We start from the raw sequence: 576,716 nt of genomic DNA on the forward strand, positions 1-576,716 counted from the left end.
ATGATGTGTTCAAAGCTAAGATAATTTTGAAAACATAACGAATATAGTTTTATGGAGAGCATATATATTTTTGTGACATTCTGAGGAAAATAATAAGTAGAAAGCCCAGGACGTGTAGATTTGTAACCTTTCAACTTGACTTAGTTTTTATTAGCAATGCCTGATCAAGATAATGATAATACACATGTTTATCACAGAACTAGAAACATTAACAGAAATCAAATGGGTTGATGGTACTTGAGTATATTTGATATACAACACATATAACTTGGTAAAGAAATAAGAAGTAATTAAAAATTGGGAATTAGTAGAAAGATGATTACAAATCAGAAGTTATTAAGAATTTCAATTTAAAAACTCTTATAATTTAATATGATAAACTAATGCTGTACAATATTTTTGAAGAATTTAGATCTGTGCTTTTAAACAGCTACAGTTTAAATCCTGAACATAAGTGAAGCATGGCTCGCACATGATGCAAGATTAAAGATAACTGGTTCTGAATTAGAGTTATTAAAAGGTTTGACATATTTCAAATAGTTAAATCAGAAATTAGAGTCAAAATTAAAACGATTTCACTCAGATATGCCAAGGCAATAAATGAGTTTTACTGTAGTAATAAAAAAAATGGAAGAATGAAAATATAACTCTTGCATATTTGGCTGTAAACTAATGCCAGCATATAAATTTAGATCAACAGATAAACAGCAGATAAAACAGGTTTGGGAAAATATAATGCTTTGAAAAGATGATAATGAGTTTGGTGAAGTTTTAGAATTGATTTAAATTATCTCTAAAATAGTAATTAGTAGATGAGAATTAAGGTAAAAAACCAGTAAAATTATTACATATATTCATAAGACAAACAGAAATTTAAGTTATACATGAAAATATAATTTAAAAAAGATACATATAAATATACAGTATTATTTGATTAAAATCTAGGTTCAAACACCTATATTGAATTAAATACAACTTTAAAACACAAAGCAAAGTGATTTTAAAAGGAGGAATCTTTAAAGTAATGAAGTATACAGATTTTGGAAAACATGGAAAATCCAAGCAAGAGAACTAAAGTATAAACATGTTTGAATTCAAATAATTTAAACTACCAAAATAAGTCATTTAAGCTAAGAATTATAATATCATATAGATATAGTATTAGTAAATCTGCGATGGCTTTGCATTATTAGAAAAAAGCAAATGGCTGATGTGCAACTTTTGGTGATAAAATAAGGCTCTTAATGACTGACACCGACTCTCTATGTCTGTGTTAAGAAACAGCTTTTATGCAGATATGAAGAAGAAGAGTGTTTTGACACAAGTAACCACAAAATGATAACATGCTTGGCATCCCACAGACACACAAAACATAAGTACTTTTTAAAATAATAATTAAATGGTATTCTCATACATGTACTAGGATTTAGTGGACTTACAACAGAACAGATGTAGAAAGAAAATAATATACATAATGGTACAACAATTTAAAGTTTAAAACGTACAAAGATTGTGTATTTGACTACACTATAAATCACCAAGAGATGAGTTTACAGTACTTGGATCCTACCATCACAAAATATAGAATATTACATTAAACAAAGTTGCATTGGGTTACCATGACAACAAGAGATAATTAGTGGATAAAACAAAAACACTTCCGTAAGGTAACTCTCAACCATAGGGAGATACCTATATCACCATCACCTTGTAATCAAATTACTACTCTAATCTGATTAAAAGTTTATTTGTTTTATTTTCCTTTACATTTTCACTATTTGATATTTTATGACTATTACTAAAGGTATACCATTTTATTGTGGGTGATGGTGAGTGGAGGTGCAAGATGGTGTGTTGGTGAGTAGGTATGCATGTTTTGAGTGAAGGTGGGTGTTTGTCAGTAGGTGTAGATGTTGGTCAGTACATGATGTGCATGCTGGTCAGTAATACTGCAATTTTCATCAGTAGGTGTGAGTGTTGGTCTATCAGGCTGGGTACTGGTAAATAATGTCCATAATAAATTCCACTTGACCCACGACAGTCCCATGTTAATCCTGTGGACCTGTTTAATATTACCCCTCCCCAAGTGTCCATAGTGCCAGTTTTGTAACCCAAAACAAAACAAACAAATAAATAAATATGTGTGTGTGATTTGGATTTTTAACATACTTTTAACAACTTTTGAGTCATATCACTACAATGTCTGCAGTGTAGCAGTTTATAGTGATGTCTAGCACTGGGACATCATGCTGCAGACATGTAGCATTATGTCCCATACAGTCACATTGTCCTGATACCAAGTTGACCAGTCATAACACTAACCTCTTATTGCTGAGCACCTAGCGAGGCAGCTGTTAGTACCATTTTTGTAAGTCTTCGGTATGACTCAGCTGTGGTTCAAATCTGCGACCTCCAGAATCCCAGGCAGAAATAAATAAATAAAATATGAGCCTGTACTGTCACATCATGTTAAACATATGGACCTTGTTCACATTAGCTTTCCCTTTGTACTTATTAATGTTAATCCTATAGACTAATGTTAAATTCTCATTGTGCCCATAGTCACATTTCAAAATGGCAGCCGTAATGCTAATTTTCTCGTGCCTATCATGTCTGTTTTGTACCTAAATACATATTAGTCAGACTCCTACTATGCTTGGGGAGTTAAAGTATATGATTATGAAAGGATGATAGTCATACACTGCTGTCACATCTTAGTTGAGTGGTATTTTCCAGTTTGTTTAAACACATTTACTTGTTTGGATACTTCTTGACAGGTGGGTATGTGAGAAAGCATGCCAGTAGCTTCCCGTGGGTTGGTGGTTTTTCCCGGGTTCTTCCTCCACCATTAATACTGACCGACATGCATAGCCTATCATGTGCTGAAAAATGGCATTAAACCCCACAACAACAACTACTTCTTGACAGATCTCAGTGATCTGTTGATTAAAGTTTAGCATAAAGTCAAAAGTAACTCTCACGTGTGTTACCCAATCTTCACAAGATGTTTTCCATGGAAAAAAAGTCTCAAGATGTTTTTTGGTTTGTTTCCAAGTGGGATAGCTTGAGACTTATAATGGATTTCTTTCATTTCTTTGTCCGAAAACCACATAAATTGTGGTGAGCAAAAGTAACTCTGTTGTCATCAGCTATTTTATATATATCAGAATAATTTCTGATAAAGATGTGGTTTCATTTTTTTTAAAATAATGTCGATCCAAGAATCGACTCCAGGAGTAGTCCTTTATAGATATTCATGCATAATCTAGGTGTGCTTCCTATTTTGATTGGCTGTCTTATATTTGACAGGTAACCTACCGTGGTTTTAATGCCAAATCTGCAAGTACATTCAATGTCAGTTTCATGAGGATGAGATTGTGTGGTTAATAGTTAGATGCCTTTTGATAAATCCATAGAAATATTGGCAGCATATATTTTTATCTGGGACTAAGTGCAAGTCTCTACTAGTATCATCAGGCTTATTTGTCGACTGAAACATTTTCTGAAGGCAGAAAGGTATGGGTGTAAAAGATTGATAAAGTAGTGAATGGGCCAGAAATAGCTTGTTCAAGGAGTTTGTATATAGCTGTGAGAACACCAACTGGACTGTAATATTATTTATAAATAGCTGCGAGATCACCAACTGGACTGTACTATTATTTGTATATAGCTGTGAGAACACCAATTGGACAGTAGTATTATTTATATATAGTTGTGAGAACACCAACTGGACTGTACTATATTTTGTATATAGCTGTAAGAACACCAACTGGACTGTAGTATTATTTGTATATAGCTGTAAGAACACCAACTGGACTGTAGTATTATTTGTCCAGTGGATCATTTTCTGATATATGGGGACAACCTGGGTGTTCATCAAGTTTGGATTGGAAACTGTTCTCTGTATTTTATTGTGGGACCAGTCAGTGATTTACTGTTTTAATAGTTTGGATGAAACAAGATCTATCCCAGTCACCTTTATTTTATTGCTTATAGTTTATATGCCTTAGATGTAAAGACTTCATTCACATGTTAGAAATAGAAGTTATATATCATAAAAAATGTACCTTTCTTGTCCGGTCTTTACAAGTTTCTTCTGATTGCCTGCATGGGGCAGTAATCATGGCAGGTCGGGAATATTTCTGGGTATCTTTAACTGGCTTCTTTTGTGGAATACCAGTAGTACCTATCTGTTAATGCATGTGTTACGGAAGCTTTGGAAAGAAAAATGTACAAGAAAAACTTGGGCTTAGTTGAACGTGTGTCTTGCACAGCTAATAGATCTGACTAAACTACCCTTTAGAATGGTACAGAGGTCCAGCAAAGATTCTCAGGGAAAAGAAGCCAAATGTATCTCTTAAAAGGAATGTTAGATAGCTGAAGAAATTTTTAAACATTTTGGTCCATATCAAAATTACAATAATTATCTGACCCACGATGACCTTGTTTTTTGACCTTTTGACTCCAAAAGCAACAGGCCTATTCCACATCTTAAAAGCAAGCCCTCCACAAACTTTGATCAAGGCACATGATCTAGAACTAAGGGCAGTATGCAAATACCATTTTATTTTATTTTTATTAAAGTGAATGTGACCTTAGACATTTTGACCCCAAAATCAATAGGCTTTTATCTTACCCAATGTGCCAGTCATTCCAACACTTTGGTGAAAGTGTATGACAGATGGACAGTCATAACATGTTTCACCAAATGGCAATGCACATAAAAGGTAGGGATAAAGTTGGACTACATCATTTTAGAAAGGGTATAATCACAAAATTGATATACTTTTTAGAGTTGAAAACCATCTGTACTTGCTTATTTGCTCGTCCAATATAAAACTTAGGCAGTCATGCCAGAATTACTATGGACAGGAGCTAAACATTTAGAGCGGCCAGATTAAGGTAGGAAATTTTTTTTTTTATTAGTTTGAACAATATTGGGAAAAGTGTTGCAACTGGGAATTATACTATTGGGAGGTAAAGCCCCAGTCACAAGAATTACCCTATAATTCACTACACCGTGGAGAAGCCATAGGAAGGAGCCACTGAGGTGCATACCTATAGAGTCAAGAAGCCATTGGAGGGCATTTATAAACTGAATAATAATTGTGCGCGGAAGTGAACATTAAGTGCTCTAAGAACTTTAAGAACAAACAAATAATTAAGAACGGTTTAACTGCAGCTGTTTTGTTACTATTGTGCAATATATATATTTTTTTCTAATCATCATAATCATAGAATTAAATCAGCTTAATTTTTGTTCATGTTGTCTCTATATTCTCCATACGTAGCATTCCAACCATCTGTTCTGTGACAAATGTCTACAGTACAGACCCTGATGCAATTGTTCAAATACACATGTATACTGTTTTCAGGAGTCCAAGATATAAACCTTCACAGCTCGTTTGTCTTGTGTGTTGTGGCTACAGTGTTTAAACAATTGGGAAGACATCATAACCAAATAAGCTTAGTCAGCAAAAACAACTATTGATCATTCAACAAAGTACAAAGTTTGACCCTATCACTTTTGAATTAAGCTTAGTCAGCAACACTCACCCTTATTGAGTCTCCTACAATGAAACAAATTGTAAATTAAAACTAGTAGCTTTGCAATGCATGTTGTTGTGGTCTTGTTTTTGGGGGTTGGGGTGTGGGGACTGCAGTTTAATAGATAAATAAATCATAGACAATCTGACTTACATTAAGATATTCTATCAGGGGTCAAGCTAGACTTGAGCTTCGGGAGAAATGACTTCTCCTTTTTGGACAGAACTAGGAGAAGAGCTGAACAGGAACAAATGGAAGCAAGATGTGTGCTCATTCATGAGGAAATATGGGTTCATGTGTGCAGGTAAGGTGATGGGTGCCATTTACCCATGGACTTGGGTTCAAATCTCCATAGAATACGAATTAAAAATTCTCTAACCTGTAAGATAGTTTATTTGTATTAAAATATTAATTCTGCCTACTATTATCAAACGTTCGATAGGAATCCAGGGATAGCATTTTCTGTTCTGTCTGGTGTATATTTATGATTCTCTATAATTAACTCTATATACCTTGATTTCTTTCATAGGAATCCAGAATGTCTGTGTAGAAAAATGAGAATTAATTACTAGGTCATCATGCGAGTGTATGCTACACACGAGTGCATATAACACTGACTGAGTAACATCATTTTTTGGTGATGTGTGCTTAGTCATGAGGGAATATGGACTCATCTGTGCAGGCAAGGCAATGCGTGCCATTTACCTGCGGACCTGGGATGGAATCTCCGTAGAGTACGAATTAAAAATTCTCTAGTACATATGTATTTGAATACAATGTTTTCGTTCTCTTATTTGAATTATGTACTCTATTTCTCGTTATGCATATCTGGATTTCACACTAGTTTTAAGCAATATTTTTTTTCAAGCAGAAAATTTTCTGAGTTTATGTACATTATAAACACATTTTCTAAGTTTATAAAAATTTTTATATTCATGTGCAGTATATTTTGCCAATATGATTTTAAAGAGTTCTGTAGAAAACATACACTGTAATTAATTTTAACTGACAGATTACAGTATTGTAATTGCTAGTTATTAAAAATGCTTTCCTAACAGAATAAAAAAGTTTTTTTTTTTTTAGGCAACTTAGTCACCCATTTTGCCTGGTAAGGTGACCCCAATTCTATAGCCATGTCCATTTGTTCAAAGTGCTGGTCAAAACCTTTGATTTACTGGACATGTCTGGCAAAAAATGACTCCATGACCTCTGAATCCAACACAGCTGTATATTAACAATGTAAAAATGCCACAAAATAAAGTATTTAATAAGGTGAAGATGAATACAATAAGTTCTCAAGAGTCCAGAACTAAATAAACTAGATGGTAATAACAGACTTTTATTTAACCAATGACATTTATGACAATACCGTCATATATAAGCAGTGGTGGTGGTGGGGCTGAATTTTATGATGACGGACCACTGTTTCAAGGTCTCATTATAAGCATGCTTACAGTATCAAAATTTGAGTTTCGGATTCAGCCAATGTGGGTATGTGAGAAAGCTTGCCAGTAGCTTCTCATGGGTCGGTGGGTCTTTCTGGGGTTTTCCTCCACCATTAATACTGGCCGCCATGCATAGCCTATCATGTGCTGATAAATGGCGTTAAACCCTACAACAACAGTATCAAAAACACGGCTCAAGATTCTGTCTTTTGACATACTTGTACATACAATCAACTAGATAGCCAATTTTTTATATATAAATTCTGTTCTCCAATAATAATTACCTGATCACATTACACTATGATAACTTTTTGTTTTTTATCTCACAGTCCAACCCTCCATAATGATGGAAAAACATCTTTCTGTCCATATATTATATAGACAAAGGGAAGAAACTCTTACAGTTTACTTCCCCTCCTACCTGCTATGTGACTATTGTTCAACCCTGCTTAACTAGTGCTCACCTGAGCAAAAAGTTAAAGAATGTGCTTAGCTAAGTATTACTGGAGAAACATGATGTACCAAAGAATTTACTGTCAAACGCATTACTGATTTACATTAGGAGAAAAGATGAGGAGGAAATCTTAAGCATCCTGGCTGAAACCATGTCACTCTGTAAGAGCATGAATGCTCTGCTGAAGGATGAACTTCTCCTTATGTTACTTTAGGATATGTAACAATTTGTGTATACATGCACAAGGAAGATCCCTGTGGTATCCATATCCACACTTGATTATTGTCTCACCATCAAAACTTTCCCAGGCAAATCCAGCAAAAATGGCAAATTCATGTCTGGATCTAACGTTGTGATTTTATGACTGGCGAGTGGTCACTGTCTGTGCAGCTTATAGCCCTTTGAGATTCAGTTTTCTCCTTCATGTTGCTATGTCAAGCAAATGGAATTTAGAGAATGCAGACTAAGTGTGATGGTCAGCTGACTGTATGTTCCAAAATGAGACATTATGGTTAAGGTCAGGCTGCAAGTTGCTTGTATTTCATGAGGTGAAATCTTCCCTAGTGTACCTTATCCTGTGAGAGCTAAGAGCACACTGATTTAATAACTTCCCTCAGTACCTTATCCTGTGAGTGCTAAGAGTACACTGATTTAATAACTCTCCTCAGCCATGTAAGTCAAGGAGAAGAAACAAAGTTATTGTTGACAGCAACCTTGGATGTTTTCCAAAAGCTTTATTATAATGTTCCTTGCTTAAAATGTTTAATTGATTAAAGCATTAGATTTGTGCGATCTGCTTAAGGAAGTCAAGTGGTTATAATGTTTTTATCACCCGACATGCTGAAGCCAGATAAATAATGGTGGTCATTTAAATAGGAAAGGTTTAACGGCAAAGGTGCCAGGTAATACGAGTGTGATAATCACAAATCGTTCATAATCAGCACTTTCGAATCCTGGACTGCTCATTAAATACAATTAAGAGTTAGGATATGTTTTGTTTTTGTAATTTTTTCATTAAATAATTTAGAAACATCTTTTAGATCTCATTCTATACCTTATGTTGACTGATTTAGTACAGCTTGAAGTAAATCTCTCTCATACTCATTTGACTGTTGTAAAAATGGCTGAAAATGTGCAAGTCAGAAATAGAATAAATGTTTCTTTAGACACAAGTCCATAATGATATTCACCTTACCATGGTGCATGGTGATGGTGTTTGCCAGTAAGAAACTGATGTTTCTGCTACTGGAAGTGATGAGCACGACACTGAATTTGTACCAGCTTTTCAACCTGGAGCCAGTGAGGTTTTACTATGTATATCAGACAATACCATGAACCTACAAGCTAGTCCTGCATTTGCATGTCATTAAGAAACATGAACAAAAATCTGAGTAATAATAAGAAGAAAAAAGACTAATGACGCTTTTCTTCCCATCTAAAGAAATAAAAGACTAAATTAATAGTCTTTAAGTTATTAAACAGAAATGTTTTCACATAAAATTGACTTTAATGATTCACTGGCTGGTACATATACATAGATGTTAACACTTTCATTGGATGGTAAATCTTATCAGTATAAATTGTTTACTACATGTATGTCCAACATCACTGATAAGAAGTATATAAACATTCTGAAAAATAAATGATGAATTTGTGTACCACTTTTCTCTGCTATAACATTTTAAAAAATCAGTCCCCTGTGAAATGTTATACATACATACCTAACTTGATTTAAACATACTAACTTTAAAAGGATGTTACTGCATAAAATGAAAATATATAAAATCCTACAGAACTCTAAACGAGCATTGTAAAAACAACTTTTTGCGCCATAAAGTATGTCAGACATTTGGACCAGCATAGATAATGTCAACCTTTCAGATTTCAAAAACAGCAACATCTGCTTTGGGTGCTGTAAACAGAATAATGTTAACATATTCGAACAACTGCAGCTCGTGATACATGTAAACATCAAGATTGTCAAAGACACATATCCCTGAAGAAGAAATGTTTTGTGGAAAATCTGCCTGTAGAAATGGGATTATGTTGATCAAGACAACAGGGAAAGAAAAATAGAAGACAGGAAAAAGATAGGATGGAGCTAGATACTTCCAACCTATATGAAAACTGGCTTCAAGTAAGTTGATATGAGAGAATGAGGGATGTCTCAAAATTGCTTAATTCAAAGAACTGTTATGCCATAATTCATTTGCTTTACTCAACATTTTTTTTACTGTGCATTGCATGGACTGCAGATGCATTCAGCAAGGCATCATAATTAATGAGTTTGTTTTTGCTTATATTCAAGAGTTCTAAGAAAGAGGAATGTGATCTTTTGTATGAATAACTGCACGTGAAACAGAGTTGCTGTCCAGTACAATAATATAAAAATTCACCATCATCAGGATAGATGTAATATGTTTAAGCTAGAGCTGTTGTTTGTTACCAAAGAATACTTAGTATTGAAAATGTTAAAAACTCTTGCTGATGTAGTAATGTGAGTTGCATTTAGCTATATCATTATATTCAAATAAAAATGTAAGTAAATTTGTTTTGTTGTTTCCCATTCATGAAATGGTGTTACATAAAGGCTTCAATTGTCAACCAAGAGACTTTTCTCAAAGTTTTGATATTGTTTCATAACTATCATTGAGAATTAAAATGTTTTAAAAAAACAAAATAGCTGGGATTTTTATAGTCATGCATCTTTTAGAAGGGTGGGGAGTATGACCTTCTCCCTGTTAATCATTTAGTAACATAGTCTATCTCCTACAATATTATATACATGGACGTGAAACTCTGGAAAATGATTGGAGGTAGTCTTTACATGTAAACAGTGGTTTCAAATTGATGGTTACTATTTCAACAACATTCTAAATATTTGAAGTATTTGATATGGAAATCTAAAAGTCAGTTTGTGTCATCTTCACTGCCAGGACTATGATGTATGCATTAGGCTTTTGGGTTACATTCTCTGCTCTTGCCCAGGCATGGTCGCTGTGGGTATGCTTTCCCTGGGTCACAACGTGGAAACTGTTGAGATCTCCAGCCTATAACCACATATAGGTATGGAGGCAAAGTGGAAAAGAAAGACATGTCCAGCACAGACCCTAGGGTGTGCGCAGGTGGCCGAGAAATTGATCCTGGCTAATAACATGGAAATTGTTCAGATCTCCATATCTCTCTCTCTCTCACACACACAAAATATAATGTATCGTCTGTCCTGCATGAATTTGCGAAGTAACAAAGTTTTAGTTACTGTAATGTGGGGCCTGGAGTTTAATGCATACAAGGAGAAAAATCTCTCAACCAAGTTTAATCTGCAAATTACTATTGCTTTTTTTACTGTTATTTCAATCTAAGCATGGTGAGCCATAATTGGTTCTATTAAAGTATATTTCATTTACACCATGATAATTCTCTTTACTTTTTGGAAAGGAGTCAAGACTTACCACCCGTTAAAAATAGTTTATTTATATATATCATGCTTATTGTGGTATATGGGATTTACTTTGTCCATTTATCGATCTATCTGCCTTACTGATTCACTGAAAATTCCTCTAAAGCTTGGCTTATTAACATTAAACTTGTAAGTTTGAATTTGGGATGAGTATGTTTGTGTACCATATAAATAAACAGATAAAGGGTTCATCCTTACAGTGTAATCTTTTAATCGGTAACATTCCAAGATGACCACCACAATCCCATTACACAACAAACTACTTGCTTTATATCCTTCTCTAAAACTGCATATTAAAACTGTTACACTTAAAAGAGAGTACATACAATGTATTAAAACTGTTTCATCCCATCGGTAACACCTGTACATAATCTTTTATTATCACATAAAATAATGTGAAAGCATCAATATCCACTCTGACGCTGTAGATAACTATTTTGACTTGTCACATGATCATAATAGTGGTGTAAAGCCCTATTAGATCAAATATTAGCTTAACCTCAACATTTCTTGACATTTCGAATCACAACTGAGAAAATGAAAGCAAAGTTAATTTTTTTCAAATGTATGCAGTAGCGCCCCTTTAAGTGAAATACTGATAAACTAGATAGAGTTCCATGTTGATAACTCAACAGTGCAACAATGAAAAGAAATGGATAACATTTTCATTAAATGACATCAGTTTGATGACTTGAAATCCTATGTTCTCTTTCTTTTTCTTTCGATTACTATGAAACTTTAAAAATCTATTGCATCTGGATGATCTTTATCCTGCCCATCTGTTTAATTATTATTACTCAGTCCATATGTATTCCATTAACTTGTTTAGAAGTTTATTGTCAAATTAGTGTGAAAATCATAATGAAGACAGAGCAAAACAAAACCAGTTTAACCTTATGCTTACAGCACATCTATCTGGATTTGTATTCCTGTGTAGGATGATAAATATGGGTTTCCCCTTTTGTTTGCTTTTTTGACAGTAGGAAAAACCAATAAACAAAGTATTTTAAAAATCTTCCTCATACTTAATATTGTTTTGCTTACATACATGTACCCTGGCTACCCATTTGCTGCAGAATCAAACATAAAATCTCCTCTCTCTGCTACACTTCACAGACTGCCAAAAGTCTGAAATACCTCTCGAATCTCACCCATGTGTACACTCCTTCTAGAAACTTGTGTTCTTCTTCTGACTCACATTCTCATTATTCCCACCAAGTCTTACACACGACACTCATTACATATTAGGGCACAGTTACCTGGAATGAATTGCCTCTTGTACTTTGACACAATAACACAATATCACCATGACCTAATTCAAGAGCACTCTAAAAACACATCTTTCAGCTGCAGGAAAATATTCAACAATGTTTCTTCACCCTTTATTATTTTCTCAATGTGATGTTTGTAATTCAATGGTATTGTATGTTTTTGTACTCTAGTCCACACATTATTTATATATATATATATATATATATATATATATATATATATATATATATATATATATATATATATATATATATATATACATGTCCTTATGTGTAAATTAATAAAAAGCACTAAGAGCTTTTAAAGATTAAGCACTGTACTAAGTGACCATTATTATATGACAGATTCCATAGTTTGTTCAAAGCATTTGATAAGCTTCCATCATAACTTTCAAACAGATAATATGAATTGGGTGATGATCAATTTCTGCTACAAATGTTTCACTGCCTGCCAGGACTGCCACAAATCACACTGCTATTCTGGACTGTTATAAATTACACTGCCTGCCAGGACTGCCATAAGTAACATTGCCTGCAAGGACTAACACAAATCACACTGCTTGCCAGGACTGACATAAATCACACTGCTGCATCCATCTTCATTTCTTTCACCTTCTTCATAATTCTTTGTAATTCATCCCCCCTGGAAAGATATTCAGAACAAACTGATAGAACTGCAGAACTCCATTTAATAATTATCTATTCATATTAAGAATTAGTGACAAAAAAAAAACACACATGCCAAAAGTTCTGTGCTTGAAAAATTTCAGAATTGTGATAAAAAAACAACACAAACGCCAAAAGTTCTGTGCTGAATTAGGAATTATTAAGAATTAGGAATCCATTTAGAATTATGTTTATTAAATATCCATCAATAATTACCAAGTAGTGCTGCAGACTTTCCAGTAAAGTGACCCAGACACCTGTATCAAATGAGCAATTTGATACAATCATGGAGAAAGAGCAAGTCCAATATGATGTAGAGCTACAATGAAGCTGTCAGGTTGAGATGTATTCATACACTACATCAAACAAGTTCCTTCCTCCTATATTATAACAAGCTACATCTTGCAAGAAACGTTCTAAGAACTGAAAGTCCCTTTTGATGATTCCTGAAGCCACAATGCTCAAAAATTAAATATATACACATTGATGGGCATAGGAAAGATGTTCTTGCATAGTGTGTAATCAAAGGCCATTCATGCATAATGTAATCGAAGCCATTCTTGCATAATGTAATTGAAGGCCATTCATTGATAGTGTTACTGAAGGCCATTCATGCATAATGCAACTGAAGGCCATAGTGTAATTGAAGGCCATTCATGCATAATGCAACTGAAACCATTCATGCATAATGTAATCGAAGGCCATTCATTGATAGTGTAATTGAAGGCCATTCATGCATAATGCAATTGAAGGCAATTCATTGATAGTATAATTGAAGGCCATTCATGGAAAATGCAATTGAACACCATTCATGGAAAATGCAATTGAAGGCCATTCATGCATAATGTGATCGAAGGTCATTCATGCATAATGCAATTGAAGCCATTCATGCATAATGTAACTGAAGGCCATTCATGCATAATGCAATTGAAGGCCATTCATTGATGGTGTAATTGAAGGCCATTCATGCATAATGTAATTGAAGGCCATTCATTGATAGTGTAATTGAAGGAAATTCATGCATAATGCAATTGAAGGCCATTTATTGATAATGTAATTGAAGGCCATTCATGCATAATGCAATTGAAGCCATTCATGCATAATGTAATTGAAGGCCGTTCATTGATAGTGTAATTGAAGGCCATTCATGAATAATGTAATTGAAGGCCATTCATGCATAATGTAACTGAAGGCCATTCATGCATAATGCAATTGAAGACCATTCATGCATAATACAATTGAAGGCCATTCATGCATAATGTAATCTAAGGCCATTCATGCATAAAACAATTGAAGACCATTCATGCATAGTGTAATATAAGGCCATTCATGAATAATGTAATTGAAGGCCATTCATGCATAATGTAATCTAAGGCCATTCATGCATAAAACAATTGAAGACCATTCATGCATAGTGTAATATAAGATCATTCATGCATAGTGTAATATAAGGCCATTCATGCATAATGCAATTAAAGGCCATTCATGCATAGAGTAATCGAAGTTCATTCATGCATAGCATGTAACCAAATCTAAAGCTTTCTGACACCATGAATCCTATAAAATATGAAGTTCAAATCAAATAATTACAAGTCATTATAAACAACCATAATGAATCTCAGGAAATAACATAATAGAACAAAATTTTACCCATAAAAAAAAGACTGTCAAAGATTAATGGTGCATGAATACATAAATAGTTCTTTCTGGTGTTGTGAACTAATAATTTCTAGTTTTTTGTGTCACCTGATATGATTTGAACCAACTGAAAGACTTGTTACAAAGTTTTAATAATCATAACACGGTAGATTTACAATGAAGACCCTGTTAATCGTGATCTTACAGTTAATCCCCTGTTAATCATAATCTTACAATTAAGTTCCTGTTAATAGTAATCTTACAATTAAATTCCTGTTAACTGTAATCTTCCAGTCAAGCCACTGTAAATCATAATCTTACAGTTAAGCCCCTGTTAATCACAATTTTATAGTTAAGCCTGTTGACTGTAATCTTATAGTTAAGCCCGTTAATTGTAATCTTACAGTTAACCCACTGTAAATCATAATCTTACAGTTAAGCCCCTGTTAATCATAATCTTACAGTTAAGCCCCTGTTAATCATAATCTTACAGTCAACCCCTGTTAATAATAATCTTAGTTATAAGCCCCTGTGAATCACAATCTTATAGTTAAGCCCGTTCATTGTACCATATTTACCGTATATGTTGGGACACCATAAATTAATTTTAAAAGTAATTTTTTGTGCACTGCATGTTCTGGGACACATCGTTTTTTCGAGTCGTAAGTTGTGGGACACCTTTTAAATCATTCGAAAATTACATGTCGGAAATTGCACTCCAACTGAAATTTTATTTTTAAAATATAAAACTGTGTACTTGAGATAAAACTCTTTAATCCACTGCAGCAGCATCTCATTAACACAACCCTTCTCCTGCACATGTACGATCTATTATTTTGGTACATGAATACTTTTTTAACTTTCTCATACCGTGAAAAATTGTTAGAGGCAATACACCACCTGAAGTGGAAACTGCAAGAACAAAAGGAAGATTTTTTTCAAATCTGCACTAGTCTTGCTAATTCTCACACTTTTGATGCCCATCTTATCGTCAGTCCATCCAGGAATGCAATCAAAGTACTCTAGAGTTTCATCCATGTTAATGATCATATTGTCAGCGAAATGATATGTTTCTCTTCTGGCCTTCACGAATTCATCACGTGATTTTATTTTCTCCAAATCTTCTGGATGATGCTGGGTCATCGATGTTCGCACACAAAGCACTATATTGTGTAACTTTAAAAACTGTTCCATTGTTTCACTTTATTGTCAAACTTTTCGTGAATACTGTTGAAAAGGAACCAAAGTTAGCTTCCATATCTCGGCCGCCTTTGTATATTCAAAGCTATAAAAAAAAAATTGGCACGCTTAAATGAATCCAGTAGTCTGCATCCGAGGTCAGCTTGCTTTGCAATAAAATAACTTTTGTATTGATATCCTTTAAAAAAATTCGGCTTCCGAGTCCAAAGTCGACTTGCTTTGTAATAAAAATAACCTTTGTCTTTGATGTCCTGTCGGTAAATTCAAAGAAGAAGTTTACTGCTGGCTGCCAGCTGTGTTTATTTACCACCAGGGCTTATATGTGCTTGGCATCTGTAGTAATAATTAATACAAAGGTGCACTGATGTCTGCGGGTAAATATTAATGATACTTATGTAACCCGCGCTGGCGAAAAGATTGTCACTTGCACTCAAGTGAATATGTTTTCAATTAATAATTTTTTTGGCATACAGTATACCTGGATATAAATTAATCTTGGCTATTTTGCACCTAACACTGTGCCATGTGTGAACGGCAGTTGTCTTCAATATATTGGTTGATTATTTCCCTCTCGTTTGCGAAATCGTTTGCTTCTCTTTTGGCCTTCACGAATTCATCACATGATTTTATTTTCTCCAAATATTCTGGGTGACACTGGGTCATTGACATCTGTGCACAAAGCACTATATTGTGCCACTTTAAAATTTTTTCCAATGTTTCAATTTATTTTCAAATTTCCTGTGAATACAGTTGAAAAGGAACTCAAGTATGCTTCCATATCTCAGCCGTCTTTGTATATTCAAAAAAAAAAATCGGCTCACTTCACAGAATCCATAGTCAACTTCCGATGTCGGCTTGCTTTGCAATAAAATAACTTTTGCATTGATATCCTTTACACAAAGAAAAAAAATAACCAAAGTTGGCTTCTGAGATCGCCTGCTTTGTAATAAAAATAACCTTTTGTCTTTGATGACCTGTTGGTAGGTTCAAAGAAGGAGTTAACTGCTTGCTGCCAGTCATGTTTATTCACCACCAGGGCTTCTATGTGCTTGGTATAGTAAGGATAATTATGTAACCCTAGCTGGTGAAAAGACTCACTTGTACTCAAGTGAATGTGTTTTCAAATGATGATTTTATTTGCGAGATATTGTCATACAGTAGACCTGGATATAATTCAATCTTGATTATTTTGTTGATTATTTTGTATCCAACACCGTGTCATGCGTGAATGGCGTCTTCATGATATCAGTTGACTATTTCCCTCTTGTATGCGATTTTGTTGGCTCCAGTTTTCAGTCAGATAACATGTTCAAACCTTTGAGCACAACCACACACAATTGTTCTCAGTGTTCATGTCAATGAACAACATGGTGTGTGGTATCGGACATAATTGATACACGCTACAGTATGGAAGCCTATGCTACTTATACGGATTTCGTGGAAATATTTTATTCTTTAATGTTCATGTTGAAAAAAGGAATAAATGATAACAACACAAGGTTAGTTTCTTTCTTTTTATTATCAATTAAGCGTTTTATTTATCTATTTTATTGCGATGTGCAGTGGAGGGGGGGAGCACAAATGCAATACAAATTTATTTCGTTTCTTAAGTCTTGGGACATATGACCAAAGTGAAAAAATGTTTCACCATAAGTTCTGGGACAGGAAAAAAAATAATTATTTTATCATGTCTCAACATATGTGGTAAATACGGTAATCTTACAGTTAAGCCCTTGTTAATCGTAATCTTAGAGTTAAGCCCTTGTTAATCGTAATCTTACAGTTAAGCCCCTGTAAATCGTAATATTACAGTTAAGCCTCTGTAAATCATAATCTTAGTTAAGCCCCTGTAAATCGTAATCTTATTTAAGCCCCTGTTAATCATAATCTTACAGCCAAGCCCCTGTAAATTCTAATCCTTCAGTTAAGCCCATGTAAATCGTAATCTTACAGTTAAACCCCTGTAAATCGTAATCTTACAATTAAGCCCATTAATTGTAATCTTACAGTTAAGCCCATTATTGTATCTTACAGTTAAGCCCCTGTTAAACGTAATCTTAAAGTTAAGCCCCTGTAAATCGTAAACTTACAGTTAAGCCCCTGTAAATCGTAATCTTACAGTTAAGCCCCTGTAAATCATAATCTTACAGTTAAGCCCCTGTTAATCGTAACCTTACAGTTAAGCCCACATTAATAGTAATCTTACAGTTAAGCCCCTGTGAATCTTAATACTTTTGTTTCCAAGTCTTTTTCACAAGATTAACAAGGAAACTAAACAGCAACTTTCTTCAAAGATTCACTTTATTTGTGAAATACCAATTATGGTGGACTTGCTGACTGTTACAGACCAATAATTTGAAGACTCTAAAAACAATGATCAATCTCTGAAGTCAGCGACCCATCAGAAGCATAACCAGAATTTAAGTATCAATTATTTAAAAAATGCTTGTTTTTACAAATCCTGGGCAAAATGACATAGAAAAATAAAGAATCCATATGAAAATCATCAAAAAGGTACTGTATAACCATCTTACTGTTCTCTGAGAGCATCATGAAGATGTCCCATGTGTGATGATTTGATGACAGGACTTTGCTGTGATGTTTGTCTGCTGTGCTGTCTCTGTTGGTATTCCTCTTTTGTTTTCAGCTGTTAACAGAACAAAATTTTCTAATGTAAGGTTTTGCTGAATTTATAATCTTTTACTTTGGCTGGAAAATGATCAACTGCCTTACTGAGGGGAACAAGTTTTAACATAACTGGTGACATTCACAGTCCAATGTAGTCCTTTTCGTCAATGCTAACACGGGGAATCTTCCATCAATGAGCCACTGTTTGGACAAACAATTCTGTCCACGTTATGGAGGTGGTCAATATATCAATATTTGGTTAACAATACAACATCTTCATTGGGATTTAAACATGTCATTAATTTGCATTGGAGGTTTGGATTTTCATGGCACAGCAACACAACTAGGCTAACTGGTACCAAGGCAATTGGAGTAAAGTGCTGCAGGAGGTCATACACAAAGGTGATCAAAGGATGTTTCACCATATAAGCTATGTATACAATGGTCCCTCAGTTTAAAACCTCTTTATATAGCACTGACCCTCGTGTAAGATGGGCATGTATATGGAGCTAAATAAACTGGCCAAATTCTATTTTATTACTAATTCATTTCGATTTAATCTGGTTCTTGGCTCATAAAAAACCCAAATTATAATGCATCAGTCCAGATCTGGTGTTGTGTGCTGATTTTTCTGGGTCTTTGGAGTTTGTTAGGAGTAATCAGTAGTACAAACAACATAAACCCTGATCTGGCAGTGCATTATGAGATGGCAGATAGATCAAGGTCTATGTTGTTTTGCAGGACTAAACTTAGTGAGTACATATGGTATTCTTTTGGGCTTTTTTATGAAATCTCATGACATAGTCTTATTGGTACATCCCTCAGCATCAGACTCGTACTGTGAGTAATTTGTTATGGTTTCATCAATTCAGAAGGAGACAATTTATGGGCCTCATGTTTGAAAACTGAGGCTAAGATTGGTTTTGTTGTTAGGAGGCTTAGAACATGTTAATGGGATTATGGTAGATATGGACTATATTATGACTGGATTAGCCACAAAGGAAATGTGGAGCTCGACTAAATTAAATGTCTCCGACTCCATTATGTCCTAGCTCAGAAGGTGCAATATTATTATAAATCCACAAAGTAAAAATGTCTTTAGACACCTTGACCTCTGGAGAAACCTCCTTCCCATCCCAAACCCCATTTTGCATTTATATTTCTTTCCAAATGAAAAACATGTATGTTTCAAACCTTTTAAAATCATCTATTTTCCTTTGTTCAAACTTATCATAAACTCATACAATTCAAATATGCTTGGATTTGTCATATTCTGTGCTATTTTCATCACCAAACCTTTTTATTTAACTTTGACAAATATAAAAGATTTATAGAGAGAAGAGCTCATGGAAGGCAGTGTCTCACCTACAACCCATGTCACTAAGTATCCTCATGGTACTTTACTTATAAAACATTTATTACAAAACTTAAACAAAGAATCTTAATGTTGCCGCATAGTTGCTTAGTGGCTAAGGTGATGGACCTTTGACCAGAAATGTGTAGGTTGGATATTCCTCAACAAATGAGTCCAGATTGGCTAAACTGATATGTCCTTGGGCAAGGCAAGTAACTTACCCAGGCACTTATAACTAAATAAACTCAGAAGTTTTGTTATGGCATAAAATACAAACAAATCTAAGCATTGAGAACACTGATTACTTGGAGGGTTGACATTTACAAAAGAACACATCTAACAATAAAACTCCAGAGATGTTGCTATTTGTCACTATTGTAAACAGAATGATCTTTATCATATTATTCTAAATTTTCTTTTCTGTACGAGTTCCAAGAGAATTTAAATTAAGATCCAATTAGTTATTTCAGGAATTATTGTAATGATTTCCTTTACAAACAATTTTCAAGTATTACCATCGGCGGAACACTAACCAAGGGAGATAATTCCATAAGTTTTTTTCATTTACATAAATTTGAGTTGCCATCATTGACATAAGAAAATGACTGGAAAACTTGAAAATCTATACATTACTAATTTTAGGAAGACTATTGTTGTTACTATTATTAGTAATGCCAGCTATAATTTGTAAAAGTGAATGGACACTGTACCATACACATGGAGGGATTGATACCCATCACCATGTCTCCGCCATTGCTACTGCCACTGTACAAGTGATACCTTTTGTCATGTAATTACATCGAGGTAATAAGTTCTTGTAAAGATCACTGTTTCATTATAAACAATGGAGCATTACAGCGTAAATCACATTAAGTGCAACTGTGATGAAATTTGCACATATTAGTACATTAAAACATTGAACTACTACTGTGTGAAAACTATCCATTACTATTGGCTATGAAAACTATCCATTACTATTGTCTATGAAAATTATCCATTACTATTGTCTATGAAAATTATTCATTACTATTGTTTATGAAACTTATCCATTACTATTGTCTATGAAACTTATCAATGAACTACACTGTCTATGAAAATTATCCATTACTACTGTCTATGAAAATTATCCATGAACTACTTCTGTCAATGAAAATTATCCATTACTATTGTCTATGAAAATCATCGATGAACTACTACTGTCTATGAAAATTATCAATGAAATACTATCAATGTTGTTGCACTTGTTAAATGGTAATATATTGCCTTTCCATAGCAAAAACCACTTATTTGGAGCTCTAGATAAAAATTAAATTATTCTCCCTGGTTTGGAACCAATTGCATTTTTTAACATTCAGTTTTACACATATCACATAACACAATGCTTAAACTATTAGACTGTCCTAACCATCATGATGCAAATCCTGCCTTCTGAATTCATCAAAGACGAAAATAACCAAGTCAGGGTGTGTTTGATTATATGGCTCTGCTTGAATAAGTGTTCTCAGAGTGATGGAGTAGTATAATTTTAAACATGCACGCAACATCTGGAACTTAATAGACAGCATAGTTTATACTGATTAAATGCACCATCCTACAAAAATGGACTATGCTTACAGCAGAACCTATACAATGACAACTTTGGACTCAATGTTTAAAATTGTTTTGCATAATTTGAACTTACTAAAATAATTATTTCCTGTGTTTTGGACAAAATGTGTGCATAATTTGAACTCATTTAAATATATCTTTTTAGGTAAGATACCCAAATACATTGCTTATCTACAACTCTGCTTAATACTATGGCTTCAACATTCAAATATGTAGACACTTTTTAAGTTGCATGTTTACTGCAGGTAAATGAAAGGCAGTCCAATTACAGCAAGGCTTCAATAGTTAAGACATTACTCGAGTCACTTGCTCAGTTCTTATATAAAGTTTGTTCCCATCTGTGACCTTGAAAAACTCAAAATCACTGAAAAGCTTGAACCAAAAATTGTTGAATGGAGTGCTTTGAGATTTGAGTATCTATTGTACTTCTAAACGTCAGTATTGTTCCGTATTATACATTTTACAGGTTCTGTGTAGAATTTAAGAATTTAAAAATGCAGATCATGGAAGAAATTACATCTCTTAAGTATGTTTTTATACAGTAAGAGATACTCTTTTTGTTCAGCCCACCTTTTATTTATCCAGAAAAATGTTACATTAAAGGAGTGCGTATGTGCTTGTTTTGTCCTATCAACCCATATGCACAGGGTGCAAAGTCAATAAAAGTTCAGGTTCTGGTTTCTGCATGGGTGCACCAAGAGTTTCTGGTTAAATGGTGTATCTTTGTGGTACAACAGTTTGCTCACAACAATAATATTAAATTTAAATTCAATTCTCAAGAACTGTGACATCAAAGCATAATATATACTTAAAACAAATGTAGTCAGACATAATTTGTTTGAAATAGCACATTGTACAGACAATTTTTGAGTTTAACACCCTTTATCAGCACATACTAGGCTATACATGGGGGCCAGTATATTTGGTGGAAGGAGAACCCAGGAAAACTCCAGGAAGAACCACTACAGAAAGCTACTGGCAAGCTTTCTCATACACCCACTTTGGCCAAGCCAAGACTCAGACCCATGCAGAACTACTGAGATGTGTGTGTGTGATCTGTAAAGGAAAGCACTTGAAACCACTTGGCCAGTCAAGGCGCCTACTGTACAGACAATACTGAGATATGTGTGTGTGATCTGTAAAGGAAAGCACCATAAACCACTTGGCCAGTCAAGGCCCCTACTGTACAGACAATGTTGAGATGTGTGTGTTATCTGTAAAGGAAAGCACCTTAAAACACTTGGCCAGTCAAGGCGCCTACTGTACAATGTTGAGATGTGTGTGTGTGATCTGTAAAGGAAAGCACCATAAGCCACTTGACCAGTCAAGGCCCCTACTGTACAATGTTGAGATGTGTGTGTGTGATCTGTAAAGGAAAGCACTTTAAACCACTTGGCCATCTGTAAAGGAAAGCACCTTAAACCACTTGGCCTGTCATGGCCCCTACTGTACAGACAATGTTGAGATGTGTGTGTGTGATCTGTAAAGGAAAGCACCTTAAACTACTTGGCCAGTCAAGGCCCCTACTGTACAGACGATATTGAGATGTGTGTGTGTGATCTGTAAAGGAAACACCTTAAACCACTTGCCCAGTCAAGGCCCCTACTGTACAGACAATATTGAGTTGTGTGTGTGTGATCTGTAAAGGAAAGCACCTTAAACCACCTGGTCATCTGTAAAGGAAAGCACATTAAACCACATGGCTTGCCAATGCCCCTACTGTACAGACAATGTTGAGATGTGTGAGTGATCTGTAAAGGAAAGCACCTTAAACCACTTGGCCTGCCAATGCCCCTACTGTACCCACAATGATACACATTAATTATGGTAAAGCAAATGAGAAATTCATGACTGTAAATACAGTTAAAACAAAACATTGCAGTTAATCTTTGATGTATGGACAAATGGACAAACACAGGTGCCAAAGTGATCACTATGTAAAGTTTCCATCCAGGCTGGCTCAACAAAACTTCTGCTTCACCTTCATGTAAGATATATTTTCGAGTGTATGTGAGAAGATTCTGGTGATCTCCAGCACCAATACCGAACATAGATCCCAAGCTGCCATCCCTTAAAGCTCCTGCAGATCTGTGATTTGTATTGGTGCTAAAGATCACCAAAGCACCAGTGGTAATGAGAATTTTCAGACTGCAATGCATTTTACTAAAACAACTTATTTGCCAACTGAAAATATATGGGGTAGTGCTTTTGGTAGCTGGGTACATATCTAATATCAGCTAATAAGGTACAAGTGTTTGATAACTATTCAAGTAAAATTTTTATCAACCTGATCTAAATTTCTTCTATAACTGTCAAGCCTTTCTTCCATGTTCTCCAGTTCACGTTTCATTGCTCTCTCTGCATCAGACAGAAATGGAATGCGCGACTGTAATTTTCTCATCAGCACTTGTATCCTACAAAGGAAAAGACTTTAGAGTTCACAAAGGAAAATGCTATCTTTTGGAACAATAATGCACAATGAAAGCTAAACCTACAAAAACACATACCATATATACTTGCTTATGAGTCCAACAGCATACTGCACAGACCTAGATCTGACACTGCATAATGTGCCAGCAGATCTGGGTCCAATGCAGGTTGTTAGGAGTAATCAGCACAACAAACAATATAGACCCTGATGTTGAGGCACATTATGCTATGGCAGATCAGGGTCTTTGTTCTTTGCAGTTTGACTTGACTTATAAGCAAGTATAGTACTTGTTAAACAGTACAGTACAATGTCAAGATTATTGAAAAGAATTATCCAGAATAACAGTCGTGAAATAATACCATGATCAAACGTTTCTTCCATTAAATACATAATACAAGGTGGGGCCCTGAGTGGCCAAGTGGTCTAAAGCGCTCACCGTTCCGGATCACTGCCATCTCACCTCTGTCTGCGTATGTTTGAGTCCAAGGCTCGGCTAGCGTGGGTACGTGGGAAAGCCTGCCAGTAGCTTCTCGTGGGTCGGTGGTTCTTACCTGGGTTTTCCAGGGTTCTTCCTCCACCAGTTATACTGGCCGCCATATATGGCCTATCTTGTGCTGAAAAATGGCGTTAAACCCTAGAACAACAACAACAACAACAACATAATACAAGGTACACATCTCTGAATACAAGGTTTATTTTGGTGTGAGATTAGAAACCATTAGTGAGACAAAAAAAATAGTGAACATAAAGACCCAAATCTTCTATTTTATTTACTGTGTAACCCTATAATAAATAATAAATAATCAAAGATGTGTTTTCACCAAAGTTCCAGTTGGCTGTATTTAGATTTCAGCTTCACTGCATCAATGTGTAAGAATCAGAATGTCAAAATGCTTTTACTTCATCACTATCCAATTTAATACACTATGTGCATGTAGTTCATAACATGGAACCAAAAATATGTGAATAAATTGTCAGCCAAATTATCACTAGTGATCACAATTAATATCAAAGAAAAACAGAATAATTAACTTTGTAAACAGAAGTTCCATTGAACAAGATCGCCAAGTTCTAAAATAGTACTGCCTAATAGTAAATTATCTTTGAACATGATCACCAAGTTCTAAAACAGTACTGTCTAATAGTCGGGCATACAACTGTGTATGCAAATGTTGTTTCTGATTGATTTAAACTCACATTAGATTGTGTGTCTGTGGATTGGCTGTTGTTTTTGAAATGTGGTCAAGCTGTGAATGTAAAATTTATGAGGAGACTGATCGCTGGGAATGTGACTTGTATTCACAGGATTTGAAACTTTATAGATGTATCAGTGAGCATAGGCTAGTATATTCAAATAGGTTTCCTGATGCTTTTCAGTAATGGATCTGGTCATAGATTGCAGATTTTATTCCAATCTGCATTATATCTGCTAGAGCAGGGGTGTCCAAACTTTTTGCAAAGAGGGCCAGATTTGATAAAGTGAAGATGTTCCTTCTGATGTTTTTTTTAACCACAAAAGTTACATGCAAATAGACACTGTTATAGAGCAATAAATAAATAAAAAACAAATAATAAATAAATAAAACAATTTTCATCGTCACAATTATCTTTATTTTTCAAATGGCAATGTAACTAAATATAAGCCACTCAGGCAGACATGAACAACTCAAAAAACACAATTCTGCCTTTCATTCATATCTGGAGAGTCAGATAACACTGAACTGTATGTAATACCTTAAATTTCCATGAGTTAGATAAATATCTTTGCCTCATGGTCATTTTAAACAGGAGTTATAACTAATGCAAAGTTTTCTGTTATCATTAAAGTTTAAAACAAGTGAATTTTTCTTTTGTCTTTTAAAAGATCTTTCAGAAAATAATAGTTTGTGCCACATATACAGGTACATAACATCAACAATAATAACCAAATCTTATTCAAGAGTTTAATAAAATAAGTGCCATAAGTCCAAGTGTATAAGTGTGCTTTTGGCTTTTCACTGTTAATAGTGACAGATGTTACCGTTCAAAACACTCAGTTTCAGATTGGTCAAGAAACCGATAACTTGCTGACATTAATGAGAAGGGTGATACTGAGATCTGGATTTCACTAAAGAGGCCAGGTCTGATTTGAGGGCAGTGGTTGAGATGCGTAAAATGTCACGTAAGTGGGGGTCACTTAGTCTTGACCTCAATCGGTTTCTTGTTTAAGTTCATGACAGAGAATGTCTGCTCACACAAATATGTGGAGCCGAATAAGCTCAGCATTTTCTTAGCAAATGTTCGCATTTCTGGAAATCTGCCTTTATCCAGCTGCCCGTAAAAGTCAACATGAGAAAGATGCTGGTGTTTGGCGCACCACTCATCGTCACACTGCAGCTCAATGAGCTCCAGCTTCAGCTGTGGAGGAGCATCATCAGGGTCCACAGAGAAGGGAGAAGAGAAAAGCAACATGTCCTTTTCAATAACTGCAAAATCCTGAAAGGGTTTGCTGAATTCCACAGAAAGAGATGTGAAAGCTGTTGCATAACTCTTCATTTGCACACCGATGTTGTCCTGTGGGAAACTGTCAATTACCTCTTTCAAAGCTGGGAAGTGCGCGATGCAGGGCTCTGTTTGGGACAAGTGTCTTTGGAAAAGTTGCAGCTTCGTTCCAAAGGCCTTGACATGAGTGTATAGCTGGCTCACCACCGCATCTTGTCCTTGAAGATTAACATTCAGCCAATTCAGATGCTTCGTTATGTCAACCAAAAAAGACAAATCTGCCAGCCATACAGGATCAGGCAATTCTTCCATCGGTTGCCCCTTTTCACACAAAAAATGTCTTATTTCGTCTCCGAGAGAGAAAATCGCTGCATTGCGGACCCCATACTTAGCCACCTCACATCGTTGTGATATATTATGTCTGCGTGTTCAGCTGGATGTCAAGCAAGAACTGCTGAAACTGTCGGTGGTGAAGAGCTTTAGATTGAATAGAATTGATTGAATTTACCACTGGTTTCATAACATGATCAAATTTGATATGTTCGGCACAGAGAGCCTGCTGATGAATTATACAGTGTAGTTTAATAGCGTTACCTCCTTCTTCGTTGACTGTATTGCAGATCAGTGTGGACAATCCATTTCGCTCACCAGCCATGGCAGGCGCACTATCGGTAATGATCCCATAAACTTTACTCCACGGTAGTTTCATATCATCAACAGCATCACAAACAGAAATGAATAAATTCGTTCCTCTGGTTTAGTCTTTAAGGCTTTGGAGGTCAAGCAGCTCCTCTGTTACGTTCATGTTGTCATCAACTCCTCTTAAAAAAAATCAAGAGCGGTGCAGTGTCAGAAGCATCTGTGCTTTCATCACAGGCTAATGAGAAATAATCAAAAGTCACTCCCCTGTCCCTCAGTTGTCTCTGAATATCTGATGATATGTCCTCAACTCTCCGTGTCACAGTGTTACGTGCCAGGCAAACATTCATAAATTCTTGCTTCTTCTCGGGGCAAATGTTCTCCACCATTTTCATGACACAGTCTTTGATAAACATACCTTCAGTAAATGATCTGCCATGTTTAGCTATTAACATGGCCACTTCGTAGCTTGCTTTGGTGATATTTTCCTTTGACTCACAGGCCCGCGTGAAGAATCGCTGTTGTGATGACAGAGCAGCTTGGAGTTGCTTCACTTTTTCAGCGCGGTTACTCCCTTTTAGCTTGTCGTATGTGTTAGTATGTTTAGTCTGGTAGTGTCTCTTTACGTTTAAATCCTTAAACAAAGCAATCGTCTCGTTACAAATGAGACAAACACAACTGCCTAGATTTTCAGTGAAAAAGTACTGTAATTCCCATCTCTCCCGAAAGCGGCAGCCCTCAATGTCAACTTTCCTCTTTTTCTTTTCAGTTGCCATGGCAGAAATGAGCGAAGGGTTTGCGTGCTAGCGGGCCATAAATAATACATTATATGACCGAAGCTGCAGGCTGTATGAATCTTACTGTGGGCCGGACTTTGGACACCCCTGTGCTAGAGGCACATTTTCTGATCACAAATTTTGACTGCACTGTTCATGGGCACTGGTTTGTTAATAGGTCCAGAAAGGAGGTCAAAATGTGTACAGCTGAAAATAATGCACAGGTTGCAAGAATGCAAGTAGTTATTTTTTTGTGTGAGTGGTGGGTTACAAACCCAATAAAGATTTGGTTTATTGGATACAATGTCTTACGTGAATGACCATGCTAACTGCAGGATAAAGTAAAGATTATAACATGGGAGAGCGGAAGTCTTAGTCATCATTATTCATCCAAATTAATTTAAATGCAGCAAGCTTCAGTATTAAGTGACATTTTACATGAATCATTGAATACATCAGAACCATAAATTAGCAAACACAGTCCAGAGGTTATCAAAGTTTTTTCCTACAACACCCCCCCCATGGTATACAAGTCTGCGTGTTATGCAATAATTTTTACTTGTATTACCATGTTGTAGTTATATTTAAAACGATTCATTTCTTATTTCAAACAAGGCACCAAGTTCGAAACAGTCAATGAGTCTAATGATGATTAGATAGTTATGTTTAACATGTCAGCAATAAAAAAAATCATGAAGTTTAAAGACAATATAATAACAAGATCTACATAATGAACTCAGCATCTTGAATTTAATAACTCACACGGTGTTGTGATTACTGAAGTCTTAAACTGCCATAGATATAATTGTAGAATATGAACTTCTACAGCACAGTAGGTCGATGTCAATAAAGTAAAAAAAATGAGTGATGCAAATTTTGTTAATTGGAATATGTGAACTTCTACAGCGCCAAATAAAAGTTATTATGTTACTTACTGTAAAGCTACACAATAAATAACAGTTAATATATATGATACTGCAGCTTTATAAAAAGTCCCTCCTACGCATTGTCATAAAATAAATAGTACATGTTGCAGTCGGTTTAAGCAAGTTTATTCTGCATCACTCGAGTCAAAACTCGCAACATCCTTCTCAGTGTCTGAATTTTCAAAATCATTGAAACTTTCATTGTACTCACTGTCTTGACAAACATCCGTGGCCTTGTCAATGTGTGCTTTGATGAGGAGACGAAGTTTGAATTGACCCAGTTTGGTTGAGATGGCCCAAAGTGAGGAAACTAATTTTGAAATGACCCAGTTTGGTTGAGATGACCCAAAGTGAGGAAACTAATTTTGAAATGACCAAGTTTGGTTGAGATGACTCAGAGTGAGGAAACTAATTTTGAAATGACCCAGTTTGGTTGAGATGACCCAAAGTGAGGTAACAAATTATATCCTCTTATAAAGTGCAACATGTGGATTGAACTTAAAACAGTTTAGGGTTTCTTTGGTAAACAGAAAGGATGACTGACCATATCCTACTATTTAATACCATGTTTATAATGAAAAGAAGCCAATATAGATTTTGGTTTTTATTAATCTCTATGAAAATTATGCAGGTTATGTACATATGTGGGTATTCTATAATATTTTCTTTACACACAACACAAAAACTGGGTAATACATGAGTGTGTTATACCTGGATGTGTGCTATATTAGCAAATTTACAGTACACACATCATATATCAAATTTACATGCTTCCAATATGAATAAAATGTCACATTTCTATCCTGGCTCCAATACTTCTATTATTACCTTTAAGTATCAATCACTGGTGATTTAAGGTCCACTTGAATGAAAAGAGCTTTGTTAAACAGCGAAACAGAAAGAAAAACACGTGAACAAGCAAAGGGAAGTAATCAGATCTAATCATCAGCTGTAAGATGGTAAAAGTTACCTCCCTTTATACAGAATTTGTTAACTAGTAGAAGCAAAGACCTCAGAAGTGAGGACAAGACATTTTTTTCCCAGGAAACATTCCTTCAATGATAAAAATGAATAAGACTAAAAATATTCTGAACAAATGGACCTGATTTTACTCACCTAGATTACATAACCTGACAGCTGATTATTTCACTATACAGACTTATGTAGTATTGTAAGAATGCAGCCTGCACTTCAACAAAGCAATACTAGTAACTGTTAACATATTTCATAGAACGTATCAAACTTGCTTCCAAAATATTTATGAATTTCATAGGTGGCAAAGTTTAAACAAATAATTCTCTGCAACTCAATGTATGAACTTAGCTATGGTTTTTACAGGAAATATGTTCTTACTGGAACAAAATCAATTCAAAGAAAAACAGAATTACTTGCAAACCTCACTATAATTGTCCCAAAAATTTAAAAAAAAAATAGTTTATTCTTGCTTGCAACTGTACATTTCCTCTAACAATATTTCTATTTACACCTTTTCTTTAGTTGCAAAATAAAAATGATTAATCTGATTCTCTAAAGATACATACTAATTTGTATCAAATGTTCTACTGAAATTAATCTATTTAGCATTCCGAATTTTATTTTTTTAAATTGGGTTCAACATTTTTACAAGTAATTCTCAATAGTTAATATCATTGGTTGCTTTCCTTGTTTTGCTTCAAATGACAGAGAGATGGAGTGAAAAGGCACCCCCCCCCCCGGGTTTAAATTGCACATGATCAGAGAACTATTTCTAGCTTCAGTGAATTTTACTATATTCAGAAGATCGATCTTACTGGAGATCTTCATCATTTGAATCTGTTTAACGTGTTTCCTTAGAACTTGGTCAAAAATAGTCTCTAGAGTAAGTAGTAACACAGTCAAAAGCAGTGTCACTTTCAAATCTGAACTCATGCGAGATCTTGATCAAATTAGCCTGAACTGCATGTTTTATCAAAATATCATCAAAAATATGACCTAAGAGTGGTAACAAGCTCAGCCAATGATATGCGAGATCACCTCATGAATATGCATGGATCTAACTCAAGATGAGACTCATCCAAGGGCTTGATATATACCTATATTCCTAGTACAATCAAAATCAGATCAGAAATATGACTTCCTCAATGGTAACAAGCTCAGCCAATCAGATGCAAGATCATCTCTTTAATATGCGTATCCTGCTCATCATCAATCTCATCCAAAATCTAGATTATCTTCCAAGTTTGATCATAATCAGATCAGAAATACAGACTTTCTGAGTGGTAACAAACTCAGCCAATTAGATGCAATAGGACCTCATTAATACATCTATATCATACTTATTATCACATCTGTCCGAGCTCTTGATGACATATATATTCCACAACTGATAAAAAGTGGATCAGAAATATGGCTTTCGGAATAGTAACAAGGTCAGCCATTCAGATGCAGGACAATCTTATTAATATTTGTGGATCTAGCTTATTATCAAACCTGTCCAAGATCTTGAGGATATAAGCAATTTTTGAATCAAAATCATACTGGAGATACAACCTCCGAGTCATATACATAGAAAACTCGATATGATGCAAAATTACATCAGTATGCACAGATCTCACTCACATTTTAACTCATCTGAGATATTAATGAGATAAACCTCTATTCCAAATTTGATCAAAACTGAAGAAGAAAAAAATGGCCTGTGGTAACATGCAAATTCTGATGGATGACACAATGCACGAAGATTGACAAGCACATGGTCCCACCCCACTCCCACCCACCCAGACAGGGCTTTATGGCCAAACAAGTAGGTCAAGAAAAATTGTATATATGGTATGTTCCAAAAAATGCTTTACTAGACCACCTTGACAACATCTCCTCCTGTCTTTCTTTGCACTCCTGACATTTGTCACCGAGTTGTTCCGCCATGTTGCTCACCATCATCTTTGAGTACTTCAGCTTTTGTAGGTCCTCCAACTGTTGTTGTTTCTGTTCTGATAATATACCAACCCTGCACAGAGAAAGAAAAGAAAAATTAAAAACAAAAATATCAGAAGTGGATTAAGGTCAAAAAATTATTAGCTACATGGTGTATTCACTTGCCTACACCCTATATACTTGCTTATAAATTAAGTCCAACTGCAAACTACACAGTCCCTGATATGCCACTGCATTACACAATTGCTGATATGTTTTTTGTGCAGTTTATTAGAAGTTGTTGTTGTTGTTGTGGGGTTTAACGCCATTTTGCAGCACATGATAGGCTATACATGGTGGCCAGTATTAATGGTGGAGGAAGAACCAGAGAAAGCCCCGGAAAGAACCACCGACCCACGAGAAGCTACTGGCAAGCTTTCTCACATACCCACATTGGCTGAATCTTAGACTCGAACCGCCGCAGACAGAGGTGAGATGGCAGTGATCCGTAACGAAGAGCGCTTTAGACCACTTGGCCACGCGGGGCCCCTTTATTAGAAGTAATCGGTAGCAAAAACAACACTGACTCTGATCTGCAGGTACATTGTATTAGGGCAGATCACAATCTTTGCTGATTGCAGTTTGATTTCATTTGAAAGTGAGTATATATTTTAAGTCCAATACAACTGTATACTGCAGAGACCCGTATCTGCTACAGCATTATGCACTGGCAGAGTTGGGTTTATTTAGTTTGCTAGGAGTACACCATGGAGCAGACAACACAGATGCTGATCTGCCTGTGGATTATGCAACTGCAAATAAGAGTCTATCTTATTTGTGGTAGGACCCGACTTATAAGTGGGTATACAATGTATCTGTACATTACATGTGCTCCAAAGGCAAACACCACAGACCCAGCTCTACCACTGAATAATGTATCTGTACATTTCAAGTGCCCCATTGCAAACATCACAAGCCAAGTTCTACCAATGCATAATGTATCTGTACATTCCACGTGCCCCAAATGCAAACATCATAGACCAAGCTCTATCATAATTTATCTGTACATTCCATGTGCCCCAAAGATAAACACCACAGACCCAGCTCTACCAGTGAATAATGCATCTGTACATTCCCTGTGCCCCACTGCAAACATCATAGACCAAGCTCTACCACTGCATAATGAATCTGTACATTCCATGTGCCCCAATGAAAACATCATAGACCAAGCTCTACCACCCACTGCATAATGTGTCTGTACATTCCATGTGCCCCAATGCAAACATCATAGACCGAGCTCTAATACTGCATAATGTATATGTACATTCCTTGTGCCCCAAATGAAAACATCATAGACCAAGCTCTACCACTGCATAATGTATATGTACATTCCATGTGCCCCAAATGAAAACATCATAAACCAAGCTCTACCACTGTATAATGTATATATGTATGTACATTCCATGTGCCCCAATACAAACATCATAGACCAAGCCCTACCACTGCATAATGTATATGTACATTCCATGTGCCCCAATGCAAACATCATAGACCAAGCTCTACCACTGTATAATGTATATGTACATTCCATGTGCCCCAATGTAAACATCACAGACCAAGCTCTACCACTGTATAATGTATATGTACATTCCATGTGCCCCAATGCAAACATCATAGACCAAGCTCTACCACTGTATAATGTATATGTACATTCCATGTGCCCCAATACAAACATCATAGACCAAGCCCTACCACTGTATAATGTATATATACATTCCATGTGCCCCAATGCAAACATCATAGACCAAGCCCTACCACTGTATAATGTACATGTACATTCCATGTGCCCCAGTGCAAACATCATAGACCAAGCTCTACCACTGCATAATGTACATGTACATTCCATGTGCCCCAATGAAAACATCATAGACCAAGCTCTACTATCCACTGCATAATATATCTGTACATTCCATGTGCCAAAATGAAGACATCATAAAATAAGCTCTACCATTACATAATGTGCCTGTAGATCCCAGGTTTCTATACATGTCAGTTTACATTCAGCCTCTCCCAGGTTTCTATACATGTCAATTTACATTCAGTCTTTCACAGGTTTCTAAAAATGGCAAAGGACTGGAGAATGCAAATACACCACCTAATTAGGTATTTAGATTGATCAAGATAGAAACTGGTCAAAATTGGTAATAGTCTTTCAAAGGTCATTTTATAAAGCTTGAATTTATATACAATCACATATTTCAAATAATCACACAATTGGAATAACATACAGTCTTTATCAAATTTTAAAAATTTGTAGGAACGTGATTTTAAATTTCAGAAATGGTAAATATTTTCTTTGTCAATCAATGGATTTGAAAGAGTGAGAAGAAAACATGCAGCAAATGAAAAGCATGTTATAAAATCTAACACCAGCAATCTAATTTTAACAGAAATTATTGGAAGATTTAAATACACACAAGCATGAAGCAGACATTTTGACAATGTTGCAATCTTCAACAAAGTGTAAAGCAAATAGATTCCTCGTTGTGATATAACTAAGGCAGAAAAAAATCAAAATCAAAGAATTATTGTCATTTCAAGTTTACATGATGTGACTTGTTTTGGGCTTTTTGTCAAACTGCTAATACACCAAGCAAATATTTTGGACATTAAGTGAAAAATGCTCACAAGGTAAAGATTATTCATATCATGTACAATCACTATTATAAAGTTAAATCAAGATGCTCCTAAAATGGACACAGCCATTTCAACACTAAGGAACAAAATCTGCCCCAAGCACTGATGTAATGTTAACCTGACAAAAGGTGTTATCTCCCCTTACCAGACTAATATATCAATACCTGGTTGACATGCACTGTCTGGTCAGGTGTGAGTACAGGCATCCATAAAACAAACATTGCCAGCCAAAAGTCACTTATTGATATTTACCTCTGACTGCATGTGCAGAATATTATTAACACCAATCTATCACTGACCTCACCCTATTCATCTTAGCTTTCTTTTACTAACTGAACTAACAGGTCAGCTTGTACATGACAGGATGCCATCAAAAATCAATTACAATATTTGGGTGAGCAAACATCTGTTAATATTGAAAATCTTTCCCCAACTGACAAGTTTGACATTGATAGTAATGGAGTATGTGTTTGACATTGATAGCAAGAGTTTATGCTACAAGAGATTAAAAATATTATTAACCTGTACTGTATATACTCACTTATAAGTCGATTAAAACCACAAACAACAAAGATCTCGACCCACTGTAGTATAATGTGCCTGCAGATCTGGGTCAATCTTGTTTATTCTATTGATTACTCCTATCAAACTGCACAGACCATGAACTGGCAGTGCATAATGCACCAGCAGAGCTGGAGATGTGCAGTTTGCAGTTGGACATGACTTATAAGCAAGTATATACTGTGCTGATATTTATCCAATATGTTATCATAAAGACGATGGATTAGACACAATAAAGTCATACTACAGTAACTTTCTACACACACACATGGTTTGCATCAACTGTTGCACAGAACTGGTAACCAACACAACTGTTACTCATTCCTGATTATGTGTAGAACATTTTGACCTGGCCAAAGAAACATTTACTATGCAAAATAAGGTACATTTTATTGCTGCAACTAAAAGAAATACTGCGAAAATCAAGAAAAACTAACAATTGTTGTAAATACTTCTATGAAGCAACTGGTGCAGATGCTTTAAAAGGATTATTCAAGCTGGTTTATTTCTTGCTGTCAAAAAAGTACAGAATAATCTTATAATATTAGAAAAAAAACTTATTAACACTGAGATTATGGCATAGGTAATTTGTGATGGGCTATGAAATTAACAGTATGATCCTGTGAAAAGTAATCAATTAATGATGTACCTACAGTCAATATAATCATCAACAGATCAAGAAAAGGGAAAAAAAAAAAAGCCTAAAGAAAATAAATGATGCCAATTATTGTAGAAGTTTCATCTTGATGTACTTTCTAGCTCTTATATTACATAAGCCACAACGAGAAAATAAACACATCAGATTCCTATTTTTCGGCACATTTGTTGATAATGCATCTTCCAAACTAACCTGTAGTTTTCTTATATTCCTTATTATTCCAATGCATATTTACTACAATTTTCTCCATCATAAATCTAGAAAGCAAAGGTTTAATGAAGACATGTCTGCAATTCAAATTTACATACCCTACAAAAGAGAACGACTTATTGTCATCTTCTTTTTCTCTCTTCACTTGCTCTCGTTTCCTTCTGAATATATTCAATGTTTTGAATGATTTGTGATGATCTGATCGCTTGTGATATGCTTTTGTGTATTCAGAATGCTCTTCCAAATAATCTCCAGTTTGACACTTTTATAATCAGCAGATTTTCTGTCTTAAATATTTATTTCCTTTTTAATTTTTCATCACAATATAAAAACAGTACACTTTGGGTATTTGGTTGGAGTCATCTGAATGAAGAAATGGATTTTCAATCTAATCATACCCCTAATGGGCAACAAAAAGGATGAAAGATTTAATTTTAAGATCTGCTCTATATTTCACTATAAAATCTATATGTATCTCTGATGGTAAATGGGCCACACTATTTTTACAGATAGATCATCCATCAAGACTTTAACACTGTGCTTATCAGCAGCCATTAAAAAAAAAAAAAACATACAAGTCTGAAGGCGGAATCTTTAAGAGAGAAAAGGTTATGAATCAGATTAGCTGCAAGAATAAAGGAATGGGGGGGGGAGGAGACTGACTCAACCCAATATTTCATTTTAAGCCTTGTAACTAATCCATACAAAGGTGAAAACAGACTTTGCCAACATATCTACATACGGTGGATATTTGAAAATGCCTCATGGCTATGCATGCCATGAGCATTGATGACCAAACTGCCCCTGTTAATCAATAAATACATAAGTCCTCTTGAAGACAATGGGCCTCTCTATTGCCCCTGGCATTTTGACAAATGGCCCACACACGCCTGTCTGCTCCTGAGCATCAACAAATGTTTCCAGTAAATTACCTGGTTATTGCTTCTCTGGACAGGTAACCTGTCATTGGCTTGTGCTAAATTATTAGGTATTCATGTCATGATAGAATATTGAAAGCTTGGACTGAAAAATGCAGCAAACACTCCATACTACTTCCATTACCCACATCTATGTAAGAGACAAACTTGACTTGGCAGGTTACCATTTTTGCCAGCAAAAGGTGGTCTCTCAACACAGGTGGGCTCTTGTTAGAAGTCATCACATGGTGAATGTGTTCATGAAAAATATAGTCTTATATGCAGAAAGTCTTTCAAATCAGTGGTCTTTCTAACCAGGTTTACTGTACTAATGCAGTGTTTTCAACAGGTAACACTCATGTGCCTTTTAGTGTGAGTGTGTGTGATTTTGACTTTTAACATAGCTTAATATTTTTTCAGTTGTATTGCTACAATGGCTGCAGAGTGGCAGTTTATAGTGATGTCTAGCACTGGTGCATCATGCTGCATTATGTCCCACTCAGTCACATTATCCTGAGCACCAAGTGAGGCAGCTGATAGTACTGTTTTTAGAAGTCTTTGGTATGAGCTGGCTGAAGTTCAAACACGCGACCTCCAGCATCCAAGGCAGATGCTCTAACCACTTAGGCCACTGGGTCAGTTGTGCCTTTTAGTACAGTAAAATTAAAAAGGTACATGTAACTGAATACAACATGTAAAAGGCACATGAAAAATAATATCTATATTATTTGTGATCTTGTGCTCTGTGAACACTTGCATTTTATAAATTCCATTTAATCGAACAGTTTTGAACATAACACCCAGGTCATATGAAGGTTCTCATTAAGATCACATTGCATTCTGACAGAGACCACTACAGTGGCCTAGTGGTTAGAGCATCCACTTCGGATGCGGGAGGTCATGGGTTCGATCCCTGGCCAAGTCATACCAAATACTTACATAAATGGTACTAACAGCTGCTTCGCTTGGAACTCAGAATTAAGAGGTTAATGTTAGGACTGGTCAGCCTGGTGTCAGGATAATGTGAATGGGTGGGACATCATGCTACATGTCTGCGGCATGATGCCCCAGTTGCTAGACATCACTATAAACTGCCACACTGTAGACATTATAGCGATATGACTGAAACATTGTTAAAGTTACGTTAAAAATCCAAATCACACACACATACTTCCTTGTGGCCCCAGTGATCACAGTTCAATGATCACCCTGATCTGCTGATAAATGAGCCAAAAATCCCCCAATTCTCGAATATTATGATAAGCTCATGACCATTTTTCAAGCTTGATTGCCAGCTGCATTGCCCATGCCATGAGGCAATTAACTTTCAAATTTTAAAATGCCAATTGGAGAATATCTTATAATTTGTTCAGTAGGAAATGTGTTGATCCTATCTGTCCCACTTCACAGATTTTTTTCTTTTCCTTTTTGAGGTGAGAGATTGTTCAGTATATACCATTATGTGCTATAGGGCAACATTTTCTAATACTTAAATTCTCATGGGGTTCCACCATTGGGTAAGATCATCCTCTTTCTGATCTCATTAGATATTTTGAGCTTCAGAGACTGGCTTTGCAATCAATAATGCCTTTATGGAATCTTTCATGCTTCCCATTAACCAGTCAGTGCTTCAAGAACACTTACCCTTCAAACAGTTTTCCTGCTCTACCTTGATACTGCAAGTGGAATTAGAAAATTCAAGTCTTGTTGGTGGAAAGGTATTGTTTATGGTTCAGTGGTAACTATGATTCAGTTTCTCTTCATTGCCAACCTGGCTTGGCAAAGAATCAGCCACCTTCAGTAGTACCTTTCCCGGTTGAGATTCGCAATCTCACTTGTATTTGTGCTGGGAATGATCTGGACAGGCCAGTTAGGATCTTATGCTCTAGGCCACTGGAGTGGTCATAAGGGAGTAATCAGAAGAAACCAAGATGTGGATGTCCTGAATCGGAAAATAACCAAGGGGGATTATTTTGAAAGGTGGGAAGGCATAAGCATACAGATGATCCCACTTTTGACTGATGGTGCTCACAAAACCATGCCCTCTCATCTGGTACTGTAGAGATATAAAAATGCTGTTCAATATTGTTGTTGTAGGGTTCAACGTCATTTTTCAGCAAAAGAGAGGTTATACATGGCGGCCAGTATTAATGGTGGATGAAGAACTCGGGGGAAAACCCTAGAAAGAACCATCAACCCACAAGAAGCTACTGGCAAGCTTTCTCACATATCCATATTGTCCGAATTTAAGACTCGAACCCATGCCAATAGAGGTGATATGGCAGTGATCCATAACAGTGAGCACTTTAGACCACTCAGCCACTTGGGGGCCGCCCTGTTCAATATCGCAGTAAAGAAGTCCACTATTTTTTTCCCCACAGCTGAGAAAGTGTCTCTACGACCAAATGGTGCCAAGACCATTCCATAGTGTCTCTACGACCAAATGGTGCCAAGACCATTCCATAAGGACCTTATGGTCATATCTGTACAGGCTATATGCCAAGATTGTTCTCTTGCAGAGAATATTGCAGAGTCTGAGGGCAATTTCCTCCTAGACTTTTCATTGGTTCCAGACTTCCATGTACTGAAAAGGAGATGTTTATTTACTTGTCAACATGCCACAACCAACATGTTGTCCATTGCAATCATAATGCAGTGCTGAGGCTGACACACCATTTCAAGGCCAGAAACATCACCAACATTTCAAGGTTCTTGACCTGATGGGTTGATTCTTTCTGAAGAACTGGTACCTTTGGCTCCTGGTGAGTGCCCAATCTTGAATCTGATGTATCTATGTACAGAAATGAATGGGATTCTAGGGTGTAATTTGGGACTCTAGTCTGATGTAACAAACACAGGTGGTGAAAAACCTGGAATCCAGAGGTATCTGAGCCTACAGTGAGTCACTGTGTGGTCTCCACTTTGCTAGGAGTAGGGACTAGAGAGAGTACAAATTAAGTCTTTCTAGGAATCTAATTCTGAAAGTGCATTAGGAGTTTCCAGGAAAGAGCGGTAAAAATGAGCTGACAGTGAAATCTTGGTCAAAAGACCCTCTATAATAAGAGAAAGAATCTGAACGATTATGTGTGGATGAATGCAAACCATCTCCTGACTGGTGCATACCTGCCAACCCAAAGAGAGCATAAGACTAATATAAGTGGCAAAAAAGTGTCATCTGAGCCTAAAAAGTGTCATCTATATATGTGATAATTACAATAAAATGTAGGGGCCCCGAATGGTCGAGTGGTCTAAAGCGCTCTCTGTTACGGATCACTGCCATCTCATCTCTGTCTGCGTGGGTTCGAGTCTAGGATTCGGCCAATGTGGGTATGCAAGAAAATTTGCCAGTAGCTTCTCGTGGGGCGGTGGTTCTTCCCAGGGTTTTACCGGGTTCTTCCTCCACCATTAATACTGGCTGCCATGCATAGCCTATCGTGTGCTGAAAAATGGCGTTAAGCCCCACAACAACAACAACAATAAACTGTATGAAAAAAGTATGTGATTTTGCAACTAAACTGGACCTGCAGCTGGTTCAGTTCTTATCACGAATCGGTAAACCACTGTGGATTACTATCAGAATACAAACATCAGGTTTAGTAGCATATTTCTTTCATCTATTTTCAAAGTTTTTTCAAGGTTTTTCAAGGTTCAAAATCATGTTTTTCAAGGTGCAATATTACATCCATTTTAAAGGATTCATAAATTAAACTGTATGTAAACACAAGTTAGTACTTACTATTACTTCATACGAGGAACATTTCTTCCAAATTTAAAAAAAAAAACCAGTATAGTATATCAATACATATGAATCTACAGTATATCAATATACTATATCAACAGTATAATCATTGTTATCTTTCCCATTAATACTAAACATCCTACATCTGGGCATTAGAATAATGTAGTCACTGAACAATGTTCATTTGACTCTATTAACACTACACTATTTACATTTACAAAGTCCACAATATTTTAGAGTGAATTTTTCAGTTCTTGTATCTTGTCATCAAACTGTGTTTCAAGAGCTCCAAGTTCAATGATTTTGTCATTAGCACTTTTCCTCAAACTTCTGATGTCATGACAATTTAAATTTTTCTATGGGTCTCTGCTTTCAATGCAGTTATCAGCAGCAGCTGCCATTGTCTCAGTGTCTTTTTCAGTGCCTGCCTTTCTTCACTAACTCTGCTATTTTGCTATTTTCTCATTCAGTGCTTTCTTTTTTGTCCTCTTCTTTTTTGCTCAAGGTTTTTCGTCTGTTCATCGAAGTACATTACTGTAAGCACTGCCTGCATTTATAAGCATTTTTGGTGTCTTATCAATCTGACAAATTCCACCAGCATTTCTTACACTGTCAATATTCACTCTCCTTGCAACCAGTCCTTTCCTTCTTATTTACATATTCACACTCTTTAATGATAGAAAAACTCCTCTCAGTGGTAGCCTGTCATGGAAAGACTTCATTCAATAATTCCAACTATGAAAATGAGATCCGAAAAACAATATACTTTTGAAGTGAAACCCTGCTGTAAACCCATCTGAAAACCACCTATGAATATTAAATTCATGGGGAAAAAATCTAAATTAATGTGGGCTCCTGTGCTGAGGCCTCATTATTTATACCCCCCCCCATAAAACAAATAAAATTAACAAAAATATGTTTTTTTATTATCACTTATTTAAAAACAGCATATCGATATTTTAAACTATTTCATATTAGATATCTCAATATTTCTCTCAGCTTAGCTGTACTTTTTAGTTTTAGATTTATCTTGCTCATTGCAATTATTGTCGGTCCTATTTCCACTCATTCCAAAAAAATGATCTGGATTGAACAAATTTCATAATTAAGACTACATACAGCCTTTTTAAAACTTGAAACTCCTTGTTTGCAGACATACCTGTTTCATCAAAAACAATTTCAAGCTTAAGGCTTCTTCTTGTTTTGCTGTATTAGACACAATTACATAATTTATGAGAGCTAGGGTTTTTATTCTCCAGCTGTATGTGACCGTGGAACACTCTCTCCCACTGCACGTAAATCAATAGCCATTTGGCATAATTTGCATTCTGCAAAGCTGTCTGCGAAAGATCTCATAATCCAAACTTTATATTTTCCTTGTCTAGCCACTGAAGTTGGAACTGACAGCCAGCCATTTCGAAGCTTACAAATGATTCAAATTTTAAACCGAGGCTACATCCAGAAGTTCAAAACATGTGACTGCGCGTTGTAAAGTTGACATGATGTTTAAACACTTATCAGTTTTAAACAAACAGATGAAGAGATTTTTGGGGCAAAATGGATGCAGAGTATTTGAATTGGTTTGGTTTGGGGTAATGGATACAAAGTATATGAACTGGTTTGGTTTGATGTAATGGATACAGCGTATTTGAATTGGTTTGGTTTGATGTAATGGATACAGAGTATTTGAACTGGTCTGGTTTGATGTAATTGATATGGAGTATTTGAATTGGTTTGGTTTGATGTAATGGATACAGTGTATAAGGCGCTCTGCCCTTAACAGCATCCTCTCCACCAGAACCTACCACAGTGCAGACTGTGACTCCGACCATGCCCTTGTGAGCAGCAGAGTGCGACTACAGCCACACGTGCTACACCGCACAAAACCAAAAGGATGTCCTCGCATAAACACTGCACAGATGTCAGTCCCTGCCAAGGTGGAGGAGTATGTGTCTGCCCTGAACAAGGCTCTCCAGGACCTGCCTGAGTATGACGCTACAGCCAAGTGGAACGCCATGAAGGGTGCCATCTACAGTACAGCTATGTCAACGTTTGGCAAGAAGGAACGACCCAGCCAGGACTGGTTCAATGCACACCTATCAAGGATGGAACCACAAATCGAGGAGAAACGAAAAGCCTTCATAGCTTACAAAAAATGCCCTAATGAACGGACGCTTGCTGCTCTCAGAAGTGCCCGAAGTAACACCCAACGCATTGCTAGACAGTGTGCGAACGAGTACTGGCAACAACTGTGTGAAGGGATCCAGCGCAGTGCCGAGTCCGGACACATCCAAGGCATGTACAGTGGCATCAAGAAGGCTCTAGGCCCTACAGTGAAAGGGGTCGCTCCCCTGAAATCCCTGACGGGAGAGAAGATCACAGACCGTGGGCAACAGATGGCCAGATGGGTGGAGCACTACTCAGAACTATACTCCAGAGAAACGGCAGTCACTGATGCAGCCCTCAGCAGCATAAAGAATCTGCCCACCATGGAAGAGCTCGACAAAGTGCCAACCTTAGAGGAGCTCAGCAAAGCAATCAACTGCCTTCCAAACGACAAAGCACCAGGTAGTGACAGCATCCCGCCCGAAGCTATCAAACGTGGAAAACCAGCATTGATTAAACCGCTGCATGAGCTACTTTGCCGCTGCTGGGAGGAAGGAGTAGTCCCCCAAGACATGCATGATGCCACAATTGTGACCCTTTACAAAAACAAGGGCGACCGCAGTGACTGTAATAATTACAGAGGGATCTCGCTCTTGAGTATTGTTGGTAAAGTGTACGCCCGCATCATACTCAACAGGCTGCAGTTGCTGGCAGACCGTGTGTACCCGGAATCACAGTGCGGCTTCAGAGCAGGCAGGTCGACGACAGACATGATCTTCTCCCTACGACAACTCCAAGAGAAGAGCAGAGAGCAAGGTCAACCACTCTACATGATGTTCATCGACCTCACCAAGGCCTTTGACTTGGTCAGCAGGAAGGGCCTTTTTGAACTTCTGAGTAAGATCGGTTGCCCCCCAAAACTCCTCAGCATGATAATCTCTTTCCATGCAGATATGAAGGGAACAGTCCTGTATGATGGATCATCCTCAACATCCTTCCCAATTAACAGTGGTGTGAAGCAGGGCTGCGTGCTGGCACCAACACTTTTTGGGATCTTCTTCTCCCTGCTCCTGTCCTACGCCTTCGACACGTCCACGGATGGCATATATCTACACACCAGGTCTGATGGGAGCCTGTTCAACCTGGCACGACCGCGCTCAAAGACCAAAGTGAGAGCTGTGCTCATCAGGGAGATGCTTTTTGCAGATGACGCAGCTCTTGTGGCCCACACCGAGGAAGCCCTCCAGAGACTGGGAGACCGTTCTGCTGTTGCCTGCACGCACTTTGGTCTCACAATCAGCTTGGAAAAAACAAATGTCAGTGTGCAAGATACCACCATTGCCCCTTCAATCAAAATCAACGGTGTCACCCTGGAAGCAGTCAACAACTTTACCTACCTAGGGTCAACCATCAGCAACACTCTCTCGATTGATATGGAGCTGGACAGAAGGCTTGGAAAGGCAAACACCATCATGGCTCAATTAACAAAGAGGGTTTGGGAAAACAACGTGCTGACAGAGCACACCAAGGTCCGAGTCTACCAGGCCTGCGTTCTCAGCACCCTTCTATATGGAAGTGAGACGTGGAGTACCTACATGAGGCAAGAACGCCGGCTCAACTCCTTCCATATACGGTGCCTAAAACGCATCCTGAAAATCAGCTGGCAAGACCGTGTTCCACACAGCAAGATCCTGCAGCATGCAAGTACCCCCAGCATGTACTCCCTGCTAATTAAACGCCGCCTTCGATGGCTGGGTCACGTCCGACGCATGGAGGATGGAAGGCTGCCAAAGGACATCTTATATGGACAGCTGGCCACTGGCATGAGAAGAGTCGGACGCCCCTCACTCCGTTTCAAAGATGTGTGCAAGAGGGACATGAAGGCATGCAACATTTCACCCGATGGCTGGGAAGAGCTGGCTGAGGACCGAGGCACCTGGAGACTGGTGGTAAACAATGGCATATCAGTCGCTGATGCGAGGAGAGGCCAGTTGGTGGCAGAGAAACGTAAGAGAAAGAAGAACGCAACAGCAACCACAGTAATGCAGACTTCCCAGTATGTCTGCACCAACTGCAGTAGGGACTGTCACTCACGTATAGGCCTGCACAGCCACAGCAGACGTTGCCAACAGAGACAGGCAACACCCCAAGGGCGCTATTCGCATGGTCTTTCGAGACCGAGTCGCCAATGATGATGATGATGATGATTTGAATTGGTTTGGTTTGATGTAATGGATACAGTGTATTTGAATTGGATTGGTTTGATGTAATGGATACAGCGTATTTGACTTTTTTTGGTCTGATTTGGGGAATTAGCTAAGTTTGTTGCTTTAGGGCTCAGAAACACAAGTAGGTTATTTAGCATCAAAGCAATTAGAGGTCTGTGATGAAGAAGTAAAGTTATTTTGCAGACACCATTTTTCTAAATTTATTTACTGACTTTGACCTTTTGATCCCAAAATGACGGGCTTTCTCCTTACCTGAAGTGTATACCATCAACAATGATCAGTCTATATGTGTGATGTAGAACTAACATTATTACACAGAAACCATTTTTCCTCTTTTATTCAGTGACCTTAACCATTTACATTTTGAAGATCAAATGAATAAACATTTTCCTTACACTAAGTGCAAGCCCTCCACAAAGTTTTATGATATATGGCATAAAATAAAGACTACTGTGCAAAAATGAGAAGATAAACAAAACATATTATTATGTCCTTGGGGATTAAACTATGTAACAAGAAAGAGTAAAACCCAGCAAGCATTCTATGATCCAAAATATAAATTAATTTCCCTAAAAAGATAATGTTCAACAAAGGGAAAGAATTAAAAACAACTTACAGCAAGGTATGAATTCCTAGAATATCGTAAATGTTCTATAAATTTCACATTAATCAGGAAATGCTCCAAAAGTATTCCAAATGAAAGTTCTAATGTGTGGATGTGTTAGCACCACAGAAGAAACACTGTTCTAATAACCAAAAGCTTTTGGAATGAAAGTGGAATGTCACAAATGTCCTTGAACGTTTCATGGCAATTCAACAAAATTAATAAATATCGAAGTCCTTCAATATTTTATGATAATCCTAAAAGGTACTGTTTTGAATAAATGTTTCTGCTCTGCTATTTCAACAAAGAATAAAAAAATAAAAATATAGGTCCTCTTATACTCTCACAAGACTGGAATATAACTGAATATAACACCATGCTTTTATTCCTTTTTATAGTGATCTAATACACATCACATAAACGAATCTGAATTAGTAAAACAGATTCCCAAACATTTAAATTATTTTATATTGCAAAGTACCTTCACTGTCAAGACTTGACTTTTTAAAAATAACTGAACCAATCTGCAGCTAGGACAGTCATGACATATCCACAGCACAAACGTACTCCCTAGATCACATGATGTTTTCCTGACCTCAATTCAGTACTCATGGCCTATTCAGACAAAACAGAATGTTCATGTAGACTTGGCAATTTGACCATGATTTATGAATGAAAATAGTCAGTTTTGCACCTGTTCTCAAACCTGATGTGACCTCATCTTTAAAGTGCATTCCATAATGTCAGAACACCAATCACAAGAATACTGTCATTAACCCAAATAACACAAAAAAAAACTATATTATAAAAATAATATATGTAATATAGATATCCATAAAAGGATGAACAGATGTTGTATGAACTGATGGATGAACATCATAACATTGAATATTCACCTTTTTGACAGGTTTATAAAAACAGACATAACAGAATAAAAAACAAGAACCAAATAAAGCCTTCCAAGCAAAGTACAGATTAATGTTTATTATGTTGGACAAGGCTAAGTTAAATTTTTGACCCACAATAAGGGTCAATGTTACCTCACCGTGTACTTATCTCTTGTCTGGCAAGGTCTTGTTTTTGAATGTACTGCTCACGAAACACTTGCGTTGCTCGACTAAGCAGTTCAAAACACGCCTGCTGAGTTATCTGAGCAGTCTGTTGGGACCTGAATAATATTGATTAGAAATATGATAAATCGATGAATATTTCTCAAGTGTCCCATAAAATATCAGTGACTTTACATTTTTCAGAATAGTATTCATATATGTGAAGAAAACAACAACACTGTCTATATTCACTTAGAAGACAAGACCAACTGCAAATTGCACACTCAGATCTGCTGTTGCATTATGGGTAAGGGGTAACTTGATCTGAAGATGCATTATGCTATGGCAGATCAGGATCTATTGTATTTGCAGTTTGACTCAACTTATAAGTGAGTATATATGGTGATAGTATAGCATAGGGGATGTCCGCTAATTACGTCAATAATTTTTAGGCAATTTTTACCCCCCCCCCCTTGTCAACAACTGTCAAACTTTCAGTGACCCCCCTAATAAAATTTTACCCACCCCCAAACTAACAATATTTTATATGGCTGGTTTTTATGCTAAAAATAGAATTATGGAAATTAAAAGGTCTAAAAATAAATTTTAATACAATTTTTTTTTGTTTAACAGATTTCAAATTGACTATAACACTTTGAATTCATGAAAAAACTGAGAGTTTATATTCTAGCTTCCATCATCTTCTCATGGGGAAGCCAAATGTTCCTCAATTGTAATAATGGGCATAGTGGCTGATTCATTAATTTCTTGTGGAACCGATACACCCGACAAGTCAACATCATCTTCATCTAACTATTCTGCACTTAACATCTCTCCATGAGCAATAATTGCCATCAACTCTCTCTGTCTTTTGGCAGCCACTCGTATTGGCCGAATTCTTTGGGGGGGGGGGAAGGGGGCAATGTTAATTTTCGTATATAGGCTACAGCAATTTTACAGCACATGCAAATGGGGGGTGGGGGGCATTTGCCTGAAATGAACAAGAGTCTGTTATCAAAGTGTACAATATTTGTAAGGCATTAAGGTTACTGCATCTGGTTGAAGAAGTTGTATGCTTGTGTAGGCTACATAATTTATTTTATGTATTATGTTAAAGATGACTGTATAATAGTCAAGCTCTCAAGTTTCCAAGGCTCAGTTATCCATCCTTGGTGGGATAGCTCATGGACTTCGATATATATAGCATCTATATATATAACATAGATGCTATTTAATAGAAGTCCATGGATAGCTATACTATTTAGATGTCTGTGGCTCAGTGCAGTCTTTGAATTTAGTAACAGCTTCCCTTTAAAATCTGTCTACAGTCTACAATCCACACTGAATAAAAACAAAATATGATGATGCAAGATTATGACTTCCTTGGCAAGAGCTCAACAGGTTTAGGATTAAACTGGTGGGTTGTTGACGGGCGAGCGTGTGCCATACCAACGCACCGACTAATTTCCTATTTTTTTATTTATTAAATTTATTGTAAAAAATAACATTGTTGACATCAATTTATCTTGAACTCCCCCCTCCCCCATGTCAACAATTGTCAAACTTCTTTAAACCCCCTCCCCCCCATTTTGTTGACATAATTAATGGACGACCCCATATGCAAAATACTTAAACTAGTAAATAAATAACTTCAACAAACAAGAGGCTCCAGCGGGCCTGATATTGCTAACCTTGCTTAAACAGCTTAACAGTTAACCATTTCAGGCTTATGTAGTATTCAAAGAACAATGTCATTCCTATCTGTCTACACTATACAAACCTGCCAACCCTTACGATTGTCCCATACGTCTCATGAAAATGACAGTTACAATATGGACTAATAGAATAAAAGCAAAAACTATGGAAATATGATTGTTGCGGTAAAAACCCGATAATTGGCTCATATCAGATTTAGTGGAGTTCATCAGGGAACCAGACTATTTTCACTATGGCATTCAAACACTTTAAACTGCATTTTTTTCCCCCTGCAAAACATCTGCATGATCAAACTGTTCATTATAGAATTGTCAAAAATATGGCGACCAGCAAGCAATACATGTTGAAGATGAAAGGGAAAATAAGCCTATTAAATTGTGATAATAATCAATACAGAGGAATCAAAAGGAATATTCATATTCTTGTGAATAAAAGTGGGAATTGCAACAATCATATTTATTGGACATCATGGGTGATCTGAGTATGTCTCATGGTGGGAGATATTACTGTTTTCATTTGAAACTGAATAAAAATTCCATGAATTACGTGAATTTGAGAGACAGCAACAAGCCACTGAGCTGTTTGGAACAAAAGTCAGTACATTTGTACTTGAGGTAAATAAGGCCTACATGTATTGTACAAACTTTTCAGCTGAACGTAATGTTTACTGGCTCTGCATTAGTTTTTCAATTACCAAACATTTTAAATACATGTTTTCCAATTTTACAGTAGCAGTAAATGATATTTTGTTACACATTACAGAAAACTGGCCCAAGTTACGGAAAAAACGGGTTGGCAGGTCTGTACTATAGCCTGATGAAAACTTTGTGCAAAGATAAAAGTATAAATGATATGCAGAACAAAATCAAAATAATAAAGTGCACAAGAAGCTGTGAGTGCTTGCCCAATATTTCATACACAGGTATCACCCTCTCACCATTATGTCAATTTGCTCAACATTTAATTCTGATGTCGTCAAATAATTTAGACCCTTTTTCGCTATAGGTCATCTGTGATCTATTTTTGTGTCATCACTTGAGACCATTCCCAGCCAACTAAGCGAGATGTGCACAGCTCTAATGAGCATCTCTGACGCTGCTGGCTGCATGCAGGAACAGCATCACCCAAGTCTTTGTTCTGCATTTGCAGCATTCAGACTGCATTTCCATGATTGAACACTAATATTATGAACAGTACTGTATTTGCTAAGTCCATAAAATGTCTTAAAAGTATCTTCACACCATTCAACTGCTTTAAAAATATTATAAACTATGTTTTTTAATGTGCTTTCAATTGCAATATACAAAAAACTTAACTGTGTTATTTTTGCCTATGTGCAGGCACCTCTCTACTAATACATTAATTGCTGGGAATGATTGCTTCACTACACATATTTTCGATATATGTCATACTTTTGATGCATGCATCTCCAACATTAAGCGGAGTATACCTGCATACCATAAATGTTACACATCATTGCTTTTGTGATGTAGTTGTTCCAGCCCCCGTGTAACTTAGGTTCAAACTTGATTTAGTAAAAGCAAGATGGCTGAAAAGCTAATTCACCACTCATTAGGGTAGCTGTAAGGCAACAAACACCCCCATATTTAGTCAAAGTTGAAGAAATGACAGTAAGACATCATCATCTTTGTTCCTACATTACCATGTTTACTTGTGAACAAAGCCATTTGATTGATTGATAATTTCATGGCTGGAACACATTCCTTTGACCATAGCGGCAAAACAGACCCAAATACTTGACATTTAACTAGAAACACTCCACACCAGCCAAAGTGGGAACTGGTTACTATTTTGTAATAATCCTACAGTGTACAACATTATCTGTACATCACCCGACTGTGAACAGTTTAGACTTTTACATCCATTTTGTCACAGTCTAACGGTATACTCTTCCATTTTTTTGAATAATGGCAACTGCAAACCTTTATAACATACAAACTTAGTTATTTTGAGCAGGTAAATGACCTTCAGTTTCAGTTCAAAGTATAAATTACAGCAGACAGAAGTAGATACGGAAATTCCTGGATAGTCTGTCCATTTTTTGCAGGTCATCATAGTTAAATATGAACAACATTGACAAATATGTGATTTTTATTTATTACCTGAGTAAAGGATTTGAGGAAGTCCTCTGCAAAATCTTCCTTATTCTGTCTTCAAAAGGTTCTTTTATAAGTTTTCGGATTGGCGATGGATATGGTTTTGGTGGCGAGGATGAAACCAAAGGTGGTGTTGAAGATCTGTACTTAGTTCCACTGAAGAAAATAAAAAGATTCTAAATAAACCTGGATCCGCAATAATGAAAAAGCCAATTTCTGCAATCTCTAAAATTAGAAATGGACTTCTGAAAGAAAATATTATGGGTAGAGCTCAATAAGGCCTTTATCTGGTGTTAGAGTAATTCTAATACCAGCTTAAAACAAGTCATGGAATCTTATAAAACAAACATGTACACATTTGAAATAATATTGTGTGCTGCATGTCCAGCTTCTTTTATCCTTTAAACACACATAACAATTACGTTAGAATTTGAATAGGAAAGAGAAAGTGTATATAACAGAAATAATGTTATGTATATCTATATTTTTTTTTTAACTCCTGGCACATGATTTGTATCCAATTTTCTAAATTTTTTATTCATGCCAGGAAATTGTACACAATATCTTTAGTTAGTTTTGGCCTATGTGACTAGGAGCTGTTAAGAGTGTAAAATTATATAGGATCTATATAATAAAATAAAACAGAGACAAACAGTCATACATATAATTATACTGTTAAAAAGGATATACATCATACATATAATTATACTGTTAAAAAGGATATACAATATATCAATTAAAAAATAATACAATTTGATATAGTGCATTGGCATTAAGGCCATTAGGATACAAAGTATCTAACTTATGAATCCAATAAGTTTCTTTTATGAGTCTATTCATGTCACCATGCACAATATATATTGGCAGGAAAGAAAAATCGAGTACAGAGTGATTACTGGTGTTAAAGTGTGTTAAAGTATTAGAGGAAAACTGATGATCTTTATAATTTTTTTTATATGAAAGCAATGATTATTCATTCTCTTAGAAACTTGTTGAAGTGTTTGTCCAACATATTGCATGCTACATTTTTTACAGGTTATTAAATAAATCACATCAGTTGATATGCAGTTAGTGTTATCATGTAGAGAAAATACCTCTTTTGTATTAGCGCTACTGAAAGAAGTACTTTCTCTTATGTTTGCACATTGAGAGTACCAGTGTCTGTTACATTTATAACGAAAATTGTCTTTTTTTATCTTCTGTCTGTTTAGTTCTAATTAGAAAATCTTGGAAATTCTTGAGTCTTCTATAAGCAAGAATTGGTTTATTTTTGAAAAGTGATTTAACGCTGGTTTTATTTGATAAATTTAGGAGACTATAATATTTATTAGTTATATGACCTATATTAGGTAATGAAGGATTATACTGTATTGTGATCTATATATAGATACATATGTGTTCACAATTACTAATAAGAATCTAATAAGATTTAATGATGACTTTGCGTTAATTTCTCAAAGGCTGATGGGGTCTGGCTGGTTCTAGAAGAATTCAGTAACTTCCCATTGGCTGGGCTAAGTCACAAAAACAGGCTGTTTTGGAATAAACAAGAAGTAAACTCCATCATGTGGGGTATGTTGTGAATAAAGTCATAACTGAGGGTATATAAGGAGAGAACTGAACAATTGAACAATCAGATTCATTCCTATTTGGGAGTCATTTTCATTTCCTGTGTAAGTCTGCAGTCTATTTTATGTTGTACTCAGATATTATTCAAGAGGAATCTGTGACCGCTCAACAGAAAGTGCTCATTATTTGGACTAAAATATTATTCTGGAACTACTGTAAATTATTCAAAGGAGTTCTGGACAATGCCATTTTGATAACATTACGATTCTTGGTGGACGAGTACATTTCCAGTTTTGAATTTTATTCAGAACTTTTTCTTCATTTATACTTTCATAAAACTTTATCAGGAATATTCTGGATTGAAGTCATAACACTAAGTTCCTCTCACATTTTCATTTATAGTTTTAATAACTAAATTCTTTGTTAAGTTTTACAAAACTTGTATTTTGATAGTGTTGTCGACAAATTTACTTTGTGAATGGGTACTCATCATTAATTTTCAATGCCCGTGTTTTTCACTACGGTCTTGTACCCGGTTACCCATTGAAAGCCCTAGTAGTGAGGTTCTTTACCTATGTACCAGAGGCATGGTATATAGCCTAATATAGGTAAATTAAACGATATATTTCACCACATGTATTTATCTGGAATGTTCTACATGATGCACACTGTGATAATGATTTCTGAGTGTTCCACATGATGAACAGTGCAATACTAAATATGAGTGTTGTACACGATCCACATTGCATTCTATATGATCCACACTGCGATTTTGACTTTAAGATATAAAAATTTTGCAGGCTTCAAGCATCACAAACATCTTAGTGATGAGAACTAGTGCAAACTCCAGAGAATACACTTGTGCAAAATCGTCTGACAGCAGGTCATACTCCAAAACAGTGATGTACTCCAAAACAGTGATGCAGACCTGCCAACCGGTCCGTCTCATTAAGCCAGTTGATTTTTTTCCATAAGACTGACAAGTTTTAAGTAAGGTGTAACAAATATCAATAACTGTTATTGTAAAGCTGGAAAACGTAATTAAAAGTTCAACGCAGCGACGATAAACATTATGTTCAACTGAAAAGTTTGTAAAGTATACATAGACTTTATTTACCACTAGTACAGTTGCACAAACTTTAGTTCCAAACCCTATGCAACTCAATGGCTTGTTGCTATCTCTCAACTTGACATAATTGTTGGAAAAATCTTTTTCCATTTCACATGACGACGGCAATTGTATCTCCTGCCATGAGACATACTTAAATTGGCACATGATGACCAATAAACTTAATTGTGTCCTTTCGAGCTTTTATTCACAAGAATCTGAATACTCCTTTTGTTCTTTTGTGTTAATTATTAACACTTTTTAGAAGCTTATTTTCCCTTTTGTATTAAACATGCATCACTTTCTGGATGCCATTTAATTTTTTAAAAAAAATCAACAGTTTGATCATGTAGACACTTTGCATGAACAAACAGGTGCAGTTTAAAGCATCTGGGGTGCTGCTGTCAAGTTAGTCTGGTTCCCTGACTTATTTCACTAATCCTAATATGAAACCCGGATCTATATCAAACATGGATGACCAATTATCCAGATTTTTTGGCAACTATCATTTTTTTGTAGTTTTTACTTGCATGCCACAAGTCTGTATTTTAAACGTAATTTTTGTAAGACTTACACAAAAATTGTGAGTTGGCAAGTCTGAGTGATGTACTCCAAGACATATATGTACTCTTGAACCTTGTTTAAATGCTATTTGGAGATGTTTACTGTTTATAGCTGTTTTGATTATTGACAATTGTCTGATCATGGGAAAAAGGTAGAAAAATGTTAGCTTTTTTAAAACAATATTTTCTCTTTTTTTACATGTACTGCAATGAACAATATTTTATCAGCTGTACTGATACAACATCTAAGTTCTGATGTATTGCACGGTGATGGATCAGCCAGTACATGCATCAGTGGAAAGAAAATTGCTACTGATTTATACTAAAGAAACACTGTGAGGTTAAGATACTACCTGAGGTGAAGTCCTATAAACTCATAATCACTTGTTAGTGTCAACAGGACTGAGCCGAGGGTGTGATCTCTGACCACTCCAAGACCAAGTATTGGCATCTGTGCACTAAAAAAAAAATATGTGTAAATTATCAATTAATAATGATTCAGCAGGAAAATAACGTATTTTGTTCAAGTGTAATGTGCATTGATCTGTGAAAAGCATTAACCTAAATCTGCCAATGCATTCTATGAGATGGATACTGGCATCTAGTCATGGATAGAAGACATTTCATCACATGCATATTGACATCTGGTCATGGATAGAAGACATTTCATCACATGCATATTGACATCTGGTCATGGATAGAAGATATTTTATCACATGCATGTGTCATCACAGATCCAATGCAAGCACTTATATACTAGGTATCTTTTCACAGAATATCTGAATGACCTACCAGTCATCTAGATGCAAACCTTGAATGGCCTACCAGTCATCTAGATGCAAACCTTGAATACCTTACCAGTCATCTCAATGCAAACCTTGAATGCCCAACCAGTCATCTAGATGCAAACCTTGAATGGCCTACCAGTCATCTAGATGCAAACCTTGAATACCTTACCAATCATCTCAACGCAAACTTTGAATGCCCAACCAGTCATCTAGATGCAAACCTTTGAATGCCCTACCAGTCATCTAGATGCAAACCCTGAATGCCCTACCACAGTAATCTCAATGCAAACCTTTGAATACAACCCTACCAGTCATCTAGATGCAAACCTTTGATTACCCTACCATTCGTCAAGAAGCAATCCTTTAAATACCCTACCAATTATCTACATGTAAACATCTGATTGCCCTTCCAGTCATCAGGATGCAAACCATTACATACAACCCTACAAGTCATCTATATGCAAACCCTGAATACCTTACCAGTCATCTCAATGGAAACCATTGAATACAACCCTACATCAACTAGATGCAAACCCTGAATGTCTTACAAGTCATCTAGATGCAAACCTTGAATATCCTACCAGTCATCTAGATGCAAACCTTTAATGCCTTACCAGTCATCTAGATGCAAACCTTTGAATACAACCATACCAGTCATCTAGACATAAACCTTTGAATACTCTACCAATCCTCTGTATGCAAACATCTGATTGCCCTTACAGTCATCTGGATGCAAACCTTTGAATGCAACCTTACCTGTCATCTAGATGCAACCTTTGAATACCTTACCAGTCATCTACATGCAAACCTCTGAATACCTATCAGTCATCTAGATGCAAACCTTGGAAAACCCTACCAGTCATCTAGATGCATACATCTGAATACCCTTCTACAGTCATCTAGATGCAAAACAAACTGATAATGTCACTGTACTTGCCTGATTATAAACCCATGATTGATGATAACTTCTTCTCCCCACCAACTCCTGATGATAAGCCTCCCTCCATCCCACTTTGACCAATATTCAATTCTTGTATCTTTGTCTGATGATAAGCCTCCCTCCATCCCACTTTGACCAATATTCAATTCTTGTATCTTTGTCTGATGATAAGATTCCCCCTTCACTTGTTGACAAATTTATGATGATGGTTCCAGAGAATTATTATTGGAAAAATACAATTAAGCTATATGACTCTTTCACATGTGTGGTGCCTTTCATTGGAATAAGAAATACCATATCCTGTTATCTATGTTCCAAGATTCAGGAGAAATGTTACTACAATAACTATTTGCAAATTGTGAGTTATGGACCTGGTTATCAATTCACTATAAACCTGCAATATAAAGTTCATAAATTCTTTCATACAATTTTCTGACCAGGAAAAAAAGACATTTATGAATTTCTAAAAGGGACTGACGCTCAACTGGGTGAAAAGAATTTCCAGGAATTCATGATAAGACCATTTCTTCCTTTTAATTGTCAAGTGTTGAAATCATCTGATATTCTTTAGCAGTAATAACATTTTCAAATTAGCTGCTGTGGTACACATAGTAGGTGTCAGCTAGGCACCATTTTTATTTAGGACAATGTAAACAGCATTATAATGATGATCATCCATTGGGGGTCAGTGACAACAAGATGGCTGCTGTGATATCCTTATTGGACATCAGATTAGCACCATTTTTTGGGACCAGCAAGACATCATAAAAAGGTTTAAAGTGAAAATCCCATGTTGATATTTCCAACTCTTCAGGAATAGTGGCAATAATAAGATTTTCAAGATGGCTGTCATGGTGGCCATACTGGATATCAGATTGGCAGCAATTCATAAGGGTCAACTCCACATCATAAAAGATCTTTTAGTGAAAAAAACCTATGTTCATATGAAAACCCATTCAGGAGAAGTAGCAATAACAAGATTTTTAAGACGGCTGCCACTGTGGCCATAGGACTGGCACCATTTTCACTTAGAATGAACCAGACATCAGTATGTGTATTTTAGTGAAAAACCCCACACTGACATGACCATCTGTTCAGGATGAGTGGTGGTAAGATTTTCAAGATGGCAGCCAAACTGGATGTCTGAGCAGCACCATATTCATTTTATGACCAACAAGGCCATGGAATAAAAGTGTTTGTACAATTTCAAAGCATGCCTCCAAGTGGTTTCGGAGGAGAGGCAATAACAAACTTGTGCTAATAGACGGATGGCCGATGACATACAATGGACAAAGGACAACAAACCATCAAATAAGCTCTATCAGTCTAGGACCAGTACAACTATAAGAATTACTTTATGCTGTATTGTCACAAGCTATGGCAAAAAGTCAACTATATACACTCAAGTGGAAACAGTGAAGACCCAGCTGGACCTCTGCATAATTTACTAGCAGATAAGGGTCTGTGTTAATTGCTTTAACAACAACCACTAATAGCAGTATGGCAGGACTGCAATCCATAATACTATGAATTCATTTTTAATCATAACGTACTGATCTTTGCAGATTTTTCACTTCCTCTGAACCAAAGATTGACACATCTAAAATACCAACTTATATGTCAAAGAATGTGACCTAAACACAGGTCCTAACCAAGAGAAGCTGATCATAATGCAAAGGTAAGAACAGATCCATGAATCATGAAATATAGGTCACAGTAACTTAGTTTTCACTCATGTATGTAGACTCATTACAATGCAGTTGCTTCACGAGTTATGTAACATGCAATAGTGACTAAGAAAATGAGTTAAAGGCAAAGACAGGTCTGCCAACCCTAACAATACCGACTCTGTTGATTTTTCCCCTGCAAGTTTGACCAGTTTTCCATAAGGTGCAACAAAATATTATTACATTCAGCTGAAAAGTTTGTACAATACATGTAGGCCTTATTTACCTCAAGTACAGATTTCAATTCCAAATCCTATGAAGCTCAATGGCTTGAAATCATCTCTCAACTTGATGTAATTCTTGGAATTTGTGTTCAATTTCAAATAACAACAATCACATCTCCAGCCACAAGATGTATTCAAATCGAAATGTGATGTCCAACAAACATAACTGTTGCCCTTCCAGCTTTTATTCACAAGAATCTTAATATTCGTTTTGATTTCTATGTACTAAATATTTTCACTTTTTAAGAGGCTTATTTTCCCTCTTACCTTCAACATGTATCACTAGCTGTTAACCATTTCTTTAAAAATTCTATAATCAACAGTTTGATCACACAGAAGTTTTGCATGAAAAATATGTACAAAAAATGTGTCTGAGATACCATGGTGAAAATAGGCTGTTTCCCTGATGAAATCCAATAAATCTAATATGAAACCCAGATCAAAATTAAACACAGACAAGCCAATAATCTGGATTTTACCACAACAATCATATTTCTTCTGTAGGTTTTGCTTTCATTCCAAAAGCCCATATTTTAAGGGTCATTTTCGTATTACGGCATAATTGTAATGGTAGGTTAACACACATTAAAGTACACTGAAATATAGTTATGACCTAATTTTCACTGAAAAGTATATTATTCCACATGACACTTCTAAAAAACAATACCTGATAGATGGTTGGACAGACGGACACATCAATCCATATGCACTGTAACTGCTTTGCAATCCAGTTAAAAGACACTACACAGGACTGACCTGCTCAATGCATTACGCAACAGCAGAACTGGATGAGGGATATTTACAGTTGGGTGGGCATTTATACACAAGGAAATATATTATTACCTGCTCTGAAGAGGCTTCGTACAGATGAGATGCTCTACTACTGACTCCTGGTAGGTTGTGGGTGGGGCATCTGTCCTATCTGAGTTTACAAAACCAGAATTGAACTATGTCAAAAACATCTTAACTTGAAAAATACAGTAGAACTCTTGTAATTAAACATTAACAATCTGATTGACTTTAAATTACTTGACTAACTTACACTGAGCTAGTGTAATGTACATGTATTTGACTGTCCTCAACTTAAAAAAAATCTAGAAATAACAAAGAGCCCGAAATTAGAGGATCTTACAATGTGTGTTCACTTCATATGAAGTTTATGGAATAAGTTTAATAATATCATATACCACAAGCTGCTTGAATCATGTGGCATTCAGTATTATTTTAAGAGTTTGATAAATTTCATGTAAAAAAATATGCTAAATTATTTTAGATTTTACATTAAACCTGTGTCCAGAAGACATGGGTGACTAACATATTTCATGTATTTTTTTGTACCCTTTAATTTTTCGTACACAATCCAGTTATCAAAATAATAATTTAAATAAATAAGTTTTTCGTACATATCACTTTGTATTTTTCAAAAAGATCCATTCTATTATCGGAAATAAAATTTCTACTAAGATTTATGATTGCAAAAAAGATTGAAAATACTGTATTGCCATTTTGTTGGTGAGAAGATACAATGATTGATGCATAAGCATGGGTGCCTGCAGCATAGGTAACTTTGCCCCCCCCCCCGCCCCCCCCCGTAAATCATACTGCAAACATAACTATATATATATATATATATATATATATATATATATATATATATATTCCAACAAGTTTAATCATACAGATGAAGCTGAAAATATATCACAAGATTCAGTTCAAAATACTTAGTAAATATCAGCTTTAGTTTCAGATTGCATACTATACTAACTCTCCTGGCCATGAATGACTGACCCCCCACCCCTGCAAAAACATCCTGACCCCACCTGCAAAAAATCCTGCAGGCGCTCATGTGCATAAACTTTCTTATTGCCATTACAATATCTACTGGAGTTTATTAACAAATGAACAAAGGACTTCCCAGACCATACCTTTACGTATTATCATTAATTAGTTCTCCTAATAAAGTCCATCACTGTAACAAAACACCACATGCATTTTAAAACAAGTTTGGAAGCCATCTGATGTTTTCTTATTCAACAAAAATTACTTCTCAGTACATGCTAAAGTGAAGACCACTGACCATTGGTCAACTAGTCTTATTGTTTCATTATAGTCATACAAACATAAAATATAAAAACCATGTCATTTTCCATCGTAAATTTGAAAGTCATGGACTTCATTAAATTGATTCGCATATATACATATACTATCTTTTAAGTGTTTGTTCTGTTTTGACTTGGATATAATTAACATTTTATTGCAAATCTAGTCTATGATATACCCCACTATTATCTTTATTGGCGTGTTTGAATAACAAGTAATGCCCTACTGGCAGCCTCGCTGATTTGACCTCTTTTGACCATTCTTGCCCTCAATCTGATTTCAACTGGATGACCAAAGCACTAAGCATTGTTTGACTACCATGTAAATAACATTTCATAGCCATGTGGTTGTTGTGACAATGTACATCGTAATTAATATAAGAATGAACTGTTGATTTAGAGGTGTTTATTGATAACAGAATATAGTAGGGTGGTAATACATGACCATTATCACAATCGTCAGGTAATTGAAAATAGTCTTTTTTCTCTTTGCAAAAGGTACAAATAAAAACCACCCTGAATAAATACGGTCTTGTACACTGACAAAAAAATTTTCATCTCTATCTCACACACATGTATGCGCGCTCATGGGCATTAACTAAAATGTGATTTCAAGTTCTTAATTTTTTTTATTGCAATTTGATAATAAGATTACTGTTACTGTAAAAATACAAGTTGCACTTAATTTATTGACATTGTGGACTCTCATCATTGTGTACAATTACCAATAAATAATACCCATAACTAATACATATTCAAACCATCTTAATCATTTTGCCAACATTACACACCATAACAGCTACATATGCTCTAAATGCAGACAAGCTTGCATACTGGGACATAATTCTTTCTTTCTCTCTCATTCATTAATAACAACAAAAATCTTTTTGAGTACTTTTATTTTTATTGTAATTAGATTCTTGAGTTGAGAGCAGAATGAGACAGAAAATATAAGTTTACTTTGTACGTTTGTACCATAAGGTTGTTGAGTAGCGCGTGTTCAACAGAACATGTTCAGGTACGATCCCTTTATTTTTCATACACAGTCAGTACCACTGAAATTAATAATTATTTTTTTTGTGTACGAAAAATTACATGAAATACTGTATGTCAATTTGGTAAAATTGAAAGAATCTTTGACTCAAGATAAAATGGTTGAAAGTCAAATGAAGGTCATAGCTCCATCAAGCCCATGCCAGATTTGATTTAAATTTATGTTTTTAATGACTGGTCCCCAAAACGAATGACATATGAAACTAATATTCCAATGTATGCACATATGGACAGATGTTGAAATGGGTGCGCTGACATGGGGAGCATCATATGTCTCCACAGAATATGGTGGGGCATAACCAATTTCTGATAGCTTTACTAGCACAGTGTTTGGATATTTATTCATAATGCAAAATGTTAACTAATTCAAAAGCATGCATTTATTTTCTAAGCATAAAAATAAAAAGAAAAAGAAAAAAGAAAAGAAAACAAGATTCCCTAGAAAAACTGACACTATAGTAAGTGAAAAGAATGTCCAGGAATTCGAGATAAAGACTGTTTATTCCTTTTAACTGTTGAATGTTCAAACCAGCTCTCATATTCTTCAGCAATAACAAGGTTATTAAATTGTTTTGGTATACATACTGGCTGTCAGCTTGGCAACATTTTCATTCAGGATAAAGTAGACATCATTAGATGTCTTTTGGTGTAAACTTCATGTTATCTATTCAGGGTGGGGGTTAGTAAGAACAAGATTTTTAAGACAGACATTATCACAGTCATACTGAATGTATGACTGGCAACATTTTTCATTGAAGACTTTGTGAGAGCGTACTGTTATAATGATCATAAATTATGGGGAAGTAGTGACAAGAAGATTTTTAAGACAGTGGTTGTGGGAGCCATATCAAATGTATGACTGGAACCTTCCTCATTTAGGACTAACTAGGTATCACAAGAAGTCTACTGTTAAAAACCCCCATTTTGATCAGACATCTATTTTGAGGAGAATAAATAACAATATTTTCAAGATACGACTTTCTATTCATGAGTAGTAGCAATAACAAGATTTTCAAGATGGCTGCTGTGGTGGCCATTACTGAGGTCAGACTGGCGCCATTTTCATTTCAGACCAACTGGAATTAATAAGTCTTCTGGTGAAAACCCCATGTCAAGCAGAACTGTGATAACTATTTTTCAGATGGCTATCGTATCTGATATCAAAACAGCACCATTTGTATATTGAACCTGCCAGACATTATAAAAAAAGTCTTTTAGTGAAAACTCCAAGCTGATGTGACCATCCATCAAGATTATTAGCAACAAGGAGATTTTCAAGATGGTGGGGTGGTGGCCATACTGGGCAACAAATTGGCACCATTCTTATTTAGGTTCAGCCGGACATCACAAGTCTTTAACTGAAAACTCTTTGTTCATACAACCATCCATTCTGGAGATGTAGCAATAACAAGATTTTCAAGATGGCTGCTTTGGTGGCCATACTAGACATCAGACTGAGAACACTTTCAAACAGGGCCAACCAGACATCAAAAGAAGTCATTTAGTGAAAACCCCATGCTGATATGATGATCCACTGAGAAGAAGTAGTGATAAGATTTTCAAGCCCAGATTTTCTCTTAAACTGAATTACAATTATAGCCATGTGTATCCATTACACGACGATCTTCCATTAATATTTAAAGAGTTATATGTAATAGTTTCAATCTACACTACCTCCACTATCAGAAAATAAAATTTAGAAAAAAGTTTTTACCTTCTGAGCAAAATGTCTCGTATTCCTGTATCCATGGAAGCACCACTGTGTGGACCCCTGCTGCATGGCAACAGTGGTATCGATCAGGACTAGCCGAGTCTGAAAAAAAAAAATCAGGAAAATTAAATTGTAGAGGTCTTCATCTGAACTGAACATTAACAATGTTTAACCTTATCTGTCTACATCATGCATGCATCCAACCACAAACCACACAGACCTAGGTCTATTCTTGAACTGAAAATTACCGAGGGAGTCCATCCTATTTGAACGAAAAGGCCATTGTCTGTATTGTGGAGATTGTATGAAGCAAACAAGGAACTGCTTGCAAAAATGATGTGTGATTTGCACATATTCTATTTATTTTTCAACATCGGCATGAATCTTGCAACTGCACATATTAGAATAGTGCACAATTTTGACATATTCATATTTGTTGTTCATAATGTTTACATTTTTGCTGAAGCATTTATCTTCCTAAAATTGTCATGCAAATCATAATTTTTACATTTGTCAAACTTTGCACCATAGAGCCACTAATGTGCTACGATGCCTTAAAATGCTATAACATGCATACATACATATCCCAGAACAGACTGTGACAGACCCAGATCTAATGTTGTTCAATTCTCCAAGAGAACAGGAGTTTATTGTTCTTGCCTGAAATGGTAAGTACAACAAAGAAATAGCTCCTGACTTACTGGTGTATCATGTGCCAACAGAATGTTGTCCATGCTGCTTGTTCAGAATTGGGTGCATACACAAAAATAAGAAGTCTTCTCAAAAGAATGGGGAGGTTTTAGGCTGTACAGTGACATTAACATATTAACCCCTAGCGACGACTTAACAGGGCAGGAGGTAGTAGCCTACTGCTGAGCTCTGTAGCGTCATGGTCATGCATGACACACTAAAGTGGGTGGTATTATAGAAAGGTAGACAGATGTAGCTCTACAATGATACCAAATAATCTGGAACATCTATTTGCACTACAAAATCCAGATTAAAAAACCTCATTTTTTGGACCCGACTTTTTTTAAACTCAAATTTCGCCCGTGGTTGGAATCCGATTTTGTGTCTGGATTTTAGACTTTTTGGTCTCACATCTAAGTCAAACCGGTGTCAACTGCAAACAGACATGAGCCTTTGCAAAAAAGTAGGATAAGATGGGCATTTGGAATAAAGAGTGGTCTCCATACAAAAATAATGGCTCCGTTTAGCAAAAAAAAAAAAATTAAAATTTTTTTTACCCTTCTGCTCATGTGCAAGTCAAATAGCCAATGAAAAACGATGTTTCTAACACAACCAGGCAGTATGTTATTGAAAGATGACTGGGCATTTGGTGTTTTCAAGTCTATTCAGAAATAGCTTTCAAAATGTGTTTCCTACTCGATTTTCAGGCGAAAATGACAGAAAGCTTCAGGGGTCAATGTGTTAAGGAGATGGTAAGCCAGTTAAACTACTATGCAAACTGCTAACACATATACTCAGATTGTCCACCAATGAATTTGCCGCTGAATGGTTGTTCTCTGCCAGAGAGTAAACATCCAAAAATAACAACAGGTAGTAGAGATGCAAATCTTTAGGGTTAATAATCAACTAATAATCGATTGAAAAATATTCCATTTAATAATATTTCATTCCTGAATACTCACTTTACTATTGCTCTATTATACATGTATCCAACACTTTTTATCAGTTCACAAATACTCTCAGATCTTGAACTTCTATAAAGCATGAAAAAACAATTCATTTGTTTTATAAATTTCAACTGAAATAACTCTATTCCTCATGTGAAATCATATCAGGCCAATACCCAATAGTGTAAAAGTCAAGATCAAAATTCTACACTAGAATAGATGACTTTAAGTCAGCTGAAGAAATGTCACTTAGATATGGCTACGGATACCACTCCTGTGTCCCAGTGGTTACAGTGTCCACCTCGGATGCAGGAGGTCAAGGGTTCAAACCCCTGCTGAGTCATACCAACAACTTATAAAAATGGTACGATCAGCTACCTTGCTAGGTGCTCAGCATTAAGAGGTTAGTGTTAGGACTGGTCAGCCTGGTGTGCAGGCTATGTGACAAGATTCTATTTCTTTTGGAGTAAATAAAAATTAGGATTTGTTTTTCAAATTAAACCCAGTATTATGTTAATAACCTCCTCTTTAAACATATAATCTTATCAAAATAATATTTTTAACAAATGTGTGTGTGTGTGTGTGTGTATATATATATATATATATATATATATATATATATATATATATATATATATATATATATATATATATATATATAAAACTAGTAAAATTAAAGACTATTCATAGTTAAATAATACTTTTAACAAATGTGTGTGTGTGTGTGTATATATATATATATATATATATATATATATATATATAACTAGTAAAATTAAAGACTATTCATAGTTAAAGCCTGTTTAAAAAGAACATTTTTATACACCTGCCTAGTGCTGAATAGTAGATAACTGGAATTCATGTGCTGAAACTACTTTCTTATTTCAGTCAGTGACCTTGATCTTTGACCCACAAATGAATATTCATCTTTTTATTCCAAGTGGAAGCATATACAAAATTTGGTTCATTTTCATCTTTCGGTGTGTAACAGAACTTAAGAATCTTTAACCTCTGAACTCAAAATGGGTTCTTTCTTACCCCAAGTGCAAGCAAGCCAGCTTGACAATTTGGTAACTGTGGATGGGAGTATATTCAAATTATTGTGCAGAAATCTGTTTTCTTCTTTTAATTATAGTGATCTTGATTTCAAAATGAATAATCCCGAAACTGATAGGGTTCTTCCTTAACCCAAGTAAAAAGCATCCACAAATTCTGGTAAATATAGAATTTGTGTTGTTATGTAGAAACCGTTCTTCTGCTTAAGTCAGTGACCTTGACCTTTCAGCTTCTGACCCAGAAATTGTTAGGATTTTTTCTTGCCGCAAATGCAAGCCATCCACAAGCAAAACAAAACTGGTATCACACAGACAGATGAAGAGATATGATAAAAATATACGTTTATGGTCGGCGTATAAAAATGAGAGTTGGGAAAATCAATGCTTAGACACTGGTATCGGTTTTTGTTAAAGACTGTTGACTAAGATTGGACAGACCAAAGATACAAAGATGGACAGATAAATCAGCTGAAGAACAACAACACAGGTAATGATGGAGGTAAATATATGTATTACATCTTTATTTAATAACCCTATCTGACCCAAAGGTCAAGTTATAAAAACTTGAAAAATGGATTCAGTCTTCCAACTATCAATTGAAATTGACACCTGTCCCATTCAGGGCTAGCTGAAGGTTACAAATGACTCAATTTGTCAGATGTGGCTGACCTAACAGCCCACAGCCAGCATATACCAAGTTAGGTTTTGCATTCAGTGTCATATGCTTCATAATTTATAATAAATATTATGAGAAATATTTGTACCTTTACTCAAGCACAGGATATATTATTCATTAATGAGGCAAACTTAAAAATAACAAAAATCTGAGATGATTCTATGACAGATTGCATGCTTGTACAGTGAAGTGCTAAATCTAGGGATTTTCTGACCATAGTGTCCCAGAGATATGCTATTTATTCCATATAAATTTATCAGTTATTTGGTAAATTCCATGTCTCATTGTGAATCCAAAATATTAAACTTACAGAGAAGAATCTTTGGAGATACAATCAGTGTGCAATGGCACTTTTTAACCACCATTTCAGAGAACATCATTTCTGCCTACAACCCATGGTACAATTTTCAGACAGAAGTAAAATACTGCCATAAAAGCAGACAGACCTGGTACTGTCAATCCATCAAGGATTAAAACAAAAAAAAAAGAAGAGAAAAATGAAGAGAAAAAAAGAAAATCCAGAGAAGGTCATATCAGCAATTAGAGCATGGGCATGCTTAAGTAATTATTCACTTTTATACCAGACACAAATTAGCTCTACCTGTCTTATGGAAAGGACTATTGTGAAACAAAGTTCACTCACAGTCTATATTGCTTCTTAAACTGTTAAGGCCAACAATTTGCAGAGACCCAGACCTGGCAGCTCATTATGCAATGGCAGATCTGGGAATATACAATTTGCAGTTGCACCTGACCTGGCAGTGTTGATTTAAAACCATCAAGGTGGATGAAATGGCAGGCATTGGGAGCAAGTATTTTCAATAGAATATGATAATACAGAAAAAAATGTTATAATAATATGCATCCATAACTTAGATTCTTTAGCTTTATTTTGGTCCATCTATCCCTGAAATGATAAATATTTTTTTTCAAGTTGTTCTCTGATGATTAAGGGGCATGGTACCAATTTCATCCTCAAAATGAACTTTTTTAATAACATTCCCTTTTGCTTGATTAGAACCATATATACTCCCTCACAGGTTCAGACCAACTGCAAACTGAATAGACCCAGATCTGCTGTCACAAAGTGCACTGGAGGATCTGGGTTTATGTGTGTGTGTTTGATTTGGATTTTTAACGTAGATTTAAAAAAATTTCAATCATATCACTATGATGTCTGCAGTGTGGCAGTTTATAGTGATGTCTAGCACTGGGGCATCATGCCAGACATGAAGCATGATGTCCCACCCAGTTACATTATTCTGACACCAGTCTGACCAGTCCTAACACTAACCTCTTAATGCTGAGTGCCAAGCGAGACAGCTGTTTGTACCATTTTTATAAGTCTTTGGTATGACTCAAACGGGGATTGAATTCATGACCTCCCGCATCCTACGTGTACGCTCTAACCACTAGGCCACCGGAGCGGTCTCTGGGTTTATGCAATTTGTTGTGAGTACAAACAACATAAAATGATCTGCCTGCACATTATGTCACAGCAGATCAGGGTCGATGCTGTTTGGAGTTGGAGTCATCTTGTCAGCAAGAACAAATCATAGTCATGAATTTGGCAAAGTTGGCATCAGGCATCAAAATACAATCATTCATACCATCTGAAATTCTCCTGAGAAAAGCCTTGCTTTTATTTTTGAGGACATTGTTCCATTTTTAAAAAATTTAATGAACTGAAATATATTTTTCTTAAAGAATAAAAAGGTTTGCAATTAATTTTAAAACTAAATAGTGATGTCTGCATACTTTTTATTATCTCTACTTACTGTAAAAAACATATTTGTCTCAAGTATTGTACTCAAGATAATAAAAACATCTCAATTTACAGATAAACTTTCAGAAATGTAGTGAAATTGAGGCCTGAACACACCATTTGGGAGAAAATTAGACCAATAGTGACCATGACCTGCCAGTGCAGTATGTGATGCAGAAAATTTGGATGAAATTTCAACATCTCTGCAAGCCATGGGAAAAAATCAACCAGTATTAGGGTTTCACTGTTTTTAATGAATCTGCTTAACCAATCATTGCAAGCTCAAATAAAATTTGTTTGAAAATTTAACCCTATATGATGTTTCATGGTGACTAAATGTACCAATAAAATTTTCTGTTCCAAACAGTCACTTACTGATTGATAAAAGGCACATTTCATCGACGTATACGAGTCTGCTTCATTATGCTATTGATGACTACCATTATTTATGAGAAATGAGGAAATCTTATCACAGGCATCCAGATACTCACTTATGGCTTGTGAAAATGGTATTTTGATGACAATGTTTTCACATGATAATGATTATTTTAGTTCTCCCTCAGTATAAGGCCATTCATTATAATACAGTTCATGTTACAACATGTATGGTAATGAATTCCTTTTTATTATTCAGTAGCAGTATTATATATTGCATATTATGTACTGCAAACTTCATAAGGTAGCTCCAACACACATACACATACAAACACACACATGCAAGCATGCATGTGCAGCAGTATACCTCAATGCAATCATGGTTAGCATTATGAATCAGTACTGTATTATTATTTTTTCCAATTTTTTATTAACATATATTATTAGACCTCACATACTTCTATACAGTGATTCTGCAAATCAAGGTTTACCATATTATTACAGTATTCCCTCATTATAATGCTATCTACTGGAGTATACCTTATAGCGAGATTACTTTATAATGAAGCACATATAATTTTAATACCACTGAATGAAATGTGATTAGTGACCTTACTCAACTTATACCAGATACTGTGTTATAATGAAGAGCCTAATGGTAAGGGAATGACGTATTTGTAACCATAAATAAATATATTTGTGGATAGCTTCTGAACTTTTGAAAGACCTCAAAAGAATAAAAATTGTTTGGAGTAGCTGACATTCAGTTAACATTATCTTCTGTGTAAAGTCACGAAGGTTTGTGGTAGCACTTTATGGAAATGGAAATGTTGGTGTAGGATCAAACCTTTGCATAAGGGTCTTTAAATTGTAATCCATATATCAACCTAGTCATTTGTTTTTTGAATATAAAAAGACAGGCCAATTAATTGTCTGCAAATCTTGATGAAAGTTGATGTTTTTAGAAGACCCCAACATCTTGTCTGGAATTCAAAATGAACAAAATCTACGTGTTCATTCACAGTAATTAATTATTATGCAAATGGAGGGTAATATTTGTCATGTTTAGTTTTGAAATATTTCATAAACTATTTTCCATTAGTACTTTTTTCCTTCCTCTAAAGCTAAGTAAACACCTTTTAACTGATAATTTATTTTCACATTCTATTTTTATAACGTGATCATGCCGTTGACTTGATCCCAGAATATGCTGATAACTTATTATAAATTCCCCCATTACAGCAGAAATATGGCCAGGAATTCCTACAAATTGGTCACATTTTCATCATTGATACTCAATTCATTTCACATACTTTAGTTTTTGGTTGATGAGATTATATAGTAATTTAATATTATTAAGACGAGATTATGCCAGGCATGGACAGGTTCAGTGATTTTTAAAGCCACACAGTATAATGTAAATTTACAGATAAAACCAGGTCATGGGCCATCTCTGGCCCATGAACCATATTTTGCCTACCTCTGGATTATAGTGATTTAACATTATTAACAGGGGATTATAAAATAATTTAACATTAACATATATGTGTGTGTGTGACTAGATTTTAAACATAGCTTTAACAATTTCAGTTATATCACTACAATGTCTGCAGTGTGGCAGTTGATAGTGACATCTAGCATTGGGTATCATGCCACAGATATGTCTCACCTGTCATATTATCCTGACACCAGGCTGACCAGTCCTAACACTAACCTCTTAATGCTAAGCGCCAAGTGAGACAGCTGCTAGTGCCATTTTTATAAGTCTCTGGTATGACTGATGTGGGTTGAACCTTATACATCAGAGGTGGATGCTCTAACCACTTAGGCTACCAGCATTATTAACTTGAGATTATACAGTGATTTAAAATCAGATTATAGTGAATTAACATTTTTTTTATACAGGAAATTAACATGAAAAAATTATAGTGACTGAACATGATTAGCAGGAGATTATACAATGATTTAACATTATTACTAGATTATACAGTGATTAAACAGTATTTACATGAGATTATAGTTATTTAACATTATTAATGAGATTGTACTGAGATTTAACATTATTAACTGGAGATTAACACAGATTATAGTGAGTTAACATTATTAGCTGGAAATTATAGTGATTTAAAATTATTAACTGGAGATTATAGTGTTTAAACATGAATAACAGAATATTATACAGTGATTTAACATTATAAACAAGTCATTATAAAATAATTTAACATTATTAGCAGATTATACAGTGATTTGACATTAGCAGGAGACTGTACAGTGATTTAACATTATTAAAGATTATATAGCGATTAAACATTATTAACAGCAGGTTGTAGTGATTTAACATTATTAAAGATTATAAAGTGATTAAACATTATTAACAGGAGATTGTAGTGATTTAACATTATTTATGAGATCATACAGTGATTTAACATTATTAACAGGAGATTATATGGTGATGTAACATTATGAACAGGAGATAATACTGAGATCTAACGATCATAACAAGAGATTATACAGAGATTTAACATCATTAACTGGAGATTATACAATTATTTAACAATAACAACAAGAGTTTATAGTGGGTTCACATTATTTACTGGGGATTATAGTGATTTAACATATTAGCAATAGATTATACAGTGATTTAACATTATTAACAAGAGAATGTCTTTATACTGAACCTGCCATTTGTTTAGTTAGAAATTTTTTGAACAAAAATCTTCAAAGGGAAAATTCAACCCTCAAACATGTTCTATATATACAGTATTAATTGTTACTAAATTGTTACCCATTGTAAAAATTTCAAAGTTATATTTAACTGGATAATCAAGATCAAGTCTGAAATTTAATTAACATAGGGCCTTGCCATGTTGGCTCTATCTGGGTACTTTCAGACATACTGAATCAATTCCCTGTCTCCTCTGGTGAGTTTACACTGGCACATCTTGTTAGTGATAATGACTGGGACAGTACACCATTTACATGATTGCTTGCATATTTTTATATTTGCTAAATATTTGCATCAAGGATATAACATCATTTTGACATGCTTAATATGTCCATTGTACGTCCTTCAAAACTATTGATCTTTACTTTGTAACGATTGTCCCTGGGACTCCCAAGATATACTGGAATGTGTTTTGTTTAAAAAAAAACATTAAAAACCTGAGTCATGGATATAGGTTTCCTGCATTTTGGGAAACCCTCACCCTTAATCAGGTTAATAAATGGTTTATGATAGCAATCAGTTCTGTAGTACTTCTCAAAGCTATGTTTAGCATGCCATATCACCATAACCTTTAAGCTTTTCTATGCTTATCATGCCATTTCTGTGACTTTTCCATAGCGCTCTGCTATCCTCGTGCTTATTTTTTTAGAACCCCTGTCTCTCCTGCTGTATTTTAGGAAGAAGAACAACGTCAGTACTACTACTACTCTATTAGATCCTCTTCTTGTTAATACACGAAAAACACTAGGCTTCAAAACAACAAAACTATCATTTTCAGATTTTGTGCAACGATATTATCAAATAATACAGACCAGTAATATACAGATCTGAGATGCTCATCCAGCCTCCACCCAAATATATCCATTACCGATTTACTGTAAGACAGAGCACTAATACAGAGTAACATGTTTAGCATAATCAGATGTGACCTCAGCATTAGTACATATATGTTTGTCAGATTAGATAGTGAAGGTCAACAGGCAATAGTCAGTGAAGTGGAAAAAAAGATTTAACTATGGCCCTTGTGGCAGACATAGTTTGAGATTGGCACCTTTTTTCATTTAGAATTAACTAGTCATATGAGTCTTCTGGTGAAAACCCAATGTTAATATGACTTTCCAGCTAAGAGAAGACGTCTGTGTGGCATGATTTTCATTTTAGGACCAACTAGATATCATACAAACTCAAATGGTGAAAAACCCATACTGATATGATTGTATGTTCAGAAAGAGGAGGAGCAATAACATGTTTTATATGGTCAGTGTGATAGCCATATTGAAACAATTTTCATTTAGCATTAACCAGACATCATAAAAAGTCTTTTAATCAAAACCCCATGTTAATATGACTATCCCTTCAGAGGGAGTAGTGATAAGATTTTCAAGATGGCTGCAGCAGTGGCCATATTGGATGAGTAGAGTGCAATCACTACCATTGAGGATCAGCTATATATCATAAGAAGTCTTCTGGTGAAAATCTCATGTCAATGTGATTTTCCATTCAGAAGAAAGGGTACAACATGATTTTTAAGATGGCTGCCACGAGAACACCAGATTGGCAGCATTTACATGTAGTTCCAACTAGACATCATATGAGGTCAGGAGGAGAAGTGATAAGATTTTCAGGGTGGCCACTTCGCACGGATATTGTCAACACTGGAGATATAACTCTACCCTCACTATGAGATCACTACCAAGGATGCACATTTAAAAAGCCCTTCTGGGAGGAATACATCCTAGGAGGAAACATTGATTTAAGTTTGATGCTGGCCCATAAACTAAAAATTTTTAATATACAATGCAGGGGTCAAATCAGATACTGCACCATCAATAAAAACTATAATATACAATGTAATCTGGCTGATAAATTTAGAAACTGTAATATAGCATGCAGACGTCAATCTAGATGCTGGCCAATCCATGAACTAAAAGCTGTCATATACATCGAAGATCTGGTACCATGATCCTACAATGGGGCATGATGGTTAGGCTGCTGCAAGTTGCAACAAAAATAAAAAACTGTACACAGCACTTTAAATAAATGGAGTGTGGAAGAAAATTAAGTTGAAGTTAAACTTTTATTTTCACACTGATTGAAGTGGTGACTAATTTCGATAATGCAATAAAATTTCCCCAAACTAGACAGTCTTCAGTGATAGGACCTATAATTTTGCCTGTTTTCTTGAGGTGTCCAGTAGTGTCATTAGTACTTCTGTTGTTTTAAACAAGAAATATATCTCACCTATGTTTATTTCACACAACAGTAAAACCCTGAGTATGAGAGCTTTCATGAGACAAAGATTGTATCAAGAAAATCAAGCATCTGGATAAATTTCAGTCAAGTGAAGATTCTAATTATTTTATGAAGACCATGGTATGACTCAGTACGAGCAAACATTATGAATACTGGGCATGTAGATAGCCGGCTTTCAATGGTATGGGGTTTGTTTTAATGAACTCCAAACATTTCTATGTGAAGACAACCATTTCAAATGTTTAAAGTTATACCAAAACACCATCTGGTTCTTCAGAAATCTTCATGAAGTTGACACAGTTTTACCTACAGCTTTATACTGTCCCCCATGAACTAACTTGCATATTAAAGTGTTATGTTTTTAGACTGGGCGTGGTCTCAAAATAATGTGAAGTTAATTAACCCTTGTGCTTATTACATTTTTCATTTTCTACATAAATGATAAAAATTCACTGTTCACTTTCCTGTATGTCTGGAAGTTTGCATACTAATTCAAATATGTATTCTGATGTTGCATTCATCATGCTGGTCCATCATGCCCATTTCGATCAGAAGACTGCCTGTATAGAGTAAGTAATGGATGCTAGGTTTGCCAATGTGATAGGTTTAATTAATATACATAGCACTAATTGTTTCTTATTCCATCAGGCATGTCACATTCTGATTTATGATGCACACTTTTTTTTTGCTTCCTGTCACACACAAAACACATGTATCATGTCTCGCATCAGCAACAATCTGAGACAGTTAAATGACATGAAGGCTAAGGCATTTCTTTAACATCTGTCAGATTTTCAATATTTAAATGTACAAAATATCACAGCATACTAGTATGGCCTCACAAAATATTAGCCTGTAGGGTTAGAAGTTCCAGATAAAATTTTGGCTAAACCAATAAAATAAATTCAAAAGATTTATTATTTTATGTGCTTAGTTCCAATAAACTTTAAGAAAGGCTGACAAAGGTTTAAAAATTATTACACAAGTTTTATAAAGTCACTTAAAATCAGCACTACATGTGGATTACCAAAACCAACAAATTTAAGACAAGATTTGGGAAATGTTGGAATTTTTGTCAAAATTGAACATTATTATTACACTTTTGTTACAATACAAATTATGAGGAAAAAAACTGTAAAGTCTTTCTTAGCATACAATTTGGAAATGTTGTGCCACTGAATGTGTGTATCTATAGGGTTTAGTGGCACAGCTGCACAATCCTGACTATTTAGCCCCCACCCCCTTCTCAGTGAAAATAACATCATGGAATGCATCCGAGATCAAAAGACTTCTATAATTAGCTGCTTACATCATGCAGGTGGGCCCATAGGGCCTATTCTACTTCCCTAACTGTAACTCAGTGGGACAAGAGCTTGCCAAACCAAGTAGGTCAGCACTGAAAGAATTTACTGTATAACAGGGCAGGACTAGAGCTTGCCAAACCAAGTAGGTCATAACATGAAAGAATTTACTATATAATATGGCAGAACAAGAGCATGCCAAAGCATGAAGGTCAAACAAAAAGAATTTACTGTATAGCACACCAATACAAGAGGTTGCAAAACCAAGAAGGACAGAACATGAAGAATTTACTGTATAACAAGGCAAGACAAAAGCTTGCCAAACCTAGTAGGTCAAGATAGAAAGAATTTACAGTGTATTTCAGCAACACAAAAGATTACCAAATTAAGTAGGTTAAAACCAAAAGAAACCACAGTATACCTTAGCAGGATAAGAGCTTGCCAAACCATGTAGGTTAAAACAAAGAATTTACTGTATAACAACACATCCAAAATTCAACACTTACAACTGTTACATTTTTCATCCAATTTTCATGTTTAACAGGAAGGGTGACAATTTCAAACTATCGTGGTTGGGAATTGAGCCTGGTTTGACTGTCTCAGATATCATTAGACTGAAAGGTCCAGACCAGCTAGGCTGGTCAGTAAGTGCCCTCAAATACCTATACTGTTACACCTATCCCCCTTTACCATGACAATCGTCCTTGAATGTCATCAAGATTCACCTCTCAGAGTGCTCTAACCCTATTCCAAACCGGGTCATCAGCTACTGAGAGTTGGACAAACGCACAAAAATGTAACATGAAGGTATTCAAATTCTAACTGTTGCAGCCAGGAATTGAATGTGCTTCTTCTGTCTCACAGATGGGCACACATATCAAAGGACAAAAAGGTCTGGACCAGCTAGACTGGTAAGCAAGTGGCATCAGAGGAGTAACTGCATAAACCTTTTAAGTTTGTGGCAGCAAACTTGTACATGGATCAAAATTGTGGAGTGGAAAGGACTATTTGGAGCACTTAGTTGCTGTATTATTTATTAATATGTGCTTCTACCTTAATTATAAAAATAAATTGGATTCATTAGTCAGAATAAGGTTGACCTTTACTCACTTTTTTCTTAAATATACTAAAAGTGAACCAAATTTGCATGCTCCAATTTTATTCCTGCAAGAAGAGAGCTTGTTCCACATTAAGTAGGTATGCAATATGTACCCCATATAAATACTGAAATAATTTCTATGATATTACTTTTTTTTTGGGGGGGGGGCACCAGACAAATGCCCCCCCCCCATTTCCAAAAAAATAAAGTATTTTATGTTTGTGTGTTTCCCCCTCAGATGTGTTGTATGTTTTATTTAAAAACAACATTTTATATCGAAAATTTAGTTTTTAGGATTTTTGATAGGGTATTTATGTTTCCTTAGTGTTATCTAAAGGGTTGTTCATCCGAGCATGGTTTCCTTTACCTTGATCGAATTTCCTTCCCTTGAAATTTTTGTGACCTTTGCTAGAGGTCGCCTAGGTCTCAGTGTTTGCTATATGTAGTGGTGCTATATTGTGCGTATGCTATATCTTCATTATGCTTGAGACAGCAAGTATAGATCATAAATCTTTCCCAGTTGTATTTCTTCCTAATTTGAATTTAAGATCTGTTATGATATGTTATATTTTATCTTTTAATTGGTTTTATGGTTTTCGAATTTTGACGATGGAACGGTGTACTATTTAGATTTTGTTTTTTTCAAAAAAATTCCTATTGTATTATTCGAGTGATAACATGTGTCGTTCCTTGTAATATATTTTAAGGATGCTGATAGGTAAGTTACGCTCGATCCAAGGTCCACACTTCTTTATTTTCTATGTGTTTCTCCTGGGTCGAGTTAGGCCTCCTTTAGTTATTGGGAGAATAGGCCTCCTTTAGTTATTGGGAGAAATAGGAAGCATCTTAATCTGCCCAATGTCTAATACTGTTATCTGTTAATGACACAACGTACAGTCTTTTGACAACAGTCAGATAATCTGGAATCCGTTTGCTGACATTGTTTTTAAATTTCTTTTTTTATGGATGAAACATTTCTAGGGTCAGTGCCTTGTAAATTGGAGAGTCCAGACATTGAATATTTTAGTATTTATTGATTTATATTTTTAATGTAGTTTTAAAAATGTTTTAGTCTTATCACTATGATGTCTGCAGTGTGGTAGTTTCAAATATGTCTGGCATACTAGCCTTGGGGCATCATGCCTCAGACATGCAGCATGATGTCCCCTACCCAGTCACATTCTCCTGACACCAGGCCAACCAGTCCCAACATTAACCTCATAAAGCTGAGCAACTATTGAGGCAGATAAAGTAGCAATTTTATTAGTCTTTGGTATGACTCAACTGGGATTTGAACCTGCTACCTCCTGCATCCAAAGCGGACACTCTAGCCACCAGGCCACCGAAGCGGTGCTATTTCAGTGATGTGATGTGATTTTTATTTTTAACGTAGCTTTAACAATTTTTCAGTCATATTGCTACAATGTCTGCAATGTGGCAGTTTATAGTGATGTCTAGCACTGGGGCATCATGCTGCAGACATGTAGCATGATGTCCCACCCAGTCACATTATTCTGACACCAGGCCGACCAGTCCTAACACTAACCTCATAATGCTGAATGCCAAGCGAGGCAGCTGTTAGTACCATTTTTTAAGTCTCTGGTATGACTCGGCCGGGGATCGAACCCACGACCTCCCGCATCCGAGGCGGATGCTCTAACCACTAGGCCACCGGAGCGGTGCTATTTCAGTATTGATGTTATTGTAAATATATCTTGTGACTTGGCTGAACATTGATACTAATGATTAGAGATGAGTTGAATTGAGAGAGAATGCAATATACTCATGTATTTTCTTAGAATGCATGTAATAAACCTTTTGTTGTACAAATCTGTTTTTCGTTGTGTGTAAACGTTATTGTTGCCTATTTTCCCCCAAGAACTGAAATATTCCTTTTTATACTACTATGCTGTTTCAACTCTTTCACACATTAACCCCTAGCGACGACTTTACGGGGCAGGAGGTAGTAGCCTACTGCCGAGCTCTGTAGCGTCATGGTCATGCATGATACATTAAAGTGGGTGATATTATAGAAAGGTAGACAGATGTAGCTCTACAATGATACCAAATAATCTGGAATATCTAGTTGCACTACAAAATACAGAGAGAAAAACCTCATTTTTTGAACCAACCTTTTTTTAACCCAAAATTCGCCCGTGGTCGGAATCTGATTTTGTGTCTGGATTTGAGACCTTTTGGTCTCAGATCTAATGCAAACCAGTATGAACTGCAAAAACTTTAACTTTTACCCTTCTGCTCATGCGCGAGTCAAATAGCCAATGAAAAATTATGTTTCTAACACAACTAGGCAGTATGTTATTGAAAAATGACCGGGGATTTGGTGTTTTTGAGTCTATTCAGAAATAGCTTTCAAAATGTGTTTCCTACTCAATTTTCAGGTGAAAATGGCAAAAAGCTCCAGGGGTTAATGTGTTAAGATGCAGTGTCAGTTTTGCTAGCTATGTGTTTTTGTTTGTTGGACAACATATCTGGATAATGTCATAAGCAAAACGTTTATCATGTGGGTGTTATGCATGAAGACATGGGCAGATTAAAATGTCTGAAGCATGCTTGAAAAGTTTGTCAGGTTCCTTGAACAACTCAGTTGAAAAGCCAATATCTAGATTTGAATGCAGTGATTATATTTTGTATTTTTTCCCAATTATTCCCTATGTCTATAATTTATTGGACATTTCAGCAAGACTTATGGTCAAATCATAATGAATTGCAAATCTGAAGATGCCAGCAACAGTGGCCATACTTAATGGTGGATTTTTACCATCTATCCAAGTTTGAAAGGCTTCATGCCAGGATGCTTGCAAGTTTGATTTAAATTCTAGTCAGTACTTTTAAAGTTTGGTCAAATCTTGTCACTGGTTTTTAATAAGATACAGAATTTTTTAAAAATATTTTTGAGATAGTGGCAATATTTGATGGTGGAACAGTGCAATTTCAGAACTAGAAGGTCTTTTTGCCAGGATACCTGTGTTAAGTTTGGTCAAATTCTTGTCAACAGATTTGGAGAAGTCATTTAAAGGTTTTGATATCATTTGTAACAGCATTTTTTTCAATTTGTCAGAAATGGTAGCCATATTTGATGGTGAACTGGCACCATTTGTGTAAATAAGAAAGCAGTGTTTCCCTTTAACCAAATTTGTACATCAGAAGCCCCCTAATTTTTAATCTGATCCCCAGTTTTGACACAAGTGTTTGTCTTTTACTCTCTCTGACCCCCTGTTCTGACAGAGTGGAGTTCTGGCTCTCAATCTTGAACCCTTAGGGGCTACACTGTAAAAAGGTCTTCTTGCCATGGTGCTTTCAATTCAATTTGATCAAATTCTGTTCAACAGCTTTTGAGAAATCATTGAAAGTGCTTTACTATTTTTAGTAATGGCACCATATCTGATTGCAGATCTGCCATGATGCTCTGTACCAAAATTGATCCAGTAATTTCTGAGTGGCAGTTTAAAAATGCAACTGTATAAATCTGAAAGATTTTCATGCCATGATGCCCTGTGCCAAAATTGGTCCAGTAATTTCTGAGTGGCAGTTTAAAATAGCAACTGTACAAATCTGAAAGATTTTCATGCCATGATGCCCTGTGCCAAAATTGGTCCAGTAATTTCTGAGTGGCAGTTTAAAATAGCAACTGTACAAATCTGAAAGATTTTCATGCCATGATGCCCTGTGCCAAAATTGGTCCAGTAATTTCTGAGTGGCAGTTTAAAATAGCAACTGTACAAATCTGAAAGATTTTCATGCCATGATGCCCTGTGCCAAAATTGGTCCAGTAATTTCTGAGTGGCAGTTTAAAATAGCAACTGTACAAATCTGAAAGATTTTCATGCCATGATGCCCTGTGCCAAAATTGGTCCAGTAATTTCTGAGTGGTAGTTTAAAATAGCAACTGTACAAATCTGAGAAATTTTCATGTGATGATGCCCTGTGCCAAAATTGGTCCAGTAATTTCTGAGTGGCAGATTAAAATAGCAACTGTACAAATCTGAAAGATTTTCATGCCATGATGCCCTGTGCCAAAATTGGTCCAGTAATTTCTGAGTGGTAGTTTAAAATAGCAACTGTACAAATCTGAAAAAATTTCATGCCATGATGCCCTGTGCCAAAATTGGTCCAGTTATTTCTGAGTGGCAGATTAAAATAGCAACTGTACAAATCTGAAAGATTTTCATGCCATCATGCCCTGTGCCAAAATTGGTCCAGTAATTTCTAAGTGGTAGTTGATAACTAGCAACTGTACAAATCTGAAAGATTTTCATGCCATGATGCCCTGTGCCAAAATTGGTCCAGTAATTTCTGAGTGGTAGTTTAAAATAGCAACTGTACAGATCTGAAAAATTTTCATGCCATGATGCTCTGTGCCAAAATTGGTCCAGTTATTTCTGAGTGGCAGATTAAAATAGCAACTGTACAAATCTGAAAGATTTTCATGCCATGATGCCCTGTGCCAAAATTGGTCCAGTAATTTCTGAGTGGCAGTTTAAAATAGCAACTGTACAAATCTGAAAGATTTTCATGCCATGATGCCCTGTGCCAAAATTGGTCCAGTAATTTCTGAGTGGCAGTTTAAAATAGCAACTGTACAAATCTGAAAGATTTTCATGCCATGATGCCCTGTGCCAAAATTGGTCCAGTAATTTCTGAGTGGCAGTTTAAATTAGCAAATGTTGATGGACACAAGACATGACACACAATGGAAGAAGGGCTATGCCATAAATTCACTACAATCAGAAGAGTTAAAAAAGGAAGGAATATTCTAAACATAGAAAGGATTCAAAGAAGACAATAGTAAGTCTTGAATATACACGACTTCTCTGCACAGCTGGTTCATTTTTTTGGGTGCAAGTTTTGAGAAGTAAGCATGAATCCTGCAGATAAGAATTCTAGAATAGACATGCATACTATGAAGGAAATACACTGTTTAAGTTTTAAACTGTATGTTTCATCTATTTATAAAGGACATTTATCCAGAGAGCACAAGTTTTGGTGATCACATGTCCTCTGTATCCTACACACAACTTTGGACAACATAATCTGTCATGACATAATCAGCAGATTGCAATTACCTAGCATAATTAGGTCAATTAGCTAGCCCAATTAGCCCAGAGAACAAAATAATCATTGATGGGCATGTGAAATTTCATATCCCAATTTTTACACAGAAGAAAGAGAAAAAATTTGAATTTTAAGACCTCTTTCTGCATCTCATCCTTGTTGGGCTTGTATAGCAAAACTGGAATTTGTTTGCCCTGATAAAGTGCTGCTCATTAGTATTTTCACTAACTGCTGAAAATCATAATTAGAATAGATAGTGTAGACCCAAATCGACTGGTGCATTTTGTTGTTGTAGGGTTTAATGCCATTTTTCAGCACACGATAGGCTATACATGGCAGCCAGTATTAATTGTGGAGGAAGAACCCGGGAAAACCCCGGAAAGAACCAGAGACCCAAGAGAAGCTACTGGCAAGCTTTCTCACATACCCACATTGGCTGAATCCGAGACTCGAACCCACGCAGACAGAGGTGAGATGGCAGTGATCTGTAACGGAAAGCGCTTTAGACCACTCGGCCACTCGGGGCCCCTGGTGCATTTTGTAACCACAAACCTGGGTTTATATTATTCAAAGTTTGGTGTGCATTACACACCAATACCCCACCCCAAAACACATTCTCTTAAGCAACTTAAAGTTGTGTATCTATGTAATAGGTCAGTGGTAATTGTGGAAGACAACACATTTCTCCCAATAAGGTGTTTTTTCAAAATGCATCAGAAATATTTAGAAATACCAAAATATGCAAGAAGTTCAAGGTCCCATTTTACAGTAAATATAAACTTTAAAAAAAACCAACATGATTTTAGTGTATCACTTTAATCGCTTTGAAACAAAAACGTTTTTATTCACCTGACTGATTGCAAATTGACATAATTCTGACATGTCCTCAGGGAATGTGTTAACTGGTCCATGAATATGGTAATTCTGCTCAAGGTGACTAAATCCTGCCATATATAACAATCAACCTTTCTTTCCCCACTATCATGCTTAAGATTTAGAAAATTACATTCATGCAAAGTTTTTAAAATGATGATACGCCTTTCTAAATCAGTAATTAAATAACACATCAGGTTGTACTTGTTTGATGAGAGAACTAAAATGCCAAAGACAGGTGCTATACGAAAGAGACTTCAGTTTATGACAGTTAATATAACCCATCCCATATATTATCAAAGCATAAAATCATCATATTGAGTGTTTTATCGAGGAATAATAGGTTGTTCTTGTTGGAGGAAATGAACATTATGGTAGGATGTTACTTTACATTGCTAGATTTGCAAATATTTTCATCCAAAGATCAAAGACATTTTTCATAGACATAACTTCTATCTAGTTACTGTTTTTCATCCATCAAAGATTGAACATACCCTATATACTCGCTTACAAGTCGAACCCAACTGAAAACTACACAGATCCAGATCTGCTGTTGTATAATTTACCAGCATGTCTGGGTCAATGCAGTTGGTTAGGAGTAATCAGTAGAACAAACAACACTGACCATGATGTGCCCACACATTATGCAATGGCAGATCTGGGTGTAGGCTGTTTACAGTGGTACTCGACTTGTAAGCGAGTACATATAGTATTATTGGCATAGGGAAGTCATGTCAAACATGAACAATTTTCCACTGATTTCACATGCTATCATGTAGGGCCAATACTGATCAAGCTGTAGGGTCTGTAAACGTGAAGCATTTCCCCACATCCGCTTCTTTGTATGTATTAGATTTATTGTTTCTGTAATTTGCCTTGTCTTCCGCCTGCACATAAATCGCAGTTACCACTGATCTCCGGACATAGAATCTGTTTCACAATCGTAACCTCGTTCGACCTGCAAAGGCTGAATGCTGGTATGACATCAGTATCAGCCCTTGGGAGGTCAAAGGTCAACAGGATAAAAGGCTTGTGTCTTTTATGATTACTTGCTTAAGCAAGGAGGTTATTTCTAACGCAGAAGACAAATAGATCTGTTTACAAGTATAGGTAGTTATTTATTAACCTGTCTATATCATACAGAACAGGTGTGTGATTTACCTGGCAGGGTTTGTTGCATAGTATTGGCTGACGTTTGGTCTACCATGTAAAGTAGAACTTACATGCCTTAGCCAAGACTGGAGGTACAATTTCAGTGACAATATTAGGTGATACATTGTCGTATACAAAGTCTCAAATACCATTCTATACTGAACCAACACTGTTTTATAAGAACTGATGGGGACTTATTTTCAAGCTTTTATATGTGTATATGTGAAACTTGAATTTACTAAAGTATTTAAACAAAGATGACCCATCTGATGCACACAGATTTTTAAGTCTTAAAGGTTTCATATTTGTATGTTTTAGGGATGCAATATTTATTTCAGTACTTCTAATTTTCACAAATACCTATCAAATCAATTCATAAAATGCCTGCCTAATTAATCCAATCATGCAACCAATTAATCAGTAGATATACTGTATATACTCACTTATAAGTTGAGTCCAACTGCAAACTGCATAAATCCAGGTCTACTGTCAGGTAATATGCTGACAGATCTGGGTCTGTGAATTTTTATTAGGAGTAATCAATAGAACAAATGATACAGATTGTGATCTGCATGTGCATGATGCTATGGCAGCTCTGGGTCTTTGTCATTATCAATTGGGTTGGACTTATAAGCAAGTATATATGGTATCTATCCACACATCAAAGTAGTATGCTAGACATATTTTACAGCTAGGTCAGCAAGTAGTAGGTGGGCTTATTATCAAAGACACCAAAGTAACTACTGGTCAAAATGTTAAAAATACAAATTGGGCTTATCATGTACAGACCTGTTATTACCATATATACTTAAAAGTCAAGTCAAACTGCAAACAACAAAGATACTGCAGTTGCGGTAATAGATCCCATTAAATTAGTCAAACTTTAGAATTACTACCTAATTTCACCATTTCAGTTCCTGGCCAATGAGAACCAATAATTATGTGATTTCGTGTACTATTATTGTAACAGTCTTCTTGCAACAGCTCTTAGCATATGACACCTGCACTTACAATGATAAGCTCCCATGAACAACAATATAAAGGAACACCCTACATGTAAAATTACTCAAAAACCCATCTGGTAAGTTTGGAAATGTCTGATATTCCCATTTTTTGATGACTTATTGTTTATTTCGCACTATACATGTGCTGATGTGTCATTAACCCCCCCGCCCACAGGTACTATCTTTACTTGCCTATAGATTGATACCCAGATCTGTTATTATAAAATGAGCTAGCAAATCTGAGTCCATGCAGATTGTTAGGAGTAAACAGTAGAGCAAATATCACAGACCATGAGCTGACAGCACAAAATGAGATTACAGATCAGGGTGTATGTTATTTGCAGTTCAACTTGACTATTAAGCAAGTATATGTGGTAATCATGATCCAAATTCTGAAAATTTTATCTAGTTTCTTTTCACTGCAAAGAAGTCACCAATTCAACATTCACATGAGTAAGCAACAAACAAAAATACTAGTGTCAGGAAGAAGATTCGTGGGTCGATGGAAAAAAATCTCTGGCACAGATTAAAATTCCTCCACAAATTAGATTGTACACAATATTGTTATGATATTGGTGACAAAGTTCATTATTGGGAATTTGGCAGAGATATTATAATGGATAACCAAAAAATAACTCAATAGTTTTACATCTGTACACCTGTGAATGTTTCTATTCTTAAAGAGCAGAGGAACTGATAAAATGTGAGGAAATGTTCCTCTGAGATAAAACAAGCTTGTTTTCAGAATTCAAGATATTGAGACTGTTAATTTAATCATAGATGCCTGCTCAATGTTAAGTGAAAGATTAAATGTTTCAAATAAAGCAATAAGAAAGATAAAGAAAATTCTTAATTCGAAGAAAGAAAATTTGATATGTTTAGTGAAACCAGCCAGGTGGTATATCCTTACAAAGGCTGAATTAGCTATCTATTAACTTCCTGATTCAGCAAATCGAAGACAAAACAATAGCAATAAAAATATATTTCTGACTATTTAAAGTTGGCCAGAAAATAATAATAATAATAATAATATTTTTAAAGAAGCTCATCTGGTTGACAATAACCAATTTTCATTAACAGCAGTTACAAACATGATTATCGTTAAGAGCAGAAAAGACCAAACATTTGCCATACTAACTTTTATATATGGTCTCCATGGAACTCTGAACAGACACAATCCATTGCATCAATTTTAATTTAAAACACAAATTGGATTGTTTAACTCTGTAAAAATCACAGATTTTGAGAATGAAACATGCTGTCACATGTTTCTTGATGAAAAAAATTAGCAAGAACTGAACCATCCATATTTTGGGGATTTTTGTGTAAAGAATTAACATCCAATCAGTGCCTTCACCTCTCCCCAGTTCCCACCCACCCCTGGTCAAGCTGTTTACATCTTTTTTAAATGGTGTATGAATGTTGCTTATCTATTAATTTATACATCAACTATACTTCATTATAATATTTCTTCATCAAGATACCACAATGCCTCTCACAAGTTATGACACTTTCATTCTCAAAGTAATGATAAATACAATAAAAGACAATACCGATACAGATCTTATGCTCATTTCAGACTCACATGGACATAACACAATTCTTTTCAAGAATATATCTTAAAACTACGGCTCATATACCATTGCTAATTGTATAGTACGTTAGTGAAGTTTGCATTACAATCTCGATCCGTTATTCATGTGATCTACCTGTATCCTATAGTATTTACATGTAAATAAGCAATAAAAAAGTAAGTTATTTTATGAAGTAACAGTTTATATCCATGAATAAACTTTTAAGACAGTTTCATTAGAATGTGCAGGTTAAAATTAAAAAGTGGACACACATGCACACACCACAAAGGATGGATGAGGCAACACTGATTTAATGTATTCATGCAACAACAAAAAATATCGCCAAATTAAATAATCGTGCTGTAAGAAATCCTTAAGAACATCAGTGATTGGTATCCATTCAGCTCCTTTCAAAATGACAGTTTATTTCTTTTCAGTGCACAAATGAAGTTTCAAAGGTGCAAAAATAGCATGATGCAATGAGAACAATAATGAAGAACAATAATACCTTTATTTTCTCTTTTCGTTATCTTTTTTTAAATCCTTTTATATTTTGCAAAGATTAAATACAAACCCTTGAGTGGCAGATCTGGATATTTGCAGTTCGTTAGGAATAATCAGTAGAGCAAACAAAATAAAGAGAGAGAACCACAGCTTTCATATCCTGTCTTATAAATAGTGTGCATTGGTAAAATAGCAAATGCATTTGATGTTAAAAACAGCACTGAATTTGCAAGAAATGAAAATACAACTGCAGTAAGTGTACAAAAAGTGTATTTATCAGCAAATTTTATTTATTATTTTCTTTCATTCAAATACTGAATGTATAGATACAAGCTTCAGTGATGATGTCATCATATCAATAATACTTTTCTGCCTTGAGAAGAACAATGTCACGTCGTTAAAGAGTAAAAATCTGTCAGTAAAAAGTGGATCCTTGATTATCTTGTGAAAAGGCTTTGACAATGGAAATTTGCGGCTTGAAAATAATCCATATTCAAATCCATTCATGAAATACATTTACTTTATTTCTTTTTCATTTATCATTCATTGTTCTGCCATTTGCCTTTGTGCTCTCTGATACTTTAAAAATGCATTCATCATTTTATTTGTGTTCATTCAGCAACCTGCATGCATTCATTCTGCATTCTATTTCCATTTGTTCTTTATCTGATCTGCAAGATCTAAAGAAATATTGTGTTATCTTTATGTCTTCGAGTTTCTGTGCCAGTCCACAATACATATCTAGTAGTTTCTATTACCTGAGACTCTGTGTCAGTCGGACAGTGAATAACTAGTGTCTTACCTGTCTGAGTATCTTTGTCAGTTGGGCACTGTATATCTAGTGTCTTCCCTGTCTGAGTCTCTTTGTCAGTGGGGTAGTGTATATCTAGTGTATTTTACCTGTGTTCATTATTACAGCATTTTCTTTGATACTAAGGTCTGCAATAATTTATTAATACAATGATATGAGATTTGGGATAACTAAAAATAAAAGCTCTTTAGAGTGATGGTGTATGAACAATGAAAATTGTATGGTCTGATAGTGACTGAAAAATGAATCATTTTTCTGCACTGATTTTGACTGAAAAATGAATAATTTTTATGGACTGATGGTGAGAAAAATGAATCATTATTATGGACTAAGTGTGCATGAAAAATGAAACAATAAAATATTGCAGTTATTACATTACACTGCACTGACAAAAAATATCAAATCTGATTCATTCAAATAACTTAAATTCTTTTACAACCATTGGCTGTTTTAAGCAGAAATATTGCAGCAAAATCAACATCAAGATTTCGCCTTAATGAGACCATGCATACATTTTATTATTGTATTTCGACACAGAAAACCAGACAGAAAACTACCTATCTTTCCATACATCATATAACTTCATGGTAATTACTTCTTGTAAAGTGCATCAAAGCCAAGTTATCTTCTGTATAGTAAGAAAAATGTAACCTACTTTTTGTCCCTAAACTACAATGAATGCAAGCACTGGAGCATGCAGTTTTTCCCTATGAACAGTTTACAGGAAAAAATGAAAACTATATAGCACTTAAGTGCAATCAGAAACAATTCAACAGATTGCATTACCTTGAAAATACCATATATACTCACTCATAAGTTGAGTCTGACTCCAAACAGCACAGACCCAGCTCTGCTGTCATATAATGTGCAGCAAATCAAAGTCCATCTTGTTTGGTCTCCTGCTTACTCCTAACAAACTGCACAGACCCAGATCTACTGGTGCATTATTCAATGGTAGATCTAGGTATGTGCAGTCTGCAGCTGGACTTGTCTTACATGCAAGTACATACAACAGTAATTCTAATGACTATGGAACCAAAGGTGTGCAAAAGATAATCACCATGTGCATCACCCCGATGTATAATCAAGATAACATGCAAATCGCATGCATTACACTGGACAACAAATTTTTACAAAAGTCATGTTACTGAAATAAAATTAGTCAATTCTTATCAATTTTTATGTGCTGAACACGAATATGACAGTCAAATCGCAAAATTGGCTCTAGTTTTTTTGTAATCTGCAAGAAATTAATGTTTACATAACGAAATGCATTCCAATAGTAAAAGGTCAACTGTAATAGCCTAGCTATAAAAAATCAAGTCATTGACTACATCTTAGATTTCTTCGCCTGTCTCTTGTACAGCTGTTCGGGAGCATCTCTGAGGAGTGTCCAGCAGTAGTCAGCCAGCATTGTAGTGGACCATTTTCCCTGGTATCTTTGTTCCATTGTTGCGATATCTTGATGAAAACGTTCGCCGTGTTCATCACTAACAATACCACAGTTGCTAGGAAAGAAATCCAAATGGGAATGAAGGAAGTGAATCTTTAGAGACATATTGCAGCCAAGTTTCTTATACTTCATCAACATGTCTTCTACTAGTTCCTTATAGTTTTCTGCCCTAACATTTCCGAGGAAGTTTGTAGAAACTAGGCGAAAAGCATTCCATGCTTGTTTCGCGTCACCTTCCAGCAAGTTGTTGAACCGGTCATCTTTGAAAAGCTCTCGAATCTGAGGACCCACAAAAACTCCCTCTTTAATCTTTGCTTCGCTGAGTCGAGGGAATTTTTCATGCAGGTATCGGAATGCTGGCAAAGTCCGGTCAATGGCTTTCACGAAGTTCTTCATCAAACCTAGTTTGATGTGAAGGGGTGGTAGCAAGATTTTCTGAGCCTCAACCAGAGCTGGCTGTTGGATATTCTTCTCTCCAATGGCTACATTCTGCCTGTGAGTCCATTCCTTCCTCATGTAGTGCATTTCCCTTGCTTGGCTATCCCACTCGCATAAGAAACACATGTATTTTGTATATCCTTGCTGCAGTCCCATTAAAAGGGCAACTACCTTCAAATCACCACAGAGGTGCCAGCTGTACTTGTTATACTCAATGGAATTCAGTAGCTGCCTTAAGTTATCGTATGTCTCTTTCATGTGGACAGCATACGCTACTGGAATAGATGGAAGAATGTTTCCATTGTGCAAAAGCACAGCCTTGAGACTCAGTTTCGAAGAGTCCACAAATAGTCTCCATTCTTGTGGGTCATGAGTGATTTTTAAAGCATTCATGAGGCCCTCAATATCGGAACAGAATATCAGATTACTTTCCTTTCTGAAGAAAGGCTCCAATTGCTGGTGGCGCTTTCGATATGCAGTAATTGTGACATCTTCTTCTAGAAGATTCCATTGTTGGAGTCTTGATCCTAGCAATTCTGCCTTGTTCTTTGATAAGTCCAAATCACGAATCAGGTCATTTAGTTCTTCCTGTGTTATTCTGTGTGGGGTTGATGATGCACCACAGTGAAAATCTGGATCACTGCATGCTGATGGACCAGGAGAAGAACAGGTCGACTCACCTTTGTCTTCGTCAGATGAATCAAGAGAATATTCTGCTGGAGGTTCTGGAATAGGAAGTCCCTCACCATGTGGAACTGGTCTCAATGCAGACGGAATGTTTGGGTAGACTATTCTCGACTTCTTTCGCTTCGTTATTCCGCCGGAAAGAGGAGGAACCAAGCAGAAGTAACAGTCATTTAGGTGGTTGCTTGGCTCTCTCCACACCATTGGGACTGCAAACGGCATTGATGACCTTTTGCAATTCAACCACTGTGAAAGCTGTGTTGTACATGTAGCACAGCATATATGCGGAGCCCAAGGCTTGTCTTGGTCACCAACCTTGCATCCGAAGTAAAGATGATATGCCTTCTTCACTTGAGAATTGATACTTTTCTTCTGGTTGGCAAATGTCACTTCCCCACAAATATAGCAAAAATTGTCCGCGGTATTAACACACTTTCGAGGCATTACTGTTCTTTATTGTACGTAAATGGATAAAATAATAAGTTTTATGTAACAGTAGCTTGAACTGTCTCGCACAACGTCTAAAATATTTTAAATGCTGAACCTATCTGATTGGGCTTTATATAGTACACTGCTTACGTCAGCTTCAGCAGCCGCCTGGCATTAGTATAATAGGCCTACACATGTATAGTACACTGCTGACGTCAACTTACTTCAGCAGCCGCATGGCATTAGTATTGCATTGCATCAGAAAATGATGCAATCAGCTGTGGATGATGTGAACATGATGGTATTATGCAATGTTACATCATTATTCCGGATGTTGCTGCAGTCCTACTGGAGAAATTTACACAGTGAAACATAGAAAATGAGGTATATGAATATCTTCAAAACGAGAGCCAATACAAATTTTTCACGGTTATATTCGTGTTCGGCACACCAAAATACTACAGATTAGGGCCTTTTCAAGTCAGTAATGATTTCACTGTTGACCAGTGTTATTACAGGTAAATGCCCAACCCAGTTATTTTCATGGCTGCACTTCAGACCTGATAATTTCATTCAGCCAGCCACCACAGTTGATATTCATGCATTAACATTTAAATTTGCTATCAAAAGGACATTACTTTTCTGGACTGAATGAGATTTTTTTGTTATCTTCTCGATACCAAATCTATGCATGATTACCAGCAAGTTTATAACTAACTCAGACATATATAAAGGAGTCATGCCTTTCACTGAACTTTGTCAAAATTCTTTAAAATCCAACCACATAATACCCCAACACCTTCAAAATATTCATAGAAATCTTAAATTTGTAAATTTTATGAACAAGCAGAATCATTTCAATCTTAAAATGCAAATAAATAAAAAAGTATTAGGAATTCCTCCACTTAAATAAGATTTAGGAAACAAACTGAATAATTTCAATATTTTCAGAGTCTTGGCAAGCAAAATATTAAATTTATTCAAATAATTTCATAAATGACACTTGAAATGACCACATATATGAGAATATGTTTATCATATAACATCATTTTATTCAATGTAACTGTAATATAACTTGCATTTGGATCAGTCCATCGTTACAGAAGCCATAGTGGCTAATTGGTTCTGTGGTTTGCATGCTGGAACTGCAACAGAGAGGGTGCTTGTTTTTTTTTTAATTCTACCATTGGATCAGCCAAATTGGTGGTGTTTGCTTAGACAAGGCACTTTATTCCTGTGAAAAACTGTCTTTATTAGCACAGGAGAGACATAAATTTGCAATCTTCTTCATTAATACCTGAGAGAGAGAGGGAGGTGGGGTCTTAATGACCAGGTAAAGTGAATTTCGTGATGAACACCGTAACTGACAAATAGAAAGCGACATTCTGTTATTCTGCAAGACAAATATGATGTTAATTATTAATCCATGCATGACACTTTTATATTCCACTGACATGACCATAATCCTGTCAAACACTGTCAAAACAACACTTACTCCTACAAGTTTATGATCAACACGTTATGTTTGGGGATTTATAATTCTGAAACTAATTTCAGTCAGAAAGGTTTACTAATCAACTGCAAGATGTGTTGGCTAATTACACCTTATAGCTTGGACGCATTCTGACATAATTTTCTTTTCAAAGCTTTTTTTAAACTGAAAGCATGTAACAGAAAGCTTGACATAGGACTGTCCAAAATAAAATATTACTTGTCCTATCTATTTTCTTCTTATAAAACTTGTCACTTTGCAAAAGCAAACGCTGTTAATACAGTAAGCTTATTAATGAACATGTCCAAATGAAGTCAGTTTTGGAGCAGAGAATTTCTTTTTAATTATGGTCTCTTTAATGTAATTTCTAAAATTATGGTCTCTTTAATGTAATTTCTAAAATTATGGTCTCTTTAACGTAATTTCTAAAATTCTTCTAGGCCAGACATATAAGACAATCCTAGATATCCCAGAAATCATAAAACTTATCAGCCGGAGTTGGAGCTTGAGATTTTGTACAAGTTCATGACAAAGATCCTTGCTTTGGTAACCATTTTTCTACCTTCAGTTAGTGAATATGACATTTGGTATTTAACTCCAAAAGTCAAAAGGCCTCTTTCTTGTCTTAAGTACAATATCCATACACCAATTTTGTTCCAGGCCTACAGGTCTGTGATATACATGTACAACCAACGTTATAGTGAAAAAATATACTTTTCTTTGCTTTCACTCAAAATGATGTTAACATTTGCCTTTGACCTTTTGACCCCAAAATCTACACGTTTGTTCTCTATCCCAAGTACGAGCCATCCAAAAAGTTTGACCCATGAATGTAATGTATAACTAATGTTACAGTGTGGAAACCATTTGTATTCCTTCAATCACAATGACCTAGACCATCTGACCCTGAAATCGATAAGTATCTTTCCTAATCCTATCCTCAAAAGTTTGGTAAACACCATTTATCTCCTTTCCAACAAAGTGACTTTGTTTTTTTGACATGTAAACCTCCAGATTGAAAACTTCTTTCCTAACTCATAGTGCAAGCCATCCACAAAGCTTGGTATCTCTACATGGTGGAAAGATGGTGTGGCAAAAAAATCTTTCTTCTCCAACTCACAGTGACCTTGACTTTCAATCATTTTTAAAATCAAAAACGATTCTTTCTTAATCCTGGTGCAAGCCATCAACAATATATGGTAACTGTAGATATTGGAGAACCAATTATTGTGCAGAAACATTATTTTTCCCAGTGATCTTGACATTTCACCTTTTGATGTGAAACATGTATATTTAATTTGGATTGTTAGTTTTTGTTAAAAATTTATTATATTCTAAGGATAATTGTATTTTGAACTTGACCTTGTCCAAAATTAAATTCTGATTGTTCCTAGACACTGATGTTTTCATTTTTGTAAACAGATAATACATAGCTAATATTTTCTCTCTGAGTGTGAGTTAAATATTAGGATCATTATCTTGTCTGAGTCAAGGACATTATGTTTACCATGTTCTTTATTATTAATTTAGTAACAGAATCTTCTGGATGTTTCCATTAAGTAATAGAATTTTAAAAGACAATGCTAATTGTGACCTAGGTCAAGTAGGGGATCCTATGATCTTGCTTACTGAATGAGATCTGAAGCAGAAATCAGACTTATTGTTGTATTCATTATTTGATTTGGGCTGGAATTTATTTCAAATATTTGTTCACCGGAAACACAAAGTGGTCATAAATAATATTCTTGGGCAGAGACGTTAACTGGGAATTATAATGAATTCAAAAAAGGACATCATGGATTATATCTTTGTGATACATCAAATGATTATTGTCACATCAACAAGTCACAGGCCACTACAGGCACATCAACATGTCACAGGCCACTACAGGCACATCAACAAATCACAGACCACTACAGGCACATCAACAAGTCACAGGCCACTACAGGCACATCAAAACCTTCATTTTTGGATCTTATTTCAAACACAACTGGAATTTAATTAGAACCTTACTCGTTAGAACTGGTGATAAAACATTTTTGGACTATTTGGGATTTAATTCCTGATACTGTAAATTCTTTTCAAATTTTTACTTTATATTCTAGGAAAATAAATTATTTGTTAAATTTTACAAAACTAGATGGTTTTCACTTTTTTCTATTACTTAGTTTAAGATCATAGAGTCATAATAAACATAATAGTGTTCGTCCTTCCCTGGAGTGCAAGTCACAAAGTTTCGCAAAAGCAGACAGTGAAGAACTAGAGTTATTGTGCAGAACCCATTATCCTTTTTCCAGCTCAATGACCTTAACCTTGAAGCTTTTGACCACAAAATCTATAGGATTTTTCCTTACTGCCAGTGCAAGCCATCTAAAGTATGGTGACTATAGATGGTTTACAAAACAAGCTTACTGTTTAGAAACCAAACAGATAACAGATCGCCAAGTAGACAGATAACAGATCGCCAAGTAGATGGATTACAGATGGGTCTCATAACACCTTACAGCAAACACAAAAAAACTGGGCAAGAAAAATAGGCCTGAGTGACCTGTTTTAATATTTTAGTATACCCATATTAATTTTGATGGTAGCTGGTGAAATAGGATCCAAATGGGACTGAGATTACTCATGTGACTGACAGCTGCCTAGTATGCAACAGCAGTTGGTGAAGATGTATGGGTCCATTACATGTTTTCTGTTGTGCTATTAACTGTATAGGCTATAAAAAGAACAGTTTCTAGGTTTATGCAGTTCTTCTAGGTTCATCTATACCTGAAGCCACATCAGCATCATTTGTCCAATATTGCAAGGCACCCATGCTTTTGTCCAAGGCTGTCAAATTCTACTTAGTGTTTTCAAGAAGCATGGTCAGGTTCTTCTACTTTTAGTAACAGCAGCTATATTTAATGGTGGATTGGCATCTTTTGCATAAGTTTGAATGTCTGCATATCAGGCTGTATTCAGTCAATTTCTGTCCAGCGCTTTTCTAGAAGCATCATTTAAAGGCTTTATATATATATATATATATATATATATATATATATATATATATATATATATATATATATATATATATATATATATATATATAATAGCTGTATTTGAAGGCAATTAGCATTTTTTGAACAATTATGAAAAGTATTCATGCCATCATGTTCTTTGTTAAGTCTGGCTGCACTATATTAAACAGCTCTGGAGAAGTTGTTTAAATGTTTTTTTTTTATATAAAAAAATTCTAACATTAGTCATACCTGAAGGCAATTCGTCATCATTTATATATATGTGAAAGGTATTTATGCCAGAATGCTTTCTGTCAAATACGATCAAATTCTGCTGAGAAGTCGTTTTAAAGTTTATCTAGTTATAAGTAAAGCTGTAGTTGATGGTGCATCTCCATCAGTTCTACAAAGTCCTTTACCCCAGGATGCTTAATGCTGAATTTGGTCACTCTTGTCAAGTGGCTTTTGAGAACTGGTAGTTAAAATTCTTTTTCTATTTTTAGAAATGTTCTCATATTTGTTGGTATATCAGCATAATTTGTATTAACTTAAAAGGTCTTGAGAACTTTAAAATAGCAACTGCTGACAGATGCATGACACATGACATGGAGTCATACCATTAGTTCACTTGGCCTTACGGCCTTACGGTTAGATAAGCTAAAAGGACAGTCAACTGTATAAAACAGCTCAAATTGACCTGCTTTTAGTATAGTTCATTTTGGTTATATTTAATCTGTATTGTTTGTTGGCTTTTCTCACTGATTACATGTTATGTATATCCGTATTTTGTACATGAATGTATATCCGTATTTTGTAAATGACCATAGTCTAAAATCAAGTTAATGGTCTACCTGTCCAGTTACATTTATTTTGTAAACAACATAATACAAAGCTAATATTTCTCTATGATTATAGATTATATATTCAGATCATTATTAATTGTAATCACACTTACTTCAGTTTGAGTAAAAGATAGTCTTGATTCTGACCTTAGAAAGTTCCAGAAATTTATTTTTTGTATGTTGACAAAGTATTTCCAGAAAATGGTAATTGCAACCTAGGTCAAGTGGAGGGGTATATAAACTTGCTTACTTCAGGATTATTCATTCTTGCCTATCTATCTGAAGTGGAATCAGTCTTATGGTTTTGTTCAATTTTTAATTACTGTGGATTTATTTATTCAAATTATTATTCACAGGAATTACAAAGTGTTCAATAATATCCTTGAACTAAATCATTAATTTGGAATTATAGAGAATTCCATCAAGGCCATTTTGGATTACATTATTGTGATACATCAAAAGACTGGTACATTAGCACAATCTTGACTACAGTCACATCAAAACATTCAATATTTGGAATTTATTTGGAAGTCCACTGGAATTCACCTGGAATTCATGCATTTGGCCTTGTGACAGAACTTTTACACTATCTGTGCTTTTATTCACAATACTGCAAGTTTTTAAAAAAAAAAATCACTTTGTTTTCTAGAAAAATAAATTATTTGTTGAAATTTACAAAATTTGTTGGTTTTCACTCTTTGTTAGTTTAAGACGTTAGGTTTCAGTAAGAAAAGTCGCATACATTGTAGAAGTAGTAAGACAGTGTGAACAGGGGTAAAACCTTCCTCAGGCAATACTCTGGTATAATTCTTCCAAAAGCAAAATATGGTTCTGGTCTAACAAGTTAGGCCATTGTTCCTTCATTAAGAAATTTAAAATCTGTAAAATAACATCTCAGTAAAACTAAAGTCAAATGAAGGCATCAGAAAGTGCAAGTTGCCATTTATAGAATAAGGAAAATAAGCAAAACTGAGGTTTTATAATAATAATACATAAATTAAATTCAACAACTACCATGTTCTATTGAAATCCATAATGGTTAATAATTGTTTACTTAGGTCAATCCACTTAATAGTTTTGATGAATATATGTGAAACAGAGTTTAAAAAATGGAGGGTTTTACAACAAAACATTTAAAAATACAAAAGTCAAGAAAATATGCATTGTGATATGGGAAAAGTCCAGCCATGCATCCACATACCAATTTATTTTGATTTTAGTCCAACATATGTGAGTGTGTGAAGGATTTTTAACATAGCTTTAAAAAAAAATCAGTCATATCACTATGATGTCTGCAGTGTGGCAGTTTATAGTGATGTCTCTGCTGCAGATATGTAGCATCATGTCCCACCCACTTAAATTATCCTGACACCATGCTAACCTAGCACTAATCTCTTAATACTGAGCGCCAAGTGAGGCACCTGTTAGTACCATTTTAATAAGTCTTTGCTAAAACTCGGCTAGGGTTTACACCTATGATTTCTTGCATCCGAGACAGAACTCTAACGACTTAGGCAACCACAAGTCCAAAATATGAAGAATATTGTCAAGAAACCTAATCATTTTGGTACAAAACTCACTCAAGCTTGAAAAATATGTCAAAGTGACCTACTTTTGGTGTGGCTGAGTCACTTAAGATGCAGCCACATACCAAGTTTGATGAGTGTAGATGAAAGAAAGCCAATACCTAGAGGGTGTTTCAAATAAAGTTCCTAATATACAAAGTCAATTAAGTGTGAAAAATAAGTTACAGTGACCTTCTTTTCTATGGTAGAGCTACTCTTCTTTAGATGGATCTACATACCATAAGTTATGGAGTCCAAAACATGAAGGGTGTTACTGACTTGTAATGAAAAAAACAAAAAAGCCCTCAAGGTTCAAACACACACATGCACAAAATAACAAGACAATGGAACAAAGAAAAGGCAATATACATCTACTGACTCCATTAGGGGATAAAATGGGCTAGAATTTTCTCTCTATTAACGCTACCACCTCACACACGTAAAAGACTAAGTTTTGTTTGCTGCCCAGAAATTTTTTCAAATTCAGTAACCATGTAAATGAAAATGTACACATGGTTATCAGTGATGTAATGATGTTCCAACAAAATATTTTTTCCACATATTAAAATGACTGTTTAGAAAGATTTTTCTGTTACCTGGTATTTTTCTTTCTTAAATTATAGACGAATCAATCAGAGCTCCACTAGGACAAAGCTGAAGCTGATGAGAACTAGTCATTCTGTACATTATACATCAGGTTGATTAACTCATCTTGTTGAGAGAAAAAATTGTTGAAACTAATCACAGTATCTTTGAATAACATGTTCATTGACTGAAACTTTGATGAGAAATATTTTAAAGAAACATCATTTTAATTCTGAAACAATGCACTTTATTATCAGTATTGTACACTCTAAAACAGCATCATGATATAGGCATTCCAGGGCATCATGATATAGGCATTCCTGGGCATCATATAGGCATTCCAGGGCAGTATGTCTGGATGCATTTTCCATATTTTATCATGTAGATATGCAGTAACACAAAACGTTGTCCTGATAATCCAAAGGATGTTTATGTAAATTGTCAGAATTTTAATTTTTTTTGTATATCTTTATTTGCTTATTCAAAGCAACCTTAGTGCAAAGGGACACATGTACAATAATGTCAAGAGTATTTTACTAATATATAAAATAATACAAATAATCAGAAACGTTTCCATGAAATACAGCTGCCAATCTTGTTAAAATAACTTGGCATATATGTCTTCAAAATGTAAAGCTCAAAATAAAACACAAAATGCCAATTCAAACAAATCATTAAACTCTGCCAATAAACAGTTCTAAATGTAAAGCCTCATACAAAATTTGATATCAAACAAGGGGAATAACTCCATACTATTCTCTTGGATAATGGTGTAAATAAAACTTGGCCCAGGTCTTCGTAATCTGTTTGTGTGTGTGTGTGTGTGATTTGGATTTTTAATGTAGCTGTAACAATGTTTCAGACATATCACTATGCTGTCTGCATTGTCACAGTTTATAGTCATGTCTAGCACTGGGGCATCATGCTGTAGCCATATAGCATGATGTCCCACCCAGTCACATTATCCTGACACCAGGCTGACCAGTCCTAACACTAACCTCTTAATGCTGAGCACCAAGCGAGGCAGCTGCTAGTACCATTTATATAAGACTCTGCCAGAGTTCAAACCTGCGACCTCCCACATCCAAGGCAGATGCTCTAACCACTTGGGCTACCGGAGTGGAGTTTCATACCAAAAATCTGGTTTCAATCCATGAAATCTTTCAAAAGTTATTGAGCAGAAACTACACTTCTCAAACAGGGGCCATAACTCTGTGAAATTTTTCTGTACAACTTTGATGGAAAAGAAATTGTCATATATCTTCTTAATGAAAAGCCTCATATCAATTTGTTTTCTTCAATCTAGTGGTTCCCACCCTGTGGACAGTGGACCCCTGGAGGGCTGTGGTGTAATTCCAAAGGAGCCTAAAAGTACAACTATAAGTATCTTGTGGTCCAAGTGAAATTTTAAGATGGGGTCCTCATATTCAAACCCTTGTGTTATGAGGTGTGGTTTAGAGGTGGATGAGAGAAAATATGGGTCATGTCACATTGATGGTTCAGGACTAGAAGTTTCATCCTCTTCCTCATCTGACTCAAATAAGAATGATTCTGGTGCATCAGGAACCAGCAGTCCTTCTCCATGGAGCACTGGGTGTATAGCTGATGGAATGTTTGGATAATGCACAGTCCACTTTTTCTTCTTTGACACACCTTTCCAAACTGGAGGCACCATGCAGAAGTAACAATTGCTGATACGTTCTCTTGGCTCTCTCCAAATCATTGGCATTGCAAAAGGCACACATTTCCTTTTCCTATTCAACCACTGGCAAAGATTTATTGCATAAGTGTTGCAGCATATGTGTGGGGCCCACATCTTGTCCTGATCTCCAATTTTGCAGACAAAATAACAGTGATAGGCTTTCTTAACCATAGTAGTTATATTGCACTTTTGTGACGCAAAAGCTACTTCCCCACAAGCATAGCATCAGTTATCTTTATTGTCCACACAAGTACGAGACACCTCTGCTCAATTTGGTTAAACAGAAATGTGTCCCTTTGCAAAATCAAACACTGACAAGAGAACATGACACTGAATGATTTCTAGAGCTGATAATGGGCAATTTGTTCAACAGAGTGCTGAAAGCTTAGCTATAATTGCATCATCCATGAATTCTAGGAATAACATGATGCAATTCATATCATGACACAATACCAGCTTCAGATTGAAACAATCATTGTTTTGCTTAAAAAGCAAGTACTGTCCAAACCCAGTCATAGATTTATTCATAGATCCAATCAAAGATGTATTTTAGTCATTTCTATCTTAAACTGAGATCCCAGGCCCTTTTTAAGTCATTTATCCTCCACCATTCCCAAGTCAAGGGTAGTATATAATAACCCAGTATCTTATCTTCAAAACTGGAGCCAATCAACAATTTTAAGCATCATTTTCATTCTCAGTGACCCAGAATTAGTCAAGTTTGACAACATTTATTTGGGAAGCATTTCAGCTGTAGACCAGTAGCATCTGATAATGAACACAATTTATGTTGTGGTCAGGTAGGTTGAAGTGTTTAGACACTGGGGAATCCATTTGTTTACAGATATCAAGAGTTCCGACTCACTTGGAATTCCCTTTTAGTTTCACCTACATATTGTTTGTTACATAGATGCTACTAACTATGTAGATGAAATTTCATGCAGTACAATGTCCTCTTGATTTTAATTTATATTTGTGGTTAATTAATATACTTCTTAATTTTTAGATTTTTCCATTTTCATGCAGAGGTCTTGTATTCCAGAACTTTGTTTGCAATGTTTTATCCATGTGACCTATATGCTTACTTGGAAACTTAGCTGTTATTTTGATTGCTTAATTTAGAAACAACTCGATGTGCATAAAATTGAGATCTGCAAGAGCAAAATATGCACGCAGATCAGGGTTAATGCTGCTTGTTTTACTGATTACTCCTAACAAGCTGCACAGACCCAGATCTGCCCATGCATTATGCGATGGCAGATCTAGGTCTGTGCAGTTTGCAGTTAGACACATCTTATAAGAAAGTATATATGGTAACATTTTCACATGATTAAACGTGAAACGTTTCTGTGGCAAAGGCAACAGTAGAGTATGTAAAATGTCATTACAGAGGGCAAACATAGTGCTTAAGGAATTGTTGGCTATTCGAGTTCGAAGTGGCAGAAGAAAAAAAACTCAGGAGATTCAGTATCATATATTTTCTAGCATCTCTATTGATATCTGCATTGAAGCTACGAGAAATGAAGCTGTCAGAAGATAGAAAGCTTACCTGCACATAGTGACTTCAACATAAAGGTGTACTTTTACTAATGTCAATACTGCAGCTGGCTACAACACCACGAGTACAGCACATGTTCTCATGCACATAGGGTAGCCATACTAAAAACACTACATAAGTGGACTCCTTATAAGGCCATCCCTTCTGCACCTGGAAAGTGGCCTTATAAGAAGACTGGCCCTCCTAGAAAGGAACTATGTTTGTGAGAAGTATACGGTGTGTATACGTGTATGAAGGAAGAAAGATCTTTTAATTAATTATCAAAAGGTTCTTGTCTTAAGAACAGACTTATTGCAAGCGAACGAACATTAACAGTTACACATTCTTAAGCATGATGTTGTTGTTGTTGTTGTTGTAGGGTTTAACGCCATTTTTCAGCACACGATAGGCTATACATGGCGGCCAGTATTAATGGTGGAGGAAGAACCCGGGAAAACCCCCGGAAAGAACCACCAACCCATGAGAAGCTACTGGCAAGCTTTCTCACATACCCACATTGTCTGAATCCGGGACTCAAACCCATGCAGACAGAGGTGAGATGGCAGTGATCCGTAATGGAGAGCACTTTAGACCACTCAGCCACGCGGGGGCCCTCTTAAGCATGAAATATTTATCCAATTTTATTGTGTCATGTTATTCACAATTTTTTATGTTAAAGAATGTCATGTGTTTTCACAAGTTCAACATTATTTGTCTCAAGATTACATTCCCTGTCTGCTAAGATGCTGTTTATTTGAATCTTTCCAAAATCAAATTTTTCGGCATGAACTCTTGAACTCTCACTGTTGCCGAGTTGAATAACATTTACTTTTCCTTTAAAATGTAAGAATTTTCTGTTCACATGTTGACATGTTAAACATTAAGATTTATTCCTTCCATTTAATCATGCAGATAGGACTTTTATAAAGCAGATGAAATACCTAGTCAATAAAGAAAGTTATATATCTACCGTCCTTTCCTAGTACAGTACACTGTTTTGTTCAAGGTTCATTTCTGTGTGTGTGAATCCACACAAGTATATTTAACTAATTTTGACCAATTTATGTTGACAATTAGCAGTGTAAAACCCATAACCCTATCACAACATATTTCAGCTCATTTCAGTGTTTGTAGATAATGGTACAATATAAACTTTTGTGGTACTTGTTATAGTGTACTTTAGCCACCAATTACCTCAGCAACAAAATCCAGACACCAAGAAACAGACTTTGGAAAAAATAATCGTTTAACTTACTTTACTGTAGTACTAAAATATTAGTTTTTAACATGTTTAGATCAAATGTAGCTGCTGGAGAGGGGTAAATTTGACATTCTCTGGCTGCATTACACATCAGAGGAATGGTTGCTCACAAGTGGAACCTTTGTTTTACACAAAAACTTGCCAGTGCCAAGAAAACTGTCATGATTGTAGACATGGCTGCTAGTGAGGATGGCCATAAAAGAAGCTGACCACTATACCAATACATTTATGAATTGTTTCACTCACAATTAAAAGGGCTAAATCACCTTCCTTTGTCAGTAAGTGGCTTTGGACAACCACTTCACATATTCCCTTACTTTGCTATTCAACCAAGAACTCAGATTTATGTCTTGGTGTGATGAATGTAGGTAACTACTATTACACCTACTACCATAGGCCAGTAGCTTCTCGTGGGTCGGTGGTTCTTCCCTGGGTTTTCCAGGGTTCTTCCTCCACCAGTTATACTGGCCGCCATGTATAGCCTATCTTGTGCTGAAAAATGGCATTAAACCCAAGAACAACAACTACCATAGGATAAAAGAGCCCACAAATACAGTACATATGAACTAGGAAAGAGAAAGCAAAATTAGGTACAAGGAAAACATGCGTATCATTGTGATAAATAGAGCCTAACAATTTATTGTGATATTCCCCTTTTTTATATATATCACTGCGATTATATCACAGTGTTTATACTCAGGCAAAATCAAAATAAAAAAGTCTATTAAAACAAAGGAAACAATAAATCAAGATACTCTGGCCCATCTTTGACAAATTTTGCATATTAAATTAAGTAATCAGTTTATAAAATATAAAAAAAAACTACCTCGAGGATTTATTTATTTTTACTTGGACATCCATGCTGTTTAAAAATATTTCTACCCCAAATACTATTTCTGTTTATTATCCAGTGCACTGAAGACTTGTGCTTTACCATATGCTGTTACAGCTCTCATAAGAACTCCCGAAAAATGTGTTTCATATTGCACTGGTTTTAAAATTTATTATAACGATTAGCATATACAATGTACTAAGCACTTTAAGTACTGGGTTAAATGGCTCAATTAGATCCACAAATCAATTTCAGGAATATTTCATCTTTTTTTGGGGTAATTTTTTCAATTATTTTTTTAAAAAATACCCTGGGGGTAAAAAGTGCTAGGGTTTGCAACAAAAAAACAGGGACATTTGGCCGAATGGAAACATATTTTTGAAGCCTAAAATCACAATGGTTTTTTTTGCCATTGACAAATGTCTGCAGAATTTTTCTATTTACATATAATAAAACTGTATCAATGAAATTTATTAATACTGAATACATGAATGATTATGGTAAACATTTGTTCGCTGTGGTGCATGATCTGGAAATGGACAAACATGGGCCAGGATGGGATGGTTGTTTACCTCAATATTACTGGTTCCCAAACTATTTGAGTATGAGGCCCTTCAAAAATATTTTATTTTGGACTCCATTTTAATAGCTGTACCTTTAGACTCCCTTGGAATAACCCTGCGGCCCACAGTTTGGGAACCGCTGTTCTATATATCACCCAACACCATTTTGTCAACACTGCCAATGAGTCAAAATCCAATGATCATACGATGCAACGGCTATATACTATAACAGCACTGGTATAAAAGTATATACCAGAACTGCCATCACATAATGTGCCAGGGTCTATAATGTTTTCTACAGGCATACAGGCCAGGGTCTATACCGTTTTTTCTGTTTATGATTTCAAGAGAACAATACAGATTCTGATCTGCCAGTGTAATAGGACGTATCACTGAATACAGTTGGGCACATATAAAATGCCAATAGATACTGGAATTGACACTTTGACTGCCAGCATAATAAAATTGTTCAATTTCTATGCAGTGAAGCACTTGAAAGGTTAGGTTATTCTAGTTAAAACTGTCTCAGTTTTGAATGGATTTTGGCAAATTCAACTGAAACTGCATTCTTCCCTATTTTATGCCTACTGATGAATCCAAATAAATTCTTCATTATCTTTCTACTCCCCATCATGTCGCAGACATGTAGCATGATGTCCCACTCAGTCACATTATCCTGACATCAGGCCGACCAGTCCTAACACTAACTTATTAATGGTAACTGAGACAGCTGCTATAAACATTTTTTAAAATAAGTCTTTGGTATAATTCAAACAGGCTTAAAAACCCACTATGTCCCACATCTGAGGTGGATGTTCTAACCACTTAGGACACCAGAGCAGTAGACAATTTTGTTCTGCTAGTTTTGAAGTTGCTGTTGGTGATATTTGCTGCTATGCTTTGCACAACAATGATCATTACATCGCTTGTACATTATGGACACTTCATGACACCATTTTTGTTTAAACACTGTCAGACATGTCTTTCACACATTTCCTAGTTTCAGTCACAAATCTATCTTTCATTTAATACCAGAGGTAAATAATTCAAGAAGAGACCTTTAATCCAAAACAAAAGAACTGAAATTTTCAGTGAACTCGGCAACTTGAAGACAATGTGGCTCTCTTTATTATTTGTCTCAATTTCTGACAAACTGGACAAAAATGATAATTTAATGTCACTGCCAACACTTCCTAAATCATCCTCTGAAAACTTTAAAAATATGTCTTTGATAATAAGAACCATCATCTGTTAACTCTTTTTGAGTTGTTAAATGCCTTTTTACAACCCATTATTGAGGAATAAGATCATCTGTAACATACACATACAGAGCAGATATATCCCTAACAAAGGTCTAGGGCACAAGTATGCAGCAGATATACACATACAGAGCAGATCTATCCCTAACAAAGGTCTAGGGCACAAGTATGCAGCAAATATACACATACTGTGCAGATATATCCCTAACAAAGGTCTAGGGCACAAGTATGCAGCAGATATACACCTCAGTCTAAGAGTCAAGTGAAGTGCATTTATTTCCTCAATAACTACTGACTTTACATAAAATGTAGCTCTGTGTGTGTGTGTGTGTGTGTGTGTGTGTGTGTGTGTGTGTGTGTGTGTGTGTGTGTGTGTGTGTGTGTGTGTGTGTGTGCATTTGTTTGGTAAAACAAATTTTAAGGATGTAAACCTACCAGTTGCTATTGCATAGGTTACTCATTTCGGACAGAAAATAACCTCAACTGTACGATGAGAATTATCTTCCCTTCAATTGACACTATAATGTTATTGGGTCCAACTTGTGCTGGCCCTCATTCTTTTCAGGATGTAGCATTTAAACTAGTGGAAAATTAGTGTGGGAAGGGAGGAGGGAATCTGCTAATAGCAACTGGAAAGTAATAGTTACCCCTCCAACTACAACTGAATAATAGTAACACACAACCTGTTGATACTGTTCAACTGAATCTGCCAGTTTGACAGAAGGTTGAGAATCCCACAAATGGGAAAGGAAAAACCACAAGGAATACTCATGCTCACATCAGAAATGTAGACTACTGCTGGATTGTATCCGCATGGGTCACTTCATATGCTATGACTAATGGCTGCAAAGAAAATAAGCCTTCACTTTGGTGAGCCAAAAAGTGAAGGTAAAAAGAGAAGGTCTTGCAAGGTTGTTAAATCTGACTTTCATTATATCCCGATGAAATGAATAAGTTAGGCAGGCTGTGAAGTAGCGCTGGCTCAAACCTCTTCGTGAATATTCGTGAATGAATGGTAAGGGGCGTGTGTGATTTGGATTTTTAACGTAGCTTTAACAAGTTTTCAGTCATATCTTCATGATGTATGCAGCGTGGCAGTTTATAGTGATGACTAGCATTGAAGCATCATGCTGCAGACATGTGGCATGATGTCCCACCCAGTCACATTATCCTGACACCAGGCCGCCAAGTCCTAACACTAACCTCTTAATGCTGAGCTCCTACCAAGGCAGCTGCTAAGTACCATTTTTATAAGTCTTTGGTATGACTTAGCCAGGGTTCATACCGCAGCCTGCAGCATCCAAGGCGGATGCTTTAGCCACTAGGCCACTGGAGTGGTCCAGTAAGGGACTGATAAGCTTTCTGTTACTTACGGTAAACCACCTCAAAATGGTGGAAGCTGATGTATCAGCTGAGCACTAAAGAGGTAAAGATACTTCCAACACTTTCTTCTACCTTTAGAAGCTGCCAAATAAAAAAGTAAACCCTTAGAAGCTGCCAAATAAAAAAGTAAACCCTTAGAAGATGCCAAATAAAAAAATGAACCCTTAAAAGATGCCAAATAAAAAAGTAAACCCTTAGAAGATGCCAAATAAAAAAGTAAACCCTAACTGGACATAAAAGTCTCTCCTGATTAAACCCCGAGATCTGGGATATCAGTTGGAGTGAACAACTATGTGTGAACTTTCTTGCCCCTCCTGGACAGATCTGCCAACATATTCTTTTGCCAGGAATTGGTGAGCCCCTTCAAGAATGCCCAGTGAAGGTGGTTCCAAACCTCCTAACCTCTTTGTCACTCGAGGTATGCTACCATGTTGTTGTCAGTGACCATCATGCAAAGACTTATTTTCTCTATGCACCATTATATGGCTAACAATACTACCCTCATTTCCAAACTGTTGAAACAAATGACAGATTCTGCTCAAGACCTTAAAACCCCCAAAAATTAGTCCTTCCATATCCAGATGAGCATCCCATCTGGAATCTGATGCATCTGTGGGGTTAGGAAGCATGCATTGGGACTCCAGGCAAAAACCAATCCCGACTGGCTCACCAACTTGAAATGACCAAGAGAAATATGAGCATTCAGATGGTCCCTGTTTGTTTTCCAGATTGCCAGAAAGAGAAACTGGAGAGGACATGAATGCAGTCTACCTTGTGGAACCAGGTCCCATGATGAGTTCAAGGTCCCCGGGGAGACAGAAAAAGATGAGCCAATAATGTCATCCTGGCTCCCAGCTCTTCAGACAACATCAAGATTTTGTCTACTCTGTGGGACATGGACTTATCCTCTGTTCATGAGGAAATTTTGTCTCCATGTAGACAAATTTTTCTAGGTTGTGTCAAAGACACCGACCTGGTTACTATGGACCAAGAGCAAGACAGATCTAGTCTGAGGGACCCTAGCCAGCTATTGTGGATCAACCAATCAATGAAACATTGGAGGACAAAGGTCCCTACTGACCACAAATGGGATACAACTACTCACCACAACCCTGGTAAAAGGTCTGGTTGGTTGAGTTGAATGGCAGAGTGCACAATTAGAGGACATCTCCATCAAGCAAATTCTGCGAGAAAAGATAGAGGTGTTTGGGTACATATCCTGAAGATGGATAGAGACCATCCAGTCACTGGGTCATAGCATTCCTGAGTCAGGTTATGATCTTCATCTTATAGGTTCCTACTGCAGAACCAGTTTAAGGAAAGGTCAATAATTCGTCAAAATTTTCCCCTTTTGTTTCATACAAGGAAATTCTTAGGCAGAAGGTTGGAGATTGTTAAGCACCCTTACTACTGTACCATACTGGAGGGCAGAGCATAACTCTTCCTTGAATCACATCAGATTCAACCAGTGGAAGCACATGGGATACCTTACAGGAGGAAGAAGATGAAACCAAAGCTGGTATCATCCTTTCATGACACGGAGTACCCAGATATCACATCAACCTCTGAAAAGAAAAAGATTCAGCCAGGCACCTATGAGAATGAATGGAAAAGAGACACACTGTTGGTTGGAGAGGGACTGAGTCCCAAGGGCTGTCCCCTTTTCTCTTAGGAAAGGGGGGAAGTGCCCATTAAGGAGAATCTCCACTGATAAAGCTAACAACAAGGATAATGCATGCCTGGATGTTTTTGTCAATGCTTCCAACAAGCAATGAAGGGCAGTTGGTGACATATTTTACTTTCAATGGGCTGAAGGCAGCAGCCAAAATGAGGTTAACATGCAAGGCTATGTTTATTACTGACCTAACTTTTTGTTCTAAGGTATCAAGTGTTTTAAGTTGAAGGCAAACCCAGGGACCATAGAAATAATCACTCGTGCCACTCTGGCATCCAAAATAAGAGTCTTAAGGGGCCAGGAAAGGGTGTGAAACCTGCAACTGGCTTCAAAGACCATGGGTCTCAATGTAGAAGGGGGGATAGACCACATCTTTATGGTGTCAAGAAAATTCCTGACCCTTATGGAACCTTAGGGAAAGCTCCTTGATCATAGCCGAGAGAAGGAGCAACTAGAGATCTGGTCAGGAAGTATCCCCAAAATCCCTCTCCAAGCTGGAAAGAATTTTATGTTGTTGAAGCTTGAAGGTTTGGTCACATATCACAGGGTAAAAGACAGTTAACCTCATGAACCACTTTGTCAATAGATCAGATCACCTCCTCTGCCACCTCCAAAGAAGGATGGGAGGTAGCAGACCTGAATGGAGAATGTTCCCCCTCAGCATGTTCTGCATCAAACACATGAGATCAACAAGGACATAAAGACTCAATGTCTTTCTGCTGTGGGGCATCTTAATCTTAACTCATCTTGTGGAATAGAGGCACTGTTTTTAGTGGCATACTCAACAGGTGGTGAGAAGGACTCTCAATACTCCTAGGGTGTTTGGGGTTTGAGATCTTCCCCCTCCCTCCTTTATGGCCCAAGTTTGTAAGAGGAAAATGTCAGTCCATGGATTACAACATGGACTTCTCTAATATGGTGAAAAGGCCCTTAAGTCCATGGCTGCATGCAGGAGAATGACGATCACAGATTTCATAGGGATTTAGTGGGATTAAAGAGGGTAGGGGAGTGTCTACATGATCCCATTCCCTAAATCGGCATCTCTATGCTGATTCCCAATCCCAAGTAGGATTGAATAGTAGTCTGGAGATGGGGTCCTCAACTTAAACCTTATCCACATACCACAAGGGCTCCACTGACCAGTTAAGACCATATGTCATATCTGATATATCATGGATCTCCCCTTACCAGGTGGCTCGATCCTGTCACTAACAACAGGCACCTGGGACTGAAAGGTTGCTTCACTGTCCTTACTGGGGTGTGGAGGTAATGGTAAGCTGCTAGCTAGTAGCAGGTGCTGCTCCTCCATCATTTGGGGGGGGGGGGGGCACAACTCACTATGTACCCTATGGAACTGAACAGGATGCTGTTCCTCCCTTGTGGAAGGAAGTGATTCCATCTTTGTCGTACTGGAAAACAAAAGGCATTTCTCCTTCCATGCAGAACTTTACTAATTCTTCTCTGACACCCAAAGGACTTGGAGAAGGCAAAATTCTTAAGAAGTTAGTTTCTTCTTTCTTTTGAAAGTTCAGAAAGATCCCAGACCTCGTCTGAACACAAGACTACAAATGGGACAACCGTCTGTTCATTTACAGCCAGAACATGCCAGGCAGGTGGTGTGTGTATCCCAAATGATTTCCCTGTGCCGACACCCCTCTGCACAGAGAGCTTAGAAATTGCTGAAAGAAAATGCCAAAAACAAAATTTACAAAAAACGTCCATGCAAGTATTATGCAAAAGTGATGAAGTGTGTATTCTAAATCAGCACTAATTTTAAAACACCAAGGACCCATCCAAAGTAGGTGTCATCCAAGTAAATAATGAAAACAACTACTATGTTTAAATACAAAAGGTTAGCAATACTAAGCTGATTACTGGATTAAAAGAATTAAAACAACCAATAATAAATATGCAAGATTTAATCAAAGATGATGTCAACCATACTTTTTGATTACTTGAGACAAATAATTAGCAGCTAGGTAAAATTGCTATAACAGTAATAAGGAATACTATCCTGTACTGACTTTTAATAATGAATAGGCATTCAATCACCAAAAATGAAGGCAAAGACTAGTTTGTGAGCTCCTTTCATTGAATAAAATAGCAAAGTTTTGATGTTTCATGCTGTTTTACAACAATAAAACAGGATAAAAACATGGCAGCAGACCAATTAAGCAGGAATAGGGATTATCTAAACACCTACCCTGGCTAATAAAAGGGAATAAAGTAATTATCACTGACAAAACTTTTCTTGGAAAGCCTGTGTGCATGTGAGGGTTTAACCCAGACAATAGTTTTGGAAATAAATATAACCAAACAAATGACAATAACACAGTGAATGAGTTATTTCTAAAGAGGGACAATACTTCATAGGTCATTACCAACTACAAAAATGATGCACATAATGAAAACACTAAATTCACAACTTACAACTCAAAACAAAGGGAACTTTCTATGAAGCATGATTTAAATCATGTTGCTGTTGTTGTTGTTGTTATAGGGTTTAACATCATTTTTCAGCACTAGATAGGCTATACATGGCGGCCAGTATAAATGGTGGAGGAAGAACCAGGGAAAACCCCTGAAAGAACCACTGCCCCATGAGAAGCTACTGGCAAGCTTTCTCACTTACCCACATTGGCCGAGCCCGAGAATCGAACCCATGCAGACAGAGGTGAGATGCCAGTGATCCATAATGGTAAGGACTTTAGACAACTCGGGGCTGCATTAATTCACGTTAATATGTTGGCTCAACCACAAAGAATGAGAGCTAGTGCATGGGTTGGTCTCCAGAACATCACAGAATTGTTATAAAAGAGAATGAATTCTCATCATACAGTCTGGAAAGAGTAAGCTGCGCAATAGCAACAGGTTATGTATTACTGATATTAAATGGATGCAAGATTATGTCTCATCTGAAAAGGTGTATATCAACATATACAGTACTTGCCATGGGAAATCAAATCCAGGACATCTCGCATAAAAATCAGAAACTAATATCACCTGACTTAAAAGATATGTCACAGTCTTATCAATGAGAAATTATTTATACCTTAAATATCTATACATAAAATCATAAATATTTCAATTTTGTAACTCGTGAGATGAGGTCATGCTCAAATAAAATCCATCTTATTGAAGATACTGAAAGGTGGCGTGAATTTTAAAAACAAGGTCTGCCTAATATAAGCTCACTGAAACATGCATTTACCTTTTAAAAGCTTAATTGGGCATGTGAAAACATCCATGGAACCAACTGGGGTAGTAAGGGAAAGTTCCAGTTCCACTGATTCGTGAACAAAAAGTGACATTTCTTCTGGCATATTGTACTTGACTGATCGATCTCTCATACTGCTTTTCCAGGAAGATACAGACTGAAATGACATAAATATATTTACATAGTCAGCTGGGTGCTTTTTTGGATGAAAACTTCATCATGTAGAAAACATGGCATAGTAGTAGTGTGCAAGCTTTATACTGCTGAGGTCCCCTGTTCAATCCGAAGTTACAAATTGTTTTCATACAATGGAACTTGCACTCATTGAAATCTATGTATAAAGGAGATTTATTGATCCCTTCTCATACATAATGGTCTCTTACTAACAAGTGGCATGAGGGTAATATGTGTGTGATGTGTAATAGGTCAGGTCACCTGATATGCAAAACATCACATAGAGAAAACAATTAAATTAGCACAATGGTAACCATGTCATACCCGTGTTATATGAGATCATGTTTCAGTCATACTGCAAAATATCACATGGAAAAATTAATAAAATCAGCATAATGGTAACCATGTCATACCTATGTTACATACTAGACTGTATTTTTGCTCATTTCCAGTGAAGGACTGTTGTACTTCAAATAATTGTTAACCTTTTTAAAAGACATCAGTCAATAAAAGAGACATTTTTTGGGGGTGTCTCCTTGATTGTCTTTTATAGGCAAGTTTCACTGTAGTAGACCATCCGAGATAGATTGTCCTGTCCCCGTTCTTTGGCCTCCTCCACTTTCAAGATCACATTATCCCAATATCTGTGAGCCTGACGCGTAAGCTGCCTTTACTTTTTCTGCAACTAATGTTAAATGTGTGCGTGTAATTTGGATTTTTAAAAATTTTTCAGTCATGTCGCTACGATGTCTGTAGTGTGGCCAAGACATCACTGCAGTGTTTTCAACAGGTAACAGTCGTGTGCCTTTTAGCGTGTGTGATTTTGACCTTTAACATAGCTTTAAGAATTTTTCAGTTGTATTGCTACAATGTCTGCAGTGTGGCAGTTTACAGTGATGTCAAGCACTGAGGCATCATGCTGCAGACATGTAGCATGATGTCCCATCCAGTCACAGTATCCTCACACCTGGCAGACCAGTCCTAACACTAACCTCTTAATGCTTGCTGAACATCAGGCAAGGCAGCTGTTAGTATCATTTTTGGAAGTCTTTGGTATGACTCGGACAGGGATCGAACCCACCACCTCCCACATCCAAGGCGGATGCTCTAACCACTAGGCACTAATGTTAAATAATCAAAGGACTACTTTAAGGTGTCATATACTGTACATACTCGCTTATAAGAGTCCAACTGCAAACTGCACAGACTTAGATCTGCCATTGCATAATGCACCAGCAGATCTGCTTGCTGGGGAAAATGCTAAAAAGGGACAAGACCACCTCTGAACTTCATAATCTCATCCTGAACTTGGATGCACTGTGCCCTTTGTTCATATCTTATCTGCTCTTTAAGCCATTTGTATTAACAGTCATCAAAAATTATCACTGAAAGACTGCCACTGTGCCACAGCCATAATACTGAATCTATAAAGTTTGGACCATCCACTTAAGAATGTCACACAAACTACCAATGAAAACTAACCGATGTACCACAATCATTATAGTGAATCTGTGAAGTTTGGATTATCCGCTTAAGAATGTCACAAAAACTACCACTGAAGACTAACCACTGTGCCACAGCCATTATACTGAATCTGTGAAGTTTGGATTATCCGCTTAACAATGTCACAAAAACTACCACTGAAGACTAACCACTGTGCCACAGCCATTATACTGAATCTGTGAAGTTTGGATTATCCGCTTAAGAATATCACAAAAACTACCACTGAAGACTAACCACTGTGCCACAGCTAGTATACTGAATCTGTGAAGTTTGGATTATCCGCTTAAGAATGTCACAAAAACTACCACTGAAGACTAACCACTGTGGCAAAGCCATTATAATGGATCTAAATCATTTTCAGCTATATAATATCACAACTTACCTGTAAAGTCTTACACAAAGTTGTTTTGAGGTATAATTACCATGCTGTAATCAATACACCATGAACATAAATTTGTCGAAAACAAAGTAAAAACAAGTTGGGGTAACTCACATGCATTGATGTATCCTCCACACCTCTGGCTAGAACAATACAGTGATGCAGTTTACCCTCACATGTGGCAATAGTAATGACTGGGGGAGAGGTCTGCAGGTAGAGAATGCTGCAAGCATCATTACCATAATTGTCTTCTGCAGGAGGATGCATAAGTAGTGGGCCCTGAATCCCAAGGTGAATAGGTCTGAAATAGTAATAATAATAATAATAATATAATGAAAATAAATTTTAAATTTTGTCTTTTATGCTCATCTGCCTAAAACAAGTAAATTTTAATTTTCAAATGGCCTTGACATTTTCTGAATGCAAAAGGGAGAATATGAATTCATAAATATTAAAGAGCTGTGCCTAATGATTCTACAGTCTATGTCAGACCGCTTTCTTTCCCTGGCTTTGGGACTTAGAGCATAAAAAAACCCCAAAACTTCAAATGCACCTGAAGTTGTAAATTACCATGGCCTCTCATGACAGTCAGTAGCAGGTAGGAGTGCACTGATAGAAAAGGGCAGAGTTTTCTAAAATTAGTCTAAGTATGACACCTATCACTCAAAGGGTTTGGAACATATGGTCATACTAAAAACATTACCCAAAACCTTAACCACAGTCGATTCTACCACCACTGCTGGAATGAGTGATACCTATGTCGTACCTATAGCTAAGCAGGCAAGACAAAAGATAATGAATAAGACATCAAGCAAGTAGTCTTCAATCTGACCAAACTGGAAAATAAGTTCACAAATGTAAAGAATATTTATATGATGAATTTTAACTTTGGTTTTGGCATGGGAAATGCTGCTTCTAGCAAACTGAGATACATGATAACAATATAAATGGAAAAATCTGACTTGCCTTTTGCTCCTTTCAAGCACTAAATACACATGATAACAATATAAATGGAAAAATCTGCCTTGCCTTTTGCTTCTTTCAAGCATTAAATACACATGATAACAATATAAATGGAAAAAATCTGCCCTGCCTTTTGCTCCTTTCAAGCATTAAATACACATGATAACAATATAAATGGAAAAATCTGCCTTGCCTTTTGCTCCTTTCAAGTAATAAAGACACAAAAAAATGCCTTCAGACAGAAATGATGTTTTTCAATATTTCATTTGAATTTACAAAGAGAGGCGGCTGATGATCATGGACGCCTTTTGCTAGATGGCACATTACACTATGGGAATTCTAGACCGCTCCTCTTTTTTTAAAGAAGGCTTGTCTCCTGACCAAGAAATATTTCAACAAGATACAAGAAGATATGTATAAACACACACACACACACACACACATCTGAAATAATGAAATATGGAATCAGAAGACATTATTACACAAATGCATGTCCACACATGCACAAGTATTCATCACCCTTCCCCCAGACACACTCTATGTGAAGGATAAATATGTTGTTGAATTCCATTACCTGCTCTTTAGCAGGGTCCACCATCAATGCATAAAATTACCTTTTAGATTCGAGGTCAGTATAGACCACAACCACATCACCATTGCCACGAAGACAATACACTGGCCACAATGTCACACTTCCTTGATTTTTAGGGGTTTCTAAATATCCTTGGTTCTTCAGATGAACTTTAACATCTGTACCAAAATCAAATGAAACAGCATTGTCACTGAGTACTGCAAACTGACGGCTGTAGGACATGTTGATTGATCGCTCTTCTTCACCTAAGCTGATCACCTGTACTGGACTGTCTGGTTCTAGGAGACTGTACACACTTTAGAAAGAAAAAAAAGAAAAAGAAAAGGCTTTAAAATAAATAGGATTAAACTTGTAATTTGGGTTAAACATGAATTATCAGCATGTAGCTCAATGGCTTGTTGCTATCTCTCAACTTGACATAATTCTTGGAAATTCTTTTCCATTTCACATGACAATGACACTAATATATCCCGCCATGAGACATAATCAAATTGGCACGTGAAACGTAATTGTGTCCTTTCCAGCTTTTATTCGCAAGAATCTGAATACTCCTTTCTATTCTTCTGTGTTGATTATTAACACTTTTCAAGAAGGTTATTTTCATTTTTCATCTTAAAACATGCATCACAATCCGGATGCAAATTTTAAAAAATGTTATAATCAACAGTTTGATCATGTAGATGCATCATATGAACAAACAGGTGCAGTTTAAAGCACCTGGGGTGCTATTGTAAAGTTAGTCTGGTTCCCTGACTATTTTCACTAATACCAAGATGAAACCCGGATCCAAATAAAACACGGCTGAACCAAGTATCCATATTTTTCAGCAACGATCATTTTTCCGTAGTTTTTGCTAGTATGCTGTAAGTCTGTATTTTGAGTGTAATTTTCATAAGACTTACAGAAAAACGTAACAGTTGGCAGGTCTGCATAAATAGCTAGATGAAAATGTTTAGAACAAGTTCTTTCTTGTAGACGAAAGAGTTACAGCCTTAATCAAACAAAATAAATTGGTCAATGATATATTTTGTTATACCTGCATGGTTTCAAGAAATAAAGACTTCTGCCATGTCTTGATGCACAGGAAAATTTTTTATAAAATAATTTCAAAAGGTGAAACTATCACATGACAAATGATGTCGTCTATGGGCATCACAAATAATCCCAACAGTCTTCACAGGTAAATGAGCAATGAATGATTTTATGTCAGATGCATCCAGTCAAATTGTGGAATGGTAGGCATCTCATCTAGATGCATCCAATCAAATACCATATTAGCAGCATCCAGTAAAATATTGGAATAGTAGATGTCTCAGCATCCAGCCAGAGAGAGAAATGGTACATACTGTCTTGTCTAGCTGCATATGACAGGTTAAGGTGGAATGATGATACATCGCAAGCAAAGACATTTCTCACAATGTTGTAGTAGTGCTACTGGTGGTGGTGTTGGTGAGGTTGTACCTTCTTACGAGGTGTCTGCTTTATTCGGTTCTTGTTATCTAGGCAATGATAGCCCTTGGTGTTATTGCCTGGATCAAGTAAATATTAATATAAAGTGTGAAACTTATAGGTGGAATAGAGAACTGAGCAGATATATAGAACAGAATGACACGAGCCCCTGTACATGAAAAAAAACTGTGATAACACATTACAATAGGAAGATACACTTCTTTTTTAAATAAATCTTTCACCAAATTGCCAACACAAATATATTTATATAATAGCCCATCTGTTTTAAATGACAGAATTGGTTCATCATAGAATCGAGTGAACAACTGAAATCATTGCCTTGTACAACTTCATAACTTGCTTATTCCAGTCCATTTCGACTTCACTGTGGTTGTTCCTCTAGGTCCTTTTGCTTTTCCCCCTCTCCAACCTCCCTACTGTCTCACCTCTTTTTGGCTCTCAAACTTTGTGTGGGTAGGTGGAAACATGGATACGTCAGTAGATACTTCAGTGGATGCATAAGTGGAGCTATTTCCCCATGTGCTTTCAAGCTTTGTTCGCTTTTACCATCCGAATTGTGTCCATCGACTTTGCAGACATCCAGTCCCTTGGATAAATGTTTTACGAGAGAATTTCTTCTAAATTCATTCTCGGAGTCTCTTATATTTTTACTCTTGCAGGAAAAATGCAGACTGACTAGATTTTTCGATGAGGGCATTTTTAAAGCTAGGAAATTTCTTGTGGGAAACATGCCCCTTATTTAGTGTAACCAATCAGGATTAAATGTATCTACCGCCTTTTATTACTAGGCACCAAAATTGCAGTCAACCCGACTTCTAGATTTCCAAATAACTAACTCTGGCCAATTTCAAATCTGACATTTTCGATACAAAGATCGAAGTTAACCTCTTCCTTCCAGTTTGTCTGGATGGTTAAATAAATGAAGGCTTAATTACGAATCACTTCCTCTCCTGACATGGACATTAGAAATTATTGCAATACAGCGATTTAACAAGCACCTGTCCCCAAAAATCTAATTAATTGTTCTCTGGCCCAAGTTAATGTGCTTTTCATAGATCAACAGAAATTTTCATCCTTACAAATGTCATATATATTTAACAGCATATACATGGCCACAGAGGCATCAAACACGTACACACACATCATATATATTTAATAGAATATTTTATGGACATACAGTTTCTTACTGTAAAACTGAGATATTTTTTTAGTTTTCTGAGCCAATGGTTGCCCTGGATGAAGACTTTTACCTCCAAATGTTTGAAAACTTTACACTCAACAAAACATTTATAATGCTTTAAATACCTTTCTAAGAGCTAACTTGCTTACCAAAGTGTATTGTCTGATGTCAGAAACACCAAATGCATGCTATCCTGACTTCCAGGATGCCAGCTGACTTGAAGCAACTTGACACCACAATGACTGGCAAAATGATGTTCTGCAACTGATACTGACCTACAAAAGAATAAATCAAACATAATATTTCAATTTCTATCATAAAAATGCCTCCAGAAAAAAGTTCATTAGTTTATTTCATCTCATACTGTCGCTATTAAACTTGCCCATGTTAAGGTTTCTGACAAGTTAATCCGATCTACTTAATGTACTTGATGTCAGGTTACTTATAAATTGAAACCTAAGTGTTGAACATGAATACAGTGGAAAGGCATATTATACGCCTGCCCTGTGTTTAACAGAAGGCGACATTTACAGTACTCATTCACTATAACACTGTTCATCATAGCCATAAAGTGGATCACATTATATAAATGATGCCCATACCCACCTTAGAAATGGAACTATCTTATACGGAGGTATCTTATAGTGAATGGGTACTTTACCAAGATAGATAATATACGTTTGTCTGTAGTACCATTACTTAAAATGTGTCCGTAATTGCCATTATTCAGTTTGATTGGATGCACAATGTTGCACACTTTAGTCTTTCATTTTAATTTCATAGTTGTATGTGCTGACAGTAGCAAAACTTCACATCTTCCAATGTCAGACCACTTTGTGCGAAATGCATTTCCTCTTCGACAGTTTGTGAAGAGAAAACCAGTTAATTTTCAAGAAGCTTGCATTAGTAATCATGTATTCATAAGCTTTGGGCAAAACCAAACTAAATCAGCTGATTCAGCATATAAAATATAAATGTAGTGTACCAAAATGATAATACAAAATCCTGGGAAAGGAAAGAAAATCTGATTTAGTTCATTGAAATGTCTAGCACACAGAAAAATAAAGTTTTGGGTGCCGACAAGTCTGCCTCAGCTTTACTAGGCCATCAGCATCCACACTGTCATAAGTCACAGGAGACAACCCACGAAGCTCCTTTATCATCCATGGCTGCCTCTGCTAGGATTTCCTCATTTATCATGAAATGTATAAACCTGCTTAACCAGTCATTACTAGTGCATGTAAAATTGTCTTGTCCTCGTGATTCAACATGTCACATTGCTGGAATGAGACAAATAAAATTTCCCTTCTACACACAAGTCACTTATCAATGAATAAAATGGGTACCCTTCTATACACAAGTCACTTATCAATGAATAAAACTGGTACTTTCACTGATGTGTAGGAGAATATACATTGTGAAGTTGATTACCGTATATACTCAATTATAACTTAAGTCAAACTGCAAACAACAAAAATCTTAAACTGCCATAACATAATGACCTGCCGATCATAGTTTGTTTTTTGTTTTACTGATTACTCCAAACAAACTGCACAGACCCAGATCTGCCAGCACATTATACAATGTCAGATCTGGATCTGTACAGTTTGCAGTTGGAATAGTCTAATAAGTGAGTATATATGTTATGAATTATGGGTACTCCAGAAAACAAAGCAATCTCAGCACAGGCAGCTTTGGATGATGATGGAGCATTGTGGATTGTTGTTAATGGCATGCAATGATTCAAGTTCCAATGCTAAATGTAACTGAACTTGGAGTCCACTGAAGTAAACCCCCAAAATTCTGAGAATTACATTTTTCATGAACTCAGACAACCTAGAAATGAACGCAACCTTTCTTTGTGAAATAAAGGTTAAATTTTGAACACCATCCTACATGTTTTTAAAGAGGCATCTTGATTTAATGTAAAAATCACATTAATTACATGTATAATATTGAATTTCTATTAATATACAATTGTATATTCTATAAACAGAATGCTACTAACCATGTTATCCCAAAGTCTGACAACTTTCCATGTGTAATTACAGAATGATTAACATACAACACATTAAAATTGGACACTGGCTCATTGGAGTTTTTGATACAATTGACTTAATGATGGATAAAGCTTTTGCAGTACAGTGGTTCCTCTCTTATGAGGCCACCCTTCTGCACTGAAAAGCTGGTATAATGAGGTGACCACTCTAAGGGTGGGCTAATGGTACAAATATACTAATTTTGTGTCTGGAAAGGTGGTCAGTCTTGAGAGACCCCATGGAAAAGTCAGGTCAAGTTAAATCTTGTTAAAATATCTGGTTTTGTGAAAGGATTGTCATCCTTATCTAGAAAACTGATCACTTGTCTTCAGCAATGGTAATTCAGCTGGTAGAGCATCAGACTCATAATCCAAGGATCACAGGTTAGATACTTGCCAAGGCCAGCCTAGGTCGAACACCTCTGTGTGTCCTTGGAAAAGGCTCTTAGCTTCCACCTCCTTGGCATGATGTAGACAATGTGTTAAAAAAGCTATTGAAAAAACCCATCTAACCATCATTTATTTACAAATGTTATGTATAATGGATTCAATTTATATCTGATTCAATTTAATTGTTTGTAAGTTTGAAATTTTTTAAATTTTCTTAACATGTCAAAATAATGTAGTTTTGTTTACTAGGAACTTGATATTTTTTCATAAAATAGTTTGACCTTGACTCTTCATTTGTAAACACCTAAAGCTGACCTAGTACTCAACCTTGGTTTAGAAATCAGTGAGAGAAGTAAACAACTTTTTATTTTTATCTTATTCTTAGAGTAAAATGATTGGTTTTGTCAAGGTCATACTGGGACTATGTGCTTTAGATGTAAATACTTCTTGAAGATTCTGGAAAGTTGACCCTCATCCGGGAATTTGTTTTGCATTTACTGTATAATCTTTGTTTATAGATATTTTTCAGTCTGGGCTTAAAACACTTGAAATCAAGGTGTTCGTTTTTGACCAGTTTGGGGAATTACATTTTAATGTTTATTTGAATTATTTGGATTTTTAAAAGATAATTCTTTTGCCTGAAAAAATTTGAGTGCTCATACAGAATTATTAGACAAAGACATTTCATTAATTCTAACACTGGATTTATTGTTTGTGAATAACACAGAACTGTATACATTACAATACCATAAAGGATTTTTCATCTGGAATTGAACTTGAATTCATTTGAACATTTCATTACTAGGACTTGTAAAATTTAATTCTTGGATTATTCTTGGATTATTTTTGGATTTGATTCTTAAAACCTTAAGTTCTTATTTTTTCATTTTTACAGTAGTTTTCCAGGCAAATACATTATTTGTTAAACTTTTCAAAGATTGTTGTTTTCACTCTTTCTTTCGTTACTGTTTATCCAAGCCTAAACATGTAATATAGGACAAACTTGTCAAAAATCACACTCAAGGAACCACCAAATTTTGTCATCTTTGGACAGGTATACTTTACATGTAGTAACATTGTCAAATTCAGGAGAATGGGTTCCAAAAAAGTCACCCATAATCAAACACATCTAAGACCTTGATGATATAAACTTGTATACCAAATCTGATCAGAATTTGTTTAGAAGTATGGCCTCTAGTGTTTGCAAACACAGTCAATTAGATCATCTGCCCTAGCTAAGGTTAATCCTATCTATACCTTGGCAGATATTTCAGTGCTTCAGGTCTTAGAACATCATTGGATGGGGTGGCAAGCCACCATATCCATCCAAAATCACCTTGTTTAAATTTGGACACTGTTCCTACACAATTGAGAGAAGGGGAGCATACAAATGGAATGAAATTAGCAATTTTCCACTGCCGGTCCATATTTGTACAAATACATCCTTTCCCTCAAATACACATGTAATGGCTTCTATCCAGTACATAGTCATACTTTAGAAGTTAAACTTACAAAGTATCCCTTTGATGTCCATTGTCTCCACCATTTTCAGCCAATTCACAATGCACCACTGTTACATGCTATTCGTTAGTTGGCATTATATACTAAGGGAGGCAACTATGAAATCCAATATATGTCACTAGGACAACGCACTGCCAAAATGTAGATAAGGTTAACATACTGGCTAGTGAAGATGATGCATGATCACCTCATTAATGTCACTCAAAATCAAACTCATTTGATGATACAAGTTTACACACCAAATCTGATCAAAATTTGTTAAGAAATGAAGCCTCTGGTGTTCACATGCAGATGCTGATGGTCAGATGGATGACAGATAAAAGACATGACTGCAACTGACCTTTTGTTTGGTATATGTGCATGTAGTAAGCTGATTTGCTGACCAATGCAAGAACATGTGCATTATGCTACAATTGGATAACTGGCATAAATTTGTACTGTTGCATAAATAGGAATAATTTCCTTAAAAGAGCTATTTTCTTATGAACTATCATAACAATTTCCAATGAGTGTATCAATAATGAGAGTTCTACTTTCAAAATACCAGACAAATTGTAGTAATTTGTTGATACAACCACTGGAGACTACCTATCAATGGCAGTTCTACTTTCAAAATACCAGACAAATTGTAGTAATTTGTTGATACAACCACTGGAGACTACCTATCAATGGCAGTTCTACTTTCAAAATACCAGACAAATTGTAGCAATTTGTTGATACAACCGCTGGAGACTACCTATCAATGGCAGTTCTACTTTCAAAGTACCAGACAAATTGTGGTAATTTGTTGATACAACCACTGGAGACTACCTATCAATGGCAGTTCTACTTTCAAAATACCGATCTGGTAATGTAATTGTTGTAATTTGTTGATACAATCAATGGAGAACTATATGCAATGAACTTACTTGCAGGTAACCACCTCCTTTCCTCCTTCGTATTCAGCATACCTTCCCCATTTTTGAGGTAACTCCATCACAGTGATCCCTAACTGGCCCCAAAGGGCTAAGTGACTTCCTGTTTGATTCCATAGTAGCCAGCTCACATCAAACTTTGGTACATCATTGCATTGCAAAATCTGTAAACCAAAAAGGACACATTTAATTTCTACCAACATGATGAATTACTTTTAAAATTTTTTTTTTGCAGTTAATCATGTCTTAAGGTGACAAAAAATGCAAATCTCTACTTTTTAAATTCTACACATATTTTATCAGTGTCAAAGGTTGAGGCTATGACTGTCAGACTTGTTCAACATTTTGTCCAAACTTAACAATACAAATATTTCACACAAAAAGGAGTGTCTCGTTGGGACTGATGCTCAAGTGACTGAAAAGAATTTCCCTGAAATCAAGATAAGAGATACCATTTCTTCTTTAACTGATGAGTGTTAAAACATTCTCCAGCACTGTTGAGCAATAACAATATTTTCAATTAGCCACTGTGATGGCTATAGCAGACGCAAGATTCACACCGTTTTCAACTTGGACCAACTAGACATCATTAAAAGACTTTTGGTGAAAACCCTGTGTAAATATTTAGGGAAATTAGCAACAAGACTATCAAGATGGCCACAACTGTGACTGTAATGGATGTCAGATCTGCTACATTTTTATTTACTCCCAACAAGACACCATAATAAGTAGCAACAAGATTTGAAAGATGGCTGCCATGTCCACCATACTGGACATCTGAGTGACACCATTTTCAAATTTTCAATGAAGTTTTCTCCTAAAAGCCCTGTGTCAATTACTTTCTGTTTGGAGGAGGAGTGATAATAAGCTCTTCAAGATAAAAGTCATAGCAGACATACTGGATGTCAGATCAGCACCCTGTAGTCTTTAGGTGAAAACTTTATGTCAGTATGATTTTCCATTCAGTTTGACCAGTAATACAATTTTCAAGAGGCTGCCATGGTAGCTATACTGGATGTCAGATCAGCACCTTGTAGGCTTTAGGTGAAAACTTTATGTCAGTATGATTTTCCATTCAGTTTGACCAGTAATACAATTTTCAAGAGGCTGCCATGGGAGCTACACTGGATGTCAGATCAGCACCTTGTAGTCTTTAGGTGAAAACTTTATGTCAGTATGATTTTCCATTCAGTTTGACCAGTAATACAATTTTCAAGAGGCTGCCAGTATGATTTTCCATTCAGTTTGACCAGTAATACAATTTTCAAGAGGCTGCCATGGGAGCTATCCTGGATGTCAGATCAGCACCTTGTAGTCTTTAGGTGAAAACTTTATGTCAGTATGATTTTCCATTCAGTTTGACCAGTAATACAATTTTCAAGAGGCTGCCATGGTAGCTATATTGGATGTCAGATCAGCACCTTGTAGGCTTTAGGTGAAAACTTTATGTCAGTATGATTTTCCATTCAGTTTGACCAGTAATACAATTTTCAAGAGGCTGCCATGGGAGCTATACTGGATGTCAGATCAGCACCTTGTAGTCTTAAAGTGAAAACTTTATGTCAGTATGATTTTCCATTCAGTTTGACCAGTAATACAATTTTCAAGAGGCTGCCATGGTAGCTACACTGGATGTCAGATCAGCACCTTGTAGGCTTTAGGTGAAAACTTTATGTCAGTATGATTTTCCATTCAGTTTGACCAGTAATACAATTTTCAAGAGGCCGCCATGGTAGCTATACTGGATGTCAGATCGGCACCATTTTAAATTTTAGGACTGACAGCAGAAAAAGTCTTTCAGTGACAAGCTGTGTTCTCACATCAGGGTTTGCCCAGACTCAACTACCTGGGAGCCACATTTCAAGCTGGGCTAACAAATGTGTTGAGAGTCAATGTCCAGCTGGATATCCTGAAGACAATGATTAAAAAAATATTGACATGATGATGTTGTTGTTGTTGTTGTAGGGCTTAACGCCATTTTTCAGCACAAGATAGGCTATACATGGCGGCCAGTATTAATGGTGGACATGATGAAAAAAGAAATAAAAAGTTAATATTTTGGCACTGATTTTCATATAAGCAAAAAGAATTTCAATGCAAGTTTTAATATAAAAGTAATTAAACTGGAATTTTCTTACAAATATTTAGTTGGACAACCAGATGGTTTTTTTGTGCTTGTCAACCAGATTTTTCAGCAGTTATCTGGAAGGTAACCATGCTTTCTGAAAATTGTTCTACCCCATAATGTTCTTTTTATGCACTAGTCCATCCAGCAAATTGCTATATAATATATAAAATGGCATTGCATGACGGGATGCAGATCTTGGTCTGAATGAGGGATTCCATGCTATTTCAGATTGCAGTAAGATCACAAAGAATAAACATTCATGAGACTGTCCTGTATCATGCAATATTCTTGCAGGTATCTTTTGTAGATATACAAGAGCACAAAACTGTATATGTGATAAATATGATTATTATCATACATGTAAAACCCTTTTTCACATGGTGGATAGATGACATTTTGAATTCAGTCAATAGGTGTCTTCCTTGTCCGAAATGCAAGCTATCAACACAATTTTGTCAGATACAGACATTTTTGTGTATGTCTTGGTGACCTTGACCTTTGACATATGCCTCCAAAATCAACAGATGCTCTCCTGGCTCAAAATGCAAGCCATCCATTAGGTTTGTTCATGCTATATGGCACAGGAGTTGAGTTCTTTTGTTCAAACCATTTTCCTTTTCTGAGCTAGAGCAGATGAATGGAGAATCCAGATATCTAGAGTGATAATGGTATTATAAAGAATGGCAATGGCAGATAGTGAAGAACATGAATTACTGTGCAGAAATGAAAAGGAAACAAATGTACAAACAGATAGAAAACATTAGAATATGACATGCTCCACCATATGCAGGTATATAAAAAAATGTAGGCCTATTCCAGAATGCTTTTCAGGATTCATGCCTATTTCTAAAACATTAAGCTGAAAGCTCAAAAAGCAGAATACACCATTTTTGCAAGACTTACTTTGTTTGCTTTGTCAAATCTCCCCTGTATTTTGAAAATAACCTCTTTTTGCAAATCAAGGCAAGAATTTGCACCCCAAAAATTTTAAGCTATAGAATAGACCCTGAAAAAGGTCCCTCCATAGTCAGTGTAAACAATATATTCATTGTGTTATACATAACCAATGTTACAAGGTATCATCCTGCATGTTCAGCTCATAATGAAACCACTGTTGTAAAATGCATGACCTTGACCTAAAGACAAATGGTTGAATGAGCATGTTGTAGAGTGAGTTGATTTAGCTTCATAATAATTCATCCACAGTATTATGAAAATCTATCACTGAGTTCATGAAATGGAATTTTTATTATTATGAATGATACCTTGAACCCTTGGGTAAAAAGGGCAAACAAACATACCACAGAATGAAGAATGGTCTTTGGTTCACTTATGTTAAAGCAAATTATGAAGAAAACCCAACATGAAGTTAAGCAAATGTAAGCAAATTAAAAACCTTAACCAAAACCTTAATTCAAATTTATGACTGTTATTAAGACCCCAAGGTCATCGTGGCTACCAAATGTAATGGAATGGATGGTCTTAGCTTCACAATGATTTATGCCAAGTATAATAAGAATATATCAAGGGCTTTTCAAAATACAGGCAAATGTAATCATTGTCCGTTCAACAGTTTTTTTTATGCCTGTGACCTCAACTCTAAGGTAAATGGGATGAGCATGCATGTCAAAGAATGAAGAAAATCAATGAATTGTTTCAGAAAATATAAGCAAATGAAATTTTTATCACTAAAACCATAACACTTATTTTCTATGACTGTGATTACATATTTTCTATGAAAGTAATCCCATGGTAATAGATGCAAGCAAGCATTTCATGAAATGAACTGCCTTAGTTTCATAATGATTCATGCAGTTTATAATGCAAATCAGGGCATTTAGGAAATATATGCAAATGAGAAACTTTATTCAAACCCAATCCCACGTCAGTGTAGGACAGGTGCTTACTCATAAAATTCCAAATGTGCAGAACTTTCCAAATTCTAGTGTGGACATCCTAAACTGAATCCAATTCTCAAAACCACTTAATCTGAAGAACTCTGTCCAAATCTTCTGAATTTAGGAAGTGAGAATAAATAATCACTACTGTACTGTAGACTTCTTTGTTCACATTTTGTTTTCAATTTTGGGGGAAGGGTTGTGGATTCTCTAGATGAACAATTAAATGTGCTGAATCAGCTTCTACAGCTGTCTCTTGATATAATACTCTTCATTTGATCATGGTTCTGGATAGGAAGTACTGCTTGCTATACACCTTGCTATACATCACATTTAACTGATCTATCAAATCTATGAGGAATGTTGTTGTTGTTGTAGGGTTTAACGCCATTTTTCAGCACACGATAGGCTATACATGGCGGCCAGTATTAATAGTGGAGGAAGAGCCCGGGAAATCCTAGGAAAGAACCACCGACCCTCGAGAAGCTACTAGCAAGCTTTCTCACACATTCACATTGGCGAATCCGAGACTCAAACCCACGCAGACAGAGGTGAGATGGCAGTGATCCGTAACGGAGAGCGCTTTAGACCACTCGGGGCCCCCAATGTAGTAGATGTATGAGGAATGACAACATGGGTTGAAAGAAAACAACATTAAGCTTCTTATCAGGTCTTTATTTCCTTTTAAAACAGTTTGGCTGCCATTTTATTTATCCCCACCCACCCAACACATTATATGATTTCAACAAATTTATGTTCATTCTTGCTATAGCATGGCATGGTAAATAATGTGGCCAGCAGCTATGAATCTCAGCTACTGTGTTATATTGAGGGAGTATTTGCAAAATGTATGAACTGATCATGAACAAAAGTCAATGGAAAAAAAAAAGGAAAATGTAGTTAATTTGGTAATACTGCCTCATAACAGAGATCACAGCCCCCCCCCCAAAAAAAAACTCTAGTTGTAAAGCAAATAACCTGAATAACAGTGTGAAACATATTATACATATAATTTTAATGAGGCATAGGTAATATAAATGTGAAAATTTGATACTTTTGTCATACATGTGATTCTGCAGGCAGTAGGACAAAAATACAATTTTAAAGGTCATCAAACATACACACCACTGCATAGCCGAAATCTACAAGTACTGGAGAAAAGTCAGCAACCTTAAGAAAACAAGCCACAAGAAAGTTTTAATGCTAATTATCCAGGAACTACATTCTCCATTCTTTGCAAAATACAGTGTAATTCTAGGAGAAAACTAGACCAGAAAACTATTGAGAGCCTGTTAAATGTAAAACTTCATAATCACAAGGAATTTCATCAGCAGTCACTTGTGAAGGAAACTAAAAGCACTTGCAGATTTTACTTAATAAATCACTGCAGTGAACTATGAGATACACAACTATTCCTTTTTCATCAAATTGCCAACACACAGGCTAATATTAATAATTACTGTAACATTTTCTATTAGAATCAGATTCCTTTTCAAAATGTTAATTCAGGCTTTAAAATAGTGCTGATGGATGGCGGGTCATTCACTGTCACTGGTCTTTATATAAATCCAATTCAAGTCAAATCAACCTTTAAGTTTACTGTACCTTGGTATAAGATGCTGGACCTTTTGGCTAAATCTTGGGACTTGTAAAAAATTTTTTTTTTTTTTACCTTGATCACATTTGATTCATGGCCAATTTGTTTCCAGTGTTCTTTAAATGTGTGAACATCATAATCTGCAACATTGTTTGACATATTAGTTTCTGCTGGCAGGTCCATTTTCTTCATTTTTGGGTTCCAGCAAATTTTGGATTTGCGATGGATGAGAAACCAAGTTACATAAACTCATGAATTGTACTGATCATCTGTTATATTCATCAAGTTGGAACCAAACGCTGCAGGCTGGTTCTCATTTTAATGTTGTGGTCAGTGACTAATTCATCTGTATGGTAAAGGCCAAGTCATGCAATATGCATGAATGTTGTTTTTTTTTAAGTCAGCCATTTACATCAGACATCTTGAGTCTCATTTAACAATGTGGAACTGTCTCTTTCCAATAATAATGTGATGACATTCTGAAATAGATCATACCCTAGGTTTTTGGACTTTGATACTATTTGGAAGGGTACTCGAATTTAGTGCTAAAACAGTGCAATGGCACACGCAATTTTCTATACACACAGTTCCAGTCTATCGAAACAGCAAAACTGTTAACTAGGCTCTGAGTAACATTGCTTGCATGTTATTTTGTATACATAGTTATTGTCATTTTACACTCTGTTTAAGAAACAATTCAATGACTGTTGAAGAATTCTTTTAATGTCCATTTTTTGGAGAAGCGGGAGGTCCAAAGGACTTCTGACAAGTTTATTTGTTGGGTCAGACTTACAAAATGGAACCACTGTTATTTTCAGGCACTGTAGTTAGCTTGGGGGCATGAGGGGGGGGGGGAGGGCTAATTTTAATGATGTAATACTTACCTGTTGCTATTACATAGCTATTAGTTTTCAAGGAGAAAATTACCCTGACTGAATGACCAAAATTTGTCCTCCCATTAGACTAAACCAGAAGCTTCCAGAATACTGAAACACCCCTGCAGGACAACCCCACACATATTGGCCATGCACGATGGCACTCCTCTGATTTTATTATTTTAAGGGAGCTGCTTAACTTAGGGCGACATCAATGCAGCACAGCATGAGGGAATCTGGCAATAGCAACAGGTATTACATCATTAAAATTTAGCACCTCCCCAAACTACATTTTAATACCATACTTGCTGTTATTATTTTATGGCTCAATTTGTCAGTTAGGTGGGAGGCAAATGATCCTACAAAAGGTGAATAAAAAACGAACACAAGGAATACGCACAGACTCGCAGGATGGAATTTGCACAGGCCACATTGTAAGTGACAACAAATGGGTCCAGTGAGAAAATGCCTTTGCTTTTGGTTGGCTAACAAGTGAAGGTAAAACAATGAGAATGTGCGAGAGTGCCAAAATGCAGTTTTCACATCTTCCAAAGATGAATAAGTTAGATAGGCCCACAAAGCAGCAATGACTCGAACCTTGTGTGCTTTAATTTTCATAAAAAACAGGTCACTATCAGAAAGGGACTGGTAAGCTCTCTTGAGAGTTAAAGCAATCCTCCTAGAAATGGTGGAAGCTGAAATATCATCTGAACCTTTAATGGCAAGGAAAAGATGCTTCCTACCCTTCCTCTTTTTTTTTTAAAGGCTGACAATTAACACTAACAATTAACCCTAATGATGTGACTGAGACTAGGGATCTCAACTGAGAATGGAGCAAGTGAAGGAAGCCGGACTTTTGCTTAAAAAAATACCTCAAGAAACAGACTCATAATTCACAATGAACCTGATACAGCTTTACTCTATGGATAGGGCATGAAGTTAGCTCTTTTGTCTCACAGAAACTCCCTCAGAGAAAGTTTCACCAAAAGGTTCAAAGTATGCATGGCAGGATAGGGTGCAAATACCTAGGACTGTCCCAATCTCCTTGGGAAAGGAAGGTGAGCTAGAGAACTTCATCCTAGTGGCTCTTCTGCAATTTCCATGCTGTGAACACTACTGATGAGGTCTCATTTGTCATTGCACACTGAACTGCAGCTGCATAATTGATGACCCCTGGGTGAGATTCATAATAGTACACTTCCTGGCCAATTGTATTGGGCCATGAATGGTTGGGAAAGTTCTATACCAATGATTATTCAAATCCTGTGAAGCCATGGTAGAGGTTTGAACTTTTATGAGGGACTCAGCTTCCAAAGATTCAGCCCTTAGAAGGTCTTTCATTTTGGTTAAGTAAGACTTTTAGAAGTCAAGTACAACATCACGATGGATATGCAGAAGTTCTGCAGATGTAGCCATTGCAACAGAAACTGAATGCTGGGACTTGGACATAGCCTAGCATGTGTTGTGATGCAGTTGAGTTCAGAGTGGCTTCCTTCAGCAAAGTATCTTAAGTAGCTTTGAAGAGGTCAACACAACAAGCTATGGTCACTAGAAATCTGATTTTTGTGCTTAGCAGTTTTAATTGTTCTAATGGGAAGGTGTGCCTAGCCTTCAGTTGTAACACCCACTTGGGATGTACCTGTGTCCATCTATTGAAGTTTAATGAACCACTTCTGGCAATGAACTGGTAACTCAAGGCAGACCATGTCTTACGAAAACCTCTGTGATATTTCATCAATCAAAGGTGAATATGAAAGAAGCAGGAAATCTGGTTGTGGTTGAGTGCCAGTGATTTTTTTCAAAATCCAAGGACCTAATGTAGAAATAACTGAGAGGGTCATCTTTTATAAAAGTTTTTTCAGCCATATCTGGACTACTGTAATGTAATTTGGGGTAATAGCTCTAATTCAAACATAACAACACTTTTAAGACTCCAAAAGAGGGCTTGCCATTTAATTTTAGATCAATGTATAGACAATTTTCAGGATGCAGTGAATAAAATAAAGGTTTTAACAATACATGAAAGAATATTTCTTAGAATGGCCAAATTGATGTCTAAAGTATCCAGAAAAGAAATTCCTGTCTATCTAAGCAATATCTTTCACCAAAGAGATGCTGATGGTACTTTGCCAAAGAAAGAATTGTTTAAAAAAACGTTTTCAATATACTGGTCCACTGGTATGGAACAACATTCCCAGTGACATAAGGCAGGCTCCTAGCATTTCTTCTTTTCATAATCAATGTCTTAAATAGATGAAATCTTTAGAAAATTGAACAGTTCTAGTACAAAAATACTGCATGCTTTTCTGTAATTTTGCATCATTTTCATAGTTAAATTTTTCAATGTTCCAGTCTTGATAATTTGAATTTTAAAATTACTTACTTATTTAGTGTCAAGCCAGAGTCTTCACATCATGTTGTATATACTGTATATATTGTACATAAAAGATTGAAGGCCTCAAGGTAGATTAGTTCTGTAACTAACTGAGTTACCTTCACTAAATAAAGTCTTTATTATTATTATTAACATTTTACTAACAGAACAATAAAAAACTGACTGTCGATGATGACAGCTGTTTAATGAACTAAATGTTTCGTTTTTTTTTATGACAGGAATCTTGTTTAATTGTGAATATGAATCAGTAACGGGTCTGGTTCCCTGCTTAGTATTGCATTGCATTCCACTACAGTAGAGAGCATGTAGGATGCGAGAATTGTGTATTCATGTGACTAGGGTGAATTCCAGGTAAAATTTCATCAATGCTGTAGTTTTGTTTCATCTGTCAGTGGATGAAGGTATAAAGAATGCTGCACTTGAAATTTCTGAGGAAACAAATCATATACCTATCAATTTCATGCAATTATATCTTGATGAAAGGTCGATCAAGAGTGCTAGACCATCTAGTAAGTGGCTACCCAATGCCACCAAAAAAATGGTGTAGGCAAATTCCAACTTTTCAACTGGCAATGGACTCGTCCAAATATCAAAAATGGGGTGGCAAGGGTCAGAGTGAACTTGAATTAAGTACAATAATGAAAGCTGAAGTTGTTCAGTTGATGTATTCTTATCAATAACCACATGTATATCTCAGTGTCTTTCTGCCTCTGAATTCAATCACTGTAAATATCAGAACATTTTCCACCAATCAACAGCCAGTCAAAATCTTAAAACTTTCTGCCCAGCTAATGTGTCATACACATTCAGCTAGAGCCATCGTAAATATCAGCAAAGCTAAAATGACTGATTGACCAACACATTTTCCTATTCAGCAGGTGACTGAAGCAGGACTCCCGTATGATTTTCTACATCCCAGATTAAAAAATGTACCCAAATAAGCACGATCAAGTGTTTCCGAGACCCCTCTCTCTCTCTCTCTCTATATATAAAACAAACTGCTAATCCTGTATATGCTGCTGTAAAAACTCTCAAACTGGTGTCAAAAAGGATTGCAAAGCAGCATGGGTATGCAGGGACAGAGAATTACTGTGGTCCAAGGTCATATGTAAGCAGCAGAAGCCCTTTGGACATTTAATATTATTTATAAATTGAAGAAAATGTGCTTTTTAATACTTGAAACAACCAAAAAAAGTCATAAAAGATGCAAGAAGTTGCTTGACAGTGGGAGACTGGAGGTTTAAAATACTGCTGAAAATCCGCCAATTTATCATGCAATACTCTGATAACCATTTTAAGCTTGATCTTCATCAGTCAAATGTCAAATATGTGTCTATTCTCAACCATAGCTAAAACTAAGCATCAATAGTATTAGCTTACTGTATGTTCAAGATGCTATAAGTTTGTTTCAGTATAGATTTACCAGCAGAAAGCAAGCATGAACCACAGGGAATTCATCTGCTACAAGGAGGGGGGCTTTAAACATCCCAGGCCCAAGAAGAATGTAAATTGCGATACAAATAAATGCAATTCTGGCTTTCCAAGATCAAACTAAAAAGGCTTGGCCTTTGTTGAGTATGTGGAAAAGAGGTAATTTGTGCATTTCTTTAGCAAGTACAGCATGCCCAGAGTCAGCCATTCATTCAAGTGCCTTCTTTAAAGGCACATCCGATTTTATAGATGACCCATTGATAGCACATGAAACAAGCAAAGAACGGGGCCCCCGAGTGCTCTAAAGATAGGCTATGCATGGCAGCCAGTATTAATGGTGGAGGAAGAACCTGGGAAAACCCCGGGAAGAACCACCGACCCACAAGAAGCTATTGGCAAGCTGTCTCACATACCCACATACGACGAATCGTAGACTCGAACCCATGCAGACAGTGGTGAGATGGCAGTGATCCGTAACAGAGAGTGCTTTAGACCACTTGGGGCCCCTATAGTAGAAAGTATTAAGGCCAGACAGCAGCATAAGTGCATTATGATATGACAATGCCGTGTTAGGGTGCTTTGGCAATATGAACAAGGGATTTGATTATGTAACAATAAATTCCAATGCAATTTTATATCTAAGTTTGCAGCTTACTGTCATGGTGCTTTTGAATTTCTCAACTCCAAACCCAAGACTACAATTTTTAACAGTAAAAAATGTTGTCACCAAAATGATCACCATATGGTATATTTTGTTGCCAATAAGGAAAAAAATTTGCAATTTGTGACACTGGTGAAGCCCAGCACTATAACTGCATATGCTGAATGCTTAAAAAATATTCTTGCATCAATTATAGTACAAGTCATACAGGTAATACAGGCACTCAGTACTGTTTCAATAATGGGTGAAAATTTTCAGAATTTTACTACCCTTAAATAGCAAGTATTCACTTTATTTGGATCCTCATACATCTATATTCCTTGGATGGTCATTATTTTCATGCTCCAAGAAATCCATAAGGTAAATGATCAATGTTCAAGTGTGTCGACAATTTTTGGACAAAGTCAACCTAAAAACTGGATTCTATGGCATGTTATATGATGTTAAAATGAAAGCTGTATGTATTGAGAAAAAAAAAGTACCATGTTATTTGTTATGATAGACCTGACCTCCTCTCTTCTTTACCTGTTTTAGTATCTGGCCACCTAGCTACAAAGCCAAAGCTTTAACATGGTTGAGGCTATGATTTGGTCAGATGACTTACAATGGAGCAAATAAAACTATTGACATGGATAAAAAGACAGTAGTTAAAATCTACAACATAAACAGAGTTATATTTTTTTAGGAAGTTTGGCTAATGATTAAGTTTTGAAGCATATATCAGTTAAATTATATTGGTATGCCTATGCAAACAGTACTTTGTGCACCATAAGAGATGACACGAGATTCTCATGCTAATTTATCTTCTAAACAAAGGCTTGTTATGCCATATTAGGATACTCTACGATGTGTTATTCAGTGCAAACCATATTTACTATATGTTTACTTTCCACATAAGGCAGTAGTGTCCTTTATGGCACACAAAATTTTAGGCAGAAAACAGGAATAGTTATCAGTTGAATATGGCAGACAATCCAAAAGAAATTAACAGATAAAGAAGGTAAACAATATTTTATATGTCTTTTACAATTATATATAACAATACTGGTAATTAATGTGTGTTTGATTTGGATTTTTAATGCAGGTTTAACAATTTTTCAGTCATATCGCTATGTTGTCTGCAGTGTGACAGCTTAAAGTGATGTCTAGCAATGGGGCATCATGCCTCAGACACGTAGCATGATGTTCACCCAGTTAAATTACCCTGACACCAGGCTGACCATTCCTACCGCTAACCTCTTAACGCTTATAATCTAGAAATGTAACTGTTATTACCATTTTTATATGGCTTTGGTAGATTCGGCTGGGGTTTTAACCCACAAGCTCCCACATCCAGGGCAGATGCTCTAACCACTAGGTCATCATAGCGGTCGGTATTAAATAAGAAGACTGTTTATTTTCTTTCAGTACATGTAATGAACATGTTTAAAAAGTTTGCTGCCCAAAAAAGCACTGGATATTATTCACACTCAGCAGCTGTTGATACATATATGCTTGTATTAAAAACCCAACCACTAGCAGAGATCTCGTAAACGCTTAATTACGCATATTTGGATGCAATTTTTTATCTGGAACGCAGAAAATCACTGAGGCGGGAGTCCTCCATATGCATGTAATAGGTGTGTGGCAAAATTCAAAGACTTGCCAGTCCTGCTTCAGCCACCTGCTTTGTGGGAAAATGTGTTATCAATTAGCTGTGCTGATATTTACAATGACAGAATTCAGTGACTGAAAGACCCCTTGATGTATATACATGTTGCCATTATAAGAGTACATAAAAAAGAACACGATGCAATAGCTGGCGGCAACTTCAAAGGCTTTGACTGGCGGCCGGATGTGAAAATGTACTGATATTTACAGTGATTGAATTCAGAGTCAGAAAGACCCATAGATGTACATGTGGTCATTTATAAAGGTACATCAAATAAACAACTTTAGCTTTCGTTATTGTGTTCATTTTCTAATTTATCGGAATAAGTAGTGCACGAGAATCAAGACATGTTGAGACGTTGACAAAATACCATTTGTAAATTTGGATAAGTATTTTGGGGTTAACGGCACACTTATGAAGATTGTAACGAGATTAAGAAGAATGCTAAAGCTGCTAGAATTAATAGTTTGGATAGAACAGTAGCTAAGTGGAAGAAAGTTTGTGATGCCTAGCTTAGTGTTTGCAACAAGTCCTTACTTGGACTGACAAATATTAAGTATCACACTGATGGACGAACAAGAGCTATTTAAGAGGTACAATGATTGACCATACTTTTTTTTAAAAATGCCCCTCGCCTTAGCCCGGTTAGTTCTAGTGTTGTAGCGAAATGTATTCATCAAGGCATCAGTAGCTAGGCCTAGTTTTGATATCAATTATGTTGACAAACAAACTCTTGCCCATTCACAAGCATATGTTTTGATAGCTGCTTGACCATTAATCCTTTTCCAAGTAAGGTAGCAACTATCAATTTCCTGCATGATATCCTCTGATGATAAAACATACAAACATGTGTTTTAAGATCAGAATCGGTGATCTGAATATATATTAACTGCCTTTTGTACACTATTTCATCATGCAATTAGTTTGAAACTTAAGTGAACCAATAGGCCTAACGGGAAATAATGGCGCACTTTGCTAAGTCTGGGATGTACCAGTTTATTAGATTGTCTTTTTTCGTAAATCATCGGGCAAATATTTTCAGAAACATATACAGATCATTGAAAGCAATGCCAAGGTATTATTTTATTAAAGATTTAACTTTAAAATGCAACTTATGTAGGTCAAAAATGTATGGGACAATGCTATGTTGTGGAATGCACGAGATGCGCTTTACAGTCTGAGATTTTTTTCTGACCTGACACGTATTTGCGAAAATATGGGGGGAAAAAACAGCAAATCAGATACTATTTAACCATTGCCTATAAATTACTACAAGGATGCAGACAAATAAATAAACCATAAATCTGCAATCCTGTTGTTGTTGTAGGGTTTAACGCCATTTTTCAGCACACGATAGGCTATACATGGCAGCCAGTATTAATGGTGGAGGAAGAACCCGGGAAATCCCCGGAAAGAACCACCGACCCTCGAGAAGCTACTGGCAAGCTTTCTCACATATCCACATTGGCCGAATCCGAGACTCGAACCCATGCAGACAGAGGTGAGATAGCAGTGATCCGTAACGGAGAGCGCTTTAGATCACTCAGCTACTCTGCAATCCTGTCAATGGACTGTTGTAATGAGGCTATATTAAAGTGAGTGATTATATTAGGAAAACCTCTCCATCTAAAAATCGATGCACTCACGTCTGTGTTGATTCTGTAGGAAAGAAGGGATTGTAACTTTTGATGGTGGGACTCCTATTTTTACCAAAATGGGAGTCCTGGACTCCTAGTTTTAAAATCCTATCTAGATCTCTGCACTGGGTATGGATTCAAAATGAAAAGCATCAAGGAAATAAAAAATGCACCAAAGTTAGTCGCTTCATTCACTGATTTGTAAATGTAACCTGACTGCTGATAAGGGGTCCCTAATGCTGTTGACTTCTTTGTGTTTGAAAGCAAATGGAAGGTCATGAGGCAAAGAAACACAATGATTACTCACTGTCTGGTTTCAAGAATAGTCCATTTCAGCAAAAATTGCATTATCAGCATCCAACATTTGCAATATCTAGTTTTAATATTTCTAAAACAAACTAACAAAGAAAACCGAGGAACTCCTGTGTGTATGTTTTCAAATACGGTAAGGGGCCCCGAGTGGCTGAGTGGTCTAAAGCGCTCACCGTCCCGGATCACTGCCAACTCACCTCTGTCTGCGTGGGTTTGAGTCCAAGGCTCAGCTAGTGTGGGTACGTGGGAAAGCCTGCCAGTAGCTTCTCGTGGGTCGGTGGTTCTTCCCTGGGTTTTCCAGGGTTCTTCCTCCACCAGTTATACTGGTCGCCATGTATAGTCTATCTTGTGCTGAAAAATGGCGTTAAACCCTAGAACAACAACAACAACAACAAATATGGTAAAGTTTATAGCATTTGTTACTTGAAATTATAGACCGCCCAGTCAAATATGGCGACCATGTTTACACAGAAACTCCAGTTTGATTAGAAAGGCCTATAAGTTGACAGTATTTGGGACCCTCTAATGACAATCAGAATAGAACTGTAAATCAGTTAATGAAATAACATAGTTCTGTGCATTTTATTTTTCCTTGAAGCCTTTTGTTTTTAAAATTGGTGGGGAGGGGTACAAAAGAAACTGGATGGCATGAGCACAGGGGCTCGTAACGTAGCTTACAATTGACCTGTCATACATATACTATATAATAACTACAAGTCTAACATAATATCATACCGTTAAGGAATGCCAAATTATTTTCCCCACGGTACTGCTCGACATGGCCCTGATCGCACCCATTTAATATGCAAGAACAAAGCGCTGAATGGAATACTGTCCTCTCATCAGTTAAAAGACAATGACATGCCATATTTATTTATAATTTCTTTTCAGTTGGTCAATGAGAAGTTAGCACAGTGGGAAATGATTTGGCATTCCTTAAAGGTATGATATTAAGTCAAACTTTTGATAGGGATACTCAGTCGAATGCCTGAGCTAACTATTGGTACCAAATTTATTAAGCTACGCAAAGCGTAGCTTGAAATATCAGCATGTATTCTTAAATAGGTCACGCTAGCAAAGACACAAGTGTCCTCCCTTGTAGTTATTACATAGTACGTGTATGACTGGACAATTTGAAGCAGTAATCACAAGCCCTTGTGGGCGTGAGAATACTATAGTATTAGTACTAACGGACACAAGTGTAAAAGTTCAGTGATCAATAAATTTCGTCTGGAAGTATTTTGATGAGCTTTAAGGTACAGAGAATTCAACAGTTAGGACTGAATTGACTTTGGTTTATCTATATTAGTAGTTTTAATTTTAGAACGACAATAAATATTAGAGTAAATGACTGAGCCTATATGTTGCCATTTTACTGGACCTGCTTCTCTTGCCCTCTGTCACTATCTTTTTATTTTTTAAAGTTTCTTTCTAAACCAAGTAGTAATTAAATACAATGGAGTTTATTCTTTTTGGAAAGCTAGTACTGTTTAATTCTACTTTCGTTTTCCATTTAATATGGATACCTGGTATCTTTCCTCCGGCTCTGGCAAAATGTTCTTCAAATTATAATGTAGTAAGTGGGAACAAAAGCTGTCCCAAACATATAACTCATTATCTTGTATTGCAATTAAGCCTTTTGCTTCTCCATGTAATTTCTTTCTCGAGTCTTTAGCGTTGTTTTCACGCAATTTCTTGCAAAAACTGCACTCGTTTAGGAAAGCGTGCCAATTGTTGACAACCGCCATTTTCATATCCTAACTCCTGCGCAATTGAAAAAGTAGAAATGTGTATTTGTATGATACGTTGTGGGTTGCCATACACAACTAAAATATTCGTCTTATAAAATTAATATATGTAACAAAATACGTTTGCTTTATGGCTTATATAGCACATATTTGAAAAAGAAGCCTTTTTGCAGGAAACAGTTGACACGATTGGGGTTTGAGAGTAGATTCGATGCCAAGTCAGTCATGTGATCAATCGATTAAGCTATAGTTCTCAACAAGATGGCTGCAGGCTTGCAGTCGATGTGCGAGTATTGGAAAAAATTCGATTTACAAGAACTGCAGGTAATTACTATTTTATATACTCGTATTTATATGCACTACATTATGCTTTCATTGTTTTGTTATTCAACTTACCGTATGTTATGCTCACTTTAAGTTGTCAACACGCATTGAACTACAGAAACTATCGATAGAGTATCTATCGGAGAATAATCAATATGGCGAACATGATTGAGTTATCATGCAGCGCGTTGGCCTCATCAGCAACCGTTATGTTGTAATATTAAAAATCATTTGTCGCAGACGCATTAGAAGGGAAAAATAAAACTTTTTGAAACTTTGTTTTTTAAAAGTTTTTAATCTATGTGAATGCGACGGACAGTTCAAAAGACCTCGGGGAACTGGTAGCGACATGGGCAGACAGTTTGGGACGCTGTACAGGACTTTTAATTGAAAATTGGGATAATAGTTGCATACAAGATGGGGCGCAGTCACTAGTGTGATTGAGAGGCAGTATTGCTGTTGGGTTTAAATGTTTAGTTTGGCTGTATCTTTTGTTTGCCTGTCAAGTTTAAGGCACTGTTCTAATTGGGAGTAAATGTGTATACAGTATACGAGTAGGACTGTGTATTGTGTTATCAGCCTATTAGCTATGATGCCGTAGCCGTCGACGAAGGAAGGTAGGAGTACTAATATTAGTACTATCTGCCTTTGTCAATAGAGTGCTGGAGGCTTATGACCTTAACTGACCTGTGCTGGTCACTACCTCTGTCATAGTCCAAGAAGAAAATTTTAAACTTTTTAATTGCCTACATTTTTGGAGTGTCATTTGACATTTATAGCAAACAAATAAAAAATAACATTTGTTTTATAAACTGTGCATACTGTACAATATAAATTGTTATTTTATTCGTGATAAAATCAAAATCAGTTGCAGAATGAAAATATTTATATCACAAGAATGATGTAGAGGAATTTGTCACTGGGCCATTGGATCCAAAACTGAGCAGTGAACACATGCCTCTTAATTTAAAAATTAAAAACAAATCTCCTGCAATTTTACTTTAATTTTTTTTCCAGTGAGTTTGTTGCTTATGCTTAATTCTGAATTTAAAAAAATATACTGTTGAAACTTTTCAGCTTGTGATAGGAGATTTGATTTTCTTCACTGTATTTATCCTTCATTCTTAAAATCAATATTCACATGACAATTATCAGATTTTGAAACTTTTTATACTCTATTTTGAAAGTTAGAAAAATGTTTTCTTTGATAATTATAAAAATAATATCACACTATCAACAGTTAAATTGTTTTATAGCTCCACTGGATCTTGTTGCTAGTTGTATATAAATGTCACCTGTTTATAAGTGTCAGTTTCTGCAGGCCAAGGGCAGATATTTGTAACTAGTTTTATTGGTGCAAAGATTGAAAAGCATTCTTAAAGAAAGAAATTGATGAACTATGGTGTGTTATATGAGTGTGAACTGGCCTTTATGCCACCAATAGGCAATCTGCAGTTACCGCCAACCACTAACACCACTTAAATTGTACCACATCCTGTGGTAATGGCAGTGGGTCTGCTGCATAGTAGTGATGAGCAGTCTTTTTTTAAAATCCAACTGAATCAGCTTAGTACTGATTTTCTCCAGAAGTGTTCCCTAGAAGTCTAATGATATAATAAACACCCTCAATATGTTGTTGTTGTGGGGTTTAACACCATTTTTTAGCACATGATAGGCTATGCATGGCTGCCAGTATTAATGGTGGAGGAAGAAACCCGGGAAGAACCACCGACCCACGAGAATCTACTGGCAAACTTTCTCACATACCCCCATTGGCCGAATCCTAGACTTGAACCCACGCAGAAAGATGTGAGATGGCAGTGATCTGTAACGGACAGCGCTTTAGACCACTTGGCCACTCTGGCCCCCCCCCCCCCCCATGTAAAGACCCTTTAAAATCACTACCCAGTTTGTAGATATACCTGAAGAATAAATTGATTGATGCAAGTTCAGTAACTTTTTTTCTTTAAAGAAATATTAAAAACCTATCTAATCAGCTTGGCTTTTATGTATATCTGTATATTGTCTTAGACAATAAACTTAAGTGATCATCTGTTGATGATTTCAGGTTCAAGGCTAAACATAATGACTGAATTTTGTACTGAAGTTACATGTATCTTTTAAAGATGTGAACTTGAACCTTTAAATAAAACTTTTGTTACTAAATTTGGTATGATGCATTTCTCAGGAATATCGGAGATTGTTTCAATACTTGGTAGTGAAAAAGAAGAAAATGACAGAAGAAACTGATTTAACATTGGATTCCTAATAATTTTGTGCACATCAGTTCTTTAAGGGACTTGTCCATTTTACTGTCTACCCCCTCCTAATGACCCTAGGTGCGATCTTCCATTCAATTTTAGTTGATAGTTGGGTAGTTTTAACATCTTTGTACCTTCCTTCTGAAAACACAGACATGTGGTTGTTAGATAGCATTAAATTGTTTGAATATGAATAGGTCAGCCAATCAAACTGCTCCAGTGACCTAGTTGTTTGAGCATCCGCCTCTGATGCAGGAGGTCGTGGGTTTGATCATGGGCTTGTCATACAAAATACTTATAAAAATGGTACTGACAGCTGCCTTGCTTGGCGCAAAGCATTAAGAGGTTAGTGTTACCACTGGTCAGTCTGGTATCAGGATAACGTGACTGGGTGGAACATCATGCTACATGTTTGCGGCATGATGCCCCAGCGCTAGACATCACTATAAACTGCCACACTGCAGACATGGTAGCGATATGACTGAAAAATTGTTAAAGCTATATTAAAAATCCAAATCACACACACTCAGCCAATCAAACTGAGCCAAATAAAATCTGACTGGTTTTCCTATGTTTGCACTATACATTTTACGATTTCAGCATCTTCAATCCTGCAACACGTCAGTCATAGCTACAATGATCCAGAACTTGTTGGACTAAATGTGCATGAGGAGTAAAAAGTTAATCTTCAAGACTGATAAAGTGACTAATATTGATTGCACTAGTTTGGGCATATGACTTTGAAATACAAGCCAGAAAAACTTAAGTGTCACCAGTAGTTTGCATTCATAGTGTATATAGGATGGTCATCATCTTAAATTTAATTATCTCTAGCAAAGCTACATAGAAATTCATACAATATTGAACAATTGATTGTGCACATAAACATGAGAATATTTGTGGCTGTCACTCTTAAACTTGCAGCCAGTCACTTCAGTTTGTAGCAGTTGCATTTGAAAATGATTTTTTTTTTTTAGCAAAGCAGCATTTATGTGCCAATTTTATCAGTTTTCACTACCCCGCCCCCCCAGCAATACATGAGTGTTATTTTGTATCCAAGTTTTGGAACCCAGGAGAAGGATCCAAATTTTCTGGTCTGCAGACCAGCCATGATCATAGTCAAATGTTTGCAGTCTCTATCTCAGGCATAATATGCATAGTTTTGACTGGTTTTCCTATGTTTGCACTATACATTTTACGATTTCAGCATCTTCAATCCTGCAACACATCAGTCATAGCTACAATGATCCAGAACTTGTTGGACTAAATGTGCATGAGGAGTAAAAAGTTAATCTTCAAGACTGATAAAGTGACTAATATTGATTGCACTAGTTTGGGCATATGACTTTGAAATACAAGCCAGAAAAACTTAAGTGTCACCAGTAGTTTGCATTCATAGTGTATATAGGATGGTCATCATCTTAAATTTAATTATCTCTAGCAAAGCTACATAGAAATTCATACAATATTGAACAATTGATTGTGCACATAAACATGAGAATATTTGTGGCTGTCACTCTTAAACTTGCAGCCAGTCACTTCAGTTTGTAGCAGTTGCATTTGAAAATGATTTTTTTTTTTTAGCAAAGCAGCATTTATGTGCCAATTTTATCAGTTTTCACTACCCCCCCCAGCAATACATGAGTGTTATTTTGTATCCAAGTTTTGGAACCCAGGAGAAGGATCCAAATTTTCTGGTCTGCAGACCAGCCATGATCATAGTCAAATGTTTGCAGTCTCTATCTCAGGCATAATATGCATAGTTTTGCAACATGCATCATTGCAGACAGTGTTTATGTATGATTTGGAATTCTAACATAGCTTTAACAATTTTTCAGTCATATCGCTACAATGTCTGCATTGTGCAGTTTATAGCAATGTCTAGCATTTGGTCATCATGCTGTAGACATGTAACATGATGTCGCACCATGTCACATCTTAGCTGCCAACCCTCATGATTTTGGTGTGAATTTAACGACTTTTAAGTGATTCACAATTAATGTTGCATGCAGAAAAATAACGAATTCCCCAATTTTCAATTATTTTAAATCTTTAATAAAATAACCAATTGTCTGTTGAATGCTAGTCGTGATATCAGCAGTTGCAGAAACGGTCCAGTACTGTTGATTGTGATATTAGTGGAACTATAACTGATTGGTACAGTTGACCTGGTAGCAATCATTTAACATATTTTAATCTATATGTATAAGAGTAATGTTACACATGCTTTTGAAGCTGGGACCTAACCAAAATTTTGCTCTGTGCATCCGCTGCAAACACTGATTTGAATTACCAGTCAGCATCGCATCTTGAAAATGTCTTCACCAGCAAGGAAAAAGAAATGTATTGCACAAAAGCGAAGTTTAGTTTGGAATATACCAAAAATTGGCAATGCACTCAGCCATCAAACACTCATATACATCATGCTTTTTGCATGCAGTACATGTATGCCACAAATGTTAGCATTGGGCATGGTGGAAGAGACGATGTGAGGGAAGCACACTGGTAGCAAAAAGCACTTAGAGGCTGGGAAAATTAAGAACTCGCAACAGATCTCAGCTCTGGAATATTTTAAGCCATCGATGGAAGACCTACAAGCTACCAACGCTGAAGTATTGTTTGTGAGTTTTCTTGTTGAACACAATCTACCTTTACCAGCTGGAGACAATGCTTAACATTTGTTCTGACAAATATTCCCGGACTCAAAGATCGCTTCACGAATTCATGTCAAAATTCACTAATTTTTATCCCTATTTTCACTGATTGCGAGCCTGGAGGGTTGGCAGCTATGCATTATCTTGATGCCAGCCCAACCAGTCCTAACACTAACCTCTTAATGCTGAACACGTAGCGAGGCAGCTGTTAGCCGCATCTGAGGCAGATGCTCTAACTACTAGGCTAAATAAGCTGTCCACTGGAGACAGTATAATAGTAATCACCTTTTTTTTAAAAGTTTGGGCAAAATCATGATTGCTAACTATTGAGCTATATACCTACCAGTAATTACATTGTTTAGATGAATTTTGATTACACTTTATTGTTCTTCTTTGAAGCCTGGCATGTTTATATATTTTAATAGAAAAATTAGTGATCAATTACAGATGATTGTGAACTATAGATTACACAGCAAAACTATACACTGCAATTTTGTATATCCTTTAAATTATTTGAGGTAGTTTATAAAGTATCACGTTGTAACAGCAGCTGAAACAATTTGTTTTTTCATGGTTTGTTATTGGAATTAACTGTTGTAAAGCACTGGACATGTGATTTTTTTCCTCCTCCTGGTTGCCATCTACATGTTTCAGCTGAATTAATGGAACTTGAGAAAGGTGAGGTTTTCATGAAATCTAATAAGAAAATTATAACATTTCCTTTATGTTTTACAAAGAAGTTTGAGCTAGTGGAAGTGGATTTTACTTGTCCAGCAAAATTGTATACTTATATCAGACTGTCAGACTATTGATTTTTTCTCCCACCAGATCTAAAGCAAGAGTACTTGTAAGAAAACCCATCATTTACTTCATCTTATTAAAATATCTTGTTGTTCATGTATTCAATAGAAGAAAAAAAACACTTCCTGTTTTGATACAAGAAGAAATACTATTCATCACATCATTTTCAGCTTCAGGTGATTTCATTGTTGGTCTCATTTGCTTGAAAGGTACTTTTTGTTTGGTTTTGTAAAAGCATAGTAGTACATATATTTACAAATCTTCACCAACTCATCCATAGCTGAATGGTGCAGCTGGGCAGTGAAATAAATAACTATTGTGATTGAAGTCTAACCTGGATCAGATTTCAGCTCATTCAGGGGTAATCTAAGCGGGGTTGAAAACATATACATTTTTTTTTACATAGGATCACTTATCTTTAGTTAAAATGGCAACATTTTAATAGCTTTGCAAGAATCTTGGAGAAAGAAAAGATTTTACAGTAAAACCTTTTCTTGTGGACACATCTGAAATATGACCAATCCTTAATCATAACCATGTTTAATGATTCCTATTAACATTGTGAAAAGCAATAAATGTATCTTAAATCAATGCAATTTTCTTCATTCCAATTGGTTCTGTAATTAATCTATCAATTATGCTCTGTTTACTTATTTATATACTGTGTTCACTTTAAAAAAAAAAGTTCTTAAAGATTTCATTGCAGATACTTATATATAGTCAAACATGTCTTAATGGTCACCTTTACTCCATTGTTTTAACTGTTCACAATGGCCATTCAGATTTTTTCCTGGCAAACTTACTGCATAAATGTATATAACAGTTACCTGCCTTCTGCAGTCAGCAACAAGGTGTTTCCTAACCAGGCTGTGGTTTCTTCCTGCCATAAGTGGTCAATGTAACTTGTCTACTGCGACTGCTGATTTAATGCAAACTTGGGGTTTTGCTTCATGAGGAAGGAATTGCTTTGATAAAGGAATATTTTTTTAATTGAATTCGATGTGCAAATATTTCTCATTTGTGCTCAATTACATTGACAGTGTAACTCAAAGATATCAGTATGTCACATTGACGGTGTAACTCAAAGAAGTCATGTCCGATTTGACGCAGTTTTTATCATTAGGGTCAAAGCAATTTGTATGCTGGATGGTGTAGTTGTGCTGTTGAAACAAAAGTATGACATGTTTCGTTCAGTATCTTATCTATTTGCTTGTGAATTGAAACTATCTCTGAAGATAAAGTTTGTATTGGAAAAGAGATATGAGTTACATCACATTTCAGTAAGGTTAGTGGTCATTTAATAACTCATAAAACTCAAGCAATGTTTCGTTGTATGGGTCAAATATGTTGCCAAATGCACTTCTTTAGATTTCCTATTCATCATAGTTTTCTCACGTAAGTTGGCTGTCTTTGATCTTGGCAAGTTGATGAACTGGCTTATCCAGATATTTGTAAAGTGTGAATAGTTGTTTCTAAGTGTAACCTGTACATGTTTGTCATCGAAAGAGTCGATTCTTTGTTTTTGTTCAAAAATATATTTTTAAAGTTGAACCTGTATACAGTCACCTTTCTACAATGGCCAGTTTTGCCATTTCCCATGGGTGGCAACTGTTGACAGATTTGACTGTACCTGCTTGAAGAACACTGATGAGTAGCTGTTGAACATTTTGTGAGATATTTTTGAGAAAAAAGTTGTTTGTAAGTGTTAAGTAGATAAAAATGTCCAGGCATCAGAGCACAGCAAGGACTCACACAAGTTTCGTCAATGTAATTGCTTAAACTGTCAATGGCTTACAGTCCAATTGGTATGTGATCCAAAAGGATTAGGCAGTAACTGCACTGGTTTTAAAAAAACCTAAGTAACCATTTTTATTCTTTCAGTTTTTGAATTTTTCTCCCTCTTTGCCAGAATTTTGTGCGATTTAATTCAATGAAAATCACAACTTGCCAGTCATGTTAAGATTAAGACTGTTTTACCTTCAGAATTTCTAGATGCAGTTTAATGTCAGACATTGCTCTCTACAAATTGAAATATTACAATGCCTATTTTTGTCAGTGATTGGAATATTTGGTACCTTGCGTTTTGTGCAAGTTTACTCTGAGTTTGGTACTGTATATCAACTATTATCAGAAGAAATTGCAGCATTAGCTTTTCATTTTTCATTAAAATTAAGTTTAACTGTCATTGAAAAATCATCAGAATGTTTCCAAAATGGCAGATTAAGCAGAAAATATGACATAACATGTATATGACAAGGGAGTCAATTTTTTCTGAACTAATTTTTACAGTGGTGCTTAGAGCAGTTTCCTGTTGTAGTATTTTGTATCTTTTTTGTGATGAATATGGAAGGACGGTTAATGGTGGTGTATTGTGTTAAGCTGACAGTTATGCTTCAAATCCATTGCATTATATCTGATAGAATCATTATCAGGCATATAATAAAAAATTGTTTATCGCTACAATGTATGTATTGATTTATTTTTACTTGGGAGTTTGAACTGTTTGTTGGTTTTCATTAATCGAGATTGGTTAAGATGGGTTCATAAATTGAGTTACATGTATTGATCTACCGAGAAATTGATCATGTTGGGAGTTCGCCATCCATTAGTGAAAGGAAATCTATCACTGTAATTTGGTGAAGCACATTGAAATCAATATATCCTAAACCAATGGAGAATTCCATCGATTTCTAGAACAGTATGGGCAGTTATATATATCAAACTAAACGGTTTTAGTTGGCTTGGATTCTATAGCCTATTGCCTCAAATCAATGCTCCAGGGTTTACAGTATATTGATTTTAATAAAATTTAGTCCCCACATTATGCAATCAATTATTTATACATTAGATCACTATTTGAATTTCCATTGCTCACATATTCATTTTTTATCATTTCTATTAAGTTTTTTTGTTATAAAAAATATAATTTCAGTTATGTTTAATTATTTGGTGAGATACTTGTGTTAATGGTAGGCAAAAGTATTTTTTTTAACCTTCAACTAATTTTTATGCAAGCAGATTGTAGATATATATCATGATATGGTTTTCTCTATAAAACATTGAAGAAAATTGTTTGATTTGTATGATTGTTGGCTTTAAACAGAATTAGAAGATGCTACCCACAAAATACTGATAAATATGGTACATTTTGCATTACCTTTTGTGAGAAAGTTTTCTTAGCTGCTTCCCTATGTTTTTGGTTTTGAAAATGAGATGAAGTATTTTAGATTTGTAGGCAATAACATTCCACGTTTATCTGATGATACACCATCCCACCACTTTAAAAATGTCCAAAATTCACTTAGGATAACAATGTCTGACTGATTATAGGTCCACCTCCTAATTATTGACAAATTTATGTGACTTACCACAACTGGGACATGAATGGCCCACACATTGTTACTTTTTGCTGGTTTGGTATGTATATCAGTGTAAAAGGTGGAGATTCAATACAAAATAATAACATACCTATTAATAGTGAATTTTAATTTTCATTGGCCACAAATATGTAATATTAGTTTTTTTCCTTATTATGTAAACTTGTATCAATATGTATTGTATCTGTATTGTGTATTATGAAACATCAATACAGTGTGTGTGTATAGTACCCGATGTACTTGCTTAAAAGTCAGATCCAACTGCAAACAACATAGACACTGGTGTGCCATCACATAGTGTGCTGGAAGGTCAGGGTTTTGTTGTTTGTTCTTTTGATGATGCCTAACAAACTGCAAAGGCCCAGATCTGTCAGTGCATTATGCATCATAGATCTGGGTCTGTGCTGTTTGTAATTATACTCATAGGCAAGCATATACAATACTTAAATATTGCCAGCCAAAAATATTTTCATGATTTGCCATCACACAAAGTGCTGGAAGGTGAGGGTCTTTGTTTTTGTTGCTTGCTCTATTGATTAACCTAACAAACTGCATAGACTGAGCTCTGCTGATGGATTATGTGCTATCTGATATGGGTCTGTACAGTTTGCTGTTGGATGTGATTCATGAGTACATACAGTACCCCAACTGATCCTTTTATGGTGGAAGTAGTGCAATTGCATTGAAACACAATATTTAGAAGTAATCTGAAATCAGTTTCAAATAACATCAAATCATATTTATCTGAAGGCAGTTAAATACTCTTTATTGCTTGTATTAAGATGAAGATGCTTCCATTATTGAACATTACAGATGTGACTGTTGCTGTGATGCTGATCTCCTGTGCATCTTCTACAGCTGTGTTTCTCTGGGTGTATAACTGATCTATTCTTTTCAATTTATTGATTTCTGTTGAAATACAAGATATACTGTGCCTGGGGTTGGGTTAGAAACTGATTATCCTGGTCCCAGCTGATTTGATGCCTATTGGAAAATCAAGAAAATCAATATTTTCCTCATATTCACTGCAGAGGGGCTTGAATAGAAGACAAATTGATTTATTGACAACTGAGCTATTGGCTTCAGCTGGCTCCAGACTAGCTCTATACAGAACAAAGTGCTGTATTTAATGGTGTCAGTATTTAGTATTTCTAGGAAGAATTGGTTGGATGATGTTAACACATTAACCCCTAGTGACGACTTAACGGGGCAGGAGGTATTAGCCTACTGCCGAGCTCTGTAGCGTCATGGTCATGCATGATACATTAAAGTGGGTGGTATTATAGAAAGGTAGACAGATGTAGCTCTACATTGATACCAGATATTCTGGAATATCTAGTTGCACTACAAAATACAGATTTTAAAAAAACTCATTTTTTGGACCCGACTTTTTTTACCCAAAAATGCGCTCGTGGTCGGAATCCGCTTTTGTGTCCTGATTTGATACTTTTTTTGGTCTCAGATCTAAGGCAAACCTGTATGAACTGCAAACAGACAGATGAGACTTTGCAAAAAGTAGGATAAGATGGGCCTTTAGAATAAAGAGCGGTCTCCATACAAAAATAATGGCTCCATTTAGCCAAACAAATAAAAAAGAACTCCAACTTTTACCCTTCTGCTTAATGGTACGAGTCAAATAGCCAATGATAAACAATGTTTCTAACACAACTAGGCCGTATGTTATTGAAAGATGACCAGGGATTTGGTGTTTTCGAGTCTATTCAGAAACAGCTTTCAAAATGTGTTTCCTGCTCAATTTTCAGGCAAAAATGACAAAAAGCTCCAGGTTTTAATGGGTCCTAGGCAGGTAAAGGATACATGTTGCCCAGAATCTTATGTTTTGGCTCTTGATGTTCCTTCTATGAGCTCCTTGTGGGATTGATTGATTGGCAGGTTGAAAACCTTAAACTTGCAGCTGTTTTGTTTATTTTTTTTAACTTTTATTTTTGCTTTCATACAAAAGTAGAATCTAGTTGTAACAGATGAGCAACTCCAGAAAGTTTTATTATTTCCTTGCCAATAAAGTTGGTAGGGAATGTTGTATTTTTGCCTAATTGTGTACTTTATTGGTTTATTCATTACACTATTCAGTATATCAGACCCTATTTCTACACTTATGGCCTTGGTATCTGAATGCATTTCAGCATATGTAACTCGGCCATAACAGAACTAGGTCAGTGTCACCCGATTTGAGTGCTTATGTGACTTATGTTTTCAGCTATCTATATATCACACATTAACTTTCTTGGACCTATTTCAGCTACATTCATGAAAACTTAAACAGGGTCAATTTGACCCAGTTTTATGCTTGAATGTATTTTAAGCTGTTAATTCATTGAACTGACCCTATTTCATGTTCTCTGCAAGATTGGTATGTGATACATCATGAAAAAGGTAACTCAGCCACACCAAATCAATGTGAGCGCTTGAGTGACTTCTGTGTTTTCGGATATCCTTTCATTACACCCTCTAGATTTTGGACTCTATTTATAACCTATACTCTTTAAAAGTTGGTAATTAAATGCAATTCAGTGAGAGTAACTCAACCTGACCAGCATTAGATTGTGACCCAATTTTCATGCTTATGTGATACATTTTCTTTTCATCTGTCTGTTGTCAAGCCCTTAGTATCTTTGACCTTTTTATCCTCCTTTATGAAACTTGGTACATGTGTGGATCCATCTTTAGAAATGTCCAGCCATACTAAACTAGGCTAGTGTAGCAGAAATTTCTTGTCTGAATGACATGTAGTTTAGATATCTATTCATTATGTTTATTTTGAAATCACTTGCAAAATCTGGAATATGTAAATATCTCAGGAAAGAAACTCATTTATCTCCAGGCTAGGTCACTATGACCTAAATTTGATGCTGTTATTGCTTTTGTACTTTAAGCCATTGATTTGTTATACCCTCAGTAGTTTAGATCCTGTTTCACCTACACAACTGAAGATTGGTATGAGGATAGATGAGCACAGCAGTAGTTCAGCCATACCAGCATTGGTTCGCTGTAACCAGTTGTGACATTTGTATTTTTTGCAATCCATTCTTTATACCCTTAGAGTCTTGGACCATTTTTCACCTATACTTATGAAACTTGGCTATGTGAGTGCCTTTTAATGAATGTAACTGAACCATGCCCCCACACATGATCATGTGAACCATTTTTCATGTTCGAGCAAGTTTTAATTTCATCTGTCTTCTGGGGCACTGGGTGGCCGAGTGGTCTTGGGCTCTGCCAGCATGGGTATGTGAGAAAGCTTACTATAGCTTCCTGTGAGAGTGGTGTTTGTTGGGATTTTTCCAAGTTCTTCCTTCATCAGATATATTGACTGCCATGTATAGCCTATCACATAGTGAAAAATGGCATTAAACCCCTCACCAGCTGTCTGATTTGCCCTCAGTCTCCTTGACTCTGTTTCACAATTGTCTTATGACTGGATCCATCTTAAGAAAAGTTACTCCTCCAAGCCCTAAACTAGGTTATTGTGGAAAGTTTTCATGATTGAGTGAATATGGTTTGTCAGCTCTCTGTTAACATCATCATTATCGTTAACCTTATTTCATCTAGAATGCTAAAACTTGGTACAATAGAACCTGTCTTGAAAGACTATCCCTTCTGACAAAAAATAATGGTCTCTCCAGACATGTGGTCTCTAATAACAGGTAATAATGTTATATAACCAGTAAATCTGTGCAAAGAGAATCTGGTCTCTCAAGACAGATGGTCTTTCATAGCAGTGGGCTCCCAAGAGAGGTTTTACTGTATGCAGATAGACTGTACAGCTCAGGCAGAGTAATTCTGCCACATCATTGCTAGGTCAACTTGACCCATTTGTGACACTGGAATGACTAGTATTGTCAGCTGTCTGTGACGTCTTTCAACACAGTGGAGCTTGATTCACCTATTCATGAAAATTACATTGTGAATGCATATGCTACCATATCAGAATTATTTTTTATCAGTATCTGAAATTTTTGTGTTGATCCAGGACCCTGGACTTTTTAATCCAGTTTAAGTTGTGCCTGATCCTGGGACACGTGCATTCCAGTACCTAACTGAAGACACACCGAGCCTATAAAACACAAATTATGACCATACTTGGTAAATCCATTTCAATGCTATATCTCACTTTTTTGTTGCTCATTTCCATCTACATCTTAATGGTTCATTATCGATGTACTTGGACGAAGACCATGTTTGCCAAATGTTTCATTTGGGATAAGGAGCTTGGTCCCAGGTTAAGAGTTTTGGGCCCTGGACCATACACTTAAGGAATTTGTAAACCCTGGCTATTCATTCATTTCCTTTGTTTTGATGGTTCTTCCCAGGTTCATCTTTCACCTCATATACTGCCCACATGTATAACATATTCTGTGCTGATAAATGACATTAAACCCAACAAAATCAAACCAGACATTGAAGATATATCACCAAGATTAATAAAACTGCTGATATATCAGTATGTATGTAACTCAGCTGTATCAAAAGTAGGTCATTGTGTCTTAATTTTCATTCTTGAGTGTCTCATTTATTTATGCCATTCTGTATATAACTCCAAATTTGCTGTTGTTGTCAAGAGGGTTCACATTTATGGTTAAACATCTACTTGTGTTTACTAGTTGACTCACACAGTGCATTTTAGTTGGTTATACAATTTGTATTCAACCGTTACACTTTTATAATCAGAAAAATATCAAAAGTTGCTCATGGACATGACAGAATTGATATTTAGGATTTATTATGTTTACTTTTTCATTGCCATTGTCAGAACACAAGATTAAACTCTTTATTTGTAAACAGTAAGTTTCATACATCACAAGGATTTGTTTTCATTAGTGCCAAATTCATTAGGTAATCAGGGTATATGGAGAGAGAGAGAGAGAGAGAGAATATTCATTCTTTATACATTGATCATAAGTGCTGTTTCATCACACTGGGTACAGAATATTCACTAACATAGCTTGGGCTGTAGCTAAAGATTGAGCAGTGTTGTTTGTGATCATCATTGGCAATATCTGGGTTACTTTGGTGAGTGGGAAATTTGATACCCCAAGCCAATACATCTGTCTGGGCCACACTAATGATTTTGCAACAGAGGGAGAGAAAAAAGTTTAAAGAGGGTGACATTATCAGGAAGATGGAGTTTGGCTGGCAATATTAATTAACAATTAGCTGATTTTGGCTGATACAGAGCAAACATAAATTGAGTCATATTATCTTGAGGGTGTATACCAAGAAAACTGTTCTATTCAATCAGCTTCCCGGGCATTGTAATACTTTTATCTTGACTCACTAAAGACAAGCTAATCAGGCACAAACAGTTTCGAGCAGTATTGGTTGCAGAGTCTGGAGACATGGGGGATTGTTGGGGGTGAATTAAGCTGATATGGTCCCCCTCAATGTTATGGCATTTGAACTTCAGGCATTGGTATTTTATTCTTTTTAATGAGAAGCAAGTTTTCAGAATTGTTTATGGGAGGGGTGGTGGATAGAATTTCAACTTGGGTATTCACATGATTTAAATGGTTGAATGGTTACCTCCCTGTTAGTAATCACTAGTATTTTACTAAAGTACAATTCATATCATATCTGGAATGGGGAAAAAATGTAGAATTGATTTTAGTTTAAACCACTAAATTTTGTTGTCCAGATGTATCAGTGGAACAAATGGAAATTGTAGTTTGCCCCTCCTCCAGAAAAAAAAGGCTGAACCCATGAAACAACGATTTCAGGAAATATGTGTGGGCCCATTTCCACTTTTTTTTCCAGAGTAATTCTGAACATCACAATACATTCATCATCAGAGGTTAGAGGTCATGGTTAAGCTGAGACATGCTTTACCCTCCTAAACAGATGGGTACCATATATACTTGCTTATAAGTCTAGTCTAACTTCAAAGACCCAGGTCTGCCGGTGCATAATGGACAGGAGTAGTAAGTAGAATGAACATGGACAGTGATCAGCAGGTGCATTATGCTACAGCTGATCAGGATCTTTGTTGTTAGCAGTTTGATTTATAAGTCAGTATGTACAGTTACCATCAGTATAATAATTTGCCTGGACCATAAAAAAAAATAATCGTCTTTTCCTGGGATAGATGTTCTTTAAATAATTCGAGCATAAAGATGACTGAAGAATGTTTTTTAGTTTTCTTTGCGAACTGCCAAAGAAAGGGTGCATTTGGGCACAAAATATTCAGAATCACAGGAAAAGGTGAGCATGTGTCCTTTTGTTTTTTTGTTTTTTAATGGAATTTATTATGGACAGTGTGTTCAACTGGAAACTCTTGGATGTGTTAGAAATATTCATTGTAATATGTCTAAAATGCAAATGTGACCGGATAAAACCAGGTAGTGAGCTTCATGCAGCCTACAGGCAAAAGGATGCACATGCCTGATGATGATGCATTTCCAACAAATGAAGTACACCCATACCTGCCATAATTTGTTTAGTATCTATGTTTCTTTGCAACAGAGTACAGTCTGTCTATACATTGATAATTGTATGATTGATTTTGTTAGCATAAATTAGGTTGCAAAACAAAGTATTTGAAACTAAAATTTGGATGCAGCTTTTCTGATTAAATGCTAAATTGCTGTTTTATCCAATAGAAAAAAAAGAATCTATAGGAACTTGATAAATATGGATTTGTATTTCTTGTAAAGGATCCTTCTTTCCTTGAATTGAACGTCAGTCACAGATGTGCTCCTAAATATCCTTCATTGTCAAGTGGTACCTCTTTTTGTAACACACACATGCGTGCACTTTATTCCTTGGAAGAAAATGTTTCCCAATGAAATTCACCATAAAGCTGTATGAACAATTGGTTAAGTTTTGGTAATATATCTGGACAGATTTGTGTGGGATTTTCACCAGCTGCAAGAATGCATGATTAATGATGAGTTCGTTCCATGCTGCTTACAAAGTGCTTTAGCTGTAGATAGAAACATAATTGTGCTCCCACCTCTCTTTTCCCTACCCAACTCCTCATGCCCAGTTTCTATTTCCAACCATATGATTAAAATCTCATTAAAACTTTCTTTTTTATTTATTCCATTTAATTTTGTTAAAACATTAGGATTTGCGTGGGATACATCAGTGTTCATTCCAGAAGTGGAAAAAGTGGGGCTCATAACAGCCTCTACAAAAATATTAAATAAATACCATTATCATGGACACTTGTTTTGTGGATTTATTAATATTGCAAAAAATATTCACTGCGCCAGCATACATGTGTAATATGCTTTCACTCAGTTGTTAAGCCTGGCTACAGCATGGTTTTCTCAAATTTCTTTCCTAGCAAAATAATCATGTCCACAGCTCAGGTCATGGTTATTTTAGTGGACACGAAATACAGCAGAAAACTGTTATGGTCTGATTCAAAATACAGTGTATATAAGTCTGGAAAAGTTTTAAATTTATTATGAAATTATTAAATCGGTGACCAGAGCACCACCCCTGCCATGAGCTTTCCACACCAAGATTTTAATTCATCATGCTCAAATAACCATTCCCCTCTAGATCTTCTTGTTTTGGACATTTGAGTCTACATTTTTTCTTTGCTGTGCATTACTTTGGAAATAATGTAGTAGTGGTTTCGCTGGTGATTTTGTTTTTACATTCTCTTTCAATGAACATTGGCCACATGCAGTCCATTGGTACCCAGGATAATAAAAATCGGTAAGAAATTTCTGTCAAGCCAATGAAATTGTTTCAAACTTTTTTTGGCATTGAGCTTACTCGTTTCATATAGCTTGGGGATGTATGATTGTCAAAAAACAGGAATGACAGTATTTTATTTTGTTGTCTTTGCCTTTTTCCTGCACCCTGTGCGTTCCATACTGGCAACTTTCTTTCATCAAAGATGAAAAATGAGTGTCACTGGTGCAAGTGTGCAGCCTAAAATGAACCCTGCTATATGTGTAAGTGTGTTGTATATGTTTTCAGCTTTTTATTTCCAAAAGTACATCCAGAATTACATCATCAGCAATAAGTTCTTTGGCTGCCAACAAATATCCCATTGTTTGAACAGAACTTTTAGCTGGAGCACTATTTCTGTTTATTAGATTCTAAAATGAAAGATAAGACATAGTACAGGTTTTTTGTCAGGTTGTTACAAATTTAAGTCCAGGATTCCATTCCTTCAAAACAGAGCTTAGGGCCAGTGTATATACATGGATAAATAAAATAAAGTTAACATGTTTATGACAAATTTTATTTAAAGTCTGCATAATTGAAATATGCATGTTGCAGAACAGTACTGCTAATGTTAATAAAATTATTATACATTTTGTAAATCTAATTTACATGTTTCTGATGCATTGCCTTGGACACTTTTAAAAGTGTATGCGAATGACAGTCCGTGCTATGTGGTGGATTTATATCGGTTTAGAGCCAGCAAGCACCCCTACTAAAATTTGAACAGGTATAGGTTGTGGTCTTCCATTAGGGGTTTGAACCAACTAGGGTCTGTAGAGACACTATTCACCTCACATCCCAGCCAATTACTCCCTCCATCACCTCCTGGATGGACCACTGGTATCTTTGGATATTGGATAGGTAAGTAATGATTACCTTGGTATTAAAACATTAAGGAGTTCAAATAACACTATCATTTGCTTCATAAAACTGGAAAGTACCAGTTTGATATTTGCCAAAAATGGGTGAAGATGATACTCACAATGCCTCCTTTCCTATTCTTTACTTTGAAACTTAATCCCCTTTAAAATTTTATGCATAAAATATGCTGAGAAAATAGATAGCATCTGACAGATTCTACAGTCCATTGGGTCTCAGACAGTTTACTGCTCAGGTTCCTGTAATAAAGGAATGTAGCAACAATTGTGAAGGGCGTTCAGGGTCGAGCTATCAGCGTCAAAAGGGATCCTTTATTTTGATAGGGTATTGGCTGAATGCCTATATCATCAATCAGCATGAAATCACAATTCTCAATCTTTGTTAGGAGGACAATATTAGCATTTTTGCGTGCCTATCTGATCCGCATCCCATTAAATTTTCAAGCAAGTGAAGATGGAAAGCCTGATCAGAATTTTTGATGGGCTCCAATAAATACATTGTATATCACAGATATCGAAAATGAAGATTAATAGAGTGTCAGTCAGGTGATCAGTTTATTGCTTCTACACCTGAGTATCTAATTTGCATTGAAATAAACATCGATAAGTGATCAGTCATCTGTTTTTATGGTTGTCTATTTCAAAAGAGATTGATATACAGGTAAATGTCTGCTGAGGAGTTTAAATCAGGTTACATGTATCATTGACTAAAGCAAGCCATGTTTTATTCTGTCACCTGTAAGTCTGTATGGAAATTTGGTGACTAAATGATTTATATGGAAAAAAACCACACATTATACTTGAGATTTGCTGCACGTTGAAATAGTTAAAATCAGCAAGAGAAAATGTGTTGATTAGCATTTCAGATCTGTTTTAAACCTAGCATTTATTTCTCTTGTAATTTTCACATTCATGTACAATGTATTTTGTTTTTTTGAGTACAGCTCCTTTACAGTCGACAATCTTCTTTTGTAATCACTAAATCTGCAACTTAAAATATTCCAGAAGCCATTTATATACCTATGTATTTCTAAATGGCCAGAATTGTTCATTCAAATATGTTTGCATTTTAAAAACTAGCTCCGATTTTGGGGATTTATTGTGCTTGGACTCATTATGACTGCAGGGGGAGGGAGGGTAATTTTTTGTAGAGTTATAAAGTTGATACCTAAAATGAAACAACACAATGCCAGTTTTATTTAATGAATTCAGTAAAACTTCATAACCATGGAAACTTTTGTGCTTATGAAGTAAAATTTTTGTTTAATATTTATTTTACAAGTAAGTTAATGGAGTTATTTATGAAGCTATACAATATTTGAGATGTACGTAACAAATTTCAGTGTCCTTTTATTCAAAAGGATACATACAGTTATCAGATTGGAAGATTACACATTTAGTGAAACAGAGAGCAAGTTGACTGAAAAACTGATTTGCCCTTGAGAAATTGAGCTTGCCACAAACATAATATTCCAGTATGAGTAAAAGTATAAGATGAAATATGGGGTATTTTAAGGAAATTGCATTATATTCATTATAACTTTTGTTTTCTTGTTTTCTTCTTTGGCATCTTAAAACCATATGCTGATAATTCAGGTTATTAACAAAGATGCATGTGAACAATGCATGTAGATGAGAAAGGGTTAAAATGCAGATATAGTTTGAGGATCAAATACAGTTTAATTTTCCAGTCAGCTTGCCTTGAGAAAGCAGACTTCTGTATAAAAAAAAATTTTTAATTCCTGCATTAGATGTAGAAACTTGTGAAGTTTCTTTGTTTTGTTGCCTAGATAGCAGTCTGATCTCATCAACTACATCAGCAATATTGGAAGCTAGATGGTTTGTAATGATTTATTTGTCATCACAACTCAAGTATTTGTGCACACTTATTTTATCCATTTACTTAACAATTATAATCTAGTCACCTTGATATTAATGACATACAACAAAATATTTAACAAGTCAACTTTTGAGATGATAAGTCTAATTTTTGTCATTTTTGAGTGCTACATATTTAGTACACTGAACATGTTTTGGATGAGATTCTCCTGGTGGTTAATTGCTAGAGGTGAGTGCATTTTATTTCCAAACACACGTGTCAAGGAAATCATGTGAGTTACATTATCAACAATTAACACCCACAGTGCTCACCTTAAAATCAGTGACATACATCAAAACATTCCTTGACAGTTGAATGCTTGAGCCAGCAAGCTCACAATCTGCCCAAGACTATATTAGTACCTCCAAGTCTGCAAATCCCAGATACATGCAAATATTACGATGAAAATGTAACAGGTTAGTTAAAATATAAATATTTATTCCTTATCTGTCAAAACATGCTTTAAATAGTAAATACATCATCACATCTGCACGAGAAAATGCGGGACTGACCTTGACGTTGGTTACAAGATAGAAATGTGATGTGATAGATGCAAGAAACTGTGTCGGGCATTGTAATAAAACAATATGGTATTTTATTAACACTTGATGACCACTCTGATGGCCTAGTGGTTTGAGCATCCACTTCAGATGCAGAAGGTTGTGGGTTCGAACCCTGGCCAAGTCATACCAAAGATGTATAAATGGTACTAGCAAGCTGCCTTGTTTGATGCTCAGTATTAGGTGGTTAGTGTAAGGACTGATTGGCCTGGTGTCAGGATAATATGACTGGATGGGACATGGTGCTACATGTCTGCAGTATTAATCCCCAGTGCTAGACATCACTATAAACTGTCATACTACAGAGATCATAGCGATGTGACTGAAATTTATTTAAAGCTATGTTAAAAATCAAAATCACACACACATTAACACTAAATGAAGGTGCTGATATATGAACTGATGTGAGATTGCAGGGTATAAACTTATGGAACATAAATCATTACAAACGGAACTTGACCTCTTTCACCCACCCAGCCCATTTCAATTGTTTGAACTTGCCTGAGCTGAATTTGAACTTGTTCCTGGAGTCAGGCAAGTTGAATTGTGAATCCCTGTTTAAGATCTGTGGAGTGTCCAGTGAAACAGTATGTAGTTACTGATTGTACAAGGAACCTCTGTTAAACATAGCTGAGTGTCACCAGTCCTGTTGAAGCACTATATGTCTTTGATACGATCTATATATAGATAGCATGAGGTGCACAGAGACCCAAAAAAGAAGGGGAGACTACACTGGACATTGAGACACAATTTGGGATGGTGGAAATGGTGCTGTTTAATGGCTGTATACTCATTTAATACTCATGTTGGGAATTTCAAGTAAAGTGGTTGTTGTCGGTAGTTTTTTGTTTTCATTAACAGAAACAAGTGCAGCACTTATTCTGCAGCAGCAGAAAGTCCAGTGTGAGATATCTGGTTCTATGTCATCTCTGTTTCAGCACCCAACCTGTTCTAGACAAGATTTTCCTATCACAGTGACACTGCAATTTCTTCTGTTTTTAAGATAACATTGTAATGCCTTCATTGTCAAAAACAGTTACACAACTTAATGTAAAAGGTACATTATTTTTACTAGCTTGGACACAAACATTAAGGAATAATAGTGGCCCTTCGGTATTTAAGAAATTATGTTGATGTGCCATGAAATATGGATGAATATATTTGTTTAAAAAAACCCAAAGAAACCTTACAAGAAATGCATTCAAAACCAGTGCAATCAACAGCATTGAAGGGGATTTCAAAAGAAAGCATCCTGCTGACCCAGATTTCATGGCCAACTGCTCCTGCATGTGGCTGTTAGGCAGATCTAAACAAGGAATGATATCAGGCTTACTTGAGTATCTTGTTTTCATTTCTTTCAACCTTTCTTTTATATACCTACTGTAGGTTGGCTCAAGAATTGTCCAAAAAGTAGTTGCCAAATTTTAGAGTAAAAAAAATTACTATCTGGTTCATTTAATGCATTGTCCTAGGAAGGGCTGCATGGAATTTTCCATTTCTGATCTTATTCCTGCTGAACCTTGTGGTCACTACCCATTATTGACTTGTATTTGTCTTCATACTTTTTTATGCATTTTCACCTTTTTTAAGCTTATTGTGCAGTTTTTCTTATTTTTTTATTATTTATTTATCTGGAAAGGTTTCCATTCCTAAAATTTTTGCGCAGTTCTTCAATTTTATCTTTTAAAACTTATAGATGGCAGCTCATGTCCATTATTGTACTGAAGTGCCATTTAACAATAATACATACAGATGACCCTAACATTACTTTGCACATTCTTGAAAATATGTTTATTAGTGATTTTAGTGATTTTAAATGCAAAACTATGCAGGCAACAGCATGTGCCTCTAAATTTTCTATTGCCACATATGTTGTTTGATTAAAATAACTCACCATCTGTGAATTTTGATAACAACTGGCAATTTCAGTGATTGCTAATTCTAACATAATATCATCAGATACAGTAAAATTATGTTTATTAACATTTATTATTCACTTTTAAAGTAGTTACAATTAATGTTAACTCTTTGGTAAGCATAAAAACAAATAATGAATAAACTGTTTACTGGAACAAATCAAAACAGGCATGTAGTTTTTTTTTTAAAATTTCAAACCTCTACAAAAATAATAATTGTACATATATAGTTACCTTGTGATTGAATAAATTTTTTTGTAAAATGGAATTTAAAGATTGTATATAGCCGTTATTTTTGTAAATATGATACGTATTATGAGTGACAGTTTATGTTATAATGTTTTGCATCTGTTAAAAGCTTTATTTCTGCACAATAATTCCATCGTCTACAATTACCTATATTGGTTGATGGCTTACACATCGGGTAAGGAAGAATACTAATAATTAAGGGGTCAGGAGTGCAAAGGTCAACATCACTGACAGAAGAAAAATGGCATTTGCACAAAAGTTATCCATCATCTACAGTTACAGAACTTTGTGGATATTTTGCATTTAGAATAAGAAAGAAGCCCATCGAATTTGAGTTCCGAGGTCAATGTCACTGACTATGATTAAAAATTGTTTCCATGCAATAACCTTGAGCCATGCGTTGTTTCCCTTTACCCTCATTTGCACTTCAGAGACCCCCAAATTTTGATTTTGACCCCCAGTTTTGTTACCAAAGTTTGGTTTTTGCTCGGTCTGACCCGCAGTTTTGACATAAGAGATTTTTTGCTCTCAGTCTTGCATGCCTAGGTGATACACGGGCTGTGTTTTTACTTGACTTTTTGTTTTTTTGCACTTAGATTAAGGAAGAATACTCAAATTTGGATCAAAAGATCAACTTCACTGTGAGTGGGAGGATAAAATTGGTTTATACACAGTAACATTAGTTATACATACATGCTTGATCCTGACCTTGTGGATGGGTTACACTTGGGATAAAGATGAAGTCTGTTGAAGATGCAAAAGATCAATTATCAAAATCAAGTCTAGCAATGCATCAAAATGTCATATATCAAGGTCACTGTGACTGGATTTTGCAGACAAATTTGAGTTACCTATTTTCGGGACTATTATACACAGAGCTGGCATATACTTGATTGAAGATGCTCTTTTTTATATGTGTTTTAAGCAGCTTTGTTGTTTACTGCATTTATTGCAATTATAAGAAAGCTGACAAGAAAATGTTCCCTTTGATATAGTTATATCAATAGCTTCATGTTTGATTTTACTGTTGCCTGTATATTTCAGGTCTGCATTGTGATATAATATTGCCAGAAAAAAATATTTGTCAGTACATCAGTAACACAGAACTATCTGTTGCCGAACATATACTGATGGCCCCAGTTATCCATGCTTAGTGAACTGTGTATAAAGAACCATTTAAGGAACTGTTTGTTGTGCATCTGTTTATACCCCATCTTCTATACAGCCTCTGGATAACAGCTGAAGTTTATAGGAATCCTTGTTTCTACCTGCAACCTAGTCCTGCGGTTTGTAATGGATTACCATAAAAAAAATTATGATCAACACCTGAAAAAATGCAGATCATTTGACTAATTTTTTCCTGCAGTTGTTTGCTTGTGCGGCAATAAGGCCATGTATGCTTAAGGTACATGCATGGTCTTGTGTAAGGCTGCAACCTGTACCAAAAGCTGTGTAGACATTTACAGTAACCGAAATGATGCCATTTAATCAAAATGATTATAAACTTGACCTATCCCCAGATTTGATTGCTACACATTTTTATATGTGAGTCATTGATAGCGATTGTCTAAATATTGTACAGCTTTTGCCTCTTACTACGGTGTGATTCAGTTCTTATGACATGTCTGCATGGAATATATCTGATAATTTGGGCAGAAGATCCTTTGGATAGTTGTTTTATTTTTTATGTTGCTTGATGACAAAATTGATAATGCCAATGGATTTAATGCTTAAGCAAGCATATAGGACACTCTTGTAGGATCTATAATGACTGTGAACTTGCATTACCTTACAAACCTTTAAATGTTGTTTCTGTAAATTAAATTCTTGTTCATTGAAGGATTCTATTAATGAAAACTTTGTTCAAAGGTAAAACTATATAGCTTTAAAGAAGTTTTTGACATCAAGATGAGAAAGTCATTAGTATGTAATTTGTGGTGTAACCAATTCTTGTCAGCTTGTGCTTTCTGTTTGTGATGTCACATTGAAATGTGAAAATCATCCATACTTTAAGAAAACAAAAATCATATTAAGCAGTTGTATATACAGAGATATGGGAAATAGGTAACTTAATCAGAATTGGTAGTTCCTGCATCTCTTAAAGCCAGGTGCATGTTCGTTTACATATATCTGATTTTGTAAATGTTTACAGCCTAAGTCACCATTGTTGATTCCGTAGTCACCAGAATTGATTGTCAGCGCTGTAGAGCTTCTCTCTCAAGGGAGATAAATCAGTTTTCAAAAAGGTCTGTACATTGTGGCCAGTATATTTGGCGGAGAAAGAACTACTGCCAAGCTTTCTCACATACCCACCTTAGCCAAGCCAAGACTCAAACTTGTGTGGGCAGAGGTAAGAAGTCAGTGATCTCTAAAGATGAGCCCCCATAGATCACACGGCCACCTGGGGGCCCTCATTAGAGTTAGAGTGAAATTCACACAGGTTAATGAAGAGATTTTGCATATAATTTGCTGAGTATTTTGATCTTGATATTTCTCAGTAGATTTTGATTATATGTAGAATATAGGTATATCATCAAGATATTAGACAAATTCATTAGTGAACAAGATTCATGCTTTTTAATGAAGGGATCATGCATCTGATTACCTGAGCTTGTTACCACACTGGAAGCTATATTTCTGGTCATAATTTAATTTATGTGCTACAATTATTGTAAGCACAACAGATAGCCTGTACTGCCAATATATTGCAGGTTGTCAATCACTCAAAATTTCCAAAGGTCTCGTACTTTTTGTTGACTTTCTTTCACAGGACAGTGGGTGTGATTATTCAAATTGTATAACAAAAGTTTCTTTTATTTTTTATTTAGAAGTCACAGCCTTATAATTTTATGTCCAGTTGCAGCCCAAGTTCATGACTGTGCAGTAAAAATTGGTTTTGCACCAGCAGAGTACTTTAAAACACTTGCTGTATATTTGTATGCATCTACTTGATCGTCTAGAAGACTACAGAAAATTTTTAAGAAGAATAATTCCATTGGATCTTGAAAGCACAAGGAATTTTTAACTACTTTGCAGTTTAAATAGGTTTTCTTTATGTTGGAAAAAGTGATCACAGTCATTCATTTTCTGACAGCTGATGCTTTTTCAGCGCATCTCATCCTAATTGCTCCAGAATAGACTTTGAACATGATGTTGAAAGCTATACATGTGCGCTACAGTTATAATTTAAAAAATGATATGATATCATCTACTCTTGAAAGAATTAGGTTGACAAAAGTATGTTCTTGTGTGTATTTAAAAAAAAAATTGTTTGATTGATATAAATAGGAGTTTTTAGTCAGGATATGGGCTCTTAAAGCCTCTTGTCAAGATACAATTACTATGATATACAGCAGACAGATACACATTGTATTCCTTAGGAAGTTACCCTGATAGACTTTGAATCATAAACAGTAAATACTTAAGATCTTAGCGTTTTTGTATATTCATTGAGAACTTCCTTAAATTCATTGAGAACATACTTAAATTTAAAATTGTCAAAGCTACCAATTGTTCATTTTCTTTTGTTAATGAAATGCAACCTCTTGCAGTAGATCATACAGTGTTACACCTAGAATCCAAAAGGCAGGGGCCACTTTGTCCCCCATCCTCTGTAATTGGGGGGACATGAAACAAGGATCGTGTTAAATCTGGGATACAAAGGGATGGGGACACTATTCCTCACCCTCCATATTAGGGGGACATACAACATTTTAAGAAGATAAAGAAAAACTAGTACATAATGTACCAGTAGCGCTAAAAACACAAGACAGTTTTACTTGCATTGACAGTTTGAACGTCATAACTTAGTCATCTGCTCTGTCCTCTCATATTTTTAAAAGCCTTAAAGTTACTTTATTGCATAAAATGTTTTATCCTGTACTCATGAAAACATTTACATGTTTGAATATCTTGTTAGCTACAAAGGAGCTGTACCATGGATTTTTTTTTGCGGAATCTTGCTGACTTATAATTTTACTGTTCATAATTTCCAACATAAATTATAAGATATACACAATTTTCTTTTCAAGTTAAAAGTCATTGAATAATTGACAAATTGTGTATTTGCATAAATTTAGTCTCTTTCGTCATTAATTCAGCTTCAAAATATGCTAAATCTTCCTTGCTCTTTTCAACTTGAATATAGCCAACACCTGCAGTTGTACAAGACTTCATATTGCAACTCTGCTGACTACCAATAAGCCTTGAACATTTTCTTTTCCCCATACAAGAAAATTATGGACAATGAAAGCTCATATAAAAAATAGCAAAGCTGAATGCCCAATTTATCACATTAATTAAGGTAAGACAGGGCTGCAGTATTCAGCCAAATTTTAGAGTAGATGAGCAGGGGAGGTAGATGATAGATGGGTATGTACTGTATTAAAGTGAATCACAATCATTAGACTCTGAATCTTAAGTTTGGCTTGATTGCCCATCATATTGAGAACAATAAGTGGACAGACATGTGATCCTGGGGGCTGATGACATTGAGTGCCATGGATCCTTCATAACGATATTTGGGGTAATTTTTCTCCTAAAGAATTTACAAAACAATGAAGACTTTTAATGGATGTTTTGTGATTGTTTTAGCAGTTATAATATGGCTTTGTGATTTTGTGAAATGAAATGAGTGGAAAGCAAAGGATTAGTAATAAATTGAATAATGCATAATATTTGAAAATAGCACATTGTATTATTAATACACTGCTGCTACATTAAAACATTTCTTGATAAAAAGCATTATTTTTGGAAGACCAACTGTCTTGCAAGATCACATTGGATCAGTGTTATACGATGTTGTGATAATAATAATAATAATAATGTCTTTAAGAGAGAAACTCAGTTAAATACAAATATCTCCCTTGAGACCCTCAATAACAAAACATTTTTACATCTTCATGCAAATGTTTTTTTGTTTTAATTTAGTGCATTTACAAATACATTATGAAAGTAAGTGATTTAACTGCATATGTAAATTTTTGTTTTCATCTCTCCAATAACTATGTTTTAAAAATGACTTTAGCAACATCTTCACGTATACATGTCAGTTAATGATCGCTTATGCTTAGATATATGTTTAGGTTATTCAGCAAAAAAATGTGGCATGCAGTCAAGTTTTCATCAGTACTATACTTTTTCATAAAACAACATTAGGTACAAAAGTAGAAAGGTGTTCATATACTGGATTTTTATACACAAGGTATTTTTACATACTTTTATAAATACACTAATATAAAACAAGCAAGCGATAAATTTGAAGAGAAGTACTATAATAAATTCATAATGCGAATTTATATTTTCTAGTTTGTTCATTAATGTGTAGGCTTGAAATATTGCATTTACATTTTTTATGGGATTGAACTGAATCAGCAGATCGAATATGAGCAGGAAGTGAGTTCATAATTTCCCCCCAAATACTGCAGGTTTCTTTTTGACCGCTTCAGTGGCCAAGTGGTTAGAGCATCCGCCTCGGATATAGGAGGTCGTGGGTTCGATCCCCAGCTGAGTCATACCAAAGACATACAAAAATGGCACTAACAGCTGCCTCGCTTGGCACTCAGCATTAAGAGGTTAGTGTTAGGACTGGTCAGCCTGGTGTCAAGATAATGTGACTGGGTGGAACATCATGCTAGATGTCTGTGGCATGATGCCCCAGTGCTAGACATCACTATAAACTGTCACACTGCAGACATAGCAATATAACTGAAAAATTGTTAAAGCTACGTTAAAAATCCAAATCACACACATACACACACGCAGGTTTCCATTGAATTATTCAATGCATGGTTTTGGTGCTTCTAAATTGTTGTTAAAATTCATTCTTAGATTAGAGTGAGAAGATCATTCTTAACTTTTGTTAGGCAGCAACAACACTGTATCACATCTACATCAGATCTGACTGATCTAATCATGGATATTGCTTCTGAACTAGGAATATAGGTATACCAAATTTGTTTTGAAAAGTATTGAATCTTTTTTTGGACTTGGACTGTGGAATCTTAACCAAGGAGGAAATAAATATAATAGGAGGGAGCTGTGAAATTGACCAGAGATGATGCACACAAATCTTTGATATATTTGAAGATAGTTCTGGTAGAGCATTAGGGCCTAGGTAAGTTCAGTATACCTAAAACGTTTCTTTGTGTACTTTTCGTGTGGAATACACATCAGAAAACTATCAGATGCTCTTTGGTTTTAAAAAAATGAGATGTGTATCTCCAGTTTTGAGTGAATATGTTTTTTTAATACAATAATACTTTATTGATTGAATTTCTTGTGTTTATCTAAGATTACATAAAACTTTTTTTTATTGTATTAACTTCTTATGTCAGTCTCGGCTTCCTGGACCATCAGTTTCAAGTCCTGACTTCATAGTTTTAAAACCGGGTCTTCAGTTTTTGATATTTACAGTCATTGTTTCAACGCGGTCAGCCTAGTAACACTACTGATTTATGATCCAATTTTTCGGGGGAACTTTGCTCAGGATCTGTATACCATTAGAGATTAGAAATGTCCACTAGGGCATAACCGACTTTTGATCCGGAAATCGGATTCCACCGGATAGTATGAACTTCCGATTAATCGGAGTCGGACAAGGCAGGAACGACCGATTTGGATAATAAAAATAATAAAGTTGAATTTCTATAGCACCGTGTCTAACACCGCGTGTCATTCGATAGTGCGTTAATAAAGTTAAATAAGAAGTCAGAAAAGTCCAATATGGTCAACACAACGGGGTGAAACGATAATACTTGAGTTAGACCGAAAGATTTAAATTTATTAAAATATATAATAGTCCTACCCGTTTATGTCAACATCCTCAATAATGAAGGCATAATATTGAATACATTGACACATGCTAATGAGGTATTAAAAGAAAATGATTCTTACAATCGTAAATATAAATAAAGTTAATAAGGAAACTTTCACAGCACAATAAACTTGTTTCAATCACCGATCACTTTGGAAAATGCAAGAATCGATCAGATTTCATTGCTTTTATTTAAGTCGCCGCAAGAGGCCAACTTTATAGGACCAAACAAAAGCCTGTTTTATTTTTATTTGACCGCGACATTAAAACATGGCGGCAAGATCAACTAATTGTTGAATAAAGTACAGGATGGAACTCGCCGCTTGCCGACATAAATGATTAAGGTGGGAAAATTAAAACCTGGCGGCAAGATCAACTAATTGTTGAACAAAGAATAGGTCGGAACTGGCAGCTGGTCGACAAAAATAAAAAATTTCATGGATTCTTTGTGGCTTTGAACTTCGTTGCATTTTGCTATAGTCCTGCCATATCCTTCCCCTTGTGACATTGGTGTGATATGCAAAACGTGTGTGACACGGTTTAAAAAGTTAATTTGAAAAACCTTTTAATTTAGCATTTCCGATTAATTGAATCGTATCCGGAATCAGAAAAATTTCATGCCCAAAATCCGGAATCGGAAATCAGTAGAAAAATGCTAATCGGTTATGCCCTAATGTCCACTGTACTTCTTTTGATCATAATCAACATACCCAGGCACTACAGAGATGTAGTTAAAACTAGAAACAATATATATTGTTTAAAATACCTAGATATGTGTATGTATTCATGTGTGGATAAATAATGAAGTATGTGCAGTTGAGTGTGAAAGAACTATTGTATTTGTATTCCTGAATGCCCTTGGACATCAGTAAAGATGCTACCCATGAATGGAGGACAGCCCATATGAGTGAGATTTGTTCTAATTGTCATTCTGCAACTTCTGGTTTCAAACAGAGGATGTATTGCACCTTTTCAAGCCAGTGGACATTCATACCAAACTACCAGTATCCCCATCAGTACTTCCCTAGGGGAAGAGGGAGTCTAGGGGTGCAAGATTGAGTCAGATTATCCCCATGGTGTCAGTACTGGTGATCAGACAGAGTGAAAAGCAAATCTTGGTGTCAAAACACGAGTCAGATTAAAAATATGGGGGTCTTTGACACACAAATAAATGCCCTTATCACGTTAATTATTATTCTAGACATTGAGGGCATCAGCCTAGACTAGATTCCCAATTAATTGTTCATTGCTTTGTTTAACTTAAGAAATTTCTTGTTTATCTTCCTAAACATTTACGAAGTTCTTTTTTTAAAATTTGACTTTTTGTTGCCACTACGTCGACACCTTTTGTGCTTAAGTGCTACAAAACACTACTACATACATATTTGTAGCTGTACAGGTCCTACACCAGAAGATCATGTGGTGTGCTTAGGTGTCCATTGATTATCATCTGTTGTTTGTCCATCTGTTAGCACAAGTTTTTTTTACTGCTGTTCATGCTCTTAAACTACTTGGAGGATTGCCTTGAAATTTTATACACACATTCATCCCTTAAGTCTTGTTGGTCCTGAATGAAAATGTTACTGCTTGGATAGACAGTATTGCTACTTCATAAGCTCTCCTGAAAATCCTTGTGCTACTCCTCCTGAATGGATGGTCATATCAACATGGGACTGATAAGATGACTGTCCTTCCATTACTCTAATAAATTATTACTTCTGGTATGTATAACACTGCAGCTAATTTGAAAATCTTGTTAATAATACAGAATATAAAGAGATGGTTTCAACACTTGACATTGAAAAGAAAGAAATGTTCTTGTCCTGGAAATTCTTTGAGCCCAGTAGAGCATCAGTCCCATCAAGAGATTCTTCTTCTTCTTCTTCTTAATAATAATAATAATAATAATAATATTAATAATAATTAGTATTATTATTGCTACTATTATCATTATTATTATTATAATTGTTATTATTGGTATTATTATTAACAACTCGCTTTTAAGGAATTGTAGCTGAAACTTTAATTTTCTTAATTCTACAGAAAGCACTGCCACTACAGCCACTGCTTCACTTGTATATTAGAGGCAGATTCCCATTGTCATTCTACATCTTCTGTTGTCAAATAGAGAAAAGATAATTGTTGCAGTGTTGCTTGTATATTAGAGGCAGATTCCCATTGTCATTCTACATCTTCTGTTGTCAGATAGAGAAAAGATAATTGTTGCAGTGTTGCTTGTATATTAGAGGCAGATTCCCATTGTCATTCTACATCTTCTGTTGTCAAATAGAGAAAAGATAATTGTTGCAGTGTTGCACCTTGAACAAGCCCAGAGGACAGTCATCCACCCCAAAACTGTCAGTGTCTCCCTAATGGGTACTCACACACCTCTTTAGACAGTTTAATCAAGGTGCAACACTGTTATTATGTGGAGAGAAAATTTAAGGAGGAAAAGAAAGTTTTGAAGTTATTGAAATATATATATAAAGTTTTCATAGTGATGACTTCTCAAACAGAAGACAGTATTCATGTATGTGTCCTTGTATAATCCTTCACACCCACCCCACAAAACATGTTGAACAAAGTTTTGAAGGTTGATCTTCTTACATGTCACTTTCCTTTGAAAGGTTGGCAGGGATCACATGTCTAATTTGTGCTCAAATAGTTTGGATTTTCCTCTGTCTTCATCCTGTTGTCAGCATAGATCTTCTGCAATTTGATCCATTTTCATTTCTTTCTCTCTAGGTATCTGTTTCTGAGGTAGACTTGGCTCGATCAATCCTGGCTTCTTTACAAAGTGAAAGTAGATCAGGACTGACATTTAGGTGTGTTAAATTCCAATCTGATGTTTGAACACTGAATTACTCTGATCCATTTGTTTACCTAAATACAGGAATTAATCAAGATGGCAATTTAAAGGATCCCTGATCTCAAAGCATGCTGCTGCGCATCTATTGATCTACACTAAGTACATTCCTGATACCTGCCTCATAGGTATAGTTTAATATACATGTTATAGATAGCTGTGTTATCTATCCTCACACAGATCAATAGAGATGGAGACTGAAATATACATTCTGCAGTTTGTGAGCTTGGATTCTTAAACATTTCCATGACTTCTCTACAAGATATATTGAAATGCTTATCTGGAGCTGAAATTAATGTAACTGCATTTCTTTTATGCAGATTGTTTCTAAGTAACACTGGATTAAGTTTGTTTTATGGGCATTTCTTGCTCTTTTGCTTTCATTTGATTTCAGCTTCTGTGGCTTTTTATCTACATTGATTTTTACATTTGTGTCCAAGTTGACATACCGCTATATGATGGCATTTTCTTTATTTTGATGTTGAATGAACTTACACTTTGGACCTGAAATACTCTAGTGATGGAACCTTTTCCTTTTGGAAAGAGAGAAATTTCCTGTACTACATTGCTACTGTATGTACCCATCTGCAGTGTTCACAAAGCTGTGAGCAGCATGGCTCAAATCTTCCATCACATAATTCATAAGCATCATGTGTACTAGCTTAAAAGTAGAGTCCAACTTCACCCTAGACCCAGATTTTCCATTGTATTCTGAGCTGGTATATTTGGGTCTATGCAGTTTGTTTTGAATAATCAGAAGAGTAAACAGCATAGACCCTTATATGCTGACAGATGAGGGGCTATGTTTTTTTCCTCATGTGGTCAGGGGTTACATACAAGTTTATTTGGTATATTGGTGTTTTTTAGCAGTGACTTACAGTTTATCTCTTTTGAATGTTTAAGTATTTAACTTCCTGAAAGGAACTTTATATTCACACAAAAAATATAAAGATTGGTAGCACTTTCCACAAATTTAAAAGTGTTTGTAAGTGTAAATACACATGTCCAAAGTATAGAATTAGTCTCTATTACAAAAACGCAGCAAGAGTCTGGAATGTTTAATCAGCAGATGTACCAATCTATAGAATTTTATTCCAAAGCAGAAAGAACACAGTTCATAAGTAAAGCCGAGTTCTTTAGGGACCTTATTGTTCACTTCCTTTGATCTCAAGGGAACAGGGTTCCATGACTTTGTGCACAAATCTAAATCGAGTGCCTTCTGAGCAGAGCAAATGGCAAGTTTGATCATGATCTTGGCAAATGGCTATTAATAGTTGAATGATGATGACATACTTGCACATATGTAGCTATTTGACTTGCGTCCTTTGGTTGGCTCTTCTCTGTTTTGTTCTTGACACTGATAAAGGTCTAATGCAATTAATATTCTTTAGTCCTATTTGCTATTAACATTTTACCTCATGCAAGCGTCTTTGGATGCCTCTACACTATTCGCATGGAAGCGCCTTTTGACGTCTGCTGTAAACATCAGCCATTTTAAGCCAGTTTTCATAGCGCCACCTTTGGGGAAAGACCCCTATTAGATACTACATTCATTTCTGTGAATGACAATTATGTCATATCACGTAGTCACTGTTTATGCACTGGTCGATATCTGCTACTTAAAGTAACTGGGTCGTAATCTCCACTCTCCAAAATGGCGGTCGCGGATTTCATTCAGTAATTACAAAGTTTTCATGATTAGAATCACAACTATGAAAGATTCAATAACCTAGGTAAAGGCTCTGATATTGATGTAGGCAGCAATTAGTTTTTATAAATTATCAAATTCAGATGACTAAGTGATGTAGACGCAGACGAAAAACTTGTAAATTTTGAGTATGAGAAATGGCAGCTATGGTTGGTCACACGGCCTCACTGACATGATGGTGAACGAGTTCTCTCAAGACTTGAAAGCACATAAAAAATTCTTCCGTGATAAATAATTACACAGCTATAACAATCGGACTTTACTCTTAAATTTTTCCACATATAATAGGTGTGTACCAAAAATATAAAATGGTTAAAATTGCTGTTAAACGTAACATACACTACATTACTTAACAGTTCACAGGCAGCCGTATGCGTATGGAGTCGAATAGGTAAAAGGTGTTCTGTTTATAGGGTGCTGCACTTTGTAACTATGCTCTATGAGGTAAAGGGTTAAATGGTGAGTGAACCGTGATGAATCCCCCAATTACCTTATCCCTTGTTGGCAGAGTTGGACAATTATTCCATGTTCAGATTTTAAACAAGGTCTAATAATAAAATTTTTATAATTGTTTTTCAATCTTGGAACAAAGTACAATGGGGCCCTGAGTGGTCAAGTGGTCTAAAGCACTGTCCGTTACGGATCACTGCCATCTCACCTGTCTGTGTGGGTTCGAGTCTCAGGCTCAGCCAATGTGGATATGTGAGAAAGCTTGCCGGTAGCTTCTTGTGGGTTGGTGGTTCTTTCCGGGGTTTTCCCGGGTTCTTCCTCCACTATTAATACTGGCCACCATGTATAGCCTATTGTGTGCTGAAAAATGGCATTAAACCCTATAGCAACAACAATAAAGTACAGTAATATGATTTGCTTGCATGTTTATACCATAAAGGTATTGGGACAGTTATCCCATGTTGTAAAGTTGTCCAAGATGCTTTCATTCCACCAGCACATTCATGTTGATTTTTACATGAACATTTTTGTGAAAATGTGTATGGGGCAGTTGGAAAGTATATGGGCATTGTCTTGAAACAATATCAAGACAGGTTCATGAGGTGGCTAAATGTCTTTAATTTACTCTAAATGTAATTTTTTTTTTAAACTCGCGTGTTCTTTTGTACAAAAAAAATGTGATAATGCAACCAGGCAGTGCTGGATTAAGGCCTTCCAGGACCCTAAGCACAGAAAATATTATGGTCTACCCCTTCCTTCTACAGAATGTGAAAATAAAAAAAGGTGTATTAAAAGCTAAAAATGTGTTGCCATCATTCCAGATCAAAATGCTCGTACATGCAGATCGAAATGGTCATATATAATTTCAATAAAATGTATGATCAGCAATTAATTTGTGCTGAAAAATGGCGTTAAACCGTAGAACAACAACAACAATTCATTTGAATGTTTTCTGTTGCCCCTGTTGGACTGGTGTCCTAAGAGTGTACTTAGTGTGCCTGATGGGTAATCTGGCACTGCGCCCAGGTAATGATGAATATTTGTAGATGAAAATGTGTTTAAACACATACTGTAGTTAAGGCACAAGCAGAATTCAAGAAAATGTCTGTCAGTTTTGATCAAGAATTGCATCACAGTATCATCATATACATTATTGAGATGTACAATGGGTGAAAAGGAACACCAAATAAAAGTACGGACTACAGGGTGAATTAATTTTATTCATATAAACAAAATTTATACTTGTGATGCTTTAACTGATGAAGCTGTTGATAGAACTTTGATTTAAAAATATAAAATCTTATGGTTTATATTTAGAAAATGTCATAAGTAGTAAATTGTATGAGTATTCTACATCACTTTTGTTCTAAACTTATGCTGCACAGTTATAGTGGCACAAAAGGGGTGCAGTGACATCATTTGTTAGCAAGCACGATTACAGTGAAAGTTTATATATCTGTTCAGTCTATGTTGTTTTTAGTCCATCAAGGATTGCACATGAGTGATGTATTTTGAATTTTTTTAAAAGCATGTATTGTGATCAAAAGGCTGTACACATTAATGTGGACTCACAGTATCAGCAGAGCTGTACAAGTTGGACATGTTATTTTTATTCAAATCATATGTTGTGTTTTTGTATAATAAAAATGCATGTAGTAGATTTATTTTTGTTTAACTTATGCAGATGAAGATGTCACTTATATTGGTCGATTTAATATTAAAATTTTTTAAATAAAATATATTTTGTTGGTCTTGGATTGTGTAACAAGAGTCATTTCCATGGATGTGTTTTATGCTAATTTGTTAAATTGAAAAAATTAAATATATGGAATAGGAAACCAGTTATATTAATAACATTTGACAGATAATTTGATTTTTTAAAATTATCATCTACTCATGGCATCAAACCCACAACACCTACATGAAACATCGGTCCCATTATAGGTTGAAACTCTTTTCTAAGTACACAAAATATGTAAATGTAATAGACATTTTCTGTTAGGTAATGTCAAAATTATGGCTAGCTTCAGTTAATAATTTTTGAGTCACATGTATCAAAGCTCAGACAAAGCTTCTGTGTAGTCTACATTTTACAGTAAAGGCTGTATTGAGTGTGTGTGTGATACAGGATTTTTAATGTAGCTTTAACAATTTTTCAGTCATATCGCTATGATGTCTGCAGTGTGGCAGTTTATAGTGATGTCTAGCACTGGGGCAGACATCTAGCATGATATTCCATCCTGACACCAGGCTGGACAGTCCTAACATTAACCTCTTAATGCTGAGCACCTAGCGAGGCAGCAGTAGTACCATTTTTGTAAGTCTTTGTTATAACTCGGCTGTTTTTTTGAACCCATGACTTCCCGTTTACGAGGCGGACGCTCTAACCACTAGGCCACCGGAGCGGTGTAAAACCTGTATTGAAAGATCAGTTATGATAGACCATATTCTCAATGCATAAGTTTCATGATTATATAGTGGTATTAGAGACCACCTGTCTTCAGAGACCTTAATTTTATGGCAGAAGGGGTTGTCTTTCAAGACAGATTCTACTGTACTTTTATCATGTATACTTGGTTATAAGACTCGTCCAACTGCAAGCTGCACAGGCCCAGGTCTGCCATCACATAATACTCCAGCAGATTTGAGTCTGTGCAATTTGTTTAGGGAATAAACAATATTGACTCCGATCTGCATGTTCATTATGCTACAGCTGATCAAGATCTTGGTTGTTTGCAGTTTGATTTGACTTAAAAACAAGTATAATATGTTACTTTGTCTTACCTTGCTCGGTTTTGCTTTGGTATGATTAGCCACACAAAAAAAGTGTTTCCGGTTGGTAGACTGTCCCTGTGTGACATTGCCAACCCTGACACTTCCTAACCCCCCCCCCCACCATCCTGAAATTGATTTGTGCATTAGATTGAACTTTGTTAGCCCAGTACTGGAAATGTTTAGTACATTATATATACTAATTATTAATATATATATATATATATATATATATATATATATATATATATATATATATATATATATATATATATATATATAATTTTTTTTTTAAACTACCCTCATTTTAAACCAGTGCAATAGAAAATACATTGGGTGGGGGTGCTTTCCCTGTTAGGTAATCCCATGTAGTCTTCATGCTAGACAGCAGCTGGTCACCCTTGTATTGGTAAAAGGTAAAGTGAGGAGATGTTTAGTAAAGTTGATTGACACCTTGATCAATTCATTTTAATTATAATTAAAAATAATAATTGCCACTCCCACCCATCACATATCTTTATCTGGATGTACAATGTTTGTTCTTTGGGTAACTTTGTGCAAAAATTAATGCTGTAAATAGAATTGTGACTTGATATTAGTCATTTCAGTTCTTGGATGTTCGATTGTACGATTCTTGCTCATTTAATAAACAATGGACTGAAAATTGCACATCGTATTTTCAAACTCTGTTTCAAAGTTTATTTTAGGCTGTGCCATTGTGCTATTGACCCTTATTTTTCATCTTTGGTATAAGCATGTTGCCTGCTAGGCACACATAGGATAGAGAGAAAGGACCCCAGAAAATACAGATGAGTGATTGTTACAGTGGATCTGGACACACCTGACTAAAATGAAGTCAGGAGGGGAATTGTTACTGAAACTGGAGATCCTGATATAGAAGCTAGTCCAATATCAAGATGTGTTTTGATTTTTCTTGAATAAACAAGAAATGGGTAAGGATATTTATGATATGGGTTGATTTTTTTAGTTTTTACTCCTCTTTTGAACCTGGTAGTGGCCGTTAGACTCTGCTTTTACCATTTCTGTAATGAACACTCACCTTTATTTCTCCATTGCTTCCCTCGTGTATTTAGAAAACTTATCCTTTTTAATTTGAAATTAAGGGGGGGTATGTCCCTTAAATTTTCATTTTTACAAAGATAACAATCAGTGTTAGACAACAAAAAAACAAGAATAAAAAAGTAGTCTCAGCTCATCAATCTGTTCACATTAAAAACAATTTGGCTTTTATTTTCAGTGGGAAAATTTACAGATCTTTTTGTTGCCAAATTAACCAGCTGGCAAAATTTGCAAATGTTATTCACATAAATAATCAACAGTTGTATATGATATACATCTTGCCAGTGAGAAAATTGAATTAATTTTGTCTGAAAATATAGAAATTAAAACTTTAAAAAACATGTTTCATGACACAAATATACATGTATATTCTATGAGTTGGGGGATAATTTAAAACTTTCAGTGAAATACGGTTTTGTCCCATCCAGCTATTGTGTACATGTGGATGGTATTGTAGACTAACTGAATCATGATTCAATGAAATAAGGCTTGCATGTGCATCATTCTGGTACTTCTTGTACATACTGGGTTTAATGATATTTTTCTTGAAGTTGAAAGCTTGGAATTTTGTAATATTTCTCAAAAGAACCCTAATGCAGATTTTTCTTAAACGTCCTTTAACAACAAATGTAGAATATCCGTTCCTGTCCATTTACACGCATGTGCTGTATGGAAGGCGTCTTCATGTTCATTTTTATCCTGTTTATACTTGGGGAAAAAATAGGCTTAACAAGACATGAAAATCATGGATTATGTTCTTTTAGGAGGATATAACTTTAGGGAGCATTTTTTTTTAATGTCACCATGGAAAAAGCAAATGGACCAATTTTGTCAGGAAATTGCATAAATATTATTAAAATCTAATGTCTTGGGTGTTATTTGCCATTGTTATATATTTATTCTTTTACAAAGTACCAATATATTTTTGAGGTAAAAGTTCATTTGACAAGTGATTCTTAAAACATAATGACTTTCTTTAAATTTCAATTAGAAGTAATCTTTAAATACGAGTACTTTATAAGGCAAAATCATGACAAATCATGTCTTGAAAACTCCCCTCCACCACTTGTGTTTACGAATGCTGGCAGAGCAAGGACTAATCACTTTTTTAAGATGCTTATCCAGTTAGAATAGTGGTATTTTAAGGCAAATTCAGTATAGTGTACAGTGTATGATGAGTAAAATTATGCTTGACAAGTTCAAGTTTCAAGTCACCCACCCTGATAGACAAGTGGCCAGGTGACAATTTTTATTTTAGCCCTGAAAATCAGTACCTTCAGACACCTGAAATAGAAGCACCCTGGTTATAAACGATGTATGTCAGTATTTCATATGTTGGCTTGATATGTGTTAAATGTAGGAATGTTTAAGCTTATAACCAGCTCCAACTGTTTGAAATTTGATAGATTATTTCAATTTCTTTGGATGGTTTGGTGTTCCTAAATTGATTTTTATTGCAATTTGTACCTTTACATTTTTTATCTTGACTTGTGGTCGGCTCCATTGAGCCTGGACTGTGCTCACTCACACATGCACACACCACACATGCACACACACAGACACACACATGAAGAGTTCAGACTTGTATCATGATATTACTGGGTTTATCTCTGGTAATACCATAACCAGAGCAATATTCAATATGAGATCACGTTATAGTAAGTTAAACCAGCATTTTTTTTCTTTTTTGCAGACACATTACCCCATGCTAACAGCAGACTGATCTCCTGTTGTTTTGTGTATATCCATGGCCTTAATAGTTAAATATTTGTATACCAGCCTGATCTTTGCAGGCTGCAAACATAATTTATGTTCTATTGAATCTTAATGTGTAACCCAAACCTTGTCTGTTTCTGGATATCTGTGTATCATCAACAAATTCAGGTCTAATCAGCTTTGTTATCTATTCAGGTTTTACACTTATAATTAAGGAAGATTTTTATGCTAGACTGTCTTGATATCTGTCATGGAGGTTTTGCCTGATAAATTCTGAGTACTTTCTGACTTCATTTGGATATGTTTGGCTAATTTGACAATTAATGAGTTTTATGAAGAAGTTGCTGAGCCTGACAGGGAGAAATAAGGAATTATGGATCATACTGTACTACATTATCTTGCATTTCAATAATTTGGCTCAAATAATTTTTAATTTACCTGGATCTTGCCTGCAAACGTGTTCTCTCTGGCCCTCTGGACAAATTAATACAACACAGAGATCTGGCCTGTGAACAGTAATTAAAGAAATTAGAAATCCATTGGGCTACTAAAAATAAGATGAAATAAAACCTTCATGTCAAGCAGTAGCTTATTACAACATTTGTTAATGTTAATTTTGTTTACCAAGTCACTGTTGTATAGAACATGTAGCATCGTGTTTGCAGCCCTCGAGTGGTCTTGGAAAATGGAATCTGGACTTGGCTGAAAAGGGTTGTATACCCCTGCATTAAGGGGAGATAAAGATCTTTCTGTAAACATCTTTGTTTCTGGAGTTTAACTCAAAATGTTTCAATCTATTTCAACAGCACTGGAGCAACAGTGTCACCAAGGTTGGTAAATGTCAGAAAATTACACCTTGTTTGTGACAAATACTGACTTTGATTTCACTGGTAAATATCATAGTAGGATGTTTACCATGGGCTCTGGAAGTGGTGCTGCCAGTAAAAGGAATAATTTATGCCATTTACCATCATTGTAACATCTACTGTTGACACTGCACCTGTAAATTTCACAAAATTGTGATAATTACTTCAACCTCACATGTAAATGTCATCCTGTTTGAGACAAAAAATTACCATTTTGGCAGTGTGTGTCATTATATGAATTCATTTGCAGAGATGCAGTATTGTGGTCCATAGGTTTAATCGTAAAAATTTCTTAAACCAAATCTTTTCAAGAAATACTGATGCGGCTGCTGTAGAAGTATCCATCATGATCAATAACAAAGCCCCATGCACAACCAGATTAATCTCGATGTTGCATTAGAAGCTGTAGTCACTCGTGGCCTACACAATTCCTGTGCCAGTGCAGGTAAAGTGGAGAAGAAACTTTAAACAAATACTGTCTAGATATTATTTGTAACTCCAAGCAGGGACCATTGGTCTTGAGGTAGAGGGAGGAACAGATGACCCTCTCCATTGCAGTGTGATGTCTTGGCCTGTCAAAAACCACATATTTCCTCAGTCATGGAGGAATGAGGAAGAAGCAGATCTGGTTGTGGTTGAGACCAGCAGATCTTTTCCAGGTTAGAGTGGTTCTTCTTAAGCTGTGTGCCACATGGTTTCGGGCCAAAAACCTTAGATAAGATGTGGTAAATGAAGTTTACCTTTTTACCAATGGAACAGATCTCCTCATGCAACTGAGAGGAACTGATGGGCCTGATAGGAGGTGTCAAAGGAGCTGTTCTACCTCAGATTTATTGGAATTTAAGAATACAGATAGCTCATCAGGCATCATCTACTACTTGCGGAACCGGAGAGTGGCTGGGCATCACTGTGTCCTTTGGTGGAAGTCCATTGGAAGTACCAGGAGAAAGAGAGAACACTTGTTTTTAATAATGATGCTATGCCACTAGCCTTCCTAGTGGATGCCACCTGATGAGGTAATGGCAGGACACAAATCAGGGTATCACCTCTAGCTCTATGTTCAGGGTCCAGTATCCCAAGGGGGAGGTGGAGGTGGAGGGCCCCACATTGATTAAGGATTCATTGAAATTATAGATAAGGGTGGAATATCAATCCAATCTCCATCCCCATACCATGAGTCCTCAGAGTAATGACTGGTGAAAAGTCGGCAACTGGTTCTACAGGATAATTGGTGACTGGTATAATCTGATTAACTAGACACTGGCAAACTGGCTGGAGATTTGTGACATGTAACCAAACATTGACTGCAGTGACCGGTCAGATGACAGATAATCAGAGCCTAGTTAGTTTTCATCACTCATCATGTTGTGGTACTGCTCCTTCCCCATTCAGAAGGGCATGGCATGCTACCCTGAAAGTTTTGATTACTATAAAAGGATAAAGTCAGGCTAAGGTTGTATTTAGCAAAAACACTGTTATGTATAACTATTTTTTTTTGTAACTCATAGTGCATGATTTTATCAAATTTTTTAATTTTTACTCATGGCTGTAAACTACAAAATATCTTTAGTTTTGCCTGCATGACCTGAATCTGTTAAAAGCATAGTATTGCATAGGATTTATAAATAGATGCTTATGTATGTGTTGACAAGTATTAATAATAATCTTAATAATAAACTTAAATGATGCTTTTGGCATCATTTCTTGTTGGCTGATGGGGTTTCAATGTTTCTAGAAGGATTCAGTAACTTCCCATTGGTTGGGCTAGGTCACATGAATAAGTAAGTTTGATGCAAAGTGAGTTGTGCATTCTGTCATATGGGATCTATTGCATAATACAGTTGCAATAAACATCATATATAAAGAGAGAACTGAGCAATTGGTTTCATTCTGATTTTGGAGTCATTCACATGTGTTCATGTTAAAAGTCTGCAGACATGCTTATTTTGTACTTTGATATTATTAGAGAGGAAAAAACATTTGTTTGGACTCTTCATTGGAAAGAGAAAGTGCTCATAATTTGGACTATAATATTATTCTGGAACTTACATAAATTATTCCAAGGAATTCTGGACAACTCCATCATTACGGTTCTTGGAGCACCAGTACATTTCCGGTTTTTACATTTATAAAGAACTTTTCATTCATTTATGAATTTCAAAGACCTTTATAAGGATTAGTTGCAATCACTTCATACTACTTAAGTTCCATTCACACTTTCATTTTTAACTTTAATATTTAAATTGTTAAGTTTTACAAAACTTGTTGGTTTTGCTTTTTTCTGTTACTAAGTTTGTGACCATAGAGTCAAAACTGCCGGAAACAGTTTCATGAATGAGATGTTGATAATGTAATTAACGATGAATGAATCTGGCACGAAAGTTAAGCACATAAAACCTAACAATGGATTTAACGGAATAATGCTTCCTGAGTTCAACAATCTATACACAAAATAACATTTCTAAATGGAACTAATTAGAACTTGTAATTTCATTGTAATCAAATGAGAATCAACATGTGAAACTTTTAAACAAATACGATTGATACATGAATCTATCCCTATGAATAATCAATATATAGAATTTATATACAGATATAAACAATGTATTATTCTATTACCAATGATGATCAAAGCCTAGGATTTGTACACAAACCTAAACAGTGTGTGATTCTGTTGCCAAGGGTGATCAGTGTATAGAATTTGTACAAAATTTGAATAATGTATGTTTCCTCCACAAGCAAGATGCATGTATCGATTTTCATTCATATAGTATTATTGAATTATTGATTTCACTTGTATAGTGACATTGAATAATACTGATTAAAAAATGAAACATTTGTATCTTGTGGCATCCAGTTGGAGATTATGGTGCATTCATGGATCCACCACATGGATGCCCCTCCCAGTCTGACGAAGGATCCCTAGAGTACCTCCTTTTTCCCTGCAGACCCATTGGTCCTGAAACTTTGGTCCAACACTGCAAGTAAATATATACCTTCCTTCAAACCAGTGTTACAGTTGTCTGAGGCATTCAGGTCCCATGAAACCCAATGGTGTTCTTTGACTTCTCATGAAAAACAGCTAATGGTATAATGATTGAGCCATGTAGTATGTGAGACTGGGTTCAGTTCGCATACAGTAATATATATTACCCATGTGTGCATATGAATTGGCTTCATTTGAAATTAAATGGTTTGATCAGAACTAATGTACAAAATTATTAATATAATAACATCTCACACATAAATATGTATCTGAAAAGAATAAACTCATTTAATTATACAAACTTGAAAATTAATCATCTTTTAATGCATGCAACATGTAATTGAATTCAATCTCTGTTTATTTTTAAAAATGGCTAACATGAAACTATAGTGTATTTCAGGGGTGCACAGCCTTTTTCGGCCAAGGGTCAGATTGCATTTTCTAAGACCACTTGAGGACCACAAACACTAATTTCTTTAATATAATTACTGTTCACAGGCCAGATTTCTGTGTTGTTTTAATTTGCCCTGAGGGCCAGACAGAACATGTTTGTGGGGCCGGGGGTTGTGCACCCCTGGTGTATTTGATACCTCTACAGTTGAAGATTTTTCCTGTAAAGTGGACAACTTCATGACAAAACACATTATATTGTGATAATATGGTGGATGATGTGTGAGGTCTTCCCACTTCTGAAGATTTTTTGTTATTGTTATCTAGGAGATGATAAACCATGTTGTTATTGCTTGTATCGAGTGCTTAATTACATCAAATAAGAAATTAATGGCTGGAATAACAGAGGACTGAGCAAAGATGTAGATTAGCATAACTTGAGCCCCTCTATGTAAAATACAACAATTTAATCAATTACATCAACAAAAAAATTACATGTGAATGATTTGTTTCTCTCAGATATAGTTACAAAATTATGCAAAATTCATTTAACCATACTGTTACTGATAGAACAATTTTGACAGATCGAACTCATATTGCCAGCATGACAGCATCACCTGGTGCTTCTGGTCTTAAATCACTGCTGGTGATCGGTTGACATTTCCGCATCTCTCTCTCTGATTTTAGTTGCGGACTGCACTGTCTATCCAGCTATGTAGTCAGGTTTGTGTAAATTCAATTTAAATACAAAAGATAATGTGATAACTAAATATGTCAGATTTTTCTTTTTCCTGTGATCAACAAATATGCCCACTCTTTTTCATCAGATATCATCTGTTGAATTCAACAGAACTAGCAATGGTAATTTGTACTAAATACACAAACAGCCTATTATCTTAAATCAATGTCTTGTTAGTGGCTACAACATTCTTAACATAGTACCATGACATAATTAGACCTCTTTTGATAAACCATCACACTCTGCTGTGGCTATAAATTTACCAGTTGAACTGTGCCACATGTTAGCTCAATTCTCAGTTGAAGAGAATTCACAACTTAATTACACACAAATTAATGGTCTTAACTCCTTTGTTAGTCAGCGATTCATTGACAGATTCTCAGACATAGAAAAATCAATCCTTAACATAAATAATACAAATCATTTAAGACACATAGTTTACATATTCACAAAAGTTTGCATCAGAAGAAATAAATGAAATCTTGCTACATGATTCCTGTTATACACAAGCCTCTAAACCTGAACTCTTTCATATACATATAATAATATATTAAATGCCATTCTTACAACATGAATCATAAACATGTACTTCTTATTTCTGACCTGAAGGAAAATTGAAGTATGAATTTAAAATGTATAAATTCAACAATAATTAGACTTACATAAAGGATTATACATTGCATGCAATTGAGACTAGCTTTGTGCTTTATTTGAGATTCACTCCTACTACACAGCTGAATCTCTTGCTTTTCATGTCCCACACTTTCTAACATGCATCCTTAGACAATCTAGTGAGAAATACATCCTTTTCCATGGAGACAAACTTCCCCTTTTGCAGAAAACTTGGACTGATTAGTTCCATAATGGGAACTATTTTCAAAGCCCCTGAATTCCAACTGGGAACACAACCCCTCATTAAGCTTAGCCAATCAGTATTACTTCTTTACAAATCTTCACTGTCAATGAAGTCAGAATAAATCCCTGTAGTCCACCTTTATTAATAAGTAATGACTGTTCTGGAAAATATTTTATGACATCCATTTCAAACGGACTGCAACTTCCTAAAATTCTTCTCTGGTTTATATCAATTCTGTCACCTACCACTACGTGACCTTACATTAACATTGCCCCCATGTATGTTCCTAACTGATGATGAGTGAATCCTAATTAAAATTAAGTTCATGCCCCAAGCAGAACAGATTCTATCCCCCCAGTCAACAATTTATTGCGGGACTATAGTGAAAAATCGATAGCTTCAGAGATTGTAGATAATCATTTTTTTTTACAGTCTGCACTTTATGTGTACAGCAATCAGTTAATCGAACTCGGTGTTTTGAAATGGCTTAGGCTTAAAAAAAACACCCTCGGGTAACTTGATTATTTTCGGTCAGATATAATACATAAACTTTCTACTGCACATGATTCTGTGACATGTGTGGTGCAACTCCAAGTTCACAGGAGAGTGTGACACTACCTACGGAGTGAGATGAATGTTGTACTTCCATCTTGGCAGAAGGCAGCAATACACTAGTTTGAACTTTGTGGAGTGTTTGACTTCTCTCTTTTGAGGGTAGGCCATCTATGCCTTGAATGTTCACCCATTTGTACAGGAGGGGGCCTTACCTGTTACCTTCCTCCATAGAGACTGGTCCCATAAGCTCCTGGGATTCTGGAGAGTTCTTTTGAGCTGAAGAACTGATTATGTTACATTGGGCACCCTGGGGCACTCCAGGAGAAAAACTTGATAGTTCTGATGATGAGAGGGCTTGATGTTTTCTCCACCATGTATAAGTGTATCTGGAATGGGCCAGGTTCCAGATTACATTAGTCTTCTTAGAGTCACAATTTAGAAAACACACAATGATATTTTATGCGCATTTTGAACAAGTGAGTCAGTCTGGGTTAGTGGCCTTTTTGTGGACACACTTTGCCACTGACTGTCCTAATATAATTCACAGAAATAAAAATTTCCAGAAACAAAACAATGAATAATGACAATATGTTATACATGTCAGATGTGAACTCACCTCTTGTATATATGCCATGTGCTACATATATCCCAGTGCATGAACTCAACTATGCACAAGGTAAACAAGGAGAATTTAGGTGTTTCTCTAATATGAAAGAAACTCACATGATTGCAAAACACACACTACAATGAAAAGGTGATGTGCATTACGAGAACAGTCCTAATGTATCTCAATGATAAAATCCAGAATGCCTTTTGAATGAATTCACAAAAATCCAAAATAGTGTTTTAGTCCAAAAAATCCATGAATATTTTGCAATTCCATTGAATAATTTTGAAATAAATTATTTGTCTCAAATTATATCTGAATACAGCTGAAAATTATTCCACAGACAGATCTTAAGATAGGAATTAATAATTTTGTTTATCATGACCTTATATAAAAATGCAAGACACAATAAAATGACCAGGATTTGGGTCACAAGTTTTCTTCCAGATTATTCTTAGTTTGTAAATAATGTTGGACACTGGAATTAAATTTCAGTAACTTTAAACAAAAAAGATGAAATTCAGGTAGGCTATAACTACTCTACCTTCATTCAGATGAAGTCAAGCGCACACATTAAATATACATTACAACAAAACACATGCAAAATCTTTGGAATCACAAGCCTCTGTAAATTTCTTCATTGTGAGAAGGAAAAAAATCCTGTTAAATGACAGCAGAAACTGTAAGCTTTAACATGGCTGAGAGTAAATTGAAAACAAATAATACAGCAGCCAGTTGTGTATGTACATTTAACACCACCACCTCCACTAGCTGACCCATATACCTCTTCTAGCATCATACAAGGTGTAGGTGGCTTTGTTGGAAAAAATGTTTAGAAAATCAAAATTGTGTGGACAGTGCAAAAAGTTTAACCCATAAGTCCACTGAATACAACAACAAGCTTTTCAAGCTTACATTTCCTGATAGCAACATTGCTTGCCGATTTTCATGTGTTAGGAGAAAGACATTTTTGTATTTTGCAGTCAAAAATATACAGAAACACATTTAAAAGGTATGATTACTTGGTTTAATGGAGACTTAAAAATGGGTGACATTGACCTAAAAAACCTTTAAAGTCCTGACATTTCTGTTTGAAATTAATATATGAACCATATTACTGCCATCGTAGGAGTGTCCATTTTAAACATACCAGTATATAACAAACTACTCACAGGTAAATTAATGTTGCGGGGACAATTGATTTGATTTAACTCTATCCAGTATATCTAGTATTTGACATGATCACATTAATTAGAATCCATATTTTGAAAAAACATTGCCACTTCTACAGTCTAAAACATATGACCAGAATCTTTACAGCACATTGACCCCAAACCATCCTATGGACATAAATCCTTTGTTTCTCAGGTTGAGCTCTGCACTGTGTAGTAGGGAAATGTGTTTATATAAATTCATTAAATGGCTATTTACAGTACTTAGCATACACTTTAGATGTTGAAAATGTTAAAGATATTAGTGACAAGATAGTAGATTCAGTGGCTCCAAGTTAGCAACAGTAACCTGTATATGTATATAGTTTTAACAGAAATATAGATTTTATACTTTAAGTTGTATACATATACTGTATCTTGCCAGACCTTGGACACTTAAGGCGCATTTATTTGGCACATTTATTTCACATTTATATTTTGTTGCTGAGGTTGAAAGTGGGTGCGAGTGTGTTCATAGTTGTTGTAATCATTTGCATGTTAACAAATCATCTTTTACACAAATCATTATTAAGAAATTTAACATAGGAAGCACAGTTTTCTATATCAGAAGTGATCAAGACAGAAATATGATATCAGGATGTCTTCTGTGAAGTCTGCTGGCTTGATATATTATAGGGCAGTAATGATTATCAATGTGGAAATTGTGAATTTGAATTTTTTTTTCTGTTCAGATTAGCAATTAAATATATTGCCTAAAAGTTAGTTTGTATGCTCTGCTGGTTAATTCCTCAAGTAGCCTAAACCAGCATCGCTATTAATCTCAGCACTACATTACAAGTTATATAGCTGTTCGTTTATCCACCATACACAGAACTCTTGACTTGGCTTAATCCATTTCCCTCCAAGCACAAATCCAGTCAATCAATCTGATCTTAATCATCTTATTGAACAGTTACCAGCACTTATGCGGCCACTTACATATTGGGGATATATATATATATATATCAGTTAGAGAGTGAAGAAAATGAAAGGCTATGTTTCAAAACACAGCCTTTGCTTTTCTTTAATGATAGCTTTGTATGCTTGCATCCTGCAGCAGGATTCTGCATGTCCTCAGATGTGACTATCTGTGATCTCTTCAACTTTACATTCTTGGCAAGTTGGTGAGAACATTTTTCTAATATACTGGATGTACTTGCTTATAAGATGAGTCCAACTGCAAACTGCACAGACCCAGATCTGCCAACAGATAATGCACCATCAGATCTGGGTCTGTGCAGTTTGTTCGGAGTAATCAGTAGGAAAAAAAAGATTGCAGGTGCATTATGCTATGACAGCTCAGGTTTTTTTTTGTTGTTTTCAGTTTGACTCGACTTATAAGCAGGTACTTATGGTACTTAAGAAGTAATACTCCCAGACCTCAAAGATTATGGAAGAGATGGAAATTGAACAAGGCAGATTGGGAATAAAATGTTCTGTCCCACTCTTTAACCTTGACAGTTAATTATTTTGAAAACATAATGGGCCAAATGCTCATATTTACAGAATACTCCAGGATGTTGCTGGCGATACAATGACAGAAATGTTGGAATTCTTAAAGGTGTCAACAAACTGGTTTGATGGTGTTTGCAAAAATGCAATTAGGGATGGAGAAAGATCCTAAAATAATTAAATCACCACTCCAACAAGCTTAAATTCTTAATTCATACTGGATATACTGAGCTAAAGTCCATTGTAACATACAGAGATAAAGAAACAAAATATGGAAATCCTGTGTCTTTATATTTAAAATCTCATACCTCTCTGTGGTACAGTACAGAAAATTATTGGCAATAGTATACACAGCTGTATCAAGCACTTAAAGAATCCTCAGGAATTGACCATGTACTTAAATGAAATTTACAATATATTGACCAAAACATTCTCCAGAACTTACTTTCAGAAGAACTATTCTCAACATTTCACTGCATAAGAAACATCATAGAATAGGTTAAAATGCTCACTACTAAATATTTTCATGAAAATTTGGGAATCAGGTTGCTTCCTGCCAATGGTGAGAAGCAACTACTAGTAATGCCAGGACCCAAACCTTAAAAGAATCCATCTTTAAACTACCATCTCACTCCACCAACAATTTATTTCTACAAACATGGAAATAATCATAAATGGGAGATGCCTTGGGAATCTGGGTCCAGTATACTCCTTTCAAACTTTTACTGTGAATTGAGATGATAGAGAAGGACCATTGGCCATCTTGTCAGACTTGAAGCATTTATTACAGAAGTATTTATAAAGAAAGAACATAAAGTTGCCATCGTGTTTTACTTGTGTTACAATAAGGAAGTTTGTAATGCATAACATATTCAGTTTGGGTTTAAAGGACTATCTTCCTGTTTTATATCCAGTATTTGAAAGATAGAATACTTCATTGTTGAGGTACAGTGTACATTGGTAACATCTTTTCTGAAAAGTATCCCTGGGCACAGATGTACCTCAGGACCAGCATTGTTGACAGTCATCCTTTTTCAACATCAGAATTAACAACATAGTGAAATCCCTTAACCCAGGAACTGTCTACTCGTTAGATCACTATGACTTAAACATCAGAGGGTATGCATACTGTTGAGCATCAGCTAAGATATGCCCAAATAATGTTCAGAAATGGAAAGAAGAAAACAGTCAAATTGTACAATTCCAGAACTGTTTGTGTGCACCTTTGTGAATTATATGTGATTGAATCAGGATCCCTAATTCTGAATTGATGGTTCTCTTACCCCTGTTGTAGAGGACACCACACTTTTTAGTAATTTCTTTTGAATGCAAACTGGCTTTAATTCTGCATATTAGATACTTTGGGAACAGTTGTCAAAAGTGTTTGATTTTAATACAAGACATGGCGGAACAGGTTGGGGAACAAACTGGAAGGTCTTACTCAGACTAGACAGGATTTTTGTAAGATCTAAACTTGTCTATGGCACAGTTGTGTATTAGCTTTCAGACCAGCAGGTACTTGATCTGATATACAGACATGAACTTCAACTTTGTTTATGTTGAGGCAGATAAAACATTACTTTGTTTCAAATGAATGAAAATAATATTTTATATATGTGAATTAAAAAATTCCTCAACAGATCTTTCCAAAGTCCTTTTAGCTAAACTGGTAAAAAATAAAGATTTTATGGCATGGCCTGTTGTCCATCTTCCTTTGTCTGTCTATTAGCACTAGTTTGTTATTGATACTCCAACTAAATTACTCAGAAAATTTCCATTAAACTTGATACATATTCATCCCATGGTTTAGTTGGATCCAGATTAACAGTGTACAATCTTACATCCAATATGGCCACCTTGGCAGTCATTTTGAAAATTTTGTTATTACTACTCCTACATGGATGGTCATATCATCACATAAGTTTTCAATAAATGTTCTTTTATGATGTCTAGTTTGTCCTGGCAGCCATCTTGAAAATCTTTTTATTGCAACTCATGAACAGAAAGTTGTATGAAGTGAGGTTTTCACCAACAGACTTGTGATGTCCAGTCGATCTTAATAAAAATGGCACCTGTCAGATGTCAAAAATGACATTGATCATCTTTAAAATCTATTAATTCTCCTTCTGAATGGATGGTTGTATCAATACTACATTTTAATTAGAAGACTTATGATGATGTCTAATTGGTCCTAACTGAAAATGATGCCAATCTTAAATTCAATGTGTCTGCCACATCATCCATCTTAAATCTTATTATTGCTACTTGTCCTGAATGAATGATTGTATTAACATGCGGTTTTCACTATAAAACTACTTATGCTGTCTGGTTTGTCCTAAATGAGAAAGGTGTTAGTCTGGTATCCAATGTGGCCACCACAGCAGCCATCTTGAACATCTGGCTGCCATTTCTCATGAATGGAAATCATATTGACCTGGCATTTTCCCAAAAGACTTTCTATGATGTCTATTTGTTCTTTAATGAAAGTGGTGCTGATACGAGGTTCAGGACGGCTGCCATATTATCCATCCTTCTAATTAGGGCAATACAACTTAAAACGCCTGCTATGAGCCACAACACAGACATTCATGACAACCACTATATATATAGTCCATGATGGAAACTGCATGGATTAGTTTCCACTGTGGGAACATGGATTTTCCATCATCCACAATGTATGTACTGTATAATCAAGTGCACCTTGAACTAGTCTTGATCATAAAGACATTGGATGAATAAGATTCAGTCTGGGAGTATAAGTTTGTGTTTTCCATTGTTCACAAAATAAATGTAAATAAGAAGATACTTAATTCCAATTCAGGAAGTAAATTACTCTTAACATTGGTACATCTGCCATAATGTGAAGCGTAATATGTTATGTTGGTGTCTGTCTGTCTATCTATACAGATTTTTTTTGTGTGTACTTTGTGCTTGGGGTAAGGAAGAATGCATCTATTTCAGGGTCACATGTTCAAAGTTCAAGGTTACTTAGAAGGAAGAAATAGTGTCCTGACAAGAACAAACTATTTACATTTACCCAAGCAATGTAGATTGCACTTGGGATAAAGGAAAAGACTTTCAACTTTAGGATCAAATGTCAAGGGCACTGACTGAAAGAAGAGTAATGGTTTCTACACAGATGTTGCAATAACTACATAGAACTATTAAACATGGAGCAGGCTTAACAAGTACCATACAGGGTACTCTTGTTAAATGCTTTATCTACAGCTCTTATTAGGCAAATATAATCTTGATCATGGTTTTAAATTTAACACCAAAATTTCATTTCTTTATTGAAATGTGTCAGGGAAGGAAATTTTAAACCATATGATTTTTTTTACCTTTTTAATGAAAGTAGTCATTTTTCAGAAATCTGATATTATAGCAGATTGAGATATCCTGAAACAAACTTTTAACCTGTATTGACCACTCAGTCATTTTTATTTGTAAATCACGTTTATCAAGAGCCTTTTCATTTTCATTACATTCTGCCTCTGCTTTTTTCATCGTAAGTCTTGTGGTTGGACTTGTGTCATGTACTGCAAAAATATTACAAAATGCAAAAGTTGTGCTGGTGTAGAGTGAGTTTATTATTTAGTGTAGTTCAGTGACATGATCTGTATTATTTCCAACTGGGGCTTCACTGCACTCAGTGGATGTGGGCACAGTTAAATTAAAATCAGCACCACACACAGATTCAAGGCAATGCATCTGGCCAGTTTACACCAGTCTTTATGTTGTTTTGCTGCAGGATGACGGTCATTTTGTTGAATCACATTAAAGATGGGGCTGGGGGGATAAAATGACCTTTTTTAAACTCAGATCTCATATTTTCTTTCAGACTTTGGAGGCGAAGAAACCTCTTAATAGTTAATAGGGTAGCACAAATATTGATGAGGCATTCCTTAATAGTTACTTGGTTGTTCACTTCTGTGCTTGATTGTTTTGATGGCCAGATCTTTTCTCCTGTACAGGTACAACAACCCAGTTTGAGAATCCTCAGTTGTAACACCTGGGTCACATGCCATAGTGTAGTAAGGTTGTTGTTGTTGTAGGGTTTAATGCCATTTTTCAGCACACGATAGGCTATACATGGAGGAAGAACCTGGGAAAACCCCAGAAAGAACCACCGACCCACGAGAAGCTACTGGCAAGCTTTCTCACATACCTACATTAGCTGAATCCGAGACTCGAACCTACACAGACAGAGGTAAGATGGCATTGATCCGTAACGGAGAGCACTTTAGACCACTCGGACACTCGGGGCCCCCAGTGTAGTAAGGTGTAAATAGTGGCAATATCAGAGACCTAAAGTACAATGTTCAGTACTCTATTGAGGTAGAAGACTATTTAAAAATTCATGGTTGTTACTGGGGAATCAACTTTGAAAATCTGTTTGCCCATGAGTAATTTTTAATTTTTCTGGATGCCCAGTAAATTGTAGGAGTGGCCTTAACATCCAAGCCAAAGGATGCTGTTATCAAAATCACTCAATAAATGATCTTTTTTCATTATTATATTTGTATTGTATGAGTGTGTATATGTGTGTGTGTATGATTACTTGAGCCAGAAGAGAAAACACAAAAGTTGAAATCTCCACAGAAACGGCTACATTTTATGTGTTCAGTGCATTATGATTTGTTGGTGTTACTGTTACAGATTAAATGCAATGTTTAGCACAAGGTAGACCATATATGGTGGCCAGTATATTTGAAGGAGGAGGTACCCAGGAAAAACCCTGGAAGAACCAGTAACCCATGGGAAGCTACAAGCAAGCTTTCTCGCATACGTACATTGGCTGAGCCCGAAACTTGCACCTTTGTAGAGAGAATTAAGATGTACAGACAAGTGCCTTACACCACTCGGCCACCTAGGGCCCACATTATGATTTGTAATTGGATTGCCAGCATAAGCTATGTGTGAGCTGTACACTTGAACAGAAAGGGTGCAAAAATCAGACAAGGAGCTAAAATCAAACAAATCCTTTCTTTTTTTTCTTCGTATGAAAATCTTTTAATTTGGTTGTAACATACATCAATTTCTTACCAGCTTTATTATTAGCAATTTTTTTTAAAGGAGTGGGGACAAATGCTGTTTCTCACAGGGTGCTATATTGCCTCATGCAGGCCATGAATTGGAATAAAAGAAGTATTGCATCTATATACTGGTCTCTGTTCCCAGCATTTGAAAGTTATTTATGCATATGAGTATTAAAATGATTATCAATCCTGCTGATGGAAAAATGCTGTATGCAGCTATTTGAGATCTTACTTATAAAGATAATCAATAAGACTAAGACAAGTTAATTCTGATTACATGATCTTGTATCTCATCATCAAACCTGCACATAATAATATTAGGAAACAAAAAATAATTAAATGATTTCCTTATTTTTGAAAGTGTTATGGGAGTTACATTCAATTATTGTTGATCCAATACTGCATTTAAACTGTTTGTTAACAGTAAACTTTTAACACTGGATTTTTGTTTATCCAGTTGCCATTACCCCAATAGCCAACAGTATGCAACAACAACTGTAATTGGCTTGATTCTTTAAACATGCTATGTTCTTTTAGCCAAACTCTGTGAACAGAAACAAGAGTTACATGCTCTGCAGCAAAACACTCATTCAGCAGACCATTGAGAAAGCATAATACTAGATTATACATATTCATTGTCAAGCCAAAGATGAAGGAAAGGTCTATGAACTGTTGGTGTGCTGACAAAAGATAAACATTTGCAAGTCTTGTTGTCTTTAAGGATTCACCCTGAGGGGTTGGTTTTATTGACTCTGACTACTTAATCACATCAAGAGTAGCCAACACCTGTGGCGTTATACCAATAGCACTCAAGACTCAATTATGGATTATATGGACATAATATAATTTGGTCACCATGCTGCAGGTACCCTGAGGGCCACTTTAACTATCAAATGTTTGTTGCAACAGATATGTAACATTTTGCAGTTTTAAACATTGTAATGTTTTAATTTTATTTTGGGGCATGGCTGGAATGGGCTTTCAACGGAAATAGTGCCAATCTCAACTTCACTGATTTTCAATCTATAATGTCAGGTTCAAGGTCAAAGACCACCACAAAGAATTTTGTACTGCACTTTACCTGTATCTCATGAACATGTGGTCTTGTACCAGTAAGAAATTACTTGTGTTACAAAGCTTGGTATGTTGGAGTTTTCTCAAGAATATTTCAAATATGATTTCAGTACTCTGCAGTTGAAAAAAATAAAAGGACACCAATTTTTTTATTATCTTGAATTCTTGGGATTTCTTTTTCAGCTATTTGAGCACCAGTCCCTTCCATATGCACTTGTTGATATCATGTAGAGAATAGTCCACTTTAAATTATGATTGATTGTAAGGGTTGATTCTGATCTGTTTCAGTAGTAGATAAACAGTAACCACTGATCAGAATTGTGTGTGTGTGTGTGTCTGTGTTTTGGATTTTTAATGTAGCTTTGACAGTTTTTCAGCCATAACGTTACAGTGTCTGCAGTGTGACAGCTTATAGTGATGTCTAGCACTAGGGCATCATGCTGCAGACATGTTGCATGATGTTCCACTCACTTAAATTATCCTTACACCAGGCCAGCCAGTCCTTACATTAACCTCCTAATGCATAGCGCCCAGTGAGGAAGCTGTGAATACCATCTTTATAATTCTTTAGTATGATTTGGCGTGGGTTCAAACCCGCAACCTTCCACATCCGAGGCAGATGCTCTAACCATTAGGACACCAGAGCAGTCCAATCAGAATTGAACGTACATGTATGTGTAATATTCACTGTATGACAGTGTATAGGTGTACCCTCAAAACTGAATCCAAGAAGATGGAACATGATGCAGCAACGAAACTTAGCATAAAAGTAGCCACTAAATGATCAGTAAAGTATATAAATTGTTTGGGGGGGGGGATAAGGTATGGAATATCTCCTTTAATTTTATATAGTTTAGTAATGATGGAACATACATACAGTATATGAAAATAAACACAGAAATGTTACTTTGAAACAAATATTCAAGTATCAATTTTCATTCAGAATATTCACATAAAGTATTTTAATTTGAATATTCATTTACACATTTTTGCTCTGATCTGCACGCCTTATAAAGAAGGACAAGGTACATGTGTGGACAGGATGTGCAAGATGCTTTATTGTAAAATGTTGTCAAGTTTAGTATTGGCCAAACAACACTAATGCACAGTCTTAAATTAATTAATGGATGCAAGTCAGATCCAATTGCACACTGCACACTCCCAAGCCTACAGTTGTATTGTGTACTGGCAGCTCTGGGTCTATGCAGTTTGTTGGGACTAATCTGTAGTACAGACTGTATCGACCTTGCTCTGCCAGTACATTATGGAAAGCAGATTAGGATCTATTGTTTGCATTTGTACATGCCCAAATTGTTAAGAAAGTAAAATCAGGATTGGTCAAAGGCTCTTTGAAAATGCCATATATCATGTGTAAAGGCATGTTTTAAGACAGCGGTGTTTAAGAAACGCGCAAAAAGCAGGTCAATGGGATGATGCATGTTATCCTTGAATACTTACTTACAGTAGTTATTTTGTATTTCTGCATCAATATTGAGAAATCTGATAACTTTATTCTAGAAGGTGAATTTCGAAAGTTTGAGGACACTTGTTTTACCTGTTCACTTTAACATTAATATGAACATGTATATTTTAAATATTGTTCCTGGTGTTCATATTCAAATGAAATTTATGACTTTGTTTTCCCTTTTTTTTTTGGACATATTTTGGCAGCTTGTCCAAGTAAACCACCGCCAGTAAATGATTTCCTATGACCACTAAAAATCTCTTCATCTCAAATTATGTAAAAAAAAATTTACATTTTTATTATCTTTAAACTGTGTGTTCATTTTACTTACTGCTCTGGAAACATCTTGTACTTACTGGTTGACCTAAACTTTGTAGAAAAATATATGAACAATATTGAATATCAACAGAAAACACTAAAGAAGCCTGGGGAGCATCCAAAATATCTGGATTATACATCTTAAGAGATCTTGTATCAATTTAGGTTATTGCTATTTTTCAAGTGTGTTAAGGCTACTGACTACTGTACTGCCATAATCTTTTCCCTCCCTGTCGATGAATCATCAACTGGGGTTGATCATCATTGTGCTGTTTGGTTCTTTTTGATAGATCATTCAGGATTTTGCTCCCACGCCAAATAAGTTAATCTATAGTAGGTATACTGTTTTGTTTATTGAAAACACACCAGTAATTGTTAATCAGACTGAATCAGCCTCAGCAACCACAAAAAAAAAGATCTTGGTGGAAATTATTGCTCAGAGCTGTGCGGCAATCACATGTCTTGGAATATCAGGTTACAATTTCAATACAATGGTCTTGAAAGTACAGTGATGCTGGGTTGTATTTATCCCACCATAGATCAGCACCAGAGTAATGAAAACTTTCTTGAATGTTTTTCCCCCTCCAATATGTAGAAGGGGCATATAGTGTTTCTTTATATCCATCCATTTTTCTATCTTTCCATTCATCTGGTAAGTTTTGCATTAGGTGATTGTTGACAGACCTTTCTGTTTAATGAACATATTTAAGTTCAGTGCTTAGCTGCTGTTGAATAAAGTTACCATTAACAACAGATCTTAAATAATGCACACAAGTGACTTTAAGATTATCTTGGATATATTTTGCTGCAGTTCCATTCTGGCACTTGTATACATAGTGTCAAGGCCATTAAATTTTTTATTTAATATTGTCACTATGACATCCCCTGCTTGAAACTTGGTGTAGTTCAAAGAATCATTCAATATATTCCAATGCAATATGGTATGAATATTGTTTCATAAACCTGGATGTACCATTTATGGGTTTTATGTCATCAGCTCCTCTTGTGTATGGACTTTGTCCCCTGAAAATTAACTTTCTAGCTTCATATGGAATGTTTCTTGTAACTAGCATAGCTCAAGAACCATTCATCATTTTTTTATACAATTTCATGTAAACATTGGCTGATAGACTTTGTATGCCTTTTCTGGCTTTTGTTTCATCTGTTGCATTTTTGACAGTTATTCACCTTGTCAAGTAAATCCTGTTCTTTACTTGGTAATCTGAAATATATACAACATGATCACAAATATTGCTTTGCAAAATTTGAATGCATTAAAATTTCCTCTTGTGTTTTTTAGTCTCATTGCATAAAATATGCAAATAAACTGATTATCTAGAGCTTGGAGACACCGATGTGGTTAGATTCTTTGGTTCAGTAGGCAACCTAAGTTCTATTCAGTCCTCCCCACCCCCATCTCTACTATCTTACTCTGATCTGTTGAATAATCTTTGATTTATTTTTTGTTATCTATGGAAGAAAAATGACCTCTTTCAGATACAAAATATAGTGATTTCAGGACAGGTGGATGCTAATATTTAAGGAAAGAGAAGTTTCTGGAACTTGAAAGAAATGCTGTTGTCAGGAGTTTTCCGAACAGATGTGCCCACCCAAAATTTATATGACTGTAGGGTCTTGATAGTGCAGAAGTAATGCATATGCTTTTGCATCTCTTTGGTCCTACATATTATTTCCAGTTTGTACACACGTCAGCTATCTCTTATGTCTATGTAGATGATATTTTCTAGGTTCTTCGTTTATTCCATGTTAAAGAACCTCACATTGATCAGCATCTTTGTAATTTAGTTATGTTGTGTTACTATAGAAGTTGTATAGCTTCAACCTTCTGAGGACAGAGAGCCTGCTGTGAGGTTAGAAATCCAGAATAGGCATTATGCATTCTAACAGAAAACTAAAAGAGGCAGGAGCTGTGGTGTATAAATGGTTATCATGCCAGACTTGTGACTGAAAGGATGTGGGTTCAATTCCTACCATTGGATCAACCCAGGTCAGCTACCATGGTGTGTCCTTGAGCTAAGCTTTCCACACAAACTGTCTGAGCACTATATAACCTACTTGTGTTTCTGTGCCATAAAATATCCGACCAATCCAAAGGACACTTAAGTAAATCAATTCCAGAGTTGTGGAGCTACAATGGTTAAATGGTTTGGTGCCAGACTCACCAAATGGGTGTTGGTTAGAATCTTGCCCAGACTACTCCAGATTGACTGCCAAGATGTGCCCGAGCATGATGCTTTACTCCCTTTTCCTCAACAAAGAATAGTCTCTCAGTTAAACACAATCAATCAATCAAGAGATCAATAGTCTTAGTCATCAGATTTAATATAATTATAGATCTTATACCAGGTCATACACACTAGTTTGAGTGATCCCACGTGTTTGAGATGACATTGGTTGAGGCAAGAAGATTGCACTAAATCAAAGTTGTCCCAACTTGTCGTGCAATCAGTATGAAAAAGATAAACTTTACACTGAATCTGCTAAGATGAAGAATTCAGTGACTCATGCAAATATTTCATAGATCTTTAAATTAGCAACAGGGACTGAAAGACCTTATGTAGAATGTATATGGTCATCAGAGCTCCCAATTCAACATGTGTTCTATTTTGATAAGATTGCTGATTAAGTGTTGCATATACAAACACAACACAGGAGGTTTCCTCATTTATGTCAATTCCACTGATTACTTATTCTTATGAATTGATAATACATACCTGTGCTACAACATGTTTAGTTAACATGAAGAGGCAGGTCTTTTTTTATAATAAAATGTTCAATGCCCCAGAGATGGGAGTATTTGTCAGATCATTGTACGGTGTTTCCTCAGTGAAATTTATAAGAGTGCATTTAAAATGTCTACATTGCTAAAAGATACACAAAATAAAAATACTTTATAGTTTCCACATGGGTATCTTTGTCTCAGCTTTTAAATAAAGTCCATGCACATAAGTTAAAGAGAAACTTTATTTCTTTGTGAGTACTTTACTTTGAAAAGCTCTTTAATATAACAAGCGTATTTCATGGCTATAGTCATGTTTACATCATCTGCCATGGGCACATCTCCCTAGGGCATAATTTCACACTTCTAGCTTTTATCAAAAATTTGCACCCCCTCCCCACTTCTGCCCTCCCCCGCCCCACCAGGTCCATGTACTGAGTCACAGGAAAATTTAATTTCTTTGGGAGTACTTTACCTGGATCATCTATTTAATTTAGCTCAGCTTATTTCATGGCACTAGAATCGTGTTAACACCATCGCTATATACTTGTACTTCATGTGTAGCAAAATGTTACCGGGGGGGGGGGGGGGGGCATTAATTTCTGTGAACAAATTTATAGTATATGTAATTCAGTACACCTTTTGACTTTACAGATTCACTTCACATTTAGACTCCTAAAAGAGTGTCTGAATATGTTATGAAGGTTTTTTCCTCAGCACCGTTGCCATTACCAGAAAAGATGTTTTAGTAAAATATGTGATTATCCAAACTCACCTATGGATAATTTAGGTTTAACTATCTCTTACCGGTAAAGCAATTAAATTAAGCACACTTGCTTTGTAACTAGTTAAATACACGTTTTTCCGCATAGTTAATGAGAATGGCCTTTTTATTTGCCCCACCATAAAGTCTTTCATGTTTAAATTGATTGCAAGATGCAAGGTATGATTTTACACTTATAAATAATTAACATTAGAAAATGAATCTACTGTCACATTTCCATGTGTCATATGTTTAGTACATGTACCACTTCAGATTTTTTCACTGCTTGTGGGATCTACAAAAAGAAGTCCTTCCTGGAATGTTACATAAGCTGTTTGCTTTGTAGTGATTTACCATTTGGAAAGTCTCCCCTTTTAAATTCACTGTTTACAGCAGTCTAATTTCAGATTCAATGAGTTCTCCCTAATTTAAATGCCTGTAACAGATGTATTTGTCTCGGATTTCTACTGAATAAAGATGGGATCTCACATCAGGTTGACATATCGAAATCGTAACAATAGAAGATTTGATCCTGGCCTTTGATTTGATTTTGAAAACTTTGTCACCAGAGATTGTCAAATTTCTGAATCAGGGCTGCTTTGAAAAGCATCTAAGTTGTTGGACCAGTAGATCGTTTTTCCCAAATCAGTAGGTAAAATAAGAATAGATTGTTCAGGTGCGCCAAGGTATAGAGACCATCACCAATTAGTGTGAAGGCATTGATTCTGAAGAAGCGATTGCTTGTCTGGTCGTCTACATTCCTTTTAAATCTATTGGGGGGAAAGGTAAGACATAGATGCATGGTGTGCTTGTTAAGGGAACAAAACACTAGATCTGGAGTGCTATTGTATATGACATGTTTGTATTTTTCATGGCAGAATGTTTTGATTTGACTCCTCAGTTCTTAGTGCAGTTTTTCAAGACATGTACATGAAAGCATCCTGTGTGTCTGACACAGATACTGCAGTCATTGAAATGTTATATTTGGTTTAAATGGGAAAATATATATATATTGAAAGTTTTTTTAAATATGGTACTGAAGACGTACACTAATGACAATGTTCACACAACTTTAAAACACTTCAAATTTTAGGGGTTACTTTGAAAACTTGTTGAATTTTTTAAAGAGTTGATGTTGTCTTTGAGAAGTACTTAAATTTTGTTCAGAACTTCTTGAATTTATTAGAGGGAATACAATAAGTTTATAATTTAATAAAATGTATCACATTTTAAGTTAGAATTCTTGTTATTTATGTATTTCCCCAAATAATGAATACAGAAATGACATTTTTGTTGTGTTTTATTGTACTTTTAACATATTGACTACTTCATGCTGAGGAAGTGGTAGCTTAAGTGCCTTTCCAAATTTAAAAAAAAAATTGAAGCAGCTGACCCAAGATGACCTGTGTGGGTATCTAACATGCAACCTATGTATTACAAGTCATATGCTTTTCCAACTGAGCTAGTGTGGCTTCCTGAATAGAGAAATTCAGTGGGAAAGAATTGTGCAGATCAGATGATACATGGCACCAGTAATAACCAGATGGTTCTTTTTGTTGTTTCGGGTTGAACACCATTTTTAAGCGCATAATAGGCTATACATGGCAGTCAGTAGAACTGGTCAAGGAAGAATCCTGGTAAGAACCACCAGCCCACAGGAAGCTAATAGCAAGTCTTTTTTTTTACATACCCTTATTGGGTTTTTACTTACCCACATTGGTAGAACTTAGACTCAAACCCACAGTGGCAGTGATCCATAAAGGCCAGCACTTTAGACCACTTGGCCACCCAGGGACCATTACCAGATAGGCTTGAGTCTCTTAGCTTTAGTAGCTTACATTTGCAGATGCCATTTACAAGGTCCTTGTATGTTTCAGCTGAGACAAATGTACTCCATGAAAATGTTTGGAAGTGCTTAAAACCCTCTTGAAAAGTCCTTGAAAAAATTCTCCAGGGCAGTACAGATATAATAGAAACAAATCTTAACATAATTATTCTGACTGCAATGCTTGTCTAGTGCTATTCTTGATGACAATTCCATCCTATGTTTCACACAATTTTGGCAAATCTTTATAAAGTGGGACATTCCCAAAATGTCAATAGCCAGGCAATTTACTCCATTAAATCAGCAAGAGCTACCAACTACTTTGCTGCCTCCTGTACCCCCATTGGGATGAACCCCAAACCAACCATTACTTTAAAATCTGTACCTGCTAATTGCAGTTTTATGGAATGGCCTGTCAGGGACATCTTTGTCTGATAATAAACCCACCTTAATTTCAGACAAATTTGATAGGCTGCCTGTCCCCCCACCCCTTGTGCCAGGTCATGTTGTATGAAAATATTGTATCTCATATGAATGTCTTTTAACTGCATAATAAAGAAAATTATATAATGTAGACTCTTACAACTGTGCAGTTGAAGAGATGTACATACATGGGTCGGACTTTTGAAATTCATTGGGCAGATTTTTTATTTTTTTTAAATTCTGGCTCAGATATCTTGGAAAAAAATCTTTTTCTGATTTATAGAAGTAAAAAAAGAAAACGAACAATATTATATCCATTATATTAGTTTTAAAATTATCTAGAGTTAAAAACTATATGTATCCTGGCTCATCCAAAGAAAATCCCAGCCCCTCTCTCCTCTTTTTAGATGGTTGGCCCCTTAAGGAATAAAAAAACCTGTTCAGCATAAAAGTGTCAAGCCAGAGCTCACTATAGGATTTTGAAAATAAATGTACAGGACCAGGCTTTTATAAATACTTTAAGACCATTTGCTACATGTGTATAGAACATGAGATCAGATTTTAAAACTGCCCACAATAAGAATGGGAGGTTATAGGCTGTCACTGTTGAAGGACTCTGCAGGCTATCATGAGCTTCCATCTTTTAATACTGAGCATTCTTCAGGTTTGGATAGAAGCCACATGACCTGATGTGAACTGGTCAGGTGACAAAGTCTTGAGTGGATTGTGGGAATCCACAAAACCAGAGGAGTCATTGGGAATTGGAAGTGGGGGGGGGGGAGACAGCTGCTGTTCTCAGAATAGAGGCTGGATGTATGTTACTTGAAATCATCATTTGACTTCGAGGCACATCTAATAAGCCTTCATGATGGAAATCAAAAGTTTATGAAAGTTGAAGAGTTTTATCTTGAAAAGTATCTTTTATATGAAGAGAAATGACGAGGCGTTCATTGTCTGTAAGTCAGCACCATTGGCTGCAAGTACAATGCTCAGAAGAGAACAGAAAGATGATAAAAATTTTAATAAAAATGATGAATAAACTTGTACACATGGATCAGGTAAATAAATTTGTTAGGCTATAGTTATTATTATTTAGACAGTTGAAATCATGGTTAATAATGACTCCTGACTGATGTCAGTACAGGGACATGTAATAGAATACCTGTTGCTGGAGACACTTGACAATCTGGCCACATTATGTTCCTAGAGCTTTGTCATATGATCATATGCTGTTGGGTAAAAAGTTTGTTTTATATATTTGTGTACTATATATACTCACTTATAAGTTGAGTCCAGTTAGAAACTGTATAGACCCAGTTATGCCATCATTTCTAGCTGAACCTAGCTTTTTATTGAAGAAGTGCTTTGTTACCTTTGGAAATCTGTCTTGTCATATGAGGGTGAGATTCTTTAGCAAAATTTTCTTTGGCATACAATGCTACATCTTTATAACTCCCTTCATAATAACATGATTCTTGTTAGAAGAAGGATATAGTATTTTTGGTGGTCCTTCGATAAGACTACTCTTGCTCTCATGGACAGCATTATAACGAGGGAATACAGTATTTGTTTCTTTGTTTAAGACTAACGAAAGTTCTCTTAAAGTTAAGTGTCAGTTATTTTAACACAAGAAACCTTGGTGAATGACACTCAGAAATGCTGGTTCGAAAGATATTAGACAGTTTTTTTTGTTGTTTTTTATTCTTCATTTTTTTCTTCGAATATTTAGCTCCAAAAGATGCCCTGTTTCGAGTTCAATTTTTCCAAAAGCAAACATTGGTCTGAAAAATATCTCACCAACAGACATGCTTATCCTGTATTGATGGTATTATATTGGGAAAGTCCACCATTATACAAGCCTTGATTTTAGCCATTTAATAGTGTAGGACCTCAGTTTTCCTGTTACAATGCCAGGTAACCAGCCCCACCCCTATCTAAATGGTCAAGGTACCCATTGATGTTAACTTGTGTCTAATTCTTCCAGTGAAAATAGTAAAACAGTGTGCCATCAGAATTTCTTGCAATTTTTTTTTTGTAGTTCTCCAAGTTCTGTCTGTAAAGGTACACGTCTGCTAATTCATAATGTGCTGGCATACCTGGGTCAATGCAGTTGGTAAGGACTAATGAGTAGAATAGATAACATCGACCCTGATCTGCTGGCACAGTATGCAGTGGCAAATCAGGAACTATGTGTTTTAAGTTGATTTGACTTAAAAGTGAGGGTATTCAATACTATAGATGAAATCACACCCTTCAATGTCGAACCATGGAAATAAGTGATTCCAAACAATTTAAACACAATACAGTGCATTTAGATGACATTCTTTTTGGTTTGACAGGTAGTCCAGGATGCACTGACTTTAAACATTTCTTGCATCATTATGTGAAATATTTATTGCCTTTCATTTTTAGTACATGAGTATGTAAATTTGAAAAGAATCAGTTTAATGTTTGTGTTAATACAATTTCTATTAAATCACTACCATGCAACAAAGATAAATCTTGATGATATCAATTGAATGAAGGTTTTAGCTTTCTTGTCACCGAATATCAACTAAAAATTTCTTTGATACTGTGTGCCATTTTATTGTTAAAAATTTGTTTATATCAAAAGGTCCAACAAACTAGAACACACTGATTGTTATACGATATGAATGATATAGGCATAGAATTATGCAGCCATACAGGTGTATTTGAAATATATGCTAGTTCAGGCTGCTCAGGAATAAAAACCTGGAGAATCTGGTTGATAAATTTGTTTTATACACCTTCTGATTTATCTATTCAGTGTATTAAGTTACACATTTGACTACCAAAATATCTGGCCATAGACTTTTTTCCACCAGTAGTTAATTCACCCTAAAGTCAGAGGGCCGAAAGTTCACTACCAATTAAATCTCCTTCATCCACAAATAATGTTGATTTATTCTGTCAAATGATCAAATATCTGTTTCACTTGAAACAGACATTCCCAAATTTTAAGAAAAACCTGAATTCCAGAGAAGTATCATTTAAGTTTGATTGCATTTCATAGTGGGTCGAGATGGTGCACTAACAATGGATTTATGGCAATGCATTGATCAGATTTCACTACCAGGGTATATAACTATTTCTTTATGTCATGATTGATTGGTCCACATCTGGGATAGAATGTGTGCAAGTGATGTTGCAGTGTATGTAGTCAGCAGTTTCAGCAAAGTATCTGGTGGCAAAACTTTTGTACTGATTGAGGGGAACAATAGGTATAGATGCGCTACTTGAATAAAGTGTATCTGATTTATGGAAAAAGAAATAAACAGGTGGATCATCATCTATTCTGATGGATCTACAGCAGGTTTTTTTTAATTAATAGTTTGTAAATGCAACATGCAATCAGTAAACTTAGAGGCGTAATAATAACACCAAGTTGTGCAGTGTATATAGAAAGGCTTCAGGTAGGAGAGATGTAAGACTGTTTATAATTCTATCTCTCTATACATCTTTCCACTTGTCCAGTTTTCTGGCCATTAGTTGTCTGTCTTTCTCTCTGTGTCATGTGTAATATCTTTTGCTCTATTCTCATCAGTTACGATCCTAGCATGAAATAAATTTTTATAACTTTACTTATAATAGGCAAAATATAGCCATTATTTTGTTGACATGCAATTAAATCCTAAAACCAAAAATCTGATTAATCTGCTTTTGTAAATATACATTAACAGTGCAAATACCTGGCATGAACACATATTTATCCCCATGCTTTTTAAAATGCACTGCGATAGGGGCCTGAAAGTTACGATAGTCTGAGGCTTGGGACTAATATGGCCACAGACATGCTGTATGTTACCAGCACTGGACAACCAGAGCTTTAATAATTGTTCTTTTAAACTGAATGCAGTATATTGCTTAATCCTTAAAATGGCTGGAAATAGTCATACTAATGAAAGTTGACTGTTTAAGAGTCATGTTCTGCCATTATTGGTAATCGACAGGTTTAGGAACGAATATATTTGTAGAACACCATTCGAAGTTTGATCTTTGTCAATTAGACATTTAATTTCCTTAACCTTAGCTAAATCAAGCATCTGCTTCATGGAATTGCCCAGTGTTCGTGATGATGTGTGAAATATTTATTTATTAGTTTGTCAAAATCAAGCATCAACTAGTGTGGTACCTGTTGCACTGCATGACAGTTAATTCCAGGTCCAAAAATGGTGCTAGTTATCATACAAATAATGTTAAGGCTGTGTCTGTTTCTTCCTATCCAGAGAGGTGGAAATGGTGCCAGATATTTGCTGTACAGGTTCAGATTTTCATTGTAAATTATGAAATATATGAACAGAACAATAAGCAGATTTTTGAAGTAATAAAAAATTTAATAAGCCGAAATATATAAAACCATTAAATAAATAATATATAATTCAGTAAGAAATACATTTTGAAGATGTACGAATTTTTTGGTTTGTACTTTTTGTAAATTTTTCATGTGTTTTGTTTATTTTTTGTGCACTGAAGTAAATATTTGCACATCGGACTTTGTTGTTGGACCAGTGCTTTTTGTATGTGGATCTGAGCAATGAAGGATCTTGCCGGTCTCAGATCAGAAATTACATTTTTTTTTCAGGCCTTTTGTATATTATGATACCCTTTCTCACCATCTGTCTGTCTGTCAGCTTCCACTTTTCCAAAACTGCTGGGAGGAAATTCAGTAACTTGGTATATAGGTTGCATGTATGAGAAATACTAATTTTGAATTTGGATCACTGTATCAATGGTCAGATGTACAAAAATTAATCTTTTGTATATTTGTGTTACCAAACTTTGTACAAGTATTGGTAGAAGGAGGTTAAATGGACTTGGAGTTGCGACCTCAAGATTTTAAAAGTGGTCAGTTGATGTGTTGGGTCTAGGTCAGCAATAGTGGCTGGGGCAAACATGATAAAAAGTTCTGAAATTTGATCTGGCAAACCAGTGAAGTAGCTTTGTTTACATTTGCATGAACTGACTGATTGAGTAATAGCCCTTGGTATTTAGTATGTACATAAAGTACATTAACTCTTTTGTGCAAAACAAAATGTATGCAGCATCCCTGATGGTAGATGCTGAGAAAAATAATCAATCTATATGATTATAGTGAAAGGTTGACTTAACTCCACATCCTGTCTAACTGATCATCAGTGCCTGTCATGCACAGATTATGGTGTTCTGCTCCCTTATCTGCCTTCATTATCATCTATGAGGTTGTAGGCATAAAGCTGATATAACAAGACACCTGTCCTGCATTTATCTCACTAGGACCCAACACAACCACAGACATTAAATGGGCTCATTAGGCATTATACAGAAATTGTGAGTCTAAGATACTAATTGCATGTTTTATTTTTTTAAATAAAATTGAACAGGACAAACTGAGAGGGAGGTGAAATTTATAAATCTGAGACTGGAAGTTTTATGAAGATTTAAATAGACTGCATACATACTACTTGTTACACTGTGTTGCCAGATAGTGCCTGACTAATCTTGTGCCTGGAGCCCCTTCTGAGGGACTACTGGAATGATGTGTCCTGACTTTAAAGTATATTTCCAATAGCCCAGAGGACAACATCAAGATTCCATGACTTATGTCTTGTATTTCTTTTCAACACACAGCTTTATACGTATTTCACAAGAAAAGTATCAAAAGTGAGCAACTGAGTTGTGAACAAGAACTTGGCTAGCTATAACCTTTCACTTCAACATCGCTGAAAGTTACTATCCTGAGCCTGATTTCATGATATGTGTTATAATTTCCATCAAGTATTATTTCTGTTGCTTTCTATGGGTTTAATCTGGCTTGGTAGTTAATATGGCATAGCAACACAAGTAGGTTATTTGGTGCTGAGGCAGTTGGAACAATCAGGGCTGATCCAGTAATAGGATTCGAACTTACACCCTTTTGGTCACAAGTTTGGCATGCTGACCACTGACCCACCACAGCACTTCCTTTTTTGAATATTGCCTATCAAAATGCTGCTTGATGCCACAGAAACAGGGGTATCTTTAAAACTTCTGCTTACTTATAACTCTTGTTGAAATGTTTTTAATATTTTCTACACCTCGCCATATCAGTCTGTCCATCTCTCTGATTAAGCTTTGCTTTTAGAGTGTTTTTCAGTCACTATAGTGGGCATCCATGTTCCATAAACATTTGTTTTCAGTATTTTCATCTTTTAATTTACATAAGAATTTTTGTTGTAGTTTAAGTCCTTTGAATTAAGACACAAACGGGTATGTATTATCATTATACACAGAAATGAGTTGAATATTGCAATTATTACAGATCTTATAATTCCAAATTGGGCTAAAAAATTATATTTTTTAAATTGTGTTTTTACAGAAAGAACTTGACACAACTGCCACAGAACTCGCCAACAGACAAGATGAAAGTGATATCTCAAGAAAAAGACTGGTTGAACAGAGCCGAAATTTCAAGAAAAACACACCAGAAGTAAGGGCTTTTTTCTTTAGCTTTTAGAAATTTCAAATGTTTCATTCTATAGAGTGTACAGTTGCTGTGGAACTTTTGTGATATGATCTACAAGGTCATTTAAAGTTTTCATCTACAAATCAGGTCATAAATCTCCATGTAAATATAGAGGATTATGAGAGTTAAAACTTGTCATCACACTGTTTTGCCATGATATAGATTGAACATATTTCTGCAGTTTGATCAATATTTTGAGGATTTTGTTTAAAGAATCAACTTCTGAAGCCTCATAAGTCAATTCATTTATGCCTTTCTTCAAGTGCATATGTTTTAAGGATTTTATATGTGGTTCCTTTATCTTTTATTTCGTGTACATTTTACAGAATTTTATCAACTTTATATATTTTTTTATATATTTTGGTATTTCATGTTTACATTTATTTGGAAGGGTTTATCTTCCACAGTTCTGGTGCAATCTATTTATTTGTGTTTTTTTAAACTTTTCCTTTAGTTGGCATAATATAGCCACTATTTTTTGAAAATTTGTGCACAAGTCTAGCATGTCTCAAAAATATTTTTTCATATACTGTTTTAACACATTAACCCCTGGTGACGAGTTGAAGTGGCAGGAGGTAGTAGCCTATTGCTGAGCTCTGTCACGTCAAGGTCATGTATGATACACTAAAGTGGGTGGTATTATAGAAAGGTAGACAGATGTAGCTCTACAATTATACCAAAAAATCTGGAAGTTCTAGTTGCACTACAAAATGCTGAGGGAAAAACCTCATTTTTTGGACCCGATTATTTTCTATCCACAATTTGCCCATGGTCGGGATCTGATTTTGTGTCCAGATTTTATACTTTTTGGTCTCAAATCTAAGGCAGACCGGTATGAACTGCAAATGGACAGATGAACCTTTGCAAAAAGTAGGATAAGATGGGCATTTGGAATAAAGAGTGGTCTTGATACAAAAATAATGGATCCATTAAGCAAAAAAAATAAAAAAAGAAAAGAACTCCAACTTCCAACTTTACCCTTCTGCTCATGCGCGAGCCAAATAGCCAATGAAAAACAATGTTTCTAACACAACTATGCAGTATGTTATTGGAAGATCACCTGGAAGTTGGTGTTTTAGGATGTATTCAGAAATAGCTTTCAAAATGTGTTTCCTACTCGAATTTCAGATGAAAACAGCAAAAACCTCCAGGGGTAAATGTGTTAACATTTACTCTGACTGATTAAATATATGATTGCATAAAACTCCTCACAGTGTTATAACATGTATTTATCATTTCTGTAGTGAACTTTGAATATTATCAAGGTATATGGGTTCCCCAGCACATTGCATGAACACTGGTCTAAATGTGAAACATAACTGATGATTTAGTTTCATATTGTCTCACCCAGGTAAGAGCATGTTGACACATACTTGTAGGTGTTAGTTTTTCTGGGTGATGTTGATGTCAACATTAATGCTTTTTATTGAAAGTTTTATAAGCAAGATAACAAGGTTGGATGTGGAGGAGGGGGTAGTGTTTCTGTGAGCAAGTTTTATAAAATGAATCCTTTTTTTCCCCATCTTTATAATCATAATTGCATTTATCTGTCATCCACTCCTTTCTTTTTGAGAGACAGCAGATTATAATTCTGCATACCAAAGAGCGACACTGAAGAATATTCTGAGCATTCAGTCACTGCATTGCCTCAGACAGTCAAAGTACCTTGTGTAGTTCAGTGGCACATGTGTGCTGCATGTAATTTATGTCCATGTTGACTATCAGTTATAAGGTAGCTGAGATGTGAAACTTGCAGACTTCAGATAATTCACATCAGTATCGAGGACAAGACAGTTTAATTCTCTGTCAGTGTCTGTTACACGAGCTGCCATTTATATGTTGTAATTAATCATTCACTCTCCTCCAGGCAAAACACAAAATCGGCCTCAAAAATATCTCTGTTTATATTGAATATACAAAATATTAATAATACTCATAACTCAGTACTCATATTTTTTATTTATTAAAAGTGAGCATAACTTTTGGGGGCAGCTACCTTTGGCTCTCGGAGGTGGCAAATAAAGTGGTGCCTCAGAATAAAAATTTAACAATAACCATACCTTTAAAGTTGAACATCACACATACACACATACACAATTAGTTTTTTTAATAAAATTCTATCTGTCCTTTACATATTCCAGCCAAAAGACATAGGCAAGCCATCCATCCATCGGTCTGCTACAGTTTTATTTCTGCAGAATAACTTCTACTATCTATCATTGACAAACTTTGTACAGAGGTTCTGTTTGGGGTAAGGATAAACCCTATTGGTTTTGGGTTCAAAAGGTCCTGGTCATTACAGCTGGTAGAAGAAAAGTGGCTTCTGCTCAATACATTTTTCTTCATCACAGACTTGGACCAAACTTTGTGGATGGACACTTACAAAGCAATAAAATTTGTGCTGAAAAATTTAAAGGTCATGGTCACTGTGACAGAAAAGAAAAATGATTTCATTACCATATCTTTACCTCTGCGTCACAGACCTGGACAAAACTTTGTGGATGGCTTGCCCTTAGATGACGGTAAAGCATTTTGATTTGGAGATCAAAAAGTCAAGATCATAGTGGCTGACAAATTGCAAAATGGTTTCTGCATGTAAAGTTCAGTTTTCAACCATGTATATGTATCTTTACTAAAAATTTGTGGATGACTTACACCTTGGGTAAGACAGACTATTAATTTTTATGACAGCGGTCAAGGTCACTATGGCAATAAGAAGAGAAATGTTTTGTTTGCATAATATATTTTGTTATATATATACAAATAACACACACACACACACACACACATACATACATACATACATACATGCACCACTTGAGGAAAGAAAGAGTGTGTTTCAGACAACCTTGAGAAAATCCTTGAATTTGAAGGGATGCCTTGAAAATCCTTGAATTTATACAGTTTTATTTTATACTGGAAAAGTCCTTTTAGTATATTAAAGGAAAATAAACTGATTTTTGCTAAAAACTAATTGAATTTATTATTGGGACTCCAAAACAATGAAATGAATAAAATATATCACTTCATAAGTTAATAATTTTTGTTTTTTTATGTACTGTCCACACTAAACATAGGATAAAATCATATGACACATAAACACCAGTAGTTAAGAAACTAATGCTGGAAAAGGTTTATTTTCCAGATGACATAATACTCCAAGAAAACCTTTGAAAGTCCTTAAAAACTTGTTAAAAATTCTTTGAAAACAAGACTCTCCAGGCTGTATACCAACCATCAAGACACTATTGATTTGGGGGTCAAAGGTTAAGGCTATTATTTTAAAGAAAATGGAGCTTTTTTGCCATATCTTTTGTTCTAGAGGTAGTTTTGTGGAGGTTAAGGTCATAGTCATGTGACAAGAAAGTAATGGTTTCTGTAGAGAAAGTTTATTTGAAGGCAACAAACTTCAGAGCAGTCATTGAGATCCATTGGTCAATAATCTCCAGAGTCTGCCATGCCCTCCTAGTGTATACTTGTGGACTTTTAAGCTCGGTGACTGAGTGGGCTTATAATATACCATTGATGGTATTCGTGCTTGTTAATAATAAATTATGGCTTTCTTATTTCCTTCCTCCAGTGTTCCAATCATTTGCTGGTAATATCAGTACCTAAATGAGATTCATCCAATATTCTTTTTGCGTATTTAGTCTGGGAAAATAACCTCAAAAGACTTTGTGATAGAAACTTATTTACAAAAGAATTTTTAATTATGGTTTTTTTATGTTTTTATTTTGAAGTGGTACACATCGCAAATGCTATCTGCCAGATGAATCAGTTTTAAGAAAAACATTTTCCTAGATTATTATGATTTATTTGCATGTTCCTTCTTTCTGGTTCTCCCATGTCGCCAAATGACTGAAAATACATGCATAAACTCCTCTTGATCTAATAACTATTAATGCTTTCAGTTAGCTTCAGAAAATATTGATAATTCCAAGACTGTTAATATGGCAGTCTTTTAATGGGTGCTAATGAAAGACAGGTGGATGTAAAAAGGTCCATTTTAAAGTCAGATTATAGATTGTACACCTTGAAAAGGGATTTGAACCAGTGGGAATTTTGAAAAACAAATTCTGCCCCTCCCCCATTGCATTATGCTCCACCGACTTAGTTTATTGTGTTTTGAATACTTATGATTTGAAATGTACAGGGTAGGCACCAATTTGGCAGCACATGTGAAGGTAGGTCTGGCCCCAAGTAACAGCAGATCAGGCAGACTGCAATGCATGCACTGGCAAATCTGGGTATACGGTTTGATGAGTATTATTCACAAGTAAATGCATTACAGTACTCCCTCATTATACTAAGTTAAATTTCTGTGATTGACTGGCATGTTTAACAATAAAGCAAGTGATATATCAGGGTTTTATTTGCCATTTTTCATCATGATTTTATTCACTTTTTGCATGTATTGTTTGGTATTTTCTAGCAGAAAACATTATATCCACACCTATCTCCACATTATAAGCGTGCTTGCAATTTGTCTGGGTATACTGAAAGGTCAGAGTGGTGTATAATGATGGGCTTTATAGTGGGGTAGTGCTCTGCTGCTTACGTCAAGTATGAACAAAGACACAACTCATGTGTTTTAGAACCGCTGATGTGGCCTAAGTGGTTAGAGCATATGCCTTGGATTTGGGCGGTCATGGGTTCAAACCCTTACAAAGTCATGCCAAAGACTTATAAAAATGGTACTAACATCTGCCTTGCTAGGCACTCAGCATTAAGAGGTTAACGTTAGGACCGGTTGTCGTGGTGTCAGGATAATGTGACTGGGTGGGACATGATGCTACATATCTGTGGAATGATGCCCCAGTGCAAGACATCACTGTAAACAACCACACTGCAGATATTGTAGCGATGACTGAAAAATTGTTAAAGCTACGTAAAAAATCCAAATCACACACACACACGTTTAAGATACCTTTCTCAGAAGCAGTGCATGGAAATAAGTGTTAAGACTGACATTTGTTTATTATCAGAAAGTGTGACTAAGTGCAAGTACTGTAAATTCACTATTTTTTGCTTGATACCAATTATAGTGGATTTTATAGTTCTTCACATTTGGGGTTTATTTTGTGTGTGGGTTTTAATGGCACTTTTCACACATTATTGACCATACCTTGCCAAAGAAATGATAGCAAAGTTCCTTTCTCAACAATACACCAAAGCAGCTGACCTGGTGGGGATTGGGTAGGTACTGAACCCATGACCCTTGGATTACGAGTTCAACACTGTACCAACTGAATTACTGTTCAAGTCCAGTGCTTAACCAACCGAGCTCATTGTTCTAACAGACTCTGAATTTAAGAACAAAGGGTTTTGTTGAATCAACCAAAAAGATTGGTTTGAAAATGTTTCCTGGAGCTTGTGTATGATGGAAATAATTAAAAATTGGGTTTCATCAAAATAATCTCTTTCAGGGAAATGCACATAGAGATGGCATCTCAGCTGAGATGCATAATTGTTCAAAATATAAAATATAACACCTTGGTTGACAGAAGTTAAAATTAATCAATTGTTTCCAAAAATAATATACATACTTTATTTACCTGATGAAGAAAGTTCTTTTGATTGAATAAAACATGAGAGACACTCCCCATATTTGTTATTGAATCCATGCCGATGGATCAATCCATTCTCTGAGAGGAGGGCCTGCCATTCTTTTTGTACAAAAAATAAGTCTGTCTTAGATAGCTTGAAAAATATTCTTACTCAGATTCATAGCAACAGAAAAAAGCCTATTATGCCTAAAAGAAAAAAAAAGAAAGAAATATCCTGACATGAAAGAACCTCTCCCAGAAATTAAATTAGTCCAACCTTAATATGCTTGTTAGCTGAAAATTTAACTATTATCCAGTGCAAGAAAAATGAAAGGAGTAAATTTAACCAAGAGAAGTTAAAAATATTTCTCACATACATCAAAGATAATCAGTATTTTCCAACAGAAACATAACAGGTTAAAGAACTAAATGACACTTGATTATTTTTTGATTATTTTATATGATTATCAATGATACTGATTGTTGTTACTGTCCTAAATGTATTGATTGAATTATATTACAGATTGCCTATTAGATTGGCATGCTTATGCCCTCCACAGCATGTGTTATGCACTAATCCTTGTTGTCTCAGTCAACATTTCTCTTTATCTTTAATTATTACCAAAGTCATTCTGCAGTCTCGTTATTGATCAGATTTTTTTGTCTCATGATTTTACTGAACTGTACTGAATATATTTGACATCATAAGTCAGACCCATATATATATATATATATATATATATATATATATATATATATTTCTTTCTTTGATAAAGCTTGATATTTTTATATATTTCTTTGATAAAGCTTGATATTTTTATATTTTTCAACAGTATCTTTGTACAAGAACAAAAATTAAATCAGTGTGTGGAAGTATGCACATTAAAATGTACTCTCCATTTTAAGGTATGGAAAAAAAACCTAACCAATGATCCTCTTATGAATCAATTTTTTTTCTCCACTGAATTCACAAATTTTAATATTGATGAACATATTATTATTCATAAATCCGTATAAATTGATATCCACAAAAAAGAACGAATCCACTGTACTGCATATCTCGGGTCATAAATCTAAATGGAGTACACACTGAGGGGACACATTTCTTATATTTTTCCACTTATTAATTCATGTACAAGTTAAAATCAAATGTTAGATGAAGATTGCTAATTATTTTCTACATGAGAACATATGCCTAACCTTTATTAGGTCAAGAATAGCACATTTTTCAACATATTTCGATGAGTACAAGTTCAGGTTAGGTTTTTAAAAGCAAGAAGTACTGGCTTGTATAACGAGAAACATGGTTGTTATGCACCATTATATTTGTTGTTAAAATATTGCATACCAGAGAATTATGAATGCCATTAAAATTGATGCCATACCAGTTTTAGTTAATATAAAGAAAAAGAATTTTGAAGTCGTTTAGAAAAATATTTGTGCAATACAGACTTGAAAGCTGTGTATGTAAATTCCTTTGTTTTATTTAATGTATAATATATGCATTGCAAGTGTGAGGTTGATATTCCTTTCAAGGAATAATGCTGTGATTCTGGTGGAGTATATATTAATGTGGATTTTTTTAATACAATTTTACATGGAACAGAGTTAAATTATTATTATTACCTTTTTGCTGAACATTCTTGGAGTCATTTAGGTTAAAGAAAACTTAAGAATTTTGTTAAACTGTTTCATACAAGGCAACAAAAATGAATTTACAGCATGTTCAGTTGAAGTCAAGTTCAGAATATAATTAAATTATTTCCCTACTGCTGTTTTAGAAAAGCAACTTTAGTGTGATTTATAAATGGAGAGCCCCCCTTGAATAAATAAACTGGTTTGACACTCAGGACTGGAAGGGGGAAAGTCTGTTTTGTTTTGCAAGCCTAACAAAGTTTAAGTATCACACTGATTTCTCCAGTAATTGAAACTGTGGTGCCAATAAGAAAACACATAACTGCCAATAAACTGGAGCACTCACTGACTGCCTGAGAGGTTCAATTCCCATAACTTGGCTTATTTTTTCAAGAAAATCATCTATAAAACAAAGTACTCAGCAAAGATGTGTATTTAAGCGGAGCCATTAATACAAAATCCTGCTGTGTCAATTTCCTGAGATCTACATTGGCCTGAATCGGCACCACTTAGGTCTGATCAGCAGGTTCCATTGGAAAGAATTATTAACTGAAATTCTGTTTCCATATACCAAAACACTGCTAAGCAAAATTCCAAAGTACCTAATGATTATGAGTGTTCAGGCTGCAAGTTTAAAAAAAGCTACATTAACCAAACTGTGAAACAGGCTTCATTAATCATGTTAGAGTGGAGTGCCTTTCAAATGGAATATTAGGCAGATACTCAGACATAAAGTTTTTACTACTTTTCTACCAATTTTCTGTAGAATTACCAACTCCTGGAACTAATCAGTGTGGTAGAATTGTCTCAGGATACATAAAGTATTATGTGACGAGAAATATGTTGATTCTTTGAATAGGCACTGTGGGATAATTGACTTGTAAGTGCTGATCTAGCAGCTTCAGACAGCAAAAATAATGATCTACAAAACTGATGATCAACACAAAACTCATTCCTGAATGATATGCTCAATTATCACTTTGAGCTGCTAATGTTGTTCTAGTCTAAACCATCCAAGCTTAGACTGGTTTTATGGCAGTTGCAAATGCACAGAATCTTTATAATGACAGAAAAATCAGGACACCAAAAATATTTTTCCTTGGATTAGAGATGGATGATACATAGATTGAGTTGCTGAAGTTGGTTGTGGTACCCAAGACTACAAAAAAAAAAATTGATAGCACAGTAGTAGTATTACAGAGTTTAGCAGCTCTGCTGTAATGGATTTGATGAGGTTGATAGGTACCAGTCACCTCAAAACTCTTATGTTGTTGAGAATGCCTGTATTTACTATATACCATGACCTGCATGACAGCTCACTGAAACAACATCAGTGCTCTAGGTGGACAGCCAAAATATTGGTCTGGTTTGGTTAATATCAATACAAGTTGGTTATTGAGTATGTATGTATGTATAATGTCACCTCTGCACAAAAATGGCTATATGTTTCCAAATAAAAATTAAGTTTAAAGAAGAATTTCACAAAATTTTTTAGAAGGTAAACTGTTACAAGTAAATGTAAACATGAAGTAGAGGAAGATAAAATCTAAATATTTAAGATAGTAAAACTGTGTAAAAGGTATATGAAATAAAAGATATGTAACACATGTAAAATTGCAAAATTTTAATGATCAAATTTGTTATATAAACTTCACTCCTCAAAAACCGCTCTGGTGGCTTTTACAGCAAAGATTTCATCATAGGCTCAATATGCAGGGACCGCTCTGTTGGCCTAGTGGTTAGAGTATCCGCCTCGGATGCGGGAGGTCGTAGGTTTGATCCCCGGCCTAGTCATACCAAAGGCTTACAAAAAATGGTACTAATAGCTGCCTCGCTTGGCGCTCAGCATTAAGAGGTTAGTGTTAGGACTGGTCAGCCTGGTGTCAGGATAATGTGACTGGGTGGGACATCATGCTACATGTCTGCAGCATGATGCCCCAGTGCTAGACATCACTATAAACTGCCACATTACAGACATCATAGCCATATGACTGATTTTTTTAAAAAGTTACGTTAAAAATCCAAATCACATCACATCACACATCATTCCTCAAAAAGTCCAAGAGTTTCTCGGTTGGTACATCATCATAGTTTCTTTGAGTTCACTTAAGAATACTTTCATCTCGCAGGTTGAAGTCAGTATACTTAGCAAGAATGTGTGCCACTCACAGTGGACACTGGTAGGGTAAGCATGCTGGTCTATGAGAACCCATCAGTTATGTGTCAGATACACAAGTGGCACTGAACCATCTCATCTCTCTGAATTGTTGCATACAAGAAATGCACTCTGTAGCAATGGGTTTAATAGTCTGAAGCTTGGTTTTGGATATTTCATTCCACATACTTTTGCCAAGGATGAGGCACATGCTGATCGAGTTAATATTTAGGGTCAGAATATGGAACCTTCTATTTCAAAATGGGTGACTACTGGGCAGCATTCACTGCTTTATCTGACCATTCATTACCCTTAATGCCCTTGGTACTAGGCAACCAACAATGCAGTGCCACGATAAAAAAATAGAGTTGAGTGCCATGCCCAAGGTTATGCCATGGTAGCAGCAGACCTGTGCTGATCCAGTGGTAGGATTTGAAATTGAGCCCCCATGATTCACAAGTCTGGCATGCTAACCATTGTGCCACCACAGCTCCCATCCACATTTGTTGCCTCTTATGACATTGTGCATATTCTACGTCCATAAGCCCACAGGGAATACAGTACAATACAGCTTATGACAGAAATTTAAAGTTGTATTCTCTACTTTTTGTTGTTTGATATGATGGCACTGCCAGCTCGCTCGGGTTAATGTCATCATATCTGCAGGAATTAGAAAAAAGATACATGGTAGGCTCCTTAGATTGTCATAACTTCTTGTGCACTTGACTGTGATCACAAGGACTATTCTAATATCAGACATGATTTTTCTCCGTTTTAAAGCAGATTCCGCTTTTCTCCTGACTTGAATCAGATTTTTCTTGATACACCAGTAGTCCATTTTTGATCTCATCTCCAATCTGGTTTTTAAAAAACAACAGTCTGTCTGGTCCCATTCCACAATGACCCTTGTAAAGTATTCGTTCCATATATTAGTTAACACAAGAGTCTAGTAAAGACTGTTCTGATTAGTTAAAAGTTTAAATTCATCCAATGAATCTTTGTGTAATGGAAACTGATGGCAATGGAAAGAAGAAGCATGCTTGCAAAACATGGCATCCTGAGTTGTTGAGAGAAACCATGACACAAAAAGTGACCCCCATGCCTCACTTAAACTTTTTTCAGCTTTTTTTTGTATGGAAGACCAAAACCATGTCTGTAAAGTTATGGAATTTCACAAATTTCACAAGATCAGTGCTGAAAAATCAACCACATGGTCTTTTTTCAAACCCTACTTTTATTTTGTCTTTAAATCCCTCTCATATGCCAAAAATTACCCCCATTTTTCAGTGGATGGAAATTTGCCCCCTAAATTTATCAGTTCTAGAATAGACTCAGCAAATAAATGTCCTGTCAATTTGATATTATATTATATATTATTAACTTTAATAAAGACTCTAAAAGCAACAAGGCTGACTGTGACCACAACTGTCGATATGCTTTATGCTTTTTAAAGTCTTGGCTTAGATATTCAACCAAGTACCAGATAGAAGAGATTATTCAGTATTATTCATCTGGATGCATGTGCATGCATGCATACATTTGTTATGTTACATAACTCTTTGGGACTTGAAACCTTGAAATATATTTGGCGCTCGGTCGGTAGATGTGAATATCAAGTTTGAGTTTGCAGGGTATAAAGACTGTTTCTCTGTAATTGTATATAAATTTTGTAGCAGTTTCTTTGACATGCAATTCCTCTTACACCATGCCAGACTTGAAACCTGGGTATCTGATTTTGAAGGTGGTTGTCTGAGGCACAACGGTTCTAAAATTTAGAGCCATCTTCAGAGGGTGAAGGTAGGAGGTGTGGATGTGGCTGCGAGTCATAACTTTTACTGTTGAAATTACCACACACACACAAAGCTCAACGAGATAATTTGGATGTGTGAGTAACATTGGTCTTCAAGAACATGTAGGGTGTAGAACAAAACAGGGAAGCATAGAGTTGTGTGTTTTTATAACAAAAACATAACTAATGATTTTTTTGTACAAATATAACCTCTGTTTTCTACTCAAAAGAATTGTTCCATTATAAGTGTTATTTATTGCTAAACAGAAAATAAAACATGGATGTCAGAGTACAATGACACCAAATCCTGTTTGTTAAGTAGTGTAAAATTGCCTGGATTCATTGAGGCTTCTGTGTTCATAGCAGCAAAGAAGATGCATATTCACTTACTCTATGTCCTTGGATGCTTAAGCTAGTTTTCAGTCACAGTCTGTGTTTCATGTGAATAGATCTGATATTAATTTGAACAGTTTTGGGCTTCTAGCTGCTTTCTAACTTTGTGCCTTTTGACTTTAAACTTTTATTCATTTTAAATTTTGTTTGCTGTTGGTCAGATTTGTTCTTGAAATGGACATGGGTAGCTCTACTGGTCATAAACCAAATGAGCTTATGGGACAGTCTGTTGTTTGTTGTTTGTTAGTATATTATTGTTACTCCTCCTAAACAACTTGACTCCTCCTAAACAACTTGGAGGATTGCCATGAAACTCACACACATAGACGTCACATTGTTTAGTTGGACCTAAATGGAAATTGTGCCACTTGGACATAGAATGTGGATGTCACAGTGAATATCTTGAAAATCTCATAATGGTTACTCCTCTTGAGTGGATGCACATATGAACATGGTGTCTTCACTACAAGAATACTTGTAATGTCATTTTTGTATGGTGTTGGGTTTGTCCTAAATGAGGATAGTGCTACTCAGATATCCAATATGAATACCACATTGGCCATCTAAAAAATTCACATTATTTCTACTCCGCCTGATTGGGAAGTTATATCCACATTTTGTTTTTACTAAACGACTTCTTATGAAGTCTAGTTGAACCTAAATGAAAACTGTGCTGGTCTGACATTTAATATTGTCTCAACAGCAGCCATTAAAATAAAATCTTTTTTGCTACATCTTCTGAACAAAAAAGTAGTATTGCCACAAGATTTCCACCAGAAGACTTATTATGATGTCTTTTTGTGTCCTAAACAAAAATGGTGCTGATCTGCTGTTATTGTTATTGCTACTCCTGAATGAGTGGTCTTATCAACATGGAATGTTTACTGAATTACTTTTTATGATGTCTGATTGGTTCTTTATGATTGTGGTGTACACCGACATCCAATATGGATACCACAGTGGGCATCATGAAAATGTTGTTTTCACTGCTCCTGAATGAATGGACATAAGCAGCATGTTATGTTGAAAACTTAAGGACTTTTTATGATATCTAGCTGGTTATAAATGCAGTGGTGCTGATTTCACCATGACATGATATGGCATTTTCATTTAGATGACAGGTCATGTAGATAGTTTTCTGTCACAAATAGATTTCTTATGATGTCTAGATGATGCCAAATGAAAATGGTGCCAGTCTGATATCCAATATTATGACCATGGTAGCCATCTTCAAAATTTTGTTCTTTCTCATAAAAAATAGAAAGTAATGTCAACATGGGGTTTACACCAAAAAAAACTCTCATCATGTCCTATTAGTCCTAAATGATGTATTGTTAGTCCTGAATGAAAATGGTGCAAATCTGATACCTAGTTTGTCCACCACAACAGCTAAATTGAAAATCTCATTATTGTTGAAGATGAGATATGGTTTCAGCACTTAGCAGTTAAAAGGAAGAAATAGTCTTACCTTGAATTCCTGGAAATTCTTTGTGGCCTGTGGAGTGTCAGTCCTTCAAATGATATTTGTTAAATTTCTTAGAAAAATAAATCTGGAGACAAGAAACTGCAACAAAAATTGTAGGAGTAATGAAGAAAAGGAGATTTAGGGACATGATTTTCAACACCCATACATGTTTAAAATTTCCCCAAATACTCATTTTGCATTACAGATTCCCAATTCTATGGCAGGCCGGTCTGAACTATACACAGACAGATGAACCTTTTCAAAAAGTAGGATAAGATGGGCATTTGGAATAAAGAGTGGTTAAGTTAAGCAAAAAAAAAAAAGAACTCCAACTTTTACCCTTCTGCTCATGCACGAGTGAAATAGCCAATGAAAAGTTATGTTTCTAATACAACTAGGCATTAGGTTAATGGGAAATTACTTGGAAGTTGATGTATTAGGATGTATTCAGAAATAGCCCACAAAATGTGTTTACTACTTGCATTTCATGCGCAAACGTCAAAAACCTCCAGCAGTTAATGAGTTAGACCTTCAAGATGGTTTAAGTTATTATATTTTCCTTATATTTCCTAAACCCCATGATAGATTCTAATCATTCCTGTCATGAAACTTTGTATGGCTTAGACAATTTCTGTGACATGCTTGCATGCCCCTTTGACCTTGGCATCTATATCACAATTTTGTTAAGGTATTGGTTTTTAAAAGATCATTTGTGTATGTTTCTGAATCCCTTCCTAGATTTTCTTTGTACATGGGATGAGTGTTTATGAAGCTGATGAAATTCATTCTGCAACACGCTTGGTCATCCATACCACTAGGGTCAAGGTCACAATTAAATTTTTCATTTGTTAAACCATTATATTTTCTGCAGCCAGTAATACATTTTTATTCATACTCCGGATGAATAATTATGAAGCGACATACATGCACAATCTTTTGACTTTGGGATCAAGATCACAATTTTACAGCAATGATTTCATCATAGGCTCAATATGCAGGGACCGCTCCGGTGGCCTAGTGGTTAGAGCATCTGCCTCGGATGCGGGAGGTCATGGGTTCAATCCCTGGCCTAGTCATACCAAAGACTTACAAAAATGGTACTAACAGCTGCCTTGCTTGGTGCTTAGCATTAAGAGGTTAGTGTTAGGACTGGTCAGCCTGGTGTCAGGATAATGTGACTGGGTAGGACATCATGCTACATGTCTGCAGCATGATGCCCCAGTGCTTGACATCACTATAAACTGTTACACTGCAGACATCGTAGCGATATGACTGAATTATTTTAAAAGCTTTATTAAAAATCCAAATCACATACACACTCAACATGCAGGCTGTGACCTATTCTCATTATTATATAATACAGATTTTAAGGTACAAAATATACTGCATCAGTGGTTTTATGGCTTGGCAGGTACTTTTCAAGAGTCACTTCTCTATGAGACAGGTACTTTAAAACAGAAATTGAACTGCTAAAATTGGCTTAACTTATAAAAGCAGTATAGACTAGTTTCATAACAAAATCTTAAAATATTCTACATGTCTTCAAAGAACTTTATAAATAGATGTTGATGTTTTGGCACTTTCTAAACTTATAATTGGCCAGTAAATTTGTTTAACAAACTACATTCATTTACAAGTTCTTTCATTATAATAAAGAAAATAAATTGCACGAAACATTTTGTTTTAAAATTGTTATGTTAATAGTTCTGATAAAGTGACATTTGATAAATGCATCCTTTTGGTGTAAATACTGAAGATAACCCAGATTTCTGATTTGATTCTAAACTAATTCTTTATTTATCCAGGTTTCCCTAGTTTGACCTAAAGCTTGGAATATGACTAGCTGTTCATGAGCTTAATGGCATGTACACACAATATTGGCTTCACAATGCCAATGAAGAGCAAAACAGTTCTTCGAATGCATTGTCTTTTCATGCCAGCAAGTATGTTCATGATTATAATGGGTGATCTTAGTAGTTTCCAAAGTATGACCTAGGGGTTCCAGACTTAAACATATTGATATGTGGGTCATCAATCACATGTGCCAATTCACAGACATATGTGTCATACACCTCTGGAGTTAACTAAAAATGAGGTAAAATCATCCCTACACTCTCCCTCACTCCAAGGAGTATGGTGAAAGTGGCAAAAGTGTTTGTTACAATCAAGACTCTATCATAGACTCAAATTTCATGCCTAGCTTTAATGGGGTGGGAGAAATCCAAGCACATGTATGATTATATATTCAGATGGATGGACTATATCATAATACTCTAGCACTTTGAAAGCATTGAGATAATAACCATACATGTATTTGGTTTAATGGCACATCAGCACAATCCTGGCTATAGTGCAATTTTAAAATGTTAAAATCTTTAGAACAGTTAACCCTTTTTAAAATAAAAGTACTTACACCCTTTTCAAAATAAAAGTACTCATACAGGATCAAAAATGAAAGGTAACAATGTTAACAATTAAGGTATATATAATGAAATGTCAAAGTAAACATGAAAGTTAAAACCCTTCAAAAATAGGATCAGATGTTTTCTGTACATTACATTATTTTAGGAAGTCGAACAATTTTTCTGGTAGTGAATCATGAGAAAGCTTCGTTATTTTTTGTGTGTGCCTCATACAGCTGAAATTGATACAATCAACAGTCTATATTTGTTAACATTGGCCATTAACATGGACAGTTGTTTCACTGTAGATAAACATAAGAACTCATTTAGAATGCTTTTTATTCTAGTATTCCAAAGCATCCTAATAATTGCATGTAGATATGTACTGTTCCACAAAATCACTCAAGATCATACATTCTGGCAGTAGAGGTTGGTTTTTTGACTAAATTAATATAGATGGGAATCTGTCAACGGATCCAAAGAAATAGATCAAACTCATCTGTTGATTGGCACCATTCAGCATTCCTGCCAGATGAGAAACATTCCTAGCTGTCCTGAAAATAACCAGCTTCCTAATCATTGTCAGTGTCATTCTTGGCTGATGTCAGGAAAGTAAAGGGGCTAGGAAACTCTGTGTACCATTTTGCCACAACAGGTCAGTTGGATTGAAGTGGTCACTCAATATAAAAAGAGGATGTAATGCATGGTAAAAATTTTTATAATGTAAGATAAGTAACAGTGGATTACTGTATACAAATTATACAAAAAGGACAGGGCTTAGTTTTTTTTTTAAAAATCTCTGTCTAGTTGTACATGATAAATATACAATTTTGAAATGTACCATTAAAAAGCCCATCAGAAACTTTCTTTTTTCCATTGCAAATAGAATATGTGCCTGATTGAAACTTGGTTTTAAAAATGTTGCTGTGAAGTTCTTAACATCGGTTGCCGAGTGGTTAGAGCGTCCACCTTGAATGCAGGAGGTCGTGGGTTTGATCCCTGGTCGAGTCATACCAAAGACTTAAAAAAATGGTACTGACAGCTGCCTTGCTTGGCGCTCAGCATTAAGAGGTTAGTATTAGGACTGGTTGGCCTGGTGTCAGGATAATGTGACTGGGTGGGACATCGTACTACATGTCTGCAGCATGATACCTCAGTGCTAGACATCACTATGAACTGTCACACTGCAGACATCATAGCGATATGACTGAAAAATTGTTAAAGCTATGTTAAAAATCCAAATCCCACACACACATACTCTTCAAGATTTAAAATTTTTATAACACTGGAAAATCTGTAGTACTTTATATGGCCATTGTACTAGAAAAATACAGCTGTGCAAAAAAGGACAATATGGCAATACTTACACCTGAACAGTATTATGGCTGAAAAAGCTTGGGAGGTCATGGGTCTACCTTGATACATGTGTATACCCATTTTAATGTAAAGGGGGTACACGTATTTAAAATCTGTTGATACTGTTTTCAACAATTTCACCACAGTACTCTTTACCTTCCATATGAGTTGTTACATTTTATTTACTCTGTACTAATTTGGTCCCAAAATAGTCCCTAGTATTAGGTATGTCTTGGACCCTTTTTACTGCAGTGTTTGGAACACTGGGCAATCAGAGGCAATGCCCTTGCTGAAGATTCCATCAGGTCAGAGATCTTTGGCTTTATACTTGGATTGTCTGTACTGTTTATTGTTTTCACTATCTCTTGGTAATTTTGTTCCTGATAAAACTTATAGAACATTGCTTTGTCACACAGAAGGAATCCAAAATTCTATTCAGAGCTTATGTCAAGATTTATATCAAGGAATTAAGTCTGTTAACAAATACTAGGTAGCCCATTTATACCAATGTGAACTTATGCATTTTGACACAAGAAGATTGTTTAGGAATCCCAGCATCTTGGTTGTTATTTTTTGCCTTGTTTCCTGTAATCATCCAACAGCTATTGGCAGTTACACCTCTATAGATCAGAAACTCTTGGCAATTAGGTGAACATGCACGATTTTACAGCATTTCTTATCGGTGATAATTTGTATTATATATGACAGATTTCTCAAATTTGGCGTACAGTCCTGTAAATGAACGATGCCTTCCTGCCTTTATTATGAAGAATATATGATTCACATCAGAACTATCGCCTTCCATCTCCCTGGAGATAACCTTGATTGAGACACTAATAGTGGTGACTACTTCCTGGTACTTTCCCTCATTATCATCAACTACTTAATAATGCACTTAGTCTTTAAGTGAAATTTTTCTAGGAATACTTAACATGTTTCATTAAAAGTTAATTGATATATCCTCATGTGACCTTTGATCTGTACAGTATCATCAACGAAAATTGATATACATTTCCTTGGAACTATCAAGCACACAACCTAGAAAGAATTTGTATTTGACCTGATGAAGTACTTGATGTCATTGTGCACCATAACTGATTCATTATGGATCACTATACTAATTAAGTTCTTTATATACTTCCTTCATTTGTCTATATTTTGAAGAAATCAAGTGCATGATTTATAAGTTCACATGCACCAAAATATATTTATGTTTGGCCCAAAATTAGAACAGCATAAAAAATCAATATAGGTTATGTTGCATTTAAAAGAAATTGTGTGTCTGAATAAGATGACTGAAATTTTGTGGATTATGTAACCTTTTACAGAACCAGCCAAATCACACCTGTTTGCTTTTTCATTCTATGCATGAGCCAAGAGACTAAACTCAATAAACATTTTATTTTTTGTTTAGGCCTTAATGCTGCTTTATGTTGACAGTAATAACATTCTTCAGTTCATCACTGGTTATCAAATCTGCAGGAAAAATGAGAGAAAAAAATATATTATGATAGAATGCAATAAAAGCTCCGTATTGGCTCCATTAGTGTGGTGATACTTTATGTGCATTACTAAGAAATAAACTAGGATAAAGAAAACCTGACTCCAAAGCTGAAATACATGTAAATACCATCCTGGTAAATTACCTCTAAACAGGGTCAATTCTTAAACTCAAAATGTTGTAGGAAATACCTCACTCAATTTGAAAATGGGAATTTTGTAAATAAAGGTGAAATTTGACAGTTGAATTTGAAAAATTATTAAATATTCTTGCACCATCAGTTGATTTTTCAGTGCATTTATTTAGAAATTAGCAGGAATCCTGCATCCTAGGATCGACCTTGCTTTACAAAACACAATGACAAAAAGGACTAAATTGCATTACAATAAAAAATATTCCTTAAATCAACATTTAACTGTACATTTCTTTCAGGACTTGAGGAAAGTTGCTGCACCCTTATTGAAAAGTTTTCAGGCAGAGGTAGATGCCCTGTCCAAACGAAGCAAAGCAGCTGAGGCAGCCTTCTTGTCCGTCTACAAAAAACTTATTGATCTCCCAGGTAAAACTTTACATATTTCTCCAATAATAAGCTCATGTTGGATGTAAAGCCTGTCACCTTTTTAAAAAATGTAGAGAAATAACAATGTTAGAAAATTTTAAAAGAGATGTTATATAAGATATAGTGTAAGAGAATATGTTTACCCTTTTTTAATCAGATTGTTAGTTTCAAAGTGCAACAGAACTCATGATATACCTTTATAGACTGCTTCTGTCCTTTGACTAGCCATAAAATAACATTTTCTCCAAATTTTGAATATCAAGATGGTTGGTAAGTTACATGGTGAAAAGTAGCAGTGCATGCATCAGAAGCCATAGCAACTGTTACTGTGCCATAGATGCTTACTCACTCCACAATTGGGTACACATGCCTTATGATAAATGATTTTCCCTCTGATTTATTAGAAAATCCCATGAAGGGTATCAAAATAATGCCTAAATCCAGACAACAAAGGTACAAATATTTTAGATAAAGCTATTTTTAAAATATGAAACTAAATGAAACCCACTGTACCAGCACAGTTGGAAATGTATTTGAAAAACAATGAAACAGATACAAGAATCAAAAGGATAAACAAAGAACAAAATTTCAGAGTACCACTGTACAGTTGAAAATGTATTTGAAATGCAATGAAACGGATACAAGAAACTGAAATGATAAACAAAGGAATAAACTTGAGAGTATAGATTACTCGTATACCAATGGACAAAGTTGGTGCAGCATTTCATCAATGAGCATCCACTTTCTCACTATCCCTTTTATATTTATTTTCAGCTTAGATATAGAGGGGTCGGTTTTTGGAAGAAGAAATATAACAGTATGACATGATGTCCTAACCATGTGGACTTGCAGACACACATCAAAATTGGGGATATTTATTGCCAGAAAATAAAATTTATTTTTAAAAAATGCTTAAACTTTTAATTGAATTTATCGGACTTGGACTGTATTTAAAGAGAATATTGAGTGTTATCTTTTTATTTTTTATCAAAATTCAATTTTCTTACATTATTTAAAAATTTATTTTAAATATATGAATAACAACATTTAATATCGAGATCATGTTGTTCCTGTAACATAATACATAATTGATTTATTTTTCTCTAAAATTTATGATAAACCTGCCTATTAATATTACCTGACTGTTCATTGCTATATCCCGACCATCTTTTCAGACTTCACTATGGATATTTGCTTTTCTTTTTTTTTGCTGTTGTTGTGGCAGGTGATTTTGTTTTATAAAGTTTTCTCATACATTAAAATTAATTATACAACTCTTTGAAATTTTTATATCGTAGTCCTCAGTGAAATTTCTGCTAAGACGAAGGCCCACTGCAACTGGCTTTTAAAATCACATTACCTGACTCCTCATTTACTTTAAATTAAAAAAGCAGTATAAATCTGACATCCAATATGGCCACAACAGCCATCTTGAAAATCTTGTTACTGCTACTCCTCCTGAATTACTCTCCCCGAATGGACAAAATTCATGGGTTTTTACAAAATTTTACACAAAGTCCTAAATGAAAATGGTGCCAGTCATACATCCAATATGGCTATCTTAAAAATTCTTTTGCCACTATCCCTGACCCCCCACCCACATGGGCAGATTCATATTATGAACTTCTGAGAAAGTGGTGGGTGTAATGTGAAGTTGTTTACATTTGCAACATGCACAATGGAGAGAATGTTGATATACCTCTTACTTTCATGTACTGTGGCTGAAATTTCATTGAATATTGTACATGTGGAAATTGTAAATGATCTAAGCACACAGTTAACTGAAATGACTGCTCCCTTGTGCTAAAAAAAAATCAGCCTGAATTAGTCAAAAGTACACTATCTTTATTAAAATAGGGAAAATGAATTTTGCATGACAAGACAATAACAGCTTGTGATAGTGCAATGAATGAATTACCAAATATATAAAATGTAAAAAAAGTTACTGGCTCTTTTGTTTACAATTTACCTCTGAAGTCCAGGAAGTGAAAATGACCAAGCGAAGCTTGCAGTTTTTTGAGAGATGCACATTTGAAGTACGGTCAAGCTGTATACTCTATAACCCATATTACACCCATCAATCATATACCAAAATAAAGAGAATTAAAGGTTCTTTGAGTTATACCTAAGATATACAAGGTCCTTTTTAAATAGCCAGTATAGCCAGTGAGGACACCCAGGGAAATTCTTTTTCTTAATAATTCTAACCCTATGCAAAAAATCATTACCACATGTGATAATAATATTAAGACTTGAGATACATGTCTCTCACTTTCTAATATGCCTGCCATAAGGTTGAGTGTATTGTGTATGTCCATCCTTCTGTCTGTTACCAATTTGAATAACTCAAGTTTTCCTTGCTGTAACCTTGAGGCTGGTGTGCACCTGGGAAAGTAGAACCCTAGTGATTTGGGGCTCTAAAGCTCAAAGGTCAAGAACAGTCAGATTAAAAGAATGAAAATGGTTTCTGCATAATGGCTAGAGTTGTCCTCCATCTATAGTTACTAAACTTTGAGGAAGTCTTGCACATGAAGTTAATGAAAAGCCTTATTGATTTCAAGGTCCAGAAGTGAAGGTCACTGTGTTTAAAAAAAAAATCTCCTCAACACAATTATTAGTTCTCAATCATTTATGGTTACCAGACCTGGTGAACTTTTAAGAAAGAACCCTGTGCGTCTGGGGATCAAAGTGAAAACAGAAAAAACTTGGTTTTATGCACAAAAACAATAGATCAGCATCACATACCTGGTCTAATCTGAGTGGATGCTTGTACATGGGGTAAGGAAGAAGCCTATCCATTTTAGGATCAAAAGGTAAGAAGTCAAGGCTACCATGACTACATAAGATAACTAAACCAAACTTTAGGGATCCTTTGGGGTCCTGAAGAAGCCCATCTGTTTGGAGTAAACTGGACAAAGGTCCAAAGTTATGAAAGAAAAAATGTTTTTTGCAAGCGATACAGTGGTTGGAGTTTGTTAAAGGTTTACACTTTAGGCATGGGAAAGGTCTGTTGGAGATCAGAGGTCAAGGTCATTGTGGCCAAAATGGATTTCCAATGTCTTTTGTATCTGAGAAAGTTCCTTGTTCAAACTTTGGATAGCTTGCATATATAGCAGGGTTAGAAGCAGACCTCAGAAACCTTAAAAAACCTAAAAATTTAAGTTTGACCTTTGAAACCTAAAAAAGCCTTTAAAAAAACTTAGGGTAACATAAATGTAAAATAGAACACTCAAAATTTTAAAAATGATGAACAGCTCTACCTCATCCCCACAAGAATGCTTTTGTGCACACGGTTTTTCATTAAGGCTGGTCTAGCAGTTGCAAAAGCATGTGAATTATGCAAATTAAAGATATATGGTCATTTTGTTTGGGTTTTTTATTTATTTAATAACTTTTCACTTTATTTTATTTTGATTTTATTTAGAAATAAACTCAAAGCATACTTAATAAAAAATTTTTAGTAACTATTATGCTCACCTTGGAGAGAATCTTGTAACTGCTTTGTGACTTGAACACCCCCCCCCAAAAATTAAATCTTTGAACCCCCCCCAAAAAAAAAACCCCTCAGATTTTAATTTTTTTTTAATTTCCCTTCTAACCCTATATAGGGTAATAAAGAGACTTACAGATGCAGGAGCTGAAAATGTCACGGGTTATGGTCATGTTACATCTAACTAGACACCAATGATTTCTGTACATCAAATTTAGTGTGTCAAGCTCCTACTTAGGGACCGTTAAGCACGGCAGGCATATAATGTTCTGATTATGTTACTCATGTTAACAAAATCTATGTAAATATTGATTCAGAAGACCTAAGGTCAAAGTCAGAAATATTTTATTTTTATGCCATGGAAGACTTGATAACATTTTATGATAATAAATATATATAAATTTATTGTAATTAGCAGATATATTTTCATTTTTGGGGGTTTGCCATTTTTTTTCCAGATCCTGTACCAGTATTAGAATATGCCCTACAAATCCAAAAGAAAGCCCAGCGAGTCCAAGACCTCGAGATTGAAAACAAGCAGCTGCGTGAAACGCTTGATGAGTACAATCATGAGTTTGCAGAAGTGAAAAATCAAGGTAAGAAATTAGTTTTTTTCAAGTTGTTTATTGGTATGAACACTTATTATTATGGCTAAAGTGAACCATTTCTGGACCTTGTTATAAACTGTAAATAATAGTCGTAGAATAATCAATTATTTTCAAATGTCATGAACAACAAATTGCCATTATTGCACATATTTTCTGCACAATATAGGATAATTTACAGTTTTAAACATTAGATCTTTAAGCAAATGAAACCATTTAGTATACTCTTTTTGCATTTCACAGCTTGTAATCTTTTTAAGATTTGATTTTGCTTAACCCTTTTTCAGTTCATTTCTTTTAAAATCTTCATTTCAATAGTTTTTAATAAATAAAATTGCAAATACAAATGAGTTATTTTGTACCCTCAGTAATTGATAGAATAAGGGTATCTTGAATTTTTTTCTAAATCATGGAACATGAGTGTATTTTACTGTTATCAAGGTATCTTCCTTTACATTTGTGTCTGTGTGAGAGAGTGAAGGAGAGGGAGAGAGAAGAATTATGTTAACGGTGCCATAGCTATATTCTTCCAGTGGTCAAAAGTTTTCCAATTTAATCTGGTATTTTCAAGTCAATAAGAGAATGCTTAATTTTGACAATAGATATAATCTATTCTAAAACATGTCATTTCATTAATACATTTCCTGTAATTTACTTGTGGATGGTATTTGATGAAGCTAGTCATAGCAGCCGATATTCACAAAAATCAATGGAAATTGTTCCCTTGGAAATGTCATGCCAATTTTAAAGGCTGTTTGAGAAGAAGTGTGGACATAAACCAACATCATAACAAAGTGATAGTCTATGACCTATGGTTTTTCAGCGGCCCTGGTAAATTGTCTGAATAAAAGGTAATCAATTTCACATCAATTTCTGGCTCATGCTTGTCACACATCCACTCTGAAAGTGACCACTTTTTCCATACCCATATCTTTATATCAACCTTTCAGCATCACCAAAAAATGTGCATTTTTTTCTTATCAATATCAGCTGTAATATATGGTAGGAAACCAATATTTTGTATTGAAAATGATTATACTTAGAAAAGATCAGATGACAAAAATATTACTTGATTTTCTGGTCAGTAGCTGTATTGGTTATAGACAATATGAGCTTATGGGATGGTCTGTTGTCCATCGGTTACCACAACTTTGTTACCTCTTCTCCTAAACTACATAAAGGATTGCTTGTAAACTTCGCATACACATTCATCTCTTGGTGTAATTGATCCTAGATGAAAATGGTGCTGCTTGCAATCCAATATGGCTGCCACAACAGCAATTTCGAAAATCTTGTTATGGCTACTCCTTCTGAATGAATGGTCATAGCAACATGGGGTTTTCACTTCTTATGATGTCTAGCTTGTCCTTAATAAACTGGTGCCAATCTGAGATTCAATTTGTCTGCAGTGGCAGCAATCTTGAAAATCAAGTAATCACAATGCATAAAAGTGGATGGTCATGTCAACATGGGGTTTTCACTAAAAGACGTCTTGGTTGGACATAAATAAAAATGGTGCCAATCTGATGGCCACCACTGCTGCCATTTTGAAATCACTACTGCAGCTGAATGGATGGTTATATCAGCATGGAGTTTTCACTAAAAGACTTCATATGATGAATAGTTAGACCTAAATGTTAAAGGCACCGATATTTTACCCGGTATAGCCACCACAGTGTCCCTCTTGGAAATCTTATCGCAACGCCTATGTATATGTACATAAAAACATGGGATTTTCACTAAAAGAATTCGTGTGATGCTTAGTTGGTCTAAATAAAAACTCGTGCTGATCTGAAGTCCAATGTGGCCCATATTGCAGCCATCATGCAAATCTTGTCACAAATCCTCCTGGACATAGTTATATTGACTTTGGGTTTTCACAGTAAGACTTCAGCTGGTCTTAAATGAATATGGTGCCAATGTGACATACGGCCACTACAGAGTGGACATCTGGTTAATGAAGATTTTCCTGAATGGATGGTTGTTGTTGTTGTTCTAGGGTTTAACGCGATTTTTCAGCCCAAGATAGGCTATACATGGCGGCCAGTATAACTGGTGGAGGAAGAACCCTGGAAAACCCAGGGAAACACCACTGATCCATGAGAAGCTACTGGCAGGCTTTCCCACCCTGAATGGATGGTCATATTAGCATGAGGTTTTCACTGTATGACTTCTTATGATGTCTAATTTCTCGATTGAACATGTTTTCACTATATGACTTTTTATGATATCTAGTTGGTCTTGAATGAAAATGGTGCTGAACTGATGACCATGATGGCCTCCATAGCAGCCATCTTGTAAATCAAGTTATTGCTGCACCTCCTGAATGGAAAGTCATATCTTGAAAATATTTTTATCTCTACTCCAAATGTATGACTATCTCAACATGGGGTTTTCGCCAGTATGCTACTTTTGATGCCCAGTTAGTCCTAAATGAAATTGTTGCCAGTCATACATCCAATAAGGCTGCCATGATGATAGTCTTGCAGATTTTGTTGTCACTATTCCCCACCCCCAATGATTGATCATTGTGTTGTGGGGTTTTCACAAAGGACTTTTAATGATGTCTATTTTGTCTCAAATTAAAATTATGCCAAGCTGACATCCATTACATGTACCACAGCAGCTAATTTGAAAATTGTTATCACTGAAGAATACATGTACCAGGGATGATTTGAACACTCGACAATCAAAAACAATCTTTGTACATGTATCTTGAATTCTTGTAAATTCTTTTCACCCTGTTGCACATCAGTCCCATCAGTGGGCTCCTTTTTATTTTTAGCTCTACTGGTTATACCCCAGAAGAAGTTATGGGATGGCTGTTTGTCCTTTGTCCATTAGCACACATTATCACTGCTCCTGTTAAATTACTTGAAGGATTGCCATTAAACATTTACACACACATTCGTCCCAAAGGCTATTTGGCCCTATTTGAAAATGGTATAAACTGACATCTAGTTTGGCAGCCATGTCAGCAATCATGAAGTCCTTGTTACTACTTTCCTTAAATGAAAGTCTTGTGAACATAAGGTTTTCACTACAGGACTTCTTGTCATGTTTTGTTGGTCTGAAATGAAAATAGTGCTGATCCGACATCCAGTGTGGCCTAAATGGGAACCATATTATAAATCTTGTTTTTGCTGCTTCTTAGAAAAAGAAAGTCATAGGCATGGGTTTTTCATGAGAAGACTAATGAAATTGGTGCCTAATTTACATCCAGTATGGTCACCGCAATCAATGTCTTGAAATTTTGTTATTGCTACATCTTCTGAATGGATAGTCATATCAACATGGGGGTTCACCAGATGACTTCTAAAGATTTTGTTGGTCATAAATAAAAATGTTGACAAGCTTTGCATCCAATATGGCTGCCATCTTTAAAATCTTGTTATTTCATAGGAATGTCAGAGATGGTTTCAAGATTTGGCGGTTAGAAAAGAAAGTCATTTTTGGATTCCTTGAAATTCATTTGGCCAATAGAATGTTAGTACCTTCAGATGACTTCTCTCCATTTATGTGATTATTTTTTCTATTAAACAAGTTCAGGATCAGATTATGAAGTTCAAAGGTGGACTTGTCCCTATTTAGCATTTTTCCCAGCAAGCAGATCTGCTGGTGCATTATGCAATGGCAGATCTAAGTCTGTGCAGTTTGCAGTTGGACTCTTCTTATAAGCGAGTATGTACAGTATATGACACCTTAAAGTAGTACTTTAATTATTTAACATTAGTGCCTAGTGGTTAGAGCGACCGCCTCGGATGTCGGAGGTGGTGGGTTCGATCCCCGGCCGAGTCATACCAAAGACTTACAAAAATGGTACTAACAGCTGCCTCGCTTGGCACTCAGCTTTAAAAGATTAGTGTTAGGACTGGTCGGCGGTCTGGTGTCAGGATAAAATGGCTGGGTGGGACATCATGCTACATGTCTGCAGCATGATGCCTAAGTGCTAGACATCACTATAAACTGCCACACTGTAGAAATTGTAGCAATATGACTGAAACATTGTTAAAGCTACGTTAAAAATCCAAATCACACACACGCATTAAGCTGTAATGAAATGGTGGAAGTTACTTGATATCTAATTTTCTTTGGAAGTCGTTCATTGAACCATATCCTCAAAGTCTTGTGTGCATTTCCTGTTCAGTTCTATATGGAAGTGGAGGGAGCCATGGTAGCTCAGTTTGCTGAGCAACTAACTCATAATGCGAGGGTTATGGGTTTGATACCAGACCAGGCCAGCCTGGGATGGCTGCTTCATTGTGTCCTTGAGAAAGACATTTAGCCCCCATTTCCACAGCATGATATTGCTAATAATAATGCTATAAGACCAAATAAGAATAAGAAACATATGCAAGTGGTGTACATCTGTATTCTTTATTGGTAAATATGGATGATGTTCTAGATCAAGGAACTTCTTCATTAAAGGTTGTTTTATATCAATGATGACATTTATATCTAAACATGATTTTGCTACCTAAGGACTAATTAAAATAAATATTTATTAAACGTATTCACGTGTAAGACAATTCCAACTGCAAACAACATAGACCCTGATCTGTCATGATGTAATGCACCAGTAGATCAGGTCCAGTGTTGTTTGTTGCTCCTTAAAAACTGCATAGACACAGATCTGGGTCTGTTCACTTCGTGGTTGGACTCAAATTTTAAGCAAGTATAATATAGCACTTTTGTTTCAAAAGCTGCTATCTTTGGAAATTATATATGTAAAATACTTTCTGTTATTGTACTTTTTATTCATTGTGAATAAGTCAGATCTTAAAAAGTAAATAAAGAAATAAAAAACATAACTTTCAGAACAAAAGAACTGCTTCTTTGCATCATTTGAGTTCTGTATTGTCATGCTAAATGTGTATCACTGAATCAATGCACATTTAGAGAATCAAAGATTAAAGGCGCTGATCCATCGATTAATATGTCTTAGAAAGATGTTACCACTCTTATTGAATGACTCAGAAAAGGACCAATCAATGAACTGGTGAAATCAATACTTTATTATAGGATTACTCTGCAAGCTAATCAATTTTATGCTTTTATCCAACACACCAGGAACCTATTTTATTGATCCAATGTTCAATATTTACTTCATATTTATTTACAGACATTGTCATCCCTGGTCATTGAATGTTTAAAATCATGTGGCTAATCAGTTTCTGTTATCTTTGTCCACATTAAATTCATTTTAATTGTCTTAGACAAATATTTTTATTTATTATCTGAGTTTAATAGTTTATTTCTTTCACACATTCCTGTACACTCTCACCCCACCCACCCCCGAAAATAAATGTTATTTGATGTATCTAGTTCAAATAGTGATATTAAGTATGGTCTTACAATTTTATATGTACTTTAGTCAAGGTAATTATTTATGCCCCAACTGCTTCTAGCAGGGGTATAATATTGTTGTCCAGTCCAGCAGTACATTTGTACATCTATCCTAAAAAGTCCACTAGCAAGTTAGTGCAGATACAACTCTACAAAGAAAGGTGAAAATTTGCAGCATATATATATATATATATATATATATATATATATATATATATATATATATATATATATATATACATACATACATATGTAGATGACATAATTAGATTTTCAGGACGCTATGTACCAGCAGAGAGCAGAATTGATGGTTGGCTTGTACATAGGGTAATAAAGAAACCTGCAGATTACGAGATTCTATTGGTTGAAGGAAACATTCATGGTAAATCAGATAAGAAAACATTTGTTTCTGCAAAGTGAGTTTAGTTTTGGACTACATACTTTGACCAGAGGTCAAGAACATAGATACCCATTGGTCAGTAAACTCGAGTCAACCATGTTCTTCTGGTGCCTACATTGAGGACTGTTAAAAACATGGCTGGTGTCTAATGTGCTGCTGACAATCCTCTTGTTGTACATTTTGGAACTTTTGATGAAACCCCTTTTAGCATGATTAGGCAAAAACTTTCATATAGACAAATGAAATTGTTAGGATTGCTTGTATTCATATGTATATGATCTTAAATTTTCATGCCATTAGAGTAATTTTTCAAAGGTTTTGAACTTTTTGGATTCAGATGGGGCATGTGTGTTTTATAAACATATAATTAGTTTTATTACCAAACATTGCCATAGCTAGGGTTGAAAGGATGCACCTCTACCTAATAATGATATTATTAATATCACACAAGCCTACGATGTGATACATCGTCAATACACGTATTTTCATGGTCTTTCATCTTCAGAAGGTCTCAGTATTAAGATGATGCTGTTTTATATATGTTGACATACTCGTTGTATTTTTAGTAGGCAGAATACAGACAGAAATACACTTGTCATCTGTTCATATGCCATTCACATTCTTGATAAGATTTTAAAAAAATAACTTTCAAGCAGACTACCAATTAGATGTCAGTGACTTTTATTCAACCTTGTAGGCCATATCAGGTTACTCCATTTTATCATGTGTCGGGTCTCTTGATAAAAGTTAATATATATTCAAGGAGGAATGCATTACCTCATTTATATGTACAAGTTTCATCTGGATTTGATTACTGGTAAAAAAATTGAACCTTATCCTATCTTGTCCATTGACTTCACATGAACTGCTCAACAGATTTCATAGAAATCATATTGGCCATATACAGGGTTCTCACACTATTGGGAAATCGGAGAAAAATTTGGGAGAATTGATAGTTTTTCCCAACTGTGAAAAGTCCTTGAATTTTGCAAATATTGATGAAAGTCTGGAAAACTCTGGAATTTTCTGCCACCACTTGAAGCTCGAAACAATTACATAATTGAGTCATAATTGAACTGATTGCGAGTTAAATTTATCAAGATCTGACCAGAATATTTGTAGGTAGCAGTATGAATCATTTGGGTGCTTGCCATAAACATATTTCTTGTGTCAGTCCAAACGCTCAGTGGATTAGATTCCTCTAGTAGACTTTTTTTCACAGACAGCTCAATATCCATATTTTTTCTTACATGGAATGTATGAAAACCAGTCAAGCGTCACAGGAGGCCAACATGGTGGCAGCAAAGGGTAACCACTTACCAGATGACCTAGCAAACTTAAACGTTAAATCATGTCATACCCACATGAAATCGATATGAAAATTATTTATTTTCTCAGAAATTGCTTCTGTTAAAATCGTTATGTCTGCTGAAAGACAAGATAAAACTACATCGTTGATGAAAATTGACCAGGTACTCGCAATTTGCATTGCTAGTCACACAAGTACATGTATCTCGCAACCCACATGTTCATGATATAAATCCAACATTCATGTGTTATCAATAATAACCCATTTCAAATGTTGTAGAAAACAATAAATAATATTATTTGAAAGGCGTATACTAGTTGTAATAAAAGTACAGAAAAAACAACGAAAGACCATAATGTTTTCTATATTTATTCCAAGAACAACTACCAGGGTTTTGTTGTATCACACGACTACATCGCTGACATGTGCTCTCTGCTTGATGAATCGGACTGGCCAGATTGCTGAGACAGCAACAGGTTTCTTGTCATTGTTCTCAAAATATATATGTTGACAATTATATGTTCCTTCAGGTTTTTACAAATGGTGTCTGATTTTCATTTAATATAACTGAATTTTTGTACAACATTAAAAAGAAGTTTGTTGTTGATATCTCTTGACTATTGGACTTCTGATGCCATTGTTTGAGCTTTATGAAGTCATGTGACTAGTTATGCAAATGGCAAGTACTGGGTCAGGTTTCATCTATGCTTTAGTTTTGTCTTGTATGTCCACTTATTAAATACATAACGATTATAATACTTGCCATTTCTGAGGAAATAAACCATTTTTCTATCGATTTCATGCAGGTATGAGTTGATATAACCACTTAAATTTGCTAGGCTCACTGGTAAGTGACTACCATATGCCGCTACCACACGGTGGCAGCAAATTCCAAATTTCAACATGCAATAGCTGACCCCACAGCTATCCTAAATGTCCAGATGTGAAATATGGGATGGGAATATTCGTATGAAACCTGAGCTGAACTTTGGTGCGAAACTATTACACAGTAATATGTAACTTGAAGCATTGGTTTCATATCTTAAATAAGATGCAGGAGATATGGGAAATTGTCATCCCTTGTATTATATATTAATCAATGATACGAGTCCCTGTATCAATACAGGTTTGAGGACTGGTTTATCGAATTACAAGAAGACATGATTTTAAAGAAAATTCAGTCCTTGTTTATACAGCAGTATATAATTTTGAAGGTCTTTTGTCAAAATTTAAATCATTGATGGGTTTTTAACTAAGTCCTCTTTAGAAGTTTAGGTTGTTGGAAAAATCTTGTTTGTGTTTTATTGGTACATATTAATTGAGGGTTACACTTTTTTCATTACAAGATAAGATTCTAATACTTTGCGTTTATTGTTTTTTCATACTGTAATATGAAAAGTTTACTTTGTAAAACATACATATATACTGCCCTAGAATTCTTTAGAAATACAGGTTTGAAAGGAAACAAAACTAATTTATGTTTATTATGTTGTTTCCACATAACAACATAATGCAGGTCAGCAAAGTAAAAATTTGTATTGTGTACATTGAAATGACTTTGCATGCCAATTTATAGGAATGTAGTCAAACTTGTTTTGTATGATACATTTTATGGTTTTGTACATTATCATCTTTTCTGACTTAGATGTTCTGGAGTGTCTTGAAATAGAAGCATCATTAGATTTAGAAAATGCATGTTTTATAATCTTAAATGTTCTTTAATACCATTTAGTAACGGTCATGTCTGAACCTTGAAAAAATTAATTTCATCTTGGGGAAAAGCCTGGAAATGACCTGGAAATTTATCTTTTGAAAAGTGTGGGAACCATGCATATAAGGCACAAATGAAGCCAATCACCCTCTGATATGGCTGCCATTACTAAATATAGAAAAATCTTTCAGTGTTAGAAGGCATCATACTAACCCAGTTTTTTTTGGCAATGTGCCCTCAGATTTGGCCTTGAGTTAGATATTAGCCAGGTGGGTCATCTTTGGACATCTTTTTTGAAAGATGTAACTACAATGCTGCATGTAAATTAAGATGAGCAAAGTTCTTCAGTATGTATTCAATGTTTGATTTATTACAGTTCTTATTTGGTCTACCAAAGTTGCACAAAGCTTTTCTTAGCTCTTCCATAAAGTTCTGCAGGAGTTATAATTTGATAGACTTAAAATACAAGTGTTTATTTTTGGTCCGCAAATGTTTAAAAAAGGTCTTCGTGGGGTCCACCAATGATCTCTAAGGGTCTTTTTTGTCCACCAAACTTTTCAAAAGTTTTTCACTGGGTCCATGGGTCCACCAAAGTTCTTCATGGTTTTCACTCTGTCCACCAAAGTTCCACACAAGTTTTCAGTGGGTTGACCAAGTTCTACATAGGTTTCATTGTATCCACCAAAATTAAACAATGATTTTGACTGGATCCAACAAAATTATACAAGGGGCCTTAGTGGTTCCATCATAACACCATCTTATTGACTAATATATATCAGCTTTATACCATGGATTTCTTCCAAATGTTGCACAATTCAGGTGATCCATTTCTCAAGGAACATTATACCTCGATAATTATTATTCTTTTACTACATGGAGTTCCTGACGTGAGTAGTGATTTTGAGTCAAAATGACTAATTATGATCAAGTTCTGATAATTTGACATTTTAAGTTTTGTTACTGATCTGTGTTTTCAACATTTTCAGAGGTGACTATCAAGCAGCTAAGAGATCGCATCAAAGAGTGTGAAGAAAAAGCCGAGGAAGTTGCAGAAGTAAGTGAATTGAAAATGAAGAATAGTTTCAATATTCCTTCTAAAATAGTGGTCTCATCCCACCCTATTCCCTATAAAAATAGAAACTCCAAATAAAATAGTGGCATGATCCCACAGAAGTTTCCAACTAAAATAGTGACATGATCCCACAGAAGATTCCAAATACAGTGTAGTGGCATGATCCGACAGAAGTTTCCAAATAACATGGTAGTATGATCCCACAGAAGTCTCCAGTTAATATAATGGCATGATCCGACTGACATTTCTTATTAAAACGGTGGCATGATTGCACAGACACACTAGAGTGTATGCACATTCACATGCAATTTGTAACTTTTATTAAAAGTACATATTAAAAGTATATTTTGTTAAATTTTCATCTAACACAAAAACATATCTCAGTACATTGTAAATAACACTATACAACAGAATTATCAGTCAATTAAAATTAAAGTAAAGCCTACCTGTTGAAGTACTTTAATATATATAAATTCCAATTAAATGATTCTTGTCAGATGGAATTTGTGTTTCAGTTTTATCAATTAATTTGGTTTCCGTATGATCATCTTAAATATAAAATACTGTCTAGTATTTAACCATTCAAAAGGTCAATCAGCTATCAATGCTATGACCACAAGTGTTTCCTTGAGAACCTAATTAAGTACCTACTTTGTTTTGTTCTTCGACTTTGAGATGTGTTGGTCACATTATTATAGTCAATTAAAGGTTGACGTGTATTGTATTATCACATTAATTATTTGTTTGCATGAAATCAAGTAAAGGGGTAGAATTCTTAAAAAGGTTGAAAATGTAGCTGCTTAAGAGTTGGCTGTCAAGGTAGACAATTCATTTCAGTTGATTAATCAGACATTGAGAACACTGCAAGCACACATAACATAATTAAAGTATATATTAGGAATCATTGGTTTATTCTACTCAAATAGGTGCTTCAAAACTTATTTTATGGATAGGCTTCATTATAAAGAAGCAATATTCCAATGTTTATAGTGAACATAAATTTCTCAAATTGGCATTCCAAGGTTTGCTGAATGATAAGCAGAAATTTTGCTATATCTTAACGAAATCAATGCATCAGTATTTTAGAAATTTAAAAATGGTTTCCACATTGATTTCTCTAAATAGTCTCTACATAAATTTGATTTTCTTAAGGTCTTGTTCTATTGTTAATCTACAGTAATACTAAAATATATGCACATTCACATGCAAAAAGCATTGACATAATACACTGTTTTCACAGGTACACACATGTGTGTTGCAATCACTTGGAGTAATGTTTTAAATGATCTTTCAGAGACAGAATATATTAAAAATAACGGTAATTTGTGGAAGAAAAAGAGAAACATTCTTAGAAAAATCTAGATGTTGACAGTTATTTTCAGTTTTAATATTAAACAAAATTCAGCCACTTAACCCACCCCATGCTTATGCTACAGTCGATGTTTTTGGACCTTGTTGATAACAAGTTAATGAGAGGATGAAGTGTGTATCACTCTTATTGTAAAACACATTTATAAGTTGCAAAAAAGACATCTTCTAAATGTGCTTGATATGAGACCATTACCACTGCTTGAATTCAAATATATTTCAGTTCAACATCGAATATTGAAATCAGTAAATGAAGACAAAAATGTGGTATTTTACCTGGCTTCATTGTAATCACAGCAGTAGATGAACAGGTTTACCAGTCGTTTCTATTTTTTTGTTGGGTCACAGAAGAAAAGAAACGTGCAAGAGTGTGAAGAACTTGTTTCTTAATACAAGCAATTAAAAAACAGGAATTTAATAAGCATTATTTGTTGTTTAAATAATTCTAATAAACAATGTAGTTACGGTGCAACAAATTAAATATTTCACAAGAAGTGAAAGTGACATGTAGACAGCTTTAGTGGTAACATATTTTCATTAGATTCACCAGTTGCAGCAGGGTTCTGCTATAAAACATGCACATGCTCATGAAAGTAATAAAAATAGTTGCAAAAAGTATGCATTATACTTATCAAAATGTAGTATCACCATTTTTTAATTTTTAAATTTTAAAACTAGCTTATAATGATGATTTGTTTTGCACATGATTTTAATTTTTTACTATAATAAGTATGGTTTTTATGTATCTGTCATAAGGCAGAGTGTATTATGTTTTGATTTTGTCCATTCATACATTTGCACATCCATCTGTCTGTTACCAGTGTACTTTCTGAACAATAACTTGTCTGCCATCTGCAGTGTCTGTTATCAAACTTTGGGAATGACATACACTATCAGGTAAGGAAGATCCTATTGATTTTGGAATTGGTTGTTATCAAGGTCAAAGAAACTGGAGGGGGAAAAATGGTTCTGCATAAAACTTAACGTTCTTCATGTTTAATCACCAAACGTTCTGCATGGCTTGAACATGCGGTAAGGAAAATATTGATTTTGAGGCAAAAAGATCAGAGATCAAGGTCATTGTAATTGGAAGAACGATGGTATTTGCACAATAATGAGAGTCCTCCATTATCTAAAGTTTTCTGTGTATTGCTTGCACTAGAAGTAAGAAAGAAGCCTGTTGATGTTTAGGTCAAAGGTAAAAGTCAGTATGACTGAAAAAAGAAAAATAGTTTCTGCACAATTACATTAGTTCTACATTGCAGACCTAAACCAACATTTATGTATGACTTGCAGTTATGGTGAGGCAAACTATGCACTATATTCCTTGTCTTTTGCTCAGTATTTGATACATTTGAACAATACTTGACTGAAATATCTAATTTGATGATTTGGTCACTTTATTCTTGCTTCACTATTGGCTTTGAGATCAGAAGGTCAAAGGTCAAGGTCATTGACTGAAAGAAGACTGGTTTCTGCACAAAAATATAAACAATCTACATAGGTGACTGTTATACACAACACAGGTTTATAATATACTGTTCATGGTACCCTTGTTATATAACTTGTTTATCCTATATCATGTATGTTGAAGGAACATGATACAATTTAAAATGAGAAATAAGCAAAATAAGATTAATAGCTCAGCTATTAAAAAAACAACAGCAGCATCAATGGTTATTACTACCACACAACTAAAACATACAAATTCAATAACTAGAGCATAAGAAGAAGAACAGTAACAGCAGAAGTAGTGAAAATGCAACCAACTGCCATTATCATCATTGCCATAATTGTGCTAGAATCATTATAATTTATTTTATATTCAGTCACAGTTGCCAGTCATAGCTGAAAATCTGCTTTTTGCTCTGTTTATGGCTACAGGTGATAAGATTTCCTCATTTGTCATGAATATTCATAAACAGCATCATCCATCAGCCAGTGAAAGTAGGTCTTATATACAATGCAACCTTGTATCCACCAGTAAGTGACTAGAAGAGAAAACCTTTGACTCACTCACCATAAAAGGTCTTGGGTGAACATTCTGAGAAAATTTTACTTGGGTTTGCACTGATTGGTTTTAGTAGGCTTATACATATGATAAGTGAGGAAATCTTATTGAAGGCAGCCATGGATGAATTAGAGACTTTTTGTGCATTTTTCCATGGTTTGTGTGATGATTTTCTATGATATGCAACATTTTGCTTCTGCTTCCATCACATTGGAATTTAAATATTTTTCAGATAGAAATTGCATAACTGCACTTGTATTGAAACCCAGTTGTACACAGCAGTGATAAATTACCTCATTTGGCAAATCATTGGTAATAAAAGATGCTTTGAAAAATAAAGAATGTATGATTAGATGGTTCATTGGTTGGTCAGTTTAATAGCATTTTGAGGACATTATTGCTATATCATGCTGAGGAAAAGGGAGATCAGTGCTTTTCCCAAAGATACACAGAGGCAGATGACCTGGGCTGGCTTGGATGAGTACTGAACCAACATCCATGAATTAAAAGAGTTAATATTAGATGTAAAATAAAAAGATAAGTATGCAGTGTTCTGTACATTTTGAGTTAACATTGTACTTGTCTATGTTGTGCTGACAAACTACAACATGGACTTCAAAAATAAAGGTATGTAATGTACATATCACTGTATAATAATCCCGTCATATGGTAATGTGTGTAGTTTAAGACAAACCTTTTGTGTTCTTTAAAAATTTGTTTCTTTGTTTTTGCAATGGAACAATCAGTGACTTTCTGTTTTCTTGTATTGCTTGTGAAAGTCATTTTTGTCACTTCAAATGAATATGTCCAACATTGTCCTTTTCATTTTATTCACTCGCAAGAACTGTTCTGTTAGTGGACTCTTAAAGGAATGAACATGCTTGTTTTTATCATACTCTGTGTAATTAAACGATTTACATTTGTGGGATTTGGACAAATGTATCTCTCTCAAGTCAGTGGCATTATATCTAACATCAGTTACTAATAATAGCTTAATAATTGCTACTTTTCTATATTTAGCTCTATTTGTCTTTTGACCCTTAAGCTATATAAAGGAACATAATTCAGATTTTAATCCTAAGAGGAAATAATTATACTGGTTACCTCCATTAATATTTGCTGGCATCTGTGTAAAATAATTAAATTTAAACAGAAAATGTGCATAAAAGATAATTGCATAAATATTTGTTCCAAATTTTTTAAGAATTTTTTTAATCAGTTCTCTGTTTAGAGATAAGGAGAAGAAAAGACTTAAAAAATTAAAAAATTTAGACATGTTTTAGAGGGATATTAGTATTTGTCTATGATTATAAAAAGGAACATGATTATCAATGTTAATCCCATCAAATGTACCATAGTTCTCCAATGATCCAGACAATTGATATTTTCAGTAGTTTGAGTTTATATTTTGTCATCTGTCCAGCAGTTGGGCCATCTCTGATCACAAACTATGCTGTGATTGTCAGAATTTACACCATTGTGGCTCGTGTTATCATTAGTCCTCTACTATTAATCCAGTGTCTAAACTGTTAGGAAATTAAAAACTTTCCACATATAATTTTTGTTTATTCAGCAGCAGCATCCTACAGACCAATATCATGCAGCTAAAATTGTGATTACACATAGTTTGATTCATTAACCTTGCCATGTTCCTATGGAAAGAGTCAACTAATAGAAAGATCAGTCACATGCTCTATAGTGGAAGACACGAGTTGTCAACATGCCAATGAGGAGGCATAATCCTAGATTATGGGGATTCATTATGTCAAGCTAAGGATGAATGAAATGTAGATGTGTTGACAAAAGATAAGTAAGTCTTGTTTCTTTAAGGTTTTACCCCATGGGGTTGGTAAACCAATATTTTACTGTGATTACTTAATAAGGTGATTGGCTCCACTTAAGATAAATGTGGATGTAGCTTTCTTATTGAAGGTGGTTTATTTGATTCTATCATACACAAACAAAGATGGCAAAGGCCTGTCCTTGTATTTAGTATCATTTAATAATTTGATGATATAACACATGAATGAAAAAACATTTTAGGAGAATTTTATTGATAGTATTATAATTGTATGAAATTAAACTCCTGTCATGTGTAAAAGAATTGTGTAGGGTAACGTAGAATGGTATGGTGCTCTATGCAGGCCCATCAACACATTTGCTTTTATACTCTGAACTCTTTTTATCAGTATTCAGACAAAAAAAATCAATAAAAAATTGATTATGTATCAATATAACAAGACAAATAATGCCAGTTTTGCATTCTACTAGCCAGCCTTAATGGAGAATATTGATTAGAGAGAGTGCTTCTTAGGGTATATTGTTTAAGCAGTATTTGGGTCTAGATTAAGTGTCAACTGAATTTTAATGCAGTTTAAGTACAAAAAAGAAACTTGATGTAATTTTGTTTGGATTGTCCATATAGTTCATGCCATGACATAAACCAGTGAAGCTTAAACTAAAAGCATGGGTGTTGGCACTTGTAGAAAAATGCACTACTGAAAGAATTGTGTTGTCATTTCCACTAACCTCTGCCATATTGGGAATTGAACCCAGTATAATAAAGATACATGGCAAATGCTTAACTGTTGAACTGTCTTGGCCTCTAGCTGTAGATTTACAGTTGGTGCTTGTTAATCCATTAAATCATTCTGACTCATGGCATACTCTAAACGCTGCATTCCAAAAATTGATTAACACGGGTGACTGTTGAGCAGACACTGAGAGTTTCATGGTAGGGTATTAACTTATTTCAAATTACTTTGTTTATCCATGAACTGTAAAGATCCAGACCTGCCTTTGCATCAAGCTTCAGCTGATATGATCAAAACTGTTCTACTTGTTATTTCCATGGAACACTGCTGATTCTGATCTGCAGATCCAATATGTGATGGCTGAACTGTGTCTGTGTTTTTTTGTGGTTGTTTGCACATATAGATTAGCAAGTACATTAATGTAATTTCACCATTTTTTAAAAAAAAATTGGTGTACAGTTGTTAGCATTTTTGTATTTTAAAAAGTGTTGAATAACTAAGAAAAACTATTTTTATTTTAATATTATAATTAAAAAGATTTGGGGCCTAGTCATAAGATTACTTTTGGGAACATCTTATAATGTTGTATGACTAATTATAATTCCAAAACTTAACAAGTACATACATGTGATTCTTCTAGCAGCAGGCCAAAAATAACATTTAAATTCCATCTTCAGTACATACCATTTTATGGCTAAAGCTACCACTTAAGAAAATTAAAAAGAACAAAGCCAGCCAGAACCAGCCTGCTGGGTCTGGAAATGTTCCACCAGTACAAAGTACAATGACCAGTGTGATGCACAGCAGACTAATAGGGCTAGAGAATTGTTAAACAACAGCTAGCATATGTACAAAGCAAGCTATTAATTGATGAACTTATTGTTGTAATTTGGGAATATTAATCCAAATGCGGGATGTTTCTTGAGATGTTACGAGTAATAAAGTAATCGAGGATGGGTCCATGATGTCTTCTGGACTTGACGAAAATCAGCTGACCTTTGGCAGTTGGGAAACAAACAGAGGGTGGCCATAAGAAACAATTCTGGCAGACACACTAGAGTAAGTATTTTGATATTTGTTACCATATTGTCCAGGATGTTTTAAGAGGAATATTTACTGACGGGTATTACTGTTTTTCCTTGGCTCATGTCAAAATGCTGAAATGTGTGCCAAGAGACTACCAGCTAAGAAATAGCTTGGATATCAGAGTTTAAGTGAGTGCAGGCGAGTTACAAAGGTCCTGAGTTTCTTTTGTATGTTTCAGACGTATACATATTTAGTATTTCATTATTTATTTGAAGTTTTATTCAACATAAGTTAATTTGAAGCCCTAAATAAATTATGTTAAAAATATATTACAAGATAATTAATTTTCTAGTTAGAATAAATTATTTATGAAAGCATTTTTACATCATGTACTTCATTGTTTATTTCAGGTCTAAATTAATCTTTTATATTTATTTTAATTTACAGTGATGAAACTTGCCAGCAGATTTTGGGATCTGAGTCATGAAAAGAAAGAAGGTTTTGAGGATGAGGCTCCAGAGTGCATCTTAAATCTAAGTCTGGAACTTCCTCCTCGTGTCTATGTGGGGTGGGGTGGGGGGGACATGCTTTGGAGGAGTATTGGAGAGCAATCAGCAACCTTAGAAACCCAGCAACAGAAAAATTGAAGTTAGAACTTCTTTGCAGAGTGCGTGTTGTGTTCCTGCCATTGCTATACTCTAGTGCTGCTACAGAGAGGACATTCTTCATTCTTCACAAAATACACAGTGATTCAGGGAGAAAGCTGGACCAGAGAGCTGTTGAGAGCCTGTTAAGTGTGAAGCTTAATAATCACAGTGAATGACATCAGAATCTTGTGAAGGAAACAAACGTTATTGGATTTATTTAAAAGGAATCTTTACAGTGAACTATAAGATTCTTAATTTTTCATTAATTGACAATATACTGAATCCTGTTAAGGAATTATTATTGTAGCACTTTCTGTCAGAATCAGAATCTGATTCATGTTAAAACTTGCTGTTTCATTTTAGTATACTGAGAATACATATTATGGCAAAATATGCACTTGTTTTGTTTTCAATCCCATAAAAGAAGTAAAACATTTGCTGACAGAAAAATCTAACAGTTTAGAGGCCAATCTACTGATTAAAATGTGTAAATCTACTGGTTTTAAATCCTGTTTCTGTCACATGTATTCCAGTCATCAAGTTTACAGTGATATGTGCTGTGCTATTTTCATGCTATGCTATGCTATTTTCATGCAGAATAGTAAATAACATTCTTCTCACACTTGAGTGCATATATTTATGCGGTTTCCTTGTTAAAATAATATTATTGTGTAGTTTACTTCCATTTTGAAAGATTGTCTTCGAGGTTAGTGAAAAAATATTGTGGGGAAAAGTGAAAGGTACATATGATGGGTTGACAGAATGAGTACATGTATCCTTCCAAGTTTGTAATTTGACATTATGATGTAATTTATGTAGGATAGGTACAATGACAAATAACTAATTAAAGTAATTAGTATAGTAATAAAGTCTGAAGAAGGAAACAAATATTTTAACCTTGCTCCTATATGTCTTGGTATGGTAATATTTTTGGCCACTCTGCAATTTCTCTTCTGCGTATGCTGGTGTCCCTGTCAGAATTTTTTGTGTGTGATTCAAACATCCAGTTAATGATGGGTCTCACACCCATTAACAACCCTGTGACAGAATTATGAAAAGTCATGACAATAGGAAAACCTTTCCTTTGTCTCCCTCAAACCTGAGAAGTTATAAGAAATAAAACTGATGTTAAGTAAGAATTATGTGCTTTTTTAAATTGATTCATTAAAATAATTAAGGTATCCTTGCAAAAGCAGAGAGAATAATTCCATTTTATGGTACAGTGTACGGATACATAGGCAGGCATCAGTTTGAGATCTCATTGTATGGATATTAAGAACATACATAGGCAGGCATCAGTTTGAGATCTCATTCTATGGATATTAAGAACATTTAAGATCATTTTTGCATAAAGGTTTAAGCTGTATGCTTACACATTATTAATTGGGTAATCTTATTTGGTTAAAGATAATCCTAATAAACACAGACGAATGATGTTATAAATAGTGTCCTTATAATGTGTAGATACATGCATGAATGTTTAGCTCCTTCTGACATTGTTGAAGTCTCTCACTCTAGTACACACATACATAGAGTGTGGTCTTGACCATTAAAACATGTGAGATCCATTTTGAACACTGCTTGAATGCAAAAAAAACGGTCAAGTGGTATTGAGACTAGAGGAATGCATGGGGTTAGAGTCCAAGAAAAATATGATATTCTAAGCAGATTTTAGCAGCTGCCACAAGGCATGATAGGATCGAGATGTGCCCTTCAAAGAGGATTACATTTATGCAAGTTTTGACCAAATGATTGGTGTGTGCTTATTAGGGTATTTGTAGTATGATGACTACAGTATTTACAGTATTTAGTTGTGTATGAGACAAGTCTAACTGCAAGTTATATATACCCCTGCATTGGCAGATCAAGGTCTATGTTGTTTGTTCTACTGATTTTTATTAGCAATCAGCATAGACCCAGATCTTCAGGTGCATTATGTGATAGCAGATTTGTGCAGTTTGCATTTGGACTATACTTGTGAGTATGCACAGTTTGTATTCACAGAATTAGTACATGTTATACTTTCCAACAAATTTTGAAATATGTTGTTTACTATATTTCACAGAATGTAAGAGATGAAATCTACTACGTCATATGTTGTGTGCAAGAGTCGTGTGACATTTTGCAGAAATGAAGTATTTATCTTGCAGAAATTAAGTATTTATCATCTTTGAATGGCGTCATAGGTATCACTTTTTATTGTCATCAACAATGCTAGGGTGAAATGTTGACATTCTTGAAAGTGACATGTCATATTCATCAGTGGCTGTATTCAGCTGCAGTTTTGTTAGAATTTGCTGTTGGTTTAAAGTTTGTACAGTACCTAGATTTGTAAACAGAATCCTAAGACCATTCACAGATAAAAAGCAGGTTCCACAGAACACATTAGCTCAGCTGGCCTTAAGAGTAAGTGAGCTTAATGGTATTGCTGCATCTGTAGTGCATCTGTCAACAATTGCTGGCAACCACACTGGAGACCTTGTTTCTGTCAATAATTGCTAGCAACCACACTGGAGACCAGTATCTGTCAATAATTGCTAGCAGCCACACTGGAGACCTTGTTTCTGTTAATAATTGCTAGCAACCAACCTGGAGGCTTGTATATGTCAATAATTGCTAGCAACCACAATGGAGACCTCATATCTGTCAATAATTGCAAGCAACCAACCTGGAGACTCATCTCTGTCAGTAATAGCTAACAACCACACTGGAGACCTTGTTTCTGTCAGTAATTGCTAGCAACCAACCTGGAGACCTGTATCTGTCAATAATTGCTAACAACCATACTGGAGACCTTACATCTGTCAATAATTGCAAGCAACCAACCTGGAGACTTGTATCTGTCAATAATTGCTAGCAGCCACAATGGAGACCTAGTTTCTGTCAATCATTGCTAGCAACTAACCTTTTGACTTGTATCTGTCAATAATTGCTAGCAACCAACCTGGAGACCTTGTATCTGCTATGATTTTGATCAGAGATGGAATAGGGTTTATATCCTCAAGATCTTGGATGATTTCAATAGTGGGTAACATCCATGTACATTCAGTAGATCTTCCGTCAGATTGCTAAAGCTGGTTTCCACTCAAAGTCACATTTCAGGTCTGAAATGGATCAGTCTCGAAAATAAAATAAAACCATCAAGATCTCAGACTAGTTTCAAAATGAATGAGATTCACTCATCCTAATGGTGTTTTTTTTCTTCATCTGATTGGCCAAGTTTGTGAACACTAGCAATTTAAATAGTTTTATATCTTCAGGATGCTAAATAAGTTGATGAACCAGATTAACACATTTTATGAGGTAATATTATATCTGATTAGCGATGCTTGTTGCTACACTAGAGGCAAAAATTTAGATTGGATTTGCTCAAACTTCGTACAGAAGCTTATATCATCATGGTCTTCAACAGTTCTAATTAACTGCAAGCACTCCCTAGTAGTGTAGTGATCTTGCATTTGATCAGCTGAGCTTGTTACTTTGCAAGACTATATTTCATTGCAATCCAGGTGAGCAGTATCAGGTACAGTACACATGGGCCTTTTGCTTTTAAAGGTATTCCTGCATAGTATGCATAGCCATTAAAATATTTTTTTGAAGTAAAGATATTAATTATTTTATTCAATTTTAAAAATAGTTGTTGGTACAAGATTAATTATAAATTTTTTTAAATACCTGATGTTTATATTTTGAGGAAGAAAAAGTTTATTTTGTTAAAAGAAATTAGAAGAAAAAAATTATAGTTTTATGGCATGATTTTATATAAAATATTACGATATAAAAAGTTAAGTACAAAATAAATGGTTTTTGAAAGGCATGTAAGTAATTCCACTAAATCTTGAGGTGTCTAAGGAAGCTTTGCATTCTTTCTTCCTATGATAACTCTTAAAGGTTAAAATAACCCTGTACTAGCTGATGAATGATAATAGAATAGAGGTTTGATTTAAATATTCCATCCTGCATAAAATATTTTTAAGCTCCACAGTAAAAGTCATGGGGACATATAGTGTTACTCTTGCTTATATTTCCTTTCACCTGTCTGTATGTCTATCACACCTTGATCAGGTTTTGTGTTTACATAATTTAAAGCACTATAGTTAGCCATCCATTTTGCATGAGCACATAACTAGTTGAAATTAGTGAGGATTCTGTGCTGTTATTATTGATACGTGCCTAGCAATTGTACTGTGTATGATACAGTTACAAATGAAGTTTTGATAATTTAATGAAACATTTTCAGCCATGTATGTTACTTTATTAAGAAAAATAACAAAGTATGCATATAGGAAAAGTCAGAATGAGTATAAGATAAATAGATATGTTATATAGTTGTGAGAATTTGATTGGGAAAAGAACAGTTCTAAGAAGAATAAGTTGTTATGCCCTTTATGTTTTCAATGACATACATATATACATTTATTTTTCCAGCAAAAAAACGAAGTGTCATTTTGTTCTGTATACACTTACTTCGCATAGAGTTACGAAGATCGTATAGTTTTTGTAATATGGTTCATACATTATGTAATAAGAAAAAATGTGACTGGCATGTTGGCTGACACATATTACTTGCTTTTTCAGTAACCCAAATTTTCTGTTTAGGGATTTTGTTGAGGCCTGGGAGGATAAGAAATGCCACATATGATGTTTCTTATGATTTAATTTGTATGTTACCCCAAAATATAATCAGACTCAACTCAAGCATTGAATATAAGCTGACCATTACTTTACACAAATTTTTAGAATGAAAAAAAATAAAAGAATAAATTCTGCTCATCCATTTTTGTAATTTTCTACTGTCAGCTACAAACAACTGTTAAGTAACATATAGATGTGGTTTTATATATCCCTGCTGTATTGTTAGATTGGAGGGATTTTAGTCCCTCTAAGCTTATGGTATAGTGTCCATTCTCTTTTACTGAGTATAGTTTTTATTACGTCTGTAATAATAATAGAGAAAGCCATCGTGGATTGGTAGTTTTGTGCCAGACTTGAAACTGAAAGGATACAGATTCAGATCCTACCATCAGGCAAGTCCACATCAGCATCTGTGCACTAAATAACCCACTTGTGTTGCTGTGCCATAAAAGAGTAGACACTAATAGTAGTAATAACAAGTTGTGTGTTGTTACTAAAATTAGTGGGGGCCCCGAGTGGCCAAGTGATCTAAAGCGCTCTCCATTACGGATCACTGCCATCTCACCTCTGTCTGCACTGGTTCGAGTCTTGGATTCAGTCAATGTGGGTATGTGAGAAAGCTTACCAGTAGCTTCTCATGGGTTGGTGGTTCTTTCTGGGGGGTTTCCCCTGGTTCTTCCTCCACCATTAATACTGGCCGCCATGTATAGCCTATCGTGTGCTGAAAGATGGCATTAAACCCCACAACAACAACAACAACAACTACTAAAATTAGGAACAAAGTATCGAACCAGTGACCTTTTAGGGCAGTTTATATCATGGAGACACTGGAAAAATAGGTATATTATTATTCCTGTTAGTAGTTTTATCTAATGAATATTCCTCAGGAGTTAATACTTGAAACAGTGGTAGAATATGCTTTATAAAGAAAATCACCACAGAAATTCCTCAGATGTTTCAGATATTTAATGTAAATTCTTTAGTGACATAAGGAAATGAAAATTTAGAGAACGACCAGTATAATAAAAATTATTTAGAGCTTGTATACAATACCTATCTCCTCATTTGTTTTCTTCAGTCTTAGTCTTACCATCCCTCATGTTTTCAGTGTTGTCAAGAACTGATTACTATATGTACTTTCTTAAGTTAAGTTGAGTCTGCAAACATAAATCTTGATCTGCCATAGCATAATGCACCAGCAGACCAGAGTATATATTGTTTGTTTTACTGATTACCCTTAACAAATTGCACATATCAAGATCTGCCGGTGCTATATGCAGTGGCAGATGTGGGTCTGTGCATTGTGCAGTTGGACTGGACTTATAAGCAAATATATGTGGTATTACCTGAGTGCTGTTTATAGGTAATTAAGCAGGAATTTTAATATGCCACTTGCAGCCTTTTAGGACAATAGCAGCAGTAACAGGAATATCTTATTTTATCTTGATATGCTGCAATAATGGACAGTCAGGACAAACCAATATTCTTTTGTCTTTGTTAGGCCAAATGTCCCATAGGTGAACAACTTTAATTGTCATGATTTTGATCTATTAAATGTTTCTGCAGAGATGGTTAAGACATCAGAACCATACAAAATACACTCGGTTATAAGTTGAGTCCAACTGCAGAGACCCAGATCTACCATTGCATAATACGATGGCAGATCTGTGACTGTGCAGTTTGTTTAGAGTAATCAGTAGAAAAAACAATGTAGACCCTGTTGTTTGCAGTTTGACTTAAAAGCAAGTATATATGATAACTAGCAAAGATGTTACACGATGGACATTTATTAGATATTTTTCAATCAGGATTCCATCAAGTGCCCTTTATGTTCAAGATGTCTCTTCATTTACAGTGTGTTTCATGCAGGCTTTAAATGTGGTGCTTTCATTGTTAATATATCACTTGCAGCCATGAACTGCTGAAGTTGAATTCACAAGGCCATCAAGTTAGCCTAATTTGCTTCTTCCTCGTCATCTTCAATTCTCAGAATTTGATCAGATTCTCAGAGGCATGAATGTTGACTGATAATTCTTCTTTTTATTTATTAAATCCAGTCAATAAAAGGACTGTCTTTAAGAAAGAATAAGATAAGGGACTTACATTGCATACACTGCACCACCACCAACCCAACCCAAATACATGCACTACACTTTCCCTTCTCCATAATACCAGACTTCATTATTTGTGCTTGGTAAACGTAGGACAGATCAACTGTGGGATATGTGCAAAGGGAGATAACTCCAGATTCACATATTTATACGGTTGAATAGTGAGGGCAAGGTATTCATTCCTGTCTCTCTTTCCATGTTTCCCAGTTTGTGCGAGATTATGGTTTTATAATACTCTTTGATATCTTGACTTTTATTAGTTGAAGTAAAGATTATTAACATTGATTGAAAAGATTGTGAATAAATATTGCACTTGCTGAAATAGACAATCATTATGTACAAGTTAGGGAAGTTTTGACTTGTTGCACTAGCTTAAAATTTTAAAATATTGGTCCATTGAAGGAACAGTGCCAACTATTTGAGATGTGTCAGTTTTTTAAAAAGTTTATATGAACAATTTGTATTTATTTTACAGATTAAAAATGCCAATTTAAAAAACTAAGTTGTTGGTATTTTTTTATTTAATTTTAATTTAATTTTTAAAATTTAGCTTACAACCATCCTTTGTATACATTTTAAAATCAAAGTCTTTGCTGACAATAAAGTTGCTAGTCTTTTAAGGGAAAATAAAGCCTTGACAGATGTTATCATTATATTATTCTTCATTAAATTGTAAGGAATTACGCAGATTTTCAGCAGTTTTGTTAATTCAATAATGAAGATACAGGTCAATATTTAATTATCAAAAGAATGGTTGACATCTTAATCCCCCCCCCCCATAAAATGCTAGACATGTAAGTACATTCTGGCCTATTATCTTGTTCTGAAAGTAGATCTGGGTACATTTCAGTGAGATTCTTTTTAGGTCATTAAAATTCTGAAGGAGGTATATGTTCTTTCTTTTGGGTAAATTGTCATGACAAAAATAGCTCCTATGCAAATAGGAAATATTAGACAATTTTTACCTTTCTATGCTATGTATACATATCTGATATATTAGTCTTTGTACAGTGGTACTAATAAACATCAGGTAAGGGTAAACAAAACTTTAAGATTTTGATCACTCTCTTTATTCTCACCTTTTGGCTTATTAGCTGACCATCATAATTCTTGGCTTTTATTTTTCCTCCAAATCAACAATAGGTGTGACAAATTATCTTTGATTTGGGTGGGATCACCAAATTTCACTATCTCTGAGGTCACTTTATTAATTCTCCTTCCACTGATCACCTCTGCGGCAGTAGGTAATTAATAGATTGTCTGCTTTGCCTTAAGTACAAATAGAAATATCAAACTTGTCGCTGCCTTTGATATATATGTGTAGTCAGTCATGCTTGGCTGATTAATATCTCTTGTTCCCAGCAAATCAGCGGACCAATAAAACAAGACTAGGTGGGGTAAGAGATCAATCTGGACTCAAGCACTGGACTTGACAAGTAAACCTGATTGTTGCATATATTAATTTTCACATTCTCTGTTTGAGAGTTGGCATGAAGACATGGAAAACGAGTGATAGACTGTATGTCTAATAAGATACACAATTTTCAGTAGACATTTTTCTTAAAGAGGCCACAAAACTTATTTAATCAGATGGTGTCATCATGTAATTGAGAGATTTTGCACTTTCTGTGTTGTATTATTTTTTGCATTGGAGTGTGGAATTTACTGAGGGACACTGATTTACACTATATCCCGAGTGATTATTCTGTTTTATATGAGGAAATGGACTTTTATTTTCAGGAGTCACAATAAGTTTGCCTGTGGATGTAAATGATATTCATTGGATCTCCTATTAGCAATAATGATGCAGTTTTGCAAATCTCATTTAGACAGATTTGTTTGGAACTAATCAATTCATTAAATCACATTACAGGAATTGTTCTCAACAGGACAAATAAATTTATAGAGTCAAGAGCAAAAAATTCCAGAGTTTGTTTAATTGACTTTCAATTTTGAAGGATCAAGTAAAAAGATTTTGGATGTTTTTCAGGCACGAACCAAGGAAAAAGAACGAGAACTACAGCGGATATTTGCAGAAAAGGAACGACACCTACAAGAAACTCAGTTATCAATAGTCAAGAAGCTTGGGGAAGCAGAGGCCAAAGTTTCTTCTTTACAAAGCAGTAAGTTTTAATAATTTTTTCCATTTTCTTGATAAATTATATTTGTAAAAAAAAATTGAAAATATGTATTATATGAAGATTTTTATTAAATGCTAACCAGATTCTCCCTATTTTGTGCAATGCTACCATTTTGCATTTTGAAGTTAATACACTTGTGGTAGATTAAATTCATTTTGCAAGGTACAGTTTTCCATTTGTATAAGGCTAATGAAAAGCTGGCTTCTTATAGAAGGTCACATCCATCTCTTGAGGGAGAATAATAGTAAAATGGTTACTGTTTTGATATTAGACATGGTGGCTTTGGAATAAAGATAAATTTGTATTACTGTAATGTCAGGGTAAGTCACATGCATGTTTTAGGACCCTCAGTGTCTAAGTGGTTTGCATGCTAGAGTTAAGACCAAAGGAGTGAAGGTTCAAAACCTAGCATTGGATTAGTCACGGTTAGCTGCTTTGATGTGTTATTGAGCAAGGCATTTTACTCTAGTTGCCTTGGCACTGAACATTTATTTGTGTTAATATGCCACAAAACACCAAACCAAACCAAACCAATGTCATTTAATTAATTAGAATCAGGAAGTGTTTTATTATGGTTTAAAAAAAGTATTTGCCAAGCTGTTTGGACATTTATTTAAATCATCCCTTTTAACTGCTTCCTTCAGTCGAGTAAAAAATGAGACAAATAAAATAATAAGTAGGATATAATATAAATCAATGATTACACTCATCTTTTATATGACATAAGTTTGCTTATTATTAACAAAACTCATAATTATATTTTTATGATGGTGGGAAGAACTAAATTGCCATGGATTCTAAAAATGATCTTTTAAGTTGAGTTTTTTTAATGGAATATTGGTATGAAAATCTTGATACAGTTAAATTCAACTTTTTCTCTATTTTTTTGTTGTTTATTATTAATTTGATAAATTAACCTTTAATTATAATGTCTGTTTCCACCGTTATTTGATCTATCATGACCCGTCCACCAGAGTTGCTGAGTTTCTCAAAATGTTTGTATTTTATTGAATTTGTTGTGTTGTTTTTTTTTTTGTGTGTGTGGTGGGTTTATTGCCATTTTTCAGCACATGATAGACCATACATTGTGTCCATTATATTCGGTGTAAGAAGAACCTAGGAAAACCCCAGGAAGAAAGAGTGACACACAGGAAGCCACTGCTGGGCTATCTCATATATCCATGTTGGTTGAGTTGAGACTCAAACTCACACAGGTGAGATGTGTAAGTGATCTGTAAAGGTGTGCGCCTTAGATCACTCTGCCACCCAATGCCCCTATTTATTTTGTTATGACTTCATGATTTCTAGAGAATAGAGTAATAACATGTAAAAGGTTTTTGATTGGTTAGGGATGTTGATATCACAAATCAGTTCTCACTGTTGGTCAGATTTTTTTTGTCTTACTGAAATCTTCAGATTACTTTTTCATTATTCATTATTTTGTAGATATGAAGAAAGGAGTTTTCCATTAATGAAAGATGGATTGAATGTTGATACAGTTGCTCATATTTTTAAGTGTTCATAGTATAACTGCGATCTTACAAAATAGTTAACATTCTAATTTATACAGTGTTAAAACATGTATGTAAATTTTTCTGCATTTTGGAATCATTTTGTCAGTCAGCATTCCAGATGTGGCTGTAACAGTTTATGCTAATGCAGCAATACAGTGGTATAATATATTTTTATAGTGTCTTAGTCTATGTACATGTATACCATAGTAACATATTTTAATATTAATATAAATTGCAGACAGCAGAAACTTCAGAATCAAACAGGATATCGTATTTTAGATCTTCTAGTGTTTTATAAGATATTATTCAAGTTAGCTCAACTTCCATACAGCTCAGGTCCGTCGGACGTCTGTCAAAGTCTTCTTGGTCTCTACTTTTGGGCTATGCCTTAATTTTGACAATATTAGTCATTTTGAACCACACGAGATGCAGTAAAAGCATTGGGAAAAAAATTCTACTTGTACCTATATAGTCTTATATTTTGGGCCACACATGAGTAATACGTGCAAGCTGACAGTATTTTCAGGGTCTCTTATTTGTGAAACAAAGTCCTATATACAAAGGGTGGCAGATGTCTTTATGGAGATGTCTCCTTCTGTCTCTCTTCCCATCACCTTCTACAAAATTGATGCATATGTTGCCTTGTAAGAACCAGGTTTTCCCTGTAAAAACCCTCTTTTTAACAGTCAAGACTTGTGACAGAAGCGATTGCCGGTAGATCCCTCTTTATGGAGTTAAAACTATTTAGTGCTCTTCTGTAAGTCATTTTGTCAAATGACTACTTTGTTGTTTGGAATCATAAACTTATATTATTTTACTCCATGTAATAACACATCGTGATGTTACAAATGACAACATGACATCACATATAGGACAAATGTATAAGGTATATTGCATCTGGATGCACTTCAGAGTAATTTCACTAAACAAGACCAATTTTAGTAAGTAAAATCATTGGGGAGGTTTATATGATAAATGAAAATTTTAATTTGTACTCATTTCAAATGAAATTGATGAAGCTTGTTGAATAATTTCAAACTTTGGCTTGCAAAAGAAAGAAAATTATTCAACTTGTTCCAAATATTACATTTGAAATTAGCATCGATTGTGGTATTTATCATGATAATTCTATCCATGAGCTGGTGCTGGTACTTCTTGTTGATACATGTGCTCATTTGGTTTTTGCAGTACCATGTACACTCGCTTATAAGTCGACTGAAACTGCAAACAGCACAGATCCTGATCTGCCTTAGCATAATGAGCTTACAAATCCAGCTCAGTCTTTTTTGTTCTACTGATTACTCCAATCAAACTGCATAGACTCAGATCTGCTAGCACATTATTCGAAGTCTGGGTTGGTATAGTTTGCTGTTGGACTTGACTTTTAAGCGAGTATATATGGTATTTCTCATGATAAGACATTGGAGCCAGTCCAGAACATTCAAAAAGTAAGAGGTATGCTTATTATCAAGATAACTTTGGTAAACATTTTTCCACAATTTTGCAAAAAGGGGAAGTGGTGAGTGTTTATTGGCTTGGTGGCTTGATGATAGTACATGTACCATATATAGGGATATCATCTGAAGTTTTGATATTTTTCATTTTTGTATTTGTGTCATTTTTTTAGAATATTTAGGGAGAACCCTGAAACACACTACTGTGGTAAGATATAACTGAAATGTGTTTTAAAAGTAAAATTAGGTGACAGATTACACCGTATTCAAAACTATCAATTTGATATTTTTGCAAACTTTTGCACATTTTTTTTGGCCTTAGGAAATTTGTTTTCTTGACAGTCATACTGTCACTTCCATCCATAAAAAGTTGGCAAGGTACAGAAAATTTACTCCTTGGGGTTTATATATTTGCTCATTCCATGGTCAGCCTGACATAAAACACCTTTTGAGATGTGTTGACTTGTCATAACATTTTAACACCTGTATTTTATTGCTATCTTGCCTACTTTTTTGAGATAGTCTCTAATTACTTGTTTTAAAAAGTTTTTACTGCATTGATAGTGTCACCTCATTTCCTGCTTAAGCAAAACAGTAGTATCTAGTCTGTTGACTGTCAATGTTACACCTTTTTTCAGTGACCTTTAGTCATGCAAATACCAAGTTGGTTTTGCTCCCAGAAAAACTTGATTCAGCCAACTATTATAGAAATGTAAAAGTTGGCAATATAACATTGAACAGTTGTCTTCCAAAGTTATTCTGTGATCCTTCCAGCTCTAGTTCTAAGCAATTACAAATTAAAACCAGTTTGCTCCTCATTAAGTTGTTAGTACTGAAGAATGAGAGTGTAACACTTGCATGAATTTGATCAACATAAATAGAAACAAACTATCAGTAAAAAGCATGGAATTTCATTTACCAAAGTTGGCAGTATTCTTGGAAATATATCGTTCCATTAAAGAGGAACACAGTGGTCAGCCCTGAAACAACACTTGCATTTGGGAAAGCGGTTAGAAAATGTACTAGTGCCCTTCAATTTTCACTTGCCATTTCAAGATGGGTGAGTGGATTTTTAACCCCTGATAGTCAGTCTGAAGAAATCAGAATTTTCCTTTGGCCTTCAGTTTTTAATACAGAGATATTTTCTTTAATTTTGATCTTAAAATGGGAATTACTGAGAAAAAGTAATATATATTTTAACCTCTAATATTCATGCAATTTAAAATAAGTGTTTATGAGTTTATAATAAATATCATATTTGCATATTTTATGCACATAATTTGACCAAGAAAGGCATAAGAAAAATTAAATGCAATAAAAAAAGGTACAGAAAACAATTTAATTTTAATGATATGGACCAATATTATCAGCTTATTCATCTTTTCATAAGCATAGAAGATATTTTAGCAGTGAGTGACTGGAGGTCAAGAGACACCTCATTTTGGGAGGTTCAGATGTATGGAATGGATTTTAACTTATTTTTTAAATTATAATTTATCATCAATTTAAGCCTGTTGATTTTTAAAATTTCTTTATAGATTCCAAAATAACCTCATAATACTGCTGAATAATAAAAAGGTTCAACATGTATTAAATAAAATTTGGCATAATTGTTTGCCTACTAATTGTTACTTTTTTCAGTTAATTTGTTTCTTGTGAATTCTTTCCTGAGACTTTCTTTCTATGACATATTTTTCTGTGTTTTACTTTCCTAAGTCCAGTTCATTTTCTGTGAATTTTTTGCACATTTATAAGCTTTTTTTGATTTTCTCTTGCAAAACCTTGCAAGCATGTTGATGCAAACATTTCTTGAGGTATACCTATAACATTTTAATTGCATATTTGTATTAATATGCATATGACCTGATTAGAATGTCATGACATTATGAAAGAAATCCATTTTTATTGCAGTTTTTTAATACTTTTTTTACTCGGACATATTTGGTAAAAATATTGTAAGGAGGATTAAGCAAAACTTGCTTGAGCGCTAGAAAAATTAAATATTTTAGTTACATGTATATTTGTTTAAACATTTTCTATTGTCGCTTTATGATACATTGGGATCGGGTACAAGTTGTAACAACTTAAAGTAGCCCTTTCCTGATATAATACCTATATTACAACATATTCATCATGACAACAGTGACTAATAATGAAAAATGATTGGAGAGAGAGGGGGAGGGAAGGCACAATGACAGTAGTCATTATTTCATTATTATTCTGTATCAGTGATATATCTGCATGCATGTTGTAGAATTCTGTGTATTATATGCATCACCCTTTCCCAAAAGCATTAAATCTAAATTAAGAGTTGCATGTGGCACAAAGAAAATGTTCTCATCAACTCAGTTCATTGTCTACTGTTACTTGAGACAGAACTTGAAGAAATTTTGGTGGTTTCAATCGCTCCACTGGAACAAGAAGCAGCTGTTACAGCTGTGTATTTTTTTAAAATAAGAACACTTTTAAATTTCCGGGACTTCCGCCTTGTTGACAAACACCTGTTTGACATAAGAAATATAGTACCACTTAAGGTTGACAAATGAAGTTTGCTAAACAACAAGATTTTTAATTTTAAGCAAACTAAGGAAGTTTTATGAAATATTGTTTGAGCAAGAAGTTCTGTTTCATATGCTATACTTAGATTCATGGGACCTGACCCAGTTTTACTAAAATGAGGGATTTTTGTACTGAGGTCTGTACTGTGTTGTAGATACAAATATGTGAAGGCATTATAAAAGTGTTATACTGAGGTATGCTCTCTGTTGTAATGATAGATTCAGATATGTTAAAGCATTATCAGTGAGAGAGTGTTATACTGAGGTATGTTCTGTGTTGTACTAGATGTTGCAGATATGTTAAAGCATTATTAGTGAGAGTGTTATACTGAGGTATGTTTTATGTTGTACTAGATGTTGCAGATACGTTAAAGCATTATTATTGAGAGAGTGTTATACTGAGGTATGTTCTGTGTTGTACTAGATGTTGCAGATATGTTAAAGCATTATTAGTGAGAGTGTTGTGAAAATGGTTTATAAAACCCGTGCAAATACTGGGCATTAAATGATGTGAAATTGATTGGTTCTCATTTGCCAAAAATGACATTTCTTCCACAAGACCTTCGAGGATTTGTTTGTGTTTGTTTTTATTTATTTTGTCATCTGGTCATTAACACTATTCAGGTGTGACGCCAGCTACCAAAACAGTCTGGTTACCAATACTGATCAAGAGAATATGCCCCTGCTCTGTTAATAAACCTTTCATATCCACCTAGGTCTTTCAAGTGTTGAGAGATACAACAGTTGTGGAGCAGGAATATGCACATGTAAACAAGCTACATCAGTGTTTGATTTGTATGATATTAGATTAAATACAACAGAAACCTGTCATAACGCATGCCATGTTACATTCTTTATAATTATGTTATGCACTTCAAACTTTTAAAACATAGTTCTGTTTTAGTGATTACTAGGTATTGATGCAAATTAGTTGACATAATACAGATCTGTTGTGATGGCCAGATTTATTTCATTGTTCTGATTGACTCCATCATATTTATGCTCCCATTCAGTATTATGACATTGAATTTGCCTCGCATCAAAATCAGTTATGTTGAATTTGCCTTGCATCAAAATCTGCTGTTTTGAATAAGATATAGTACATGTCATTACTGATTGACAGTTTTGACCACATCCTTGTCTCTTTCGTGTCTGTATCACAAACAACACCTGGTCTTGGATATTGTTTTATTATTAATGGGAGGATGTACTGAATGCACTTCTTTATATGTATTTATTCATATACTCTCCAAGAGACAACTGTTACATGTTATCTTTTCTGTAAAGAGCTGACAGTCAAAACTTTTTCAATCATAACACCACAAACAAGATGAATTTTTAAAATCTAATTCAAAAATTCTTGTCTTGCATTTTCTTTTCCTCGGAAAATCCAAGCCCCATTTCACAAGACTTTTCAAATTTCTCTCCTCAAATTTTTTTTAATATGTGGTTTTCAAATGGTGCCGCTTGAGAATCTTAGTGCAAGAAGTTCAAGAATTCAGATTTTTCTTGGAGATGAAGTTAGTCTGTTTCAGGAGAATTCAAAAGGTGCTTTAATCCTTGACGCCTAAAGAATGTTTGCTGAAAAAATGTATTGTTGCATTCCAAAGAATAAGAATAATCTTGAGAAATTTCAATTTCATGAGGATAATTTGAGATGTTTATAAATGACTGTGATAAATCACCAAGTATTAATTTAAATATTGCAAATGGAAGATGGTATAATTTTATTTTAAAGTACAAATAAGTCCAGTATTATTACAGGAATTATTGAAGATGTACGAGTCCAGTACTCCTCACCAATCCATGGTCACTACTCTATCTTGAAAACTTATTTCATTTTTTGTTTATAATCAATATGTTCCCTGTTTACCTGTAAGGTTAAGTTGGCCCGTTTTTGTTATTGCACATTTATATGTTGTGAAACTTTAGGCAGATTGCTAAATTGCCATACACTGGTGCTTCACTTGTAAAGCATCAGATGAAATGTTTACATTCACAGTAATATCTTGGAAATTGCACAGAAAATGCAAGATACTATTGTACTAGTAAATCGGTCCTTGTTAAGAAAATAAGATGGAAAGGGATCTATTTTTCATTTATAAGTCCCAAAATATATTGATGTACTATATATACTCATTAGTAAGGTCCAACTGGATACAATGTAAACCCAGATCTGCCAATGCATGATATGATGTCAGATCTGGGTCTGTGCAGTTTGCTGTTGGACTTGACTCTTGTAAGTGTGTATATACATTAAATAAGTGGCATATCTGACATGGGTGACCAGTTTTTGTTAGTTACTGTTCTGCATTCCTGCATGATATTTTGTTTATTTGATTTCTGAATTAACTAATACTTTACAAAATAATTTTCTGAGAAATCCATTCTAAAGCAATTATTTAAGATTTGAAGCACATTTAATATATTTTTTCATAACTATCTGATAAATTTTCTCAATTGTGATTGCAGGTGAAAATTCATATTCAACCCTGAATTCATTGTTTCCATGTGTATTGGAAACACAAACAGCTCGAAACATCATGTTTACCATTAATTTCAGTTTGAAAAGAAAATATCTCTTGTGTGTGTGTGTGTGTGTGTCAGTAGAATGAACAAGTTTTATGCAAATACAGCACTCTGACTATAAGGACTTTCATTATAACACAGTTCCTTTTATAAGGTGGGTATAATCATGGATTCCATTTCATTAAATGACCAATCCGGTGGCCTGGTGGTTAGAGTGTCTGCCTAAGATGCGGGAGGTCATGGGTTCGATCCCCGGCCGAGTCATACCAAAGACTTACAAAAATGGTACTAACAGCTGGTGCTCAGCATTAAGAGGTTAGTGTTAGGACTGGTCGGCCTGGTGTCAGGAAAATGTGACTGGGTGAGACATCATGCTTCATGACTGTGGCATGATGCCTCAGTGCTAGACATCACTATAAACTGCCACACTGCAGCCATTGTAGCGATATGACTGAAAAATTGTTAAAGCTACATTAAAAATCCAAATCACACACACACACACATTAAATGGTAGCAAAATTATTTGTACTTTGTATTGTCTTAACCAAGCTTTCTCATTACATGGTGGTATACTCTTTGGATCCATTGGACAGTGTTATAATGAGGGAATACTGTATCAAGTTCTTTATTAATATAGGATGGTCTCATCACAAAGTGGTATATGCTTTGCATTCCATAGACAGTGTTATAGTGAGGTTTTGTTGTATTGGAATTTTACATTTTATTAGATAAGGGTGTGGCATGAGATGATTCTCATATTTTTTCACAACAAAATCATTTACAAAACTCTTCAATCGTGATAGCTTCATGCTTCAGTTGCTTTGTCTTCAATAAATTACATAATGTGGGTTGCTTTTTTTATAATGTTTGACCCAAGTTTAAGCTTCCTGTTAACAATGCAACTGATTGGTATTCAGTAAGGGGGACAATAATCAATAATTGTTGACATGTTCTGAAAATTTATCACCAAACACCACAATTATAGTGCTATCATCCTGATATCAATCACTTATTACCTGTCACAAGATTCAGAAACTTTATAGTTCTATCATTTATATTCAATATTGTGTATCCCCAATTAGAAGTAGACCCCTTGAAAATCAGCACGAGTTTTCTCATTTTTGATGTGACTAGGCATTATCATTGTAACATAAGCTTGTCACACTTAAGAATCAAATATTGTAAAAGTCTTAAACTCTCAGTTTAGTTTTTGTAAACTAATGTAATTTTGAAGGACCAAATCTTTAAGTCATTGATAGACTTGTAAGTGCACAGGTTGGATGTCAAATTAAAATGATGATAAATGGATTGGAACATAATGACAGATGATACCTTCAAAACAGAATATTGTTTCTTTTGTTTATCAAAAGTTTTTAACACGTTTAAAGATACAGATTGTTTATGCTTGTCAAAGGTGAATAAAATATCGACTTGTATATGTCAAACATGTTTGCATTATCAGGGTGAGTAAGAGGCATACTATATGAAAACTTCACATTTAAGAAGTTTGGGGTGAATTGTACTTGTTATCAACTTGAAATCTATGAAACTTCAGACAAGTTGTGACTTTTCTGTTATTTTCAGTATTTGTTCTAAATCGACTGTACCATGTGTACTTGCTTATAAGTCCAACTTCAAAGTGCACAGACCTAGATCTGCCATCGCTTAATGCATCTGCAGATCTGAGTCTGTGCCATTTATAAGGAGTAATCAGTGGAAAAAAACAACATAGATCCTGGTCTGCTGGCACATTATACTATAGCTGATCAGGATATTTGTTGTATGCAGTTTGATTACATTAATATCAAGTTCATAATCACATAGGTAGTTACGTGTTCAGCCTAATAGGAGCAGGCTCTGTTGATGTCTGGATGGAATCTAATAATAGATTCATTTTAGATCAAACCTGACATATCTGTGCCCATATATCGTCTCAGCGTGAAACATATTCAAAAACAGGATTTAATACTTACAGAGCATAATACATGTATGGTGAAAATTTAAACCAATGCTTGATGTCATATCAGTTACGAACTGTACCCAGTTAACAGTAAATGCTTAATGCATCCATGTTACCTGGAGGGAATGATAATGCACATGCAGACATTTGATTAAATCATATGCGAGCTGAGAACTGGATTTTGCATCAAGCGCTTAAGGATTTTATGTTACATGTTTGGGTAATTCTGACCAAAAAATGGAGAATTTTTTTTTTTGAGAACTGAACATCCAGCTTTATACTGCAGTATTACAGGGCTGGACTCTACAATAATATTTGGGCAATAATGACTTCTCCCTTGAGCCAAATCAGGGTGAAATTAGAGATAAGTGGGTATAGAAAGTTGAAGATTTATAATAAATTTTCTATTACAGGATGAAATATTGAATCAAATGGTTAGTTTTTTTTAATAAGTGGTACAGATATGTCATTGGGGTCATAATTTGCATCTGATTGGACTTAGACAATTTTTTAATAATGTTTTTCAAGAATTGTTTGAATTTTCAGTATTAAATTCTGCTATTTTTGATGATCAAATTAGCATGACATTTGACCACAGATCATGAGACTTACTTTTCCAACTTTGCACCTTCCTCTTTGAAGAGATGACACAAAAGTTCATGCTGTTACCTTTAAGATTGAAGCATTGCATTGAAATAAAAAGGGGTTTAGGAATGGAATTAATATCAGGTGTACTTCGGCAAAATGAGTCTCAAGGGGGGGGGGGGCGCGACTACCATATGTACTTGCTTATAAGACGATATGGGTCTGTGCAGTTTGTTAGGAGTAGAACTGTGGGCACCTTATGCCATGGCAGTAGTTAGAGTGATCTTTGCTTCTATCTGTTGATCCATTTTTTCCATCTGTGCATTTGTCACTCAAGTTCCAAAACAAGTGTACAGTCCACTTTGAAGCAAAAACTGAAGGGATTAGACAGATACATAGAGCCTAATTTCAACATCATATTTTGTCTGGAAGTGTGAAAATCAAAATAGTTATGCCTATATGACATAATTAAGCATGCAAAATTTTATCTTGAGCATCCAGTTGTTTTTGATTAATAGTGGTAACATGGCTTTGGGGAGAACTGGCATGCAATTGAATAAACAGGTCAGACCCTGCATTGTTTAAAAATTTGTTGGAACAACACTGAAATTGTAGACTTCCATAATACAACAAACACATAGATCCTTTCAGATATGATACTGGAAGTATGTACCAGTCACTGAAATTCAGCCAGCTAGAACAGAAATCAAGAGTTAACAAAATTCTGAAAGTTCTAAAATTCAAGCTTTAGTCTGAGCAAAGTTATAATAAAGTATGTTATATGTTTTGCTTGTGAGGAGGAAATGAAGTTTTGTGCACAAAAAAAGAGTTTAAAGAATATGCAACCAGATCTCAAGCTCTTGGTAGTCCTTGCTTGCTGGACTTTCAGATTCTGATCCTGGCCCCGTATTCATGATACAACTGGAGCACATGAATTTCAAACCCAAATATCTTAACAACTGGAATTTGGCATGTACATAGAGATACAATGTACAAGTAATTTGGCATGTACATAGAGATACAGTGTACAAGTAATTTGGCATGTACATATAGATACAATGTACAAGTAATTTGACATGTACATAGAGATACAATGTACAAGTAATTTGGCATGTATATTTAGATACAGTGTACAAGTAATTTGGTATGTAAATTGAGATACAGTGTACAAATAATTTTGCATGTACATTGAGATACAGTGTAAAGTAATTGGTATGTACATTGAAATACGGTGTACAATCAGTTTGTCATGTACATAGAGATACAGTTTTCAAGTAATTTGGCATGTATCTTGAGATACAGTGTACAAGTATTTTAGCATGTACATAGAGACACAGTGTACACACAATTTGGCAGTACATTGAGATACTGTGTACCAGTAGTTTGGCATGTTCATAAAGATAGTGCACAGGCAGTTTGGCATGTTCATTGAAATGTACAAGCAATTTGGCGTGTACACAGATAATGTACACACAATTTGGCAGCTCATTTGGATACTGTGTACAAGCAGTTTGGCATATACATAGAGATACAGTGCACAGGCAGTTTGGCATTACATAAAGTTTGTAAGTAATTTGGCAGTACATGTACACTGAGATACAGTGTGCAAGCAGTTTGGCATATGCATAGAGATACAGTGCACAGGCAGTTTGGCATTACATAAAGTTTGTAAGTAATTTGGCAGTATATGTACACTGAGATATGGTGTGCAAGCAGTCTGGCATATGCATAGAGATACAGTGCACAGGCAGATTGGCATTACATAAAGTTTGTAAGTAATTTGGCAGTACATGTACACTGAGATACAGTGTGCAAGCAGTTTGGCATGAGCATAGCAATACAGTGTACAAGTAATTTGGCAGTAGAGAGATAGTGTACAACTAAGTTGGCAGTACAGAGAGAAGTTTACAAACAATTAGTTAATGCAGAAATTGTATTGATCCTTACCTCTCGTGGGGTAAATTTATAGAAGATTAAAAAAATTACAAGTTTTTAGTAGAGTTGAAGTGTTTAACACAGTTTTTGACTTTGAGGCCAGATCTGTTAGTCAAGATAGTGAGCTCAAAACTGAATTATCTAAATTTCAGAATCATTGCTTTTCCACAAGTTCTCACTGATTGGGGATAGAGTTATGAAAGAGATATTAAGATATTCTCATATGATTTTTTAAATTGGGCACTTAGAATCCATGTTCATATTGTATGCATCATTTGTTTCATCATTGTGGGGCCATGCCTTCCAATTTTCTGAGTTTGGTTTTTCATTTCTACATTTGCAAGATTCAGGATTTTTCTTTTTCAAAAAAATTTAACAAAGAGCTTTTAGAGAGTGCCAGCTATCTTTTTATCCAGGTGAAGCATGAAAAGTGTTGTGTCACTATAATATCCATGTATAGACTGACAATTATTCTTTGATGAATGACTGCAATAATTGAACTTAGCTCTTCAGCAGATTTGACATCTCACCCATCAAGCAGAAATCATCAAATTTGCATAGATCTATCAATTGCAATGTTAAACAGCTTTTATCTGGAAATGGAGGTATTATAAAAATTGTAACGAATAATTATGCAAATTTCTTGGGGGGGGTGTATATCATTGTCATTTTAAAGTTAAGCAACTGTAAATAAAAAATTTATATCCATTGTTTGCCTCTGTATATTTTTTCTCTCATCATTGATATCACATCTTGTATAAAATCAGGTTAATGACCCAGTCATATAACCTTGAAAGCAGTTGTGTGAAGAAAAAAAATTAAAACCATATTGTAAAACCCATAAAGTTTAACAATTATTGGAATATAGAACATTAATAAACTACAACATTCCCTCACTGTAAGGCCCCTGATTATAACACAGTTCCTGTTATAAGGCAAGTATGATCATGCATTCCATTTCATTAAATGGTATAAAATTATAATGAGGGAGTACTGTATTTTCAATTTTGCTATTATATGTAAAATCACTGAAAATTTGATACATAAATACTGAAGACTTTGCTTACTTTTTGGCAGATTTTACACAAATGTTTATTCTCTGTTTTTATTTCTCATAATTGTTTACACTATCAGAAACGAAACGTCCTTTTTTATTTACTCTTAGAGTTGAAGATCTAAAATCTGATTAAAAAGTATCAGAAATGCTTAGGGACTGACCATGTAATGGTGGGTGAATAGGATGAGGCTTTTCTTTCCAACCATATTTTTTATTGTCACAAGACTTTCTGACAACTTATATGGTTGGCTTCTTCTTTAAAAATCAGTTAATATGTATAGTACTTTAAATTGTCACTCCTTATGCAAGAAAGCTATATAAATACTGAACAAGCTTCATCTCAATATATATGAAATGAACATTTTTTAAATTCTGTGTAATAAACTGATATAATTAACCTTGTGGCAACCGGAAATGGATCATTGGGACTATAGTAATTTAGAGTGCTTTCAAGTGTCATGCTTGTTGACAAATACATACCTATGACAAGTTTAATGTCTTCACATTGCCTATGTTTTTACAGCTTGGCACACTTTAGTTTTAAAAGTACAAAGGATGTCAAAAACATGAATACTGTAATAGAACACTACAGATGATCAAACTTGTAATAAACAACACTATGATATTAGGGCTTGAAATATCAACTTGTCCACTTGTACTTGTCCAGATTAGTAGAGTAGTGACAGGTATCTTTTAGTAAAGTAAGTAATTGTCCATTCTACTTAAGGTTAGAAAGCAATTTTAAAAAAATTTCCAGACCTGAAAATGTGACAAAGGTGTTATTTCATGTTTTGTTGTTGTTTATAATGGTTACAGAAAGTAAAGAATAGTGGTAAAATGGTGTATAGGTTGATTATTGGGGCTCTAATTATGACTTGCACTTGAACACAGCATATAACTGTAGGTTAATATAGGTCATGCAAAAATATAGCTGAAGAATGGTGCATTTAAACCAGTAGTTAGGTAGAGACATATTTAAAATGAATTAAATTGTACAGGCATAATGTAATATGGTTGTTTATGTAATTAAGAATGGCAAGGTAAGATCAGGGAAAGCCTGCCTATGAATCTAGTGAAATATTTATTGCTGGTGTTCTTGTCACAAAGGATGTCACCAATCGTGACAACTTGACATCAAGACTAAAATCTTTATGCTTCTAAGTAAATTTTCTGCTGTAATTATTAATAAACTGTCAGAGAGGTTTCATAGACTGTAGACAATTACTTCATTCTCAGTTACACAATAAATGTCAAAGAAGACTAATTTATTCAAAGAGTGTAGCTGCTAATTAATTTTTGTTCATTCCTTGGGTCAGAAGTTTGATATTTGACATAAAGAAACATGTCTTCCCCCCAAGAGATCTGTACATATATATATATATATGACCATACCTAACTTCACAGACAGCTACAAGGTGCTGCTGGTGATAAAGTAGGAAGGGAGTTGTATGGGGGGAGGGGAGTTACATAGGTAAAAGGACTTAAGTGTTAGTTTGGTGTTTTATGGCACAGCAGTTCAGGTATGTTATTCAGTGCCAAGGTAATTCGAGTAAAGTGCCTTGCACCCTGATGGCTGGGAGGGTCTGATCTGATAGTAGGATTTGAACCTGCACCCTGTCAGTTGCAAGTCTGGTATACTCACCACTGAGCCATCATGACTTAAAAGACAGAATAGTTACAGGATATATGTTTTATATGATCACACCATACATAATGTATCCTTCATGTCAAGCAGGCAAAATTAAGATTGTAGTTAGACATTCCATAGCTGTAAAACATCCTTTGTGGACCCTTTTGCTTAAAAATATTAGCAGCCATATTGGCAGATAACTGAAGATTTTGCTTTTGATTATTTAGGGTCTGCTAGTGTTTACTCCAAAATATTCAATTTCTTGAATTCCCCCTTATTTTTAGAGATGAGCAAGGATGCAAAAATCAAACAGTCCATTTGCCATAAAGAGGTTTATACAATAGCATAGTTTTCAGTGGTAATTTCTCAGCATGTACAATTTTCAGTGATAATTCCATGGCTTTTAGATACAGTTCATATGATACATTGTCATCGTCATTAATATATTTGATGGCACTTTGTCATGATTTATTTATTACACACACATTTATTAAAACATATTTCAAGATCCTCTTCTCACATAAAAACTACCCACACTCCTTGAATTTTTTTGTGGAAAAATACCCTACAGACATTACACTGGAGAGAGAAACTTTCCCTTCTGTAAAATCCTCAAGAAATAACTGGTATGCAAAACCTGAAATAAAAGTCTTGAAATGCAAGTAAATTTTTAAAACTTAACATGAGCACTGGTAGTGGAAAAAAAAGCTTCTGTGTCTATGCTGTTTTAATCTTTGCATACCATGTTGAAAATAGCAAAGTTTGGTAGACTTGTATGGGACCTACTTCAGATGTCATCAATGCTAATTTCTAACCACAGAAAATGTGAAGCTGCAGTTAATACATACCACATTGAAGGACCTTCACATTTACCACACACCACATTGGAGGACCTTCAGAGATCATCTAGGGGCCCCGAGTGGCCGAGTGGTCTAAAGCGCTCTTCGTTACGGATCACTGCCATCTCACCTCTGTCTGCGGCGGTTCGAGTCTAAGATTCAGCCAATGTGGGCATGTGAGAAAGCCTGCCAGTAGCTTCTCGTGGGTCGGTGGTTCTTTCCGGGGTTTTCCGGGTTCTTCCTCCACCATTAATACTGGCCGCCATGTATAGCCTATCGTGCTGAAAAATGGCGTTAAACCCCACAACAACATCAATGCTAATTTCTAACCACAGAAAATGTGAAGCTGCAGTTAATACATACCACATTGAAGGACTTTCACATTTACCACACACCACATTGGAGGACCTTCAGAGATACCACACACCACATTGGGGGACCTTCAGAGTTACCACACACCACATTGAAGGACCTTCACATTTACCACACACCACATTGAAGGACCTTCACATTTACCACACACCACATTGGAGGACCTTCAGAGTTACCACACACCACATTGGAGGACCTTCACATTTACCACACACCACATTGGAAGATCTTTATAATTTTGTTTTCAAAGAATTTTATAATAAAATGGTAGTAATGCTGAAGAAGGAGTCATCCATTTGATCATAAAAATTACTTTTTCACCAAAATATGATGCATGTTTCTAACTCCAGCAATAATTATGTTTGTCTGCCCAACTTGCTACAATAAACATCGTGTTAAGAGTAGGTCATGGTAAGAGTGCATGTATCCTAATTAATAGGATAACGTTATTTTGCTCCATTTCCAGCCTGTCCACATTTCACTAAAGACATAACGATAGTTGACTCAGATATGCAGAATAGACACAAAACACTCTTGTGCATGTTGAAAGAGTGACTAATTGAAGCAGGAGTCACCATATTTATTTGGTTTCCTTACTGCACTTGCAACCAGAAGGGTGCAGGTTCAAATCCTACCATCAGATTAGCTCGTCTCAGCTACCATGGTGTGTTCATGGGCAAATCATCGAATTCAGGTAGCCTTTTGAAGCAATAACCTACTTGTGTTGCAGTGCCAAAAAAACACTAAACTAAACTGATAGTTGGGTCTGAATTTGTTTAAAATAAAATGCATTACACATGATAGTATTTCAACCAGTCACATGAAGTCCATTATCAGGATGAATTCTCATCAGACCATATATTTTTAGTTCCTTTTTCATTGCTTACATTTTTTAGCACTTGTTTTAAATTGTTATTCATTCAAGAGATTGTTCATTTGACCAGTTAAAAAAAGTCAATATATACTTGCATCAGTATGATCTAATTGGCTTGCCTATCTTAGCAAATAGAGCAGACATGTGTGGCTTCCTCCAGGGTGTGCACTGGATAGTAGTTTTCAAATATACCTGTGAGCCATACTGTATGTCAGATAAACCCAGGTTGCAGGCCAGATGTGCCCCATGGGTTGTAGGTTTGCACATGCCTGAAAATGAGAAATACAGTGTTCTCACTTACAGCAGCAATGGCAGTGACAAATTTTGCACCAGCAGTTTGAAAAATATGTGCCCAGGTAGGCAATTATGCATAGGTTTAATGACACATCAGCACAGCCCTGGCTGTATTGTACCAAGCAAAAGCTAGATAACAAAACCTATAAAGGCACAAATTTGTTATAAAATCCAGAGGAAGACGAACCCCTCTAATGAAAATTAATATGCACCATGAAAGACAAGATAAAAATGTTGCAAACACTCCCCAAAAAGCATGCAAAGCAAAGACAAAGGGAAAAAAAGAGTCTTTCAAATACAATGATATATGTTTTCTGTCTAAACCACACTTGTTTAAAAATCAGTGACCTCTGTTGAAACATCATGAGATGCATCTCACAGAAAACAGGTTGCCTCCCTTTGTCTACTTTTACAACATCACGACTTATTTTGACAGATCCTTATGATCCCAAATCTCTCTCTGTCTCTCTTTCTCTCTCTCTCTCTCTCTCTCGTATCTTTGTTAAGTAATTTTAAAGTATTTATTAGAATAAACACGCCGTCTCACAAAATTTCCAAAAATTTATAAAAGCAACATTATTTTTCTTATACCCAAATGCAGGAATGGGAAACTTCCTCCAGGGTGCAGATAAGTGATTTTTCAAGCCACACTATATGATGTAAATTACACCCCCTGATATATAATAGAGCTCTAGCCAGTCCTAAGTAGGGTATATGTTGTTGTAGGGTTTAACGCCATTTTTCAGCACATGATAGGCTATACATGGCGGCCAGTATTAATGGTGGAGGAAGAAACCGTGAAATCCCCGGAAAGAACCACCGACCCTCGAGAAGCTACTGGCAAGCTTTCTCACATACCCACATTGGCCGAATCCGAGACTCGAACCCATGCAGACAGAGGTGAGATGGTAGTGATCCGTAACGAGGAGCGCTTTAGACCACTCGGCCACTCGGGACCCCAAGTAGGGTATATAAACTACTGTTCAGGTAAATATGGTAAGTGGCCTTAATTTAAAGATGATTCCCTATATGAGAACCATTCATAGAATGTTGTTTGAAATTTAGTTTGCTTATTCAATGGCCAGGTAAATCCAATATTTTCAATGGCAGTGGCTTGTTTCCCCCACAATTACATTGCCACTGTGTGGATTCAAACCTGTATCTTCATGTTTCATACTTTAAATCTCGGCACTTCCACATGTAAAAAAAATTGGGGTTTGTGCATTTTATTAGAAATAATCGGAACAAACAGCACAGACCCTGATCTGCAGGTGCATTATGTTACGGAGGATCAGGATCTTTGTTGTTTGCAGTTTGTTTCAACTTATAAGTGAGTACCATATATACGGTAAATAGTTTGGACATGTACTGATAATAAATTTCAGACTGTTTTCAGAATAGTGTGATTGTGATTTTAATTTGTAATGGCAGGTCCTTTAATTTTTATTTTCAGATCTTGAGAATGTCCAGTCAGAACTGTTTGAAGTCAAGACCAAATATGACGAGGCTGTATCTGCAAAGTAAGCACGAAGCCAGATTTTATATTTTCATTAAACATTAAACCTATTGCCTTAGCAGAGATTGCTTCATCCATAAATAATTATTCCTTGCTGACTCAATGGTTAGTGTGCCAGACTTGCGACCGGAATGGTTGGAGTTTGAATCATGTCCACACCTGGCTGGGTCTTGACTGCCATGTGGTGTCTTATGGCAGGGCTTTTTTTTCTCCATTGCATTGGCCATAATAAAAACCCTCAAATTGAAGTCCTGTTAAAATACTAACCAATAAAAACATTCCATTCTTGTTGAAACAGGATTACAGTGGTTCTCAACCCCAACATATAAAGCAGAAAAATAGTTTTTGTCTTTATTTGTAGGCCTGTTATAGTATTGGATGTCATGTTTAAGGATGGTTGTTTGAAATGTGGCCATAACATTTGCTTCCACTGCTCCGGTGGCCTAGTGGTTAGAGCATCTGCCTCGGATGTGGAGGGTCGCGAGTTCGAACCCCAGCCAAGTCATACCAATGACTTTTAAAATCAGTACCAACAGCTGCCTCACTGTGTGCTTAGCATTAAGAGGTTAGTGTTTGAACTGGTCAGCCTGATGTCAGTATAATGTGACAGGGTGAGATGATACTACAAGTTCACAGCATGATGCTCCAGTCAGGGCTTCCGTTAAATTGATATGATGACACCCACAGTTGAATTTTACTGGGTCCTTACAAGATTTTAAAGGGTCCCACATTAAGTTGTATGTCTATTTGTGCATATGTGAGAGAGAGAGAGAGAGAGAGGTCTCAGTAGAATTTTGGTGAAAATAGGAGTTCCACCAGCAAAAGTTGCATTCCCCTCACAGAAGCATGTTGGGCATTCATGAAGTGGATAAATGTCCATTATAATGATGTTTTGAAATTTGCAAAGATCCATCTGCTCTAACATTTTCCGTCATATAACATCCACAAGTCACACTGTAAAGTGTCTTGCTTATAATCTGAGTGGAACTAAAGAAATGATACTAAAAATGATAAACGTGTCTTTTTACTGATTTCTATTTATTTTATTTAATTTACCAACACAGTGTAATGCATAAATTGGAGAACATAAAAAGTAATTTGTTGAAAAAAGGTGTAATGATTATGACAAAAGCATAATGGTTATCATGTATGCATTTATCCCGCAAAATACTTATCCAGATTTGCAAATGGCATTTTGTCCAAGTCTCAATGTAAAAGCAACAAATGTTAGTAATATTTGTTAACATAGGGTTTATCTTCTAATTTAATTTGAATCCTAAGCACATCCTTTCGAGATCATGTGCACTATACTTATTCATGCTACACTTGGATAAAATAACACAATGCTTAATTGATTATCATGACTCAAGAGACAGCGTAGAAAATCCTTGAAACCTCTGTTTTGTGAAACCTCACCCTTTTCTGTAAGCTGGTAATTGATTTGGTCAGCAATTTGTATTGCATCTGACAGGACTCTTAGGCCGGGGTTTTAATGTGTTATTTGTAATTTTATTGCATCACAGATGCACATTTGTGCGTTATCAGAAGCACTGCCCAGTGCTAGACATTACTATAAACTGCCACACTGCAGACATCATAGCAATATGACTAAAAAATTGTTAAAGCTACATTAAAAATCAAGATCAAACTCACAGACACACACACACACACATTTGCTTCCTATTTCTACTGGAAAGAGCAGTTATGGTGTTACATTGTTGAAATGTATGTTACACTTACAGTATTACCTAACCAATTTTACAAGTGGGAAATATTAGAATCTGTCCAAGGGCTAGAACTACCAAGGATTAAAGGTCTTTGTAATGTCCTAGGAATCAAGGTTAAGATAAGGTCATTGGGTCAGTATGTCAGGGTCATATAATCCCTTTTATTTTAGGTGCCAAGTTTGAATTTGACAGTAACTTGACATTAAATAATATTGTTGATGGGAAATACTAGTTTCTAATTTAAATAAAGTGTCATGGTTAGAGACAAATGTTTTCTTTGTTTTGCATCTCATTTTTCTGTGAGTATGCATGTATTGCATGTGGAGGTGGGGTTTACAGCATGTCAGCAGAATCCTGACAATATAATGCAGGTATACAAGTTGGTTTGGGGCCCCGGATAGCTGAGTGATCTGAAGTGCTCGCCTTTTTCAACTCGCCTCTGTCTTCTTGGGTTCAGATATTGGTTCTGCCACTGTGACTGTGCGAGAAGGCTGCCAGTAATGTCCAGTGGGTTAGTGATTCTTACTGGGGTTACCATGGGTTCTTCGTCCACCAGTTATACTGGCTGCCATGTATAGCCTATCTTACACTGAGAAGTAACGTTAAACACGAACACAACAACACTTTGGTTTTTAAAATATAACTGGGAAAATGTTTGAAATACCTGAAGCATAACCTCTTGACTTTGGCTTTTGTTCTTGTTGGTGTTAGATATAATGGCAGTTTGTGCTTCATCATTATCCATCAAATTGGTTCACTGGCTTAAATAGCTGCCTTATTTGTTTTATATCTTATTTTCAAAGAAAAACAACACTTGAACTCATCACTGATCAAACCTTTCTTTAAATTGATGTATTGGTTGCGTTGTATCACTTAATCAAATTGTTTAACTTTAAAATGCAAGCACATGATGACAAAGTTAAAATCAAACTTGTTTATGAACTATCAACAGAGACACTATGTACAAGTCCAATCCAGCTGCAAACTAAACACACAGATCTACCTTTGCATAATGTGCCAGTGGATCTGGATATGTGCAGTTTGATGGAAGTAATCGGTAGGACAAGCAACATAGAACCTGATATGCCACTGCACTATGTGATTGCAGATCAGGGTGTGTGTCGTTTACAGTTTGGCTTGAATTGTTATAAGATATATATGGTAATTTAAAATGAATGATTAGATATATGCCCATTTTTAGTCCCACCGATTGACATATTAGCACATTGACTTGCAGATTTCTGAGAAGTTAATTATGACTCATTTATTTGGTAGAGCATTGGATTTGTAATCCAAGGATCACATGTTTGATACCATCCCAGAATATCTGCATCTTTGTCTTTTTGGGAAAACAGTTAGCTTTCATTTCTTTGGCATGACCAGTCTAAAAATGTCTTTAAAGTGGTGCTAAAACCAACCAAAACACATTTTATAAATCTTTACTATATTTTATTGTTGTTATATGCATGTTAAAAAGATTTCTTTGTCTGACAAGGCTAGAGGTGGGGTATAGAGGAAAGGACAGCAAGCTGAAATGTGTTTGCCCTACCATGTGGTAGGTGCATCATACAGGGTTACCTTTGTGTGTCTGGTTTTGTATGTAGGTACATTCATCTGGCAATCCATCCAGTTAAGTTTTGGTCAGTTTTAAAAAATTTGGGTGGGGCAATTTGTTTTCAAGGGATAACATTTACAGAGCTAGAAGTACCAATATAGATTCTAAACAGTTGGATTTTCAACATTGTTACCTGTCTACAGGAAACACCCTTTTAAGTCCTAATTACAGAGCAACTGTGGTTTGGACCATATAATATGAGACAGTATTTAGTAATCCCTTTTTACTTTATATCCTTTATATTTTTAATCTATCTATCAAGGAAACTTGACCAAAACGGAAACTATTTTGTGGCCTCAATTGTTGGTTTTAGAGTTTTGATTGTGCATCATTCAGAGAAATCCATCAATCCCCTTAATTGACAATGGACATGATGTATTTTTTACATCCCTAATTTAATCCTTGAGCTAATCTTTAAAAAAATACATAATTGAGAGCAACTATGCTACAGTGTTCATACTTAAATTTATTACCAACTTTGCAACTTACTGGTAAGTCTACCGCTCCAGTGACCTAGTGGTCAGAGCTACCACCTCAGATGCAGGAAGTTGGTGGTTTGAACCCTGGTCAAGTCATACCAAAGACTTATAAAAATGGAACTAACAGCTGCTTGGCGCTCAGCATGAAGAGGTTAGTGTTAGGACTGGTGGGCCTGGTGTCAGGATAATGTGACTGGGTGGGACATCACGCTACATGTCTGCAGCATGATGCCTCAGTGCTAGACATCACTATAAACTGCGACACTGCAGACATTGTAGCAATACAGCTGAATTTTTTTTAAAGCGACATTAAAATACCAAATCAAACACACATACTGGTACGTCTTGCAATTTCAGTTATATGGTAAAACTTTGCAAAGCAAAAATCTATTGTGATAGACATTTCAGTGTAATCTTCATAATTTGGAAGCTTTCTTTTTGATAATCAGGGTTCCATATAGAAAGAAAAAAATTGTTTAGTGCAATATACTGAATTCATAAATTATTATGGATTCAGAATTTCATAGTTTTTCAAAAGTAATAGTTTTTGTTGGCCTTAAGTTGTTTGGGAAAGCAGTTCTGTTGGACCATGAAAAGATAATTGTTATGTTACCATACCTCCTGGTGCCTCAGATAGCCATGTGGGCCAAGGCACTCACTTAGTGATCACTGCCATCTCACCTCTATCCGCATGGGTTCAAGTCTCTAGCTCAGACAGTGTCGGTATATAAACAGACAGATAATCACAGGACAAAAGTCATGGACAAAAAGTCGCAAAAATATATTGGACAACAAGTCACAGCACAGAAGTCACAATTCTGATTTGTATTGTTATGTTGAATATATAGGACAAAAAGTGACAAGTCCTATTTTTATTGTTATTATGAACATGTACGGTGGCATAAAAAGTCACAGGACAAAATGACACTCTTGAAAACTTTTAATGCTATTAACATAAATAATGATGAAAAAAATATTACCCAAGCAGTTGTGGGAAGGTTTTGACAAGAATTTAGCAATTGATAGTTTGGTTTGATTCTTTGAGCAGGTGTTGTACAGAAGTGGTGATGTTGAAAAGAATGTAGCAATTGGTGGCATAGTTTATATCTTTAATTACTGAGTGAACATGGTTCCAGGATATGCATGCAAGAATCAAATGTCTGGTCTCTCTTTATCAAACTATATTGTATACAGGATGGGGTGGTTTTCACAAGAATTTTCCAAGAAAAATTATTTGAAAGTGTAAACAAAAAAAGAAAGATTTAATAGGACAGTGTTAATATACTGCAAAAGAAACACCGTCAAAATGTTTCATTTATTGCATCAGTAAATGTAAATTTATAATTTTAGCCAAAAAACTTGTATATTACAGATTGTTGAATAAAGGAAATAGAAAAGGGAGTGTGAAAATCATGGTCGTAATTCGAAGAAGACTTAAGAATTACATGTCATATTTTGACTTGCTGACGTGTCTTTTTCATAACTCCATTAAAAATAATAGTGACATTCTATTATGTGACTTGTTATGCTACACATCTTTCATGACTGAAAATCAGAATTATTACATTTTATGCTGTTGACTTTCTGTCCTACAATCATGTGAGAAAGTCTGTCATTGGCTTCCCATGCGTTAATGGTTCTTACCAGATTTTCCTGGTTTCTTCTGCCTCTATTTATAGCGGCCACTATGTATAGCATATCTTGTGCTAAAAATTGACATTAAACACAAGACAGTAGCAGGAACCATACACATTAAAATAAATATTTTTGTACCCTACAGAAGTATAGAACTCAAGTAATTCATACATGGAAGGAATGGTAGCATTGAGCCTTAAATAAATTGAGCAAATTTGTTTGTGTATTAAAAAGTACGTTATTTTAAAAGTATAACATTTCACATAAAATTATTATTTCATAAGTAAAATATTATGCATTCATCCCATTTATCTTTTAATAGTTATAAATACCTTGTTTTTTAATTTTGGTTGAACCAAACATGTATGTGAAAACCTAGTTCTTTTCATCATGGGACAGTTAGATCAGAATCCTGAGAAAAAAATTTAATGCTTGGTTTATGATAGATTTAAAACAAATGCCTCCTTACAGTATGTGTCAGAGGAGTGTTTCAGAAGTAAGGGACCACACTATTTATTCTTAGTGGTGTGAGAATTTTGTTTTCAAAAACAATATTCTAGCCTTGCTTGGAAACAATTTCTTTGCCCCCCCCCCCCCCCATAAGGTGGTCTGGTATTGTTTTAGTTCATAGATTGCTTTAACTTAGGCTTAATTGAAATATTGACAATATAATACATTTCCTGTACATTTTGTAGCCACTTAGCAAATAAATATAGGTAGTGTTGTTCATTGTATCTCTTCCAAGTCAATAACCAATACTTCCAGTAATAAAAAATCCCTCAACAGATGGGTCAGGTGCCAAATGAAAAGCCATATATTACCTCCTAACTGAGTGGTGTCCTTGCAGTAAAAAGCTCTTTTGTTGTGACTGATTGATGGGAAAAGACATTTATGGGTATTGATATAGCTTCAATAAGACCACAAGAGCCGTCAATAGCTAGGCATTTGTCACAAACACTGATCCTCATTGTCTGGGCTGATATAAACAAACTGAAAAAAAAGCATGAAGCTAACAGCTTTTATACCCAAAGCATTGCCAATAAAATCATTTGCCAGTTGACTGTCTCCTTGGGTTAGCATCAAAAGGACTATGATAATGTGAAACTGACAACTCTTGGGAAGAAAACGAAGTTCTATATTTATCTAAGGTCATCAAAGAGGCAATGCTTTCTTCCTGGAAAATTCGAACTAATTCAGACTTATTATTTAATCATAAATGATACACCTATCTCCTCCGAAGGACCTCTGATGCAGTCTGAGTGGACACCCTCAATGGAAGTTTTATTTGTTTACCAATCTTAATATTTTACAAATACTTTTGACACTGCTTAAGTACAACATACTGTTGCTGTGTATTGCTGTTGATGTCGTTATGCAAAACGTATGATGTATTATTGGGCCAGCAGGTATCTTTTAGAATGTTTAACTGGTACTAATTGTATATGGACAAGCTAAAATAAGCTTGATTTTTATTATCTTTAGTTATTTCAGTCTTGGCTCTTGCTATTTTTAACCTTTTTGATAGTTGAACGATTTCATTGTCAGAACTTCAGCCATAATGTGTCAAAATTTAGAAATTAAATTAGTATGCAAATCCAATGTCATCCACTTAAAAGTTTCAATAGTTTTACTAGACTACATTTTACAGTAATAATGTATATTGTCCAGACACATATGGAGGCATGGATGGGGCCTTTATTTTATTGCCCTTCAGTGTAACATAATTCTGTATATTACACACTTCTGTTTTGGAAACCATTTTACATGTATTTGAATTGTTGATTCAGTTTATGAAAATATGAGTTCAAAGAAAATATCATTCTTCATTTTTAAAACATTATATGAGACAATTCAGTGCACAAATGATGTAGCCCAGTAAATGGAACACAACGAACCGTTATATATAACAACGGAGAGCAGTAATTGGTTCAGATAACTGATAGATTTATTCAAAATAAATTGTATATCCAGAGTATTGAACTTTTGATTACAAAGTTTGAACATTTCACTGTATTATTGTATAATTTGTGTAATGCACTGCATTATGAGGGTGTGGGAGTAGATTTTGTCACCATAAATAAATCGATATTCCTAGTTGATTGATCTCAAAATTGCACCAAAAAAACTTCTTTTCTCTGTTATTAACATTTCAAAAGCTTTTTGCATAGAGCTATATTGTTTAAAATAAATAAATACATTTCTAAATTTAAAAAAACTCAAGACTGTAGTTTCTAAATTATTTGAGTTCAGAGTTTCCATGTATCTCCAATAGTTTAAGGGAAGCAATTCCTACATTGCAACCAATATTACATAAGTAATTATTTGTATGGGGCCTCAGCTTGTAGCCATTTTATTGATTTTAGATCACAAGATAAGAAGGTGCTAAGTGGGCTTTAATTTGGTTGGATGCTTTATGGCACAGCAACACAAACAAGTTGTTTAGTGCCAAGGCAATCGGAGTAAAGTTCCTTGTTCAAGGTAGACCATGGTAGCTAACTCATTTTTAGCCAATGTTAGTATACTGGATGTCAGGTGGGGTTAAAGACTTGTAGGTGTGTTTAGCAGTATTGTTACACCACTGTGTACAAGTAACATGGATATTTATAGGAGGGTTCATAGCCATATGTGCCATATCTAGCTACATGCATAGATGAATACATGTAATGTGGATAATAAAAATATTGTGCTTAAATTTCTTGGATGGAAACTTGATAGATACCACTCACTCACCCTGACTGCCAATAGTTTGTACAGATCATCACAAATAATGTGCTTTGCTTAATCCCTGAAGTCAGTCATCTTGGGGAACAAACTAAATCACTGGTGACTAAAAATTTTGTGTTTTATAATGTCAAAGGAACAAAGTTTTGGCAGAACTGTGAGTGAGTGAGAGAGAGTGTTTGTGTGTGTATGTGTTGCACAGATGTTAGAGTAATTCATATTCAGAGTAATGTATATACTCGCATATAATTCTGATCAAATTATATAGCCGGATCGACCTATGCATTTTTTGTGACTCATTACGAGAACAAAAAACATATCCTGTTCTCTGCAAGCACATATTTTAAAAACAGATCAGGGTCTTTGTTGTTTGCAGTTAGACCTGACTTGTTTCCAAGTATAAGGAATATATCTTTTAGGGATGTATGCGTATATTTATAGTGCAATGACATAATTGCGAGTAATATGCAAATGAAAATAAAAAAATTGGCATTACTGAATTTATACAAAAAGCTTGGATATTATTTGTCGATGCAATTCAGATTTAGTCTTTATGCCACAAAGTTATATTATTAATAAGTCAGTTCCAATATAAAAAGGAAACAAAAATTTGACCAAACTGGAATCTTTTTCATAAAAGAAGAAAATGTGAAATTAAGACATTTGAGGCAAATGGAATATTTTCTTGGTCTTCATGTATGTTTTTTAGATATGTTTGCATTGCATCTATACATTTTTACTTGAATCTCATTCTCTGATGATTTAATTTATCTATCTTGTCATTTTCTTCCTGACTTCATTGCAGATCACTTCTTACTAAAGCCTTTTCCTCTATGGTTTAAATACAATAAGGATATTCAGTGTTTCATACATGAATGAAACTAATAAACAGATCAAACATTTACCGACTGTTGGATATTACATGACAACACTTTCACCTGTATGATTACCGTAGATCAGGACCTTTCAGTGATGCTACAATCAGAACATGCTCAGTGAATGAACCAGGGTGTTGTAAATGTTTTATCTATCATGTAATGCATTTCCTGTTGTGGGCTGTTCAAAACTAATTACATGGTGTTTTAGCCACCATGTTATTGTTTGACATCATTTATCTCGACTCATCTCTTTTGGCACAAGATTCATGGCTCCAGGAGATGTGAAGAAGCTTTCCTTTATAATTGTCCACATGTCCAGTAATCTGTACAAACATTCTATCACTTGTTCCTGTTGTTATAGCTTGAGGGGACAGGGGTAAAGGGGGGGGGGGAATTTAGTCATGTAAATCAATAAGCCATTTTGGCTAACAGATTAACACAGACACACATGACTGCTTTAGGCATGGGTCAGGGTAATTGTGATATATTTGCTTAGAATGGGGTTTATTACTGAACTCTGACAGGTAATTGAATAGGAGAGGTGCCTGAAATAAATTTAAGTCACGTGGAACTTACCTCATTGTCATAAATATCCACATATTTTTTGAATGCTTTCTCCCACTATCTCATACAGTGCCATAAGTTTTGATCAAATGATAAATTAAGCTTTTTGCTTTTGTTTAAAGTGAACACCATTTAATTCTATTCAGTACCTTTGAGCAGAATGATAGATTTGTTCATGAAAAGTATTTTATGGTTCTTCTTGTTATTGCCTGAATATTGAATAAAGAGTGTTATGGTGTGCCAGAAGAGTCAAAACTACTGGTACCCTTGCTGCACTGTCTGAATATCATTGCATCATTATCCAGTTAACATTACAACACTAAATTTTGTTGATGCATTGGTAATTTTTTCCATTGCATGTTAAAATTTAGTTGCATTGTTTAACACTGATGTCACTGGAGCAGTTTAGTGTTTGTTGTTACGCTATTCATAGACTGATGTAGTAATATTCAGATAGTGACACTTAAGTAGTTTGTCTTGTTGTCAACAGTATGTTATCATAGCAACAGTAATGAAACAGTAATTTAACCCTTATGAAAGTGTTTTTTATTATTGCAACATTACAGTTGTATTTTACCACTCCAGAGGTAATGTTACCATAGTAATGATAACATTTATTGTAGCATGCTACAATTAATATTTTCATGATCAAATATATAGTTGCAGTGACAAAAACTACCAGCCCACTAGTATTTGTATACTGTTACAATGGTACATGAATATCGTCAGTACCAATGCAATTTCAAAATGTAATTAGTATTATTATTATTATTATGCAACTCAGCAACAAGTAATCTCCCCATAAGCCCCCTATCTTGCTAAATATAACTCACATAACACGTGCAAATCACATGACTGAGGTATGTGCAAACAACTGGTTAACATATACAATGGTACATGAATATTGTCAGTACCAATGCAATTTCAAATGTTATTATTATTATTATTATTATTATTATTATTATTATTATTATTACTATTATTATTATTATTATTATTATGCAACTCAGCAACAAGTAATCTCCCCATAAGCCTCTTACCTTGCTAAATATAATTCAAATACCACATGCAAATCACATGACTGATGTATGTGCAAACAACTGGTTGACATATACAAATTAATAAAATTCTGTTTTATTAATCTGTAAGGCTTTAACATGCATGAGAAACAAGAATTAAAAAATATATGACACTTATGAAAGGAACTATGTGACGGTATGTTTAAGTTCACCATTTAAAAGAAAAGGCCAACATTTTACATGTACATTATTAAGTCTGAGTGCAACTTGAAGCTTGTATTGCATACAAGTTATTTTAGTCATCATACAGCTGCATAAACAATTATCATTTGTAATACAGTGATTGTCTCAGACTTTATGGTATGAATAGGGTATACATTTTAACTTCAGGAATCCTTAGTGGAAATACACTGATCAAATTTAAACCAATCCCTTTGTACAATGAATATAATATTTTCATGTGTATTAAAACTATTTAAAAAAAACCAATGAGAGTACACAAAAGTTTTCAACAGACATGGCTGCTGTATGGAAACAAATTGCAAATCATAGCTTGAGATACTTGGCTAGATTTAAATTGTTCAGTATCTGGTTTTGGGATTTTTAAATTTGCATCTTTTGTTAACTGTCAAGAGTATAATTTATGGTTTACTTAAAATATATTAGGTATGTATATAGGTATACCCCACTACCACCCACTGACCCCATCTGTAGATTTTATAGAGGGGTAGAGTCCTGTGGAAATCAATTTCATTTTGATTTTTCTGTCATTTAAATTCTCAAAGTAGAGTTGTTGATAGGTATTTCAGGTGTGGAATGAAGTAAAACGCATGCAGCACTTTTTGCATTTTATCAGTCTTATCTAGCAGTACTGTAGAACAGTTTCCAAATATGGTTGAACAATAATCAGTTATTTTTATATAGGCGTTACAAAAAAAAATTCTTGCATCTTGAGGAAGATACTCTCTTGGGATATGCCAATAAACATAACATTTCGTTTTATTTGTACTGTTTACCATCTTGCTCAGCTTGGACCATCTCTGCACATTTTAGTCTGGTTTCTTTTCTAGACTGCATATCTCAAGGTCATCATCGTCAGACATATTAATGCTAGTAAATTTAGTACAGAAAGGAAATCATTTGTGAAAATTAAGAAGAGTAGAGGATCTAGTATTTAGCTGTGTGGAACACCAAATATGGTTGTTATTGAATTAGAATTTGCATTTCCTGTACAGAATGTTAGGGATCTATTTTCTAAATAGACTTGAACCAATTTAATTCTGATTCGTCATAGTTGTAGCACTTCATCTTAGCAGGATTAATTAAATGCCAGGATATGGAAGTTATATAAATGAGCTGATGTCTTTCAGTTTTGATTAGTTTTTGTTTTAAACTTTAATTGATTCTGATTTGGCAGCTTTTAATGGTAGAATTGGCAAACTTGTTTTACAACATTGGTTATTCAATATTCATACAATGTATCCATCATATCAGGGGCATTGATTGATGTATGAATATTAATTTTTTCGTTATGTGGTATATAATGCAAGTATATAACTCAAATAAAAAATAGTTTGGCTTTAATTATGAAAAATGTTGCATTAAAGATGTTATGAACACTGTAGTTGAGCTTTCTATGACACTATCCATTTTGTCCTCTGGACTTACTTCCTCAGCTAATTGAGCTGTCTTGATATTTGTCATATGCAAATTCCTGTGAATGTCTCATTGATAAATCAAGACCCAAGACACATGAGATGAAGGGATGCATTTTTTTTGGTCCACGATTGACTCCTTCCTTAATTCATTGGTGGACCAAGTTGATGACAGAATATATCAATTAGAGGTACTTTTTTGCTCGACTGATGTTGAATGTTTATTGTCTTTCCCAGTACTTTGATCATGGCTAGAGTTGCACCTACCATATTTCATTTAGTGTTACATACAAACAAGTCTAACAACATAGAACTTGGTCCACTAGTGGATTGTGGGATAGCAAATCAGGATCTACACTGTCCATTTTAATTCTTATTTCAGGGAAATAGCATAGACTCATATATGTTGGTGCATTATTGATGGTAGATCAGAGCCTACACTGTCCATTTTAATTCCGATTTCATTGAAATACCATTGACCCTAACTGCATTGCATTATAGGATTTAAAATCAGGTTCTACACAGTCCATATAAATTCTGATTTCAAGGCAATAGTATTGATCAAGTCTACAGTGCATTATGGGATAGCAAACCATGGTCTACACTACATTTTAAGTCTTGATTTCAAGAAAATAGTATTGACACTACCTGCTTTTACATTATGGGATGGTACATAAGGGTCTACAAAGTCCATAATTCTGATTTAAGGAACTAGCACTGACCCAATCTGTGGTACATTATGGGATGGCAAGTCATGGTCTGCACTGTCCATTTTAATTCTGATTTCATGGAAACCACATTGACTTGTACCTGCTGGTGCATTGTGGAATGGTGAGTCTGGGTTTAAACTGTCCATTTTAATTCAGATTTAAAGTTAACAGCCTTGACCCAGATCAGGGTGACAGTGATCATTTGACATCTGATTTTAAATGTGATTTCAGATTAATAGCCTAGACCTATATCTGATGTTGCATTATGGGATCACAAATACCAGTCTATTCTATTTTTGGATGTGTGTGGGACAACATTGATATCATAATGGAATGTGAAGAACATTACAAAACTGGTGGGTTCTTTATTTCCAGTTGACTGCTCCAATGGCCCATTGGTTAGAATGTCCACCTTGGATGTGGAAGGTCGCTAGTTTGAACCCCAGCCGAGTCATACCAAAGACTTTTAAAAATGGTATTTGCAGCTGCTTCACTTGGCGCTCAGCATAAAAAGGTTAGTGTTATGGCTGGTCAGCCTGGTGTCAGGATAAATTGACTGGGTGGGACATGATGCTTCATGTCTGCATTATGATGCTCCAGTGCTAGACATCACTATAAACTGCCACACTGCAGACATTGTGGCAATATGACTGAAAAATTGTTAAAGCTACATTAAATATCCAGAACACACACTCATTAATTTCCAGTCCTTTTTCACTACCAAAATAAAATAACTGAGCTTTCAAGGATGTCATAAGCCAAAATCATGAAGTGGTCACTTTTTGCACCTAATAGGAAAATGGGAGTAAAGGCACATGCAGTCAACATTTTATCATCAGGACATTGTCAAGATCTGTCTTGAGCAGCAGGCAGTGGCAGTTCACCCCGTTGTTGCATACTTTTGGAATAACACCAGAAATTTAACTGGATAAAAATGTGATCCTTTCACTGGTGGTTATGCAGCTTGAGTGAACATTGATAAATTAACGAATGTTTGCAGAGCAATTAGTCATGAAATGTGGGCGAAAATTTATCTTCTTTGTGATTTGAGATGAATTTGAAACTGGTTAAGCTGGCAAAAAGTGCTTCATTGTGGTTGCAAAAAAGTTGTAGATACTAGATAATTGTCTTAAGGAAAGTATAGTGTAAGGTACACACCACCCAAAATATGTATGGTTTATTTTTTGTAGATTTTTTACAATTATTTTCCACAGCAAAAGATTTTAAAAAATACAGCATAAAATCTGAGATATGTATAATTGAAACTGATGCTAAAACTTTACCTAAGAGTGCACTGAGTATAGACAATCATAGTGTTCGTTTCCAGTTAAATTTATGCAACACGTCAGATAAATTTATCATTTGCAAAAGTTTGAAATTATTTGACAAGAGTTTGTTTTTGCAAAGATTATTGATTTTATTTGACAATACCAGAGAATATTGAAATTACTTTGAAGTACATATGGAATCCTCCCGGTAGTCGAGTGGTTTAAAGTGCTGGCCTTTACAGATCCCTGACATATCTCTCTGTCCTAATGTTTTGAGTCTCACACATCGCCAACGTATGTGAGAAAGCTTGTCATTAGCTTCCCATGGGTTGGTGGTTCTTCAATAACCATTATAGCACCAGATCAGGATCTGTGCTAACTGCTCGATATTTTGAAAACATTTAAATTGTCACTGATTGCCATATATATTAGCTTATAAGTTGAGTCCAGCTGCAAAGAGCACAGACCCAGATCTACCACTGTATAATGTACTTGAAGATCTGGATCTGTGCATTTTGTTAGGAGTAATCAGTAGGAAAAAAATGGCATAGACCCAGACAGGTGAGATACGACATGCAATACATACTACGACATATTGTCCAAAATGGTTATATATATGTAGCTCTTATTTTATTTACAGATCAGATGAAATGGACATGGTGATGTCAGACTTGGAAAGAGCCAATGAGGTGAGAACTGAATTTTGTAATAAAAAGTACCTTGCAAAAAAAGGTAGTTTGTATATTATTAACATTTATTTCATGAAAATCAAAAAAGCAAAACAAATTTACTCTTTCATAATAGATGAAAACATGTTTGCAGACTGAAACAAATGAAGTTTGGCAAAATACTGTATATATTCACTTGCTAGTCCAGTCCACCTGCCAACTGCACAGACAGAGATCTACAGTGCCAGCTGATTTTGTTTTTGCAGTCTGTAAGGAGTCATCAGTAAAAAATAAAAAAAACAGACCCTGATCTACTGGCATGTTATGTGACAGCAGACCAAGGTCTATGTTGTTTGCAGTTTGACTTAATTAGGAATATATATATGGTAGATGTTACAGTTTGTCCATAATTACGAGTCATTATGACTAAATTAACATTTGCAAATTAATTTTTTATGAAAAACATCCCTCTAGTATTGAATGCAAACAAAAAGTAATAAAAGTGGATGGCACATTTATTTTTGCACTCTTACAATTGACACGTTATACTTGCCAATCCATTTTATTCTCATTTGGTGAGGTTGTGCATTTTGTTTTGCCAGTTTTTTTTTCAGACATGGGTGGGACATTTAATTCCATGAACACATTACTTGTTTCTCTTGGAATCAGTTCACACATCAGCATCATATAAATGTAAAAAGATTAAATTGTCTCATTAAATGTTTTATTTTAAATCTGTAGCGAGCATCATCAGCAGAACGTGAGGTGGAAAAATTAAAGCAGCAGTTAGTGACAATCACAAATAATCTGACACAGTCACAGCAAACTCAGAAAGGACCTGATATGGAGCATGCCATCGACATTCTACAGCGCTCTAGCCTGGAAGTGGAACTTGCAGCCAAGGAAAAAGAGGTATAGAATGAGCATTTGATTAGAGCTTTCATTGGAATATCCATAGCAGCCAAGCCCACTTCAAAGATAGGAATTACATAATGCATGCATGCTAGGGCTGCAAAGTGTACCATAATTTTGAACTCTTGTGCAGTACTTGGCAGACTCCGCATGGCCTCTAGTACTCCAAATTGCAGTCACCAATGGCACAGTCTCCAGTTGGGTCAGAAAACATACCTACCTCATCTCCCCTCTTCCTGACATTTTGAAAATTTTAATAAAAAATATATAATTTTCATTATGATTTTTGATTGGTAAGAAATGCCAAATTTTCACATATATTTAGTAAACACAAACTTGGATGTACATATCAGTTATGAATATAACCATAACAAAATTGCAGTTGTGCATCATTTCCAGTTTACCAATCAGAGTGCAGTATTTCATTTTGTGCATTGCATGATCATGACTAGTTGGTGCAACCATGATGGGTTGTTTGTAGGAAAATGGGCTGGTCTTTATTCCATTGTTTAAAGGTAAGCTCTGTAGGCATGAAGAGTCAAATATTTGAGCTCAACATCTATGCTGCTTTTATGAATCAATCAGGCAGCATAGTATAGCTTCAGAAATTAGTTCAACCTGGAAGTTAGCTATGGTAGTTACATTGGTATTTTGTATGTTTAACAACAAGCAGTGTGTGCATCTGTGTTTCACATATAAAGGGAAAATTCACCTATGGTCAGGGAGAAGTACGGAAATTTATATTTAAGTAACCTATGGAAAGAGGCAAAGTCACAAAATTAGTTCCAACCAAAATGTCATCATTTTCATGAAGAAAAAAAAAAATCAATATAAAAAAGAAAAATAGATGTACACCTCTCCCTTGATAACTCGCACACAATGGGATCCACAAATGTAGACCACACTATAAGCAAGGCACGAGTTACAGAGGCACCTCCAATTTTTTTTTAAAAATCGCTTTGACATCGAGAAAACTGTTGGGGGGAGTGGCATTTTGGAACTGCGCTGTTGATTGACTGAATCCTCATTTTACAATCACATCAATGATAATTTTAATAACGCACTTTTTCTAATGAATTTGTTCGTTATTCTGTTTAAATAACATTTATTTTCAAAATGTCCAACATATGAAAGATCATTCCAACTGTTTTCAACAACCATCACGTGTATGCGAAAAAATGTGTATTCTTCCACTGCTTTTTGTTTTCTTGATGAGTCTGGTTCCCGTAGTGGTGTTTAATATTATCCTGCTGAATCGTGAGTCCACAATGCAGGGAACTAGACTGTTGATACACCACCAAACAAGATTCCTTTTCTTAAAAGTCATGCGACATTTATTTCCTGAGACAATTGTTTACGTTGAAACAAAATTTTTTTATTGCTCAATTAGTACAATATTGATGTCGTGAATTAATTAATTGGAATTAATAATGAAACTTCTTACCATCCCTGAGGATATCTCTAAGTTCCAGTTCAAGAATTCTCTGAGACTCGCTTGCCCACAATGGTCCATATCTGTGAAATCAAGCTCTTTATTTTATGAATTATTCATTTCGCTTGGCTGCCTGGTTTTCTTTGATCACAGTTATGAAACAGTCGGTTAATTTAAGGTAGTTTATGTTACATACACAATAACATTTATATGCATTCGATTGATCAAATGAAGTGAGTTCACCCGACATATGACCGGGGCCGCTAGATTTTAAGTTTGTAGGATTTTTGTGCCTTTTAACTTTTCTTTTATTTCACCTCCTTTGTTTGATTCAAAAGATATAATTAACGTGATAATATAAAGGAGGCCATCTTTTGATTCATTGCAAGAATACAACAAATACTTCTGGAAGTCAGTTATCAGAACACGGTCAGCACTTAATTAGGTTCTCAGAGAAATGCTCGTGGACATAGCTGGTACGGTAGATTGACAAATTTTATGTTTAATTACAAGAGAACACATTGCATATATGATGATTACACTTAAAAGGAACTAAAAGATAGAAATAGAACATAAATTTCAATTGATAGATAAAAAAATTTTGTTTAATTTGTATTTATTTATTAAAGTACTGCCTCCACGTAACGTGAATGACATTTTCATTGATCAAAATTTCCTTACATATCATTAATTGCTGTGTACTTAGGAATGTTGTTTAGAAAGAAAATGTAAAAAATTGTATGACCTATTTTTAAATTTGATATTTCATAGTGTTGATTAAAATTTCCAGGTTCTATATACCATTTTCAACAATAAAACGAGCGATGCATCAAAATTTCTGTTACCAATTTTGATATTATTTTCTTCAAGTTCAACAAGTATGGATCAGTTTTTAGGGTATTTTGTGGATGAAAAAATGGGATCCACACCTGACTCCACATTATAAGCGGATTTGCTAGTTATCAGGGCATGAGTTATCAAGGGAGTGGTGTACTTAGTTTTATTTTAGTGGATGAAATTGACCTGAGCAATTCTTAAACCTCTGAAACCAAGTGAAGTAAAATTGTATAGAAGTTTTCATTCATATGTCAGAATAATTTTATTTTTATTTATTAACATTGGGAATATTTATGTCATTGCTAAATATTCAAATATTTGTAATTACACTGAATGTGTATATTTATTTTATAAATACAGTGAACATATTCATGCGATGATATTCTACATTTCAGATCTCTCAGCTTGTAGAGGATGTGCGCAGACTCCAGGCTTCACTCTCAAAGCTGAAAGAAACTACAGAAGTTCAGGTTAGTTCACTGAAGTTGATTTTCCTGAACCTTACCAATTTTGGGGAGTTTTAGGGTCCAAGTATTTGTCTTTAAAGTCATTTTATTGGCAAAAAAATGGCACAGTCATTTCATACATTAATGCACAAACATGCCTTACATTAATACACCAAATATAGGAAAACTATAGCAACCATTTTTCAGTAAGACAAGTGTAAGCAGTAGTTGTAACACAAAAGACAGTAAAGGAAAGGATCAAAACGAAAAGGAAAACAATGGCTAATACTGTGTCACTGGGTTTATCTTGTTAGTGACAGTGACACATCCAGGATATACATTGAAATTTAATATGCATGTTTATATTCATTAATAGATGACCTGACAATAATTTCGTATCATTATAGAAATTTCAAATTTGTCAAGTTTTGAATTGTTGGGGACTTGCGGGTTTGTGGTCTAAATTGAGGCATATGTACTTGTTTTGCCAACAAAAACCTACTTTAGAACTTTCAAGTACATAATTTCAGGATGCATTTTTTTAAACATTCTATAAATCTATTTTAGATTGGTCCTTTATACCTTTATACATTTCATTTAGCCCTATTAATAATTTCATTTATCAGGTTATCATTCATATATATATACACACACACAGATTTTAATTCCATATTATTCTCAAATCTGGTCCTTTACAAAAGTTAAAAGAGAATCCCAGAATTCAGTGCTAACAAGACAGTTGAGAAAGATACGTTGATATTTTTTTTTACCATATTGTGTCCCAAAAGCGCAAAGAAAGTTGACCAAAAATGAAGTGGTAGGTAATATCTTAAAATTTCTGATAAACTAATGACCATTTATTTATAATTTCTGATAAACTAATGACCATTCTATTTTGGCAAAAAGAGATCTTGATAGTTTGGTCCATTATGGCATAGTGTCCATTCTTTTTAATAAATATAGTTTGTATTACTGATGACTAAATTTAATGTTTTATGATATTGCTAAAATTAGTAACAAAGTATAGCTTCACCATATGTTACAGAAATTTTTGTGTTAAGGGAGGCAACTCGGGTCTGGGAAGATTGTTAGACCTGATAGTTATCTCCCTTGGATATTGTTCAACTGATAGTAACACTGGTGACAGTAGGAAAAATAAATGCTCTTAAAATGAAATCACAACAGTAATTCTTCCAGTAAAGTTTTAAATGTTAATATAAATTCTGTAGTGACATGGGGGGGGGGTGTAAAAATATTTTGATCATTTACAGTAAAACCTGATTTGATTGACTTCTACTATACGTGACCACCTGTCATTTATAATCACAGTTGTTATGGACAAATAGATTTCATTATATAAATGCACTGGCTTCAGCAACCATGATTTTCTGGCTAAAAATGCATTTCAACACTGCTATGAATGACCATTTTGCAAAACCAAATGAATACCACTGATGCTTAATCAGTAGTAAACATGACCTCATAAGAGTGTCTGCAATGTGCAGACTCTTCTAAAACATTTTTATGCATGAGAGATAAATAGCACTGACCTTTATTTAATCCCTTATTTGGGATAAATTTTCATTTATTTATAAGCACAGTATAAAAATGAACAGCAACATGTTGCCCATTTATGGAGTGTTTCTGCTATAAATTAAAAAAAAATTATAAAAAAATAAATTGCAAAAATAGTCTAGTCTGGTTCCTGGGTGATGAAGCTAAGCTAGTCATTATATGCTACAGACTGTTCCAGACTAAAGTACATGTATTCAGAACTACTATTGTAGTGGTGAAGTCCTGTTGTTAAGATTAACCATTGGTTTTTTTTATGGAAGCTGTAACAGATTTGCATGGGGCCCCAAGTGGCCGAGTGGTCTAAAGTGCTCACCATTACGGATCATTGCCATCTCACCTGTCTGCGTGGGTTCGAGTCTTGGGTTCGGCCAATGTGGATATGTGAGAAAGCTTGCCGGTAGCTCCTCGTGAGTTGGTGGTTCTTTCTGGGGTTTTCCCGGTTTGTTCCTCAACTATTAATACTGGCCACCATGTATAGCCTGTCTTGTGCTGAAAAATGGTGTTAAACCCTACAACAACAACAACAACAACATATTTGCTTAGTTCCAAAGTTTGTATTGTTTATCTTTTGTGAAAAACCACAAAATCCTAATAATGCCCTAATGAGAACTCTTGAAAGGGCTTGACTGTTGCAGTCAAATATGTCCTTTGTCTTTGGTCCATTTAACATGCACACAGGTGTTAAGAGCATAGGTGTAGATCTAGTCAGTGTAGGTTGTAGGTTCTTTCCGGGTTCTTCCTCCACTGAATATACTATCTACCATGTATCTTGTGCTGAAAAATGGCATTAAATCCACAAAACCAAACCTATCCCAAGTAAGGGCCATTACATGAACAGTTATGGGAAAAAGTACCCTGTCACTGATTATTTATAAGGTATTAGCTGATATATCAGTTACAAACAAAATGTTAAATTTGCAATGTGATTTTTTCTTAAAGGTAGCCAAACTGGAGGAGGAGCTGGCATATAAAAACAAGGCCTTGATGATACTAGAGGAGAAACTGCAAAGACAGGAGGACTATGAGGAGATCAAAAGAGAACTCAAGTGTGTATGCCATACTTAACATGTGTAACACACCCACCTGATCCTCTTTGTAACACAACACAGTTTAACATTTCCACATGTACCATCATGTAACACAACAGTTTAACATTCTTAACAGCATCTTTATATAACTCATTACATTGTAACATCCCCACCATCATTTGTAACAAACCAGTGTAACATCATAACCCACACTTTTGTGTAACACAACAGTTTAACATTCTTAACAACATCTTTATTAACTCATTACATTATAATATCCCCACCAGCATCTGTATGTAACACACCAGTGTAACATCATAACCCACACTTTTGTGTAACACACACACACACACACAACAGTAACAAATGTTTGTCACCCATGCAACAGAACTGGTAAACATTGGCCTGTAGATAGAACTGGCAGAAAAACTTTAAGATTTTATATTGAATGATCCAAACTGAATGATTATTCTATTTGATAAATGATAGGAATTTTCATATGTGTGACTTGATATCAGTTTTTGACAAATATTGAAAGTCTTAAGGTTATAGCTGTGTCAGGATTTGAAATTTCACAAGTAGTGGATTGTAAGTTAAACTTCATTCATCCATGATGTAACACTCCTATCTCTGTATATATGTGTTTAATGAGATTGATACTAGAGATTATGCAAAAGGACAAGTTTTTTGTAATTCTTTCTGAAGTTGTGAGTATAATTCACAATCAAGATTGATGAGAAGTTGATAAAAGTTGTCAGCTAAATGTTGCTTCATTCTCTTTGATGGATTTGTTTTTCAGGGTATTGTTTTCCCTTCTTGAAATTGCAGTTTTCACTCTTCATTTCAGAGTGCTCAAATCCATTGAGTTCCCCTCCAGCAGTACCAGGGAGGAAAGAGAAGGTGGTAAGGCCAAATCCCTGGAGATTTTGTTATTGGAGAAAAACAAAACCCTGCAATCCGAAAACACCCAGCTCAAGGTCAGCTCAGGTGACCTCTCAGGTAGGCAGACTTGTTTGCTGTTGAGGTTCATGGTCTTTGTAACTCTTCACTTCAGGAGGGAAAAAAATAATATTGTCCCGTCCTTTTATATTTCAGTATGCACAAAGAGGATATTAAATTGAGAATTCTCAAAATGTGGGTCCAATTACCGTCAATGAAAACAGAAGATTTTAATTAGATTTCAGCTATTTGAGTGTTTTGATATTAATTATGAATTTGAATATTGATAATCCCAGTATTTTTAGCCTTGTTAAAGCATGATGATATAACATTTATTTCAAGTTGAGTACTTTATATGCAAACTGAAATAAGAACCACTTCTGCCCAGCTGTTGTCATAACCTGTGTGAAATAGATGGTGTTAGCTAAGAATATAATCCCCACTATTACACAATACATCTTATCAAACCTCCCTTTGATGTTCATGGGTATAATATCGTTTTACAAATCATTTAAAAATTGCAAAAATTGTCCTATGATGGAATTCAGATCACAAGCTATTTATCTGAAATTCAGTGCAAAGAGAAAATACAGCCAGTGTTAATTTTTGAAAGCAGTGGTGTCTGTAAATTTCCTCCCACTTTGGTATTCCAAAAACTGTACAGACTTCATGTTTCAGTGACTTTGTTTTATTGTCTTGCTTGCTAGGTATCACTTTTTTCTGACAGCTTTCTTGTTGTTGTTGACACTGGCATTAATGTTAAATATTTGCATTTAGCACATTTTCTCTAACACTGTGGATTGTCATGAAACTTGATGGGTGTGCTCATCCTGAAGGATACTGCTAATCAGAGTCAAAAGGAGCTCACAGTGACCTGTTTTTACACTATTGATTGTCTTTTGCATTTAACTCAATACGTCTGGGTTTTCATGTGGATTCATGACATTTGAAGGGTGCATTTGTCTTGAGGTAGTTTGATCAGTGGGCAAAAGTCTATCACATTGACCTACCTTTTTGTTGCTTTTAAGACTTTGGAAAGTTTGTGGTTTATGCCATGGCAGAGCAGGCGAGACAACGTTTCTTAAAGTTCTTGTGTGATGGTGTTTTCAAGAAGAAATGTTTTCATCATTGTGAATGGATAAGTATCAATTGATCTCCTATGTCAAATTTAATAAAAATAAGATTATCAAATGTATTTCAGCATTTAGATGGTTTTGACATCAGTATATGTTTCCTTGTCAGACAGTAGTTACAGTTTGCACAAAATGCAGAATTTACACTGAATTAGCACTTTTCACATATTGAAAAGAAAGGAAATACAGTTGTGCAGTAGCACCATTTCAGATGTAGTGGTGTATATTCAGTTTGTTTTGTGATAAGATATGCTTATAGTATAGACCGAAACCAGTAAGGATCCATATCTGATTATCCTTAATTACTCAAAATGATCAATATGCTTGATGTTTCAACCCATCATATGCAGAGAAATATGTTGGATCTAAACACTCTTGAAGGACCAAATATACGCAATCATAGTTCAAGAGGTCATTAGTATTCGAACACAACACAAATGAGTAAGGGGCATATAGTGCTTCTCTTCAGTCTTGTATTGTTATTAGATCATATTTTTGTATGAGCACATTTCTTGCTATCATTAAATTCATCATAATGACTGAAATATTTATTAAGATATAAGACAAATTGCAAGTAGCCAATCATTTGATTTAATAAGGCTTATTATATCCTGTAAATTGGGAGATTTATACATATTACAGATACTAATACTGTATATACTAACTTATAAGTCAAGTCCAACTGCAAACTTCACAGACCCAAATCTGCCATCACATAAAGTGTTGGATGATTTGGATCTGTGCAGATTGTTAGGATTAATCAGTTGAATAAATAAGACAGACCCTGATCTGCTTGTGTATTATGCATTGGTAGATCAGGGTCTATGTTGTTTGCAGTTGGATTTGATTAATAAGCAAGAGTATGCCATAATTAATACGATGCTAGCTGTAGATAAGATCATATATGAATCAGGAATTTTCATTTCATTTTACAAATTTGAGTTGTTTGTGCCTAACCATACACTACAAATCCTTTTTATTTGCTAGGAAAAATACTTTTCTCTCTTCAAAATTCCTTTTTATCTGCTATTATTTCAGTTGTTTTTCTTTCATTTGACCCTCTTGTCAAGACTTTCCATGTGTTTCCTCAGTCAAGAAAGGTGTCAGCTGCCCATGATTTGACAATTAACAGTACTGTGTAGATTAATAATTTAAATTGGTGTTTTAGGAGTCTATTTTTTTAAAATCGGTAATAGTTGATTTTTTAGAAAACATTTGTGTGTTTATTTTATCAGCCAGTGTGGAACAAAGCATGATCTGAAATGTTCCATATTTGGTATTTGGTGAATTCTGCAAGTTTCTTTAAGATTCTCTTATTTTTTTAAACTTCAAATCGAAGCATTTGTCGATCTGATTAAATGCTAGATGATTATATTTACTGTTTGGGCTCTTGTTCAGCCCCATTCCAGATATTTGTTTCTGGTATAAATACTAAATGTTAAGAAATGTAAGTTAAATATTTGCCATTTTGATTCAGTAGTTGGCCTTTGACAATTTTAAGTTGGAACAAATTTTTAAAATATATACAGGTCCAGCTATACAAACAGTTAATGTTTGAAGTTTCATTTTGTGGGAATATTTTATCAAAAATGCATCTGCATGCAGCCATAGTGTTTGCTTTTTAAACTAGTGGTGTCCTTTATGTGTCCAGTTCCTGTTCTGAGACTGCAGAAGTTGTTAAAGCATGTGCATTCTACACCTTTCTTGCAGGGAACACTTCACCCACTCTATCCTCAAATGCTGAGGCTTTCGCGACAATGTTGGGGAAAGAAATCGCAGAAACTTACCAACTTCCCGGAAAAGACAGTTCAAGAGAATCGTCACCGGTTAATTCACCAAATGAGAGTATAGATGCTCCATCTCCAAAAGATGAGTGTCCAGCAAGCCATCAAGACTCTAATCCATTTTTTCAGGGGCATTTAAAACCCCCCAAGACTCCATCAACCCCAACAACCCCCTTAAATAGTATAGATATGCATCGATTTCCCCCACCTTCACCTGTTCAACAGTTTTATTCACCATTTGGAAACAATCATCTCATGAATTTCATGAATATGGGTGCAGTCAAACCCGATATGAACGGTACCCAAGGACTTGATACAGGAATGGTAGCTAAAACAGTCCGTGAGCTGCTCAGTATTCACAATATAGGGCAGAGACTCTTTGCAAAACACATTCTCGGCCTTTCACAAGGAACTGTTAGTGAGCTGCTATCAAAACCAAAGTCGTGGGACAAGTTGACAGAAAAAGGACGAGAGTCATATCGAAAGATGCATGCATGGGCAGTGGATGAAAGAAATATCTTGGCACTGAAAGCCATCTCACCAAAGAAAGGCAAGTTGATGTTTTTTCATCTTGTTTTTTTAAAAATCATAATATTTTAAATCCACTCTTTCTATAAAGTTGTCTTTATTTCCATGTATCTGGCCCATGTTTATAAATATATTCTCATGTTTAAGCTTGGATCCTACTAAAAATTCTTACGTTTGATTGATCAGTTATTGTGACATAAGCCAATCAGATGTCTGAATGTTTAGACAAGTGAGTATAAGAATATTTATATAATCATGGAGCTAGATTTTCTACTTGCGTTTCCTGTGATTTAAAAGAAGGTAACATTAACATTCTCGCAATAAAAAATTTAAAGAGAAAAGGAATACTTCAGTCATAATTTTGTAAAGTATATTCTTGTGCAAAATATTGTGGAATCAATATATATAGGATCTTAAACAATGGTTCCCTTGTGATTTTAAACTGATAGCAAGAAAAAAAATTAATGAAGCTTTATCCCTAAATGATAAAGCTACCCATCATTATAACATGGCATATTTGGTTCATAAGTGTTAAACACCAACTGTGGTATGGCGTTAATGATGAAATATTTTGATCAGTGCATATTTACATGTACAGGTGGAGGAGAATAAACAAAATGACAGTGTAAACTTCCTACCACGTTTGATACCAAACTGCTGTAGCTTGACTAATAAAGAACCATCAAACAAGTTTATGTTTTCCATTTGTGTAAATTAAATATATTTTTTTTCACTTCATGGTATTTGCATATTTAATTTTGTCAAATACAGTTTTAAACAGGGACTCTGGGTGGCCAGGTAGACTAAGGCACTTGCCTCAGACTTCGTGAGTTCGAGTTTTAGCACTACCAACAAGGGTATATAAGAAAGCCTGCCAGTGGCTTCATTTGGGTCTCTGGTTCTTTCCAGGGTCTTCCTGGTTTCTTCCTTCACCAGATATAATAGCTGCCATATATAGCCTGTCATGTGCTGAAAAATGGCATTAAACCCACAATTTATCCTACCTGTAACTCAGTACCCTTTCCAGTCAGAATCATTAAATGTAACTAAAAGTATCTAATTTGTTTCACAAGAAGTATTTTAATGTATTATGTACTTTTAACTACATATAATGATGCTGACCCAAAAATTTATTGAGTTACAGATAGGAAAATATTTGCAATCTGTATGGAATTAAATTGTAATAGCGTCCGGTTTCATAAATATTAAAAATATCACTGTATGCTATTTCATATTACCATCAATAGGGAAATTGCATTATTAATACTAAAATGCATGTTCCATAGGGGGGAAGAGAGAGATACAGAGAGAAGGATGCATATGTATTCCATCACATTTTTCTTTTTGCACCTCGTGATAAAAAAAAATTATGGTCCAATATTTGAGAGAGAGAGAGAAAGTTCAGCTCTTTGTGGGGTTTTTTGTTCGTTTTTTTAAAACTTATTGCCCCGTCTTGATGAAGCTTTTGTCAAAGAAAGAAACCATTGATAAATGAAACAGTAAATGTAAACTTTGAAAATACATACCATACTCCTTCAGGGTTTTATTCACAATTGTTATATCCATATAGTCTCCATTAGGTTAAATCCCAAGAATGATCATTTTGCATGCTGTCTGATTTTCTTTGCAAGTATAACGACCTCTTCATTCCCAACAGTTAAGATTTTGTTTAAATTGCATGTACACTTCCTGTACTTAGATGACAATTGTTTTTGATCTTTGCTCATGCTAGATGTAGTTTAAATTGGTGCTGGTTCGGTCTGCAAGTTCAAAAACATCACTGGCTGTGAAATTTTTAATAGTAACCACCTGGCATTTCCTTTAACTATATGGTACAGTATTCATAATATCATCATTTACCTATTGGTAGCCTTGCTAATCTAATCTGGTCTGCAGAATCTTGACCTCATACTGGTGTTATCTTGGAATGACTGAATACAACCTATTTTTTTTCTGTATCCTGTGTCTTATTGCAGTTGAAATGAGCTAGTGATTTTGTTTAATGACTTCTTACAGGATCTCAACCCTTACTACCCACCATACAGCGGGAGGATTCAGCCACTGAGGAAAGAATATCACAAATTTTAAATGAAGCACAGCATGCCATGCAGATGAAAAAAGTGATGGAGCAGGTATGGAAAGAGGTTAGCATCATAACTGCAGGGTCAGCATTTTAGATGAAAGAAAGCAGTTGTTGAACACAAGTTCCAAATTAGAAAAACGCTTTATTATGTTCCATGAATGTGGAAAACACAATTATATTACCTTGTCAGCCCCTTTGGTCCATCTGTCGCACCTTTGTTAAGTGTTTGGCTTTGGTCATTTTTCTCCAGCATTGTTTGCTTCAGAGTCATGCAACGTTTTATGTAGAGGTGTCTGACTAAGAACTACATCATCCTACCACAAATTAGGCCACTGTGACATGTACTTAATGTTTCACTAAATTTAGTTACTTTTTGCATTTAGGTCAGTTTCTCAGGTATTACTGATTGCAGAGTCATGCAACTTTGTGTATGCATACATATTTGTGAGTGTAACCCAAGACCATCCAAAGTATGTGCCAGTGATTTAAATTTGGTATATCAGTGCTGTTTAGTTTTGCATTAAAATCAGTTTCTTGTTCATTATTGGCTGCAGACATGTACAGCTGGAGGTGTTGAACACTACCAATAGTAAGTTACTGTTGCAGGGGCAAATTCATAATCATTATCAGGTACTGTGACAGATTACATGTTGGCAACAGCTGGTCTTTGAGGTAAAAGAAATTGAGGAAATCTCCCACCTGGATGTGCTACAATTGCATATTGGAACAAGGGATTTAATGCAGAACTACACATATGCAAAGCAAATGTGCTACCACTGCACAACCCAAACTACACAAATCAAATGTAGAGTTTGCTTGAACATGATTTATTGTTTACATGTTATATTTTGGATCTGGTCATTTTAAGATAGTAATACATCTTAATAATGTAACTTACCAGTTTTGTATTTTAAATGTTACCTGTATAAAGCAGTAGTAATATTTTTTTTAAAAATTTACAGTCAAAAAAGTTTTTCCTTTCTTCCTTTTCCATGTTACTTGAAGTGAAATGACTTTGTTTGTTTGTGCAAATGTGTTTATCAACATTAATTCACTTTATCCTCTGATAATATGTAATCTTATTAATCTTATTAAGAACAAAAGATTATGTATAGAAGAAATTAATGTTAAGAGTTTCTGAAATTGTACCATCGTATTTATGAAAATATTATGTGATCTATTTCAGCAACATGTGGCAAATGCCATGGCAACTAGTATTTACCATGAAATGGCAAGATACAATTCATTTCAAAATAGCCATCCCATTTCAACAACCAACCCAACACCTTCAGTGAATACCATTAGTAATGGTATCAGTGAACACAGGGGGCGTAAACACTCCGAAAATGAAAGGAGTTACAAACGGGAGCCAAGTTATGAGGGAGATGTTTCTTCCAAAGAAATGGTGGAAAGAATTTATCGTCAGGAATTGATGAAGCTTGCTCAAGCTGCTGAGAATGCAGGAAATATTGCAGCTGTTACACTGTATCGACAGGAGTTGTCAAGACTTGCTCATAATTCGCAAGTCCGACATCAAGATGAACGTGAACCAGGAGAGCTCAGGAGAGCTCGTGATGAACCAGATGGGATTTCCGTCAAAACGGAACCACCAGACAGCACATCAGATGACCTAGTGTCAAATGGTCCTATTGATCTCAGCAAGCACAGTAATTCCAAGCCAACTACACCTACTTCATCAGGGTCAGAGAAATCGCTCAATAGTAATTCTGCTCATCCCACAGCAAGTGCCTTCTTTCTCGTACGCCCAAACACAAATGGTCATGACAAATTCGACAATCATCCACCACCAACTCAACCTAATGTAGGACCTTTTTCTCCAACAGAGTGTGTCTCTCCGCTCCAACGAATGCAAAATATTGCAAATTCACTCATGACAAGGTCGCAAGTTGGCCCACCAATTACCAAATCTATGAAAGCTGTGTTGCCTCCCATTACCCAAGAAGAATTTGACAAATATTCAAATATGAACACTGATGATCTTGTCAAAAAAGTCAAAGAAACCCTCAGCCAGTATTCAATAAGCCAAAGACTCTTTGGGGAAAGTGTTCTTGGCCTTTCACAGGGTAGTGTTAGTGATTTGCTGGCACGACCAAAGCCATGGCACATGCTCACACAGAAAGGGAGAGAACCCTTTATTCGGATGCAGCTGTTTCTGGAAGATGCAGAAGCAATTCCCAAACTTGTTGCATCCCAGTATCATATTCCACCTGACAAGTTGATGAGAAGTCAGTCTGTCAACAAGGAGCAGAGTAAGTGTAAAAAATTTCCAGTTTGATACTTTCTTAGAGAATGCTATTATGATGTTTTTTCATGCGTTAGTGCCATTATATGGAGATAAGATAAGCATTTTTTTCTTTTTGACTTCATTATTGAAGCTCTATAGTTGAAAGCTAAATATACAACCCTCTGTGTTGGTATGAATTCAGTTTAAAAGTTGAGTTTCAAATAAACTTGTTTCACACTATCATTTTCAAATGGAAAAATGTATACGATAGCTAATATATTAAACTTCATGACAGTATATTTCTGTGTGAAAGTTTGAGAAGCCACTTTATTAATAGACATTTTAATGTTTTGAATGTGATATTGATAAGACTGGTATAGTATTTTTTGTAATGGTTTGATACACATTTATTTAGTCTCAAAGTGCAGTGTTTTTTGTATGACTCGGATTAATTTGGCATAGCTTTAAAATGAGATCAGCAGATAATTCATTAATTTTCATGTTCAAAATTTTTTTCTTTTGCAGTCTGTATCTTTAATATTGACCTCTTGCATATCAGTCAATTATCATATAAAAGAAATGCACCGACAAAATGACCAAACTAATCACCAAGTCATGTGTTAAAGTTCACTATGTCACATTTTTATCTCCACATGCTGATTGGATTAAGTGGCCAGTCAGGACTCCAGTAGGTCATCTGCACAACTTTCTGGATGTAAACGATATAGTTTCACATGTTTATAACTTAAACATCTGTCAGAAAAGTTCTCTTTTAACCTTATTTATTCAAGGAACAAAAACTTGATTTTAAAGAAATAACTAGCAGGCAAAGATTGTCTGTTTTATTTGAGAGATCATTTTAGATGGAAGTAGACTTAGGTAAAAGTCATTTTAATTACCTTAATGGAGATCAGACATTTATGGTAGAATGTGCCATTCTTTTTTAAAAAGTTGTCATTTTTAATTACAAGTTTTGTAATGTTTGCTGATCAAGTTTGAAACTGTAATGATCTACAGTCGGAATAATATCACCATTTTGTGTTTGTGTCCAGGGACAGTTTAGCTTACTTGAGACTGATTTGTTCAGTTTTGGGCAAAGAAATAACTTCATGCATGCATATTGTCTGTGTACATGGAAATTATTATTTGATGTTTTGTTGCTAAAAAGAAATCTCTGAAATAACCAAGATGCATGGCTGCAACTTGCTCATGTGTATCCAAGGCTTAAGTAAAAGCTCCATGCATGCTGCTTGCTCTGTAGAAACAAAATTGAGCAAATCAGTGATTTATATCAGTTTACATGTTTTATTATTATTTTTAAATTGTATCATCATGAAACTAAATGATAATTTTTTTGTAAGTTATATTTCAGTAATTATTTTTCTTGTTAGAAATAATCTGGGATTTTTATGACGGAGAAAAGATTATTTTCTCCAAGAAGTTTGTACACATTGGATTATGTTGACATCCAGATTTAGAATTCAAACAGAACGACATTATCAGAACTAGATAAACAGTTTGGAATTTTAATGTATTTTAAAACTTGTTTTCTCCTTCCAAAAAAATCCCAGAACTTACTGTGTATGCTCTTATGTCGAGTCCAACTGCAGACTGCATGGACCCAGATCTGCCATTGCATGATGTGCTGGCATATCTTGATGTGTGCAGTTTGTTAGGAGTAATCAATAGAGCAAACATTATAGACCCAGATCTGCTGACACAATGCCAAATTAGGGTCTAGGTTGTGTAGTTGGATTTGACTTAAAAGCAAGAATATACTGCAATTTGTAAATTATGTTATAAACAGCATTTGTATTCTGCCATTTTCCTTAATGTATAATATTTTCAGTGCTTACTAAGGCATGGACATGTATAAAAGCTCTTGGCACTAGTCAACATCATCAAATTAGTTTGAAAAGTTTTTTAATTAAAACATTTAGAAATTTTCATAACTTTTACATTTGCTGAGTGATGTTAGCTCAAAATTGAGTATACTGCATAAAGTGGCTATACTCTCATTGATATAGAAATTTTCAAAACAGTAATATATTCACATTTTTATTGGAACAGTTGATAAAAATATTGGGAACACATGGTAATATTTAAATTCTTTTTAACCGTTTGATAATTTATACTTGAAAATTATTTTATTTTTTTCTGTTGTGGATATTTGGCCATTTGCAGTAAAAACGTGAGCAAGATTTAGGCATTTTTTGAAGAAATTTTTTTTTAGAAAAAGAAATGTTGACTAGTGCATTGCCTAACTGATTGATACGACTTTCACAAAATGGAGGATGGATGCATGAAGAAATTCAACACATATCATTCTGTCAATAACAAGATTAACCAAAGCCAATTAGGTCTCCCCTGCTTGAGTTGTGTCTTGTGTCCCTTGGGTCCATTCTCCCCAGTTACAAGCATTTATAAGATCAGATTTTTTAAAATATCTTTTACTTTATATAAAATCTACCATTTAAGATATTAGTTGTACAATTTTGACTACTAGTGACCTTTTTTGATTGTCAAAATTTATATTTGTTGCAATAAGTCTAAATGTTTCAAACTGTATGCTCTGGTAGAATGTAAATGCTTCATGTGACCAAATGGTTGTGTACAGCTACTATTATCGTTAGAGGGGCTTCAATATTTTGATAGATCTGATTTTTTTTAAGTTTTGAAGATTAAGTAAACCATTAAAGGAAAGTTAGAAATTTGTTCTAAAAGCATAATCAGCCATGAAAATCATATATTTTAATATAATGTAAGATACATTTGGTAAAGATTTTTTTAAAATCAAGTTTCTTATATTGATTAAGGTTATCCTTATTCTGAAATAAATAAGTGATGATTTTTTTCTTCCACATTTGGCCAAAATTTGAAGGGGAGATTTTGTCACATTCATAAATGTTAATTTCAAGCTATAGTGCACTTGACCTGGATCATGTCTTCGGTTCCACTATAAGGAGCATCTCTAACATCAGGTCTGTCCAGAATATACTAACAATGACCATTACCAAGACTGCTTTTGTCACAGTATCTCCTATATCAATATATGGTACATATATTTAATCCAGACCCAGCCTGCTTTGCTGATGTAGTATGATGCCTTTCATTGTATTCTTGGCCACAAAATATCTTTTGCAATTAATCTGGCTGACCCAGTTATGCACCATGTACTTATTTATCTGACTAGATATTTAACCCCAGGCTAATACTGCAATGAATCAACATAAACATATATGTATGAGTCGATAATGCTGTCATTCTAAGCCAACAATATTTTTACAAAATGTTGAACTTTCATACAGAACATTTCATTAGGTTCAAAAGTTTATGTAACACACAACATTGTCTTGATAGCAGACAAAACCTAACAATTATGCATGTTCAGATATACATTTTACACAGTGCACATAGATCTGGAATGTGCAATTAAATGCAATTCAGAGTGTGACAATAACACCAGGCTGGAAATCATAAAACTTGTGGGCTTGAGATTTTTTCAGCCAATCACAAACTACTTAACTTTTTGTAACATTGTTTACTGGCTCAGAGTAAAAATTCTATCTCAAGCTTGTGGTTCGAGTTTTGTGATCTTCAGGCCTCATTCACAGAAATGTATTTGTTGCATTAATGCATTCATTGAAATTTCATAACAAGATAAACCACAACATTTCAGTTTTAAAATATATGGCATGGTAATCTGTTTTGCACCGAGTTTCCAAATATGAATTTGAGTACATGTGTGTACTCAGGTTGACTTGTTTCATGAATAAATGACTCAAGCCAGATGTCGAAGTTGTCCCTGCAAAATGTTACAGTCATTACACTGTAGGTGTCTCAAGCCACATGTCCAAATTGCCATTGCAAAATGTTACAATGAATGGGTGACCCAGACCAGATGTCGAAGTTGTCTTTGAAAAATCTTGCACATGTATGGGTTTTTCTTTTCCTTCTCAAAACTAGACCTGCTTCTCAGAAACTCATAAAGGAAACTATAAAACTGCATTTTGGTTTTACAGCTGCAGATTCAGACTTTCAGATTTGTAGAGATATCAAGAAAAATGTCAGACAATCAAGGAACATACACACCAGGTTTTTCTAGATATTACATACCTGTACACAAGAAAATAGGAACATCAGAGCTCGATTGAAGGATAGTGTCAGCCATTAGGGTTTGTACATTATGAATAATTGTAGATATTAGCATTAATTCTGGACATTCATAATCATAACTTTAGGGAATAAGTAGACTTGAAATGCATACTATGCAGGTGATTCCTAGAAAACAGAATAAATATCAGGCACATAAATTTGTACTTGCTTTACCTCATCTGCCATTGTAGCCATACATACTTTGTTATACTAGACATCAAAGGTCCAAATGGCCAGAGAATTATACAAAGTTTATGGAATAAGTATTATTTTACATTGATTATGTAACAAGAGCTCAAACATTGTCTTACATACTGTGTCTCTGATGTTGACAAAAGATTGTATTTGAAAAGGTGATAAAACACTCTTATTAGTCCTGAATACAGCAAACAGCTATTTACTGCAAACAAGTTGCATATCATGCAGTCAGAATGTGTGCAGTCCTAAATCAGATATAGTCTATTTCAAACAAGTACTGTATGTAATGGCCAGTCTTAAAAATGAATGTTTTATTTTGAATGATTAAATTGATTACGATAAGATTTGTTTGTAGTTTTTATCATGTGTTTGTATGACCATGATCAAAATATATGGAAAACAAAACTTTTGGTACAAAGTATGGACTTTCACTGAACAAAGTTGGCATTATTCACAACAGAACAACCAGGAGAAACACTGGTCAGCCATGAATCAGCATTTGCCCAATTAGGCAAGTTGGAAAGTTCACTTAATCACCAGAATTTTTCACTTGCCATTTCAACTTGGGCAAGTAAATCTTCAACTACTGATGACTAATGGTTAATCATTGCACAGGTAGCTCAAGTCAGGTTTTACTATATTATGAATCCCTTGGGCATTTTGTTTGTTTGCAGTAAATTGCTGTTGGCAGTAATGCTAAGTAATCAGTGTTATTACAAATGACAACTTTGACATGCATTTATCCAAATGCAAGACATAACCACAGTCACCAGACAAAAGTTTAGTACATATAGAACACTAATAGAGTGTTGCCTGACAGTCAATACACACAAGTTTAGTAAATACAGAACACTAATAGAATGTTGCCAGACAGTCAACAGATAAGAGTTTAGTACACACAGAACACTAATAGAATGTTGCAAAACAGTCAACAGATTAAACGATAGTACATACAGAACACTAATAGAATGTTGCCAGACAAACAGCAGATAAGAGTTTAGTAAATACAGAACACTAATAGAATGTTGCCATACAGTCATCAGACAAGAATTTAGTACATAACACTAATAGAATATTGCCAGACAGTCAACAGATAAGAGTTTAGTAAATACAGAAAACTAACAGAATTTTACCAGACAGTCAACAGACAAGAATTTAGTACATACAGAACACTAATAGAATGTTGCCAGTCAACAGACATGAGTTTATTACATATAGAACACTAATAGAATGTTGTCAAACAGTCAACAGACAAGAATTTAGTACATAACACTAATAGAATGTTGCCAGACAGTCGACAGATAAGAGTTCAGTAGATACAGAACTCTAATAGAATGTTGCCAAACAGTCAACAGATAAAAGGTTAGTAAATACAGAACACTAAAAGAATATTGCCAAATAGTCAACAGATAAAAGGTTAGTACAAACAGAACACTAATAGAATGTTGCCAGACAGTCAACAGATAAAAGGTTAGTACATACAGAACACTACAAGAATATTGCCAAACACTCAACAGATAAAAGGTTAGTACAAACAACACTAAAAGACTTGCCAAACAGTCAACAGATCAAAGGTTAGGACAGACAGAACACTAAAAGAATATTGCCAAACAGTCAACAGATAAAAGGTTAGTATAAACAGAACACCAATATAATGTTGCCAGACAGTCAACAGACAAAAGTTTCTTAAATACAGAACACTAATAGAATGTTGCCAGACAGTCAACAGACAAGAGTTTGTTATATACAGAACACTAATAGAATATTGCCAAATAGTCAACAGATAAAAGGTTAGTACATACAGAACACTAAAAGAATATTGCAAAACATTCAACAGATTAAAGGTTAGTACAAACAGAACACTGAAAGAATATTGCCAAACAGTAACCAGATTAAAGGTAAAGTACATGCAGAACACTAAAAGAATATTTCCAAACACTCAACAGATGAAAGGTTAGTACAAACAGAACACTAAAAGAATATTGACAAACAGTCAACAGATAAAAGGTTAGTACAAACAGAACACTAAAAGAATATTGCCAACCAGTTGACAGATAAAAGGTTAGTACATACAGAGCGCTAATGAAATCCTGCTAGATAGTAAAGCTACACATAGTCAAACAAAATAAACTTGAGAACTAAACAAAATGGCAAAGCAGTCCAGATGTTATCTCCAAATATTAGCTCATTGACAGCAGAATAATTCTTATTCGTCAGCACTGTATAGCCAGGATTGTGCTGATGTGTTAAAACCCAATACATAAATTGATTGAATGGCTGCATGAAAATTTCTTGCCTTTGACACTATATTCCAGAACTATGCTGATTTAGTAATAAACTCCAGACATAACACACTTTGTCTTCATCAATCGCTGCTAACTTGACTCATACAGAAGTTGTTTATGGTGCCAGAAATATTGCAGATAATGGAATGGCTAAATCTTTTGTTACAGTGTAATATATACATACTGAAAACATGCATTCAGTTTATTATGTGTTCTTCATCATCCAAAACAGATAGAGTGCTGGTGTTTAGCAATTGCTATTATAGATAATGCAATATGTGTTTGCCAAAAATTATAAAATCCATTTATATTTTACATAGAGTATTGCAATCAGTGTCAGTAATGCTAATATGGTAGTATGAATAGCTTCAGGTCTGAGTTTTCAAGAAGAAATTAGCAAGTAATTTATCCATCTAGACCTGTATATTGTGTTGTCATTTTTAAAGGAAAGGCATTTTTGTAGTATTGAAAGAACATTACATTAACAGACATTTGGGTTTGTATACTGAGATCTTGAACTCATGGCTATTCTAATGTTAAGTACCAAATGTTAACATTAGTTGAATATAGGGTGATGTAAATATTGCAGGTTCTAAAACTGTTCTTTTATCTATTACAATGATAGGCTTCAAAAAAGTGTATTTTTTGGAAAGATTTCTCAATCAACAGGAATAATGAGAAATTGGCTCAAAATGTTTTTAAAATGCTTCAGTATTATTTGTGGATTCTGATTTGAATATATCTTTTCATCTATTAATGCACAAAATAGTTTTCAAAATAATCTAGAACTGTAAGATATGGTGAACTTCACATTAAATCAGTTTTGTTCTAATAATGGTAAAAGTTGATTTAAATAAAATACAGCACTCCCTCATTGTAACTCTGTCCCTGGGAGCCAGAGAGTATACCACCTTAAAGTGAGACTCTTATAATGTGGTACAGTATTCCCTTATTATAGCACACTGTCATATAACGAGACTGCCTTGTTGATACATATACTTACTACCATATATACTCACTTAAGCCCACTTGCAAACTGCATAGGCATTGCATAATGTGCTGGCAGATCTGGGTCTGCAGTTTGTAAGTAGTAATCAGTAGAACAAACAACATAGACCATGATCTGCAGGTGCTTTATGCTATGGCAGATTAGGAATTATATTGTTTGCAGTTTGACTTGACTTATAAGTGAGTATATACAGTATATAATGAAATTAGATAAATGACCATACCTGCTTTGTAACAAATGGTTTTATTGGATAGACCCTTATAATGAGGAAGTGCTGTACTGTGTAAATTTAATGTAGATGTTCAGTTAAAAGTGAGTTTAAGGTTGCAGTTAGGAGATTTGTTGACGCTAAGTTGAATAAATTAAATTTAATTTGTCAGTTAACAAGATCAGCAACAACTGATAGTTGAATATATCCATTGCAAAAAGATAATTTGGTCAGGATTAAAATACAAAATTTTGTTTTGGAAAAAATATTTATTATATAAGAGTAATTGGGACATAAATGGATTTTATCATGTGTAGTTGCCAGGTTATAAAAGAAAGTAAACCTAAAACAGTGCATGAATGAAGAACACATAATGCTTATGCTACTGCATGATGTATTGGCCGAACATAATCAGATTGGTTAATCATTCAAAACTTAGAAAGATTAAACAACATCTGTGCCCCTTTTCTTCCCCTTAGAGCTTCCCAGTGACAAGTTGTGTAAAAATCCGCCTGCCCCCATAGTGTTCCCCAGTTTGCCAGTACCGCCTCCGATCAACTCACACCACCTTCTGAGTCATCATCAACACCACCATCACAACTGGGCCACCTTCTCCTATCCATCCTCCATGCTAGAGGTCGTCGCCATGACATCAGAAATTGACACGCTAGAGCTCACTAGCAGGATCAAGGACATTTTACAGTTCAATAATCTGGGACAGAAACTTTTTGGTGAAGCTGTCCTTGGATTGTCTCAGGGTTCAGTTAGCGAGCTCTTGTCTAAGCCAAAACCATGGCACATGCTTAGTATCAAAGGGAGAGAACCCTTCATCAAAATGCATCTTTGGCTGAGTGACCCACATAATGTGGAGAGACTCAAGCACTACCAAAATGAGATGAAAGGTGGGTTTTTGGAGTGGATCCAAGCTATATAGTGCTCATCTAGATATGCTGTTTTAGAATTAATTATATGCTTGAACTGTCATTTTTAGTGCTATTTTATATCTTTTACATCATGTTAGACTGGCAGAAGAGATACTTTCTGGAATTTTTTTCTCAGAGCATTCTGTGGCATATTTCTCAGGAAAGTTAAATTATTATTACATTATTACAGTAGTGTTCTTGGTCACTTTGCCTTTTAAATACCTTGAAAGCTGAATTTTGTTGGTAAAAGTTATTAAGGTTCTCATTTGCATTGTATCAAGAGTTATTCCCCTTTCTGGAAGACCATATCTGCCACTTTTGCCTTTAAGTTATGTAAGTAAAACTAAAATATTTAACAGGTTCAGTTTCAACCAACATTGGCAGATTTTGAAGACAGTGTACATTATACCATTTAAATAACATTCAAATGCACATGAGAAATTTATTTTTGAAATTTTTTTGTTCAGTCATAAAATATTTTTTTTTGTTCTTATTGCATTATCATTTGCAATGAGAGGTAACTCTTGTGTAAATTTCCATCCATCTGGTTATTGGCCAATGGTCTATTGTGGACCCATTCATCTGACTGTCCAAAACCATACGGTAGTGCCATAGGGTAATTGCTTTGCATGGGTGCTTGCAAAATAGAACAACCTTGTATCAAACCCTCCCTGCCTGAAATTGAAACTTTTATTAATTATCTTCTCGGGTATAAAAAGTACAATATAATTTGTAACCTTAAAAAACCATTGTATGAGCTGATTACACATTACAGTCCAACTGGTCCTAATGGTCACATTTACTTACCAGTCACCTGTTCACAATGACCATTAAAATTTCCTATATAAATGACCTGTATGTAGTAGTCCGCTGCTTACCACATTCAGCAGCCAGATGTTTCCTAACCAAGCAATGGTTTCTTCCTTCCTTAATGGGTCACTGGCATATCTTTTCAGTGATTTTGAAGTTTTGCTAAGAAGAATATTATGTCACTTGTTTTTCAAATATTTCTTATATCACTTGTGCTCACCATAGTATAAACTAAAGGTGTTAACATAACAGATTCAGAAGTGGGACAGTTTTTGTCATTATGGTAGAGGGTTGATGCAGTTCATTTGGTGGATGGTGGAATAAGTACCGATAGTCATGTTATCACAGCAGATATCAAAATTGTCTTTTGTACCAGTAGGACAGGTATAGTTAAGTGTCTTCATCTTTTGCCTGTTAATTCAAGCTATATCTGATGATAAAGGTTCATATTTGAGGGTCAGGGGTCATTCACTATTTAAAACTTGTATGTACATGTAGGCAGTTTTTGTTCATGGGTCACAAAGAACAGTCATACATTGCTTTTGATTTCCTTATCATCACAGTCTTTTATAATCTGACTCATTTGATATTAGTGAAGTGAGCAACTGGCTGTGTGACTCATTTGGTCTTAGTGGAGTAATCACATGGCTATTACAGTCTGGTTTTTACAAGTTAGCAGACCAGACAGTAAGTCCTTTGTTTTACAGTTTTATATAAGCTGTCAGTAGTGAAATTATTACTTTGCTGCACAAAACAAACTTAGATATTATTTATGATTTGTTAAGTAGTGCACATAAAACAATCTTAATAATGATAATAATGATATTTTGTTAACAGTATTTGTTCAAAAACCAACTTTAAAGGTGAAACTATGTTCAGAGGTCACCTGTGTGCAGTGACTGGTGTTGCCTTTTCCCATGGGTGGCTGCTATCGACAGGTTTCACTATATTGACAAAAAGAGTGTTCTGTGCAATGCAGTACTGCTTAGTCAAATGATATCCAGATCCCATCGCTATGTATATGAAGGCATTTATCATCAGCCTTTTCCATATACATGTTGTTATATGTGATCTTTTGATCTTTTGATCTGTGATGGCAAGCAAAATGTTGGCCACAAGATTTCGGTGTGTGTAACAATAAACTTGAAAAATGGCCAAACTACAGGGTCCAGTTCATCAAGACTGTCAGCTTTATAAAGAGAACATACACATTGTCATTGTTTTGAATGAGAAGCTAAAGTTTATACATATTAATTTTGGGCTGGTAAGGTTTGATTCAAGGTGACTTAATTATGTTATCCCACTGTAAAGCAACTATCTATTCTGCTACAATGTTGTTTTGGTGAATTCCATGTTTTAGATGCGGCATTTGCTCTTACCTACCCATCACAACTGTCCAAATATCAAACATTGGGTGGGTAAGGTCAGAAGAAACTTTGATTAACTGTATACCTTGTGGCTTTTATTTATATTTTGGGATTGCTACCAATGTATTTACTTGTTCATGGCATTACTCCAGAAAACACATTCTATTTATGCCACCACTGTGATAGAATGTATATCTTTCGTTTTGCTGTTGTCCATCTGTATGTCTGTAGGTTTGTATGTATGTCTGTCCCAAATCTGTTTTAGCTATTTAGCAAAGAACTGTTGAAGGGTAAGTTCAGTATATATACAACCTATATTACCATATGAGCTCCTTGGACTGTAAATATTGTATTTTTTCATCATAAGGTATGATTTATCAAACAATACAACCAATAAAATGTCTTTTGACAAAGTACTTTGCCATCTGCTGGATCAGTAGTTTTTATTAATTCTGGGACTCCAAAGTTTGGTGATGTCATTGATATCAAAATGCAGTCTTTTAATGTGATCGTTTGTTTCAGTAATGGAGGTCAGCATGGACCAGTTTGTTGCTCTGAATTCTTTCTGTTGACAAATAACCTTTTTAAACTGCAACTTTGTGATCATAATGATATTTTCAATGGTTTTTTAATGGTTTTATAGTCAATTTTTTCATAGTTTAAGTGTCAGCTCATGTCAGTGATTTAAACAACAGTCGAGAAAAATCTTCCATTCATCTGATGCAACATATGACTCATGATAAAGAAACATTATAAGGACTGATGTTTTGGGGAAAGCCACTAATATTTTACATGGAACATGCATGGTAGAAAGGTTGGATGGGAAGTAGCTAATATTGTACATGGAACATGCATGGTAGAAAGGTCTGATGGGAAGTCGCTAATATTGTACATGGAACATGTTTGATAGAAAATTTGGATGGGAAGTCACTAATATTGTACGTTGAACATGCTTGATAGAAAATTTGGATTGCAAGTCACTAATTTTGTAAGTTGAACATGCTTGATAGAAAAGTTGTTAATGTTGTACCTTGAACATGCTGTCAGAAAAGTTGTATGTGAGGTCACTAAAATTTTATGGGGAACATGTTTGGTAATTAAGTCAGAATTTACACTACAGTAAAGTGACCATAAACTTTGCCAGAATATTTGATCTTTATAGATAATAATAAATATTATAGTAATCCCTTTAAATAAAATATGTCAAGCCATTTTGTAAATTTCTGCAAGTTCTTGACTAAGTGGTAACTTCTCAGAAATGTTTCATTACTTGCAAGAAGTCTTTAGTTGAGGGCCCCAGATGACTGAGTGGTTTAAAGCCCTTACATTTACTAATTAATGCTATCTCACCTCTATCCATGAGGATTCATGTCTCAGACTTGGTCACTCTGGGTATGTGAGAAAGCTTGCCAGTAACTTCCCATGGGTGGATGGTTTTTACCGGGGTTTTCATAGGTTTTTCCTCCACCAGTTATACTGGTCGCCATGTATAGCCTGTCATGCACTGAGAAATGTCATTAAACCCAAAAACATCTTTAGTTGTGCAAGGCTGTTCTCATTTCAAGAAAAAGAAATAACAAACATTGAAAACAAACTTGTATTTTGTTTTGTTGCAGGGGGTTGGGGGGCTCAGTGTCAAATAAAATACTAAGGAGGTAGGCAGTTATGCAAATTATTTTTAAAAGTCAATTTGTGATTCATTAATTCACTGGGCATATTTTTCCATGAAAGGGTTGTTACTTTGGGAAAAGAAGTTCAATTTTAGGCTCAAAAGGTCAGTGGTCAAAGCCACTGATTGGAAGAAGGAAAATTGTTTCAACACAATAACGTTAGTTCTTATTTACATACTTTGTGGATGGCTTGCACTTTGAGTTAGGAAGAAGCCTATTTATTGGGGGTTAAAAGTCAAACGTCAAAGCCACTGGTACTGAAAGAAGAATATTTGTTTCTGCACAGAAGTCTCAGTTATCAACTATGTAGCATCACAGAAGTTAGCTGTTGACTCTGTAAAAGAACACTTTTGATTGGATATCAAAGGTCAAGGTCATTTGTGACTGAAACAAGACAAGTGATCTTTGCATACTGTCTTTATAGTTCTAGATCACATATCTTGACCAAAGTATATGGAGGACTTGCACTTTGGCACAGAAGAGGCTTTTTGATTGTGGGATTGACAGGTCAGTGGTGTTGTGGTGACAAGAAAAGGGAATAACATTTGTTCTACAGTAAGTTCCTAGACTAAACTTTGTGCATGGCTTGCACTTCAGATAATAAAGAATCCTATAGAGTCTGGGGTGTAATGGCCACCACCATATTAAGTCTAATAAAAAATATATAATTGTTTTCTGCAAAATACATTTAGTTTAAAACAGCATAACCTGACCAGAGGTCCAGCTTGCATTGAGACCCATTGGCCAGTAATCTCCAGAGTCATCCATGCCCATACTAATTATGCCTACAAAGAAAACTGTTCAACACTGGACAGGTATATAATAATGTGCTACTCAGTGTACTTTTCTTACAACATTTGGACTTGAACATTTTTAAACCTTAATACACTGGAGCTAAATCCACTCAGTGTAGATCTGGTTGGAGTCTCAGGCTGTTGCAGCAATTTTCAATTTATTTTGCTTTGTTACTGGTGCAGGTTGATCAAACCCATGCCCACCTGGTCATGAGTACAACACCTTAACTGCTGAGTTACAATTACTTCTGCATAACTGAGCATTTATATTGATATATAGGTGACCTGGTTAGATTTTTGAGACTATTACAGCAATTTTTCAGTTTGTTTTAATACTTTTCAGTCTCGAGATTTATTTAGTCTGCAGTATGGAGTATACTGTTTTATATATTCTGTAGTATGGGGCATACAATTTCACATGGTCTGCAGTATGGGGCATACAATTTCATATGGTCTGCAGTATGGGGCATACAGTTTTATTTATTCTGCAGTAGGTGCATGATGGTTTTCAAGGTCTACAGTGGTGGCATACATGTTTTACGTGGTCTGCATTAGGGGTGTACCATTTTATATGGACTGTAGTATGGGGCATACAGCTTTACAAGATCTGCAGTAGGGGCATACTGTTTTATATGGTTTGTATAGTATGCGACATACAGTTTTACATGGTCTGCAGTAGATGTGTACTGTTTTATATGGTCTGTAGTATGGGACATACAGTTTTCCATGGCCTGCATTAGTGATATACTATTGTACATGGTCTGCAGTAGGGGCATAATGTTTTATATGGTATGTATTATGGGACATACAGTTTTACAAGGCCTGCATTAGTGATATACTATTGTATATGGTCTGCAATAGGGGCATACTGTTTTATGTGGTCTGCAGTGGTGACATACATGTTTTTCAAATGCAAATCTAGTTTAGTTTTTACTTTATAATTTGTAATAAATATTTAGTAGGATCTTTTGTTAGCTGTTCCAGTTTGATTTTAGAACATAATGCAGACTTTACATTGTTTTGGGCATATTGAATAAATTCTTGTATTTTATCTGTTAACAGCCAACAGACGACGGAGAAGTAGCTTAGAAGATCGTTACGATTCACCAGTATCTTTGCCAAAGCGACCGCGAGTGTTCTTCACAGAGGAGCAGAAAGATATCTTGCGTACAGCATATTCCCATGATCCCTATCCAAACCAAAACACAATTGAAGGCTTGGCCAATGAACTCAATGTAGGAGTGAAAACAGTCATTAATTGGTTCCATAATCATAGAATGAGAGCCAAACAGCAACAGCACAATTCAAATGGCCCAATTAATAATCTTAACGATTCCTTTGGGTCTAGCAAATCAGACCAACTAGATGAGAATTCCAACCAAAGTGACATTTCTAGCTTGTCAGGTGACAATGGAAATTTCACTTCTGGATTTCGAAATCATGACTCTAGTCAATGGATGTTTCCACAGTTTGAACTCATGGCAACTATTGGTAACCGAAGTAACAGTGGTGAAAGTGATGAAGAAAAAGAAGAAGAGGAGGAGGAGGAGGAGGAAGCTGGAAGCCCTTCATCCACAAAAGAAAATCCACTGGAAATAACCAAAGATAAAGAGAAATCAAAGAAATCAACTAACAGTTCTGATGAAAGTTCTGACACACAGCCTTTAGAAGAAAAAGTAGCTAATGAGTCGGATAATATGACCGTAAATCAATCCCAGAGTGCACCACCAAGCAGTGGTTCAAACAAGCGGAAACGGTCCAACCCTCAGTACGTTTCAGCTGGAAGGAATTTAGACAGGACTATGCCAGACTATGATGAGGCAGTATCAAACAGTATCAAAATAACAAGCAGTCATGAGGAGGATATTGATACAGAGAAAGAAAATGAGGCTTCAGGTTTGCACGATGCACCTTTACATATTAAAGATAGGGTTTGTAAGATAAACAAACTCCAGAAAGCCATAGAAATGAATGATGAGATTTGGGATGAAGATTTTGACCGCAGTGCCAGTATTGAAAAAATACAAAAAAATATTACTGAAGATCAAAGTGAAGAATGGGAGTTTTGATCATAGGTTGATACTACTTCAAACTGAAATTGGATGGAAATACTTGCTGCTCCTTAAGATTTTGTTTACAGCCAGCATTAAAAATGGCTTAGCAGAAAACTATGATAAGTGCGCAAAAATGTGTTCATGTATATTTTGACTACATTAAAATAATGTACTAGTGCTACCCATGATATTCAGTGTAAATGATGCATATATTATCCTGTGACTTGTTCTTCTTATTATTTCTACAATTATTACAGTTGTGCTATGTGCAAAACTGCAAGTTACAAGAAACCAAAGGCTTATGGAAACTTTGCATTTTGTGACTTGAATTTCTGCTTCATGGGTTGTTCATTGTATAATGGAAGGGTAACATTTGAATTATTTTTATACACTTATTTTTACATTTTATAATCTCCTGTTGATTCTTGAATTCATCTGCCAAAGTCATTTGATGCTTGAGGAATTATGCTCTTTTTTCTTTGGTCAATATTTGGATATGATACAGTTCCTTAACTTGTTACTGTTATTGTGCAAATACCTCAACGTTCTTTGCTCAGATCTACAAAAGACTGATAAATTACATCATCATCATTTTGACCATTGTTAAGTTCTAGAAGCATTTTTTTCATGTTCTTTGGCCTTTGACACAATGATCTGATTCAATCAGATGCTCATTATCGACATCTTTCATCCTGGCCAATATTCCAAGACAGCCAGATCTGAGTCAATTAGATGCTCATCTGTTACCAGGGACAAGAAGCATTTGCTGGATAAAGTTTTTCCAGGTCAAATTTTGGTAAAGGCTTTAAACAACAGTTTTTTATTCATTATAAAGATGTGCAACATGTATTTAAGTGTTTTTCACATTCTCAAGTTTATATCATTTTGTACCATATTGTACTATATATCTATTCATCTACACATAAGAGACACAATCATTTACAGATATTTACAGTTTTAATCAGACACAAATTGTAGATGATTACAGTAAGCAGTTATCTTTATTTTCATCTAGTGCTTTATATATTTGTTTTGCATACCTGTTATTGTATGTCAATTTTACAAGAAACTACAAAGTGTTCATTTAACTAGGTTGCAGTGTCATTGTGTTTTGTATAGTTGCATTTTTTTTAAGTCTATGATTTTGTATGACATTGATTGTGCTTTTGGTCACTTTGTGTATGTATACAACATTTTGTATTAATTTTTTAGCAAAGAAAATACATAGAATTTTACCCAGTAATTGCTGCTGAAATTTCATACATTGGCTATATTCTTTAGAACTAAGGTATTAAAGCAAAGATTATTTCCTAAATATTAACAGGATATTTACACTAAAAGAAATTTTGTATAACAAAAAATATAAACTTTAAAGTTATCCAGATTTCAATAATTTCTGTATTCAGAATATTAGATCTGATGTTTTGAAGTCAGTCTTTAGGCAGGTTTTCAAACTCAAACCACCCTGAGGGCCACATGAAGGCATTTTCAATGGTCCAAGCGCCACACTGCCTTTTTTTTATCTCTCATGACACCTTGTGACGCCAATTATTTTGTGGGTCACAGGATATATCTTGGCAGGCTGCAGGCAGCCCACGGGCCTTGTGTTTGAGACCCCTGCTTTGAGTAACTTTGTCTGAGCTTAACATTTTTCACTTTTCTGCAGTATCAACATTTTGTTTCCTCAGGTTTGGATTTTGTTTCCTTCTTAACATCCTTTCAGTGCTGATTAGAAATTTGGTTCTGACATGGGTATCTTTTAGATAATATACAAGTGCACAAGTATATTCATTCCTTTTTATCGTCACCCATACTGCCCACTGCATTTTTATATAATATGAATTCACCATTATTTAATTATTTTTTTTAATACCAGATTTTATGGATTTAATGGTTGCTACAAACCACATATTTAAAGACTTGATCAGCAATGATCTTTCTTTGGAAAAAAATAGTCTCACTTTTATATCATCGATTATAAGTACATGTAGTAGTGGAAATGTCATTTTTCACATAAACATGAAAACTTTTACCTTGAAAATAAATTGATGGTGTAATACTGTAAACAACTTCAAATTCAGTTTAAAATCTTTGAATTATAAATTTGTTAATTATTTCTCTTCTTTCTAAAATTGTTCATTTTAATATTATACGTGTCATATTCATCATATTTTTTAAACTACCCATGATGAGGTAGAAAATTCACTTCAGACGCCAATCTTTGCAACAGGCCATTTTTTGTAGTGTTAAGTCATAGGGCTCCAAATTCAAATGATACTATGCTCAGTGTTGCTCCGTGTTATACAGGAACAGGATTTTAAGTCCTCAACAGTAACAAAAGTAAAAGAAATATTTAGTTAATGAATTAATAAATATATAGCCTTGTATCATACACACAAAGAACACAACTACAATGTCAAAGTGGTTTTCATATCAGACTAAATCTGTAGAAAATGCATTTGCCCTGAAGAGGTTCCTAGGATGCCTAATTTTTTTTTATACCAAAGAGCACAATCTTTGCTTGTATGGATGCTGATTACAAATTGTTTTTTAATTTGTTTTTAGTAAGTTTCTCAAAATGAGAGTTGCTTGAGTTACTGCCACTGCTTTTCAGACTGAGAAATCCAGGTTTTTACTTCAAAATATTAACTGTTAAAAAAAACCAAGAAACTCTTAACACAGAGTTGGAGCTATGATATATACATGGTTTTTAAAGTACTCATTGTATGTCACTTGTCACATTTGAATGAAGTGAACAGACTCTTGTCTAGTAGTTGTGAACTTTGAGTGCAAAATAATGCTCATAAAGTTTTGAGTAACCTTGATGATAGGTCAGCATTCTCCTTTGAATTGGGCTTTTTTTACAGACTTGACAAAAAAATTGAAATTGTGAAAGTCGATACCATATATACTAACCAGCCGTGAACTGCACAGATTTTAATCTGCCAATGCATTATGTGACAGCAGATCAGGGTCTTTGCAGTTGGACTCAACTTGTAATTGAGTATGTACAGTAGTTCTTTACTTTCATCTGCAGGTGTACAAATGTCTTGTCAGAATTTGATGATAAGCTTTCCGTACACTGAGGTACATCAGTAAGATGGATTAGAACATATTCAGATTTTATATTTAGACTTGAACAGTTTAACCAAAAACTATATAAGTTTGCTATTTAGAGAGTATAACCTGTGATAAATTGGTGGCAGAAGTTGATCAACACTTTTTATTTCCTTTCTAAGTTTCCTCTATGTTTATCATGAAAGAACTCTTAAGTTGACGACATTAAATAAGTTACAGCATTATGCCTTATTTGTTAACCAAAGAACCCAGGAATGAATAGATACTTCTTTTTTCAAGTATCTTGTACTGATTTGTATATAGAAAGGAATTTTATTGTTACATCTTCAGTATAAATTGATTTTATCTGCTGTTAAGTACTAGGTTAAGTACTTGGAAACAAATTTTTGACTTGGACTTTTTATGCAAGATGTTACAAATCAAAGCAAGGCAAATCATGTTATAGAGATTATTTTGGCCACATGTTAATTTTTTGTTTTAGTATTTGATTGAAATTCATTATGGATTTAAATTACTGATGTTGCAGTCCACATATATGGCAGAAAAATATCTAGGATTTTTTTCTAAATTGTGTTACTTCAGCCTGCAGACCAAGTATTTTCAAATGTTCCTTTTGACAATATTAATATTATATATGTATTTAGACAGGTTTGGTTGTAAAATTTCACATTAACTGGAAATCACCACTCATTCATACATTATGACAGCATTCAGTCACACCCCCACAGATCCATAAAACTGTGGCTAATTTCATTCATTTCACTTTCCGTGTTGTTTTCATGGATTTTCCCCAAAAAGCATTTTCTCTCAACAGAGGTCATTTATTTGGCTACATCAAATGTCATTTTGTCAGTATTTTGAAAATTTGTGACTTATGCAACTTTTAACTCTAAATTTATTGTTTATAAATATCATTTTATTACTTAGAAACATCAAAGATGTTTCAGCACAAATCATCTACTATTTTTGCATTTGTACATAGTTCATGCTATAGCAGATTCATTTAGTACACACAGTAACCATACATCTATTTTATCCAAGCTTCAGATTAATTTGGAAAGATTAATTCTGCCATATATATTGCATGTATCGTTTTGCTGATTAATTGTGCAATAATGTAGTCCTAGGTTGTAGGTAATTGTAGGTGTCCTTTTTTTTCTTTGTTGTTTTTCTGTTTTAACCAAAGATAGATAAACCATGTGTTCAGTTTTTATTATGGTAAAAATAATGAGGTTGATTCAAGGGAATGTGCAAAACTGAATTTCTTTTCCCAGTTACAGATTAGATTTTTTGTATTATTTTCTTTATTGATTCAAAGGGAATGTGCAAAACTTCTTTTGTTCAAGTGTTCTTCTTTTCCAACTCATTTTCCCACTTATAAATTAGATTTTTTTTTTCTGTCTTGATTGCAATGAAAGTTCCATGGAGGAAATAAGGGGTTGAAAATTCACTCGTTCTGTCTTCACTCGGCCAATTGGGTTAGTTCTGATCCAGGCCTGTACATCTGCCAGAAGTTTGTTTTCCATTCATCAACAATAATAAATGCTTACCAGAGGGAGTTCCAAATGGACTCATTTTGTTATTACTTACAGCTGGTGTTAGAGGAGTCAAAAAATGTTCCAGACCAAAAACACTTAAGCACTATCAATTTTAGTTCATTAACATCATTAGCTGTAATATTTCTATGATTGCTTTTTGGGGAAGACTTTATTTTGGGCAAGTGAACTTTTTTAATGTATGCCTAACGGGGCAAGTGAAATTTTAGTGCTTTTTCAACAACTGGATACTTTTCACAAAATTTTAGTTAGCAGCTACATTTTAAAATTGGGTTACCTCTACCACGTCATACACATGAAAAAGTTCATATTTGTCCTTGTTTAATGCACAGCCAACTGCAAAGCAACATAGATTTGTATCTACCATCACATAACATACCAACATATAAAAGTCTGCTGTTCACTTATGGTGAAAGCAAAGCAAGCAGTGTGAACCCTGATTTGCCAGCACATAAAGTGACAGTGGGATCAGGCCTCTCCGTCATAATACTTTACTCAACAATTCAAATTAATAGATGTTCAGATTTGGAAAGCTTCCTCAAAATATACAGATGCTACCCTCTGATTGGTCTGACAATTTTAGAGTGGGATTTTGGTGTCAAGTAAAATTTTATGAGTGAGTGGCCTGGATCTGTACTGTGTTGTAGATACAAAAAAAGTAAAGATAGAGTAAAGATACCTTGATAGTCTTTTTAATTTGTTGGGATAGATGGCAATGTTTGATGAAAGTAAGGCTATGGGGTTTCATGTTCAAAGAAAGATTCAATTTTTCATTCAGTTAAAAAAATTCTTAAACAGTAGGATTGCAAGATTTTCTTAGAAATTTATTTTGTCAGTTTACGTGATGTATTTTATTTTAAAGAGAAAATGTTCCAGAGCTTTTACCTTTTAGAGAACACACTGATTTCCAAGTCCCACTATGACAGCGATAAAGGCATATACTTTAAGTGAATATATGGTAGCATTACCCAATTGCCATCCATCTATCAGTACATTAGTACATTAAACTATTTAGTTTAATTTTTCATTGTTTAAGGTACTGTGGTGGAGCATCCTTGAACACTTCTCTTGTTTTCAATCTATCTTTTTATAAACATTTTTTAAAGATTAAAATCTTTCTTAATGCATAACCCCTCAGTTTAGGTTCACTGTTCAGAGTGCAATATTTAGAATTTTTTTTACATCACATTTTTACCTTTAAAAGGCACTATTGAAGACGAATAGCAGTTTTAAAAAATTTAGACTTCTCAGGTTTGCAAATTTTCATTTCAGTTACTTCATTGGATGGTTAATCAAAATTATATTTTTTTGTTGTTCATATTTTATAAGGGAACTAATGTTTGGCTTAATTATTGCAAAAGGAAGTACAATACCCAGATTTGTTGTTTTCCAGTACAGCAATGTGCATTCCTAAGTTAAATTACTTTAAAAAGGTTTCCTGCAACAAAACTAACATAAGTTTCTTTTTAAAATTAAATTTTCTTTAAGATGTCTTCAAGATAATTAATTTATGTGTTTTTTAAGCATCTTCTGATTAACTATATTAGTTAGCAGTGTGCTAAAATAGTGAAGTATGAATGCAAACAATTTTCCCCAGATAATATGGGAGATTGATGTCTTCTCGGAAGTCTGAAATTTTTTAAAAATATAATTTAGCTAGATAAAATCTAATTTAAGCATTACTACTCAACTGGTATCCTTACTGCAAACAACACAGAATTTGTACTGCCTGAACTCCCAGTACAATATGGAAGGACAAATATGGGTCTCTGCTCATTGTAGTTATCATTATTATGTCATTATGAACAAGAAGACAAAATTTTCTGACATTTTTTGTGAATATTAAAGAATATCTGTTTCTAGTAAATGAAATATATTTCTTGACCAGAATTTGTTTATTTTCCATGCTTATTCAGACCTTCAAGATCTACATGAAAAAATGATTATTTGTAACATGTACAGGATATGATTCCTTGTGTGCAGTTTTAACTAATATTTTTCAGTATGCAATGCACACCTTTTGGAAAAAGTGAATGTAGGATGCTCAGTACGAGCCAACATGGAGCCATGCAGTCTCTCTTTATTGTTTTGATTTTAGACCATGAAAACAATGTTTTCCTAACAAGCCTAGCTTTTCTTAGTCATCACTTTGCTAGCAGATTCAATAACCAGTGTTATTCAGCTTTGTTGTGATTATTACAAAAATGTAGCCGATATACTTAATTATCAGAGAAAAACACTGGTATCAGATTATTTGCAAACAACTACAGATGTAATGACTCCAAGGCACAAAAACAATATACATGTACACGTATAAAGTTGCATTCTGATCTTATCGTTTTCTCAGAGTAACATATCCTTAAGTCTGCAAGGATGTTATGAAAAGGTTTATAATAAGCCTTTTACATTTTCTGGAGAGTTTTAAAGGGTAGATGCCTTGGAAAATCATTTTTAAGGGAGATAATGGAAGCATTCATGATAAATGTGAACCAAATTGGGATTCTTTTTATAAAGTAAATTCCAAGTTATCACTGCATTGCAAGGTGAATAGTCATCAGAGAAGTTACCATTTTCAAACTTTTTCTCATTAGTAATGTTTAATTTCTAATTTTATGACCACAGTAACAAAAGATAATACTATAAAATTTTATCCTATTTTTCGGTGTATAACTTACTCACCTGTGTACAAATGTAGACCCATATCTTCCATCATGTAATGTGTCAGTGGAGCAAGATCTGTTTAGTCAGTTTTAGTCATAAGTTGAATGAATAGCATAGATTATGCGAAACCATTTTTAATTGATCATGGCAATGTTTATTCACCATTTTGGGGAAAAGAGAGAGATCCTTACATAAATCTGTTTAAGAGCTAAATTGCTAACTCTAGTCAGTTTTCCAAACTGGGATTTAAGTTGATCATTTTTATTTGTTATCTGTATTTGGGATTTTAATTTTTTTAAAGTATTTCCCATTAGAAAGGAACTAAAGTGGACATTGATTTATGAAACATTAAAAATCTTCAACTTTGCACTTATAATACATGGTTAAGAAGGTTATATTTGTTCTTTTCAAATAAAAAGACTGCATACCATATGTACTCACATATGAGTCCAACTGCAAACAGCATTGACTCTTCATTTGACATTAAACAATGTACCAGCAGATCAAGGTCTATATTGTTTGTTCCACTGACATCTTTGCTAGCCAAAGTTCCGATATGTTAACCCTATCTACATCTTGGTGAATCGATCAGATATTTGAGTGCTTTGTCATAGCAACATCTGTTAGATATCATTATTTGTCTCTTTTAGTGTTGACTGCTCCAGTGGCCTAGTGGTTAGTGGTCAGAGCATCTGCCTAGGATGCATGAGGTCATGGGTTCAATCCCTGACAGAGTCATACTAAAGATTTACAAAAATGGTACTAACAGCTGCCTCGCTTGGCACTCAGCATTAAGAGGTTAGTGTTAGGACTGGTCAGCCTGGTGTCAGGATAATGTGACTGGGTGGGACATCATGCTGCAGACATGTAGCATGATGCCCTAGTGCTAGACATCGCTATAAACTGCCACACTGAAGACATTCATAGTGATATGACTGAAATTTTTTAAAGCTACATTAAAAAATCAAAATCACACACACACACACACACATACACACTCTTATAGTATTAATGCCAACTTACCAGTAGGGTGTAACGGTGGTGCAATGTTACTTTCTACATTGGCCAAAAATGGAAGATACAATTAACTTTAAAGGTATAGTTTGTAAGTTTAACATTGAAAGTATGACTATGTACCAGAGAGAAACCATTACAGGTGTATTTGAGGGAAAGGATATATTTGTACCAACATGGACAAGTGGAGGAGACTTGCTCATGTATCATTCCATTTCAGTTGTGTGCTCCCCTTGTATCAATAATGTAGGAACAGTGGTCAGATTTGAGCAACTTGACTTTGTTTGGATGTGGCTGGTTATGGCTTGCTACCACATCCAGTGAAATTCACAGACCCAAAGCAATGAATTATCTTTTCAATCTGCCAATGTGTAGATAGGGTTAACACTTCAGAACTTTGGCTAGCAAAGATGTTATACTGATTGCTCTTAGCAAACTACATGAACCCAGATCTGCAGGCACAATATGAGTATACATGGTATCTAAGGGTAAAGCAATTGTTGGGTTGCTGGGCTAAATGCTGTTACAAATCTTTAAATGTTCTCCTTGTTAGAACAGTACCAAAACATATGATGTAAAGAGTTTTGAGAGTTTGGACCAAATAAACAAAGTAGACCCTGATTTATTTACTGGGCATTATGCAGCATCATATTTCGGTCTCTGTTGCCTGTATTTGGATACTCATCAACATGTCAGAGTTTTTCTTACATACTTTTTCAAAGGGTTGATGTCCATCTGGGATCATATTTCATCTCTAGTTACTGAATAATTGCCCCTTAAGCTGTGGACAACATCTGTCGATGAACTAACTCATAACCAAGGGTCAGATGGACCACTAACCAATTACATTGACAGGTGTGAATCAATAAGACCAAACAAAAACTTGCCCTAACCATGTACATGTACCATTTGCTCACTTATAAGTCTAGTCCAACTGCAAACTGCACAGACCCAGATCTGTCATTGCATAATGTGCAGGCAGATCATGGTCTGTGATATTTATGAGTAGTCTGTAGAAAGAATAACATACACTTTGATTTGCCAGCACATTATGTGATGGTGGATCTGGGTCTGTGTTTGCAGTTGATTTAACTTGTAAGCAAGTGTATACTGTGGGGCAAGTAAGAGAATTAGCTATATAACATTATACAGAGTCCGTTCTTAAATAGCTGGATATTTTTCATCCATTTTGCATGAAATTTTTATAGTATACTTATAAATCTTGTTTTAGTCGCTGGGAAGTTTTCAAAAGAAAAAATGACATTTGTAAAGAATTGGTTATGCAAATGAGTAGATGGAGCATTCCCCATTTTTCGAATGGGTTAATTATGTTGGTGTTTTAGAACTAATCAGTTTTTTTGTTTGTTTTTGTTTTATGTTCTTGATTGTCACATTACACTTTCTGTTTATTGTGCTGTACACTGTTCATGTATTTATATTCTAGACAAAACAGCCCAAGCTGATTATGTAGCAAAAACACTTGGCATATTATATGAAACCCTGCTTCATTATTCTCACTAATTCACTTTCTCCCTCATTTGAACAACATTAACATTGAAAATGGATGTCTGATTTTGTTTTCAACCTATTTATGTTTTAGTACTAGGAAAAAGTTTTAATTCTGTGTTGGGGGGTTGTTTTTTCTTGAAAACTTAACATTTAGTATTGGTAATAAAAAAAATTAAATCTTGTCAAATTTGGTTTAATTCAGATTTGGATCTTTGTACATTATTGATGGTATTAAGAGATACATTTTGACAGTTTATGTAGTTGATTGTTGTTTAAGTTTTAATTTATCATTTTAACTCATGCAAATCTGTTTTTGTTACATAGTGAGCAAATGGTTGACAATTTTTGCATTTACCAAAGACTGTTTTGAAGGCTTCAAGCATGTGTTGTAGACATTTGGTGCTTTGAGTTGATGTACCTTTATTATTTTAGGTCATATTAATCAGTTGTATAGACATGTAAACCAATACATTTGCTTTTATGTAGTAGTATAATGTTTAAAGATTTGAATGACAGAAAAATTTTATTGTATAGAGTATTTCATATATGCTTTAACATTTCTTTGTATTTTCTCCTAACCTCAGGCGTTATGATTTTTTTCTTCATATAAGCCAATCTTAACACAGAAATCTTTGAAGTTGTATTTGCACCTGCCAGTGATAATAATTTGCCTGGATTTTTCCCTGGAGGTCGTATAATCTGTCGTAAGTTTTACAGGTTTAATTTCTCTTGTATATGGACTTGACTGTTTGCTGCATCAGCCCGTTGAAAGTATATTTCATTAATGGAACTCAGATAATACTAGCGTTGAGCGAACAAATGCACATGGTGTATACATTAGTTGAGCATATTAAATGGCAAAGAAAAAAGAAATAAAAAGAAAACATTTATGGCAGGTTCCATAGAAAGCCACAGTGGCCAAAATGGTTAGCTTGCAGGACTCTCAGCACAAAAAAGGATGTGGGTTTGAATCCTACCGTTGGGTCAGCTACTGTAGTCTCTCTTCGGACAAGGCACTGTACTCAAATTGCCTCAGTACTGAATAATCTGCTGTGCTGATAAATAAAATCAAACCAAAAAGATTCTGCAGCCAATGGAATTGTTTGTTATCTCCTTCAACCAAAGATTCTTGAGTATAGCGTGTATCTTACTATGAAACCAAAAGACTAAGATCTGCTGTTGCAGTATGCAGACCTCTGAGACATCTATGTTATATGTAATTTCCCTTTAAAATCCCTATACCTTTTAAGCCCTTTATTTAAATTCTGTATAAATTTTCAAAAATCTAATATCCCAATCTTTTTGTGGAAGAAACAGTTGCTAAGTATAAAATTATACAAAGGATATGGATTTATTCAAAATTATAGACATACTTAATAAAATAATTAAAAGAAGTCCCATAGTACTCCCTTGTAAATCCAGCTGCAAACAACATAGACTCTGATCCACTGACACATATCGTACTAGCAGATCAGGTCTTTGTTTTTCTACTGATTACTAAATAAAAACTACATAGACACAGTTTGGACTTGTGAGTACATACAGTAGCAGTATAGAATTATATCATGAAGACTGGCTACTTTTTGAGTTGTAGTACTGAAAAAATTATTCAATTAATAATAAACACATTATTTCAAAACTTTTTATGACTTCTCTGTAAAATCCATATTTTTGAGATATGCACCTTATTGAATCCCAATAATTTTAAAAAGTTCAGCTGGGAGGCATGATTATGCAGTGGTAGATCTTGGTCTTCAGAGTTATACACATTGAAGGGAATAAAAACTTTTCTGTCTAAATTATGTGACTGATTTTCATTTGTAACCTATTTGGATAATAATAAATACATATAAGATGTACTAATCAGCTGATTACACTCAGTTTCTCATGGACATGTAGTACTTATGTTCACTTCTACATTTTCAGGTTATAGTTTGAAAAGTTTTGGGGTGGTTTTTTTAAAAATCTTATGTACAATAAGCCACTGTTCTTTAGGTAGTTTGAACTTCTTTCCAATGAAAATAAGTGACTTGCTATATTTTGTTGTGTGAGAAAACATAATGTAAGTACATGTCAACAAAACATTAAAGTAACTAAACCTGTGTCTTTGAAATTCTATATTAGCACTGTTCCATTTAAACACATGGTACACAGGGAAGGCAGTTTCTAAAAAATATACCACAGGGTAATACGATCACTTGAAGAATTCAGAAGAAAATAATACACAGTACTAAATTTCATTCATGGGTGACTTCTCAGTTGAGAGTGTCTTCCCAGAATCTCGAGTATATTTTATTTTAACAGCCCTTAGATATCCTTATAGTCAGAACAGTGAACAAAACTTTTGTTTTTAAATGTTAAAAATTTTTGGTATTAAAAGTTTATTTCAGCAGCATTTATCACTCAGAGAGTGTGCTTCCTTCTCATTGTATTATAACTGAATTGGTTTTAAATTGGAAATCAAGGAATTTATAATTTAGCAGTTAATATTTGATGGCCTGTTGATTTTTGCATTTCCATTGTCATTCATTTTCAAAGCCTTTTGTTCTTCAAACATTTTGTCAATTGCTGTACCCAGTTTGAGTTCTCTCCTATTGTTATAGAAGTAGTGGCATGCGATTAATGTTAAGAACTCTGTCTAGTCTTGATGTATGTTTAAGTGCATTTAATATTTTGACATCTACAAATCAAGATTTAATTCTTCATTGTACAACTTTACAGGTGCTTCAAACTTACAAATAAATTTATTACCATAATTATACAATTGGTGTTATTGTTTTGTTTTAACATATCTGAGGTCACCTTTTAAGAAGCCTAGCTAAGTTGGCTAAAACCAACCCCAGTTTGGAGACCCAAGTTCAAATCTCAGTAGCAGCAGTGCTTACTCCATTCCATTTTATTTTTATTCCCATGCTTTAGTTGGAGATATTGTGATAACATCCATCTGTCCATCTTCCATTACAGCATCCCCTAATCTGCTAGGTGAACTCGTGGTATCCTTTGGGTAACTATCTGCATGGGTGGTCCTATCTTTGGCTTCCATGCCCGGGATCCCTGTGAGGTGGTCAGAAGTCAGATGCAAAGTGTGTGTATGTTATCACAGTGGGAAGCTGAATGTCACAGATTTTGCAGTATGACCTCAGGTGATGGGAGTGGGGGCAGTTGGAATATGCAGTAAAAAGTGGATTTGCAATGACAAGCCATTGCAGTTGCTGTTTTTTTTTTAGTTGGTAATATGTACAATCACAAGACAAGACAAATAATATGTTTGCTTTGAAAACAAAAAAGGACATACTTTGATTCCATTTATTTTCATAGGAATAATTTTTATGGTTTGTATGTGCCTGCAGTGATATTCATTTGTCTGTCCATCTGTCAAAAGTTTTGTTTCTGCACAGTAACTAAATTCATGAACCATCAACAGTTATCAAACTTTAAGGATTTCTGCACTTAGGGTAAGGAAGAACCCTAATGAACCTGGCGTAAAATAGTCAAAGGTCAATGTCACTGGAAGAAAAATGACTTCTGCACAATAACTTGAGTTCTCTACTGTCTACAGTTACCAAATTTTTTTGGATGTCTTGCACTTGGGGTAAGGAAGAACACAATCAATTTTGGGGTTAAAAGATCAATGGTCAAGGTCACTGATTAAAAGAAGAAAAATGGTTTCTTCAGAGTAACCTGAGTTTCTACTATTTACAGTTATGAAACTGTGGATTGCTTACATTTAGGATAAGGAAGAACGAGATCGATTTTGGTGTCTAAAGGTCAGTCATAAAGCTCACTGTGTTTGAAGAAGAAACATATTTTCCAAACAGCAACTTTATTTTACAATTCATACTTGGACTTAGTCTTGTGGATCACTTGCAATTGGGATAAGGAAGAAAACTTGATTTTTGGGGTCCAAAGGTTAAGGTCACTCTGACAAAGAAGAATCTGTGCAATAACATTAGTATCATAACAGACCTATACCAAACTTTGTGGATGGCTTGCAAGGAGAAGTCTCTTGATGTGGGGATGAAAATGTCACTGACTGAAAGGAAATGGCTGTTGCATACTTATTTTAGTTCCAGACCAAATACCTTAACCAAATTTTATGAAAGGTTTGTACTTCGGTATGAAAGATGTCTTTTGATTTTAGAGTCGAAAGGCTAAAGGTGAGGGCCATTGTGGTCCAAAGAAAATGGGTTTTGCAGATTAGTTCTTGCTCTAGTGTGAGTTCTTGACCAAACTTTGGTTTTACATCAAATACTTGGACCAAACTTTTTGTATTGCTTGTGCTTAGGATAAAAAAGAAACCTATCGATTCAGGGGTAAAAAGGTCAGAGGTCACATTCCTGGTAAGTCTAATAAGAAAATAGTGGTTTCTATTGCTCATGTTGGGTACAAGATCATATACCTTGACCCATTTGGTCAATGATTCCACATCTCCAGAGACATAATACCCCTCTAGTGCCTACATAAAGGACTATTAAACATGGGGTGGGTGTATAATGGTCCATTCACATTACAGTAATACCTCGGGCATTCACGTTTCTGGATTCGCAAATTCACGGATTTGCGAAATTTTCATTGGTACCCTCTACGTACATGTTTTCTCTATTTTATTGAATTGTACCTTCGTTATATGACTTCTGTGACATATGAAGTTTACCTAGTTTACCTTCCTGACAATGACAAAGAAAACGTCAGTCATTAAGTTTACAGTCCCATTCGTTACTTGATTTTACCTTACTATGAGTGCAAAAGAAAATGGCAGCCAATGAATTAGTATAGGGGTAATATTAGTATACATGTACCGTACTGTAAATGCGCTAGTGTGGCAAATACCCATTAGGCGATACTGTACTCTATTTTTATGTCAACCATTTTTTTCTCTTTTTAATGGTAATATATTAAGCTAACTTTTGAATGAAATTAAAGTGCTTTGGGAGCATGATTTGGGTCATATTTAGGGTTTAAACCCTAGAAATAAGCATTTATTAGCATTTTTAGTGACTCGTATCAAACATTCACGATTCCTCCTGATCCGCGACTGGTTCTGGAACCTAACCTCGTGAATGTTCAAGGTATTACTACTGTACTCGTGTTTTAAACAAAATGACTATTGTAAATTTGTGGAAGGATCATAGTTAACAGGGTCTTTAAATTTGTGTTTTATAGCCTATGTGAACTGCATGGATAATAGTAAATTCACAGTAGTAAGAGTATGGCTGTCAGATGAATGTATATATAGGGTTAGTGCCACATCAGCAAATTCCTGGCTAAATTAAAGGTACATGAAGCAAAAATGGTATAATTTTTATTTATTGAATAACCAGTCTTTAGTTAGATGAACCATTCTGAATTAAACATTGCTTCCTCTACTCTCCACACATTTATATCTCTTAATTGAGCTTAGATAAATGGTATTTTAATTGTCGATGGCATCCAAACAATTTAAAATTTATATATGGAGACCTGTTTATCAGAGAGAAATACACTGAGTCATACTGGATATTTTAAACAAATTAGAATTTTTTAACTGTGACACCATCTTCACGTTATTGATAGACTTAAGTAATGATGTTTCCATTAGTAATCTGAGAAGTCAGCATTTGATAAATTTCTCAATAGTTCTACAACTCTCAGACCCAATCAGTTATGTCAGACTTAATTCCAAGGATGACAGCTGATGGTACAAGTTCTAATTAATACCGTGATACATGACTGATGGCCAGCAAACAAAGTGTATCAGTGATATCTTGAAAAAAATAACACGGCACCGTCTGTGTTTAATAATATTGTTGACATTTTCCTATCAGTTTCAAACTTTCAGCATAAAAAACGTAGAATGTATATTCAGTGTCAGGTGAGCAAGTTTCAAGGGAGTTGAAAGATTTTCATTGTCTTGGCTACATCCCTTTACAATATGGGGTTGAAATATCAAAACCATACTACATTGGATATATAGAACTTCTTATATTGTCTTATATTTATACCCCAATCTATGTGTTCTTGGGGGCCCCAGATTGCCAAGCGGTCTAAAGTGCTTGCCTTTCCCAATTGCTGCCATCTACATTGGTTCCAAACTAAGGCTTGGCCAATGTAGGCATGTGAGGAGCTTTCCAGTATCTTCCCATGAATTGATAGTTCTTACCAGGGCTTTCCTGGGTTTTCTTCCATCATTTATACTGGGTCCCATATGTAGCCTATCATGCACTGAAAAAATAGCATTAAACCCAAAATAACTGCATGTTCTCCAAGGCAACCTAAAAGTTTCATTTCTTTGCAGTTGGTTGATTGGTTGGTTTTATAACGACACTTTCAGCACTTTATTGGTTATATCATGCTAAGGAAATAGGAGCTAACTGCCTTTCCTAAGGACACATTAAGTTAGCCAACCACCAGGCTGGACTGTGCTGCTATCAAATAAACATTCCACAGCACTACCATTTTGATAGGTCATTTTGGAAAACAATGCATTGCTGTCAATAAGATGTTCATTCAAATGTGTCAGAAAAGTTAAAAGTATAATGTTTGTATTTTTTTATGTAAAAGTCTGCTTATCTTCACTGAAATTTACCCTTCTAAACATGGTTGGTCTTTCCCATAATGACCTCCGATATATTATAAAGGGACATAACTCTTATATCTCCTTATGGAAAGGGTAGATTGGCTTCTGACTGTAAACAGAATCTAAATCATGCATGGGTAATGGATTGTGTGCTTGAGAGTGGCCACTTTCAGACCATATTTTTGTATGGATTTGTAAACCTAAACAATAGGCAAAACAAGTGACCCCATTGTTATTCACAGAATAGCAGGTGCTGTAGAATTTTTTGTTTTGTGTTTGTTTCTTTGGTGTTTACTGCCATAGGAACACTTTACAGGTCATTTTGTGCTGAAGCAGTCCAAGTTAAGTGCCTTACCCAGGTACACACCAAAGTGGTTGACATGGCCTGGCATGGGCAATAGAGGGAGACATAATCCGTACCTAAACCAGGTTCTGATTTTTAACCTCCCATGCCATTATGAGAGACTGCCATCATGATAGAAATTGGTAAGGCATACTAGGATTTGTGCTTTGCTTACACAATGCTCTTGCTGGCAGTATATATTCGGACCAGGCATAATATAATACCACTCTTACCAGGGCTGTATTTATGGAACTGGCATACTATAATACTATTATTACCAGTGCTATAATACCAACTTTACCCTGGCTGTATTTATGGACCTGGCATGCTATAATACCAATTTTACCCTGGCTGTATTTATGGACCTGGCATGCTATAATACCAGTTTTACCCTGGCTGTATTTATGGACCTGGCATGCTATAATACCAGTTTTACCCTGGCTGTATTTATGGACCTGGCATACTATAATATCATCACTTACCACAGTTCTAAAGCTGTGTGATCTTATTGCTTAGTATATTAATCATTTAAAGTTAACTGCTTTCTTCCAGGTTTAGGACTCAACAGGGCTTGTCTTTAAATATGTCAGGTCAATATGTGTAGTCATGGGTATAGGCAACTGGTCAACACCAAACTGGTATGGTGTTACTTGTACAGCATTCCCTCATGATAAGACCCTTCATTATAACACTTCCTGCTTTAACGTAAGTATGGTTGTGAATCCCATTAAGTTGTAGTAAATGATACATATCATGTACAAGATGGCCTCACTGTTAAGTAATATACCTGATAGCTCCCAAGCACTATATTATAATGAGGAAGGTCTGTATTTAAAATGTATAATTTTCAAATTGGATGGCAGAGATTTTTAGTTTTTTTCAAAGACCGAGTTGATTCCCAACATGTCCACAAGGTATTCATTATTGTGTCATTGCTTAATGTAGACTCAATCACATGTTGAAGAAAAAGACAAAACAAAACAAATGACTATGTAAATTGACGTGGAAATTGCAGCTTAAATGGACTGAATTTTCATTTCCAATTTAGAACGGTACAAACAGCTTCAGGTGGAATATCAGGAAGTAGTCAGCACAGTACAGGAACAGAAACAGCTGATTCATCAACTTGAGGAAGATCTGCGCAGCATGAATGCTTTGTCCTCCATGTTCCGGGGAGATGCTGAGGGCACTGAAACTATATCCTCCACACCTAGTGCTGAGCTCATGGCTGAAGTCATCAAAGATGCTAAACTCGAAGGTGAGACTGATCACATTTTTTAAATAGTTCAGATAATGATTACATTTGTTTGTTTATTTGTTTGATGCTAATGGCATGCCAGCACATCAAAAACTATGATGCCATGACAATGAGAGTAAAGTGCCTTACCCTGAGACACACCACAGTAGCTGACACATCTTGATTTGGGCAGGATTCGAACCCACGATCTTTGGGTTGTGAGTCCAACATGGAACACATGTTGAAAGAAAAGTTAAACATCATACCCAAAAACTTTAATCATGCCTAGAAGATACGGTCTGTTGCCCTTTTGTGATGACTGTTCTCGCTAAGCTGAAACAGATTCGTCATTAAAAAAATACATGACATAAAGATAATAAATGGCATGTAATTGTTTACTTGTTTGATGTGCACTTCTTGTATGTGTAATATAAAAAAGTGAGAGCTTTGTATTCAAAACAGAACTTGTTCTTTGCTGATGATTATGAAAATATATTCCCAAGTTCACCATACAAATGTAAATACATTTTTTAGTTGTTAAAAGCTAGGAGCCACTGGCACCATGGTTAGCATGCCAGACATGCAATTGAAGGGTCTAGGTTTGAATCCTACCATCAGATCATCCTGGTTCATGTGCTGTGGTGTTTCCAGTGGCAGACACATTACTCCAATTCCCTGGGCACTAAATAACCTACATGTATTTGTTTTACTGCCCCATAAAACAGCAAACAAAACCACACACCAACCAAATTCATTTAAAAACATTTTATATCACAAGCAAAATGGCTGGCTAAAGATCTCTTACTAAACAATCTTTGCTGTAATAAAGAATTTAATTTCACAAAACCATAGTGTACTACATGCTTTAAAAATAAAACTATCTAGAACCATGTCCAATCACCGTAACTTGACAGATGTGTATTCACTAGTAAAAAAAAATTGTTTGCTCACAGTTTATTCTTTCCTTAGATTATACGATATAGTGGTGTTGAAAATAAGGGTGACTTACTTTATAATCTTAAATCTGCTGAATGAAAAAAAAATGGAATTTAATACATGGTGTTTGATTTATGACTGTTTAATATAGAAAATATATTGATTTTTTTTTTACCGATACATGTACAGATTAAAATTTATTTCATTTGAATGATTGAATTTAAAAGAAAATATTTTATAGCACAAACCAGGTTGACCATAGTTCACTTATTGCAAGGCATTGATGCATCAACTCTTATATTAACAATATGTGATGATGACAGTATATAACTGTGTAGAGTGCCTCAGGCAGCACCCATTGTAGAAAAAGTTTCTTTTTTCTGAGGTTTGGCATATATTTTAAAATTTCATACAAATTGTTTTGTTAAAATGGGACATGTTGGTAATGTATATTGATGAGATTCTTGTTAAAGCATTGTTGAAGGACAATAAAAACAGATTTCTTGACATGGCCAGCCCATATATCTTATACATATCATATGTATTGGTTTACATTTTGATCATGTGTATTGGTATACAGTTTAATGATATGTAGTTTTAGTCCTGAGAGTCTAGAATTGCTAAATAAATGACATTTCAATTTTCAAACATGTTTCTTCACTAGGCTCTTTCTCAATCTATGATACACCATCATCCAAGTCCGCAGCGAATTCCCTTCTACCAATAGTGCAAAGTCAGCGTGAGAGATATAGGATCCGTGCATTGGAACTGGAAGCTGTAAGTAATGGGCGTTCTGCTTAACAGCATAGCCAAGGATAATATGGGGTTTACTTTGTCATTTACAGCAGTAGCAGATGCTTATGTCAAAATTGGAGCATTTTTTAAAATTTTCCTTTCTACCACATTTGCTTGTGTATATAATGCAACTGTTTACAAATAGTACAGACCTAGATCTACAGCTGTACCTATCAGGGTTGTATAACGGACACTTTTTCTAGGAACTAGCTGACTCAAAATCCTGTAGTGCAAACTCTCCATATTGATTGGGATTACAGTAATGTTGGCTCCCACAAGAATAAATAATATAAAATAATAATAATTTAAAATAATAAATAATTTAAAAAACCTTAATGTGGGAGACCTGATTACGGTATGATTACTTTGTGTAAGTTAAAAGAATACCTTGATTATATATAAAAAAATTAAAAATTTATGAATAAACAAACAGTTTTATTAATATTTTTATTATGTAAAATGCACATTAAAAAACTAATATATATATATATATATATATATATATATATATATATATATATATATATATATATATATTATTGACAAATGTTCCATATTTCACCAGAACTCAATTTATGTAATAAATTAATTTTGGTGTGCATAATACTTATAATCAAGTATTTTATAAATAATTAATCATAATATATTGAGAATTAATGTTAAAATGCCCTTTCATTTTTATTAGTAAACTTATTTTTATGATATTAGTTTATACTTTCACTAGTTAAGTTATTCTGTACATTAGAATATTATAAAAATATTCTTAACTAATTGTAAATGGGGACATGATTCCCCAAAGAAATTTTATTAATGAATGTCGTACATTGTTTTGGAATTTAGACCTTTTGGATATAACGTATTAAGATGGTGAATCCAATAGGTTTTCTTTAGCAGATGTTCCATCTTAGAATCAGCTATAACATTAGGTTGAAAGGAGAAATCTTGCAAAGTATGGGAAAATGTGTGGCAACATGAGATGAAAATGATTGATTGATATAATGTTTTATGTCTGATCTATGTTGGTTCATATGTTTAGATATTTGTTGACTTGTTTGTCCAATATATTGGATGCCACATTTTTTGCATGTGATCAAATAAATAACATTTGATGTTGCACAATTAGTATCACAATGCATATTAAAAGTTTCTTTCGTATTATTACTATTGAAAGAGGTATTTTCTTTAATGAAAGAACAGTGAAACCATCTAGGTCTATTACATTTAGTTGATGATCCCATTTTATATGATGTTTTTTCTAGTTTAGAATTAATCAGGAAATCTGTAAGATTTTTAATTCTTTTATAAGCAAGTGTGGGTTTGCTTTTTTGTAGTGATTTAACACTTGTTTTACATAATAGTTTTAATACATTACAATATTTATTGATAATCTTAACTACATTAGGCAAACTTGGATTATATTCAGTAACAAAAGGAATGATATCTTCATTTCTATTTTTGATTTCACATTGTAAAGATTCAAGTTGTGTAAGAGAAGATACTTTTTGGAAAAGCAGTATTAATGATATTAGTAGGGTAATTTCTATTTAAAAAATGCTGACCTAACTCTGTCAAAGATGATTTAAAAACAGTGTCTTCCGAAATAATTCTTCTTTATCTTTTTGCTTGACTATATGGTATCCTGTTTTTACATGATTTAGGATTACATGAAGAATATTCAACATACTGATGAATATTCATGTTTTTAACATGAACCATGGTAGTGTTGTAATTATTTTCATTTGTCACCACCTCTACATCCAGATTTTTTTAAAATTGTGTGTATATATATATATATATATATATATATATATATATATATATATATATATATATATATATATTTCTTTCTCTAAATTTCAGCAAGTCCTGAGTCAGCAGCAACAGGTGGCCATGTTTCAAAATGAAATGGACAAACTGAGGTCTGATAACGTAAAGCTGTACGAGAAGATCCGCTACTTGCAATCAGCTGGATATCCTCACAGAGTATGGATTTACAAAAAAATTGCTAATACCATATTTGGTCATTCATATATATATAATTATGCTTTGGGGGGAAGAAAAGTATGTAGATATATATATATATATATATATATATATATATATATATATATATATATATATATATATATATATATATATATATATATATTTATCCATTAATCCATTTATGAGAAGAGCATGGACAGAGATATTTCCTTAATTCACTGACAAATCCCAGTCAGAGCCATCCATTCAACATGTGATTCAAACAAACTGCACATTCGAGAACAAACAGATCTGGATCTATGCTCTTTGCCATTTGACTCATATTAGACACAAAAATATCCCATTGTGTAGTGGAAAACTTGTAAATTATTTTTCTTCCCCCCAAGGCATAATTATTGGAAAATAAGAAGTAAGAGGTACCTTCTCTAGCGTAACATCTTATGAACCATTTATGGTCCATAAAGAGACAGTAACTTGTTCCATTTATGTGTGTGCATGAGAGTGTTTTCAGATGTAGAATAATGATAAGAAATATCTCTGTCATCTCATGATTGCTGTCTTTAATCATATGACTGTCTACTGTGATCATAGTGCACACAAATGAGCAAAACTCCCTCATTTCCATCATCACTTTTTGCAGTAATTAAAATACAAATTATACATTTACATCTAAAATATACATTGGATCAGGTAAGTGTCCCAAAAAAGGATGTTTTATACTGATCAACATTGCTACAAGTACTGATTCTGTTCTCCAGTTTCAAGTCAAATAAGCCATTGTTGCAATTGTTATTTCTTATTCAAATACATTACCAGAAGATAATATATTAGAAGTACATCTACTACCTCAAAAATCTAGCCCTCAAGCTAGAAAAAGACATTATATTCATCTTGTTTTGATTTGGCAACAGTATTGATGAAGGATCATCTGCTTATTATAAGAGGAAGTTAGACAAGAGTAGTCTTCCCTTGGCTATTGGGATTGGCACCAAAAAAACATTATAGTCATCAGTTACTACTTCCATTTGTACCTTGAGTGCATATATTTTATGAAGGCATCATAAATTTTGCATTTGTTACCTTTTTACCATTGGAGTATTCTCACTTCATGGAAGTATACTCCATCAGTTGTTCCTACCTTTCTTTTGCACCATTTCATTTCTAATTGGTTGATGGTTCTTACCAGGGTTTGCCCAGATTCTTCATCGACCAGTTATACTGGCTGCCATGTATAACTTATCATGTGATGTAAAATGGCATTAAACCCTTGACAACAACAACAACAAGAATAATTTCTGATGAATATTTATCATGCCATTTGTTTACTTCATAGTGTAATGATTCAGTCAGCACCATCTTAATTGCTTGCATAGTGGTCATTAGTACTTAGCCAATTCAGAACCTCGCTAGTTTTTATTAGTCATGTCTCAGTTCATTCTTTGTATCTCAAAAGGGTGAAAAATATTGCATACAGACTAGTATACAGTTAGTATCACCACCATCACCCTCTCTATAAGGCAGCTTTTCTTTGCAGTCTTGGAAGGCAGAATTTCTCAGATCAAGACAATTATAATCTGGCACGATTATCTTGAGCCTCTCACACAGCTCCAGCACTGTTATTGTTGACTTTGAAACTAGACTCACAGCACAACCCCCAGGGCAAGACATGATATGGAAACCCAGCTTGACCAGGCATGAATCTTTTTGGTACCGGCAATGGCGCTGTTTCACAGGATAGCCAGTGCCAGACCTCATGCCAGGTTGTGTCCCAGTCGTGTACTACCCAAATTATAGTTGTCACCTGCAATAGCAATACTGGCTGCAATGATTTTACCTAGATAGCAAATGCCAGCTATCAACTTTGGATCCCAACCTATATGAATAACACCCTGGCATCCACTGATGGTGACACCAACACTGGATGTTCCCTAGATACATAGTCTCCTCTGCAATCATTCTCATGTCCACTGGGACTGGATACATGATGCCTTCACTGAACAACATCAGATGGGTCTATAACCAGACCTGGCTCTTTAATGACCTGGCACCAGCTACAGCAACACCCTATGCATGGACACCCAATACTATTCTGGGACCATTAGTGATGCACACAGTAAACCTGGAGATAACTCATTCCATAAACAGATAAACTCACAAGCTTTGTTTGCCATCCCACACAACCTGTTTTTCCTGCTGAGTCATTGTACCCATCACTGAAGGCTCTCCTATTGCCCGGCATATGTTTCCAAAGATTTGTGCCCACAAATGCCACCTTCCTTTTTCAGTTATGTCCAGAAAATATTCAACATTCTGCACATTGATCAGCATAGTTTTCCAGCTTCTGCTTCTAGAATTATGTCCACCTCTGCCATCTAAGCCACCTACAAACTCTCACCTTCCTGCATCTATTGACCTCAAAGTCAAGAAGGATCTGCAGTCATTAAAGCAAAGACCAAAGTCTAGTCAAGTTATGTAAATGATTTGTTTTGCTAAAAAAAAACCTTCAAAGTTCAAGTGTAAACAGGCCTTTCATGCTGCATCGATTTCTTCCATCTATGTTTAATAAAGCATTTAGCATGACACACTTGGCAACTTTTCTCCAGTTCTAGCTGTGAGTAAAAATATTGTGGGCCTGAGGTGATCAAACTTTCCTCTCTTTATATGAAGCAGAAGCCCTTCCATGACATTCAACAACTGCTTATAAGTCATTCCATCAATAACTCCCATGCAAGTCTTGCTTTGGGGTGGGTGGGTCAGTCTCTCTTATGGCACATGTTCTATCAGAGCAGCTTGCCATTCACTTCCAGTCTTATAATCCGTTAATCTAGAAAATGCTCTTCCCTCCTTGCTAACTATCTTGAAAAACCATCACAAAACCACTTTAGTTTGCAGTGGGCCACCAAAGAGGTAAATGTGTCAGAGACCCATTGACTTATAGACCTTCCTCTCCTTATCTTGACAAATATTCTTTCAATGACAAGATATGGAAACAAGGATCACTTTTGTTCTAGTTTCTCTTCTGGTCAACCTTCAGCAGGAATGATGCATGCTTCTGCCACCTTTCCTGACCTTCCACAAAATGAAAGGGACACTGCCTAGCCACCCTGTGTGTATTAGAAGTTGTTTTGGAAGGTTACCCAATCATATTCAGAGCTACTCCCCCTTTTTCAACAGCTCCTCTCACATCAGACATTCCCAGAGACCCATTTGAACAAACATTTGGTATCAAGAATCAACACTCTCCTTTGAGATGTGTAGTTGTGATTGTTGACATTGTAAACTCACCAAGAATTTACTCCGGCCCTTTCCACTGCTCCAAAACCTTTTTTGCAACCTTCATTGGCTCATTTGTCTAACTCCCTCATCTGCTTCACCTGGACACCATGTTTAGAATGGAGATACTACAATGAGTTCTCAGTGCTATTCTGGAGAACAATTAGGCAGTCAGTCGAGACCTACAAGATGCATACCTTTAACAGTCTGAAGATTATTTTTGGGGGCTTCACAGGAATCATGGACTGAGTCATGTTGCACTTCTAAACTTCTTTCACATACCGGTATGTGGTCAACGTTCTACAAAAGTACCATGTCAGTCAGTGTGGAACAAGGACATGAAATCTCTTGAATCACTGCTGCTTGGCCTTGGATTCTATAACAGGGAGGTCAAATCCAACCTCCTTCCATTCCTACTTTTCATTAATTTGGGTAGGAAGTTCTGAACCCTCTAAAACAATGTCAGCAAATTTCAGCTGTGGTATTCTTCTTAATGCAAGAACGTCTCCCCTCATCGGGGGGTCATGTGTTCACAAGACCACCACACATGATCCTTTTATTGCAGTGGTAGACAAAATTTGCTGGAATCTGGGCTGACTGTAGAATAAAACATAGCTGCCAACCCTCACAAATTTGGGTAAAGTGATGTAGCTTCTCCTCATACCTGTTCCCTTAATGTACTATGATCAGGTAACATATTTGAAGAAGAAACCAATGTTTTAAGGTAAAATATATTTCTTTGATAATACTTACCTATCAAAATACAGACATATCTTCCAGAACCCTCTCTAGAGTTACATCCTCATGAGTATGCATGTCCATTCCAGTAGAAATTGATTTTAGTTTTTTTTGGCACCAATCCCTGTATCCAAGGGGAGATTAATCTTTTCTGACTGCTTTGTACTGCAAGCAGATGACAGTTTAGCACAAAACCACTGGAGGGTGGAGAAACTGGGCTGTTTAATGGCTGAATACTCATTTTATAATAGCTTTGAGAATAATTGTCAATAACATAATTTTTCTGATGTATTTGATCATTATTCTGTATAAATTACATTTATTTTCAAGATATCCAACATCTGACAGATCGTTAACATTATTCCAACTGGTTTCAATAGCCTTCTTGTGTATGTGAAAACATTAATGTACTATGTTACTTAATATTGTTGCTTGTTATATTATAGTGCAGTTTGAAGCAGGGAGTCTACAAAAGCAGTGAAGCAGATACTTGTTGATACGCTATAAAACAATATTTCTTTTTTTTCTTCAAACACTAGCAACATTTATTTCATGTAACAATCAACATTAAGACTAAATTTTTGTACTTTTCAATTAGTAAAATACTGATGCCATGATTTCATTGCATGTAATAGTGAAACTTTTTCTCATCCTTGAGGATATTTCTCAGTTCAGGATTTTTCTGAAACTCGCTTCTCCACAATGATCTGTATCTGGAACAAAGTTCATTATTTCACAAAGTAGTCATTTCACTTGGTTGCCTTGCTATCTTTGGTCACATTTATGATTGAGTAGCTTAATTTAAGGTAGTCTAATTATATTAAGTACACAATAGCATTTATAACAGTGTTTGATTAATCGATTGAAATGAGTTCACCCAACATATGACTGATGCTGCTAGATCTTACACATGTAGGATTTGTATGCCTTTTAACTTTTCTTTATTCCACGCCTTTTAATTTGATATAAATGATGCAGTTAGCATAATAATACAAAGGAGGTCAGCTTTTTTATTCAGTGCAACAGTACAACAAATACTTCTGCAATAGAGATATCAAAACATGTTTGGCACTTAATTAGCTTCTCAGAGAAACACTTACAGGCATAGTTGTTCTGGTAGATTGACATATTTTCCTTTTTAATACAAGAGGGCACATTGCATTTATGATCATAACACTTAAACCAAACTAAAAGATAGAAATTAAATGCAAATTTCACTTGATAAAAAACTTGTTTATTTGGTTTTTACTTATTAAAGTACTGCCTCCAATAGGCATGACATTTTCTTTGATTGAATTTTGTTGAATGTCATTATTTATGGTATTCTAAGATGTAGTTTGGATGGAAAATGTAAACAAATTTATTATTTCTTATCAAAATGTGACAATTTTATAATGTTGATTAAAATAACCCCACATTATAAATGGGTTTGTGACTTATCAGGGCACGTGTTATCAAGGAAATGGTGTATTTATTTGAATATCATTTAAAGTTAACACTGAACTGTACAGTATAGCCTAATTATATATATCTTAGTGAGGACATTTTAAGGAGGTGTTTTGATGTTTTAAAGTTACACCAATATTCACAATACACCATTTTGACTATGACCCCCGTTTTTCATTTAGGAATGAGAGAAAAATAATCCTCCATTATGCATAGGTGTTGGATAGGAAAAATCCACTCTCAAAATCAGAATTTTGCCTCAGATGCTAGGCAAAGCAAAAGTTTAACCCTTGTGTAAGTGTCCTGTATAACACTTGTGCATAATGAAAAATTATAAGCAAAGTGTCTGATGCAGATTCTGATCCTGAGGACGGAATTTTCATTTCAAACACAGAATTGCAATTAAGAATTATTTTTCTCATATACTGTACTTGAATGAAAAATGGTGTTCAAAAGAGTGGAGCAAATTATTCTAGGAGTTCTACTGAGTAGGGCAAATAATTAATGGTGTTCTGTTGAGAGGGGAAATTATTCTAGGAGTTCTATAAAGTAGGGCAAATAATTAATGGTGTTCTGTTGAGAAGGGAAATTATTCTAGGAATTCTATAGAGTAGGGCAAATTATTAATGGTGTTCTATAGAGTATGGCAAATAATTCAGGGTGTTCTATAGAGTAGGGCAAATCATTTATGGTGTTCTACAGAGTAGGGCAAATCATTCATGGTGTTTTATAGAGTATGGCAAATCATTCAGGGTGTTCAATAGAATAGGGCAAATCATGGTGTTCTATGGAGTGGAACAAATCATAGTGTTCTGTAGAGTAGGGCAGATCGTGGTGGCATACAGAGTAGGGCAAATCATTCATTGTGTTTATAGAGTATGGCAAATAATTCAGGGTGTTCTATAGAGTAGGGCAAATCATTCATGGTGTTTTATAGAGTAGGGCAAATCATTCATGATGTTCTATAGAACAGGGCAAATCATGGTGTTCTATAGAGTAGTGCAAATCATAGTGTTCTGTAGAGTAGGGCAGATCGTGGTGGCATACAGAGTAGGGCAAATCATTCATTGTGTTCTATAGAGTAGGGCAAATCATTCATGGTGTTCTGTAGAGTAGGGCAAATCATTCATGGTGTTCTACAGAATAATGCAGATCATGTAGTTCTATAGAGTAGGGCAAATTCTGTAGTTTTACAGAGTAGAGCAAATCATTCATGGTGTTCTGTAGAGTATGTAGGGCAAATCATTTCCGATGTTTTATAGAGTAGGACAAATTATTCATTGTGTTCTACAGAGTATGGAAAATCATAGTGTTCTATAGACTACATCAAATCATTCTTGGAGTTCCTATATTTCTTTTTTTTAATAAAGATATCATTTAACTTGTATTTAATTTAGTTTCTGTGATAAAGTGGAATTGCTGGTTGTACTGATTGATATATGTTCATAAAGTACTAAAATTCATGATACCATGTTCTTGATTTCATGAAGGCACCTTGACCTCAGAGCCATATGACAGAATGTAAATTATAAAATTGCCTGGCATCATGCTTGCAGTACTTAAGAGGACAAGAAATGATTATTAAAATGTAAAAGATAAATAAAAATATAAAATGGTACCATATTATTCTCACTTCTTTCTGAGGTATAATTAGAAATACATAAAAATCATTCTTATTCAACTACATTTGAGCATGTTTATAACATTTTCACCACAGGAGAAGATAACAGGAGATGATGGCACCCTTAATCGGTACTCCACACAATATGAAGAGAAACTGGACCCATTTTCTTCATTCAGCAGAAAGGTGTGTACTCTTTTACACCAATAATACTGAAGATCTTACATGAGTGCTCATTTTAAGTGAAATTAATCAATTTAGTCAAATAATTTCTATATTTTGACAAGCCTTTGTAAACAAAAGATTTAAGTTATATGAAGAGTTTAATAAATTTATTTGAAATGAGCACTAAAGAAAGATTTCATTTATCAATGACAAAAAAAGACAATATCTGTTTAAGAAAACTGCAGAATAGTTTAACATATTTTGGTATGCGTAGCATGCACTTGTTATACCTATTTTTCCTGTTTTCAGGAGGGTGTGCATGTTTTATGGTAGAACAAAAAAATGTTTCTTATTTAGGTCAGTCTCATGAGAGGATCATGGCACTTAAGCTGCCAACACATGTTACAACCTTGTGAAATATTGAATCTGTTACATTGTAACTACATGTTACTATACTTATAAAGAAATAACTGATGCTTGCAAATGTTTCATGGCTTATATTAATAAACTAATTCCATTTCACTTTGCTGCATAATTTTTGTTCTGTGATGCAACCAGAAATACATAAGAAAAACTGGTAACTTGCTAGTATCAACTATCTCATTAACTTGTGTCTTTTTTAGAATTTGATTACACATTCTTTTAAATGGCAGTGGCAATTGTTCACTTTATTTGGATCTACCGACATCATATCGCTTTGAAAGGTCATTATTTACATGCTTCAGTAAACACAGATGGTAAAACTCAGTGTAAAAACAGGTCAAAGTAAAAGTGTGATCCAGATAAAACTGGATTGAATGTTGCATGCTGTGATGTCACAATGAAAGCTACACATTTTGAAAATCAAATTAGACTCGACATGCTCTTTTCTTTAACAATTTTAGTACTGTACCTGGCCACCAATGTAAAGGTTCATAGCATTAAAAACATTTTCATTTGAAAGTTTCTTAAAGAAAGTTAAGGTGCAAAGCATTCAGTAATCAGGATTGAATAGACTTTGTTTAAACTATATTAGTATTGATTTTAGAACAATAATTAATATTTAATTTAAGGTGAGTACTGTTGCCAGATTTTGGTTTCTTAGGCTGTATTTGCAGTTTTTGAAAGTGACCAGATTCCTCAAGTAATTAGGTGTTTTCTTGTGAAGTATCTTGTATACTTCAGTTGCCATACATCTTAATCTAAAACTGTGAAGAGTAGGAAGGTTTGCTTTTCTTAGCAGAGAATTATAGGAGCTAGTAAAAACACCAGATACAAGTTTTAGTGCCTATAGTACAATGTTACTCATTCTTGTAAAGCTTTAGATTTTGCACTTCGATAACATTGATATCTATTGTGAAATTAAAGAACAAGTTATTGTGACATATTTGCAATATATTTACTTTTCTTTGAAAATAAACATGGTTATTTTTTATTTCTCAGTTTAAGTCACAGAGTTTGAATCTTGTTTGTTGTCATAGAGATATCAAATGCTTCATTGACTTGGCATGGTCAAAGGTAATCTGAATGGGCTAAAACTTTTGATGTGCTGAACATAGCCATGATGCATTGTCTGGGTTGAATTTAGCTGAGATACTCAAATATAATTCAGGCTTGTTTAAAAAAGCATTAATACCTGACCTGAACTTTCACATAGCATTTTGAATACCTGCCATTTCCAAGAAAGTGTTGGTGGTTTATTTACATTCAAAAAACCTGTTTTGAGGTTGTCCAACTGGGGATGAGCTATCATTTCATATAAGCCAATTGAAAATGACTGTGAATTGAAATCTGAATAAAAGGAAGTAACTTATGTAAATACATACATAATCACAGTCACACTGACATTAAATAAAAAATACACCAGTTTTTTGTTTTTAAAATCCATTTGATGGTAGAATATAGTCTTAATTAGATGCAGTCTTTGCTGCTGTCAATAGTTCACTGGGGGTGGCATTTGAAGATATTGCAAGTGTTATTTGCATTGATCTTCACCCTTTTTAAAAACTGGATGGTAATGCTGTAGAGACTTCCCTGTTGGATTCTCTAAATGAATCATGGCCAGAACTAAGTTCCTGTTGCTGCCCATAATGTTGGCATTGTCAGAATTATATCTGATGCCCACAAGGTATAAGAAAAAGGGAAAATGTACATCACATTAGGGACCAACAATTTCTGTGAGGGACGGGGTAGGAGACATAACAAAATTTTATATAAAGTTTTATGGGGTCCTTACATTAAGATGCCTTTGGCTTTAAACCTTGTATTACCATTCCATATCAGAGTTAACAGAATGATTGAAAAATTATCATACATCATTTGTCATTATTTTTTTATTTTTCACAGGAGAAGACAAGGAAATACATGAATCTCAAGCCCTATGACAAAATTACCCTCAGCATGGTAAGTATACCATTGAATACAGTATTTATCCCATGATAACATCAAGGGCTGACGTTATAAAAAGCAGGGGTGGGTGGGCTAGTAATCAAGTATGTGTATGTGGTTAGTATTTATTTGCCAACATTAAAAGGGGTGGGGTGGGTTTATAATCAGACTTGTCTTATGATTGGATAAATATGGTAAAAATACATTTTGCACAGTTTTAAGTAAACTTTAAATTATGTTTGTTCAATGGGTGACATTATTTTTTTGATAATCTGTTTAGATGGGAATGGTATAAAGAATAAAGTAAACTTGTTTGATGGATTATTCCAATGACTAAATGCAGGAATTTTCTCCAGTCTACGTATGTGGGAAGTGAGATATAGCTGTCACTTTTTGCTGCTGACAACAGTGCTTTCATCAGAGTTTGTTAAGATTTTTGTTCCAAGTTTTTCATTCACATATATCTTCTAAAGCTCCCTCCTGTTGTTTTCATCATAGTTGAAACAAATAATTATGAAGTTAACACAACAAATTCTGTGACATGCTTGCACGTCCCTTTGAAATTTGGGTTTAGATCACATGTTTTACACCATTGCTTCTGTCAAAGGCTTGACATGCAAGCCCTGGTTGCCTTGTTGATTTGATAGCATCCATGTCAGGCACAGGCTTGACATGCAAGCCCTGGTTGCCTTGTTGATTTGATAGCATCCATGTCAGGCACAGGCTTGACATGCAAGACCTGGTTGCCTTGTTGATTTGATAGCATCCATGTCAGGCACAGGCTTGACATGCAAGCCCTGGTTGCCTTGATGATTCGATAGCATCGATGTCAGGTGAAGGCTTGACATGCAAGCCCTGGTTGCCTTGTTGATTTGATAGCATCCATGTCAGGCGCAGGCTTGACATGCAAGCCCTGGTTGCCTTGTTGATTTGATAGCATCCATGTCAGGCGCAGGCTTGACATGCAAGACCTGGTTGCCTTGTTGATTTGATAGCATCCATGTCAGGCATAGGCTTGACATGCAAGCCCTGGTTGCCTTGTTGATTCGATAGCATCCATGTCAGCCACAGGCTTGACATGCAAGCCCTGGTTGCCTTGTTGATTCGATAGCATCAATGCCAGGTGAAGGCTTGACATGCAAGACCTGGTTGCCTTGGGGGGCGCTCACCAATTAATATGTACTTTAGAGAGAGTGACGTATGTAAGGTGAAGTAGTTCACATTTAAAACATGCACAGTGGAGAGAATGTTGGCATACCTATATGCTACAGTAATGTAATGTGGATGATATTTCTTTGGATATTGTACTTTTGGAAATTTTACATGATTTAAGCACACTGCTAACTAAAATGACTGCTCCCTTGTGTTAAAAAATCAGCCTGAATTAGTCTAAAGTACACTGTACATAGCAGCTATTAAAATAGAGAAAATGAATTTTGCTACACTAGACAATACCAGCTTCTGAAAGTGCAATGAATGAATTACCAAATATATAAAATGTAAAAAGTTATCAGCTCTTTTTTATACAATTTACCTCTTAAGTTCAGGAAGTGAAAATGACCAAGTAGAGCTAGCACTTTTTTGAAAGGTGCACATTTGAAGTAAGGCCAAGCTGTATACTCTATAACCCATAGTACACCCATCAATCATACACCAAAATAAAGGGAATTAAAGGTTCTTTTAATTATACCTAAGTTATACAAGGTCTTTTTTAAATAGCCAATATAACCAGTGAGGAAAGCTGGGGAAATTCTTTTTCTTTAAAATCCTAACCCTATGGAAAATACGAAACTGTAGAGTGCCACCTTAAAGCAAATATAAAAATGTTTGCAATTATTTTTTTTTATTTTCATATAATTATGTATGATGTTCTGAATAAAATGGTACATTTATATTGATGTTAAGCATGAAAATAAGCTAATTATGCTCATTTTGCTCATGCTTACATAATTTGCCATGAGGCATGTTTGTGTGAGTAGTGACCTTAATTATGGGGAAATTAGAAGTCTTAGAATATAGGAATAGAGTCAACTTAAATTTAAAACTGTTCCAATAAGTTAAAGAAATATATGGTGAAAATGTTTCTTTTCATTTATTTGCAATGAAATGAAAAAATAAATGATGAGAAAGTGAATTTGCTTCTTCCATATTAAACAATAGGCAAATATTTTACACTTTGACCTTTGACCTTTGACCTTTATGAACCTGATGAGTTACCTCCCTTTTCAAATTGTAAAATTCATTGTTGATATCTCAGAAATAATTCTGGCTAGTTTCATGTTCCTGTCATTCAGCATAACATTGCTATGTTTACAAAATGTAGTGTGCATTCTTAAAATAGCTCACTTTTTATCATGGTGGGGGGCGGGGCTGGACTTGTTAGAGACTCTGACACTCATAAATACTGTTCTGTCGGGTGAAAGGCAGGAGAATTATTCAAATGGATTGTTTTGATGCTTGCGACTTAAATGTTTCAGCCATATAAACATAATTAAATCATACAATAATAATACCTATATTCTCTTTATGGGGGCGCTCACCAATTAATATGTACTTTAGAGAGAGTGACATATGTAAGGTGAAGTAGTTCGCATTTAAAACATGCACAATGGAGAGAATGTTGGCATACCTATGTGCTACAGTAATGTAATGTGGATGAGATTTCTTTGGATATTGTACTTTTGGATATTTTACATGATTTAAGCACACTGCTAACTAAAATGACTGCTTCCTTGTGTTAAAAAATCTGCCTGAATTAGTCTAAAGTACACTATACATAGCAGCTATTAAAATAGAGAAAATGAATTTTGCAAGACTAGACAATACCAGCTTCTGAAAGTGCAATGAATGAATTACCAAATATATAAAATGTAAAAAAAGTTATCAGCTCTTTTTTATACAATTTACCTCTTAAGTTCAGGAAGTGAAAATGACCAGTTAGAGCTAGCACTTTTTTGAAAGGTACACATTTGAAGTAAGGCCAAGCTGTATACTCTATAACCCATAGTACACCCATCAATCATACACCAAAATAAAGGGAATTAAAGGTTCTTTTAAGTATAACTAAGATATACAAGGTCTTTTTTAAATAGCCAGTATAACCAGTGAGGAAAGCCGGGGAAATTCTTTTTCTTTAAAATCCTAACCCTATGGAAAATACGAAACTGTAGAGTGCCACCTTGTTGATTCAATAGAATCCATGTCAGGCACAGGCTTGACATGCAAAGCCTGGTGGCCTTGTTGATTCAATAGCATCCATGTCAGGCACAGGCTTGTCATGCAAGCCCTGGTTGCCTTGTTGATTCAATAGCATCCATGTCAGGCACAGACTTGAAATGCAAGCCCTGGTTGCCTTGTTAATTTGATAGCATCCATGTCAGGCACAGGCTTGAAATGCAAGCCCTGGTTGCCTTGCTAATTCGATAGCATCCATGTCAGGCATAGTATGGTGCTTAAATTCTGGTCAGGCACAGTATGGTGCTTAAATTCTGGTATGTAGATTCAATACAGGTTCAAAGAGCTTAATTTCAAAATATATTGAGGTTTTTCATCTAGCATTTCATACAAAACAAGAACAAACCCTTGAGTATGTCAACTTATAGTATATACCATATGTACTTGCATGTAAATTAGGCCTGTTGTAAACAGCATTAACCATGATCTGTAATTACATAATGCATAGGCAGATCAGGATGTGTTCTTTGTTCCACAGGTTATGCCTAACAAACTGCATAAACCCATACCTGCTGGCACATCATGGCAGCCAATCAGGGTCTATGCAGTTGGATCTGATGTGTACATGACTATACAGTAACTTTACATTATTCATGGTGAAGAAATTATAAAAGGCTCATGAAGCACTTTCATTTTTTTTTTCATGATGACAATGAAAGATAGGTTTTCATTATTTGATACAGTCTTCTTTCTTTTTTTTTCAGGGCAAATTCATCATGGGAAACAAGCTGGCTCGAACCATCACTTTTTTCTACACACTTCTACTGCATTGTCTTGTTTTCTTGGTGAGTTAATCTAGTTTGCAGGTTTTCGTTTGGAATATTTACAAAAGACAAGACAAGCTTTCATTCACTAACGATGTCTCTTAATTACTAGCGATATGTAGTAAAATGGGTATTGGTGTAGCTAGTAAAATGGGGATTTGTATAGCTGGTAATATGGGTATTGATGTAGCTGGTAAAATGGGTATTGCATAGCTGGTAAAATGGATATTTGTTTAGATGGTAGTATGGGTATGTGTCGCTGGTAAAATGGGTATTTGTGTAGCTGGTAACAAGGGTTTTTGTGTATCTGGTAAAATGGATATTTGTGTAGCTGGTAATATGGGTGTTTGTGTAGCTGGTAAAATGGTTATTTGTGTAACTGGTAAAATGGGTCTTTGTGTAACTGGCAAAATGGGTATTTGGATAGCTGGTAATATGGGGATTAGTGTAGCCAGTAAAATGGGGATTTTTGTAGCTGGTAAAAAGGGTATTTGCAACATTGAAGCCATGATGACTTGTAATATCCTCAAACACAAAATTGTTAATTCCATTATAACACACTGGAAATTTTTGCTGAAAAAAAAACCTGTAATTCCATGTGCTGCTGCATCTCCATGAGAGTCATGATGTCATCATAGCATGTAACACCTTGTGACACTACATTGTGGGGAGAGTAATGATATCATAACACATAATATCCATAGTACTAAGTCAAGGGAGGATAACAATATCATAATATTGTGTGATTCCTTGTGGCACTACATCCAGGGGACAGTCATGATGTCATGATAGCATCTAATTCCCTGTGGCACTTCATCTGGGGAGAGTCATGATGTCATAATGCATCTAATTCCCAGTGACACTTCATCTAGGGGAGAGTCATTATGTCATAATGCATCTAATTCCTTGTGACACTTCATCTAGGGGAGAGTCATGATGTCATAATGCATCTAATTCCTTGTGGCACTTCATCTAGGGGAGAGTCATTATGTCATGATAGCATCTAATTCCCTGTGGCACTTCATCTAGGGGAGAGTCATTATGTCATGATAGCATTTAATTCCCTGTGGTACTTCATCTAAGGGAGAGTCATGTTGTCACAAGGCATCTAATTCCTTGTGGCACTTCATCTAGAGGAGAGTCATTATGTCATAATGCATCTAATTCCCTGTGGCACTTCATCTAGGGGAGAGTTATGATGTCATAATGCATCTAATTCCCTGTGGAACTTCATCTAGAGGAGAGTCATTATGTCATAATGCATCTAATTCCCTGTGACACTTCATCTAGGGGAGAGTCATTATGCCATAATGCATCTAATTCCCTGTGGCACTTCATCTAGGGTAGAGTCATGATGTCATAATGCATCTAATTCCCTGTGGCACTTCATCTAGGGGAGTGTCATGATATCATAATGTATCTAATTCCTTGTGACACTTCATCTAGAGAGAGTCATGATGTCATAATGCATAATTCCCTGTGGCACTTCATCTAGGGGAGAGTCATGATGTCATAATGCATCTAATTCTCAGTGACACTTCATCTAGAGGAGAGTCATTATGTCATAATGCATCTAATTCCTTGTGACACTTCATCTAGGGGAGAGTCATGATGTCATAATGCATCTAATTCCCTATGGCACTTCATCTAGGGGAGAGTCATTATGTCATTATGCATCTAATTCCTTGTGGCACTTATCTAGGGGAGAGTCATTATGTCATGATAGCATCTAATTCCCTGTGGCACTTCATCTAGGGGAGAGTTATGATGTCATAATGCATCTAATTCCCTGTGGAACTTTATCTGGGGAGAGTCATGATGTCATAATGCATCTAATTCCCTGTGGAACTTCATCTAGAGGAGAGTCATTATGTCATAATGCATCTAATTCCCTGTGACACTTCATCTAGGGGAGAGTCATGATGTCATAATGCATCTAATTCCCTGTGGCACTTCATCTAGGGTAGAGTCATGATGTCATAATGCATCTAATTCCCTGTGGCACTTCATCTAGGGGAGAGTCATGATGTCATAATGCATCTACCTCCCTGTGGCACTTCATCTAGGGGAGAGTCATTATGTCATAATGCGTCTAATTCCTTGTGGCACTTCATCCAGGGAAGAGTCATTATGTCATGATAGCATCTAATTCCCTGTGGTACTTCATCTAAGGGAGAGTCATTATGTCATGATAGCATCTAATTCCCTGTGGTACTTCATCTAAGGGAGAGTCATGTTGTCACAAGGCATCTAATTCCCTGTGACACTTCATCTAGGGGAGAGTTATGATGTCATAATGCATCTAATTCCCTGTGACACTTCATCTAGAGGAGAGTCATTATGTCATAATGCATCTAATTCCCTGTGACACTTCATCTAGGGGAGAGTCATGATGTCATAATGCATCTAATTCCCTGTGGCACTTCATCTAGAGGAGAGTCATTATGTCATAATGCATCTAATTCCCTGTGACACTTCATCTAGAGGAGAGTTATGATGTCATAATGCATCTAATTCCCTGTGACACTTCATCTAGGGGAGAGTCATGATGTCATAATGCATCTAATTCCCTGTGGAACTTCATCTAGGGGAGAGTTATGATGTCATAATGCATCTAATTCCCTGTGACACTTCATCTAGGGGAGAGTCATGATGTCATAATGCATCTAATTCCCTGTGGCACTTCATCTAGAGGAGAGTCATTATGTCATAATGCATCTAATTCCCTGTGACACTTCATCTAGGGGAGAGTTATGATGTCATAATGCATCTAATTCCCTGTGACACTTCATCTAGGGGAGATTCATGATGTCATAATGCATCTAATTCCCTGTGGCACTTCATCTAGGGGAGATTCATGATGTCATAATGCATCTAATTCCCTGTGGCACTTCATCTAGGGGAGAGTCATGATGTCATCACTTCCCATCTGTTCTAATTGTGCATGTTGTACACAATGTCATGTGTTAGAGTTCTTCATTTCTATGTTGATATTAAAAGGTTGTAATGTAGACTACATCGGCCACATACCTTTGATGTAGCCAACATTAGATTCATCTATGTTAATTTCCTTGCATCTTATTTATTCCTAATTTAAGCTGTTTGTCTGCATTCTAAAAGTTATGTCTTTTTCTTCAGGTCCTCTATAAATTGGCTCACACAGAAAGCTGCAAGCGAGATCTGGCTGCAGAGTGTCAACAGCAGTAAGTTACAGAGTGGTTGTCAGTTATTTGTCCTAAGTTATTACATGTTTTTCTATTCACAAATTCTGCCTTTGAGATTTCTGAATTTCAAAATTTAAATGGCAATTAATTGTAAATATTTCATGGCAAAAGTATTTTTTATTATATATCAATAAAAGTAGTTTTAGAGTCATTGATATGAAAGTAGATAGAAGCACAATTTAAAATGTAGAATAATGAGTATTTCAATGAAGTTTGGATCAGAATTGGAAACATTTTATCCACTTAATTTGTGTTTAAAGAGTTAAGTTTATGCTTAACACTAACTATTTTGAATTGTTCACATACATCATATTTTAATTATTCAGAAGAAAAACATTTTACCAGATTATATGGAATGCATTGTCTCTTCTACTTCCAAGACATGGGCTTTCACAAAAACTCGAACAGTGGCACAACCACCACTTAATTCGTACTGACATGATTCTCACTGCATTTTACATTCTTCTCCAAGGAAAGGTGAGACAATAAAATATGACCTTTTAAAGTGCATGGTTAGGAGTAATGGGATATTTGTCAAACAATGTGAGCAATCTGTACATTTCTGTGCATAGAATAGTATGTAATGGTGTACAGTATGTACTTCCATTATTGTACCATATATACCTGCTTACAACTGCAAAGAGCATATACCCAGACCTGCCATAAAGTAATGTACTGGCAGATCTAGGTCAGTGCAGTTTTCTTTAAGGTAGTCAGTAGAATATACAGCCTGGACCTGGTCTGCTGGTGCATTATGTGATGACAGATCAGGGTCTACATTATTTGCAGTTAGACTCTAAATTATAAAAGATTATATTGTAACACCCCATGTGTTATATATCGAAAAGACCAGAGTTCAAGACTTAAAAATGCTTTTTATGAATAATAAAGATGAGATAGAACATGCCTTTCAATATTGCATAGAGACTTTACATAACACAGAGTTGGGGCCCTGAGTGGCCGACTGGTCAAAGCGCTGTCCATTACGGATCACTGCCATCTCACCTCTGTCTGCGTGGGTTCGAGTCTAGAATTCAGCCAATGTGGGTATGTGAGAAAGCTTGCCAGTAGCTTCTCGTGGGTTGGTGGTTCTTCCCGGTGTTTTCCAGGGTTCTTCCTCCCCCATTTATACTGGCCGCCATGCATAGCCTATCATGTGCTGAAAAATGGCATTAAACCCCACAACAACAACAACAATCAACACAGAGTTTGTCACAACAATATCAACTTCTGATAATATAGAGCAGTCTTGTATGTCTAAATGCCAAAAGACAATGTTGTAATACACCATATTATGGTGAAATTAATTATATTATTATAATTCATGCATATATTAACAGCTAAATTTATTAGATTGACTGTAACACATTCTGACATAGTAGCATGATCTCATTGAAGAAAAAAATAATTTTAGTACTAGTGTACTTGAGCAGTGTGGTGGGAGATAGCAGCGGCTTTGCAAAGAATTATATAATAATTATAAAGCATTTAAATTCAGTAGCAATCATGTAACAAATCTTTTTAAAATTTCTCATAACAATTTTAATCAGTTTTGGGATTTTAAAGTGCCAAAGTTAGTCTCGGTTATGTAAAAATATATAATTGATGGTTTTAGAATACATGGCCGAAATTCTTTTCTACTTAGATGTTCATACTTTGATGCTCTGACAGCTATCTGACAGTGCACTGTCTGCACTCATAATGATAGACTCCTATTCATATCACATGGCCTTAGTTAGCCAATCAGTGTTTGTCCTTCTCAGGGTTAACCATGGCATTAACCAAATCAACTGTTCAAACTGCTTGGAACAATCCCTCTGAACACAAAATTTAGACAGAATTAAGTTGTCCTCTTAATGTCCATGGTGTGCATTTTTACTTTTAATCTTATTTATATATTCATACCTATGACTAAGTAGAAAAGAATGAAATGGACAAGTGAATTTCAGTGCGAATCAAGCGAGTGTACAACATGCTGATGATGCAGTGAGTCGTAATATGGTTTGAAATAGACCCAATCAAATGCATACTATTTTGTACATTAAGGTAAAATAACAAGTTCACATAACCAAGGACTTACAATAATGAAGAGTAACATTAGTTTTAACTTGCTATTCAACAAAAGTCTCACAAGTGAAATTTGATTCTTTGGCTGGGCACATTGATTTCTTCACTATCCTGCATCTCTGCTGTTTTGGTAACAAAACTCCACCGGCTGGTTGAAGTCACTAATTTATGGACTAGCATCATATTTTGGCTTCGATATTCCAAACTCATGGAAGGTAAGATTAATAAATTTTCTAAACTATTCATGTGAAATTCGAGCATGACACACGCATGGTCCAACATGGAAATAAATACATGTATGACACAATAACTGCTAACATGAGAACTTCTTTCCACTTAATGTTGATGTCCCAGGGCTTGTAGAACTGTTGATGTCTTTAGATGAATTCCTTGACGAATTCATTAATACTCATGAAAACAGCATGACATTACATGGACCAGAGCAAGATTTTATACTCACATTTAGTATAAAACACAGAGTACACATTTATAAGAGATGCAGACGGCAATCTAAACAATGGTGGGTGGGTGGCATACATTCAGGAATGGAAGACGTAATTCACACATTATAGATGTTTTCAGTGACAGATAAAAATGACATGAACAAATATGCCAAAGACTTGTAGGTCAAACATCATCTCACATCTCAATGTTTAACATCAAATATTCTTCACACATTAATTGGACAATGTTTGTTCATACAAAACTCCATTCACAAACCATTAAGGTATTACAACATAGTGAACTGCCTCATGTTTTTCTGACTTTGTTTCCTGTTTTACTGCATTATCATTATTAGTATTATTATTGGAAAAGGAATGTAGTTCTAAATAGTGCCGAGTATTTTGGTTTGTTGAGTTAGGTATTACAGTATAGAGTACCCAGCAAGATAGGTCACTTAAAATAATGAAGCATTTTTGTTATAATGATCCTGGAATTTTTTGTATTTTTCAGATTTGCTGAACACATGTTGAAATCACATGGAGATGATAATTTGCTGCCTAAACTTTGAGGAGAAATATAAACATGGCATAAAAAAGATCATGTGTTTGCTACAGAATCATAAAGTGACTACTTCTTTGCATCACAAGAACTACTAATACATTCTTATCTTACATTTTTTTTTATCTCTTAATTTTTTAATCTATAGCATACTCCACTTATATGCTGCACATGTTAATCAGAATTGGTTATTACAGCTATCACAGTATAATTCTATCTTATCTCTCATGTAACTTTAACTTTTTGGACCATGAACTCATTGTTTTTGTGTGTATGAATTTTATTATCTTACAAACAGTAACATTTGCAGCCATGTTTAAATCTAGGCATAGATGATGATGGATGGTGTTGTCTTCATAAATGGATCATTGATTGCCAGGCCTTGAAATTCAGGAAATCCATGCACAATAATACCTGACAAATTGAAGTCAATTGACATTATATATAACAATATTTGGATTAAATGAAACAACAAAATGTATCCATCATGTACAATTGAATTGGCCTTACATTCTAATAATATTTTGTGTTGTATGAAATAATAGTTTGGCACTCTTATGAATAACCCTGTATCCAAAGCTTTGTGTTTAGCTTGAAAAAGTATGATTGTATTTTAATATTTCTTCAACATTTTGAAAATTATTTTTAGAAAGATAAAAAGAAAGCAGAAAGAATTTAATTGCTTAAGTGTGATGAGATGAAAAAGATGTCAGTCGTCAGAATGGGTCTTTTACAACATATTCGCAGATAATAACTTTTTAATAGTCTTTATATATGAGGGAAACAAGAATGATGGAAAAATCACGGGGGATATTTTTTGTTCATTCAAAAATACTTACATTTTTGCAATAATGTATTTTTTAAATGTAAAATATACATGTTGGGAAAGTGGTGTTGGTTTGACTATTAATAAATTTTCTTTATCAATATTCAGTTTTGTCTTTTCATTGTTTTCAAAGAGTATGTAGGATTTACCTTTTATTATAATTCTGTAAAATTATAATCTATTGCAAACATTTGAGAAGTCTTTCTAAAAGCTACCATTACACACATTCAACCATAACACTGTGTACATAGGATAGTGAAGATCTGATTTTAATCATATTGCCATCTCTGCTAGACACTGAGTAAACTGGGGTGGGTGGGTGGGCTAACGGGGCTGTTTGATGCTGAATATATTTTTATAATCACACTTGGAATAATTATCAATAATGATCTTTTTCTAGTGAAGTTGTTCTCTTTTAGAAATTATCTTTATTTTCAAGATACCTAGCCTCTGAAAGATCATTTACATTGTTCCAACTAAGCTTCAACAACTATCATGTTAGTTTGATAAATCAACCCCCCAAATCTGTGTTGATATTGGTTGACAATTTGTGGTGTGATATCACCTGTTTATAAATATGTGCAATTTTGATGCATGCAGATCTTTCCAAAACACAACTGTGTACAGTGTAAACACTTATTGGTATTTGGCAACAGCAGTGTCTAGCATGAAATTCAAAATGGACACAGGACAGAGGGTTGTGCTATTCCACCTGGATTTTCAAGTCACTAAACATAGGACTTGATCCAGAAATATTATGTACATATCGCCAAAAGAACCCTTCAGCTGATGCTAGCTAAAAAAAACAGCTGCAAGAAATACTATCAAGTGTATAAAATGTACACCCATGCGTGCAGACTAAATTGTCTGCAGACTTGTGCTGGTTTTAATGAATAGGTGATATCAGCCCAATAAACACCAGCCAATATCATTACAGGTGTGGGGCTGATTTATTAGCCTACCGTCATATGTACAAGAACACATTATGTATTATATCGCTTCTTTTTGTTGTCAATTCATTACTAAATAAGATTCCTTTTTACAAAGATCAGGGTAATTTATCTGGTGAGCATCCATCAAATGTCCAAACTCAATTTTGTTTGGTTTGTTCTATAACCCCTTCTTAGTTAGAGCCAGGTTTACCACCTTTGTAAAAGTTGTCTGCCATCAACCTGAATCTTTACATTATATAAAGGAATGGAATTTGTCACAAGCTGGTATTATGAAATAGGATTATAAATGATTTATTCTGCATATATTATTGGTTATTTACAAAATTATTCTTTTGCTTCAGTACACACAGACATCTTGAAATCTTTCAATTTCTAATGGAATAATGTTTCCAATGCATTTGCTAAGGAAGATGACCTAAAAGATGTCTGACAGATATTTAAAGGGAAGTGATTATAAAAGACTATGACAGCATGTACAAAGTATCTATTATAGCACTCTTTTATAATTTCTAACTTAACTGTCACCCGAGGGTCCTTAACACTATCAAAATTTATTCATATTTCAAACTAAATGGAAGCTCTCAATGTAAACATGCAGACAGACTGCTCACTGTCCTTTTCTAGAATGGGCCATTTCAGTAACAACTGTCGTTCATATCCCATATTTGCAAAGTATATTTCTAAAACAAACTGACCGAATAATAAGGACCTCTTATATACATGGGTTCAAAGATATGTAACTCCCAAATGTATGGAATTGTTGAGATTATCCAAGACAGATGAACTACATCACATATTTTGCTTGAAACGTAGACTCACTTATGCAAATATATCAACCTTATTATTAAAGAAACTCCAGTTTCATTCAAAATGCCAACAAGTTGACAGTGTTTTGGACACCCTGCTTGCTATAAGGTGGATAAAGGCATTCTGCACACCACTTCAAAGCTCATTCACAATATAATGGTCACATCTTCATTGTTGGACTTGGCGTCTCTGGTGTTTTTCAGTCTTGCAGACAAAGCAGGCAATGACTAGAATATCTATGATAACTAGAAGGGTGGCCCACGATGCAATGGCGAATGCTTTGATGGCTTCTGCTATCCTTGATCTTGTAAATAGGACTCGTGTTACACTTAACTTCACTCAAGCCACATCACGCCCTTGCCCTGCGAACATCTCCCTTCACACTGCCTCTACTGTTCAGTGGCAATATAGAGGCAGTGCAGAAACGGACAGTCCAAGACCTGCTTGTCCATCTTTCTGTGCTGCAACCATCACCATACACATAATCTCCAACTCACTCTCACAGATATGATGACCAGAAACAAGAGGATATTAGATTGTTTGCTGCACAACCCAGAACACCAGCCTCAATCCTATACTTGTAGACAATCTGCAGTTCAGTCCTGGAGCCAGTCATATTGAGGGGATAGGAAACAAAGTTTCTCTAACTCAACGCCTCTGATCTTCCACCATTGACTCATGTCCCTGACTGCCCACAGAACAATATCCAGTAGGCACCAAACAGCATTAGCTGAATCTCTATCAGGCACGTGGGTGATCCAAACTGTCTAAGAATGACTTTGGTTCAAGTTTTCCCAACAGGCTTGGGAGCTGATTTATTAGACTATTCATGACTGTCCAGACAGCTCTCAAAATAAGTTCCACTTAAGAAAGAAACAGTAAATCCACATCTCTGTCCTACATGACCTTAGTCCTATTACATTTGGTTGTTGTTGTTGTATGGTTTAACGCCATTTTTCAGCACACAATAGGCTCTACATGGCGGCCAGTATTAATGGTGGAGGAAGAACCTGGAAAAGCCCAGAAAGAACCACCGACCCACAAGAAGCTACTGGCATATCGTTAGTCCCATCCAAGCAATAAATTTTCATATTGGTTATTTATTGATGATGGTGTTTTATTTTTGAAGTCTTTTTAAATACAAAATCATTCCACGTCTTTAGTGCTGATAGTTCTACACAGCAAATTTTAAAAGTAATTTAATATTTATGAATTTGACACTAATGTTTCATATCTAATTCAGTGACCTGTATATCACGCATCATTCAGTACTTTGTGAATAAGAGCACCATTTTTCATTTACAGTCAGCTGGATACCACATGGAGTTTTGTTTTTTTTATGCTTGGGACTAACTAGGTTCATATGGAGTCTTTAAGTGAAAACTTCATGTCAGATTGGCACAATTTGTCCTTTAGGATCAACTAGGCATCATAGAAGTCTTAATGAATTGTCCATACAACTATCTGTTCAAGAGGACCAGTGATAGCAAGATTACCAAATTAGTAGAAGCCATACTGGTTGTCATATTGAAACCATTGTCATTCAAGACCAACTAAATATTTATCATAAGAAGTCTTTTATCTCCACATTAATATGAGCAGCAAGAACGATATTTTTTTTACATCAGATTAGCACCAATTAGGATGAACTAGACATCGTAGAAGTATATTGGTGAAAATACCAATTTCATGTACAATGAACTAGACATCATAGAAGTATTTTGGTGAAAATACCAATTTCATGTACGATGAACTAGACATCGTAGAAGTATTTTGGTGAAAATACCAATTTCATGTACGATAAACTAGACATCGTAGAAGTATTTTGGTGAAAATACCAATTTCATGTACGATGAACTAGACATCGTAGAAGTATTTTGGTGAAAATACCAATTTCATGTACGATGAACTAGACATCATAGAAGTATTTTGGTGAAAATACCAATTTCATGTACGATGAACTAGACATCGTAGAAGTATTTTGGTGAAAATACCAATTTCATGTACGATGAACTAGACATAGAAGTATTTTGGTGAAAATACCAATTTCATGTACAATGAACTAGACATCGTAGAAGTATTTTGGTGAAAATACCAATTTCATGTACGATGAACTAGACATCGTAGAAGTATTTTGGTGAAAATACCAATTTCATGTACGATGAACTAGACATCGTATAAGTATTTTGGTGAAAATACCAATTTCATGTACGATGAACTAGACATCGTAGAAGTATTTTGGTGAAAATACCAATTTCATGTACGATGAACTAGACATAGAAGTATTTTGGTGAAAATACCAATTTCATGTACAATGAACTAGACATCGTAGAAGTATTTTGGTGAAAATACCAATTTCATGTACGATGAACTAGACATCGTAGAAGTCAGGTGGAATAGTGATAACAAGAGCAGCATTTTCATTTATGATCAACTAATCTCTGAGATGAATGTGTCTGTCAAGTTTTAGACAATCCTGCAAGTAATTAAGGAAAAGAGATAATAACAAATTTGTGCTAATGGATGGATGATGGCCATACATATCTCTTTTGGTCTATGACCGGTAGAACTAAATCCTTTAAGATACCTGCCTTGTTATCATATGCATGTATAAATTCATTAGGCATATGAAATGATGATTCCGATAAATGAATTGTGCTCATGCATTGCTTCTAAGTCTTAGAAAAGCTGTGGAACAAAATGGGGGAGCATTAAAATGTGATTTACACTCTATAACATGGGTCTCAAACATGCAGCCCGCCAAGCCACGTCCTGTGGCCCGCAAAATGATTGGCAACAGATGTCATGAGAAATAACAAAGGTAGTGTTGCCCTTGGGCCATCAAAAATGCCCTCATGCAGCCCTCAGGTGGTTTGAGTTTGAGACCCCTGCTCTAGAGTGTCTATTTTTAACATTATAAAATGATTTCCAGATAAAAATCCTGGCCATTTTCCAGAACCTCGTTAGAAAAGCTGAGGTCTAACAATTTTGTTAACTGTTGCTGACATACATTACTCCTTTCTCCCCTTCCTATCTCCCATAATTTTACCTCAAAAAGTTGACCAGAAAATAAGTAGCAATACAATAATAAATATAACGATCAAATAACACTGACACAGTATGTTATGCAAGCATAATAATCAGTAGTTGATTGACTGATTGGGATATTGTTGCACACAGCACTGCAAAAGCTATAGAGCATGACAACAAAAAAAGGTTATGTGATAAATGATATATGTGTGACAAGTGGTTCAAAATCGGTAAGCAAAAACAATAAGATGGTGAGGACAATATATGAAAGTAACCAATCAACAGGTAAATGATAAGTATAAAGTTTAATTAGATAATTTAAGATATTTAGGGCGCTCAAGGTTGGCCTTAGAATAGCTGTCAGTAACTGGTGCCCAAAATGAACCATGCAACTGGTGCCCCTATCCCCATAATTTCTCCTCAAATTTGGCGCCCTTTTTAACGTGGCACCCACCTAGTTCATCTATATGGACAGGCCAACCCTAAAGGTGCTTGACATTTCACGTTGGTTAAAATACTCAATGGAAATGGGTTGCATATATGCTATATTTTAGAACAAATGTCAACTTCCTTCAAGAAATTTAAAATATAAGATTCATTTACAGTATCTAAAAGCCGCTTCATCTGCTGAATATTGTTGTACAATGATGTATAGATTTGATATGGAAAAGATCCATCAGAAAGTGCTTTGCGGCAAAGGATTTGTTGCAAGAAACGTACTCAGGTGGATCTTCCCTCTTTCATATGTCACAGTGGATTATGCAAGTATGACCAACTCAAATTCATGCAATGACTACCTTGTCCTTATGTATGAATCTGTATGAGAATGCCTGCCACTTACTAAATAAGGATATTTTTTATGCCAGGTTTAAAATTAGTAAATGATATTTTAAAATTAGATGCTTGCAGAGATGGGATTTTATTGGCAATATGGTCTGCTCTTTTATTTCCTTTAATACTGACATGACTGGGCAAACAACAGTATACTATAGTGTGAGGGGTACACAGTTCATTGTTGAATGAGAATGTTGGTCATTAATGGGTTTTCCAACTTCCTATTGTTGAGTGACTGAAATACTGAAAATGAATAAGAGATGATAGAGTTTAAAATATTGTTGGTTTTTCAGAGCAAGGTCTACTGCCCTGATTTCAACTGAAAATATTGAGGCAAACAAAGTTTTAAAATGTAATTTCCACTAACATAACTGCAGCAGCCATTTCACCAGTATAAATTTTGTGTAGTTCTTAAATTAGGGGTGAAGTTCCTTATGAGAGTTATGAAAAATAGGATATTTCTTGGATTTTTTTTCCTTCATACAGAGTAAAAAGTACTTTGGGTTGTTTTAGAAGACAAGGTGGTTTTACAGAAACAAACATAAAATTTTGTATTGTCAAGGCTTGAAGATATCGTAATGCCAAAGGTATGAATAACATTTTTGGTTTATTTTCCGATAATTTAAAATCTGATTTCATAAATAGAAATACCAATAAAACAAATTAAATCTAGTAAAATATCACTCTGTTCTCTTGATTTGCTTTTAGAAGGTACAACTTAACAGTCAGTTTGAAATGGTCTACATCTACAATGAGTGTGATAAAATTCGGCAATGGTTTCAGTCATTTATAGCACTGTATACAAAAGTTGTCAAGGCTATCCTACTAAAATATGGTGCAAGATAATTAAATTTATTGCACCAAGATGCAAAACAATGACAATCACTAATTTGTTACAAATCTTTGGCTTAGAAAAGATGGACATTATACATTAAAAATTTGTATAAGCATGATTTAGCCATAACCTTTTTGACTCTATCACTCATTTTTAGCATTGATCTGGGTTCAAGATTACCAATTTAGTTTTATTCTGAGCTATTTGGAGTTTGTTTCTAGGATTTTTCACCAATTCTGGCATACCATGAAGAATAGGAGTAATTACACATATTAGAGCAGAACCAAATGTTTTTCTAGCTTTCAGAGATAAACATTCAATATTAAACTAGCATTTACCCTTTTAATAAGATTGCAGGATTCTATTTTTCCCATGCTTTTTTTTTTACATGTGTGAAAAGACAATAGCATATTCTGTTTACCATATCATTCATATAACATAAAACTCAAGTCCCTTGAAGGGACTTTTGCTCTACTGGGTGCAAAGAATTTACAACCAACTAGACAAGATTCTCTCGGTGAAAATCCAATTTTGATATAACCAACCATTGAGGAGACATAGTAATAACAAGATACTAAATGAACTGATGATGAACTGGTTTGATAGTTTATGGCAAATCAACTAAGCAGATTATTTAGTGCCCATGCAATTGGTTGTTGTTGTTGTAGGGTTTAATGCCATTTTCAGCACACGATAGGCTATACATGGTGGCCAGTATTAATGGTGGAGGAAGAATCCGGGAAAACCCCAGAAAGAACCACCAACCCACGAGAAGCTACTGGCAAGCTCGAACCCACGCAGACAGAGGTGAGATGGCAGTGATCTGTAATGGAGAGCGCTTTAGACCACTTGGGGCCCCCGCCCATGCAACTGGAGAAAGTACCTTGCTCATGGACATGCCTTGGTAACCAAACCAGGCTTATCCTATGGTAGGACTCAAACCCAAACCCTTCTTGTAGCAAATCCAGCATTCTAACCATTGAGCCATGATGACTCTCATGATGGACCTATGGACATACCATAATATTTTCTTGGCCATCAGGCAAGAAATCTAGAATTGTGAATACTTTCCAGAAAGGAGAAAATCAAGAAAATATGTACAATTTAGATACTGATATATTTTATTTATCAAGTGGCATATATGTCAAGAAAGTGAAAACATATCATACCATATTTGTTTGTCTCAAGAAAATACTTCACTCTATCGCATTAAGTTGATGGTGAGTTAAAAGAAGCAGCCATTTCTTACAAGTGATATGCCTTTATGTGCTGTATAACAGGCTCTTAAAATGAATGTATTCTCAATTAACTTTTGCAACTTTAACTGACTTGTTCTCAATCGACTTTCAAAGTCCCCTGAAAAGATTCTCAATTTCTTTCTTTCAAGGACATTGAAAGTGCTCAATACAGCATTATCAAGGCACTTTTTTTTAAAACAGAGCTCTAATATTTCTTGAAATGTGAAATCACAAAAACACAGATATTAAAATGATAACCACTACGTCATATATCCTGGCTACATATACCTCTATTTGGGTTTTACAATGTGGTTCTTTCATACTCTTAAAAATCTGTGAGAACAACCCAAACCTTTTTTAAAAAAATGGCTGCTTAACCAAAGACTGAATGTGTTTGTACACACAAAAACCTAAATCTTCCTTATCATACCATTTGGACACTGTATAGTTCTTAATACTTTCAAAATGTTCACAGTTGTTTTCTATCAACCAACTACTTTTTAACACAATTCTTGGTTTCTTTATTACAATATATCATCTTATACATGTATAGAGAACTTTTTATACACCTTTACTATTCAGTAAATGATAAACAGTTTTTGGAAGAAACTGAATAAACATATACTGATACAAAGTATCAAATTTAGCATGGAGAATATGTTTATATAATTGTGTATTACATGTTATTGCAACTAACTAACTTGGTACAGAATACATAACAAAATACCATTAATCGTTATAATTATTTTTTTCATTATATTTGAAATGTTATGGAGTTATTGATCACATTATGTATATGATGCTTATCACATAAAACATGATGGGTAACAATGGAGTAGAGTCATTTTCCCAGCAATTTTATATCTACTGCCCAGGTGCAGATAAACTTTTGTCCATAAATTTCCTCTTGGCAAAGCAGAGCCACCACTGTAAATATAAATAATGAGTAAATAAATAATGATGAAAAATGATATACAATGCATGGAAATTCTTTGATGTTCAACAAGCCAGACCATGAAATGAAAGTACATGTATTGTGAATTCTCTTTTGGCATATTCCAATGTCTTTGGATCTCTTGAGTGTTACAGTAATGTGTTGTACAAACTGAACACCATAAGTCACATATTTAAACATCAAATACAATCCATCAATGAAGATAATGAAACAAACCACTAAGACATGTTCATAAATTTAAATGCCAACACAAAACTTAATTTTTGAAGGAATCACAAAATAACAAGTTTGAGACTTGTGCTCTGGAATGAAAGTGTGGATAATGGATGGATGGATCAAAAACATAAACAAGAGTCTCTTGTGGGGACTGATGCGCTACTAAATTCAAGGTAAGTACATTCCTCTTTTCAACTGCAGAGTGTTAAAACCATCTCTGATATTCCTGAGTTAATCATTATTTATAGTATTAATAACATTTTCAAGATGGCTGCTTTGGTGACCAATTTGGGTGTCAGATTGGTACCATTTTCATTCAGTAGCAACTAGGCATCATAATTCTAGTGAAAAACCAATGCTGACAGGACTTCCATCTAGAGGGTTTGGTGATGATTTTCAAGATATCTTCTGTGATGGCTATTGAATGTCTAAACAGCACCATTTTCATTTAGGACCAACTAGACCTTGGGATGAATACATGTGTAAAGATTCGTGGCAATCCCCCAAGTAATTTATGAGAAGAACCAACGGCAAACTTGTGTTGATGGATGGACGGATGTCAGACGACTGACAATGGATGACTGGTGATGCAATAAGCTCTCTGCTATTACCAATACAGAAAAAATTCTTGAAACTTTAAAACTGTAAATCACTAAAGTAAAACAGAACACCATGACCTTTTGACCTCAAAATCAACAGGCTTCTTCCTGACTCCAGTTGCAGGCAACAAAGTTTGGTAAATGGCATAGAATGATTTGTTGTGCTAAAACCATTTGTGACCTTGACCTTCAAAATGAAATTGACAGGGTTCTTCCTTATCCCAAGTGCATGCTATTCACAAAATTTGGTAAATGTAGATGGTGGAGAGGTCAAGTTATTGTGCAGAAACCAACCTGGTTAACACAGATTGACAGTGGGACAGATATATCATAATATGCTCTGAAATGTTATAGACAAATTTTATTATTCTATTTTACAAATGGCCATATTCTGCTTAATTTAATTCTGCATGTATTGTGGTACCGTAGCACATGTCCTGTATATATTCACTTATAAGCCGATTCTAACTGCAAAATCAAGGTCTGTGATGTTTTTTTTTCTACTGATTACTCATAAGAAGAAACTGCTAAGACCCAGTTCTGCCAGCACATGATCATGATGCAACAAGAGATTTGGATAAGTGCAATCTGCAGTTGTATGGAACTTGTAGACAAGTAAATTTGGTAACTGCAAATGAAATGTTAACCACAAGTTACAGTCAAGATATGTACACATAACAATATGAAGCTGTAGTTACAGTTCAATTATACAATACTACTTACTGATACAAAAGTGGAATTAAAAGAATATTTGCTATCAACAACTCTGTGCTGTTACATGTCAAATAAAGGATATATAGTGTCTATGAATAACTCTTTGCTGTTACATGCAACATAAAGGATACATCAATATCTCTCTGCTGTTGCATGTCACATAATGGACATTTAGAATATATCAATAACTCTTTGGTGTTACATGTCACATCACAGACATTTAGAATCTATCAATAAAGCTTTGCTGTTACATGTCACGAAAACAACAGTCCTAAGAATGAATAATGTTACAAGTAGTAACTGTTCTATGGGTAATGACTGCATGAATCTGTATTTGTTTTTCCTCAAAATGTATATTACCATTAGTTCTGGTATACATGCAGATCTTATTTCACTCTTAAAAAGCACAATACACAGAAATATAAGTGAATTTAAAAAAGAAGGTAACAAAAAGTAAAAGAAAAATAATTGATTACATTCCAAGGAATAATATATTGTAATTAATTACTCTTCCTCCAAGTGAGTAATTGTAAATGTAATAAAAATTTTCAAAGTAACTGTAATTAAATCATTTAATTTTGAAAGTAATTGATCCCAGGTATGCACACTTACCCGTACAGCAATCTGAGCTAAAAAGGGATGTGATTTTTTCAAGAATCTTTGCATTTTTCCTGACAAGATTCATTTGTTCAAAATAATTAAAATTGTCCGCAATAATATAATATGGAACCAGACTATTGATCAGGACTTATTGAAGGTCGTTATTAAAACCTATCCACCAGTCTTAAGTTGATGTGTGAATAGGTACACAATTTTCCTATAACAAACACTAAGGGGAAAGCCTGTATTTCACCAGCAGAACTTATGACTAGACTTAAAATTAAGTCTAAAATCAAGCAATCTGCATGGATAATCAAGTCTCACTTAAAATTGACTAACCAAATATTTAAAGTTTAAAGCCAACATGATGATGAAACAAGAGACAGTTTGCAATGTGACTATGTTGCATAGGTGGTGGTGGTGGTATCAGCTAAGACACTATTAAGTTAATGGATGGACTTATTATCAGATATGGGAATGCTCATGTGAAAATCAAAATGTATATTAACTTCACATATCTGGATTTGATCTGAGCCACAAAAGAATAGTACAGAATCAAAGAATATCTTACAAAGAATATATTTTGACTACTATATAATCAACAACAAAAAAGAGAAAATACCACAAGCTTAATAAATGTCAATTGTGTAAATGATGCATTCTTCCCATTAAATCTTTAAACACAACAAATTAATTTAAATTTTCTTTCATGAGTTTGGATGTTGTCAAGGATGATGCAAAAAACAAATTAAGAAGTGTTAGTCTTTCAAACACAAAAAGAAGTCTTTAACCGCTGATCTCCAGGTAAAAATATATTTTAAGAGAGCATACCATACCTTCAGGAACAAAAGATTACATGATTTCTTCCCAAGCTTGTAACTATTTAAATATAAATCAGCACAAAGACAAATTATCACAACTATATATATATATATATATATTTACAGTCTTACCTTGCTAGGTTTGTCTGTCTGTGGGTCAAACACTTTTTCACACATTCTCAGTCCAGTTTCTTGACGGATCTGTTGCAAATAGGCACGCATATTGTCTGCACATACACAAAAAATGTCAGGTTATATTGACTATAAAAATGTGAGACTGTACAAAGTTAATGCTTGGTAACACAGTTTGTACAGCCATGTAGAGTGTTTTCATGGACTTTTCAAGTTTTCTAAGACTTCCAGAAGTTTACAAGGAGTATTTTTCATATGTCACTTGCGTGTCATCTAATACCCTAAATCTTATCCCATTTAAGTTATTTATTTATTATTTTGCTCACTAAATAACGAAAATACCTAATTTAAAAGTGATAGTTTTTATTGTTTTAATGTTTTGTATTCCCTCAGATAAATTCATGAAGTTTGGGAACTGAATTCAAGAGGCTTTTTAACAAACTTCAAGGACTTTTTCAAGGCAACCCTTCAAATTCAAGGATTTTATTAAGGCTGTATGAACCACACACATAATATAAAGTTTGTCCAAGTTCTCAGATCAAATTTAAAAGCCCTAAACTTGAAATGTACATGAGATATAATGAATCGACGACACTCTCAAACTTATTATATCGTTATTCATGGACAACTGCATCACACTTCCAATGCTCAAAATAATCATAGATGACTATCACCCGCCATCGTTATTTATGTACATACTTTTCCACATGATGTACAGAGCTGATGTGAAGCTACCAACCAATCACTGCAGTTCAAAGGAAATTTCCAACTAAATGTTATGGTAATAACATCAATGAATAACCAATACAGAAGAACTTATCTATAAACAACAATCAAAATTACTACAAAATTATGTCCTCAACAAACAGGTGCCCTTTATATAGAAGTGAAACATGCAATCAGAATCAATAAATGGGTTGATAATTATGCTTCTCATGAGCTAAGTGTCCTTTAAGTGAAGGCATTTGCTAAGGCAGGTTTTAATGCATATCCCTCTTTCCCTTCCCATAACACAAGGTAGCTTTTCTAAAACCATGAATGTACATGATGAAGTGAATTTTTCAATACATTTCCATTCTAAATTGCATCAAAAACAGTGTGATGCTTACATCTAAATGACAATCCGAAGAGGAACTACTGAATCTCTTATGTTAGTACATTATGCCCTGATTGATAAAGTTCTGGTGTTTTCATTATAAATTCATCAAAAATCCATATCCTGTATACAAGTTCTGCAAGTAAATACTGAATATTGCAATGACAAGGTAATACGTTTCTAAAGAAGAACACAGATTGTTGAACATTTTATGGCTTTTAGCATTTTCCTTTCCATCTAAAATACTATAAATTGCAGTCCATATGAACTCATTTATAAGTCAGGTTCCACTACAAACTGCACAGACCAAGACCAGTTTTCACATAGTTTGCCAACAGAGCTGGGTCTCCGCAGTTTGTTAGGAGTAATACGAGAAACAAACAACATACACCCTGATCTTTCAGAGCATTATGTGACAGCAGATGAGGGTTTATATTGGTTGTAACTGAACTCAACTTTTAAGCAAGTATATATGGTATGTCTCCATCTTTCAATCCTGACAAATGCATGAATTTAAAAATGCTAAACACAATTTTTACAAATTATCAGTCAGTAGCATGTAAATTGTCTTTAATGCTGCAGCATACACTTAAAGTAAAACTGTCACCATTTTCATTTCCTAATCAAGTTAATCAAAATTTAATGAATCACAACACAGGTGCTTCATAATAAGGTACTCCAGTACAATAGTTTCTGATACAACAGAACAATGGTCATCCTACCACTTGATATGTACATTTAATTTGCATTCTTTATTGGCTTTTCTGCATGATTAAATATTATGTAAATCTGTATTTTGTAACTGACCTTAGTCCAAAATCAGGTTAATGGTCTACCTGACCAGTGGCATTTATTTTGTAACAACTTAATACATAGCTAATATTTCTCTATCATTATTAAATACATATTCAGATCATTATTATTGGAATTAAACAACTTATTTGAATCTGAGTCCAGGATAACAGTTGTCCACTTGTAAATTCCTAAACCTGTTGACAACTTTAAATGCTTCAGAAAGGAAACTGACCTACTTCCTGGCTCTATTACTGTGTCTTAATTTTTCAGATCAATGTTGCTTGTTTGAAAACTTACTCATTCCTCACTAACATCAAAAGTGGAATAAGTCTTATTGGTGTATTCAGTTTTTAATTTGGGTGGATATATTTATTTAAATTATTCACTGGGATTACAAAGTACTCATTAATACTTATTGGACTAAATAATTAATTTGAATTATAGTGAATTCAGTCAAGGACATTTTGAATTATATTATCATGACACAGCAAACGACTGCTAACACATCAACACATTCCAAGCTACTGGCATATTAGCACATTTTAGACTATATGCACATCAACAATTTCAATATTGGAATTTATTTGGAACACCAATAGAATTTAATTGGAACTTCATAAATCTGGACTTGTGATACAACTTTTAGGACTATTTGGGTTTAATTCAAAATCATGTAAAGTTTTTTTTTAAATTTTCACTTTGTATTCTAGGAAATAAATTATTTGCTGAATTTTATAAAACTTGTTGGTTTTTGCTCTTTTCTGTTACTTAGTTTAAGACCTTAGATTCACTAATTGTTTCAATAAATTACACTCTTCATATAATTCATGGTAATATATTTTTGTATATAATTTACATCAGTATAAGAAAAGCTCACTGTACAGTTAAATATTTCCCTTGATGAGTGTTATACTGAGAGACCACTGGATCCTACATTTCTTTTATCTAAGTATAGAATTAAATTGTCAACATTCAATAAAAGCATTAGGCTATCATACAAACCTTCCTCATTTTTATTTGCAGGTTTAGCAAACATGGCATTTAATGGGAAACCTGGCTCTCCTGGGATTGGAAAGTTAGAAATTCCTAGTGTGTACATCTCCTTCTGTCCCGCATTCTTGTTTGCACACTGGTAATAAGAATAGTATTACTATAAAGCATGTTATCTTAGCCTCATTTAACTGTTTCTAAAAAAAAGTTAATTTCAGCACACACACATCTGTGATATACATCTTTGGAAAATCTGCTTATAATGGTGTATATTTTATGAGGAGGTGACTATAAACTTGAATAAAGTCTATAAAAAATAAAAATTTCCTGTGCAGTGCACCCTGGATTTCTTGCCCACTTTTGTACCAGTAGGAAAATGGTGGGATACTGAGAGTGCCATGAGATCAAGGTTTGCATGAAACTCATCATTTATGTGCAATGTAAACATCAAAGAATGACATTTACATTTTTGTTTTCTTATCTGTACTGATTTTGCCTGCACATAATTTAATAATTTCAAGTGTAAAAAATGGATGCAAATATACACCAAAATGACTGATGTATCAATCACATTGAATCCTTATTAATTATCCTTTTATTTTTAAAAAAAGTCCAAAATATAACACTGCTTGTGCATGTCAGTTTGTCTTTCTGTGTTTTGGGGCCATGAGTAGCCAAGTGGCCTAAAGCGCTCACCATCACGGATCATTGCCATCTCACCTCTGTCTGCATAGGTTCGAGTCTCGGGTTTGGCCAATGTGGGTATGTAAGAAAGCTTGCCAGTAGCTTCTCGTGGGTCAGTAGTTCTTTCCAGGGTTTTCCCGGGTTCTTCCTCCACCATTTATACTGGCCGCCATGTATAGCCAATCTTGATCTGAAAAAGGGTGTTAAACACTACAACAACTACAACTTTCTGTGTTTCAAGTACAAATCAAAGCGATGCTCCTTGGCAAGGTCACATGATTTGAAATAACTTTTGTTTCTGCTGTGGTGGGAATTAGCAAGGATATATAATTTATCTCAGTGTTGTCTTCACTATCCATAGCATCTCCATCTTGCACTGTTTCCAAGATTGCAGAGTCCCACCGAGTCACATTATCCTGAGACCTGGCTAACGAGTCCAAAGACTCACTTCTTATTGCTGAGTGCCAAGCAAGGCAGCTGCGAGTACCATTTTCACAAGTTTTGGTGAGACTTGGCCAGTGTTCAAACCTGCAGCCTCTCTAACCACTTCTGACAATTAAGCGATCCCAAATTGAAGTAGAAAATAACATCTCTATGAGGATGCTGAGTTCAGTATCCTGATTAGCTGGCCTTAACACCTCACTGGAATTGAGTTCGACTGGGATAACGCCAGTATGTATCTAACATTCTGACATTATTGTAAAATGAACAACAGCACTAATTTGTATTGCAGAAATCTCTTTACTATTAATGCAGTCAACCAAGCATTTCATATGAAACTGACTAAGGTGTGATCTGAATATTTGTATAATCAAGAAGCTGCTAATGGTTTTTGTTATTGTCAGTTGTAGGAAATGAATCTTTATATTTGTCAGCCAAATAATTTTACAATTAACCCGACAGGCGATAGAGGTGAAATACTACTGCTATAACGATGTTTCCATATGGCATATGCTCAGTGGATGGCATCTGAAACACAGGAATTATAAAAGAAAAAAAACCTGATGGGACATGACTTAAGGCTAAAAGCAAAGGTGACAAGATATGGGGTGGGGGAAGAAATCATGAGAGCACTGCATTTGTAAATAATAACTCATTATACCACTTGAATTTAAATACACTGCAAGTTTTCACCCACAATGCTTTGAAAATCTATATTCATGGCATAATTCAGCAGTAAATCAGACTCGGCTTTCACTACAATTCCCAGAATTTTTCCTCAAATTCAAAATTTTACATCATCTTATGATGCTCAAGACAAAATAAAATAATTTTTGTCAGAGATTGTGGAACGGATGCAAAATCAATTTTAAGTTTTAAAACTGAACACATGGATACCTGTCTTACTGAAACAGCATTGAATAAGTCCTCAAATTTGGGAAAATCTGAGGATAATTTAATGATACCAAGTGAAAACTGGTGCCTGGATCTAGGTTTTTCATTCTACTGTAATAATTTCAAATGAACAGCATCCACTTTGATCAGTATATCTTATTCACAAGAAATAATGAGTTAACAAACTTGTACATCCTAAAACAAGGTTATTCTACAATTGAAAACCTGGTGGGTGGGGTGGAAATTCCTAACCCTATTTGAAAACAAGAGATATTTTATGAATGTAGAAGAGATTTAATGAAGAAACAATGGTAGGGATTGAAAATATGATGCATACGTTTTGCCTACTTGATTAATTTTTGAGAACTCAGCATGAATTACACAACCATGCATCACTGAGGGGTTCAGGGTGGCCAAGTGAACTAACGTGCTTGCCTTTACTGATCCACTGCCATCTTACAGCTGTCCGCATGAATTCGAGTTCCGGGCTCAGCCAATGTGGGTATGTGGGAAAGGAGTTATAAGCTTCCTGCGGGTTGGTTGTTCTTACCGGAGTTTTCCCTGGCTCTTCCTCCCACCAGTTACACTGGCCGCCATGCATAGCCTACCTTGTGCTTAGAAATGGTGTTAAACCCCCAAACACAAATAAAAAAGAACTATGCATCACAGAACAGACATGCTTACCTTTTGAAGTTTCTTAAGGCATTCAGTCATATACAAGGTTATGTATATCAATGTTCTGTCTGCCTCACTCTGAAAGACAAAAGTACTTAATAAGTAACCTATATAATTCATGTGACAATAACAAATAATCCATTCAGTATTCTCAAATAAAGGCACTTGTTTATCAATCTACTAGCTGTTTCAAGATTCAGTCTAGGATGCATTTTTGTGCCAATGGTACACAAAATTATTGACGGTCAACTCAAATATGAAAGGGATGTCCTTACATTGTGGTATGAACATACTCAGGCATATTTTGCTGGTCTCCAATCCCATAATGTTCCTAATTATTAATTGAGTGCTTTACAATATGCAGATGAATGTCGACAAACTGATTGTTGAGCAGGACTGGTTATAATGATTTATGCCTGCAAGTTCCTAATTTAAAAAATGATAAAAGATAACCAGTCTTGTCACATGCAAATAAAAGTCTTCACGAGATATCATTTATGACATATTGCATGACTTTGTCATGGAAAACAATCACCCAAGACAAAGTAACACTATCAACTGAATTTGTCTAAACAGGTTTCACTCTCACAACCTTCCCACAATAGGAAACAAATAAAATGAACTGTTGGGAAGATAACAGACTGATAATATCAGCAATATAATGATTACAATAAAAGTATGTTGTATCATCAATGACAATATTTGTATCCAACTCTCTCAGGATAAAGACAATGTAATGAGGCAGCGGTAATTGTTGAATTATAACACCATTAGTAGATGCACATATCACAATTCACATATCTGATGCTGTTTTGTAAAATGGATTGATGCTTCTATCAAGAACACTTTAAACATAACATTAACAGTGAGTAATGACCACAATATATATTACCTGGTGCAAGAGTAAAAGCATCATAATTAAATTTTGGTTAAATATAAAACACTTATGTACATCAGTCCTGACAAGTTTTCACAAAGAATCAATCATAATTATCTAATTATGCAATTAATCAAATGGTGGTTTCAGTAAAATATAGGAAGAGTGCTGATCACATCTCAGATGACGAGTCAAATGAAGAATGTTCAAGTACACTTAATATTATGCAATCTTACAAGTGAAATTACAAAATAAAATGAAAAGCATACAAATGATTTGTTAAAATAGAAGTCATATAAAATATTGACCATTAAGAATCTAGCCTGGCCACATTAGAACACATCAAAGTGTCAATGGTCCCATATCCCTCAATCTCGGACTGCACACAAGCATAAGACATATGATAATTCTTTTATGATTTATAAAACAAGAGTTACAAGATGAGTAAGAAATAATTAGAAGTTAATTTCAATTTCAAGATGTTACAGTGAAGTAGGTTTCAGTGGAAGTTTAAATTCTTAAACCACATGGACTGTGCTTATGGCTGGATCACTGACAATATTGGACAAAATACTTCAAATTAAATTGCTCTGCGCCATCTGAATGCATTTCAAGTTTTCTTTAACATTTTGGTTTTGTCTGCATAAAATATGTAAATATGTTGCTTAAACACAAGTCTGACATGTGTCCTTCACATGCCAAGGATAAGGCAACATTTAGGGCAAAATAAAAATATACATTTTGGCAATGTGTTTCATTAGTTGTCCTATCACCTATAATAGATAAAAATGGAGAAAGATGTATGAAAGTAAAGTAGAAAATAAGTCAAACAGAAAGAATCTATTAACAAACATTAAAATTACAGGTGAATAGATGAATAGTTGAGATTTTAAGTACTTCAGTATCTTAATTTTTTTTAAACTGTGAAAACAACAACAGACTGTCAACTGGGTTACTCTAAAACTAAGAGGGTAATTGACTACTTGGCACGAATAGTCGATCAACTATAGCAAAACAAAATCTCTAACTGCCAAATGACCAATCCAATTTCCCAGCTGGGTTTGAATAGTTATCTCATCATATCATATCACCACAATGGCAGTCTTGGCTCCCCTATTTCAAAGCAAGAAAAAACCTGAATCATTTGCAATTCCAATACTTAAGTGGAATTGCTTGTCTTTGTCTTTGTATCAACTGGATCTGCATTTACTAGAGTCTGTTTTTTTGTATCTTTGTTGGGGATGGTGGCACATGACATCACCATAAGTCATCATCAATTCTGTGTAGGGTAAAGGTTTAAAATTTCCTGCTCTTATGATTCTTAGCTCATTTGTTTCTCAATGCCATTTAGTATCCTTTTTCAAAAGTTGAATTATATGTCTTCTGTCCATGTGTGGGGACGTCCACTTTTGTACATGCTTAACATCTTGTGTTTATCTTCCACAATCTTGAATTGTTTGCACATTTTGCATGTGCCTGTCTTCTCACAAATGAAAGAGAAAACCAAACAGGTGCATGCAAGAAATATGTAAAAGCTGAACTCCACCACTGGAAATTGCATGTTACTAATCAATATAACACGGACAATAATGAAAAACTACAAAAATACAAATAAATTCAAATAAATGTAATATGCACAATATATAACATTTTTTAAACTTACTATACCACTGAAAAAAAAAAGTGTAAGGTTGAAATTAAATATAAATTTTGATCATTTCCAGAAGATCACTGATGAAAGTAGCAAGTTCAAGTTAAAACTGGTTACTTTCTGGAAACTTGACCTAAGTGGACATGAAGGGGAGTTAACCTGTAAAAGTTACTCCCCTTCATCTATATGATGGCTGCAAAGACTTTCAAGACTGGCTGGATTCATATTTAACATAGGAAACCAATTGTTTTTGTGATCAAGTAATGTATTTGATGGATAAATCTTTTACTGCTCATAACTTTAAAACTATGTGACAGATTTTATCAAATTTTCACTGCTGATAAGATCCATTTTAACATCTACATTTATTTCTAAACGTCAGCATCCCTTAACCAACACTATACCTCCATAGCCTTATCTAAAAGGTTTTTTTAATGCTTTATGTTCAGATTAAACTTCCAGATATTTAAAGAATTCTCTGCATACACAAGTCCACTTCATATTACTAGATAAAAGTGCTTTGTCGCAACTAATATACAGTTAATGAGCTATGATCAGATGTAAAAAACACAATTTTATACAGGATCTGTCAATTAACTTACAAAAATTCTATCCAGAGACAAGACCCATGCCTTTGTAAAATCAAAGGCAGATTATTTCATTCATACATCATTAATGTCTCAAGACAAGAAGCCTTCAATTTCAGTAATGCCTTAAGAACAATATCAGGGCAGCATTAATTTACCGATAATTCTGAGCAAAATATGACATCCCAAAGTGACTTTGTTTTGCTCTTGTTCCACTAGGAGTGTTCCTGGTGAAGCATTATACAATTTTCTGAGATTAGAACACCTAAATGGTAATTAAATAGTTACATTAAAATATGTACATCCTAATAACACTGGACTTGCTTGATGCAATAACATATATACATACATATTGAAATATACATACATATTGAAACTGAGTACCTCAATCCCCATCACTGATAAGAAATAACTAAAAACAACTATCAACATAAGGACTTGTGTTTTGAGAAGGACTGCTCTTGCACACTGTCATGCTCCTTAAATTGCTTCCAGAAAAGCGATCCATTGCTCTCTCAATTGTTCTGTTCAAAACAAAGATTCCCAGATGTTTTCTGAGCAAGCTTATTTCCAGCCCTGAAACTTGTATTAAAAATGAAACATTATATATACAATATTTCCTCATCTTATACAAGTCTGACTGTGTTATGTTCTGCATATTTGTAACTCAAATTGATTCAAACACTCATAAAACTCACCTTAATTTCATAGCTCCTAAAAAATATATTGGCTTTGAAAAAATAAATGGCTTCATCTATGATGTCACACTCTGAAGCTACAAAGAGAAAACAAACAATTATTTCTTTTCACAATAAAAAGAATTGCCATTTCAATTTTATTAACAATATATATATATATATATATATATATATATATATATATATATATATATATATATATATATATATATATATATATATATATAAGATACTGTAATGAAAATCTAAACAAAATACATAACAGACAAACACATATTTCTTATTACCCTGCTAATGCTTTTGTAACATACTGTGGAAGACTTATCAATACAATACAAATATAAAGAATTTTTAAAAGATTTAAATCAAAGTTATCATCAATGTGGCTTTTTTTTTAGAAGAACATAAACTTATGACTCTGGTAGGAACAATAAAGATATGAATCTGGTGGAAATCATACAACCATTCTACAATCAACTGCCACTTGAATAATAATTTAACTTTTAAACATGATAGCAGTCATTAGACATAGTGATAATAAGCAAAAAAGATGTCTGATTAGATTTTAGATTTCAAATTTCTCCAAGATTTTCTAACTGCTTCAACCAAGAAAATAAAGGTACACAGTAGGAATTTTTCTCATTCTGAGCATCTGGTAACTATGTACTGACAATTGTTGAATCAAAGATAGCAAAGCAAAATAGAACCACTGTGATGAAATGCAATAATGGCAGACATTGGAGAAGTGGCAGGTCTGAAAGATGATGCGGTAGTAATACTGGTAATCATACTAACAGTGGAAATGCTGATCGTAGTACAGTGGTTGCCTCTGATATGGTCACTCCTTCTGTACCGGAAAAGTGGCCTTATAAGATGGGTGGCCTTTCCAAAGGGGGACTAAACTTTTCGTGAAAAGTATATGTAACGTAGTAAGAAAGCTACATACTTCAAAGTACTTTACATCTTCATTTAATATTTTTGTTTATAAGTAACATTAATTATTAAAAGGTTCTTCTTGTTATAATAATAGACTTATTTCAACTGAATATACATTAATAGTTCTTAGTCTTGGCATAAGTGTGACATGCAAACAGCTGTTGTTGTCATGCAAAATGCAAAACCATTCCAAAATGTCATTTATAACTTGGTACATACATAATTCTCTTTCCATTTGCTCCATTTTCCCACTGCTGCTGAATAACCTCCTTACTGGTTATGATGTTTATGTTTATTCTAGTCTTTTCTATATTAAGCTGTTTGGTAAGTCCCCCCCACCTTTATTGGTGCAGTCCCTCTCAGAATCATCATAAAGAGGATCTCCTATTGCAGAAAGATTAAATGTTGTTATACCTGTGTGTTGTTCCATTAACTGTGATTATACATGTGTGAAAACAGAGTTTTGGTAAAAAAATTTTTATAGAATTTTGATTAGGGTTTATGCACCACCCTAAACTAATGTTTTCTATAGACTCAAGTTTCTGGTAAACCTAGGCTGGTTCATTGAGTCTTCTTTAATAAGTGATCTTTGCCAAAGCTCATGGTGTCCAGTGTTTGTTATATGTGTATTGCTACCCACCTCACACTATGTCGTTGAGTAGAATAACAGACTGTCTTCTAAAATAATACATCTCCCTTTATGTGATGACATGTTAATGTTTGGTAATGATTTATTTGGATGCTGCTATCTGTATGTGATTTAATTAAGCAGACAAAACTTCTGGCGAGTGGACGAAATGCCTTCTTCGTAAAGGAAGCAATAAGGTGTTGTCGTGTGACTTTTTGGTCTTTGTCTGGTACCCTGTTTTGTTCAAGGTCCAGGTTAATTTCTCTGTGTGTGTGTGTGTTAATGCACAAAATCTATTTTTAGCCTATGCTGACCCACTTATAATCTTGACAATTACGTCCGATTGTAATCAAAGAGAAGAACTCGACAGATGTGTGAAGCCCAAAACTCTATCATAACAATTTTAACCCATTTCCTGTAAATGTTGGCTTTTACAAACAATGATATAATATTAATCTTACTGTTACATTTATCAACAATAGAAATAATCTGATTACTTACGTCACGATATGAATTAATTATTGGTTCTGGATACATTTGAGAAAAAAAGTTGCTGCTCATGAGGGAATCATTTTACTGTTGTTTTGGCTTGATTCGGTGCTTTACACCACAGTAAAACATGTAGGTAATTTAGTGCCTAAACAATTGTAGAAAAGTGTATTGCCCAAGAACACACAGAGACTGATCTGATGGTAGGATTCAAACTTTCGGTCACAAGCAGAGCATGCTAACCACTGAGCCACAGCAATGTTATGCTGATCCATTGGTAAGAGCAGTGGTACTTGTGGTGATGAGTAACAATGACTAGCAGTTGTCATGGTTTTGGTGTTTTTTTATGATGGTTTAGTCAAGCAAAAAACAAAAATACAATTACACCACTCCCTCAATAACTCGCAAACCCGCTTATAACGCGGTGTCAGGTGTGGATCCCATTTTTTAAACCCGAAAATACCCAAAAAATTTATCTCTATTTGTTGAACTTGAAGAAAATCGCGATCAAGATTGGTAACGGAAACTTTGATGTATGCTCATTTTATCGTTGAAAACGGTAGATAGGACGTGGAAATTTTAATCAACACTATGAAATATCAAATTTAAAAATAACTCATACAATTTTTTTTACATTTTCTTTCCATACGATATTCCTAGTACACTGCAATTAACGATATGTAAGGAAATTTTGATCAATGAAAATGTCACTTACGCCGAGTGGAGGAAGTACTTTAATAAATAAATACAAATTAAATAATTTTTTTATCAATTGAAATTTGTGTTCTAATTCCATCTTTTAGTTCCTTTTAAGTGTAATCGTCATAAGTGCAATGTGTCCTCTTGTAATTAAACGTAAAATGCATCAATCTACCGTAACAGCTATGTCCGCGAGCGTTTCTCTGAGAACCTAATTAAGTGCCAATTGTGTTTTGATAACTGACTTGGGGAAGTAATTGTTGTATTGTTGCACTGAATTAAAAGCTGGCCTCATTTATGTTATCACGTTAATTCTGTCTTTTGAATATAAAAAAAGGAGGTGGAATATAAGAAAAGTTAAAAGGCACAAAAATTGGACTAACTTAAAATCTAGAGGCCTCGGTCGCATGTCGGGTGAACTCACTTCATTTGATCAATTGAACACTGATAAATGTTATTGTGTATGTAACAGAAACTACCTTAAATTAACCAACTCTTTCATAACTGTGATCAAAGATAACAAGGCAGCAAAGCGAAATGAATACTTCGCAAAAAAAAGAGCTTGATTTCACAGATACGGACCATTGTGGGCAAGCGAGTTTCAGAGAATTTTTGGACTGGCATTTAGAGATATCCTCAGGGATGAAAAGAAATTTCATTATTACTTCCAATGAAATCATGACATTAACATTGTACTAATTGAACAATAAATGAGTTTCGATGCAGACGTGTCACGAAATAAATGTCGCGTGTTTTTGGGAAAAAAAAGGAATCTTGTTTGATGGTGTATCAACAGGTAGTCTAGTTCCCAAATTGTGGACTACCGATTTGGCAAGATACTATTAAATAACACTTCGGGAACCAGACTCATCAAGAAAACAAAAAGTAGTGACATAATGCACAATTTTTCGTGTACACGTGATGGTTGTTCAAACCAGTTGGAACGATCTTTCATATGTTGGATATTTTGAGAGAGAAAAAAACATTATTTAAACAGACTAACAAACAACTTCATTAGAAAAAGCGCATTATTAAAAATTATTATTGACGTGATTGTAAAATGAGGATTCAGTCATTAAACAGCTCAGTTCCATAACGCCCCCCCCCCCCACGGTTTTCTTAATGTCCAAGCGATTTTTTTCAATTTTTTGGAGGTCCCTCAGTAACTCACGCCTTGCTTATAATGCAGTCTATGTTTGTGGACCCCGTTGTGCGCGAGTTATCGAGGGAGAGGTGTATCATGGTATCAGCATCTTCATCATTATATTTTTCTTCCTTATGATAACATCTACTACTATCACCAAAATGAACTAAGATCTATATGCAAAGGACTCCAAGTACTTACTCTCTCTGGGGGCTGGGCCTTTATACTGTGAACGCAATGGTAAAAGTGCCATATTCCCCACCAGTTTTGGGGGACTGGTAAATTGGGAGTGGTAAGCCTGTAAAAATGTAAAGTAAATAATGAAAATACAACTGCTTCAGTTGGATTCTGAAAAATAAAGTTTAAAAAATAACAAAGAACTAGAAATTCTTCATAGAATATAGATACTACACCACTGTCTGAAACCTAACCAAATCATGGTGTGATGGACAAACAAAATGAATCACATGGGGTAAAACTATACTCACCCACCACTGTAATGGTGTGGCATAAAAAAAATGGGTTTGGGGAGACTAAGATTTAGATAATAGACAATGTTCTGGAAACTGGACTCTTATGATTGTATAAGGCATCTATTAGGTGATGACTTTGATTCAAATTAATTAATTAAATTAGACCTTTTCATTTAAATATGCAAAATCAGTTATAAATCAACAGTAATTTAAGTGAGCTAACATACATTTTTGCACACCAATTTAAGTAAGCTTGCACAATTTTAAGATAACAACTAAAGTGAGTTAGCATATATTTTTCTCATACGTTCTGTAAAAACTGATAAAAATATTAATAAACCATAAAAAGGACACCGTATATAATACAATTTCAAAGCAAATATATGAAAAGGCAGAGTTTTTATGTAAAAAAGAAAATTAAACAAGATAACCTTACAAACTTTGTGCTCTAATATCTGACACCTAGTCGTTATTACATAAATGTTTCATGCTTCATAATAAAATGTTGCTTTTTGTGCAGTACCAACTCTCGTGTACCCTCATTTCAATCAAATTTAAATCCAAAAGTAAATTATTTAAATTTCTTTTGTTTTAAATTCAAACTGATTGTATAGTTTGATCAATCCAACGTGCATTTCGGGTCTATGCAATTCGCGTCGAGTACTCAAATATCTTCGTTCTATCTTACTTAAAATTTCGTTCGGAATATAATCGCAATCTGTGAATCAACTAAGACAAGGAAACAATACTATAGCAATCTGTGAATCAACTAAGACAAGGAAACAATACTATAACAATCTGTGAATCATCTCAATACTAAGACAAGGAAACAATACTATAGCAAAACTAAAGCCATCTTTCGTTTCAATTTAAGTCGGTTAGAATAAACTTCCACCGTACAACTAGTACCATACAGTAAACTTGCACATGCTAAGAATTCCATTCTTACAAAAACACAAAAATAAATTAAACTACATGTTATTTAGAGAATAAAATAGATGATGTTTTTCTTTACTGAAAATGCACAATTCTTTTCATAAAAATAAAATACATATTGCTGCATAAATCAATAGAATAAAATTTACAGGCATTTCCTTCTCCTATGTTGCTCCTCCCGTCCGAATTGCAAAACTTCCGGGGTGGAAGTCACGTGACCCTTCTGTTGGTTCAACTAAGATAAAGACTAAGACAAACGATTACGGAAAGCGCGAAAACCGTTAATAAACAAGGAATAGAATGGAGAAAGAAAAAAAAAATGTCATCTTGTATGCTGTGGTATATATACAACATTACCAAACTGGGCACTACATTATAGATAAAATAGCGACCTTACGAAACTGGAAGCGATACCAAATATCTGGAGTCGAATTAGGCTTCAATTCAGTAATTTATCTTGAAGTGTATTCTGGTCATCTTCGTTGTAAATATTATTAAAAGAAATTGTACAGCCTCTATACCTTTTATCTTACACGAATATTCATTTATTGTATTGTAATGTATATTTCATTTCTATATGGTGTTGGCTTCTCTCCACGATGATATGTTTTGTACATCTATATTGTGTGATTGACTTTGGTCAGTATTTGAAATTAGGGCCTACATGACTAATCATAAGTTTTTTTATAAACAGCATATCACATAGCTAATATTTCTCTGTGATTTTAGAATATATATATTAAAATCGTTATTAATTTAAGGCATGCATATTTTCAGATGTTGAGTTCAAGGTCTAGTATTATTTAGCAATTAAGATTGTTGTAGAAGTAAATTGTTTACAAATTGTATAGGCTTATTGACCATCATCCTGTTTCTGTTACTGCGATTTAGATTTTTATACATAATTTTATTAACCACAGAATTATTATTTCCTACCTTAATATTCAAAGTGGAATCATTCTTATTGTTGCGTTCAGCTTTTATTTGAGAGGATTTATTTATTTAAATTATTGACTTGAATTATACAGTACTCGTTAATACTTCTTGGACTATATCACTATATTGGGATTACTGTAAATTAATTCGATCATATTTTGGATTATATCATTGTGATGCATTAAGACTGTTAGCACATAACCCACATTCCAGGCTATTGCTACATCATTACATTCAACAAATTTTCGGAACACCACTGGAATTCATTCGGAATGCTCTATACTTTCGGTCTTGTTATATAACTTCTAGGCCTATTTGGGATTTCAATAACAAGACTGTAAGTTGTTTTAATTTTTCACTTTGTAATCTAGGGAAATGAATAAACTATTTATTGAATTTTACAAAACTTGTCGGTTTTCGTTTATTTTCTGTTATTTAGTTAAAAACCGTTGAGTCGTAGCAGAAAAAGGGGGGGGGGGGCTCGTCCGAAATATGAATTTCTCTAAGATGCTTCAGAAATTGGTTTTTGAAATTTACATTAACTTTGTTTCGGAATTTCCTTAGTGCGAGGCATTTTAATATAACATGTTTGAGAAGTCTATAGCAAAACCAACACGCTTTCACACTATCGTCTAATGTGGAGAGTTATATTTTAATCATTCCCAGGAAGGATTAGAGTCCTTGTTAAAATGACAAATTGCTTGCCAGACAAATCGCTTTCTGAAGTTAAGGTATTTTAACGAAGCACGAATTTAAAGAAAGTATATATTTTAGTTCAATATGGAAAATAATTTTTCTGATAAAAGATCTTTGAGTTTCCGGTCTCTATCTGGTTCTGATTTGAAAGTAACAGATTGAAAATAAAAATAGAGTTAAGAAAGCTTCGTTGTCAGGAGGTGAAAAGAGAAAGAGAAATGCAAACGAAAATGCAAATTTAGAAAGAGGAAAGTGTGTGTGTGTGTGTGTGTGTGTGTGTGTGTTGGATTTTTAGCATAGTTTTAACAATATTTCAGTCATATCATTACGATGTCTGCATTACGTCAGTCTATTGTGAGGTCTAGCACTGAGGCATCATAACGCAGACATGTAACATCATGCCACCCCCACCCCTGTCACATTATCTTGACACCAGCCCGACCAGAACTAACACTAACCTCTTACTGCTGAGCGCCAGTCTTTGGTTTGACTCGGCCGGGGTTCGAACACGCGAACTCCCGCATCCAAGCCGGACACTATAGCCACCTAGGCCACTAGAGCGGTATGAAAGAGGAAAAGAAAAAGACAAAAGCAATGAAAATGCAAATTCAGAAAGAGGAAAGGGAGAGAAAGAGGTAAAGAAAGAGAAGTACAAATGCAATGAGAAAGAGAAGAAAGAGAAATGCAATTCAAGTTAAAACGAATACATTTGGCAGGCGGAAAGCACTCTTCTCTTCGGCACGAGTTCAGGTTTTGATGTTACCAGAAATATTAGATTGGTATCCCCTTTTAAAAAGAACGACGTGGGTCAATGTTTACCTCATTCTGAGCAAAACTGCTGCAAATTTGAAATGCTCAAGAGAATATGGAACATTATTATTGTAAAGAAAACTGGCAAAGCTAATCAAGTCTATTCTTTATTGTCAATACAACAAAGTGCTAATTATGACGTGGTTAAAAAATATATCTTGAAGGGTTATGAGATGGTACCTGAGGCGTAATGACAAAAGGTTTGATAACTCTAGAAGGAAAATGGATAGACCTATGTCGAATTTGCAAGGGAAAAGTAGTAAATATTTGATAAGTGGTGATAAGCCAAGATGGCTGATTAAGATTATAATAACCTCAGACGGCTCATCTTGGTTGAAGAATTAAAACGTCAATAGCCACCATTGCTGAACAAAAGGTAGAAACTTTAGAAAATAATGCTCGTACAACATCCTTGACTCGCTAAGTTTCATTTATCAATAAATCTTCCTCTTAGTAGATGTTTTGGTTTTAAAAAATGTTATCTCAGTTACATAAGAGTACTTCCAAGTCTCAATCTGGCACAATGTTTAGGACTCAAACATCCGATAAGGCTGATCAGAAATCCTTATCTATTCCTACGTGCACATATTGCATGAAGAAAATGCACGTTATTTCTGATTGTTACGTATTGAAAAATAAGCAACAGAATAAAGGCAGACCTATTCCAAATACTCTTATTTGAGTCAAACAAAACTCCAGTCTGATTTTAATATGGGGAATTATAAACCATTCCTGTCGAAAAGGTTCTATATCACCATATGGTGATTCTGCCAAACAAATACTATTTAAATATTAAGGGACATGGGAGTTTCTCAGAGTCTTTTATTATCGGGCACTTTGCCTTATCGTCTTCTTCTAATGAAATTGTTCTAATTCAGGGAGTAGAGTGAGGCTTTGTTAATGTTCCTCTCCATTGTGTAAATTTGTCTTCAGACTTATTCTTAGGACTAGTGATAGGCAGCAAAAGTTACGTCCTTACCCATCGAGGGTACTTTCTTATTATTGATCTACCTGGAGGTAAAGTTGTGGTTAATTCACTTGTGACTGTCAGGCCTCGTTTGAATACAAATATTGATCCTGTTGAGAATTAAATCTCTGCTCTAAGCCCTGCTTTTGCAGTTACTAAAGCTAAGGCAAAAAGAGCTCTTGAAAATGACGTTGATCAGGAAATTGTACCTTTAGCTGACACATTTATTGGCCAGTCCTTTGATTAGGTCACTTTCGCTCCTGGTATGGATCAATCAAGAGTTATTGACCACCATGATCCTCTTATTACTACTCATTCTCTCAATTATAATCATGGTTGACAAAAGACAATCACTCGTTGTCGAACAAGATCTAGATCTTGAGATTTCCTGGTTGTTTCAGACGGCTGTAATCGAAACTGAAGTCCACAAGAACGTGTTTGTTATTTTGTGAAAATGAAGTCCTTATAAGAAAATTGAGACCACCTAATGTACCCTATGGTGACGAATGTTCAGTGAACTATCAATTTGTTGTTCCTAAGTCTTATCGACAGGGAATTCATAACCTAGCCTATGAAACTCCCTTGGATGGTCATTTATGAGTCAGTAAGACCTATCAAAAGAATTTAAAAATTGTATTGTCCAAAAATTAAAAGTCGTTTTTGTAAATATTATAGAAATTGTCACACTTGTCAAATGGTTAGAAAATCCAATCAGAAGAAACTTATATCTCATCTACAACCTATCCCGCCATTTGACGAACCATTTTGCGGAATAATGGTAGAATGTGACGGTCACTTACTTTAAAGCAAGCAGGCAACCATACTCGTTGACCATAACGTGTGCGTTGAGGAACATTGCAATGAAAAACATATTAGAAACTTTGACAAAGATTTTTTAAACACTTTTTTTTTTGCCTTCGAAATCTGTCAGATTTGATACAGGGTCACATCTTATGTATGGAATTTTCCAGCAAGTTATGTATGAATTATGCAGTCAACAGTTATTGCTTCTGATTATCACACTGAAAGTCAAAGAACTTTATAAAGATTTCATCAAACTTTTAAGAATATGATTCGGCCATATTGATTTGATTCAATGAAAGACTGGGACAATGGTGTTCATTTGTTGTTGTTTTCTGTTTTGAGAATCAGTTAAAGAATCTTTAGGTTTAAGTCTTTTTTCACTAGTTTTTGGACATACTGTCCAGTGGACCATTGAAGTTATTAAAAGAGAAACATATTTCAACCAGCGATTCAGAAATTAATCGTTTGACTGATTTCTAATACATATTCTCAACGGCTTGTGAAATATCGCGAACTAATTTTTTAGCTACACAGTCAAAAATAAAATTAAGGTATGACAAAAATACAAAGGAAAGGAGTTTTCATCATGGTCATAATGTTCTATCTCTCTTATCCATACTTCAAAATTCTCTTCCGGCTAAGTATTATGGTCCTTATACAATTGAAAAGAAAGTAAGTGCCTTAAACTGAATTAATTACACTCGTGGAAGGCGCAAACAGAAACAACCTTGCCATATAATATTCGAGGGGTATGTTGACAGAAATAACACTGTTAATCATTCGATCAATTTAGTTGTGCTTATCCTAAACCACGAGTATTTACATGATGGAACGTAATCTGTCAGTTGTGACTTTGGTGTAACCAAGTCTTCGGAATTCAGAAATACTGAACAATCTGGACCAGAAACTTTCGCATCTGCTGCCACAAGAAAAGAGTGAACTAAAACAGACATTATTTTAACAAGAACACTTGTTTCCCTTTGTTCCAACGCGAACGAATAAAATCTACCATGAAGATGATTCTACACCTGCGAAGCAATATTCTTATATGATGTATCTATCTTCTCAAACAGGAATGCTTGAGAGAAAAAAAAAAGAAATTTAATATTTCCTAGAGAATACTTACGCATGTGTACGGACTATAGAGAATGAATAGTGTCGCCAAAACAGATTCATTTCCAGTCCCAAGAATCAATGACTGCACTGACAACATTAGAAGTGCAAAATATGTCTCTAATTTTGAAATTTTGAAAGGGTTCTGGCTAATTCCACTCACGGAAGGAGAAAAGGACACTTCCATTTGCAACAACAGATGGACTCAATCAATATAAAGTGGTGCCAGTAGTTATATGTGTCACGTGAGGGCAGCCATAGGAATAACATTAATCCTTTTATTTTATGTAGTATTTGCCACTTGGGGGCAAAACGGGAAATCCTATGTTATATTTCTTAATAGGGTTAACAATGGAATGGATTGATGGGGAAGAAAGTTTAATGAGGCAAATGGTAACAGTGTTGCAAGTGATTGAACTCATTTTCGGGTGAAATAGCAACAGTGTAGCAGTTAATCTCAATAGCCACCACGGTACCAGCAATACATTATTGTTTGTTAAAAATTCATAAGATCACCAAGCCATTCTTGTCCCATGATAGTGTGCGATTCGTTACGTAATTACGACTTTTGTACTATGTTGGTCTAAGCGGACATGCCATTGTAAGAGATCGCACGTGTTATGACGTTATGACGTAGTTTTAAATGGAGTGTAGGCAATCATGTCCATACAAGTTTTTGTACCTATTATAGAGTTTTAATGGAGTGTCAGTAATCATGCTCTAGTACGAGATGGTATCAATTATAAATTCTTTTTAAATGGAGTGTCGGTAATTATGTCCTTGGATGCGTTGTAAAGTCGTTCTAAACTGAGTGTCGGAAATTATGCCTTTGTAAGAGATCGTATCTGTTATAAAGTCATTCTAAATGGAGTGTCAGTAATTATGCCATTGTAAGATTGTACCTGTTATAAAGTTGTTTTAAAATGAGTGTTGGTAATTATGCCCTTGTAAGAGATCGAACCAGTTATAAAAGTCGTTTTAAATGGAGTGTCGGTAAATGTGTCAATGTAAGAGATCGTACCTGTTATGAAGTCGTTTTACAAGGAGTGTCACTAATCGTGCTATGTTTTCGTCTAACTTAAGATTATTGTCCATATTCAAAATATGAACCGTAAAAGAGCTGAAGTTAAAATTAGGATGACTAATGCAGTGAAAGATAGTAAATTCCCCATTTTAGATGTTGTTCGTCTTTTAAGTTCGATGATGACCTTAACAACACTAACTGGTTTGGTTTCTGAGTACGTGAGTGACTCATCAAGCTAATATATGCATCGAACTGTTTGACAGGAGTTGCCGTTTGGGTTTGCTTGAACAACGGGGACGTCCTGCAGTTCTGAGATTTCCGCTTCCCACTCTTTTGTACTGCCTCTGCAATTCTTCTCCTTTCATAGCTCCAGTAGGGACGAAATTCCAAGAGAAGCGATCCTGTGTGAGATATTGCCAAGACCCAGGGTCAGTGTTGAAGTGTTTCAGGGATACCTTGAGGGACTCTTTGAAGCATTTCTTCTGACAACCCTGAGATTGCTGTCCCTCATTCAGTTCTCCACAGATCTTTGTTAGTCGCTCTTCTGACATGATGGTGACGTCGCCTGCTCATCGCAACCGTGATTTCATTAGCATGACGTGGATGCTTGGAATGCCTACCTGTGTGAAAACCTCAACGTCTGGGTCCCTGTCCTGCCATCTTATCATTTTCTCGGCAGCACGTGCAAAAATGAAGACACTCGCCGATTCTCTACACATTCACTGATCGTGAGGCTTTGCCATATATTTCTCTTATCTCCTTATCAAATTTAGAAAGGAAATCTATCTGAACTCCAAGCAGCTAGAAAGTGTAATCACGTTCAATTTCAGTGTTCCCAGTGATAAATATTAACAATCATACTGATTTTTTTCCCCAGATGCAACTGGCCTGGAGTCCTACGGTGGTTTGGGAACACACGTGTTAAGTACTGGTCCACTGGAGGCTTTGGACAGGGTTTAAAACCCCGTTATTGACAGACCCTTTTGAAAGTGAATATCCGTCGGAATAAGACCAGACACCTGAAAATGTTGGTTAGAAATAATTAGGATTTTTACCATAGGTGTCATATCTCATTTTACTGCATTTACTGGATTTAAGACTTTGTGTTCCTGGTAAGAATGTTGGCCAAATTAGTTGTACTCTGTGCTACACACTGAAAAAGACACCCCCATCCAGATTTTGTTTCGAAAATATACGACCCCCTTTAACGCATAGCTAAATGTTAAAACATCCCACCGCCATCTATTCAGTTTGCCACTGAGCCACGTCTATTAAACCTTATCATAATTCCATTCAAATATAATTTTACTTTCTCACTATGAATGCACCTATTATCATCAATGGTAAATGGGTTTTAACACTGCAAGTAAGCGTAGAGTATATTATATTCATGTAAACTGACCTCACTGCATTTATTATTTAAAGAGAGGTTATAAATTGCTGGGTACGTGAATATCTTAAATGTTCATTGGCCAGCCATTACGCGTGTTGTGTATTTTAACACTGCATGTAATTGGAGAGAGAGAGAGAGAGAGAGAGAGAGAGAGAGAGTCTCTTAAGGTAAAATACTTTTTCTGAATTGATTCATTAAATATAATTTATAAATGGAGATGGGTACGCAGTTTTAGCTCAGAAGCAATATTTTACAACGAGACTAGAAAAGAAACAACATAAAAAACCGAAGAAAAACAACATCATGATTGTAAGCACCATATGCCTGATTGTTGAATGAAACTGCTACATCACTGTTTTACAGTTGGTAAAAAAAGCTCCAACGAGCTAATAATTCTTATTATGTAATGCAACACCGGCTTTAAATACAAAATTGTCCTCAGCACTTTCATTTAACAATATTTTCTTCATTCACCTATATGGACCATTTTCCACAGATTGTCCGAACATCCCCACCACCATCCCATCTCTGGCATTTTAATCCCGTCTCAGGATCTTATGATTTGTATATTAAAGAAAATTTAAGGTTCCCAACTTGTGAAAATTATTCGGGCCTATACGTGCAGCAACAACAGACCCAGTTATGTAGGATAGATAGATTGTTCAGTGTCAGAAAGAGATTGAATATTAAAATTAATGAATTGAACACTAATTTTCAACCTGAGCTTTTTTATAACTCACAGAATAGTAAATACAACTAGATTTTAATAAAGTGAAATATTTTCTATGTGGTAGTATCTTTCTTACAAGTAGGTTTCCTCTGAGTGACTAATGCGGATTTTAATTTAGTTTCCGCGTCTGACTTTCGCATTATGATTCGTGCTGCTACTCTTCATTTTAAAGTTACAATATTGTATTCAACCTCATGTGAGGAGTTTGTTATTGTGAAAAATGCCTCGATACGGTCAGCTAGTGATGGGGCCTGCTGGTAGTGGAAAGGTAAAATTCTTATTACTTTAAGAATAAAATATAAATGTTGAATATAATCTTTAATGATTGCTTTACTACTTGATCAACCAATTATATTGAAGGGTTATCTTTTTTCGAGGGCTCCACTCGTTACTTGTTTTTGATAGCAAGGTTTCTACTAGAAATAGAAATACGCTAAAAATCGAAACACTTTATTTACTTAGTGCATAAATGTGCGCCATTTCAGAGTAGGAACCATCCCCAATAGCTTCATTCACGAGCTCTCAATAGTCACTTACAACAATGCGATGCGATTATCAAACTGATAACTGGTCTTTTCAACGTAGTGCAGGCCTTAGTCCTACAATGTAAGAAATAGCACATGTTGGTTTTGTTTTAGTGGTATGTCTTACTATCAAAATAACGGCTTTATATAGCGTGTTCCGATGTCAACGACATCGGAACAAGTAGTCAAAGTTTCAGGAATATCTCCCACATTGAGCAGCATATATTGACACTCTTCCACTAATTTATGTGTAATTAATATACTTAATGTGCTGTCTTTATCCTGGCGGAATGAAAATATGACACTACCGAATGGACATATTTTCATGTTCCATTGACATACATTTGAATTTGTTGCAATGGGATGGTGGTTGAGGTATGCCGAAATATGTTTAAGTAGGTTCATGTGACGGATATGTTTCTTGAATGAAACGAAACATTGCTTTACAGTTCCAATAGGCATAATATAGTTTTATTTGTTTCGTTAAAGAATAATATTTCAACTTAACCCGATTTTGTCACTTCCAGCTTTCATTGCTTTCCAGTCAACTGAAACATAGGCCAATGAAACTTGAAAACAGGTCCATTTGTTTTGTGAGAATTTGAATTTATTAGAGAAAAGACATCAGAGTAAGTAAAGTCTGACTAAAACATGATGACTTTACTCTGTAGAAAAGCACCATTATTTTAGTTGCCAGTTGTGTGAGATATTCCTGAAAATTTTACTTTTGTTATGATGTTAGTCGACATCAAAACACACTACACAGCTCTGTTAGTTAGGCATTAAGACCCTGACGCCCAAAACATAAATATCAGCATCAAGGTCTTACATGTAAGACTATGCAGGGCTATAAAATCTCTGGATAAAATCCGGATTCTCCAGGATTTTAGCTCCCTTCTCATCATCTTCGGATTTGTAAAAAAGATATCTGCTGATTTCAGGTTCCCGATTTGTGAAAAATTATTAGGGTGTATGTCACAAAGTCAAGCGACATTATTTCATTTTCTGCACAATATTGACACGTTCTTCTAATAAACAAACAGGCCTACCAGATCTCTGGATAAATCGTGATACTAAATAAAAACCTCAAGATTTCTGACCAAAAGACTGGACAGGCCTGGTGTAAATAGATTCAGTATCAGTGTTGTTACAGTTCCTAGCTATAGATGATCAGCATTTTACTTTCATACTTTGCAGCATTGGTCAGGGCATTTTTACCCCTTCAAATGGAAAGCTGTCTGCAGTCATGGAAATATGTTTTACAATGTTCAATAAATTGCAACCAACACCATGCAACATGAATAGAAATACATATTTATTTGAAGGAAAATAATGAAAACAATGTCACTTACCTAGGTCTCAATTGATAGAACATAGATTTGTTTGGTCTTCACAAAAATTATCTTTGCAAGCCAAGGTTCCGATGTGTTAACTCTATCTACACCTTGGCGGATCATACAGATATTTCAGAACATTGTTCTAGTGACATCATTGGATTTCATGAGTTGTCTCCCTTAGTATATAATGCCAACTAACCAATAGCATGTAACAGCAATGTGTTGTACATTGGCTGAAAATGGTGGAGGCAATTTACTTCAAAAGGATACTTTGTAAATTTAACATCGAAAGTATGACCATATACCAGAGAGAAGCCATTACTTGTGTATTTGAAGGAAAGGATATAGTTGTACAAAGATGGACCAGCAGTGGAAAGCTGCTTATTTATTAGTGTATTGCAGTTGTGTGCTCTGCTTGTCTTGATCTTTTGGAACAGTGGTCAAATTTGAACAACTTGTCACAGCAATTGAAATTCACAGACCCGAAGCACCGAAATATCTGAATGATCTGCCAAGGTATAGATAGGGTTAACACATCAGAACCTTGGCTAGCGACAATGAAAATCTATTCAACCTAACACTTTCTCATAGTGCATGTAAATTATTTACATGATCAGTCAAATTCCAATAGGAAAAAGTAATATAGGACAAGTGAAAAAAGAATAAAACAAGTATATGATATATGCACAGAAAACATGTAAATTCTGGCTTTTTAACATTTTACTAGTAATCTCACTCTTGCATGTACTGTATTATAACTTTGGAATGAGTGAAAAATTTTCACACCCAGAGGTCTTGCTAGGATATTAAAACTAGGAGTCCAGGACTCCTATTTTGATAAAAATAGGAGTCGCACCAGCAAAGATTGCAGTCGTATCCCAGAAGCTTATTGGGCATACCTGAAGTGGATAAGTGTTCAGTGGTTGCCATTGAGTTTAAGTTTCCAAATTCTTTACACCACTGACATATAGCTCTTGTCTATCCATCATAATAAGACTAAATTGTCTCAGTTGAAGGAAAAGTCTTATTCCAAGCAACATGCCAGGCATAACGCACTTTCTTACACTTGGTTGCTATTTCCATCCAAACTATCAGTTCTGTAGCAACTTAGCACTTTTCTGAATCTCATTACAATCTTTGTCAATTTGCCTTTTAACCTCAAAATACTTAACCATCTTTGCAAACGGCATTTTGTCTAAGTCTCGACATGTCTTGATTTTGAGATCACACGCACTACTTGTTCTGCTACTCAAATGAACACAATAGTTGTTTTTCTGATGTACTACAGGAACATCTCTGGGCTTTTCTGCCTCTGAATTCAGTCATTGTGAATATCTGCACATTTTCACACCTTTCAGCAGCTAGTCAAGTCTTTGAACTTGCCACCCAGCCAATGCATCATGTTCTTTTGATGTACTGTTATAATGACAATATGCACATCTGGGGATCTTTCAGCCACTGAATTCTCTCATTGTAAATATCAGCACAGCTAAAATGATCAAGTGATCAACACATTTTCCCACCTAGCAGGTGGTTGAAGCAAAACTGGCAAACTTTAGAATTTGCAGCACAGCCATTGCTTGCATATGGTGGAATCCTGCATAAGTGATTTTATGCATCCTGGATACAAAATTGGCATCCAGATATGTGTGATTAAGTGTTTCTGAGACCTCTGATACTGGTTCAATCAAATATAATCACATACAACCCTGTGTCGTAATTATATGAATTGTGATAGCAATAGGTAATAAGTTAATAATTTGCATCAGAATTTCTTAATTAAAAGATTCGTTTGATTATGATTCAAACAATTACAAATCATTATTTTTGCATTTAAATTGATATATACATGAAAAACTTATATTTTTTTTACTTCTGTGTGGTTTTTGGTGTACATGTATTTTGGTTTTTGAGCATATTTTAGAGTCTCTGTCTGAGTTTACTCAGATTAGATATTTGCAGTTGAGGTGGTGGGGGTCAGATCACATTCCTGTTTAAAATGGCTTTATCCAAGGGCTTCCATATGTTACATATATTTAATTTATATTTTGTGCTCTTTCTTGTCCATGGTTGTAAGTTGTAAACAACATGTTTACATAGCAAGAGTTCAAGGTCAGTCTTGTTTACATTTGGTCTAGTTTTTTTGGTTGGAAATCCGCACATTTGTTTATGTTACATGTCAAGCAAAAATGTGTATAATTAGGGATTTGATAAACAAATGATTCATTCCTGTTCCATATTAGTCTACGGGAATCCATAATCAGAGTTTGCAGTTGTGTTGTGATGCTATCATTGAAGAGGAATTATTTATTTAATTTATTCACTGAAGTTACTAAAGTGCTCGTTGACTATTGGACTAACACACTATATTGGATTTTTGTGAACTCGTTCAAAGACATTCTGGATTGTATCATTGTGGTACATCATAATATTCAAGGTTATTTGAATTCACTCAGAACATTCTATATTTTTGGACCTGTGATATAGGACATTGAGGTTTAACTTGCAATAATGTATGTTTCTTATCAATTTTCACTTTGTATTGTAGAAAAATGAAAAACTTGTTTATTTACTTAAATTGTTGGTTTAACTTCCATACCTGTCAACTTTACAAAGGCCAAGTAGAGAGATTGAATGAAAAAAATAGGGAGATTGGGACCTAAAATCAGGAGGTTTATCATAGCATTTTTTAAGCCTCGTTTTCACTAAATATCGAGCGATCTTCCAGATCCAGTATGCGTGAAATTCTCAAAGGATGCAAGGTTTCTACCTGTGATGCACCTTATTTTCTCCCAGGATGTACCCTCTTTCATATGCTGGTCAGCTATTGCCAAACTGCACAATAGCTAAATGTTAGTCTCGAGTAAACTGGCAAGAAAGCCTGTGTGATTAATTAACATTTAATCCTTATTGTTGCAGTTATCTTGTGCAAAGGACTGGCCCTCTGACATAATTCAAAGAGATCATGTTCTACAGTGTGTGTTATATAAGCACCAGCAATTGCAATTGATGCCCTATTTTGTTGTAACTAGTGGTACCTAAATACACAGTCCCAAGCTACATGTACCATACATGTGTCAACTTATTTTCCCACATTATATATTCCTTTTGTATTCTCAACTCGAAAGGCATTTAACATTTTTTGCTAAATTATGTTTATTTTGATGGCACATAAGCTGCATGGTATCACGGTGCCAATTGTTTTTCCTTATACCAAAATGCTAATGTTTTGTGAAATAAATATACTTTCTATCCTACCTCAGCATGCATGTCACACACTGTCATAGAGAACAATGCTAGATTGTCAATTTGACAAGGACAAAACCAGGTACTCCATTGCATTTAAGAGAGATAACTCTGCTGGAACTAGAGAGGGGTAAGAATTATCAGACGCAGTTTCAGCCATGTGTACCACATTTTAAAAAAAATCATAAAAAATACAAAATATGATCTAGATATGAATTAACATAATCTCACATGTTGCCAAGCCCACAACTTTTTTTAAAGCCTAACAGAAAGAATAACTCTTACATAATGCACCAGTCACTGCTAGTGTTGTTGTTTGTTTCTGAATACAATGTTCTTTACACCTTAAGTTCCACCCACCTGGGGTTGTTTAATTGGTTATACCAGATAGGAGTATATGCCCTGGTTGACCTCAGGGCACAGTACAGTACATGTACTGCAATGTGTACTCTGCCTTGAAATGTTTCCAAGTGGAGAAATTCATGTTGTTATGGATTGAGTGCCATTTTTCAACACATGATAGGCTGTTTATGGGAGCCAGTTTATTTGGTGGAGGAAGAATCAGGGAAAACCCCAGGAAGAACCACCAACCCATAGGAAGCTATTGGCAAGCTCTCATATACTCACATTGGCTGAGCCTGAGTCTCAAAACCCACTGAGGCGAGATGGCAGTGATCCGTAGAGGCAAGCAGCATAGACCAAATGGCCATCCATGGCCCACAGCCATAATGGTACCTGGTATCTGGGTCTATACAAATTAAAGTTTTATGTATTATGTAACTTATTAATTTCTTTGAATATTTAAAGTAAAATATTGAAATAGCAAACATTGGCTTTCTCCCTTATGTTTAATTTTATTTTTAGAAAATACTTAATGTTTGTACAAGCAATTATATGGAGTAAATCATGAAAAAGAGGAAAAAGATAACATAAACTGGTAGTTGTTTGTCAGGGCCACTATGCAGAACATCAGAACATGCTTATAACCAAGAACTTGCTTCATGAGTGGAACTGTATTCATTTGAATTTTAAATAAGGCAGCACCCTTCCATCTGTTCAGTAACTAAACCCCGTTTTTATGAAATAAAGAATTCATAGAATTCATTTTGTTTAATGTAACATTTGCGAAATTAAAAAACTCAGTAAGCAAAACCTTTTTTAAAGTTTAATAACTAGTGCCATTTTGCACCTAAATTTTCACTCACATCTTAAATAGTGCATTTGTTGAAACCAGTTTGATTTTTTGTCGAGCCTGTATTAGTGGATATCAAGGGGTCAAGCTAGTCTTGAATTTAAGGGACAACTCACTTCTCGTTTTTGACAGTATAAGGAAGAAGTGAGGGCAAAGCAAAGAAATGTAGTGTGAATGTGTTTGCTTTCATTCCCTTATTTGAATTCTGTCCTCTCTTTCTCAGTATGCTTATTTGCATTTAAAATTGGTTTTAAGCACTAATTTATTTTCAGATAGAAAATTCTGTTTTATGCATTTTTTATAAACACATTTTGAACAAATATAAAAATATCATATTCATAGTCAGTGTACTTGTGCTTGAAACTGTTTATGTTGAACATGACTTGAGAAGAGCACAGTAGACTTTTTAATTAATTTTAACTGATAGGAGTAATTAGATTGTGTGAGGATATTTGCTTGACATGATTTAATAATAGATATATTTCACTGAGTGGGGGAAAAACAGTATTTTCATGAATGGCCAAGTCATGAGTGAAAACATTTACATTTTCACTCACTCAGTGAAATATATGTTACTCGCTCTGAGCAGGCAAATTTTATTTTTGTGTTTAAACTTATTGGCTGGCAAGGTATGCTGTATAACTGATTAAAGTAGCAGATTTCTTACTAGATTCTGTGTGATGCCCACAGTTAACCGTTTATGAACTGCTGTGTATTGTGATTATTCACACAGAAAATATAAACAGTTACACAATTCTCTTTCCTAATTCAAAGTAAAATAGCACATTAAGAAGATTTTTTGTGTGGCCTTGTTTGATTTGAACTTGAGTTGCCTTTGACCTTAGGCAGCTGTCTTTACCACTCAGCCAGGTAAGCATCTAAGAATAACTTCAAATTTCAGGGTTATCTTACTGTCAATGCAGCAGTGAAATTATTTATTGTAATTCATGACCTTGATAAAACAAAGTATAGTAATTGCACTTAAACAAGATTTTTTTTCTTCTTTTGTCTTTACTTTCTGAAAGTTCACTATAAAATGGCTGTTGTAAAGACATTTAAACTAATTGATCACAACCCCTTTAACACCAGCTATTTGATGCATGGAATACATTTCACATTGGACTACAATACTACAATGGAGCTACCTTAAAAGGATGAAGGAGCATCTCAAAAGTAAATTACTGTCACCCAATATTCATATAAAAAACATCACTGGGTGAAGTCATTTTTGCTGTCCTAACAGAAGTAGGTGAAGTTTACATTTTTAGGTGGCAAAGTTTACATTGTTTACGCTATTTAGTCACCACTTTGCCTGGTAACATGATCCCTGATATATAGACATAACAGTAGTTGTTCCACTGGCATCATTGTCAAGAGCTGGTTAGAGTTTTGGTTAATGTTCTTCAGCAATGGTTTGATAGCGATCTTAACATCCAGGCTCCATCTCCTTTCTTGTTTTGAATTTTAAAAAATTTAAACAAGACTTTTTATGGATTATTTTTCAGTCCACCTACTGCAGTAACATGGTAAGGCATTGCGAATGCCTTCGACGGACGGTCCATGTTGTAAATCTTGACCCGGCAGCAGAACATTTTGATTACCCTGTCCTTGTAGGTAAGAACCATTTGAAGAAAAATAAACACAATGCAAATTAAAAGAAACAGGTTAATATGGAAATTAGTTATAAATTGTGCATGGTTGGTTTTAAGTTGTCCCTGTGTGAGGTATGTTTACTTTCCTGTGAGTAGATATTTCATGTAGGTAGTATATGATGGATTGGTAGATTGACTGACACAGGCACAACTCTAGCAATATGTATACACACACACACTCATCCCCACCCCAATGGTTGTTAGTATATGCATACCAGTTGGTTTTGATGCTTGAAAATGTGACCCATTGATGTCATACTTAGGTTTGCATAATTGAATTGAGATTAGATTCTTTTGTGATTATCATTGAAATTTATGATAGATGAAGAAAGAACGAGTTATGACTTAATTAGATTAACTTCTGATTTGTCCATCACGGATGCAGGAGGTCATGGGTTTGTCATACCAAAGACTTGTAAAAATGGTACTAGCAACTGCCTCACTGGCACACAGCAGTAAGAGGTTAGTGTTAGGACCGGTCAGCCTGGTGTCAGTATAATGTGACTGAGTGGGACATGATGCTTCATGACTGTGGCTTGATGCCCCAGTGCTAGACATCACTATAAACTGCCACATTGCAGACATCATAGCAAATTGCTAAAACTATATTAAAAATAAAAATCACATACTCAAATAGATGGAGAAAAATATTATGCAGAATTTACATTTCTAGAATGGACCACGCAGCTGCTTGATCCTTAGATGCGTAAAATTAGTTGTTTTTGTTGATTATAGCTCTCATTGCCATAGATGGATATTATCTCTTTATTTATTTCATTTCTTGATGGTCACTGATAAACCCATATGGTTAACGAATTTCATGTTGACTGAGATCTGTACTCATTCATAGCATGTGTATATTTGTTCACATTATGGTCAGTACATAAGAATGTGAAGCACATACAAAATCACTATTCTACAACAAATTTTATTTAGTTGAATTTTATAGAGTTGAGGACAAATGCTAACCTGCTTCCTGGATTTGATTCTTGCCTCAGTGAACTCAAAGTTTGAACTACAACATCAATTGGTCAGACCTCACTGCAAACGAAAAACTGAAACATACTTAAACACCTGCATTCTTATTAAATAGAGATTCCATATTGTGTTTCAGTCTGTAATGATAATGGCTGTAGCAATCAAGTGCAAATGAAACAAATTAAAGGATTATACACAGATATAGTAAAAACTTTGTCTAACTCTGGTAAATATTTAGGTAGTAAATCCAAACTTGGTCAGCACGTTATACCAGGCTGGAATGACTGTCATTGAAGTGCATGACTTTGCGTGAAATGCCTACCGTATGTGGTGTGCTAATGGTAAATCTTGTCATGGACCTGTCCCTAACCAAATGCACCAATCTAGAGCTCTGTTTATATATGCCCTCAGTTTCTGTAAGAAGGAAGAATTAAAACAGAGCAAACAAGCTTGCAAATAAATCTGAAAATTTGATACCAATGTGAATTCTGGTAGCAAGTAAAACAAAACACTGCGACAACTTCCAGTAGTCTACCAATCTGCATGGATGGCCAAAACAACATGCATCATGTGAAAAATCATTTATTCAGTAGTATTAAAAATGATTCGAATAAAGAGAATGTTCTTTCAGCATTCAATGTTCCTTCCAGTCGTATTGAACTTGTCACATTATCTGAGATCCAACATGCCATAGCTAAACAAAATGAAGGTAAATGTCCAGATCAGTATTTATTATATGTGGAATATTTAAGATTTTCAGATAGTAGACCTTATGTCCTTTTGATAATTTTATTTGTGTGTTTGTACCTAACTTTGTTCCAGTGATTTCACGTAGCTACATTTATCCCGCTACTGAAAGTAAAATTGGTAACCTGACAAAAAAAAAATGATATACCTATAGCTGTTAAACAGTTATTATACTACGATGGTGTGAGGTCATAATCTCTGACAATCAGTTTGGTTTTAAAAAGCAACATTAAACAGGCCTATGCCACTATACCTTTAAGGAAACTCAACTATTAAATAGAACAGAACCTGGCAGCCCCGTGTTTAACACATTTTGTAGATGGTATTAAGGTATTTGATAAGGTCAGTAATTGGATGCTTTTTAAAAAGTTGCTTGATATTCAAATATCTGTCTACATGGTTCATATTTTAGTTAACTGGTGTGTGCATTAGGGAAGTGTAGTATCCAGTTCCTTCCATGTAACCAATTGAGTGAGGCATTTAATATATACATGTACTTAGATGCAGGGTTTGAAACTAATGGATGTCAGTTAGTCCACGACTAATAGTTTTCCATACAGATTAATAAATATGTTTCAATACAAGTCTGCCTAATAAAAAATGAATGCTTGTAATTATTGTAAAGTTTGCCTTTCTCATATCTTTTGATGAATTCCATGACAGAAATGCAGAGAAATAACTTGCTATTTTTAGTTACTGAACTTATTGTAACTCCCTATGTAAATCCAGGTCACCTAGGTAGTTTATATCAAGCATTACATAAATGGTGTGCAAAGCATTGTCGCACTTGTGGCTATTTGTACAAGGTGTGGAAAATCTGTCTCAGTCTCGGAAATGACCTGCATGTGATGAATTTTCTCACCCTCAGACATCAAAGAAACAAAAGATAGCTCTGAGGAGAAGGAGAAGCAGAGTCAAGCTCCGAAATCTGTTAGAAAATTTAAGGACGAGTGGAAAAGTGAACTGACAATTCTGTGATGTACATCCTTGATATTTGAATAATATATAACCTTATTTGTATGGGTATATTTTTGCATATAAAATGATTTGAGGAGTTGATAACAGAATATGTTGAGAAGTTGAAAATATAACAAAGTATAAACTAATCCTCTGTCTGTGTCACATACATAATATGCACACAGTAATACTTAGAAATAGAAACACTTTTACAAAAATCAGATTGTATATTTCCTTCAAAACACTGTACAAGTGTTTCTCATTATTTAGCATGAGACAAGAAGTCTTAAACATCATTTGTTTCCACCAATAATGAGGAATCACAGCTGTGGGCTCATGACTGTACAAAAGGATGGACTCTGGAGAGTTCAGTTTTGACTTCAGATTTTCAGTTTGACTCTTGAGATTATGGGGTCAAGGGCCAACTGACTCTTCAGTTTTGAAATCTACAGAGAACCACGTAGATGGAAGAAATTACTCTTTAAATGTCTTACAAGATTTCATTCTTAACAACACTGGACACAGTTTTAATGTTTTGTACATAAGATACCTGTGATCTTTTATGTTTGAAATACCTTTATTTTATATTTAGGTAATTTAAAACTTTACACATACTGTTTGTGAAGTTTACTGTATATATGATTTATGTGAAGTTTACTGTACATATGATATTTGTGAAATTTTATGTATATATGATTTATGTGAACTTTACTATATATATGATTTATGTGAAATTTGCTTTATGTTGTACATTTTGATTTATGTGAAGTTTACTGTATATGAATGTGTTGTACATACTGATTTATGTGAAGTTTTTTGTACTACTCCCTCGTTATAAATGCAGTGTTGTAATTAAACGTAAAATGCGTCAATCTACTGTAACAGCTATGTCCACGAGTGTTTCACTGAGAACCTAATTAAGATTAAGTGCCTACCATGTTTTGATAACTGACTTTCAGAAGTATTTGTTGTATTGTTGCACTGAATTAAAGATGGCCTCCTTTGTATTATCATGTTAATTATGTCTTTTGAGTCAAATAAAGGAGGTGGAATAAAAGACAATTTATAAGGCATGAAAATCCTACAAACTTAAAATATAGCGGCACCAGTCGTATGTGGGTGAACTTGCTTCATTTGATCAATCGAACACTTATAAATGTTATTGTGTATGTAATGTAAACTACCTTAAATTAACCGACTCTTTTATAACTGTGATCAAAGATAACAAGGCAGCCAAACGAAATGAATACTTCGTAAAATAAAGAGTCTGATTTCACAGATACGGACCATTGTGGGCAAGCTAGTTCCAGAGAATTCTTGAACTGGCACTTAGAGATATCCTCGGGGATGATAAGAAGTTTCATTATTAATTCCAATTAATTAATTCATGACATCAGTGTTATAGTAATTGAGCAATGCAAAAATTGAGCTTCAACGTAGACGATTGTCTCACGAAATAAATGTCGCATGTTTTTTAACAAAAAAAGGAATCTTGTTTGGTGGTGTATCAACATTTAGTCTAGTTCTTGGCTCTATGGACTCCTGATTTGGCAGGATAATATTAAACACCATTACGGGAACCAGACTCATCAAGAAAACAAAAAGCAATGATGTAATACAGATTTTTTTATGCATAATACACGTGATGGTGTTGAAATCAGTTGGAATGATCTTTCATGTTATACATTTTGAAAATAAATGTTATTTAAACAGAATAACGAACAACTTAATTAGAAAAAGCGTGTTATTAAAAATTATTATCGACATGATTGTAAAATGAGGATTCAGTCAATAAACAGCCCAGTTCCCTAATGCCCCCCTCATGGTTTTCTTGACGTTAAAGCGATTTTTTTCTCCAATTTTTGGAGGTCCCTCAGTAACTCGTGCCTCATTTATAGTGCGATCTGTGTTTGTGGACTCCATTGTGCGCGAGTTCTTGAGGGAGAAGTGTAGATGCATGTGTTGTGCATACTGATTTATGTAAAGTTTATTGTATTTGTGTGTGTTGTACATACTGATTTATTTGAAGCTTATTTGTATACACTGATTTATATGAAGTTTATTATATTTGTATGTTGTACATACTGACTTACGTGAAGTTTGCTATCTATGCATATGTTGTATGTACTGATTTATGTCATTCGTTTTATGAAAGTAACAAAGCAGTAATCCCTGTATTAAAATGGTATAATCCATCCATTGATATCTTTATGAGTCTAGACATGGCTACATTTTCCCAAAATATTTTATTTTCAGATATCAGAGAGCTGATTGAAGTAGATGACGCTATGGATGATCAGGACCTGAGATTTGGTCCCAATGGTGGTCTGGTATTTTGTATGGAGTTAGTATTTTGTGCCTCATTCAAAAATTATTTTATCCTCCGATGTTAATTTTAAGATAATTACTTCTTCAGGTAAGGTCAAGGCATCCTACTGGATAATTCCATGCAATGCATAGGTATAGTAAGTCATGTGACAGTTATAAATAAATAAAATAATAATAATAATAATACACCACTCCTTCGATAACTTGCACCATGATAACTCCTGAACCTGATTATAACGTGGGGTCAGTCGTGGATCCCATTTTTTTTGCTAGAAAGTACCAATAATTTGACTCCTGTTTCTTGAACATGAAGAACATCGTGATCAAAATTGGTAAATGAAACCTTGATATATTGCTCATTAAATCAACATTATGAAATTATCAACTTTTAATAAGAAATCGTGTATTTTGTTAAAATTACTTTCCAAACTACATTCTTGGTACACCGTAAATAACAATATATACCAAAATTTTTATCATTAAAATTGGCAGTAACGCCTACATGAGGCAGCAGTATAATAATAAATACCAGTTAAATAAGTTTTTTTATCAAGTGAAATTAGTTATATCTTTTTAGTTAGGTTTAAGTGTAATGATCGTAAATGCGATGTACAGTGTTGTATTCAAACGTGAAATATGTCAATCTACCGTAACAGCTATGACCGCGAGTGTTTCTGTGATAACCCAAGTGCCGATGATGTGTTGATACATAATTTGCTCAAGTATTTGTAGCAGTCATATTGGTATTTGTTGTATTGTTGCACTGAATTTAAAGCTTACCACATTAATTAGTCTTTTGTATCAAATAAAGGGGGTGGAATAAATGAAAAGATAAAAAGGATACAAAGCCAACCTGCATAAGAGCTAGTGATCCCAGTCAAGTGAGAGGTTATCAAACACTGTTATAGTTTTTTTGTGTGTGAATGTAATACAGTAAAAACAGTTAGAGCGACCTCTGCTAAGACCGACCACCTGTCATTTTCTACCACAATCATAATGCACGGATCAATTTTATTATATAAACACTCTGTTATGAGGGACTACCTGCTGAATGCAACCAACAACCATGATGTCTTGTCAAAATATGCATTTCGACACTGTCATGAATGACAGCATTGCATAAAGACATTGACACCACTGACCTTGACCTAATTCTTTGTAAACACGAGAGCTCAGGATACATGTAGTATGTAAAGTGTACATTAAATTACACTACAGTTGAACAACCATATAGCGAGATAAACACCACTAACGATCATTTAATCCTTTGTAACAATGACCACATAAATAGTAAAAATTGTTCTAATAAGGTATGTTTTTAAAAATTGGCTAGCTACCAGTTTTGTGAAATTCTAGCGTATAGTTTCATTTGTAAACTGCAGTAAACCAGACTAAAGTAAATGTCACTAACCACCATTGTATTACCGAAGTCATGTGAATAGCCAGTAAGATTAACCATTTTTGCATCAAAAGGAGCAATGATGGTCATACGCAGTCAATTTAGAGGTTTGTATTTTTTCTTTATCTTTGTGAAAACCCACACAATGCCGATAGTCCTAATGTCCCAGTGAGAAATCTTTTGAAAGGGCTTCAGTGTAGGTTGAGTACATCGTCTTTCCAGTTAATCCATAATGCCTGGGGGGTGAATGAGCCCTTTGTCTTTAATACAAAGCCACCATTTGTTCACCCAGGTGCAGATGGTCGCATCTTTTGTTTATCAAGCTATAACGCTGGTGATTTAAACTTCATCTCAAAATAAATGTATTGTTTCTTGAGTTAATTATGTCGTTTGGTTTCATTCATTGGTACATAATATATATTTATTCCACATTTCCCCAAAACCTGATCAAAACTGAAATACATCTAGTCGTTATTACTTCAACACTAATAACAATGGCAGAACCTCCAATGAAAGAAAGAAAAATTCTAACACTGGAAGAAAAATTAATGTAATTGAAAGAAGTGAACAATGGGAGACTGCTCGCAAAATAGCAGCCAGGTAAATCAGGTACTTCTCCAACTGTGGACAGTGATGGTAACAATGAGTCATCTGTTGGTGCAATTCTGCCTCGTTATTTCACATTCTACAGTCATAGAACGTTTAAATGAGATTAAAGAGTATGTTTTACAACATGGCAATCCCAAAATTTTGCTTCTTTGCTCAGAAATGGAGATATATGTTCAGACCAAACAGCTGAGTAAAAAATGTCAACAAAGAAGTATAATGGATTTCTTAAAGAAAAGTGATTAAGTGCATAGAATAAGATATATACATCATAGCTAACTGTGCAGTTTTTGTTACATTTGAAACGACTCTAAAATGTAAAGTTATTTTATGAATAGTATAAATATTACCTTTGTTTTCACAAAACATGTACATGTACTAATATATATACATATTCATGCGATGTTCAAATATAAATTTGATTTACATTGCTTGAAAATGTATATCTTTATTATATAAAGTTATTTTGAGAGGAATGCATGCAATATTTAACAAGATTTATGAATAAAGGATATGATACATGTACAGTGAGTATGGGTATTTTTTCTTGTTCAACAGTGCTAACTATTGGCCCTAGAAACCAGTCCATTTTCACACGCCTCTTATGAGAGACCACCTGTCTTAACACATTAACCCCTGGAGCTTTTTGTCATTTTTGCCTGAAAATCAAGTAGGAAACACATTTTGAAAGCTATTTCTGAATAGACTCAAAAACACCAAATCCCCAGTCATCTTTCAATAAGATACTGCCTAGTTGTGCAAGAAACATCATTTTTCATTGGCTATTTGACTCGCGCATGAGCAGAAGGATAAAAGTTGGAATTCATATTTTTTTAATTTATTTTTTTGCTGAAGGAGCCATTATTTTTGTATGGAGACCACTCTTTATTCCAAATGCCCATCTTATCCTACTTTTTGCAAAGGCTCATCTGTCTGTTTGCAGTTCATACCAGTTTGCCTTAGATCTGAGACCAAACAGTCTAAAATCCGGACACAAAATCGGATTCCAACCACAGGCGAATTTTGGGGTTTAAAAAAGTCGGGTCCAAAATATGAGGCTTTTTAATCTGTATTTTGTAGTGCAACTAGATATTCCAGATTATTTTGGTATCATTGTAGAGCTACATCTGTCTACCTTTCTATAATACCACCCACTTTAGTGTATCTTGCATGACCATGACACTACAGAGCTCGGCAGTAGGCTACTACCTCCAGCCCCATAAAGTCATCGCTATGGGTTAATGTGTTAACAGACTGCTTTTGGTTGGCAGAAGGGGCAGTCTCTCATAACAGGTTTTACTGTATAATTAAACTACCTTCAATCAGCATACTCATTCACAACTGTGATCAAAGATAGCAAACGAAATGAGTATTTGATGACATAACATTATGTTTCACAGATACATTTTATTAATGAGAAGCTAGTTTCAGAGTTTATAGTTAATTTGTAATTATTGAATTGGCAGTCAGAGATTTCCTCACGGATGAGAAATTTCACTATTACTAATAGAACAATCAAAAAATTCCTTTCGATGATGATGGCTGTTTTGCGAACTAAGTATTCTGTTTGTTGTTTTTTGTGTTCTTTTTTTTATATAATGAAAGGAATCTTGTTTGATTGTGAATTTGAATCAGTAAGTAGTCTGGTACCCTGATTAGTATGCTCTTGCATTGCATTCCACTCTCGTAGAGAGCAAAGCAGCGAGCATACTGATTAGGGAACCAGACTACTCAACAACAACATAAAACAGTGATGTAATACACAATGTTTTCGCGTACACATGATGGCTGTTGAAACCATTTGGAATATTGTTAATGATCTTGTAGTGGTTGGGCATCAGGAAAATAAAGTCATATTTTATACATAAAAACAAATAACTTTGTTAGAAAATGTGCTTTATTGAAAATTATTACCAACGCAACAAGTAATCAGCCATTAAACACCATTTTGCCCCCCCCCCCCCCCTTAACGGTTTTAACTATGTCCAGCGAGGATGGCATCATTTCATATTGTTATTGAGGTCCGGCAATAACTCGCTCTCTCACTTGTAGTGTAGTCGATGTTTTTGGACCCCGTTGTGCGCAAGTTATTGAGGGAGAGGTGTAATAATAATAATACAGGGTACTCTTGGCAAAGGCAGTCTGTTGATCATCCCATTTAATACATAAGTATAGGAAGCCATGACAGTTATATAATAATATTTATAAGGATACTCATGGCCAAGGCTTGATTGCTAGATCATCCCACACAATGCATTGGCATAGGAAGTCACACAGCAGATATATAATAAAGGATACTTGTGACCAAGGCAGCATATATGTTTTAACATGTGAAACCAGATTGATTCTTGAAAAATTGTCCTGCATTTCAGCTTCTTTGGAGATGTGGATTAACTCCAGTCAGTTGGTAATCAGCTTATAGGATGACAATAATCTTGCTTGCATAACGATTATAAGCTATATTTAACAGATGTTTTTGATGCAAATAACGAGAGAGTGCCAGATGAAGAGGTGGTTTCCAGATCTTGGAGCCAAATGAACAGTTATCATTGTTGACACATAGTAGCATATATACTCATGTACAAGTCTGATCAAACTACCAACTTCATAGACTAAAATTTGCAGTAACAATGATCTCTATATGTACAGTTTGTAGTATTCCATAGAACAAGCAAGATAGACCCGGTTCTGCTGGAGCAGTATTTTTGCACTTCTAATTCATTGTAAAAGAAAAAGAAAATAGTTTTGCAGGTTGTTTCCACTTTGAGCAACTTAAATAGAATATGAATTAACCATAAGGTCATAAAATGGTAGGTGAAACATCCAAATATGCAGAATGATAGAACGTACTGATAAGTTTGAACATTGACACAGTCTGCTGTTCAAGTGCATAATTGATCACCATCTGCATTTGAAGTTATCCCAGTTGAACAGGCCTAGCTATGACAGTTTTCATATCACTGATAATTCACAGTTACCTGTACATGTTTTTTTGTTGTTGTATTGATCAGTAAAATTGACTTTAGAAGTATAATGAAATAAAATTATGTCATCAGTTTGGTAGTCAAGGATTCTTATTTTTCAGGTACCTAACACAGAACTTTGACTGGCTTCAGGAACAGTTGGATGAGGTAGAGGATGATTATATTTTATTTGATTGTCCAGGTAAGAGTACACGTTCATTTTCGTCTTGAAGAAAAAACACTCTCACATTGTCAAAAATGTCGTAAAAAAGATCTGTCATAATTGATGCAGAGTTTAATTTTTCTCCAATATTTACCAAAGTCAAATCTCTGTAGTGGGACCATTTATTCAGTAATTGTCCAGTTTAATTCATTTGACAGATTTTGTGAACCAATGTTCTCTACTGAAGTTGTTCAAACAATTCCGAAGATTCAATCATATGCCATCAATGCAGTGTCTGTTTACATAGAACAGAGTCAAAAAAATGTTTTCCATGGACTGCAACAGAGCTGTTATAAAGGAAGTTATTAAGATTTTAGTACTGCATTTTCTATCATGTATGAAATACACATAAACCTGATGACATATGTTGAAAAAGAAAATACTGACAAACACTGAAGCAGAACTAGTGATATTTTATTATATGTAAATGAAGCTAGTAGGATATAAAAAAAACAGTTGAGCGTAAACTAGACCTGATTAAATAGGGTACAGGAAAAGTATTTGAATGCACCAATTTGTAGCTTCTTTTGAAACATAGCTGCAATAAAAGAGGAATATTGAAACAGAAATATTAATAAAAAAATTGCCAGATTGGTGTCATTTTCATCTTTTTTCTCCTTCATACCATTCAGGTCAGGTGGAACTGTACACCCACATCCCAGTGATGCGACAGCTGGTGGACACTCTTCAGAACTGGAATTTTCGGCTATGTGGGGTGTTCCTGGTGGACTCTCAGTTTCTGATTGAGTCATCAAAGTTTGTGTCGGGGGTGCTGACTGCCTTATCCACAATGGTCAATTTGGAAATTCCCCATGTTAATGTCATGACCAAGCTAGATCTCCTTAGCAACAAAGCCAAGAAGTCGTTAGATAGGTATGTAGGTCACTTATTGTAATCCATTTGCTTCAGAGATAATCCCCCGATGAAATACCTAAATTATTCAGTTTGATAGTTTGATAATCCCCCGATGAAATACCTAAATTATTCAGTTTGATAGTTTGATAATCCCCCGATGAAATACCTAAATTATTCAGTTTGATAGTTTGATAATCCCCCGATGAAATACCTAAATTATTCAGTTTGATAGTTTGATAATCCCCCGATGAAATACCTAAATTATTCAGTTTGATAGTTTGATAATCCCCCAGTGAAATACCTAAATTATTCAGTTTGATAGTTTGATAATCCCCCGATTAAATACCTAAATTATTCAGTTTGATAGTTTGATAATCCGCCGATGAAATACCTAAATAATTCAGTTTGATAGTTTGATAATCCCCCGATGAAATACCTAAATTATTCAGTTTGATAGTTTATGCAGTATATGAAAACTTGGATTACATGAGATATTTAAATGTATAAATCATGAATATTCCTTCCAGGTAATGTACAATTTCAGCAGCTTCCATGCCTCAAGGCCATGTGATGTCACTGGGTCAACTCCACATTGCAAATCACCATGATTTTAGTGGTGTTGAGTGTGAAGTTTTTCTGGATTGTTTTGCATGCATTAGTCATTATGGGAAGTATGTGTGTCATTGGCAGATGTAACAGTGCAAGTATGTCCTTGTTGTCTCAACATCATGGAAAACAATACCATTAATTGGCACTGTCAATATCAGTTAAATGTCAGATCAAAATGAGTTATTATATTATATCATCAAATTCTTTTGCAAGAGAGAGAGAGAGAGAGAGAGAGAGAGAGATAGGCATTGTAAGCCTGCATTCATGACTGCTGAAGAAATCAGTACTCATATTTACACAATCCATTCCAATTTTTCCACCCAAAACTAGGTAAACAAATTTTTTATTGGATGAGGACGTTTCATGTAAACTGCTATTTCCCACAAAAAATGCTTGATTAAATTCTCATAGTAAAACATGGTTCTGTTTACAGGCCTGTCTGTATGAAGTAGATCCATTGATGTTAAAAGTGCCATTGTTGGTGAAAAACATTCTTTGCTACATGTATATTATTATATTTACATGGATATTTTTTTAAAGTAAAAACCATAGGTTCATTTCACAGCATGGAGAGAGAGTACTTGTAAGTGCTCATTGAAAAATGCAATGAAGAATTTCAAGTTACAGCTAAAAGTGAATTTCGTTATTCTAAATTAATCGTGATCGTGAAAAGACGTCAGTTTATACACAAGTATAACATTTCCTTATTTTTTTTAAGGTATTTAGAACCAGATCTACATGTATTGCTGAATGAAGAGTTTGAGAATAGTAAATCGAGTCCAAAGTTTAAAAAGTTGAATGCAGCTATAGCAAATATGGTAAGCAAGTGTACTTGAGGACATTTATGGAGAATATAAATAATTAATTTTCTCATGGTATCAGTGATGGTGATGTGTTCTACATTATACTGCAAGATCTCTTCCCCCGAGTACGTGTTTATGCATCTGCATGTGTCCGAGTGTGTGTTTCACACCAAACATGTATGATTGATAAATGAAAAGACAGGTTACTTACTCAGCATGTAAAACTTTTGCCACAAGGTGCCCATAAGTATTCAGTGCAATTATTCAGAAATTATGTTCTGTTTACCTATTTAAATGCCATAAACACATGCATGCATGCACCCATTAAGCATGCATGCATGTGCATACACACATGCACATACACTATCAAAACCATAATATGCCAGCAGATATGGGTGTGCAGTTTATTAAGACTAACAGATTTGGGATATAAAATAAAGGTCAATAGAGTTTTGCATTTGTTGCTTACCCACCCAAAAACCAATTTGTTTCAACTTGAATTTGCCTGTAATTGTTGCATCACTTGTTACTACCCTAGTTGCTAAGTTTTATTAATAGATTTTAATGAAACTTTGTAAACATGTTTATGCCATCTGGAGTTTGATTGGTTGTTTTAAGTATGTCTATGTCATCTAGAGTTTGATTGGTTGTTTTTTAATGCACTTTAAGCACATTTTTGGCTAATTCATGCAGGGAAATGGGAGCTAATTGCATTTTCCAAGGATACTCAGTGGCAGCCAACCTGAGCTGGCCTGTAGGTATTGAACCTGTGATTCTTAGATTAGGAGTCCAGTGCTGTACCAACTGAGCTACCATACCTCTTTAAGTTCATGAGTGATGTAAGCAAATATCAATAAACATGGTAACTTAAGTTTTTGTCATCAAGTGCGTGCTTGGTTTGTGGATTATTTACTTGGTTTTTAATGGCATTTTGATCACATTATTTTGCTTTATGACACGTAATACATACAGTATTAAACAAGTGGTTTGTGCAAGTAACATAATGCATATGGTTTTAAACAAGTGGTTTGTGACGTAATGCATACAGTGTTAAACAAGTGGTTTGTGCAAGTAACATAATCCATACAGTAATAAATGAGAGGTTTGTGTAAGTAACAATGCATACAGTATTAATCATGTGGCTTATGATGCTTATTTGCTGAATTTGTCACCACTCTTGAGACTGTGTCTGTCTTAAGAGCTTTGATGAAACTTTATGCATATATCAACAAGCTAGTACAGTTTCAGTTTTGAATAAATTTATTGTAGATGAGCTTATTTCCTGGTTTTAAAGAAAAATTGGTAAAGGTAATATAAAGTAAATTATTGTCATGTTTGCTTTTTGTGTTTAATTCCATTGGACTTGAAATTATAGGAGTTTTTATCACATTAAGTATATTGGCTAATAATTGGTATATTGGCTTCTAGGATATGCAGTTGCAAGACTCACATCAATTTCTGATACATTGTACTACAAAAACAACTAAATGAGTAACAAAATTCAACATTACATTTTCAAGCCCTACACAAATTCATTGGTGCCATGGGTTTCTGGCTGTATAAAATGAATAGCCACTGATCAGGGAGGCATAGAAATGGAGAGCTACTGTACAGGATATAAAGAAAGATTTAGTTTGGATATTATTGTGTGTGTATGCATATGTATATATATGTATGTATGTGTGTATGTATATATCTGGAGAGAGAGTCTGCTGAGGCAGATTTCACTTTATATTATTATTTGTTTCTCCATTTCAGATTGATGACTACAGCTTGGTGAAATTTTTGCCTCTTGATCAGACAGATGAAGACAGCATCAATGATATTCTGATACAGATAGACACAGCCATACAGTATGGGGAAGATCTGGAACCACGAGAAGTGAGGGTAAGAACAAAAGACCACAGTTAAACATGTCAATTAAGGATATTGAATGAACTGCAGAGTTGTTTCCTTTGTGGACAAGTGGCCTGTATATAAAAATTGCATTTGAAACATGCACAGTGGAGAGAATGTTGTCATACTTCTATGTCACTTTGATGTAATGTGGCTGACCTTTCTTTGGAAATTGTACATGATCTAAATACACAGCTAAATAAAATGACTGCTCCCTTTTGCTAAAAAAAACTGCCTGAATTAGTCTAAAGTATACTATGTATATCAGCTATTAAAATAGGGAAAATGAATTTGCCAAACTAGACAATACCTGCTTCTGAAAGTGCAATGAATGAATTAACAAATACTTAAAATGTATTAAAAAAAAGCTATTGGCTCATTTTTTTTTCTTCACAATTTACCTCTGAATTTCAGGAAGTGAAAATGACCAAGTGGAGCTAGCACTTTTATGAAACGTGCACATCTGGAATAAGACCAAGCTGTATTCTCTATAACCCATATTACACCCATCAATCATACACCAAAATAAAGGGAATTAAAGGTTCTTAGAACAGTACATGAGATATACAAGGTCTTTTTTAAATAGCCAGTATAATCAGTGAGGAAACCCAGGGAAATTTTGTTTCTTCAGAATTCTAACTCTATGCAAAATATGAAACTGTAGAGCGCCACCTTGATCATTTGTTTCAAATCCATGTTTGCAATCATATAATCATATTTTTTGATCATTTTAAAACCATCTTCATTTCCACTGTCATTTTACAGGTGTTGGTCTCTATATTTAAGTGCTGGTTTGTACTTCACTTATATTCTAGGCAATGCATCAGTTGATTTCATCAGAAACTGTTCTGACTTCTGCTTAGGTAAAATGAAAACACATTGCAGCAGCAACCAGTTTCACCAACTGCTGTGACTTGCTATAATAAAATTTAAAGAAACATGTATGGAATTGTGTAATCTATAATTTTAGACTCCAGTATATGTCATTGAATCATCAGATGGGAAGTTTTAAACAGTATGTTTCTTCATCAGTTACTGCACTACTTGTTTCAAGAATTAAGAGTAATTATGGCAAGATAAAACAAATTTTTCTGTTTTATCTCTCAAATGTAATGTATCCTTGTGCACAGTCACATTGCTGCTTAGTTCTGAAAATATCCCTAGCTTTAAAGAAAAATGTAACTGTTTTGGATTTGAACAATTTAGACGAATAACACTATGAAGCAAAAACCAATCAAGGTTGCCTTATTAAATTTCATATTCAAGTTTGATTACATATGTCAATGACCTGATTAGATTTTCATGACATTATAGTAAATTTTCTAAATTGGAGGGGGGAGGGGCAAGGACCATTTGGGGTCTGGGTGAGGGCATATGTATTTTATAAACATAAATTGTTATTGTTTGACTGGTTAATTATTTTTAAACCATTGAAACTTTTCAGTAGATTAACAGGATACTAAGTGCGCTGAAAATTACTTGTAAGAAAAAGGCAACAAAAAACATGAGATATGAGATTTCCATAGTATTTCCATCATCTTTTGTGCATTTTGACTGCTCCAGTGGCCTAAGTGGTTTGAGCATCCACCTCGGATGCAGAAGGTCTTGGGTTCGAATCACAGTTGAGTCATACCAAAACTTATAAAAATGGTACTTACAGCTGCCTCACTTGGTGCTCAGCATTAAGAGGTTAGTGTTTGGACTGGTAGGAATGATGTCAGGACAGTGTTGATGGGACATCATGCTACATGTCTGCAGCATGATGCCCTGGTGCTAGATATCACTATAAACTACCACACTGCAGACATCATACATCTTTGTTAAAAATTAAAATCACACACATGGTTGTACATTTTCTAATTGCATGAGATTTCCATGGTATTGTCATCACCTGCTGTACATTTTCTAACAAGTTGTATGAGATTTCCATAGTATTTCCCTCATCTGCTGTACATTTTCTAAAAATTTGCATGAAATTTCCATAGTATTTCCCACATCTACTGTACATTTTCTAAAAATTTGCATGAAATTTCCATATTTTCATCATCTGCTGTACATTTTCTAACAAGTTGCATGAAATTTCCATAGTATTTTCTAACAAAAGCTTTCTAAAATAGTTTAATACCCTCAGTGATAAGCATAAGGTCACAAAAATGAGACGATGCTTTTGCAAAAAACAAAACTATATGGAGTTTTTCATACAGAAGACCAGGGGGCCAGCCTGATAAATTTATTTTAAAAAAGTGAAGCATGTGTGTTTATTATCAAAGATATCATTGGTAAATAGTTGGCAAAATTTTGTAAAAAAAATTGTGGGTTTATCATCGAGCATGAACTAATCATACAAAAACAACACAACACAAACACAAAAAAAGAGGCACAGATGGGTGTGGTATCACTCACATGGCCTACATAACTTTACAGTTAACTATGTCACTAGAATGCTTATGTAGTGCTTTAAGAATGTAATATATGTCAACTGTCTTATAATATTGATATCATGTCATTATTTGTACCTAAAGTATATTTACCATAAGTCATTTTAACCTCTAAACTGCTCCAGTTGCCTAGTGGTTACATCGTCAGCCTCAGAAGCAGGCGGTCGTGGGTTCAATCCCCGGCCGAGTCATACCAAAAACTTACAAAAATGGTACTAACAGCTGCCTCGCTAGGCACTCAGCATTAAGAAGTTGGTGTTAGGACTGGTTGGACTGGTGTCAAGATAATGTGACTGGGTGGGACATCATGCTACATGTCTGCGGCATGATGCCCCAGTGCTAGACATCACTATCAACTGTCACATTGCAGACATCGTAGCGATATGACAGAAAAATTGTTAAAGCTACATTAAAAGTCATAATCACACACACACATTTTAACCTAAGAATTTGCCTCTAGTTGTATGATGAATAATTAGACCAAGTATGCAAAGCATAGAAATTGATTTTAAAATTTCAATTTCAATTAGACCAAGTATATAAAATATAGAAATTGTTGTTAACTGTTTAAAATTGATCAACCTATTGATTTTAAAATTTTAACCAATTCTGAGCACTGGTTGCCACTGAATAACACCATCACAATCCTTATAATATCCAAAATATTACCAGTGTTTATATTTACATGATGTACTATGTAGTATATAATTCTGCATTATAATGGCAAATTACAATGCACACGATACACCAGGGATGCAGAAATTGATTGTCTGTATTGTATGCATTGGAAATTTGTTCTAGGGATGATCAACTTTTGCATGGTTACTTGTGGCCTGTAACTTGAAAGGTCATTGGTTCCCATTTTGTCTGAGCGATGTTTATATGAGCACCATTCATACTTTCTGGTGACTTCATATGGGTGCATTGTATATTTACACTGTGTATACTGAAATTTATTAATTAGTACTGAAACCAGTCACAGCTTCAATGGATGCAACCAGTGAAAGCATACAGTATTGGTTTAGGCAATATCTTTTGATGGTTACATATCAATGAATTTCACTGGCTGGAATATAGGGATTCTGCAAATCATACATTGTTTTCCACCAATTGCTGGATTCCTTGAAACCAATTATAATAATAATAATAATATTGATAATAATAATGAGGACTTTGTATAGTGCCTAATCTTTAGAAGCTCTAAGCACTTTACAACATTAGACAACACCTAAAAAACAACAATATATAATGATATAATAACAAAAAACAAGCACCATGAAATTAGAAAACATAAAACATGCTGAAAATATCTAAGGTAAGGAAACATTATTAAGTCTTTAAGTCTGTTCTTGCAGTTGAAATAGTTGAGTTTTAAGAGCGCTCTTGAATGAGATCGCTATGTCTTTGTGTCTAAGTTTAGAGGGCAATTCATTCCATTATCAGTATTAAACCATTATGCATGACTTTGTCCTGCAAATGCATCTGGTTGGGTCATTTCCTTATGAAGCTAGGGTTGAATGGTGAAAAGTTAAATGAAAAGCCAAAATAACGGACTAAAACTAAACTTGATTATGACAGGGAATATGATAAAAAAAGAAAATAGTAGTTCAAAGATTATTGGCCACAGGAGTTTCTGTGGCTCAAGGCCAACAAAGATTGAACTGTATTTTAATATATGTAAGAGATAACCTACAACTGCAGACAAAACCAGTGGATTGTTGGTAGGACCAGTTATCACAAGGAAAGACATACTGTTAACACACCAAAAAAGTGCAAAGCACGCTACATGCCGGTTAAAATTTGATAATGAAAGACCATAGCTGACAATAAGGTTGTGGGTGATATAGACAGTGATTAGTAAATATAATGTGAGCCAAATCAAGTGTTACAAGACATGGTTGAATGCAGCATATGCCACTGAGAAACTGATAAAATCTTTTTCAGACTTTGAATTTCTTTGTGTGGTTCAAATTAAAAATGGGGTTGAAGATGGAACTGATCACACCAACAGAACTACATGTATAGATATCATTAATAATATATCTGGTGTCAAAGATAAAATATCTAGAGCTAAAATTTTGTAAAAACTCATATAGTTGTACTGATTCAGCAGTCATAAACCAAGAACACATTCTTGTTAGAGTTGTAGACCCTGATCATGAAAGTCCAAAAATAAGACACGTTGAAATATCCAACATGCATTTAAATGGCACAGCTTAATAGAAGTAAAAATTTTTAAAGTCCTGTCTTTCACTATTCTTTTTGGCTAAGAAAATACAGACAAGTGCATCTTTTATACAGACAAGTAAACTATTTAGTTTACTTGTCCATGGAAAATTGATTTCACAAAAATTTTGGTACCCCATGCACACTATGTAGTATATAGTTGTTGTTGTTGTAGGGTTTAATGCCATTTTTCAGCACACGATAGGCTATACATGGCGGCCAGTATCAATGGTGGAAGAACCACTGACCCACGAGAAGCTACTGGCAAGCTTTCTCACATACCCACATTGGCCGAATCCGAGACTCGAACCCATGTAGTATATAGTTCTGCACTGAAATGGCAAATGAAAGTTATGGCATGTACAAAAATGGGCATTAAGTTTAAAATAACTTTCCTATAGGATACTTGTAAATGAAGGAAGCTGTATGGCAAATTATACTTCAGAGTTTTCAGTTAATCATTATGCATAATTTTAAGACAAATTTTTACATATAACACATACATCAGCTGTGCACAAGTCAAAGTAATTGGTGCCAGTGATGCTGCAAAAAACAATCACAGTGGTGCAAATTGAATGTTATTTCTTCATTATAAATGGTGTTAAAATATGAGTATGTAATTTAAATTGGTATATTGTTGGTATCACCTGTAGTTCTGCATTATAATGGCAAATTAAAATGCACATGATAATCACAGGTAGGGCAATAATTTCTAGGTTGAGACTAGCATTAAGAGAAGTTGGTATTCTTGGCAAATGATTCCTCTTCCACAGCCTTGAATCACAGTTAAAAAAAAGAAGAATCAGTATTTTTTTCTTCAGACTCCACTATGAATACATTAGTGGTATGTAGTGTTAGTCTTTTCCACCTGTCCCCAACCAGGTTTTTTTTGCATTGGGTCAGTTTTCAGTCAATGAGCTAGGGAGTTTTGTTCTGTGAACATGAATTCCATTTTCTTTTCTGAGTGAGTACTTGATTTGATGATTATCCTTGTTAAATATAAGAGATAATATTATTATTATTTTTATTATTATTATTATTATTATTATTCCAGGAAAGAGAAGAGGATGAAGAAGACAATAATGTTGATAGTGGTTTTGATGGATGAGCAACTTACTGTTACCAATATGCAGGACCAGAAACATTCTAGTTTTGTTGTGACTGAGTTTAAAAAAAGTCCAGGCAGCATACAGTGATACAGTGAGGTCTCTTTCCCACTTTTAATGTTCTACAGTTGACAATAAAACCTTCACAGACTTTTTAAAAATTAGGTTCTATTTTTATCTGAAAAAAAAGGCTTTGTTCCTTTAAAAATCCACCCTCCACTTTTGATGACATTTACAATTTGTGTCTCCTGGACTTGTATTTCAATGTCTTTCATGATGGAGTTCGCAAGGATGATTACTGGACTTAAGCTGTTCGCAGGAAATGGTTGAACACTACAACTGTAACTATACTATATCATCATGTTGTTTATTACATTCTGGAAGCTATGACATGTCTGAGATTGTGATACAGAAGGGAAGTATTGTTCATTTCTGACAAGTTGTTATGTGTACAGTTATTGGTTGTAATAGAAATCGATGATGTGATGTAAAATATAAGAACAGATAAATCTTGTTTAACATACGGACTTGTTTTATTTCTTCTTCTTCATAATTATATTTGTTACAAGATGCATTTTTTTAAAACCAGTCTGCTCGGTAAACCATTTAGGGGAAAAAATGAACCAGATCTTATTATATGACAAAATGCGTGAGTTAAAAAGCAGTATTTCTATGGTTTCACCAGTTATTTTACTCCACAATTCAAAATTACTAATAGAGTCTGGGTCATGTATGTAACATTGTATAAAGGGCAAACATAATTTGGAAACAACTAATTACTGTTGCTGGCTGTCACAGGTATCTCGGTCATCTGCGTATGGTCATCCATACCAACAGACAGCATATTCCCAGGTTAGTTATCTTAGTCATCTGTATATGGTAATCCATACAGAGTATCCCCAGGACAGTTATCTCAGTCATCTGCATATCGTAATCCATACCAACAGACAGCGTATTCCCAGGGCAGTTATCTCAGTCATATACATATAGTAATCCACACAGAGTATCCCCAGGACAGTTATCTCAGTCATATACATATAGTAATCCATACAGAGTATCCCCAGGACAGTTATCTCAGTCATCTGCATATGGTAATCCATACAGAGTATCCCCAAAACACAGTTATCACAGTCATCTGCATATGGTAATCCATACAGAGTATCCCCAGGTTAGTTATCTTAGTCATCTGTATATGGTAATCCATACAGAGTATTCCCACAACACAGTTATCTCAATCATCTGCATATTTTAATCCATGCAGAGTATCCTAAGGACACAGTTATCTGTTATCTGCATATGGTAATCCATACAGACATACAGAGTATCCTCAGGACACAGTTATCTTGGTCATCTGTTTATGGTAATCCATACAGACTGAGTAACCTCAGGACACAGTTATTTCAGTCATTTGCATATGGTAATCCATACAGACAATCCATACAGACATACTGAGTATCCTTAGGACACAGTTATTTCAGTCATCTGCTTATGGTAATCCATACAGGCATATAGAGTATCCTCAGGACACAGTTATTTCAATCATCTGCATATGGTAATCCATACAGACATATTGAGTATCCTCAGGACACAGTTATTTCAGTCGTCTGCATATGGTAATCCATACGGACATACAGAGTATCCTCAGGACAGTTATCTCGGTCATCTGCATATGGTACTTCATACATACAGACAGACAGAGTATCTCCAGTAGACAGTCATCCAAACAACTGATTACACACACAAAATCTGTTTCCCATTGGCTGTCGATACCCAGTGTTCAATGCTGTCAATAGCAGTATGCTTCCTCCCACTCATTTTAAACACTTCTCATACATTATTAGCCATGGACTGAAAAGATTAAGGTTCAGGTTCAGAAAGTCATCTTTACAGGGAAAAGTTTACAAACATCACACATCGCTGGCCATGGAGAGATTATGGTTCAGGGTCAGAAAATCATCTTTACAGGGACAAGTTTGAAAACTTCACACATGTTGGCCATGGGGGGCCCCAAGTGGCCAAGTGGTCTAAAGCGCTCTCCGTTACGGATAACTGCCATCTCACCTCTGTCTGCGTGGGTTTGAGTCTCGGATTCGGCCAATGTGGCTATGTGAGAAAGCTTGTCAGTAGCTTCTCAAGGGTCAGTGGTTCTTTCCGGGGATTTCCTGGGTTCTTCCTCCACCATTAATACTGGCCACCATGTATCATGAGCTGAAAAATGGTGTTAAACCCTACAACAACAACAACAACAACATGCTGGCCATGGACTGAAAAGACAGTTCATGGTCAAAAATCATCTTCACCGGGATAAGTTTAAAAATTCTTTATGCGGTCCCTTGCCATGGACTGTAAAGATTTTGGTTCAGGGTCAGAAAGTCATCTTTACAGGGACAAGTTTACAAATTCTAAACTCGATGCTGGCCTTGGACTGAAAAGATTATGGTTCAAGGTCAGAAATCATCTTCATAGGGAAAAGTTTAAAAACTTCATACATGCTGGCCATGGACAGAAAAGATGGTTCAAGGCCAGAAATTATCTACACAGGAACAAGTTTAAAACTTCACACAGTGCTGTCCATGGACAGAAAAGATAGTTCAGGGCCATAAATCATCTTTACAGGGACAAGTTTAAAAATTCTTAACACAGTGCTGGCCATGGACTGAAAAGATTGTTCAAGGCCAGAAATCATCTTGACAGGGATAAACCAAATAAGCTTAATACTGACAAAATGATTACTCTTGTAGTAGCAGTTTTTATTGATTTGGTGGTTGTTATCATGTGGTACCAATTTTCACTGATTTGGTGGTTGTTATCATTAGTACCAATTTTCATTGATTTGGTGGTTGTTATCATGTAGTACCAATTTTCATTGATTTGGTGGTTGTTATCATTAGTACCAATTTTCATTGATTTGGTGGTTGTTATCATTAGTACCAATTTTCATTGATTTGGTGGTTGTTATCATGTAGTACCAATTTTCATTGATTTGGTGGTTGTTATCATGTAGTACCAATTTTCATTGATTTGGTGGTTATCATTAGTACCAATTTTCATTGATTTGGTGGTTGTTATCATGTAGTACCAGTTTTCATTGATTTGGTGGTTGTTAGCATGTAGTACCAGTTTTCACTGATTTGGTGGTTGTTATCATGTAGTACCAATCTTCATTGATTTGGTGGTTGTTATGTAGTACCAATTTTCATTGATTTGGTGGTTGTTATCATGTAGTACCAGTTTTCATTGATTTGGTGGTTGTTATCATTAGTACCAATTTTGACTGATTTGGTGGCTGTTATCATGTAGTACCAGTTTTCATTGATTTGGTGGTTGTTATCATTAGTACCAATTTTCATTGATTTGGTGGTTCTTACAATGAACTAAAAAAAAACAACAACACTGATCTCTCTGCACAGAAAATATGACCCCCATCTCCACTGAAGCACAAAATAAAAATGTAATGTTATACAAACTTTGAAAAGTTATTTCCAGTTAAAATACATAAATTCATAGTAATATTGGTAATAATAAATTAATTTGTATTAATACTTGCTTTAAATAATTTGTGGTTGTTTTTGGTGGATTTATTGGTACGTTTAGCACATTGGCTATACCATTCCAAGGAAATGGGAGCTAAGTGTTTTTACAAAGGATACACCGACTTTTTTTCAGCCTGGGTGGATATCGAACCTGTACTCCTTGGATTATGAGACCAATGCTTTACCAACTCCGCTTGAATGGTTATAGTGCCCATAAATAATAGATGAATTCATAGTTATTATCCATCTCTGTTTGGTTTTTGGCAACAAGACGACTGAATTTATTTCTGAGAGTACAAATTATTGTGGTCTTGCAACAACAAAAATTAATTTGTGTTTTAGGATTATTTCTAGTGGTATGTTGGAGTATTTACCCATTTTAAAAACTTTTCTTTATTTAGCTAATTGTTCAATGATCCAAAATTGCTTCAGTATTTATAGATCTCTGTCCATTCTTTACATTATCCTTCTTTAAATATTTACCGCCAGGTAAGGGTAATTCCATGCAATTTTGTTTTTAATGAGTACCCTATCGCCAAGTGTCTCATTTTCTTCTTATCAAATACACAGAGAAAATGGTATCTTTATTAAAATTGTATTAAAATTTACCTTTTATATTAATTGACAAGAGACACAATTTACAATCCTGTCATTTTATTTCTGATGTCAGAGTTCACAGTACTACAAAGCTCCACCTAGCTAAAAAGTGGCCCGTTATTGATACTGTCATAATTTAATGATTACACCATTTCTAGCAAGCATTTATTTTTCAAAAGCAAACTACTTTAATGTCATGAAATAGCTCCAGATAAGCATTTCAAAAGCACACTACCTTAATGTCATGAAATAGCTCTAAATAACTTTTCAAAAGCACACTACTTTAATGTCATGAAATAGTTCCTGATAAGCTTTTAAAACACAAACTACTTTAATGTCATGAAATGGCTCCAGATAAGCATTTCAAAAGCACACTACCTTATGTCATGAAATAGCTCTGAATAACTTTTCAAAAGCACACTACTTTAATGTCATGAAATAGTTCCAGATAAGTTTTTCAAAACCGCACTACCTTACTGTCATGAAATAGCTCCAGATAAGCATTTCAAAAGCACACTACCTTAATGTCATAAAATAGCTCTAAGCTTTTCAAAATCACACTACCCTAATGTTGCTTTTTACTGATAGACACAGGGAATTCAGAGATAGCCTTGGCCTTAGCGTCGACAGGTTTAACTTGCCAGTGTCCCATGATATGTCCTAGAAATGTAACACAAGTATAACAAAACTCACTTTTGGATAAATTAATTGTCAAATTTGCATTAGTGGGTCTGCTCAAGAAATTTTGAATTGTCTCAATGATTTTTTCAGGTGTCATTGTAGATCAAGACATTATCGATGTAAGCATCACAATTATCTAGACCAGATGTAATCATGTTCATTAAATGCTGAAAAGTACAAGTCGAACCTTTCATCCCAAATGGCATTATTTTATATTGATAAAGTCCATCTGGAGTCATGAATGCTAAAATTTCCTTTTCCCTTTCCATAGATGGAATTTGCCAGAATCCTATCAAAAGGTCAAATTTGGTGTTATATTTTGCATTTCCAATTTTGTCATCGATTCTTGACAATGGAAATGAATCTGTTTTAGTCACACTGTTCACCATTTTATAGTCTGTGCACATGCGGAAAGTATTATCTGTTTTCAGTACAAGTATACATGGTAAACTCCAGTCACTTTTAATCAGTTCTGTGAAATCATTCTCCAGCAAATACTGTATTTCTTTTTTCAAACATTCCTGTTTGAGAGGGTTAATAGTGTATGTATGCTGTTTCACTGTGCGAAATCTACAGCTTCAGCTTCATGGTAGATTTTATTTGTTCATGTAGGAGCATCTAGAAAAAGTGCTCATATTCAAGTAACAGCTGTTTTAGCTCATACTTTTCTTGTTGCTACAGATGTCAAAGTTTCTGGTCCAGATTATTCATAATTTCTGGATTCCAAAGGTTGGTTACACCAAAGTCATTATAGTCCGATTACATTCCATTGCTGTGTTGGACAAGTGTAACTATACTGATTACATGATTAACCTGGCTATCTCTATCAACATACTCCTTTAACATATTTATATGACGAAGTTGTTTTTGTTTAGGCCTCCAAGGAGTACTGATGATATAATTGAAATTTACTTAATTTTCAACTGTGTAAGGACCATAATAACTAATCGGAAGAAAGTTTTGAAGAATGAGCAAGAGAGACAGAACCCTATCACTGCACTGAAAAGTTCTCTCCATTGTAGTTTATGTCATTAATTTTACTTTCGACTTGAATTGCTCGATGCCTAATTCACGGATAATGTGACTAAAATTTACAGACCTCAAATTTTACCCTTGATCAGGTATGACAGATTTGGGCACGCCAAATTAAGTATATAAAAAAAGCTTTTACTATCGTTTTAATTCTAATATTCCTCAAAGGAATTGCCTCTGTGAATCTTGTACACGCAAACATTATGGTCAACAAGTATTGGTTGCCTGACTTGGTCTTAGATAAGGGACATACATAGTCTACCATTATTTTGCTAAATGGTTAGTCAAATGCAGGAATATGTTACATATGAGTCTTAGGTATCTTCTGATTAGGTTTTCCTACCATGTGACAAGATCTGCAGTATTTACAAACATCACTTTTAATAACTGGCTAATAAAAGTGATTCAATATCTTGTGATAAGTCTTAGTGATGCCTAAATAGCCAGCCAGAGGAGTTTCATGGACCAAACTAAAAATTTCCTGCCTGTACGATTTTGAAACTACAGTTTGATAGTTCACTAACCTACTTGTCACCAGCAGTACTTCAAAAGGACCCCAATTTAACAAAATGACAAACATATTTATGTGGCTTCAGTTTCACTAATGTCCCTCTGAAATAAATAGATCTGAGGATCTTTTTCCTGTTCGATGATAAGCGATTGTCGTTTGTCACCCTGAATAGAATAAAGTGAATGAGTAGTTAAAAAAGGATCACTGATCAATATCCTTTGATTGATCCAAACGAGGAGTAAAAGTGACCTTATCAAAAGCCTGAAATTTTCCAAACATGGGAATACTTTCTTGATCAACATCATCTCAAACGCTTTCTTAGTCATAGATCTAGCAACTGCACAAGCTGTGTATAAATCAGGGATTTCTTTTCCAATAAGATCGACTTTCTGATCCAAACGAGGCTGTCAGTTACACGTGGATTAACCACAACCTTATCTTCAGCTAGGTCACTGCATAGTAGAGAATGAATACCCTCGAAGGGTAAAGACAACACTATTTTGACTGACACGGGTCCTGAGACTAAGTCTGATGACAGATTTACACCATAGAGAGGAACATTAACAAAGCCGCACTCAACACCCACATTAGATGAAGACTTCTCAAGAAAATGCTAAATATCTGATAATAAAATATTCTGAGAAGCTCCCGTGTCCCTTAAAATTTTAATAAGGTTAGGATTGGCCTAATCAGAATGAGTGATATAGAACCCATCGACATGATTGGTTCTTAGTTCGCCATAATAATATCAGACTTGCGTTTGTTCAAGCAAATGTATTGCTTTCAATATATGACTGTGACACTGAAGATTAGAAATAAGATCAATTGGAATATGTCTGATTTGATTATATTGCTTATTTTTCTGTTTGTAGCAATCAGAAATAATGTGCACACTCTTCTTGCAATAGGTACACGTAGGAGTGTGTGTGTGTGTGTGATTTGGATTTTTAACGTTGCTTTAACAATTTTTCAGTCATATCGCTACGATTTATGTAGTGTGGCAGTTTATAGTGATGTCTAGCACTGGGGCATCATGCCGCATGATGTCCCTCCAGTCACATTACCCTGGCACTAAGCCGACCAGTCCTAACACTAACCCCTTAATGATGAGCGCCAAGTCAGGCAGCTGTTAGTACCATTTTTATAAATCTTTGGTATGACTCGGTTGGGGTTCAAACCCGCCACCTCCATATTCGGGGCGGACGCTCTAACCACTAGGCTACCGGAGCAATGGTACACGTACGAAGAGGTAAGGACTTCTGATAAGTCTTATCAGAAATTGATTTCTAAACATTGTGTCAGTTTGAAATCTGCAAGTGCCCTTGTTAGGCTGAAATAATATAAAAAAAATTACCAGAAGATTGCTGAGTTAAAGATTTACTGATAAAAGAAGCTTTATGAGCTAAGGAATACTCGTCAGCTGTACGAGCAGCATTTTCCAAAGTTTCGACCTCGTGCTCATCAAAGTAAGTCTTAATGTCACTGGACGCAATTCGATAACTCTTCAACTAATATGAGTTGTCTGAGATTTTGGTAATCTTTACCAACTTTCTTAGCTAAGCACCACCTATCAAATAACTGCTCTTTTTCGCTTGCAAATTCAACATGGATTTGTCCAGTTTTATTTTTAAAATTCCTAAACTTTTGTCGATAAGCTTCAGGTACCATCTCATAACCCTTCAAGATGCATTCCATAACCAGATCATAGTCATCACTTTGCTGTACTGATGGGGAAGCGTAGAAGTCATGAGCTTTGCCAGAAAGTGCAATTTGTTATAACGGAGTCCAGTGTACTCTTGGTCATTTCAAATTTTCAGCAATATTTTCAAAATGATAAAAATATTTAACTACTTCTTTTTCTTTAAAAACGGGTTTTAACCTAATATTCTTAGTATCATCAAAACTTTAATTTGTATGTAAAGTGGGTATGTTTTTTTTGTTGCCAGATCTAATTCTTTTAATCTAAATTAAAATTCTCTCTCTCTCTCTCTCCGCTTTCTGCAGCTGCATTTGTTTTTCTTCTTTTCGTAACTCACTAACTGCATCTGTCTCTCTAACTCTCTCTCTCTTATTTATCTAATTCCATTTATCTTTCCTGAAGCTCAACTGCTCCGGTGACCTAAGTGTTTAGAGCATCCACCTCGGATACAGGAGGTCGTGGGTTCAAGCCCCGGCCGAGTCATACCAGTAACTTACACAAATGATACAAGCAGCTGCCTCACATGGCGGTCAGCATTAAGAGGTTAGTGTTAGGACTGGTCGGCATGGTGTCAGGACAGTGTGACTTGGTGGGACATCATGCTATGTGCCCACGGAATGATGCCCCAGTGTTAGGCATCCTAATTAACTGCCACACTGCAGACATCGTAGCGATATGACTGAAAAATTGTTAAAATTACGTTAAAAATACTAATCACACACACTTTGTTGAAGATCAAGCTTTCTGGACTCTATTTCATTGTTGTATTTTAATTTCAGTTAAATAAATTCTAAGTAAAAGTCAGATGGAAATTTACTGATCAAATCCAACGCACTTTTATCCCAAAAATATATTCCACCAAGTATTGGATCAAAAATATTGTATTATTTATTGTTTCGAAAAAGAAGCCTTTGCCTCAAAAACTCAGGCTACTAATATATATTTATCCAATAATGTGTGAAACATTAATTCTTTTAACTGAAATTATAAAAAAAAAGCATTATGGGACATCACATTCATTTCATTTTGAGTGCAGTAAGGAGAATGTGATTTCATTTGGAAATGTAGTCGAAATTACAGTCACACAGCATTATGAAGTTTTGGAACCAATGGTCATGTCATTCGGATTTGCAGAACTAAGTAAGTACATTTTGAGGAAATTCAAGATGCATAAATGTAAGTATATTTATTGCCAATGTTATTACCATATATAAAATAAAGACATGTTTATGCCCTGTCACTTGCATGCTCGCTGTTGGAGAGATCTTAGTTATGACCTGTACGGCTTCTATCGTTTAGCATTGTATCAGAATAGTTAAACGGGGAAAATTGCAAGGCATTTGTTGTGTGACAGTCCATTTAACCAGCTGAAATAATATTATTTTTGTCGTCTTGGCTTATTAGCTCTGATGCTCTTGGTTTCCTACCAAAACCTGCATCTGCATTTTTTTTCTCTCTCGAATTTATTGTTTTTACCGACTTGTAAAATGGTACGTCTGATAGATATGCGATAGTCCTTGGCCTCAGATATGCTTTTCTATGCTATATTTATAGATCCTACAGAGCACCGTTCATAGTTTTACCCATTTTGTTTGCAAAAAGTTACAAATATTTATCCTAAAAAAATGTATAAATGATCAGAAAGGTATGTTCAATGACTGTGCCTCTCACGTTTGTTGTTGACATTGCGAATACCATATTCATTCATTTGCTTGCTAGAATGTTTCGTTTGCAAGACAGTGAACTCGTCCACATTGTTCACTTTATCTTCTCTACTTTCAAGTGAACGAAATAAGTTGCATAGTTCATTCAAAAATCTGATTAACCAAATGCTAAATCATCTGTGACATAAGTGTAAGTGGATTGTTTACATAGTTCCTAGTGCACCATACTGTTTTAAGAACTTAATGATCAGTGAACCTTTATCACTGATAGCTGGTATACCATCTCCTTGGGATAAAATCCTGGTATCATTAGATGTAGCATCACTAAATACCAAGATTCCGTACGCAGATGGTATTGAAGCATGTAAATATTTTCTTGAAACGATCCTATTAATAGCACACTATCTAGAGAAGATATTTGCAAAATAATAAAACTTACTTGGGAAAATAATTTTTTCCAATGTAATAATACAAATTAGATCCAAATAATGGGTATGGCAATGGGTAGTCCTGTGGCTCCTACATGCGCTTCCCTTTTCATGAGTATATTAGAAAAAGATTTTCTTCAAAATGAAAAGTTTAATCCATCTGTTTGGTTTAGAATTTTAGATGATATCTTTATGATCTGGAACCATTCAGAAGAATAACTGAAAAAATAATTGATCGCCTAAATCATTTTCACCAGACGATTACCTTTATTTATACTGCATCTAGAACGCATGTTTCAGTTTTAGATGTAACTGTAATAAAAATATCGATAATACTATCTCTACAGATGTTCATGTCAAAGAAACTAATATCCACCAATTTGTGGAATATTCTTCATGCTATCCCATGTCATGTAAAACGGTATACCATATAAACCAGGCCAAAAGATACAGACACATTAGTTGGATGATTGTCATTTACAAAATTCATTGAATGAATTAAAAACATATTTCCAAAATAGAAATTATCCAAAACATATAATTGATTCTGCGCTGAACAAAGCCCATAATCTTACTCAACATGAGGCTTTAAACACAGCAAAATGTACAATAGAGAAAAACATAATTCCTTTCACAATACAATATAATCCTTCATTATCTAATACAGGCCTTATAATTAGTAAATATTAGAGTATCCTAAATTTATCAAATGAAAACAGCATAAAAAACACTTGACAAAAATAAATCAATTCTTGCTTATAGAAGACCCAAGAATTTTCTATATTTTTTAATTAGAACAAAACAGACAGAAAATAAAAAAGACATTTTTTGTCATCTAAATGTAACATACATCGGTGCTTTCAATGTACAAAAATGTAAGAGAAAGTACTTATTTTAGTAGCGCCAGTACAAAAGAAGTATTTTCTCGTCGGTATAACACTAACTGCGTATCATCTGATGTGATTTATTTGATAACCTGAGCAGCAGAGAGGGTGAACAGACCATAGAATTCCGACAAAATAAATAAAACAAACAAATAAATCATCTCGTAGAAAGGTCCAGATTTTACAAATGAACTTTCCTTGAGATGTTTATTTTTGCAATAACCGATTGTGTTAATAAAACCTCAGTTCGAAATAGTATCTGAAAAAATAAAGTACTCTACGTGTTTATTTATTTCTTGTTTATTTTTTTGACGACCAACGTTGGTAGGTACCCTCTCTGCTGCTCCTCTTCTGCTGATATTAATTAAATTATTATGTTATAATAAAATGGTATATCCAGAATCTCATACTGCAAGAACAGCACGAGAACGATTAGAAACAATTAAAAAATTTCTTCCTGTCAGAGACTCATTTAGAAAAAACTTGCAAGCGCAGCAAGAAGCACAAGTTGAGTATGAAGAGGACACTAAAAAACTGTTTAAACCCGTCACTACAGCTACTGAGAAAGCTGCGGCGGCTGCTGAAAAAACTATATGGGGAGATATTGCGGAGGAAGATGAGAGGAGGAAAAAGGGTATTTTTCCGGTATTAGAAAAAACAGCAAGAAGAACCAAACAAACAAAGAAGATTTTACGAGACCTTCCACCTGGCATAGCCAGGGAAATAGCTGCAGCTCAACCTCCACCTGTTGGTGAGGAAATACTTGAAGGTATTGGAGAACTTCGTGCTGAAGTCGCCGATGTGAGAAAAAAACTTGCATCTGAACCCAAAACAGCAGAAGAGAGCTTAAGATTAATTGCAAGATTTAACGAAGGAGTTGTTGAGGAAATTAGAAATATTGAAAGAGAGAGATTACCTGAGATGATATCAAAAAATATATCTAATAAATCTAGTATTTTAAAACCCGGTCATGAAAAAACAAATGATGATAATTTCATTAAATGGATATATCGCGTATATTACAATAAAAAACAAGCTAGAGGTCAAGAATTTAAAAGACTTAAAGAAGAAGTAAAAAGACTTTATAGAGAGAGATGGGAACAACCAAAACAAGGAGAGTCCTTCCAGTATCAGCTTCCTCCACCTCTGCAACAAATAGAACAACAACAACAATCTTCTTCGTCACAGCAAAGGTTGATGTCGGAAATTAAAAAGGCTAAAGAGTCACTTAAATCGCCCTCCTCGAAGAAAATTCCTTCACCTTTACATAAAATTTCTGCACCGAAAATGACATTTACACCGACAGGTTCACCACATGGATTTCGAGAAGGTTTACCCCCGGCCACCACTGAAGTACTTACTCCGGTAATGCAACCACCAGTATTTAAAACACCTCAAGATGAACCTAAAACAGGATCTGGTTTATGTCCTGATAATATCATCAATGATGTGTCACGGTTAGAAGTTCTCATAGGAGGAAAACGTGCCGGAAATAATTCACCAGAAATAACCAATGAAGCAGCTGATATTTGTCGGCGACTATTTCAAGGTGGTATCATGGATATTGGCGTTTACCGAGAACTTATTGATGAGCTCGTTGATGACTAGTTGTTAGATAAATGGTAAATAAAATAAGATGATTGTGCATGATAATCATCGTAAACCCACACAGGTTAGAGCGGTAAACTCACGATTACCAATCTATGAAGCAATTTACGGAAATGGACTTGGTGATGTTATTCGAGGATTATTCACGAGGATAGCTCCAAAAGTAGCACCTGTTGCAAAACAATTATCGATGAAGGCTATTGATATTGTTCGTGATAAAGCTCCTGGAGCAATTGTCAATGTTGCTGGTAAGGCGTTCTCGGCGATTAAAGAAAGATTATCACGATTATTGCGACGAAAACAACAACCACCGGTGAAACTGGCAAGTACTGAGGTGATGCCTGCAGACGTAAGTAAAATAATAAATCAGGCTGCAAATCAAAAACTAGCGGCGATATCTGAAGAAGCAGAAAAAAATATAACAGCAAATTTAATAGCAGGAAGTGGTCTTCGTCGACGATGATCATCATTTGGAAAAATGGTAACTATAATAAAAATGTTCAGGCGCGAATCAGACCCAGCATTTGATATGGAGGCACCTGTCCTTAAGTATGAATCTATACGTGATTATCAATTTTATTCCTATGACGCAAGACTACCAAATCAGCGGGGGAGAATCGAATTACAGGTTCATGATACAAGTAGATATTTCTTGCCCGCTGAGGCGTTTATTGAAGTAGAAGGTAGACTTGTAACGAATGTTGTAGCTAATACGGCATATGCTGCTAATTTGCGTGTTGGTTTTGTCAACAACGGGATCATGGCGTTGTTTGATAGCGCCACATACATGATTGATGGAAAAAATATTGAATCAGTTCAGAAGGATGTCGACGTTGCTACAACAATAATTGGTCTGGCGAGATATTCTGACGACTTTACAAGATCAGCTGGTCCAACAATGATGTTTGCTAAGGATATTACCAACAACGCTGATCATGTTCAGTATACCAAAGTACGAACACCACGAAACACTGCATCTGATCCACAACCAGTTGATTTTGAACACGCAGACAGACCAGCTGATGTTTTTGATATTATAGGAAGCGTTAATGCGACTTACAACCTAGGATTTGCAACACGCCGAGCAACGTTGTCAGGAAATGATAGAAATTTTTCATGTGCAATTCCATTATCTCACATCTTTGGATTTTGCAGAAATGTTAGAAAAGTCATCTTTGGAGCTAAACACACAATTGTGCTCGTAAGAAAAGGTGATGATAATGATGCAATCTGGCGAGGTGCTGGTGTTGCCGAGGGTAAAGTAAATATATCAAAACTTTCATTGTGGATGCCAGTAATGACTCCATCTATTACTGAAGAACAAAAATTACTATCTTTTATGGATCAAGGCGGTAAATCATTGTTATCATGGTTAACAGTAACCACAGATGCTGCTCAAAGCAATATTAATGGTTTATTTACATGGCATATAGCATCACAACAAGGTGTTTCTGCACCACGACATATTTTTATTGCACTACAAGATAATGCTCGGACGAATAATCAAGAACGTTCACATATGATATTTGACAACCTTGGAGTTAGTGAAGTTTCTTTACGGATAAATGGACATCAAGAACCATCTGAGGATATACAACTAAATTATGCACAAAATCATGTAGCGCGCGCATATCATCGTTTAATGTCATTCATGGGACGTGATCAAAATATAGATACCGGGTTGCAAATATCACAACTAGATTTTACAGGTCTATATCCGATTTATTATTTTTCATTAGAACATCTTGATTTATCCAAACAATCTGTTGTTGATATACACTTTCGAGCTCGTGTTACTAACCCTCCTCCTGATATACCCGGTCCACCAGTTGTTCCCGGCTTCTACAGAGCGATCGCGGTCATACTTAGCGACAAGGCCATGTTACTTGAAGGTGGCAGTGGTCGAATGAGGGTCGTTGATGCACCGGTGGAAAATCTTTAATCGTGCTATTTAGAAAAATATATTTTATATAAAAATGTCGTATAGTCATGTTAATGTTACTCTGACCCCGGGTCAGGTAAAAAAGCTTCAATCAAAAACCGCCAACAAATGCGGAACTAAAATATCACTAAAACGAGATCATATTAGTGGTGGTCCAAACAAATTATCGTTGACAAATAATCAGATTAAACATTTCAATAAAGCCCTAGAATCAAAAACTGGAGTTCAATTCCATCTCTCTCCGAGCGCCATCAAAGACATGGTTAAAACGGGTGGTATATTCCCACTATTTGCGGCCATTCCGGCATTAATAGCTGCGGCTGCTCCAGCCATAGCAAAAGCGGCCGCGTTAGGTGCTGTTGGAACAGCCGCTGGAATGGCACTAAAGAAAGCAACAGGGCAGGGATACAAAAAAAAGGGACGCGGTCTAAGATTACCGGGATCTCGTTGGGGGAGAGGCCTAAGGCTTCCAGGGTCATTTCGTTAAACGTTCCATCATCAAATTTTGATTTACTTGATGCTGCTAAAAAATTAAAAATATCCGCCTTTAGAGGTGTTTTTATGCGAGATCAATTACCGAAACAACCAAACAAACTAGAAACAGGTATTATTAATCTTGACAAACGTTCCGGACCTGGTACTCATTGGGTATCATACGCGGTTGATCCGCGTGGAATTGTTTATTTTGATTCGTACGGGTTAGCTCCACCTGTTGAATTTATCAAGTATGTCGCACCACTCCATGCAACAACCAAAGTTTGGTATTCAACGCTACCAACACAAACAATGACAGATCCGCCAATATGCGGCCGTGAAGTAATTAATGTACTCGACGCTATATCAAAATCATCCAGGCCGCCACATAAAGTCGTGCACGATTATACAAGCAACCGATTTGTTGCGCGTAAGGCGTTTTAAACAACGGATCTTATTATAATGGTTGACATTTACGGAAGATCTTCTACTAGTAAGAAAATAAAATCCGACGTTGATCTGTCAAAGTATGCGACTAAAGATGACCTCGCTGATATTATGAACCTTGCTGGAGTTGACCCAGATGAAGTTGTTATTTTTCAAGATCGATATGGTAAACTAAAAACCAGCAATATCAAATGGAATGATATAGTCCGGCGAGTACTCGGTGCAGTTGCAGATAATATTCCCGTGTTTACTGAGAGTGGCAAAATCAGAGATTCAAGTATGTCACTTAAAACCATCAGAGATGAAATTGCAAAAAATGTTGCTAATCGCGTGAGAAACACCGGTGACACGATGACAGGTGAACTCAACATGAGCGGGAACAAAATAGTAGCTGTAACAGCTCCAAAATCTGACAACGACGTCGCAAACAAACTATATGTCGATGACGTGGATGGAAAACTATCCACGCTACGGGCCGAATATGATGTTCACGTAAACATGTTCACAAATCTTCGCAGAAATTTTAGAAAAATTAGTGAAACCGCAGAAGATTTTTTTGGTAATCCGTTGATCGCTGACATGAAACTCGCTGATATCAAAACTGACCTAGACACGATCAAACAAACACAGCAAGACATCGTAGCGGGAATTCCTGAGATTGTCAGTAAAACAAATTTGATTAAAATTTCAGCTGCAATAACTCCCGGGCATATTACAAACATCGTATGCACGGTATCATCGGGATTTGCAACATGGTCGCAGCAAAATAATACTATCAAATATACCGCAACAGTCACTGGCGTGTACAGGCTATCTGTGTTTAGTGCTGCAAAATTTAAAATATTTACAATGTTTCCATGGCGTCATTCCACCGACAGGTTTTCCGGGATTGTATCTGTTGTATTAAATAGCGGAACCGAAGAAATATTTATCCTGGATGCAGATGATAAGACATTAACCGCAACATCTTACTGGTGGTGTTTGGAATTTGTAGCTGAAACACCTCAATTGGTTACTGCATAAAAATATATATGGACGGTGCACAATACAGATACAATCAAGCGCGTGAATGGCAGGCTGCGCTAAAAGATCAAGTTGATCAATATACAGTAAAAGTAAAAAAATATCGACGACGATTGGTTATCGTTGATGTGATTGTTTATTCAGTATCCGCTGTTGTTGCTGGAACCGGTGTAATATTATCAGCGTTGACAACGATGGCACCAGTAGTTGTAACTATCTGTATTTCGGCAGCAACAACTATTGCAGGTGTGCTTGGCATCATCACAAAAAAAATATGTACTTGTACGAACGAAAAGTTATCCGATTACAAAATAAAATTACATACAGTGACGGTAGCATACTCGAAATTATCCTCGTTGTTATCAGCGAGTCTCAGTGATGGAATTATATCTGATTTCGAATTTTCAATGATGACCAAAATATACGATGAAGGTATTAAAGATACAAGTATCAATAATGACAGAATTACTCCAGCAGATCGTGACCAACACAACTCCGCCAAAGATAACGATGATCTCGGTAAGTTCAACTAATCCTGAATTTAGTGTTAATTTTCCTACTGCAATTCCAGTAAAAGAAATAGCACTTGCACAATTACGAGTATATTACAGCTGGCCAAATATCAGATCAAAATCATTTAATGGTACACCAGCAAATAATTCGCTTGTATTTACTAACAAGAACAAATCCGATGGAACACCTGACTGGGTTGTTGTTGGAATACCAACCGGCAGTTACCAGATTGAAGAGATCGGTGAGGAATTTGCGCGTAGAATAAAATCAATAACGGGAAAGGAATCAAAAATATCAATAAACGTTCATGAGCCGACGTTGTCCTCGACGGTTGAAATAAACTCGCCTGATTATGCCGTTGATATTTATCAATCTTCAATCAGATCCGTGCTAGGATGGCCTGAAATTCCCCCGGTGCATAAAGGACCACCAGAACCAACTCGGGATGATTTTACGTCAAAGACCAGTCTTCGTCATGATATTAAAATGAATTCAGAATGGCTAGATTACATAGAAGTAAAACCAGGATGGAGGGGGGGAGCACCTGTATATGATCCTAGAGCTCTTTTGTATAATCTTAATGAACGTGTTATTGCTTTGAATATTGATTCTATATTTGCTTCAATAAACTTAGACCATGAAATACAAGTAAATAATTTACGTGATAGTTTTCAAGAGTATTTATTTGATTCAACATCTGCGCGCGATAATATTATTAGGTACATAGAAGTTTTAAATTATATAGTTAATTCTTCTGAAGTTATCTATAACAGAATTAGAGATATGGTTCTTAAGTCATCAAGCGATTATAAAAAATCCTTCACAGCCAAGTACAAAATACCCGAAGCTGACATTGTAACGTTTAAGTTTCCTGATTATAATCCGGATAAATTAAGAAAATCTGTCAATGATGTCATTGATGAGTTTTTTCCTAAAATACTCGATGCGTGGAAAAAACTAGCACCACCTCCAACTGTTCTCAGATATGATAATGATCCACACGGCGGCGGAAGACACGTATCCCCGCGGATCGTTAATATAACACCGACGGTCGCGGTCAATCTGGTTTGTGACGTAATCGATGGCAGCTATCAAATAGATCTCGGAAGATCAAATCAAGCTCAACAAGGATACATCCTGTACACGTTCACACCACAAGTTCCCCCTGGAAATTTAATCGTGCAAGAACCAACTAATCCCGTGTATTTGCGGTGTCACAATAATATGTTAACACGAATCAATTTTAAACTCACAGACCACCTTAATCGCTTGATTGACATACGTGAAGAAGAGCTTATAATAAATCTGTATGTAAAGTCGTAAAGACTTTTGTCGTAGATCTTCATGTGGAGGAGGGTTTTTACACGCGAGAATTTCTTAACAGTTAGAAGAACATTTGTAACGGAGATCAGAATCAAATTCAATCAACTTAAAAAAATATTTTATTATTACTGGCACAAATTTGTGTTTGGTACAAATTAATCGGCCTAGGCCTTAGTTGCCTAGGCAACTAAAAAAGCTAGTCGATGAAAGTAAAATTAAAATTTCTATCACAAAAAAAATAATATTTATTAATTTTCCTGATTTTACAAATTACTTGATTTTGACTACCAACTACCCCCTCAGAAACATAAAAATGCACAAACTACTTGATTTTGACTACCAACTACCCCGTCAGAAACATAAAAATGCACGAACTACTTGATTTTGACTACCAACTACCCCGTCAAAATCAAGAAAGTTCTAACCTTGTCAAATTGTTCCTAACAAATTTTATTTATTATAAATTAATTTTATTTATTTATTTACTGAGATTTTTATTTTTTTTTTACTAAAATACAACGAAATTGCTCAATTTTCCTGATTTTGACTACCAACTACCCCGTCAGAAATCAAGTAATTTGTGCATTTTTCTTTGATTTTGACTACCAACTACCCCGTCAGAATCAAGTAATTTGTGCATTTTTCTTGATTTTAGTAAAAAAAAAAATAAATCCTCAGTAAAAATAAAATTTATAATAAATAAAATTTATAATAAATAAAATTTATAATAAATAAAATTTATAATAAATAAAATTTATTAGGAACAAATTTGACAAGGTTAGAACTTTCTTGATTTTGACTACCAATACATGTGGTCAGCGTTGACATGGACCCCAGTTACCAAAACTTTCATTTTCATTATCATCAGTAACGAGGTTACCTTGGATCGTTTCACCAGTAACGAGGTTACTCTGGATCGTTTCACCAGTAACGAGGTTACTCTGGATCGTTTCACCAGTAACGAGGTTACTCTGGATCGTTTCACCAGTAACGAGGTTACTCTGGATCGTTTCACCAGTAACGAAGTTACTCGCTGACATTATTTTTCTTAATAGTCTTATACGGGTACTAATCGTTTTCTTTGCCTCATACTCGTGGGATAATAACGACTTAATTCTTTCTACGGCGGTAGAAAGAGGAACGAACTCCTTCACATGATCATCTTCTACGGTAGCTAGCGACTGAAACATTGCCGATTGAATCCGTTTCATGAGCCTGTATTCAGATGATAGTGTGTGTGTCCCCATGGTTTTACGTTCTTGTAAAATCTCAAAGTCAGAAACTATTTTTTCAGGATTAAGTTCATCAGATATATTAATTCCATCTTTTTTTAATTTTTTAATAGCGACAATTACATCATTGATATTTTCATGGTTCATTATATAATATATATAAATCTTTAAAATAAAAAAAAAATATCCCAGACCCTCTTCGAGTTCGTCGGGATGTTTCTGGGACAGCACAAACATATAACTTAATTAAGGTACGCTCAGCAAAATCACACCCATAATAATTAATCCAGTGGGTGATACGAAAAATAGGTATCAACAACCAGTCAATATTGTGGTTGTGAATTTGCTGAGCGGAGGGGTTCTTGCGGTTCCCCCCACTATTATAAAAATCGCAATTATGCGCACCACCGACAAATTGTCAGCCATGGGGGTTTGATCCTGGACCGCGAGCGCCACAGTCCAATACCATACTGATCGAGCTATCAAACCTTGTTACGAACATATGTTTCGGAAGTTAATATATAGCTAAGGAACCAATATTTACACTAAACAGCGGTTTCTGAATCATAACAGTTTCTGTATTTAACAGTTTCTGTATTTGTAGCGGTTTCTGTATTTATAACAGTTTCTGCATTTATAACAGTTTCTGAATAATAGTTTCTGAATAATACTTTCTGTATTTGTAGCGGTTTCTGGATAATAACAGTTTCTGCATTTATAACTGTTTCTGTATTTAACAGTTTCTGTATTTGTAGCGGTTTCTGTATTTGTAGCGGTTTCTGGATAATAACAGTTTCTGTATTTGCAGCGGTTTCTGGATAATAACAGTTTCTGTATTTGTAACAGTTTCTGTATTTAACAGTTTCTGTATTTGCAGCGGTTTCTGGATAATAACAGTTTCTGTATTTGTAGCAGACCGAAAATCAATAATATAGTGGCATTAATGCACCAGTCAAGGAATTTTCCAGAATTGTAAGTTAGTGAACACACAACTGCAGGTCAATTACAATGAGTAACGGTTTCTGTTTACACACAGCTTCCTACGGATCAATAATATTATCATGTGTTGTATGATGGGGAAATATTTAAAAACCATAAATAATACTTATGAGTCTGTTCGTTCGGCACTATACGATGTAATTAGTAAACTGACTAATTACGATCATAAAAAACCAACCATCTACGAAGAAAACTATATATTACAAAGTAATCTCCCCTTAAATCAAAAATTCAGTAGTGTATGGAGGACCTCTGTGACATAAATTAAAAAAATTAATTCAATGTGGTGATGATAGTTAATAATGTGGTGATGATAGTTAATAATGTGGTGATGATAGTTATTGATACTGAAATGTGATTTTCTGTTTATATTTTTTCGAGAGAGCTGTTTTATATATATTTTCTGCCACTCTTTGTACTGATTGCGGGTGAATATCAAAATATTTCGCAGCAGAAGATATTGAACGAAACATAATTATTTTACCGGTTTCTATGTTTGTAGAAATTACCGCCCTCTTTCCGATTGTCTTACATCTTCCTGTATTACCGCGTGTATTATTCTCGCTGTGAGAGATAGCTTGTAAATTGGATAAATTATTGTTTTGAGTGTCCCCGTCAATATGATCAATAACAAGACCATCATTGATCAAACCCTTGTGACACTCGTATGTAAATCTATGACACAGATAATGTTTCTTTTCCCCCCCGCATGTGAACATTAGATAACCAGTATTAATGACAAAACCAACTTGTCTCTTCCACTTGCGGTGTCTGATGATACCATTAATATTTGATTCATAGTTTGTTATGACAGGATGTGGGACAAATATATTTTGCTCCATTATAATAATATTATATGTTTAAATCATTGTTTGTCTGAAATCTTGATATATAATCCTCCACGGATTTTATAGCGTTTTCACCGCTATTATTTTTTTTGTCATAATATCTTTTAAGTTCTCTGAACCGTTTCCCGCCACATTTTCCACATAATTTTGTCTTTCCTCGCACTCCAATACCACACCGTAGACATGGTATTGGTCCTAGACTTCCTCGTCGTATGTTTTGTGAGTGCATCCAACAATATTCCTTTCTACAGGATTTGTTGCATCGATTTACTGAGCCGATCATCAACCATCTACATTGGGACATTGTATATATATGTATAATTTTCTTTATTTAAATATTTGTTTTAGTTATATGAACGAGTTTGAAAGATTATCCCAAACTAGGCCTGTTAAGTATAAATTCAACCTTGACAGATTATCTCAATTGCCAGTACGAGATCTGGTTGATCCGAAAAATAAAAGTTTGATCTCGAAAATTCATGAAGCTAAGAAAGAATTTTACACGGATGGTGCATCTCATACATGGTCAACGTTCAAGATTATACGCAACACTGACTTTGTCAGTGTCGACTCCGTCAAGGACACTGACTTTGTCACGGACGCTACAATGAATGACAAGCGAGCGGCAACTATCATTAACTACATCGCTGAATACGAGGGCAATCAAAAATATTTATTCAGAGTAAAATTTATTGTATTAACAGAAACAGATAGTTGGATTATCCGTGACAAATATGATCCTGTCCTTGGCAATAATAAAACTATCATATTAAGTAAAAATTCCAGACCGGGTCTATTGACTGGTATTGATAAACCGTATTATGAACGAGCATATCCTGTAACAGCGGTTATTTATGGAATTTATGAGATAAATAAAAAACCCAACGTTGATAAACTAGCGCCGATGAAATTATCATCCTTGACCTTGTCAAGGTTAAATTGTGTAGCTGAACGAGTAATAGAACACTTTACAAACGCGATGCGTGGAAATGGATTAACTGATTTAAGGCGTGAAAAAATAAACTCGTGGGCTGATTCAGTTAAGGATAACGGTGCTACAATAAAAGATGTTGCTGAGTTAGGAAAAATATTAAAATTTCCAATAACCGTAGCAACAATAACGGGAGAAGTACTGTACCAGTCGAAATATAAATCGAAAGGAGCTCCAATAAATATTATCGATCATAACGCGCACGCATGGACTAACGCAGTAACAATATTTCCACGTGATCGAACTGTTAGATTTTACCCCACAGAATTATCTGCCACAGATAATTCTGTGGCAGGTATGTTTGATTTTATCAGCGAAATAAGTAAAACCGATCCTGTATCGGTATGGTTATTCAAAAGTAATGAGGAGGGTGAATTTGATCAGTTTGTCAAACCGAGTGGTGAAATATATCGCACAGAATCCCTCCATGACGAGATGAAAAATCTTGCGACGTTTTTACAGTGCAAGCACGTGGAAAATACTGACAAATTACTAACTAATTGTTTTACCGTTCCATCTGTTGCGGCTCATTTCGCCAGGGAACGAAATTCATGGAAACCAACACGATTTGATTTACTCGAGGACGTACGTGCAAGTTGCGTCGAATATGGACATGGCGGATTATGGAATACCAAATATAATTACAATGATGTTATTTCGGTTGATATGGTTGCATGTTATCCAGGAAGTTTTCTGGGATACGGAGATTGTTCTACGTACTTTGAAAGATTTGGTCACCCTACAAACGAGATGACGCGAGTGGCAATTAATGGACCATTACCTGATTTTGATCTGACTGGATTCGCCTGTATTGAATCATTCGAGTTTAACGAAAATCTTCACAAGATTTGTTATGTTTGGTTTGGCAGACATTTTTGTGAAAAACGTTGGGCACCTATAGTTTTGTTGCGATATATGCTAGATTGTGCGATACTGACATCGTTGGTGGTCAGTGAGGCAATTATATCATATCATGCACAGACCAAAATTTGGTTGCCCATGTCAGATTCTGAAGTTATTAGCGAGTTTAAGGATGATATTCCTAATAAACTCAAAACCGCAAAAGATCTTGGTAGAAAAATTATAGGTAAATTTACTCAAGGTGGTGCATATGATTATAAAAGACATCACGCACGATTAATTTTAGATGATGCCGAGTACGATTTTATAATCGCTGATACAACGGCGAAAAATACATTTGTAAATCGAGAGAGTGTTTATTTATCCGACGGAACAAAATTAGGTACGATCGTTAGTTACATAAATGACGTATCCCCGCAATATACTCATCTAAGATCTTCCATGTTGGCTTATGTTTCTATAAATTTATTATCGATGATTAATAGATTTCCTGAGGCCGCAGTCAGAGTCGCAACGGACTCATTTTATATTTCAAGTAAATATTTAGAACCTGTTATGAAATTTACAAGTAATGATGAACGATGGGGTTCGTGGAGAATAAAAAAGGAACTATTACACAATTATGTAGAATCAGCAGATGTTCCAGTGAGAGATGTTTATCGTGAGGGTAATAAAATATCAGAAATGTCGAAGGCACCATCGTTGAGTGATCCAATAACCAGATATAAGACAGTATATCTCAATGGACCTGGTGGATGCGGCAAAACAACTCGAACAATTAATGTTTTTAGAAATTCAGATATAATCGTGCTGACACCCACACATAGACTTGCACGTGAGATGAAACAGCGGCAAGTACAATCGTGTACGTATCATAGTTTCTTTCGGTGGCGCGGGGATACATGGACTCCTGAACGGATGGGAGAAAAATATATACCTAAAATAATTATTTGGGATGAGATATGCACGGTGTCATTAGATACATTAAAAATGTTTCTTGATTGGTTGTTGACGAAAAATACCGCTATAATAATGTGTGGCGATCATGGTCAACCTCCGCCTTTTGTTGGACCATCTCCACATGATTGGTTAAAAAATTTCGTTAATTATTACGAAGAAATAGATGATGATCATAGAGCTCTTGATGCAAATTTGAAAGAATTTAAAAAATTAATCAGATTACAATCAAACAAAATTCAGTGTGAAATATTACGTGGAGTGATCTCAGAGACATCAATGAGTGATTTTTTGAACTCATGGAGACCCACCGATTTGATCGTAGCAAGTAGAAAAATAATCAGAGACGCTTTACAACAACAGTTATTTCAACTACATAAAGAACAATATTCAGAACTACCCGTACCGTTGTGTTATAGACCATCAGATACACGAAAACAGAATATTAATGTTGATATTCCAGGACAGACAGAGTCAAGGAAACAGATTCTCGTATTAAATGATATTGTCGCCGTTGATATCAGTGTGGTCGAAGATGCATTACGCGCTGACAAATCTCCATGGGTATTGGGATACGCCATGACAATCCACTCGTCTCAGGGATTAACTATTTCTGATACACGAGTCTGGATTGTAGACGATCGCATCGAGTGGTCAAATTTAGTTTATTTGGCGGTATCGAGGGTCAGAAATATATCTCAATTACGTAGAATTATAATTCCTGAAATCGTTGATAAATTTAACATCATTGATGATGATATAATAAGAAAAAAATTAATCGGATATAAACAATCTGACAAAAAAAATAAACGTGACTTTGATCTTGATGTTGAATTTATTATTGAGTTAAAACAGCAGCAGAACAATCATTGCATCAGTTGTAATTGTATAATGTTATGGCGATATTCGAGTAATGATTCAAGACAATTTACCGTAGATAGAAAAGATAATAGTCGCGGTCATACACGAGAAAATACCATGTTAACCTGTCTTGAGTGTAATCGACGTCGGGGTGCAGGCACCCTGGCGCTAGTTAAGTGATCGAAATTACCGAAGTGATCGCGGCGGTAGTTGTGTATCCGCGGGAATTATTTGTAGTTGTTCACGTGTAAATCCACGTTGAGGAGCAGCAGAATCTAATCTGTAGATTGCAGGTCTGGAAACGCCTGCATTTCTTCCAGTGGATCTTGTCACGGTAGATATTTTGTGTGTGGTAACACTCCAAATAGGATCAGTTGCTCTCGCGCTACCACCTTCAAGTTCACCAGGTTCATATAAATATCTGACTGTGACATCACCTAATATTTTTTGTTTTCCAGCATCTTTCCGTTGTGTTCGTATACTTTTTTTTGTGACCGCGCTAATGGGTTTCATGTTGGTTGTTCGTGTGATCTCATTATTTAATGCAGCTATCACGATTGGTAATCTTGCAACCCATTCGCGAGATCTTTTATCCTGAATAAATTCCCTCGCGTATTGATATCCAAATAACCGTTCAGCAAGTGTTCGATTAAATCGCTCAACAATTGCTTGATCACGGTGAATTGCAGTATGACCTCGTCGTATTTTGGTATTATGTTGTTTCATCAACGATGATACTGGACCAAGAAATTCCTTACCAGGATCAACCTGTAGCAGCTGTGGCCATCGTAGACCACCTTGTGGTCCAAGTCCTCGTTGATAAATTCGTTCAAACGCATCGGCTACTTCAGATGATGTTTTCGCCGATAGCGGCTCTGCTTCTTTATATCTACTTGCAACATCAACTACGGTTAGCGCGTACTTGTACGTTTTTCCACGCACAGTATCATGCGGTAAAAACAGAATATCAGCTTGATGAACTTCATTAGGAACACTGACATCGAAATACGAGTACTGAATTTGTTTAGGACGTGGTAGATAAATTTGCCATATTGCTTGTTTAGATAACCACGTTTTAGCAGTAGAATGTTTAACCGCTGCTGCATCAGCAAGTTTACCAATTGCTGCTTTGCCTCTCCAGTATCCTCTCGGTGAATAATAAATTGATTCCATTATTAATTACCAGCCCCAATCGCTAATTTACCTTTCATCGAGGATCTTACTAACCAATTAGCTAATGATTCTCTAATATTTTTATTTTTTATAGAATTTAATGAATGAATTAATTTTACATCTGCAATATGCCTATCTTGTAGATTTTTACTTTTATAAGCTACATCATGAACATGACAAGCTCGATCAATAGCGTTTATTGGTTCCTCGCCTGGTTTTGGTTGATCTTGATTATCGAGCCTGATATCGAGTCGAGTACCAGGACCGCAATAATTATATCCTGGTAGATGTTTTTCTCCGCTGTATTTAGCCCATGGAGCACCTGGAAACTTTGACATCAAATTAGCAATATCACCACCGCGCTTATTAGGTAAAAATGAAAATTTCTTTCTACAGCACATAGAACATTTTCCACCGTACGCTATTTTTTTATTTTTTGTTGTAACTGTAGCTAAATCAATAGTTGGAGTTTTAACTCTACAGCGTAAACAATATAAATTCATGTTATAATATATATGGATATAATTGATTTCTCAGCAACTCGGCAACGAGAGCCAGTTAAGCATCATCCTGCGCTACCGAACTCCATCAGAATGATTATCATAGGACCATCTGGATCGGGTAAGACGCAATTATTACTTAATCTGATAATGAGATGGTTGAAATGGGATAAGTTGTATTTAGTAGCACCATCCGTTGATGATCAACGATGTTATGATGTACTTAAAGATTTCAATGAAAACGCGCGATTACTGGATGAAGATACTGATGTTATAGAGTTTATAACCGATATTGATGAAGCACCATCCGTAGATTCCATAGATGGATTTATTAATAATTTAGTTGTGTACGACGATGTGATGCTAGATAAACAATCAAATCCAGCCAGAATATTTTCCCGAGGAAGACATAAAAATACAGACGTGATCTATGTTACTCAACGATATACACAAATACCAAAAGTGATCAGAGACAACTGCAACATTTTAGTTGTGTTTAATGGCGTAGACACACACACGTTGCGAAATATTCATCAAACATGGTGTGGTGGTGACATGGATATAATTAAATTCAAAAATTTCTTCTCACGAGCGCAAGCTACCAGTAGTGAAGGGGGGCACCCTACGGACAATGGGAATTAGCATTACAGGGACCCCTGGGTCACTCTACGGACAAGGGAAATTTAACATGGAGAAAAATCGTGGGTCACTCTACGGACAAGGGGAATTAACATGGAGAAAATCGTGGGTCACTCTACGGACAAGGGGAATTGAACATGGCAATAAATCGTGGGTCACTCTACGGACAAGGGGAATTGAACATGGGATTTTTTTTTTTAAAATTTTTTTAAATTTAAATTTAAATTTAGGCAATTCAAAGACTATCTCTTTTCGAGAAATATGGCTGGCCCTGAAAAGGGCCTTTGGGTTTTATGTTAATGTATTCATTAACATAAATGGCACCGCATTGGTCTTCTTCTTGTTCTTAGGCTACGTCTCACTGTTGGTCCGTACATCAGCACTCTTTTCAGGCATCCTTGTCTTTCGACGTAGATCCTACGTATCCACAGGCTGGTGTTGGTCCTGTGGACAACGGTCCACTTCGATCGGACATACATAAGCAAGTCTGTCCGAAACATCATGGAAGACACAAGGGTGGATGACTCAACTGTAGTCCACATCTTGAAGCGACGAGAATAGGTGAATCAATGCAGTGAACGGCGCTTATTTATAGGGACAGGAGGGATTGAAACGGATTGAGTTCATTCACCAATCCGAACACGCGTTACAGAATTCAGTCAGCCCGCATCCAATCCGAAGAGAGCAGTCTGTGACGTCACGTAGTCAATATAGATTCGCTAACGCTTGTGTGCAGTCAATCTATGCGACAGTGATTCAACATGACGGAAACTCAGAAAACGATCCATTGGGGTGCACCAGCAGGGGAGACTGCCCAAGGGAACTCGGACTTACTTTCAGAAGAGGTGAATTGGGATTTTGTGGATTTTCTCTCCTCGCAAGAATTTGTTCCGGAACCTTCGTTACCTTCTTCATTACCGCAAGTGGAGAATTTTAGACAGAGACAGAAAGAAGAATTGGAGAAATTTATACAACGACAAAAGGAAGCGGAACAGGCTTTTCTCCTACAGCAACAGCAACAAGAAGAAGAGGTAAGAAAAAAACAACAGCAGCAACAGCAAGAAGAAGAAGTAGCAGCAAAGAAACAAGAGGGTGAAAATCAAACGGTTACGGTACTGTTGGACATTTTAGCGGAGTTAAGAAGTCTGAAACAAATGTATCAGACTTCTTTATCACGACCGAAGAGAATACGACCTTCCCGAGCTAAACACGTCAACCCTGTGACTAAGCCTACCGTACCACCCTTAGTGATTTCAACCCAATCATTATCATCATCATCAACATTACGCAGTCCAGAAGTAGGCCTTGGCCGTGGCAAAGGCTTAAGGCAGTTAAAATTGATTGCTTAAACTCACCCCTACACCATGAAAAAAAAGGCCCTTTTCAGGGCCACCCACATTTCTCGAAAAGAAATACAATTTCAATTTGCCAATAACTCAAAAAAAAAACTCACCCATGTTACCCTTTTAGTACGTGTCTGTGTATGAGTGCGTGAGTGTAGCTTCTTATTTTAAAATCACAACTCAAAGACACTTACCTTATATCATTCATTTATTCTTTTCTCCATTTTTTACAATCCAATTCACAATTTATAACACAACACTTTAATGAAAAGTTCATTAATTTCTTCTTTTCTCCTTGTTTAGTCTCTCTGTTTTTTGAATTTCTTCACCGTCACACTCTTTTCCTCTTCTTCTTCCTCCTCGCTTTCTTCCCTTCTTCTTTTTTTCTCCTGTTTCTTTTTCTTCACCTGTCTTCTTTCTTCCTCAGAAGAATCCCTCTCTTCCTCTGAAGAATCCCTCTCTTCTTCTGAAGAATTCCTCTTTTCTTCTGACTCCTCTTGTTTCTTTTTTGGGCAATCTGGAGACCAATGTCCTTTTTCTTTACAATAATAACAGGTATCTTGACTTTTGTCTTTTTTATCCCCTGTTTTTTTTCTTTTTTGACGGTCTGGACACTCTGAAGACCAATGCCCTTTCTTCTGACAGATATAGCAAGTATCTTGACTTTTATCTCTAAAGGAAGGAGAGTAGTCCGTAGGCTGGTCTGAAGAGAATTTTCTAATGACCCCTCGCAAAGCTCTGACGAAACGTTCCATCTGGTCAGTCTCTTCCATCGTTGTGCTTGGTTTGAGAGTGAAATGAATAGTGAAAGGACAAGACACACACCCTTTTATATACGCTGGTTTGCTATGACTATAAAGTAGTTTATGGTGTTTGAACTTGAGTCATTTGACTTTTTGCTTTCAAGATGAAACGATCCCATTCATTCGAGAAGAAAGAAGAAGAAAGTAAGAGGCAGAAACGTGATCTATCGCCTCGTACCAGGGCTGAAATCTTGGCACAAATTCATGCCAGTGATTTTGAAGAGGACATGAGTGAACCAGAATCAGAACCCTCTAAACCAAGTTCACCACCCTTAGTCAACCCTGAAAAGTACTATTCCATTCGAGAGACGGAAAAGCGCTCCTCTAGAAAATTTAGAACCACGGCTTACAAATACACGGTGAAGTTTAAAGATTTCAAGGCTGAAGTGCCGTTAGAGAAAGCAGAAGGGTTCATCACCGAGGTGTGGGATTCTTTGCTCACTTCACTCAAGCAGCAATGTCAACCCAAAGAAGACGATCGCTTGAGACTTTCCATACAACACGACGGTTTGAAATCCCCTGTTTGGATCGAGTTTAGCACCCCTGCAGAATTGACTGCTTCCAAAGTCATGGACAAGATTCAACACGTACAACAATCTAACGATCAGTTTGACATCACCGATGGTAAAGCCACACTGGACATGACCCACGTCTCTCCTCCTCAAGGGACAGGACGCAAAAAGATGTTATTGGTGGACGACCTTCGCAACACCAAAACGAGTCTCGTCCGAATTAACAACCCTCATGACCAGATGTGTTTAGCCCGTGCCATCGTGGTGGGACGAACCTATGCCAACAAGAACGACACGGTAGAATGGAAAAGAACCTGGGACACTATTCAACGTTCCGACCGAGCCAAACAACGAAACGAAGCAGAACTCCTGTTACAACAAGCCGGACTGCCCAAAGACACACCCTGTGGCATTCCTGAGATGCAAAAATTGCAAGATGCCCTAGCTCCACGCTACACCTTGAAAGTGCACCCTCAAGAAGTGCGCGGACCTCTGTTGTTTCGAGGCCAAGACTTTAAGGACGGAAAATACATTCACCTTTATCATCACGATGACCATTTCGATACCATTACCAGTATCACTGGATTCCTGAGATATGTTTATTATTGTGAGAAATGTGACCATGGTTATAATAATCGAGAGCAACACAAACATTGTGGATGGAAATGCTCAGGATGTTTGGCCTCTCCACCCTGTCTGAGCGAAGAACCAGTGCCTTGTTCCACTTGTCTGCGCACGTTTGTCAGCCCTAAATGTTACCAACAACATTTGAAGACGCAAGGTTCACAGCAGAAATGTGCTTGTCAACTGCTGAGATTGTGCTCTACGTGTGAACAAGTCATACGTACCAATAATACCAAGGCACACGTATGTTCAGGAAAGAAAAAATGTCACATTTGTCACCACATCGTGGACTTGGAACACCAATGTTACGTGCAAAAATACCAACCCCCACCAGAGAAAGAGGACGGTCACAAGAAGAAAGGCAATTTCATCTTTTTCGATTTCGAATGCATGCAAGAGACTGGCATTCACATTCCTAATTTCTGCGTGGCTCATCGAGCGTGCGAGAAGTGTATTCAAGAACCTATCTTCAGTCATTGCCCTCACTGCAGCAAGATTCCTGGAGGGCGTGAAAAAATCTTTCGGGGACCAAACACGTTAGCCGATTTTGCCCAATGGGTCTTAGACCCCGTCGACAAGACGTGGAGCCAAGAGGACATCGAACGTTACGGAGATTGTCATCGTCATGCCACGGTGATGGCTCACAATTTCTCCGGATACGATGGACAGTTTCTTTTGAGGTACTATACGGAACAAGGCACCGAACGTCCTAAAGTGACTTTGAACGGGGCCAAAATCATTTTCATGCAAGTGGGACAAGTACAGTTTAAAGATTCGATGAGCTATTTGGCCATGCCTTTGAGTCGAATGCCTAAAACGTTTGGAATGACAGAAATGGCTAAAGGGTACTTTCCACACTTTTTCAATACGGAAGCCAATCAACATGCCGTTCTACCCCATTTACCTGAGGCTCACTATTACGACCCCGACAACATGCGTACCGAACAACGAGAAGCTTTCTACGCTTGGTACCAGGCTCACGCCTCGGACCCCTTCGACTTTCAGGAAGAAATGTTAAAGTATTGTCGTTCCGACGTGGACATTTTACGACGTTGCTGTGGAAAATTTCGAGAACTGTTCATGGAACACGGAGGGGTCGATCCTTTGAAAGAAGCTTGCACCATTGCCAAAGCGTGTTCCTTAGTGTATCGACAACGATTCATGCCTGAAAAGACCGTGGCTGTCATCAGTCCTCAAACGACCCACTTTGTCAAACGTCAATACTCGGTCAAAGCCCTACGTTGGTTACATTACTTGTGCGACAAGGAAGACAAGTGGATTCAGCATGCCCGCAACGGAGGGGGTGAAAAGACCATCGGAACGTATTCGGTCGATGGCTGGGACTTAGAAAACCCCAAGATCGTGTACGAGTTTAACGGTTGCTTATTTCACGGATGTCCCGTCTGTTACCCTGACCGTGGCACTAAAAATCAGTTTTTGCAACGAACCATGGAAGACTTGTACCAGGACACTTGTTAGCGACGCCTAAAGTTAGAACAGCAAGGATACCAAGTGGTGGAAATGTGGGAACACGAGTACGATCACCGTATGAAAACCGATCCCAAGTTTAAACGTGCCGTGGAAAGTTACCAGTTCGTGGACCCGCTGAATCCGAGGGATAGTTTGTACGGAGGAAGGACCAATGCCACCTGTTTGCTGTACCAAGCCGACGAAGAGAAAGGAGAAGAAATCAAATACTTGGACGTGTGTTCGCTGTATCCCTACGTGTGCAAATATTGTCGCTTTCCCGTAGGGCACCCGCAATTGCTGACGGAACACATCGACCTGAAAAACATTCGACAATACGAAGGCTTGATCAAGTGCAAAGTTTTGCCTCCCACGAACCTATACCATCCCGTCTTACCTCACCATTGTCAAGGCAAACTGATGTTTCCCTTGTGCCGTACTTGTGCCGAAACGTGCAACCAAGACCAGCCTTGTCAGCACAGCCAGGAAGAACGGGCCTTGACGGGAACCTGGGTCAGCGTGGAATTGTTCAAAGCTCTGGACATGGGATACCAACTGTTAGAAGTGTACGAAATTTGCCACTTTCCCAAGACACAACAGTATCGCAAGGGTGACCCCACGCAGAAAGGCATTTTCGCTGACTACGTGGATGCCTTTTTGAAACTGAAGCAAGAAGCTAGCGGCTATCCTTCCTGGTGTCACACTCCCGAAGACCAAATAAAATTCAAAGAGAAATATTACGAACAAGAAGGTATCACTTTAGACCACATCGAGAAAAACGAAGGCAGGCGATCGTTTGCCAAAGTGATGTTAAATTGCTTGTGGGGTAAAATGGCACAACGACCGTGTTTACCCAAGACGGAATATTTGACAGAACCTTCCCGCTACTTCCAGATGATTCACGACAAAACCAAATACATGAAACACGTGGACGTCGTTCGAGAGAATTTGATCTTGGTCAATTACGAAGAAGATCTGGACTTTGTACAAGACGACCCTTTTGGAAATGTCATCATTGCGGCTTACGTGACAGCCCATGCTCGCTTAAAATTGTACGAAGCTTTAGAACTGTTAGAAGAACGCGTCCTGTACTTTGACACGGACAGTTGCATCTACATCCATCACCCGATTCAACATCACCCTAGCATCGAAGGAGACCGTTTAGGAGCCTGGACAGACGAGCATCCCGACGACAAGATTCTAAGTTTTGTCAGTGGCGGTCCCAAAAATTACGGCTACCAATACCGGGACAAACAAGGAGAAGTGCACACGACGTGCAAAGTGAAAGGACTGACTCTGAATTATCGTACCAGTCGAGTGGTCAACTTTGGGGTAATGAAAGAAGCCTTGCAATCGGGAGAGGATGGAAACTTTAAAGTGACCACCTATCAACCTAACAAGATTGTACGTTTACCCACTCACCACATCGTCAGTCGACCCTTGGAAAAAGTCTATCAAATTGTATACCAGAAGCGAGTTCGACTTCCCAATCATTTCACCTTACCGTATGGACACGTTGGTATAAAACATTGGTTGTAAGAGGATAGCCACCCACCAGAAAGATGACTTCGCCACAGCAAGAATCGAGTGAGAAACCCGATGAGAACTCCAAGTTCAAACCCTACCATTTTCCAGTCTTCTTACCTGACTATTGTGATTGTGCCCGTCGATTGGACACGTTTCAGAAATGGCCTACGGATAGGGAAGGATTACCTTCTTCGCATGTTTTAGCTAGAACAGGATTTGTCTACTTGGGACCTGAGTCAGGATTGGGATACGAGGTACAGTGTTTCGCTTGCGGACTGAAGTTACGAATGGATCTATGTATCTATAAAGATTCAGCTATTCTGGAGCATACTCGATGGTCTCCGAATTGCCCTTACCTTTCTATGGCCTTTCCATCCATCACACTACGGTACAATGTTGACGGTACCTTAGAGACGGTACCTTCCAGAACAGGACATAAAAAACGTAAAAAAGGAAAGATGTACAAGTTGGAGACTGCATTGAGACTAGTATAAAAAAGGGCTATGGTCAAGATCGATAGTTCATTGTGACTACCAAGACCGAGCGAACAAGATGAATACTTTGAAAAAGACATCGTTCCAGTTTGGGGATTGTAAAAAAGTTGTATCTTCCTCTAGTGTGACTAATACTGGATGGATAAGACCCATGCATTGCGACGGAAAATGTCCGGAAGGAAACTGCGATTGTCCATGTGGTTACCATTGTAATTGCGTAACGGAGTTTGCAGACGAGTGCGATTGTGAGCCTTGCGATGGGACCGATGCTGCACGTTGTGACCTGAGTGATGCCGTAAAGCATCATGGGAACTTTGTTTTCACTGCCCCTGTCATGGAAAGTGATGCTGTGCGTGTCAAACCTGAGGGATGCGAAAGCGATGCCGCTCGTCCTCTTAGACATTTTACCGGGTTTAAAGGGGAATGTTCACCTTCACGTCTACCCCCCTACGGATGTCATCCAGCCCTGAGCAAACTCCTGTTCATGTCACCCAACCCTTATCGAAACGAACCTGTGAAAGACGAATATTCGTTTCCTGTGCGTTTGTCGGAATACTGCGACTTTGAAAATCGTCTTCAATCGTTCAAAGGAAAATGGCCAAAGTATCTGGGAGGACCGACCCCCGAAGAATTAGCCAGAGCCGGATTTTTCTACTTGGGCGAAGGAGATAAAGTCAAGTGCTTCAGTTGCGGTGTGTCACTTCACCACTGGGAACCGCAAGATTCGGCCTACGTTGAACATGCTCGATGGTCACCGAATTGTCATTACTTACCCTTAGTGGGACCGAGACATTGAAGAAACTTTTTACCATAATCATCTGTTCATGGATACTTTACAAGAGAACATTCGTGCTTTGCCTGTGGAGTTGAGAGAACGCATTTATCGAGAACTGGTCAAAATACAAGTGAAACGTAAAGAACAATTGCATCCGATACGTCACCGGTGTTTGAACCACTGGTACCTTCAGGCTATACAAGGACTGATTCAATTGAAAGTGTTCCATTGGACAGACATTGATCAACGACCTCCTGGTTATAAAAAGGAATGGTTTGGTATTGACGATTCTATCTACTACATTGTAAACGTACTGCATCGAATTCCAGAGGAAGAGTTAACGAATTACCAACATCTTTCACACAATGTCAACTTGGTGAAAGAGGAAACTTCTGAACGAATTGTCATGTGTAGATTAGTGACTCAACGATTTAAATTCGACACTGAAGTGAAACCATGTTTGTGCAAAGAGTACATTTCTTGTGTCAGACCAAAGAGGATTTAGTATGACCTATTCATGGATACTTTACAAGAGAACATTCGTGCTTTGCCTGTGGAGTTGAGAGAACGCATTTACCGAGAGCTGGTCAAAATACAAGTGAAACGTAAAGAACAATTGCATCCGATACGTCACCAGATCTTTAACCACTGGTACTTGAATGGTATAAGAGAACTGATTCGTCAGAAATTCTTTCAATGGTCAGAACTTGTTCAAAACTTTGAGGTCGCTAATGATCGACATGTTCATGATTATGGTTACTTCGAGATTCACCTAGTGCAACGCATTGAGGAAGACGAGTTAAAGGATTACCAACATTTGTTACATGGAATCTGCTTAGCGGAAGAGGAAACACCTAAACGAACTCTGACGTTTCGGTTACAGTATGCAAGATTTAGATTCCCTACTGGAGAACGAAGATCTCTGGCTAGAAAGTACGTGTATTGCATCCGAAAAAAAGAGAATATAAAAAGAGGCTGTCATGCCACGGTTTATGTCACATGTCATCCAACAGATTCCGTGGAAGGAACTCAATGACCATATTCAAACCGTGGATCATTACCATCAATTATTACAAGAACTATATCCATTCAATTTTGGACGACAAGTGGTGTGTGTCTTAGTGACTTGTTTTTTGGGATTTCGTTTACCAGCCGATTCTTTGTGGACTCTTTACGATCAGTACTTACCACCTCCATGGCCTTAAATGGTCACGAAAAACTCCTTTTGTTCAAAGCCTTGCGTTTTCATCTGGATACTTCTCGACCTCAACAGGAAAAAAAGATTCGTCAACTTTTAGCGACCCAAGACGTGTATGACGATGTGTGTGTAGCTTGTGACTTACACCCTCATTGGACAGATGTTCGTGATTGGAAAAAGGGGGGTTTTGAGGTTTGGACCCAAGAAGTGGCTCAGTATGCACAAGAGTTGTTCAAGGAAAAAAGTTACTTTTCAACCCGTGTTAGTGACGGTGCCAGAAGAACCCGTCACCGAGAACAACCACTCGCTTCAGGACAGAACTGTCATGGACATGCCTGAAAGGTCATTCCGGGAGGACACTTGTGTGACAATACCTCATGTAGAGACTGTAAGAACATTACACACTGTCCCTAGGACATCTTGGTTAACCAAAACATGTTGTACAGACACTTGTTTATATTTCACTTTGATCGCTTTGCTGTGTTTTATATTCCTGTACATCACTATTTGGGTTGTATGTATTTTTGTCTTTCGTGTTCATATTTGAAACATTCAATAAACGTGTTCTGAAAAAGTATATAAACTCTTGTCTTGTTTGTTTTTCGTGTCACAAGTGACATTTCTCATACCATGGCTACCTCTGCTGTCTCTGCTCCCTCTTCCTCTACTGTCAAAGTCATCGACGAACACTTAGATCGTGCCAGTTGGGAGGCTTTGTATCTTCGCCATCCCTTTAACATGCTCATTGCTGGACCTAGCGGTTCAGGCAAAACCGAATTCGTCAAACGTTTGATCGAACATAAACATCATTTGATCGATCGACCCCCTCAACGGATCGTGTGGTGTTACAAAGAGTGGCAATCGGCGTACAGCCTCTTGCGAGAAAGTCAAGGCGATTCCATCGTGTTTGTGGAAGGCATTCCTAAAGAAGACGATGGCATCGTCTCTGACTCCCGTCTAACCCATTTGGTCATTTTCGACGACATGTTAGGAGAAGACGAAGAAGAAATTAAATTGTGGTTCACGCGCAAAGGGCATCACCGTAATGCCAGTCTCGTTTACATCACCCAAAATTTGTTTCAACAAAGTAAAGCCCATCGCACCATCAGCCTCAATGCACATTACGTGGTCTTGTTTAAAAGCCCTCGAGATAAATCGCAAGTGCAAGTCTTAGCCAAACAGTTAGGAACGCCTTGGCTGACTCAGGCGTACGACGATGCCACTCAAACGCCACACGCCTATTTACTCGTCGATTTGAAACCTACGACCCCCGAGGATTTGCGATTTCGTACCCACTTGTTTCACCACTGGTGCCAAGACGGAGGGCCTGTCCTGTACACGTCTCCGTCCTCGACTTCATTTCACTCCTCCCATGAAAAAAATCTATAAAAACCTCAGACCCTTTTTCGTCTGTCTCACACAGTGTGAACATGACGTCCCTTCAGTCGCATCTTCCCGTCAAATTGATTCGTGCCTTGTATGGCATCAGCCGAGAAAAAGATCCACAAACACGAGCTCGTGTCTTAGAAGCTAGTCTCAAAGAAGTCTTACGATGGTTCACGGTGACGGCACGTCAATTACTCCAAGGAATCATTCAGATTCCTCATCAAACCCAACGCTTTTTCGATAGAAACAAAGTCGCTTTGGTCCAACTGGCCGATCCCCGCATCGACACTCAAACCAAAAAACAAATCATTTTGAAACCTGGAGGGAGCGGTACTCTAGGAGGGGTCATCATTCGCTCACTCTTAAGATGGGATCCTAATGCCCCCAAAGTTATCCCTAAGACAAAAGTTCAACGAAGCCCCAAGAAGAAAAAGAAAAAGACCAAGTCCCCAAGAAGAACTTCTCCAGTGGCAGGACCCTCCTCTTACCAGACACCACCACCATCACCCCGGAAAAAGAAAAGAAGCCCCCAGAAAAAGAAACAGAGAAAAAGTCCCCAGAAAAAGAAAAGTCCACAGAAGAAGAAGAAAACTAGTCGCAAGAGAGGCACTTCGGCCAGGACGCAACCTTACACTCGCAAGCCACGACCTGCCACAGCGTCTCCGGCAGCCTCACGTTTGTCCACTTCTCCGTTGATGTCACCAGGAACTGAAGAGTACTTGGAGACGTTGATTACACCAAGAACTTCTCCGTTGATGACTCCCAAAAGAACTTCCCCAGTGGCAGGACCTTCCAATTTAGCGGCAGTGGCTGCTGCTCACAAAGTACCTTCTCCCAAAATCAAAGTCCAAGAAAGATCGGGCATGTTACAAAGTTTACTGGATTTGTCCAAGCAAGAACTGGCTCGATTTAGTCCGTTGCGTACCCCTGCACGACGTGTCATGCCCGTCCTCAAACTGATAAAACGTAAAGACAATCAGTGGCGACGCGTTCCAGTATAAAAAGACCTGTGACCAAGTCGGGGTATCAGTGAACTTGTAAAAAAGATGTCACCTCCAAGAAGCCACAAAAGAAAGAGACAAAGGCAGACGCGTCATCCGACAAAGCGCTTAGCCAAGCATCGACATTACCCTAAGAAAAGACACAGTCGTTCCAAGAAAAAGAGGCGTCAACAAAGGGGAGGATTCCTTGGTGATTTTGGGAAAAACATTGTCACCTTTATGACAAAGCGATAGTCCCAAAAAAAAGATAAAAGGGTGTGCGTTAAGTCATCGACGTTAGTGTCTGTTCGGTGAATGTCCCGGAACCCACAAGCAAAAAATGTCACCCTCCAGAAAACCCCAAGGAAAGAAAAGGAAAGGACTGCCACCACGTTTAGCTAAACATGGGGACCTGTTATCTGTCCTGTCCAAAGCTTCTTCACCCCTACGAAAAAAACTCATTCAAACGGCCTCCAAAGAGGTCATCGATACCGTGTGCGAATGTTGTTTGAACGTTTTGAAAGGCACGATCCCTTTGTCCAAACACCAGAAACAATGCTTAGGCAAACATCGTCACGTTCTTCGCCAAATGGTTCAAAAGAAAATTCCCATTCGTCAAAAAAAGAAGATGTTGGTCCAACGTGGAGGTATTTTACCTCTCTTGTTAGGCCCCATACTGAAAGGAGTCTTGGGAACCATGTTGGGAGGACTGATGGGAGCAAGATAAAAAGGCCTCGGAAGTTCCAAGATCTCAGAATCCACCCCTGACAACCCCATGGAAGGACGAAAACTAGCTTTAGTGCCTTACAAACGATGGATGGAATACCATCGGTGGCAAGAACAACGCACCCCGCATTTACCTCCCAATCCCAATTTGAGCGAGATGTCCCAGTTACAACACGAATTGCAATCCTTGATGGATCGCCAAGATTTGTCCGAAACAGAAAAATCGCAAAAGTACGGTCAACTCTTGCAACGACTGCAACTCTTTCACCAGAAAGCTTTAGACGAAACAGCTTTACCCACTCTAAAAGATTTTAAGACCTTGATGAAAAGTCCAGCACCATCACCAGTACCAGTACCAGTACCAGTGGTCAAGACAGAAAAAGGAGAAGAAGAAGAGGAAGGGTTTCTAACTCCACCAGAAAAAGTACGCAAGTTAACAACACCACCTACCTCCAGAATTGGATGGATTAAAAAGATGATGGCCACCCCTTCTTCATCACAAGAGAAAAAGAAAGTGAAGACAGAAGTGAAACAAGAACAGATATCCCCTGCACAGACATCCTCCTCCTCTTCGACACCTATTGCTGGTCGCACACGCAAAGCCTTGCAATCCAAGAAAATACCCCAAGAGAAAAAGAGTAGCCTCTTCCAAGAGTGGGTGCCTTATTAACACATCAACCAACACAAAAAATGGAAAAAGTCTTAGCCAGCATTTACTACGATCCCTCCCATCCTGCAGGTTACGCAGGAGTTCAAAAATTGTATCGTGCTGCCAAAACTCGACTGAAAAGTCTCCGTTTACCTCAAGTGCAACGATGGTTACAAGAACAAGCTACCTACACTTTACACAAACCCATTCGACGCAAGTTTGCCAGAAGTCGCACCCGAGTGGAAGGCATCGATCATCAATGGCAAGCCGATTTAGCCGATGTCTCTCATTTGGCCAGCTACAATCGCGGCTACAAATATTTGTTTTGTGTCATCGACGTCTTTTCCAAATTTGCCTGGGTCGTGCCCTTGACTTCCAAATCCAGCAGCGAGTTAGTGCGAGCCCTGCAACGGGTGTTGAAACAAAGCGGTCGTCGCCCTCTTCGATGGCAAACGGACAAAGGCACCGAATTTCTGAACCAAGCTTTCCAAAAAGAATTAAAGAAACGTGACATTCATTTTTTTACCACCGAGAATCCCGAAACCAAAGCCAGTATCGTGGAACGTTTTCAACGTACTTTGAAAGAACGCATGTGGAAATATTTTACGCATCACCACACTCTGAAGTACATCGACATCTTACCGCACCTGGTGCAAGCGTACAACCAATCTTACCATCGAAGCATCGGACGTGCCCCGCAAGACGTGACTCCCGACAACGAAGTGCTGGTGTTCGAGCGCCTGTTCGGTACGTCCCCGACGAGGGCTGTCCCCAAGAAAAGTGGAGAGTTGACCGTAGGAGATTGGGTGCGCATTGGCAAAACCAAACGCACTTTCGACAAAGGTTACTTACCTAACTGGACGACCGAACTGTTTCGCGTCACTGGACGAGTGCATGGCCGTCATCCTGCCGTCTATAAATTGGAAGACATGAACGGAGAAGTACTCAAAGGAACGTTTTATTTGCCCGAGTTACAACGTGTCACCAAAAAAGAAGACGACGTGTACGACATCGAAAGCATTCTCGAACGCAGAACCCGTAAAGTGGGCAAACGACGTGTCAAAGAAGTCAAAGTACGTTGGAAAGGATATCCACCCAGTTTCGATTCTTGGATCGACGCTTCGCAAGTCATCGACTATAAAAAGAAGAAGTGACCATCATGCCCTTTCACACAGCAACAGACGCAGCTACGTCGACCAGTCCTTCTTCCCCTAGTTCTTCTGTGCAAGATTTACAAAAACAACCCTTGTGGGTGTGGTGTGGAGAACGTGTGCCTAAAACGCAAATCGTCTTTTTCTGCCAAATCTTCGTGGTGTATTGTGTCATCGGGGCAGCCATCGCCAATTTGAGTTTGCAACAAGGAGACAAACAATTGTGGACCATTTTATTGAGCAGTTGCATCGGTTACCTGCTTCCCAATCCCTCCCTGAAATTCTCCTCGAACGGGAACGTTGTGTCCAGTGCCAGTGCCAGTCACCACTCCAACATCCACAACCAGAACCCCATTTTGGGCGGAGACACGCCTCTGACATCCACTAACCCCTCGGACAGCCACAGAACTCTAGAATTATGAGTCACCAAAACCAATTTTACTTAACTTTACCCAGTGACAGTTCCATGGAGGTGTTTCCCAACAACACGTTGTGCTGTTACACGGCCAAATTACCTCAAGCCATCCCCTTAGATCACGAAGCCCATTGGGAAGTGGCTTTAGTAGAAATGATTCACCCGACCCAAGTCCTCAATGTCCTTGCCAATCAAAATACTTTTAAGGTGGAAGTTCATGACCAACAATTGCAAGTAGAGTTGGATAAGACTAGTAGCACATCTACCAGTAGAACCTATGATGAAAAACTTAAAACGTGGACCTACAACTTTGTGATTCCCCCAGGCTATTATTTCAGTGGTCATCATTTGGTCAGCGCCATAGCCTCCAAGTTTAATGGTGTGTTTGGGGAAGTTTTTAAGATTGTCAAGAACAAAAGTGTTACCCTGGAGTACCACAAAGTAGCTCGTCGCTTCTTGATGAAATTTGAACGGCCTAAAATCGTCTCCATTATATTTTGTCCCGAATTGTTTGACATGTTGGGCGGTGACACGGAGCTGAGGAAGATAGGAGAACAAAAAACATCACCCGAATTACCAGTCATTTACGACAACGTGACTTTTGGCCAGTATTTTCGTTTCCCGGTAGAACTGAACCAAGGACTGAATTTGATCTTTGTGTACTCCGATGCGGTGGAATACAACGTGGTGGGACACACCTCCGTACCGTTACTGCGTGTCATTCCTTTCAAAGTGGATTCTGCCACGAACGCTGACGAGGAAGGTGGAAACACTTATCACGTCCACCGCGAATTTGTACATCCTCACTATTTGCCTGTCAGCAAGTCGTATTTGGACACGGTCAACATTACTATAAAAGGAGATTTGGGACAAGATATTCCATTCACCAAAGGAAAAGTCACGGTGAAACTCCATTTTCGAAAACGGTTCTCTCACGACTCGTAAGTAAGTCATGTATCCAGTGTACCAAGGGGTGGCTCGACAGCGAGGACACGGTTTAGGAGACATGTTAAAATCGGCCTTTCGTTCGGTGGCCCCGGTGTTGAAACCGATGGTGACACGCGGATTGCACGCCTTGAAAGATGCGGCACTGACGCAAGGCAAAGAATTTCTCCAAAATGTCATCATCGACAAACAAAACCCTAAAGAAGCCTTCATGAGGGCAGGTAAAAATGTCTTGCTGCAAACGGGCAAAGACATTTTGGGCCGACGAGAGACACCTATAAATGCCCTGCACGCTACCGAGTCAAGCATTCAGCAAGGACAAGGCAGAAAGAGACGACGAAGGAGAAAACACCCTTTCACCAGACTTCAAGCGAGAAAGGCCAAGAAAAGAAGAACCGTTCGAGACTTAGACGTTTTCGATTATTGAAACACAAAACAAAAAATGATGCACCGAGAGTCTTGCGCTTGTTCCAAGACGGAACTGGATCTGTTTGCCATGCCCCCCACCATGATGACCATGCAAGAATCCCAATGGGTGGAATTTAATCCCATCTCCTCATTGACCGATTCCGCTCCCATCGAGTTTGAAATCAAAGGACAGCCCGAAGATTACATAGATTTGAATAGCAGTTACTTGTACTTGAAAGTCCAAGTTCTAGATAAGAATGGTGATGGAGTAAAAGACGATGACGAAATAGGTCCCGTCAACAATTTCATGCATTCCTTGTTCAGCTCAGTGGATTTGTACTTGAATAACAAACTAGTCAGCAGCAGCATGGATACATACCCTTACCGTGCCTACTTGGAAAATCTCTTGACGTACGGAATAGATGCCAAGGATAGTCATCTCAATGCCTGTGTGCTGTGGGTAGCTGACGAAGCGGGCAAGTTAGAAAAAACAGATACATCCAATTCCGGCTTGGAGGCAAGAGCAGACAAAATCTTAGGCAAGAGGAGTTTAGAACTGATGGATCGTTTGCATTTGGACATGTGGTTGCAAGAGAAATATTTGCTGAACGGGGTGAATGTCCGCTTGAGACTGAATCGCAGCAGTGCCGCTTTCCATTTGATGGCTAATAAAACTGCTGGCAATCCTAAAAGCATAATCCAAGAAGCCAAACTCTACGTACGACGCGTAGAAGTGTTACCCAAAGTGGCAAACGACATCAGTCAGACGTTGAGCAGAACGACAGCCAAGTATCCCATCCGACGTGTGGAAGTGAAAACGTTCACCATTCCCGCTAACCTTCAATCCATAACCGAAGATCATCTGTTCCAAGGACAGTTACCCAAACGTTTAATCCTTGGTATGGTCTGGAATTCAGCCTTCAACGGAACCTTCGATCAAAATCCTTTCAACTTTCAACACTTCGGCGTGTCCAAGATCGAAGTCAGTCGCGATGGCAAGACCTTGTGTACCCGACCCTTTGAACCTAAATTTGATCCCGAGAAGAATTACTTGAGATCGTACTTGTCCCTGTACGAAGCCACCGGTCAGTTAGGAACCAACACCAGTCACGGCATTGAGTACGACGATTATGCAGGAGGCTATGCTTTGTGGGCTTTCGATTTCACTCCAGACCAAGGCAGCGACGAGGGACATTTCCACCCTATAAAATCTGGCCAGATTCGTGTGGAACTTCAGTTTGCAAAGCAACTGGACCATACAGTGAACGTCATCCTGTATGCAGAATTCGATAATACCATAGAAATCAACAGTTTGAGAGAAGTCATTCTAGATTATTAGAAAGCCATGGAAGACTGTTATCCCTCTTTACCTAGTGGAGAAACTTTGGAGATGGAATGTAAGGAGACCGTGGAAGGAGAAGAATCTCAAGACAAAGACGAAGAAGATATCATAATGAAGTCGAGATGGCCAGAACAAGAAGCCCATTTAGTCTCCTGTTTTGCCAAACACTTGGTCGACAAAATGACGGAATTGATCAAGAAAAATTGCTATGGATGTCAAAACGATCATCCCAGTCAAATTCAACACGATAAATGCCTGATGTTAAGTCAAGAAGAAAAATTGGACGAGTATCTGGACGAAGCTTGGAGTCTCATCTCGAACAAAGACGTGTTGCACCAGTGGTATAAAGACTTGCGTGAACATTCTTGTCCACCATTAACCACTCAAGAGATCCATCGTATCGAAGCTCTCCTGAATCAGAGTGAGGAAACAGAACGAATAACCGTTTATTCCTCAGACATTTTCAAGCAAAAAGTCAGGATCGAATTGACGACTTATTATTACCTGTGAAGAAGAAAACAAACAACACAAAACAATGGATACCTGGGAACTTCATTACCTTTTGAACCACAGTTCGTATACGTCTTCTTGGAATCCCGTCGTCTGTGCTAAAGATGAACTCCCTCATCGCAAACCTAAAGACCATCAAGCTTACGTGATCAACACGGACGAGAGTCATCTCCCAGGAACCCACTGGGTAGCCGTCTACTTTCCTCAAGAAGGATGTGTGGAATATTTCGATTCGTACGGATTGCCCCCTTTGGAAGACGATATCATCGACTTTATGAGAAGAAATGCTCAAACCACCCGATTCAATAACGTGAAATTACAAGGCACAGATTCCTTGGTGTGTGGACAGTACTGTGTGTATTTTCTGCATCATCGCAGCCTGGGCTATTCCTTAGAACATTTAGTGACTCATTTCGATCCTCGTTCTTCTGCTAGAAACGATGTGAAAGTAGATCGATGGTTTTGTGACCATTATGCTTATCTTTTGTCTCAAGCTAGGAAACGTAGTGTCCATCAATGGCCTAATGATTTCCAACAGTGGAAATCACAATTTCATTCACAACGTTGTCAGCCTTGTTTGAAGTAGATTGTAATTGAAGAAAAAAATGTTTGTGATTTGAAAAAAATTGTTTGATGTTATAGTGATGGATTATTGTTAAAAATGTTGTTGTTTAGTGTTAAGTGATTTTTGAATAAAAAAATGTTGTGTTTTGAAAAAATGCCTTTGTCTTTTGTTTAGCTATAAGAATGTTAAATTGATGCTCTTTCATTTCTTACTATCCCTCTCATGACAATCACTGAACGTTGCGAATCTAAAACCGTGTGGGGGATGTTTTCCTTCACGTCCGCGCTTTCACTTTAAGAACCGGGGTTGTTTCCAGTCTAACCATCCATTGTCGACTCATCCTCCTACGAAGATGTGCTCCAAACTAGCTAAGCTCAACGAAGCCTACGTGAATCTGCATAGGGTCAGACACAGTCTGATACCGAAACCAGAAGAAATAGAGAATGTGAGAATGTTAAAAATCACTGAAGACCTGATAGAAGAGCTCTTCAGAGAAGAAATGAACAGGGAGAAAGAAGAATGGACAGAGAAGTACAGACTTCAGAGACAGCAGCAACAGCAGCAACAACAGCAACAGCAGCAGCAACCTGAAGCTGACAGAGGCTTTGTCGATTGTCGTATCGACACCAAAGAATTCTTCTTCTCTTTCAGAAGAAGCAGACCTATCGCCAGAAAGTCTATCCTCAGAGGACATCGCATTCTTAGAAACTAAAAAGAATGCCATAACAAAACAAAAACAGCCCTTTTCAGGGCTACCCAATACTCTAGAAAAGAAATAACGATAGATTTGCCAATGTGTGAAGGTAGAGTAGTGTGAAAATAAACACTAACTCTTTCTAAACATTTTGAGGGTATGTGTTAGTGTGATTGTGTTTATAAGTGATAAAGTAGGTTGGTGTGGATAGTAGATTAAAATGATGTTTGTTTTTTGGGCTGTTTGAGGTGTATATTTGGGGTTAGATTGGATTGTTTTGTGTATGTGGATAGTCTATTGAAGTGATTTATAAAAAAATTTATAATAGTGATGGGTAGCATAAAAAAGTGAGCGAGTGTTTCTTTTAGGTCCGCGCGTTGTTGTTGTTTTTTAGGTCATGATCTAGGTAAGATAAATTTTATGTTTTTAGGGGGATGTTTTCCTTCACGTACGCGCTTTCAGTATAAATTGAAACTCGTTGGGCAGTCCAGCTACCCTTGTTGATTGATCAACACAGCCAGAAGAATGACTAGCAGAATAGTGAAACTGTTAGAACTCCAGATGCACCTGGAATATGCCAGGCGGATAGTAAACGAACTATCAGCGGAGGCTATAGTAGAAGAAGCAAGAATAAAGAAGGAAGAAGAGGAGAGAAGACAGAGGGAAGAAGAGGAAAAGAAAAGAGAAGAGAGGATGTCATTTAATATTCCTGAAACAGAGGATTGGGGTGCTGAAGCGAACCATCCTCCCTCTGCGCTCCCCAGAAGAAAGGTGAAAGAAGACTGGGGAAGAAGATGCGTGTGCGGCGCAAGGCCAGGAAGGTGCAACCATTAGATAGGTGCATCTGGAGTTTAAAAAAAACAGCCCTTTTCAGGGCTACCCAATACTCTAGAAAAGAAATAACTATTAATTTGCCAATGTGCGTAGGTAGAGTAGTGTGAAAATAAACACTAACTCTTTATTAATAGTATAAGTGTATGTGTTTGTGTGTTAGTAAGAGCTCAGGTAAGTTTGTGTGAATAGTAGATTATGGGTTTCTTAGCAAATGTGGAGAGTATAGTTAGGGTTATATTATATGAAATGAGAAAGTAGGGGGATGTTTTCATTCACGTCCGCGCGTTGTTGGGTCATGATCTAGGTAAGATCCATTTTATGTTTTTAGGGGGGATGTTTTCCTTCACGTTCGCGCTTTTCGTATAAGAACCCACAGTATTAGTTGTTCAAACCATTCTGCAAAGAATAAAAAGAAGATGGCATCAAACCACCTTAACAAAATGGAAAAATTGCAAAACGTGATGGACAATTTAGGAATGTTTGAGCAAATGTTGGTTAACCTAAACGAGGATCACTACTCATATAGTCCCCATAGAGTGAAGATGGAGATAAACAATTTACGAAAAATGAAGGTAATCATTAGTGATCTGTTGAAAGAAATAAAGGAGGAAAAGGAGGATGAAGAGGAAAGGATAAGGATGAGAGAATGGAATGAAAAAATTGAAAAAGAAGAGGAAAATGAGAAGAGGAAGAAAGAAGAGGAGGAAGAGAAGAAAGAAGAGAAGGAGAAAAAAAAGAAGAGAAAGAGTGTTGGAGATAAAATAAGAAGTTGGTGGAGAAAAAGAAGAAATTAGAAGAAGAAGAAGAAAAACCAAAGGCCCTTTTCAGGGCCAGCCATATTTCTCGAAAAGAGATAGTCTTTGAATTGCCTACCCCTTTTTTTAAAAAAATTTTTAAAAAAAAATCCCATGTTCAATTCCCCTTGTCCGTAGAGTGACCCACGATTTATTGCCATGTTCAATTCCCCTTGTCCGTAGAGTGACCCACGATTTTCTCCATGTTAATTCCCCTTGTCCGTAGAGTGACCCACGATTTTTCTCCATGTTAAATTTCCCTTGTCCGTAGAGTGACCCAGGGGTCCCTGTAATGCTAATTCCCATTGTCCGTAGGGTGCCCCCCTTCACTACTGCTACCCCACATGGATTTATAACAATAAATTTACATGATCCAAGAACAAGATATCGTGTGGGTATTGATAAAATATTTGGGTAACAGGGGGAGCAGCAGAGAGGGTACCTACCAACGTTGGTCGTCAAAAAAATAAACAAGAAATAAATAAACACGTAGAGTACTTTATTTTTTCAGATACTATTTCGAACTGAGGTTTTATTAACACAATCGGTTATTGCAAAAATAAACATCTCAAGGAAAGTTCATTTGTAAAATCTGGACCTTTCTACGAGATGATTTATTTGTTTGTTTTATTTATTTTGTCGGAATTCTATGGTCTGTTCACCCTCTCTGCTGCTACCTGTAAAAAAATAATTAACATACAGTATGTTGGACAAACACTTCAACATGCTTCTAAGAGAATAAAAAAAATCATCGCTTTCATATAAAAAAAATTTAATAGAGTTCTTTAGTTCTCTAATATTTCAATACATTCTGATAAAAATAATCACTCTACTCGATTTTCTTTGATGCCAATATATATTGTGCATGGAGACATGAATAGACTCATAAAAGAAAGTTATTGAATTCACAAGTTAAGTACTTTGTATCCTAATGGCCTTAATACCAAAGCACTCTATAAAATTGTATAAAAATGTTCATTAAAAAAAATGATGTGCAGTACACTCCTTTATAAAAATATAGTTGTATGGATGACTGTTTTCTCTATTTGATCACTTACCCACTCCAAAACACGTACAAAAACATTTATTTTTCCCTATTCTAACAATATAGTTACACTTAAACTATTTTATATATATATTTACCTCATAATAATGAGGTTGCAAATAATTGGTTTTCTCCGGGAAACTCTTAGTTTCCTCCACCGATATGAATACGTACCAACGGTGGAATTAAGGAGAAATGTACTGGCTATAATAAACTTTAGTATATTCTAATATTAGTACCAAATAATGTTATTATATATATATCTATCAAACAATCATTAGTTTTTATACTTTAAAATTAAATATACATTACTCATAAAAATTATTTTATTGAATCAAGTATAACAAATGTGTCATATGCAACATAAAGTCAAGTTTTGCACACAAACTGAAACCGTACTTGTCAAACAACGTATTTAAAGGGGAACAATGTGCATACAATAGCCATATGATTACCACTGCAAGTTTTCAATATACAAAACTATGTTGACCGGTGGATATTATTTTACACGTGACACTAGCCGAGAAGACAAATACACAGTTTAAAACAAACAAATATTCACCCTACGCATTTAATGCATGAATATGGAAGCCAAAGCTACCTCCCTTAGATTGAGACAGGAAGTGAATCGTCCTAGTTTTTGTAAGCCGGAATGACGGAAATAACAAGAGACTGGATAAGTGAATGGTATCGTCGCAAAGTCATCGAACAGATGTAAGATTTTAGAGACGAAGGAATCGAAATTTATTTAAGGCGGCTGATACATTTTTCACATCTGTTGTTGCAGACTACTGTAATATGGTGTTTGCAATCGCAGGGGCTCGTATCGTTGCTTATAATTTACCTGTCATACATGTACATAGCTACGATGTCGTAGCCTCAACTTTATTTGTTGTGGTGGAGGTAGGAGTAAGGGTACTAATATTAGTACTAAAATGTACAATGTAATAGCTGCAAGGGATGACACTTCTCTCCTGTAGAACTGTAGCTTGAAATATTAGCGTTTATTCTTAAATAGGTCGCACGAGAAAGGATGTTAATCAGATTTGATGAAAAGCTAACAAATGCAGTGGATATGGGTTGTGTGTGTGTGTGTGTGTTCTTTGTTGCTTTAAATGAAAGCAATATTTTTTAATAAAAAAGAACTATTTGAATGCCGGACACTAATTTGTTTAAACCCCAAACATCCCTGAAATTTAAATGGTTGGTCCTTAAATAATAATAATAATAATTTTAAGTAATTTATGAGATTAACTCAGTTACATAGTAGACCAAATATATATTGGCGCAAAACGCATGCCAAATTCAACAGTGATGAAAATAAAATACTGCAATACATTCCATTTGAAAAGCGTCATTTTTCACCAGAACGCTCTGTTCAAAATAATACATATTTTGGACACACAGGATACTACCCTTGTGTTTTCATGACTCGAGAAATCTCTGCCTGTTCTGTGCATGGCTGAAAAGATGTAATGTTAACGCATTGGGCTGTGGAACTGAAAAATTACTTTTGACTCTTTCTGTCAGTATTTCTGCAGAGGAACTAGGTCAAGTTTGTAGCTGATTTTAAATGGCAAAGGATATTAAGCAAACTAAACCAATCCAGTAAAAAAAATTAGTAAAAGTTAAAACATTTTAAAAATAAGATATTATGTTGAAGAGAAACAACAATGAATAGGACATAATGTGTTTACAACATCTCGTTTATGGAAACAAAATTACTAAAGAAATTTAGAAACAAGCTATTAACCTGGGAATTTCTTGAGAAGTGGCAAGTTGACAATGTCAGTAGCAGACAGTAAAGTAGGTGTCGGACAACTTGCAAAATTAGAAACTTGGATTAAGATGCAGTTGTGTTCTAAGGTAAAGAGTTCTGTCTTTTAAATAATGTATTTATTTGCATGATTCTAAAAGAGAAATATTAAATAGTTTTTTTCTGGGTTACAAGTTCAATAAGGTCATGGAGTGGGTCTTCATGTTGACATTTAAAATCACATTTTCATATGCATTTAGAATAGAACTGTGGGATATTTTTTTACACTTTATGAATATCACTTTCCTTAATTAAAGGACGATCATTCTTTCAATACAAATTGGATTTTCGACCAAAAACAACATGTGATCCAGTGTTTACAGAAATGATGTAGCGTTGCACAGAATTACCCAACACCTAGAATAGGCCAACACAGTTATATATATATATATATATATATATATATATATATATATATATATATATATATATATATATATATATATATCAGACTATATACATGTATATATATAGATGAAACTGCCTTTAATATCCAGAAGTCAGAGTTTGACTTGTACATAAATACACCTATTTATATACAACAAAGTAGCTGGAGAAGATAGACTGACCTTGTGGTATTAATTAAGCCTTTAATTTCATCCTTTTAACACATCTATGGTAAAATGCTGATATGCTAGAAGATTCTTTGATTTCTTTTGGGATATTTTTCCATATAATGATTCTAGAGTATTGAAAACTGTTTTGAAATAATTCTTTCTTTGGGTTTAGAACAATGAAATTTCAGAATATCATTCATCTAAGTTTGAGATGTCGCTAATTTTGCTGCATTGAAAAGTATCAAGTAAACTGGGGCAAACTTAACAGAAACTTTACACTTCATTTAGGGCTTTTGAAGGTGAAATTCTTGAAAAGGTTGGATTTTGGAAGGGTATCCATTATCTCTCTGTTTCCAGTTTACCAGTCATATCATTTTTACAATCTTATTTTTGCAACCAAAATATTTTCTTAATATTAACATCAGACATATTACCCTAAACTTTGTTACAGTAGAAAAAATGAGGCTGACTCTGGTATTTGTAAAAAGTGTTTTGATACTGTTTTGGAATGAAATACTTTTTTGTCTTAATAGCCAAAGATAGAAGTTTATTTTCTTTGAATAGAGGTTATATGATAAGGCAAGGAAGTCAAGAATAAGTCAAGTCATCTGTCATTAGTTTTGGGTCTGCTGAGCTTTTGCTAATGAAACCTTTGTTTTTTTCCCCGTACCACATTTGAAGCTTGTTTGATGCCATTTGAAGATTGTTTTCTTATTTAGTGTGTTCATCAGTGACACTAGTATCAACAGCACTTAAGTCAGTAGATGATACAATATTTGCAATCTGTAGGGGAAGATTGTTTATCAAAATAACTAACAAAGTGGTGAGAGAGAGATCCTTGTGCATGTCAGTTAATTTAAAGACACTTGTTGAAACCTGTCTTTCAGGTATGAAGCATACCATCTGTGAACTGTGTCTCTACATGAGTACATTTTTAGATTTTCTAGAATTTCAGACAAGATGCTTTTAAAAAAACATAATACACCCAACTATCTTCCCTTCATCTTAAATCCAGTCCTGTAAACTTAGTACCATTAGTGTCATGTATCAAGTCGTATCAAATCCTGTAAATTTAGTACCATCAGTGTCATGTATCAAGTCATATCAAGTCCTGTAGATTTAGTACCATCAGTGACATGTATCAAGCCATATCAAGTCCTGTAGATTTAGTACCATCAGTGTCATGTATCAAGCTGTATCAAGTCCTGTAGATTTAGTGATGTCAGTGTCATGTATCAAGCTGTATCAAGTCCTGTAGATTAATATAGTACCATCAGTGTCATGTATCAAGCCATATTAAGTCCTGTAGATTTAGTGATGTCAGTGTCAAGCTGTATCAAGTCCTGTAGATTTAGTACCATCGGTGTCATGTATCAAGCCATATCAAGTCCTGTAGATTTAGTGATGTCAGTGTCATGTATCAAGTCATATCAAGTCCTGTAGATTTAGTACCATCTGTGTCATGTATCAAGCCATATCAAGTCCTGTAGATTTAGTACCATCTGTGTCATGTATCAAGTCCTGTAGATTTAGTACCATCAGTGTCATGTATCAAGCCATATCAAGTCCTGTTGATTTAGTACCATCAGTGTCATGTATCAAGCCATATTAAGTCCTGTAGATCTAGTACCATCGGTGTCATGTATCAAGCTGTATCAAGTCCTGTAGATTTAGTACCATCAGTGTCATGTATCAAGCCATATTAAGTCCTGTAGATGTAGTACCATCGGTGTCATGTATCAAGCTGTATCAAGTCCTGTAGATTTAGTACCATCAGTGTCATGTATCAAGCCGTATCAAGTCCTGTAGATTTAGTGATGTCATTGTCATGTATTAAGTCATATCAAGTCCTGTAGATATAGTACCATCTGTGTCATGTATCAAGTCCTGTAGATTTAGTACCATCAGTGTCATGTATCAAGCCATATCAAAGCGTAATACCATCAGTGTCATGTATCAATGCATATAAAGTCCTGTAGATTTAGTGATGTCATTGTCATGTATCAAGCTGTATCAAGTCCTGTAGATTTAGTACCGTCAGTGTCATGTATCAAGTCAGATCAAGTCTTTGTGTGTACATGTATCACTACTATATAAAAAAAATCACATCCAGTAGAGAGTAGTGCATTATACAGGAATCATTGTCAGAATATGTTTTCTATTTATATGCTCTACTTTTTTTTATTTAAACCAACTTTCATGTTTAAATCATAAGTGGGTTTTATATTTTTAATCATGAAATAGAATCTCAAAAAGAATGGAAAAAGAAAAGAAGAAAATTTTCAATTTCCAAAGAGGATTATGTATATCTAGAATAGATGGAGCTGTACATATTGTAGTGGACACAGGGGACTCCCTTCATCAATACAGTTTCCTGTGGTCAATTTCAACTCATTTGGAAATGCAAGTATATGTATTTGTATGTTATATATAAATAAAATATACATATAGTATGTATTCTATATCTTTGAAATAATATTGTTTTAATACACTTTTCATTTAAAGGAAACTTGTCAATTCTTGTTTCCTTTTAATGAAAAATTTATAGATCTCACGTTATATCAATGGTACAGCCACAAAACCAAATGTCAGTATGCCAAATTCCTCAAGACCAAATTTTTCCTTCTTTAATATCATTTTTGACAGTAAACAAAACCCTTCAACTCAAAATACCCAGCAAATTTCAATTTTATACTGAAAATCCACCCTAAATTGAAGCTCTTCAAACTTGCAAATGTATGTCCGTTTCTAAATTCTTGGCAAGTGCTGAAATAGATTAATTATGGTTAGCAAGTACTGTAGCCGGCTTATGTGTGAGACAAAAAAGACAAAGGCTCAGCTGATAGTTACATCCTTTTGTGTCCACCATCAAGAGGTCTGTGTTAGGACTGGTCGGCCTGGTGTTAGGATAATATGACTGGGTGGGACATTATGCCAAATGTCTGCGGCATGATGCCTCAGTGCTAGACATCATTATAAACTGCCACATTGCAGACATCATAGCAATATGACTGATTTTTTTAATAAAGCTATGTTAAAAATCCAAATCACACATACACACATCCGTTTTAAGGTGAGAAAAAAAATTTGTCTTGGATAATTTTATAAGTCACTTATTCTCTAGCTCCGCTTAATTGTCAGCAATCACAGTGAGACAGAGGCGTAGCTATAATATTTTGCGCCCAGGGACGAACTATAAAATTGGCGCCCCAGCCCCCTCCCCGTTTAATCACATTTTTGAATATTACCCTTGTTTATTTATTATAATGTAACGTTGTAAGCCTCATTTTGGCGCCCCTGTACCTTGGCGCCCGGGGACATATGTACCCCCCTGCCCCCCCCCCCCGAGCTACGCCTCTGCAATGAGAGCAGCCACTGTATATATTTAAACAGTGGCATATTGCTCTGTAAGCAAGGGCTAGCTCATTATTATTCATGAAGGACATGTCAACACTAATCATAGTAACCAATCATATATGGAGAACTGAGAACTGTTGTTCCTCTTTCATAGGTCATGTGCTTAATTTTGTACACAATGTTTGTGGCTTTTGATACAAGCAAGCAGACAATTTGGATAATAAGATTAATCATTTTTCATGTGTCTTTTAAGAATTTCAAATAAAAATGTCACTTTATCTTTACTTTTAACAGTTTTGCCTGCCAAATTAGATAACACATTATTTTAACAAGCCTGATGGGCAACTTGCCTTGAATACATTTGGAGCCTGATCTAGATCTGGAGGGGCCTGTTTGTTGTTGGGTTGTCTGGCTTATTGAGCACTGATATGATTTTGTCCTGTGTTGATGACTGTTTAACACTAATCAATCAATCAATCAGTTAACCAGTCAGTCAGCCATTTGTTGTAGTTTTAAATTCATACAGTGATAAGGTCATACACAGTGTGATTTTCATGCTTAAAGCATCACCTAGGCTTGAGTGAAATGTTTTGACTCTGTCATTTGGAATGAAATATCTTGTTATTCTGATGATGGCAGTGGGTCAAAATGATTTTTATATGTGAAGGAGACAATCTATAATGGAAACATGTGTATTTGTGATGGCAATCCATCAGTAATGTGCTAGTTATATTTGTGGCATTTTGATCTATAAGCTTGTGAGTTCAGTTTCTGTAATAAATTTGAACAAATTTGATGCTGTTGAAAATTGTGAGTTACAGTATAGCCGTAATTCAGTATTCGTATTGTTGCATACAATAATTATTTTTGGATAATTTTGCAAAACAATTCCAGCTCATGGAATTATCATTGACAGTATGAAAGTCAATCTGTCCATCTGACTCTCTGGTATCACAAATGGATGAAGCTTTGTGATTAATTAGCTTATTATCTGGGGCCCCGAGTGGCCGAGTGGTCTAAAGCGCTCTTCGTTACGGATCACTGCCATCTCACCTCTGTCTGCGGCGGTTCGAGTCTAAGATTCAGCCAATGTGGGCATGTGAGAAAGCTTGCCAGTAGCTTCTCGTGGGTCGGTGGTTCTTTCCGGGGTTTTCCGGGTTCTTCCTCCACCATTAATACTGGCCGCCATGTATAGCCTATCGTGCTGAAAAATGGCGTTAAACCCCACAACAACAACAAGAAGCTTATTATCTTGGATACTATGGCTTGTAGAGTCTCACAGGACTTTGTGTATGTTTCATGGGTGGTACTGCATACATCATTGCAAACCAGGTCACTGTGAGCTAGATTTCATGGCTTTCAATCTGGCCATGCAGCTATTGGCAGTATTCTTGTTAACAGTTGAATTCATGTCTCCATCCTTTGTTGTATATTTGTAGAGATGCAGCCTTAAGAGTTGCTGACATACAACTGCCCCATTCCAGCCATGAGATAGAGGCCTGTGTGTTTCGGAAGTCAGCAAATAGAGTGAGTTATCTATTAATGTGTTTTAAATTACTAATGGTAATGAATTGGGTATTTTTCTCCCTGGTGCGTATCTATGGCTAATGATATGAATATAATGATTTGGGTAATTTATTCCCTGACAAATATTTAATACTAATGAGAAGAATATAATTAATTGGATATTTTACTCTCTGGTCAGTTTCCAGTAATAATGATAAGAATGCAGTAACATTGGTATTTCAGAGCTAATTTATTTAACTCACAGATGAATTTCCTATTTGAATCATAAGAATGTAATGAATTGGGTCTTTTACTCACAGATAGTATCCAGTGTGAATGATAAGAATGTAATGAATTGGGTCTTTTACTCACAGATAGTATCCAGTGTGAATGATAAGAATGTAATGAATTGGGTCTTTTACTCACAGATAGTATCCAGTGTGAATGATAAGAACGTAATGAAATGGGTACAGTGAAACCTTGTTAATTTGAAGATCTTTGTACCCAGTGAATACTTCCAGATTAATAAGTTTTCCAGGTAATTTAATCAGTTTTATTTTACAATGTCATCATACATTATACATGTACTTTACATGTATTTGCTAGCTGTCCATTTACTGTCTATTCAGTAATGGTTGAAATAATAAATACATATATTGACTTGTGTTTATTTCATTTTATTTTAACAATGCACTTGTACATACACATAAATATGGAGTAAGTTTAAAAAATTAATACATCATACATATCACATCATGTATGTAGAGATTCTGCCAATTTCCAGAAGAAATATGTGACCTTTACATGGATTTCTTTGGTTGATTGATCTGCAGCGATTCTTGATATTGTCCATAGGTTATAAAGGGATTCACTGTTGTGATTTGTGTCATTGCTGTTGAATATTGCTGATGTCTGCTGAAAGTATGAAATAAGTATTGCTATGCTTCCCTTTACTTGGTTGATATAGTAATTACATTGCCCTTTACTTGTTTGATAGTAATGACATTTCCCTTTACTTGGTTGATAGTAATGACATTTCCCTTTACTTGGTTGATAGTAATGACATTTCCCTTTACTTGGTTGATAGTAATGACATTTCCCTTTACTTGGTTGATAGTAATGACATTTCCCTCAGGTTCAGTAGCTGTATCATTGCCTTCTTCATTATTATTGTCAGGAACCTCATCTCTGTATACCAGGGTCAAAATGTTGTCATTGTTGAGTTGTTGCCCTGTCTCTTTAAAGTAATTTATCCCTATGTAGTCCTTGGCAGACATCTCAGCATGGGTTAGAAGGCATTTTATTAGATACCTGAGCTCACTTACTGACATGTCATCTCCATCATCAATTTCTTTAACAATAGTGGTTGGTGTTGATATGATCTGTATATGTCTAATGCGGTTTGAGGTTGTAGTTGGTGTCACTGATCCCCATGGTGGCATTACCATGTGTAGTGCCTGCCTAAAGTCCACAGTTTGAATCTTGCCTTGCTCAACACAGTCATCGTAATGTCTAACCAGTTGTTTCATTGGTAATCTTCTTTGTGCAGGCAAATCTTTTTTCACGTTGGCAGGTATCTCTACACATTAACACTTGCTTGATGGTGCCGTTGTAATATTGTAAAAATTAACAATACAAGCTGATATTGCATACTAAAATGGTTATAGGAAATTAAAAAAAATGCAATTATTTTTGTAAGTCATATTTTTCAGTTGTTACAGCTGCTAATGAACCAATAATTGATGTCACTTTTTATTATGAAATTAAGCCCTATACAGTCAAAAGCTAAATTAATCACATGTGTTTTGTACATAAAGTTTTTCCACATACATAATCATGTGATCAGTTTATAACTTTAACATACCACTAGGACTGGACCAGTCAGAGAGATAAATTGACATGCCTCCAAATTCTGCATTGATGAATCTGTGTTATCAGACTGACTGTATATTTATATATGATTCTTTGACTTTTCATATCTTCGGACAGCATATTTTTTATTATCGAGGCAAGTTAGTAATTTTATATTTTGGTCTCCAATTTTGATTTCTGAACCTGAAACACGATTTCTCGATTAACAGAGAAAATTAACATTAAGAATTCTGTTCCCATTGACCTATGACTGCATAGTAAAGTTTCTGGATAAACAGAGTCCAGATTAATGAGGTTCCTCTATATTTCAGTGCCAATGATAAGAGTATAATGTATTGGATATTTTACTCCCAGATGAGCATGCTTTGGTAATGATAAGACTGTAATGTATTGAATATTGTACTCCCAGATGAGTATCCTAAGCTAATAATAAGAATGTAATGTATTGGATATTGTACGCCCAGATGAGTATCTAAAGCTAATGATAAGACTAATGTATTGAATATTGTACTCAAGATGAGTATCCAAAGCTGATAAGAATAATGTATTGGATATTGTACTCCCAGATGAGTATCCAAAGCTAATAATAAGAATGTAATGTATTGGATAGTGTACTCCCAGATGAGTATCCAAAGCTAATGATAAGACTAATGTATTGAATATTGTACTCCAAGATGAGTATCCAAAGCTGATAAGAATGTAATGTATTGGATATTGTACTCCCAGATGAGTATCCAAAGCTGATATTATAATGTATTGGATATTGTACTCCCAGATGAGTATCCAAAGCTGATAATATAATGTATTGGATATTGTACTCCCAGATGAGTATCCTAAGCTGATAATATAATGTATTGGATATTGTACTCCCAGATGAGCATGCTTTGGTAATGATAAGACTGTAATGTATTGAATATTGTACTCCCAGATGAGTATCCTAAGCTAATAATAAGAATGTAATGTATTGGATAGTGTACTCCCAGATGAGTATCCAAAGCTAATGATAAGACTAATGTATTGAATATTGTACTCCAAGATGAGTATCCAAAGCTGATAAGAATGTAATGTATTGGATAGTGTACTCCCAGATGAGTATCCAAAGCTGATATTATAATGTATTGGATATTGTACTCCCAGATGAGTATCCAAAGCTGATAATATAATGTATTGGATATTGTACTCCCAGATGGGTATCCAAAGCTGATAAAACTGTAATGTATTGGATATTGTATTCCAAGTTTAGTATCCAGTGCTAATGATCAGAATGTAATGTATTGAATATTGTACTCCCAGATGAGTATCCAAAGCCAATAATAAGATTGTAATGTGCTGAATATTGTACTCCCTAATGAGTATCCAAAGCTAATAATAAGAATCTTATGCATTGGGTATTTCACTCTGTGAAGATTATCCTATGTTAATGATAAGCATGTAGTGAATTGGTTATTTCAAAGCTGATGATAAAAAGCAATGAATTGGCTATTTTTCTCCCTGTTGAATATCTAGTAATGATTAGAATGTAATAAATTGGGTACTTCAGTGCTAAAGCTAATAATGTTATAAATTGGAATGTAATAGATTTGGTATTTCACTCTGTGATGAGTATCCCATGTGAATGAAAAATGTGTAATGAATTGCGTATTTTACTCCCTGATGAATATTCAATGCTATAGATAAGAGTGTAATGAATTGGGTGTTTCAGTCCCTGATAAGTATCCCATGCAAAAGATAAGAGTGTAATGAATTGGGTATTTTACTCCCTGATGAGTATCCAATGCTATATATAAGAGTGTAATGAATTGGGTATTTTACTCCCTGATGCGTATCCCATGCGAATGATAAGAGCGTAATGAATTAGGTATTTTATTCCCTGCTTTGTATCCTATGCAAATGATAAGAGTGTAATAAATTGGGTATTTTACTCCCTGATGAGTATCCCATGTGAATGATAAGAGTGTATTGAATTGGGTATTTTACTCTCTGATGAGTATCCCATTCTATTGATAAGAGTGTAATAAATTGGGTATTTTACTCATTGATGAGTATCCAATGCTATAGATAAGAGTGTAATGAATTGGATGTTTTATTCCCTGATGAGTATCCAATGCTATATATGAGTGTAATCAATTGGGTGTTTCACTCCCTGATGAGTATCCCATACAAATGATAAGAGTGTAATGAATTTTGGGTATTTTACTCCTTGATGAGTATTCAGTGCTATAGATAAGAGTGTGATGAATTAGATATTTGACTCACTGATGAGTAGCTAATGCTATAGTTTAGAGTGTAATGAATTGGGTATTTTACTCCCTGATAAGTATCCAATGCTATATATAAGAGTGTAATTAATTGTGTAATTTACTCCCTTATGAGTATCCAGGGCTATATATAAGAGTGAAATGAATTGGGTATTTTACTCCCTGATGAGTATCCAATGCTACAGATGAGAGTGTAATGAATTGGGTATTTTACTCCCTGATGAGTATCCAGTGTTATATATAATAGTGTAATGAATTGGGTATTTTACTCCCTGATGAGTATCCCATGTGAATGGTAAGCGTGTAATGAATTGGGAATTTTACTCCCTGATGAGTATCCAGTGCTATAGATAAGAGTGTAATGAATTGGGTATTTTACTCCCTGATGAGTACCCAGTGCTATAGATAAGAGTGTAATGAATTGGGTATTTTACTCACTGATGAGTATCAAATGCTATAGATAAGAGTGTAATGAATTGGGTATTTTACTCCAAATGAGTATCTAATGTGAATGATAAACGTGTAATGAATTGGGTATTTTACTCCCTGATGAGTATTCAGTGGAGTAGTTAAGAGTGTAATGAATTGGGTATTTTACTCTCTGATAAGTATCCAGTGCTATAGTTAAGAGTAATGAATTGGGTATTTTAGTCACTGATGAGTATCAAATGCTATAGATAAGAGTGTAATGAATTGGGTATTTTACTCCCTGATGAGTATCCCATATGCATAATAAGAGTGTAATGAATTGGGTATTTTACTCCCAGATGAGTATCCCATGTGAATAATAAGCGTGTAATGAATTGGGTATTTTACTCCCTGATGAATATCCAATGCTATAGTTAACAGTGTAATGCATTGGGTATTTTACTAACTGATGAGTATCCCATGTGAATTAAAAGTGTGTAATGAATTGGGTATTTTACACTTTAATGTATATCCAGTGTTATAGTAAACAGTGTAATGAATTGGGTAATTTACTCCCTGATGAGTATCCAGTGCTATAGATAAGAGTGTAATGAATTGGGTATTTAACTCACTGATGAGTATCCAATGCTATAGATAAGAGTGTAATGAATTGGGTATTTTACTCACTGATGAGTATCCAATGCAAATGATAAGAGTATAATGAATTGGGTATTTCAGTGATGAGTATGTATTAAATTGAGTATTTCACTCCCATTTTTGGAACTAACTGCAGAAATTGATGGATTATTTTTGGCAGGTGCAGTAAATAAATTTATGATACCAGACTGGGTCCTAATTCATCAAAATATTAAGTCATACCTTTTTGAATGCATAGGGCAGCATGTTCAGACTAATTTAAGGTACATTCGATTATATGGTTTTATTTGAGTGAGTGTTCTTAAAGTCATTAAGTACCATCATTTCAAACATGCATTAAACAGAACTTGACCTGGATACATAATTTGTATTGATTGATTGTGCCATATTAAAACATGGACTATGGCAGGAGCAATATGTTGCCAGCTTTGCACGGACAGCAAAAAATTAAATTACTTTGTTTACTTTGAAAGCATGTTTTTTAACAATCATGTTTTTGTCAGTTTGTTTGCTTAAAATGAACATTTGTGCTACTTATCTAGAGATTTGGTATCAATTTTCATGGTTTTGTGAAAAATTCCATTTTTATTGGTACATGTACTTATATTTGTGCACTGGGGATTTAAAATGTTCCATTAATTCCACAGATGGTTTATTTGTTCCTCCAGTCCATTCATTTGTGGCTTGTAGCAGCCATAAAATCTACAAATATTGGTACCTCATAAGTCAATTCACAATGGTTTCAGTAATAAAGAAAATGCTTCGATTTTGGACACAATAGTTTAGAAGAGTAATCTATTAGTGTAAGCTTTCAGGAGGAATCTTTACATTAGAATTATGTCATACTTTAAACCATAGTTAAACCTCTACCATGAAAACCCACTGTTTTATAAAACCACTGACTAGAAAGGTTGCTATTTTGGAAGGACACCTTTTTACAAAAATACACACTTTTGGAAGAGCACCTGTAATGAAAAACCACTTTTTGAAGGTTGCCTGTTATTAAAGACCATTGTATGGGAGCACCAAATATCATGGAAAACCACTGTTTTGGAAGGCCACTTGTTATGAAAGACCAACGTTTTGCAAGACCACCTGTCATGGAAATGCCACTGTTTTGGATCTTAACTTCAATGAAAAACTACTGTGTTGGAGTACCACCTGTCATTGAGACCCATTTTTTGTCAAAAGTTGAGTCAGTCATGAAATTTTAGTACTTACATAGAAGATGATTAAATATGGGGCAGGCATATAATGTACTGTTCACTGTACACTCATTCATTTTTAAAATTCATTTTATGTATTTATTTCTTGTGGATGATTGTTGTAGATTTCATGATGAATTGTCATAAACAGTTTAAGCAAATTAACTGATTTTCAGCTATAATCAATCATTGGTGCACTAGTAATTCCTTGACCATTCAACATCAGTAATATGGACTACATTTGTCATTTTGAACCAAATCAGAGAGTCTCTCACATTCTGGCTCCTCCTCATCATATCAATACAATCAGTATAGTTTGTGCTTAATTGTCTAAAAATAACTGCATTTGAGTGAAATTATGGGGGAATGTTTGCTGCATGTGATCTCACCAGAACTTGTCAAATTACAATTGTTTACTATCTCATCCATGCAGTATCAGTGAAACTAAACCCAGTAAACATTTTATTTTCTGTTTAGACTTGACTGCTGCTTTTTATTGAATGCAGTTAACATTCTTTGCTGGGTAGCAAATCTCCAGAACAATCAGACAAAAATATTAATGCTTTTCTTAGTTACTACATTAGGGTATAGTAACAGCTGATTCACTAATTTTAAGTGATACCATGAAGAGATGATGCAAGTTTCGTCTATTAAATACAGTTGGTTTTCCGCATAAATGCAAAGTTTGGTTGCATTTGCTCCAGTGAGGATTGTTCCAGGGTACAATTTATCTTACTAGACTGGTTTACAAAAGTTTGTTGTATGATGACATAGGTGACAAATATAAAGTCCAACAAGGACTTGCTTGTCTTACCCATCAAAGAATGAAGCTTCCTTTATATGTTTGAGCTAGTTAGAAAAAAACATTTATGAATCATTATTATATATCTGCCTCTGTAGAGGCATAACCGTATATGAATTCTCATGTCCCTGTATCTTTTCGTCCAGCACTCACTCTTGCATCATTTGTGAAGACCAATATATTGCTCAGAAGTAACCAGGCCAGGAATCCAAATATATACCTGATCTTTGCTCTCAAACACTTTTCCATAGAAAATGAGAAAATAAAATGTCTGTTTTTATCATTTATTTTAAGAGAATAACTTCATTTATGATGCCAGTTCTTGAAAAAATTAGCATGGTGCTATCAAATTTGAAGAAAAGATTAAAATCATAACTAGAGACAGTTGTTGTTGTTGTTGCTGTAGGGTTTAATGCCATTTTTGAGCACAAAATAGGCTATACATGGTGGCCAGTATTAATGGTGGAGGAAGAACCTGGGAAACCCTGGAAAGAACCACTGACCCATGAGAAGCTACTGGTAAGCTTTCACATGTACCCACATTGACCGAGTGTGAGACTCAAACTCACGTAGACAAAAGTGGGACAGCAGTTTTAGACCACTCATCTACTTGGGGCCCCGCCAAGAGACTGAACTCAGTGACAAAGTTTAATTTTTGTTTAGACTTTAAAGCATGCAATGTTCTTTACTGGTTAGCAGTAATGATTTTCTTAAAGACTGCTGTGTGATGCAATTTTTGGTAACAGTTGATTGGCTTAATTAATTTAGTGTTACATGACAGGCGGCTGCTTAACAGAGTTGAGAATAATTGAATATAGGGAAACTGTTCCTTGATAGAGGCAGACTTTAAGGCTGGATTGATTATATGTTGAGGATTGCATACTTTATACATTTCAGGAAGAGTATCTTGTTCTCATAGCCAGAGTAATTCTTTATATCAGGGATACAGGTAAGTAAAGTATATGGATTTTACATATATGGGATTTCTATGTATGTGATTTTAATTTTTTATATATACAAAAATAAATTAAAATATAAACATTCATATATTGTCTGTCTCAGTGTCAATGATTTTCAGCATATAATCTTCAGCTATATTTATGACCTTTCCAGATCAATGATGCATGATATTGTTGTCATATCTTAAAATGCCTGACAGGTGCTTGTCACCATGCCTTGATTTTGCTACCATACCTACATTTTTTGCCATCATGTTAAACTTGCCAAATTAATATCAGAAGTGTGGCAGCTTTGAAGATAATATGAGCTGTATTATTATTTTCTTCACATATTAACAAAGGTTTTATTTTATACTGCCAGACAAATTTATCCCATATGATTAAATAGGTAGATACGAGAAATTCTTTTGCTTTAAATGAAAGGAACTCCGTGTAATCCCATCTCTCAACATGTTATATTTTATTTCTGCAGAAATTTATAATATGTTTCTTAAAATATTGAAATTTTGCAAGCCACTTAACCACAGTTGTTGTAAATATGCTGATGCAAGGTCACATGACATGAGTGGTCAACAGATTATGAAGATGCAAGGAAAGGTCAGGTAGGCTTGAGGAGGCAAACATGCTGAAACTATCTAGTCATTTGTATACATCATGATTAAGCAAAGATGCTGGAAAGGTCAGATGATTTACATACATCATGATAAAGCATAGATGTGGAAAAAGTCAAATGATTTGCATACATCATGATGAAGCAAAGATGTTGAAAAGGTCAAATGATTTGTATACATCATGATAAAGCATAGATGTGGAAAAGGTCAAATGATTTGCATACATCATGATGAAGCAAAGATGTTGAAAAGGTCAAATGATTTGCATACATCATGATGAAGCAAAGATGTTGAAAAGGTCAGATGATTTGCATACAACATAATGAAGCAAAGATGTTGAAAAGGTCAGATGATTTGCATACATCATGATAAAGCATAGTTGTTGAAAAGGTCAGATGATTTGCATACAACATAATGAAGCAAAGATGTTGAAAAGGTCAAATGATTTGCATACATCATGATAAAGCATAGATGTTGAAAAGGTCAAATGATTTGCATACATCATGATGAAGTAAAGATGTTGAAAAGGTCAAATGATTTACATAAATCATCATGATAAAGCAAAGATGTTGAAAAGGTCAAATGATTTGCATACATCATGATGAAGCAAAGATGTTGAAAAGGTCAAATGATTTACATACGTCATGATGAAGCAAAGATGTTGAAAAGGTCAAATGATTTACATACATCATAATGAAGCAAAGATGTTGAAAAGGTCAAATGATTTGCATACATCATAATGAAGTAAAGATGCTGAAAAGGTCAAATGATTTACATAAATCATCATGATAAAGCAAAGATGTTGAAAAGGTCAAATGATTTGCATACATCATGATGAAGCAAAGATGCTGAAAAGGTCAAATGATTTGCATACGTCATGATGAAGCAAAGATGTTGAAAAGGTCAAATGATTTGCATGCATCATGATGAAGCAAAGATGTTGAAAAGGTCAAATGATTTGCATACATCATGATGAAGCAAAGATGTTGAAAAGGTCAGATGATTTGCATACATCATGATGAAGTAAAGATGTTGAAAAGGTCAAATGATTTACATAAATCATCATGATAAAGCAAAGATGTTGAAAAGGTCAAATGATTTGCATACATCATGACGAAGCAAAGATGTTGAAAAGGTCAAATGATTTGCATACATCATAATGAAGTAAAGATGCTGAAAAGGTCAAATGATTTGCATACATCATGATGAAGCAAAGATGTTCAAAAGGTCAAATGATTTGCATACATCATGATGAAGCAAAGATGTTGAAAAGAATTTTAGTATCTGCAAAATTGTTTAGATTTCGTCTCACTGGTAGATCCCAATTTGATCTGTCCATGTATTTCAGACCTTCAGAACTTTGTAGATTCCCTTCCAGTGGTAGATCAGATTTATCTGTCCCTGTAGTTCAGACTTTCAAAACTTTCTCGATTCCCTCCCAGTCATAAAACCAGATAGATCTGTACTTGTACTTTAGGTATCCAAATTTTAAAATAATACATACTTGTTGGAGGTTTGGTGGTGTGTTAAAACAAATAGGGAAGTGATAGATAATATAAGAAAAACAATACCACATGGTTAGGTACATTTGCCATGACATTAAAAGTAATTCATCATATTCCAGGCAAGGTTTGAATTTCAAAACACTAGTAAACTAGGAGAACTAAAACCTACAAGACACGGCATTCCATGCAACCATTGTTTTAATTGCTTATGTTATTATTATATAACTTATTGTTCAGAACTAAAACAAGACAAGACATGGCATTCCATGCAACCATTGTTTTAATTGCTTATGTTATTAATATAGAACTTACTGTTCTAAACATAAGCAATTAAAACAATGGTTGCATGGAATGCTGAGTCTTGTCTTGTTGTAGTTCTGAACAATAAGTTATATAATAATAACATAAGCAATTAAAACAATGGTTGCATGGAATGCTGAGTCTTGTCTTGTTGTAGTTCTGAACAATAAGTTATATAATAATAACATAAGCAATTAAAACAATGGTTGCATGGAATGCTGAGTCTTGTCTTGTTGTAGTTCTGCTCATCATAAACTAAAAGAACTTACATGATGGCCTTTCATCTGTTGTCTGACATCCGTTAACAAATGTTTGCTATCACAACTCCTCCTTAACTACTTGGAGGATTACCACGAATTTTTTTAAAAACATTTGTCCCAAGGTGTAATTGGTCCTAAATGAAAATGGTGCAACTCAGACGTCCAATATGGTTTCCATGGTGACCATCTTGAAAATCGTGTTAATGCTACTCTGTTTGAATGGATAGTGACTGAAAGACTTATGATGTCATGCTGGTCCTAAATGAAAATCGTGTCAATCTAACAGGTATCTTGTGAAAATGTTAACTCAGACATAAGAAGATAGGTTTGTTACCAAATTTATTTTCTTGTAGTTTCTGAAAAATGTCATATATGGTTTCAGTACCCATGGATATTTCTGGGATTTCTGGAAATTCTTTTTGGCATTAGAGCATCAGTCCCTTCAAGGGACTCTTGTTTTAAAGATCTTTCCCTACATTGAAACTTACAACATTGTGCTGATGTTGATGCTGCCAATATTAGTATTTCAGTGTCTCACAGTTTTCCCTGCAAAAAAGGTGAGGTGAAGATAAATTCATAGTGAATTGATTTATAGTTTTGGTTTCAGCTTTCTTTGTTGGTGTTTTAATAAATGGATAAACTTAGCAGAGGGTATTCTGTTTTATTTCTGGATAGATACAATTCTGTATTGAGCCTTTAAATACATGGGTTATGGCAAGCATAAAATCCCCAGAAGTAGTTACCCTATGAATGTGTGGTATAACATGTACAAATCCTCCAGAAATGGAACCCCATAAATGTGTGGTAAAACCTGTAAAAATCTTCCAAAAGTGGTACCTCATGAATTTGTAGCAAAACCTGTAAAAATCTGAGCATTTAGTAATTGTTTTAATTGTTCAAGTTTTTTTTTTCTGAATAATTTTGATATTTCACAATTTTAATTTACCAGAAATTATCACCATGATTGCCAAAATTCTTGAAAATCCCTGCATAGTAAATAGAAAAGTATGTCTGCCCCTGGTAATACCAGAATAAGTGAATAAATAAATACATGTAAGTAAATAAATAAGTAATTTGTATGGCATAAGTAATTTGTATGGCATAAGTAATGAGTTACTGTCACAGACATTAATTTATCCATTGGGTCATCATGCTGGATAACCCGTTTCCAGAACTGTCTCTAGAAATAGGTTATCGAAGCTTTATGTTTGAAAGCTAATTCAGATCATTTTATTCTCGACTAAAGTGTCAGTTGTATCATTACATTTCATGAGGATGTTTACTTTCCATATACAAACTGCTTTTCTAAGTCTGTTTAAGAGAAATCATTCAAAGATTGGGGGTGGGGGTGTATTTGCACTTTTTGACATATTATTTGCTATATCATGCCAAAGAATGGAAGCTTAATGCCCTTCCCAAGGACATGTCAGATAATGGGAGCTATATGCCCTTCACAAGGTCATACTGAAGAATTATAGCTGTATGTGCTTCACAAGGTCATACCAAAGAAAGGAAGCTATATGCACTTCACAAGGTCATGCTAAAAAATGGGAACTGTATATACTTCACAAGGACATGCAAAAGTTAGGGAGCTGTATGCACTTCACAAGGACAGGCCAAACAAAGGAAGCTATTTGTCCTTCACAAGGTCATGCTAATGAATGTGAGCTATGTGCACTTCACAATGACATGTCAAAGAATGGGAGCTGTATGCCCTTCACAAGGTCATACCAAACAGTGGAAGCTGTATGCCTTTCACAAGGACATGCAGATTAAAATGTATAAAACTGTAAAAAATAAATATAAAAAACTACTTACCTGTCTTGAAATTTAGAATGTCTAACCAAAATTACCTTTTGAAACTGGTTGATGTGATAAAATTTCACTTGATAATGAAAACTGGTTCCTAATGACAAAATAATTATTTGGGTGATGAATTCTGTTACCTCACTGAATGAAGTTCTTTTAGGATGCTAAGCTAAATTTGATTTTAAAACATTTAATTACAAATACAAATAAAACAGAAGCAAAAAGTTTCACAATATTTGTTATCAAAATTGTGCAGGGCCTTTATTGGCTAAGTGATTTAAGGTGCTCAGTTTTATAGATCATTGACATCTTACTTCTGTCCATGTGGGTTTGAGTCCCAGGCTTGGCCAGCATGGGTATATGACAGAGATTGCCACTAGCTTACTTGTGTGGGTGGTTCCTCCTGGGATTTTCCCAGGTTCTTCCTCCACTGGATATACTGGCTGCCTTGTATAGCCTATCTTGTGCTGAAAACATTTTGTTATAATGAATACAATCAACTTATCAAAATTATGAGTGAATTAGAAACTGGATATATGTCTTGATAGGTACATCTGCATATTTTAACAAATCATGACCCTTTTTTATATTAATTGAAATAGATCAAAATAGTTTTCATTGATACTATTGATATTTTATACAGAAAAACATAGAGCATTTGAAAGGTGAACTTTGCTTTTCCTTTAAAATTCCTCCGACTTGAAGTGTTCAGATACTCCAAGTTCTTTCACTCTCTGTTTCTGATGTCCTGTCACCAATTGCTCTTTCCTTTGTTTATAGTACACCTAGATGACACCTTTGTTTATAGTACACCTTGATGACACCTTTGTTTATAGTACACCTTGATGACACCTTTGTTTATAGTACACCTTGATGACTTATTATATATGAAATTTTGATGGTTCTTGACTTGTATGTATGACCCAAGCTAGATCTTTCTCAATAAAGCTTTGTTCAGTTCAGATAGCACTTTTGTAAAATTAAATGATGATTAATACAGGAAACCAAAGGTAGGTAATGCCATATGGTACTGAGCATGATATCATTTTGATCACTTAAATGTTCATATTTCAATAAATTTAGATTAAGGGATGAAAGTCCTCTCAAGTGGGTTGTGGGTGCAAAACATTTTAGAATGGATTATGATGTGAGATAAATATGGAATTGGTTGCAAGATTTCATAAATTTCAGGGTGACATAAATCACTTTCTCCATATTTAAGAGCCAAATTGTTACACCCCTAAGCAACTTTTTAAAACCCTAATCACTAAGATGTTCCCAATCTTCATCGCGCTATCAAGTTCAGTGTCTCCAGATGCTTTCAACAAAATAATATCTTCTTTGTTCCCTTATTCTATTACCCTTTTAAAATATTTTGTGACTCTTGTTTCAGATTACAGGTTGCAGCAGGAACAGGGGCAAGTGCAGCATGCACGGAGAATCGCACAGGCACAAAGACCAGATGTGACTGTAGGTATTGTAAACTTTTACTAACAAACTAACCATTTAATGGAGTGAGGGATGGGCTTTTTAAAAAAATTTTTTTAACAAAAATGATATTCTGGATATAACTAGTTCTTTTATTCTGCAAATGAGAGCAATAATATTTCATGCTATGTGGGTCTTAAAGGTTTTGTTTGTCAAAAAATCCCTGCCACCCTCACTCCCTGAATCTATATTAAAATCCCGTTGTCAGGTCTTACCGACATACATGAGAATATATTCATGTTACATGGATCAGAAACAACAAATACAATTTAGGTTAAAGTCACAATATCAAGAGAGAGAGAGAGAAATGGAATAGGTTGTGAGCATTGACCGAAAAACCAAATATATCTAACATGAGTTTCATTAATTTAACTTAACCATGGTTCAAAAAAGATATCAAATTAAAACAGGAATAACAGAGGGAGGGAGGGAACAGAAGCAAAAGAGAAGTATTGAAGTAGGAGGCTAATCAAGATGGTGTGCTCTGGTGGCTTAGTGGTAAGAGTGTCTGTCTCGGAAGCGGGAGGTCATGGGGTTCGAACCCCAGCTGAGCCACACCAAAGACTTGTAACAATGGTACTAGCAGCTACCTTGATTGGTGCTCAGCATTAAGAGGTTTGTGTTAGGACTGGTCAGACTGGCAGCAGGATAATGTGACTGGGTGTTGCTACATGTCTGTGGCATGATGCCCAGTGCTAGATTCGAACCCGCGACCACCTGCATCCTAGGTGGATGCACTAAACATTTAGGCAACCTGTGTGGCCTTACATTTTTGTTTGCGAGAGAGACTGTATGCAGAATCACCTAAAGCATATTACAACAGCAACATAATAAAATTTGAGACAGCGTTGGACATGTAGTTTAGACACCCCAACCACCTATCTGGGAATTGCTGACAACTTCAAATTTTGGTGGTCTCTTAGATACAGGACTGAAAAAAAGAGAGAGAGAGAGAGAGCTTAGTCCTGGAATCTTTATAAGTTCCCACATTATGACTTTCAGCCAAATCTTTATTCAATTTTAATAGACAATTATCAATCAATTATCAAAGTTCCATGGTTAATTGCTTGGCTATGATTGGGACTGGTAAATACAATGCTTCATATCACATGGCTTCTTGTAATATAAATGAAACCTAAGGACACATATTGAATATAAAAGACTCTTTTTAAATGATTTATTTTGTAATTGTCCATTTATATAACTGACATAAAGCTGATTGATTGTTTATTTGATATCCAGGTATTAGTATTGTACAAAAGGTTTGAATGTCTTTTTTGTGAAGAACTTGATTAAAATGACATAATTGGTGTATGTTATGGCAATTCTGGCAGCATTTTGATATGCAAATCAAGCACTAAACATGAGCAAAACATTTTAGTCAAAATGAAAATATGTCTGTGTGTGATTTGGATTTTTATCATAGCTTTAACAATTTTTCAGTCATATCACTATGATATCTGCAGTGTGGCAGTTTATAATGATGTCTAGCACTGGGGCATCATGCCGCATGATGTCATACCCAGTCACATTATCCTGACATCAGGTCGACCAGACCTAACACTAACCTCTTAATGCTGAGCACTAAGTGTTAGTACCATTTTTAGAAGTCATTGGTATGACTCTGCGGGGGTTTGAACCCATGACCTCCCGCATCTAAGGTGGACGCTCTAACCACTAAGCCACCGAATGGTCAAAATAAGTCAGTATTTCGTGGAAATATTTATATCATTTAAACAATGTTGCAAAACAAAAAAGCAAGTTATATTGATAATATCACTGACTATTTATGCAGATTGTGTACAGTTCGCCCACTCATGTCACAAGCTTGCTGTGTGTGTTTAGACTGTTAACAAGAAGTCACTTTACTATTTCTGTAGAGGTATCACTTTGGTGGTAAATAATCATATCCATCCATCCATCCATTTCATTCTTAAAAATGTAGCCCAACAAAGGTCTGCTTATTACAAATGTTACCAACATCAGTCTCATTATTAAAAATATCGCCCAACAAGTCTCATTAAAAATGTAACCAAACAATAGTCTTATTATTAAAAATGTAGCCAGGGATCGTCCTGGGCTTCGCCAATGTCGCAAATTGCGATTTTTTTTCCTTATTGGCGACAAAAATATCCCATCTGGCGATTTTTTTGGTGACATACTTTTTGGTTATTTAATTTGTACATACAATCATGGATTTGGACTGAATAAATTTAAAGCCAGAATGAAAGGAAGCCATAAACTTGACTAAGCAATGCATTGGAATCAATCTGTTACACAAACGATCCTTTGTTCTTATTGACAACCCTATCTTTACAGTGCATTGCTACATCATAATCTGCTTATGCTGACATCTGGGCTGAGTACTGTATGCTGCGATACAGTCAATCATGCTACCGCACTATACCTACAACTGACCCACTTCTGAAGACGCGAATAGAACAGATACAATTAATTGTATGGCTAATCCTTCTGTTTTTTTTTAAATACATATACCAATACAATAGTTTTGCTGAACCTTCATAGAAAACTGGTAACCTTTGAAGTACCGACTACTGTGTATAAATACAAAGCAAATGGAAAAAATCTCAATCACAATTACATCTGTCGCCAGTGCAGCATTTTACTCATTGATCTTTTCCTTTTGCCATCAGTCCCTTGTTACGGCTGCAGAGACTTAAACTCCGCAACAAGAAATAGCAAACAAAAAACAAAAAAACAGTTTTGCATAATTAATAATAATTATTTATTTCTCAAAATACAGGAGTGAAAGAATCCCTAAATTGGGTGTGAATTTAAGCTTATATATACGGTCCAATATTGCCAGGTGTTGACTCGTGTAAGTTTCGTTCATGGGAATGGAGATCCTATTTTTCTTGTCGAGAAAATTTATACAGCATTCAGTGATCATTCTTGGGATTTAGGAAGCAATTCGCTACAAGCTTTGTGAAGCTAGCCATAAAAGGGGTGGGGGGCTGCTGAGAGACTACTGGTGTCACCTGTCAGCACTGAGGACTGTGAACGTGGATTCAGTAAGATGAACCTCATAAAAACTGACATCAGAAATAAGCTCTGCATCTCATCTCTCGAGAATTTAATGAGAATCAGCATGTACAGATGTGAAAAATTAGACTTTGAAACTGCATTCAACAAGTGGGCAGCCCTAAAATCGCGACGGATCTTCATGTAACACTTTGTAACATTTTGTTAATGCTTGTTTTAATTAAAGCATTAACCAATCCATCTTTTGTAATTTTCATTGCCTGTTACATTAATAGACTAAATTAACACTTGGAAAAATGTACACTACTTTTTTTGGCGACACTTTTTGAAAATTGGCGACAAAATATTGAGGTTGGCGATTATTTTGGCGACAGCTTTTTAAAAGCCAGGACCATCCCTGTGTAGCCCAACAAGTCTCCTTAAAAATGTAACCAAACAACCATCTCATTATTAAAAATGTAACCCAACAAGTCTCATTAAAAATGTAACCAAACAGCAGTCTTATTATTAAAAATGTAACCCAACAAGTCTCATTAAAAATGTAACCAAACAGCAGTCTCATTATTAAAAATGTAACCCAGCAAGTCTCATTAAAAATGTAACCAAACAGCAGTGTCATTATTAAAAATGTAACCCAACAAATCTCATTAAAAATGTAACCAAACAACCATGTCATTATTAAAAATGTAACCCAACAAGTCTCATTAAAAATGTAACCAAACAGCAGTCTTATTATTAAAAATGTAACCCAACAAGTCTCATTAAAAATGTAACCAAACAGCAGTCTCATTATTAAAAATGTAACCCAACAAGTCTTATTAAAAATATAACCAAACAGCAGTGTCATTATCAAAAATGTAGCCCAACAAATCTCATTAAAAATGTAACCAAACAACCATGTCATTATTAAAAATGTAACCCAACAAATCTCATTAAAAATGTAACCAAACAGCAGTCTCATTATTAAAAATTTAACCCAAGTCTCATTAAAAATGTAACCAAACAACCATCTCATTATTAAAAATGTAACCCAACAAGTCTCATTAAAAATGTAACCAAACAATAGTCTTATTATTAAAAATGTAGTCCAACAAGTCTCCTTAAAAATGTAACCAAACAACCATCTCATTATTAAAAATGTAACCCAACAAGTCTCATTAAAAATGTAACCAAACAGCAGTCTCATTATTAAAAATGTAGCCCAACAACTCTCATTAAAATTGTAACCAAACAATAGTCTTATTATTAAAAATGTAGCCCAACAAGTCTCCTTAAAAATGTAACCAAACAACCGTCTTATTATTAAAAATGTAGCCCAACAAATCTCATTAAAAATGTAACCAAACAGCAGTCTCATTATTAAAAATGTATCCCAACAACTCTCATTAAAAATGTAACCAAACAATAGTCTTATTATTAAAAATGTAGCCCAACAAGTCTCCTTAGAAATGTAACCAAACAACCATCTCATTATTAAAAATGTAACCCAACAAGTCTCATTAAAAATGTAACCAAACAGCAGTCTTATTAGTAAAAATGTAACCCAACAAATCTCATTAAAAATGTAACCAAACAGCAGTCTCATTATTAAAAATGTAGCTCAACAAATCTCATTAAAAATGTAACCAAACAACCATCTCATTATTAAAAATGTAACCCAACAAGTCTCATTAAAAATGTAACCAAACCGCAGTCTCATTATTAAAAATGTAACTCAACAAGTCTCATTCAAAATGTAACCAAACCACAGTCTCATTATTTAAAATGTAGCCCAACAAATCCCATTAAAAATGTAACCAAACAACAGTCTCATTATTAAAAATGTAGCCCAACAACTCTCATTAAAAATTTAACCCAACAGCAGTCTCGTTATTAAAAATGTAGCCCAACAAATCTCATTAAAAATGTAACCCAACAGCAATCTCGTTATTAAAAATGTAGCCCAACAAGTCTTATTAAAAATGTAACCCAACAGCAGTCTCATTATTAAAAATGTAGCCCAACAAGTCTCATTAAAAATGTAACCAAACAGCGGTCTCATTTTAAAAAATGTAGCCCAACAAGTCTCATTAAAAATGTAACCCAACAGCAGTCTCGTTATTAAAAATGTAGCCCAGCAATTCTCATTAAAAATGTAACCATACAGCAGTCTCATTATTAAAAATGTAGCCCAACAAGTCGCATTAAAAATGTAACCCAACAGCAGTCTCGTTATTAAAAATGTAGCCCAACAAATCTCATTAAAAATATAACCAAACAACCGTCTCATTATTAAAAATGTAACCCAACAAATCTCATTAAAAATATAACCAAATAACAGTCTCCATATTATAAATGTAGCCAAATAAGTCTCATTCCTAAAAAAGTAGCCCAACAAGTCCCATTATTAAAAATGTAACCAAGCAAGTCTCATTATTAAAAATGTAGCCGAATACAGGGTTCGTAGGGAACCTTGAAAACCTTGAAAAATGAATTATTCCCTCAAGGCCTTGAAAACATCTTGAAAATTCAAAATATCATCTAGGTACCTTGAAAAGCCTTGATTTTCATGAAATCAAAAGGAATTAATAAATAGTTTTCATTTTACAGTATTAAATAAAAAGAAAAGAAGACACACCCCCCAACCCCAATCTCTCACTAAGTGTGTGCCGGAATGGAAATTTTTCCACAACTGGCCACTGCGCAGTCGTACATTTTGAACTTCTGATTGCATGAAGCTCGGATGTAGCAGTGGTTTAAATTTGAATCATTTGCTTCGACATGGCTGGCTGCTGATTCCAACTTCGGTGGCGAGAGGAGGAAAAATATAAAGTTTGGATTATGAGAGCTTTACAAAATGAAAATTATGCCAGAATGGGAGAGAGTCATCCTCAGTCACATGCAGCTGAACCCCACCCCCAAGCTCATGTAATGGCGCTTAATAAAACAAGAAGCCTTCAGCATAAAATCAATTTTGATGAAAGAGGTATGTCTGTGAACACAGAGATTCAAGTTTTAAAATAAAAACTGTTTATAGTCTTAATTTTGGATTGAGTGTAAATAGGACAGACGATAATTGCAATGAACGTGATGAATCTAAATACAGTTAAGCTGAGAGAAATATAAATATGAAATAGTTTAAAATATCCATGCACTGTTTTTAAATAAGCGATAACATAAAAGACAAAGATCTTTATGGTTTTTTGTTCATCGGGATGAGTGAAGAAGAAAGGAAGGTACTGAAAAGACATTGAGACAACGACAGCTGCTGCTGATGACTATGCATTAAAAGCAAAGATCCATAGGAAAATTTCCTTTATGATGACATCAAAATAATTTGAGGAAAAGTGAGAAGGCCAAAGTCGTTAAACTTAGAGCTCTTGAAAAACAGCTTGATGACAAGCTACAAGAAGTGAAAAATTAACTCTAAAGTATTTTGGACTTTGTAAATAGTGTAGTGCAGACAGAGAAAAATGAAATTTGTTCAGTGACTATATTATTCTAATGCCCAGGTGTAGGATGTTTAATATTAATGGGAAAGATATCAGTGACCATACTATTGACTTCATGTTTTATTTTTGTTTTTTATTAAAAATAAATTTGCAAGAAATGTTCCTTTTATGAAGTAATAGTAAGTATTGTTTTACATACAGTTTCATTTATGTATTCTTTAAAATTAATGCAATAATGCACCTTGAAAAACATGATTTTGAACCTTGAAAAACCTTGAAAATGTTAAAAGAAATATGCTACTAACCATGCAAAAATGTAGTCCAACAAGTCTCATTTTTAAAAATGTAGCACAACGTGTCTCATTGTTAAAAATGTTGCAAAACATTTCTCATTGTTAAAAATGTAGCACAACATGTCTCATTGTTAAAAATGTAGCAAGAGAGGTCTCATTGTTAAAAATGTAGCACAACATGTCTCATTGTTAAACATTTAGCAAAACAGTCCTATTATTAAAAATGTAACCACACAACGGTCTTATTATTAAAAATGTAACCAAACAACAGTGACATTATTGAAAAAGAAGCCAACAAAGTCTCCTTATTGAAAATGCAGCCCAAGTAGTTTCATTATTAAAAATTTAACCCAACAGCAGTCTTTTTACAAATGTAAACCCACTACAGTCTATTTAATAAAAATGTACCCCAGCTAGTCTCTTTTTAAAAATACAGCCCACTACAGTCTCATATGAAACTAAGAACAGTGTCATTATTAGAAGTGTAACCCAACAAACAGTCTCATTGTTAAAAATGTAGCCCAACAGCAGTCTCCTTATTAAAAATATAACCCAACAAAAGGTTCATTAACACAAATGTAGCCCAACAATAATCTCATTAAAAAAGGTGTAACCCAACTACAGCCATATTATTAAAATTGTAGCCAATAAACAGTCTGATTATTAAAACTTTAGCTCAACTACATCCTTATTATTAAAAATGTAGCTAATAATAGGTTTTTAATAGTGAGACCTGTTGGCTACATTTTTAATAATGAGACTTGTTGGACTACATTTTTAATAATGAGACTTGTTGGACTACATTTTTAATAATGAGACTTATTGAGCAACATTTTTAATAATGAGACTTATTGAGCAACATTTTTAATAATGAGACTTGCTGGGCTACATTTCTAATAATGAGACTTGTTGGGCAACATTTTTAATAATTATACTTGTTGGGCTACATTTTTAATTATGAGACTTGTTTGTCTACATTTTTAATAATGCGTCTGTTTGGCAGCGTATTTTATAAAGTGAATGTAGTTGGTCTACATTTTTAATAATGAAACTGATAACACAGGAGTCCTGTGATAAAGTACTGTATCATTTTTCTTAACCTAATAGCACAGTAGACCTGTGAAAAATGACTATCTTTTTTAGTAATGTGATAACCGGTAGTCCTGTTCTAAATTTCCATATCATTTGTATTAGTGTGATAACATTGGAGTCCAGTGATCAATTACTGTATCATTTGTATTAATGTGATAACATGGTAGTCTTGTTATAAATTACTCTATCAATTGTAATAATGTAATACACAGTAGTCCTGTGATAAATTACTTAATCATTTGTATTAATGTGATAACACAGTAGTCCTGTGATAAATTACTTAATCATTTGTAATAATGTGATAACACAGTAGTCCTGTGATAAATTACTCTATCAATTGTATTAATGTGATACACAGTAGTCCTGTGATAAATTACTTAATCATTTGTAATAATGTGATAACACTGTAGTTCTGTGATAAATTACTGTATCATTTGTAATAATGTGATAACACAATAGTCCTGTGATAAATTACTGTATTATTTGTAATAATGTAATAACACAATAGTCCTGTGATAAATTACTTATCATTTCAGGATTCAGAAGAGTAGGATGGAGGTGTAGCATTCTATTTGGACCATGTTGGTTTTGATAGATGTGGAGATAATAAATACTAATATGAACAGAAAACCTCATGTATAGTAATGGAATATACTGGTGTTAAATTGCATAGGGAAGTAAGTGCATTAAGGAGCGTGGCAGCTAGCCTTTCCCCCTCCTTGTGCAATAGTTTCAAAATGCAAAAGTTATCCCTGTGTCTTGAGCACCTATCATTATGCTAATCTTCATCTTCTTTATTCTCTTCTATATACCTTTTTTCAGTTATATTTATCGTTTTGCATTCTGTGATAGCTGGTTGTTTGTTATGTTTAATCTATACAAAAAGATATAAATGATGTTTGTTTTGCCTCGTCTGGGAAGGTAAGCTCATGCAAAAGTGCACTGGACCAGTCATGTGTTGTTTTTTTTTCTTCTTTCTGTCAGCATGTTTTGGATTTCTTCTCAAGCACAACTTGACCGATTTCAACCAAGTTTATCAGAGAGCCTTTTAGGTATGTACAAATTATGCTAAAATTACAAAAAAATATGTCCACTATTGCTAACAAAAAAGAGAACACTTTGTAGTAACTTTTTCTCCAAAGTTTGACAAAATTTTAATGAAATCATCCTGTCATCAAAGTCTGCCAAGTTGAGACAGTTTGTGCTATAGTCTGCCATGAGATAAGCCTACCATAAGTTTGAAAAACAATGCAAAAACTTAAAATGACTTCTTCAGAAGTACATAGCATAACTTGACTGAATTAGATAGCATCCAGGCATCATCATCCATTTTGTTTTTACAAATGATGCCAGTTTGCCATCAAATACAGCTGCAGCTACTAAACACAGAAAAACCTTTAAAAGATTTCTCAAAAACTACCTTAAAAATTTTAACCTAATTTGAAAAAGTATTCTGGTATCAAGTTATATGGAGTTTATACAAAATTATGCCAATCGGTCCTCAGATACAGCTGCCATGTCTAAAATTTGAAAACAAATCTTGAATGGCTTCTTCTTAAGTTTTATAGAAGTTGACCAAATTTCATTTGAAAGCATTCCAGCATAAATATCTAAGTTTGTTCAGATGGCACTAATCTGCTGTCAGTTATGATTGCCATTACTAAAAAAGGAAAGAACCACCAGATAACCTCTCAAGAATCATTCCATCATAAATATACGGATCTGCCATTAAATATGGCTGCTGTAACTACAATTACAAAAATCTGGGCGGCCCTGAAGTGGCCAAGTGGTCTAAAGCGCTTTCCGTTACAGATCACTGCCATCTCACCTCTGTCTGTGTGGGTTCGAGTCTAGGATTCAGCCAATGTGGGTATGTGAGAAAGCTTGCCAGTAGCTTCTCGTGGGTCGGTGGTTCTTTCCGGGGTTTGCCTGGGTTCTTCCTCCACTATTAATACTGGCCACCATGTATAGCCTATTGTGTGCTGAAAACTGGCGTTAAACCCCACAACAACAACAACAATAAAAATCAGGAACATCTCAGTCTGTTCAGTGGAATTTTAACAAAGATTGATTTGTTTTGTTTGTTTCGATGGCAATTTAAAAACATTAATTGGCTATACAATGCCAAGCAAATGGGAGCTAAGTGCCTTTCCCAAGGACATTCCAAGGCATCTGAACCAGCTTGGCTTCGGTGTCAGACCCAAGAACCTTGTATTACAAGTTCAGAGCTTTACTAAGGAATCCACATCTGAGGAATCCACATTTGCTCATTCAGACATCAGGGTTCATTTTGTGGTGGTTTTGTTTTTTTATTTTGAATATTGATCCAGTGATGTGGAACTGCTTTCAAATATTGCAGTTATTCTAGGAGATTGTAACTCGTTTAAATGAATTTTTCTCAAAAGCCTTATCAGAATTGGACTAAATTCAATTGAAAATGACCCATATCAGTTAAGAGAATCTCAGGCTTTGATTGAGGCTCTTTTTATTCCTGTGTTGTTGTTGTTTTTTTCCTCATGGAATATATATATATATATATATATATATATATATATATATATATATATATATATATATATATATATATATATTGGTTTTGTTGTGTCCATTCGTTAGTCCATCTGTCTATCTGTCACACTTTCTTGTAAGCAAGATAATTGAAGAACTATTGAAGTCAAACCAGGCAGATATGATAAATACCCTGAGTGGGTCCCAAGATCTGATTCAGTTCTGGTTACTGTGGTATTCTTTTGTAAATCTTTTAAATAAATTTTTTAATTAAAAGAAGCCTATGATCAAGCCAAAGAAAATGTATTTTGATGAAGACAGATAAATTTTGTTTACTTTTTTATATTTTGTTGATGATTTGATTAGATTTTTGTGCCATTGTTGCAATTGTTCCATTTTATTTGTCCCCCGATTTTTGAACTTGGACAGTTTGTTATGAAAACCTTTCAACCACAGTCAAACAAAATCACATGTGGCAGACAAATGAAATTTGATAGACATATTTTTGTATTACCAGTAATATGTAGATGACATTTTTGACATTTTAGCAATATTTTTCTAATTTTTTTCCAATTTGTAAACTTTTTTGGGACTTGGACTTTTTTTTTATTGACAATAACCTTGTTAGCATGATTGAAGTAGTTTTACTTCAGATTATAAAATTAAATTTGATAATGTTTAATTTTATTAATATATAGATGAACTGATTAGATATTTAGGCCATTACAGAAAAGTTTCCATTGGTTACCAATATTTTTACTTTTTGAACCATGACATTTTTCGAAAGGAATTGTCAGCATGAGTTTAGCTAATCGGTCTAAAGATTGTCACGCATGTTTGTAGGCATATGTTGATATCTTGAGAAGAGTTCATGTACCATGTACAGCTTTCCTTTCTTTCTGAATTTTCTAGACCTGTATTGTTTTGATCTGCAGTATTTTATGAACAAATGTTTGAGGGGGTTTGACCAAGATATTTTCATCCTTGACCATCTTTGGGACAAATACTGTATATACTCACCTATAAGATGAGTCCAATTGCACAAAACATATATCTGGATCGGCTGTAAAATAATGCACCTGCAGATCTGGGTCTATGTTTGTTCTACTGTTTAGTCCTAACAAACTGCACAGACCTAGATATGCTGACACATGATGTGGTGACAGATCCGCATCAGCGCAGTTTGCAGTTGGACTCGACTTATTTATTTACAGTATTTACAGTATCAAATTCACCCTAATATTTGCGACACTGAAACTTTATTTATCGGACTTGACTGAACTGTTTGGATGAAAGGAAGACTCATGTCTGGACATTAAAAGTCTGGGACTTTCAATCTCACACTCCTAAATTCCATTGTAGATTGTAGATTTTTGCTTTCTTTTTGTACTATGTGAATGGCACAGAATGATATTGTAATGATTTTTGGAGACACATATTTATACTTACAAAAGTATATTCATCTTATTGAGATAGTGCTTTGTTGTGGTACACATTCTATTGGTACACATTTGCATCTATGTGTTTGAGTTAGTAGAGAGAGGAAAAGTTTCACTTTGCTGTAGATCAAATGGGGCTTATATTTTTTGTGTCTGGTGTTTGTGTATGTGTTGAGAGAGAGAGAGAGAGAGTTGTACACATACATGTATTTATATGCAAATACTGTAGAATAAATCATAGATAAGTTTTTGTAAGCTAATTGATATACTTTCATGAGATGAAGATACTATTATTATAGTATTATTTTTATTATAGTATTATTTTTATTATAGTATTATTTTTATTATAAGTATTATTATTATTATTCATCCTTGTTATTTTTGGCATATGCATTATTCATATCTTTTACAGGCTGTTAAATAAATTTGATATTCTTTGCATTTATATATGGTCTGTGAAATGTAAAGGACATGCCAGAGTTATAAGGCAAGGTGTAGACAGGCAGCTAATATTCATAATCTTTCCTTGATGTCCATCAGATAAAGAAACCCTTTTTGGTATAATTTTTTTACTTGCCCTCTGATGCATGTACAGCCTTCAAAATTGCAGTGCTCTGAGCACATCATCATAGGCTCTTTTTGCCATCTATCAAGACATCAAAATTTTGAAAGTTGCTTCCATTTCCTCTCCTAGATAAATTTTGAATTGTTTTTAAGGGTTTGGTACCAGTCTATGCAGGTCCAAAGTGTCCTGAAATATAGTTCACCCTCATTGTGATGTCCATCACATAGTAGTATACCTTAATGTGTCTCAGTGACTTTTGTGTAATGTAACTTGTTACTACAATGAGGATCATGTTGCAGATATGACTTTCATGACCAGATGTGTTATTCTCATTAATGATGATTACTATTATTATTATTATTTTTATTATTATTGTTGTTGGAGCTAAAAAAGTGACCAGCATTGTAAGTGAGTGTCTTATACTTAGGGATGTCCAAATAAGTTTGTGTTCTTTCAGGGCATTATCATTATTATTATTATCGTGTGCAGTGCGTGCTCAGCCATTTAACGTCATAATCAGCAAGGTGCAGAGCCTGCAGTCCACCTGGGAACTTTATCAGTGGACAGTTGTCCACAATGTGTGACATGGTCTGAAGAGCTCCACAGCAACAGGAAGAGATAGTGGCCTGGCCCCATCGGATAAGGTTGACACTACAATTACCCTGTTCTATCTGAAAGCAATTCAGTGTGGCCCACAGATGATGTGGAAGGTTGAAGCCAGGAGGGCAGACAGATGGCCCAGCTATGAGGGAGCAGTTTACAACATCTGTTGAAGACCACTCAACACTCCATGCTGAAATAGCTGTCATATACTCTGGCAACAGACCTAACCAGATTGTGTGTCTCGAAGTCAAGCGGACTGCTGGATGTGAGGTGATGTCCATATACAGTGGAAGTTTCTCACTGGCATAGACCTTAGCCAACACTTTTGTGGCTGCTTCCTGGTGACGCAGCTGTGGGGGAGGAATGTTGCTGAGTACCGGCAGCCATGGTAAAGGAGTAGGGCATAGTGTGCCAGAGATTATGCATATTGTTGTGTTGAGCTGGACATCAATTAACTTAGTGTGGGATGATCGAATCCGGACAGGAGCACAATACTTGGTTGTCGAATAACAGAGGGCCATTGCTATGTTTGAGTGTCTGAGGACTAGTGCCCCAGGTTGAGCCAGCCAGTTTGCGGAGTAGGGTATTTTGCGTGCTAAGTTTTGTTGCAGTTTTCTTTTTGCTGCCCATTGAAGAGGATGCAAACCTCACAGTTCGCATTTGCATTGTTAAGGTGGAAGACTCTGCAGACTATCTTTGTTGTGCTTGGCTGCAGGCGCCATTTCTTGGAGAAGTACATCATATCATCAAGGTCCTTGTTCAGTACCCCATCAAGCTCAGCAAATGAGTGACTTTGGGTCCCGAGAGCAATGTCATCTGCATACATGAACTTGTGCGACTGTGTTACAGGTAAGTCATTGATATAGATATTGAACAAACTTGGCAAAAGAACAGACCCTTGTGGGAAGCAATTAGTCTGATGCCTCCATGAGCTGCAGCTCTCTCTGATGTGCACTCTGAAGCACCTGTTGCAAAAGAACATTTTGATAGTCTCAACTATCCAGCATGGCAATACTCTGAAAATTTTCAAAAACAGCCCTGCATGCCAGACAGTGTCATATGCCGCTGTTAGATCAAGAAAAACAACTCCAGTTTTAAGGTTCCTCTGAAATGTAGTCAGGGCAAAGACTTGATTGCAAGTGCTATGGCCATGCCTGTAGCCTGTCTGCTTAACAGTTATGATATTCTCCAAGTCAGGACCAATTCTTTGGAGAATCAGGCGTTCCAGTACCTTAAAACAGGCTGAAAGCAAGGAGATCGGCCAATAACTCACCGCATTGTTGGGATCTTTACCAGGCTTTGGGATTGCAATAATCTTTGCCTGGCCCATAAAGTCTACATGCATTTTTCCCTAACAAGCCGGTTGTAAAAAGTGGCTAGCCATTCCTTTGCCTTTGGGCCAAGCTGCTTCAGGAACGCAGGCAGTGCATTAGTGCATTAAAATATAAGAACTGAGTGCCAAATCATATGATAAATGTCTGTCATGAACCAAGAAGTAAAATAAAAGTACAATAAATTAGACAAGATTTTTTAAAATGTGACCAATTTAATGGCATCCATCACTACATTATAAAAGGGATAGTGCTCAGTTGAGTGTTGTATTCAGGAACTGTATGGTGATGGACCACTGTAGTTTAGAGCATGTTCTTTCCATTGGTATTGTTTTTGTGCCACTGAAAACATTGTATTAGAAAATTAGCTTTAATTTGGTGAGGGGACAGAATTCAGTGGAAGCAAGTTAGTCACCTTGTGTTGATTGGGAGAGGGGAAATGGATTTAGGCAGTTTTGCATGTCCTTTTGAAAAGAAACTCCCTGTTGATTTAAAGAGGGGAGGTGGCTATTTGCATTTGTACAGATCCTTATGAAAAGAAACTCTGTTGATTGATAGAAGGAAGGTGGCTGTTTGAAGTTGTACAAATCCTTATGAACAGAGACAGTTGCCTGTGCATGTATAACTTTTGCCTGTTTGAAAAAATGAAAAGAGCATCAGGTACAGTTTTAAAGATAGGAGTGGTGATATTGTAAACTAAATAACGCCACTAATATTTGATGTATTGTGCTGATGTGCTATTCATCCTTGTCAATCCATCCATCCATTTATTCTATGGTACATAAGAATAAAACATTATTCAATATAAATAAACTTGGATTGACTAGTTTGTTATATACATCGTTTTGGTGTCTCTCTTACGGCCACAATAATATTAATTTTGTGCATTTATGTGTTAAAAGTTTTTGCAGGGGTTGGTGGGTAACAGCAGATGGTCAGTTATTAGGTTAAGCAGAATGCCTGTGTTGGGTTCATTTTCTTACAATGAGCATGTGTGTGTATGATTTGGATTTTTAATGTAGCTTTAAAGTGTTTTTTAGTCATATCGCTATGATGTCGGCAGTATGGACTAGACATTTAGCATGATGTCCATCCAGTCACATTATCCTGACACCAGGCTGACCAGTCCTAACACTAACCTCTTGATACTGAGTGCCTAGCAGGGCAGATGTTGATACCATTTTTATAAGTCTTTGGTATCACTCTGCCAGGGTTCGGACACCCCAAAACTTCCAGCAGCTGATGGGCAATGCTTTAACCACTACACCAAAGGAGCAGTTACTTCTGAGAATGAATACACATTGAAATGAGATCTACACCTTTAATACTTATATCTTAAAAGTTGCCCAACAGTTTTTACAGAAGTCCTTTGAAACTGCTTACTGTAATTAACATTGTTTTAATTACGATTTTTCATGGGTTGTCAATTTTCATGTTTGCTACAAGCCACAGACTTTAAGATCCAGTGAACAATGCTTCTATTCAAAACAAATCTACCCCATCCCCATTTGACATATTAAAGAACTGACAAAATTGCCATCATTTGCAATGAGATGAAAGTGGATACCCAGGAAAACGTATATTCCCATAATATATTTATAGTAAATAAATTTTTGTTCACTGTAGGAAATAATTGTTTGTTAATTATTTTTATGTCATGGTTTGTGAAAATGTGATCTGGTTTTATTGTTAACAAATATCTACTGCTGGAAAAAAAATAAACAACACATTATGTTTCAAGTAAATCTTCCCATATTCTAGTTGTTCTGGGCTTAAAGGATACACGGTACTAATTATACGGAAGAACTGTGAACCAGTCTAGAAATGGGGAAAGAAATAAAAGAGTATTTACGGGTTTGGTGGTCCATAATTGGTTAATAATGAAAATTAAAATTTAAGTAAAAATACCTTTTGAGAGCTTATCCTATATGTAATTTAAAAAAAATATAGACAAATTTCTACTGATGCAATTTTAGCATTCTTACAGGCTTGACTCAGGAGTACTCAATAATGAAAGTAGCACCTGATTCATTTGGTGCAGAATCAATAACATGTGTTTCATGCACATGTATGTAAACAAAATGCCGCGGGTCATATGGTGTTCTCCACACATAAGCTTGCACCAAGGTTAGATGTGCATGGAGAATTATAAGTCTCATCATCAGCACCCAGAAATTTTAAGTTATTGAATTTTGAATATGATGGTGTTTCCATATGTTTACTATTGGAGTTGAAATAGTACCGTGTGTCCTACAGGTACAAAGCAGCAGAAGTTTGGATAATACAGTACATCATAGGCTATACATGTTGGACAGTATAACTGGTGAAGGAAGGACCCAGGAAGAACCACCAAATCAAGAGAAGCAACTCACAAGCTTTCTCATATACTCACATAGGCCGACCTTGAGACCCAAACACCTGCGGACAGAGGTAAGATTTTAGTTAAAGTCGACAGCTTTAGACTACTTGGCCACCCGAGGCCTACTCTTTCCATTTGGTGACAAATTACCTTATCTATAGCCTCTTCAGTTGTTTTACACAAGAATATGTCACATCTTTGAAAATCTTGTTATCTAGAAAAAGTGCAATGTGGGTTTCATAGATTTGTAAAATTGGCATTTAAATGTTACAATCCATCAAAAACAAAAGCAATACAAAGCATATGTAAGTAGCCACACATATTTCATTTAGAGATTTTCAATTACAAATATATAAAAGTAGCTAGAATGATGAGGCATCCAAAACTCTATTAACACTTGCTGAGTGACATCTGAATGGATTAAAGACTGTTCTTGGTGAATTATGTCTCAGCAGACATTGTCAAAATATATTCCATAATGTTGTTTCATCTGTTTGGCTTTAATTTGGTTTAGCTGAATGCCCCCAAAAACAAAGAGGAGCAGCTTTGATCTTTATTGCATATGTACAGCTTAGGTAATAAGCCTTTTCCAAAGAATTTATTAATTTCTCAGGAATAGTTCAAAGACATGCTCATAGGTAGAGGAAAAAATGTGAGGAAATAACAACAAAATAAATAAAAAAGATTTCGGTTCATTGATTTTCAATCAAAACACAAGCATTCATTCAGATTCAGATTATTGTGTGAGATTAATGCCATTTTGTACCACCAACAACAAATGACATCTTGCCACTTTCACATTCATGCATACCATATACATGCGAGATAAAGAGGACAAAAAAAAAGAAGGTATGATATGAGAAAGGGATGTGATAACTAACCTACTTCTGGTTCAATAATGTTCAGGGAACAGAATATTCCTGATAAATTCCATTTGTCAATAAATCGAACAAGGTCAGATCCATAAGGACATAGAACACAATTAATTTTACTCTATGTTCTCTACATTTGTTTCTCAATACTTCTTAAATCCCTATAGACTCATTAAATGTTCCTCTCCACGGTAATCTTTAGAGTGTTGGCACAGCCTGGTTCCGATCCTAGCTATTTTAGCTAGGCAGGACACAGATGTGGCACCCTTTTGTATATCTATTTTTCCTGGGTTACATGTTGTGTTTGCTTTATTTTGTTTTGTGTAGTGCATTTGAGACATTTAATAAAAAAAAAAAATTATATTTTTTTTTTATTTTTATAATTTTTTTTAATTTTTTTTTTAATTTAAATTTTTTTTTTGTTGTTTGTTTTTTACTTTCTTAAGTAAAGCTATTTGGAAGGGTTGTTCTTTGCTCTGTTCATCGAATTCTATGTTTGGTTGTGGGTATGATGTCCCTCCCCGTTTTCCTCAACTTTAGGCATTCATTGAGGAGCGTGGGTGGTTCGTACATACCCGGAACTTGGGTTGGTACTCCTCCCCCACTAAACCACTGGGGTCCGTGAGGTGGTTTCCCTCGCCTTTTTTATATTTTTCTCGTGAAGTGACTTGGTATAGTCAGGTTTTTGTCCTTATGTGGTGCTTTGTGTGGTGCTATTTTTGTTGTCATGTTGATAGGTTTGTAAGGACTTTGTTCCAAATTCTAGTTCTAGGTTGTCTTATTTCTTAGTGTTCTTTTTTGAGTTTTGTTTTCCAAAGATATGTTATTTCTCATTTGTCGCTAAGTTTTGCTTGCTTCTTGGTTTGCGTGCGTGAGTGCGGTCCCTTGGGGTACAAGTTTATTGTGGGCAGGTGTTTTGGTTTTGGATTTTCCTTGCGTCATTTCTCGTTGCGCTGATTATTGCCTGGGCACGGATTGTATCTTCTGTCCAGAGGAACGTTGGGGTGATTGACATTTAAAGTGAGAAGAAACGGAAAGAGAAAATTTGAGTTGAAGAGATTGTATGTTATGTTGATGTAGAGAGAAATGGTGGTTTGTTTAGTGCAATGTTTATGCATCGCATAATAAATTTATTTTGTTGTGAGTTCCGTCTTTTTGTTGTTCTTTAACTGTTGTCATTCTTATTTTGCGTGTGTTGTCTTTATGTTTTTTATGTGTTTTTATTTTTATTTTATTTCTTTTCACTCCCTGTTGCTTTTTTGCTAGGTGTTTTTTACCTTTTTCAGGGGATTTTTTTTATCTCATGTTTGTGCTATTGTTTTTTGTTGATTTTCTGTGCTCGTGTACGTTTTTTAGTAGCTTTTGTAGCTCTTCCAGATTATTTTGAAGTCTGTTTGTGGTTCATTGTGTTGAATTTTTACCTCCCTGCCGCCTTTTTGCTAGGTATTGTTTTTGTTTTACCTTTTGCATGGGAGTTGTTTTTATTTTTGTGTTTATGGTATGTTTTTTAGTAGCTTTTGTAGCTCTTCCGATTATTTTGAAGTCTGTTTGTGGTTCGTTGTATTGAATTTTTCCTCCCTGCTACTGTTTTGCTAGGTAATTTTGTTTTACCTTTTGCATGGGAGTAATGTTTATTTTTGTTTTGTGGGGAAATCCTGTTTGTTCTGTATTATCTTGATGGATTGTGCTTTGGTTGTATCTTTCTTATTGTTGTTGTGTTGTTTTTTGTTTCCTGGGTGCCATTTGGCTAGGTATGTTACCATTTTTCGGGGATGTTTCTTAATTTCCTTATTTTTCCGGTCTTCTTTATAGTAGCTTGTTCAGCTTTGCCGGATTTTAGTTGTTTGTGTGTTTTGTTGTGTGTTTTTTATTTTCTTTTGTTATTGTGTTTCCATAAGGGGGGGAGGTGTTTGTTTACAATTTTGTATGTATACCCCGCTCTCATGTTTATTGGCTACCGAGCCGTTAATTATTTTTCCTCCCGCCTGTCGGCACCCCGCTGATGGCTGGCGGTTTTGTTTTTCTGTTAGTGCTTGTATTGTGGGGGGGGGGATGGTAATTAGTGACACAGTGGGTTGGGGTGTTCTGGCCTTGTATTTATTATGGGTTTTGTTCTTAGTTTTCTGTGATCCATGTATTTTTACGTCTTATTTCGATTGCAAGTATAATATAGTCTATAGTTTCGTGGTATAGTGTTTTGTTTTGTATTCCATCTGTGTATAGTAGATTATTTTCATCGAAATGTCCATTGGTGGTTATGATTTTTTGCTTTATTTTTTCCCTCTGTGGGGTGAGTGTTTTGCATTCTAATATTATATGTTTTTTTGTATCCCTTCCTTTTTTACATATGGGGCATGGGGGAATTGATTTTGTGATTTTCCTCATGAAGGCTTTTTCTCCTGTCCACCATGCGTCATGTATATATTCTAGTAATTTGCTTTGATGTTTCGTGTGTTTTATGTCTGACCAATTTTTCCATATCTTGTTCCATTGTAGGTGTGATAGTTTTTCTTCTATTTTGTGTGGCATTTTTTTGTGTGTAATGTTTTGTATGATGGTTTGAATTTTATTTTTATTTTCCTCTTTCCATATATCTTGTTGATCTCTGTAGGTTTTTATTGCATTTGCTATCTGGTAGCCTCCCTTTGGGGGTGCAATTCGTTTGGTGAGATTGTTATTCTGAGGTTTGGGAGGAGAAGACCCCCTTGCATTTTGCTTTTTTGGAGGGAGTATTTTGCAATTTTGGATATTTTCCCATTCCATATGTGTTTTATTATTTTAGTTTCAGTTTTATTTAGGAATGTGAATTCAAAATTTGTTGCATCAAATTCATGCCATATGGAGCTGTATAGATAGGTTTTAGTTATCTGTATTTTTTCTATTAGGTTATTTTGTCTTGTGTTCCATGTATTGATGTGTTTGTTTAGTTTTTCTATAATTTGTCTAAAGTTTAGATATTTACTGCCTTTGCCGATGTTTACTCCTAATACTTTTATGTGGTTACTTATTATTTCGGGTGGCAAGCCTGGACGGATGCCTTTCCAGGTCCCTATTAGTAGTGCTTCCATTTTACTGGGGTTGATTTTTGAGCCGGATATGGAACCAAAGGTTATATATTGTTGTATAAGATGTTTATAAGATGTTATTGTTGTTATGAATTGGGTGCAGTCGTCTGCATGTTGGTACGTTTTACTTTCTTCTTTAGAGTTTGGAGTCTTTATCCCTGTAATGTTGGGGTCTACTTGTATGTTATTTCGCAAAATTTCTATCCCCAGGACATAGAGCAGCATGGACAGGGGGCAACCCTGCCTTACCGATCTCTGTACTGGGAAAGGTGTCATTTGCACCCTGTTGATTTGTATTGAAGAATTGATATCATTGTATAGAGTTGTTACCCAGCTGCGAAAATTTGTTCCAAAGCTGAATTTCTCTAGCACTTTTACGATGTAGTTAATTCTATTCGGTCAAAGGCTTTCTCTTGGTCGATTAGTATAATCGCACCAGGAGTGTTTTTGTTTTCCATGTGTTCTAATGTGGTTTGTATTGATAATATGTTGTTTTGTAGATTTCTCCCTTCTTCGCCGCATGTCTGGTTTGAATTAATGAGTTTTCCTAGTGTTTGTTTAATTCTGTTAGTGAGTAATTTGCTTAGTATTTTGTAGTCTGTGTTTAGTAGTGATATGGGGCGCCAGTTTATTAGGTCTGTGCTATCCCCTTTGTTTTTATATAGTAGAGTTATTAAACTAGCTTTCATAGATTCTGTCATTTCTTGTTTGGTTTGAATGTTATTGTACAGTTTGTATAATACCTGTGTTATAGGTATCTTGAAAGCTTTGTAAAATTCTGGCATAAGACCATCTGATCCTGGTGATTTATTTTTTGTTAATTGATCTATAGCTTTGCTTATTTCCGCGATAGATATAGGTGCTTAGCATATTTCTTTATCTTTTTCATCTATGGTTGGTGTGATTGTTGTGTCTAAATATTGTTGTATTTTGTGACATTCTATGTTTTGTGTTTGGTATAGCTGTGTGTAATATGTTTTTGCTTGATTTAGTATTTGTTCTTTTGTTTCTAATGTGTTTCCTTTGTCATCTTTTAGTTTTGTCATGTTTCTTTGCATACCTTGCTTTATTTCTTCTTCCTTGTATATGTTTTTCCCTATCATGTATATGTCATCTAATTTTCCTGCTCGTATCTTATTTCCGTTGCATCTGTTTTTTTGTATGTCTTTCAGAATATGTTCAACTGTTTTATGTTCTTCGTCAGTATAGTTGTTTGAATTTATTATGTTGTGACATTCTTTTTCGGTTAGATGTTGTTGTTCTAATTGTAGTCTTGCATATTTCCTACTAATTCTTTTGATGTTCTCTTTTGTTTCATCCCAAATTTCGTATGTATTTAGATTTTGTATGGAGAAGAGGATGTTTTGGATTTCTTCCTGATATTTTGGTAGATTCAGGATTGTGTTATTGAACTTCCAGTATCCCCTTCCCCATTTGTCTCTATTTGTTATTTTCATTTCTATTTCGATGTGGTTATGGTCTGCTAGTTTGTCTGTTAATATGTTGCTTTGTCTGACATTTTGTTGGAAGTTGTTTGTTATGTATGCTCGGTTTATTCTTGTTGCATTGTTTGTGCGGTGATAGGTGTATTGTCTTTCGGTTGGGTGGAGTAATCTATATGTGTCTACTAAATTGTTGTTGTGGATTAGTCCATTTACATGGTTCAATATACTTTTGTCCCATTTCGCTAGTCCCTTTGTTTTGTCTATATCATGGGTCACCGAATTAAAATCTCCAATGACTACCGTGTTATTTATGTTATATTGTTGTAGATAGTTTGATAGTTTGTATATAAATGTTTTTTTTTCTGTTTGTTCTAGGTGGCATGTATATATTTATAATATTGGTATCGTAGAGGCTAATGTGGAGTAGTCTCCCGCACATTTCTGGCGGTGTGGCTAATTGTTTCCAGTTAGCGTGTGTTACAGCTTGATTGATGATTATTCCGACTCCCGATCTATTGCTGGTGAAATCTCTTTGCACCAAGAATATAGCGTTGAGTTGGTCTTCTATAAAGTTAATCACCTTTTGTATGGGGTTATGGATTTCTTGTACGCAGATAATATCATATGAGCGAGCTATTTCTATTAGTTTCTTAGCTTTTTGGAAATCTATTCCATTTGCATTTAATGATAGTATCTTTAGCATTCTATCCATTTCTGTGTCTGTTTTGTTTTTATATTTGGGTTGTTGTAGGTGTTTTGCAGTTTAATTTGTTGGTTTTATGGTTTAGTGGGTTTTATTTACCGCTGGTGGTGGTTTGGGTTTCTTTTGTTCTTTAATCTGTGGTTGTTTATGTGTTTTGCGTGCTGGGCTCCTTGGGTGCGGGCTGTTTGGGGGGGGGGTTTGAGTGTGGCGACGATATGTTCTTTTTCTTCTTGTGTGAGTACTTTTATGTTTGGTGGTGTTGCTGGTGTTTGTGGTTTTGTGTTTATTTCAAGAGCGGGGAGTAGAGGTGGTTGGTTCCTCATTTCTTTGATTATGCTCCTGATTTTTTTGGTTTGTGGTGTGGAGTTTCCGTGTGGTCGTTTTGGTGTTTTTCCAATTGGAGATTTTTTTGGTGATTTGTTTTTTCGTTTTTTGTTCTGTGTGGGTGTGTGTTGTGAGGAAGGTTCTAGGTCTATCTCGATGTCGCTGTGTTCGTTGTCTGATTGATTGGGTGTTGTTAGTGTTGTTGGTGTTTCTGCTGGTGCTTCCTGTTTTTCACTTGTTTCTGTGTAAGTCTGTGTGGTTGTTGTTATTGGTGTTGTGATCAACATTTCGTCTGTGTCATGTGTTTCCATCTCTCCAATGAGGGTGGTGGTAGGGTGTGGTGCTAGTTGTATGGTTGGTATCGTTTCTTTTTCATTTTGTGTTACTGTGTCATGTTCAGGTTTGTTTTGGTTTATTTGGGTGTTGGTGTATGCGTCTGTTTCGCTTTCTTTTTGTGTTGTCTGCAATTTGCTAAAAAGCTTGTGACAGCTTCAGCATAAGATGCTGGTGTATTGTGTGGTGTTGTTGATGTGGTTGGGGTGGGGAGTAGTGTTTTTCTTCCTTGCCCTTGTTTGGGACAAGTCCATTTCGTGTGGCCCTTTTCATTGCAGTTGCTGCAGGGCCGCACTAGATGGGACTTGTAGAAATGTGTTTGTACCAAAAGTCCCAGTACTTTAAAGTATTCTGGGATCTTATGTGTCTCTGTTTTGTCTATTTGGACTACGATCTTGCCGTTGTAGACGTTGATCGTATTTTTATAGACGTCCCTTTTAATTTTATGGACTTTGATGTCCAGTCTGTGCTCGAACCCTTTCTGAAAGACCTCGAGGGAGATCTCTCTGGGGAATTGCGATATATACACATGTGTGTATTTACGGTCTATTAGTTTTGTCAAGGGTGGTGGTTTTGTGATTTTTGCCGTGATACCGTTGATCAAAATATTTCCCCCTTTTAGGAGGGGTTCCTTTTGTTTGGGGTATAGTAGGTAGACCCCTTTACCAATGTGGTAGAGGATGTCTATTTTCCCTCCTAGGCCCCTGGCTGCCAGGGCAGCAATGATATGTTGTGCTGTCGGCCGGTCCTGTTGTATTGTTTCTGATAGGTCTATTGCCTGTATAGAGGGAGCTCGATATGCTTTGTAGAGCCTTCCTTGCTCTATTTCTTCCTCTTTCGTCCGGAAATATTCCCTGAGGAAGGTTTCGGATTTGAAAGTTTGTGGCGTGTTGTTTGCTGCCATTGTAAGGTGTGTTTTTATCCTAGTGTTTTGTAAAGTGTGAAGAGGATAGATAGTGGAAATTACCTCTGTCCTCCTAACGAAATAAAATCCTTCACTGTCCTTGTCCTTGTAAGATTTTGTCTATAATGTTCTTTTATAGAGAGTGATAATCCTTGTTTTATCCTTTGACACGAATTTCACTGATTTATTCACAGATATATTTTTATGTTAATGATTTAAGGCGAAAGATTAATACGATCTGAAGAGAAACCAGAGCATTTAAAACCTTAATACTTACGTGTAAATTCTTCATTTCTTTTAAGATATGTCATCTGCTGTGATACATCGCCAGCATTGAAAATTATTTTCTGTTGGAAATGTGTCATGCCGTTTTCATAGATTTGTATGTTTTGAGTTTAAATGTATGCAGCCGGTGTTACTATCCATCAAAAATAATAGTAATACAAAGTTTATGTAAGTAACAACTCAGATTTCGTTAGAGATTTTCAATCACAAATACATAAAAGTAGCTAGAAATACGAGGCCTCCAAAACTGTATATTAACACTTGCTGGTACTCTGTGACATGTGAATGGTTTTAAGATTGTTCTTGTTGAATTATTTTTAGGCAGCCATAGTCAAAAAAATTTCCTTAATGTTATTTCGTCTGTTTTGCTTTAATTTGGTTTCGTTAGATGCCTCAAGGAGCAAATCTGAGCAGCTTTGATCATTAATGAAATTGTAAAGCCGATGTAATAAGCCTTTCCCAAAGAATTTATTAATTTCTTAGAATTAGTTCGAAGATGAAAAATACCATGGCACATGCTCATAGGTAGAGAAAAAAATAATGAACAGATCACAACAAACAAACAAAAAACCCCAACCATGTTGCCACTTTCACATGGACGTAAGCTTATGGTGCTTTAGGTTTGTTGATATTAGACACACACACACACACATACACACACACTGTTTACTCAGATTCAGCGTGATGTTGTGAGTTTGACGTCATTTTCCAACGATAACAAGAAAAAAACCAACTTGCATCTTTCAAATGCAATTAATTTTACAGTACCTTCGGTTCTTTGATTTTCAGTCAAAACACACACACACACACACACACACACACTCGTGCATGTATATACACAGGGCGGTTTTACTGCAGACGAGTTTCAAATATACACTTAACAGATCTTAATTTCCAAAACTTTGATACATCTAGTCCACAATCGTTAGATCACGCCTCTTTTTATTAGCGGATTGATTATTCAGATTGGTTTTACTGGGTTTAATGCCATTTTGCAGCACATGATTGGTATATATATGAACGCTAAATTGATACACTTTGGATGACCATATGCAAATATAATACTTGTACATACATTTGCATACATATTCCACGCAAAACTAGACCAGCATGTAGATCATCGCTTCTTTTGCTTTTTTCTGACATTATCGGTAATGTCAGGGGAGAAAAAAGAAGAAAAGGCGGAGATCTACTTGTTGGTCTAAAACGCAAACGTGCATCTACATGCATGTATTTGAATAACATCACATCAAATGCTAATTGTGACCTGATTCCTGACAGGTCCAATTTGTTATGGCCAATTTTAGTCAAACTTTTATATTTGCATGCCACACCTATTTCAATTTTATACATGAAGTCTTTTTGAATTTTATTACAAACAAGACATGTGACACCTTTCAGAAAGTGTGTAGTGCTGGTGTTCCACAGGGTGCAAGTTTTAACACTTGCTGGTACTCTGTGACATGTGAATGGTTTTAAGATTGTTCTTGTTGAATTATTTTTAGGCAGCCATAGTCAAAAAAATTTCCTTAATGTTATTTCGTCTGTTTTGCTTTAATTTGGTTTCGTTAGATGCCTCAAGGAGCAAATCTGAGCAGCTTTGATCATTAATGAAATTGTAAAGCCGATGTAATAAGCCTTTCCCAAAGAATTTATTAATTTCTTAGAATTAGTTCGAAGATGAAAAATACCACACACACACACACACACACACACTGTTTACTCATATTCAGCGTGATGTTGTGAGTTTGACGCCATTTTCCAACAATAACAAGAAAAAAACAACTTCCATCTTTCAAATGCAATTAATATTACAGTACCTTCGGTTCTTTGATTTTCAGTCAAAACACACACACACACACACACACACACACACACACACACTCGTGCATGTATATACACAGGGCGTTTTTACTGCAGACGAGTTTCAAATATACACTTAACAGATCTTAATTTCCAAAACTTTGATACATCTAGTCCACAATCGTTAGATCACGCCTCTTTTTATTAGCGGATTGATTATTCAGATTGGTTTTACTGGGTTTAATGCCATTTTGCAGCACATGATTGGTATATATATGAACGCTAAATTGATACACTTTGGATGACCATATGCAAATATAATACTTGTACATACATTTGCATACATATTCCACGCAAACTAGACCAGCAAGTAGATCATCGCTTCTTTTGTTTTTTTCTGACACTACCGGTAATGTCAGGGGAGAAAAAAGAAGAAAAGGCGGAGATCTACTTGTTGGTCTAAAAAGCAAACGTGCATCTACATACATGTATTTGAATAAGATCACATCAAATGCTAAATTCATAAACATAAGATAATGTTACTTACTTCCAAACACACATGCATACCATATACATGTGAGATAAAGAGGACAAAATAGAAGGTATGATGCGAGAAAGTGACGTGATAACTAACATACTTCTGGTCCAGTAATATTCAGGGAACATAATATTCCTGATAAACTCCATTTGTCAATAAATCGAACAAGGTCAGATCCATAAGGACATGGAACACAATTAATTTTACTCTATGTTCTCTACATTTGTTTCTCAATACTTCTTAAATCCCTAAAAAATGCATAAATATAACTCTTCTGTCACCACCAAAATGAGAGGAAGAAATATTCTAAAAATAGACTTGAACTACATCTATTGGTACTGAACTGGATGTACTAATTGTGACCTGATTCCTGACAGGCCCAATTTGTTATGGCCAATTTTAGTCAAACTTTTATATTTGCATGCCACACCTATTTCAATTTTATACATGAAGTCTTTTTGAATTTTATTACAAACAAGACACGTGACACCTTTCAGAAAGTGTGTAGTGCTGGTGTTCCACAGGGTGCAAGTTTTGGTCCAAGTGCTCTTGAGAAACCAAAACTTAATTTGCTATATCTTCCTTAATTATAAGAATTTTTCAATGCAATGAAAACCTGAATGTACAAGGCCTCTCTGAGAATATGTTTACAATTTGAAATTATTGATAAAGGAAATTTAAATAAACATTTAAATTTTAAAAACTACATTTTATTGAAAATATAAATTTTCCTACAAGTTTTAAAATTCAGTTTGACAAATTTTAGACAGCAAAGTTGACTAATACATGGTATTTAAAACAAATGGTAGCTTAAGTCTGTACAAGTGATATCATTTTTCCCAGGGTTAGTGAAGCAACACAGCTCATAGTGATTTTGGCAGCAAACCGCAATATGCCTGTCCAGATGCATATAGGTGTAGACACTAAAGAAACAGTGACAGGTGCTATGTTCCACATATTGTGTCAGGTACGTAGGCAGTTGTTTGTATAAGTAATAGCGCACTCAGATTTAAAGTTCGGATGGGACCACTACCATGTTGTATAGCAAAAATGCATTCCATTTCAATGTCAATAACTACAAAAGGTGACAATGGGATAGGAAAATACAGTTTCTAGGGAGGCTCTACCTTACTGAAAAATGGTGTTATTCTCTCTCATGAAGACCTAAGCCATGTCTTTGTGGTGCTATATATCAGTGTGGTGATATGAACTAATCATGGTCACTTATGACAGTACACTTCACATGTCCTTATGAAACCTTGCTATCACCACCGGACTACTGGAGAGCTTCCAAACTGATCCAACTCTAACATTTTGTTCCAGATACAATGTTAGACCTGAAAAGATATAACATGTCTCACTTGATTCTAGAAAACAGTAAGATGTAGGTAAATGAATTTAAAATGTGTTCGATATGGTGATTTCAAAATAACATTAAGGTTGCAAGCATGGGAAAAATATTAAACATGACAGACTGACACTCAAAAAGGTGAAGCTATGACCATGTATTAAAGTGATAAATTTATCCTAAAAATATATGGGGTTTCTAGAAGCATATTTAGCCATTTACAGGTTAAATAGCAAATCAGGTAGACTATGTATCATACAGTTTAAGGCAATGTTGGGGCTGTGAGGTTTGATGATTGGTGCAAACATTAGTACATACCAGTATACAGGAAAGTCAAGCGACAATGTAATAAATTAAAATATATGACTATAAGCGATCTTATTCATGAGGGAAATAACAATTTTGGATATTGCAGATGAATACAGCAAAATGTGGCCACACAGATCAACTATAGATACCAATAAATCCTATATCGTCAACTAAATGTGAAATTCTGATCCCCAAAACGTGAAAACCAGGATGGACATTTACATATGTGGGACATATACAATGTACTTCTTAAGATCAAATGTGCAAACAAAATTCAAATGATCTGTTTCAACATTTATCATTAAGAGTGTTGGTTACCAATTATTAAACTCAATGATTCAATGGAATCAGATATCAGCTGATGCTACAATACTGCACACTGTCATAGTACTAAATTGAAATATGTTATCATACATAGGCCTACTCATGATGAAAATAACATTTTGGGATATTTTCAGCGCACACAGCCAGAAATGGGCCTTACAGATTCACTATATGTACAATGTCAGCCTATATGATGTACTGAATGTGAACGTTTGATCCCAAACATTCTAAAATATATGAATATTTGTTCATGTGGGATATGTAGCTATCGCAAAATCAGTTGTACAAAGTTGAATTCAAATAATCTGTTTGAATATTTCTTATGCAATCTTTAGAGTGTCAGTTAACAAATAATATTAGTAATTAATAATGCATAAAGCAAGATGGATCATCAGCATTCCCATAACATCATATAGGCCACGATGCTGCACTACACCAATCAATATCGTAACCAAACTGAACAATACAATGGAATGCATTTTGTGTTCAGCTTATATTATTTTGCTGTTTTCTTACATCCAAGGGTAATATACATGGGGAAAGTATATTTTATCCCTTTGAATTGTATTTCATTCTGGGACAGTTTAAAATGATTTAGTAGAGAACTTGACTAGGTTCTAGTATAAAGTTTTCATCTCTGTCCTCTCACTAAATACCCTATAACTATGTTTGTAAAAAATTACTGAAGGCCATACAAGCAGATATGTGTTACTCAGGAAGTGACCCCATGATAAACTCATAAATTAACTGCTTGGACCCCTAATAAATACTTTGAATGACCAATACAAACTGGAATTTTGTCTTCGTGTATTTTAAATGATGGTCTCATTTTGACTTACAAAGATATTTTCTCTGACAAAATTTGACAAATATCCAACATTGGAACTTATATATGGTGTAGGAATATTTACATGCTGATATCATTTAATATCATTTCAACAAATATTATATATTTTGGAGTAAATGTTTTAATTTTTTATACTTCTTTTTAAATTTCATTTAAATTTTTCAAAATAAAACTTAACTTTTTATTTCTAATTTCATTCTACTGTTTTTCAAAGTCAATATACATAACATATTGAAATTTCATGTGTCGTTCATTAATAATAAAGATTTAATACCAGTTTAATCTTTACTCAAATACTGCACTGACAGGACATAGCACAATTAATTTTGTTATATGTTCTCTACATTTGGTTCTCGAGGCTGACATTTCCACTGTGTGACAATCAGTACAAATCATATGTTAATCTAAAAATACCTTCACGGTGAAGTTCTTGCCAAAGGTTTTTTTGAGAGGCTGGACTGTCAACAGAGCAGTATGTAAACAGAACACATATTTCACTTCCGGATCATCACCATGGCCTTATTACTGACTATGCACTATCGCCAAAATACACATGGAAAACCACACCTGAGCTCATATTCTCAAGAATAAACAATGACCTTTAAATCCCTATCAAAATCGCATAAATATAACTCTTCTATCACCATGACAATGAGAGAGGAATAAATGTTCTAACAATAGACTAGAACTACCTTTGTGAGTACCGAACTGGAAGTACTGAGACCTGATTATATAATCATCGGTTACTATCTTCCATTTGGATCTGGTTAGAAGAAAAGAGAACAAAATGCTAAATTTGAACAAGAGGTTTACTTTAATTGAATTGGTACCTCACCAAAGTGAGGCTTCAAAGAATGGTCTATAGACTCATTAAATGTTCCTCTCCACGGTAATCTTTAGTAAAAGGCGAAAGATTAATACGATGTGAAGAGAAACCAGAGTAATCATTATACTTTCACGCTTTATTTTGAAGAGAAATAGTTTGAGCTTTCCAAATGCTTTTGTAAAGACGATAGTGGAATGGTTATGTCTACAAAGATCCAAAAGGGTCATAGTTTTCAATATACAGTGTCATTTTGCTATTGGCTATTTTGAATTTCAGTGAAACCCATTTATTTTCTTTATACTGGTAGAAAGGATACTAATTAATATTTCTATATTTCTTGTCGTGGAAAAGGCAGGGGGAGTTAATTTGACAGTGAAAGGGATGTAATCCACATTCGTTAGATGTTCGAGTTATCGAGATGGATTATAACTACCTATTTATACATCAGGAAAAGATTACTAATTTGGAAAAAAATAACAGGTGTTTTATTCATATAGGAAATCAAAATTTACTTGAAGAAAAAAAATTCCATTTTAGATTAATGCAACGTGTGGATGTTTCAGATGTTTGGGATATCATCTGTCTTCTCCGAGGAGAGCAATGTAGACCTTAAACCTGGCATATGTACTAGCAAACTAGGGTATGTTATACCAAGCTTAGACCATTAACTGTCTTTATTGCGTTTGGTACAATTCCAATAGGTGGTCCACACATGGTTAAGTAAAGATTCAGACATGTTTAGGCTGCCGTTAATGAAATTGAGTCGCAATTATTACTTCCGGATCAGTACCCACAAAAGTAGTCCCAGTCTATATTTAGAGCATTGTTTCCTCTCTCGTTTCGGTAGTGGTACGCAGCTTAGATTTCGGCTTTTGAGGTATAGATTTCAGGAAAATTAAATTGAAAACTCTTTGTAAAATGAGCATCAATGAGTTTCTCTTCCTACTGCTAAAACTGTTAGATCCAACTCGCAAAAAAGGCGCATAACATATTCCCATGTTGTTGTTGTGGGAATAACGCCATTTTTCAGCACGTGATAGGCTATACATGGCGGCCAGTATAAATAGTGGCATAAGAAACTGGAGAAAACCTCGGGAAGAGCCACCGACTCACGAGAGGCTAATGGCAACCTTTCTCATATACACACATAGACCGACCCCGAGACCCGAACCACGTGGATCGAGATGAGATGGCAGTGATTGGTAAAGTCGAGCGCTTTAGAACACTCGGCCATCCGGGTTCCCGTTTAATTCCATGTAGTTTAAAATTAGCATTTAAAACCTTAATACTTACGTGTAAATTCTTCATTTCTTTTAAGGTATGTCACCTGCTGTGATACATCGCCAGCATTGAAAATTATTTTCTGTCGGAAACGTGTCATGCCGTTTTCATAGATTTGTATGTTTTGAGTTTAAATGAATGCAGCCGGTGTTACTATCCATCAAAAATAATAGTAATACAAAGTTTATGTAAGTAACAACTCAGATTTCGTTAGAGATTTTCAATCACAAATACATAAAAGTAGCTAGAAATACGAGGCCTCCAAAGTTGTATATTAAAACTTGCTGGTACTCTGTGACATGTGAATGGTTTTAAGATTGTTCTTTTTGAATTATTTTTAGGCAGCCATAGTCAAAAAAATTTCCTTAATGTTATTTCGTCTGTTTTGCTTTAATTTGGTTTCGTTAGATGCCTCAAGGAGCAAATCTGAGCAGCTTTGATCATTAATGAAATTGTAAAGCCGATGTAATAAGCCTTTCCCAAAGAATTTATTAATTTCTTAGAATTAGTTCGAAGATGAAAAATACCATGGCACATGCTCATAGGTAGAGAAAAAAATAATGAACAGATCACAGCAAACAAACAAAAAACCCCAACCATGTTGCCACTTTCACATGGACGTAAGCTTATGGTGCTTTAGGTTCGTTGATATTAGACACACACACACACACACACACACACACACACACACACACTGTTTACTCATATTCAGCGTGATGTTGTGAGTTTGACGCCATTTTCCAACAATAACAAGAAAAAAACAACTTGCATCTTTCAAATGCAATTAATATTACAGTACCTTCGGTTCTTTGATTTTCAGTCAAAACACACACACACACACACACACACACACACACACACACTCGTGCATGTATATACACAGGGCGTTTTTACTGCAGACGAGTTTCAAATATACACTTAACAGATCTTAATTTCCAAAACTTTGATACATCTAGTCCACAATCGTTAGATCACGCCTCTTTTTATTAGCGGATTGATTATTCAGATTGGTTTTACTGGGTTTAATGCCATTTTGCAGCACATGATTGGTATATATATGAACGCTAAATTGATACACTTTGGATGACCATATGCAAATATAATACTTGTACATACATTTGCATACATATTCCACGCAAACTAGACCAGCAAGTAGATCATCGCTTCTTTTGTTTTTTTCTGACACTACCGGTAATGTCAGGGGAGAAAAAAGAAGAAAAGGCGGAGATCTACTTGTTGGTCTAAAAAGCAAACGTGCATCTACATACATGTATTTGAATAAGATCACATCAAATGCTAAATTCATAAACATAAGATAATGTTACTTACTTCCAAACACACATGCATACCATATACATGTGAGATAAAGAGGACAAAATAGAAGGTATGATGCGAGAAAGTGACGTGATAACTAACATACTTCTGGTCCAGTAATATTCAGGGAACATAATATTCCTGATAAACTCCATTTGTCAATAAATCGAACAAGGTCAGATCCATAAGGACATAGAACACAATTAATTTTACTCTATGTTCTCTACATTTGTTTCTCAATACTTCTTAAATCCCTAAAAAATGCATAAATATAACTCTTCTGTCACCACCAAAATGAGAGGAAGAAATATTCTAAAAATAGACTTGAACTACATCTATTGGTACTGAACTGGATGTACTAATTGTGACCTGATTCCTGACAGGCCCAATTTGTTATGGCCAATTTTAGTCAAACTTTTATATTTGCATGCCACACCTATTTCAATTTTATACATGAAGTCTTTTTGAATTTTATTACAAACAAGACACGTGACACCTTTCAGAAAGTGTGTAGTGCTGGTGTTCCACAGGGTGCAAGTTTTGGTCCAAGTGCTCTTGAGAAACCAAAACTTAATTTGCTATATCTTCCTTAATTATAAGAATTTTTCAATGCAATGAAAACCTGAATGTACAAGGCCTCTCTGAGAATATGTTTACAATTTGAAATTATTGATAAAGGAAATTTAAATAAACATTTAAATTTTAAAAACTACATTTTATTGAAAATATAAATTTTCCTACAAGTTTTAAAATTCAGTTCGACAAATTTTAGACAGCAAAGTTGACTAATACATGGTATTTAAAACAAATGGTAGCTTAAGTCTGTACAAGTGATATCATTTTTCCCAGGGTTAGTGAAGCAACACAGCTCATAGTGATTTTGGCAGCAAACCGCAATATGCCTGTCCAGATGCATATAGGTGTAGACACTAAAGAAACAGTGACAGGTGCTATGTTCCACATATTGTGTCAGGTACGTAGGCAGTTGTTTGTATAAGTAATAGCGCACTCAGATTTAAAGTTCGGATGGGACCACTACCATGTTGTATAGCAAAAATGCATTCCATTTCAATGTCAATAACTACAAAAGGTGACAATGGGATAGGAAAATACAGTTTCTAGGGAGGCTCTACCTTACTGAAAAATGGTGTTATTCTCTCTCATGAAGACCTAAGCCATGTCTTTGTGGTGCTATATATCAGTGTGGTGATATGAACTAATCATGGTCACTTATGACAGTACACTTCACATGTCCTTATGAAACCTTGCTATCACCACCGGACTACTGGAGAGCTTCCAAACTGATCCAACTCTAACATTTTGTTCCAGATACAATGTTAGACCTGAAAAGATATAACATGTCTCACTTGATTCTAGAAAACAGTAAGATGTAGGTAAATGAATTTAAAATGTGTTCGATATGGTGATTTCAAAATAACATTAAGGTTGCAAGCATGGGAAAAATATTAAACATGACAGACTGACACTCAAAAAGGTGAAGCGATGACCATGTATTAAAGTGATAAATTTATCCTAAAAATATATGGGGTTTCTAGAAGCATATTTAGCCATTTACAGGTTAAATAGCAAATCAGGTAGACTATGTATCATACAGTTTAAGGCAATGTTGGGGCTGTGAGGTTTGATGATTGGTGCAAACATTAGTACATACCAGTATACAGGAAAGTCAAGCGACAATGTAATAAATTAAAATATATGACTATAAGCGATCTTATTCATGAGGGAAATAACAATTTTGGATATTGCAGATGAATACAGCAAAATGTGGCCACACAGATCAACTATAGATACCAATAAATCCTATATCGTCAACTAAATGTGAAATTCTGATCCCCAAAACGTGAAAACCAGGATGGACATTTACATATGTGGGACATATACAATGTACTTCTTAAGATCAAATGTGCAAACAAAATTCAAATGATCTGTTTCAACATTTATCATTAAGAGTGTTGGTTACCAATTATTAAACTCAATGATTCAATGGAATCAGATATCAGCTGATGCTACAATACTGCACACTGTCATAGTACTAAATTGAAATATGTTATCATACATAGGCCTACTCATGATGAAAATAACATTTTGGGATATTTTCAGCGCACACAGCCAGAAATGGGCCTTACAGATTCACTATATGTACAATGTCAGCCTATATGATGTACTGAATGTGAACGTTTGATCCCAAACATTCTAAAATATATGAATATTTGTTCATGTGGGATATGTAGCTATCGCAAAATCAGTTGTACAAAGTTGAATTCAAATAATCTGTTTGAATATTTCTTATGCAATCTTTAGAGTGTCAGTTAACAAATATTATTAGTAATTAATAATGCATAAAGCAAGATGGATCATCAGCATTCCCATAACATCATATAGGCCACAATGCTGCACTACACCAATCAATATCGTAACCAAACTGAACAATACAATGGAATGCATTTTGTGTTCAGCTTATATTATTTTGCTGTTTTCTTACATCCAAGGGTAATATACACGGGGAAAGTATATTTTATCCCTTTGAATTGTATTTCATTCTGGGACAGTTTAAAATGATTTAGTAGAGAACTTGACTAGGTTCTAGTATAAAGTTTTCATCTCTGTCCTCTCACTAAATACCCTATAACTATGTTTGTAAAAAATTACTGAAGGCCATACAAGCAGATATGTGTTACTCAGGAAGTGACCCCATGATAAACTCATAAATTAACTGCTTGGACCCCTAATAAATACTTTGAATGACCAATACAAACTGGAATTTTGTCTTCGTGTATTTTAAATGATGGTCTCATTTTGACTTACAAAGATATTTTCTCTGACAAAATTTGACAAATATCCAACATTGGAACTTATATATGGTGTAGGAATATTTACATGCTGATATCATTTAATATCATTTCAACAAATATTATATATTTTGGAGTAAATGTTTTAATTTTTTATACTTCTTTTTAAATTTCATTTAAATTTTTCAAAATAAAACTTAACTTTTTATTTCTAATTTCATTCTACTGTTTTTCAAAGTCAATATACATAACATATTGAAATTTCATGTGTCGTTCATTAATAATAAAGATTTAATACCAGTTTAATCTTTACTCAAATACTGCACTGACAGGACATAGCACAATTAATTTTGTTATATGTTCTCTACATTTGGTTCTCGAGACTGACATTTCCACTGTGTGACAATCAGTACAAATCATATGTTAATCTAAAAATACCTTCACGGTGAAGTTCTTGCCAAAGGTTTTTTTGAGAGGCTGGACTGTCAACAGAGCAGTATGTAAACAGAACACATATTTCACTTCCGGATCATCACCATGGCCTTATTACTGACTATGCACTATCGCCAAAATACACATGGAAAACCACACCTGAGCTCATATTCTCAAGAATAAACAATGACCTTTAAATCCCTATCAAAATCGCATAAATATAACTCTTCTATCACCATGACAATGAGAGAGGAATAAATGTTCTAACAATAGACTAGAACTACCTTTGTGAGTACCGAACTGGAAGTACTGAGACCTGATTATATAATCATCGGTTACTATCTTCCATTTGGATCTGGTTAGAAGAAAAGAGAACAAAATGCTAAATTTGAACAAGAGGTTTACTTTAATTGAATTGGTACCTCACCAAAGTGAGGCTTCAAAGAATGGTCTATAGACTCATTAAATGTTCCTCTCCACGGTAATCTTTAGTAAAAGGCGAAAGATTAATACGATGTGAAGAGAAACCAGAGTAATCATTATACTTTCACGCTTTATTTTGAAGAGAAATAGTTTGAACTTTCCAAATGCTTTTGTAAAGACGATAGTGGAATGGTTATGTCTACAAAGATCCAAAAGGGTCATAGTTTTCAATATACAGTGTCATTTTGCTATTGGCTATTTTGAATTTCAGTGAAACCCATTTATTTTCTTTATACTGGTAGAAAGGATACTAATTAATATTTCTATATTTCTTGTCGTGGAAAAGGCAGGGGGAGTTAATTTGACAGTGAAAGGGATGTAATCCACATTCGTTAGATGTTCGAGTTATCGAGATGGATTATAACTACCTATTTATACATCAGGAAAAGATTACTAATTTGGAAAAAAATAACAGGTGTTTTATTCATATAGGAAATCAAAATTTACTTGAAGAAAAAAAATTCCATTTTAGATTAATGCAACGTGTGGATGTTTCAGATGTTTGGGATATCATCTGTCTTCTCCGAGGAGAGCAATGTAGACCTTAAACCTGGCATATGTACTAGCAAACTAGGGTATGTTATACCAAGCTTAGATCATTAACTGTCTTTATTGCGTTTGGTACAATTCCAATAGGTGGTCCACACATGGTTAAGTAAAGATTCAGACATGTTTAGGCTGCCGTTAATGAAATTGAGTCGCAATTATTACTTCCGGATCAGTACCCACAAAAGTAGTCCCAGTCTATATTTAGAGCATTGTTTCCTCTCTCGTTTCGGTAGTGGTACGCAGCTTAGATTTCGGCTTTTGAGGTATAGATTTCAGGAAAATTAAATTGAAAACTCTTTGTAAAATGAGCATCAATGAGTTTCTCTTCCTACTGCTAAAACTGTTAGATCCAACTCGCAAAAAAGGCGTCTGTCTGCGGCGGTTCGAGTCAAAGATTCAGCCAATGTGGGCATGTGAGAAAGCTTGCCAGTAGCTTCTCGTGGGTCGGTGGTTCTTTCCGGGGTTTTCCGGGTTCTTCCTCCACCATTAATACTGGCCGCCATGTATAGCCTATCGTGCTGAAAAATGGCGTTAAACCCCACAACAACAACAACAACAACAACAGAAAAGGCGCATAACATATTCCCATGTTGTTGTTGTGGGAATAACGCCATTTTTCAGCACGTGATAGGCTATACATGGCGGCCAGTATAAATAGTGGCATAAGAAACTGGAGAAAACCTCGGGAAGAGCCACCGACTCACGAGAGGCTAATGGCAACCTTTCTCATATACACACATAGACCGACCCCGAGACCCGAACCACGTGGATCGAGATGAGATGGCAGTGATTGGTAAAGTCGAGCGCTTTAGAACACTCGGCCATCCGGGTTCCCGTTTAATTCCATGTAGTTTAAAATTAGCATTTAAAACCTTAATACTTACGTGTAAATTCTTCATTTCTTTTAAGGTATGTCACCTGCTGTGATACATCGCCAGCATTGAAAATTATTTTCTGTCGGAAACGTGTCATGCCGTTTTCATAGATTTGTATGTTTTGAGTTTAAATGAATGCAGCCGGTGTTACTATCCATCAAAAATAATAGTAATACAAAGTTTATGTAAGTAACAACTCAGATTTCGTTAGAGATTTTCAATCACAAATACATAAAAGTAGCTAGAAATACGAGGCCTCCAAAGTTGTATATTAAAACTTGCTGGTACTCTGTGACATGTGAATGGTTTTAAGATTGTTCTTTTTGAATTATTTTTAGGCAGCCATAGTCAAAAAAATTTCCTTAATGTTATTTCGTCTGTTTTGCTTTAATTTGGTTTCGTTAGATGCCTCAAGGAGCAAATCTGAGCAGCTTTGATCATTAATGAAATTGTAAAGCCGATGTAATAAGCCTTTCCCAAAGAATTTATTAATTTCTTAGAATTAGTTCGAAGATGAAAAATACCATGGCACATGCTCATAGGTAGAGAAAAAAATAATGAACAGATCACAGCAAACAAACAAAAAACCCCAACCATGTTGCCACTTTCACATGGACGTAAGCTTATGGTGCTTTAGGTTCGTTGATATTAGACACACACACACACACACACACACACACACACACACACACACTGTTTACTCATATTCAGCGTGATGTTGTGAGTTTGACGCCATTTTCCAACAATAACAAGAAAAAAACAACTTGCATCTTTCAAATGCAATTAATATTACAGTACCTTCGGTTCTTTGATTTTCAGTCAAAACACACACACACACACACACACACACACACACACTCGTGCATGTATATACACAGGGCGTTTTTACTGCAGACGAGTTTCAAATATACACTTAACAGATCTTAATTTCCAAAACTTTGATACATCTAGTCCACAATCGTTAGATCACGCCTCTTTTTATTAGCGGATTGATTATTCAGATTGGTTTTACTGGGTTTAATGCCATTTTGCAGCACATGATTGGTATATATATGAACGCTAAATTGATACACTTTGGATGACCATATGCAAATATAATACTTGTACATACATTTGCATACATATTCCACGCAAACTAGACCAGCAAGTAGATCATCGCTTCTTTTGTTTTTTTCTGACACTACCGGTAATGTCAGGGGAGAAAAAAGAAGAAAAGGCGGAGATCTACTTGTTGGTCTAAAAAGCAAACGTGCATCTACATACATGTATTTGAATAAGATCACATCAAATGCTAAATTCATAAACATAAGATAATGTTACTTACTTCCAAACACACATGCATACCATATACATGTGAGATAAAGAGGACAAAATAGAAGGTATGATGCGAGAAAGTGACGTGATAACTAACATACTTCTGGTCCAGTAATATTCAGGGAACATAATATTCCTGATAAACTCCATTTGTCAATAAATCGAACAAGGTCAGATCCATAAGGACATAGAACACAATTAATTTTACTCTATGTTCTCTACATTTGTTTCTCAATACTTCTTAAATCCCTAAAAAATGCATAAATATAACTCTTCTGTCACCACCAAAATGAGAGGAAGAAATATTCTAAAAATAGACTTGAACTACATCTATTGGTACTGAACTGGATGTACTAATTGTGACCTGATTCCTGACAGGCCCAATTTGTTATGGCCAATTTTAGTCAAACTTTTATATTTGCATGCCACACCTATTTCAATTTTATACATGAAGTCTTTTTGAATTTTATTACAAACAAGACACGTGACACCTTTCAGAAAGTGTGTAGTGCTGGTGTTCCACAGGGTGCAAGTTTTGGTCCAAGTGCTCTTGAGAAACCAAAACTTAATTTGCTATATCTTCCTTAATTATAAGAATTTTTCAATGCAATGAAAACCTGAATGTACAAGGCCTCTCTGAGAATATGTTTACAATTTGAAATTATTGATAAAGGAAATTTAAATAAACATTTAAATTTTAAAAACTACATTTTATTGAAAATATAAATTTTCCTACAAGTTTTAAAATTCAGTTTGACAAATTTTAGACAGCAAAGTTGACTAATACATGGTATTTAAAACAAATGGTAGCTTAAGTCTGTACAAGTGATATCATTTTTCCCAGGGTTAGTGAAGCAACACAGCTCATAGTGATTTTGGCAGCAAACCGCAATATGCCTGTCCAGATGCATATAGGTGTAGACACTAAAGAAACAGTGACAGGTGCTATGTTCCACATATTGTGTCAGGTACGTAGGCAGTTGTTTGTATAAGTAATAGCGCACTCAGATTTAAAGTTCGGATGGGACCACTACCATGTTGTATAGCAAAAATGCATTCCATTTCAATGTCAATAACTACAAAAGGTGACAATGGGATAGGAAAATACAGTTTCTAGGGAGGCTCTACCTTACTGAAAAATGGTGTTATTCTCTCTCATGAAGACCTAAGCCATGTCTTTGTGGTGCTATATATCAGTGTGGTGATATGAACTAATCATGGTCACTTATGACAGTACACTTCACATGTCCTTATGAAACCTTGCTATCACCACCGGACTACTGGAGAGCTTCCAAACTGATCCAACTCTAACATTTTGTTCCAGATACAATGTTAGACCTGAAAAGATATAACATGTCTCACTTGATTCTAGAAAACAGTAAGATGTAGGTAAATGAATTTAAAATGTGTTCGATATGGTGATTTCAAAATAACATTAAGGTTGCAAGCATGGGAAAAATATTAAACATGACAGACTGACACTCAAAAAGGTGAAGCGATGACCATGTATTAAAGTGATAAATTTATCCTAAAAATATATGGGGTTTCTAGAAGCATATTTAGCCATTTACAGGTTAAATAGCAAATCAGGTAGACTATGTATCATACAGTTTAAGGCAATGTTGGGGCTGTGAGGTTTGATGATTGGTGCAAACATTAGTACATACCAGTATACAGGAAAGTCAAGCGACAATGTAATAAATTAAAATATATGACTATAAGCGATCTTATTCATGAGGGAAATAACAATTTTGGATATTGCAGATGAATACAGCAAAATGTGGCCACACAGATCAACTATAGATACCAATAAATCCTATATCGTCAACTAAATGTGAAATTCTGATCCCCAAAACGTGAAAACCAGGATGGACATTTACATATGTGGGACATATACAATGTACTTCTTAAGATCAAATGTGCAAACAAAATTCAAATGATCTGTTTCAACATTTATCATTAAGAGTGTTGGTTACCAATTATTAAACTCAATGATTCAATGGAATCAGATATCAGCTGATGCTACAATACTGCACACTGTCATAGTACTAAATTGAAATATGTTATCATACATAGGCCTACTCATGATGAAAATAACATTTTGGGATATTTTCAGCGCACACAGCCAGAAATGGGCCTTACAGATTCACTATATGTACAATGTCAGCCTATATGATGTACTGAATGTGAACGTTTGATCCCAAACATTCTAAAATATATGAATATTTGTTCATGTGGGATATGTAGCTATCGCAAAATCAGTTGTACAAAGTTGAATTCAAATAATCTGTTTGAATATTTCTTATGCAATCTTTAGAGTGTCAGTTAACAAATATTATTAGTAATTAATAATGCATAAAGCAAGATGGATCATCAGCATTCCCATAACATCATATAGGCCACAATGCTGCACTACACCAATCAATATCGTAACCAAACTGAACAATACAATGGAATGCATTTTGTGTTCAGCTTATATTATTTTGCTGTTTTCTTACATCCAAGGGTAATATACATGGGGAAAGTATATTTTATCCCTTTGAATTGTATTTCATTCTGGGACAGTTTAAAATGATTTAGTAGAGAACTTGACTAGGTTCTAGTATAAAGTTTTCATCTCTGTCCTCTCACTAAATACCCTATAACTATGTTTGTAAAAAATTACTGAAGGCCATACAAGCAGATATGTGTTACTCAGGAAGTGACCCCATGATAAACTCATAAATTAACTGCTTGGACCCCTAATAAATACTTTGAATGACCAATACAAACTGGAATTTTGTCTTCGTGTATTTTAAATGATGGTCTCATTTTGACTTACAAAGATATTTTCTCTGACAAAATTTGACAAATATCCAACATTGGAACTTATATATGGTGTAGGAATATTTACATGCTGATATCATTTAATATCATTTCAACAAATATTATATATTTTGGAGTAAATGTTTTAATTTTTTATACTTCTTTTTAAATTTCATTTAAATTTTTCAAAATAAAACTTAACTTTTTATTTCTAATTTCATTCTACTGTTTTTCAAAGTCAATATACATAACATATTGAAATTTCATGTGTCGTTCATTAATAATAAAGATTTAATACCAGTTTAATCTTTACTCAAATACTGCACTGACAGGACATAGCACAATTAATTTTGTTATATGTTCTCTACATTTGGTTCTCGAGGCTGACATTTCCACTGTGTGACAATCAGTACAAATCATATGTTAATCTAAAAATACCTTCACGGTGAAGTTCTTGCCAAAGGTTTTTTTGAGAGGCTGGACTGTCAACAGAGCAGTATGTAAACAGAACACATATTTCACTTCCGGATCATCACCATGGCCTTATTACTGACTATGCACTATCGCCAAAATACACATGGAAAACCACACCTGAGCTCATATTCTCAAGAATAAACAATGACCTTTAAATCCCTATCAAAATCGCATAAATATAACTCTTCTATCACCATGACAATGAGAGAGGAATAAATGTTCTAACAATAGACTAGAACTACCTTTGTGAGTACCGAACTGGAAGTACTGAGACCTGATTATATAATCATCGGTTACTATCTTCCATTTGGATCTGGTTAGAAGAAAAGAGAACAAAATGCTAAATTTGAACAAGAGGTTTACTTTAATTGAATTGGTACCTCACCAAAGTGAGGCTTCAAAGAATGGTCTATAGACTCATTAAATGTTCCTCTCCACGGTAATCTTTAGTAAAAGGCGAAAGATTAATACGATGTGAAGAGAAACCAGAGTAATCATTATACTTTCACGCTTTATTTTGAAGAGAAATAGTTTGAACTTTCCAAATGCTTTTGTAAAGACGATAGTGGAATGGTTATGTCTACAAAGATCCAAAAGGGTCATAGTTTTCAATATACAGTGTCATTTTGCTATTGGCTATTTTGAATTTCAGTGAAACCCATTTATTTTCTTTATACTGGTAGAAAGGATACTAATTAATATTTCTATATTTCTTGTCGTGGAAAAGGCAGGGGGAGTTAATTTGACAGTGAAAGGGATGTAATCCACATTCGTTAGATGTTCGAGTTATCGAGATGGATTATAACTACCTATTTATACATCAGGAAAAGATTACTAATTTGGAAAAAAATAACAGGTGTTTTATTCATATAGGAAATCAAAATTTACTTGAAGAAAAAAAATTCCATTTTAGATTAATGCAACGTGTGGATGTTTCAGATGTTTGGGATATCATCTGTCTTCTCCGAGGAGAGCAATGTAGACCTTAAACCTGGCATATGTACTAGCAAACTAGGGTATGTTATACCAAGCTTAGATCATTAACTGTCTTTATTGCGTTTGGTACAATTCCAATAGGTGGTCCACACATGGTTAAGTAAAGATTCAGACATGTTTAGGCTGCCGTTAATGAAATTGAGTCGCAATTATTACTTCCGGATCAGTACCCACAAAAGTAGTCCCAGTCTATATTTAGAGCATTGTTTCCTCTCTCGTTTCGGTAGTGGTACGCAGCTTAGATTTCGGCTTTTGAGGTATAGATTTCAGGAAAATTAAATTGAAAACTCTTTGTAAAATGAGCATCAATGAGTTTCTCTTCCTACTGCTAAAACTGTTAGATCCAACTCGCAAAAAAGGCGTCTGTCTGCGGCGGTTCGAGTCAAAGATTCAGCCAATGTGGGCATGTGAGAAAGCTTGCCAGTAGCTTCTCGTGGGTCGGTGGTTCTTTCCGGGGTTTTCCGGGTTCTTCCTCCACCATTAATACTGGCCGCCATGTATAGCCTATCGTGCTGAAAAATGGCGTTAAACCCCACAACAACAACAACAACAACAACAGAAAAGGCGCATAACATATTCCCATGTTGTTGTTGTGGGAATAACGCCATTTTTCAGCACGTGATAGGCTATACATGGCGGCCAGTATAAATAGTGGCATAAGAAACTGGAGAAAACCTCGGGAAGAGCCACCGACTCACGAGAGGCTAATGGCAACCTTTCTCATATACACACATAGACCGACCCCGAGACCCGAACCACGTGGATCGAGATGAGATGGCAGTGATTGGTAAAGTCGAGCGCTTTAGAACACTCGGCCATCCGGGTTCCCGTTTAATTCCATGTAGTTTAAAATTAGCATTTAAAACCTTAATACTTACGTGTAAATTCTTCATTTCTTTTAAGGTATGTCACCTGCTGTGATACATCGCCAGCATTGAAAATTATTTTCTGTCGGAAACGTGTCATGCCGTTTTCATAGATTTGTATGTTTTGAGTTTAAATGAATGCAGCCGGTGTTACTATCCATCAAAAATAATAGTAATACAAAGTTTATGTAAGTAACAACTCAGATTTCGTTAGAGATTTTCAATCACAAATACATAAAAGTAGCTAGAAATACGAGGCCTCCAAAGTTGTATATTAAAACTTGCTGGTACTCTGTGACATGTGAATGGTTTTAAGATTGTTCTTTTTGAATTATTTTTAGGCAGCCATAGTCAAAAAAATTTCCTTAATGTTATTTCGTCTGTTTTGCTTTAATTTGGTTTCGTTAGATGCCTCAAGGAGCAAATCTGAGCAGCTTTGATCATTAATGAAATTGTAAAGCCGATGTAATAAGCCTTTCCCAAAGAATTTATTAATTTCTTAGAATTAGTTCGAAGATGAAAAATACCATGGCACATGCTCATAGGTAGAGAAAAAAATAATGAACAGATCACAGCAAACAAACAAAAAACCCCAACCATGTTGCCACTTTCACATGGACGTAAGCTTATGGTGCTTTAGGTTCGTTGATATTAGACACACACACACACACACACACACACACACACACACACTGTTTACTCATATTCAGCGTGATGTTGTGAGTTTGACGCCATTTTCCAACAATAACAAGAAAAAAACAACTTGCATCTTTCAAATGCAATTAATATTACAGTACCTTCGGTTCTTTGATTTTCAGTCAAAACACACACACACACACACACACACACACACACACTCGTGCATGTATATACACAGGGCGTTTTTACTGCAGACGAGTTTCAAATATACACTTAACAGATCTTAATTTCCAAAACTTTGATACATCTAGTCCACAATCGTTAGATCACGCCTCTTTTTATTAGCGGATTGATTATTCAGATTGGTTTTACTGGGTTTAATGCCATTTTGCAGCACATGATTGGTATATATATGAACGCTAAATTGATACACTTTGGATGACCATATGCAAATATAATACTTGTACATACATTTGCATACATATTCCACGCAAACTAGACCAGCAAGTAGATCATCGCTTCTTTTGTTTTTTTCTGACACTACCGGTAATGTCAGGGGAGAAAAAAGAAGAAAAGGCGGAGATCTACTTGTTGGTCTAAAAAGCAAACGTGCATCTACATACATGTATTTGAATAAGATCACATCAAATGCTAAATTCATAAACATAAGATAATGTTACTTACTTCCAAACACACATGCATACCATATACATGTGAGATAAAGAGGACAAAATAGAAGGTATGATGCGAGAAAGTGACGTGATAACTAACATACTTCTGGTCCAGTAATATTCAGGGAACATAATATTCCTGATAAACTCCATTTGTCAATAAATCGAACAAGGTCAGATCCATAAGGACATAGAACACAATTAATTTTACTCTATGTTCTCTACATTTGTTTCTCAATACTTCTTAAATCCCTAAAAAATGCATAAATATAACTCTTCTGTCACCACCAAAATGAGAGGAAGAAATATTCTAAAAATAGACTTGAACTACATCTATTGGTACTGAACTGGATGTACTAATTGTGACCTGATTCCTGACAGGCCCAATTTGTTATGGCCAATTTTAGTCAAACTTTTATATTTGCATGCCACACCTATTTCAATTTTATACATGAAGTCTTTTTGAATTTTATTACAAACAAGACACGTGACACCTTTCAGAAAGTGTGTAGTGCTGGTGTTCCACAGGGTGCAAGTTTTGGTCCAAGTGCTCTTGAGAAACCAAAACTTAATTTGCTATATCTTCCTTAATTATAAGAATTTTTCAATGCAATGAAAACCTGAATGTACAAGGCCTCTCTGAGAATATGTTTACAATTTGAAATTATTGATAAAGGAAATTTAAATAAACATTTAAATTTTAAAAACTACATTTTATTGAAAATATAAATTTTCCTACAAGTTTTAAAATTCAGTTTGACAAATTTTAGACAGCAAAGTTGACTAATACATGGTATTTAAAACAAATGGTAGCTTAAGTCTGTACAAGTGATATCATTTTTCCCAGGGTTAGTGAAGCAACACAGCTCATAGTGATTTTGGCAGCAAACCGCAATATGCCTGTCCAGATGCATATAGGTGTAGACACTAAAGAAACAGTGACAGGTGCTATGTTCCACATATTGTGTCAGGTACGTAGGCAGTTGTTTGTATAAGTAATAGCGCACTCAGATTTAAAGTTCGGATGGGACCACTACCATGTTGTATAGCAAAAATGCATTCCATTTCAATGTCAATAACTACAAAAGGTGACAATGGGATAGGAAAATACAGTTTCTAGGGAGGCTCTACCTTACTGAAAAATGGTGTTATTCTCTCTCATGAAGACCTAAGCCATGTCTTTGTGGTGCTATATATCAGTGTGGTGATATGAACTAATCATGGTCACTTATGACAGTACACTTCACATGTCCTTATGAAACCTTGCTATCACCACCGGACTACTGGAGAGCTTCCAAACTGATCCAACTCTAACATTTTGTTCCAGATACAATGTTAGACCTGAAAAGATATAACATGTCTCACTTGATTCTAGAAAACAGTAAGATGTAGGTAAATGAATTTAAAATGTGTTCGATATGGTGATTTCAAAATAACATTAAGGTTGCAAGCATGGGAAAAATATTAAACATGACAGACTGACACTCAAAAAGGTGAAGCGATGACCATGTATTAAAGTGATAAATTTATCCTAAAAATATATGGGGTTTCTAGAAGCATATTTAGCCATTTACAGGTTAAATAGCAAATCAGGTAGACTATGTATCATACAGTTTAAGGCAATGTTGGGGCTGTGAGGTTTGATGATTGGTGCAAACATTAGTACATACCAGTATACAGGAAAGTCAAGCGACAATGTAATAAATTAAAATATATGACTATAAGCGATCTTATTCATGAGGGAAATAACAATTTTGGATATTGCAGATGAATACAGCAAAATGTGGCCACACAGATCAACTATAGATACCAATAAATCCTATATCGTCAACTAAATGTGAAATTCTGATCCCCAAAACGTGAAAACCAGGATGGACATTTACATATGTGGGACATATACAATGTACTTCTTAAGATCAAATGTGCAAACAAAATTCAAATGATCTGTTTCAACATTTATCATTAAGAGTGTTGGTTACCAATTATTAAACTCAATGATTCAATGGAATCAGATATCAGCTGATGCTACAATACTGCACACTGTCATAGTACTAAATTGAAATATGTTATCATACATAGGCCTACTCATGATGAAAATAACATTTTGGGATATTTTCAGCGCACACAGCCAGAAATGGGCCTTACAGATTCACTATATGTACAATGTCAGCCTATATGATGTACTGAATGTGAACGTTTGATCCCAAACATTCTAAAATATATGAATATTTGTTCATGTGGGATATGTAGCTATCGCAAAATCAGTTGTACAAAGTTGAATTCAAATAATCTGTTTGAATATTTCTTATGCAATCTTTAGAGTGTCAGTTAACAAATATTATTAGTAATTAATAATGCATAAAGCAAGATGGATCATCAGCATTCCCATAACATCATATAGGCCACAATGCTGCACTACACCAATCAATATCGTAACCAAACTGAACAATACAATGGAATGCATTTTGTGTTCAGCTTATATTATTTTGCTGTTTTCTTACATCCAAGGGTAATATACATGGGGAAAGTATATTTTATCCCTTTGAATTGTATTTCATTCTGGGACAGTTTAAAATGATTTAGTAGAGAACTTGACTAGGTTCTAGTATAAAGTTTTCATCTCTGTCCTCTCACTAAATACCCTATAACTATGTTTGTAAAAAATTACTGAAGGCCATACAAGCAGATATGTGTTACTCAGGAAGTGACCCCATGATAAACTCATAAATTAACTGCTTGGACCCCTAATAAATACTTTGAATGACCAATACAAACTGGAATTTTGTCTTCGTGTATTTTAAATGATGGTCTCATTTTGACTTACAAAGATATTTTCTCTGACAAAATTTGACAAATATCCAACATTGGAACTTATATATGGTGTAGGAATATTTACATGCTGATATCATTTAATATCATTTCAACAAATATTATATATTTTGGAGTAAATGTTTTAATTTTTTATACTTCTTTTTAAATTTCATTTAAATTTTTCAAAATAAAACTTAACTTTTTATTTCTAATTTCATTCTACTGTTTTTCAAAGTCAATATACATAACATATTGAAATTTCATGTGTCGTTCATTAATAATAAAGATTTAATACCAGTTTAATCTTTACTCAAATACTGCACTGACAGGACATAGCACAATTAATTTTGTTATATGTTCTCTACATTTGGTTCTCGAGGCTGACATTTCCACTGTGTGACAATCAGTACAAATCATATGTTAATCTAAAAATACCTTCACGGTGAAGTTCTTGCCAAAGGTTTTTTTGAGAGGCTGGACTGTCAACAGAGCAGTATGTAAACAGAACACATATTTCACTTCCGGATCATCACCATGGCCTTATTACTGACTATGCACTATCGCCAAAATACACATGGAAAACCACACCTGAGCTCATATTCTCAAGAATAAACAATGACCTTTAAATCCCTATCAAAATCGCATAAATATAACTCTTCTATCACCATGACAATGAGAGAGGAATAAATGTTCTAACAATAGACTAGAACTACCTTTGTGAGTACCGAACTGGAAGTACTGAGACCTGATTATATAATCATCGGTTACTATCTTCCATTTGGATCTGGTTAGAAGAAAAGAGAACAAAATGCTAAATTTGAACAAGAGGTTTACTTTAATTGAATTGGTACCTCACCAAAGTGAGGCTTCAAAGAATGGTCTATAGACTCATTAAATGTTCCTCTCCACGGTAATCTTTAGTAAAAGGCGAAAGATTAATACGATGTGAAGAGAAACCAGAGTAATCATTATACTTTCACGCTTTATTTTGAAGAGAAATAGTTTGAACTTTCCAAATGCTTTTGTAAAGACGATAGTGGAATGGTTATGTCTACAAAGATCCAAAAGGGTCATAGTTTTCAATATACAGTGTCATTTTGCTATTGGCTATTTTGAATTTCAGTGAAACCCATTTATTTTCTTTATACTGGTAGAAAGGATACTAATTAATATTTCTATATTTCTTGTCGTGGAAAAGGCAGGGGGAGTTAATTTGACAGTGAAAGGGATGTAATCCACATTCGTTAGATGTTCGAGTTATCGAGATGGATTATAACTACCTATTTATACATCAGGAAAAGATTACTAATTTGGAAAAAAATAACAGGTGTTTTATTCATATAGGAAATCAAAATTTACTTGAAGAAAAAAAATTCCATTTTAGATTAATGCAACGTGTGGATGTTTCAGATGTTTGGGATATCATCTGTCTTCTCCGAGGAGAGCAATGTAGACCTTAAACCTGGCATATGTACTAGCAAACTAGGGTATGTTATACCAAGCTTAGACCATTAACTGTCTTTATTGCGTTTGGTACAATTCCAATAGGTGGTCCACACATGGTTAAGTAAAGATTCAGACATGTTTAGGCTGCCGTTAATGAAATTGAGTCGCAATTATTACTTCCGGATCAGTACCCACAAAAGTAGTCCCAGTCTATATTTAGAGCATTGTTTCCTCTCTCGTTTCGGTAGTGGTACGCAGCTTAGATTTCGGCTTTTGAGGTATAGATTTCAGGAAAATTAAATTGAAAACTCTTTGTAAAATGAGCATCAATGAGTTTCTCTTCCTACTGCTAAAACTGTTAGATCCAACTCGCAAAAAAGGCGCATAACATATTCCCATGTTGTTGTTGTGGGAATAACGCCATTTTTCAGCACGTGATAGGCTATACATGGCGGCCAGTATAAATAGTGGCATAAGAAACTGGAGAAAACCTCGGGAAGAGCCACCGACTCACGAGAGGCTAATGGCAACCTTTCTCATATACACACATAGACCGACCCCGAGACCCGAACCACGTGGATCGAGATGAGATGGCAGTGATTGGTAAAGTCGAGCGCTTTAGAACACTCGGCCATCCGGGTTCCCGTTTAATTCCATGTAGTTTAAAATTAGCATTTAAAACCTTAATACTTACGTGTAAATTCTTCATTTCTTTTAAGGTATGTCACCTGCTGTGATACATCGCCAGCATTGAAAATTATTTTCTGTCGGAAACGTGTCATGCCGTTTTCATAGATTTGTATGTTTTGAGTTTAAATGAATGCAGCCGGTGTTACTATCCATCAAAAATAATAGTAATACAAAGTTTATGTAAGTAACAACTCAGATTTCGTTAGAGATTTTCAATCACAAATACATAAAAGTAGCTAGAAATACGAGGCCTCCAAAGTTGTATATTAAAACTTGCTGGTACTCTGTGACATGTGAATGGTTTTAAGATTGTTCTTTTTGAATTATTTTTAGGCAGCCATAGTCAAAAAAATTTCCTTAATGTTATTTCGTCTGTTTTGCTTTAATTTGGTTTCGTTAGATGCCTCAAGGAGCAAATCTGAGCAGCTTTGATCATTAATGAAATTGTAAAGCCGATGTAATAAGCCTTTCCCAAAGAATTTATTAATTTCTTAGAATTAGTTCGAAGATGAAAAATACCATGGCACATGCTCATAGGTAGAGAAAAAAATAATGAACAGATCACAGCAAACAAACAAAAAACCCCAACCATGTTGCCACTTTCACATGGACGTAAGCTTATGGTGCTTTAGGTTCGTTGATATTAGACACACACACACACACACACACACACACACACACACACACACACTGTTTACTCATATTCAGCGTGATGTTGTGAGTTTGACGCCATTTTCCAACAATAACAAGAAAAAAACAACTTGCATCTTTCAAATGCAATTAATATTACAGTACCTTCGGTTCTTTGATTTTCAGTCAAAACACACACACACACACACACACTCGTGCATGTATATACACAGGGCGTTTTTACTGCAGACGAGTTTCAAATATACACTTAACAGATCTTAATTTCCAAAACTTTGATACATCTAGTCCACAATCGTTAGATCACGCCTCTTTTTATTAGCGGATTGATTATTCAGATTGGTTTTACTGGGTTTAATGCCATTTTGCAGCACATGATTGGTATATATATGAACGCTAAATTGATACACTTTGGATGACCATATGCAAATATAATACTTGTACATACATTTGCATACATATTCCACGCAAACTAGACCAGCAAGTAGATCATCGCTTCTTTTGTTTTTTTCTGACACTACCGGTAATGTCAGGGGAGAAAAAAGAAGAAAAGGCGGAGATCTACTTGTTGGTCTAAAAAGCAAACGTGCATCTACATACATGTATTTGAATAAGATCACATCAAATGCTAAATTCATAAACATAAGATAATGTTACTTACTTCCAAACACACATGCATACCATATACATGTGAGATAAAGAGGACAAAATAGAAGGTATGATGCGAGAAAGTGACGTGATAACTAACATACTTCTGGTCCAGTAATATTCAGGGAACATAATATTCCTGATAAACTCCATTTGTCAATAAATCGAACAAGGTCAGATCCATAAGGACATAGAACACAATTAATTTTACTCTATGTTCTCTACATTTGTTTCTCAATACTTCTTAAATCCCTAAAAAATGCATAAATATAACTCTTCTGTCACCACCAAAATGAGAGGAAGAAATATTCTAAAAATAGACTTGAACTACATCTATTGGTACTGAACTGGATGTACTAATTGTGACCTGATTCCTGACAGGCCCAATTTGTTATGGCCAATTTTAGTCAAACTTTTATATTTGCATGCCACACCTATTTCAATTTTATACATGAAGTCTTTTTGAATTTTATTACAAACAAGACACGTGACACCTTTCAGAAAGTGTGTAGTGCTGGTGTTCCACAGGGTGCAAGTTTTGGTCCAAGTGCTCTTGAGAAACCAAAACTTAATTTGCTATATCTTCCTTAATTATAAGAATTTTTCAATGCAATGAAAACCTGAATGTACAAGGCCTCTCTGAGAATATGTTTACAATTTGAAATTATTGATAAAGGAAATTTAAATAAACATTTAAATTTTAAAAACTACATTTTATTGAAAATATAAATTTTCCTACAAGTTTTAAAATTCAGTTTGACAAATTTTAGACAGCAAAGTTGACTAATACATGGTATTTAAAACAAATGGTAGCTTAAGTCTGTACAAGTGATATCATTTTTCCCAGGGTTAGTGAAGCAACACAGCTCATAGTGATTTTGGCAGCAAACCGCAATATGCCTGTCCAGATGCATATAGGTGTAGACACTAAAGAAACAGTGACAGGTGCTATGTTCCACATATTGTGTCAGGTACGTAGGCAGTTGTTTGTATAAGTAATAGCGCACTCAGATTTAAAGTTCGGATGGGACCACTACCATGTTGTATAGCAAAAATGCATTCCATTTCAATGTCAATAACTACAAAAGGTGACAATGGGATAGGAAAATACAGTTTCTAGGGAGGCTCTACCTTACTGAAAAATGGTGTTATTCTCTCTCATGAAGACCTAAGCCATGTCTTTGTGGTGCTATATATCAGTGTGGTGATATGAACTAATCATGGTCACTTATGACAGTACACTTCACATGTCCTTATGAAACCTTGCTATCACCACCGGACTACTGGAGAGCTTCCAAACTGATCCAACTCTAACATTTTGTTCCAGATACAATGTTAGACCTGAAAAGATATAACATGTCTCACTTGATTCTAGAAAACAGTAAGATGTAGGTAAATGAATTTAAAATGTGTTCGATATGGTGATTTCAAAATAACATTAAGGTTGCAAGCATGGGAAAAATATTAAACATGACAGACTGACACTCAAAAAGGTGAAGCTATGACCATGTATTAAAGTGATAAATTTATCCTAAAAATATATGGGGTTTCTAGAAGCATATTTAGCCATTTACAGGTTAAATAGCAAATCAGGTAGACTATGTATCATACAGTTTAAGGCAATGTTGGGGCTGTGAGGTTTGATGATTGGTGCAAACATTAGTACATACCAGTATACAGGAAAGTCAAGCGACAATGTAATAAATTAAAATATATGACTATAAGCGATCTTATTCATGAGGGAAATAACAATTTTGGATATTGCAGATGAATACAGCAAAATGTGGCCACACAGATCAACTATAGATACCAATAAATCCTATATCGTCAACTAAATGTGAAATTCTGATCCCCAAAACGTGAAAACCAGGATGGACATTTACATATGTGGGACATATACAATGTACTTCTTAAGATCAAATGTGCAAACAAAATTCAAATGATCTGTTTCAACATTTATCATTAAGAGTGTTGGTTACCAATTATTAAACTCAATGATTCAATGGAATCAGATATCAGCTGATGCTACAATACTGCACACTGTCATAGTACTAAATTGAAATATGTTATCATACATAGGCCTACTCATGATGAAAATAACATTTTGGGATATTTTCAGCGCACACAGCCAGAAATGGGCCTTACAGATTCACTATATGTACAATGTCAGCCTATATGATGTACTGAATGTGAACGTTTGATCCCAAACATTCTAAAATATATGAATATTTGTTCATGTGGGATATGTAGCTATCGCAAAATCAGTTGTACAAAGTTGAATTCAAATAATCTGTTTGAATATTTCTTATGCAATCTTTAGAGTGTCAGTTAACAAATATTATTAGTAATTAATAATGCATAAAGCAAGATGGATCATCAGCATTCCCATAACATCATATAGGCCACAATGCTGCACTACACCAATCAATATCGTAACCAAACTGAACAATACAATGGAATGCATTTTGTGTTCAGCTTATATTATTTTGCTGTTTTCTTACATCCAAGGGTAATATACATGGGGAAAGTATATTTTATCCCTTTGAATTGTATTTCATTCTGGGACAGTTTAAAATGATTTAGTAGAGAACTTGACTAGGTTCTAGTATAAAGTTTTCATCTCTGTCCTCTCACTAAATACCCTATAACTATGTTTGTAAAAAATTACTGAAGGCCATACAAGCAGATATGTGTTACTCAGGAAGTGACCCCATGATAAACTCATAAATTAACTGCTTGGACCCCTAATAAATACTTTGAATGACCAATACAAACTGGAATTTTGTCTTCGTGTATTTTAAATGATGGTCTCATTTTGACTTACAAAGATATTTTCTCTGACAAAATTTGACAAATATCCAACATTGGAACTTATATATGGTGTAGGAATATTTACATGCTGATATCATTTAATATCATTTCAACAAATATTATATATTTTGGAGTAAATGTTTTAATTTTTTATACTTCTTTTTAAATTTCATTTAAATTTTTCAAAATAAAACTTAACTTTTTATTTCTAATTTCATTCTACTGTTTTTCAAAGTCAATATACATAACATATTGAAATTTCATGTGTCGTTCATTAATAATAAAGATTTAATACCAGTTTAATCTTTACTCAAATACTGCACTGACAGGACATAGCACAATTAATTTTGTTATATGTTCTCTACATTTGGTTCTCGAGGCTGACATTTCCACTGTGTGACAATCAGTACAAATCATATGTTAATCTAAAAATACCTTCACGGTGAAGTTCTTGCCAAAGGTTTTTTTGAGAGGCTGGACTGTCAACAGAGCAGTATGTAAACAGAACACATATTTCACTTCCGGATCATCACCATGGCCTTATTACTGACTATGCACTATCGCCAAAATACACATGGAAAACCACACCTGAGCTCATATTCTCAAGAATAAACAATGACCTTTAAATCCCTATCAAAATCGCATAAATATAACTCTTCTATCACCATGACAATGAGAGAGGAATAAATGTTCTAACAATAGACTAGAACTACCTTTGTGAGTACCGAACTGGAAGTACTGAGACCTGATTATATAATCATCGGTTACTATCTTCCATTTGGATCTGGTTAGAAGAAAAGAGAACAAAATGCTAAATTTGAACAAGAGGTTTACTTTAATTGAATTGGTACCTCACCAAAGTGAGGCTTCAAAGAATGGTCTATAGACTCATTAAATGTTCCTCTCCACGGTAATCTTTAGTAAAAGGCGAAAGATTAATACGATGTGAAGAGAAACCAGAGTAATCATTATACTTTCACGCTTTATTTTGAAGAGAAATAGTTTGAACTTTCCAAATGCTTTTGTAAAGACGATAGTGGAATGGTTATGTCTACAAAGATCCAAAAGGGTCATAGTTTTCAATATACAGTGTCATTTTGCTATTGGCTATTTTGAATTTCAGTGAAACCCATTTATTTTCTTTATACTGGTAGAAAGGATACTAATTAATATTTCTATATTTCTTGTCGTGGAAAAGGCAGGGGGAGTTAATTTGACAGTGAAAGGGATGTAATCCACATTCGTTAGATGTTCGAGTTATCGAGATGGATTATAACTACCTATTTATACATCAGGAAAAGATTACTAATTTGGAAAAAAATAACAGGTGTTTTATTCATATAGGAAATCAAAATTTACTTGAAGAAAAAAAATTCCATTTTAGATTAATGCAACGTGTGGATGTTTCAGATGTTTGGGATATCATCTGTCTTCTCCGAGGAGAGCAATGTAGACCTTAAACCTGGCATATGTACTAGCAAACTAGGGTATGTTATACCAAGCTTAGACCATTAACTGTCTTTATTGCGTTTGGTACAATTCCAATAGGTGGTCCACACATGGTTAAGTAAAGATTCAGACATGTTTAGGCTGCCGTTAATGAAATTGAGTCGCAATTATTACTTCCGGATCAGTACCCACAAAAGTAGTCCCAGTCTATATTTAGAGCATTGTTTCCTCTCTCGTTTCGGTAGTGGTACGCAGCTTAGATTTCGGCTTTTGAGGTATAGATTTCAGGAAAATTAAATTGAAAACTCTTTGTAAAATGAGCATCAATGAGTTTCTCTTCCTACTGCTAAAACTGTTAGATCCAACTCGCAAAAAAGGCGCATAACATATTCCCATGTTGTTGTTGTGGGAATAACGCCATTTTTCAGCACGTGATAGGCTATACATGGCGGCCAGTATAAATAGTGGCATAAGAAACTGGAGAAAACCTCGGGAAGAGCCACCGACTCACGAGAGGCTAATGGCAACCTTTCTCATATACACACATAGACCGACCCCGAGACCCGAACCACGTGGATCGAGATGAGATGGCAGTGATTGGTAAAGTCGAGCGCTTTAGAACACTCGGCCATCCGGGTTCCCGTTTAATTCCATGTAGTTTAAAATTAGCATTTAAAACCTTAATACTTACGTGTAAATTCTTCATTTCTTTTAAGGTATGTCACCTGCTGTGATACATCGCCAGCATTGAAAATTATTTTCTGTCGGAAACGTGTCATGCCGTTTTCATAGATTTGTATGTTTTGAGTTTAAATGAATGCAGCCGGTGTTACTATCCATCAAAAATAATAGTAATACAAAGTTTATGTAAGTAACAACTCAGATTTCGTTAGAGATTTTCAATCACAAATACATAAAAGTAGCTAGAAATACGAGGCCTCCAAAGTTGTATATTAAAACTTGCTGGTACTCTGTGACATGTGAATGGTTTTAAGATTGTTCTTTTTGAATTATTTTTAGGCAGCCATAGTCAAAAAAATTTCCTTAATGTTATTTCGTCTGTTTTGCTTTAATTTGGTTTCGTTAGATGCCTCAAGGAGCAAATCTGAGCAGCTTTGATCATTAATGAAATTGTAAAGCCGATGTAATAAGCCTTTCCCAAAGAATTTATTAATTTCTTAGAATTAGTTCGAAGATGAAAAATACCATGGCACATGCTCATAGGTAGAGAAAAAAATAATGAACAGATCACAGCAAACAAACAAAAAACCCCAACCATGTTGCCACTTTCACATGGACGTAAGCTTATGGTGCTTTAGGTTCGTTGATATTAGACACACACACACACACACACACACACACACACACACACACACTGTTTACTCATATTCAGCGTGATGTTGTGAGTTTGACGCCATTTTCCAACAATAACAAGAAAAAAACAACTTGCATCTTTCAAATGCAATTAATATTACAGTACCTTCGGTTCTTTGATTTTCAGTCAAAACACACACACACACACACACACACACACACTCGTGCATGTATATACACAGGGCGTTTTTACTGCAGACGAGTTTCAAATATACACTTAACAGATCTTAATTTCCAAAACTTTGATACATCTAGTCCACAATCGTTAGATCACGCCTCTTTTTATTAGCGGATTGATTATTCAGATTGGTTTTACTGGGTTTAATGCCATTTTGCAGCACATGATTGGTATATATATGAACGCTAAATTGATACACTTTGGATGACCATATGCAAATATAATACTTGTACATACATTTGCATACATATTCCACGCAAACTAGACCAGCAAGTAGATCATCGCTTCTTTTGTTTTTTTCTGACACTACCGGTAATGTCAGGGGAGAAAAAAGAAGAAAAGGCGGAGATCTACTTGTTGGTCTAAAAAGCAAACGTGCATCTACATACATGTATTTGAATAAGATCACATCAAATGCTAAATTCATAAACATAAGATAATGTTACTTACTTCCAAACACACATGCATACCATATACATGTGAGATAAAGAGGACAAAATAGAAGGTATGATGCGAGAAAGTGACGTGATAACTAACATACTTCTGGTCCAGTAATATTCAGGGAACATAATATTCCTGATAAACTCCATTTGTCAATAAATCGAACAAGGTCAGATCCATAAGGACATAGAACACAATTAATTTTACTCTATGTTCTCTACATTTGTTTCTCAATACTTCTTAAATCCCTAAAAAATGCATAAATATAACTCTTCTGTCACCACCAAAATGAGAGGAAGAAATATTCTAAAAATAGATTTGAACTACATCTATTGGTACTGAACTGGATGTACTAATTGTGACCTGATTCCTGACAGGCCCAATTTGTTATGGCCAATTTTAGTCAAACTTTTATATTTGCATGCCACACCTATTTCAATTTTATACATGAAGTCTTTTTGAATTTTATTACAAACAAGACACGTGACACCTTTCAGAAAGTGTGTAGTGCTGGTGTTCCACAGGGTGCAAGTTTTGGTCCAAGTGCTCTTGAGAAACCAAAACTTAATTTGCTATATCTTCCTTAATTATAAGAATTTTTCAATGCAATGAAAACCTGAATGTACAAGGCCTCTCTGAGAATATGTTTACAATTTGAAATTATTGATAAAGGAAATTTAAATAAACATTTAAATTTTAAAAACTACATTTTATTGAAAATATAAATTTTCCTACAAGTTTTAAAATTCAGTTTGACAAATTTTAGACAGCAAAGTTGACTAATACATGGTATTTAAAACAAATGGTAGCTTAAGTCTGTACAAGTGATATCATTTTTCCCAGGGTTAGTGAAGCAACACAGCTCATAGTGATTTTGGCAGCAAACCGCAATATGCCTGTCCAGATGCATATAGGTGTAGACACTAAAGAAACAGTGACAGGTGCTATGTTCCACATATTGTGTCAGGTACGTAGGCAGTTGTTTGTATAAGTAATAGCGCACTCAGATTTAAAGTTCGGATGGGACCACTACCATGTTGTATAGCAAAAATGCATTCCATTTCAATGTCAATAACTACAAAAGGTGACAATGGGATAGGAAAATACAGTTTCTAGGGAGGCTCTACCTTACTGAAAAATGGTGTTATTCTCTCTCATGAAGACCTAAGCCATGTCTTTGTGGTGCTATATATCAGTGTGGTGATATGAACTAATCATGGTCACTTATGACAGTACACTTCACATGTCCTTATGAAACCTTGCTATCACCACCGGACTACTGGAGAGCTTCCAAACTGATCCAACTCTAACATTTTGTTCCAGATACAATGTTAGACCTGAAAAGATATAACATGTCTCACTTGATTCTAGAAAACAGTAAGATGTAGGTAAATGAATTTAAAATGTGTTCGATATGGTGATTTCAAAATAACATTAAGGTTGCAAGCATGGGAAAAATATTAAACATGACAGACTGACACTCAAAAAGGTGAAGCGATGACCATGTATTAAAGTGATAAATTTATCCTAAAAATATATGGGGTTTCTAGAAGCATATTTAGCCATTTACAGGTTAAATAGCAAATCAGGTAGACTATGTATCATACAGTTTAAGGCAATGTTGGGGCTGTGAGGTTTGATGATTGGTGCAAACATTAGTACATACCAGTATACAGGAAAGTCAAGCGACAATGTAATAAATTAAAATATATGACTATAAGCGATCTTATTCATGAGGGAAATAACAATTTTGGATATTGCAGATGAATACAGCAAAATGTGGCCACACAGATCAACTATAGATACCAATAAATCCTATATCGTCAACTAAATGTGAAATTCTGATCCCCAAAACGTGAAAACCAGGATGGACATTTACATATGTGGGACATATACAATGTACTTCTTAAGATCAAATGTGCAAACAAAATTCAAATGATCTGTTTCAACATTTATCATTAAGAGTGTTGGTTACCAATTATTAAACTCAATGATTCAATGGAATCAGATATCAGCTGATGCTACAATACTGCACACTGTCATAGTACTAAATTGAAATATGTTATCATACATAGGCCTACTCATGATGAAAATAACATTTTGGGATATTTTCAGCGCACACAGCCAGAAATGGGCCTTACAGATTCACTATATGTACAATGTCAGCCTATATGATGTACTGAATGTGAACGTTTGATCCCAAACATTCTAAAATATATGAATATTTGTTCATGTGGGATATGTAGCTATCGCAAAATCAGTTGTACAAAGTTGAATTCAAATAATCTGTTTGAATATTTCTTATGCAATCTTTAGAGTGTCAGTTAACAAATATTATTAGTAATTAATAATGCATAAAGCAAGATGGATCATCAGCATTCCCATAACATCATATAGGCCACAATGCTGCACTACACCAATCAATATCGTAACCAAACTGAACAATACAATGGAATGCATTTTGTGTTCAGCTTATATTATTTTGCTGTTTTCTTACATCCAAGGGTAATATACATGGGGAAAGTATATTTTATCCCTTTGAATTGTATTTCATTCTGGGACAGTTTAAAATGATTTAGTAGAGAACTTGACTAGGTTCTAGTATAAAGTTTTCATCTCTGTCCTCTCACTAAATACCCTATAACTATGTTTGTAAAAAATTACTGAAGGCCATACAAGCAGATATGTGTTACTCAGGAAGTGACCCCATGATAAACTCATAAATTAACTGCTTGGACCCCTAATAAATACTTTGAATGACCAATACAAACTGGAATTTTGTCTTCGTGTATTTTAAATGATGGTCTCATTTTGACTTACAAAGATATTTTCTCTGACAAAATTTGACAAATATCCAACATTGGAACTTATATATGGTGTAGGAATATTTACATGCTGATATCATTTAATATCATTTCAACAAATATTATATATTTTGGAGTAAATGTTTTAATTTTTTATACTTCTTTTTAAATTTCATTTAAATTTTTCAAAATAAAACTTAACTTTTTATTTCTAATTTCATTCTACTGTTTTTCAAAGTCAATATACATAACATATTGAAATTTCATGTGTCGTTCATTAATAATAAAGATTTAATACCAGTTTAATCTTTACTCAAATACTGCACTGACAGGACATAGCACAATTAATTTTGTTATATGTTCTCTACATTTGGTTCTCGAGGCTGACATTTCCACTGTGTGACAATCAGTACAAATCATATGTTAATCTAAAAATACCTTCACGGTGAAGTTCTTGCCAAAGGTTTTTTTGAGAGGCTGGACTGTCAACAGAGCAGTATGTAAACAGAACACATATTTCACTTCCGGATCATCACCATGGCCTTATTACTGACTATGCACTATCGCCAAAATACACATGGAAAACCACACCTGAGCTCATATTCTCAAGAATAAACAATGACCTTTAAATCCCTATCAAAATCGCATAAATATAACTCTTCTATCACCATGACAATGAGAGAGGAATAAATGTTCTAACAATAGACTAGAACTACCTTTGTGAGTACCGAACTGGAAGTACTGAGACCTGATTATATAATCATCGGTTACTATCTTCCATTTGGATCTGGTTAGAAGAAAAGAGAACAAAATGCTAAATTTGAACAAGAGGTTTACTTTAATTGAATTGGTACCTCACCAAAGTGAGGCTTCAAAGAATGGTCTATAGACTCATTAAATGTTCCTCTCCACGGTAATCTTTAGTAAAAGGCGAAAGATTAATACGATGTGAAGAGAAACCAGAGTAATCATTATACTTTCACGCTTTATTTTGAAGAGAAATAGTTTGAACTTTCCAAATGCTTTTGTAAAGACGATAGTGGAATGGTTATGTCTACAAAGATCCAAAAGGGTCATAGTTTTCAATATACAGTGTCATTTTGCTATTGGCTATTTTGAATTTCAGTGAAACCCATTTATTTTCTTTATACTGGTAGAAAGGATACTAATTAATATTTCTATATTTCTTGTCGTGGAAAAGGCAGGGGGAGTTAATTTGACAGTGAAAGGGATGTAATCCACATTCGTTAGATGTTCGAGTTATCGAGATGGATTATAACTACCTATTTATACATCAGGAAAAGATTACTAATTTGGAAAAAAATAACAGGTGTTTTATTCATATAGGAAATCAAAATTTACTTGAAGAAAAAAAATTCCATTTTAGATTAATGCAACGTGTGGATGTTTCAGATGTTTGGGATATCATCTGTCTTCTCCGAGGAGAGCAATGTAGACCTTAAACCTGGCATATGTACTAGCAAACTAGGGTATGTTATACCAAGCTTAGACCATTAACTGTCTTTATTGCGTTTGGTACAATTCCAATAGGTGGTCCACACATGGTTAAGTAAAGATTCAGACATGTTTAGGCTGCCGTTAATGAAATTGAGTCGCAATTATTACTTCCGGATCAGTACCCACAAAAGTAGTCCCAGTCTATATTTAGAGCATTGTTTCCTCTCTCGTTTCGGTAGTGGTACGCAGCTTAGATTTCGGCTTTTGAGGTATAGATTTCAGGAAAATTAAATTGAAAACTCTTTGTAAAATGAGCATCAATGAGTTTCTCTTCCTACTGCTAAAACTGTTAGATCCAACTCGCAAAAAAGGCGCATAACATATTCCCATGTTGTTGTTGTGGGAATAACGCCATTTTTCAGCACGTGATAGGCTATACATGGCGGCCAGTATAAATAGTGGCATAAGAAACTGGAGAAAACCTCGGGAAGAGCCACCGACTCACGAGAGGCTAATGGCAACCTTTCTCATATACACACATAGACCGACCCCGAGACCCGAACCACGTGGATCGAGATGAGATGGCAGTGATTGGTAAAGTCGAGCGCTTTAGAACACTCGGCCATCCGGGTTCCCGTTTAATTCCATGTAGTTTAAAATTAGCATTTAAAACCTTAATACTTACGTGTAAATTCTTCATTTCTTTTAAGGTATGTCACCTGCTGTGATACATCGCCAGCATTGAAAATTATTTTCTGTCGGAAACGTGTCATGCCGTTTTCATAGATTTGTATGTTTTGAGTTTAAATGAATGCAGCCGGTGTTACTATCCATCAAAAATAATAGTAATACAAAGTTTATGTAAGTAACAACTCAGATTTCGTTAGAGATTTTCAATCACAAATACATAAAAGTAGCTAGAAATACGAGGCCTCCAAAGTTGTATATTAAAACTTGCTGGTACTCTGTGACATGTGAATGGTTTTAAGATTGTTCTTTTTGAATTATTTTTAGGCAGCCATAGTCAAAAAAATTTCCTTAATGTTATTTCGTCTGTTTTGCTTTAATTTGGTTTCGTTAGATGCCTCAAGGAGCAAATCTGAGCAGCTTTGATCATTAATGAAATTGTAAAGCCGATGTAATAAGCCTTTCCCAAAGAATTTATTAATTTCTTAGAATTAGTTCGAAGATGAAAAATACCATGGCACATGCTCATAGGTAGAGAAAAAAATAATGAACAGATCACAGCAAACAAACAAAAAACCCCAACCATGTTGCCACTTTCACATGGACGTAAGCTTATGGTGCTTTAGGTTCGTTGATATTAGACACACACACACACACACACACACACACACACACACACACACTGTTTACTCATATTCAGCGTGATGTTGTGAGTTTGACGCCATTTTCCAACAATAACAAGAAAAAAACAACTTGCATCTTTCAAATGCAATTAATATTACAGTACCTTCGGTTCTTTGATTTTCAGTCAAAACACACACACACACACACACACACACACACTCGTGCATGTATATACACAGGGCGTTTTTACTGCAGACGAGTTTCAAATATACACTTAACAGATCTTAATTTCCAAAACTTTGATACATCTAGTCCACAATCGTTAGATCACGCCTCTTTTTATTAGCGGATTGATTATTCAGATTGGTTTTACTGGGTTTAATGCCATTTTGCAGCACATGATTGGTATATATATGAACGCTAAATTGATACACTTTGGATGACCATATGCAAATATAATACTTGTACATACATTTGCATACATATTCCACGCAAACTAGACCAGCAAGTAGATCATCGCTTCTTTTGTTTTTTTCTGACACTACCGGTAATGTCAGGGGAGAAAAAAGAAGAAAAGGCGGAGATCTACTTGTTGGTCTAAAAAGCAAACGTGCATCTACATACATGTATTTGAATAAGATCACATCAAATGCTAAATTCATAAACATAAGATAATGTTACTTACTTCCAAACACACATGCATACCATATACATGTGAGATAAAGAGGACAAAATAGAAGGTATGATGCGAGAAAGTGACGTGATAACTAACATACTTCTGGTCCAGTAATATTCAGGGAACATAATATTCCTGATAAACTCCATTTGTCAATAAATCGAACAAGGTCAGATCCATAAGGACATAGAACACAATTAATTTTACTCTATGTTCTCTACATTTGTTTCTCAATACTTCTTAAATCCCTAAAAAATGCATAAATATAACTCTTCTGTCACCACCAAAATGAGAGGAAGAAATATTCTAAAAATAGATTTGAACTACATCTATTGGTACTGAACTGGATGTACTAATTGTGACCTGATTCCTGACAGGCCCAATTTGTTATGGCCAATTTTAGTCAAACTTTTATATTTGCATGCCACACCTATTTCAATTTTATACATGAAGTCTTTTTGAATTTTATTACAAACAAGACACGTGACACCTTTCAGAAAGTGTGTAGTGCTGGTGTTCCACAGGGTGCAAGTTTTGGTCCAAGTGCTCTTGAGAAACCAAAACTTAATTTGCTATATCTTCCTTAATTATAAGAATTTTTCAATGCAATGAAAACCTGAATGTACAAGGCCTCTCTGAGAATATGTTTACAATTTGAAATTATTGATAAAGGAAATTTAAATAAACATTTAAATTTTAAAAACTACATTTTATTGAAAATATAAATTTTCCTACAAGTTTTAAAATTCAGTTTGACAAATTTTAGACAGCAAAGTTGACTAATACATGGTATTTAAAACAAATGGTAGCTTAAGTCTGTACAAGTGATATCATTTTTCCCAGGGTTAGTGAAGCAACACAGCTCATAGTGATTTTGGCAGCAAACCGCAATATGCCTGTCCAGATGCATATAGGTGTAGACACTAAAGAAACAGTGACAGGTGCTATGTTCCACATATTGTGTCAGGTACGTAGGCAGTTGTTTGTATAAGTAATAGCGCACTCAGATTTAAAGTTCGGATGGGACCACTACCATGTTGTATAGCAAAAATGCATTCCATTTCAATGTCAATAACTACAAAAGGTGACAATGGGATAGGAAAATACAGTTTCTAGGGAGGCTCTACCTTACTGAAAAATGGTGTTATTCTCTCTCATGAAGACCTAAGCCATGTCTTTGTGGTGCTATATATCAGTGTGGTGATATGAACTAATCATGGTCACTTATGACAGTACACTTCACATGTCCTTATGAAACCTTGCTATCACCACCGGACTACTGGAGAGCTTCCAAACTGATCCAACTCTAACATTTTGTTCCAGATACAATGTTAGACCTGAAAAGATATAACATGTCTCACTTGATTCTAGAAAACAGTAAGATGAAGGTAAATGAATTTAAAATGTGTTCGATATGGTGATTTCAAAATAACATTAAGGTTGCAAGCATGGGAAAAATATTAAACATGACAGACTGACACTCAAAAAGGTGAAGCGATGACCATGTATTAAAGTGATAAATTTATCCTAAAAATATATGGGGTTTCTAGAAGCATATTTAGCCATTTACAGGTTAAATAGCAAATCAGGTAGACTATGTATCATACAGTTTAAGGCAATGTTGGGGCTGTGAGGTTTGATGATTGGTGCAAACATTAGTACATACCAGTATACAGGAAAGTCAAGCGACAATGTAATAAATTAAAATATATGACTATAAGCGATCTTATTCATGAGGGAAATAACAATTTTGGATATTGCAGATGAATACAGCAAAATGTGGCCACACAGATCAACTATAGATACCAATAAATCCTATATCGTCAACTAAATGTGAAATTCTGATCCCCAAAACGTGAAAACCAGGATGGACATTTACATATGTGGGACATATACAATGTACTTCTTAAGATCAAATGTGCAAACAAAATTCAAATGATCTGTTTCAACATTTATCATTAAGAGTGTTGGTTACCAATTATTAAACTCAATGATTCAATGGAATCAGATATCAGCTGATGCTACAATACTGCACACTGTCATAGTACTAAATTGAAATATGTTATCATACATAGGCCTACTCATGATGAAAATAACATTTTGGGATATTTTCAGCGCACACAGCCAGAAATGGGCCTTACAGATTCACTATATGTACAATGTCAGCCTATATGATGTACTGAATGTGAACGTTTGATCCCAAACATTCTAAAATATATGAATATTTGTTCATGTGGGATATGTAGCTATCGCAAAATCAGTTGTACAAAGTTGAATTCAAATAATCTGTTTGAATATTTCTTATGCAATCTTTAGAGTGTCAGTTAACAAATATTATTAGTAATTAATAATGCATAAAGCAAGATGGATCATCAGCATTCCCATAACATCATATAGGCCACAATGCTGCACTACACCAATCAATATCGTAACCAAACTGAACAATACAATGGAATGCATTTTGTGTTCAGCTTATATTATTTTGCTGTTTTCTTACATCCAAGGGTAATATACATGGGGAAAGTATATTTTATCCCTTTGAATTGTATTTCATTCTGGGACAGTTTAAAATGATTTAGTAGAGAACTTGACTAGGTTCTAGTATAAAGTTTTCATCTCTGTCCTCTCACTAAATACCCTATAACTATGTTTGTAAAAAATTACTGAAGGCCATACAAGCAGATATGTGTTACTCAGGAAGTGACCCCATGATAAACTCATAAATTAACTGCTTGGACCCCTAATAAATACTTTGAATGACCAATACAAACTGGAATTTTGTCTTCGTGTATTTTAAATGATGGTCTCATTTTGACTTACAAAGATATTTTCTCTGACAAAATTTGACAAATATCCAACATTGGAACTTATATATGGTGTAGGAATATTTACATGCTGATATCATTTAATATCATTTCAACAAATATTATATATTTTGGAGTAAATGTTTTAATTTTTTATACTTCTTTTTAAATTTCATTTAAATTTTTCAAAATAAAACTTAACTTTTTATTTCTAATTTCATTCTACTGTTTTTCAAAGTCAATATACATAACATATTGAAATTTCATGTGTCGTTCATTAATAATAAAGATTTAATACCAGTTTAATCTTTACTCAAATACTGCACTGACAGGACATAGCACAATTAATTTTGTTATATGTTCTCTACATTTGGTTCTCGAGGCTGACATTTCCACTGTGTGACAATCAGTACAAATCATATGTTAATCTAAAAATACCTTCACGGTGAAGTTCTTGCCAAAGGTTTTTTTGAGAGGCTGGACTGTCAACAGAGCAGTATGTAAACAGAACACATATTTCACTTCCGGATCATCACCATGGCCTTATTACTGACTATGCACTATCGCCAAAATACACATGGAAAACCACACCTGAGCTCATATTCTCAAGAATAAACAATGACCTTTAAATCCCTATCAAAATCGCATAAATATAACTCTTCTATCACCATGACAATGAGAGAGGAATAAATGTTCTAACAATAGACTAGAACTACCTTTGTGAGTACCGAACTGGAAGTACTGAGACCTGATTATATAATCATCGGTTACTATCTTCCATTTGGATCTGGTTAGAAGAAAAGAGAACAAAATGCTAAATTTGAACAAGAGGTTTACTTTAATTGAATTGGTACCTCACCAAAGTGAGGCTTCAAAGAATGGTCTATAGACTCATTAAATGTTCCTCTCCACGGTAATCTTTAGTAACTTATGTTGGCACCCCATGACTCCGTTCCTGCAGATGCTGGTAAAGAGTTGGAGGTGTCACCCTGTTTTTCGTTTGTAAAAGTCATGGTTTGTGATTTATGTATCCCCCGTCCTCCCATATGTAGATTCCATATGTGATATTGCTTTTTTTGTATTCATTTTGTTTTATATAAAAGTTTTAATTTTATTATTTTTTTTTATTATATTTGTATCTTTTTTTATTTTCTTTTTTTCTTTTTTTTTTGTTTGTTTTTGTTTTTTATTTATTTATTTATCTCTTTTTTCGTCAGGGTTGATCTTTGTTTCGTTTCGCCATATATCTCGAGTTGTCCCTGCATTCGGGTTCTGAGTTGTACTCCGTTCCCACTCGGTAGGCAGGTCGGTTTCCATTCTCAGGTCAATACTTGCAAACACTAGTGCTCGTGATTGTTTTCTTGCCTTGAACCCGACATGCTTGAAACTTAGGATCGTACTCGTTTTCCCTTTACGAAAGTTCAGGGTAAAAGTTTCCGTTCCCATCCCCATTTCGTTATCGTTATTATTTTTGAGTGACTTGCCATAGTCATTAAAGTCCGGTGTGGTGCTGTTTGTGTGTGTTGTGTTGTAACTGCATTTGATTTTGTGTATAGACTGGCAATATCTAGATCATATCTTAAGAGTTTTGGGTTAACTATCTAGTTTTCAGTAGTGGCACGGTAGACTTGGTTTTAGTCCCTGTGGTGTAGGTCTATCTGTACTTGGAGAATTGTTTGATTGATATCCCGGCTGGGGTGTAATTAATCATTGGTAGTCATTGTTCCAAGATTCGTGTGAACATCAGCTAGAAAGGATTTTACTGGGATAGTTTGGATTCAGGTTCATTATATGATGTATTGTTTAGGAGGTTAATCATATTTAGTTATAATTTCTTCCTTTTTTTGTTTGTTTTTTCTTATATATAAAAATGAAAATAGATGTATTCTTTTAAAAAATTGGACTTTTTAGTTTTGTTTTATTTTTATTTTGTGTGGTTTTGTGTGTTTGTGTATGCATGTACGCAGTTTACTTTGTTGTTGTGCATACTTATCTGCTTATTGTTGGGTTCCTATAGATAGAAATGATGTGTGTGGGCTGGTTAGGTTATTGTATTTTTTTTTCGTTGGGATTTTGTACAGACAGGACCTTCATGGACTCTATTTAGACAGTCTCTTTCCTCGACTTTATCCAGCAGGCCATATCTGTTTAGCGAGCGTTGCATATTCTGGTGGGTCTTTGTTTATTTTGTGTTTAGGGGGGAGGGGGTATCAGTTACAGATGTGTTGACTGAGATTCCCTTGGGATAAACTCTTGAAGAGAGTTAATTCTCTAGCCCTCACATCTGTTTCTGTTATATGCCTATAGCTATATTCGCTAGTCGGGATGAAATAGTTGTTTTTGTAGTATGGCCAGGTTTACCGTACATGTATAGGTGGAGGGATTGGATTTGCACAAAATAAGACAGTCACAGCGGGAGATGGTGGGGTTCCATTGGGATAAACTCCTTAATAGGGTTTTTGCCTACCGCCTCCTCTGTGTACTGTTTCTGTGTTGTTTAATTTCGTAATTGGTTGATAAATGGTTTTGGTGGTGAATTTTTTATATAATGGTAGACAGTCCTGATTATAGTTAGTTTGTGATCGCAGGATGGGGTTTTGGGTTTCCGTTGGGATAAACTCTTTAATAGAGTTATGCCCGCTGCCCCTTCTGCCTACTGTTTCAATGTATGCGTGTGTGTATGTGTTAGTTCTTTGTACATGTTGGATGTTATTCGGATGGCTTGGTAGTCCATATTTTATCGTTTCTAATTTGCACGATATTATTTATGTATTGAATTATCTCATCATATAAGTTTTTATCCTCTATGTTGTCCGTGTACAATAATTGTTTTGTCTGGAAATTCCCTATTGAATTTTTTATTTCCTGTTTAATGGCATCCCTTTGTGTTTTTGTATTTGGACAATATAAAATTAGATGTCGTTTGCTATCGTATTGAGTGTTGCATAAGATACATTGTGGTATGGATGGGACGATTTTCCTAAAGAAGGCTTTTTCTCCTGTCCACCATGCATCGTGTAGGTATAGATATAATCTTGTTTGAGTGTTGGTGTTTTTTATTTTACCCCATTTCTCCCAGATTGGTTTCCAGTTTAGGTCTGGGTGTAGATGTTCTATTTGTGTTTTGTGTTGGTTTGTATAAATGTTATGTAAGTATCCGTATGTTTTTTCTTCCTGTAAGCTCCATATTTCTTTGTTAATTCTGTATTCTATGATTGTGTTTTTTATTTTATATGCGATGTTTGGGGGTTTGAGTTTCTTTGTTAGTTTGTTATTTTTATATATTTCTGGGAAATTATTTAAGATATATCCAAAGAAATAAACATATATGTTTTTCCATGGTCTTCCGTCCAGGTTTTGTAATTTTTGTATTCTGTTAATGATGTTTGCCTTTTGTTTGATAGCAAGAATAGGGATGTTAAGCCCCCCTTTCTTGTTTTCTCTTTGCAGTGTCTGTTTACTTAGTTTGTGTATTTTCCCATTCCATATGAACTGGTATATTACCTTTTCGAATTTCCTAATGTACTGCATATCAAAGTCTATAACACTAAACTCATACCATATGTTACTAAAAAGGTATGTTTTAGCTATGTGGGCTCTGTCGATAAGGTTAAAATACAGCGAGCTCCACAAAAGTAATTGTCTTTTTAGTTTGTTTAGTACATTTAGGTAGTTTAAGTGTTTCGCGTTTTTTCCAAAAATAATGCCGAGTGTTTTAACGTGTTTCTTTATTTTGTCAGGTGGTAAACCTGGATAGTTTCCACGCCAGTTCCCGAGTAACAAGATTTCGGTTTTCCCATCGTTTATCTGGGATCCGGATGCTTTTCCATAGTTGTAGTATTCTTGCATTAGATGTTTATATGAGGTTGTGTCTTTTATAAAATTGGTACAGTCATCCGCGTGCTGTAGCATCTTTATTTCTTCTTTTAGGTTAGGAATATGTATCCCTCTGATGTTTTCATTGCTCTGTATTTTGATTCTTAGCGCTTCGATGCCCATTACATAGAGTAACATGGATAAAGGGCATCCCTGTCTCACCGATCTCTCTATCGGGAATTTGTTTGTAATCGCGCCATTAGTTTGTACTACTGCTGATATGTTGTTATATAGGATTTCTATCCACTCTTTATAAATCGGTCCAAAATTAAAACGCTTTAGGATTTCAGTTATGTAATTTTTTTCAACCCTATCGAAAGCCTTTTCTTGATCTATTAGGATCATCGCTCCGGTATCCTTTTGGCTCTCAATAAAGTCTATAATGGTTTTGATTGATAAGGTGTTGTCTAGAATATTTTTGTCATCACCTCCGCATGTTTGATTTATATTGATTATATCGTTGAGTGTAGTGGTGGTTCTACTGGCCAGTATTTTACTTAGTACTTTATAATCTGTGTTTAGTAGAGTGATTGGTCGCCAATTTGTTAATTCATTGGCATTCCCTTTGTTTTTGTAAATTAGCGTGATTAGTCCTTGTTTCATGCTTGGGGACATTTCTTTTTGTTTGAAAATTTCCTTGAAGATCTTACATAATAATGGTGCTAGTAGTTTTTGGAAAGTCTTATAGAATTCAGCGGTTAGGCCGTCTAATCCCGGGGATTTATCCTTGTTTAGTTGGTTGATTGCGTTTATTATTTCTTGTTCCGTGATGGGGTTTTCGCATAGGTCTGTATTCTCCTGGCTTAGTTTCGGAAAGTTTACATTTTCCATGTAATGTGTTATATTTGATGTTGGTATTTTTTGTGATTGGTATAGATTTGCATAAAATTTATGTATATAGTCTAGTATTTCTGTTTTATGTTTTAGGACTTTTTCTCCTTCTTTTAATTCTGTGATGCTTCGTTCCAAACCTTTTCTAATCTCCTCTTTCCTATATAGGTGCCTCCCTTCTTTGTAAATGTAGTGGAATTTACCAGCTCTGAGTCTATTTCCTATTTCTTCTTTTTCTTTCAGTGTATGTAGGACGCTTTTTGCCGTTTGTATATCTTTGTTTGTGGATTCAGGGTGGTGGATAATATAATGACATTCCCTCTCAATGTACATTTTGTTTTTTGCTATGGAGAGTGCATATGATTGGGAGATATTTTTAATATCCTTTTTTTTTTGTTCCCATTCTTCTATTATATTATTGCAGTGTATATCGTGGTTGGTCAAAATATGGGCAATTTCCTGCTGGTATGTTTCCAGCTGTAGTAACTGATTGTTTAATTTCCATTGTCCCCTTCCCCACTTGTGTGGGTTTCGGGTTTTTATTACTACAGAAGTAGCATTATGGTCCGCTAGTTTAAAAGGGAGGATTTCAGAGTTTATTATATTTTCCTTGTTTTGGTCATCTACATATATTCTGTCTAGTCTCGAGGCTCCATCGTTTTTATAGTGATATGTAAATTGATTCCCTTTTGGATTTTTGAATCTGTATGAATCTGTTAGTGAGTGTTCCTCTATCAGGTTGGATACGGTGGGGGCAAGTTCTTTGTCAAATTCAGACATTCCTCCCTTCCGGTCCAGGTCTGATATAGTGCAGTTAAAATCTCCAGCTATCAACATGTGTTCGAGGTTGAATTCTCTTAGGTATTCTTGTAAGGTTTGGTAGTAGTGTCTCCTATGTGTTTTATTTCCTGGTGCATATATGTTAATTATGTGTATGCTGTTAATAAAAATGTGTAATACCCTACCTTTTAGTGTGTCGGGTATGTTGTAGTTTTTCCATTTATTATTTTTTATGTTTTTATTTAATATAACAGCTACCCCTGATCTTGGGTTAATTAGGTCTTTTTGTACTATGAGTGTAGCATCCAAATTGTTTTCCAGGTATTGTATTACTTGAATGTTTATGTCGTGTATTTCCTGTAATAGGATAATGTGATAATTTCTTGCAAAATGTACGAGTTGTTTGGCTTTATCATGGTTTAGTCCATTACAATTTAGAGATAGAATGCTTATATCTTGCTCCATTTCCATAGAAAAAGAATGTAAGGGTTACTGAGGGTTTATTCTGCATTATGAGTTTTGGCAGTGGTTGTGTGTGGTGGCTTGTTAGCGGTTATGGCTTTTGGTTGGTGTTTTAGTTATTGTTTTGTATTTTGTTGGTGTAGTGTTTGGGTGATCCTTGTTTTTGGTGGTTGTTGTATTTATGTGCTTGGTTGATAGTGCTGCTTCTTGTTGTTGGTGCTGCTTCTTGCTCTTGTGCGGGCATATGAGTTTTGCTGGTTGTTGCACGCTGATTTCGTGTGAGGCTGCTTTTGACGATTTTGGTGGGGTCTGATATAGGTTGTTTTCCTCTTTGTTGTTCCTTGTCATTGTTTTTTGGGGGCCTGGTTCCATTTAATTCGGATTGCTTGGTTTTCTGATTCTTTCTTTTCTTTCGTGGTTCTACAGTTTGGTAATCTGTTTCGGTTACACTTTCACTGCCCGACTCCGCCCGTTTACCATCGTGCTCGTCCTCCAGCGCCGCCTCCTCCTCACTCTGCATGGCCTCCTCCTCCTCCTCCTTTTCTGGAGCTGCTGGGGGCTGGGGCTGCTCCATGCTGACAGCCTCCTGGTCCGGCTCATGATCAGAATCGCCACCATCGTCGGAGATGTGTCCGAACAGATCATCACTTCTTGACGCCGCCGCCGCATATGTACCACGTCCGTTTGCCTCTCTGCAATCTCTCCTCACGTGGCCCTTTTTTCCGCAAGTGAGGCAGGGGCGTGTGACATTGCACCCTGGGTACCACGAGTGTACCACGAAACCATGTACCTTAAAAAACTCTGGCACCCTATCTACGTCTGCAGCATCAATCTGCACTATTCTCTTTCCCGTTCTCACTGTCGGGAACCCCCGCAATGTCTCCCACCTAACCTTACAAATTCCGACACCCAGTCTGGCTTCAACTCCCTCCTTAAACAAGTCCATAGGGAACTCATTTGGGTATCTGGTAATGTGTATGTCTATGAATTTTCTTTTTGTAAACCTAGTTATGGGTGGTGGTGTTGTGATCAGGACTGTCTTCCCTTTTATAGTAAAACTCTCAAAATTAATTATTTTGGTTTTGTTTTTAGGATAGATCAGCATAATCCCTCTTCCTATATTTGTAATAAAATCGATGTTTTCGAGGGTTACTCCCCTGGCGGCTAGTGCTCCGAGGATTTCGGGGGTTGCCGGTCTTTCCGCCGCATGGACTTGGGACAGATCTACCGCTTGGACATAGTCCCATCTTTCTGCGGTGAAAAGTCTGCCTTCTTCCGTTTCGGTGAAGGCGTGCTTGGGTAAGAATTGCTTACATACCTCTTCGCTGTTCATCTTGTATGAGTGAAACAGTATGCTTATTTGTACTGATATACGGTAAACGTTAGAATTTAATGTGTAGTGGTGATGTGTGTTGCGACAGGGTCCTTAAAGGGGCTGTGATATTTAAGTGGCAATGTCGTGTAAGGAAGAATAAAGAGATAGATTAGAACGGACTCACCAAACGGTTCGGCTTCCCAGCTGAATTCCACTTGCTCCTGAATCACTGCTTACCTTCCTTTTTTATCCAGTCTTAAAAGGCGAAAGATTAATACGATGTGAAGAGAAACCAGATCCAGTAAAAGGCGAAAGATTAATACGATGTGAAGAGAAACCAGAGTAATCATTATACTTTCACGCTTTATTTTGAAGAGAAATAGTTTGAACTTTCCAAATGCTTTTGTAAAGACGATAGTGGAATGGTTATGTCTACAAAGATCCAAAAGGGTCATAGTTTTCAATATACAGTGTCATTTTGCTATTGGCTATTTTGAATTTCAGTGAAACCCATTTATTTTCTTTATACTGGTAGAAAGGATACTAATTAATATTTCTATATTTCTTGTCGTGGAAAAGGCAGGGGGAGTTAATTTGACAGTGAAAGGGATGTAATCCACATTCGTTAGATGTTCGAGTTATCGAGATGGATTATAACTACCTATTTATACATCAGGAAAAGATTACTAATTTGGAAAAAAATAACAGGTGTTTTATTCATATAGGAAATCAAAATTTACTTGAAGAAAAAAAATTCCATTTTAGATTAATGCAACGTGTGGATGTTTCAGATGTTTGGGATATCATCTGTCTTCTCCGAGGAGAGCAATGTAGACCTTAAACCTGGCATATGTACTAGCAAACTAGGGTATGTTATACCAAGCTTAGACCATTAACTGTCTTTATTGCGTTTGGTACAATTCCAATAGGTGGTCCACACATGGTTAAGTAAAGATTCAGACATGTTTAGGCTGCCGTTAATGAAATTGAGTCGCAATTATTACTTCCGGATCAGTACCCACAAAAGTAGTCCCAGTCTATATTTAGAGCATTGTTTCCTCTCTCGTTTCGGTAGTGGTACGCAGCTTAGATTTCGGCTTTTGAGGTATAGATTTCAGGAAAATTAAATTGAAAACTCTTTGTAAAATGAGCATCAATGAGTTTCTCTTCCTACTGCTAAAACTGTTAGATCCAACTCGCAAAAAAGGCGCATAACATATTCCCATGTTGTTGTTGTGGGAATAACGCCATTTTTCAGCACGTGATAGGCTATACATGGCGGCCAGTATAAATAGTGGCATAAGAAACTGGAGAAAACCTCGGGAAGAGCCACCGACTCACGAGAGGCTAATGGCAACCTTTCTCATATACACACATAGACCGACCCCGAGACCCGAACCACGTGGATCGAGATGAGATGGCAGTGATTGGTAAAGTCGAGCGCTTTAGAACACTCGGCCATCCGGGTTCCCGTTTAATTCCATGTAGTTTAAAATTAGCATTTAAAACCTTAATACTTACGTGTAAATTCTTCATTTCTTTTAAGGTATGTCACCTGCTGTGATACATCGCCAGCATTGAAAATTATTTTCTGTCGGAAACGTGTCATGCCGTTTTCATAGATTTGTATGTTTTGAGTTTAAATGAATGCAGCCGGTGTTACTATCCATCAAAAATAATAGTAATACAAAGTTTATGTAAGTAACAACTCAGATTTCGTTAGAGATTTTCAATCACAAATACATAAAAGTAGCTAGAAATACGAGGCCTCCAAAGTTGTATATTAAAACTTGCTGGTACTCTGTGACATGTGAATGGTTTTAAGATTGTTCTTTTTGAATTATTTTTAGGCAGCCATAGTCAAAAAAATTTCCTTAATGTTATTTCGTCTGTTTTGCTTTAATTTGGTTTCGTTAGATGCCTCAAGGAGCAAATCTGAGCAGCTTTGATCATTAATGAAATTGTAAAGCCGATGTAATAAGCCTTTCCCAAAGAATTTATTAATTTCTTAGAATTAGTTCGAAGATGAAAAATACCATGGCACATGCTCATAGGTAGAGAAAAAAATAATGAACAGATCACAGCAAACAAACAAAAAACCCCAACCATGTTGCCACTTTCACATGGACGTAAGCTTATGGTGCTTTAGGTTCGTTGATATTAGACACACACACACACACACACACACACACACACACACACACACTGTTTACTCATATTCAGCGTGATGTTGTGAGTTTGACGCCATTTTCCAACAATAACAAGAAAAAAACAACTTGCATCTTTCAAATGCAATTAATATTACAGTACCTTCGGTTCTTTGATTTTCAGTCAAAACACACACACACACACACACACACACACACACACTCGTGCATGTATATACACAGGGCGTTTTTACTGCAGACGAGTTTCAAATATACACTTAACAGATCTTAATTTCCAAAACTTTGATACATCTAGTCCACAATCGTTAGATCACGCCTCTTTTTATTAGCGGATTGATTATTCAGATTGGTTTTACTGGGTTTAATGCCATTTTGCAGCACATGATTGGTATATATATGAACGCTAAATTGATACACTTTGGATGACCATATGCAAATATAATACTTGTACATACATTTGCATACATATTCCACGCAAACTAGACCAGCAAGTAGATCATCGCTTCTTTTGTTTTTTTCTGACACTACCGGTAATGTCAGGGGAGAAAAAAGAAGAAAAGGCGGAGATCTACTTGTTGGTCTAAAAAGCAAACGTGCATCTACATACATGTATTTGAATAAGATCACATCAAATGCTAAATTCATAAACATAAGATAATGTTACTTACTTCCAAACACACATGCATACCATATACATGTGAGATAAAGAGGACAAAATAGAAGGTATGATGCGAGAAAGTGACGTGATAACTAACATACTTCTGGTCCAGTAATATTCAGGGAACATAATATTCCTGATAAACTCCATTTGTCAATAAATCGAACAAGGTCAGATCCATAAGGACATAGAACACAATTAATTTTACTCTATGTTCTCTACATTTGTTTCTCAATACTTCTTAAATCCCTAAAAAATGCATAAATATAACTCTTCTGTCACCACCAAAATGAGAGGAAGAAATATTCTAAAAATAGACTTGAACTACATCTATTGGTACTGAACTGGATGTACTAATTGTGACCTGATTCCTGACAGGCCCAATTTGTTATGGCCAATTTTAGTCAAACTTTTATATTTGCATGCCACACCTATTTCAATTTTATACATGAAGTCTTTTTGAATTTTATTACAAACAAGACACGTGACACCTTTCAGAAAGTGTGTAGTGCTGGTGTTCCACAGGGTGCAAGTTTTGGTCCAAGTGCTCTTGAGAAACCAAAACTTAATTTGCTATATCTTCCTTAATTATAAGAATTTTTCAATGCAATGAAAACCTGAATGTACAAGGCCTCTCTGAGAATATGTTTACAATTTGAAATTATTGATAAAGGAAATTTAAATAAACATTTAAATTTTAAAAACTACATTTTATTGAAAATATAAATTTTCCTACAAGTTTTAAAATTCAGTTTGACAAATTTTAGACAGCAAAGTTGACTAATACATGGTATTTAAAACAAATGGTAGCTTAAGTCTGTACAAGTGATATCATTTTTCCCAGGGTTAGTGAAGCAACACAGCTCATAGTGATTTTGGCAGCAAACCGCAATATGCCTGTCCAGATGCATATAGGTGTAGACACTAAAGAAACAGTGACAGGTGCTATGTTCCACATATTGTGTCAGGTACGTAGGCAGTTGTTTGTATAAGTAATAGCGCACTCAGATTTAAAGTTCGGATGGGACCACTACCATGTTGTATAGCAAAAATGCATTCCATTTCAATGTCAATAACTACAAAAGGTGACAATGGGATAGGAAAATACAGTTTCTAGGGAGGCTCTACCTTACTGAAAAATGGTGTTATTCTCTCTCATGAAGACCTAAGCCATGTCTTTGTGGTGCTATATATCAGTGTGGTGATATGAACTAATCATGGTCACTTATGACAGTACACTTCACATGTCCTTATGAAACCTTGCTATCACCACCGGACTACTGGAGAGCTTCCAAACTGATCCAACTCTAACATTTTGTTCCAGATACAATGTTAGACCTGAAAAGATATAACATGTCTCACTTGATTCTAGAAAACAGTAAGATGTAGGTAAATGAATTTAAAATGTGTTCGATATGGTGATTTCAAAATAACATTAAGGTTGCAAGCATGGGAAAAATATTAAACATGACAGACTGACACTCAAAAAGGTGAAGCTATGACCATGTATTAAAGTGATAAATTTATCCTAAAAATATATGGGGTTTCTAGAAGCATATTTAGCCATTTACAGGTTAAATAGCAAATCAGGTAGACTATGTATCATACAGTTTAAGGCAATGTTGGGGCTGTGAGGTTTGATGATTGGTGCAAACATTAGTACATACCAGTATACAGGAAAGTCAAGCGACAATGTAATAAATTAAAATATATGACTATAAGCGATCTTATTCATGAGGGAAATAACAATTTTGGATATTGCAGATGAATACAGCAAAATGTGGCCACACAGATCAACTATAGATACCAATAAATCCTATATCGTCAACTAAATGTGAAATTCTGATCCCCAAAACGTGAAAACCAGGATGGACATTTACATATGTGGGACATATACAATGTACTTCTTAAGATCAAATGTGCAAACAAAATTCAAATGATCTGTTTCAACATTTATCATTAAGAGTGTTGGTTACCAATTATTAAACTCAATGATTCAATGGAATCAGATATCAGCTGATGCTACAATACTGCACACTGTCATAGTACTAAATTGAAATATGTTATCATACATAGGCCTACTCATGATGAAAATAACATTTTGGGATATTTTCAGCGCACACAGCCAGAAATGGGCCTTACAGATTCACTATATGTACAATGTCAGCCTATATGATGTACTGAATGTGAACGTTTGATCCCAAACATTCTAAAATATATGAATATTTGTTCATGTGGGATATGTAGCTATCGCAAAATCAGTTGTACAAAGTTGAATTCAAATAATCTGTTTGAATATTTCTTATGCAATCTTTAGAGTGTCAGTTAACAAATAATATTAGTAATTAATAATGCATAAAGCAAGATGGATCATCAGCATTCCCATAACATCATATAGGCCACAATGCTGCACTACACCAATCAATATCGTAACCAAACTGAACAATACAATGGAATGCATTTTGTGTTCAGCTTATATTATTTTGCTGTTTTCTTACATCCAAGGGTAATATACATGGGGAAAGTATATTTTATCCCTTTGAATTGTATTTCATTCTGGGACAGTTTAAAATGATTTAGTAGAGAACTTGACTAGGTTCTAGTATAAAGTTTTCATCTCTGTCCTCTCACTAAATACCCTATAACTATGTTTGTAAAAAATTACTGAAGGCCATACAAGCAGATATGTGTTACTCAGGAAGTGACCCCATGATAAACTCATAAATTAACTGCTTGGACCCCTAATAAATACTTTGAATGACCAATACAAACTGGAATTTTGTCTTCGTGTATTTTAAATGATGGTCTCATTTTGACTTACAAAGATATTTTCTCTGACAAAATTTGACAAATATCCAACATTGGAACTTATATATGGTGTAGGAATATTTACATGCTGATATCATTTAATATCATTTCAACAAATATTATATATTTTGGAGTAAATGTTTAAATTTTTTATACTTCTTTTTAAATTTCATTTAAATTTTTCAAAATAAAACTTAACTTTTTATTTCTAATTTCATTCTACTGTTTTTCAAAGTCAATATACATAACATATTGAAATTTCATGTGTCGTTCATTAATAATAAAGATTTAATACCAGTTTAATC

The 576,716-nt window shown here is 35.2% G+C and overlaps 5 protein-coding genes, 3 long non-coding RNA genes and 6 other non-coding genes across 15 annotated transcripts; 6 read left to right on the top strand and 8 right to left on the bottom strand.

Moving 5' to 3' along the window:
* Positions 1-11,104: 11,104 nt before the first annotated feature.
* LOC149777019 (nucleoporin 88-like) lies at positions 11,105-137,059 on the bottom strand. Its single transcript, XM_089941787.1, has 15 exons — positions 136,829-137,059; positions 120,712-120,881; positions 116,004-116,129; positions 113,227-113,499; positions 111,764-111,950; positions 109,588-109,750; positions 61,804-61,902; positions 57,781-57,859; positions 53,612-53,716; positions 50,025-50,174; positions 46,182-46,304; positions 31,364-31,510; positions 23,559-23,685; positions 18,216-18,328; positions 11,105-12,820 (listed from the first exon to the last, which is right to left on the bottom strand). Exons 1-15 carry the CDS (start codon positions 137,054-137,056, stop codon positions 12,757-12,759), a joined length of 2,154 nt encoding a protein of 717 aa, XP_089797913.1. The 5' UTR covers positions 137,057-137,059; the 3' UTR covers positions 11,105-12,756.
* On the top strand, positions 64,790-67,297 carry LOC149777020 (uncharacterized). The gene is made up of 2 exons (XR_016416151.1): positions 64,790-64,991; positions 67,009-67,297. It is a non-coding gene; the product is annotated as an uncharacterized LOC149777020 (long non-coding RNA).
* Positions 137,060-137,235: 176 nt separating the features above from the next.
* LOC149777021 (homeobox protein cut-like 1) lies at positions 137,236-333,127 on the top strand. The gene is made up of 17 exons (XM_089941788.1): positions 137,236-137,374; positions 206,721-206,831; positions 225,542-225,668; positions 229,617-229,754; positions 239,516-239,583; positions 255,924-256,056; positions 275,129-275,195; positions 290,103-290,151; positions 290,872-291,042; positions 293,707-293,781; positions 296,272-296,378; positions 297,208-297,359; positions 300,143-300,766; positions 302,761-302,888; positions 304,014-305,097; positions 313,407-313,829; positions 319,554-333,127. Exons 1-17 carry the CDS (start codon positions 137,312-137,314, stop codon positions 320,558-320,560), a joined length of 4,527 nt encoding a protein of 1,508 aa, XP_089797914.1. The 5' UTR covers positions 137,236-137,311; the 3' UTR covers positions 320,561-333,127.
* On the top strand, positions 239,593-247,296 carry LOC149777022 (uncharacterized). The gene is made up of 2 exons (XR_016416153.1): positions 239,593-246,573; positions 246,988-247,296. It is a non-coding gene; the product is annotated as an uncharacterized LOC149777022 (long non-coding RNA).
* A 9,036-nt stretch (positions 333,128-342,163) lies between the features above and the next one.
* LOC149777023 (uncharacterized) lies at positions 342,164-363,046 on the top strand. Its single transcript, XR_016416152.1, has 6 exons — positions 342,164-342,213; positions 349,391-349,480; positions 351,785-351,841; positions 355,765-355,845; positions 358,963-359,027; positions 362,070-363,046. It is a non-coding gene; the product is annotated as an uncharacterized LOC149777023 (long non-coding RNA).
* A 7,459-nt stretch (positions 363,047-370,505) lies between these two features.
* LOC149777024 (actin-related protein 2/3 complex subunit 3-A-like) lies at positions 370,506-389,606 on the bottom strand. Its single transcript, XM_089941789.1, has 7 exons — positions 389,520-389,606; positions 388,163-388,259; positions 384,066-384,142; positions 380,262-380,330; positions 377,571-377,697; positions 374,678-374,772; positions 370,506-371,567 (listed from the first exon to the last, which is right to left on the bottom strand). The coding sequence occupies exons 1-7, from the start codon at positions 389,523-389,525 to the stop codon at positions 371,505-371,507; spliced, it is 534 nt and encodes a 177-aa protein (XP_089797915.1). The 5' UTR covers positions 389,526-389,606; the 3' UTR covers positions 370,506-371,504.
* An 8,387-nt stretch (positions 389,607-397,993) lies between these two features.
* LOC149777025 (GPN-loop GTPase 3-like) lies at positions 397,994-426,449 on the top strand. Its single transcript, XM_089941791.1, has 8 exons — positions 397,994-398,111; positions 405,648-405,756; positions 410,733-410,820; positions 415,895-415,974; positions 416,628-416,868; positions 418,178-418,277; positions 420,021-420,149; positions 425,877-426,449. Exons 1-8 carry the CDS (start codon positions 398,064-398,066, stop codon positions 425,928-425,930), a joined length of 849 nt encoding a protein of 282 aa, XP_089797917.1. The 5' UTR covers positions 397,994-398,063; the 3' UTR covers positions 425,931-426,449.
* Positions 426,450-474,942: 48,493 nt separating this feature from the next.
* Positions 474,943-511,803, top strand: LOC149777026 (mediator of RNA polymerase II transcription subunit 15-like). 2 transcript variants are annotated; one of them, XM_089941792.1, is made up of 5 exons: positions 474,943-475,249; positions 481,705-481,792; positions 489,871-489,922; positions 495,811-495,891; positions 504,261-511,803. In XM_089941792.1, exons 1-5 carry the CDS (start codon positions 475,188-475,190, stop codon positions 504,314-504,316), a joined length of 339 nt encoding a protein of 112 aa, XP_089797918.1. In that variant the 5' UTR covers positions 474,943-475,187; the 3' UTR covers positions 504,317-511,803. The 2 variants fall into 2 exon arrangements, with proteins under 2 accessions (XP_089797918.1, XP_089797919.1); XM_089941793.1 differs by having other exon boundaries at positions 474,946-475,249; positions 495,811-495,887.
* Positions 511,804-526,457: 14,654 nt separating this feature from the next.
* LOC149777027 (U5 spliceosomal RNA) lies at positions 526,458-526,573 on the bottom strand. Its single transcript, XR_016416427.1, has one exon. It is a non-coding gene; the product is annotated as a U5 spliceosomal RNA (small nuclear RNA).
* Positions 526,574-532,712: 6,139 nt separating this feature from the next.
* On the bottom strand, positions 532,713-532,828 carry LOC149777028 (U5 spliceosomal RNA). Its single transcript, XR_016416428.1, has one exon. It is a non-coding gene; the product is annotated as a U5 spliceosomal RNA (small nuclear RNA).
* A 6,342-nt stretch (positions 532,829-539,170) lies between these two features.
* Positions 539,171-539,286, bottom strand: LOC149777029 (U5 spliceosomal RNA). The gene has a single exon (XR_016416429.1). It is a non-coding gene; the product is annotated as a U5 spliceosomal RNA (small nuclear RNA).
* Positions 539,287-545,624: 6,338 nt separating this feature from the next.
* LOC149777030 (U5 spliceosomal RNA) lies at positions 545,625-545,740 on the bottom strand. The gene has a single exon (XR_016416430.1). It is a non-coding gene; the product is annotated as a U5 spliceosomal RNA (small nuclear RNA).
* Positions 545,741-551,867: 6,127 nt separating this feature from the next.
* LOC149777031 (U5 spliceosomal RNA) lies at positions 551,868-551,983 on the bottom strand. Its single transcript, XR_016416431.1, has one exon. It is a non-coding gene; the product is annotated as a U5 spliceosomal RNA (small nuclear RNA).
* A 6,133-nt stretch (positions 551,984-558,116) lies between these two features.
* On the bottom strand, positions 558,117-558,232 carry LOC149777032 (U5 spliceosomal RNA). The gene has a single exon (XR_016416432.1). It is a non-coding gene; the product is annotated as a U5 spliceosomal RNA (small nuclear RNA).
* Between the last annotated feature and the right edge of the window lie 18,484 nt (positions 558,233-576,716).

This window comes from Sinohyriopsis cumingii, chromosome 18, assembly GCF_028554795.1.
Source record: "Sinohyriopsis cumingii isolate HCF-2022 chromosome 18, ASM2855479v2, whole genome shotgun sequence".
NCBI classification, from domain to species: domain Eukaryota; kingdom Metazoa; phylum Mollusca; class Bivalvia; order Unionida; family Unionidae; genus Sinohyriopsis; species Sinohyriopsis cumingii.

What these genes read in the sequence shown, in the direction of transcription:
- LOC149777019 (XM_089941787.1), bottom strand. Translation starts at nt 137,056, where the DNA reads ATGAAAATGGCGGTTGTCAACAATTGGCACGCTTTCCTAAACGAGTGC. An exon ending in AGCCGGAGGAAAGATACCAG is followed by an intron (nt 120,882 to 136,828) that starts GTATCCATATTA and finishes TTTGGTTTACAG; the next exon opens with ATTTTGCAATGCAATGATGT. An exon ending in CATGATGCTCTCAGAGAACA is followed by an intron (nt 12,821 to 18,215) that starts GTAAGATGGTTA and finishes ATATCTTTCCAG; the next exon opens with GGGGGATGAATTACAAAGAA.
- LOC149777021 (XM_089941788.1), top strand. Translation starts at nt 137,312, where the DNA reads ATGGCTGCAGGCTTGCAGTCGATGTGCGAGTATTGGAAAAAATTCGAT. An exon ending in TCAAGAAAAACACACCAGAA is followed by an intron (nt 206,832 to 225,541) that starts GTAAGGGCTTTT and finishes CATTTCTTTCAG; the next exon opens with GACTTGAGGAAAGTTGCTGC. An exon ending in GAGATCAAAAGAGAACTCAA is followed by an intron (nt 296,379 to 297,207) that starts GTGTGTATGCCA and finishes TCTTCATTTCAG; the next exon opens with AGTGCTCAAATCCATTGAGT.
- LOC149777024 (XM_089941789.1), bottom strand. An exon ending in TTAGGAGCTATGAAATTAAG is followed by an intron (nt 380,331 to 384,065) that starts GTGAGTTTTATG and finishes TTTGTCTTTCAG; the next exon opens with AGTGAGGCAGACAGAACATT. An exon ending in GCCTTAAGAAACTTCAAAAG is followed by an intron (nt 377,698 to 380,261) that starts GTAAGCATGTCT and finishes TCTTATTACCAG; the next exon opens with TGTGCAAACAAGAATGCGGG.
- LOC149777025 (XM_089941791.1), top strand. Translation starts at nt 398,064, where the DNA reads ATGCCTCGATACGGTCAGCTAGTGATGGGGCCTGCTGGTAGTGGAAAG. An exon ending in TATTTTATTTGATTGTCCAG is followed by an intron (nt 415,975 to 416,627) that starts GTAAGAGTACAC and finishes CATACCATTCAG; the next exon opens with GTCAGGTGGAACTGTACACC. An exon ending in GCCAAGAAGTCGTTAGATAG is followed by an intron (nt 416,869 to 418,177) that starts GTATGTAGGTCA and finishes ATTTTTTTTAAG; the next exon opens with GTATTTAGAACCAGATCTAC.
- LOC149777026 (XM_089941792.1), top strand. Translation starts at nt 475,188, where the DNA reads ATGACGGAAATAACAAGAGACTGGATAAGTGAATGGTATCGTCGCAAA. An exon ending in TCTTTATATCAGGGATACAG is followed by an intron (nt 489,923 to 495,810) that starts GTAAGTAAAGTA and finishes CTCTTGTTTCAG; the next exon opens with ATTACAGGTTGCAGCAGGAA. An exon ending in AAGACCAGATGTGACTGTAG is followed by an intron (nt 495,892 to 504,260) that starts GTATTGTAAACT and finishes TTATCATTTCAG; the next exon opens with GATTCAGAAGAGTAGGATGG.